Raw genomic sequence first — 466,538 nt, 5'->3', positions numbered from 1 at the left:
AGAAGTTTGATGCTGATCCAGAATCTGGTGAGAACAGGCCAGCAATACTGCAGGAACAGGTGTCATCGATGTATTTTCGCACTTGCAACACTGAAAAGCAGGAGCCCGGGAGGGGAATCAATCATTTGGGATCTGTCTGAACCCCAGCCAGAGTCAGGAGCTGTCGGAGAGGAGAGCTGCAGGGTGAGGGGTACAGGACTCCTGTGTTCCAGCACTGGCTCCCATGAGTTCTTCATCTGTGGTGATGGGCAAGTCTCCTGAATTCATCTTTGTCTGCCTTGGGCTCTGAGCCTGTGAAATGGGAATAATAATAGTGGCCAGCCCCAGAAGGCTTGAGCTCTTTGTGGCGATGTACTAGGACATTCAGGTTGCCTTTGGGAAGTCTAGGTCTATTGGTTTGGTTATCGCTAGTTGCATTATGGTTTTAATTTTATTTAATAAAAAAAAAAGTTTCAAAATGGTTGAAACCAACAGAAAACCTTTTGTTCTACCTGAAACATTTATTTTCCGACTTTTTGAAATTGCCAAGGAACTGACAAATCCATTATTGATCCAGCGTTCTAGGTGGAAACAGATCGAGGCTAAGCACATGCTTGCAGTTGCAGGAGAAGCCATATGAGGGATTGTCTTGTGGTTAAAGGATGGGCCTAGGTGTCAGGAGTTCATGTCTCTGTTCAGCTGGGCCACCAACTTGCTTTGTGACAATGGGCGAGTCACCTAACTTCTTCATGCCCTGTAGTAAGTGACACCACTTCCCTTCCTTGGAGGAGTGGGGAGGGGGAATTGTGAGCTGTCAGCTGCTAGGGTTTGTAAAGTGCTTGGAGATCCTTAGATAGGAGGGCAAAGTTCATTATTTCTTGCCATGACTCAATCCTGTGGGGATGGGGGCTTTGGAAATACAACACGAGAGATCATTGCTCTCTCTGGTACTTTGTCATTTACTGACTGTCCAAGGCGCGTGGGCTAGTTCTCTCCTTATGATCCCTCTCGAGTGGCTTTTTCACTCCAACCAGCCCATTAGGATAATCATCATAATACCTCACTGTGGACTGAGTGGGGACCTCAACCTTCTGCATCATGTTGCCAAGCAACACTTCTGCAGGCTTCACCATCACATCTGGTATCCATAGTGATATCTCTCCCCAGAGCAGAGATACTGGACTAGCCGAGTTTGCTGTGTGAAGAAGCTGGAGCCTTTTGGCCTGATTCCCCTCTCTCACACCCAGGTGGAAAGGGGCGTAGAATTATGCTGGGTGGAAAAGCAGGGTGAGTGGAAGGTGCGATTCCCCTAGAATTTCCCTTCTGGTCTAGGAGTAATACTAATACACCATCAGGACTCATGCTTAATCACAGTCTCTCTCTCTCTAGTACTTAACATCATGGCACCAGTTACCTACCAGAGCATCTGAGCACTGCACAATCTTTAAAGTATTTACCCTCTCCACGCCCTTGTGAAGCAGATCATTACCCATTGTACACAATGTGAAGAGGAACTGAAGCCCAGAGAGACTAAAATGCCTAGCCTGAATTGAGGAAAGGTTTAAGCAAAGAGATGCCTTTTGCATTGTGTTGTAAAGCCCTGTGGAAGTCAGTGAGTTCTAAGGGCTTTGGAATCAACAATGAGTTGATTCTGGTCTCCTGCTGCAAAGAGTTCCACAGGTGGACAAGATAGCTTTGCCTCCAGCACATCTGAGCTTTGGGCTGGGTTCTAGCTGTGCTGTCCCTGTGGATCTTAGACCCCTGACTCAGGATATAGCAATCAACTAAATATTTTTTGTCCCATACTGTCCTATTACAATTGCTGTCAGGCAGTGCAGTCAAACTGGTCTGAATGTGATGTCAAACTCTGAGTAGTTGCTTGGCTCATCTATAGCAGTGAATAAATGATATAACCCACTTAATCTGCATTCCAGTTCCTTGAAAGGGGAGCATTGGTGTCACTCTGTTGTTTGCTAACTGTCTGCTTTTGTTAGCACACTCATTAACACAGAGGGATATTTAATAGCAAAGCCCAGCTGTCCTGAGAACTGTATACTCTGGCTGTCACCAAACCATCAGGCCAGATCTGCTCTTATCCAGCTGCCCCTCTTTCTGTAGGAGGCTGGACTTTAGGAGACGCTTTTAGAAAAAGCAACTCTCCTCTTGATTAGCCAGACTTGCTGGGGACAGAGGTTTTGGGGTGGGCCTGGAGTCAGTGAAAAGTGGTATGCTCGCAAGAGCAAAGGGATGCTGCCACCTTCTGGGCAAGGTGGTGTTATTGCCTTTAGAGGAAAATTTTTAAGAAATCCTGTTGGGAAAACTTTGCAGCTGGAGGGGGCTGAGATCTGCGAGAGGCTCTCAGTGGTTTTAATTCAAAGGGGCTCACAGTTCTTTACTCTTGTTTCACTCCCTATGGGTCTGTGGTCACTCTGAGTTTCTGTTTTGAGCAAAGGCCCGAACTAGAAGAGAAACTCAGTTGAAACTAGTGGCCATCAACTGTCCCAGGCTCACCTGAAACTCAGACCTGCGGCTCTCTCTCCGGTTCATTCACGTCCATGGGCCCTACTTAGTGCATGCAACTCAGTGTGCATGAATTGTTACAGCCGTCTCCTATTGTTTCAAGCATGGCCGCTGCTTCTTTCTGTCCTTCTATCTTTGTACAAAACTGCAATTCCTCCCACCAGTAAAGGCACACAGCCAATTTTGTAATGTTGTGATTAAATTTAGGAAATTCTTTCCTGACCCTTGCAGCCAATCAGTTTATTCCCTTGAAGCACACACATTGATTACTTTCACCATAGCTTCTTTAACCCTCCACCCTCACCCCCTGCGCTGTATGTGACTCACTAGCTTCCTGCAGCAGTGGACTGACCATAAGTGGACTGACCACTGTGTGAAGCAGGATTTCTTCTTATTGTCCTTTAAATTAATGAGGGGAGTTCTTGTTGGTAAAATATGGGAAAGGGTTAAAAAATAAGCTGATAGCTAAGTACTCCGTAAAATGTGTACTTTTAATTTCAAAAGGTCTTGAGATTCCCAGGCAGGAGAGAAATACTAGCTATAAAAATTTAGCATCCCTTTCCCCTGCAAAGCTGGCCGCAACATTTTCCATACGGCGCTCCAAAACATCTCACTTCCACTAAGCCCACGGTTTGTTTTTCTGCTAACAAAGTGAGGTCTGACTCTTGGCTTGGTGATTTGCCGCTGCAGAAGGCTAAAAGAAAAGATGCTTTCAAGCCTCAGTCACTCACAATCTAAACCCATTCAGAAGGTCACACTGAAATTCATCAGAAGGGCTTTCTGTGCAACCGCTCTCTCAGTAATATACTTTAGCTGGTGTTTGAGAGAGAAAGAAATATTATGCTAGGGAGAACCTAATTAAAATATGCATGATTATTAAGATACTGATAAAGATGGAGTTGACTGAAGAGCGGAATTGATTCACAACTGAAATAATGAAAACACTGCGTGGTTGATTCACTGTGATTCATGGGGTCATATTATTAGTTGCTCGCTCTCTGTGGGCTTTTTGTTATTTATAGTGTATTATAATACAACCAAAATTAGAGCCCCACAGTGTTAGGTGCTGTACACACACATAGTAAGAGACAGCCCCTGCCCCAAAGAGATTAGACTCTAAACAGACAGGCAAAGAATGAGAGGGGAAACTGAGGCACGGGGAGGGGATGTGTCTTATCCAAAGTCATACAGCTGGTCAGTGGCTGAGCTGGGAATAGCCCCGAGGCCTCTTGACTCCAAACCCAGTGACTCATCTACTAGCCCATGACCAACTTCTTTGCCTTCAGTTATTCCCAAATCCTGAGAGTTTTGCTTATTTCACCGTGAACGTTTATTTGGCCGAAAAATATAAGACAGTATTTGTTATTGGTCATCTGAAGAGGAAAAAAAGAGTTGCTTATCCAATCATGGGAGCAGAAAGAATACCACGTGACTTAGGGGGCCAGTCACACAACATGAATGATGAACAGTGATGTTTTGCGAAGAACTCGCAGGTTGAAAATGATCCATCTGGACCATTCAGTGAATCCCTACGAACAACGGATACAGTTGCTGGTGCTGGGGGGTCAGCTCATCACTTATGCACTAACCAAGGAAGGAGCAAGCAGTTTCACTAGCTCTGAGGAATAATGACAGCACCTAGCGCGTACCTAACACCTTTCATCTGAAGGCTACAAAGTACTTTACAAAGGAGGTCAGCATTGTGACCCGCCCACTTTACAGATGGAGAAACTGAATCACACAGAGGGGGTTCAACTTGCCCACGGTCACCCAGCAGCAGAGCCAACCTTCCTGAGTGCCCAGTCCAGTGCTCTATCAACTGTGATCAATGGAACCTAACCTTTGAGTGAGGCCTCCTGGCTTCTCTCCATGTCCCAAGCCGAGGCAGCTGATTGCCTCAAGTCTGGTCTAGTTAATTTCTCTCTCCAGTGCCTGTTCCTGGAATTGTCGCTATGGAAATGCACAGCCAATCCAACACAATCAGTCCTGGTTAATGCATGCTAGGTTTATCCGCATACCTGCTTTTCTGAATGGCTTTAAACCAGGACTCAGTCTGATTCTCCAACATGGACTGCTGCCTGGGCTGCCGGCTGCACTGAAGAGAAAGCACCAATGAGATGCTGTCATGGAAGAGATCGGAGACGATGTTTCAGATGAATTCCTTTCAGAAGGTTAGGTTAAGATTTAAGCCTTACATTTTTCCCGGGCTCCCTCCTGGATGGTTTAAACTTTGAGATTTTATGTTTCCACCAGTCTTTGCTGCACAGAGGGGAACACTGAGGCACAGAGCAAGGAGGTGAGTTGCTCAGGGTCAAACAGCAACTGAATCAGGTACACCTGACTCCTCTTAGCCCAGTGCCCTCCCCACTGGACTGAATGAGGAGAACAAGGCTTGACTCCATAGAGGTAAACATAACAGCACATCACAATGGTTTTATTAGGGAAAATATTGTTCATGTGTGGGCTGATCCCCAAAGCTCCATCCATGGCCTAGAGGGCAAGTCCCAAGGACAGCGTAATAACAATGCCATTATGGAACTCATGCTGTTGGTAGCTGGTGGGACTGTTCGGCTTTTCTTTTTACAAACAGGCAGCAATTACTGTTTTACGAGTCCATAGGTGGTCTTCACTCTTGGAGAGTAGCTACTCTTGTTGCCTTCTTGCCATTGAAAACATAATTAGCATGGGAGTCAAAGACGGCACAGAAATTCTCTGCAGAACACAAGGGGCCTGTTTCTGGGTGGGCATGAACGCGGTTACATAGAAACCAAGGTGATATGTGCCAAGGGAACCGCCTAGGGTAGGTAGATATTTCAACCCTGCAAACTAAGCAGAGGAGAATATTCGTTTTCCTTGGGGTGAAAGGTGTGACTGTGTTGGGAAGTCAAGCCGATTGATTAACCAGGGCACAGTATGGGCAGTGGCAAGACAAGCTTTCCCTGGTGTTCCACTAGCCCTGATCTGAAATGAGCGCGAGTCTGATCTGAAACATGTCTATGAGTTTCTTGACCTCCTGGCTGAGACCAGCTGTGATGGTGGACACCTCTTCTGTACAAACTGAACTGAGACCCCCACAGTGCATTTCACAGGAGCTGCAATTTGCTAACAACTTCCAGTCACTAGTGACCTCGGCAGAGAATGTTACTTTAAAAATACCTGCAAGGTGTTTGCAGTTATAGACATCTGGACTCTCCTGTCCCTTATTCACTGGCTGAACAGGCAGATCAGGATGAGGGTCTCTGGGGGATTTAAAGATGTTGCCAAGTCTTTGAAACTAGATGCACCAGTCCTACTCCAGAGGGCTGAGCAAGACTTGCTTGAGCCTGTCTGTTCCTGCTCAGAACTAACGTTTACCTTATTATTGCAAAGAACATGTTGTGCATGATTTCTGTTCATCAGGAAAGTACACGACTAAGTCCCCAGAAACCCTACACAGACCAGCCCTTGTCTCGAGAGGCCCTCCCTGTCAGATGATAGAGGAGTTTTCATGCACATCACATTAGAAGAATGACATTTCCCCAGCTTGTTACATTAAAAATACCCTGGGACTGTGGCCTATGGACTCTAATCTGCCTCCTGGAAGAGACTCAATCACAGGAAATTCCTGGAGGCAAATACAGAGGCTCATATGTGGCAGCTCCATGACTATGGAATATCAAGCTAATATGGATTTGGCTTGGCCAGTCTTTTATCTGTTTAACCATATACAGTACGGCCAATCCCATGTGTTCAGCCATAAGTAACAGCCACAAAATTCAAGAGCTTGACTTAAAAATCACGTCATTTAAGAAAAATCAGGCTCACCCTTGTGCTGAGCAGTGGCAGAATTATGGGGCCTTAGCTGATTGGCTTCAGAGTGGAGGAGAAACCAGTGACATGGAGCATGGGCATATTCGGTGTGTAATTTGCTTTGTTTGCACACACACCTGATTCTTGCACAGAGGCAGTCACAAATCGGAGGCAGGCAATCCTCTGGGCCAGGAACTACACACCCATAGCCCATACGCAGGAAGCTACTCCATCCCAAGAACTGATCCTAGTTAGAGAGATTCAGGTGGACAGCAAACTCTCTAACTCAATGGTTCCCAAACTTGTTCCGCTGCTTGTGCAGAGAAAGCCCCTGGCGGGCAGGGCCGGTTTGTTTATCAGCCGCGTCCGTGGTCAGCTGAACCTGGGGCTTTCCCTGCACAAGCGGCGGAACCAGTTTGGGAACCGCTGCTCTAACTGCTTGCCACAGCTCCTCTCAAAAGGCAATCACATGATCAAACTCAGAACAATACAGCCATTCTTCCAGGACCTAAATCTTCTCACGCACGAAGAACTTGGAAGACTAAATGTAACAACACCCCCTGGTGACACCAAAAATACATGTTGGGTGCTTTTTAACCTTCTGGGGTTTGAACCTTTAGGTCACTCTAGAGTCATATGGACAAGCTTTGCTCCACAACCATGAAGGTTAGGAACTTTGGTTTTTAAATGCAAGTTAAGAGTCTCAAATAATCACATGAGTCCAGGAGCAGGGGCTTTAAAGAAACACCCACTTTTGTGAGCATTCTGGAGTTTTGTGAGAATTCTGCAATTTTGTGACTAAAATCTGAAGTGTTGGCAATGCTGCCTACAGTTGCTGAAATGGTTGAACTACTTCATTATCTCCCAGTTCTCAGTCTTACATTAAAAAACAACTGTTTTATCATTAAATACATATCAGTAACCTGTGTCGTCCTGCCACATCCTGCTTTCTTTGTCTGCTTGAAAATAGCAAAACTCAGAGGAAGTAGCACATGGGAGCAGTTGCCCGCAGTAGGCTAATTTGCCTCTCCCATTCTCTACTTTTGTATGAGGAGCTAGCCAATGAGCAAGATCAGTCCTGTGAGCTGTGCATCTGCTCTAGCTTACTGAAGTCTGGTCTGGTGGTTCCCTTTGGAGCGGAGGCTTAACAAACCCTCCCTAGAACTCCCTGCGGTGAGAGATGGTTGGCACTAGTTTGGTTTCAGGGTATCCAAACAGGGCCTTGGGGCAGGATTGGGCAGGCCCCATCTCCATGTGCAGCACTGATCTGCCATTGACTCTTTGGGGAGCTCAATCCACTGATGAGATACAGGGCTGGGCCGAAACTGGGATGCACCCAACTTTGCAACATCAAGGGGTACATTGGCCATTTTCCAGGAGTCCAGAGCCTGCACCGAAGTTGCTTGTAGACTGGTGTGCGTTTAAAAACCTGGAGTAAATGCACATGGCCTCAATATTGACTGGGACCAGCATTGACTGGGACTGCCACGCTGGAGGAATAATCTTCCTGGTTGCACAAGTTAGCCAGCTCTTGCTTGGATACATACTCACCTTTCAGAATGTGCACAACTGAGGGCCACCTTATATTTCAGACTGGTTACAATGTGCTCGGAGCACGTGTTTGATCTGTTGATTATCTGGTCGTAGAGAAATATTTTATCTTCTCTTGTTAGTGTTACCAGGAATTTGAGGTGGCAAGACCTTCCTGTCTACCACTGCTATTTCTTTGCTTTGCTGATCCCCATGCCACCATCTTAATCATCACATATGCATTTGGAGGGAATCTGTCATCTCCCTGACAGGTCTGATGGACAGGTCTGTAGGAGAAACCGGCTGGCTGAAATGACTTGCTGGGAGCTATTTGCTGCTGTCATTCCAACCTCTTTGACTGAAGAGGTAATAAAGATGAAAGCCAATAAGCAGTCAGCCATCAGTTTTGTAAAAGGCAATAATTTCGTTCTATTCCGTGGCTGCAGGGAGTCCATTGGAGGTTGCTGTTATTGACAGGAAAGCTGCATGTTTTGTTTCTTAAAGTACTCGTGAGCATTCAGAGCCTTGGAAGGCCACATTTCTTCAAATCTAAAAATATACCAGCAGTGGCAAATTCTCAGCACTGCAGCAGAAAGGAAAAGCTGTAAGAAACTTACAAGTACAGACAGGACTGAAAAACAGATAATGCACTAGCAGTTAAGGAAAGTTCCATGGTAAGAGGCCAGAACTGGTGTCATTTGGAGTAGCTCCATTGAAATCAGTGGAGCTTTGCAGATTTACACTTCACTGACGCTCCTCTCCCAGGAATGTGGTGCCTTGAAAGCTGAGTCTGATTTCATTTATATGAGTATAATTCGGGAGTGACTCTACTGAAGCCAGTGGAGTTTCACTGGTGTAAAACTGATGTGAATAGGAGGAGAATCTTCTGCTGTCTGGAGCGGCAGCATGGCCCAGTTGACAAGGCATGCGCCACAGATTGTGAAGATTAGAGTGGACTATGCAATTTGAAATTCAAGTTGCATCAGTTTGTTACATTCGGTGCATGTGCTGCATTAGCTAGTTACCACCCATCAGTCACGGTACTGCTCACAATGCACAGTTCCAGTGGTCTGCAGACCAAGAACCAGTCACTGCAGCAATTCATGAATAATGTTGAATAATAAAGTTTGAGGCTGTTGTATTCTGTTCACAGACAAATAACAAACAGAAGAAAAAGCAGAAGTCATTGCCTAAAGTATTAATTGTAAACTATTTGCTCAGCAACAGCGACTGGGCTGAGAATCTAGACATCTGGGTTCTATACCCTGCTCTGCCATGTGAGTTTGGGATGTCTCTTCACTGCCCTGTGCCTCTGTTTTCCCTCCCCCTATTTTGTCTATTTTGCCTGTAAGCTCTTCTGGGCAGAGACTGTCTCTTATTATGTACAGCACCTAGCACAATTGGGCCCTGGTCTTTGTTGGGCCTCTCAGCACTCCCATAATATAAGCAGTGAAGTGTTTTCTGCCCCAGGAGTGATGATAACTTGAGTTAGCCAGTGTCACAGGGACAAATCCAGCCGTAGTGTAAGCAGACAGAACTCCACTGACTTCAGTAGTATTTTGCCTGCTTTTATACCAGGGCTGAATTTGGCCCAGAGCATCAAAATAGTCTTATGCTCATTCTGTCATCCCAGGGACTATTGAGTAAATTAGTTCATAAGCTCAAAGAAAGGCAAGCCATGGGCCTGATTCTGATCTTACGCTAGTATAAACGAGGAATAACTTTGCCAAAGTCAATGAACTATTGACCTCAGATGGGCCATTAATTCCTTAATAAGAACTTAAAAACAGCCATACCAATAGCCCCTCTTGCCCAGTATCCTGTCTTCCCACAGTGGCCGGTGCCAGATGCTTCAGAGGGAATGAACAAAACAGGGCAATTTTGAGTGATGCGGCCTCTAGCATCTAATCCCAGCTCCTGTCAGTTGGAGGTTTAGGGACACAAGAGCATTATTAACCTTAACTCACCATTTCTGATCAATGTCTGTCTTACTCAATATCAAAAAGACTTTCCCACTTCCCTGCCCTTACTACCCGTCCATCTTGTATTAATTCGGTCCATCTCCCAGCTGGCCCTCACTCACGGTTCTTAAATATTTACCCTGCCATTACACTGCCACCCCAGAACGTCTGTGTGATTAACTCAATTGCCCAGCGTTGCCAGCTCTCCTGAGATACAGTGTTGTTCTCACAACCCTCGCTCCTTATGATTACAGGAGGATTTCAGTATTTGAGTAAATGACAAAATCAGTTTCTGGTCCCCATGTTGTAGAGAAAAGTTTGAATGTATGACTTGGGTGCACCCTTAAGGTTTGGAATGTTTTTTGGTCTTTTTTGTTGTTGTCTCACTCTCATGATTTTGAAGCCAATCCCATGATGTGGGGGGCCTGATCCATGAGTTTTGAAGGCTCAGGGTTAGCAATAGTGCGCATAGCTCCTAGAAACAGTCCTTTGGTGTTGTGAGTCCTGAATCTCAGCTTGTTGCCAAGAAATTACCACCTAAAACACCGTGGGAACTTGCCATTACTTTACGGTGACCAGACAGCAAGTGTAAAAAATTGGTAAGGGGGGTGGGAGGTAATAGGCTTCTATATATGAAAAAGCCTCAACTATCAGGACTTTCCCTATAAAATCAGGACATCTGGTCACCCTACTTTACTTAAACCCAGGGGCTATGGTCTAGCTTTTGCCGATCATGTCCACCTTTCCTTTCTGGGAGTTGGGAGGCCTGGACATTATTTTCTGTGGCAACCTGGGGTGCTGATACAGGAAAGTTTTTGAGCAGCTGCTTAAATCAGAAACCATTTTCAGCATTTTGGTCAGCCCTCTGTCCATGATGCGGTGAACGAGGCCCCAATTAATATGGCAACTCGGCTTATAACAGCCAAGCAGCTGAACCACTTACTTACCTTGAAAGCAAAGCCTCATGGAAATCAAAGCAATAATTTCTGGAGCCTCAGTTTTTTTGACATCTGCCTTGAGCTGAGCGGAAATAAACCCTTTGTTAATCTTTCTCCAGAGATGCATGATCTCCCATAAAAAGCCTCTAAGTAAGTAACTAATTACAGCCTGCATGCAGCTCCAGTATGTCACCCTGAGACAGCTCGGTGAGAGAATGGGTTATAGATAGAGTGCACATACTGGCCTGCGTGATGTATCGGTACACAGGGGCTTCCGGTGTCCCATGGAAACAGAGTGAATGAATGTGCAAATAAATTATAAATCAATTATTAATCCCTAGAAGTGTACAGGGCACTGTTCATGCCGGGTATCAAATATCCATTTCTAATTAACTCAACAGGCCTTGTATAATGCATACTGATGTTGCCCAGTGCTAGCAATATTAATTTTGTTCCTGTGAAGTTTCTAGCTAGGGCCTTTCATCTGTATCTTACTGCCTCCCAGTGGGATTCAGGCCCTGATTCTTCAAAGATAATTGCCTGGTGGGGGGAGCTGCAGCATTGCTCCCTTTAGAACCGTGATGACCTTATAGCTAAGGCACTAGATTGGGATTAAGGAGAAGTGGGTTCCATTCCCGGCTCTGCCACAGCCTCCCAGTGTTGCCTAAGGCTCTGATTCAGCATGATACGTGATGGATTGAAGCATGTGTTTAAGTGGCCTGGCACATTAATCTTCTTTGAGCTTCAGTTCCCCATCGATAATGATGTTTCCTTGGCCCCACACCTTTGTTGAATTCGACTGTAAACTCTTCAAGACAGAGACCGTCTCTTACTATATGTCTGGACAGCGACTAGCACAACTGAGCTGCTGAACTCAGATGGGGCCGCTAGGTCATTTGTGTCAGATTTAGAGAGACTCTAGATAGATTTAGAGTCAGATCCTTGGCTGGAGAAATCCTATATGAAATGCCAATCAAATATAGGGGCTGGCTCGCTACAGGCAAACAACAGGTTCAAGTCCTTGCTTCTCCTCTCATTTAAACCAGCTGTCACTGAGTTCTCCCTGTAGCTCCATTGGTTTCAGCAGAGTGGCTCCTGATGCACTGAAGTGAAAGAGGAGAATCAGGCAGCCAGCCAGAGATTCAGGCATGGAATTAATGGCTGGGTCTCTGCAACACGGGGGCATTTTAGGAATTAATCCTTTGAGCCATCTGCCTCCTATAATAAGACAATATTTCTGTCTCTCTCTAATCGTTTATAATTCTTGTACATACCTCACATACGGTGCCCCATAAATCGCTCTCTCTGGCTTATCCAGTCAGTCTTATTTGCCTGCCACGAGCTCAGGAGTGAATATTATTTTTATGCTAATATCAACTCGAGTGTCTAGAACGACATTTATTTATTTATACAGAGATTTTTAAAGCATTTTAAAAGCCAAGCCCCAGGTCCTGAGGTGCTTAGACTTTATGGGTATATCTACACTGCAGTGTACCCAGGGTTAGTAGAACTCAAGTTAGGAGCCCCTGGATTCGTTAACCGAAGGCTTGAATGTCTACTCTAATTTGTAACCCCAGATTAGGAATTGTTGAACCCTGGGTCCCAACCTGGGGTGCCAGAGTCTACACTGCATTATGTGGGCCTGAGCCCAACCACCCATATCCCAGACTTCCTGTTGTCCTCCCAAAATGTGACCACTCTAGCCCCCGTTCATGGTGCAGTGTGGGAAAACTTGACTGTCCCCCAAACTTGACTGTTCAGAGGCCAAAGGAAATCAGTCCATGGGACTGTGGGATACTTTTGGTCGACTCCCAGAGCATGAGTCTGATGTGGCTGTGTGTCCATACTGTAAAGCAATAGGGCTTGCACCCAGGTCTTGGCTTGACTCAGGCTCAGGCCTGCCACCCCATTCTAGGTTCGAGCCCTGGTTTAGGACAACATGTGTAGATGGAAGGAGAGGTTAGGCCTGAGCCTGAGTTCATACCCTGGGCTACACTGCAGCATAGATATATCTCGAGGGCCCAGGCTGCGACACTTACTCATTGAGGTAAGGATGGCTCATGGAAGGGCTTCAGGGATCAGGTCCTGCCTAGGTTAGAAACAACACAAAGTGCAACAGGCCGAATGGCAATAGGTATGGCCACCAGCACAGGAAGCTCTGCTAATGTAGATTTGAGAGCGGGTGCCTGGCACATGGACACTGGGAGGCTGTTTCAGGCATGACAGAAAGGTGCAGAGTCAAACGTGGGAAGCATTAGGGGAGGGGCTGAAAGAACAGGATGCTTTAGACAGAGATGTAAGCAGGGTTGGGGTGGGTCTGTCTGGGCAGAAACCTGAAGCTTGAACTTGGAGGCAGGAAGAGAGCGGAAGCCAAGAGCGGGAGTGAGTGGGTGGTGAAATGGGTGGGAAGGATGGTCTGAGAATAGCGTGGAAGCAATTTCAGAATAATTTGTGTGTGTGTTAGAGAGAGAGAGAAACACCTGGTTCACCTGACAATGCTGGTTGTAAATGTCAGCGTATAGGGCCTCGAAGTGCAGCACCAGGGAGTGCAGGCAAGACTCCACTGGAGGGAGGTGAGGATTAAAATAGCCTCCCGCACCAGACCCTCTAACTCAGAATGTCCCAGCACTCCTATGCCCATCTGCTCCTGGTCTCCCCCTTTGTGGGCCAGCAAAGGGAAAGTGACACATCTGTGAAGCACAGAGTTTTGTTTTCACTTGATTGCTCTGCTCTGAGTGAAGAAAGAAGGGAGAGGGGAACCAAATCAAGAACTCGAAAGCAGGGGTGTTCCACAGTGATGTGTACCAGCCCATATCATTCCGTGGGAACCCTCTAGAGCAGGGATTGGCAAGCTTTGGCACATGGCCCGTCAGGGAAATCTGCTGGCAGGCTGGGATGGTTTGTTTACCTGCAGTGTCTGCCAGTTCAGCTGATTGCAGCTCCCACTGGCTGCGGTTCGCTGTTCCAGGCCAAAGGGGGCTACGGGAAGCGGCGGCCAGCACATCCGTTGGCCCGCGCCAATTCTAGCAGCGCCCATGGGCTTGGAACGGTGAACCGCAGCCAGTGGGAGCTGCGATCAGGCGAACCTGTGGATGCTGCAGGTAAACAAACCGTCCCAACCCTCCAGCGGATTTCCTTGATGGGTCGCGTGCCAAAGGTTGCCAATCCCTGCTCTAGAGCCTTCACCCACCCTGCCAAGCTCCTGAACTGGCCCATGGCCTGTGTGCACATTTTCTCAGATTGTCAATGCAGCTCTGTTTACAGGGACCCAAACAAGCCGGCCTCTCTATTTCTACTCCTGGTTGCATTGAATAAACAAGACTACTTGTTTTTTTCTTCCATGGGCATATTACACACACAATGAAAATTCCAAATGTTAGCTCAGTGACGAATGGGAGATGGAAAGCACCACTCCCAACTCCTGTATTGCTGGGGGGACGAGGTCTGGGGTTTGGAACCAGTTCTCAGGAAATGCTAGCACATTCTTTTTCTCATAAATACTTTGACAGCACAGCTGTTGTTCACTGCCTTCATTTTCTAATGTAAACAAGAAAGAGTTCACAGCTGTACTGAAACAGTTTGCAAGGGGAAAAGAAAAGGCCTGTAGCTTGGTTACATGGGGTGAACGTAGGTTTGTCAATGAAGCTTTTACTCAAGTTTAGGTTTCCACCAGAATTGGGGGGGAGTAATCCATCAGAACCCCCTCCCCCGCACATCACCCAAATCTAGCATCCAGCTTGGGTCAATCGGCTTATTTATGGTTTGCAGTGGGGTGTGTAAAGTGCTTGGCTAGCAGAGAGTCATTTCTTCTCAGGGTAATCCTGAGAGCGAGTGTGTGCATGTGTATGTGCAAATCATTGTAGCTGCACTGAAGGGGAGAACTAGGCTGATCTAAACCAGCTGAGGATCTGGCCTTGAATCTCTCCCACCCCTTTTAAAAACCATTCAGTTAATATTTATTTTTGGTCCAGATTTTCCATTTTTAGAGCCCTCCACTCCTCTTGGTCAGCCTGGGCTCTCTGGAGTAGGGGGATTTCCTTCCAGAAGGCAGCAGAAAGGCTGTTCTCAGCCCTCTTAGGAGCAGGAAATAGCAGGAGTTTTTAAGATAAGCCTGATCTTAAGAAATTTCCAGCCCAGTTGTATCGTGGACTCAGAGTTCTGAGAAGCAGTCTGGGCTTTGGGGGCCCACATCCAAACTGATCCCTTTGAGGTTTGCTGCCCATTACCAGGACCTACCCTGCTCTTACTGAAGTCAATTACTATTTATTGTTGTTATTGCTGTTACAATAGAACCTAGAGTTCCCTGCTGAGATCAGAGTCCCATCGTGTTAGGCGCTGTACATACACAAAGTAAGTGTGCCTGCCCCTCAGTGCTTACAGGCTAAATGGATAAGATAGGAGGAAAGAAGCATAATTTTGCCCCTTTTTACAGTGGGGGAGCTGAGGCACAGACAGATTAGGTGACTTGCCTAAGGTCACAGAGGGAGTCTATGGCAGAAGCAGGATTTGAACCCAGCTCTCCTGAGGCCTAGCCCAGCATTTTAACAATAAGATATCAGTGATGGTCATTCAATGGAGTATATGTGTGAGGGCTCGCCCTGGAAAAAAGCCACGATTAACCTAGCCATCCTCAACCCCCTCCCTGTTGTTACACTTATTATACCACCTTTCAATGCCAAATTGGCATCTAAAGAGTAATTAACCTGGTTATGCTTAAAATGAGCTAACCAGGATTAACAATTTCTGAGTTAAAACATACGAAGGAGGGGCAGATGACTGATTTGGCATGCTACACTTTGGAGGGCAGAGATCCTGTAGGGATGTTACTATAATCGCCAAAAAAATAATTCTGCAAAACTCAAGTAAGCGAAGCTTAATTTGTGGTGGGATAAAGGCCACGGGTGTGTATTTATTTATTTATTTCTGCAGCCTCCTTTCATGCTCTTTGTGCCTGGTGCCGCCGACGGACACCCAGCCACCAGATGGTGCCATTGCCCCGCGAAGCACGTTGCTGAGGTAATGGGAGCCCTGTTCTCATTGGCTGGCTTGGAATGTCTCCTTAGTAACGCCTGCTTTGGCAACAGTTACCCAAACTTCCCTCCCTCTCCCCAGGCTCCTGCTAGTCTTGCTAGTGGAATATTTGCATTAGTTCCAATGAACATAAAGTTTAGTTGGCTTTAACCCTCCACCTACTGGAATTTCTCTCCCCCTCCCCCCCGTCTTTCTGTGCACGTTCTATATTTTTATTGGTGTGACCAAGTAAACTCAGCCTGGCCCAGCTTCCTAGAGATTGTCTTTCCTCTCACCATCATCAGGATGTAGTCCTTTTTTACAGTAGAAGGCTCAATCAGGGCTGGGGGGGCCTTTGTGTGAGGTGCTGTACAAACACACAACAGGAAGATGTTCCTTGCTGTCACGCGTTTAGCATAAAACGAGAGAGAACAGGTGGAGACAACAAACAGACTGTCAGCACGGGGAAGCAGATGTAACAAACTTTCCCATAAATTGTCTTCCTTGCCCCATCCTCCTTGCTTGAGGAGTTAGCATCAACTGAGAAGTTTTGTGAGCGTGTAGAGCAAATCCCTGGTAGTCAGAGGAGGTGGTCTGCAATCATTTGAACTGTCTCCATGTAGAATAATTGTAATTAAAAAAATCCCACCTTACACATTTCTATAAGCTGCTCATAAAATAACAGGGACATGGAAACGGGGTTAGTGCAGTCAAATCGCTGAGCCAAAATGTAAGATAAGAAGGGTTGTGCAATAGACTGTGATTCCAGGGCTCCTAGACCCAAATTCCGTACATTTCTTTCTTTCTACAGCAGCTGAAATCCTGGGCTGGCGTATTTATTTATTTGCGCAGTCTAATAACCATGCAATATATGGTTTGTGGAGTGAGCCATATAATTTGGAAGTTCCGTCCCTGGACAACAAATTCTTCAAGGAATAACTAGGCAGCTGTAGCGTGTGGAAGGAAACACAGACAAACTCTAGCATGGAATTGGACCTCGGCCTGTGACATCTGGTTGGCCTGATATGGGAAATGAAGCTGCAGACTATAGACGCTCAGGACAATCTTTGTCAGCCTGAACTTCCCTTCGATTCTTTGGAGCCTCCAGTGAGGTCTCGTTTTGTGTTGGATGGATGTGATTCAATTAACGTCCATTGAAAATGATGTGTATCAAGGGTAGAGGAGGACCTTAGAACAATCATGATTAGTGCTTAAGCACAGGCCCTTACAGTGGTGACTATTAAATATCGACAGTGTGCTCAGTATTGTATAGAATACAGAAGAAGACATGGGCTCTCCCAAGGAGAGGGCTAGCAGAAGGCTATGCATCACTTAACGTACCAGTTAAGCCCTATTTTGAGGGTATCAAATCTGAGGCCTTATTTCGTCTCTGTGCACAGGGGTGAATTTCACCTGAATAAAATATTACCTCTTCTTTTTATCTCCCTTTCTGGAAAAAGAAAACAACCAAGAACAGATGATAGACCAGCCAGGCCTTGAATGCTTCTGAAGTGACTCAGAAATAGACCCGAAGGGCTGCTAGCCACATCCATCCATCTCCTGCTGTTCCACTGCCTGACAGATTCCAGGGGAAGACATCTGTAGTCCAAAGGCTTGTGTCCCCCTTTTGACACACGCTGCTGTCTTGTTATTAGCAGGAGGCTCAAAAACCAGTGGGGCCAACATCACAGTTGTTGCATCTCCACTGAAAGGAAGGCAGTATGGCCTAGTTGATAGAGTACTGGATTAGGACTTGGGGCACTGGGGTTCTATTCCTGTGGCTGGCTTGCTGAGTGACCGTGGCTAAGTCACTTTCCTTGCTGTAAAATGGGCTGATTACTTTGAGCTCTGCTGATTAAAGGGGCTTTATAAGAGAGGCATTATTATGACGTTGTTGACTGTTACTTGACTTGGGGTTGCTCCAAGAATGAATTTAATCCAATATATTTATTCACATTTTTTGGCTGGTTGTGTGATAGTATTCTCTATCCGCCTCAGCCCCTGCTCCACTGTTCCTCTCCCAGCCCATATCCTACATTCTTACTGCTAATGGACTCACTAGTCCTTAAGAAGTGCCCAGTTCATTATTGGTAAATTGCTTCTGTCTCTCTCTGGAATGACTCCGTCTCATCCAGCGGTCAAGTGATGTCATTCTTTTTTTCTTTTTTTCTTTCTTTCTTTCTTGTGAGCCTGCAGGGGATTGAATGTTCAGATTGCTGCTGGGGAATGGCATTTGCAGATCCGATTTTTTTTTGTCTGTGGGCTCTAAAGGCTGGGTGGGTGGCGAAGGGGGAGGGGTGGAGGAAAAGATGGGTCTTGCAAGAGTCACTTGCTCTCATCATCTTATGTGTGTTACAAGATTTAAAAAAAAAAAAAGGCAGATTGTGGGATCCAATTTTCTCTTCGGATGAGGTGGGGAAGCTGAGGCTATTTTGGTTTGTTTAGCTAGAGCGGGCAAAATTTCCCCTCCTCGGAGAGGCTGTGATCACCCCTTATCTATTTAGGAAGCACTGATTCACCATAGGTGTTGGGGCAGGGAGAACTCTGGGTTTGTAGAATGGAGCCTCCCCTCCCCAGTGATGATCCTTCCTCCCCTTGCCACTATGGCATTCTCCTGCCCTTCTATTACAAGCCACAGGAAACCAGACAGCTGGTCCCAAGAATGCTGGGTCAACCAGCCCCACTGCAAACATTCCTGGGCGGGTCTGAGCCATTTTCTTTTCCTTTCCAGAGGAAACGAAGAAGGGGGGAGAATGCAGGGATGCAGGCAGGGGCTTTTGAGTCTGTTACACTTCCCAGACCAAGCTCAGTGAATCACGTCCTTAATTGAAGCCATGTTCTGCCAGTGTCAGTCTGTGGAGGCAATTTGTGGTAATTGACAAGGTCCTTTGGAATTGCTGTGCACAGGTTTTACTAAGCTAGGGTGAGACTTTCAAAGGGCCTACATGACTTAGGAGCCTAAATCCCCTAGGTCACTAGGTGCATTTGGAAATCTTACCTAGAGTGTGGAGGACTATCTAGTAGGCAAACTGTCTCAGACAAATTGGTGACCCCTGGAAGTTATGGTATACAGGCAGGATGGAGTACTGTTCAAAACAGAAAGGCACGGAGTTGTTGTGTCTGAAACACTTCAAAAATAGATGGGCTTGGAGAAATAGAAGCTGAACTGATAGAGGCCGTGATTGGGGGCCTCTTTTTAATGTAACTAGTCTGTGTATCTTGACAGCAGAGGGGACCAATGGCTGACTAGTTTGATTCACACCCACTCCCCCCTGCCAAAAGGAATGACCATTTGTGAGCGTGGAAATGTAGTATATTTTGTTTTCTGTGTACTGCACCTTGAAATCCCCATGGAGTCTGCTGTCTGCAGACAGAGGCAGACATTTTGTGTTCAATGCAGTGTTTCATAGTGGGGAGTGACATACTGTTGCTCCTGGAGCTCTTATTACTGCTCTTTCTTGTTTTCTTTATCTAAAATAAAGGTCATTCTTGTTTCATGTACCGCATGCTGGGTAATAACATGAGAGGATTCCATGCTTATAAAACTAAACTGGTTCTTTATTCAGAGAACTATTTACAGAGAAGCTACAGATAGCATTCCAGCCATGTGCACACGGGCTTACTTCTGAGTGCCTTCTCCAAATGCTTGCCTCTTGCAACCTGTGCTCCTCCCTCCAAGTTCCACGCTGGTTCCTACAGTTCTGACTGAGGATATCTCTGTGTTCTTTGTGCATTGAGAAATGCAACAAGAAACAGAGTGAATGATTGTCCAATAAAAATGCCGGTTCACCAGAAACCTGGCCTTTCCAATCATCTACTTGTTACAGATACTGCTTGTGAAGTCATTGCCTTCTGCATCTTGCTTTCAGCATGTTAATTGCTCTCCTAACAGGTGTCATGATCTGTCCCACTAGGGGATGGTGATGGACTCCTGGAGGTAAGGCAGATAATGGGGAAGGGAGGTAATTGTGGATAGGGAGACCTATGAACCTCTGAGCAACTACCTCATGCAGGCAAAATGATGGAATTTACAGGAGCATGATTTCAATTGTTGTCCTGCTCTGACACTAAATAGAACCCCTGATGGTTGTGGAAAAGGGTGTTTGGGGCTCTCATAGCTGAAAAGGGTTTTGAAGTTCATCCTGGAGATATCTATGACATCTCATTGCTCACCCCTTGGAAGATCTTTCCCATTGCCCTGTTTCGCTAGCATTGACTTTGAGACCGTGCCATGCAGCCAACATCTCTCCGGCCAGGACTCCGTTCAAGGGCCTATCACCTCCACTTTTTCATCCCAGCCAAGAGGCTTAAGGTTGTGAGTCTGACTCAAAATCCAGGAGTAACTGCAAGGTAAACAAGAGCAGATTCAGGCCTAGGATAGTGTTCCGTCTCCATGATGTTCTCTGCCTCCTCGCCAGCCTGCTCTGCACACTCTTTTTTTCCTAAGTGGTAGCGATGCTGGCCTATTTGATGGCTCTTTTTTACAAAAATCCTCCTCTTTCTCTCACTGCTGTCTGCACATATCCCCGGCCAGGTCTGCCGGCTATATTTGTCCTTGATGACATTACCAGATTTACTTACATTGCTCCAAGCATGGGTTTGTAGCCTTATAAACAGTAATCCTGTGGCTGTCAGACGTCCATGTCAGTGCTCAACAGCAACGTGCAAGCCTAGCCAACAAGCCAATGTCACTGCTGAAAGGAAATGTCTCCCCATGCCAAGTGGCTTTCCCCTGTGCAGTCCTTGGGCTCAGCTTCTGCCTTAGCTTTTCCCAGAAAAGCAGGGAATTCCTTTCGAGGTTCAGTCAGCCCCTGACTCCACAGGGTGATCCACTAACTGAATGTATAAAGCGCTGCATTGCTGCCTTTATTCCCAGGGAAGTGCCAGAACCATTTCAGATGAAAGATACAGGGCCTGATTCACCTCTTACTGGCACTGGTGTAAATGGAGTGACACTGGGATAAAACTAGACCGAGAGGAAAATTGGGTCCATAAGAGCAAATTCTGGCGAAGGTCTGGAATGACTCCACTGAGGGCTATGCAGTTACTCTGGATTCTCACCAGGATAACTGAGAGTATCTGGAGTATGAAAGGACACTGATGAATCTGAGAGCAGAGTTTGTCCCATCCTGTGAGCAACTGTGAACCCCGTATGTTCTCTGGTTTCCCCTTTTTGGCTTGAGCATGGCTTACTATATGTGCTAGCTTCATGGGAAGCTGAATCTGATTGCAAAATGGCAGCTGCCTCTGGAACAAATTGGGGGACCTCTTGCGCAATACACAGAAAGCAAGGTCTCCCGCAGTGATGGCCATGCACAAACCCAACAACCTCCTGCATGTTAAAGTGCATTAAGTCAACTTTCCAAACTGAGCTTCTTTAAAGGACAAACTCTGCTCCTTGGCTTCTTCTCACACCAGCGATCTGGGTGTTCATAGCAAGAGGCTCTTCTGAGCCTCGATACACGGTGAAGCAGATCTGCTCAAAAACGGTTTCCATCCCAAGAGGCAGCTCTGAGTCATTTAGCGGTGAGGTGCTTTTTATTTATTTTTTTAAAACAAGATGGCAGATGCTAAGGAGAGGCTCAGCTGAACGTGCAGGGAGGCATAGCACCAAATGTCCATGAGGGCAGGAATTTAGAGGCAGGGTGAGATTCCCTGGGGCTGTGCAGTTGGGGCTCCAGTGTGGGCCACTGTGCAGAATGAAGCATAGAATTGAGGGGTCAGCCATCTCAGGTAGCTATCAATAACCCACTTAGCATATCTGAACATAATAGGGCTTGGTAACCTCATGGGGTTGTGCTCAGCTCTGGTGGTGGTTGAGATTTCCCATAAATCCCCACTTTCTGGAGTCATTTGATTACATCAGATGCTCAGCTTTTATTTAAAGAAAGTAAGTGTCTAGCCCTTGTGGTTGTACAAAGCTTGGAAACTTGACCTGAGTGTGGCCTAAAGGCTGAGACAAATAAAAAGAAACCAACATTGATTACTGTAAAAGAAATCTTGGGATTGTTAAACCAAGGTTCTGATAATTTAGCGGGATGATGAATTCTGGTCCCTGGTAGTTGGCCAGATGTCATGGGTTGGGTACATTAGCCTTTAGGGCTAGTGTTAGAATCTGAGGGAAGGGTGGTCAGGGATCTTGCCATTTCAAGGTTGGCGGGGGTGATGGGGGCGTATTAGAAGGATTTCTTCCCCTAGGAATGGCTGGGAGTGAAGGGTTTGTATGCAGGAAATGGCATGTACTTCTGGGGGGAGGGGAGAGTGTGCTGTAGGGTGACTGGCTGAGAGAAGCCCTGGGTGTATGCTACAGAATGGGGTATGGAACCAAAGACACATGATGATAGCCACCATCACTGGAGCTTCCTCAAGTCTGGTGCTGATGGTCCGATAACAGAAATCACACATGGATCCCCCTCTTTAGCCTCCGCCCCTTGGGGCATCCAACATATTGCACCCCCACTTTCCTCTTTGCACTTCACGTCCACCACAGAACATTGCCATTGGCAAAGGATGGGCAGCTTCCTCCTGTGGGTGCTCATTTCATCCTGGAAATATGCAGTGTCAGGCGAGCCCAGGGGACGCAGGGCACATGGAAAAGGGGCGACTCATGGAAAGTTGGATGAAAGAGTCCGTTTTACAGGGAGATTTTTTTTTCAAATGCTGCAGTGGCACCAGACTGGGTGTCAGTCCAGCCCAAGCTGACTCAGAGGCTGATATAAAGCACTGGAAATGGCCCTCATCCACCACTTAATATACATTTGGTGGTGTTGGTGGTGGAGACAATGCTGCTTCTTTGTGTATATTCCCAAAACACTGCTCTGAACTACGCTCCTGTAAATCTGGAGTAATCCCATCAGTGCTGAAGCAGTTATTCTGGCTCCACACTGATGTTCCTAAGATCTGACTGCAGGATGGGTCCTGCCACTTGCCAAGGTCCAGAGTGGTGCAAAGGGACTTTACATTTGCTCTAAATGAGCAGCTGAGGATCTCCCCTGGAATGGAGGAATCCTCAACTGGTGTCACCTAGCATAACTAGCTCTGTATAAACAATGAGGAGTCCTTGTGACACCTTAGAGACTAACACATTTATTTGGGCATAAGCTTTTGTGAGCTAGAATCCACTTCGTCAGATGCATGAAGTGAAAAAGACAGTAAGCAGTATATATATGAAAAGATGGGAGCTGCCTTACCAAGTGTGTGGGGGGCGGGCGGGGGTCAGTGCTAACAAGGACAATTCAATTAAGGTGGAAGTGGTATTCTCAACAGTTGATTACTTTTGTAGTGCCAACGAGGCCAATGCAATCAAGGTGGACGTGGCCCATTTCCAACAGTTGACAAAAAGGTATCAGCAGAAGGAAAATTGCATTTTGTAGTGACCCAGCTACTGCCAGTCTTTAATCATGGCTAATGTGATGGTGTCCAGTTTGCAAATTAATTCCAGTTCTGCAGTTTCTTGTTGGAGTCTGTTTTTGAAGTATTTTATTGAAGAATTGCCACTTTTAAGTCTGTTATTGAATGTCCAGGGAGATTGAAGTGTTCTCCTACTGGTTTTTGAATGTTGCAATTCTTGATGTCAGATTTGTGTCCATTTATTCTTTTGCATAGAGACTGTCTGGTTTGGCCAATGTACATGGCAGAGGGGCATTGCTGGCACATGATGGCATATATCACATTGGTAGATGTGCAGGTGAACGAGCCCCTGGATGGTCTGGCTGATGTAGTTAGGCCCTATGATGGTGTCCCTTGAATAGATGTGTGGACAGAGTTGGCAAAGGGGTTTGTTGCAGGGCTTGGTTCCTGGGTTAGTGTTTCTGTGGTGCTTAGTTGCTGGTGAGTATTTGCTCCAGGTTGGGGGGCTGTCTGTAAGTGAGGACTGGCCTGTCTCCCAAGATCTGTGAGAGTGAGACATCATCCTTCAGGATAGGTTGTAGATCTTTGATGATCCGCTGGAGAGGTTTTAGTTGGGGGCTGTAGGTGACAGCTAGCGGTGTTCTGTTACTTTCTTTGTTGGGCCTGTCCTGTAGTAGGTGACTTCTTGGTACCCTTCTGTCTCTGTATAGGGGCCATCACACTCTCTGTAATGATCCATGCAGACCTATAGCCCCTACAGGGACATGACAAGCTATCCCAAGCCACAGAAGCCTTTAGGTTTGGTGGAGGGGCCGTCCAGCCCTAGGATTGCTAGAGGGACAGAAAGATGGTCCAGTTGGGAAGCTGCATCTTTAGCTTCTGACTCAGTTTTTACACAGAAAGAAATCCCACAGAAGTCATTGGGAGCCTGTCTGAATGCAGACAATGGAGCAGGGATATCTAGTCTACCCAGTGCTCTCAGCGTGTTCTCCTCTCGCCACCGCCCTCAGGCCCAAGGACCCTGCTGCCACGCGGCCCTTTCCACTACACAAACCCTGGCAATGTGGGTTGTTTTTTCTTTTTTTCCAGGAAACATCTGGAAGCTGCACAAGAAACATAATAAAAGAAAAGGGAGGCGGGGGAGGAGAAGCTTGGGAACACCATATGATTTCATTTTTGCTAAGACTACTGCAATTATGCCTTTGAGAGTTTACCAGTCGCTGTAGATTCAAACCATGTTGGATGATGTAACTGGGAAAATATGAAGAACCTACTGGCTGTTTAAAAAAAGTCCTGGTGTTTCATTTCACTTTGTGAATCGAGAGAAAGGAGCCGACCAGATGGGCTTTGTCTTTATTACTTTTCTGGCTTGAGCTGCGTCTTACTGATCTCTATAGAGGGGGAAAAAACCGAAGTCTCCTGCATGTAGGAGATGGAGCTCTATGCTCCTAAATAGCACTGTGGGCTGGTGAGCACCGCTGTCACCACCTCCCTGAATGCCCAGATGAGGGGCCAGATGAGCTGGTGGAAGTCGAATGCTGACTTGTACCAGTTGAGGATTTGGCCCTGATTTCTAGTGTAAAACAAGATCAGCGTGGGAGCTGGTTTTATAAAGCCAATCAATCCCTCCCCCTCAACCTTGGCTACACAGTGATATGCTTTGAGGTCAGGAGTTTGGCAGCAAGTTGGGCATCACTTAGGATCTTATAGGGCTAATGCTGTTGTCAGCCCTGTTCAGTGGGGTTTCCTGTGGAAAAACCAGGAGCGTGCCAAAGATTTGGGTGTTAGTTGCCAGGGGTTAAACCACCTGAAAATACCGCTTGATGAATGGAAGTGATGAAGAGTAATTAGTGGAAACCTTGGCTCGAGACTATGAATGGGAACCTCTGGGATAATTTGCAGCAGAGAAGCTGCCGCAGAACACTAGAATGTATTGGTGAGAGGTCTGGCATCTTGCAGCGTTGTCTGAAATAGGGGCTGTACGAAGCCTAAAGTTACAAGGGAGGGGAGGGGAAAGGGAGAAGAGATTTTCCTGGGGAAAGACTGAACAACAAGACTAGTTCAAAGAGCTCAGACCGCATTGAGGGAGTTGCCAGAGTGCAGAGTTCAAAGCGGTGTCAATTTGGTTCTTGTTTCTCAGAGCGGAGGGAAAGAACAAGGGCAGTGAAATTGTCAGACGTGACAATAGATTAATCACCATGGTAAATGTACCGAGTGTCTGGTTTGGAGGTGTGGAAACTACTGTATAGTGTCTTTGGAGTAACAGCCTTTTGGAAAGTACTAATGGAGCCCGTATCCCCCAGCCATAGGGAGGGAAATCAGCTATAAAATAGAAAATAAAACCAGATACCAAAAGGAAGAGCCTCGGCAGGCTTCAGTGCCATTCAGCGGAGTGTATGGTAGGGTGACGTTCTGCTTTGTGATCCTTCACGATGGTGAAAGGCATTCAAAAATGTGTGATTATCTTCTGCAGTCTGGATTTGCTCAAGTGCTTCTGGAACTCAGCTTGATATTTCCTGGGCTTTTTTCTTCTGTCCAGAAAAAAAAATTGTTTTTAGCAATGGTTGCGGATTCCAAAATATGTGATTAAACAACGAATGTGAAGTCTATAATTATGCCAATTGCTTGCTTTTATTAAAGAAAGCTTTAGTAATTTGGAGGAGCCCAGAAGAATAGCGACGGCAAGAATGAATTTAGAGGCATCATTTTCAGAGCCTGAAAAGCAGAGCTAAGAGACCCCCTTATCCTCGTGATTATTAAACTTGAATGACATTAGCAACATGTACATATGGCCTCTCATTTATAACTCAGAAGAACCCTCATTTTACAAATTCACTGGGGAGTGAGGAGCTCATAAAATTGAACATCTCAAAATTATAGTATGTACAGTGCATAAATGGAAGCATGGAGCAGTTTCTTCTTGTCCTTCCAACCATGGCAAAGAGACTTCCAATGAGTTGAAGGCATCAGAATATGAAAGGATGTTCTTCCCCAACATCTCTTTCATTATATGATAACGTTTTTCCATGTGTAAGATTGGTGTTCATAAAACTGAGGTTCTACTCTAGTTAGTATTATTATTTTATTAAGCAACAAAGAGTCCTGTGGCACCTTATAGACTAACAGACATATTGGAGCATACATGCTTCATGTATTTCCACAACATGCGTCTGACGAAGTGGGTATTCACCCAGGAAAGCTTATGCTCCAATAAGTCTGTTAGTCTATAAGGTGCCACAAGACTCTTTGTTGCTTTTTACAGATCCAGACTAACACGGCTACCCCGCTGATACTATTATTTTATTATCATAGCATCTAGGAGCCCCAGTCATGGGCACATTGTGCTAGGAGCTATACAAACACAAAACAAAAAGACAGTCCTTGCCTCAAGGGACTTTTAATCTATTGCAACAAAGCTGCACAGATGCTACCGCAGTGGGACTTATATAGGTACAAAGACTAATGGCAAACAGGTAAGGGGCATCAGATGCTGGAAATGCCCCTTGAGCACTAACAGCAAAGCTGGTTTTGGGGGGGGGCGTTGATATAATTGTCCCACGGGGGCTTTTAACAACAAAGGCAGCAAGACAGAAGAGTGATCGACTCTCAACCAAGGGGTCCCAACCTCCACCCTTTTCTTTAGGGTTAGCTCAGCTCTTGGATGCTGGGAAGGTCTTTAGCATTTCCTGTCCCATTGGGAAGATCCAATCCCAGATTGTTGGCCCAGTCACCAGGGCTGTAAGAGGAGCCCCGTTAGGACCGAAATAATCCAGAGTCTTTATTTTTCCACTTCTCTTATCCATTAAAGCTGGGCATGGAGCTATTTATGGCAAATGCAAGAGAAACATCTCCTTCCTTCCCCCTTCACCCCAATGCACACTTATTCTCTGTAAGTGCCTTTCGCTTCTTGTTTCCTCTCCTGTATCAGAGCCAGTTTTTTTCACTTTGCTGAATATCAGCAGAACCGCAGAGGTCAAAAGAGGGTTAACGAATCTTTGCAAAATATTCTCAGGAAGAACATTTCCCCATAGCTGTAACCTTCATGCAACCACTGTGGCTGCCAGCCTCACCATCCCTATCCGGTGTTTCCCTTACGTCGAACGTCTGCCAGGGCCCAGCTGTCTGCAAATAAAGATGTTCTTCCACTAACACCTCATCGCTCTTTGTCTATGAGCTGCTTTCCCCCCCGCCCCTTGACCTTCCCTGCTCTGCAATAGTCACAGATCCTAGTACAGTCAGTTCTAATAAATGAAGATTTCTCGGTGGATTAACACGTACAGGGGTTTCCCCTCAGCCCATCCTGATGATCTCTTGCTACCCGCCTGCCTGTTTAAAATGGGAGTGTGGTGCTGGCAGAGCTGCCCGGGCAGAGGCCCCTGTGGGATTGTCCTCAACAACAAAAAACAGTGGGCAATAAACACAAGGGCTAGGTGAGAACCAGCACTCCCTCTGCATTGTTCACTGCCTGGAAAGGTTCGATGGCAGGACTGGCCTCTTACCAAACACCCTCAGCTGAAACAGGGAGGTGGACACTTGGGTGTTCCTGGGATGCTAGAAGAGAAATAAAGTATCCCAACCCGAAAGTTGCTACAGAGATTGGGCGGTGCAGAAGTGGGATAGAGGATTAGTTCTCCTCTTGGTCATCCATGACAGTAGCTTGAAGATCTCTGCCTGCACTTTGCGGGAGAGGACTCGGTGACCTCAGAGTGGTTTCTGTTCTGCTGAAGTTCACATCACAGCTATGGCTGCCTGGCGATTACAGCAAGACAGATGGGTCGTGGGAGACTCACTATTCTTTGTATCACAGTAACACTTAGCGGTGCCAAGACCGGGGTCCCACTGTGCTCGGTGCTGTACACACACAGTAAGGTCCTTGCCGTGAAGCGGTTAGAATCTGACTAGACGGGGCAAAGGAAGTATTGTCATCCCCGTTCTGTAGCTGGGGAACTGAGGCAGACTTGCCCAAGGTCACACCAGTAGCGTCATAGAGTTTAAGGCCAGAAGGGATCATTAGATCACCTAGTCTGACCTCCTGTATATCACAGACCATGAATTTCCATCCAGATACCCCTATGTTAAGCCCAAAGACTTTAGTCTCCCAAGGGCTGAAATGTTTTGATCTAACTAAACTGTGTGTCCCAGGCAGACACCAGGAAGCACCGAGGGCCACCGATGCCGGAGGCCCTGCAGTGGCAGAGAACTGATTAAGTGAGATATGCCCAGATGATCCCAGCAGGAGATTCAGGCCCCATGCTGCAGAGAAAGGTAAAAAAAACCCCCAAGGTTTCTGCCAATCTGACCTGGGGGAACATTCCTTCCTAGCCCCACATCTGGCCATCAGTTTGACCCTAAGCCCGTGAGCAAGACCCTCTAGCCAGGCATCCAACCCAGATCTCCTTAGTCCCTACCCAGTGCCTCAGCTACGAGACCATCCCCCATCTCAAAGACTGAACTAGCCGCTCATCCCAACATCCAGGCCATCCATCCAGGTCAGGGTGGAGGTACGTTGCTGAGGTGGGCCGAGGGAAGGTCACATCACAGCTCTCCATGCAATGTGATGGCCTTGGTCTCTTCAGGGCCGTCTATCCAGTCTGTTTCAGCAGCACCCGAAAGAAACTAAAACCCGGAGTCTGATCACAGCGGCTGAGCCCGGTTGTGCTGATTGAAGAGGATCCTGCAGGACCTGCTCCGTGTCAGGCAGCAGCACATTAACCGCTGCTGACATCTGTTAGCACAGAGAAATGAGGGGAGGGCTGAAATCCCCTTCCTAAGCACTTCCAGGCTACTGAGAGCAGGGATTCCCCAGCCGGGATGGCTCCCCCTACATTCAGGCCCTAAAACAGGGAGGATTCCATCCCCTGCCCTGGGCCCCTCATGGTGCATGTCTGTCCATACGTTCCAGTCGACCTCTTGATTCCGGGAGCCCTGAGAAGAGTGGGGAGATCTGGCGATTGCTTGGCTGGTGAGTAGGCAGAGATAGCAGAGGGAGAAGGAGGTTAGCTCAGCTGAGCACATCTTTCCTGGCTGGGTTGCACTACAGAGCAGTGGATTTGGTTGTACTTTTCCAGCTGTCTCCTGGAGAACACAAACACAAACCACCTTCTCCCTCCTGTTACCTGGGGATGGTTAAAAAGAAAACTGGGACGGGTGGGGACTTTCAGGTCTCAGATCCTTTTGCTTTCAGCTGCAGGGGGTCGACTGCTGGTAACAACCAACCAATGCCCCATACCCAGAAACTGATGCGATTCTGAAACCCAAAAGACTGGTGTGATGCTCCGAATTTGATTTGATCCAGCCCAAACCTCAGGCTTCCTACAGTGTTACAAACCATGGCGAATGAAAGAGTCCAGACTAGGGCCTAGTAGTTCCTGCTATGGCCAGAAATCTCACAGCCACTACCCAGCAATTCAGCTCATTGCGAAAATAACAACATCCCCCTCCCACCCCAGTGAAGCCCTCTCAGCAACATTTTCTTGTAGCTGGTCTTTGTGTGTCCTCTCCAGCTTGCCTGACCACAGACAGTGCAAGGCCAGTAACGCCTGCCCTGCTGACTTCCTGGTATATGGGCATGTTAGGGCCCTGGCAGGGCAGAGCAGAGCTCTGCTAGGGCAATCCTCCATTGCTCTGGGGTCCTCAGAGACCTCTGGGTTGCTGGGACAACTTGGAACAGCTCGGCAGCTGCTCTAAGTTGCATCAGGGGCAGATCTCAAAAATCAGGGAGCTGAAATTGGCTCCCAGATGCCCCCCCTGCACTGAGCCGGAGAGAACGGAGCTCTCATGCGTGCCAACTGTAGCTGGGGAACTGTAGGGTGGATGGTTGTGGTGGCTTTGCTTGCACTGTGATTGATCTTTCAAAGCCTGTGGCTGAGAGACAGCATTGGGATGGGAAAGCTCCTCTTTTGGGGGTGGCTTAGCGTCTGGGAAAGCCTCAGTCTTAAGGGTTCCTGAGTCACTGATTGCAGCTGATGTACTCTATGTTCTTGGGTTACTCCTTGAAGAATATTTTCCAAATAAAGTATGTGTGTTGTGGGGGCTGGGGGAGGAGGCCTTCTGTTTCTCCAGAGGTTAATGATACTGATTCACCAGTTTCATGAGTTGTATTGATTTTACTGTCACCACATTTGTGTCTGCTCTGCAGTCCCAGGGGGAAGTTCTCATAAAAGAGACTTTGTGCAATTATCTCTGTGACCTTCTTAGCATAACAACTTGATTTTAAAAATAACTTTTTAAAAAACTGATGCAGCAAAATCCCACATTTCCGCCAGACCCTTTTTTGCATGAACGAGCGAGTCGAGAGGTAAAAAGAAAAAGAGGTGCAAAATCTCGTTCTCCCCCCTCTACTGAAATCAGCCTTCTTTCCTGGCTTTTCTTTAGTGAACAGGGGATTTCACTCTGTTCGCTGTGTTATTGGGTTAAAGGCATCTGTCAGTGAGACACCTATGTAAAAACTCATGCTCCCTGTGACGGGTTCCCCCTGGGGTGCCACCTGGAACTGGGTACCACTGAGCCCTCTGACCCACCAGCCTGGGCTCCCTCTCACACTGTACTGCTGTGAGAAGCTGCAAAGCCCTCCAAGGTTGCATTTCCACCAGCTTTCACCCAGATTCAGTCACATGCAGGATCTCCCACCACAGCCTAGGACCCAAGATCACTACTGTCCTGCCCTGGTCAAATCGGCAAGTATATGGATTTAACACCCAGTCCACCTCTCTCTCAATGTGACGAGGACCAAGCACGCTTGTGGTAACCAAGCTGAGATTTTCCCCAGACACCTTAGTCAAACGCACACTGGTTTGGATTAAAACATGTTTATTAACTACAAGAGGATAGATTTTAAGTGATTATAAGCGATAGCAAGAAGATCAAAGCAGATTACCTAGGAAATAAACAAAACCACAAACTGAGTTTAACATACTAGTTAGGTAGGATACAAATCAGCAAATTCTCACCCTGAGTGATAAACAGGCTGGCAGATTCTTAAGGCAGAAGCTGCTTTGGCTTTGCAGCTTGGGTTTCCCAGGTTTTCATACATAGGCTAGCAATCCCTTAGCTGGGACCAGCAATTCCTCCCTTTAATCTTTATTCCTCAGGTGTTTCCAGGTGTGTTGTTTTAGGGACAATGAGGTATCCCCATTATGTCATTTCCCGCCTTTTATATCTTCTTCCCACTTGTTGGAAAGCTCTTTTGCTGTGACCTGGGTCCAACAGTTCCCATTGTGCAGTGCTATCTCCGAGAGGTTGCTGTTGTGCGCAGTTCCTGGGGTAATCCTTGTGCTTGTGTGCATTTCCTCAATAAGCCATTAACATTGTTTGGCCTCTTTGGTGTTGTACCTGAAAGGCTGCTTGTGGGTGTTTTTAACCTCACAACGGGCTTCAGTAACATACCCAGCCAAACTTCATAACTTCACATATGATGGTAGCACCTATAATGCAATGAGATATTACTGTCTAGCAGATCAAGACTTTTAGAATGATACCTCACAAGGCAGAGTTTGTGCAAAACATACCCTCATCACATGATAGTGGTGAATATTGGGGTGTCAGGCTGTCACACTCACCATTCTACAAATGCAGAGGCTGCATCAGTAGTTGGGATGGAGCTGAAGGATCAAAGCTTACAGTTAATTCCGGGTATTACTTGAGTCCCCAAACTATTATTTATGGGTCTCACCGTTGCAACAATGAAGGAGATCAGAAGAAAGCTGAGGTGTAAGGTAAAATTCCTCTCTTGTATGTACACTGCGGCTCTACCGCAAACCTATCCCCAACGTGGAAAACAATATTTTCTCCCTTGAGCATGCCTCCTGCTTAGTACTGGATGGGCAATGTTGGGGCCCCCCACCAAAAGTAGACAAAAATTATAAATGTTTTTGTTTCTATTGACATTTTTCTTAGAATCTGGGGGGTTTTCATAACACCATCACCCTCAAAATCTGAAAAATTTCAACCAGAACCCACAACATCTGTTTTTTTTTCTCTTTTTTTTGGATTGTTTTCTGAAAAAAAGTAATCAAACCCAGATGTTTCCCACAAAAAGTTCTGTTTTGACCAAAAAGCTATTTCCCATCTAAAAGAAAGTTTTGGATGGAAAATTTTCAACCAGTTCGACTCTTGCTGTACCAATCTGTTTATCAGTGTGCCACTGCCCTCTGCTGGATGGAATTAGAGCTGCTCAACTGTGTATCAGAGGCCCTATCCTGCTAACAGAGATTCTCCTTCAGCTCACGTGGTAGAGGCCTATGCTTTTTGAGACAGTCGGGTCGGTACTGTATCCCAGGAGGCTCATACCTAAAGGGTCTCTTAACTCATTCCCACAGCTGTGCAGCATTCTCTTAAAACCAACATGCAGCCAGGGATGTTTTTGTTGGGTACTTCCTATAAATGAATGCAGATAAATTGACTGGGCTCCAGGAAGTTCATCCCTCTTATTGAGGTGAACACTAGATGAGGAAACCTGTGGTTTATGATTTTGAACCAAGGCTGAGGGGAACTGTGCATCTGATTTTGAACTGACTGCCAGTGGTGTTAATCGGGAGTCATTTGATGGAAGTCAGTGGAGCTATACAGCTGCTAAGACAGAGGGCTTACTACTGGGGTATCTGGGTGAAAATTCATGGCCTGTGTTATACAGGAGGTCAGACTAGGTGATCTAGTGATCCCTTCTGGCCTTAATCTCTGTGAAACTCCTGGTGTGACTCAGTTCACTAAAAGAGGGCGTGCCGGTTCCTTATTTTGTTCAGTGTAACCATCAACTGTGTCAAGGAATGCTAATGTTAATAATAAACTCCCTGGTGTATAGTGCATGGAACCACAAGCACATTCCCTCTCCTAGGGAGGTTTTTCAGGAGCAGTGACACCGGCCCTTATTCCCTTTGGTTTAATTCTAGCACAGAAAATGAGCTGCAAAATGTGCCTCCAGACCTGAGCTTTCCCAAAGTGCAGGGAATATTTGGAGAGCCAGAGTTTTGCATCGGCCAGTTCCCGAGACTGGAGTCAGCTGCAAAGCTTGGCTCTAGATCCAGGCTTCATGGGTCAGGGATATTCAGAACAGAGCTGAGCCCATCTGTGGTTAAAATGGAATTTTAACTCTGGAAGGCGTTCTCTGGCCCAGGGCTCTGCATACTGGGGCTCCGGCCCCTGGCATTTTTTATTGAAGGGAAAGGACGTGCAGAAGGGAGTCTGAAACATTTCTCCTGCTCTGTGCAGCCAGTTGACTTGAATTATGTTTAAACAATGAGGCTTCTCTGTGGGTAATCAAAAAGCAGCCTTTAATCTGCAAGGATCTAAAAAATGCACTACTTCCTGTCATTTGAACAGAGCTCAGAGAATCCTCATAATATTCCCCCCACATCCCTCTCCACTGAGTCAGGGCTGCCCCCACAAGACATCTGGGCATGAATCATGTTCCACACTTAAAAATGTAAATTTGTGTTACACGCATCCCCCAGCCGGGCTCCCCTGAGCCAGGAAGTGAGGTGCGCTGTCTGCCAGGAGATTGGCAGGTCAGCAAGATATGTTTCTTCGTCTGCTTAAATTGAGTAAATGTGTTAGAAAGAGCTGACAGGAAAAAACCTCACCAAAGCAAAGGGCATTGGATATTTCTCAGCTGAATTTGGAAGCAGATCCCTTGCAAATTCAGTGTGCACCGCTCCAGCTGTCGATTTCACAGCTGTGCAACACCCCTTTGCTTACCCAGAACATTTCTCATGGCTAGAATCCACCTTCAGAATTTTAAAGATACATTTATCGCCTTGATGGGCCAGCCCAAAAGTCTCGCCTACCTTCCGCCACAATGTCAGTTTGAGGTGGAAACTGTAAAACTCAATAGTTTCTTGTGCTTTTGACCTGAATCTTGGCAAAATTTGGCACTGTTGGCTAGCTTTTGCTTTGGGTATTTTGTTCACCAAACTGGAGCAAAAGTTTGAAGGCCAATCCACCTTTTGGCATGATATCAAAAGGAGGTTTCCATGAAACTCTGCAAACCTCTTTGTCTCACACAGAGCTTGGCTTTATCTAGAATTAGCCCTGGTCTATACTGGGGGGAGGGGGGTATCGATCTAAGTTATGCAACTTCAGCTATGTAGCTGAAGTCGACATACTTAGATTGACTTACCTGGTGTCTTCACTGTGGTGAGTCGACTGCTGCCGCTCCCCCGTCGACTCTGCTTGCACCTTTCATGACGGTGAAGTACAGGAGTCGACAGGAGTGCGCTCAGGGGTTGATCTATATGAATTGATTCCCGCCTGATCGATGGCTGCCTGCCGATCCGACGAGGTAGTGTAGACATACTCTTAGAATTATTAGCATTGTTGTTAGAACACTAGCCTGAGACTGGATTCCCATTGTGCCAGGTGCTGTACACTAGGGCTGGCCAGAAAAATTTTTTTTGAGATGTTAACATTTGGGTTCATTCCAATGTGGAACAAAATAAGAGAAAGAGAGAGAGACACACAGATCCACCCCTGAACAGCCAATGGCCCATTGGTGAGGCACTCACCTGGAATTATTCTGCCTGATTCAGAGCAGGGACCAGAAATTTCATCCAGCTCCTGAGAAACCTTCCTGATGACTTTTCTATTTAAAAAGATGTGTTTTCATGAAAAGTTTGTTTCAATGAATTGGCATTTTCCAATGTCCAAAAAAAAGTGTTTTGAAGAATTCCTAACCAGCTCTACTATCCATCCATATAATCGGAAACAGTCTCTACCCCAAAGGTCTCACATTCTAAGTAGCCAAGTCAGACAAAAAGGGAGAGAGGAAATGATTTGCCTAAGCTCATCCAGCAGGACGGTGGCAGAGGTGGGAAAAGAAATCAGTGGCCTGATTCTCAGTGCAGCTTCCATAGCTGAGCAAACAGTTCACAGTGAATATTTTAGTCAATGACTTTTGCTTTTTCTCCATTTTGAGATTTGCTTGTGTACAGAATACAACAGTCTCTAATTTTATTATTCAGTAATCAACAGTGCAGTGAGTAGTTCTTGGTCTGCCAATCACTTGGCCTGTGCATCCTGAGTAGTACAATGAAAAAGGGGCGGTAACTAGCTTATGTAACACGTCCACCTGATGTAACAAAACAACGCCACTTGAATTTCAAATGGCACAGGCTACTAATCTTCATAATCTGCTGCATGTGTATTAGTTACATAAGCCATCCAGAGCCTGATGCAAAGCTCACTGAAGCCAAGAATGGCCTGGCTACACTGCAGCTGGGAGCATGATTCCCAGTCCGGGTAGACAGGCACACGCTAGCTAAAAATAGCAGTGTGGATGTTGTGGCCTGGGCTAGCCACCTGAGTATGGACCTAGGGGGTTGGGCTGGCTTGTACTTGGAAGGCCAGTCCACATTGATACTTTTACTGTGCTAACTGCAGCAGAGCCAGCGTATCTCTGTCTCCCTGCACTGGGAGAGAATCCATGCCAATTTTTTGGCATATCTGAGCTAAACCCTCACTTTTCATGAGTTCTGGCAGCAGTAAAGCTTAACCATTCCTGGAAAGTGAACACACAAGGGTCTCAAACATGGGTGCCTTAAAATTTGTTTTTAGATTTAACCAGATAGGCACAGAAATGTTTGATCCTCCTATTTATTAAGGTTAGAGCTGTAGGGAAAAGGAAGTTTTACCTTCTCTTTTTTTTCCACTTTATGACATTCGAGCTGAGAATGCGCACATCATTTCTGAACATGATGGACACAAAACCAGAAATGAAGTCCCTAATCCTGCAGTTATTCATGGGCATAGCATTAATCGCCTTCCATGGGTCTGCTCACACCCTTGAAGTTAAGTATGTGCATAAGCAAATGCAGGGCTCAAGGTGTTGGGTGGGGCTGACCTTAGTGGGTGACAAGTCTGAATAAGGCCCCACCGCACATGTTCACTTTAAGCAGGGTGTTATAGGGTTCATATCCCACCCCTCTTCCTGGAGCCCATTTGCTGCTCCCACTAAGGCTCAGAGAGGCTTCAGGGTTGTGAAACACCTATGTCTTTATTTATATCAGGTTCTCCCACCACCAGTGTCTGTGAATAGACAAGTCTTGCAGGATTAGTCACCTTCATTACAGGCAGAGGCAGCCTTCAGCTAGGAGGCCTCCCTGACTGACTCTCCCTGGCTGCCTCCTGCCTCCTGGCCCCCTCCCATCCCTTATAGCTCTTGGCTTGTCAGGCCAGCAGGTGTTGCCAATTCTCAGGCTGGCATCAGGCCTGTTCCATCAGCTCCAATATGTTTCCCCTGATTGCAACTGACTGGGCAGGGGCTAATTAGATGCTTTTGCACCAGCACCCTACTACACATGGGGATAGTCCCACTGAAGCAAAAAGTAACAATACTTAACAGTTACATGGGGATTGTCACTAGTAGGTCTCGAAGCACTTTGCAGAGCAAGGCAGGTATCCTTATCCCCATTTTAAAGATGAAGCTATTGAGGGACACCAAGAGGTGCACTGACTTGCTCAAAGTCACGCAGTGGACAGAGCGGGGATTAGAATCCAGGCTGCCTGATTTTTGTTGGAAAGCAAAGCTAGCCGCTCCCTAGGATGAGGGTAGCCCCGACACAGTCCTGCTCCTTTCACAGTTGAAGGGAGAATGCAGGGGTGTCACTCTGTTCAAGCCTGTTTACACATGCGATCCGCACAGCCAATCTGCATCTCAGTCAGCCTGTATGTGTGTTTATATTTGGCTGACCTTTACCAGCCATTAACACTGTCCATGTGTTGACATTTTCAACCCTTAACAAGATCCTTCAGCGGTGCCAGTGAATAGATCCTTTTGACAAGGCTGGAAAGAGGCAAATTAGACCCTTCTAGAGCACACTATTAGCATGCTATAGACAGCCTTTTTAGCAGCCTTCAGGTTCAGCTGTTTTTTTTCACTTAATCTTTGTGCATGTGTGTGGGGGGAGTGGAAATAAAACCCTAGTGTTTACAGTTTAATGATCCTCACTGCCAACTTCCTATGGCCTTGTTAACCTAAGGTACTGTACTTCAAAATTCCCACTGATGCTAGCCCGGAGTCAATTACAGCCCTATGGTAGACAAGGATCCTGTTGTTAGACCCATTTTTACTTCCGATAATATTTTAAGGGCTCTCATGAATTTTACTGTGCCCAATCCACACACATTTCTATTCCATGCTCTATTCTTATCAGAGGAGAAATGGGATAAAAATCCTTGGAGCCACTGATAGCTGATACATACAGTTCACAAATAAATAATTGCTTCCTACTAATTATGACATGTTTCCTTGTAATGTATCATTCAGCCTCTAGGGGTCTCTGTGTACTGCACAATGCTCCAGAGAGGGTGCAGAACCTGGTAAACAAGGAAGACAAAACTGGGAGTAAAGCTGTGTGGAAGCCTGTTTCTTTGTGTCTATAGTTGTAGCTTTTCTTTACTAAACACCTTCTGTTTAAGGCAGACTGCGATTCCATATATCATGACAAGTAACATATCTGATCCTCAAAGCATTCTTGGTGTAATTCCTAATAATCCATTCTATGATGCCACCACCTAGGTAGAGATGACCGAAAATCCCTGGAACCCCTTTTGCTTTTCTACTCACCATGTGAAGAAAATATTATTAGTCTACAATTACTCTTTACACAGGCTATTACTGCTGTTCTATTTCAGATCACGTTACAGCACAAGCTGCAGCATTTGGAGCCAGGACTAAGCTTCCTAAATCATGAATGGATATTAAACAGGTAGGGTTAAAGTTAGGGCACTGCACTCTATACCACATGAAATTCCTCTAGATGTATAAGAGCCTTGGAAGAACAAGATCTAATGGCTGCTGGTCACCATACATGATCACTCCTTGGAACACTTAAGCCCTTTTACGGTATTTGCCCAAGGTCTCTTAATTGCTGGTCTGGTACCCAATCCACTAGATCATACTGACTCCTGGAGCATTTCCCCCTGGCACTTCACAGCTACCCTAGTGCTGGTAACTTTGCTTCCTCCCCAGCTCCTTCTTCCTTTCATAGGATCCCCCTAGTGGAGCTGTGGTTTTGAAATGCCTATATTATAATCTCCATAATGCACACATGGGCAGTACTGATACATTTCACAGGCAACTGAGCACATTGGGCCTGAGTTTTGCATTGATAACAGGCATTCTTCCATGTCTCAGTCCAGAATCACATTCATTTTGACCCAATTACAGTTTGCATGCTAGGCCTTTAGACAGAGATCATGGAATTCCTGTAGTTAATTTACTTCTGTATCTCATGGCATGTCTTATTGGCTAGTTAAGACTTAAAGCCCACAGACTGGAACATTTTCTGCTGTAATCTTTAAGTTTCTTTCTTACCCTATAACTTCAGTTGGCCTGGAACTGAGCCTACACATGAAATAGTGAATGTAAATCCTTAGACACGTTGACCAAAGAAAACAGGCTGTCAGATATAAATATTACCCCCTTCTTTTCAAAGCACACCAAATCTCACTCCCATCTGCAGATATCGTTACATAGGGAAGGCGGTGTAAGTAACACAGCATGAAATTGTCAGCGACAGCGTGCAATATTGTTTGTAGAGCATAAATCAAGATGGGAAATGAAAAGCTTCAACATTTTTTCAGGGTCTCTTGGCATTTTGTACTTCTAAAGGGACACTGTCAAGATGATTCATTAAAAACACCCCAACCCTAATATGTGCTACTAATGCCATCATTTATTAGAGATGAAAGAGATCTGAAACTCCGATTTGCTTCTCACTATTTGCACTGGGCCAGATTCACACGCATTCATTCATACCCTGCTCCAAGATCAGTTCCGATGCAGTCAAGGGGGCTACACATGCAGTAAGAAAGATCACAATCAGGCTCACAGGCTGCCTTTTTTTGCTCTGCCTGGACATTGATACTGAACAGGTCAGTTTCACTTCCTGCTTTTCACATGCTTGCACAACACCGTTGAGTTTGGGTTTCCAGTACTGCAAGGGAGGACAGCAATAGCAATGATAAGTCCACCCGAAGGTTAAACGCCACTAGGAACAAATGTTTGTCCCTTGTGATTTACCGTTGTGCTAGTTAACACATGTTAAAATGTGAGTAGCAGTTATAGTCTAGCCATATCCAAAGCATGTCATGTTGGGCATCCAAAATTAAGGTCTTAAGATTTAAGGGCAACTTTAGAAAACTGGGACTCGCCCAATGTCACCCAGCAAGAAAACAGAAGGACTAGGAATAGAATCCAGGTCTCCTGACCTCCAGTTTGGTACTTTTAAGAACAGGGAGAGTTCACTAGCTTTAGTTCTTCACTTCTCACAATGGCTCTTTATCAGATGTACCAAATCTTCTCTTTGGCCCCATTTAAAGAGGAACCTGGGCACCAAGGCATAGCTCTGTTTCCCACTGAAGATTGCCAAGTGTTTTATTGACATCTCCACGAGTTAAGTAAGAATAGCATATCCCCATTTTACAAGTGGGACTACAAAAGTGCAGAGAGGTTAAGAGACTTATCCAACATCCCTCAGCAGGTCTCTTGACTCCTGTACCCAAATTCTGCCATCGCTGGGTGGCATTCAGTGATGGGCACTGTCTAAGAACTTAGACAGAGAGATGCACATCTTTTCCTCCCAGTAATCTCGAAGAGACTTGCATGCATGGCAAAATCTGGCTCGTTGTTTTGTGGCGTCATCAACTGGAGGGTTTGTCTACACTGCAGATGGGAGTTGCAGTTGCAGCACATGCAGGCATACCCGAGCTGGCTTTGATCTAACCTGATCAAACGCAGCTGGGATAACAATAGCAGTGTAGCCACTGGGCTAGCATGGGCTAGCTGATCAAGTCTGCACAGAAGCCCAGAGAGTTAGCTTATGTAGCAGTAACACAAGAAACCTACCAGCCTACATCCTGAAAAACATTCGCTTGAGCGGTTAATATAAGGGTCACTGCTGGGCAACTCACTCATGCTCAGGCTCATAGGCCTCAAAGCCTTATGCTCACAGCTCAAGCAGATGTTTTACAGGATGCAGGCTGGTAGATTTCTTGTGTTACTGCTACGGTACCCAGGGTCTGCTCATCTGTTGCTCTCCTGCTGCAGTGGCCACACCGCTAATGATTCTTGAGCTACCTGTGATCTGGTTAGTTTAAAGCCAGCTCGGGTATGCCTGCATATACTGCAACTGCATCTCCCATCTGCAGTGTAGACATACCCTCCAGTTCATGATGCCACAACACAACAAGTCAGATTTTGCCATGCATGCAGTGTGCTTGAGTTACACCTCCCGATTTCGGGTCAGGCATACCCTGCGGGTTACAGACTTACTCAGGCTGTGAATGTGAATCTGTACAACATGCCTTCTGGGTTTTTAATATGCCTGATGACTGTGTCTATAATGGCTTGAACAGGGAAGGCCCTACTTTAGTAGTTATTCAAATGGCATCAAGGCTGTGAATTTTCATACAAAACAGCAATTAGTACAGATTTTCCTAGACAGCTGTCTGCATCTGCTCTGCGGGTTGTTTGTTTTGGTTCGGTGCAGATAGCAGTGTTTTTACTGGGCTCAGATGGTTCATTACAATTGAGTTAGGCAGGGTGGGACATGCCGCAATTTTAGACAGATACTCCCTTTACAGTGAAGAGGCAGGCCTCGTGTTCGGTTTAAGCTAAAATTGCACAATGAAGCGGTAAAGAATGAAACCTCTCTAGTGATGTGACTTTAGACATCTCTCAAAGAATCAGTTACATTTTTATGGCAAATTAGCCAATTATTCATCCACTGTGGGGAGATTTCATGCAACGTAATAGCTATATTTTAATATATTTAGGGCTAGATTGTGACAACCTGTATGTGCACATTCTCACCCCTAGGGCGCCTCTTCATGCCGGGAAACAGCATTGCAAGGGACTTCATCTCTCCAACCCAATCCCTGGTGACCACTTCCTTGGCTACAATGGCCTGTACCAGCCAGTAGCTTCTCCCAACTCCCACTCTGGGTTTTCTGTGGCTTGGGCCTTCGGCCAAGTCATGTAACAACTCACTATCCTCCAGGGTAACAAAAGGTACAACTTGAAAGTCCAAATCAAGTGCCTAAACTCATAGTTCATCTGCCCCTCTCTGGTTCCAATGAAGACCACTGCTTCTTGGCTTATGCAGCGTTTCGCTTATCTCGCTTCTTCCCCAGCAGGATTCCCCTGCTGCTTCCCTTTGCTGGATCTCCCTGCTCTTTCTAGGCCCTAACTCAGGGCTTCTCCCCCGACAAGCCTATCCTGCTCCCAGTGAGTGAAAGCCTGACTTCTTCAGGCTCTTCCTAGAGGGAAACGCATTATTCCTCCCCTCACAGTCTCTCTCTCTCTCCCGAGCTCCCAGCTCGATTGAAGCTGTGCTCTGCCATCTCCACCAGCACAGCTAAGGTCACTTTTTCTCATGAAGCCCCATTGCACTCAGCTGGGATCACTGATTAACCCTTTATGTTGCTAGCTCCTCAGTGAGGCTGAGGGATAGGAGGTAAGTCATGGGCTGGGCTGAGCCCAGCATGCCTCGAAGGGCTCTCCTGGCTCTCCCACCTTGGTGGCTATGGCAGATGGCTTGAGGCAAGCTGGGCAATGAGCGGCTTCTTAAAAATGGGAGAAGGGTCTGATTTACCCCATCTCCATGCCTGGGGGAGAGGGCCTGTGACTCCAGCCAGTTAGAAAATATTTATTTCTCCTGTGAAAAAGTTTGACAAAAATAGTTAAAAAAAAATTCAGAAAATTTGCCTTCCCCCTCACCCCCACAACATCCACAACTCCTCAAACCATAACATTTATGGCCATTGTTTATTTATTTATTTATTTATTTTGACAGAAAATGTTCAGCTTTCTCATGGAAAATGGAAAAAGTTCAAGGACAAACAGTCGCTGTTTGCAAAAAAGGTTTTGTTGAAAACCTAATTTTTCACTGGAAAATTTTTGACCAGCCCTAACTGTGACTATAAATTGCAACAGGTTCTGCTTTCTGCTCCAGGGCAGCGCAGTTATCAGCTAAAGGGCAGATTGTAAGTTATAGTGAGTGGCTGGTGCTAAATTCTGCCCATATGTTGCTGTGGAGAATCTCTGCTGAAGTCACTGGTGTCACCCTGGTGTGAATGACAGCTGTAGTTTGCCCACAGAATGTATGGACTGTTGGCCACCTAGATGGAGAGGAGATGGGGGTTGTACCATATGCTTTCATTAATAATTCTTTTGTCTTAAGAGGAACAGAGATGGGCCCTGGGCTCTTTGCCTTGGTAGATTAAATCTCAAAGTTGAAGATCCCTTTAGCAGCCCCATTCCATTATAACGTATATTGCATTGGGAAGATCATTTCCTCCTAGCTTTCACAGTGAGGAGTATTCTTTATTGTTTGTATTATGGTACTGCTGAAAGGATCCAACGGGGACCTGTGACCTGTTGTGTCAGGTGCTGTACAAACACACAGTGAGAGGGAGTTTCTGCTCTAAGGAGGTTATTAGTAAACAGACAAAACAGAATTATTGTTTTACAGACGGGGAGTTGGAGCACTGGCCCCATGTTACATAGGGAGTTTGTGGCAGAGCCACGATTAGAACCCAAATCTTCTGACCCCGAATCAGCTGCCTTAGCAAGATAACCTGACTTCTCCAGAGACTGGAAGGTGCTCTGAGATCCTTAATGAAAAGTGTTATAATCTTACTATTAACAAGAGACGAGGCTCGTTATGGGCTGTGCTTCATTCTCTTGTGCTTTGGTGCAGTCCAACTTCTGCTAAAATAAATGACACTGTATTGCAGTCCATCATGAGATGCCATAAAAACATATTGTGGTAGGGTGAGAGGTAGATGACAGATGGTGTGTGGGGGATGAGTTATGGCTGACGCTGAGGGTAAATCTCACTGTGCTACCATATGGTGCTCTGCCATTAAACAGTGAGAAGAAGGAAAGGCTCTGACTTATTATTTTTATTAATAAGGAAAGTGATTATCTGGCCAGGGACTAGGCACTTTGCCTGTCTCCGTGACAAATCAGGGTTACTAGGCGGACTTTTATGTGACATTAACTTCAACATTCTCCGAGCGATTTCTTCATTTGTTGCCATTCCAAGAAGTTCGGCTCATTTATTGCTGAGGGTTTCGCTGCCCTGGCTCAGCTCACTGAAGTCCCCTGGTGAAAGGAGCTCTGGGCACTTTGTCAGTGACAGCAAGGATGGGCTGCCTGAGGCCTTTGTGCTAATTCCTCAGAGCTATAGGGTCACAGCCCTTAGCTCAGTGCTTCTCAAAAGTTTGTCCTGTCGGCCTCTTTCACACAGCAAGTCTCTGAGTGCGACCACCTCGATAAATTAAAAAAAACTTTTTTATATATTTAACACCATTATAAATGCTGGACACAAAGCGGGCTTTGTGGTGGAGGCTGACAGCTCACAACTCCCCATGTAATAACCTAGTGACCCCCTGTGGGGTGCCGATCCCGTTTGAGAACCTCTGCCTTAGCTGGACTGGAGATTGAGGGGGAAGCTGCCCCTGCAGCTGAGATTGCAACATTGGCTGTAAGGAGAAGAGCAGGACCTATTCACCTCCTCCCATCCAAGGCCAACCAGTAGTGCCGGTAATTGCCCAGTGGAGGCCTAAGCAGGAATATTTTCCCCCTCCTCCCCACAACACTTACTAAAAAAGCGACTTGGGGGCCCCGTTGAGCCGCTTGAGGCCCTAAGCAATTGCTTAGTCTGCTGATGCCTAGTGCCCACGCTGCCAACCAATGTGGAGGAGATGGAGAGGTAGGAGCCCTGCTTTCTACTTTTTGGCCAGAGTAGCTCAGCAGATAAACTGCTCCACGAAAGGGGATGACGTCGTTTTCCTCTCTTCACACAGTCCCGCTAAGGGGGCAGGGGGCAGAATGTGAAGTCGCAATCTAGCCCCCAGGGAATGATCAAGACAAAGCAGCCTCTGGTGAATGAATCTGTATTTTCTGGGTTTTGACCTTTATAAAGACGTACCTGTAAATTAATTCCGATTAAGGTAGGGTGTGAATTTAAAGTGCAATACAATAGCTACTCCTGAATAACGAGTTTGGAATGCCTAGATGAGCCTTAGCGGAGGAATTGAAAGGAAAAACTCAGCCCTAGGTGTGTGTGATGGTCTGCCTCTTTTAAATGTTGGGAACTTAGTCCTCAGCGTCCGTTCATTGTCAGAACAAGAAAATCACCGCAACAAATAGCTGTGTTTAAATCATGTCCCCCTGTGTCTAGCTCCATCACTTCTGGATCCAAATCTAACCATGTGGGCAGTTGGGTCCTCAGGTGTCCTCCAGACTGAATTAATTTGGCTCTGCTGCTATTTCAGCTGACTTTGTCAAGCCAAAAAATTGTGCTTAATTTGAAGGTTGATCCTGGCTTGCCCTCAGCTGTGAGTTCATTCCCACTGGTTGGTAGGTGTGAGAAGTGAGGTCTGCTGTATCATTCTGGGCTGGAGCAGTGTCAAAAGCCCAAGACTGGAAGCTCTGGGGCAGGGACTGGCATTTTTGCTAAGCGCCTACCACAGTGGTACCCTGAGCCTCAATTAAGCTTTCTATGTACCACTGTAATCTAAATGATAAAATCATTAACACATCATTTTGATGATGCGTTACTGGTTAGAGCACTGGGTGAGGACTCGGGAGCCCAGAGTTCTGATCCTCTGCCTACCACCAGTTTGCTGGGTGACTTGGGCAAGTCACTTTGGTTCTTTGTGGCTCAGTTTCCCCATCTGTAAAAAGGGGATAGAGATACCTCTTTTGTAAAGCACTTTGAGATCTGTGGAAGAAAAGAACTTGCTATTATTATAACTAAGGAGTGCATTGTACCTTTGGATTTGCTTAGTGACCAGAGATATCACCAGGTGGTCCCATAAACACAAGCTTTATAGCTCTAAATTATAAGCCTGTTGCTCAAGGTTATGAGTGGTCTGTTTTCTCTTGATTACATTGCTCAGCTGTTCTCTGGAGGTAAATCCTATAATGGGATCTATTCTCCGAGAGCAGAGCCCATGGTGAGGAGTCTCTCCCCCTGCCAAAGTATTTCAACTTTGTCCTTTCCTCCTTGTGGAATGACTAATGCTTTTGTGCTAGGCGGATAGTGCTGACGTGACACCGTGAACACAGGCTTGCTGCAAACGAGCTGGCGGGGCTTATGTATGGATTTCATTTCTTACCAAAAAAAAAGAGGCGGGGGTTATTATGGAAGCTGTTGCTATGGTGACCTTAGAAAACTGGATTCTGCTCCCTAAAACTTCCCAGTCATATGGAACATATTTAGGGCAATGCATGTATGGACCCTGTATCTAAAGCCAGCAAAACTGTTAATTAATTGCCCAGACAGGTTGGGCCACATTCTTATATTGTAGGATTTTTGAAGCTTTATTTATTAATTCATTTGCTAGGGGATGTCCGGGCAGGAGCAGTCATGGTATGTATTACATACAACCTGCTGACCCTATGGAAAAGTCCTTCAGGGATTAAATCAATAGTGGGGTGCTGTTAGTAGCTATAGACTGTGCCTTTTGGAAGCCAGCAGCTTGGGCAGGGCACCGGTGTAGTTAGAGCAGGAGGGACTGAGGTCGTTTGGACATGGAAGGGTAGAAAGATCACTTGCACCTGTAGGGAACCTGATGACATAATTAGCTCACCAGCTGGCTAGCACTGAGGAAGAAAGCAAGCAGTATAAAAGGCTGAGCCAGGGAGCAAGCAATATAGCTGCTATTATGTTGTGATGTACTGGCTGCAGAAACAGCAATGAAAATACTAGGGTGGGGATATGCTGGCCTGTGTGTGCTGCTTAATTTAGAAAAAGGGCTTCTCTCCTGGGAAGGGGAGCCCCTTCACAAGTCCTCTAGAAACTGAATAGAGAATTATTATTTATTAGCTATGGAGTTTTGGAGTTATTTCTTCAGAACCCTTTCTTGTGGTTGTTTGTATCATGGTAATGTCTCATAGCCACAGCTGAGATCAGGCCCCATTATGTTAGGCATTGAATATACACACAGTAAAGAGGAAGCCTCAAAAAGCTTACAATCTAAATAGACAAGATAGAAAAAGAGAGTGTTACAGATGGGGAAACTGAGGCACAGACATGTTACATGGCCTGCCCAAGGTCACAGAAGAAGTCTGTTGCGCAGTGAGGAAATGAATGGTGCTTTCCTGAATCCTACTCCAGCATTTTAACCACAAACGCCTCCTTCCCTCTGTAGCTCATTTATCCATCCTAAAGAATTCTATAGCAGGGTAGAATTTTTTATTAACGTCCATAGCATGTTTCAACAGCAATCTACAGGAATCAGTCCCTATTCATATTTTCATATTCCCATATTTCATAAGAAACTGTCTCCTGGGGGCAGGCATTTGGTTTGTTTTTGATTTCGTATCTCCTGCGAAATTGATACTCCTACTTTGCAACCTGACACCTGTCCTGGGAAAGGGGGTTTTGTGTAGCCACCTTATTTCTCACTGTAGAGGCAGCGCTAGCTGTCATGGTTGTAACAAATGCCTTAAAACCTTAAGAAACCAATAACCCATAGCATGCCTGATGCACTTATCAACCATCAAACTACCGCATCACTCCTTAAGTTGTGGAACTAACATGACGTTTGTTTTTGTCAGGTTGTTCGCTTTGCTCGTGCATTCTACCCCACCCCCACCCAGTGCCTGCCTTGTCTAGACTGTAAATTCTTTAGGGCTGGAACCGTCTTCTACTCCGGGTTTCTATACCACCTCCCATAACGGGACCCTAGTCTTGGTTGGTCCTTAGGCACTGCCATAAGAAATATGATTAATAATGAAAGGTTCAAGGTTACTGGTCGGCATTTGACGCTAAAAATACCTTTCTCTTCCGGTACTACAGTTAGGAGGGGACAAGTTCGTTCAGCTTTGTAGTTAGGAATCTAGTTTCAACTGAAATACTTGTGAGCAAAAGTTTACCCGTCACCAGGGAATCCAGCTCTTTGAGGGGATGGAGCAAAGGAATCTATTGACATCAGGGGAGTTGCACTGATTTCCACCAGCTAAGGTTCTGGCCACCCAGGGCCCTGATCTCAGTATGATAGAGTTTGGTAAGAGAAGACAAGGGTACCCTGCACGTGCTGTCAACGCCATCACACGAGTTCTAGAGGCCAATTAGTGCTCTGGGATTTTGCACTGCAGAGTTGTGTGAGGGGGTTCGGGTGGGTTTCTGTAACACAACTGAACTGGCTAGTCAGGGAGATGAATAGCACTTCTGTTTGGTCTTAACAGCTTGGGTTTCAGCTTGGAGAGAGACCTTGTGTTTGAGCAGCAGGCAAGGCTGTGGTTTACAAAACAAATAAACCACTGGGGCTTATAAGCATGAGTATTTTGTTATTCTAAAGGTCCAGGGATCATTTACCATCTAATGCCAAATGCCCATATGTTTACAAAGGCGAGTTACCCAGGGGAGCTGAGACATAAAGGGAAAAGAGTCTCCATCAGGCCTTCTTTCTCAAGTTGCTTTTCTCTCTCTTATACGCAAATGGTTTTCCCACTATGGTTTCCCTTGCCTGGGACACTCACAAAGCTTGTACATTGCTTGTGCCCACAAGTGCTGTTTTGAAGAGCATCCCAGTGTGCAGATTTAATACAAACTTTACTCTCCTGCTAAATAAAATTGGCCGATAATTACTGTCTCCTGCTCATCTTGAATATCTGCCAGGAACGGAACCTGCCAATTCTACTACCCAGAAGTGGGAAAGAATACTTTAGTAGTATGGGGAGTATGTCACCCAACTCAGAAATGTGAGGCAGCAGCAGCAGCAGCAGAATATACAGCTCAATGTTGTTGGGTCTACCAGAGTAGAACTTGGGTAGGAACCTTGGGGTTAATGTCTGGTAAATTCTCACCTAGAGCTTTGAAGCTTCATTGATGACTGTTGATAAATGTATCTATTACAAATCTAAACGTGGGTGACCCATTTGATCATTCAGTCCCACTCCAGGCAATGCAGGGTTGTTCCGTACATTTCAGCATTGGTGTAAATATGGTTCTCTGTGAGAACATCTCAGAGAGATTCTGTAACCAGTATCTGGTTGTAGTACTTTGTCCAGGAACGTCCAAGTTCTTTAAACACAAAAGAACTAAGGTTGGGATTTGCAAAAGCCCCGTAAATGACTTAAGAGTGGAAGTCCTGGCTCATAAATCATGTAGGAGCTTTTGAAAATGTTACCCATGGCCTTTAATTAACTTGAGTGAGTAAAATTAATTACAGATGGGGAAACTGAGGGACAGAGAAGTTAAGTGAGTAACTCAGAGAGTCAGTGGTAGAGTCACAAATAGAACCCAGGGGTCCTGACTTCCAGCAGACTAAGTTTGTTCCAATGTGAGAGGTTGGAAATCTCGGCAAATAGTGCCAATTATACAGAGTTTTGACAAAGCAGCTTCCAGCCAAGGGATCTTGGGGTATTTTGGAATGACGTGCTCTCCCCCACAGCTGTGCTAGCTTCCTTTCCACTTCTGGGGCAAGTCCAGGGGCGTCGTTTTTAAGCCTGGAGAAATCTAGGTACCTCTGAATCCACCTCTCGTGCTGTGCACCTGCATGGAAGCTGAGATCAAAAGAACCCTTTTGCTAATATTATCATTTGTTGTTATTATGATGATTTATTATGTGTATTACTGTAGAGTTTCGTCACCCCAGTCATGGATAGGGTGACCATATTTCCCCAAAGGGAAAACGAGACACTCTCTGGGGCTAGCTCAAGGCCCCCCCTCTTCCCATCACGGGGCTGGCATCAGCCACTGGCCCAGAACCCCCCACCCAATGCAGGGCTGGCCTGCACCACTCGCTCCCCCACACCTGTGCAGGGCTGGCTTGAGCTGTCCCCTGCCCCCTTGGCCCATGTGGGACTGACCTGAGCCTCTCACCCCCCCTCCCCTGCTTGTGCATGACTGGCCCAGCTCAAGCTGCTCATCTGAGTCCTCTCTCTCCCGCATGGGGCTGGTGTTGCCCTCCTCCCCGTCATGGTCTTCTGCACCCCACTAGAGGTCACGCCCCACTTTTTTTGGCAAACCTGGGCATTTGTCCCACTTGGCAAAAGCAAACAGGACAAATGCCCAGTTTTGCCCCCCTCATCCCCCCCAAAAAAACTCGGGACAGGCTTAAAAAAGGGACTGTCCCAGCCAAAATGGGATGTATGGTCACCCTAGTCATGGACCAGGATCCCATTGTGGCAGACATTGTACAAACACAGAACAAAATGACTTCCTCTGCCCCAAAGAGCTTCCAGTCGAAGTACAGGGCAAGGGACAACTGCTGGAAACAGCTGGGTAGGAGAGCACAAGGAAAGAATGAACCCTAAGGGGCTTATTTGCAAATTTAACAAGTGGGCTACGGAGGCAGGTGTCATGGGCAAACCAGAGGCGGAAGTTAACATCTCATTAATGAATGAGAGCTGATAGGAAGGGTGTGGGAGGCTATGAATGGCCACAAAAGTGAAGACAATCAGCTTATGGTTGACATGGAGGGATGCCAAGAGAGGGATGATATGGTCAAAGTGATGGGCCAGAACAACGGACCCTGACCTGGCTTAGGGTCCTGGAGCACTGCTCAAATATAGATATTAATAATGATATGTACATGCTTGTCTGCACTATTCTAAGCACCAGCCGGTAGCAGGGGCATGATATGAAGGTGCTATGAAGAGAACCACAGATCCCGTGCTCCCTGGCCCTAAGCCAGCTCAAAGTCAGCAGGAGTCTTTCCACTCGCTGTACCGGGATCTGGAGGAGTAGGGATGTCCTTGTGGTTGTCTCTTTTCATGCCAGGAGCTTTGTGGCCTTCTTGTTGACATTGCAACGCTGGGGTGAGGGGGCTGTGTTTTGTCTCTGCCAGGGCAGCCCAGAGGATTCAGGGGGCCTGGGGTCTTCGGTAGCGGGGACCCACGCTTCGGCGGTAATTCGGCAGCGGGGGGTCCTTCCACTCCGGGACCCGCCACTGAAGTGCCCCGAAGACCCGTGGTGGGGACCCCCCCTGCCGAATTACCACAGAAAACCCGGCAATTCAGCTGTGGGGGGTCCTTCCGCCCCGGAGTGAAAGGACCCCCCGCCTCCGAAGACCCAGAGCAGAAGAAGCTCCAGGGGCCCGAGCCCCGAGACAGTTTTCCGGGGCCCCCTGAGTGAGTGAAGGACCCTGCTCCAGGGGCCCTGTAAAACTCTTGTAGGGGCTCCTGCGGGACCCGGGGCCTGGGGCAAATTGCCCCACTTGCCCCGCCCTGGGTGGCCCTGGTCTCTGCTAGGACTTGCCTCAGGTCTTTCTTATTTTCTGCGTATTCCTTCTGGTCTGTTTCTTCTCCTAGTGGAGCGATCCGGCTTGGGCAGCGTCCCAGGACAGTCTATCCTCGAGGTGTTATCTCTCAGAGAATTTAAACAATGCACGTTGCCTGTCATTGGTCACGTTTTCCAAAACCACGGGCCAGATTCTCAGCTGCTGTAAACGGATGTAGTTCCACTGAGCTCACTGATTTACAGCAGCTGAGGATCTGGCCTCGTGCATTTGTGAAATGCGGTGTTTGTTGTCAAAAGACAGCAGTTATATTGTGCCTCTGTTACAGCCTCTTACTGTAATATTCTTCCACGTCTACTACTTCCGCCAGCAGTTAGCCAGACTGGGCCATCTCCCAGGCCTATTGCTCCTTTACAAGTGGCTGAAACAAGACATCTGCTAACTGTTGTCAGGGATAAACTCTTCCATGAGCCCTAACAGGATTACTGGGATTGTTTGAAGGCTAAACTGTTTCATCACAGCATCGGAGCATACGTGTTAGAGTGGGGAAAGACCTATTAAATCCTCTAGTCCAGTGGTTCTCAAACTTTTGTACTGGTGACCCCTTTCACGTAGCAAGCCTCTGAGTGTGACACCTCCCCGTATAAATTAAAAACACCTTTTTATATATTTAACACTATTATAAATGCTGGCTGCAAAGCTGGGTTTGGGATGGAGGCTGACAACTTGCAACCCCCCATCCCTATGTAATAACCTTGCAACCTTTGAGGGGTCCCGACCTCCAGTTTGAGAAACCCTGCTCTAGTCCAAGCCTCTGCTGGGGCAGGACTGTTTCCCACAGGGCACTTTCTGAAGTTTCTTCCAATCTCGTTTGAGGTTGGGATTTCCAAAGCAGCTGGAGGGAGTGAGAGTCTCAGCTCCCACTGAATTGCCACAGGAACTGGGCACCAAGAGATGGACCTTCCACCAACCCCTCTGGGAGACTCTTCTGTCATCTATCATAGCTCCCTGGCCAGAAGATTTCCCTGGTATTCAGCCTAAATCCTCCCCTCTGTTATTTGACAATGCAGATAGTGTAATGCTCGCTGGAGGATTTAGGCCTCTGAAGAAGTCCATCCAGACTCTTCCACCAGCCCCAAATTCACATAAAGAAAGGTAATCTACACTGCAGGTGAACTGAAGGGCTGGGATCCTTTCAGAGACATTTTACAAGAGGTCTTTCACTGGCCTGCGTAGCCCTTTCATTGCATCTAGGGAAACAGTTCCATACTCTGAGGCAGATTTTAGGAACTTAGGAAGTGCCAACCTGGATCAGACTTGGTGTCCATCTAGCCAGTAGCCTGTTTCCAGCACTGACCAGCCCCCAAAAAATCAGAGGAAGGTATTAGAAGACAAGAAGGATGGTCTAGTGGTTAGGGCACTAGCCACAGCCAGGGGCAATCTGGGTTCAAATTGTTGTGCCACAGACTTCCTGCGTGACCATGGGCTACTCCCTTGGCCTCTCTGTGGCCCTGCCTCCCAGGAGTCTTTTGGGAAAAAATGCATTAAAGACTGTGAAGTGGCCAGATACTATGATGACATAAGGTCTTGAAATATGATCGATGATGGGGATCCCCCTGGTGGGATGTTATGGAATAAATTTCCCACCTCCTTTTGTTAGAGGCTGGTTTATGCCCTGAACCAAACTTGCATTTTAAAGTCATCTTTAATGTTATAACTCTGAATATTATTACCATGGAAATGTCCCTCTTTGAATCCTGCTAAACTCTTGGCAGTAAACTCAATGATTTCCTGTGACAGTGAGTTCCACAGGCTAATTGTGCATCATCGGGGGGGGGGGAAGTATTTCCTTTGATCACTTTAAAATGTGCTGCTGTTCACAGAGTGTCCCCTCATTCTTGCATTAGGAGGCAGGTTGAAAAGAAGTGCCCAATTGATTGCCCATGCCAAGGATTTGGCTAATATACATGTAGAGGGATGGACTACGGGAGGCCCTGATTCTGCTCTCGTTTAAGTCAATTTCAACACTTCTGTTGAATACCAGGGAAATCTTCCAGCCAGGGAGCTATGGTAGATGACAGAAGAGTCTCCCAGAGGGATTGGTGGAAGCTCCATCTTTTGGTGTCCAGTCCCTGTGGCAATTCAGTGGGAGCTGGGACCTTCCCTTCTTCCGGCTGCTTTGGAAATCCCAGACTCAAATGAGAGTGGAAGGAACTTCAGAAAGTGTCCTGTGGAGAATGGTCCTGCCCCGGCAGAGGCTTGGACTAGAGCAGGGGTTCTCAAACTGGGGGTCCAGACCCCTCAAGGAGTTGCAAGGTTATTACATGGGGGGTTGTGAGCTATCAGCTTCCATCCCAAATCCAGCTTTGCAGCTAGCATTTACAATGGTGTTAAATAAATAAAAAAGTGTTTTTAATTTATAAGGTGGGGGGGTTGCACTCTCTTCAGCTGAGATGGAGAACAATCAATCATCATCTTCTTTATAGAAGCCCTTAACATATTTGAAGACTGTTATTAGATCCCCCCTCAGTTTTCTTTTCTCAAGACTAAAAATACACATTTTTTTTAGCCTTCCCTCACAGGTCAGGTTTTCTAAACCTTTGATCATTTTGGTTGCTCTCCTCTGGACTCTCTCCAATTTGTCCCCATCTTTCCTAAAGTGTGGCACCTGGAATTGGACACAATACTCCAGCTGGGACCTCACCAGTATCGAGTAGAGCAGGACAATGACCTCCTGTATCTGACATACGCTCCTGTTAATACACCCCAGAATGATAACAGTCTTTTTCACAACTGCAACATACTGATGACTCACATTCAATTTGGGATCTTCTATAACCCCCAGATCCTTTTCAGCAGTACGACCATCTCGCCGGCTAGTCTCCGTTTCGTAGTAGCGCGTGTGCCTTTGCCTTCTGAAGTGTAGTAATTTGCACTTGTCTTCACTGAATTTCATCTTGTTGAATTCAGACCAATTCTGCAATTTGTCGAGGACATTTTGACTTCTAATCTTTTGCTCCAAAATGCTTCATGCTCCTCACAGCTTGGTATCACCTGCGAATTGTATAAGCATAGTCTCCACTCCATTATCCAAGTCATTTGGGAAAATATTGACTAGTACTGGACCCATGACTGGTCCCTGTGGGATCCCACTAGCTATGCCCTATGGTTTGACAGGGAACCATTGATAACCACTCTTTGAGTACAATCTTTCAACCAGTTGTACACCCACCTGAAAGTAAATTCATCTAGATTGCATTTCCCTAGTTTGCTTATGAGAATGTCATTTGGGACTGTGCCAAAAGCCGTACTAAAATCAAGATAGGTCACATCTGCTGCTTCCCCCCAGCTACTTGGTCAGTAAACCCGTCAAAGAGCCCAAACCTTACTACAATTTCGGGCCCATCATTCCTTAACTCACTACCATTCCCTCCTCATTCCCCTTCTGCCCTGCTCCTTTTGCATTCAGGACGAGTAGTTTAAACCAGACTTCAACCCCAAAAGAGGAGCCCAGACTTCTTGTAAGTTACACTCCAGTGAAATAACAGAACACATGCCAGGTTTATGGTGCACTAGGGACAGGGGTGAGTGGGAGACTCTGAGCTGCATGTGCACAGTGAGTGGCTGGAGTCCATCAGCAGCGCTGCCCCCGGACCTTTTTTCACTCCAGTCAAACCTGGTGAGATGAGTGAGGAAGGGGAGGGACAGAGGAGCTGAGGAAGGGGAACCTGTCTATGGAAAAGGCCAAAGCTGTGCCTTTTTGTCCGTGGGAGCATGATGAAGGGGAGACAGAAAGGAAATAATTTCTCTGTAAACTGGAATCTTCTGTTTTTTGCAGGGCGGGTGGATTAGTTTTTTGATAAAAGCCCAAAACATTTCAAAGACAATTTTCAATCAAACCAAAAAAAATTTTCATCAGCCTCAAAGTGTGTCCAGGAAGGCCACTAGATGGTAGTATAACAGACAGATAACGCACCACTGGTTAGAGACGACTAGTGCTATGTGCCAGCTGCAGGAGCTTTGGGACTGTCCTGTCCCATGGTGAGAATCGTTAGCCTGGCCTCTGGGACAGATGTGCCACCGTACGGCCGTTCCGTTGCTGGGGGAGTGTGTGAACTCTCTTGTCACCCAGTGGCAGTAAACCAGGGTTCGATTCTGGTGGTGTTTGTTCCAAAAAAGCTGACGCTGTAGTGATTCTAGTTTAGCTGGATTCTGCAGCAGCAGAAAGGAACTGTGAATGGGGGCTTTTCTCCTTCCAGAGCTGGTACATCTATAGGTCACCTCTGTCCCCAGTGAATATTGCTATGCTCCTCTCAGATCTGTGGCTTCCTAGATCCTGAATGATCCGTCTCTTTCTAACTTAACCTCTTGTCCCAGCCTAGAGATTTTTTCTGGCAAATACATTCCAGTCTCGAGTTCAGCAACAGAACACATTGGCTTGAATTTACAATGGGCAGTTAGAATGTGCACTAGACAAACAAATAAAAGCAGCATTTGAAGAAAGGAAGGGGTGGAGGTGTTTTAAGAAAAAGCCCTGGGCTTTGAAAAACTCCATGCTGGCCTTCATCACGGAGTTGCCTCTCAGGTTGGCTCACCTCACTCGCTAATCAGCAAGAGAAAAGGCCTAGTGGAGGGGCGTTCCTGTGGAGCTCTCCGAGGCTACCGAAGTGCAGTCACTGTAATCACAGCTCTGGGTTTCTTAAACAATTCCAGATGTTGCACTGATGAGGTCATCCCGGGACTCGGCGCTCGGCAGCCATCACACCAGTTCCATTTTGCAGACTTGCCCGGAGGAGGCAAATGTATAGCTTTGGGACTGGCTCGCTAGGAAGAAAGATACTCCCTTGCTTTTTGTAGATACTGAGACACTAAGAGCCAGATTTCCAGAGCTGCTCAGCATCCATGCCCTGAGCGCACTTCCTTGAGGCTCGCAGTGTGTGCAGCTGTGTCACCTCTTGGCACATCTTAGCGGCTAAGCAGAACCAGGGCTGGTTGGTGCTCTGAGAGAGACCCCCCTCCCCCCCCGAGAATGGTGTAGTAGGTAGTACTGTTCCTTGGGAGCAGGTTCTGAATCATGCCCTAGTGGGGTGTTGGAGGTGCTCTGTTGCCATTCCTCTAAGACACAGAACTCAAGCTTTAGCTGCTTGTAATAATTAAAAGTCCCCATGTTGCTTTTTTAATGAGTTAACACTGGAGCCTTGGCTGAACTACCTTTTAACGACATTAACTCCTCGTCCTCTCCCTAAGCTCCTGTAGTTTTAGCTGGACACTGTATCATTCCTCACTTCTGGCCCTAAACGGTTGCTGGGCAGTTGCCAGATTTCCGTGGCAGATGAGAGCATGGCTGGGGATAGGCTGGAACTCAGTTTGTAAAGTGTCTTAGGAGCTGTGAGTGAGAACTGCCCGGTGAGTGGTATGGCGTTCCTGTCAAGCTGCTGTGAGGGGATTCGCTGATGCACCATCTTATTTGTTCTGCTCTTGATCTAAGGGTCGAGCTTCATTCTCCATATACAGGATGAAGATTGCGGGGCCGGATCAGTCCAGCTCCCCTGCCAGGAGCAAAACAGGCTGAGTGTGCTCATGGAGCTCATGCAGCAGGCAATGTACTACAGTCGCTTCTGGCCACATAAACATTAGGCTTAAATACCAAGGTCTTGCCTCCCATGGACATGGGAGTTAGACTTTCCCTGGCTGACATTCATGGGTGCCAGACCCATTTTAGTTTCAGAGCAGCTGCCGTGTTAGTCTGTATCAGCAAAAAGAATAGGAGTACTTGTGGCTACTTAGAGACTAACAAATTTATTTGAGCATAAGCTTTTGTGGGCTACAGACCCACTTCATCGGATGCATGCAGTGGAAAATACAGTAGGAAGATATATGCAATTCTTTTTCTCTCCTACTGATAATAGCTCACCTTAACTGATCACTCTCCTTATAGTGTGTATGGTAACGCATTGTTTCATGTTCTCTGTGTATATATATATATATATATCTTCCTACTGTATTTTCCACTACATGCATCTGATGAAGTGGGTCTGTAGCCCACGAAAGCTTATGCTCAAATGAATTTGTTAGTCTCTAAGGTGCCACAAGTATTCCTGTTCTTTTTGCAGACCCATTTTAGTCACTCAGCAAATACTCAAACTTCCAACAGGAGAAAGACAACCCCAGTGTGAGAGAGCGGCAAATGACTGCACCCCACACAGCCGCTGGAAAGACTGCTGGAGAGACCACAGAGCTGCCCAGCCTCACGGGAGAGTGGGAAACAGCAGGGCAGGGAGAAAGGGACATTGAAACCAGGTTATGGGGCCCTTTGGGTGGCCTTGTCTTAAAGGCTACGCAATAAGGAAAGGATGCCAGCAAAGCCCGGGGCGCCAATCCAATGAGCTTCATTTGCTGATCGTGTGAGCAATACAGGCAGCTCCAGCAGGAAGAGCTGGGGCTCACTTTGCTTGTGATGTGGGTGAAAGGGAAAGCGGCATGAGAATTTCCACACACAGCACTGGGGCTTTTCTGGAGGGGAACATCATCCCACCTGACCCAATGGACCAGGCAGGAGATTGCCTTGGAATACAATCCCAATCATTTGACTCACTTAACCTCTTGATGCTTGGCTTGGCTGTCTACCAACCACACGGCCCCGTCACCACTGTATGTGGGCGGGTCAGCTATCTGTAAAACGGGGTGGCCGATATGCCTTTACAACTTGCTTTGAGCTGTACGGGTGCCAATGCCTGTGCAGGTGTGAAGTGCTAGCGTTAGTTCTGCGGGGAATGTGCAGCACAGCGATAGGTCGCTTTTTTATTGTGGAGGGTGAAGGCGATGGGTCACTGGAAGGGGAGGGTTCCATGGTTGCTGGAAGGCAGTGAGTCCTGGAGGCAGGGTGTCTGAAAGCAGCTGGCGGAGCATACAGGGGGGCCCACATTTTATTAGGACACAACAGGTGGGATATTCACAAGTATCTAAGAAGGTGCCTGACTCCCACTGGAAGTCAATGTCGTTCCAGCTGAAGCACCCTACGGCCTGACCCATGGGACACTACCTGGTGTCATTTCAGAACCAAGTTTGAACTGCAGCCTTCTGGGATCCCAGCTGGGGGCGACGGTCTCACCCATTGGCACGCAATAGTAGTAGCATCTATGTTTTCATAATAAAATTTACCTTTCTGTAGCACACTGCATTGGAGGATTTTTGTCTGCTTTGGCAGCATTCATGAATTAAGCCTCACATCACTGCTGGGCACATGAAAAACTATTCTCTCCTGTTACTTTTCAGCACTGGTAACATGTCTCTTGCAAATAATTGCTGCTGCTGCTGACCAATACCGTGCTGCAGGATTCAGACCAGAGACGCCCAAGGAGAACCTGGCACAAAGTTGCTGGGATCTGTGCCAGACCTGGTCCCATCTCTGAGCCCCAAGCATGATGGTGAATAGATTGTTACTGTCTTTTGCACTATGGGATTTCACAGTTCCAACAAAGATGAAAACACTAGGGGGCAGGTTGAGCCCATCTGTAAGCACCTGGCCTATAGGCTACCGTGCAGTGAGACTGCTGAGTACAGCACCATGCTGGTTTCAAGGGCAGTGACTGTAACACCAGGTACCTGCAGATGCAAAACTGCACAAATCTGGGAGCTGGGTACACCACAGAAGCAGCTGATTCCCCAAGGGATTCTGATTCCACCCCCCTCTGCCAATCTCAGCACCCTCGTGTCTGCTGAACAATACAGGCTGTCTCTCTGCTGCAGTTGATCTATTGTTGATGGTGAATTTGATGTGTATGAAACAAAGCGATGGACTAGAAACAGGGGTGCAGCTGTGTGAGCAGGCACTAGGCAAGCTCTCCCAGAGAGCTTTGCAAACCCATAATCCTGCTCTGTCACTTCCAGGGTATCCCAGTCCTGCCTAGGGTGACCAGATGTCCTGATTTTATAGGGTCAGTCCTGATATTTGGGGCTGTGTCTTATATAGGCGCCTATTACCCTCCACCCCCATCTTGATTTTTCACACTTCCTGTCTGGTCACCCTAGTCCTGCCCCCCCCCACCCCTCCCAGCCAGGGCCACACAGTGGTTTTTGGCAGCCTTGGGCAAAATCTGAAACTAAGGCCCCCACCCTTCCTAAAAAATTACCCAAATGACTGAGTGGTACTGCAACCCCAGGTGCCAGGTCGCATCGCCTCTCACTCAACTGTGTCCTGGTCATCCTGCTGTCATTTTGGGGCCCCTCTTAAATGAGGGTCCTGGGGCAAACTTCTCCTTTGGCCCCCACCTCGGGGTGTCCTGGCCCACAGCTCTGCTGAGGCACTTCAATTCTGACTTACAACAGCATCATTATTCTCGTCTGAGAGCAGAAACCATGCTGATAAGCACGACTTAAAAAAAAAAAACACCCTAGAAAGGTAGATATTTCAGTCTCTCCACAAATAGACCCACTTCCACACCTTTGCCGATTCTCTTGGAACACCACTGCTAGCCCAGACCTGAGGACAAAAGGATAGTCCCTGCCCCCAAAAGTCTGTTACATGAATGTTGTGATCTCCTTGTCACTAGTTTGAATGAAACAGCCATTCAAGATTAGGAGTGTCTCTGATGCTTCTTAGATACACTGGAGAAGTAAGTTTCTTAGTATTCAGTGTCCATTAAGGAGGGACTTTTGAGTAGCTGAATTTTCCCTTTTCATTAAGTTTGTGCAAGCTGGAATGCCATATTCATTGCTATCCAGGGATCTAAAGTGCATATCAGGGAATGATCATAGAGATTTCAATAATTTCCTAAGGCTGGCCCCATGGGATGGGGAGATAAGTGAATCCTTTGGAGACTACAGCTAGCATTTCTATTTCAATGAGTCCCACTTGTGCTTCTAGTACTCAAAGATCTTCAAGTCAAATGACGTGGTAAACAGTGGGCCCAGAGTGATACTCTCAAGTTGTTATCTATTGTGTACAATGAAACCTGTTAAAACAGAAATGGGTTTATGCTGAAGGTTTACCCCAGACCCAGTTCCTAACTCCTGCAAAATCTTAAACAGATTCAGATCAGGTTTGCATCTATTTCTTAGGGCACATCTTCTTTACAGAGCTAAACTAGCGCTGCTGCAATCAATGCAGTGGCATCGATTTAACGGGTCTGGTGAAGATGTGCTAAATTCATGGGAGAGCTCTCCCGTCAATTTCTTTATTCCTCCTCCCTGAGAAGAGTAAGGTCAGTCGTCAGGAGAGTGTCTCCCGTCAACACAGCGGTAAGTGGATCTAACTACATCGACTTCAGTTACATTATTCATGTCACATGAGTAGCGTAGCCTAGATTGATTTGCCGTGGTAGTGTAGACCTATCCTCTGACTCAGAAAGTGCTGGAGGTTGTGTGAGGCAGTCAGTTCTCATGGAATTTCTGTAGTGTTCTGGATGTAAAGATACTTTTACTTGCAGTATATTATTCAGTCAGGAGGTGTGTCTGTGTTCGGTATAGCGTACCAGCCAGGGCATTGCCCTGGTAAACAAGGAGGAAAACTGGGAGATAATCTGTGTGGAAGCCTTTCTGTGTGTATGTAGCTGCAGCTGAGCTCTTTAATAAACATCTATTGGTTAAGACTGTGACCCCATACAATCCTTCAGGACAGGACCAGGCTTTGGAAACACTAAAGAGACTAGGATAACCAGATGTCCCGATTTTATAGGGACAGTCCTGATTTTTGGGACTTTTTCTTATATAGGCTCCTAATACTCCCCACCCCTTGCCCCAATTTTTCATACTTGCTCTCTGGTCACCCTAAAAGAGACTCCTACATTAGCTGTTTTATCCCAGTTTTTATACTGAGCCCAGTGCACGCCAGGCTAGGACATTAGGAGTTAGTCAGTGCTACACAGAAAGCGATGCAGTCCAGGCCTGGTCAATAAAGCTCATAGTTCTCTACCTTATTTTCAAATCTTGGGGCCTTGATTTCAAAGATTCATACTTTCCAATGCCAGAAAGGACCATTGTGATCATCTAGTCTGACCTCTCGTATAACAGAAGCTACAAAAGTTCCTCAAGATAGTTCCGAGAGCAGATCTTTTAGAAACACATCCAATCTTGATTTAAAAATTATCACTGTTGGAGAATCCACCATGACCCTGGGTAAATTGCTCCACTGATTAATTATTCTCACGGTTAAAAATTGATGCCTTATTTCCAGTCTGAATTTCTCTAGCTTTAACTTCCAGCCATTGGATCATATTAACCTTTCTCTGCTGGACTAAAGAGACATTTATTAAATATTTTCTCCCCTGGAGGTACTTATCAACTGTAATCAAGTCGCCCTTTAACCTTCTCTTTGTTAAGATAAATAGACTGAGCTCCTTGAGTCTACCCCGGTAAGGCATCCTCCCATGGTATGAGTGGACTGGAAAGAGTGTTACCATACTATAGAACTACATCACCTGCTTTTCCCCAAATACAGAACAGAAATATTTATTGAACACTTCTGCCTTTTCTGCATTATTATTGAGAATTCTTCCATGTCCATCTAGTAATGGACCAATACCACGAGCAGGATTCTTTTTGTTCCTAATATACTTACAGACTCTTCCTTATTGTCCTTAAGTCTTCTGGCCATATTTCTCTTTGCATCCCTTTGCTTCCCTTATCAAAGAGAAGTCAGTGGCTGTGATACATTAATCTCCAGGCCAGATTTGCAGACTGGAAAGTTTCATATCAGCCATGCATGAACACCTGAACTCCTAGATACTCTTCTGATCTGTTCCAAACTGGAGATGGGTCCAAAGCAAATGACCAGATCTTCCCCCCCCTTTCCCTGCAATAAACTTCGGATGAATTTGGGTCCCCGTTTGTGGCTCTGGCCCATTGCTCCTCCATAACTGTTGAGCTTTGCTAGTTTCAAATCAAACATTCAATTCACATTGTTTCTAGGCTTCGAGAGCCAAGGGAAGAAAAATCCAAACAATCAATTAGAATCAACAAGAGCATCCGTTCAGTTCAGGCCGTTCAAACAAAGACAAGCCACTTCCTGTGTTGTTAATATGAGAGAAATGCAAGGCATCCTAAGAGCTATATCAATTAGCCTGTAATTCCCTATTAGGCTTGTTCTGAAAATTACAACTAGCTGGTGTTTATTCTGGTGAAATAAACAGGTCAAGTGAAGATGAAAGACTGGGGAAAGGATGCTGGGGTGATTCCTAGAAGGGGTGTGATAACATAATCTAGTACTCAGTGAAACATGGGGCTAGCACAGATTAGAACTAGACTATCTCTGGTGTTCTCTGTCTTCTGACTAGAAAAGTGCTCCTGCTATACCTGTCTGGGGGTACTTCCAAAATAAGCCTGAACTGAAGTGAAAAGTAGGAAACAGTAGAGGTCCCTCTCAGTCATTTGCTCAGCCAGAAAGTGGATTCATTCCTCTGCACTCAAGGGTCCCAATCCTGACTGGGGCCTCTGAGTGCTGCCGCAATAGAAATCCGGCACTACAATCTCAGCTAAGGTCAGACTTTCAGCACTGAAGTCAGTGGAGCTATGCTGATTTATACAAGCTGAAGAGCTAGTCCAGATAATTATAATAATAAACTAGTTTAAATGTGGATTAGCACTACCATGGCATTACTCCAGATTTATGTGAAACTAAGAGCTGAATTTGGTCCTGTGTATCTAGGCAGAAAGAAATGTTCTCTGGGAGAAATTACAAATTGTCTGAGGTGCCCAGGCCAAACCTCATGAGTGATTTTATAATAGCAAGCCATTGTGTCGTACATATCAACAAAAGCTGCACTGTGTGTGGTCTAGCACTCAGGAGCAACCCTACAATAACAAACTAATATAAATAGTCCAGTTCGCATAACCCTATATAATGAATCAGTTGTAGTGAATCCGATCGGATCACCATTTTCCACGGAGGCAGTCACTGTTCTACACAATTGTGGGGGATAGAAATACAGAAAAGTATTTCTGCTGTAAACTGAGGGCTTATCAGTTGCAAATGATAGAGGAGAAGTAGAAAACCTGCTGTATAAGCTGATTACAGGATGACTATGAGCCATCAATGTTATGTGGCCACGGAAAAGGTAGATGCAATCCCAGAATGTATTTGGGAGGTGGTTCCAGTAAATGTAGGGAAATAGTAATGCCATTTTACAAAGCACTGGTTTGTTCAGCTTAGCAAAAGGAAGGCTGAGCAAGGCTCTCCTTGCTCTCTATAAAGGCAAAGGGGAGTAAACATCAGGGAGGGTGAAGAACTGTTGAAGCTAAAGGACAATGCTGGCATGAGAACAAATGGAGATGAACTGACCATGAATAAATTCTGGCTGGAAATGAGAAGAAGGTTTCTGACCACCAGAAGAGGGAGGTTCTGGGACAGCCTCCCAGGAGGAGAAGTGGAGGCCAAATGACTTAACTAGTTTGAAAATGGTGCTCAATAACATTTTGAACAGGATTATGTGTCGGAATGGCCAGCAATAGCCAGGGGCTGGACTCTGCGACCCAGGAGGCCTCCTTCAATCCTGTGTTAAATATTTAAAACTTCAGAAACAAAGTTCCAGAATGTATGGGTCAGGCTCTAAACCCAGTTCCACTGGCTCAACCATGCACAGAAATGTGTATACAATGCTCTAAAGACTAATGCCCAAATCTTTTACTGTTCATAAGCAACCTGTCACATATCCTTTTCTGTATTCATTGGCGTCATGTTTTCAAAGGTCGCTAAGCCAGCTCCCACTGGTGGTTCTGAGTGAGCCAAGGGCAGTTTGCCTGGATAGCCCTTCATTAACTTGACATGTACAGTCCCTATTTGGGCTTCAGCCTCTGACTTGGCAGGTTCATTGGTTTAGAAAGGCAAATGGATCCTTGACTCGTGAGTGCCTTGTCAAACGCAGAAGAACAAATGATCTGAAGATCTGCCATGTTTACTTCCCTCTGAGCAAGAGGAAAGGAATGGACTATTCCAGAGCATACACGGTCTGCAGTGAATGTCATTAGCCTGAAGCATGCAGGTTTAAACACCCTGGCACCGAGCGCAGAGTGAGGTCCATAAACCACTATCCATTTTGTTGGCACAGTGTAATTAAACAGGCCTCTGCTGTCGAGCTTTCCCGTCAGCTCAGTCCATTTGCAGCTCATGCACACACACAATAGCTGTGCTGAAATGATGTGCTTAGATTGGTAAATGTGAGGTAATCCAGAGCACAGGGAGGAAACGCTTTTAGGTAACCAAGTGTTGCTGAGGAGTTTGAGGGGACTCAGAGGGTAGGTCTACACGGCTGGCACGTGTCAGCTGACTCGGGCTTGTGGGGCTCGGGCCACTGGGCTGTACAATTGTGATGTAGATATTTGGGCTTGGGATGGAGCCTGAGCACTGAGATCCTACATGGGGGGAAGGTCCCAGAGTCTGGGTTTAGGGTGACCAGATGTCCCGATTTTATAGGGACAGTCCCGATTTTTGGGTCTCTTTCTTATATAGGCTCCTATTACCGCCCACCCACTGTCCCTATTTTTCATATTTGCTGTCTAGTCACCCTATCAGGGCTCCAGCTGAGCCTGAAGGTCTACACTGCAGTTTTACAGCCTGGCAGCTTGATCCTGAGTCAGCTGACACGGGCCAGCCGCGTGTGTTTAGTTGCAGTGTAGACGTACCCAGAGGGACCGTACCTATCATATGTGGTGCAATTCTTAGGCCCAGCTACAGAAACTGTGCTTAAGCTTGGTCTAAATTCACAGAATATCAGGGTTGGAAGGGACCTCAGGAGGTCATCTAGTCCAACCCCCTGCTCAAAGCAGGACCAATCCCCAATCATGTCCAGGTTTTGGGTTCCCCCCCCCCACCACAAACCTTTCTTCAGATATCAGGTTTTCAAAACTTTTTATCATTTTTGTTGCTCTCCTCTGGACTCTCTCCAATTTGTCCATCTCTTTGGACAAAATGATATTAGCCTTTTTTTACAACCACATCCTACTGCTGACTCATATGCAATTTGTGATCCCCTAGACCCCCCTGCCTAGCCAGTTATTCCCCATTTTGTAGTTGTGCAGTTGATTTTTCTCTTAAGTGTAGTACTTTGTGCTTGTCTTTACTAAGTTTCATCTTGTTTGATTTGCACCAATTCTCCAATTTGTCAACGTTGTTTTGAATTCTAATCCTGTCCTCCAAAGTGCTAGCAACCCTTCCCAGCTTGGTGTCATCCACAAATTTTATAAGCATAACCTCCACTCCATTATCCAAGTCATCCATAAAAACGTTGACTACTACTGGACCCAGGACTGTTACCCACAGGATCCACTAGATATCTCCTCCTAGTTTGATAGCAAACCATTGATAACTGTTCTGAGTACAGTCTTTCAACCAGTTTTGCATCCAATTTATACTAATATCACATAGAATATATTTCCCTAATTTGCTTACAAGACTGTCATGTGAGACTTTGTCAACAGCCTTACTAAAAATCATGATTGTTACACATGTTGGTGACTATATATAAACTATCTTCAAGCATTATTGAGATGTGTGCAAAGAGCACCCTCAATTGCTGCCTGCCTTCAAAGTAGTCTACATTTATGTGCAATCATTTTGAGCATACAGGCCTTGGGCATGGAGCACTATATATATGTAATTGGTATTTACACAGCAACATGAAGAGGGAAAGCTTCTCTGCATCTGTCCAGCTAAACCAGTTTCTAACAGGGTTTGGCAGGAGGGACACGGTCACATTATTTTAGAAACCAGTTTTAAAAAAGGTATTTAAACTCAAATCCTTATGGGGTTCCTTTATCCAGTTCCAGACCCAGGCCTTACTCATAACATCCCGCGCTGAGCTAAGAAGAGAACACCAGTGTTGAGTTTGGAATTTTCTTGGTTCATCTGGCAACCTTGGAAGACATCCTCTGGCAACCTTGTCAAGATCAATATAGGCCCTAAAATTTGTCTGTCTTTATTTTTTAAGCTGCCTTTGAAGGTCACACCATTCTTTGTGTATGTGTTTTTCCACGACAAATGCCACAATGCTTATTTCCCTACCTAAACATAAAAATGAGTGTCAATAGTCCAGCTCCTTTTGGCAACCCTACAATAACAAACCAGTGTGAACAGCCCCCAGGCCTCATGAACAGCCCCTTAATAACAAACTAATGTGCAGTCTGGTCCCACAAGCCAACCCCACAATAAGAGATATGTAGAGCTCAGTATTGCCAACCCTAAATGTTAAAAAAAATCATGAGATATTGGCTTTAAAATCATGAGATTATCCATAAATAATAGATTTAGTGTTCTTTTTATTTGTCCTCTGCTTTTTGGCCTTTAGGTTGCACTGGGGTCACATTTTGAAGCTTTCTCCATGACCAGGAGGACTAGAAACTTGCCTTTTCTTTAAGAATGAAGGCTGAAATCATCACATCACATTCACTTGACTCCAGGAGCTGGGGCTTTAAGGGAAACAATAATTATCATGAGATACATGACAAAAATCATGAGAGTTGGCAACACTGACGTCGAGCATGGCCTTCTGGAGCAACCCTACAGAAACACATCAGTGTATGTGTATATGATGAGAAGCAAAGTGTGAAGAAGAAATAAAATGCAGTCTCAGGCTTCCCAAAGGTTGCTTATAAATACCAGTGAGTCTAAACGTAACCCCAAAGTGCTGACAAACAACTGGACGGTGTTTTTTAATATTGTTGTTATGGGTTTAACAATGGGGAGCAGTATCAAAGCAATTAGCTTACTGTCACTTCCAGCAACAGGTGCAGGGGGACCTTCCTATACATGGTGCTAATGAACCTAGATGGGAATAATTGGCATCCAGGATGAAAAATCTTTGTAACACAGAGTCAAACCAACCGGACAGCTGAATCTGCACGCAAAGCTGGCTCCCTCTGCCGTTGTTATTGTTGTTGCTACACAGCTCATTCCTCGGCTCCCTCTGTCCCTCTCTATTCGTCCTTTGATCTGGAATCCTTTTCCATGAGCTGTCCCACGCAGGCCCTGCTGATAGGTCAGCCCAGCTGTAGGCGAAAGCCCACACATTCAGAGACTCTGCCACGTTGACACTCTGTGAACTTTCCCCCACTCCCTTCCCAGCCCCCTCCCCTGCCCCACCACCCTTGTAATCCTTGCATCACTTTCAGGAAATGCAGTTTCTTTTCCAGGCTGCTCCACCAGAGACAGAGAGAGAGGCAGAGCTTACAAGAGTAACTGGATAGTTCTGCCTCCATCTTCAAGGATCATTTTGCACAGAGAACCACTGCCTCGTAGCAGATCTACTCTGTATAAGCTCAGATACGGCATCCGTTGTCATTCAGCATTGCAGCTGGGCCTCAAGAATGCCAAGACCCAGATCCAAAGCTACTGAAGACTATGGGAGGCTTTCCATTGATTTCAGCCATCTTTGTACCAGGCCCTGAGGGGCTCCATTTGGGACACTGCTTAAACACATGCGTAAAGTTACCCACCCTCTTAGAATAGGGATGCTTTCCTCAAACAAGGAGCAAGAACTGCTTATTTCAGCCTCCTGGGCCTACTCCAGTTCTAACTTCTGGGGAGAGTTGTGTGCAAGAAAATAGAAACAATTAGCGCCTTCGAGTACAATGATGAAAAGAAGCCACAGCAGATGCTCTGAAATTGGATACAAATTAACTGGCTCAGGCATGGGCATTTACAATGTCTTTAGGGTTAAAAATTGGCCCTTGTGTCTAACGATTTAATGTTCCCACCTGCCTTTAATGGGACGTTTCTCATTATAGCTACTGCCATAGGTAAAGACTGAAAGCCCAACAGTAATTACTCCCACAAAAGAAACAGTATTTTCTTGTCATATTCCATTAAGTAGTTCACAGCATGAGCCAAAGAATTAATGGCCTTATTATCTGGCCTTCAGAATATAGCATACTAAAGAGGTGCATGCAGCTCTGGCATGCTACCGTCACATGGAGAAGATGGCTTCCAAGCAGCATGCAGGCCTTGATGGGCATCATCCCAGGTTCATATACGGGCGGCATATGTAAAACCCAGGGCGCTGAATAACTCACTGACATCTGTTCATGGCCATTCAAGAACTGTGGAAGGAGGCAATAGGAGACAGGAATAGCAAGTTGCCTGGTAGAGGCTACCCAGTTCTGCGGCACCCCAGGAGGAGTAGAGGTGAATAGAAGGAGGAAGGCAGGTTCAAGGAGATACACAGAGCCAGAACATGAGTGGGAAGTAAGGAGACAAGGGCTGTTGCCGAGCTAGGTCTCAAAGCAGGTTATCCATTCCCCTCATGGGTTCCTCAGCGGCTGGGGAGATCTCGCTTGCTCGAGTGGAAGGCGCTCTGATATTATTGTGAAGAGGGCAGCCAAAGGACTAGAATCAAGCAGAACTGCTGACAGGCCTCAGCTCGGAACAGCGGGCAGAGCATTCTCAAGAGACCATCCTCAGCGCTGGAGTTTGCTTGCTCCATTGCTCCCGCAGAGCTTGTGTTTTCTAATCCTCGAGGCATGGTGCAGACTTCACCTCTTCACTCAGGCTTCAGCCTGAGGCAGGTCAGCTGTGCCAAGGCTTTGTTCCTGGGGTTCTTTGAGCAATTGGTTGGGGATGGCATCCTTGTGTCTCTGGCAGGTATAAGTTCAGGAGATGACCTTGCTGCAGCATGAAAATGACCATCATTTGCATTAATAAAAGTCATTTATTACTTCCTAAGGGGCCTGAGTATCTGGCATCCTGACATTCATTTGGAAGTACATCAAACCCCCAAGGAAGGGACACAAAGCTCCCATTTTTCTTGAGAGGAATCAAATCTAGATGGTTTATCTCCTAAATGCACCCAGAGAAACTTAGGCACTGCATGCACATGTGCATGAGTCAAGTCATCAATTAATAGATGAGGCACCCTGGGCTGAATTCCTCCCTGCAGAAGAGCTGTATTCTAACTTTGCACCTTGGCTGGGGCAGTCGGAGTTTTGTTCAGCTCCCGACCCAGGTTAGAGCAGCTTCAGGACTGCTCTAATTTTGGCCCTGATGCCCAGGGGCCCTATGGGTGTTTCCAGCAGCCAGGAAAAGGTGCAGCATAGGCATGCCCACGTCACGGCCTTTTCCTCTCCAGGCACCAGCCCTGCAAACTTCTGTGCTTGCAACTTCAACAGGGGGCAGCACAGAGCTTGGCTAATGGTTAATCGTCATGTGGACTCCTTGAGGGAATTCATTAGTAGGTGGAGCCCGCTGCTTTAAAGACTCTCTGTATAGGCATAAAATGGCCCTAGGATTGTTCTGAACATTCAGTTCCCTGAAGATAAAGGGCCTAAATGTGAAAACATGTTTTACACCATTGTGACTCCACTGGGATTACTCCTGATTTACACCAGTCTAACCACGATAGAATCAGGCAAGTTTGTTTGAACTCTGTGACTCTGTGTCATTGTTGTTACTGTGGTCCCAGGGGCCCCAGCCGTGGACCAGGACCCCACTGTGCTAGGTGCTGTACAGACACAGAACAAACACACGGCCCTTGCTCTAAGGAACTTACAGTCTAAGTATAAGGCAAGAGACAACAGCTAGATCCAGACAGACGGACTGGGGAGTACCAGAAACGACAAGACGATACTGGTGAGTGTGACAGGCAGAGGTCTCTGCCCCCCAGCTGCCTCACCGTTGTCATGTTTTTGTAGGCACCAATGTGGCTTGTTTGGCAGGGCTCCTTTGCAGCAGAGGGCAGGCAGGGGAGAGATCTGGGACTACAGAGAGCGTCTGACCCAAGTCCGAGGTTGTAAGCTCTTTAGAAGACAGAGTAAAAACAAACTCTTGCACTGCTCCAGAGAATCACACATGGAAACCAAACTGTTGGCCTTGGTCTCCTGGAAGAATATCAAATCTTTTATGAACTGAATGGCCTGGAACATCAGGGGAAGGCTGGATCGTGGGCAGGTTTTCACTTCAGAAAGTACTGCCAAGGAGGGGAGGTTGAATTCTTCGTTGCAATCATTGAATTGACCAAGGTCGCCTGCTCTGCTTTTTTTTTCCCACTCTGTGTGGAAATTGAATTCTACCCATCAGGTGTGACTCTTACAGCCTTGCACCTTCGCCGCCCTCATTCGGCGAGTGGTTTGATGAGCAAGCTCTCATAGCCTCCAGTCCATGGGTGAAAAGGATCGCTTCCCATTAGGCTGGGGAATGAAGGAACATAAGGTCACCTCTACCTCCCCGTGCGGCCTGCCCAGATGATGAGGCTGGGCCCAATGGGGAGGGGGGTGGAGGTGGGGAGCAGGCTCCATGGGGCTGTTAATCCTTCGTGTGCATGTATGGGTGGAAAATGGATTGCGGCTTAACTTCACCCACCCGCCCACATGCACCAGCCAGCAGAGGTGATGCAGCACAGGCAGGGGTATAAGCAGCTACTGGTGCAGGGCTGCAAGAAATTACTCCTCTGAGTCCTTCCTGGGGCTTCCCTTGGGCTGGCCCAGCCCTCGCTCAGAACTTTGAGCAAAAGATCAGTACACGGTCAGGAGTATTTACTAGTCATTATTTAGGCCATATAACTGGCCACCTAAGTCATACGGTACGGGTTGTGTTCCCGGACTGGCGGTCTCAGCCAGAATGGACCTTTTCTTCTCTTGGTGAATGACCTCCGACCTTTTGCAACTGTTAGGCTCCATGGGGAGAACAGTAGAGGGAGCATTTTGGGTTCAATCTCAACAGATGACCCCTTGTGGGTGTCGTACCCCAAGGCCATATTGATTTATTCTTCCACCCTTAGCTGCATGAGGACACTTGTTTGCAAAATGTCACCCCCGAAATGGAAAAAATGAGATCTGTAGGTGAATCCCCAAGTGGTTGGTTATTTTCCTTACCCAAGAGATGGGAATTTCCTCACGGCAGTGAAGGCAAAGAACTGGCTTTCTAGAGCCACTGTCTCTCCTACAGCAGGCTAGGTATGTGCCTGTCTCTCTCTCATTCCTGCTTCCTGGGTTATTTTTCCCCTGGAGGTTAGTCACTGATAGGCGTTTGATTACACTGACATGGGATGGATACTTTGGTGACCTTGCTACCCCACTCTCCATCCTGCTGCTCCCACCTGTAGGGACCAGTATGTGCTCTTACAGCCAATGACAGAGCACAGATCAGAGACAGTCAGAAAGGGAAGGAAACCACCAACCGGCAGGTCAACATTGAATTAGAAATCCTAATTGTGCTGTTACTGCATAATCTAGCTGCCGGAGCGGAGCGCCAGGAATGAACTGCATCTGCTGTTCCCTGGCACGGGCTCCGCCTGGGCACAGAGCTGATCACAGCAGGGAGCTAGACAGGACCTCATACGGCCTTTTATACAGTTTGAAAAAGAAGGAAAAATACCAATAAACCGCCCTCCGCAAACCCTAGCTTTCCTGCTATGTCACGAGCTGGCAGGATCAGTGACACATTCATCAGATTAGGCATCTGGTAATCAAACGAGAACAAACACAGAGAGCTGAAGGAGGCCAAAAAGATCTCCTAGGAAAATAAGGCAAAGTCAACAAAGGGAATGGAGATGAAATATGGATTTGGAAAGGCCACTCAGGATACTTCCAGTGTTTGTGAGTAGGACAGCTGGACCAGGTCTCTCTCAAGTAGCATACTGAACTAGGGCCAGCCTTGCCCAGCTGGGCCTCTTAGCTTGAAATACTCTTTCTTTCTTTCACTGGGAACAAAATGATAGCTACTGCGTAGTAACAAAAAGAGCAAGAGGAAAGAAAATGTGAGCGCCGAGCTATTCTAATCCCCCAGACCGACGCCACTTAAAGCCTCCAGCAAGGGCTGCAGCTTTAAAAGGAACTCGGAAGTGTCCCGCTACCGTGAGCAGCACATGCAATTCATGCCCAATAAAGTTCCTTGAGGTAGTGATGTACCATTGACTGATCTGGCAGCGTGTGCGTGGCCTGGAACTAGAGGTTCCTCTAGCAATGCGCACTCATTTGTTCCCAGGGAGTTTTGGACTGACCATCGGTGAATGTCTTCAGGCAGGTATGGACAGGGTATCCTTTAGTCTCCCCGTGAGTGACTCTGTCTGGGAAGAAAACTTCACACAGCCTAGATAGTAATGTGCCAGGACAAATGAATATCTGTGTCCAGCTGAGAACCGGACCCACTTGAAGATGGAATTGACTTATTTTTATTTTGGCCCTTATGGTCACAACCATGGAGTCCTTGGCTTATCCTTGAGCTCTGCCCTGAGATTACCAAGAAGGGCACCACTTGTGGTGGTAGGTTTGAGGGGCCAAAATCTTGTCCATTACAAAACGGGCTGAGACTTTGAACTCGTGTTATGTAGGCTAGCTAACAGCCATCCGAGAATAAAAACAGTGTGTGTTTCCCCTATCACCTCTTGTAACGTACTAATTGTTGTGGTAGCACTTACCCGCACCAGTCAAGCTCCAAGCCCCACCATGCCAGGCCCTGTACAGGCACGCACAAAGAAGAAAGTCCTTGCTACAAATTGCTTGCAATCCAGGTCGACCACACTTTCCTTCTGAGACTCTCAAAGCGCTTTACAAATATTATGTAAGCCTCACAAGTCCGTAGTGAGATGAGTAGATGGTCACAACAACTGTCACCCCATTGGGCTGGATTCAAACCTAAAGGCAAAGCCTCCATAGCCTATTCCGAGACATGGGACTGAGCCATGAAGCCTTGAATCTGGATCTGAAGTTGAGGGATGCTCTGATCAGAGATTTTGATTTAGGGCCATCTCTTGAGCCCATTAACTGTGAAGATGTAATTGTATTGAAGGAGCTTTGATTCATGTCATAATGCCAGTTGCATGAGTGTACATGGATATATTTGTTGAATTGTGAAGCATTAGAATGAGCCTGAAAATATCAGGGGACTCGGTGCATATGGGGTGGTGACAACATTTCACAAAGTTTGCGGTCTGGCTTTGCTGGGACAGCTGTGCAAGTTGTTCCATTCCCCTCGAACACCAGCAGAGTCATCCAGAAGGCTGCTACAGGATCTAGCTGAGAAACCTCTGAAAACCTAGCCCCAAAGGTCTCAAGTTGAGCACCCTTAATAAGAGGCACTCAACAGCCGTGGCCACTTTTGAGAATTTAGGGCCGGATTCAAAATACCATGAAGTCAATGGAAATCTCTTCTTCGGCATCACTGGGTGTCGGATCAGGCCTTGAGAACTTAATCACCGAGCATGTGCTGCCTCCAGCACTGCACCTCACCAATACTTCCCTGGGTTAAAGGCACTGACACGGATACCACGGCATCCCGCTGGGCCAGAGACGCTGCTGCTGCAGCAGGCGCTGGTGGTGAAGGAGTTAAAAGGAAGCTTGCCTACCCCAAAAGACTGTGCGGGAACCAGAGCTGCTATTTTGCAGTGGTGCAAGACATATTGTGCTTGGCAGCAAGGCAGTGGGAAATAGTGTGCGTTCCCCTGGGCAGCCTCACCACTGCTTCCTGCTGCACAGCGGTAGTGCAACGGGAGCCTCCCGTCCCACTGCCTCAGCCCACTGTTTATCCATCACAACGGGGCTTCCGCTGTGTTATTGTTACAATCACTGACGGGTCTGAAAGCTCTCACCCCCCCACCCCCCGGCGGCCTAGCCCACTGAACAAACGGGCTGTGTTCTGCGGGTCTGGCAGCTCAATGGGCTCACTGTTAGGTTATTTAAGAATACATATTAAACAAGCGGAACATGGAGATCTAAAGGCCCTTCCCAGGATTAAAAAATGCACGTTGGAAATTAAAAAACATTTTGTTAGGCTGAAGCCAAGCCCAAGGCTTCTATGAATGTGCTTGAAACACTGAAACACAGAGTTCATCAAATGTCCATTGTCAGCCTTACATGGGCTTCAATAAACATCCATGAGTTTCTGCTATGTTGCCCTTGGAATAATACTATTTAGGGGACTCCACACACATCCATGACGCTATCAACAGGTCACATCCGTTATCCCTGCCCCAGGAGCTAATGTTCTACATTGGTGACCTTTCAATGCACGGTGATTGCCTCGGATGGCTAAATAGGCATCTGGAGCCAGACAGCCTCAGTACTTGCATTATCCAAGGTAATTTCCACAGGATGTAGTCGTATAGGGAAATTATAAGGAAGTACAGAGGCCAGCTTGTATATTTCTCCTAGGCAAAAGGGTCATATTTTGCAGGGCTGCTACTCAGACAGAGAGACAAACAACAACAGGAGAAGGGAAACCTCCAGGTGCATCTCAGTTTCTTGAATGGGTTTCATGGGGTATCTCAAGGATCGGACAGGATGTCTTGAGGAAATGAATCAGATGGTTGTTCTAAGCCTATCGCGAGGCACAGAAGTAAAGGGGGTAGGAGAAGGAAACTCTGGAGAACAGTTGGGATAGAAGAGTTGGAAAGAAGAAAAAGGAGGAGGCACCTTGTAACAGTTTTGGCGTGGGTCTAACCAGTGTTGACTCTGGGAGGGACGTAAAGGTGACCTGAAAAGGAGAGAATGAGCCATCACTTTAAGGTAACTGAGCAACCTATTTTGGAATTAATGTAGGAGAAAGCTGCATCTCCTCTGTCTGTACAGCACTGGGAGACTTCATAGGCTGAGCAACATTTTTCACTAAGCAGACACTCCAAATGGCACCCAGTAACTGTGGGGAGTGGCTCTGAATTCACCCTGTGTACAAAGGATCCCTTCCCACTAGCAACGCAGTAACCATAAGATCTGTTCCAGTTAGAATAATGGCTATGAACAAGTGAAATTAGCCAGATCTGGGTTGGAGGCATCACAAACTCTCATTAATGAAATGCCCCAGTGGCAGCAGGATTATTACTAGTATTTATTATTTGTGTTACGGTATCTCTTAGAAACTACAATCAAGTTTGCACAGATCTCATTGTGCTAGACACATTACAGCCACACAGTGAGAAATAGCCTCTGCCCCAAAGACAATGGGTGGGAGAAGAAGTGACTTGCTCACGGTCACACAGCAGATCAGTGGCAGAGCTGAGGATAGAACCCAGATATCCTGATTCCTAATCTGGTACCTGGTCCACAAAACCATGCTGAAAGCAGTGCGTGAAATTGACTAGAAAATGGTATGTCCAACGAGTACATTCACAACGCTGCCTCGGTCATTCTCAGATTTGCTATGCAAATGTAGAGATTATTTAGATCCCAAGGAGAATGAGGTATGCTCCTCTGGAGTCACAAATTCCATTCTAAAGCCTCAGATTTCTCTGGCTGGGATTACAGCAAAGTATTGTTTAGGGAGTGCAGTATTGAAGGAAAGTAAATGAGATTTGCTACCCCTTTTAAAACCAGGGTTATGTCTTAGCTTGGGAGAGCCATGCCATCCCACTTGGAGATGTTTTGTTCTCAGTCACTTCCATGCCTTATTGCCTTAGTTTATATGAACAATGAAGGTTGGAATTAGATAAATAGAACAGGTGGAGATTGAAGTCTGTAATCTGACCAAAGGACAGCTCTCTCTCGCTCGCTCTCAGGCTCTCTCTTGCTCTCTCTCTCATCTAATCTTCTGCTGTAGTAACTAGGCACAACCAAAAAGTGTATTCAGATCCTTGGTTTGGGCCTTGGGCCTTCTCCTCTTTACTGGAGATTTCATCTTTCCAACCTGAAATATATGTGAGGAACAACATAACATTGCAGACACAATGTGTTAAAGAGACCCATTTCAGTAAGAAAAAAGTTTCCTTGTGCAACAAGGAAACACTGAAACTGTGGGGTTTTTCCCCCAACGTGCAGCCGTAGGATGTTAGTTCCACTCCAGAGATAGTCACAATGTGATCATATCTTCTCTGTCTACGTGATCATACAAAAGCATCTCTGAACTGAAAACACATGGGTGTAGAGAAGCAGAACTGGTGTCTTCTGTGACACCTGTTGACAGGGCCACCCAGAGGATTCAGGGGGCCTGGGGCAAAGCGGGGGAGCTGCGACGCTTGTACTCACCCAGCGGCAGTCCGAGTCTTTGGCAGCATTTCAGCGGTGGGGGGCCCTTCAGTCGCTCCGCGTATTTGGCAGCACTGAAGAACCCCCTGCCGCCGAAATGCCGACGAAGACCCGGACCGCAGCCGGGCCAGGGCTCACAGGGCCCCTGCAGGGCCCGGGGCCTGGGGCAAATTGCCCCACTTGCCCCCCCTCTGGGCAGCCTTGCCTGTTGAGCTCAGTAGCTCTCCCTTGTCTTGGTCTGAATGGTTAGGTTCTTCTAAGCATTAGTGTGTCTATCCGTGAGTATCCCCAAAAGAATTTGGGATCGCATGGTCTGATGGTTAGGGGAAACAGGCTGGCCATTATGAAAACTGGGTTCCATTCCCAGCTTGGCTACTGATCTGATGTATGAACTGAGCAATGGCATGTTTAAAACAAAACCAACCCTCTCTGTGCCTCAGTTTCCCTACCCATCAAATGGGGATAATAATAAAGCACTTTTGTAATCGGACCAGATTCTCCGTTCAAGACCAAATAAATAACAATACATAAGTCTTATATTGCAACTTTTATCCATAGATCTCACAGAGAGTTAGATTTCCTAGAAAGTACCCTAAACATAGTCCCAACCTGTTTTAAAAAAAAACAAACCTGTAGTACAGAGTGGGCAAGGGGGTAATCCCCTCACTCAGCTATGCTTGTTGCTTCTGCTACAGACCAACGCTGCCTCCCGCAATGCTGGATGAGCGCCAGGAATGCTGGTGACTCAGCCCAGTGGTATAATCCAACCCTCTCAGAGGGCTTTGTAGATAAGATGGCTTTTCCTGTGCAAGAAATGTTCCAGTCGCCTGACGTCATTCAGTGTATATGCTATAGTGTAAATGCTTGGAGGACACCCCCATTAGAGCAAGCTCTACAGCTGTGGCCTGTTCTGAGGGGATAAGAAGGGCAGTACATAGATAAGAACAGGGTTGTGTATTTGGACTCCACGTCCTTGGGTGACTGTTTCTTGTTTGTCATGGGTCAGTTCTATCCGCAGGGCACACTTACCATTTTGGGATAACGTGAGAGCTGGGCATCTTGCAGTGTCTCCTCTATCCAGAGATGAGAGATGCGGTTCATTTCACTCCTAGATGAAAAAGGTGGTATTAGTCCTGCCTATTTCTTTGCTGTTACCTGATAGCAACATGACTTGCCACGGCCATTATTTGGCATTTGTGGACAATGCTCTGATATTACAAAGCTGATGGCACGCATTGCCAGAAGCAATCGTTACATGTCATCTAGTGTGTCTTTGTATATTCCATTGCACTGAAAAATGGAATCTCAAACTGGCCCTATATCTCCACTTACCTTGTGTGGTGTCCAGGAAATTTACCTGCTGGCCAGTTTGCCCACTGGAAACATTTCCAAACATGTCATGCAGCCCAAGAGAAGTTGAAACAAAAAGGAGATAAATCTTATTAAAGTTGCCCTGAGGTTTTCTGCAGTATAGGCTCTTTAAGCCCAAACGTTATTTTTCATTAATGGACGAACAGAACAGCTGTAGCATTTTTAAAAGCTCCTCTCCTTCCTAAATAGGAGTCTAACAGGCATGTTTTTATACTGCTTTCATTACCTCTTTGTTTTTTAACATTGAGCCTGCTAACAAATGTAAACCAATGTGACGATAAAGGTGGAGGAGGGAGAAATCACATTGCTGCTTTCTCTTCTACTCTGATGCACTGATGTTAAACTAGTTTGCAGGAGTTTTTCATTACGGGGCGAAGTGAACATGTTGGAGATGAAAGAAATCGAAGCACACCTGTATGGCATATGCATAATAAGACCACAATCCTGCAAACGTGTATGTGCTACTGAGAGTGTAGCTCCATTAACTCCGCTGGGTCCACTCATGGTAGTAACGTTATTCAGGAGTGTTTGCATGACTGAGGGCAAAGCTAGTCTGGATTTGATTTATAGGTCATGATCTTAAGCAGTCTTGGTTCTGATCCAGAAAACAGGGCTGGTTGAATTTTTTCCAATGAAAACATTTTTTGTTGAAACATGAGGTTTTGTCCAAAATTGAATTGTTTTGCCAAAAATTTTTTTTGATCATTTTTTTTTAAAAGTGCAAAATGAATGTCATTCCTAGACGAACACCATCTGGCAGCCAATGGCAGATCTAGTGGTGACATCACAGCATCATCCAATCAGTATTACCCAATACTGTCACATTTTACTCTGAGTAGGGCGGGAGAAGAAAGTGCCCTCACCATGGCTCACTCAGGGAAAGCTTTTAGCTGTCCATTGTTAATCAGAATTTTATGATCTTTGTGTTACTAAATGGCAGAGAAGAAAGTAAACGTGTCCTTTACTTCCAAGTACAATTTCAAAAGCATTGTGTGCAAAATGGCACCTCAGTCTCAAATGTTTGAGATAAGCAGACTGCATTTGCTGGGGACTTCAGAAATAAGGTCACTGGGCAAACATTTATTAAAAAGTGCACCAGTATCTAGCGCATAGCTCCTAATGAGACTCAGCTGGCCCAAGGAGGTTTTCCACAAATCTCTGTTATTAATATTATGGAAGAAACAGTTCCAACAGCCCTTCAGTTTCACTGGCACTTTTTGTGGTTCTTGCAGGTATGTTTACACAGCAGCTGCCTCCCTGCCCAGGTAGACACACTCACAGACTAGAGAAGCTGGAAATGCTGGATGTCAGATTCTCTTGGGGAGGTTCTCCTGCTACCAGCAACAAATTCTCTCAAGGAGAAATGGGTCAAGAGCACCTCAGCATGGGGAAAACCCTTCTGCCCACCACAGAACAATCACTCAATGACTCATCTCCAAATTCCTGCAGATTGGACTGGAATATATAGAGTCAATTAATGGGATGATTAGTTTTTTTCAGAGAAACTCAGTTCTAGACCCTGGTTTTTAATATCTCTGAAATGTACAGCTGTTTATTTTCTTTGGTGCAAGGCATGCACCAATACAGCCAAGTGCATATTTAAAATAATTCCGTAAAGCACGAACAATTTTTAAAATGCCCATATACTTCAAAGTGACCTGCTCCCCCGCATCTTTCCAAGAAAGACCTCCATCAGCGTCTGCTACTGATGAAACATCATTGGGTTCCAGCCCAAAATCAAAGGCTTATTGACTTTCATGGTTTCTAAAGAGATTGCAAGAAGCTAAGGAGAGTTGTGGGGATTGCGATTGTTAACGCAAGAGAATGGGAGATGGAACCAAATACTTCCATATCCCACAGATAACTTGAGTAATCAGCCGCTCGCTTCTCATTCAAATCCCTTCCTATTTATAGGAAATTAGAAACAGAGGATATGCCAGACTGGATCACACCAGTGACTGTCTGTTTTCCTTTCCCCCCTCCTTTTCTTTTTTGACAATATATTCTGTGATCTGTTGGCTCGTTATTTGATCCCACTACTGACACCATGTAGATATTACTGAGTCCCAGAACACTGTGGTTGGGCTGAATGCAAAAAATATCTGTTTTTCCTGTTAACACAGACTCTCAGCTCCTTAATACATGTCCCCTGGTGGCCACCCTGAGTAGTATATTTAAATGTTCACAACTAACACCACCGTATCGTGTCTCCAACAGCAACCAACACCAGATCATTAGAAGAATGTACAAGGATTGCTTATTTCATAAGTGTCTAATACACTCATCCACAGAAAAAGTTTCTTGCTAAACTCCATTAATCAGAGGTTGGCTTATACCTTAAAGCAGGAGGGGTTACATCCCTTGCACAAGTCTATTTGTTTCAAGCCTTCCTATTGTAGCTCTAGATATTCTCGTTTTCTATGTAAATGGCCAGTGCCTATTTAAGCTGTCAAACTCAGTGTTATCTTGTGGCAATGAGTTTCATGGTCTAATCAGGAATTTGAGAGACTTTATTAGTCATTGCACTAATTTATTCCTTTTACGGATATTTTAGAAACATTTGCTCACCTCATTCTATGCAGAAGCCATTGGTAAATACTAGCAGAAGGTTATTGCTCCCTATCACAGAGTGGGTTGTGAAATGATTTCCCCCCCTCATGAAAAGTTGACAGAAACAAAGTATTTTGTTTTCATTGATATTTTCCTTTGACTTCTTTTTGTTTTTTTTTCATTGAAGTCTCCCTTCCCAAAATCCAAATACTGAACATTTTCAGTTTCAAAGAGAAAAAGTTTCCATTTTTCAATGAAAATCCAAACCTTTTCGACAAAGATAGAAATTGGGGGGAGAAAATGTGTTTGGTTAACAAGCCACTTTCTCTCCAAAAGAAATAGATGGTACGATTTTGACTAGCTCCAATTGTTTGCACAGAGACTCAATATCCTCCCTGCCTTAGCCCACCCTTTATTGTTATCCTCCTCCTCCCCACTCACTGTCACTGGATCATTTCTGAAATCAAACTGCGAACTCTTCAGAGCAGCCACTTCTTGCCAAGTATTTGTAATGGGGGGCCCTGATTCCCGCAGGGAACACATGTTCTTATTACCGCAGAGCATGGAGTATCCTGTGCTCCACACACTGTGGAAATGGAGCATGCGCTGAGATGATCACACAAGGATTGGCGTACCACTTGGTGTCCTAATCACCAGATGTACAGTGGGAACTCCCCACACAGACGGCATGGGGCCAGCATCCAGCGCTGTCATTCTGCACCCGGCATATGCCACCCAGAGTGAATACCTTACTGAAGTGTGCGTGAGTGCATCCTCTCCTCGAACAAAAGGATTTGCTTCCTAACCTAGTCCTGGTGTCAACCCTACGCGCAGGAGAGGAGAGTCATGCCTGTGCTCACATAGAAATATAAGCGGCCAATATTTTACGCTGTGCATTGTTGTGAAATGTTCAGCAACATGAGAGTCTGGCAACATTCACCTTCTCATCTCTCACAGAGATCATCTTTGTTCACTTTCCACCTGCAATCTCTAGTTCTATGGGGCCAGTTACATTTTCTATCACCATCCTGCCTCCGCCAGTGCATGTACTTTCTCTTTCTCTCTCTGCTCCTCTGTTTGACCCCATCCTGAGAAATTTCACATTCACTCCAGACTGACAGTAAAACTTCTTAATCCGCTGGGCCAGTGCCATTCTGCTGTGAAGCAGAGGCAACATTTGTGTGTGTGTGTGTGTGTGTGTGTGTGTGTTGGGGAGGAGGGAAGGGAAAGGTCTGAAAGCTTTTCTAACTCTAGTATTGCTAATAATATAAATGCATTTTCAGAGAGCTGCTCAATCACCAGGCCCATCCCTTCCATTGATTGTCAGGATTCACTGTCACCACAAGCTACATTTTTTGCCCCACAGTGTGTGTGGAGAAGGCCCTATTTCCACCCTTGTTCACCTCAACTGAGATCAGATCCCTATTGTGCTAGGAGCTGTACATTCATACAGCATGAGAGGTTGTCTCTGCCCCAAGAGCTTGTCTAATAGACAAGCCAGACAAGGTAAGAATTATTATCCCCATTTACAGATGGGAAACTGAGGCACTAAGTGGTCAAGTGAATTGGCCAAAATCACTGAGGAAATCAGTGGCAGAGAAAGGCATTAAACTACCTATCCACTCTCATGATTTCAGTGCTCTCTCTCTCTCTCTCTCTTGCTTTCCCAACACCAAGGAACAGGCTGGTGTTGTACATCAAACTTTTAACTCTTCTTCTGCTGTACCTTTTACGGAGGGAGCGAGGGTATGTCCCCTCCGCTGTCATTCCAGAGCACAGCCGCAGCCCCCTGAATCAAAGCAGTGCTGTCTGAAAGCCAACAGGAGAGTCCAATAAACGAGTCCCAGGGACAAGGGGAAGTGATTTTCTTTGTTTCAGCCAGGGCTGGATGAGTTTTTAACATGTCGGGTGGAGAACTGTCAGAATATGAATATTAATGAGCAGCACATGCTTTCCTGCCCCCTTCAACACTCTGGTAGGAGGAGAAGGATAACGTATGAATAGTCCGTGTTGAGATTTTCCCTGGAAGTCCCTGGACGTGAAATGGACATAGGGAGAAAGAACAAAGCTGGGGTTTTGGCAGGGAAGGTGTCGTGTCTGGCTCTGCGAGCATGTACGTGTCTTCACACTGGGCTCTGTTTTTTTGTTGTTGCTTTTTACATTCTCTTCTTTTAGCATCTTTTCCTCTGTATAAATCAAACTTGCTCTGACTTTTCCTTTGACCAGATACATGGAGAGTGTAGTTTTCACAGCTGCTGCTGCTGACAGCTGCGCCTAGAGGCCCCAACCAAGACCGGGGCCCATTTGTGCTAGAGTCTGTACATATTTCATAGAATATCAGAGTTGGAAGGGACCTCAAGAGATCATCTAGTCCAACCCCCTGCTCAAGGCAGGAACAATCCTCAAATGGCCCCCTCAAGGATTGAGCTCACAACCCTGGGTTTAGTTCTTTTCCTATATTTTATATTTGGGATTATTTCTTAAAGCAGGGCTGTAGAGAGTAGGAGATTAACGTATAAGCAGCATTATTTGGTGGTTAGAGCCAGGGACTGCCAACTGGGACTCTGCGTTCTATTTTCAGACTCTGCTGCTAACTTGCTGTGTGATCTTAGGCAAGTCATATTCCTTCTCTGCTGAAATTATACCTATTTCTCAGGGGGGGTGTAAAGTGCTTTGAGATTGTCAGATGAAAGATGCTGAAAGTGCTAACAATTATAATACCATATTATTTTATTTCAGGTCAATCAAATAAAAACAAAAAAAAATATTATCTGTAACATTCTAGTATCTGGAGCATATTTTAAAACCAAGCCCAGGGTCTGTACACTGATTTTATATCTATAATTAATGCACATATCAGAAACTTTGGGATATAGCCTCAATAAAATCTTTTGGGTTTTTGTAAAGCAATGGGGACAAAATGGGCAAAGCAGCCAAGGGCTCTTCAGACGTTCCCAGAGAAAAATAAAATTCTCTCTTAAGTTTGTACTTTGGAAAGTGTTATATTTTATCCAGGAACTAAGAGGTTAATCAGCGAGCGTCTGTATGGGCTGCTAGATAGACGCTTTGTAGCCTCTCAACAGGCTATAACGTGTTCTTCTGTATGATCTTTGCCACTCAAGGCTTAATCCAAACAAATGCAGGCACAGGTTTGTGAAGAGCATCTTGTTCAGCATGATTTCCCCCCGGTGGACCCCATCCTAATCATTGGGGTCATGGTGATTTTCTCTTCCCATGGGAGCAACAAGTTCTTCCCAACAGGCCCACACAGTGAAGTGCGGTCCACAGAGAAGGCTGTCTGGGCTTTGGACTGACTACCTGGAATGCCAGTAAGTCAAACTCTGTGACATACGTGAGTTCCAGTGAAGTGAAGAATGAGGCGCTGGGGACTGCTTCCATGCCAGGCCTCTTACTGTGCAAAACACAGCACTTCTTCCATGACCACCGGCCAATCCTTAGAACCTCCTCTATAGTCCTTTAAAAATATTACCTAATAGGGCACTGAGCCATGCTGCCTCAAATGTGGGAGAGGAGGGGTTCTGACTGCTTCAGAAAGGGAATCAAAATGCTGGCTGGAGAAACATCCATTATGACCTAAAGAAGGATGGATCCACATGTGCACAACCGGCCATAGAGTCTGTGTTATAGGAAGTTTCAAGACAACTGATGTTGTTGCCTTTCCAGAAGGCCTGGTTGGAATGTTGGAAAGCAAAGCAGAGTCAAGAGACCTGGGATATCTCCATGTGCCCCAGCACATCAGTGGAGCCATGGCACCTGATTTGGCACAGAATGGATGAGAGAGGAAATGTCAAGATCCTGGGCAAAGGGAGGCAGGACCAGTGGCAGGAGCTTGGGGTCTAGGAACTGAAGCCAGGGGTCAAAGCCGGTCAGGGTCAAGAATCAAGGAGGAGTCAGAGTCAGGAATTAGGCCAAGGGTTGGTACCTGCTATTAGGGTCCATGTTGGGGTTCCAGGAGTCGAGCGGGAGTCAAAATCCAAGTCAAAGCTGAGGTCATTATTGGGAGTTCAGAAACAACAAAGTAGGGCAATCACAGCACCTAGCCAGGGATCCCCATTGTTGCCTGGACACTTCCTGATACTTTTCCCTGCCTCCCTCCCCTGGGGCTTATATAGGACCAAGAAGCCAATCAGGGATTACTAAGGCCATTGTCAGTCAGATCTCTCAAGGCAGAACTTCCTGTGGTGTTCAACCTCTGTGGATTGTGGGTAGCAGGGAGTGGCCAGTTTACAGCTGTGGCTGAGTGGTGGTCTGGGGATGTTGGCTGCCTGATAATCCTGCAGGCCTGAATTCAAGTCCTGCCGATCCCTACAGGAAAGGTGTGTCAGTGCTCTGTAAACCAGTGACCCCCCCCAGTGAGGGGATGCTGTTCTCACTGGCCTCGATCTTAGTTGACTCATCCACACAGGCAGGCTATTCTGGAAATGTTCAATAGGAGAACATAATAGGTCGGGTACAGGAAAGACTCATCAGTCAAGTCATGGCCTGCTCTAATGCTTGTTGACATCCGTAGGTTTTAGAACAGGCCCTGTTGCCTGGGGTGGGGGTTGACCAACCTTTGGATGCCGGAGGAGATACTTGATGTATCACCACCTCCCAAAGGCACCATCTGTCTAGTAAAATGTAAGACTTTTGGCTGCAATGGGGTACCCGAAGCCTCTTACCCTCCTTGTGGGACAGTGAAAGTTGGTTTTGCAGTCGCAGTTGCTCTGAGATGAAAAGTAGATGAGTAAAGGCATCCCACCCAGCCCCCACTTCCTTTCTCACTTGTGGCTTGTATAATCTGAGCCGAGCTTGGTGCCTTGGGCATTTGAAAGCCCTCTCCTCATGGCACATATATATTTGTCCAGTTGACATGCAAGTAAAGGCTCCTGCTCTATTTCCAAAGGAGGGGAAAGACCAAAAAACGTGCTCCAGCAGGATATGAGAAACAAGAAAAAGGACACTGAACCCTAAACAACTAGGACATGTCTGAATTTTGACAGGAAGGAGCTGGCTTGCTCTGCAGGACGCCAGCAGGAGCTTTCCCAAGTGGTTGAATTAGCAGGGGGACAGAGGAGTATATCTGACACGTATTTTCCATTTGCAGCTATCCACTGTGCCCCTAACCTGATCCCAATTAGATACACAGAAGAGGCTGCCAAAGAACTTTTATGACTCATTTGAAAAGGAGCCTGCATAGGAGCGATGCATATGAAAAAGAGTCCATCTGTCTCCTTTCTATTGTTGTTTAGAGAAAACGTTTGCGCCTGCTTAGTTCACTTATGAAACAGCCAGTGGGACCTGGACATAGGCACTTCGGAGAAGGGAAATGGTAGCATCTTATTGCAAACCCAATCTGAGAACGTTCTACATGTTTCTTTTAAACAGTGGCAGGATCCGCACAGCTAGGATTTGGTTGTTGAGGTGCCGATAGCAGCCCTGTGACTTTGGATAACTCGCTAGCTATTGCCCTGATGGATTATGTTTAGTTTCATCTGCCCAATTATTGCACATGCCCTGGTGATTATGGTTTTGAATAGAGAAAATCCCCTGCAAGCGGGTTGTTGGTCTGATTCTATTCAGCATCTTGGGCTCCCCCTCAGGCTATTGGGAGCTTTGCATCCAGGTCTGCCCTGGGCCTCAGGGTGAGTTCTCCCCCTAATAGCATGAGATTCATGATAAAATTATGACAACTGTCAACACTGAGTATGAGAGTGACTATGCACGTGACATGAGGTAACGTTAGCATGGCAGTGACTGTACTAATGCCTCTGTTAAGCCACCAAGCCTGCAGAGTGTGAACGAGAGATTCCCAGATGCCTGAGCAGACTCCAGCTGAGCTGAGTGCTCCTGCCATTAACAAAAGGACTGTTCCTATCTCTTCAATCAGCCTGAGGGTGAAATAGACATCAATGTTTTCTCAGGCAGCCCTTACACATGGATAACTGCTGAAAGAATGGATGGCAAGAAGCTAGGGGTTAGGCCGATGAATACATTCATGGTGCTGTCTTCTATGCACTTCACTTGAGGCCTTCTCAGTGTCATTACTGCTCCTATTCCCCCTTCCTCCTTACTGAAAAATCACCCATTTGGTCACGCACCTTCCCTTCCCCACTCCCCCCGTTCCCCCAATGGGGCATAATTTCAAAATGGAACTCAAAGCCTTCCACACAATGTCCTGTGACCGCCCTGAATCTGTCTGAATGTGTCAGACCACCAGCATGTTTGGCTTCAAACTGCCTACAACGTACTCCTTCCATCCCACTGCAGAGCTCTTGAATGGCCCTGAAATCGTGCTTTGGTGAGGACTAGGGTTATTTCACTAGATGGTGCTAATGCTAATGCTTTCGTTTTCTGAAGTGCTCTCCCACAGAGAGATCGTGGCAGGAGGAAGAACCCCAGGATAATAGGGATCCAAGCTACGAAGCAGACAGCAAGAAAAGCCAGAGATGGTGAGGAAAGGGGGTAAGCTGCAGCGTGCGGGGGAGCAATACGTTCACCTTCAAATAGATAGTTTAACCTTATTTTATGTAGCACCTTTCACTATACAGGATGCAAACCCCATATAAGTTCTTTGTATAATACTACCCTGTACCTTCTATATGAGCATCACAAAGCACTTTATGCATGATAATGAATTAAATCTCACAGCCCCTTCATGAGGGTAGATGAGTATTATTATTGCACTGACAGAGAAACTGAGGTACAGAGAAGTAATTTACCCATGGTCATGCAGCAGATCAGTGGCTGAGGTAGGAATGGAACCTAGGTCTCCAGACTCTCTCTCTTCTGCCCTATTCCCATCTCCTCCACTCACTGTAGTGCACCTACCTCTGAGGTGGAATACAGCAGGGGTACTTCACCCTTTACAATGGGAGGAGTGAAGAACAGCTTGATTAAAATAATATTTAGCTCTCATATAGCACCTTTTCACTAGGAAGTCAGCATCACTACTCCCAGTTTACAGATGGAGAAACTGAGGCACAGATTGGGGAAACTGATTTGCCCAAGGTCACCCAGTGGCAGAGCCAGGAATAGAGTCCAAGTCTCCTGTGTCCCAGTCTAGTGCTTTATCCTCTAGATTATTCTGAGGAAGAGTGAATGATTTGCCCAGGACACCAGGGTTATCATCACCCCAGCCATGGGTTAGATGTACTAGTGGAACTTTTAATGACCCAGATGGTCAAGAGCTGGAACTGACAGCAGCATATCACTCACTAGCACTGCTCTGGGCTATTGGCCTGATACTGACTCCAAAGGAAAGTTGCTACCTGCAGTCACCAGCATTACAGCTTTCCTCAAAGGTTTCCTCTCTACGTACTGGTCATGACCAATTCTGTTCTGCTAGCCTATGAGATCACATCCACAACCGAATAAAGAAATCATCACCAGGAGAGGGTTGGTCTATGGCCTGGGTGAGCTGAGTCTTCATGCCAGTCTCCATGTCATAATCCGTCCTTCCCACAGACGTGCAAAACTGGTAGCATCCTCGCTGGGAAAGTGAAGACAGAGGTCCCCTCCCAGCCCTTTGGGTCAGCTTTGAGAAGTACACAATAGAAGCTTTCATTTGTGCTGCTTGGGCTCTCCCCTTTCTGCGTAGACAGAGAGGTCTCCAGAGCTGTCAGCTCAGCCCCTTTTGGCACTAAATCCACACAAAAGAGAGGCAAAAAAAAAACCAAATAAACAAACCCCAAACTAGACAAACCAAACTGTGTTGATGACTCAAAAGCAAGAATGTTGCAATGAGTCTGCCATGAGACCCTGAGGACGAAGGCAGTTCAGAAACCAGGCTAACCTTTCACCAATGAGGTTTGAATCCGGGTCAGCTCCCACACATTCCATTCCTGTAAAGCACAACGGAGCACTAAGCAATTTGTCTCTTTGCCGGGTTTTCTGTTAGTGGTGAAGTCACAAAGCACTCCTTGCTGGTAATCAGTGGTAGACTAAAGCAGCAAAATCTGGGTGTATATTTGATGTGGATGAGGGGAGGGAAGGTAGTAATTCAAGGTGACAGAGGACATAGGAATTCAGAGTGTCAGGTCAGCTCGTATTGGCCAGACAGGATTTTGCAAAATGAGAACATAAGAGTGGCCATGCTGGGTCAGACCAATGGTCCATCTAGCCCAATATCTTATCTTCCAGTGCCAGATGCTTCAAAGGTAATGGACAGAAAAGAGCAATTATTGAGTGATCCATCCCATTGGCCTGATCCAGCATCCATCATCAGAGGTTTAGGAATGCCCAGAGTATGCAGTTACATAGACTCATAGACTCATAGACTCATAGGTCAGAAGGGACCAATCTGATCATCTAGTCTGACCTCCTGCACAAGGCAGGCCACAGAACCCCACCCATCCAATTTTATAACAACCCCTATCCCAGGACCGAGTTATTGAAATCCTCAAAAATGGTTTGAAGACCTCAAGCTGCAGGGAAACCACCAGCAAGCGACCCGTGCCCCACGCTGCAGGGGAAGGCGAAAAACCTCCAGGGCACCTGCCAATCTGCCCTGGAGGAAAATTCCTTCCCGACCCCAAATATGGCGATCAGCTAAACCCTGAGCATGTGGGCAAGAGTCACCAGCTAGCACCCAAGAAGGAATTCTCTGCAGCAACTCAGTACCCATCGCATCCAACATCTCCCCGCAGACCATTGAGCAGACCTGTCTGGTGGTAATTCAAGATCAATTGCCCAAATTAACGATCCTATCATAACATCCCCTCCATATACTTATCAAGCTTTGTCTTAAAGCCAGGAAAGTCTTTTGCCCCTACTACTTCCCTCGGAAGGCTATTCCAGAACTTCACTCCCCTAATGGTCAGAAACCTTCGTCTAATTTCAAGTCTAAACTTCCTAATATCCAGTTTATACCCATTCATCCTCGTGTCTACATTAGTACTAAACTTAAACAATTCCTCTCCCTCCCTAACGTTAACCCCCTTGATATATTTATATAGAGCGAGCATATCCCCCCGCAGCCTTCTTTTGGCCAGGCTAAACAAGCCAAGCTCTTTGAGTCTCCTTTCATAAGGCAGTTTTTCCATTCCTCGGATCATCCTTGTAGCCCGTCTCTGAACCTGTTCCAGTTTGAATTCATCCTTCTTGAACATGGGACACCAGAACTGCACACAGTATTCCAGATGGGGTCTCACCAACGCCTTATACATCCTTGACCATCTTAGATAAGTTTGTGAAGGATAGGTCCATCAATAGTTATTAACTAATTTTTTTTTAACCCAGTTATAATTTTGGCCTTCACAACATCTCCTGGCAGGTTTACCGTGCATTGTGTGAAGAAGTACTTCTGTATGTATGTTTGTTTTAAACTTGCTGCCTTCATTTCTTTGGGAGATCCCTTGATGGCTATGTGCTTCAACATAATCCATCATCTAAAGGAAGGGGGGATGTGGTTTGTGATTAAGGCACTGGCCTGGGACTGTAGATCAAGGTTAGTTCTTCTCAGCTCAGCCTCAGATGTCCTGTGTGATCTCAGAGAACCCACTCCATCTCTTTCTGTGTCTTGATGCCCCATCTGTAAAATAGGATGAATAATAAAAATGATGATACTTCCTTTCTCTCTCACCCTTTGCCTTTCTTGTCTGTGTAGATTGTGAGCTCTTCGGCGTAAGGGCTGCTTCTTATTAAATGTACTTACAGCACCTACCATGGTGGGGCCCTGACTAGCTTTCAGTGCGAGTAATAATTCCAGGGCACCTGGACATGCTGCCATTCCCATCACTCCTCCCGTAGAGTTTGTTGATTCTGAATTTGCAAATGGTGCTTAGTAGTTCAGAAGCTCCCAGAAAGTGGGATTCAAGCCATGCACTACAACCACGTCTAGGTATAGCTATTTGATTCCCAACTGAGCAACCCAATCCTGGCTTTGCATCATGAGAATTTATTAAGGGATGCTCACCTACACCAGGCAAACACTCACTTTTGCTTTAGAAAGTCACCCCAGAGCTCATCAAGATTATTAGGTAACACTTATCCCAGTCGTTCCTCTATTCTCCAATTGGGTCAATCGTGCAAAGAGGAAATCCATGAGGTGGTGACTTTCCCTTTCGGGGGATGAATATGAAGCAATCGTTCACTCTCCGAAGTAATGTTGTGAAGAGCTTTACAATAAGCACATGTCCTGAGTGGTGGCTGGCTAATTTCAGAACTACTGTGTGTGTTAATGGCACTGCAGAGGTGTTGAGGGTATAGGGAGAGAACAAGAGGGCTCACCCAGACAGTTGACTCACTGCTGATAAAATGCTCACAGCCAGACATTAAACAAACGTGTCTGGGAATGTTGTGTTTCAACTAACAAGAGCTCTTCAGATAGACCTTGAGGAGCTGCAGGGCTGTGATCAGCAAATGGAGCATGGCATTGCCCTTCGGAATATTGTCAGAGCTCAGAATACACCTCAGATGATGGCAGCGCCATCCATGGGCTTTTGCAGATTGTGTGCGAGGCCAGGAAGCAGGCAGTGGATGGAGGCAATCGATGGCTTGACAAAGTGGGCTAAACTCTCTCCTCCGGATTGTGAGTGCCAAGTCTCATGGAATGAATTCCCACCTCCACACCCAGGATGATGAAAGGGCTCCCTGCGTGCTCTCCCTTAGCATCAGCAAACATCTCAACGTTCATTCTCAGACAGAGTAGTCATCCTAACCAGACGGAAAACTAGACTTGGGACACGGATAGAGAGGGTTAAAGGAATGTTCAGACAGGAAAATGAAATCCGCCCTTTCCCTCACGTTTAGGCTTCACGTGACCCTACCAGCTGCAAAAGAGTGTGAGCTTATTAGGGTGAGAACATTTCCTATAATGGCACAAGACAACCCACTAGCCTATCACAACGTCTGGGGCATTTGTAAGGACAAGAATGGATCCAAGATGTGAAAAATGTCTCCTCTCTGAGGGAAAGAGGACGCACAATTGCCCTTTAGCAGGGGTGGTCTTCACAAACAGATCTACAAGGCCCAACATGAGACTTAGGTAGTAGAAGGAATCTGGTTGAGTGCCATCAGGGGCTGCAGAGTGAAGCACCATGAACAGCTCTGGTGCTGAAAGAATGCTGATAGTAATGAGGAAACACAGAACCCGTGAACTCAGGTTCTCTGCAGGTACAATAAAAATCCTTGTCAGTTTTAACTTGTGCTACCACACACAGGAACACAGATTCACTGAGGTCCTTCTGGCCTTTCATTTGGAGGCAAATATTTGTGCTTTTTTCTTCATTCCACACAGTTATGTCCCTCAGAATAAAGCAAGCCCAAGACATTGACATTTTGCAGAGAACTTACCTAAGGTATTTTTGTTCTAGTTCAAATGGTGTTTATTTCAAATCTTTGGTCAGTCACACTGGAAGGAGAAGAGTGACCAAATCCATGTGACTGAATCCCTCAAGGCTATAATTTAAAGTGTCTGATGCTTTCCCATGTAATGTTCTCATCTCTGTCTCACACATTTGCCTTCTAGTACATTTTCCAGGTCAGCATGAGTGACTAAGCAGTTGACCAAAAATCCCTAGGGATTTCCCCAGGATGACTTCACAATATATTTTTTATAAAGGACTGTCATGAGCAGTGAAATAAATACTGAGCCTGAATCTCTGGATCCAAACACCACTGAATGGTGGGACACGGGGTTGGTACAGAATCGGAATTTAATACCTTGTCCTTGTATCTATAATGAGCCGAACCAAAATCCCAAATCTGGATACTACTAGCTTTGGGGCTTTCAAAATCCAGGTCCCAATTATTCCTCCTTGTCTCCTATACTATTTGGCATGACAGCAGCAGCTAGAGGCTCCAAACAAATATTGGGATTCCACTGTATATATTCATAGCAGGAGATAGTCTTTGCCCCAAAGAGTTTACATCCTAACTGGCAAGGCAGATAGATGGTTGGAGTGGAATCTGAACAAGTCAGTTAACATTTCTGTGTCTCCGAGTCACACTGCAGGTCACTAGCAAAGCTGGGAATAGAAACCCAGGTCTCATGGGTCTTAGTCCTGTGCTTTATCCACTAGACCATACTGCCTTTGCAGTGCAGTGCAGTTTTGTAGTCTTGGGCTCATTTCTGCCTAACACCTTTCATCAGTGGATTTCAAAAACATCATTTATTAGCATTCACAGTGCTCCTGCAAGGTGGATATTCTCACCCATTTTACAGAGGGGGAAACCGAGGCACAGATCACTTAACTGATGTGCTTAGGGTCTCACCACAAATCAGTGGCAGATCCAGAGATAGAATCCAGAAGCCCTGCTAGTCCCCCAGCACAACCAGTACATTGGCCTTCCTCCCAAGGACGTCATTGCTCTTATCAGTTCTGGAGAAATGCTCCCATGATGTTAACTGTGCAGGGTGGGGAAAAGGCATGTTTAGACTTCAGCAACTGGCACAGCCTTGCTATGGAAGGGTACCTGTGCTTGGGAGCACTGCTCAATTCTTTGATTCCACATATGGGAATAACTAAAACCTTGGTTTTAGGATGTGATCATATCAGATTTGGCAAATAAATCCCTGACGTCTTGGATCAAAAGATTTATCTTTTGCGCTATGTTCAAAGGAAGAAAAGGAAGGGGGAGGGGGAATTGTGGCCCAGCCTTTGCATTATTTGTAATAAGAATTACATGCAATTTAGACCTGCTACCACATCCTGTCATTGCAGCTTGGGGTGCTCTTCTCTGCAGTTACGCTACTCCCAAAGGGAGCTCCCCTGCCGCAATGAAGCCCTGCGGACCTCTCCTTGCCCCACATCCTGCAGTAGAGAAACACAAGAATTAGATGTTTGGAGGATGGGGGAATGAGCTCTCAACAAAGAAATTGAACTATTAACTCTAGCTGTTGGGAGCAAAATAAATGAATTGACAACACAGAAGTTAAAAAACTCCCAATACACTGGGTCAAGATGATCTAGAACTGGTGTGGTATATCAGGCTTGACCCCAAGAGAGAAAAGGATGGTCCAACAGGTAGGGCACTATTCTAGAGATAAGACGTTCAATTCTTGACTCGGCCACAGAATTTCCATGTTACCTTGAGCAAATCACTTTGCTTCCATACCCCATCTGAAAATGGGGATAAGACCCTACGTTACAAGGATGTTGTGAGGAGAGGTGGCTGGGCATGCTGGAAAAATGTTGAAAAAAAATGCTGATTTGTCAAAATGAAAACTTTTCATGGGAAAGGGTCAGTTTTGAAAAATTTTGTCAATGTTTTGTTTTAACATTTCAGAAACAAAAAATTCCAATTTTCCTGTTCAAAACAACTTTTTCTTTTGAAAGCAAAGTGAGTTATGTTAAAAATACCTTTTAAAACTGGTCAAAATTGAAACAAAACATTTCTACTGACCTGAATGGAAATTTTTTTGGGATTTTCGGACAGTGAAAATTTTCACAATTTTGAGATTTCATCCTGATTTGAAACAACAACATGTTTTGATGTCTCAAAATTTTTTTGAGGATAGGAAAACCATTTCTCATCCAGCCCTGGTTGTGAGTATAAACACATTAATCAATGTGAGGTGCTCAGCTATTTTGATAGTGGGGCAGATAAGTATTTAAGAGATACCCCAACTGGTGTAAACCAAAGCAATTCTCTTGAAGTCAATATTGATTTATGCCAACTGAGGATCTGGCCCCAATATTTTGTGGTCTTATTTAAATTTCAGCTGGATATGGAATTTATCTCAATTTCCTGCCCTACTCTCCTATTAACTGGCCAGTGTGTTCCCTTGGGGAGCGAAATAATTGTTGTCTTTGTGTTAGGCCATTGTTAAAAGGGCTGCCTTTTTGTGGGCCTGATTATCTGACTTGGATGTACAAACTCATTCATACAAGTTGGTGCGGTGGTTGTGTGTTCATGGATGTGTGTATATACACATGAGCTTTCACAAAAATAAAAATCTTTCAGAAATATTTCCTGTAGCTAGTGAAATGCCCTGCTAGTGAACCGAGGAGTTAGAGACCCTGATTTGTTTGTGTCCAGCCACCTTAATAAGAATGATCCTTATATGCATTATAACAGAGTCTTATCTTTTCTTTACTGCAAGATGCTATGCCTTAAAGTGGGTGGGATTGCACTGGGTCACAGCTCCAGCCTCTGCACCCTAAAAGTAACAGAGAAACCTGCGTGATGGGCTGCTCATGAGCCAGGGGGCATTTATAAAACAGAGGAACATGAAAAGGAAAAAAAGAAAAAAAGAACAAGATTACATTGAGCTTCACAGTGAAGTTTATTTCCTGTCTGAGTTTTGAGTCAGTTCTCATTTTATGTGGGTCAATTTCCCCATCCCCTAACATCAAGAGCTTGGTAAGTAGGAATCTTCTCAGATGGCTTGTAAGTAAAACACTGAAATGGCCAGGTTCCTTTGACAAAAGAATTCAGTGGAGGTACAGGGGTTGCACACAAACAGGCTGTTAGTCCCTGCCAACCATGTCCTCAGAAATGCAGTGTCTCCTGGATCTTTCTGCAACCCATTTAAAATCACTTCAATCTGTCAGCATGTGCCCTTGTCTTTTTCTTTTTCGCTTCTCCTATCCGTGAGTTCAGGAGAGGTTAGAGAAGTGCAAGGAACAGGCCCGGGACAGAATTACTATGGGGGATGGCAGGGTGCCAGGCGAGTTCATAATTTTGGTAATGGATTGATTGGGGAGCAAAATAAAATATTCTATGGAATGGTAACATGCCACAATCCCAGTTGTCAGTCAGCAATGTTTTATTTCAGCCTACAATTTTTATTGTTCTCCAGCGTATTTGAACTGTTTTCCTGGCTATACCACAACAGTCATATCTGGTCTGCTAGTGATGGTTTATTCCATTTCATTTGACCTTTTATTATTAAAAAGTTTGAACAAACCTTGTAAGTTTCATTGGCAGAGAACCGATGTGCTGTAAAAGAACAAGCAAATGGTATTTAAAACTTAGATAGATAGAGAGGGTGGATGGAGATGGATGGATAGATAGATAGATGGATGGATGGATGGGGATAGATGGACGGATGGATGGATAGACAGACAGACTTATGAGAGGCAGCTCGGTCTGGTAGATAGGGACTTGGACTGCAACTCAAGAGACCTGGGCTCTGCTGCCATGTGACTTTGGTCAAGTTACTTGACCTCTTTGTGCCTCCGTTTCCCCTCTTACCTTTTTTCTGTCTGGCTATTTGGACTGTAAGTGTTTTGGGGCAGGGACCTGTTTCACACTATGTCTTTGTGCTAACTCAGTGGCCCTCCAATTTCGATTTGTGCCTGTGCTATAACTTTTTCTAATATATGGAGAAAAGAATCAAGAAGCACATTTGGGGGTTGATCCTGCAGCCCGTACTCAGGCAAACTGCCTCATTCACATGTTAAATTTGCAGGTTCATGTACTATATCAACTGCCCTAATTATCAGAAGCATTTATCCTGTTGGTTTCAGATTTCAAAGGGCTTCATGCTATTCCCATTGAAGTCGGTGGGAGTTTTCACATTGACTTCAAAGGATGGGAGATCAAACCCTAAAACACTGCACACCCTCCAGGTTTCTCAAGATAGACACCCAAAATTTGAAGCATGCAAAACAAATGGTAGCTTAATTTTTGGTGTATACGTGTAATGGGTGTGGGTATGTGTTTGTAGAGAGGCTTCAAGCAAATTCATCTTCAGGCCAGCATTACTTGGCACTTCTGAAACGTCTTGTGTCCTGGCCTGTAGGTGACAAACATTTTCTCCCATCCCATGTGTAACTCATTGAATCTGGTACCGAAGCGCACACTATCCAGGCTGAATAGTAAACAGAGGCTAATTGCTCCCCAGCACAACTGGTACATGTTGTTCCTAAAGCATCATGTGTTTTTGGTTAAAAACAACTGCAGACAATTTGCTCTCCTGAGGATTGACATCTTTTTTCAATGCAAACATTTTACACCATACTTGTTCTCTCTAGTTTCTCCAGCCGTTGGTTACAAATTTCCCTGAACTCTCTGTTATTCTTTCCCTTGATATTTTAGTGCAATTCGACTAGCAGGAAAACAGACGTGTGGTCTGATCCAAACTCCACTAAAGTCAATGGGAAGATTATCCCTGACTTTTCAATGAGCTTTGGATCGAGGCTTGGAAGATGTACAGTTTTAAAGTTAGGTCCTGTTCCATGTACCACATTCTGGGTAATAACATGAAAGGACTCCATGATTGTAAAACTAAACTGGCTCTTTATTAGGAGAAGAGAACTCTTTACAGGGTCTGCATATCCTGTTAAAGCTTTCCCCTGTTTGAAAATTGGCCTCGACTGTGTCCCATGCACTGAGATAGAGGAAAATCTGTATGACAGGCTAGAATGCAAACATTTTCCACAGCAGTAGAGGAATGGTTTTTGCAGAGGTGCTCTCAGGAGATGATGTAAGACTTGCTAATGCAAATAGCTGTGTTCCACAAGGGAAGGACATTGATATTATTCTGTTTCCTGTAATTTCTCCATCATTCATGTTAGTTGGGATTTCCTCTGCAATCTCTTTCTTCCACTCTAGTTTTTGAGGACAAGTGAGAGACTTCCGGCTCCAGAAGAGGGTGGTGAAGGATTTTAAATTCATCCTGGGTGAAATTCATCTCTGTGCAGAGTGGCCAGCACAACTCCAGTGCATCACTGAAGTTCCATTTAAGCACCGAAAGGACTTAAATAGTGCAGATGCTTTTTTCAGGGTGGGGCACTCCACCGCTGAGTTGAATGCATAGGGTAACAGAATGCACAAGCCCACAGATGAAACCATTTGACTTCTGAGTTGTCTGGTTGGAGACGGCAACTTTTTAATAACCAGCACAGATCCACCGCTTATTCCTGATCAAGGCCTCAAAACAACTGAGCCAGAAGCAAACAATGGATACAGTGCAGGGTTGCAGATGACCAAGTGTGAGTTAGGAATGGACACTTTGGGAGTGTTAGGTCTTGTACATATCCAAGTCAGTTGACTGTGTTCAATAAAGCTACTAGATTTTCACTTTGTGTGTTAATTAAAGGGTCCAGACAGAATATGAGGGCAGAGTGGTTTAATTGTGTTTGATTGCCCAAGGCTGGAGATGCCACAGATGTGAGGGCAGGAAGGATATGTAGTGGGTGGGAAGGAAATATCTGAACTGAAGGAAGTCTGGCTTGGAGAGAAGATAACTTGCCATATTAATAGACCACTTCTGGGTCAGGGTATGTCATAGTCCGTCTTCCAGAACATCTGTCTATGGAGACCAGCAGAAAAATAGAAGCTCAGCCTTGTCAACGAGACAAAGCAATGCATGTGCTCCTGTTTGAGTGCTGGTGAAAGGTACTGAAATAAAAGCTCATGAGACCTAAGAGTTCATCCATGGAATAGGCAGGGGTGATGCAAACTTGTCCTCATGGCTCGGTCAGCCCATATCTGGAGGCAGAACCGCTAGGGGAAGGGAGGGTGGGAGTTCAGTCTCTGTGACCTTCTCAATGTTTTACCTCTCCACTGGCCCTGCCAGCAAAGGTCCAAGTTATTGCTAGTTGTACCTGGGTGTTGGGAAGGGGATAACCCATCTGTAAGGACCAGACTGAAATGCATCAGTCTTGTAGAGGCCATCACACAACCTTTCTGTCTGTTACTAGCCACCATTATCCTTTGTATTTAGAGTAGCGTCTGGAAGTGCCAGTTCTCCAACGCACTGTACCAACACATAGTGAGCGACACTCCCTGCCCCAAAGAGTTTACAACTGAAACAGGTAGAAGGGGGGAATCAGAGGCAAATATGACACTAGATCCCAAGTACCTTGAGTCACTGCCCAGCTCATCAGTGGCAATTGTTTCGCTCAGAATTTGAGGCATGTAGATTATAGCCTGAAAACCTGGGTTCAGCTTTGACCTAGGCAATTGGCATTCACACTTGCAATCTTTGGGGATGATTGAATATTGCTCTAAATCCCCCTCTCTCCGTGGGTCTTTTCTCCTGGTTAATGTAATATTTTTGTAATTCGGCTGTCCATTTGAATTCGGGGAAGCACTAATTCTACCAATCAAAGGTGAGAGACATCTGTCAATCATAATTCCAATTTAAAAAAGAAAAGAAAATGGTTTTATTTATTCACTGGAGCTAACTGAAAAGAGAAAGGGGGGAAGTGAGCATTTCACCTCTTCCGCCCCCCTGTTTCTCATAGAAATGTCATGATGATGGAAATTTCCTCCCATAAGCGCTTCATGTAACACAGGGATCAAGTGCTGTATAAACTATATGCTATTTTACATATTGGATTTTCTTCACTAATGCTGCAGTGCTGCCAGCTCTGCAGCTAAACACATCTGCTTTTTAACAACACTATCCAGCCACCTCAAATACATTCAAAGAGCCTCACAGCACTTCCTTGAGGTATATATCATTATGCCCAGTTTACAGAAGGGTAAACTGAGGCACTTGCTCATAGTCACACTGTAAGTCAATGGTTGTGGCATAGCCCAGGAGAATCTTGATTCCAATTGCCCTGCTTTAAGCACAGGTCTAGGCTGCACTCCCTTCTGAGTTAGGATGGGAAGTGAAGAACACCATATCCAAGCAAAATTTCAGGGAGACAGATGGCATTATGCTGCCCACCTTGGAATGCAGCCAGTGTTAAAAAAAACTCCCAGCTGATTGTATAAGCATCTATTCAACCCCAGAGTGGGGATGAGCACAAGGACCCAATAAAACACTGCAGATGAGCCTGTCTAGCAGGATATTTTAAATGCAAAGCAAAAAGAGGTGAAAGGAGCATTATGTTTCTTTGCAATCACGCTGGAGTATTGAAGCAGTGCTGTTCAACGCAGGGCCCCCGAACACACATGCTCGCCACATACTGCTTAACCTCATGCTGTACGCCATTCCTGGGGGAGGCGGAGAGAGAGAGAGAGAAAAGGCCCAACAATGTGAACGAAATGCCATGTGTTTTCACTTAGCTCGTCCTCTGAGGCCAAATGATGTAACTCTTGCTAACCCCTGCAAGATGTTGGCAAGAGGAGCCTACTGACAACTCCAACTGTAAGTTCCTGAGCTAATGAACAGAAAAGCTGAGTAAAAAAAGAAAAAAGCAAGCAAGCAAACAGACTTTTTTTGGCCTAATGTTGCAATCCTTGCTATGTCATGTGACTGTTTAGAGCAAGAGTACATTGCAAGAAAGAAAACCTGGGTTCTCTCTTCGGGGTCTAGTGGGGATGCAAAGCCTGCCAAGGGAAATCAGCAAAAGGGTGTGGCCGCTGAGCACGTGGCTGGAGAAAATCACTGCTCAGCAAGGGATCAGCTGAAATCCTGCTCTCCAGCCCTGATGGAGTTAAATACATTTATTATTAGATTGTGGGGTTTTTTTTGGTTACCAGTAAAGAATGTTTTACTACTGAGCTCCACACAACCACCAACCTCCAAATGGACCATGTTACAGAAGAGCTAAATATTGTGTCAGAGAGCATGTGTTTCTTGTAAGATAGGTTTGGGCCACAACTCTGTGTAGGAAATTGTTTATCTCGCTCTGTCTCCCTGCCTTTATCCTCCTCCAAGCTGTGTGGATATTCAAGATGTTTTAGATGGGGACTTTCTCTGAGCGGAGCACAGATCAACAAGCGTGTCCTCAAACAATTTTAATCTGCAGCTCTAGGGCTTGTAGAGATCAGAATCTATGTGTGTGTGATGGTGGAGCAGTTGTGGGATATTTAGTTTTAACCTTTTTTTTTTTTTTTTTGCACTGCAGCAGCACTTACCACGATGGAGGCCCCATTGTGCTAGGTGTTACACCAGTGGTTCCGAAACTAGGGGCGTGGTTTGTTCAGGATAAGCCCCTGGTGGGCCGGGCCGGTTTGTTTACCTGCTTCGTCAGCAGATTTGGCCGATTGCAGCTCTCAGGGGTTGCGGTTTGCCGCTCCAGGCCAATGGGGGCTGCGGGAAGCAGCAGCCAGCACGTCCCCTCGGCCCAAGCAGCTTCCTGCAGCTCCCATTGGCTCAGAATGGCGAACCGTGGCCACTGGGAGCTGCGATGGGCCAAACCTGCAGACGCGGCAGGTAAACAAACCAGCCCAGCCCGCCAGGGGCTTTCCCTGAACAAGCCACATCCCCAGTTTGGGAACCACTGTGTTACAGAGTCAGAGACAGTCTCTGCTCCAGGGAGCTTACAATCTAAATAGTCAAGACTGATAAAGGGTGGAGAAAGGATGTGGTCTTGTCCCTATTTTACAAATAGGGAACAGAGGCACAGTGACATGAAGAGCAGAATTCTCCATACAGCTCAGCACTCACCACTGTAACCAGATGTTCACAGGTACTAAGATCACACAGGGAGTCTGTGGTTGAGCTGGGAACTGAATTCAGAGATTTCATGAGTCCTATTACAGGGCCTTATTCTCTCTCCTCTGCCCCCTGCCCTCAGTCATCCCCCTAAGGAGGTGTTCAGGCTCTGGGTTTCCCCTCTGCTTTTCCCCTCATGCAATAATATGAGTTGTCTTCATTGCTGGAAATTCAGAATAGCAAATGAGGAACTGAAAGCAGACCAGACCTCTGCCCCCTGCATATCCACTGCTCCAGGAACCGGAGATTTCGGTCACGACAAAAGGAAAATACCAGTGATCATTTGCTTTATGTTTTCACGTAAAACTCCAGCCAATAAGAAACCCCAACATCAAAGTGGCTGTAATTCAGGTCCAATTTCACTCTAAGCCCCAAATGGCAAGGGGAAGAGGGCAGATTCCCTCTGCAAAGACAAAAGGGCAGTAGATCAATGGAGAAACGGGGCATCTGCCCTGGATACTTGGGGAAGTAGGAGTGGGGCAGCTCATGGCAAGACTGCCTCCTGCAGATCCTGCACACTGTTGCAGTTGGGCGACCTTTCTCTGTCGGCATCTGGGCTGCAGCATCGGGCCTGCTTTGACTCTCTGCTTCTACGCAGTGGCATGTGTTGCTCTGTGTCTTAGCATGCGTGGAGGGGCATGATGGGATCCCAGGCATGTCTGTGTCTGAGAACTGAGCTGGGTCCTAACTTCCCGGCTATAGAAATGAAAGCAGGCCCAAACCTCAGCTGGTGTAAATATAATTATAGTTATAATGCCTCATTCTTTTATGGTGCTTTTTATCCATAGACCTCAAAGGGCTTAAATAATCATCCTGACCCATGCTACAGCATTGTAAGCATACAAAGCACTTCACAGACCGTAGTTAACCCTCACAACAGCTCTGTGAGGTAGGCAATTTGTAAGTGTTATTATCTTCACTTTATAGGTGGGGAGACCAAGGCAAGAAGATTAAGGGACTTGCCTGAGGCTACTCTGTAAATCCTTGCCTGAGCCAGGATTAGAACTCAGCCTCACCTGGCCTGCACTCAAGCCCCTGGACCACTCTGTAGACTGGTGTAGAGATGTCTTCAGCAGAGCTGTTCTGATTTACACAGGCCAAGGATACAGCCTGACTCTGTTCTTACCTTTTCATGGCAACATCAGTAAACACACTCTTGCCCCCTTTGCGGCCAAGACAGGCCCTGGCTGCATCTGACCCAACGTTGTTCTGCGGCACGCAGGGATGGAGTAGGATTCTTAGAGCCAGCACTGGTCAGAGCCCAGTGGGAAATGCAGGAGGAGAGCAAAATGCTACTCTGCCTATCTGCTGGCCACTAACCCCTCCGAATGAGAGGGCACAGCAGCGGGAGATAACCAGGAGCAGCTTTGTGTCCTAGGATTCAATATTTCTTCCCACTGCCTCTGCAGAGATTTCCTTCTGCCAAGCCCAGCTATTTGGCCTGCTGCAGGGGTCTATGGATTAAGCTTCACTGCAGAGGTAGGTGGCCTTTGATTTTCAGTGCTAGAAATTCCGATTGCTAAGGTTGGTACATGTGTCTCAGCCTTCCAGATGCAGCAGTCTTCTGCCACCCCTGCTTCCCTTGCTTGGGGAAGCCTGCCGCCCTTCCTGCACTGCTGTTGATAGCTTTGCAGGCCTTGTCTCGGCCATCCACGGCAAGGCCAAAACTCGTGAATTGTAACGGTTTGGGTTCCCCAGCCAGCACTGCAGAAACCAAGAGGGAAAATGCCCCAGCAAATGCCAAACAGGCTTCACAAGAAAAATGACTTAACAGGACCAAGTGCAGCCATGTGCGACTGTGCTGGAAACCAAGAGGGTTTATTTGAAATATAGAAACCCTTCCCTTCTCCAGCTGGACCACCTCTTTGGAGTCAGATCCTAATTACAAAATCTTGAATCTCTTTATTTGCTAATCTCAGCCTGACTGATTTGCTGAATAAACTGAGGCAACCTCCCAACAAGTCAATTATTTTTGAGTTGTTGACAGATTTTGGAATAGACTCATACACACAACTACCCCCCAAGAGAGACATCAAGGACTTCTGACATCTTCTCATGTCATGTTTCTGTTATCCATCCATCCATCCATCCATGTTCCAGGACTGATGCCCATAATCATGACCCTGAGCATCATATTTTCAGCAGTGAGCAAAAGAGGTGCACCTACAAAAAAGAAGTCTCTTCCTTTGCACTCAACTCCCCCTGACACCCACCCACACATCAACATACTCGTATAACTGTTGATATTCTTGTTATCCATATAAATGTCAAAATGTCCTTTGAAGCTCTTTGTCTCAATAATACCTTGTGGCCACCAGTTCCGTGGGCTAATAATGCTTTGGGTTGAAAAATGAGATCCAGACTTCAAATCCCCAAATGTGAACAGCCTCAAAAATGGGGGAAAGGTTGACTCCAGATCAAACTTTGCCGCTCAGCACGAGCTGTAAGTTCAATGCACAGTAGGTGCCTGTACAGCAGCAGTAGCATTGGGAATGACCATTCCTGAAGGGTTCTAGAAGTCATGCTCAGCTCTAGCAACACCTCACCCAACCTTTTCATTCTGCAGATTGAGGCACACAACAGAGCTGCTAGACTGGATCGTAACATCCAGTCTAATATTTTGTCTCCAAGAATGGCCAGGGCCAACAAACCTGCAGAAGCAGTGGAAAAGCCTATCCACAGGGAAAGTTGCTTCCTAGCCCACATTGGCTAGTGGTTGGCTTATGCTTTGGAGCAGCAGGGTTTATATCTCTTCCAAAGATGAAATTTGTCATTGAAACTTTTTTTTGTTTTTACAAAAAATGGTGTTTTGAATTAAATATTTCATTAAAATTTCATTTTGGTTTAATTTTCCTGGATTTTCAATGAAAAAATGAAAAATGTTTACTTTCCAGGTGGTATGAAAGGGTTTTTCTTTATACCCTTCCAATTTCTCTCCTTCCTCATACCCCTTTCTCATGGGGTGCAAACAAAAAATGGAGAAAAAAATCTGTGAAAAAGTTTCCTTCAAAACCTTTTTGCAAAAAATATCAACAGTTTTTGACCAGCTCTACCAAGATGTCTCATTCAGCAGAGCAGAAGGAAGGTCTACGTGAACCAGGGGTATGCAGAGCAAAGATCCAAGAACCCTGCAGCACTTCAGGAAAGATGGGAAGTTATGGGGAAATGAAGAGAAATTATTTTTGTTTAGGCAAAAAGAAATACCCAAGTGGGTTCTAACAGCAAAAAATTGCTCTGGCCCAGATCATGTCATTGGCAATGAGAAAAACAGCTGGGGGTTAAACCTTCCAGCTGGTTACAGTCCCCAGGAAATGCCCTCTGACCTCATTCGTTAGGACACTGTCAAGGTACAGTTCATTATTTTAAATAGATCGTTTTTTAACTCACTCTTGTTGGCAACATGAAGCTGAAATCCATATCTTCAGCCATGTTATTTTTTCCTTTGCTCCACTGCATGGGCACACACTGCTTCTGTTGGGTTGTTTATTTGTGCTAGGGGTTGTTATCATATTATACAGACTGCTTTCTTACTGTAGAGCTGCTCAGGAAGGCTGGCTTGATTATTACATTTAACAAAAAAAGGGGCACTGAGGAATTTGGTTTCGGGAGAAAATCCACTGCTGAAGAATTGTAGGGGCTTTTCAAATGGATGGGGAAGATGGGAAAGAGGTCTAATTTCAAGCCTATGAATATTGCCAGTGAGGGTCAGATTCTCAGTCTTGAATGACATATCTGGTTGTCCAAAGACTCCCTCAGCATGGGAGGTTTCCTAGATGGCGCAAAGCTGATGCAGCCAACTCTGCTCCACCCCTCGCTATTGACCATGGGAATAAGACTATGGCTGCTGGAAAAGCCACTGGCAGCTGGTGTCGTTCAGACAGACATAGGTCTAAACTATGCTGAGGATTGGACTGGCACTGAACCAGCCCCAGGCTCAGGAAACCACAAACTGCTCCATCATGCTCCACCTTCTTGTCTATGGGCACAGCTGGATCTTTCTCTTTAATTAGATGCCTTTTCACATTAGAGATGGGTCAAAGCCACAGAACTGTCCTCAAGAACTGAAGCTGACCTTTGCCAGCCTTCGGATGTGTTTGAATTTGGGAATGTGGTACAGGCCTGTCTCAAAGTCACATCTTCCAAACAGCCTTGCAAAGAAAGCAGCTAGGTTTGACAGCCGTGCACGGCACTTCACGGCTGATTAGAGTAAATGTGCAGCTCTTTCATTAAAGACTGGTCTGCTGATGGGACACCATGCATATCAAACCTCATCAAAAGTATTTTTCTTATCACGCACCTAATTGTCATCATCTCATTCCCTGAATGAGAGGAGCTTTAAAAAGAATGCAAAGTCCAGGGAATATCACACATACTCAGCAGAAGAAAAAATATAAAATTAAGCCAAAATGCCATTGAGGATTCAACTTAAAAGTCACCGACACAAAATGCAGAATTAAGAAGATCCCCACTCTGGAAACACTGGAAGATAATGCTCTAAATCCTTCAGAATGCATTCATCAGCATGACCTCAAGAGTCATTTCATCTATAACTTCCATCACAGGTCTGTTGGACTTCCACATTCATGACCTGACTGTTATTAAAAAGAGTAAAATGTACGGTAATTGGTGGGCAAAAATTGCTGGGTGTAACAAAGATCTAATATAATCAAAACAGTTATACAGGACCAGCAATTTGGAAGGATCATTTACCACAAAGGCTTATTCATTTTGTGTAAATGTGTCTGCTTACCGGGGCTGGGTTCCTTAGGCCACACATTTTACTTTTGCTGTCATCTTATTAACACTAAAACCAACTCAAGTTTTTTACAAAGGAATTCCTGAATGAGTAAAGACAGAGGTATTGGATGTACAGTAATAATGATGATGATAATGTCTAGCTCTTACATAGCAGTTTTCATCAGTAGATCTCTAAGTGCTTTAGAAAGGAAGTCAGGATCATTATCCCCACTTTACAGATGGGGAAACTGAGACACAGGGAGAGGAAGTGACTTGCTCAGGGACAATTTCTTGCCAATGTAGTAATGATCATAACAGCTGGAGTTTGGAGACTAAGTTGTAATGACTAATTTATTCACCACTTCTCCAGTGCATGAATTTGTCTGCGAAAAGTTCACGAGTGTCTCAAATTTCTTAATTATTCGAATTACTCTGAGAAACCATTTCTGTGATCTGTAACTTGCTCACAAGCAGTTTTCAAAATATGAGCTGTTTGGATGTCACATGGTTTGTTTCTGCTTCCCAGTGCGGTAAGCATGACTCTTAGAACCATGTTCGTATGAAAATTGCTTGAGAGTAGCATCTAGGAGCTCCACCTAAGGGACCTATTGTGCTAGGCCCTGAAAGTATCCTCCAAAGACAGTCCCTGCCTTGGAGCTCTTGCCGTGTAAATGCACAAGACAAAGGCAGGGCGGGGCAGCGAGCAAAGACACAGTGTGGTGAAGTGATTTGCCTAAGGGCACACAGCTGCTCAGTGGCAGAGCTGGGAACAGAATAGAGAGGTGAAATCCTGGCTCCAGTGAAATCAGTGGAAAAACTGCCTGGTCTCCTAAGTCCCAGCCTAGCATCCAATCCACGACCATACTGCCTCTCAGGTTACGGGTGCAAATGCTGGAGATTATGAATTTGAAATTTTCTTTCTGGGAATATTCTCCTCTATATCCTTAAAATGTGCTGCTTCTGCAAATATTCCTGCCTCTAAACTAATTCACTAGAATATTCAAAGAAAGCAAATACCAAAGGGGCATGGGCACCATGGAAGTGAATTCACTTAAAAATTCAAACACATATTTGCAGAAAAATGTTTGCAGTGTTTGCACAGCTCTGATAATAACGTTGATATACCTGGCTCTTTTACTCCAAACAATGCACTGGAGTGATCCCCATTCCTCAGCAGAGTCCCAGGACTGGAGTATCTGCAGGGGAAGATGTGAAGGTGACCTAGGTGCATTAGTAAAATAGCTATAGGAGCTTTTACAGCTGCTGATGTCACTGGTTTTGAACAAGAACTGCCCATCTGTTTACTTTTGTAATAAGCCAATGTTCCATCACCCTTCAAAAATAACAAAAATAATCAAGCAGCAATGAATGGCTGGTAGGAATAGATGCGAATCTCAGCTACTAAACAGCAGAGGGTCTGAAACTGGACTCGGAGAAAGGGTAGAGGGTGAGATGTTCAAGAAAGAGAAGAGATTAAAGGAACGAATGGAAATTTTGAACTCCACCTTGGCTATGTCTGTGACATCATGTTGCAACGTACTGTAATAGCACTAATAGCAATAATATCTTGCTCTTGTACTGAACCTTCCATTGGAGGATCTTGGATTGTTCTAACTCTATTTATTAGTTAAGGCTCAGGATGTTGCTATAGGAGTAGGTTATGATCAGTTATTGTATCCATTTCACAGATGCCAAACTAAGGCACAGAGGGATTAAATGACTTCCCCAAGATGACGTGAAAAGCTGTGAGCCAGGAATAGAACACAGGAGTCCTAACTCCAAGGCCCATTACACTCTCTTCGTATGGAAGACTCTTCATGCAATATAGCATCAATGTATTGTATTAAACTCCATTATAATGAGGAATACTTTGAAGAAATTTGCTGACTTCTTCATTTATGAGTCAGATGGAGATGTACAGAGGATTTTTTAATACACTTTTATTCTTTCAATTAAACATAAGAAAAGTTTCCAACACATATCCCTGGCCCAGTTGCACAGAAATGTATTTAATCAGCTGTTGCATAAAGATAACTGGACGTGACCCATTCCCTTTCTGATGTGGCATGGTGCTCAGTGAACGGGTGTGTCCATTTTAGTCTGCAAACCCATGAGAAAGAATGAAAAGTTTGTCTATAGCTTGAAAGGAGATCTGAGAATTTCTTGTCTCATTGAAAGGCGAGTTGTTTACCACAGACAAATTGGAGAGCAACACCCGGATTCAGCTCAACGAGCTCATTTCACTGGCTACAACGTTTCTGCAAGGGGAGGTTTTGTATTAATTGTTACCAGATCAGCAACCTGCGGAATGAATTCATTTACAGTCTTGGCTTGAGTTCCCCCATTGCCTGGATGCCTTCTCCATAGCCCCACAGAGAATGGACACAGCTCAAAGCGGGAAGAATTCCAGCTATAAATAGTGTGGATGCAGTCACAGAGAGCTAAACATTATACACTGCGAACAAACTGACTGAAAGTGGAGAGCTGGCTGAAACATTTCTGAGTCTTTCTCTCAACAGGTACAGCACAACTTCTTTCCCTCAGCCTGCTAAATGATTAAATATGGCATATTTTGCAGGGAAGACTCCCCCCAGAGCAATGGACTCTCTTTTGCTATGTCCATCAGTTTGTTAGAAGGTTTCCACAGTGTGTTTGAACATTATCCAGAGGGTTACAAAAAGACACTGGCAATGAAATTCCAGTCCACACAACACCTTGTGGTTTAATTTGCACTGAGTGGTTCACAGCAGCACCATGAGTGCATTAACTCTCCAGTCCCCACCCTTCCGGTCACACCCACCCAGCATAAATTATTTTGGTTGGGTTTGGTACCACCATTGTTTCATGCCCTTGGCATTTCATGAAGGAGCAGGTGGGGGGAAAAGATTGGGAGTGGCAAGCCTAGAGGGTGGACAACTTGACGTCTGTGAAAGAAGCTTTTAAGGGCAGTGGACCTTGTGTATTAAAACAGCAGAAGAAGACAACACCAAAAGTATGTCACAATGAAGACCATCCAAGCAAAGGAGATGAGGCACATAGGGTAGCCTCCTGTATGGGCCATGATGGGGAGTCTCTGTCCCCAGAAGTGGATTGAGCCTCTATTAGAACATTCCTCCTGTTCAGGATAGCATTCTTGGACTGACTCAGCAAAGCAAAGTGTAGTGAATCGACTTAGCTAGAAGCCCTTTCAAGAGATAATATCTCATTTTCCAGGGTGTAAGCTGATCACCAGCTGAGGTCAGGTAGGGGCTTTCTTCTCACACTTTCAGGGTAGAGCAATGAATCAATGGGGATTTTGTGCCTCCCTCGGTTGAAGATTTCGTCCGACAGTAAAAGCAAACAAACAAACAAAACCCAGCAGAGTCTGCATTTCCACACAATTAGTTTAGTTTGTGAGACTTATTGGTGGCTTATTTGCCTACTTTGACATTCTATAGGATGAGGTCACAGTTCGTGATTTTATGGGAATAATTCCAATAGGCGGATGGAAATCAGCCTGCATCAGATGGATAAACCGGATGAGGGGAATGGGCTAGGAAAAAAAAAAGATGGGACTCCACACAAGCATTTGTAGTGATTTTACATGCCAATAATGAATCTCAGCTCTAGTCCAGAACCACAGAGGGTCTCCTCTCAAGAGAGGATCAGAAATGACTTTCACAGGGCTCAGAGGGACAGAATTTAGGTGCACTGGCAGGACTGACTGAGCTCTGAAGTGTGTTGGCTGTAGCAGGGGAGCTAACAACCCCATCGCATTCATGATCACTGGATTCACCCAATGACATTAACACGGACGATTGTACCGTGGCAAGTGAAGTATCTCAGAGTGAGAATGGCTGAGGCACTGGGCTGTGATTCGGATGCTCCGGGTTCAGTTCCTAGCTCTGCTACAGTCTCGGGCCAGTCACTCACTTTCTCTGGGTCTTAGAGTACGTCTACATTGCAATAGAACACCCATGGCTAGCCCGTGTCAGCTGACTCAGCCTCCTGGGGCTCAGGCTGTAGGGCTATAAAATTGCAGAGCCCGGGATCCAGTCCAAGCCTGGACAAATGCACTGCAGCTGAATAGTTCTGCAGCCCAAGGCCCACAAGCCTGAGCGAGCTGACACAGGCCAGCTGCAGGCATTTCATTGCAGTGTAGACAAACCGTGAGTTCCCCGTTAGTACAATGAGGATCCTAATCCTTCCCTCTCCTATCCTTTGTTGTCTTTAGTTAGCTCTTTGGGGCCAGGGCTGTCTCTTTGTGTCTATACAGTGCCTACTACAATGAAGCCCTGAGCTTAGCTGGGACATCTAGCTGCTACTGCAATACTAAGAATAATACTTGGACCAGGTGTTCTCATCCACACAGGGGCTGATTCCAGTCCTACTGAAGTTCATGGAAGCAGGAGTGGAATATCTACAGCATATAGATTCATCTATTCCATCATGATCATCTAGTCTGACCTCCTGTATAATACAGGCCATCGAACTTTCCCAGAATAACCTCTTTTGAACTAGAGCCTGTCTTTAAAAAAATCTAATCTTGATTTAAAAATTCCCAGTGACAGAGAATCCACCACGACTCTAGGTAAATTGTTCCAGTGGTTAATTACTCTCACTGTTAAAATTTTTTACCTGATTTCCAGTTTGAATTTGTCTTCAACATCCAGCCTTTGGATCATGTTACACCTCTGTCTTCTAGGCTGAAGAGCCCCTTATTCAATATTTGAAACCCATGTAGATATTTATAGAGTGTAGTCAAGCCACTCCTTAGCTTTCTCTTTGTTATGGCAAATATTAAGCCCCTTGAGTCTATCACTGTAAGGCAGGTTTTCTAATCCTTTAATCATTCTCAGGGCTCTTCTCTGAACACTCTCCAATTTATCAACATCCTTCTTGAATTGTGGCCACCAGATCTGGACACAGGATTCCAGCAGCAGTTACATCAGCACCAAATACAGAGGTAAATAACCTGTCTACTACTCGAGATTCCCCTGCTTATGCATCCAAGGATTGCATTAGCCCCTTTTACCACAGCATTGCACTGGGAGCTCCTGATCCACTGATTATCCACCATGACCCCTACATCTTCTCTTACAGTCACAGCGTCCCAGGGCAGTTGCCCATCCTGTACATACAGCCTATAGTTTGTGTTCCTAGATGTATACGTCCATGTTTAACCATACTAAAATGCATATTGTTTGCTTGTCCCCAGTTTACAAAGTGATCCAGATCGCTCTCTATCGATGACTTGTCCTCTTCATTATTTATTTATTTACATAAGAAGCTTCCGAGTCATCTCTGTTGTGACTAACAAACCAGAAATTGAGATTTGGCTAAAAATATAATAAAACCAACACTGTGCTGAACTTTCCTCCTTCAGCCTTATCCCTGAAAATATCAAATGGGCCAACACTATGACATGGAGAAAAATGAAGCAGCAGAAAAAAAAAAAAGAAGACATTTAGGGAAGAAAGAAGTAAAAGTCTCATTTTCTATGAGAAAAAAAAATCACGTTTTACCTGTTAGAAAATGAGTGTCTTGAATTTTCTCCTGAAGCAATGAGGCACTGGAGTGTCCTGATAGCATTACCTATGCTCTTGTTGTTAACACAGATATTTTCAATTCTCAGTCCAAAAAGAAAAAGAGAATGCTATAAAGGTTTTGTTGATCCAGTCCTTGTTATGGAAGACAGTGGAAAAAAATCGCACCAATTTCAGGGATGTTTGTGAGGGGGTGGAGGGGATTCACTTTGGTTAAGTACAAAAGTTTTTAGGACTATTTCAACCTCCTGAACTTGATTCTCTTCTTACATGGTTGTAAATCAGGAGTAACTCCACTGAAGTTAATGGGCCAAAGTTTTCTGCTGGATGTCATTCTAAAAGACACAGACTTACTCTACCACAGATTATTAGACTTCATGCAGAAATCACTGGGTGAGATGTTATAGTCTGTGTTATGCAGGGGATCAGACTAGGTGATCGTAATGATACCTACTGGCCTGAAAATCGATGTATAACTCCTCTAGTATCAATAGAGCGATGCCAACATCAAATCTGGCCCGATGGAGTTACACCTGGTATGAATCTTCTGTAAGTGAAGCTTTTTGAGTCTGCAAAACTGAGTTGGAAAACTCTTAAGAAATTACTTTCTGCTGAAATTTCTGGCACTTCCTCGTAGAACCATGTAAATTCCAGTTGTTTTGGAAAAGCAAATTGCTTAGTTTTTGTTGGCACAGGTTGACATCCCCATGAGCATTACTCAGAATTTGGGCTCTCAGTGCAACAAGGTACGCAGAATTCTTCTTTCTGCTTCCAGCTGAGCTGAGAGCCCATGATGCTCTGGCACCGCTCTTTCGGAAATTGCTGGCACCTTACAGTGCAAGTTGCAGCCACAACAATGCAAAATAAGAGGCAATGGCAACAAGTGGAACAAACTGTTTCAAACCACAAAAACAATCACTTTGAATTTTGGGAAAAAACTGGAGAAGAAGTTGATTTTATCTGCACTGATACATCTGTCCCGAGTTGGTAATGACTTCCTGATGTAGGAGGTTATTAACATGTTGGGTTCTTATGTAATGACTAAATCTAAATTAAATTTGAATCTAAATTAAGATAAACTACAGCCTTTGCGAAATGCTGTGGTGGAACACACTCAACCTTAGCGCCCCCTCTTGCATCCAGCACTTTCTGCTAACTGGTGCCTCTGGCTCTAGGTCTTCTGTGGGCCAAGTCGCAAAGTTCACACCCCTTCTGGGATATCACAACCAATTCCAAACGAACCTGAATAATTCTGCTGCCCCCCTGCTGGGCTACTGAACTTGTCTATTTCTAATTACAAACCCTATTTCTGGGCTTCTGAGGAAGTACCTACTGTGCTAGGGATAGCTCAGTGGTTTCAGCATTGGCCTGGTAAACCCAGGGTTGTGAGTTCAATCCTTGAGGGGGCCACTTAGGGATCTGGGGCAAAAATCAGTAGCTGGTCCTGCTAGTGAAGGCAGGGGGCTGGACTCAATGACCTTTCAAGGTCCCTTCCAGTTCTAGGAGATTGGTATGTCTCTATTTAAATCCTATCTCTGGGATTCTCTCTGCCAGAGAGACCTGCCTCTTCTGCAGTCCCTCCTTCAGCCTACTTACTGTGGCTTAGCTCCGTCCCCTCTGGCCAGGAGACAATTAGGGTATGGCTACACTGCAATTAGACACCTGCAGCTGTCCTGCACCAGCTGACTTAGCCTGAGCCCATAAGCCCAAGGGGCTCTTTAACTGCAGAGTAGATGTTCGGGCGCAGCCTGGTGTCTGGGCTCTAGGATCCTGTGAGGTGAGAGGGCCCCAGAACTTGGGCTGCAGCTGGAGTTCCAATGTCTGCATCACGTCTACCATGATTTTTTCCTATTTTTTTCAGCTGTTTTTCCTCCCCTTTCTCTCTTTCCCATATTGCCCCGCTTTCAGAGATTTCAGTCCAGTGTTTGTAGTTACACTTCCTCGTACCATCCAACATATGTCTTCCCTTTCCTAAGTGTTTACACCTTTAAAGTGTAAAGTAGCCTGTTGTCATGTTCTCTCTGTCTAGCTTGCCTTTCTGATCCAAGCTATACATTTAAGCTTTATTCATCCTGCCTCATAAATCAATTCCTGATCGTTTTTTTGTGACTCTCATGAGCTGCATGACACATTTCAGGGTTTGCTACTTCTCTCAGTTAAACCAAGGTGAGTCTGGAATAATCTCCACTGTAGTCAAAGGAGTTACACCAGCATGCGAAGAGAATTAAGCCCCTGGGTTCATTTGATTACTAAAGAGACATACAAAGATGGAGGATGCTTTGCCGGGTCTTTTGCTTGGAGAGTGTAAAGATCCAGGTCAGATGGTGATTCTGGACTGCAGACGAGAATTAAATGACTGAGTTCAAATCACAACTTTGACATGCTTCCAGCTTTTATCAGATGGTTCCACTCAGCGTTTGGCACAGAGGATGCAAAAGAAGGGCCAGGAAAAAGCAATCAAACAATAAAAGTCGTCTAAGCACACTAGGAAAAGGAGAAGGCTCCCCGTCTGCATGAGCCATTTCAAAGTGGGTATTGTGATATCCTCCTCACAATCTTCAGCCAGTGGCTGGCGACCCAGTGGGGGAGAAAGCTGTCGGATTCCTGGGTTCTTTCTATGTCAGAGGAACTTTAATCTTTGTCCTCTTACGTTGTGCCTGAGCAATGTCTGCAGAATTTTTAATTGCTAAGAAAACCCCAACCTTGCCTTCTCTCCTGCCACATCAGATTGTATTGCAAACAGCCTGTCTAGGAGAGGATAAAATATAACATCTGGTGGCATGGATACCATGCTAGCAACTCATGGTGGTCACAGATTCTCCTCTCTGAGTTTCAGCTTTCGCTTTGTTCTTACACCTTGCGGGGAGGTGTCCTAGAAAATGTACAGAAACACTTAAACACTGAATACACTTTGAAAATTTGCTCCTTCCATAAATGCTCCTTCCAGGAAATTCATCCCCTAGAATATTCTCAATACAGGTCTCATCCAAAGCCCACTAAAAGTCTCCCAATTATCACAGTTGGGCTCTCAATGACTTCATTTTGAATAGGCCCAAAGTGAACACTAGCCAAGTGAAATTTATGCAAAGAGTGGAAAATGTGCAGTGTTTGCCCAGCTCAATCTATGTTGGTCTGTATTTGTGATTTGTCATATCTGAGTACCTTCCAGTAGCGCATTAAACAGCGTGACTAACTAGGTGTTACCATCCTACAGCAGTTCCATCATTTGTATGAAAAGAGTTAGTAGGTCCCTGTCTACTTTCCAGTTAGCATAAGAACATATGGATCAGACGATGGTCCATCCACTCCTATTTCTGACATTAGATGCTCTAGATGCTTCAGAGAAAGATGCAAGAAACCTCCCATTAGGCAGACATGGGATAATCTGTGCTGCCCTGACCATATGCGTGCATTACGTTTCCTCTTAATCCTTGATAGTTGGAAATAGGCTTATGCCCTGAAGCATGAGGTTTGAGATCTGTTCCAGAATTTGCTAGCATTCACTGTTCTAACTCTGGACATTCTGGTTCACCATATAAAGGTCCATACAAATTTCCACATCATGAAACCACCCCTATAAACAGCCTGTTGTCAACTTAAATGTGCAAGGAAACCCAACCATCCCCAAAGCCCTAGATGTGGTCTACAATCATGTTGTTGTACTTTTATTGGGCATAAACAGTGGACTATCTTGCAAGCACTATAAACAACATTTAAGATGTGGTGGTGTTAATGTAAAGTCATGCCTCCAAAAGGTTGTGTTTTTGGCCACTTATTCATTAACCTAAAGCATGACAGACGCTCTAGGAGACTAGAGACTCATGAACATTAGGGACATAGGACATAGGTTTGGGGAACGCTTCTGGGTCATCGAATCAAGTATCCTGCTACCACAAGCAACCCCATCATATAATCATTCACTTCAAGAAAGGACCTTTTGGAGCCAATTTAAGGATTCTCATTCTAAATGTTGTTTTTCTTCTTTGGAGAACTGGCAACGATGTTTCCATTTTAAAATCTACGGACACCTTTAAGGCACATGCTGAGCCCTCAAAATTAAAACCATTCCATATCCCTCTAAGAGTAGAGTAAGATCCTAACTATAGTCAGAGCAGCTATTTTCATTTAGATATTTAGAATGGTGCTTGGTTCAAGAGACATAAGTGTAGTTTCAAGTCACGGAGAGAGGGGAAGCCTGACAGATGCCACATACAACAGAAAAAGCCAAAGAGATACTAATGAGCATATCGGATGCCAATTGCATCTCATTATCAATGTCACTTAGTTGGCTGTCATATGGGCTCCTTTATGTTAACTCCAAGAGAAGGATAACGAGGAACCCAAATGTGATGAATTTTTCAAAGTTTTTTTAAAAACATTTAAAGAGATTAAAATAATAATCTGGTAAAATTGGATCTTTGCTGCAGGCACTTAATAAAAACAAACTTGATACAAGGACTTAAGAATAAATAAAAGCAGTCAGCGTCTTTGAGCTGAAAGGTGGGTCATGAGATCTGTGAGGCCACAAAGGAGCATGTTGGGCTTTAAATTGAATCATGGGAGAGCGGCTGGGTTGGATCAGTGCAGAACTACTCCTTTGTTCGCAAATCTAGAGGATGTATGATTTTTGTCAGCTGCCCTTCGATTTCTTCCCCCTCCCTCGTAACTCTTGAGGAAGATGATCCCTACATATGAAGTTCTCACTGAATTAGAGAACAAAAATGGCCTGGCATAAAGTTCACAAGCATTTGCCTGACCCAGCTCTCATTTCAATTTTTAATGCAAGGCCGATGTTCCTTATAGATTTGCACCATCCGTTTTGAAAATAGACACAGCATGGTATATTCACTAGAAGCCTACACATGCTTGTTCATGTCCCCTGTTGCATGTGGCCCTTCTGGTAATAGAAAGTGTGACGTGGCACCCAGATCCGATGCTTTGGGTGAATAGAGGAATACTCCAATAAGAACAGATTCAAGTGCTGATAACCCCAGGTGTGCAGAGGGCCATCACAAGGCCTATGCAGCATCAGAATCCTCAAATTAAGGATTAAGCAGAGTACAGTGGAAGTAAGAGGGGCAGAATCTGGTCCTCTCTGAGTGGCTGAAATTACTCACAAAGGCAGTATTGGAGTCAGTCACCAAAATGATGTCGTTTGGAGAGGAACATTTGGGTCATTATATTTTTTTAAAGGAAGTTGCACTTAATAAAGACAGATGTAAACAGAGAAAAAAACTCAAAACAGCACCAAAGCCGATTGTGCTTCATTGATTGATGGACCAGCAGATATCCTGGTCTTTGGGTTTAACAGAGCTGACATTTGTGTGGTTCATGAAGGATTGAGACGGTTGCACTTCCTCCATTCAGCTGCAAAGTCAGTGTCTTGCATGCAGCAATAGAGAAATGAAATCATGTTCACTTTCCCTCCTCTGTTATGAGTTACTCCAGAACATCAGCGCCTGCAAACATGGCCAGATAACACACAGCAGTTCCTGACTTTGTGGCATGGATGAGGGGGTGTATGGGAAGCGGGCTGACCTCTGTAATATTCATTCCACTTTGCTCCACATTTTCTGGAGGGTGGACTTCAGCAACAGTCCAAAGGGTAAGAGTTCATCCCAGTATGTCATTTATCCTTCCTTAAAGCATCACAGATGTTTAATATTTCTATTCCTTGGTCGAGAGAGAGAGAGAAAAGAGACACAGAGAATGCAGTAATTTTTTTCCCATTCTGTCCATCTGTTTCCCCCATAATTCAAGATAAAATGGAGGTGCTGGTGAGAATAGAAATAAGCTTATTTACTGGTGTGATGCTTTCTAGTGAAAGACTAAGACCTCTTACTAAGAGTTGCTCTTTCAGGGAGATGGCTTTCCAAAGAGCCATTCTTGCTATCAGCATTATTATTGTTCTTAATAGGTTTATAGCGTCTGGCACTAATTGCACCCTCCCTGGCAAGCAGTTGCTAATCAGGCCCCCTCATGCCCTCCCCCTCCTTTTTTTTTGGAGGGACATCATGATTTTGACTTGTAAGTTTAGGTTGGAGGTTTTGAAATAGCTTTTGTAGCCCAGACAACATAATATTGCATCACAAGACGATACAACATCATCACATCATGATGCCTGAGTTTGTCCAGAAAGCGAACAGTTAAAGATGGCAACTATCAGTCTTGTCAAACAGGCTGGCTGAACAATGCCCTGTTTTCTCCTAGTGTTTAGTCCACACAGACAATAAGATTCTCCTATAGTTAGCAGCTAATTGTATTGCTCCTTTAGCTCAAGCAGATGCTTCCTCTTCTTCTCCTAATCTTCTCAGGTTCTGTCCATGCTGATGACTTATAGTAGAGTTTGTTACACTTGCACTGGTGGTTCTGGTTCTGTAGCTGAGATGGGAATCTGTATGACAGGGGCACAAAGGGCTCAGAATCGGGCACTGGCTATGTTGCAGAGCTAGACCTGAATACTGCAAACAGCCTCTGTCTTTACAATGGAACAAACAAAACTCCCGGAACTGACTATCCCTCAACCTTTGGGTGGGTCAGAATCAGGATCTGGACCCAACACCAACGTTTGCAACTTAAGCCCATCTCTAGTTTTATGTTTGCTGCTCACTGCTGTAGTGAGAGCAGCATGGGGGCGAGGGGCGAGGCAGAAGTGCAGACTTGCCCGCCTCACCCATTTCAGAGTTTTTCAGTTATTACTGCTGTGGCCTACTCAGATACCGGTACAGAGTCACCAAGCTGATGTAAGAAGGGTAGGGCCTGATTCTACCAGCAGCTGGGTGCTTAACACCCTCTACTAACACTGATCGAGCAAGGTGCTCAGCAGCCTTTGCTCCCACTGAAGCCAAACTTGCTGGGTCAAGCAAGATGGAGTCCAAACCACCTCCCTCTCTTCATTAACCCCCTTCTTATGACTCTCCTCTCCTGCAGAATCCACAAGGAATGAGTCAGGATTACAATTATCGCGATCAGTGCTTGCATAGCTATGCACCGCTGCCTCCTTGACACAAAGACTAAGATGTCCCCCCAGGCATCTCCCTGAAATCTATCTGCCTCAGGATTCATACCCGACTCATCACTCAAGTCTCTGAGCCTAGTATAGGCATATTGCCGTCAGCTGTAGTCTACTCCAAGTAACGCATTCCTTAGTTCTCTCTGTTCTTCCCTGGAATGGGAGGACCGGCACATTCAGTTTTGTGTTTGTTAAGAAGTCCTATTGGGAAAGCACTCTGTGTCTGTCTCCAATCAGCAGCATTTCAGCCCTAATGAAATTGCCACAGCGGTGGTTTGGTTGCAGATGTCTTAGATGTTAGACTAGTTGTCGGTGGAGATGGACAGTCTGGGAAGACGAAGAGAACCCAGCAACCACAAGGCGAAAGAATTTGCTTTCTCTTGAAGGGTACATTCCTATAATGATGCCAGCCAAAGGTGTACATAAATCCTTGGTTTCAGAGTAGCAGCTGTGTTTGTCTGTATCCGCAAAAAGAACAAGAGTACTTGTGGCACCTTAGAGACTAACAAATTTATTTCAGCATAAGCTTTCGTGAGCTACAGCTCACTTCTTTGGATGCATAGAATGGAACACACCAGTAACTTGGTAACTGCTATGGTAATCATTTGATGTGTAGAGGGTTTTTTGGGCTTAAGCATAATTACAGCTAATTGCTCTTTGATTTTTGTTTCTGTTTATAGAGCCAATGGAGGAATTGCTGAAATTTGTAACTCATTCTGAAAAAGATCCTTTTGCAGCCCTCAGGGTTTATGAATAGTCTTTAGCTCTCCAGCTGTTCTTAAGAAAAGCCACTGTCAAGATAAAGATCAGTGCGGGCAAACCTCACAGAGTCTGATGTTTCACCAGTATTGGGAGTGGTTTGCCAAATCAGCTGGAATTTGCAAAGATTTTGCTTGTTTGTTTTTAAAATAAATCCCCCATGGTTAAGGTTGCCAATTTTGGTTGGATGTATTCCTGGAGGTTTCATCACATGACATAATCTTTAATTAAAGATTAATCTTTAATTCCTGAAGACTCCAGGGCAATCCTGGAGAGTTGGCAACCACACCCATGCTGGGGAACTGGAAGCCAGATTTATGCAAGGACGTGGCAGGATGCAAACCACAAACAGGAAATAGTACTTAGAACTAGGAGAAAGCCTGTATTAGGAAGAGAAAAGAACACTCCAATCATTAGACTATCAAGACTGGGTGGCCCATGAGTATGATTTATACATACAGAACTGGTCATCAGTTTTTTAACTAAAAATATCTATCCTAATGTGTAGAGAGGTACAGGGCTGTGAGCTGAATGGCCCCTCTGCTTTCCAGTGTGGAGGGCCCTGCATTCTTTGGGAGCTTTGATCACTGCATGGAAGTGGAGGTAGAATACCAGATTGTGAAGCACCAGCTCATTCTTCCTGAAACCCTCAGGTGGAGTCCCAGGTGGCATCACTGGCAGCACAAGGCTTTTCAGATGAGGCTGGGCCCTTTCTCTGTGACCCTCTGCATTATGGATTTGCCAGGTTTTTCTCTGGAAATCTCATCAGGCGTTGAGCAAACTGGGCTGGTGCTTTGCATAGAAATAGGGCAGAGCAATACATCTCCCATTTTTCTGTGACCCTGATACTATCCTCATCCCCATCCAGAGTTCCATCTCCCGGTCCACTTCTCTGCTCCAGGGGAATTTCTTCTGCTCATGTCTTGTGATAATATTTGGGGCTGACCATCAGGAACAAGGAAACAGACTTATATTGCTGGACAGCTGTTCAATTCTACAGGGACAGGGCACCAAACATTCACCCTGGTAGCTTAGCGGAGGCGCCTGTGCACTTGGTGGGCGACAATCTGTAGGAAGGCTGGCTGGGAGAGAGCCAGGAAGAGACTTTTAGGACTCCTTTAAACACATCTTGGAAATGGAGCTAGCTGAGCGCATTACAGAGCCCTCATAGCATCATTTGAATGCAATGTTCCACTAGGAAAAGGAGAGGCCGTGGTTCAGGAAAGCGGTAACAGCCTCATTCCTGAGCACTGTATTCTTCAGGAGGCACCAAGCCACATGAAAGCAATGTCTTGAATGTGGTTAGCCATGAGCTATCACTTCAGCCCCTCATGAGCCACAAGGCAGTATTTGCAATTGAGTGTAATCGCAGACAATGAGGAAGATTATACTACATCGTGAATGGATGGAAAGGGAGGGCTGGTACCACTGCAAGCCTTCACGCTGGAAAATGGTGAGGCTTGTTTGCTTTTTTCCCCTTCCCTTTCCTAATTTGGCTTCTGAGTCTCCTGCTTGAAGCCAAATTAGCTCATGGTCTGAGGCTCCAGCAGTGAACATAAGCAGAGGTCTGAGTTGCAACTGGCTAGGAATAGAAGCAGAAATAGAACCAGTCAAGCAAGAAACATCTCTAGGTCACGTGCGCGTGCACACATGAACAACGGTGGACTCATACGTAAGCGTGATGGTTTCACACACGACAGATAAGCTGTGGCTGCTACTTAGACCCACTCCAAAGGCTCCAGAATTGGAGGTTCATGTTTCCTCACCAGTGGATTACGATATGTTTCAGAGGCAAACTGGGCCTGATCATTTAAGGGCCACCGTGATTCCTTGTCCAGACATCAGACAATCACAGCCAATTGTCCATTACATAATGGTACACAATTCCTGACAAAACATGTAGAGGGATCCTTCCATAGCTCATGCCGAAGCTGTCAGTCTGGTATCTTACAGCAACACTACATGAATTACAGTTTTTAAGACTCTTTTTTAAAAAAAGCAGGACAGATGGTCCCACCGAGGCAAACTGATGAAATAAAAGCAAATAAAACCAATGAAGATTCAAATTTAAGGCAGTTTACTTTCCCTTTAGAAATGCAGTGGTAATCCCAGTTTATATGGAAAGTGGTTGCAATAATATAAAAAAACCAAAAAAAACCCCCAACCCAGCAGATTATCAGAGGTACTGGACACCCACAAATCTTATTGAAGTGACTGGCTGCAGCTGATGCTTAGCACTTTTGAACAAAGCCAGCTAATAGTTCCTTTGTTTGAACATGCTGGGAAATCTTTAAGCCTGAATTTATAGCATCCACCAATTGATGCCATCTTGACAATCAGCTGAATCACTTGTGGCCTTGGCTACACACGAGTGATCACTGGATTACAAAGTCCCCAGGTGGTTAAAATGCACCTTAGCGTGGCCGTTGATTGAGGGACATAACACCGGCTTGATCACTCAAGTATAGACAGTCCAAAATCTGTTTCTACCTCACCTGGCCCAATCCTGCATGGTGCAGAGCATTCAGTGGAAGCTAAATTTTCTTAGCAGCTCAAAGGAAAACTCCCCAAATGATCCTTTTTAGAGTGTGTTTATACTCCAATCTACAGTGTGACCACAGCTCTCGTAGACAGACCTGTGCTAGCTTTACCTGCACTAGAGTTGCTAAAAATAACAGTGCAGATATGGCAGCCTGGCCAGAATTCACATTGCTGACACCCTCCCTGCTGCATCTGCACAGTCACCCCTTGGACTGGAGTATAGACCTTTAGACATTGTCTGATCCAGAAGGACAAAGACAGAAGAGGAGGCCCCTGCCACCTGCTGGCTCACAGAAAACAGCATTAACAGAGCTCCAAAGGGACCATGGTGCAATGGTTTCCACCGAACAGGTGGCCTGCCACTGTCCGTATGTATAATAACTCCAAAGAGACGGCAAATCGGGCTTTCTTTTGAGTGCACTGTCATTCTGGATCCTCTGCTGCACTGGGTCTAATGGCCTGGCTATTTCCATGGAAAGGCTTGTCTTGCATGCGTGTGAGGAGGAGCAGGGAAAGAACTCACAATGTAGGTAGTACTGCCTGATAGCTGTGCAGAGTTGCTGGACTCCGAAGGGAGTTAGTGACCAGCAAGAGCTGGAAGAAGGAAGCTTGCGCCCCAAGTCTGAAAACTGAGAAAGAAAATGAAGTGCAGGGGGAACCCCACAGCAAAGTGATTTGCGTCCAGAACATGAGACCATCTGTCTCATGACTCAGCGAGAGCCGACTTTGAACTAGGTTCTGTGTCCACTGCTTAATTGTGTCTCTGTCCTTTGGGCCATTGAGAAGAACCTGAGACTACAGCAGGTGTGAGTCATCGTTCCAACTCTACCATTACGTAGGAGCTGAGAAAAAAATATATAAATGGGTTACTGTTGCACCCTAGGCAGATGACTATCCAAAGGAATTCTTCCTAGTCATGCCATCACTAGAAAACCTTTCAAACCCATTTGAGGAATTCTCTTGCTGTGCCACCAAATGATGGGTGGAAACGATGAGTGGGGGCCCTGAACAGCAAACCAGGACAGGTTTAATTTTGTATGTGCAGGGCGTAAATCTTCTGGGCTCATCTCCCTCTCCACCCCATCATCATTGTCCCAGTCTCTTTGAAGCTTCTCATCATGCTGTTTCCTTGGTCAAGGGCTCATTTCAAAGGCAGACAAAAATTCACACAGCTATTGTCCTGTGGCTGTCTACATACTTCAGTCCTTTATTATCCCTGGTCCCAGCAGACATCTGAGCAGAGAGCTCAGAATTTCATCTGCAAACAGACAAATTAAACTTTCAACTGAAGAAAACAGATTTTTTCCCCTTTAGTGAAATACTCTTTAAAAAAAGGCTTAAATATTCGAAACTCAAAGACATCTGGGTTTCCAAGCCTCAGGAAATTACAAGTCTCATTCTGGAAATAAAGTACATGTTTGTCCATATATCACATTAATTAAAAGCCATAATATGGAAAGAAGGACCATAAAACGTTTTCCTGATGGCTGGCAGATTTGCATAGCAATTTCTTCTGTTTAACCATAGTATAACTATTATTATTATTTAAAAGAAGGTCATATTTTCCTTCCTCTTCAATCCAGTGCAGTGGAGAAATGTGTTCCTCTGAGATTAAAAGGAATAAGCAGTCTCTCAAGGATTTAATAACCATTTACACTTACATTGTCTCTCATCAGACGAATACGAAGCATTTTATAAATACCGACAAGTGATTTGGACATGAAAAGATTATTTGTCATTGGGCCCTAGACACTGGATTTTAACATTAGTAATTTACTAAAACAAGTGCCAATGGGATTAAAAAGAGAGCTAAACTTCTGCCACTCAGAGATGTGCTTTGGAGACACCCTCTACCCATTGTCTTCCAGACAAATCATGTCGGCATCTGTAGGACAGTGAATGGGATGGGAGAAGGAGATTATTATGTTCTCAGTGCTGAAATTTGTGCTGTATTGTAACAGAGTCCCAAACTATGTGTCTGCATTCCTGGTGAGCAAGCAAAATGATGGAAATGCCACATCAGAAACATTACAGCTACTGGAGAAAAGGATTTGGTTGACTGGGAAAACTGCAGATTTTAGTTGTTGGTGGGTTCTGCATTTTTTCCTAGTGAGGTACAGCACATGGAAAACCATCATATAGTATGTGGTCAGCATTCTTCCCATAAACAGAGCAGTTGCACATTGTTAAAACATTATTAGTTTAGCTACTATTGGGGAGCTTGTCTTAGCCTCTTTCAATAGGACTAGAACAAATAGCTAGTGACTGCAATAATGCTCAACTCGAAATACTTTTGCATTAATTTATGACACTTCTATAACATGTGCTGTCTAACATCTGTCCTTCCCCAGTGCTAGAGAAAAAAGTGAGAACAGTTATGCATCATCAAAAGATATCCCCAGCAACTGGAGATGCATTTGAGTTGTGAAGGAGATAATTACTCTGGTATGAAGATTTTCCCAACGTTCAGTATGTGTCTCAATCCAGGATGTTGTTTCAGTCCTTCCTAGACCAATGAGTCAGCTGCAAAATTATATTAAATTAAATCTGAGCATTTCAGACCAGGCCTGAAAAAATCTATATTTTCATTCCCACCATGTACTCAATTTCTGTCCACTGTTATCACCTGAGTCTGCACAAGGCTGGCTCAGTGATTGTGGGGAGGGTCAGTGAGGTGATTATAGACAAGCTTTACTGATGTATTTTCCCTGTGAGTATCTAAGTCTTTATCCTCCTTTTCTGGGGTCCTAATGCAGAGAGAAAGTCTGGTCCAGTAGTTTAGCTGTTAACTTGGAAGACCCATGTTCAGTTCCCTGCTCTGTGACAGTCGTGTGTGACTTCAGGTAAGTGACTTATCCGCTTTGTGCCAGACGTTCCTCTCCCCAAAATGGGGAAACAGCACGTCCCCACTTCTCAGAAGCGTTTTGAGGCTAAACACATGGCACAGGGATGGGAGGCAGATAAGTACTTTCAATAGTCAGAAATGCAGCCATTTCCTTTCCACATCAAATCACACTGGGGTTGCCTGACTTTCTCCAAAACAAGAGCAATAGCTTAACAGTTAGGGCACATGATATTTCATGCAACCAGAAAGGAGGCAAATTGAGGCCATGTTTTTATTGGTTCCCTCACACTTACATGATGACCCTGTTCCTCCGTCCCTTACAATGGACAACGCTGGATTCCATCTCTATCAAGTCTTTAGACTATGAAAGCGTTTGGAAGTGGAGGGAATGATGAGATATTTGTAAGACACAGCCAGCACAAAGGGACAAGAGACAAAGTGCAAGTTGAAACTTTAAAAGGGAGAGGAAGAAAATGTAATGATGCACTGGTCTTGTGGACCACCAGGAAGCAATCCAGCAAATTAACTGACACAGATCTAGGCCCTGTGTCTTGAGTCTCCACTGTCTTGTCTGCTCATACAATGCCAACTGATAAACAGAGTTACTCGTTGCCTGAACTGACCCTGCTTGTACCTGGAAACAATAAAACAAACAGGCCACAGATGGTAAAGAAATTGTTATTTAACATCCTTCTGTGTAATCCAGTCTCTGCCGCTCACCATCGACTTGTTCACATGTCCCCACGGTGTAGCTGGTAAGACCCACAGAGGCCTAAAATGTGGCCTGCAACTGTCCCCTCTGTAAAGCTGTGCTGTAACATTATGAAAAGCAGTGGAAAGCGTGCGCTAGACTCAGTTACACCAGAGAGACATTTATGTTCCCTTTGCCGTTCCATTACAATGAATAGATGTGTGCTGTTCAACGAACAGACATCATCTGCTGAGCTGTCTACTCATTAGGAAGATATACAAGGGATTGACCATTCATGTAGGCAGTCAAGCCTTAAAAGTACAGCACTACTATATATTAATGGCTATGCAGAACATTGCACGTAGCCTTGCCATATCTTAGCTATGAAGGCGTGAGACTAAGGTGTCTAGGAGGGACAATCCAAGCTTACTTTTCCCCTCAGATGGCTCCCTGGACACCTTAAGTTTTTGCTTGTTTAACTTTTGTTTTCCAGTGCATTATCCTCCTCTTCTATTAAACCAAACCTCATTAGTCCCTACAGTAGCAAAAGGGGTCAACGTTGTTCAGCTGCAGGCCACCCCTGTTGGTGGGCTCATGGAAGAAACCATTTCCATCTTTCTGTCACCACAGATATGAGTGCAAGCAAATATTATGGTAGTTTTGCATTTTTAGCTTTGCTGGAGAACAGTGTTTTTGAATGAAGGGGTCCCCATCCTGCACGATGCTTAGCACCTCCTGCCAAGTCAATGTGCAGGATGGCAAAGTCAGTGGGAGCTAAGGGTGCTCAGCACCTTCCAGGAATAGACTCGTGGCAAGTAGCCAATCTGGCCCTGCTGTTGCAAACCGAAATGACCACTGGTCCCAGAACTCATGGTATATCATCAGGTTGGTGACACGGAACATATGGAGCTGTGTGTTGCAATATACATTTTCGAAAAGCCATTTCATACATTCCATAGCACCAAGTAATTCATTGGAAATATTTCAGGCTTTGGGATGTTCCTATGAATGCAACTCCTCTCTTTTTTTCTTTTACTTCTTGTACCATGAGTTTGTTTCCCTTCCTTCTGCGAAGCCTAAAATGTTCCTTAAGATCACAGTCCTGCATTAAAGCACCATCCTTTGCTTTTATTTAGCTTTCGAGACAGCACCAGTCCACTTCAGAAAACCCTGCTACTTATTCTGTCAAGAAATTCATTGAGATCCCTGCCATGGTGCCCTGGGGGACCTTGTCTGCTCAGGTGGCTACAGATGTCTCTTTCCCCTTAGCAAATCACCCAGGACAGCTCAGCCATTGCAGGGGAGTAGTAGCAATCTTGTACATGCTGTCCTTTGCACATGGCAACAACCCAAAGGACAAGCTAGCTCCATTCCTTGGACACTGGGACATATTTAATTGAGGCAGAGGGTATGAACAGTGCACCAGGTCTAACGTTCATATTTTTTTCTAAAATTGCCCTAAATCCTTTAAATGACAGCAAGCCAGAGAGGGCCAGAAAGTGCCTTGATTTCACATTTCATTACAAGCATGGTACTGCAAAGGGCTCTTCATCCCATCCCCCAGAGTAAGGACTTGCAGTCCGTAACTAAAACCAAGACTACAGACTCTCCCTGGACTCAAACAGACAGAGACATCCAGAATGGAGGCTGGATTTCGAACACTCCATAGTTAGAGATCTGGGGGTTGGTTTATTCTAGCTCCAGTTTTATCTTCAATGCCAATTGAAGGTAAAGTGTTTCTTGACTCAGACTACCAGAAAAATACAGTGTGACCATTTCTTCCAGAGAGCAACAGGCGTGGAAACTGGACAGTGAATTTAATTTATGTTGTGAGAATACCTCTGTACAGAAAACCTCTATTTCAAGATCGTATTAACAGTGTTGGAGTGTCCTTCCATGTGTTCTGGTGGAAAGTAACTATAAATCAAACAGGCTTCTGGGATGATTAAGAAACCTCCATTCAACTTGACTCACGGTCTAAAAATGTGCTTGTTGAATAGCTGTGGCTGCATCATGTAGGTGCTGTGAAGTGAACACAAGAGCAGGACTCTCTTCTCCTGGCAGGAGCTTTCCTCTTATTAACACATTCCCATATGATCCCCCTGTTTCCTATCTAAATGGACATAGGGCCTCAGAACCATCTCCCCAGAAGTGAGTGGTCCTCCTTCCAGCTACCACTTCTTCTTCTGCTCTGCTTTTTAAAATCTAGGACTGGAATGAAGGATATTTGTTTTAGCCCTCGGGCCCTAATGTTCCAGCTGAAAAGTAAAGGCAAATGTTGGGGGAGGAGGCTGGGAGAGAGGGAGAGACACATCTGGAGACTGGTGCATAGCAGTTTGGCTTTTTTTCTCAGACAGCAGAGTTCAGAGAGGAAATTGCCGTGAGATGGTTGAGATGAGAGTTTGCTGATGGGGGGAGTGGTGGGGCAGGGCTGGGAAGGAAAAGCCCTGACTGCCAAGTTAAAGAGAACAAAGAAAAAGGGATTTGGGAGGGAAATTTATACACTGAGGAGAATCCTTAAGCAGCAAATTGCAGATGGGATGATGCTGGGCCCGCCGCTCAGGAGATATTGTAATAGGGGCAGAAAGGGTGCAATGGAAACACAGTTAGATGGAATTGTGACTCTTCATCTCCTCTCTCTTCCCCCTGCAAAAGGCACCCTCCATGTAGCAAGTGACTGTATCTGCTTCTTCAGTACCAGGCAGTCTTCCTCCCAAGTCACAGCCAAAGCCCCTCTCCATGGGGCAACTCTGCTGCCATATCACTTTTGCTTGGGTGAGGTCAGAGGTCCACTCGGGGGCTTCCCTGATGATACACCAAGGCATAGCTGGCAAGGCCCCTGACAATCCAGGACAGTTTGCCCATCAGCTCTTGTGTTTCACTTTGTTTTTCCTTAGCTTGCTGTTCTCCAGAGTCCTTGGAGGGAGGGCAAGAGAGGCAGGGTGTGAGGGGAGGAGCATCCCGTTGTTGGAAGAACAGGCAAACTGTAGAATCTGCCTGAGAACCATTCTCATGCCACAGAGATACGCAACATAAAGAACACAGGAGTTAGGCCTCTTGGCAAATCCCAGTCTTAGGTACCATGTCATCAAATCCTGCTCAGAGAAGGCCACATCAACCTGGTGGTCGAAATGCTGGTGGCACCCTGTCACCCTTTGCATGTGAATAACTCTTCGCAATTTTTTGCAGAATTTCCCTAGTGTAAACAACGTTTGTGGCCTATTTAATCCTTGGTGTCTCTGCTGAGGATGCTATCAAACCAGCCAGGCGGTGCTGAGTGGAGTGGTGTATTTTCTGATGCGGATGTTTGTCATAGAATCATAGACTTTAAGGTCAGAAGGAACTATTATGATCATCTAGTCTGACCTCCTGCACAATGCAGGCCACAGAATCTCACCCACCCACTCCTGTGACAAACCCCTAACCTATGTCTGAGCTATTGAAGTCCTTAAATTGTGGTTTAAAGACTTCAAGGTGCAAAGAATCCTCAAGTAAGTGCCCCATGCTGCAGGGGAAGGCAACCTCACCCCCCAGGGCCTCTGCCAATCCGACCTGGAGGAAAATTCCTTCCCAACCCCAGATATGGCGATCAGCTAAACCTTGAGCATGTGGGCAAGACTCACCAGGCAGACACCCAGGAAAGAATTCTCTGTAGTAACTCAGATCCCACGCCATCTAACATCCCATCACAAGCCATTGGGCACATTTACCACTAATAGTCAAAGATCAATTAATTGCCAGAAGTAGCTATCCCATTATACCATTCCCTCCATAAACTTATCAAGCTTAGTCTTGAAGCCAGATATGTCTTTTGCTCCCACTGATCTCCTTGCAAGGCTGTACCAGAACTTCATTTCTCCGATGGTTAGAAACCTTCGTTTAATTTCAAGTCTAAACTTCCTGATGGCCAGTTTATATCCATTTATTCTTATGTCCACATTGGTACTGAGCTTAAATAATTCCTCTCCCTCCCTGGTATTTATCCCTCTGATATATTTATAGAGAGCAATCATATCTCCCCTCAGCCTTCTTTTGGTTAGGCTAAACAAGCCAAACTCTTTGAGTGTCCTTTCATAAGACAGGTTTTCCATTCCTCGGATCATCCTAGTAGCCCTTCTCTGTACCTGTTACAGTTTGAATTTATTGTTCTTAAACATGGGAGACCAGAACTGCACACAGTATTCCAGATGAGGTCTCACCAGTGCCTTGTATAATGGTACTAACGCCTTCTTATCTCTACTGGAAATACCTCGCCTGATGCATCCCAAGACCACATTAGCTTTTTTCACAGCCATATCACACTGGTGGCTCATAGTCATCCTGTGATCAACCAACACTCCAAGGTCCTTCTCCTCTGTTACTACCAAGTGATGCATGCCCAACTTATAACCAACATTCTTGTTAATAATCCCTAAATGCATGACCTTGCACTTTTCACTATTAAATTTCATCCTATTACTATTACTCTAGTTTACAAGGTTATCCAGATCTTCCTATATGATATCTCGGTCCTTCTCTGTATTGGCAATACCTCCCAGCTTTGTGTCATCCACAAATTTTATTAGCACATTCCCCCTTTTTGTGCCAAGATCAGTAATAAAAAGATTAAATAAGATTGATCCCAAAACCGATCCCTGAGGAACTCCACTAGTAACCTCCATCCAGCCTGACAGTTCACCTTTCAGTGTGCCCCGTTGTAGTGTCCCCTTTAACCAGTTCCCTAGCCACCTTTCAATTTTCATGTTGATCCCTATCTTTTCCAATTTACTAATAATTCCCCTTGTGGAACCATATCAAACGCCTTACTGAAATCCTTTGTCTAAAAAGTCTGTTACCGTCTCAAAGAAGGAGATCAGGTTGGTTTGACACGATCTACCTTTTGTAAAACCATGTTGTAATTTGTCCCAACTACAATTGACCTCAATGTCCTTAACTACTTTCTCCTTCAAAAATTTTCCCAAGATCTTGCATACTAGAGATGTCAAACTAACAAGCCTGTAGTTACCCGGATCACTTTTTTTTTCCTTTCTTAAAAATACGAATTATGTTCCTCCAGGAACCAAACTGAGATACACCAACACATTCCAAAGCACCCATCATCTGACTTTTATCTGCTACTGACTTGGACTGGTTTTGAATTAGTGGCCTTGGGATGAAAGTCTCTAGCTCATTACTGATTCTCAGAGCCATCCAGCACTCCCTTCCACTTTGTTTTTAAAAAATGTTGAACCAGCACTGGGGAAAAAAACCCAAATACATAATAACACTACTGCTGTGGCCTGCCTCTGGCCTCCACATACAGACAACTCCAGTATTCATGAAGATCAAGCCTTTGATTGAATTACATATTTTAATTGGGTTTGTATTAAAACAGCATGTTTTCCATGAACCATCTCAGCAAAGAGAAAGATGAGCAGGCTCACAAGAAGCTGTATCTCCTCTTCTAGCAAGATGTGCCCAATATTCCATCAGGATGTCCTTGCTAGGCAGGGATGTTGATTTAAGAGAAGGGGGTGTCCAGCTAATTGAAACCATCATGTTATGATAACCAAATGTCCTGCCTTCTTTGCATCTTCTGTGGATGGCGACGTGTATTGAAAAAGTAACGGTACATCCGCTTTAGGGATGAGATCAAAGCGTTGCCTCAGAAGAAAATCCCGGCAGTTCCTTGCATGCATCTGGAGCACAGACAGCTCTGGAATAGATTATTTCATTCATGTGCAGCCCAGAGGAATATTCACTAGATGCTCTGAAAAATTGCACAGGGTGGATTGGGCATGAAACAGGTGAGGTGGTCTTCACAGCTGGCCATTCAGTAGAAACGGACCCTGTGCTCCTTCTGAATCAAAGCCCTGTTAATGCACGGTACATTTCAGTGAGAGTGTTCTCCTTTTTATTTCGCTGAGCAAGGCAGTTGGTTTTCTTCCTTAGCTGTGTTACCCTCTCATTGCTCACTGCTTGATCATGGGGGCCTAATCCACAGAGATGGAGCACACCTGCCATTCCCACTGAAGGCAAATGTGCATGGATTTTAAGGGACGTGGGTAGCAACCCATATTTAATGCAATTAACTTTGTCTGTACTACACTTTCTCTGGGTATGTCTACACAGCAATCAGGTAATGCAGACATATGCAAACTAGCTTTAATCTAGGGCATACGCAGCAGCTGCGTAAATTAGCTCAGCCTGCTGTGGTACACACTTCAGCAGTGGTCGCTTCATTACTATTGTTACTAGATCAAAGCTAAGACAGTGGTCCCCAAAGCTCCTGGGTGAACAGAGAATCACAGATTAAATGCTGCTTCAGCTCTACAATTATCACCTCTAAAATGCTATAGGGGGATGACTGGCCTAATCCGGGATAGCAATTTCTATGTTCCTCAGTGGAAGAGGTCTCATAATTTTTCTCCCAATACAGATCATTTTACTAGTATGTGACATGAACTTTGCATAGCATATGGTCATGTTAGCATGGTTCGTTCTCAGGGGTAGAGTGTGATCCAAGCAGAACGGCTTGCGCTGTCATTGACGGACCCTCACGGAACAAGCTTTGGGGAAATTATGAATTAATCCAGATCTGTGGTCTCTGAGGTGACTCAAAGACGGCTAGCTTTTAAGTCTGAGGCACTGGGTTTGGTGGATTTTGATTCACCGAAGTTCTTGTTTAGATAAGGGCCTTCTGTCTGGATGAATCAGGATCATTACAGCTGTGCAAAAATACATGCCGCTTTTGGTATTGCCCTGACATGTTTCCTCCCAGAATATCTGCTCTTGCATACCCGACTCCCATCTGCTGCTGCTGCTAGAGTTCAGGAAGGATCAGCAACAGACCATTTTTACATCCTGTGTCCTTCTCATGCTCATCAGCTCCTCCCCTCCCTCCCCAGCCCCACCCCCTGCTCAGTGACTGCGGACCTTTATCTCTGGCCCTCAGAATGATCTTATTTTTGTTTTATTTGTAGGTATTTCTGTGGTGGCTTTCAGCAGAGTACCCAAGCTCCACAAAAATAATAATGGATTAAGTCTCACAACCCCTTATGGACATACACAAGTATGATCCCCCCTGTGCCTTTCCACATCTGTAAAATGGACACTTACCCAAGGACACACAAAAAAGTCCATGGCCTATCTGGAAACAAAACGTAGATCTCCTGAGCTCCATTCTCTACCCCAAACACAAGCCTATCTCTTCTCCTCTTCAGAGGTCAAGGATTTTGTAATTAATACAAATGCAAGAGGAAATCGGAAGGTGTAGGGGAAATTTCCCTGTTTCTGCCGGAAATCTTCACCTCTTTGGATGCGGCCAGTGGTGGCTTTTGTCCCTGGCTCATAAAGATACTTGTGAAGAACATGGTGTTTTTTTGTTTTTGTTTTGTTCTTGGAATGCATCAGATTGCACCAGATGGTAAATATGTTTTGGGTTTTTTTTAGATTCTTCTGGGAAGATGCCCTCAGAGTCAGCTAAAAAGGCTTTATTGCCTCATCCTGACAAATTACAGAGTTCAAATGCTGTGTTTTATTTGAATTAATAATGAGACCTTTGGAAACATCTGCCAATAGCTAAGGCAGAGTGCTCCACTTTTGATAATAGAATCTTAAAGTGCAATTAAAAATATAGACCATAGTGGAAATTCAGGGTAATGCCGCTAGAATCCAGAATAACTGAAAGCAGAGTATAAGCCTATTTTTTTAATCAATCTTCTGAATACAAAGCACAACAGGAAAAAAACCACCAAAAATATATTAAATGCACAATGCTGAGCAGAGAGTTTTGCTGAATATTGATGAGATGTTGAAAAATTCAACTCCAGCCATCGCGTTTCATCAGCTGCAGCTAAATACTTCAGTACAGATGGACAGAGCCCAGAAGGCATCCCAATCTGTGGAATTTCTCTGCTCTGGAACATATGCTGCTAGGAAGCATAAAGGATGCAGAGCTAGCTCGGGATTGTGGGAGTCTTTGGGATGAAAGGTTCCACATGGAGATCTAAACCATCCCATAAACATGCAACCAACTTGTGGACTGACATATGGTATGTGGTATGGATGGACGTTCTGCTGGCAATCACATGGCTGGAATGCCACTTCCTTCCTAGCACTCTATGGTCCCATGAAGAGCCATGAACACTCATCTTTATGCTGGGATGGAATCACTCCATTTCACTTTGTGATTCTCTTGCCAGCACTGGGAATAATACAGACCTGCCTATGAGCAGGACAACCTATGTATTTAGGCCCCAGTGTAGAACAGCAATTAATTATGTGCTTAATTTTAAGCCCCGAGTAGTAGTCTCATTGATTTCTATGAGACTGTGCCTATGACAAAGATAAGTGCTTCGCCATAAACAGCAGACCTTACTCTGAATTTGGGCTGTGGGGGCTGGGGGAGTGTTTAACCTTTCTGTCACTCATTTCCTTCCTGGATTCTAGCCCCTGGTTTAGGAGGACATATGGCAGATTTGATGAGTCAGATAGTAATGGGATGAACAGCCTTTTGCCCATAGTCCAATCCAACCCACATGGGCAGTGAACAATACCTCCATGCTATTACCACCATGGTCTGTTTTGATGGGCTTGACAGATATGAACTAGTGGCTCAATCCAGAGATTATGGTGTCCACAGCATACTTTTTTTTTTAAGACAACCATCACTCTCAGCAGTGAGGACAAGGCTGGAATCCTCCTTCCCCATTGCATCCAGGCTCCTACTGGTTCATTCAAGGGGGGGTCCCTATTAGCTGTTAGCCATTAGGGGGTCGGTGGCACACAACAAAGCATTTCTGATTCCACCAGGCACAGGGCAGTGGTGTACTTTCACACTAGCACAAGTTCTGGAGCTAGCCCATCAGTGGGGTCGGCGACAATAAGTCTGACTAGGAACCTCTGAGCAATGGTGTCTGGGCATTGATATGCTCGATGCTGCTGGAAAAGGTTCAGGAACTTTGGCCAATGGCATGCTAAGGGCAGTACCTTTTCACCCACACCCTTTGGCCAGCCACACCCCAGAGTTCATAGGGAGATTCTTGATGTATCTGTGCCTAAATATGCTTGCTACATAAAATATACAGACCTATATGGAAATAGACACACCCCACACAAAAATAGCTGCCTTCGCTCCTTCTACTCCAGCTTTTCATGACTTCTGCAGTTCTGAGGACGCCAAATTTCAAATGAATACCTTCCCTGCTTGTGGATTAGTGTTACCGGCACCTGGCTAACCTGTCAGCAGAATCTGTGCACGAGGCCAATGTCTATTGCTCCAAGGTATATGACTAAGTGCTAAGTGTATTGTACTTGCACTACAATCTACGGCATCTGGCTTTAAGTGCAGTCAGATTGAGGGTAGGACAGCACTGGCTCTGTCTTCAAAAGCAGAGCGGGGCATTTATGCTGAGTTCCTAATGGAGCCCCCAAATCAATGAAAGGGCCTGGGCTAATTTGGCACAGTTTAGGGTTTGAAGGGGACACAACTGGGTGTCAGAGGATCAGTGCTGCAAAAGGGAAGAATTGCTATGGGCCCATTCAGGCTGCATTTGATTACGAGACACCAGTCTTTTAATCTAATCTTCATTCGCTGTCTCTGCTCAGTCTTGTAGGTGTCCTCGCCCTCCCCCCCAGCTAACTGCAAGAGGAGAGCGTACAACAGGGAATGAAACTAGGGCAAGAATCTTCCTACCAGAGTCCTCCACGCTCCACCTCTGTAAGAGTCTCAGCCCCTCTCTGTGCTCTGCAGTCTTGTATATCTTAGGTCAGGCTCCTCCTCCCAACACCAGGGTCAGCCCCACCCTCCATGGCAGTCGCACAGGGACCACTTCCTTTCACCAATCGGCGACCAGCAAAGACATTCAGCGTTCAGGGAGATGATTATGTTTCGGAGACATATGTTTTTCAATGCAGCAGATGTTGAAGAATGTCCATTTGCCAATTCCTCTTGGTTTTAACTGCTGGTTGGGGAGTTTTCCCCATATTTATTGCCTCTGAAAGCAGGAGCATGACATCAGCCTTCACGGAGATGTAGTTTATTGACCTCCATTTCTTCATTCCCCTGCTTCCCCATACACATCCTCTCCTTCCCTACCACAAGGAATTAAACAGACACTGGCTCTGGGTGCAAAGAGGGCAGAGAAAACTCCTGCACTCTTCCCCTCTGCTATCTCACACATCCTCTGTTCCTCTCAGCATACTTCTCCTCACAAGCAGAGGTGGCTTTTAAAATGCTGCTAAGAACAAATAAGAGTGATACTTGGCAAGTTTAAAGCACTTTTTGTACAGAGATCGCAAAGCCCTTTACCAGTGTCCGAAAGTCTCATTTTACCTATGGGGAAACTGAGGCACAGAAAGGGAAATTGACTGGCACAAACTCATTCAGTGGCAAAGTCAGGATTAGAACTTGGGTCTCTTGAATTTTAGGCTCCCGGCCATGTCCTCTGAACAGCTCTTCATTCCCTAGCAACCATCTAACCCTTATACTATGGTAGATTAAAACTGACCTACCCAGGCAGAGCATTCATCCCAGCTAAGCCCTGGGCTGGACTGACTTTTCCTCCCAGCCCAAGTCTCCCTCAGTTTCTGAATCTTTGATCTTCCCCCAAGAGAGGCAGCCTGCGCTAATACTGTGCATGCTACACTGCTCCAGCCCCACTTACCCAAGACCCAAGTCTCTTATGATAACAAGGCCCCATTTCCCAAGTTTGCACCCTTAACTCACTCCTGTCTGTGAGATGGCTACATGGAAGGAAAATAAGCAGCAACAGCTTCTTTGCAAAGGATCAGCTACTTGGACACCTGACCCACTGCCCATTCAAAAGACTGGAAAGCCTCCAGTGGGCTTGTATGGGCTTTGAGTCAGGCCCTCGTGCACCCTGAAAGCACCTTTGATGCACTGGCCCCAAGAATGAACGACGAGCATTGTCTCAGTTTTCTGTGGTTTTCTTCTAGCAACCCCAAACATTCATCTGCCTTACAGTGCTAACCACCATTTCCCTAGCATGCACTCTGTCTCGCTATATATGTGTATTGCTGGACATTACAGCCAGAATCCTTAACTTGGCATCTTGCATGGAAACTTTTAGACATCTGATTCAGAATCAGCACAGGCTTCTGGGAGCAGGCAGCCAACTGAAAAAAAAAAGCCAGAATAAATGTCTTCTTAACAATAATAAACATTAAAAATAGCAAAATAAAAAATTAGGTATGAAGAATATTTACACAATTTTAGTAAATAAATAAAGTGCAGAAGTAAAAGACTCACGCTGAAGTAATGAAAGACGACTTGCTTGCTCTTTGCTTGGGTTGGCCTAAAAGAAGCAAAGTCTCAAAAGCTGCCTCTACATGTGTACCTTCAATTTGGTGCATACAATTTATGTTACTTACTTTGGGCTTAATCCAAAGTCCCTTGCAGTCGATGGGATTAATATCAAGGAGCTTGGGATCAGGCCCTGTAAATTTTTTTTTTTTTGCCTTTTGGCGTTCAAACAGCATTTGTGCCTGCGTGCAGCGTGTACAGATCCACCCCACCCTATGGCCATCTGGATCGGGAGCACAGTTTACAGCACTTCCCCTAGAAGATGGCTCCTAAGAAAGGTCGTAACGTGTAATGTTATTTAACAAAATATGGAGAGCGGGAGGGTTTGGCTCACCGTTGTTCAGCTATTCCTGGCAGTGCCATTAAAAAAGCCCAAACCAGAGCAGCTCGAAGTCACGGAGCTGACTGTGGCGCCCCTTTGCCTGCCTTGCATTTAGTCCTGGATCAAATAACTAGAGTGGGCAGAAAAACAGAGCCTTCTATCCAATCCCCTCTGCTGAATTTAGGAGATTTAGATAAAATGGAACGAGGGTCCCAATCAACCCTGGTTTCTATTTTGCAAAACCAAAAATGAAATTCAGCCTCCCTGGAATCATGACACAGCAGCAGCATCCCAGTTACTTTCCTTTGAGCTAGTTCCCATGGGATGGGGATGGAGATGGGGATTCGGCTACATTTATGGACAGTTCATTTGCATTATTTTGTGATGGTAATTTATGGGATGGATGTCCAGGTGGCAGAATGGGCACCTGGAGTTACAATGTAGAAATTTGGGCAAAATAGAGAGTTTATTGAACTTTGAAAGTCTATAGGTATATTCTTCCCGGTCCTGAATTAAAACACATGCTGCTCATTTCTCTCCAGGCTTTGTGGAAGCCAAGCTGGGATTGGGGAAGGGAGACTTCATTTTTGTTAGTGTGTAAGAGCGACAGCATAAGCTTGTTGGGCTGCAGCATCTTTGCGTCTGTCAGTGCACACAATATGCTAGGCGCTGCTCAGAGACGAAGCACACAGGAGCTCACTGACAGAGGATAGAGCTTGCCTTTGCTTTGAACACACTACATCACCAGCCACACACTTTGAGGTGAGGAAGACCAGCTAGGTCTAACTTCAAAGCCAGAGAAACCAGAGTTAAGGAATTCTAGGTGCTCCACTTCTCTCTTCATTCCTCACAAGCCATGGAGCAGTGGCCTTCAGGCCAAGGTACTTTAAAATTGCTCTTTCAGCAGCGATATAATTTAAGACTCACTTAGCACAAGCTCTCAGCTTCTAACTGTTGGATATGCCTATCTTCCTCTTTTCCTCTGATCTTGGTATTTAAAGTTACCTTTCAGCCTTGGTCTCTTAGGATATGTCTACACTGCAGCTGGGAGCGAGCCACCCAGCCCAAGTAGACAGACTTGCTAGCAGAGCTCGCACTAGCCTGCTAAAAAATAGCGGTGCGGACATTGTGCCACTGGCAGAGGCTCAGGCTAGTCACGCGTGCTCAGATCAAGGGGATAGGGTGGGCTTGAGCTGGGGTGGCCTCTGAGCCTCTGTCGGTGGGTGGGCTCCATTGACCGAATCGTTTGTTAGGCTCTGTGTTTCCTTATGGATAGGAATGGGGAGAAGCAGCCCAGCCAAAGCCTAGGCTAAACACACACGGAGTCTGACTTATTTAGATAAAGGATCTAAACACACATACACACACCAGCCCGGCCAGCTAAGACGATGCGTTCTTCTTCTTTTCAAACTGCGCTCAATGAAGCTGTGTTTCTAAGTCGCGGCACGTTTGGCAGGTCTGGGAGTGCAGGTGCGAATCTTGGGATGAGGTTTGCCAAAAAAAAAAACAACACTCTGGTCTCCACAGAGGGGATCTGCATGTCCTTCCCATGTTTCTGCACAAGGACGTTGCGGAAGCTGCAAAAGCAGAGCATGCTCCAATTTCCCACTGAATGCACTAGGGAAAACCATGGCCCAGTACATTGTTGGGCTTAGCTGTTTAGGTTCAAAGAAGCAGAGGGAAGTTTGTGTCATAAAACTCCCTGACCCCTGTCCACAACCAGTTGGGGTGTGTCAGCAGAATTTAAGAGCCCTTGCATTCAAACTGCCATGTTTTTCAAATCAAATTAAAAACCCACTCAATCAAGTGTGAACATTCCCCTGAGAGCATATGTCAAGAAGTGGCCTTCATTTTCCTGACACACGGTACCTGTTGTCAGGATTCGATTCAGAATAAATGAGACCCACAGGACTTATGATTGAGGGTCTCTGTCCCACTAACCCATATTAGAACCTCCCCCTGATCTAGAGTACTGTGTCCAGGTCTGGTTGTCACGCTTTAGGGAAGATGTGGACAAACTGGAGAGAGTCCATAGAAGAGCAATAACAATAATAAAAGGTTTGGAAAACCTGATGTACGAGGAAAGGTTAAAAAACTGGGTAGGTTTAGTCTTGAGAACAGAAAACTGAGGGAGGGACCTGATAACAGTCTTCAAATATGGAAGGGCTGTAATAAAGAGGATGGTGATCAATTGTTTTTCACGTGCACCGAAGGTAGGACAAGAAACGGAAAGGCTTAATCTGCAGCAATGGAGGTTTAGGTTAGATACAAGTAAAAACTTTCTAACTCTAAGGGTAGTTAAGCTCTGGAATAGCTTCGAAAGGAGGTTGTGGAATCCCAGTCTTCTGAGGTTTTTAAGAACAAGTTGGACAAACATCAGTCCAGGATGATGGAGGTTTACTGTCCGGGGGCTGGACTAGATGACCTTTCCGGTCCCTTTCACACCCACGTTTCTATGGTTCTATGATAAACATGCTTGCCTATTTCTCCCCTCCTTCCAATTCTGTACCCCCAGCTCTCCCAGTTTTCTTTCCTGCCTGCCTCATTTCCCCATCACTCTGGAGCTGAACACCAGGCTCCTGCAAGTTTCTTGTCTGTCTGGTTTTCTACAGTATCTTGTTTCTGATGTAAGTCACTAGCTTTGGAGGGGGCAGCACCCCCCATAGCTTGTTCCCATTATTACCATCACCATCCATATAAAGAGTCATTCCTTCAGGTTACCCACCGGTCACATAAGTGCTGTGGTCCTGTTAGTGGCTCCTGTTCCAGTTTGGTAACTACCTGATGTGAGGTAAACTGCAGGCTGCTACTCTCTCCCTGAATTAAGGATGGGGAAATGATTCTGATGATGGAAGAAGTAACCTGAACCTTCCTAACACCCCCAAACGGAATCTCTTTTGGACAGTCGGAAATGCTGTTTTACCTTCTCCCCATCAGTTTTGTTTCACTCTGCACTTCCTACTTCTCCCTGAAAATCCTCAAGGACGAGCTCCTCACAGGATATTTCTGGCCCAGTCAGAAGCAGAGAACACTGGCAGTCTCTCCAGAAAACCTGTTCTCAGGAGAACCCTGAGGTTGAGACAGTGCCATGACCCTGGATCTGCCCTTCCCTTATGCAAATGCACTTCTGCAATTATGGGTAATTAAGCTGGTAGGCCCCTGACGGACACCCCCCTTCCTTGCCTGATCCCATTGCAGCCCCAGTGCAGACAATCACAGAATCAGGCCTTGTATATAGGGCTTGAAGAGAAGGCAGCAGCCCCCAAGACAAAGCTTCTCTTCTCTTCACTGAGCTGCAGCATCACATGTACCCCAATCCCAGGGAGCCGCTGACCAACACCCCATTCCAAACAACATGTCTGCAAAGTAACCTTCTCATGAACTGTAGGTCTGAGTTCCAGTCAGCTCCCGGCACTTTGCCATATTGCTCAGGCAACATCATCTGGCCTGTGCCTGCTGGTCCTTTGCATGGAAAACAAAACATGTCAGCCTGCATAGCTGGGTGAGTTGCCAGCTGCGGCCCCAAAAGACAGGCTTCTTTCATTGCCTACTTGTGTTCTCCTTGCTGAAGAGATTTGACTTCACTGTTCACCTCACAAATGCGAATGCAGCAAATGGCAGGTCTGCCATAGCTGTCTCTGACCGATCCCTCTCTGACTGGCCAGAGGCCAGCTGACTAACCACTGGTTTTCCTCATTGCGACAAGCAGCAGGTTCCTCGGCAGGAGAAACCTTTCCATATAATTCTGCTTTTTCCTGACTTACTGTGCTCTGGATTACAGCACGCACAATTGCCACAATCATGCAGAGGTGCAATGTTATTCCCGCCCTCTCCTAGGAACAGTTGGTAGCTAAGTTAGCCAGCCAATGTCCTATTTCCATGGGAACAGGGATAAGCAATATGCCTGACCCAAATCAACATGATCTAAGACATTTCTATGAGCCTCTGAATGTCTGGGCACCAAATACAAAAGTTAAGAACTTGTATTAAGTTCCTGCCATTGACCACTCTTAGGTTTAATTACTTTTAATTAGATTCGGTATCTCTCTTTTCTTCTCTTTCTTATTCAGCAGCTTGTAGGGTCTATCTATCACTCAACTGATCTCACAGCGAAGATACTTCTCTCCTTGTTCCTCTATAGTTGCCATGTCAAGAAGATATCCTTGTGGTTACATGCTTCTTCTAACTACCCTATTAATGAGCCTTTTATTTCGTATCTCTTTTGCTAAGGAATTGCCATTTTCTATTTCTCCCCCTCTATAGCATTAGACCCACTTGGGTGATGCAAATTAACAAGAAGCAGGAGGTTCCCAGCTCTCAGGGTGGTAGAGGAGGTGAATATTTGAGAGATGGCCACTGTTTCCAGCTATTAATAACTTTAGACATGCTGTTTATTAAAAGGATAAGTAATGGAATTAGACTAGCACATACCTGTAGACACCTGCCAACTAGTCTGTCATGTTACCCAAGAAAATGGCTAATGGGCAACTGCTTGGCAGATGGTCTTGCAAATGGCCAACATCCAATGGTCAAATAACTTTACCGATCTGGAAAGACATTACGCATGAATGGAATCATTTAGAATTTCAACAAATGGTACATTTTACCCACATAAATAATTTCTCCTTGAGAGAGACAAGGCTAAGGAATAGGCATGAGAAATGTCTGCAAAGAGGCTGCTGCTCTCAGCAAAAGTAGGCTTAAGATCTGTATTTGCTCCACTCTTTCAGGTCTGGATATAAGCATCCCTAATAACTTCTAACCACATACCGTCATTCTTTGTGAAAAGAGGTCAGACTCTGAGAGGCCTTGTCAAGGCACCTTCTATGAAGTACAGTCAAGTGTGGAGTTTGAAGAGGGGACATGGAGGGGCCAGGTTCCAGGAGGGACCTAGTCTGGTGTGACACTAGGGACTTTGTTGTGTGAGCTGGATTGGGCTTCTACCAGATAAGCACAGGCCTCTCAGCAAGTAAAACTGGCCTCCGTGCATTCTGGTCTGTTTCCTGAAACTCTGCTTGCTCACTGCAGCACTTGTTGTTCATGAAACAAAATGCACAAAATCTGGCAGAAAGGAGAGTAAAATCTGCAATGAAAGAGCTAGCTCCCTTCAGTGGGTTGCAGCTCAGTGTTGAAGGAGTGCAGATCTTTCATGTGTGTCTCCATGTCACTGCATTTCCTCCATTGTTTTGTTACTGAGTGTCGCATTCATGCCACTGCCCTACTTAGGCTATCTGCACAATATAAATATCTAGACTGATTGACAGCAGCTCACTTAACCAATCATGGCATGGAGGAGGAGTCTTCTTGGAAGCTATATCCGTATATCTCCTTGATGAGAGGGGCTTTGAGAAGAGTCATGCTCTCAGGGATGCAGCATCCAAAGTTTTCAGCTTGCCTAGCTTAATGGGGAAACCATTATAGAGCGTGTGCAGCTGACATGGTAATTCAGGTTTCTCAAGCAAGAGCCCAAAGAAAACGGGTCCCAAACACATGTGCAGAACCCCCAGAAAGCCAGGGTCAGCAGCCTTGCTTCAAGTGAAACCACCTCCCACTGCCGTTGGTGAAAATTCCAGTTTAACTGTGCTCTGCTGATGCTCAGGAAATGGAGACCGTTGTTATTGTGTCATAGCTCCCAACTTCATGAGACAAACCCCATCGGCTTTCACCTTCCTCCCCCAGCAAGGCGCACCTGTGGTCAAGGTTTTCTTGACCAATATAGCAGAGGTCCTTCAGAATCCCTCTCCCGCTCGTCTCTGATGGGGAGATTGCATTACTCATTGCAATTAGCTCAGTAGCGCATGCTGCCTTCTAGCCTCCTCCCCATCCTAGTGCCCTGTGAGCTCACAAGCAAAGCAAAGTAAAAGAGGTGTGTTATAATGCACCAAAGAAAAAAAAATCCTCCCCTGTTGTGTTTTTTCTGGAAATGTTGCTGCACGTAATGCATCAAATAATTAGACTCACTTCTCTCCTCTTGTTTGCCTTGGCCCTGGCAGTTCATGTTGAACAGTCCAGCATAAACCTTTTCACACCACAGGAATTCCAGATGCAACCTATTCTGCAGGCCCAAGCTCAGGAGGGAGCAATGACTCCAAAAAGGCATCATCCTGGCTGGGATTTATATGTCTGAATAGTTAATGACACATGCAGTCATTTCTTTACCCCTTTGCATTCATGCAACAGAGCAGAAAGGAACCAGCTTGCAAGGCCATTCAGAAAGGTAAGCTCAATGCCGGCCACTTCCTAAAGCAAATGTCTTCTGCAGTGAGAGGACTTAACTAGCAAATGGAGCAAGGCCTCCTTCGTCTCTATAGAGAGGCCCAAACCAAAGCCCCAGAGCCAAACATCTCTGGACTTTAAGGTATCCTGGGTGAAAACAGAGAGTGGGTTTATATGGGTGCATGAGCAGGATGAGGAATATGTTGGGCAGAAGGGTTTGTTAAAATTCAGTGACTCCTTGCAGAGATCAAAGCAAAAGGTATCAATGCAGTTTGACCAGCTCTTTCTCTGCAGCAAACAAAGGGTTAAATACTCCTTAAATACGCTGTTTATTTTGACTCTCTCCTCCACATGTGTGGGTCTCTCACTTATGTTTTCGGCATGTGCGGGGAGAGCAGAATAGCCTAGAAGAGATTCCCCTGAGCTGACTGCACAGGGGGATATGATTCAATGGTGGCACATCCTATGGGTGACAGTGAAGGGTCCCAACAGAGGCACCTCTCATGATGAATGTCCCACTGTTACACTGAGACGTTGTTCTAATATCCTGTCTATCCCCACTGGATGAGTGAGCAGGTCAGAGTATTGGTCTTGTGACTAAGGCCCTGGACAGAGACAGTAGAGCTAGGGTTTCATTCTGGGCTCTGCCACAGCCTCCCTGTGTGACCTTGGGCAAGTCCCCTAATTTCTCTGTGCCTCTGAAATATGGGGAAAACATAGCTCCCTTTCCCACAGAGTGCTTTGAATCACCTTAACAGTGTGGTGATAGGCGATGTAAACAGAATAGCTAAATATGTCACAAACACTGGCAAATAGTTTGACCCTGGCAGAGCTGCTGCTATTAAAGGATATTTCAGTGAGTACAGTTGCATCATTCAGTGATGGACTCATTGTCCACACCCTATCTCATCCCAATGGTCTAACCCCTAAATTCCTGTCCATACTGAGCTGATGAGATAATTATGGTAGGTTAAATAAAGATCAATGGATTATTGCATACATGTATTGAGGATTAACTATACTGTAGGTATAGACCCATTCCAGTGTTATTAAGTCTCGGTGGATTCGATTTTAATAATCAGTTGGTCTCACAGCCCATCCTACTAAACCTAGCTCTTCCATTATAATAAGATATTTATTGCTTCTTCAATAAATACCAATTGATTATTGATTATCAAAAGCATATGTACTGAAGATCAGAAACAGTTATAAAGAAGGGATCTATTATGAAGCCCGAATGAGTGTGTTATTAATAATAGTTATTAGCCACCATTAAAGCTACATTCACTCAGTAATAGGCACTAGCACAAATAACATCTTCCAAATTCCACAGTTTTATTTCCAAGGCACTGCTAAGAATAAAGTTATGATTTCCCTCTTCATAACTTGTGAGTTTTCACAACACAGGATCAGGATCAAATATATTGTGGCTTCCATCCAGGTCATATTTTAAGAGATTCACAGAGGAAATAATCCAGTGATGGAATATTAGGGCACCTTTCACACAGTTTTAAAGCCATTTTTATTATTGACTGTTGATTATATTCCCTGGAATTGGAATCTTACCCTAGCTTTTTCCTATGGATTGTTTATTGCAAGATTACTCATGAACAAAGAGAAAGCACATGCTGGTTTGTTGTCATTATGTGGATTTTGCAAAGATTTGTAAGAAGAAAATAAGACTTATGATCAGGTTCTGCTCTAAGATATCCATGCATAACTCCCATTGACTGCACAGGGAATGCTGTGCATATCTGAGGGAGAAAACTGTCTCTTAGCACATATCCAGCTCTAATCATTTTCAAAACACTTTATCAGCATTCATTAATTCGTCCTCACCCCACCCCTCTGAGATATGTAAGAAAAACTCAAACTGAAAATCGGATGTGCATTTCTCACAGCAAGTGTAATTAAACATTGAAACAGCTTCCCAAAGGATGTAATAAATTCTCTGATGCTAGAGGACTTTACATCAAGAGTGGATGCCTGTCTAAAAGATACGTGCTAGCTTGACTACAAGTTATTGGACGTGATACAGGAATCAGCGGGCGAATTCTACAGCTCGTGTCCTGCAGCTCAGACTGGATTATCATGATGGTCCTTTCTGTCTTAATATCTTCAAATCCAAAGACCACAGGTTAGTCACACTACTCGTGGAATAAAGTTTTACTCAACATGTGTAAGGGAGGACCTTTAATCAATTAGGGGACCCCCAAAGCTAACCTATGACAAATTGCAATGTGCTGAAGCTGTACCTCTCTCTCCCATGCTTACAGGCTGGACAATTTCCAATAAACTACGCTGAGACTAGGGTGACCAGATGTCCTGATTTTATAGGGACACTCCCAATTTTTGAGTCTTTTTCTTATATAGGCTTCTATTACCCCCCACCCTCATCCTGATTTTTCACACTTGCTGTCTGGTCACTCTAATTGAGTCACTCCAGCTTCTTGACTTCAGTGGAACTACACTGATCTATGCCAGCTGAGAATCTAGCCCTATTTCTGCTTAGATCCCAAAACGGCAGTCTGGATCGCAGAGAAAAGAAGGGCAGAGAAGTAAATAGCTCTGAGTAGCCAGAATCCTAAATAGCTCCACCAGAAACGCTCGTGGCAAGGCAGTTTAGAAACTACACATTCCCCCCGCCCGCTGGGTATAAACTTTCAGACTAAGAAAGCTTATCTAAGTGAAAAACAATACCAAGGGAACTCCCAGTGAAACTCCCAACTGTATCTTGTTGAAGCGTTCTGCTTTCCAACAGTCTCAAATGAATACGGGCTCCAGGAAAAAAAAAAAAGCTAGAAAACAAAAAAAAAAAATATCTGTTGTTCTCTCCTGCTGCAGACTGGGGGAAGAATGGATTGCCTTATAAAAATGTGGTATATTGATCGGCAATTAGCTCTCCTGGGGACAAGGGTTATAGAACGGAGTATATTTTTTTACAGTGCTTTTCATATGCCAGGTCTTCCAAAACCTTTTGCAAAGTTGTGAGTTAGAGGCCAGCAGTGAAGTAACTGTCCAGGGAAGGCATATGGAGCAAACTACTCAAAGCTCAGCAATAAGCCACAAGGGCATGCATGTGATAAATTCTTTTGGTGTAGATCTGGACAACTGAGGCCTTGTCTACACTACAGGGGAAATTCGATCTAATTTGAGTTACGTGAATAGCGTAACTCAAATCGACATAGCTAGGTCTACTTACCACTGGATCCACACTTCGCGATGTCGACTCCCGTCGACTCCCACTACTCTTCTGGATCCGGGGGAGTACAGGAGTCAACAAAAAAGCGATCTGTGGTCGATTTAGCGGGTCTTCACTAAAGAGGGTCTTCACTCCTCCAACAAGCTATATGGGAAAAGCAGGGTGATCATGGCCCCCTGACATCTGTTTGTGACCTCTGGGCATCACAACCCTTAGGTTGAGAATCTCATCTTTAGGAAGCCCTGGAAACTGGCTGAGCACCAGATACAGCAATGGTATCTGATCATTTAATCGGTGCTGGAATCCTGTGGCAGATAATTCATTCCTGTCATGAGATCTCCTGATGTGGCTAAAAGTGGCTCAAGCCAGCACAATATTTTAGGAGGTAACTGGGCTAAGAAGAGATCACTCTTCATGCAGCAACACAGAATAAGGATAATTCCAGAAAAACTTGTGTGGCCTGGTCACAGTCAATCTCAGGTGCTCCTTTCTTTAAACTGGGCATGTACAAGTGAAAATAATGCAGCACATAACTTGTCTTGTAAATGATTTTCTCATGCAGCGTCCTCAGACATCGTTGTCTGAAGACCTTTGCTTAATGCATTATTGCATGGTGCCAGTTCTGGCTGGCAAATTATATTGAGAGTTATTGTTGCAGAAGGAGACTGTGATTTGTATTTGTCTCACTTGCTCCAAATGCTATTTAAATTATATTAAGTCTATCCCAAGGGAAGGATACTGCATTATAGGAGGCTGGCTTGCAGACTTCTCATAGAATCTCGTGTAGCAGCTGTTGTCCTCCTCTGGTTCTCAAGCAGTGCAGCAGACCAGGCCTGCCCATCTGGAAGACCGTCCAGTAGGTATCCTTGGATGCAAAAAAAATACATGCCTGATTCTGAAGTCCTTGTTTAGTTTTTCACGTGGACTGGGGTTTTCAAAGCAGACTATGGAAGCTAGGGGCCCGACTCATTGGGAATCGGGCATTTAGCTTTCTTAATCCCCTTTGAAAATCCCATCCTCAGTCTGGTCAATTGAAGCCTGAATTAAAAATTCAAGGCCTGATCCAAAGCCCACTCAAGTAAATGGAAAGACTCCCATTGTTTCCAATGGGCTTTGGATCAGGCCCTGACTAAGGAATGCAGGGTCAGTTCTACCCAGAGGAAAAACAACTGGACAAGGTTATAATTTTAGAGCCACATTCTCATTTTTCGACAGGGCTGAGCATCCTCAGCGCCCACTGATTTATCCTGAGAACAAAACATGAGATTTACATATCCCAGGGAAGCAATCTCAATATTGTATTGTTAATATCAGCCTTTCAGAGAGGTTGAAATTAACCCCTGTGGGTGGGCCTGCACAAGGTCTATCATCATGAAGGTATCATTAAGGCATCACGTAAGTCTTACCTAAGGCTTATTTTGGAAGCATAAGTGGGTCTTAAACAGTACAGAGGCCTTGTGCTAGGTGAATTTCAGAGTTTGCCCCAGGCTGAAACATACAATGGATTTTCTTTATGAACATAACTTTGAATGAGCAAAGTTGTGGAAACCATGATCTGTATGTCGACAAGAAAGGGCTCAATTAATCAAATATGTCATTTGCTGCAATCCCAGCTCTAATTAGCAGCCAGTCTTTGTCATCGCTAGACCTACTCCTTGTTTAGTCACTTTCAAATCGAAATGATTACGAATGCCATTTATTCATTGGAATGCGAAAGGAAAGTCTTGTCCTCCCTACTGATGAAGTGATAGCTAGATATCCAGACCGATGGTCCTCAGTTCCACTCAAAGTCAACATTAGCTACAGGTGCTCAGTTCCTCTGAACATCAGACATATAAACTCATTTATATAGTCTGGGGTAGCAATGGCACATATTTTGCAATCTACAACCTTTAAGGGAACGTTGTTATGTCATATTTTGCCATTGCAATGTTTTGTTTGCAAACACCTGTTTGCACTTTGGAAGCTGCAGATTAACAAGAAAATGAAGACTAAAGACCAGTCAGAGAAGGGAAAAGTTTTTAAACCAGGCACTGATTAAAAACCCAAAGTAACTTGAGTGCTGTTTTTAGGAACAGAAGTGGATCTAACAGAGGGTTTTTTAAATGTGTTATTTTAAAAGTTAAAATTAGAAAAGGACTTTTGCAGAAGGTGGAAAAAGTAACTCGACAGAGCACTCAGGAAGCTGTGGTCAATGTTCCGTTAACTTACCAAGTGTCCATTGTAGTTGAGATATACTGTAGGATTTGTTGTACACAGCAACCTTCTAATCCCAGTGGTGGGCTGTGGAACATCAACCACTTGATACTTGGTGCCAAGCAATGATGCAAAGTACATGTGTGGGGCGGAGGAATATTGCTGTTCATTATAGAGAGAAGGCAGCACAATGGAAGCTTGTGGGCCCAGCACCCCTTTGGAAAACAATGGCAACCCATCAGCAGTTCATAAACCACTCCCTAATTAAGCCATGCTACAGCATTGCTGGTGCACAACATCATGCCCTGTATAATTTGTTTGCCCTGGATATGACTGCATGACCAGGGCTTCCCACCAACAGAAGCCAATACTAACTCACTGAAGGATAGCCTACAGCAGTGAAAGAACAATATCTCACTGTGTATCCTCTGAGTCAGCCAACCCCTGCAAAGTGTCTGTTTTCCCCACCACTTATTTCCATGAGGTCAATTGCTTATCTCTTCTCTCCTTTGAGTCAGCCATCCCATGCAGACCTCAGTAATGGTTTCCATGTCCAACAATACCAAGCAAAAAATCTTTAACTCAGTTTTTACTTGGTACCCACTTGAGCAGACATTCCATTTGTTCAATGGAAGTGTAGCAATGTGAGACTCACTGGAGGAGCGCCTCCTGCTGGTCTTCTTGGAATTAGCTCTTTCTAGCCTTCAGAGCGCCCTCTGCCGCGTGGTGGCTCACCTGCTTCAGGCCCTCATGTCCCCCCTGGACCCCAGTGCCCCTTTACCCTCAAGGGTCTGCCCCCAGCAGTAACCCACAGTCTGGGTCTCCTCTTCCAGGGGAACCCCAACCCTCTAAACCCACCTTGCCACCATGACTACTGCCGGTCATCATTTAGCCCCTGTTCTCTGGGGCAGACTGCAGTCTGTAATGGCCACTCATCACTGGCCAGAGGGGTTAGACCAGCTGCCTGTGTCTAACCCTGGGCTGCATCTCTGCAACTCCCCAGGCTGAGGCCTTGCTAAAGGCCAAAACAGGTACTGGGGTACCTTAGCTGTCCCTTGTTCTAACAACTAGGAGTCCTTGTGGCACCTTAGAGATTAACACATTTATTTGAGCATAAGCTTTCATGGTCTAGAACCCACTTCATCGGATGCATGAAGTGAAAAATACAGGAGCAAGTATAAATACATGAAAGGATGGGGTTGCTTTACCACGTGTGAGGTCAATCTAACGAGAGAAATCAATTAACAGCAGGATACCAAGAGAGGAAAAATAACTATTGAAGTGGTAAGAGATTGGCCCATTACAGACAGTTGACAAGAAGATGTGAAGAACAGTAGGGAGAAATTAGTATTGGGGAAATTAAGTTTAGGTTTTATAATGACCCAGCCACTCCCAGTCGTTGTTCAGGCCTAATCTGATGATATCCAGTTTGCAGATTAATTCCAGTTCTGCAGCTTCACGTTGAAGTCTGTTTCTGAAGTTTTTTTGTTGAAGAATTGCCACTTTTAGTTCTTTTATTGTGTGATCAAAGAGGTTGAAGTGTTCTCCTACTGGTTTTTGAATGTTATGATTCCCGATGTCAGATTTGTGTCCATTTATTCTTTTGTGCAGAGACTATCCAGTTTGGCCAATGTACATGGCAGAGCGGCATTGCTGGCACATGATGGCATATAGCACGTTGGTAGATGTGCAGGTGGATGAGCCCTGGATGATGTGGCTGATCTTTTCACTGGTGGCATCATACTGTCCTCTTGTTTGCTCTAGTCACTTTTCGTGCCTTGTCTTTAATTAGACTGTGAGCATATCGAGCAGGGCCAGCGCTTCCCATTAGGCGACCCTAGGCGGTTGCCTAGGGCTCCAGGATTTGGGGGGCGGCATTTTGTGCGCTCCCCACGGGGCACACGGGAGCTTCCAGTTCTGCTCCTATCGAACCGCCTCAGAAGGACCTTCTGCCGACGTGCCGCGGAAATCAGCGGCAGGCAATTGAGCAGCTCAAAGACTGCCGCTGTCTCCTGCGGCATTTTGGTGGAGGGTCCTTTGGCGGCGCAATGGGAGTGGAACCGGAAGCTCTCACGCTCCCCGTGGGGAGCGCACAAAATGCCCCCCCCCAAATTCTGCCTAGGGCGCCAGAAATCCTGGTGCCGCTCCTGATGTCGAGTCAGGGACTTTGTATGTTGATGTGTTTATACATCAGGGTCCCATTCTTAACTGGGGACTTCCGTGGGGTCCCATTGTGCTAAGCACTGTATATGCACATGGCTAGAGCGTGTCCCAGCCCCAAAGATATTGCAATCTATATAGACAAACAAAATAAAGGGTAGGAGAAAGGAAGCCTCATCCTCAGTACTATAAGGCACAGAGGGATTAAGTAATTTGCCAGAGGTCATGCAAAGACTATATGGCAGGATCCATAGGACTAGAACGCAGGTCGGTAGAGCCTGGGACAGCTGACTGTCCCACATGGCCACTTGGGGGCCATACAGAGCCGTATCTAAGGAGCGCTGCAGAGATTAGGTGCGGCAGGAAGTACTGCCCAAAGGGTTCAAAGTGAGTGTGCTCCACAGCCTTCTGATTGGTTCATGGTCACTATTTAACCCTGGAGGGTTCTCCCGGAAGTTGTCAGGGAAGCCATGTAGATGTCTGGCTTGCTGTGACTCCAGACCTCACCTTATGTATCAGAGGGTAGCCGTGTTAGTCTGGATCTGTAAAAGCAGCAAAGAATCCTGTGGCACCTTATAGACTAACAGATGTTTTGGAGCATGAACTTTCGTGGGTGAATACCCACTTCCTCAGATGCATGCATCTGAGGAAGTGGGTATTCACCCACGAAAGCTCATGCTCCAAAACGTCTGTTAGTCTATAAGGTGCCACAGGATTCTTTGCTGCTTTTACAGACCTCATCTTGTTTTCTGATCTCCAGTCTCCAACCACAGCCTAACTCTGACCTTGATTCTTGCCTGCTTATCTCAGTTCTAGTGAATACTCTGCTCCCTGCTTGCTGACTACCACTCATGGCCATCCTTGGCCTGTGGACATCAACCCAGCTGTGACCACTAGGTCAGACCACTGCCTATGACACATCCCTTTCACAGAGTTGAGAATTAACCTCCAATCTCATGAATCCCAGTCCAGTGCCTTAACCATCCTCCATTTCCCATTTCTCCCTGAGGGAGTGGAATGAACAGGTGATCTCCAAGTTCCAGCCCTGCTCGACAAGGTGCTATGAGGCAAAGGACTCTGGCTTGCACTTATGACAGAAACAAGAACACGCTTCACATGGTTTCTTTTTTCCAGTGTAACTTTCATGCTTTATTAGGCTGGATGGCTGAGTTCAATCAGAAGACAGAGCCAAACCTCTTGCAGACAAAGAGGCTCTACTGGGGTATGGTGGGAGTTGATGGGCTTCCGAAGGCTGCACATTCCACCGCTGATCCTGCTTGCCAAGGATCAGGATGTGCAAACTCGGATGCCAATAAGCCTTTGAACCCTTCTCTGAGGACATACTCCACCTTCACATCTCACCTACGTCAGAATTACCTCATGTTCATAACTCCAAGAATTTCCAGCTGGGGTAGCCAAGCCTTCTGCTGCTAAATTAAAGTTTCCACTTCTCCTTGGAGAGGGTTTTTCCCCCCCTCACACCTTTCTTTTTCATAATGAATTAATAATAAATGATTGTGGTGGATCTGGTTCTCTGGACAGCTGGGTGAAACAAGCCTAAAACACTGGAACCCTGGAGAAGCACATCTGCTTGCAGCTATTGGGCACGGCTGGCCAAATCATCTGCTCAGTGCACGTCTCAGTAACTGGGAGCCACGCCAGCCATCCTTGCAGGGAGAAGGAATCCTCTCCCCTTCCCCATGCCATTGTACAGCTGATGATACAACCTCGGTGCTGCAGTAGCCCCAGCCACGGGTGAGCTTCAAAGTGGTGGGAGTGGATGTTTGTACTTGTCAACCCCCTAGACTCCTCCCCCAGACTGCACTGTTGCAAAGATCGCTGCCATCTCTTGTGCATGTGTCCTATGGGGGGGATTGAAAACAGCAGTGAAGCAGCAGCCTTGTGTTTACATCTGCTATGGGGTGAATTTTGCTGTGCGAGAGAGACCTCTATTATCTCTTGAAGATAACCCTGCATGACTGAGACCTCTGGCACCTCTTGTAAGGTGATCCAGTCTCATCCACTTAGCTGATCAGACATGGAACTATGATAGGGGTAAGCAACCTATGGCACATGAGCCGAAGGCAGCATGTGAGCTGATTTTCAGTGGCACTTACAGTGCCCTGGTCCTGGCCACCGGTCCGGGGGGTTCTGCATTTCAATTTAATTTTAAATGAAGCTTCTTAAACATTTAAAAAGCCTTATTTACCTTACATGCAACAATAGTTTAGTTATATATTGTAGACTTAGAGAAAGAGACCTTCTAAAAATGTTAAAATGTATTACTGGCACTCGAAACCTTCAATTAAAGCGAATAAATGAAGACTCGGCACACCAATTCTGAAAGGTTGCTGACCCCTGAACTATAACAATAAGAGAGACATTAAAGTACAGAGGTTGTGTGGCTGACACCTTACTTTAGGGTGTGAATTTACAAAGATCTTCTTGGAAATCTGAGACCTTGTATCTTCCCCTGGCTGCGAGGGGACATCTTCAATTGCCTCTTTACCTATGATATTGTCAGACATCCATTATCAAATCTACCATCCCTATCACAAGATAAACAGTAGCAAACTCCCATCTGAATGCTTGTTTCCTGTTAGCCTGATAGGAAGTCGCTCCTCATCTTGTTTATAGGTTCCAGCTGCCGGAGCAATCCAGATTGCATATGCTTCTAGTGGTAAGGACTTCCAGATGGAACCACTGACCATGGAGGACAGGGCTTTGGCCAAACAATCTTTGCAGCAGCCCATTAATACAAACCAAGCAGAGATTCTATCCAACAAGCTGGATCAAACTAGAAGTGAGATTTTCTTGCAACTGGTCTGTCTGCCTGTTTCAATGATCCTATATACAGCTTTAAAGAACCCCATGTGTTAAAGTAGGGTTAGATTTCAAAGGCTGAGGAAAGGGGACCACCTGCCCTAAATGAGCTAAATTTTGAAGGGGACATGCTTAGGTGACATGTTATTTGCAGGTAAGGAGAGACCAGGGGAAAGGGGAGGCCAAGGAGAGGAGAAGGCCAAAAGAAGAACTGGGCTCAAAACAGAATTCATAAGTTCATGGAGGATAGGTCCATCAATGGCTATTAGCCAAGATGGTCATGGTCACAACCCCATGCCCTGGGTATCCCTAAACCTCTGACTGCCATAAGCTGGATGACAGAGGATGGGTCACTCAATAAATTGCCGTGGACAGTCCATTCCCTTTGAAGCATGTGGCACCGACCACTGTCAGAATCATAGAGTCATAGAAGATTAGAGTTGGAAGAGATCTCAGGAGGTCATCTAGTCCAACCCACTGCTCAAAGCAGGACCAACACCAACTAAATCATCCTAGCCAGGGCTCTGTCCAGCTGGGCCTTAAAAACCTCTAAGGATGGAGATTCCACCACCTCCCTAGATAACCCATTCAGCACCCTCCTACTGAAATAGTTTTTCCTAATATCCAACCTAGACTTCCCCCACTGCAACTTGAGATCATTGCTCCTTGTTCTGTCATTTGCCACCACTGAGAACAGCCTGGCTCCATCCTCTTTGGAACCCTCCTTCAGGTAGTTGAAGGCTGCTATCCAATTCCACCTCACTCTTCTCTTCTGCAGACTAAATATGCCCAGTTCTCTCAGCCTTATTTGCTATTCTTTCTGCACATTGGGATGGTTTGTTCCTGTGCCCTCAATAAGGCTTCTTTGAAATACAATCAGCTCTCCTGGACTCCTTTCCCCCTCATATTAGCTTCCCAGGGGATCTTGCCCATCAGTTCCATGAGGAAGTTAAAGACAGGATAGTCATCTAGACGGACCATTGGTCTGACCCAGTATGCCCATTCTTATGTTCTTAGGTGAGAGAATGGGCTCTCTAAGTCAGAGTTCATGTTTTCCATGCTTTTATGGCATACCATGACAAGGTGTTGCTGCCAGCTCCCTAACACTGACCCATAAAAGCCAGGCAGGAGTAAACGCAAGGGAAAAAATGCAGACAAAGTTGACTGTCCTCTCCATTGAGATTCCTCATTCCTGCTTCCCCCACACCTGAGCTATTGTAGTTATGTCTAGGGTGACCAGATGTCCCGATTTTATAGGGACAGTCCCGATTTTGGGGTCTTTTTCTTATATAGACTCCTATTACCCCCCACCCCAACCCAATTTTTCACACTTGCTGTCTGGTCACCCTAGTTATGTCATTTCTGAAGAACACCTCTCCAGACCTAAATAATAATAATCACACTGCCTCAATGAGGGGCTTTGTATGAGGGGCTGATTGGATAATAAAATAAGGGGATTGAAACCTGTTAAGAAATCTGGCTCATGGGGCCAGGAAGTGAAAAATACCGACGCATTGTAAACAGGAGTGGCCCACAAGTATTGCTGATCCATGCAAATGGCATAGTGGTACATGTGGGAAAGTGTGCATTAGGACAAGTTGTAAATTAACATGATCTAACTATATCTCTGGTTTCTGTTTCTCAGCTGAACTATGATGCTGAAAGACAGATATTGCTGAAAAGCCCCCAGGTCCGCAGTCAGTTGTTTCTGAAACTTATCTATGTTTTTTATTCCTTAACGTGGGGCTAATAAACAAAGCATTGATTGAATATTGATTGATAATAGTGCTTTTTAAAAACCTCTGTGTGCTTATAGAATTACAAACTAGGTTTCAGAGTGGTAACCATGTTAGTTTGTATCAGCAAAAAGAACGAGGAGGACTTGTGGCACCTTAGAGACTAACAACTTTATTCGAGCATAAGCTTTCGTGGGCTAAATCCCACTTCATTGGATGCATGCAGTGGAAAATACGGTAGGAAGATATATATACACAGAGAACATGAAAAAATGGGTGTTGCCATACCAGCTATAACGAGACTAATCAATTAAGGTAAGCTATTATCAGCAGTAGAAAAAAACTTTTGTAGTGATAATCAGGATGGCCCATTTCCAACAGTTGACAAGAAGGTGTGAGTAACAACAACAGGGAAAAAAATAGCACGGGGAAATAGTTTTTACTTTGTGTAATGACCCATCCACTCCCACTCTTTATTCAAGCCTAATTTAATGGTGTCCAGTTTGCAAATTAATTCCAGTTCTGCAGTTTCTCGCTGGAGTCTGTTTTTGAAGATTTTTGTTGGAGTATTGCAACTTTGAGGTCTGCAATTGAGTGACCAGGGAGGTCGAAGTGTTTTCCGACTGGTTTTTGAATGTTATAACTCTTGACGTCTGATTTGTGTCCATGTATTCTTTTGCGTAGAGACTGTCTGGTTTGGGCAATGTGTGTATGTGGAGGGGTGTTCTTCTGTCCCTAACTGCTAGCACAGGATGCCCTTAGTGGGGAAACTAAATTCCACCGAAAAAAACAAGGGGAAAACGATTACACTGATGTCAATGGGAAAACTCTCACTGATTCTGATGGTGGCAGAATTAGACTCCCTAAGCAGCATATATGTACAGTGCACGTGCCCATATGTGTGTGCACATGTGAGGGTGTATAAAAACCGGACCAAAACTTCATCTTACTTCAGGGAAAGTCAGTGCCAGTTGCCAAGATCTGGGCTGAATTTCTAAGGCGCTGCAAAGAAACATTCATAAGGCAAGGAGGTAATATTAAGCCTGAACAATTAAAGATTAACTGTGACATAATCACAGAACAGTATTCCAGGGCTCTGGAGGCACCATATCTTCTTCCTTATTAATTAAATGTAATCCATAATTACCATGTCTAATTATTTGCAGAGGAAGATTTAGTACCTGTTATACAATGATGCTGATTGAAGTCGGTACAAACTCCTCAAGTCCCAGTGTGATTCAACCAGCAGCCTCTTGTGGTGTCACTAAATACAACGTGCCTTTGCGAATAACTAAAGCATGTAATTCTGAATTAACAAAGAGGGATGGATGGTATGTCCAGAACCGTGGAATGCTGTTCTGCTGATTTTCCCACTGATGATTTGATGTCTATTCTCATGAGTGTCTCCTCTGTTCCCAGCTCCTTATAAATTAGATCCAGCTATTACCATTAATTGCTAGCTTCCATTGAAGAAAGACTCAGTTTGCAGCCAGGAGAGTTGAAGTCTGAGCGTCAGAGTTTCTGCAGGCTTCTGCACAAAAAGGACTGCCAAAAAGTTGCATGTGCATCCGTACGCAAGTGACAAACCTGCATTTGTGCCTGCCATTGGCACTTGCAAATGCATATTTGGATGCACAAATGTAGCTCTGGAGTGTGAAAACCAATGCAGAAATGCAGTGTCTGATTTGCAGCAGTGTTTGTAGAGTCATGCTGCATATATAGAGCAGATTTTGGGGGGGGAGGGGGTAAGTCTCAGAGCAGCATCCTCTACTCAGCCATTATCAGCTGACACCTCCCAGTGGGCAGCATGGCAGAAGCAGGTTTTGAGGAGGGATTTGGAGGAGGAGATGGTAGTGGCTGTTGAACATTTGTGGGGAGAGCATGCTACGCTTGGGAGAAACTGTGAAGGTGCCTACTGGAGAAGCAGGCAAATGGACAAGAAAGGGTGGCAAATGGACAATAAGAACAGCTGGCAAAATAAAGTCAAGAAGCAGCAGTCTTAATTTCCCACATGTGTTTCCATTTCACAGATAAAAAGGCCTCTGAGAATGGTGCTACAAGCTTGTGGAATTTAATTCAGAAATTGCAGGGGAAAATGTGAAGCTGGTGGAAAGCATGCAATCAAAAGTACTTCCTCCAGCATTGCTAAATGGATGGAACCTGAACTCTTTTATATCAGATCCAGCTGTTGCCTGTCAGGAGAGCTTCCACACCGATGGTTCACCAACCATAGATCCCTGCTGACAGCAACATTTTCTCGCACATACAGCGATACTCTCTAACTCAGACACAAAAAGGGCTTCATTTTACCAATTAAACCTACCATGGAACAGGATTATCATGGTGTCTTTTTGCTGTCTCCATTAAAACCACTGAGGTTGGAATGTTGGCATTTGAAACCCTCTTCTTACATATAGCTTGGTGTTGTGTCTAGACAAAGTTAGTCCACTGTGAGGTGTGTGAACATTAATATATGGCCAAATTCAACGAAGCTGGGATAAGACAGCATAAAATACAGCTCTGTGGTGCTCCTTATTCTAGCAATGCCGGGTGCATGTAAGGGAGACTCATCCTTTTAGTGATGGGGAGGAGGTGAAAACGAAAGCAAGGATGGTATTGTGATTATAGTGCTGAGCTGGCATGAAGGCAGTCTGGCTCTGTCATAGGCTTCCTGTGTTATCTTGGGCAAATTACTTAATCCTTCTGTGCCTCAGTTCCCCATCTGTAAAATGGGGATAAAATACTTTCTGCCTTATCTGTTGCCGTTGTAAAATACTCAGGTCAGGGACTGTCTCTGACTATGTTTGTCCAGCACTTCATGCAGTCAGCCCCCACACTTGGTTGGAGCCTCAAACCACTGCTATAATACAAATTATAATAGTGCGCTCCGTCTTCAGCCCTAGCTCTGGCTGCTTTGCAGTGCCTCAGCAGCCGCCCTGAATGTACATAAAGTTAAATAGACATATAAGGCTATGTGTAAGTACATCTGAAGTTATTCTATACCACTCCTTTTGTCTAATTCCAACCTCTCGACTGAGATATCACCCACACAGTCCAGACCCATCCCCCGGCCAATACAATGTTCCACTCATTCGTTTGTGTGTAGCCTCACCGTTCTTGTTATCCTACTTTAGTGTTGAACAGTCTCTTGGTCAGTCATCATCATGAACCACTACCAATTGCACAACTTCTCCTCTCAATGATTTCATACTTAGATAATTTTTGAATCTTCCCCAGGATGGGTGCAAGCCTTTTGTAAATCTTCTTGGCATCAGTACGCTGCAGTTTGGTGGGGGAAAGACTTTTATTTTTATTTATTTATTTATTTATTTTACAGAGTAGCCTGTTCTTATCGTAAGCCAAAAAAGCAAATTTCAAAGTTACCATACAAGAGAAGTCACAGTCCCACTCATTCATTATGAAGCCAAGGCATTAAAAGGTTCCTCATGCCCCAAGCTACGCAGAAGACAATGGAACAAAGATGGCCTAAGCCACCAAAACATCTTAGCATAAAGCCTACCATTCTGGAATCTCTCTCCTTTCATCCAGCCATGGGGCATGAGGAATCTGTTCAATGGCAATTTAAAGTATGAATAGTTACAAAAGTTTTTTCAGAAGGAATATATACCAATGGAAGCAGTCCCTTTCCATCATAGGTTGTATGGTCTTGTATCTATATCCAGCCAACGGAGGCAACATTGTGTAATGGAGACAGCACGAGTCTGGGGGCATGATCCTCAGCCAGCGTGAATCAGCATAGCTTCATTGATGGTTTCAGTGGAACCCCACCAATGTACATCAGCTGAGGATGTGACCTGGGACGTCAGGACTCATAACCCAGCGGGAAACACAAATGAAAAAAAATCACAGTCTAGGCTCTACCAAGTCAATGGAAGAAAGAATCATCCTTTCTGCTTTGCTTGTTCAATATTCTCCGATGGCACTGAAGAGGACCAGCAGAGAACTGAGACAGTTACTTTTTCCAAAGTTTTCGGACTGTCTTTTGGCCCCAGAATGCCCCAGAATAATGAAGTCTATTTACAGTAGCAAAAACTCAGTCTGGTCTCTTCTGGGATTCATTAGCTATGCTAAGATTTCTGAGAACACTGTTTTCTGTCTGAAAAGCCAACACAGGCTTGGCAGCTTCTTGCTGATGCCAGTTAAGTTTACTCAAATGCACCATATGATGTGTTTAACAAGATTTTTGGGATCCTTCTTTTCCAGGGGAAAATCCCTGTATAGTATTTATAACTGAAAGACGGCAGCAAGTGATACAGAGATACCAAACCCATTTTTGAAGCCAGTCCAGATTATGAGTGTAGGAAGAAGAAGCAGGTCCTAGGTTCCAGTGTAAATCTTTTCATGGTCAGAGAGTTATTCAGTTACACCAGAGGAAACTAAATTCAGTTTCTTACACAAAGAATCCTGTGGCCTGAATTCCTAGTTACTCTAAGGCTCTTGTACAGCACACTGCAATGCAAAGGGAAATGTAAAGTATATGCAAATGAGAATGTCCAGCCAGCTCTCTCCTTTCTGCCCCTTCACTTCCTATTTGATATATGCTGTACCCATAAGATGGGACTGTACCAAAATGGACCAGATCCCCAGAAGGTGTAAATCAGCCTAACTCCAGTAAATGAAGCTAAGCTGGTTTTTACCAGCTGAGGATCTGGCCCCAAATTATCATGTCAGATTTGCAGTACTTATTGCAACAGTCCCACTGTACTTCTTCATCAGTCCTAGTTCACTCCCAAACTTTGATAGTACGGCCTCAATGTAGCTAATCAAGGCGGAGGTAAAATACAGAGCAACAATGTTAATCATTACTCATTGTATGCCAATTAACAGTGTCCCACCCTCATGGGATACACAGCCAATGGGAGCTATTTTGATGATATAATACTCTTGCAGTGTGTTTCATTGGCTGAGTGTGGGGTCAGCTCATATCCCAGTGGGGGAGGAAATCAGAAAAAACACAGTCTCGGTCATAGAGTTGAATTGAAGTTTATAACAAAAGTCACTTTTTAAGTTTTCCAGTCCCCGCCCCAGACACCAGGTAACCATGCGCTGGCTAGTCGCTGCTCTTGCTGAGGTCTACAAGATTGGGAAGCAGAAGATGAGAAATCCCTTCCCCTTCTTTGCACCAATGCCCAAGGGGCAGCCAGAATCGTGTTTCTTGTTGTCCCGCTCCTCAAGGTGCAGGAAAGGGCCAGAGCTACTTAGGGACAGCCAAGACAGCACCCCTGATTTCTGCCCCATTCGTCAGTGCACACTAGTACTGGTGCAACCCACCTGCACCCAGGTGCAATCCTTGCCACATCAGAATGCACACACCATGTAGGCATTCTGCTGCTGCTTTTTACCAGGTAGGGTCTATAGGAAGAGTTCTGTTGCTGGAGGGATGAATTTTCCAGACACCAGGGAATATGCTGAAGTTTGGAGGTTTTCTCTGTTTGGTTCAGGGACCCAAAATCCAGGTAGAGAGCAGTGTTCTCACAAGCTTTAGTTAATCTTACTAAATGTTTGCTATCCTGGTTTTAGTTCAGAGCAGAAGGATGGTGCAGTGGATAGGCATTTAGTCTGTGACTTGTAAGAGTTCAATCCTTTGCTCTGTCACAGACTTCCCGTGCGACTGTGGGCAAGACACTTAATTGCTCTGTGCCTCAGTTCCCCTCTATGAAAGGAAAATTATGGTACTTCCCTGCCCCATGCATTAATGATTATGAGGTGCTCAGATACTAATAAAATGGGGACCATATAGGTACCATGACATGTAGCAAAGGTTTGAGAGACCCAAACAGTTCAATTTGGAGGCCTTTAAGATTGCACTGTGAACAATACACCTATTCTTTATTTGTGTCTGTAAATCTCTCTCTTTTGGAAGTTGGCTGGTTTATTAAAGTTGTTATTTTCCTTATTGTACACTCAGTGACGTTCCTGCATTGATATATTTTTAGTTTATTGTGGTTACTCCATGGAGAAGCACCACATTCTTTATCTCTGCTACACCAATTCATAGGTCCATATGATATTTACCCCCCCACCAACTAGATCCTAAAATCTGTGTGTCAGGAGCAACCACAGTATGTGAACACTTTCTTCTACTGTAAGAATGCCCCTAGCCAACAGTGTGTATGCTTTGCCTTTTTACATACCCCTAATACAGAGCTGTGGCTTTAAAAAGCCACAATATATTTCTATTACTCCAAACACAACAACTGTGTCCCAGCACCATTCACTGTCACAGAGTATTGACGTTTATATATTTGTTTGCCCATGCAAAAAATGATCATAACCAACTGACCACTAAACCGACGGGAGATCAAAAGAAACACAGGCGTCATTTATGCGCTAGCATTCCAGATTGACCCTATTGCGTAGCATACAGACTCTGCCTTTCCCATCCACAGCTCCTCACCCACCCCTCCCTATGGCTCAGCTGGAGTACAGCTTTGCTAGTTGATTCACATCCATAGACTCAAAACTTGATTCTGAGCTCCTGGTACAGCCTCAGTTCACAAAATTCCAGTGATCACCTCAATGGAAGTTTCGAAGGCGGTGAAAAGAAAGGCCGGGAACAAATGAAATAATTAAATAGCAGTGTCTGTCCTGTAGTGGGGGCTCCAGGGGTTGATATTCCAAGTGACAACTGTGATTTCACTTCAGTGTCTGTCCCCCAGTTGCAGCACACCAGTCCCCAGACTGCTAAAATGTTTGCAGAATTCTTCATTGCAGCTCATAGATTCTAAAGCAAGGCGGACGATTTTCCATTGCTAAGAAAGCCTCCAAACCCCAGAGGGTCTCTGTAGTTAATTATTCCTAGGGCTGACCAGCTCATAAATTTCATGTTTCATTAAAACAGTTTCTCTATTCAAAAACAACAACATCCCAGCTGTTCGCTCTGTCACCTCTGTTCTAACATGGGAAAGGCAAGAGCCGTCCAATATATTCTCATGGAGTGTGATATCTTCTCATGCTTCAAAGGTCTGGTAGGCTCATTACGATGTCTTCTAACTCCAGCGTTTGGCAAGAAGAATGACTTCTATTTCTTTTTGCATCAAACAAAAGCAATGGTTTGCATGTGAAATGCAAAGAACTGGCTAATTTTGGAAGGCAGCAATATAGGTTATTGATTGTATCCCACAGAGCAGGAATCAGCCTCGGATATGATCCTTCATTTCATGCACTGTCAGCAGTGATTGCACCACTTTCAAAGCTCTAGACAGACTGAGTGATTAATATGGTGAAGCCAAAAATTATTCATCTCTTAGGAGACTGCTGCACTGTACTTTCTCTTTTTTAGTTAGAGATTTTTTAAATATCACTTAATCCTGGATTGTGTAAATTCTCATCCATTAGTCCCTCCCATGCCAAAAGGGATGAATAAACACACACACACACACACACACACACACACACACACACACACAGAATTGGCTGAAGAATTTTGAATTTTCAAAATGTAGACGCAAAATTTTCACAAAACATTTTCATGACAAGACTTTCACCATTTCTTCACATTTTTTCACCATTTCACAATTTTTGTCCAGTTTTCCATGACAAGGTTTTCACTATTTTCTCTCTCTCTCTCTCACACACACACACACACACACACACACACACACACCAGCATTTTCACCCCAAAACATTACCATTTCCTGACCATCGGGAATACAGAGGTGGAAAGCAGAGAGGTAGGCTGCAAAATAAGAGTGAAGCACCTAAAATAGCAGCAGAATGACATTTTCTTTTGGCTCTTTGGCCCTTGAAAATGTTAATTGTCAAGGTGGTTCTAATCAGTGATATCAGCCATGTGCTTACGGACTGGTGACCTGTGGCTGCTCTTCCTCTAAAGGATATCCTTACCCTGAAGAGGACACAGGCTAAAATTCTTTAAAATAGACCACAGCATTTAATTGAGGTTCTCAAACTATTCCTAATTCTGAGGTAGAATCAAAGCTGTTACATTCGGCATCAACAATGGAACTGGGAATGAAGAAAAAATGACGTTTTGCTGCAAAATGCCACTTGTTATCTGGAAGTAACTAATGATGAGTGCTGTAAGAGGACTGTAACTGCATTTCAAAGGAACCTTTAAAAGTCTCTCGGGTCCATCTGATTTGACAAGCCCATTCACAGAATTATTGAAAACGACAGAGAAAGCTTGCAGTTTATAGCCTCGCTATTTACTGACAAAGCCCATAGATTGTCTGCTCTTCATATTACTGTGCTTTAAAAGAAACCAGATCAAGAGCTGGAGAATGCAGTTCTTCTTTTCCTTATCCCCAGGGCCATCAATGCCAGCATTGCATCTACAGAACAAGGGAGCCCCTGTTTAAACTCATAATGTTAACTCCATGGCATAGCATAGCCTTTAAGAGGTCTGAATAACTGCTGTACAATTAATTGCTATTTGACTTACCCACAATGATGAAAACATGTTGTTTTATTGCCACTTTTATCATGCATGCAGGACAATTGATAGAGTGATGTTCCCATTCAGTCTGGGGCAGGGTGTCGAAAGATAGAGCACTCTGACGAGGGAGAGAGGTCCTCGTTGGCAAGAGAACCACAAGGGAAGCATTGTGACGCCAACAATGACCCAAGCATTCTGTTTCCAAACATTGCGGTCCGAGCAAGAGCTTGTAAGAATGAGATGCTACCTCAGGAAAATGGCTGGAAAGATCGCGAGGCCTGATTGGAATTGCAGACTCCAAGGCTAAATGGATTGTCTGCAAATGCTGCGGGGTGGGGAGGGAAGACGCAGGCGTGTCTTTCAGATGTGACTGTGCCATGCTGATGGCTGGCATTCCCATCTCCAGAACAGATCAGGGGACCACACTTAGGGTGAGGCATGCAGGGTGTTCAGAGTCATCAGCTGTTGGAGAATGAACCAGCCCACATTGGCCCAGCCTAGTTTTCTCTTTTCAATTGATGTCAACACTCTCATTACACACTCCTTTTTTGGGGTTACTGATTGGCTCCCTCTCACTATCAGAACATAAAAACAGGCCTACTGGGTTGGACCATCTAGCCCAGTATCCTGTCTTCTGACAGTGGCCAGTGCCAGATGCTTCAGAGGGAATCAACAGGACAGGGAATCATCAAGTGAGACCATCCTCTATCATCCAGTTCCAGCTACAGGCAGATTTAGGGACATCTGACTGCCTGATCATCTTGGCTAATAGCCGTTGATAGACCTGTTCTCCATGAACTTATCTAATTCTTTTTTGAATCCAGTTATACTTTTGTCCTTTACCTTGTCCTCTGGCAATGAGCTTCACTGGTTGAATATGCATTATGTGAAGAATTATTTCCTTATTTTTGTTTGAAAGCTACTGCCTATTAATTCCATTAGGTCATCACTGGATTTTGTGTTACGGGAAGGGGTAAATAATACTTCCTTATTCACTTTCTCCGCCCCATTCATGATTTTATAGACTTCTATTAGATCCCCTTTTAGTCATCTCTTCGCTATGCTGAATAGTCCCAAGCTCGTAAATCTCTCCTCCTATGGAAGTTGTTCCATACTCCTCATCATTTTTCTTGCCTTTCTCTTATGTTCCCTTTTACGAATCTAACATTGCTCCTTTGAGATGGGGTGACCAGACCTGCACACATGTTCAAGGTGTGGATATACCATGGATTCAGACAGCAGCATTACTATTATCCCTTTCCTAATGGTTCCTAACATTCTAGTAGCAATTCGGTGTGTCATTTGTCACATAGAATCAGTCGATGCTGTTTATCCCTTTTTAGCAGGAAACAGTGACCTTGACTCTGACCTTCTGCCACTGATATGAATTAATGGGCCCGCTCCTGCCAGATGCTCAGCATCCTTAGCTCAGTGGGAATTGCTCCATGTCTCAGAAGATCAGCCCTATCTAGAAAGCTATAATGCGTCCTGTGCTTTAGTGCTTCATGGCCTTTAGTAAATGAGGGAGCCAGAATGGGATGACAAAGCTTATTTGGCTTTAAGCATCAGGGACAGTGCAGCACAGTTCAGAGCTTTAAGAATGTGACAGTTAACAGCACATAAACTAGATGCTGGCCAGATTCTCACCATGTCAGGTGGGGTCAGTATTGCATATGAGGGGAAAGCACAGGAAGCGACATGTCTTTGGTCTCAGTGGTTTGCTGGGGGACATTTAGATGCTGCCTACAAGTGTCAGGGCTTTCCTGAACTACCTTCCTTCAAAAAGAATGAGTAGCACTTGTGGCACCTTAGGCCTGGTCTACACTGGTGGGGGGATCGACCTAAGATAAGCAACTTCAGCATGAGAATAGCGTAGCTGAAGTCGATGTATCTTAGATCGACTTAGAATCACTTACTTCGCATCCTCGCGGCATGGGATCGACGGCCCCCGCTCCCCCATTGACTTTGCTTCCGCCTCTCGCTGAGCTGGAGTTCAGCAGTCGACGGGAGAGCAATCGGGGATCAATTTATCGTGTCTACACTACACGCGATAAATTGATCCTTGATGGATCGATCACTACCAGCCGATCCGGCGGGTAGTGTAGACCTAGCCTTAGACAAAGCTTTTGTAGTGATCATCAGGATGGTCTGATTTTTTTCTCCTGCTGATAATAGCCTACCTTAATTGATTAGTCTTGTTAGAATTGGTATGGCAACCCCCATTTTTTCATGTTCTCGCTCTCTATATATCTTCCTACCGTATTTTCCACTGCATGCATCTGATGAAGTGGGTTTTAGCCCACCAAAGCTTATGCCCAAATAAATTTGTTAGTCTCTAAGGTGCCACAAGGACTCCTCATTCTTTTTGCTGATACAGACTTACATGGCTGCCACTCTGAAACCTATCTGCTTTTAAGTAATTGGGAGAGTGTAGCTGTTTTCTTCCCATGGTTTGCTGCTTTTATTTATGATGGGGGATGTAGGGATTACGGTTTTCCAGTGGCTCCTAGGCCAATATTTTCATATTGTGCTTCCAATTAGAGGAATTTGCTTACCGATCCATGATTCAACACACTATGGGCTTGAGAAACACAGACATTCAGAGACATTTAGAGTTAAGCAGCTGGGGATATGGGAGAGCAGGCATTGAGGAGACCAGAGTGAATGGCTTTATTAAGCAATGACTCAGCTGCTACCCGTAGACGCTGTTCCTTCCTAGCATTAAAACACAGCTCAATTACTACACCCCATGGGGATGGCAAAGCACTCCAGCTAGGATTAGAGGTGACTGAACTGGTTCACGTTCAGTAAATAACAGACACAAAGAGAGAGGCTGAACCTTTACTCCAGATTAAACCAAAGTTTTTCAAACATCAAAAAGATACATTCTGATTCTCTTCTCTTTCACACCAAAGTAAACCAGGAATAATTCCACTAATGTCAATGGAGATTTACCAGGTTTTCTTATCTCTGTTTTGCACATGGGGACCTGAGGCAAAAAATAAGTTGCCAACGGTCAGGCAGGGAGTCTGTGCAGAGCTAGGACTTGAACGGTTAGCTTACTGCCACAGTCTGAGGAAAGATGGTCTTGTGGTTGAGCTAGACTGAGGCACATGAGCAGTGTGGGTTAAGATGACCCCACTCAGGCTATCTCTGTTTTGTGACAGAGGAAGCTTTTTATTATCCACAGCCGTCAAGGCAGCCACTTCTACAGCACTGGACTTGATACGATTACTATTCTTATTTATTTTAAAACTAGGTGGGGAAAAGACACAACAGGATGTTTCCCAACATTTCTTATGAGGTGGCCGCAGCTCGTTAGTTGGCACTCCTGCCTCCCCTGTAAAATATATTTTCTCAGGTGCACGCAATATAAATTCCCCGAGACAAATGATGTCAGGCCCAGAGTTTTCAAGAGGAACTCCAATATTTTCCTGGAACATTCTATTAACTCCCCTGACAGAGTGCATGAACCCCACGCTAGGTGGGAAAGGGTTAATGAGAGCCTCTTGGCTCAGTTAGCCCCAACCTGCTTCACCTGTGGGAAGTGCCAAGCTTCAAGGGAGGTATTAACAGGGGAAAAGCCCAGCTCAGTAAGGTGCTGACTGGAAAGAAGAGAGGCCCTTTTGTGCTAACCCCTTCAAAGAAGTGCTGGTTGGGGCCATGGTCTATCCTAGAACTGCCTGAAGGAAGCTGGCTGGGGCAGGAAGATAATCAGACACTGATAGACACCTGAGCCTCCTTAGGGGCAGGTAGGCCTGGCAATGGACTCTTATGTGTCCTTTGTTTCCCAGGATACAGGGTTTTTCCCTTTGGGATCTACAGAGAAGTACATGCGGGAGGGGTTTGGTGGAAAGGCCTAGAGGTAGACTGTGGTAGGAAGTGGCCCAGGAAGAAAGCAGTGGTTCCAAATAGGCAGTCCTTAGCTGTTTATTACTGGGTGTGATGCAGTAGGGACTGTCTGTGTGGGGAGTGGGAGAGCAGGGGAGGACTTTAGGGGATGGACGATGCCAGAGCCTGTAACCTGAGCTAGGTAAGGGAGGGGAAAGGTCAAACACCTTTGCCCGGGAAGGGGAACAAAGGAAGGGAGTGGCAGGAGGGAAGCAGTTTGAGTTTGGGCTTGGGGCTGTGTGGGCGGAATTCAGGGTATCCTAGCTAGAATCCAAGCACCCTGAAAGCCCAGAAGGACTCGGTGGAGGGGTCCTGACTGTGCCTGCAAGCTCTGCTGTAACCTGTGTTCCTGTTGTCCAATAAACCTTCTGTTTTACTGGCTGGCTGAGAGTCACTGTGGGTCCCAGGAAAAGGGGTGCAGGGCCGGACTCCCCCACACTCCGTGACAACTGGTGGCAGCGGTGGGATATACTGCACCCCGTGGACGGCGCTTCCTGCAGTAAGTGACTGGGGAGCAGTAAAACGAAGGGGTGGTTAACCCCTGGGAGTGTGTGCCCAGTGAGAAGGACTTTGCAGTAACAGGGTCCCCCGGGGGATTGCAGCGAGCGGTCCCAGGGGCGGAGGAGTCTGCAGCTCGACCCTGGCAGAGAGGTGGTGACCTCAATAAGGGCTGGTGCACTAGGGGTCCCCCTGGAAACCGTGGGGAGCGGCGAGCACCCCGGCCTGTGAGTGGTCAGCAGGAAGATGTATGCCAAGCGGCGCAAGTGTGACCTGGTGAAGCTGTGCAAGCAGAGGGGGCTGCACCCAGGGAGGCTCAGCAAGGACCAGCTGATTGCACAGCTGGAGCAGGGAGACCGCATGAATGAACGGAGCCCTGTCTCTGAGGGAAGCAGCCGAGCAGATGCAGCGCAGGCACCAGTGTCTGTCCCCGCTGGGAGTGGTCAGCCGGCGGACGAGGGCTTCCCGAGACCCCCCCTTCCTAGGCGTAGAGGAAGGGCGGGAAGGAGCCCAGTGTATACCGAGGGCACCGTAACACCCCCGGCCAGCAGGGGATCTGCCCGGCGAAGCCCACCCCCCAGCAGGGGATCCTCCCGGCAACGCTCGGCATCCGTGGAGCGGATGCGGCTGGAATATGAAAGGGAGCTGAGACGGGAGGAGCTCGAGTTAAAGAGGCGAGAGCTGGAGGAAAAGGCGAAACAGCGTAAACATGAGGAGAACCAGCGTAAACATGAGGAGAACCAGCGTAAACATGAGGAGAACCAGCGCCAGCGTGAGTGGGAGAAGAAGAAGAAACAGCGTAAACATGAGCTGGACCTGGCCCGGCTGAGAAGCAGTGGGGCCCTGGCTGCGGTAAGTGAGGGGGAACCCAAGCCTACAAAGAGCTTTGATAAGCACTTGCTGCCCCGGCGTAAGGAGGGGGAGGACATAGATACCTTCCTGACGGCCTTTGAGAATGCCTGTGAGCTGCACAGGGTTGACCCTGCAGACAGGATCGCAGTTCTCACCCCCTTGCTGGACTCCACAGCCGTGGAGGTGTACAGCCGACTGAAAGGGGCGGAGGCAGGGGACTACGAACGGTTCAAACAGGCCCTGTTCCGCGAGTTTGGGCTGACTCCTGAGATGTACCGGAAAAAGTTCCGGAGCCAGCGTAAAACCCGTGAGGTCACATACCTACAACTGGTCAACCGGGCGCAGGGGTATGCTCGCAAGTGAACAGCTGGGGCCCAAACTAAAGAGGACCTGCTTGACCTATTCATACTGGAGCACCTGTACGAGCAGTGCCCGTCCGACCTGAGGCTGTGGTTGATGGACCAAAAGCCGGAGAACCCGCAGCACGCAGGCCAGCTGGCTGACCAATTTGTGGACAGTCGGGCAGGGGATGGCAGGAAGAAGTCTCAAAGGAGCAGGCCTGCCTCAACGCAGAGAGAGAGTCATCATGGGACCTCCCAAAAGGGGCCTATGGAGAACCCCCCCAAAAGGGGAACATCCAGCGGCAGGTCCCTCCGACCCACTCAAGGGGACCCACGAGATATGGGCTGCTATCGCTGTGGCCAACGAGGTCACATACGGGCCCAGTGCCCCAAGCTCAGGGACAGACCAAGCAGACCCAACCCGCAGAGGGTGGACTGGGTAAAAACCCAATCGGAGGAGGGGCTACATTCCCAGGAAAGGGGGGTTGGCAACATACCACCTGTGGATGCTCCCGGTTCCGGGTTTTTGGTTTACCGGGTGGGCGCGGGGCTGCCCCTCCGGAAGGAGTGCATTGTTTCCCTGGAAGTGGATGGGAGGAAGGTCACTGGGTACTGGGACACGGGCGCAGAGGTGACGCTGGCCCGGCCCGAGGTGGTGGCCTCAGATCGGATGGTGCCCGACACCTACCTGACCCTGATGGGCGTGGGCGGGACCCCATTCAAGGTACCCGTGGCAAGGGTACACCTGAAATGGGGGGCCAAGGAGGGCCCCAAGGATGTGGGGGTACACCAATATTTGCCCACTGACGTGTTAATGGGAGGGAACCTTGAGGACTGGCCTAGTAACACCCAGAGTGCCCTGGTCGTGACTCGTAGTCAGAGTCAGCAAATGGCACTGCTCCCCGACAACGGGGAAGGTACTCGACCTGAGGTGCAGGACCCTAACTCAGGAAGCGGGGAACGCCCAGGGGCACGGTGCAGAGAGGCTGCGGCCTCAGACCCAGCCAGCAAGAGAGAGCCGGTCCCCATTCCTGTCCCAGCTGCTGAGTTCCAGGCCAAGTTGCAGAAAGATCCCTCCTTGCGGAAGCACAGGAACCGGGCTGACCTTAGTGCGGTACAGACCATGAGGAGAGGTTGCAAGGAGAGGTTCCTGTGGGAGAAGGGGTTCCTGTACCAAGAATGGGCTCCCCCAGGGGAAGTAGAGTCATGGGGGATCAGGAGGCAGCTGGTGGTTCCCCAGAAGTTCCGTCACAAGCTGTTGTACCTGGCCCATGACATCCCTCTCGCAGGGCACCAGGGAATCCGGCGCACCAGGCAGAGGCTGCTACAGAACTTTTACTGGCCTGGGGTCTTTACCCATGTCCGACAATACTGCCAATCCTGTGACCCCTGCCAGAGGGTGGGGAAGGCCCGGGACAAGGGGAAAGCGGCTTTAAGGCCTTTACCCATCATAGAAAAACCTTTCCAGAAGGTGGCCATGGACATAGTGGGACCTCTCAGCAAGACGACCCGGTCAGGGAAAAAATACATCCTGGTGGTGGTGGATTTTGCCACTCGCTACCCCGAGGCGGTGGCCTTGTCCTCTATCGAAGCAGACACAGTGGCAGATGCGCTGCTGACAATTTTCAGCCGGGTGGGGTTCCCCAAGGAGGTCTTAACGGACCAGGGGTCCAACTTCATGTCGGCCCTGCTCCGGTCCTTATGGCAGAAATGTGGGGTCCAGCACAACTGGGCCTCAGCGTATCACCCCCAGTCCAACGGGCTGGTAGAAAGGTTCAACGGGACGCTAAAGATGATGCTAAAAACATTTATGAACCAGCATCCGCAAGATTGGGACAAGTACTTACCTCACCTGCTGTTTGCGTACAGGGAGGTACCCCAGGAATCTACCGGGTTTTCACCTTTTAAACTGTTGTATGAAAGGCGGGTGAGGGGGCCCCTAGACCTGATAAGGAACGAATGGGAGGGGAAGGCCGCTCCCGAGGGAGAGTCAGTGGTGGAGTATGTCCTGACCTTCCGGGAAAGACTGGCCGAGCTCATGGGCCTGGCCAGGAAAAATCTGGCCCGAGCCCAGAGGAGGCAGAAGGTCTGGTATGACCGCACAGCACGAGCCCGTACCTTCGCCACCGGGGATCAGGTGATGGTTCTCATCCCCGTGAGGAGAAACAAACTCCAGGCCGCCTGGAAAGGGCCCTTCAAGGTTATCAAGCAACTGAATGAGGTAAACTATGTGGTGGAGCTGTCAAACCGGGCACATCACCGTCGGGTGTACCATGTAAACATGATGAAACCATACTATGACAGGGGGAATGTGGTGTTGGCCGTGTGTAAACATTGGGAGGGGCAGGGAGATGACCCCTTAGTGGATCTATTCCCTGGGACAAAAGCTGGTTCCCCCCTGGAGGCGATTCCCCTCTCTGAGCAACTGACCCCGGGCCAGCACGCTGAGATCAGAGCGGTGCTGCATCTATACCGACAGCTGTTTTCCAACCAGCCTGGACGCACTAATTTGACTGTCCACCGGGTAAAGACTGGGTCACATCCCCCTATAAGATGCTCCCCTTTTCGGGTCACTGGTAAAACTGCCCAGGATCTTGAAAGAGAGGTCAGGGACATGCTGGCTTTGGGGGTGATCCAGCCGTCTTCCAGCCCTTGGGCCTCGCCAGTGGTGCTAGTCCCCAAAAAGGATGGGTCAATCCGGTTCTGTGTGGACTATCGAAAGCTCAATGCCATCACCGTATCGGATGCCTACCCTATGCCCAGGCCTGACGAGCTCCTAGACAAGCTGGAAGGTGCTCGGTACCTCACCACTATGGATCTTACCAAAGGCTACTGGCAAGTGCCGCTGGACGCAGATGCCAGGCTGAAATCGGCCTTTATCACCCCTCTGGGGCTCTATGAGTTTCTGACCCTGCCCTTCGGCCTCAAGGGAGCGCCGGCCACCTTCCAGCGCCTGGTGGATCAGCTACTGAGGGGGATGGAGAGTTTTGCCGTGGCGTATATTGATGACATCTGCGTCTTCAGCCAGACCTGGGAGGACCACATGTCCCAGGTTAAACAAGTCCTAGACCGACTCCGAAAGGCTGGGTTAACAGTAAAGGCTAAAAAGTGCAAGGTGGGGATGGCTAAAGTATCTTACCTGGGCCATCGGGTGGGGAGCGGCTGCCTGAAGCCGGAACCAGCCAAGGTGGAGGTGATCAGAGACTGGCCTGCTCCCCAAACCAAAAAGCAGGTCCAGGCCTTTATTGAAATGGCGGGGTACTATCAAAGGTTCGTGCCCCACTTTAGTGCCATAGCCGGCCCCATCACTGAACTATGCAAAAAGGGGAAGCCAAACAAGGTGATCTGGACTGAGCAGTGCCAGGAGGCTTTCCGGGCGCTGAAAAAGGCTCTGGTTAGTGGCCCAGTTCTAGCAAACCCAAATTTTGACAAACCCTTTATGGTGTTCACTGATGCCTCAGATACGGGACTGGGGGCAGTGTTAATGCAGGAGAATAAAAAGGGGAAGAGACACCCCATCGTGTACCTGAGTAAGAAGCTGCTACCCCGAAAACAAAGCTACGCGGCCATCAAAAAGAAATGCCTGGCCATGGTGTGGGCCCTTAAGAAGCTAGAGCCATATCTCTTTGGGCGACACTTCACCGTGTACACCGACCACTCTCCCCTGACCTGGCTGCACCAGATGAAAGGAGCCAACGCCAAGCTCCTGAGGTGAAGCCTGCTCCTGCAGGACTATGACATGGACGTGGTCCATGTGAAGGGAAGTGCCAACCTGACAGCGGATGCGTTGTCCCGAAGAGGGAACCCTAAACTTCCCCAGGTCACTGGGCAGAGTGACCCCGCTCAGTTCAGTCTCGAAGGGGGGAGAGATGTGATGCAGTAGGGACTGTCTGTGTGGGGAGTGGGAGAGCAGGGGAGGACTTTAGGGGATGGACGATGCCAGAGCCTGTAACCTGAGCTAGGTAAGGGAGGGGAAAGGTCAAACACCTTTGCCCGGGAAGGGGAACAAAGGAAGGGAGTGGCAGGAGGGAAGCAGTTTGAGTTTGGGCTTGGGGCTGTGTGGGCGGAATTCAGGGTATCCTAGCTAGAATCCAAGCACCCTGAAAGCCCAGAAGGACTCGGTGGAGGGGTCCTGACTGTGCCTGCAAGCTCTGCTGTAACCTGTGTTCCTGTTGTCCAATAAACCTTCTGTTTTACTGGCTGGCTGAGAGTCACTGTGGGTCCCAGGAAAAGGGGTGCAGGGCCGGACTCCCCCACACTCCGTGACACTGGGTCACTGGGATGGAGCCTTACCAGCCTACTGGGTTTCCTTAACAGCCTGCTGAGAAAGGTGGTGCAAAGACTGGATATGTCTATAGTCAGGCTGAAGACTTGGATCTTGATGAGCTCTACACGTGAGTGACTCTGTTTACCCAGAAAGGAGGCGGGGGGTTATATGTGAACCTGCTGAAGGGCTGAGTTGTGAGAAGAGAGATCGCCATGAGGCCATATTGGTGTTGGCAGGGGGCGCCGGATTAGAGCCTGCTATGCTGTGCCCAGCCATACGGGATCATGCCAGCAACAATTGAACTCTCAGACAACTCCCCACTCCAGTGGGGCCCAGAAATGAGAAGGAATGGGTCAGGGAAGTGCCAGATTTTGCTGGTTACTGACACTACAAGGGGAAAGCTGCTATCCTGGTATGGCCCCCTAAACTAAAAGCAGGACACCTAGCAAACGGTTGTGGAGACTCCCTTTTCTTGAAATGTTCAGCTCTGCCTCATGAAGGCTGGCTAGCTTGGGGAAGCAGCTGGTGTTGTCTGAGGGTTACCAGAGGCATGTCAAATTCTTGCAATGAAAGGCAAGGTTACTTGACATCTGAGAGTGTGTTTGCATTCAAATACAGACTTGAAAATTGCCTAAGTTGACTATGCTTCCTAAATGTTCTTCTTAAAAACAGGCTCTTTCCTCTAATTATAAAGGGAGACAGTTGTGACGTGTCATTCCATATTCTTTATGAAAATATGTTTATGACAGGAATATGGCATAACTGAGATATACTTTCTGCAAGGGCTCATGTGAGAGATCACTGGAAAGGTTATGATTTACTGAATGCCATTATCCTGTTTGTGTGCATGTATCATTTCTGTATCTGGAATTAGGAATATTGACTACATATCTGTATTTGGGGGACGCCCACTGCCAGCACTTCAGGTACAACAATGGAAAAGCCTGACAGGGCGGATGGCCCATCAACAAGGACAATGGACTGCAAAAGAGCTTAGTCTTCTTATGAACCTGTGGGTCAGCCTGTGAAGAAAGGCTACAAGGGGCCCACAGAGTGGGGTGGTCTTGTCACCTGATACTAGAACATGACTTGGGACTTCTTGTAACTTTCCACTGTAAGGGAAGGGGAGAGAAGGGGGTCAAATTAGGAAACAAAGGACTCCCGCCTTATGCAAATCCTATTTAAGGGTGGGGAGTGAGGTAATCCTGGTCCTTAGTTCTCTCCTGTTACCCCCTCCACTCAAGATGACTGCTGGAAACAACTAAGGCTGAACTGGGGGAAAGAACTGGGCTCAGGCTGGAAGAGCGTCTGGCCTGTGAAGATTATTAGAACCACGTTTAGGGTGAGAACTCACATGTAACCAGTTTCTTTAGCGTATTAAGCTTAGTTTGTGTGCTCTGTTTTATTTTATTAGTAATCTGCCTTGTTCTGTCTGCTACACCCTTAACTACTTAAAATACACCTGTTCTAGTTAATACATTTATTTCTTGTTCATAATACAACCCAGTTTATGTGATTTCTAACGGGGGGTGGGGGTGAAATTGTGCATACCCTCCTCCACATTGAGGGACGAGGTAAATTTCATATATCTTTGGGTCTGCACTCCAAGGGAGTGGGATGTCTGAGTGCTGGAGCACGTCCCTCAAGCTGAGTCTTCCCAGAGCTGATCGGCAGCTGGGGGTGACCCTGCCTGTGTGTGTGAGAGAGGAGGTTTTAAGATCCTGGCTCAGCAGCACAAGTTCAAGGGGGCCCATGCTGGCAGAACATGTAGACTCAGTGGTATCTCTGCACATCAAGTGACTTCCCAAAGGGTCCAACCCATCACAACCATTTCTGAGCAGAATGGGGCCCATTCTGAATGAAAGCTGGTTTCATATGCCTCGGTTCTCTCCTGTGATGTGGCACAGGCAGATACTGGCTACAAAGACAGGATCACCCAGTAGAGGGGCCCTTCCATAGTGCAGAATCAGTATAGAGGTTCCTACGCATACATCCTCCTCAAATGCTGATGTAGCAGCAGAGCCAGAGGAAAGGCAGCATAAATAGGGTGGTCCTACACCTCAGTAATACCTGGTTGCCATGTCAGCCCCTTAGGGCCAGTGCAATAGTCACAAGTTAGAGCAACTCTAAGGCTGCTGTAATTTATGCAGGAGGATTGGACCTTGTGTACAGTCAGCACAGGACCACAAAGGTGACTTAAACACTGTTTTTCCACCCCATCCCACTTCCCGAGTTGTTCTGTGTACTCCTCAGCAGCACCAGGCTTCTGGCCTATAATCTGATAGAACATTTTCATTTTTTTTTAAATGCAAAAAAAGAGAGAAAAACCTGACACCAAAAGTCATTTTGTCGACTTCTTGTGGAAAAGCGAAATAGAAGAGCGAACATTTCCATGCAATATTTGTCACCAGTATTGCCCAGCCCTCCCACTGGCCAGGCTGAATGTGGCTAGCAGGAGGATGCAGTAAGCTGTACCCACTGGGTAAAAGAATGGTATCATCTGCTTCCCAAATCCATAAGCAACTCTTCAATGTGTAGGCGGCAGCAGCTGAGCCCTGCGGAACAAACGTGTCTCATTCTGCTATGAAATACAACACAGGCTTCTTTGATTCCCCCTAATTGCATTTCAGTGTTTGTGGCACAATTGTACCATTTCTGTAGAGGTTCAGCAATTTTGGTTACTGGCTTCCTCCTTTTGCTGACCTCCAAATACCAGTTTGCAGAGGGCGATTTACGACCAAGCATGAAATTACCATCTTGTAAAAGCCCAAATCAGAACTATAAATAGGGCTTCAGTAGATGCACATAGAAAACCCCAAGGGTGTAGTGCCTCTCCTGCTTTGTCTGTGCAACATAGAAGCATAGTGACCCATATTAAGAATTGGAGACTCAGCTGATGTAAACTGGCATAGCTTCATGGAGACTATACTGATTTACACCCGCTGATGATCTGGCCCCAAATTTATGGGCACAAGGATGAAAATAACAGCTGGTTAAAATGACACTAGTCAGACTTCAACAGTAAGAGCACTTAAAACTTAATCCTTTTTAGTTTCTTAGCCATTTATCTTGTTGTTCAAAACATTAATGAGACACAGTTTATACTTTCAATGAAATATTTATCAGAGAAGGGGATTAGCCTCTGGGCTAGTGCTGATTAACCCCTAGATGTCCATAATGGATTAGTCATGTTTGCCGATGATCCTTGTCAATTTCAAGCCTAGATTTTAAGACTTTCTCTCTTCCTGTTTTTAGACAAAGCTATCTAAAAGTGGTCTTTTATAGTGGCATAATGTAGCTCAGAGAGAAGTATGGCCTACTGGAGAGAGCATGGGCCTGGATGCAAGCAATCTCTGACTTTCTAATTTTAGGCCTAACGCTGATCTTGGGCAGGCCACTTCACCTTTCTGTGCCATTTATAAAATGGAGCTATTAACACAGACCCAGAGGCTGGAATGGATAATGTTTGTAAGGCAGTACCCAAGAGGTCAGTATGGGCAAGACAAGAAATGATGGTCTGTGTATCAAGCATTTTGGGAAAGGAACTGAATTTTCCTCGAGATGTCAAGTGCATCTTGGAGCATGAGCCATGCAAAGAGTTGTCAGCTGCACTACGATCTAATGTCACACAGGAGTTGGAATCAGGATAATGTCAAGTTAGTTAGGTGAACTGTGCAGGGTTAGAGGATAGAAACTCAGCGGGTGTACATTGACTGAGCTGAAGGGACTTCAATGGAGTTACGTGGATTTACATCAGCTAAGCAGCTGATAGCAGCTGATCAAGATCTTTTTTTTAAATGTATGAAACAGGTATTTATTTATGCTCTTGGAACTGGGGTCTAAAGGAGAAACTGAAAGTATGTGTCATATGGTAGCCACATGTGACGTAAATGAAAAGTAGCGACAACCTGCTCCCTTGTAGTACAACCTGATGCTCAAGGAAAGTAATGAAGGAGAGAAATTCACCCAGCTAAGATCTGCAGAGCCCCCCACTTCTGCAGACCAAGTTCAAGGGCTGCATCCTGCTCACCTCACTGACATCTGTAATCCCACTGAAGTCAGTAGCCTGAATTCTCACTCATGCTATGGACCCACTATACCCTATAGGCGTGAATTACATTTACATCGACTTTAAGGCCTCTTGACACTGCTCCAGTGTAAATGAGAATTGGGCCCAATGGGACTATGCAGGTGAGTAAGAGGGAAGGATTTCACACCAGGTCATCTGCAGACCTAGCTCTGCCACAGAAAAGACTTCGATGATTAACTTTTACAAGTTTTTATTTGCAACCAGGTGTTCTCCCTACTGTGCTTGGTACAACAAGGCAAGGAAAGACTTGCATAGAGAAAACAAACCATATAATAAACAAAACTGGTACTGTGGCTCATATTTTTGAAAACCGTGATTTGTGTTGTTTCCAGTGTGGGGTTAACATGCATTTTTTTGTTTGCTTGCTCAACCTGGTATGTACCGAAACAAAGACCGAACGTCTTTTCAATGCCTTAGATCAGGGCGGCCGAACTTACTGACCCTCTGAGCCTCATACAACAATCTTCAGAAGCTGGAGAGCCAGGATGCATCTCTAGGGCTCAGAGATTCAGCCTCATGGGAGGTGCCTTCTGGGGCTTCAGCCCCACTCCTGCTGAAGCCCTGAGCCCCAGGAGGTGCGCTCTGCTGGGCAGAACCCCCGAGAACCCCCTCCCAGCTGGGCAGCGCCTACCCTACCATCCTGCTGCAAGGCAGAGGTCCCAAGCTCACCTGCCCCCAGTCTGGTAGATGAAGAATGGAGGGTTCGTGGCGGGTTCTGTGAGCCGCATTTAATGATAAAAGAGCCGCATGTGGCTCACAGGCCACAGTTTGGCCACTCCCTGCCTTAGATTAATGAGAGAGGAAGGATGGTTCAGTGGTCAGCAAGCAAACTGGGTACTTGGGAGATCTGGTTTCAATTTCTTGCTCTGCCATGGACTTTCTGTGTGTGACCTGGGGACAGTCACTCAGTCGCTCTGTGCCTCAGTTTCCCATCTGTACAATGGTAATAATGGTCCTGCCCTCCCTTCCAGGGGAAATTGTGAGGTGCTTAAATTCTATAGGAATGTGGGTACCTAATCGATAGTTGTGGATGAAGGAGAGGTGCCTTTTAGGAATGATGATCTTTACATTTGTGTTTCAAAAGTCCCGAGCCGGTGACACAGTGTGATCTAGTGGCTAGAGCAGAGGACTATTGGGTTTGTAGTCCCGGCAATGCTTTTGATTTCCCGTATCTGATTCTCCACTGCCTGGCATCATCATTTACACCCGTGCAAAATGGGCACAGAATTAAACAGTGGCAAATAGAACCAAGACCAGGGTTTCTCAAACAGGGGTCGCCGCTTGTGTAGGGAAAGGCGGGCCAGGCTGGTGTGTTTACCTGCCCCATCTGCAGGTCTGGAGGACTGCAGCTCCCACTGGCTGCGGATCACTGCTCTGGGCCACTGGGAGCTGCTGGCTTCCCTACACAAGCGGCAACTCCTGTTTGAGAAACCCTGGTCTAGTGGCTGTCCCCTTGCCTTTATTGAGACACTGATAAAGAATCACTCTACTGACTAGCCCTTTAAAATGCCAGGAAAGAACAATTGAATTGGCTCTGTTATTCCCAAGATATAGTTAAGTATGTGGTGTCAATATTCTTCTACTTGCTCTTTGGATCAAGTCCTTGAGATGAAATGGAACACTGCCAGGGAAGTGCTCTGCATCGTTGATCTTGAAAATATAACATGGTCAAACCTCTCTGGGTTTCTGAAGAAAGATGTTTGGGGAACGTAAGAAAACAGATAAACCAGGGAGCTTTCTGGGTCTGTTGCCATGACCAGGTGTCTCTGATCTGATGCCAACTGGAAAAGAAACAGGACTCACAAATAGAAGGGGGAAAATATCCATTTAAACAGGACATTCTAGGCCAAAGGGAGGTCTACCCATTGGCACTATTTGCTAGTAAACTCTTTGAGAAAGACCATGAAGACAGTGGTGATGTTTTCTCTTCAGAAAGTCTGCAAGGATCCAGATGTTATTCCAGGAGAATAGAAGAATTATATGGGGCTGCCTAGTTCCTGGTAAAAAAACAAATTTTGCATAGTTTCTACCCCAAAACATAAAACACCCTCCCAGTTAGTTTGAAGTGTGCCCCAAGCCCCCTGAAAAATGTGAGCCTCCAATCTCACCTCAGTTTCAAACTTTAGTTAATTAGTAGCATGTTCCAGTCAGCAAATCTACTTAACATTTTGAAATCTTGCAGGTGTGTGTGTGTGTGTGTGTGTGAGAGAGAGAGAGAGAGAGAGAGAGCGGTCATTTCTAAAGGACATTTTTCTGGCTGCTGTTCTTAATTGCTTAATAAAACATTTTTTGGTAAAGAACAGTATTTCTGTATACCAAGCACCACTAGAATATGCATCAAGTATGTTGTCATGAATATGGAAAATATCTGTATTGTTTTTAAAATTAATTTTATGTGGACCTCTGTATATTTCATTACTGTCATGTTGTCTGCTATATGGGGGCAAAGCATTAACTCAGTCTGGTGTGTGTTTTTTCAGATTTGCAGGAAATCAAAGGCCCTGCCTTTAGACAGCCCCAGTTACTGGAGTTTAACAAACAATCCAGGTGTCAAGGCCTTTGAAGTTTTATCTCTGTCCATACTGGGCACAGCACCCCCTTGGCTTGTGGAAAGAGTTCAGGGGAAGGCAGTACATGAAGAAAGAGAGCAAAGAGGCTTGCTTGGTTTTTAAAAGACCCTCTCCATCTCCCCTAAGCTTCATGGAGTGTAAGGGCATACAGAGAAAGAGGCTGTAATCCAACCTCAGAATAGTTGTGGTACCAGGGCTAGGTTGGGCCTACCAAAGTCTTGAGGGAAGTGCTAAGCATTAGGGAAGACAAATATGAGTGTCAGGCTTTTGGTTGTTTTAATCTTTTTCTCCTGATTGCTACATTCCTATGGATAAATAAATAATACTTTATTTTAAAGAAGCTGTCTGGTGTCACTGCATTTACTACTGTTCATGGCTCGTGAAGGGAAGTCTATAGCAGGGGCCAAACCCACTCGGACCTGCTGAGGAAACACAGTTGGTAAACAGGGGGTGCTGTAGCCTGCAGACCCAGTCTAAAAATGGGGTCAAACACAGGCATCCACTCTGAGAAAAGTGCAAGGCGCTGGGCCTGTCACTTGAAATATTGTCCCTGGAAAGACTGAGTGAGGGGGTCAAAGGTAGAGCTAGCCCTGAAACAGTGGAGGACATGCCATCTTTCTGTCTTAGCCAAGAGATCCCCAAACCAAATATATCCCTGTTCTGAAAAATTCATCTTTGGGGGGCAAAAAGTCAGTGTGGAACTGATGAAACACTGCTGATGCATCTCAGAAGGTGTTTTTTTGGAAACTATGAACAGACAGAAGGAAAAATTAGTCATGGCAGAGACCGCTTGGTATCTGGACCTGATTCTTCGAATGATTCATCCATAAGAAATCACCACTTTGCCTCAGATTTTGCATATCCCTCTTTATTTAGAAAGTAGCTCAGCTTTACCAAGAATATGTGACCTTTTCTCTGAACTGCTTTTTGATGGATGGGTGCTTGCACCATCCTCAAATTATCATGATTTCTAAACCACTGGTTCTGAGACACAAAAAAGCAGCAAATTGTGGGTTTTATCACTCCCCTGGTTCTTGGTGCAGTAAAACTATAATCTTGCAACATCAAAGGGGGAAATCTATAGCATGTGTCATTTTCAATGTAGATTTTAACACAGCAAAGTTATGCGTGGAAAGGAGTAGCCAAGTTCTGACTGTGATCTGGTCAATTATTGATTGGAATGCTAGAGGAGTGAAATCACTGAGAACTGAGTCCAGAACTGCTCGGAGAAATCTGTAGGTCTGAAATGAGTGAGAATTGGCAATACTCTTTCTGTTTCTTTTGAGAAGTGACAGAAAGAACAGCGGATCAGATCATCAGCTGGTGTAAATCAAAGTATTGCATCGATTTCATTGGACACACACCAGCTGAGTATCTGGCCCACACACAATAGTGGTAAATGATGCTTTCTTTGGACATGTTTTGTCACAGAAATTATTTTGAAGCATTTTTCTAAATTATTTCTTATACTATCACGGCATCAAGGCCGAATTATGCTAGGTGCTATGAATACACATGAGAAGAAACCGTGGCTGCCCTGAAGAACTTACATTCTAAATAAACAAAACAGAGAAAGGGATACAACCTGCATCATAGCAGAAGATTGGGAACCAGGCACAAAGAGGTTAAATGGCTTTCTTGAGGTCCATGGCAGAGCCAGGAACTTAATGCATGTCTCTTGAATCTCTGCTTCAGTGCCTTGCCCATCAGAACATCCTCCCAGCTGAAAGTCCCACAGACTTCTCAATGATCATTGAATCACAGAAATCAGTGAACAGTTATCTACTTCATCCTACTTCCATGGCAGGATTATTCCCAATATTGCAATGTTTTGTCTAGGCTAGCTTGAAGTGACTCAAACGATGGGTATTTGCACCACTTCCTTTGGGAGACTATTCGAGAGTCTAATAGATCGTGTTTAAGGATTATATTCCTGATATTTAGCCTCAATTTTATGTTCCTTAACTTCCACCAATAATCCTATTCATACCCCAATTTAAGTAATAGTCATCTTCTTTGGTGTTTGCACCCTTACACATGGTTAGCAAACATACTCAGATCCCAGTTAACCATCGTCTGGCTAGGGTAAATGGATATGGAATGTATTCTCAAAAGCATGAATGAGGTTTGCAGAACTATGAAACTGCTATAATACCAAAAACACACAGAAGCTCTTTAAAAGCAGCTCCTCCTTCTAGGAAATCTCTACAGGGCAAAGGGTTGGATTTGCCCTACCTTTTAAAGCCATACTGGCTAATTTTATTCTAAATCCTTTTCTGCTGATTTAGACTTTTTTCAAGATTTGCAGCAATTTACTTTTCTAGTCCTCAGTCTTTCACCGTGGGAAGCAAATCAATTTAAAAAAAAGTATTTGTCCATACCCTGTTGAAACAAAGCATAAATATGGACAGTAAAGTGAGTCATGATGTAATGGGTATGGAACACTTGAATGTTGGTTACCCATCAGCCATGACACAGCACTTATCTTACATACCAGTTGCTGTGGTTTCCAGTACCAAATAGCCGTTCATCAAATATTTGGCAAACTAAGCAGGGTGGGGACATGAAAATGATGGGAGGGAACTGCTGGAGATAATCAATGGCGATCTACCTTGATCACTGTTTCAGGCCAAGAAATCTAGGCAGGGAGCAGGATCTTAGCTCCAGACTCTAGTTCCCAGAAGAACTGGGATCCTCTAGCAAAGTTTCTTCTTACTACTTTTTGAATAGCAATGTGCAAGAAACCAACAGTTGCTGAGAAAAAATGTGTTGTGGCTTTGACAGATGATTTGCTAGGTGAACTTGTGATCACCATTAACATGCAAGAAGTGGAGTTGCACAAATTGTAACATGTAAGCTATCATCTTCTCGTTTGGCTGCTGCTCATCTAGATGGATCCCTGGGGAATGTGCTAACAGTCTTCTTTTGTGTCCTTGCTTAAAAAAACAGAGAAACACCAAATTCTTCCAGATGAAAGTGTTCCCATGAAAGATGCACCCAAACCGAAACCTGAGATCCAAACACTTTGGGAGATGTTAGACCCGAGTCTAAACTTTGTGGCTGTGGGCCCACATCTGATCTTCTCAGGCATGATGATGGACAAACCAGAACTAAGAAATGAACCCTGCAATTCTAATTCAGCCAAAACGCTCAATGAGTTAAACAGGAGTTTAGTCTAAAATATAGGCTGAAGAAGAATCCTTCTAACACCTATGATAATTGCAACCAGTTGGGCAAATTCATGAGTCTCTGTAGTGCTACTGCTAATTGGAACTCAGATCTCCTGAGTCCCAGTCGGGTGCCTCATCAACAAGACCATTCCTACAGCACCTGAGTTTTCCCCATACATATTAGGCAGGCAAAACCCTATGTACCCTGAAAGATTTGACCAGATCACAGTGTATGGGGGTATGGAATACCTGAAAAAAAAATTAATGCAGATCTCCGAGATTGCAACAAATCTTTGCATTAATTTTAAAAAGAAAAGGCCACATGGAAATGCTGAGAAGGTGAACTGAATTCAGATGTCCCAAAAGGACCTCTTTATGCAAATCACACTTCTCTTGTGTTCTGTACACCAGCATGCTCCTAACACACAGTGGGCTTGAATTTATTAGCATTAGCAAAAAGCAGGCAATAACACTGGAAAGAAAGGAGGAGTGGAAAATCTGTTCTCTTTGTTCAACTATTTCCTACTAAAACAAACCTCTTTGATTAAGAGAAACTTCAGCATAGAGAAAAACAAACAGTGCCATGTTATTTACTGGCTAGAGCATGCTTTCTATCCTACTGATGGGGCATGTCCTGGTGTCAACACGGGCAAGGACCAGATTCATTTCATCCCTGGTGCAGCTTAATCTGGAGCTTTTTGCCGCTGTGTGGCAAGCAATAATATTATAAAGAAGTTGGAATGCAAAGCAAAAACAAGTGTCTTCCAATGGCGGCGATGTGTTGGGGTTTTTTATTTGTTTATAATTATCTTACTGGAAGATGGACTTGAATCTTCCAACATTAGAAACCTATTAATTCAGTCATATGTTTCCCACATCCTGAGTCTGCATGCCATTTTGTACGTCACCAGTTGGTTTAAAATTGGCCTGGATTCTCACTACTTTTTAAGTTCAATACCATATATTTTACCACAGTAATACAATAAGGCCACTCTAGGAGAACATGGGCCTGATTCACTGATGCTCTGCACCTTGGGTAGTGATATAAATCAGTGCAAAATGCGTGCTAACGGCTGCTGAATTAAAGCGGTCATGTTTTACACCCACTTTGCTCAGACGTAAATGGACTGTACAAGGTAGAGTGTGACCGACAATTAAGCTCTGCTTTGAACAGTATCTAGCATGTTTTTGGTACTACTACAAAGGGCCCTACTCTACCACGCTTTACTCAAGTAGCACGGTATTTAAATCTGTGAGTAGTCCTGTTGAAATCAATTGAGTAAGTTACTAGTTGGAGTGAGTACGTGTAGCAGGAGGAGGCCCAGTATTAATAGTAAGCAGGACTCCTGCTTCATCTAAAATTTGTGGAAATTCCCATAAAGATGGCAAGCTGGATACAACAGATATTATATTTATTAATGATAATGTCTAACTGATTAATAAAGAAAATTAAATCCACATGGCAAATGGGATTTCATTCATTCCAAAGGTTCTCTGCCACACCATAGCCTAGGGCCAAGTCATTCTATTTCATTTCTACCAGTTTTCAATGTGTTTTCATCTCCCTGATTTGGCAGCTTGAACAACAATGGCTTTGCCAGCTGATTATTTATCATTTTACATTTGGCAGATGTGGATTTTTTCCCCCCATTGTTTTCAGGGGAACTGAAGTTAATGTTGTTTTTGTTTAACAACCACTTCAGGTGGATGCCAAGCAGACGTCTTTCTTTGTGCATCAGGAGCCCATGTGACGCCAGTGCAGCTGTGGCAATGCTGTGGTGAAATGATGCTGCACAGCCAGCAGGGGGACCACAAAGCACTATGATTTTTGTAAGCCCTACAAAAATAGAGATTTTTGTTTTAATTTCCCACTGATGGAGAGGAAAAGTCCCTTCACATCTCTCTGTCTGGATTGACCATTCTGAAAAATGGGGATAATACTTTCTTCACTGGGAAAGGGATTTTGATGCTTAATTAATTAATGTTTGTAAAATGCTTTGAATGAAAGGCAATTATAGAAGCAAACTTTCTTTCTAGTCTGGAATCTGCAGACTCTTGCTAATGAGATTAGAACACACATTTGGGACCTGAAATCTTGTCCATTTCCCTTTCAATAGAGTACTTGTCATCAAGGGAACTAATTTTATGTCAATTGGAATGCCCTGATACAAGTACAATCCCCAGGATCCGAGTCTGAGCTCATCGGCAACTCTGCACCATTGGCTTTGGTGGAGTTACTCCTCATTTACACTGCTGTGAGAGGAGAATCAGGTTTACAGTCTGTGTGGTCATATGCATGAATGGGAAGAAAATATATTTTAAAAGAAACTATATTAATCTTACACAGAACCAGAGACAAAACAGAGTAGGGAAAACTATCCATCAACATCAGGAATGTTTTTTCCATCAATGTAATTTTTTTTAGAATCGTGGTTACATTATAGTGGCAGCCCCGTTAGATTTACGATATTCCAGTTCTCGCCTTGGTTTGTAATTCAGTGTATCTCAGACTTTCCAAAAGTACTTTGTGTCATAGTATAGATAAGAAATCAGAGCTAGCAGAATTAAAAATCAAGGGATCAATGGATTGATTAAGATTAATTACAAAAAAAATGCATGTTGCATGCATGCACCCCCCCCCTCAATTTGGGTAAAGAATCCTTGTTCTGATCTGAATATTGCTTTTTTCCCCTTCTATAGTCCATAGATTCATCAGATTTTTGGCACTAGTGGGGAACTGTTAATCTTTTACAAATTGTGCTTAAAGTCACAGATCCTTTTGCAGTGACAACCATGTTTTATTTATATAGTTGTCACTATTGCTAATAATCCACAAAGTTTGTACATAAACAAACAGCCACTTTTTCTTTGTCATCTTCTCCCACCTGATCCTGCAATCCAGTCATATGTCTGAATTGTTGCTGACATCACATAAACCACTGTCACATCTGACACTACTTGGCAGCGTCAACAGAGGCCAAGGAATGAATGGAGCCAGGGACACTGAACTCCCCTCCAACCCACAGAGGTGGTCCCTCCAGGAGATGGTTGAGATCTTCTGTGGTTATATGGAGGGCTCTAATTTCCAAGACTTTTAATCCAAGGCCTTTCAACAGCACTAAATTCATCATTTTTCTCTTTAAAGTCATACGGTTGAATTTATTACAGCAATCATGTCCGTGGCAACAAGGTATGAGGTCATAATACAGGATGATGACTTCACTGCTGGACAGTGCCTAAAGAAGAGCTTCTACTAGGACACGCATGTTCAGGTGCTAGCAATGAAACCAAAAAGAAGGCATATAACTGCAGAGAAAGGGGAAAAAATACCTGTTCTTGGCTATTTCATTGTGATATTTGTTACAAATAGTGCCTATCTGAATCATTCCTGAATGGATTTATTATTCCTAATAACTCACCCAATAGCTCAGAAGGACAATTGTCAGCATATGGGATGTGCTTAAAGTATTCGCAGCAGCTGTTTGCAATGTGCGGTTGGTTACCTAAGTCACATAGCCAATTGGATAGCAGAAACAATGCTATCCAATTGGCTGAGCAGAACTTTTCATCCTGCGGAATAATGCAATCATGCAACATTTCATTACAGGAGTGTGCTTTAGAAACATTTTGGCCAATACCTAATGGTTTTTCAAATGCTACCAAACAAAGTGACCCCCGGGAATAACAGTAAACTGAACTCAGTGCTGTTATATGTGCAAATATTTGGCCAATAAATATTTTTTTTAAACAATGTAAATATTTGACCATCTCTAACCAATATCCTCTTTTGCTAAGCTACGTGACCCAGTCTGACGCTGGGCTGACTCCCGAGTTGCTGTAAACCAGCACAGATCCTCTGACTCCAATGAAGCTCCATTAGTTCACAGCAGCTGACAGTCTGGCTCATTCAGTCTTAAAGGTCTGGCTCTTTAATCTTGGCACCTTCACTCTGGAATTTTCCAGTGTGCCACTGCAAGCCTCAGTTCTGTATCTCTCCATTCCTGTTTAGAAGGAGCAAACAGGTCTGCACAAGAACTTAAATCACCTGGAAAATTGCGTTCATCTGAGATCGGGCTGGTAACTGCAGCTCCCACTGTTCCTCAAGATCTTTCAGGCCCAGACCCTCAGATGGCGTAAATCAGCAAGGCTTTAATGAACTCAAAAGGAGCTACTCCGACTTACACCATTTGAGGTTACACCAGCTGAGGATGCAGCTGTTGAGCTTGGTTTGAGCCCTTGGTTTCCTAATCCAACAGTTTTCAGAGTGGTAGCCGTGTTAGTCTGTATCAGCAAAAAGAATGAGGAGTCCTTGTGGCACCTTAAGGTACGTCTGCACTACCCGCCAGATCGGCGGGTAGCAATCGATCTATCGGGGATTGATTTATCGTGTGTAATGTAGATGCAATAGATCGATCCTCGATCGCTCTCCCGTTGACTGCTGAACTCCAGCTCAGCGAGAGGCGGAAGCAAAGGCAACGGGAGAGCGGCAGCCATTGATCCCGCACTGCGAGGACACGAAGTAAGTGATTCTAAGTTGATCTAAGATATGTCGACTTCAGCTACGCTGTTCTCATAGCTGAAGTTGTGTATTTTAGATCGATTCCGCGCCCCCAGCGTAGACCAGGTCTTACAGGCTAACAAATTTATTTGAGCATAAGCTTTCGTGGGCTAAAACCCACTTCACTGGAGTGGGTTTTAGCCCACGAAAGCTTATGCTCAAATAAATTTGTTAGTCTCTAAGGTGCCACAAGGACTCCTTGTTCTTTTTAACCCAATAATGAAATTCCTTGCAATGCTGGGTAAATTTCACTGTTGTATTGCACCATTCTAAGTGTGCCTCTTCTTTCATTCCCCTATGATGTGTTCTTAAACATATGTAAGAAAATACTTTTTTCTTCCCCTGGCTGTGTGCCATTGAAATTGCACAGAGTTTCAACACAATTGTTAAAGAGACCATTAAAGCCCTAATGGGACTCTCATTTGCAGCTGGAGCAAAACAGAGAAGGTCTCGTTTCCAAACAATGAGCTGTTTTGTATGACCAGAAATGCCAACCACATCTCGGACAAGAGAACTAATGAGATTCTGGCATTCAAGTAATTGAGAGACCAAAGTCAGACAGCACCTGTAGCATCATTTAAACCAGCAATGGTTTGAAGGGTTTGCTGGGGCCTCTATTAAACAACTATCCAGACACTGCTTCTCCCATGGATCTAGTTATTGTTTTGTTTTATTATTATGGTAAAAGGGGTTACTGGAAAGGAGGATCCTGCCTGTGGAGACCCTTTGCAACCACAGGGGGCACTGACCCTTCTAAGTGTCCTAGTTACATAGAGAATGCCCTAATATATTGCTTGCTTTCTTCTTCTCCCCATCACTACGTGATGAGGAGGGAGGGGGGTTGAACTCCTCTCATACTGTTGCGGAGTGTTTCTGTGAGCTGTGAAATGGCTTCTGAGCTCCACCCCAGGGACAGCTGCAAATCAGCGGTGAGGAAAGAATTCCTGTATAGGATGTCTCATTTCTAAAGCACTTGACCTCAGAAGGAAAGGTGCTATATAAACACAGGATAGCATTATTGCTGCTGCAGCACGAGTGGGCTGAGTGCTCTGAAAGCCCCTGGGATTTTTAAGGCTGTAGATGTAACACCTCTCCTGAAATAGAAACAACTCCAGGCGCCCATTAGGTACCTGAATAGTATTCTCTTAATTTGTCCAGTCAGCACCTACTCATTAATTAAGGGGGTTGCATCTGAATAATTTTGGAAGGAGTATCACTGGCATCTTATCAAAGCTGCACTTGGCTCCATCCAAAGCATTTCTCACTCTTCTGAGATAATGTGTAAAGGGATTTCAGCTAATGCGCATCTCACCTAATCCTTCATTCAAGTCAGGGGCCACTTTGTCCCCAGTGTCCTGTTTCTCAGGTAGCTTGTGTGCGGACACCTCCACTTTGATTGGGGCAAGGGAGGTTGGAATGTAGGAAAAACCTAGCCCAGCAGGTCAACAACAATGAAGGAAAGGTGCCAGCCATCCCCATGATCACCCTACTTCTCTGGCTACAGCTATGCTACACGCAGGAGGTGTGAATCCCCGGCTCATGTACATGCTTGTGCTAGCTCCCATCCAGCTAGAGCGAGTATCACTAGCAGAGTGGCCACTTGGTAGCATGGGGCGTGGCAGTGGAGAGATGGCTGAGCTGTGCCGAGAACAAACCAGCCTGAAATGGATGACCCCACTGGGTCAGATCAATGGTCCATCTAGTCCAGTGTCCTGTCATCTGACAGCAGCCAGTGCCAGGTGCTTCAAAAGGAATGAACAGAACAGGGCAATTATTGCCCTGTTGTCCAGTCCCAGCTTCTGGCAATCAGAGGGACATGCACAGTAGATGGTTACTACTGCCAGTAATAACTGCTGTAAATGATTTGTGTTTATTTTTATATTAAAGGGGGCAAGAGCTACTCTGACCTAATGCATACTCCAGGGCCTCAACACAAAATCCCAGTGTTTCAGAAAAAGCTCTATGGCAAACTCATTCTCAGCCTTGTCACTTTCTTTCACAGGAAGCTAGGCCATAAGATGTGAAGGAACCTGCGAGGTCAGTTAGTCCAGTCCCGTGCTATCACAGGCAAGCCCATCATATAGTCCCATTCTAAATGTATCATGCTCCATTTTAAAATGAGGTTATTTGCCCCCACTCTTCCTACTGGGAGGCTGTTCCAGAACCTCACTGCCCTAGTGGCTAAAAACCTTTCAGGAGAGTAATAAGTAAAAAAAGGAATTTTTTCTTCACACAGTGCATAGTCAACTTGCGGAACTCCTTGCCTGAGAAGGTTAGGACTATAACAGGGTTTAAAAGAGAACTACATACATTCATGGAGGTTAAGTCCATTAGCCAGGATGGGTAAGAAATAGTGTCCCTAGCCTCTGTTTGTCAGAGGGTGGAAATGGATGGCAGGAGAGAGATCACTTGATCATTACCTATTAGGTTCACTCCCTCTGGGGGACCTGGCAATATCGTCAGCAGACACGATATTGGACTGGATGGACCTTTGGTCTGACCCAGTATAGCCATTCTTATGTTCTTAAGATCTTAAGTATCTCTCAAAGGAGGCCGTGTGGTCTAATCAGCACTCTGATAATTAGGGCCAAAGGACTGCAGGCCAGAAGTGTCCCACCTCCTAATCTGGAATGAGCCATTGACTCTCTTAGGAACCTCAGGCAAGTCACTTGACCTTCTTGTGCTTTGAGTCAAGCCAGCTGTAACACAGGCTAAAAATAGACCCCAGTTGACAAACAGCTGCTGTGGGTGTCTAAATTAAGCTTTAACCTGGCCAAAAATATTATAACCACCTCCACCACCACAAAAGAAAAACCACCCAGATGCTAGAACCTTTATGTAACTCCTTGCGTGGGCTAGGGGTCATCATTCTGAGATAGGGGAATCTGGCTTATTTTCTATCAATGCAATAATGATGGGCCATCTCAGCTTCTACACAGGGCTTCTCTTAATTAGGGGACAAGAAAGTGCTGATTCCTTCAGGTGCATAGGATTACACTCCCTAAACCATGAGATCGCTCAAACTGCACATGATCTTAGGGGATGTGTGCATAAGTCCTGCCTCCCTTCACTGGCTCATGGTTCTCACAGGAACCTTCTAGACAGTATATTGCCTGTGGGTCACACTGGCAGTTCCTCCCCTGAAGCTTGCTTAGGGAGGGGTCACTTGTAGAAAAGGAAAATATGAATGCTGACCTGATCCATTTGTGTTTGGTAGTGGAAGATAATGCCCTAGAGAGCTGCTATCTTATCATCCTCACTACCTGCCCACTCTTTCCCTCTGATCCAGCCTGTGCAAAGGCACTTTCTCTAAGGTGTGTGTGTGTGTGTGAGGGGGGGGGGGAATCACTACTTTCCCATTCCTTACTCCTGTAGATCGGGTGGGTTTTCTGCCTGTGGGGCTGAAGGGGACCATCTGGCCCATTAATAATACTTGGCACTGCCCACCCCTTTCATGCTGGAAAGAGCTTTACAAACAGTAAGTAGCTAAACCTCTCAACATGCCCAATGGGTAAACTGAGGCACAGAGGTTAGGTGACATGTCCATGAGCACATGAATCTGGAACAGATCCTAGAAGTCCTGGCTCCCAGCTAAGTGCTCTAAAATGCATAAACTACACTACCAACAGCAAAATTACCTCTGAGTTGACCAACACTGACTATAAACTGCAGGTCAGCAAAACAGTATTGCATAATTACTGCAGAGTCAGGACAATATCAATACCTAGAGAGAGGAGCAAGATTTGAGTCCAGTACAGAAAGGTCCATTCCACAGGCCAGCAAATCAATGGGAGGTTTGCCAGGGGATGATGAAAACCATAAAACTGGCCAGTGATGATGACCCAGGACAGTTAAGAAGCTTAAGAATGACACAGGATATAGTGAGATTATGGAGACAAAGGGTAGGGTCTCCAAATAGGTAAGTCTCAGGGTCTGTGGGTGAAATCCTGGCCCCACTGAAGTCAATGGGAGTTTGGCCGTTGACTTCAACAGAGCTGGGATTGCACCCAGTGGGCAGAGACACAACCGAGGTCCCACCAGCAGTGGGAGTGGAGAAGCCCTGTATTGGATATAGTGGCAAACCGTAATAAGTGCAGTCCTAAGGGCATGTAAAAGCTTTAATGCCTCCAACCGTTTTTCAAAGTTTTCCTTCTTCCTCAGTCCATTTGCCAACGAGGGTCCGGCCACGCTGAACTTGGTGGCTGAGGTTTCACACGCTCTTTTAGCTGTTCAGCTCATAACTGTGCTTGGTCAGGCAATAACCATTTCCTCATGTGTTGTTTGCAGGGTTGTTGATTTCCTCTTGGGCCCAGGATATTACAGAGACAAGGTCGTATCTTTTACTGGGCCAGCTTTGGTTGGCAATAGGGTCAAGCTTACCCAGTGCTCCGTGTAAACTGAAAGCTTGTCTCTTCCACCAACTGAAACTGGTCCAACACAAGATATTCCCTCCACCACCTTCTCTCTCTAATTCCTCCATTTAACCTCCCCATTCACCTTCCACCCACTCCCCGGTTAACCTGTTGCAAACCAATCTTTTGCAACCGATCTGAAAACATTGCTTTTTATTCTGCCATTGCAATTTTGTTTCTTTTTGCTCCGACGCTATTTACCTCTTGTCCCAAGAAGCACAAAGGATCAAGAAACACTGAACCCAGAATTAAAAAATCTTTAGGCTTCTTGTAGGTCCTCTGGACTCCTGGTGCTGGGGATGGAAAACAAACACAGCAACCCGGCCACATCTCCAACGCACTGCTAGATTCGGACCCTAAACTCCTTGAATTCAAACGACTAAATTAGCAAAAGAGGCCAGTACAGCAGCAACTTGTTTGCAACAGCTCGCTTTCCTGTCTCTGGCTGCATATTCAAACTTGCCGCTGGGACCTGCCTCCTGTGCAGCTCTCGGATCTGGTTGGAGATAGACGGGGAAAGAAATCGAGGCTGCCAAGGGAAGGGAGGAAGAAAAATCTCCCCATGCCACACATTCAATTTCTCTCTCTCTCTCTTTTAAAAACTTCTTTCCCTCTTCCCACCCCCCGTTTCCCCTGGACTCCAGTTGAAGGGGGCAGAGCTCTGCAGCCTCCTAAACTCTGATTTGCTGCATTGGATCTCGATTGACAATCTCTCGCATCTGCTTTAAAAGAAGAAGGGAAGAAAAAAAAGTTTCCACTCCTCGATTAGTCAGGGGAAGGGGGACATCACTTGGGAGGGGAAGCCCGAGAAGAATCAGACCAAGAGGAGGAGGAGAGACGAGAGGGAAGCGAAGAAGGACCTGCTATACCAAGGAAGCAAGACACGCCAAAACAAAAATACAGTAACAGAGAAAGTTGAGACCCTCATCCTAGTTAATACCAATCAGACACACACGTCCAGCTCATGGCTTTATAAAAGTTGTTTCTTCTGGGGGGTGGGGGATCTGAGCCTTTTACTTTGATTTTTCTACCCCAGACCTAAGGTTGTGTGAGCGTTTGCTCAATCTCCCCCCCAAGCTGATCTCCCTTTTATTGTGGACCATGGATACGCACACAAGGTGGAAAAGAAGAAGTTGGATAAGGACCAAAACTATAGCAATATTTCTCCTCTGTGCAATTTCTCAAAGCAAAGCAGGTAAGGCACTTTTGTTTATCTGCGTTCTTCGTGTCCTTAATAAATAGTTTGCCTGCAGGCGACAGAAATAGTTTTCTCTCTCCCTTATTTAACTTAGCCTTGTTAAAACATGATTGCTGTTAACTAATGTTCATGTCATCTGTGTCTGGAGCAAATATATGGGTGAACTGGCTGAAGGCTTCAGAAAACTTCTAACAAGAAAGAAAAGCTTGCTTTCTATTGCGCTTTGCAAAACAGTTGTCTTTTCTTACCCAATGCATTCCCAAAAAAAAAAAAAAAAGTTTTAGCTGCCTAAGTCCTGTGAATGCCATTTGTCAGGGGGCCCATAAAGGGGAGAAAAGTTAAAACACAATCCTTTTCCCCCTTAAAACAGATCTGCCAGTTGCCAGGCACACTTAAAAAAAAAAAAGGAATCAAAATGAATTTTGAGTGATTTTTGTTGTTTTCACTATACAGATATTTTGAATTAATTGTAAACGTCTCTTCTTTGCATAGTTTCTGCTGGAAGAGAGCAAACTTTTGTCAAGAAATAATCGGGTCTCTTCTCTCCCTGATCAAAGCAAGCGATCTCAGTGCAAAAAGCTTTTGCAAACTTTGCTTTTAGAAACTTAGAAAGCGGACGCCCTCTGTTGTATGCTGCCTGTACTTTTGTTAACTCAGTTTTCACCCCCCTCCTCCCCCCCAATCACCGTGGCTGGGTTTGTTAAAGGAGAAACTACAAAATGCAACAGTTGGGACAAAACCCAGCAGCTCCACGCGTCACCTTTTTTGCATTCTAGAAAAGGGGGACTGAGTACTTGATTTTGTTAGTTACTTTTTGAGAAGTTTTTTTTGGTTAATTTTAATACTGGCTTTGACAGTTATTAACTCTGGAATGCATAGGCTGGATAGATGAATATTGATGACTCTACCATGGAAGTTCTTTGAACTTACAATAGTTTAACTCTACTGAGGCTCTGAAGGGTACCTGCAGAGGTTTGTGGTCTGCGAATACTAAAGAACAACATTTATTTTGGGTTTCCTTTTATAGTACTGCGGGAGGAAGAATAAAAGGAGGTTTTGGGGGCAAAGCCACTTTGATGGTTTTAAAAGGCGAGATAGGAACCATGACGGAGTTTTGCAGGACAGTTAGAGCCAACTGAATGGGTGGCAGCTAATGTCAAACTGAGATTCCAATGTTACTGACTAGCAAAAGCATTTAATACAGCCTGTCATAGCTTCAGCCTTAATTCTGAAGTTTGCATAAGTTCGTCTGGAAGCCCAACCACTGTTTGGCACATTATGTGTTACCAAGACAAGCCATGGGGGATTCAGACCATAACAGAATAATGATCAATTATTGTCATTTCAAGGTTCTTCCTTCTAACCCAAGAGGACCTATTTATAAAAAAGGAGAGGAGGGACTTGTCAAAAATTGCAAGAAAAAGTTCTTAGGTGAGATAGAAAATATTTAGTTTTTCCACCACTGAAGTTCTAATATCACCTCAGAGCGACTCCCAGATGGTCTATTGCATTGCAAATCTATTGGATTATGACCTGGAGCAATTGTCTTTGGCTGGATAGGGACCGGATCTGATTTCCATCTTCATATTTGGATAGAGGAAAGAATATTTTCTGGGACTATCCTCTTTCAAAGCAGTCAGCTCCTGGACAGTACATCAGTGGCCATTTTATTACCTTCTTTTGTCATTTGTAGACTGCTAAATCCTTGTCAATTTCAGAAATTTAAATGGAAAAAATACAAAGTTTTTGCAGTCCTGTTGCAGACCAATTAGCCAGGGATGTATTTAGTAGTGTCATTGCAGTTTAGACATACTGTCAGTCTATGTTCTTTGGAGTGCTTTTATGGAAACTACCCATTGGCTTCAGGGAGATTGGGATCAGGAGCATGGAGTTATGTCCATCTAACACTCATTATGGACTAGGAGGTTCCATGCATCTATAACTGTCAGTGTATAGAAATCTTTCTGTTCTGAGTAGCATCTCTCTTTGAAGTGAAAGGTCTTGAATGTTCCCAGTGAGCTTCCTGGTATGTTATTGGATTACTCAGATGTGGGAGGAGCCAGATTTGGTTATTTAAAGGCAACGTCTAACGTTCTTTTATCTGGTTAACTTCTCCCCAACCGCAGTTAAGTTCTCTTTCCCCTTTTATTTAATCCCAATTTCTTAAAAGGACTAAAATAAAACAGAAATAAAATGCAATGAAATGAAATGAAAACTCACTTCTCCTTTGTCCTGCTCAGGAGCAAATACACCCCTGCTATTCAAGGGGGAAAAGAAAATTATTTGCAGACGTTGATTTATTCTAGAGGCTATGCCATATGTGACATGAGCTGGGCTGTCTTAGTGATTCCTTTCCAAGCCACAGTGACCCCTGTTCTGTTTTTTTTTTTTACAAGTGGTGTCACATTGAATTTAACTGACAGACAAAGTTGGAGTCTCTCTTTATTTTTACAGATCCTCATAAAAGTGAATCAGGTTTCTGGGTGAATATTTTTGGAAACAGCCATTTCCTTTAGTGGTGGAGAAAAATGTAATAATGCACAGCATGGTCTTTGAAAGAAATTAAAAATGCTGGAAATTATTAAGTATTTTGTTACCATCTGTTGCTTCTCCCCTTGGCTGTTTACAGTAGTCTAGAATGAGCTAAGGAAATAATATTCTTAGTATCTGGCCACTTAGGACAGTTTAATACTTTTTCCAGTTGAAAAGGATAGGAGTGGCTATACTGGGAGAAATATGACCCTGTTAGTCTGGAATGGATGTCAGGTGACAGTTCTGATGTCCAATGGAAAACGTGCATTGTGGTCCCATTGTTTGTGACGTGCTTCTTGAGAAGGGGGAGAATTATACCACCTTGGAACAGAACTTTATGGATAATTTGTTTTTTTTAATAAGCTACGGTAGTACATGCCCCATTCCGAAGTTGACAGGGATGCATCGGAGTCAGCTGACTAGCATCCCTTATTCAGTGAAACCATGTATATTCCAAAGGCAGGATGCAGATGCTTCTCAAACCACTCCCCCTTCCCTATAGTGGTCTCTTCCCCATTGTCACTTAGAATGACATGTGGGGTGAAATACAGTGTCAGTGCCATAACCAAGGGGCCAATTCAGCCAGCTACGGAGTGGCCTCAGTGCCCAACAAAATTGATGGAAATTGTGCACACTCCGTATTCGGCGTTATTAGGCCCCAGCACCATTGTTTTTTGCCTTGGCCCTAAATGACCAGGGATAAACATTCGACATGGTGGAGAATGCTCTGAAAACCAGTGCGGACAGGGGCATGGCTCCTTCTCCACTAAATGCACTTAGGAATTGTCAGTGTCATGCTGCAAGTGGGCCTGTTAATCGGGGCCTTTTAGCCGTCAGTACTGGACCCTTTACGCTTTCGAGCTGATTTCTCCTCCTTGTGGTTTGAAGGCTGATGAGTCATTTTGGGTATAATTATCCTAGATCTGCAACACGGATTCCTACTGCATGAAAAGCCCTTTAATAATAAGATTAATCCTATAAACAAAAGTATTTTGCCCTTACTCTTAGGGCATGCAGAAATCATGGCTCTGTTAGGACCAACAGAAGGAAACTGCACAGAAAGTATGAATCCTTACCAGGGCTGGTGCAACCATTTAGGCGACCTAGGCGGTTGCCTAGGGTGCTAGGATTTGGGGGGTGCCATTTTCTTCGGCAGCAACTGCGGCAGCCGGATCTTTGGCTGCCCCGGTCGCCACTGGCATTTAGGCGGAGGGAGCTGGGGCAGGGAAGCGCGGGGAGAGCTGCCTGCAGCAAGTAAGGAGGGGGCAGCATGCAGGGGAACTCCAGCTCACCCCTACCCCGCCTCCTCCCCGAGCACGCCGTTCCTGCTTCACTTCTCCTGCCTCCCAGGCTTGCGGTGCCAATCAGCTTAGGCGCCGCAAGCCTGGGAGGCAGGAGAAGTGAAGCAGTGATGGTGTGCTCGGGGTGGAGGCAGAGCAGGGGTGAGCACGGGTGGGCGGGGTGCCTCAAGGCGGAGGGTGGGGGGTGGGGAGCTGCAGCAAGGGGGCACCTCAGGGCAGAGGGAGGGAGCTGCCGTGGAGGGGGGCCTCTCAGGGCTGAGGTGTGGGAGGGGGAGGGCGCAAGGTGGAAGTTTCGCCTAGGGCATGAAACATCCTTGCACCGGCCCTGATCCTTACTATGGGAAAAGGGTCCAAAGGGTCTTGTTTAAAGGGACAAAACCGCTCCCTTAGGGGTTTTCTTTTTAACACACAAAGCAATTGAAGCTAATCATTAGATTGGCGTGGTGCCTCCTGATTACTCTGACAGGTCGCAGCGTAGTGATAGTCTGTTTGCCGCAGACATCTGTCAGTTAAAAGTCTTGGCACAAGCTGAACATGCGGTTCCCATTTTCTTACTTTTCATACCCTTGTGCTATGTGCCAGGGATCCAGATGTGAGAGATGAAAGGAGAAGAGTGGGTGTGTGCACTGAGAAAGGAAGCCATGGAGGTGAGCTCAGATTCCCAGTTTGTGGCACTGGTAGGAGGATTAACAGCTCTGAGGATAAAGGAGGTTCTTTCAGCCACCACAAAAAAGTGCTTTTTGTAGAGGAATCATGTGGCTTGTTGGAAAGTCCTGAACATGGCATAAAATACGTTTCTATCCTGGGGCCGGTCAGAATCAAACTTGCCTTATTAACCAGGTATAACCCACTGCTTGAAACTTCATAGGATGTGTTGTGGGTGGTATTTCTGTCTCTGTGTGGTGCATATAAACATCTGTACTGTACCTGGCACACCATGTAACACTTTGTAGTTACTGTGTCTGGATTCATCTTTTTCCCTGTGGATCTTGAAGAATATGTTAAGAAAGGGAATTTTGGCAGGTCTGGTAAAGTCTGAAGTCCTGTAAATAAACGGAAGTGGAGTTAGCCCTTTGTCATGTGACAATAGTAAGGAATCACAGAACTAAATGCTTTCCTCCAGCACTGCATAAGGAGCTTTATTAAGATAAAGAAATCAGCATTATCACTAAGCTATTCCTTTCTCCTCTTCCTCATCCTGAATGTCTTCTGGCTATAGATTCAAAGAAACAGTACATATATCCTCATAGCCTCTTTGAATTTTTTTTTCAGAGGGAGGCACTGGCATAAAAACAGATGTGAATAAGCAAAATACACATATGTGGCATATACCTCTGCATCAGTGAAAGTACCCATTTATAGACACATGGCTTAGATAATCCAAGGTTTCTGTCTGGACTTGAGAAATAAATCTATAAGAGCAGACTTTCCAGGAAATGGCTCTTTGGTCTGTTTTTAAAAATAGGAGATTTGGTAATTTATTTCCTGTGTCTGCCTCTCCTCCCTCTCCCTGCCCTGTCATCTCACTTTAATCTTTGTCCAGAGTTTAAGTATACTTCCTGGAGCAGAAGTTTAATGTTAGTGATAGGAACATCCGTTCTCAGAGAGCCTGATCCAGCTTCCGTTAAAGTCAATGGATAGATTCTTATTGATTTCAGTGTGTTCTGGTCCATAAAGCATAATATATGAGTAAATACTTGTGAGTGTTGAGTCTGTTTTTAAGATTTCAGATACTCTGAGTAATAACAGTGAATAAATAAATAAAAAGATCACTTTTTACGCCTTCCTTCTTGTTGGATGGGACACCTGCTGGCACTTCTAACAGATTTATCTTTAGACAGCATGAACCTGTCTGTCTGTACTGTCAGTATGATGATTGTGCATGGATTGTTAGGCAGAGACTTTTCTGAAGCCACTTAAGAAATATGAATGCACCGTATCTGTTCATTTCAAGGGGGGACCGTGTGTCTAAATCTCTTTTTGGCTATGAAAATCTCAGCCATAGATTTTTAAGACCAGCAGGGATAACTTCTCTGACCTCCTGCATCACACAGGGCCTAGAATTTCACCCAGTGATTCCTGCAAGGGAGGGAATTGTTCTTCCTTAGTACATTATTGACTACTCTGGGACCCTGTAGTTATTTAATTCATTGTACGTGTTTGCATGTATTCTGTAGACTAGGGTGACCTGATAGCAACTGTGAAAAAACAGGACAGGGGGTGGAGGTAGGCTCCTATATAAGAAAAAGTCCCCAAAAAACGGGACTGTCCCTTTAAAAACAGGACTTCTGGTTACTCTACTGTAGACAAGTATCAAATGCAGGAATAATTTAAGAACAGTGCCAGTAAGTGCCCTATGTGGCTCATGATTGGAGAGTGGGCAGAACAGTGTCCTGTAGAGATGGAATGGTAGAGTGGGAATATAGGGGATCTGGCTAGGAGTCATTTCTGAGTCTGCCATTGATTTGCTATGTGGCCACGTCATCCCAGTTGGGATTTCCAAAGTGCCCTAAGAGGTTTAGACACCTGTCTCCCATTGAATTTCAAAATCCCAGTTGTAGTCCCTGAGTGCTCCATTTTATCCTTTTGCAAAAGGTCTGGGGTGATGCTGTTTGTTTTTCTACCTTCCTTGCAAGCCATGTGGGAGGGAATGTGGGAGATCAGTAATCTAGAGATCCCCAGGCCAGAAGGGACCATTGTGATCGTCTAGTCTGATCTCCTGTATAACCAGCCAGAGACCTTCCCCCAAATAATTCTTAGAGCAGATCTTTTGGAAATGCGTTGAATTTTGATTTAAAAATTGCCAGTGATGGAGAATCCACCACGCCCCTCGGTAAAATGGTGCCAGTTGTAATTACCCTCACCATTAAAAACTTACACTTAATAGATGTTTGTGAAGTGCTCTGTGATCCAAAAATGGAAGGTGTGTGATGCAGATTCTATTATCATTCTTGCTATTGCTGCTAGTTGAAAAAACTGGCAACCATATTTTGGGGTGAAAAAAAAATCTCAACAATCTGGCAAGCCAGCTCCAATGACAATATTTTGTGGTCTAGGTTGGGGTCCATTGCCAGGGTGAGACCCATCAAGTGGCAGAGGCCAGCGACCGCCAACATCTTAGTTCTCTTCTCTCATCATGCACCATAGTGTGACTCCACTGACTTCAGTGATTGACACTGGTCTTAAGTGCAAGGGCAGTGAGGTCCTTTGATGGGCAGCTTTCCAGCCACACAGCTGTTGAAACAAGCTCTGCCCTGGGTGGTGAGCCCCCAGGCGGAGGAAGAGGAAAAGCCACAAGTGTCCTAAGGGCCTTGCAGACAAGAGAAACATCCTTCCAGGGACATGAGATCCTTGTTCCATTTTTGGTGCAAGTTGCAGACGTGATTGCTTTGTACTTGAACAGCCTTGTTTGCCCACAGGATGGTTGTTATTAGTAATCATTAGTACGGCTCCATACATGCACAAGACACATTCCTTGCCCTGAACAGTTTTTACAATGTAAAACAGGAAAATGGGGACAAAGGTAAGGGAAGGCATGGGGAGAGTTTTGAGAATCGCCTTGGAGGAATAAACTAGATCTCTTAACTAAAAATGAAATTAAGGCATTTAAGCATAATGTTAATTTGGGATGATGTGGGGGCATGTTTAATTCCTTCAGATAGTAATCATTATTTGTAGTGAGCCAACAATGTGCTAAGTACTTTAGATGAATATGAAGACTAGGGGCCTGATTCAGATCTTGCTTGCATTGGTTTTCCATTGCCGTAGCCCCATTAACATCAAGGGAGTTACTGCCAGTTTGTTCCAGTGCAAGTGAAATAAGAATGGAGAACGAGATTTCCACTCCAGCGCTTATAGTCTAGTTAAACATTGTGCAAATAGGTATATAGGGGTGAAAAAACCCACTGAAGAGGAATGATGCAAGTGGGGTGAATGAATGCTGAAGTTAGGCAGCATCTCTTTAATTCCATGATTTAGCTCTCTCTCTCTCTCTTTCTTTCTGTGTATGTGTGTGTGTGTGCATGTAGGAGGAAACTTGGGGTAGGGATTGTTAGCCTGTCTTAATAAATCTGTTTGCAGGAGGCTCTTAAAGGAGGAAAGAGTCCATGATGTATTTTCCTTTGCAAAACATCCAGAGTGATCAGCTCTCTAGTTCTGTGTGTGGTGTCTGTGGGTTGCAAGCATGCAGTGTTGAAGGTTAGATTTGGTATCCTAACCGTTGACTGAATACCACAGCCTCAACCAACAAAAGTTGTGTTTGTTTTCCCAGTTGTTGTGCATATCAAAGGGAGAATAAAGGCTTTTCTACATATGGCTTTATTCTGGACTAGGTACTCCAAGTGGATGAAGCTAAACCAGAAAAGACTCTTCTTTTGAAACACAAGTGTCCACAGATGGCGTTATCCCAGAATATCTATTCTGATTTAAATTCACACGCTACTTTAATCCGAATTGTCTTTGAAGTGTAGACAAGCCCTAAAAAGGGGGAAACCCTGGTGTGTGTCTGATGTGCATGCACTAGATACGTGCACATGCACAGCCACAAGTTTGTCCCAGAGTATACGTTTACAAAAAGACGGTTTTCTTCTAGCTTTTGGGATGCCAGGACTCCCCTGTTCTATCTTGTGTTACCAGGAGTGCCTTTATTCAAAGCCCTGGGACTCAGCACTGAGCTATGCAATCTGAACGTTACCAATCATGACTGCACTGCATGAGTAAGCACAGGACACAGATGAAACTCTCAAAGCCCCGTCTTGGCCTGCACTGGGTGCAAAACCTGGGACGGAGTCTCTTGGGGTGAGGAGGCGTCTATCCTGTGGCTGTTCCAAAATCCAGGACAGAATTCTAGAGGGGATTCCCCCTGTGGTATCGCATCCCACATGTACACTCCATGGCTCTTTTTATAAAAGGGAAATGATCATTGCTAGTCAAGGACAGTGACTCATCCTGTGAGTCATGCAGAAAGAATCCAACTGTGTCTGGGATCCTCTGAAGGAGGATTTCCTCATTGGCTCATGGTGGTCAGCTGACCTGCTGTTGAGGGAGTCCCCATATAATAAAGAGGGATCTCTTTTTCCCTTTGTTTCATTCAAAGCTGTGCTCACTGAACATAAATGACAGCGCTTTCAAATTCCTTACTATTTTACTGAGTCCCAGGGTCAGAGCCGCTGTTACCCTTTGAGCTGCTTGAATTACTACTGCTTTTTATTTTTATTTTTTTTAGATAGCAGTTTCTCTCCAACGTAACCCATCCAGGCTATAGCTGGAAAACTGGCAAGAATAGCAAATTGGAAGGCACTGAACCGTCTTTTGTCCTGGTGGGGTGTGTGTGTGTGTGTGTGTGTGTGTGTGTGTGTGTGTGTGGTGTGGGTGGGAAGGGGGGTGGTTTGGAAAGCTTTCAGCACAGACGGGCCCTTTAAAAGGTCTTAATTCATGAGCTTGTTGGAAGATCTTCAAGTCTTGGTTGGGACCTTTGCTAAACACGTGGAGTCAGTAGGAGTGACATTCAGTCCTGTGCACAGAGCCTTCACAAGGCCCACGTACTACTGAAACTCTCATTTGCGGGGGGGGGGGGGGACTGTGTTGATACATAGGTCCCTGCTGTCTCCCTGCATGGGGGTGAATTCCACCCGAAGTCCAGCAGAAGGTCTTGTGGCACAGATGGAGACGCTTTTAGCTGTTAAAAAGTCCTGCTGAGGATCCGTAGGGCTCTGTATCCAGGCATGGGGTATATGCGAAATGGGCATGTGCACTCTGGAGTGTTTTCTGACCTAGAAAAGGCCTTTGGAAGATCTGGACTGTTTTATCTTTATCAGCTCTTCCTCCCAGCATGCTCCTGTTAGCCTCCCTACATCACACCTGATAGAAGGAGGCTATCGCTGGCAATTCAGCGCGCTGGGGCAGAGCTGGAGAAAGAGGCTCATCGCACTCCAAGAATTTCCGTAGTTTCTCAGTGGGCTTCAGGTGAGAGGGGTATTCCGAGGGCTGAGTATCCCTGCTGTAACGTATGCAGGCGCCTCATTCTCTGTGCCTCGCGGGGGTCCTAGCATGAACATGAGGAACAAAGCTAGTGCAGACTGAAGGCCCAAGCCTGCAATCTTCTGCTCATGAAGCCCACGCCAGCTTGGAGTGGCTCTCTGTCACTCTCTGGGATGGATGAGCCTGCTCCAGCCTTGGGGAGGAGAGCGGGGTTTTGTAGCTCAGGCAATAGAAGCTCTTGTATTCAGATCCAGAGGTCCCAAGTTCGGTGTCCGCTGTGGATGACCCACCCAGAGGTGTGGCATTACACTCTAGATTTCTTTAGGGGTAAAACAAGGACTAAGAGTCTGATCCAGCAGATGTGCTGGCATCAATAGCAATGCAGCCACTGATGGCAGGGTCAGATAGATGAGTAACAGCTTGCAAGACTGGGCCTTTAAATAGGATTGCATTTGAGGCCTGATGCAGAGCCCACTGGAGTCTAACAGAGAAACTCACGTTAACTTTGGGAGGCTTTTGATCAGACCCTGGGTGCTTTAAGGACCCAATCTTACAAGATACTGAGCAACTTCTGGAGGTACCAAGTGTCCTCAGTTCCCATTTACTTGACTTGGAGCTGTGAGTGCCCAGTGTTTCCAGGCATTGCAAGATTGATCCCTTAGCTGCTATAGTGACTTAGAAGTCTTGGCTAGGATTCAGCATGGTGCTTTTAGGAGAGAGAGAAAAATGCCCAGAACTACAATGAATAAACAAATGCAGTTCTTATCCCACTCTGATCACTGGTATTTGAGCACCTTCCACTGGGAAATTAAGCTATGTGACTAACATCTGCCACAAGTGGTTTGTTCTCTCTCTCACCTTCTCCGCAGGGGGAGAATTGTGTCTGCAGTGGAAAGTTGTGATTGAGTAGGGTTTTGTTTTGGGTGGATTTGTTATTTTTAAATATCCATGCTGCTCTGTGCTTTACATGAGAGGAGACTGATCAGAGAAGTGTAGCTGGCACTGGGAGCAGAAGGTGGTGAGATTGGGATGGTGGTAGGAATTTGTTCCATAGTTTGGGACTGGCCCTTGAGAAAGCTCCGTCTCCTGCACAGATGGGCTTTATCCTGATGGTCGGAAGCTCCATTGTGCCAGAGGAGCGGAGTTGTCAACCATAGTCCTCATCTCTGAGCTTTAGACCCTTTTAGAGATGCTGGGCCCAGGTCACTGAGCACCTTGAAGATAAGGATGAGCCCTCAGACTTGCCTCGGTATTCTGCAGGGAGCCGCACAGAGAGCAGAGGATGGGAGTGATGTGTGTGCCATCTGCCATGCTGCTGAGGAGATGCACCGCAGTGTTGTGTACTAGCTGGAATTTCCTAAGAGCTGAAGAGTTCATGCTCAGGTCTATCGCATTCCCCTTGTCCAGACAAGAGGTGATAAAAGTGTGAATAATAGAGCCCAGATCATTGTCCACCAGGTGGGGATGGAGTGTCCTAGGCAACTGGAGGTGGTAGAAGGTGGTGTGCTGCTATGTGAGAGCTTAGCATCAGCAAGGAATGTAGGAATCCTCCTAACCTATGGATTATGTTGGGTATGTGCCTTCAGCCAAAGGAGACTGCTGCATCATAGCTGCAAACGCTTCAAAGTCCTTTCCTTTGCTCACCCGCACCACCTGGGTCCTGCTCAGGTTCATCTTCAGATATTTGGTAGTTGCATTTTTCCATGCAGAACGTTAACCCTCTCCCTCATCTTGCAACCTCAGCTTGCTGCAGAGAGCTTCTTGGGGACTGCGTTCTCCAACTGCCTTACTCTATATCAAAGCCTTGATTCTTACTGGAGTCAAATTCACTCAGCTATGTGCTGAGTCTGCAAGCTGGCTTCCTTTTTTTTAACTGTCAATAGAGACCTTTGTATGAAAAAAGAAAAAGAGACAAATGTGGGAAGAGCGAGCGAAAGTGGCAGGCGAGGACGACAAAAAAAAAAGGGATGGATGCATGGAAAAACTCGTTAAAATACAAAGATGATATATGGAAAAAATGGAGGTTGGCAGCATGCTGTAATCAGCCACTTGGTTATTGTTCGTCAGTTTCAGGTCCTTGAACCAGAGCTGAGCACTGAATGTGCAGTTAAAGTGATGTCGTGGTTTTCCTGTGGACATGTCTGGAACCTCATCGGAGCAAGAAATAGAAAAACTAAACTAAAAAGTGCCCATTGTGCAGTTCTTCTGGTTTTTTGAGTTGCTATTTCTTTTGGAAGCAAGATGCTCCTAACATTGCTTAGGAGTCTTGAGGCTTCTCAAAGATCGTAGAATCAGAGAAATGTAGGGCTGCAAGGGACCTGGAGAAGTCACCAAGCTGAGCCTCCTGCACTGAGGTGGAACCAAGTAAACCTAGACTATCCCTGACAGATGTTTGTCCAACCGGTTCTTAAAAACCTCCAATGAAGGACTGTCCAGAACCCCCCCTTGGAAGCCTGTTACTGAGTTTTGCAGATGAAAACCATCACTTCTTGTCCTACCTTCTGTGGACACAGAGAGCAATTGATCGCCATCCTCATTAGAACAGCCCTTAACATGTTTGAAGACTGTTATCAGGTCCTTCCCTCAGTCTTCTTTTCTCAAGACTAAACCTGCCCAGTTTTTTACCCTTTCCTGGCCTGCATCCTGCAGGAGGTCAGACTAGATGATCATAATGGTCCCTTCTGACCTTAAAGTCTATCAGTCTATGAGATCAGGTTTTCTAAAGATGTAGTTTTATGAAAAAACAAATCTACCATAGTATTTATATATTTACCATGCTGGAGTTTTCCTAGCAGTTTAGGCAGTAAACTGAATGGAGAAAGGATGGTCTGAGGGTGAAAGCATTGAAATGAGACTCAGGAGAGTTCATTTCTCAGCTCTGCCCTGGACTTCCGTATGACATAGACTAAGTCACTTAATTTCTCTGTGCCTCAGTTCCCCATCTTTAAAATGGATATAATACATCTCCCTCTCTCGCCCTTTGTCTTGTCTGTTTGGGCCAGAAACTGTTCAGGGCAGGGACCATCTTACTCTGGGACAAATCCTCGGCTGGTGTAAATTGTCAAAATCTTCATTGACCTCAGTGGAACTATGGTAAATTTACAGCCAGCTGTACAGTGCCTCGTACAAGAAGGCCCCAATTTCTGGGGGAGGGACTTGTAGGCGCTGAGATAATACAAATAATAATAATACTGAGCACTGAATTGGCCTATTTATGGCCTATTGGTATGACTCATGTGGGCAGTGCTAGAAATTCAAATCCCAGGACGATCCTGGCTGAGGGAGTGAAAATTATGGCACCTATCCAGCAGGCCGGACTAGACGATCCCAGGCCTTCTGTTTTATGTCACCAATTCATAGATTATATCTTTAAAAAAATAGTGAAATATAAAACTTTTTTTTCTCATCCCCAGCCCCCCGGGTTAAGTTTCTGGTTATATTTGAAAAGGCTGACGGTTGTTCCTTTGTCGTAGGAACAAAAACATAGTGTGCTCTTCTGTTAACAGAACCTGTCTCTGTGGTACACATTGTGACTTCTTTGAGTTTTCCGTGTCATTTTACAGCTTTTCTCTGTGCTTCTGGTGTAAACCATATGGGAGCATGGGGTGTTGTGCTGTTAGAGAAAAGGCACTATTCTTCTTAGGGCAAATTGAACCACTAAATATGACCAAGTATTGAAAACACATAAGGGATTCCCTGAACAGCACGGCAGATACTTCAGCTTGCTAGGGAAAAAAAACAGACCTCAGAAAGTTAGAGTACGTGCATGTGTTGCAAATGGAAATTGGGGTACTGGATACTGAAACATCCTAGCATTCAAAGCCCAGTGGGAATATTATAAAACTAGACAGCTATAAGCCAGGAAAAGAAGGCAAGGAAAGATGATCCCAGTGTGTCTTTTAGGGAGTTTTTAGTTAGTAACATCCAGCTATTTTTACCAGTTTAAGTAGGTTGGGAAAATGATGCCAAGTCGTTTTGCTTCGTTTCCATCTACTCTTTGGTAATGTAGACGGCAGTAGGAATGGATCCACCACCTGGCGATAGGCCTGATTTGTCTGAAAGAGCTCAGCTCCCATGTATTATGTTGCAGTAGGACCTAGAAGCTTCAGCCTCACTGTAGCAGGTGTAGTACACCCATGGAACAAAAAGACAGTCCCTGCCCCCACCTCCCAAGTTTACGATCTAACGGTGAACTCTTGGCCCCATTGAAGTCGATGGGAGTTTTGCCATTGCCTTCAGTAGAATCAGGATTTCACACCTAACTTGAAAATCGAATCTCGTCAAAGTGCTCAGTAGCAACTGTTGTTCTGAATGTCAGGGGAGGGATTCTCCATTGTTCTCAGTGGGAGCAGCAGGGTGCCGAGCCTTCTTGACAATCTGGTCACATGACTGTATTTAGATCTCCGCGTTAGCTCAGGATTATCCCGAACTGCGTGCCTGGGTTGGGCACTACATTTGCAGCCAGATTGGGAGATGCGAATGTTCTCAGGGTAACCAAAGCCGTAAAGTTCCTTTCTTGGCTCAGCCTGGAAGTGAAACATTCTCTCCACAGCTTTCTCTGCCCTCACCTTTCCTGCAAGATGTGGTTAGTGCTCCCAGGGAGTAGCACGGGAGGTTCCCGCTGTGCTGGAGAAAGCTAGGTTTGAGTTTCTGGGGAGAAAACGAGACAGAGAGAAATGCGAGGTCAGCTGCTGGAGTGTTTGGCTGAAGGGACTGTCCTACTGTTCAGTTGCCAGCGATTGATTTAGAGTTTCATTTACGAGTCGGCTGGAGTGTCTGTGTAAAGGAAACGTATCAGTCCTTTGGCCGAGCCGCATAGTGGAGCCTTGCAGAACAGCTTACTGCTGTGTTTTGTTTTTAAAGACGATACTACGGTAAGAATTCCAGGAAGCCAGAGCCTCCCTGTAACCCCTAGGATGCACTGCAACATGCATCTTATGCAGGGATTCTGGCAGTAAGGGATGCAAGACAGATCTGTGCAGCTGCACTCTTCAGACTCTGGATGGGTAGCAGTGAGTTTGAGCATGAAGATGTGGGTTCCTGTGGACCCCTCCCCAAGGTGTCCAGTGATGGAATACTAACGTGTCTGCCACATGCTTCGTTTTAGAATTACAACTCTCCAGCTGCATAATGCATCCATCGTATGTATGCCTCTTTTTGTAACCTGCACTATTACAGGTGAATAGAAAAGCCCTGGGTGATGAGTCACTGTGAATACAAGTGGAGGGCTCTGCAGGAGGAATAGAAAAAGTGATTTATGAGGTAGGATTCAGCTGGGAGCAATCAGTGTTGTTCAGCTGACTTCAGGGGAGCTGCACCAATTGACATGAGGTTAGCAAGGGTCCAAGATGGAAGTCTGCTGTTGTAGCTGCCTTGATCTCCCTAGCTTTAAACAAGGATAGTGCTAGATCTAGGGAAGAGCACAAGCGGTAAGTAGAGGCCACCATTTCAAAGGTGTTTGGGCCATTGCTGCTGTCAAAACATTAAAACATAACAGCAAGCATTAAGGAGCCCTCTCTTGCCTTTTGGTCCCTCCATCAACCTCCCCCCCCGAAAAAAAAAAGAGCTCTGTGTAGCATGAAAGCTTGTCTCTGTCTTCTCCACCAAGAGAAGTTGGTCCCATCAAAGATGTTATTTCACCCACCTTGTTTCTCTTTCTCAGACTTCACAACAGGCTTGTTTGTAGATGGCTACGTTACCCTGGCCTTTCAGGATTGTGGAGATAAAAGTCTCACTCCCCCATCATCCCCTGATTATTTTTTTTTCCCCATTGAAAAACAGTTTTGATTGGAAATTTTCAACCAGCCCTTGGAAAGGCCCATCTGTCTTCTCTGTCCAGTGCAGGGTTGTTCCCAATAGTCCATTTCATGTCCATTTCCCTGCACAGTGTTGATCAGAGGTGTTCCTAAGAGATGCATCTTCTTCCTGAGATACCAGGAAGACAGGTGAGCAGAACAGGTCAGATCAGGACGATTCCTTGCGAGCAGACATCATAGCCAATTAAATATTGGCAGGGCCACAAAAGATTAAGCTGCAGGGGCTCCCACCCTCAGGAGGGTCCTAGCATGCTCAGCCCCCCTAAGTGCATCCCTTGAATGCTGTAGGAAAGGCCTGAGAATTGTGGCATGCTAGGCCTTAACTGAGGGATCACCTTTGGCAACACGGGTGAGTCGCAGCGCTGATTCATGTGTTCGCCACCCACAGCTCACCCCCATCCCCTACCCTGGCTCTGGATTAAATGCTCAGCTGTAAATTAAGCTTTATAATTTCCTGCTCGAAAGCTTCATTTTGCACACCCATAACAAATGGTTTAACCACGTGGTCAGAGCACTGAACAGAGACATGTCCCTAGCTGCGTAGCATCTGATTAAAGGGGATTAGCAAGTTGTGGATGGGCGAGTGCCAAGTGTTTGAAGGGATGGGGTGGGGACATGGCCAGGGTTTTCCTTTAATTGATGTTGCTGAGGTGACTTTAATAAAGCAGTCGCAGGAGCCCATGTTGCCAGCTAACAGAATCCCAGCCCAGATGTTTTTCACAATTTCTTCTAAAGAGGACTAGTGTGGCTTTAAATCACAGGCACCTCTTGTACTAGCAAAGTTCCTGCTTCATGTGACTGAGGCCATGCTCCCTGGGGATCTCCGGCATCTGACTAATTGTTTTTACTATCAAGGAGGGAGGTGCAGGGACTATATGGCTGTTTCTGACTTGTGTCTCAGTGCAGTTGACCCAGTAGGGCAACATGGAGAAGAGACTCATGACCACTGGCCTATATAACTTATGTCATATCTGCACGTTCAGATCCATCAGTGATGGACTCTGAAAGGTGACTCCCATAAAATCATAGGAACGGGAAAGGCTAGAAGTGGTGAGGAAATACATTTTTTTTTCTTTTTTGTCAACATTTTCTGCAGGGAGGAAAAAAATCTCCATTTTTCCATGGAAGACTTTGATTTATTGTTTTTGGTGGAGATTTGAATACTGAACAGTTGTAACCAAAACCAAAACTATTTCATTTTTCAACAACAACAACAAAAAATCAAAATTTTCCCATGGAAAGCAGACACCTTTGATATAAATTTTATTTAATTAAAAACCTGTTTTTTTCCCCCATCAAAAAAGAATGTTGATGGAAAATTTTCAACCAGTTCTCAGAAAGACCTATCTGTCTTGTCTGCCTAGTGCTGGATTGTTCCCAATAGCTTATTTCATTATCCAGCACAGTTTTGATCAGAGGTGGTCCTAAATTGCAACACCAGATCCATCTGGCTCCAGAAGGCTCTGAATCTGGCCTCCGTCTTCAGTGAAGACAATGAAGTTACCAGCCAAGAGTGGAGTAGAGCCATAGAGTTTAAGGCCAGAAGGGACCACCAGCTATCTAGCCTGACCTCCTGTAATACAATGGTGAACCAAGTCCTAAGGATATAAGATTGATTTGGCTCACACATTAGAGGGAGCACGGCCCATTTTGCAGATACACTCCTTACACTGTACTATGAGCTCTGTTGTCGCTTCCACCACAGCTTATGGGATGTATGAGTTTTCAGACACACATCCTTCAGGACGTGCTTAGCAACAAGGGGTTTCCCCTCCCTACTGCTTTCTGTTGGTGAAAAGAGAAGTGCATTAGCAATGAAGTTGAGGAGGAATTGCATAGAGCCTGCCCATACTGTACTATACAGTGGGACGACACGTGGAAGAAAGGTACTTGGATGCTGCTGTGTGTAGGTTCAGCATAAGAGAACCTAGCTGGAACAGTTGCCATGTGGGATCAGACCACTGGTCCACCTAGTGTGACCCCTGTTCTGTGACTGTGGTCAGCACCAGGTCTCCGTTTGTTGATCAGTTTGTTGCTTGGAGCTTAAGGAATGATACCGATTATACCCATATCCTATGGAAGTGGAACTGCAGAGTCTGTTCTTAATGAGGCCCAAGTTATCTTCTTAGAGGGTTTTTTTTTTTTTTTTTTTTTTTTGTAAAGGGCAGTCAGGTCACTTAGGAGCCGCTTCACTCTCAATCAGAAATGACATGGGGGCAGGTGGAAATGGCATTTCTTCTTGTTGTGTGCCAAAACAATAGCAATCTGGTCAATTTATGTAGGAAAACTCCTTGAAATGTTCCCTCCCCAGGGTTGGTAGGCAGCAGGAGGAGCATATTATCATGTCCTGTGTTTTTCTGTCTCTCTCTGAAGAGTTTAAATGAAAACAATCTGTCTTTTTGCAACAGTTGGAATCCTTCCCTCTTGACCTTGAGAGCTGGGATTGGAAGGAGGAGCAAACAGCCCCTGGTGCTTAAATCTAGCTCTGTTTTTTGAATTCCAGTCCTGATTCTCAGCAGAATGCAAAACAAAAGACAATAAGAGCCATATTTGACAATATCAATGATCCCAGTGCTGCATAATAATAAAAAAAAAGTCTATCAGGAAAAAGGGTAGTCTTCCAAGGCAAAGATTTCCATTCTGCACTCCGGTGGCTATTGTCTCACAAGGGACAGGTATAAAAACAGCTCAGTGGATGCACATAAAGAAACTCAGACGATCGATGAGTCCTCTCAAACTCTGCACATCAAACCTAACCAAACCCCTTCACTCTCCAAAACTGGAGTGGAACAAGCCTTCTTGTGAGATTTCTGATACTAACAGATTATAGATGAGGTGGAAATATTAAGAGAATAACTTTTTTTGGAGTATTTCAATAAACCTTTGCCCAATCTCTACCAGCCTCGGAAAATGCTGAGCTGGGTGAAAATGAAAAACAGGAAACGAAAGTTATCAATCGATATAAAGATCATTTTTATTATTCACCAGAGAGCGAAGTCCTCTATTATCTGTTTCTGCACAGAACAGGGGCGACATGGGTCATTATATTGGAAACTTCTGAACACAGTTTTGCCCATGTGCCTCAACCTTGGCTTGGAGGGGTCTCCTGTATGATGGAAAAGAGAGACCACTCCATCCTTTACAGTCTGAGCAGAAGGTACCAAAGTTGCCAAGCAGTGCTGGTTGTAATAATGAATTTTGCCTTATGGACACTTCTTTGCTGGGAAGAACTGAGACCCTTTCACTTCCCTGACTTAGGATGGTTTTGAATCAAGAATTTCCCATGTTTTCACATTTTCAAATATACGTGCAGCTAGGTTTAGGTGAAAGTTTGGGTCAGTTCTTATTTTATCCAAATGGGTTCACTAAACCACATTAGCAGAAGAATGTACATTTTCATCATCAGTGCCTGGAAAGGGGAAGGCACCAGCATATACAGGGTCATTATGCCTGGAGAGATGTGGGGTCACTGTTTTAAACCCTGATTAAAATGGCAGAATCCCAGCTGGTGAATCTCCAGCATCCTTGTGTGCTGCACTCCACTCAAGTGTTTGTCGGAGAGGCTCTCCCCTGAGTACCAACCTAGCCCATCCATGCTTAGTGGACAAGGTCTGATGATATTGCAGTACAAAGCTGTATGGCTGCAGATAGTTAGTGGCAGCAGATGGAACTGCAGCCTTTTGGTCTACAGGACGGTTCTTCCACTTTATGTATGGGCTATACAGCACAGTTCTTGCCATAGCATGATGTGGCTGATGGGACTCCATTAGCTGAGTGCAGTGAGGTCTTGCTTTTTAGATTCTTCTTTGGAGAGAGATTGCAGTGGCCCACTTGTCTTCAGAAGCTTGTTTCTCACTCTCAGCTGCTTTTCCTACAGCCCAATAGATGTACAGGCTAGAGGCAGCACTCACAAGCCAGTGCTACCCTCGCCCAGATGAAAGTCGGCAACACTGGCTCACTCAAGACCATTCACAGCCTAGTCCTGGTGCATGTCATAGTTGGAGGAGGTTAGGTGGGGACAGTTGTAATACATTTCATTGACTGTTGACTGTACTTAGTTGGGGAAAGAGAGCTCATAAAACAAACTTCTAACTAAATACCAGCGCAGTCCCCTTGGGAGAGATCTGTTAACCGCTGTTAAACGGTGGAGATCAGACTAGAGATACATTTTATTCTGCTTGAGACCCAAGACACTGGATTTTTAGTTTCTTTCAACCATGGCCACTTCTCACAATTAGGGCATGATCCTCTGAGGTGCTCAACTCCTACTTGCCACAATGAGAGCTGAGAGCACCAGCACCTAGCAGGATCTGTCCCTGAACGGGTGACAGTAGATAGGGTTGGAAATCTTCCATCAACACTTTTTGTCCCCAACAGAAAATGGCAGCTTTGAATAAATGAAAATGTTCTGCAGAAAATGTTGTCTTTCGTTGAAAATTTTCGATTTTTTTCTATTGGAAAACTGAACAACTGAAAATCATTTGTTTTCACCCAATATTTTTTTAAAATCAAAAGTCAAAATTTTCCATGGAGAGAATAACCCTATTTTCTGGCCCGCTCCAATAATAAGCATTACTCAGGAGCCAGGACCGTTCTAAGTGCAGCTGATCAGGGCTGGGAGGCACCGTACTGGATAGTAGCAATAGAGCTGTGCACAGAACTGATTTTTGGTTCGTTGTCCGAACCAAAAAAGTGTGTGTGAGGGGGCTGGAGGGGTGGGCGTTTGGTTCAAATGAAACATTTTGTTTTGGTTTTCAGTTTTTAAACCTTTTTTTTTATATAAAGATCAAGCTAAGAAGAGAAATGAAAAATCAAAATGTTTCATATTGAAAATGGCTAACTACAATTTTTGATTATTTTTCCTCCCTGACTAAAACAATTTGGCCAATTCATGAATTCGCAAAACATTTTTGTTGCCCTGAATCTGAATTTTTTTTATTTAAACTGGAAAAAAAATGATTTATCTGAAAAATTTCACCTGGCTAAGTAGAAGTGGTTGGAATTGCATGCTAACTTGTTGCAAAGACCGTGAGATCCTTCTCACTGTAAACAGAGGGCTAGATCTCCATGTTCTCTCAGCTCTGACACAGCCCTGCCCACTGGCCAAGGCATTCTTGCAGCTTTGCTCTTTGTATCCTCTGCTTTGCCCAGCCCAGCCAAGTCCCTCCCTACCTTGGGGGCAATCATTCCAAATTCAGAACAGCTGCTGTGCTAAAATGAACACAATTCACGAGGTCCCAGAAATAGCTTTGAGTGGGCTGCCAGAGCAGGGCTGTTTCCTGGGGTGGTACATTCAATGGAGCTGAAGGCAAATCAACTTCAGATTTCACTGAGGCTGAAATCTGACCCACCCCGGTCCTCTTCTTGCAGACTAGCTACAGACAATGGGTTGGATTTGGTCTCTTTGTCTGCCCTTTTCACTGCAGCCGAGGAAACTGGATTAGTAATTTTTCTACGTGCAGTCCTGGAATGTCTGTCTTACTCCGGGGAAGGCTCTGAGAGATGGGGTTTTATAAAGGTGCAGAACTGTTGATGTCATTGTCTAAAACAATAAATCTGACACCAGCATCAGAAAGTTCTGGGTCTGTCTTGCAATATATATGCATACCCTCATCCTGTCCTAGAAGCGTCTTCACATCCTAAAAGATTTCACTTTTGTATTCTTCTGGCTCTGAACAGGGATCGCTGCAGCCACCTCTGTGTGGAACATGGCAATGGTTTAATTGTGCAAAGGGTAACAGTTTTGGACATGAAGCGCTGAATGGTACTGCATCCAGTTAATTTATTGTTAGTCATGGGCTGGTGCTGATTGATTTCCCTTTCCCAGGGGCTGCGTGGATCACTCTTAGTCATGGCTGAGCGGTGGGTGGTAATAGGATGTGTGTATTTAGGAGGAGGAGGCGACTGTTGTGTTTGTTGTGCTGGTTCTACTGACAGACCACCAGATTAGTTCTATCACCACTCCCGCTGTTTGTGAGAAAGGAGTCCGTGTACCACACTTGGAAACCTTTCCTTTGTACGGGACATAGATTTAGGCTCAGATATTCCACAGACCTGGCGGAGTAGTGCAGATGCCTAATTCCTATTGACTTTCTGTGGGATTTCAGTGCCTGACACCCTGAGGCTTTCTGGAGAATCCCAGCTTTCAAGGCTGGGGCTAGGTTCTCAGGATTAGGGATGGAGCCTGTGGACGTTCGACAAACATCTCATTTTTGTTAAGGCGACAGATCTGGTCTGAGTCATTTTTTCCATTTTAGTGAGCAGCCAGCGATAGCACAGGGATTAATGCAGCCAGGTAACACACGTCTGCTTCATGTCAGTCGACACATGATTAAATAAGGCACATGGAACATTCTGCTATGAAGCAAACCATAATAAGGAAGAAGAGGCCTGGAACTCAGGAGGTAAAAGAACCCCTTCCAGGCAAACCACACTCCTCCTTGGTGCCAAAAGAATGCGCTTCACTGGTTTGAAGACATCTTGCATCTTTAAGATAGCAGCATGGCATTGTTGCTCTCGAAAATGACTTGTAGCGTATAACGTTCTCCAGTGTGGGTGAGGTAAGGTGATTGGAATGGATATGCTGCTGTTAGCCAACATATGGGCTCATGGAGCCATGCCCCCAGGAACATAGGAGGAAGGAGGTTTTTGCCAATAGAATGCCTAATGCAAAATGTTTTGGAGCTGCTATGCCTGACGAGTTAACGGTTCCCAGGAATGTTTTCCCTTCAGCTGAATGTTTTGATTTGTTTTTTGTATGTTGGTTGAAAAAGCAGTGGAGTGGTATTTCTGAAACACAATCAAAAACCCGAGAGCAAAGGAGAGATGTAATTGAAAAGACATGTTCCATGTAAGCAAAGGCTTGAAGGAGCAGCAGAGCAGATGGTCATCTTGTATACGTTTAATCAATGGTAATATCTATGTATATATTATGCACTTGAGGTTTTGCACCACTCTGGAAATGCAAAGCAGCCACAGCATTGCGTTAACTCTTACGCTTGGTTTAGGGCCACGTTGCATTTTGCAGAGTCGCAAAATTGGCCCATGTACTCGGTTTTGTAATTGTTATTTTATCTGCGCTGTCATCTGGGTAGAGACTTCGAAGAATCCACAAAATGGCTCCATGTTTATCCTGACTGGTTTGGACTGAGATGGACAGCAAGAGCTGAGATGCGAATGTGTATGTTTTGGAGAAGGAAGGGAATCTGCCAGTCTTGGGCAGATTGTGATTCCTATCATGCTACCGCTGTGGACAGTTTTCTTGCTCAGAATTTGTCTTTATTAATTGAAAATAAAAGAGAGGAGATCTCAGCAGCTGCTTTTAAAAAGAGGTCTGTTAAAAGGAAGAAAGGACATACCGTCTGCGACCTCTTCACACGTTTGTAGTAATAAAATACATTTTTTTGCGGCTGAGACAACCTGCTCTCCATCTGGCGTATTAAATGACTCTGGATTCAACAGCACCCATAAGCCACTGTATATAGTCAGCTGATTTAAGCGATGGTGAAACAGGCAGACGAGTGAACTTTGTATATAAATCTATCTCACTAAAAATTGCTGAAAACTCCTCTCACTTTCTCTTGTCTCTAGTTTCCCAATGCTTGTCTGACTTCATACGGCTTTTCCCACAACTCCACTGCTCAACCCTGCTTCCCATGATTGAGTGGTACCTGGAGTATTACATGATGGAGTGGTACCTAGAGTATCATAATTATTTGAATTGACTAAGCTATGCAAAAGCAACACCCCCTCCCATGCATACACACATGAATGGTGTGAAATGTTGGTGTCCATTTCTCAAGTTTATACAATTGTGTTTCTGCTTCCACTTCTTAAAAGACAAACTCAGTGAAATTAACTGCTGCTGGATTTTCATGGAATGAGTTGAGTGATTCTCCTCTGAGTTATGCTAGCCTACAGCCGGAGTAGCTCTGCTGGAGTGCATGGATTCCTGCTCAGTGGTGCAAGGCAGTGGAGTGTCGGCTCTGAGAGTGTGAGCAGACTAGGGCTATGTTTGCTGAGGGAACTAAGCAAAATGTGCACTAAAGAGAAACGCTGCCCATTATTAAGCGGCAGTGATACTCAGGCCTTCCAGGTGAAATCCTGACCCCACTGAAGTCAATAGGAGCTTGGCCATTGGCTTCAGGGGCCCAGGATTTTACCAGTTGTGTTTTGGTTGGGAGAGGGGATGGTGGTCGTTTCATTCAACTCCTGCTGGAATGTGGCGAATGGTCTCGCTCAGATTTTTAACTCAATCATTTAAGGAGCTGCATGATCAGGGGGAGGGAGTTACGACTGGCCACACCCACAGATCTTGTTGATTTCAGTCGAGGAACTCCAGGAGAGAAAGTGCTAATAGAGCAACTTGGGAGCTTAGCATGCATGTAAATGTCTGGATCTCGGCTTTGTCATGGTCAAGAAGATCTTGGCACATCATAGATTTGGAGAATAAAACTTTGTGACTGTGCCATGGCCGGGCAAACCCCACCTCTTTCCCACACTGTCACACTGAGGAGGAAACTACAAACAGGATTTGATACTAAAGAAGCATTATATACACTGCTATTAAAAACGAGCAAGGGGTGGGAAGATAAAAAAGCAAATAAACCCTCCAGTGCTCGGCCTAGTCACCAAGCGGCTGTTCATCAGACCATCCCAACTCACCTCAGGTCCGTGAAAGCTCTCCAAGCACCAGGCTTAGCTGTAGCCCTGTGTTCTCCTGCCATCTTTTTGGTATCATGGATGGTGGAATCCCTGCAAGCACAAGTCAGCGGCTGTCCTGCTTCGGAACTAAAGTGATCCGTTGGAAGGCGGGGAAAGCAAAAAGAAAGTTAAGCTGGGGAGGGAACATATTCCAGCTAAACGGTAGGAGAAGGGGGCAAGGTTGCCATGTTCCAGCTAAACGGTAGGAGAAGGGGGCAAGGTTGCCATGTGAGTTCCCCCACTGTGCGTAGTGCATTAACATTCAGTGCTCCTATTGCCCCCATTATGTAAGCAAGGATTGAAAGTGTAGGGGAAATTAAATGGAAGAAACTAACACTCCACTTTTTGGCAGCAAGGCACCACTATTGACTCATATCCAGCTTCTTGTCCAGTGCAATCCCCAGGTCCTTTTCTGCAGAACTGCGGCTTAGCCAATCGGTCCCCAGCCTGTAGCAGTGCATGGGATTCTTCCGTCCTAAGTACAGGACTCTGCACTTGTCCTTGTTGAACGTCATCAGATTTCTTTTGGCCCAATCCTCCAATTTGTCTGGGTCACTCTGAGCCCTATCCCTACTCTCCAGCGTATCTACCTCTCCCCCCTGCTTAGTGTCATCTGTGAACATGCTGAGGGTACTGTAGTTTAGTTGATTTTCCCCTGAGCTGTACTGATAGACACGAGATGAGGATCTGGCCCATGGTGGTTTTCCTTCAGGCAAGCTGCTTCCAACCTAGTCAATATCCCATTAGTCAAAATCTCCCTCCACCTGATGATCAAAGATCTGGCCTTCTTACAAAAACATTTGTGAAAACATTTCTGGATCTGGTTAGACCACATACTGTAGATGTCTAGAGTGCTGCAGCATCCCCAAATCACCTGACTGCCTTTATTGCCCTTAGCTCCTATTCATTACATCTCTTGCCTTGTCAGCCGAAATATTTCCATCATTTCCTTCTCTGGATTCAGTTTCATCCCTTGCCAACATTGCCCTCTGCTCCTCCCTGCTGCTTACTTTAACTTCTTTGTAGACTGCGGGCTGCTATTATAAATCCATAGCCACATTCATGGTTACAGCTGTGATATGTAGGGATCAGTTATTCTAATAATCGCACTGAGGTTATCTCACAAAGAGAATTACCTCTTCCTTACTGTTCTCTTGATGTATGTTTTCTCTTGATTTATATACAGAGCTGTTTTCTGCCCCACGGTCCTCTGGCTAGCTGTGATCAGCTCTCCTTTGCTTCTGTCTAGCTGTCCTTTTGCTTGTGACTTTCTGCGTGTGAAGGTGGGGGAAAGAAAGTTCTTTATTCTGTTCTCCCCAAGCCCTTCAGGTAAATTGCATAACAATCTCCTTCCTGATGTAAAGTGAACTGCAATCTCGCCAGGATAAGTAAGTGCCAGAAGAAAGGAGATTGTGCCAGTGGCAGGCTCCCCTGTGTTGTGAACCCATTAGGTCAGGGGTAGCTACAAAGTTCATGGGCTATGTAAGGCCCTAACGTGGCCCATCTCACTGGGGTAGCAATTTTCCTGCAGAGAGGACGCTCCTCCCAAGTCAGGTGAAGTGATAACAATAGCAGCAGGATGCAGAAGATGGGTTAAAAATTGCAATGTTCAAAAACAGTCCCATGCCACATCCCTGTGAAAAGGGGGTGCGGATCTCCGGAGATACTGTGGGCGCAGAGACTGGAAACAAACAAATCATGCACTTCCAGGTCTGCATGCATGTGGGGATTCATCTTGGCTGTACAGTGCCACACAGCTGGGGTGGTTGGGCCGCATGTGTTGCCTTTGGTGTCGAAGAGCTGCTCTTTATAGACAATGCATGCCAGCAAATTCCTGCTCGATGACCTGGTGTGTTTGAAGCAGCCGGGGGTCTTGTTAAAAACTGTTAAAAGAGCAACAGAGTGTGTTAGTCATACTCCTGATCAATAGGTGACTGACACATCAGTACCTCGGTGAGTTGTCTGCTGAATGACTGGTGAGTTGAGGCAGGTTAAATTCAAATTTTTTAGTATAAATTTGGGACTGATGAGAAGTAACTGGTAAATTTTAAATTTAAGCTTACAATGTGAATGCTTAATTAAGATCTAATTGCTACCAATGTAACTGATTAATGGGGAGAAAGTCATGTTTATTTGAAAGCAATATGTTCTAATGGCACGGCAGGGGACTGGGAGTCACGTTACTTGGTTCTGTGCCTTACTCTGCCACTGACTGCTCCTGTGACCTTGGACAAGTTCCTTTCATTTCATGTCAGTGTACCTATCTTTAAAATGGGGCTAAGCATCCGTTATCTGCCTCGTTCATGTGTTGTGAAGGTTAATTAATTTAAGGGACAGTGTCAAGCTAAATGTAATATACTGTGTGAACATCCCTACACTTGTTTTTTAATAATCTATTGTGTTAGTACTTGAATTGCTTTCCACTATTTATGTTGCCTTTACTTTCTGCATTTCTCTCTTGTTGCAGGATGAACATGTCCTAGTCAGTTTCGCTTATTGTTGTTGTTCCTAGTCAGTTTCTTTACACTTTCCCATTCTTATGCTATAGCACAAAGCTGCAATATTTTGGTTAGTCGGTGGTGGGGAATATTTTTGTTTTTATATAATTGAGATTGTTTTTTTTAAATCAGGAAAATATTTCTATTCCTCTTAGATTGTGTTAGAAACAACTTTTGTTGCACAAGCAACATTTGGTGCTTTGGATTTCCTCTTTGTGAAGAGATTCCTGTAGGACAAGGGTAGTGGAAAGGTTAAAAGGTTCACCTATAGACCTGCTCCAGTCCCCATGGCGGGGGGTGAGGGAGAGACTTAGTGGGTATGTCTATGCCAGAATCTGAAGGCACGATTGCAGCACACACAGGCATACCTGAGCTAGCTTTGATTGATTTAGCTCTCTGAAAACGGCAGCCTAGCGTGGGCGGTGACACGTGATAGTTGCCCGAGTTCAATCCCTCCGCCAGTGCCGCTATAGTTACAGCGCTATTGAATGAAGGCGAGCTTGTGCATGCCTACATCGGATGTGCTGTTTGCAGTGCAGAAATACCTATTGTGTCCTCTCTTCCCTCTTACCCTCTGTGCCGTGCTAAGCACCAGCACTCCTTGCAGGAATCTGACATGAAGAATTATACAAATTGCATTCTTGTTGACTCATCATTTTGGGCCTGCGTCTGCCACTCTTACCCCTATGAGTGGTATCTCACTAAGCACGTTGCCCCCAGAAATAAGTAGGGCTACTTGCAAAGCAAGGTGCTACTCAGTTAATCAGTGTGAGTAAGGGCTGTAGAATGAGAACTATATGCATGGATGTTAGGATTCCTAATGGACCAGGCTAGCTCTGTTAAATCTAGGGTGATCAGATGTCCCAATTTTGTAGGGACAGTCCTGATATTTGGGGCTTTTTCCTGATTTTTTTACACTTGCTGTCTGGTCACCCTAGTTAAATCCTCCCTGTAATGCTAGAATTGACAGTTACGTCTCTATGAGGAATTCAGTCCTAATCTGATGCAATGTTATTCTCCGGCACTAACAAAAACTAACCTTGAGCGGTTAGCATGTGGAGGCCTCTGCTCCGCTAGGTTTAGTTTGCTCTCATTGTAGCTGCTCAGTTGGGTGTTTCAGTTTAATTGTCTGAGATTAGGTCCTTGAAGCACATAGCAGTAGCTAAGATGTCTGTCCCTTGCACTGGCACTCACAACAATGAGCACAATTTGAAGACCCAGGATCATCAGCAATGAAAATCTACAGCAAATTCAAGCCTTTGACCATGAACTCTCTTTTCTCTGCCCCCACTGGGGACAGTACATCTTCTGGGTAGAAATTGAGGAAGAAGGCTGATGCTCTGGGGGTCTTGTTTACATTTTCCCCACTCCAGACCTTGTGGACTACAGTTTTCTTCTTAACCCCACGCCCTTTCCCCACTACCAACATCTATCCATGCTTCCATTCATACCACACCCTCACCACGGTACCCGAGCCTCTGTGAGGGCTCGCGATGAGGCAGAGCAGGCCAAGGCATCGTCTTGTAGAAGCTGTAGCTCCTTTCTTGCTGTCCATTCACAGTATTTATGGGCGTGTAGCTCATTGAAGAAGACCCGCAATACAGATATCTGGCTTTTTGTAATACACATAGTGGATAGCCTCAGCCAGTCAGACTGGAAAACCTGCTTCATGAGACAAATGGTTCTTGAGATTTCACCCAATTGCAATGGTGGAGAAAAATAAACCAAGTCACAGGCTGCTCCTGAATTTACAGGGGCTAGTCAAAGTTGCTCTGAGGAAATGTAAAAGAAAAATATTAATCTCCCTGGTTTGCTTGTTTGGACTGTGCTTCTACCATCCTTTCTATTAGACACATTTTGTTTACTTCCCTGCCGATGGCAAGGTGCCCTTCTGCCTCTTGTCTGGATAAGCTGTTGGCAGTTATTAAAAAGGGCTCGGCCTCCTACCACTGCCAGTGCCCATGTGTCATTCCCAACAGTGGCACCTGCCCTGTTGCAATGCTAAGTACCTCACATATGTGCCAAACTCCCTTCCAGTGGTATCTAAGTTAGTTGCTGGTAGTTAAGAAGCCAGAGTTATCTTTCCCCAAAGTCTTTAGAGAGCATTTGTGTTGAGATCCGAAAAGCATCATTATTGCAGTAGGCAAACATTACGGGGCTTCCTGATCAAAAGTTTCACTCACGTTCTTTAAAACCTCTGAGTATGATTAAAGATCATGTAGCGAGCTACTTCCAAGGAACTGGAAATAAGCCGCAGACTGGAATTGGCCTCTCCCAGACATTGAGGCTAAGTCTCTCTGCAGCTTGAGAAAAATATGTCCTGCAGATACAGCAACTCAAGCACAAAGCACTTCTCTTACCTGCCAGAGGTTTTCAGCATTGCCCATCCCTGTGCTGGCTAACCACTGCATGCAGGAATCTTCTGCAATGAATTAGAGCTAAGTGAGTTGAAGGGGAAAACTAGTTCTGGGAATATTCAGATGCAAAGTGAATTTTAATTCAGACACCTTGCCATGTGAACAGAAATCAGGAGTCTCAATATGCTGCTCCCTGTTCTAACCGTAGAACGGACTATTCCAGCCCTGTGGAGGTATGTGAGAGCTCATTTGCTGTAGCTGCAGTATCTGACTTTGTTAAGAAGCAGCGATCAGCAGTTTAGATGGGTTCTATCCAAAGAAACTTTATATATTTCAGTGATAAGCAAATGCTGGTATTTTTTTTGAAGATGTCACTGAAGGATCAGGTGTGGAGTTTCAAATATAGTGTAATTTGTGCAAAAAGTGGCTGAGTCAAAAGGCTTTATTGGTGCCTTGGGACTGGTTCATGAGTAGTTTACACAATATTTATCATCCTTCACTTTACCAAGAAGGATCATTGACTTCCTTTTTGCTTGAGTTGAGTGAGCTCTCGCTAAGCCTATTTCGCCGTGTGTATGTGGGCACAGAGAGGGCCGCTTCTCCACCACACATTCAAGAAGTGCCCAGTGCAGAGAGGGTGTCACTCTACAAACTCAAAAATAAGAAGGTAGAGGTGGGTTCTTCTAGTGTCGTCTTATCAAGGTAAATATTTTCCAAACAAAACAGTTCCTGGCTAGCAAATCCAAGGGCTTTTCTGTCTTAACCTCTGACACAGAGGCAGAAAGATCAATAGGAGTGGGGACAGAGTTCCCTTATTATATCTCCGACTTAGCTTTCTGGCCAGAGATAACTTCATTTCTATTCTTCCTCCAGAGAGCTCTGCTGCACTGTCTCGCTTGCAGTCATCTGAATCCCAGCTCTAGAAGCCTCGAGGGGACTATAAAGCTGTGAGAAAAGAGAAGGCAAAAGATAGTCAGGAAATGATTAGGTTCTGAGACATCCATTGCCAGATATCAGCTAGCAGTATGATGTGGCAGTGTGTGGTGGTGGGGAATCAAATGTTTGTTTGTGCTGCATGTATACTGTGATAGCATGTTAAGAGGCAGATTGTTCATCGTCCCCTCCCTATGCAGCTGCAGTGGGACCATAACTAGGATATTGTGTTTCGTTCTCACCACCTTGATATTGCTTGAAAGATGTAGCCAAGTTGGAAGGTGCCACCCAAAGGGCTGGGAGGCTGGATCTGCGAGCATTGGTTCAAACAACTCAGTATGTCTAGCTTAGTACAAAGTGAGTAAAGGAGGGTCTGAAAAAAATGCCTGCAAGTGCCTGAAGGGTGCGAACACGGGGCAGAGGAAAGCCCAGATCCTCCAAGGTAGTTAGGCTCCTAACAACTGTTGAGATCAATGGGAGTTAGTTTATGTCTACACTAGAGAGCTCCCAGTGGCACAGCTCTACCAATGCAGCGATGCCGCTGTAAGATCTCTTGTGTAGCTGCTCTGTGATGATGGGAGAGAGCTCTCCCATGGACCTAATTAAACTGCCCCCAACGAGCGGCGGTAGCTGTCATTGGGAGAAGCTCTGTGCACGCTGCCACTTATGCTGGCGTCCCTTGCGTCACTCAGGGGTGTGTCCTCTGCCCCGTGTTCGCACCCTTCAGGCACTTGCAGGCATTACTTAAATGCCTTTGTGGATCTGGGCTGAAGTGTTCGGCGTGATGCAGCAGGATATGATGCTATCGCTAAGGTGCCCGTGGACCTTTGGGTGGCGAGAGAGGGAACTGAGAGCTGTGGAGACAAGACGTGCCATTGCTGGGATTTGTAGAGAAGTGGTGGAAGACCTGCCATTTGAGAATTTAAAGCTACTGGACAAAACACAAAAGATTAAACTGTTGGAAACAGGTTTGCACCAGCTGGGGAATAGACTGGCTCACCTAACAGATTCCTTCCATTTTAGGCTGCTCTGGCTCTGTGGATGCTCAGGGTATGTCTACGCTACACAGGGAGGGTACGTCTACACTGCAGAAAACTCCTCCCGCGGCAGTGTGTCTCAGAGCCTGGGTTTGGCTTGCAAAGCTCCTGCTACAGTGCTAAAATTAGCAGTGTAGATGTTCCACTTGAGCTGGAGCTCGGGTTCTGGAACCTGATTCAGGGGGTGGGGTCTTAGAGCACAGGCCTGAGTATGAACGTCCGCACTGTTATTTTTAGCACCATAACAGGAGCCCGAGTCTCTAGACCCAGGCTCTGGGACGACGCGCCGTGGGCTTTTCCCCTCAGTATAGATGTGCCCTGAGCCCGGGCTCTGACTCAGCTTTGAGCCCAAGGTCAGCAAGCCCTCAGGACCTGGCTCCTAGGACCCGGCTAGGTGCGTGGGTAGGAGCCCAACTCCTGCTGAGACTCAGGTCCAAGCCCTGTCATTTTGCAGTGTGGACCCTGCACAAGCTGCAGACGCAAGTCAGAAGGTCCCAGTGGGATTGTGTTAGCACAGCTCTGAGACCTGGGTCCAGCAACTGTAAGCCTTGGTTTACAGCGCAGTGTGGATGCTGAAACATCAGCTGGCAATACTGAGTCTGCAAGCTGGGGTCCCACAGAGCTGGGTTTACAATGCAGTGTAGAAATACCCTTATTCCTCTGGCTCAAACAACCATTTTTTTAATTCCAAGGGGGTCCATCAAGTATGTGATGATTTTGCAGATGGGTGGGGGTTTCTGCCAGGTTCAGATTGATCATTTCTTTTCCGTCGGGGCAATGGTAGAAAGGGGGCAGGCTTTACACCCTTAGAGTACTGAGAAAGCTCTGATGCTGCTAACCTTTGTGGTGAGGCCCCGATACGTTACCTTCATCTGTGCGATCTGGAAAGCAGAGGCAGAAGAAGTGGCTCAGAGTCGACTTTCCAGTTGTTTCCTACCCCTGTGCCAAACAGTGATCTTTCTTATCTTGCACGTTGTCATTTATATTTGAAACCTTGCCCCATGCTTGGGTTGGGCACATTGTTCTCATTAAAAAGAGCTGTCGCTGCATCAGCGCACACTTCTCTCCTCCACTTCCCGTGCTAAGGGGGTGACTTCGAACCGTCTTTATTCCCTGTGGTATTACAGTAATGCTTAGAGGTCTCAGTCTGGGCTGGATATAGTGCAAACACATAGAAGGAGACAGACTGGGCCTCAGAGAATTAAATAAGACAGACCAAGGTGAGCAGGGGAACTGGGCAGAGGTCGGCAGAGGTGAGATGACTTGCCCAGTGTCACCTAGCAGGTCAGTGTCACAGCCTGGACTAGAACCTAGTCTCCTGAGTGCCATGCCGATGCTCCATCCACTAGACAACCTTGTCCCTCCAGCTCCTTATCTCTCTGATGAGAATGGAGGATTGCAAAGCAGTGTTCCCTGCTGCAGGTTGTGAAAGACACCGGTCTGCCATTCCATCCTGAGGGAGGGGCACTTCCCTTGCTAATTTCTCTTTCTCCGCCTCTCAAGGGACTGTCCACTGCCCATCAGTGATATCCCAGTCTCTTTGGCAAGTAATTGCAGGGAGCATATCCAATCAGGAGCCACCAGTGCTAAGTTAGGGCACTGGCTTAGCAGAGCTGCTGGGGCTTACTGCAGGCACGGACACGTTGACTTTTTTTGTTTGTTTGTTTTTTTACTGGGAAGAGCCATTCTAGGGAACACTGTCCACAGATACCTGACTGGACACATCTCCAGTATTCCAGGAGCTGGCTTGTAGCCAGTCATTTAGAGGATGCTGACAGGTCCATTGCCGTTGATGAGTAACGAAGCCCTCAGTTTTTCCCTGTAGATGTGTCTGGAGGATTTGTAGCAAAAGTTAAAAAGCTGCCATTGACCCTTTTGAGGTGCTTGATGCCAAAATTATAACAATCAAAGGATCTTTGTTTAAAACAAATCCGTGTGAGTAATCACACAGAGATTTGTCTGGGCCAGCCTTAGTTCAGTCCCTGGGAGTGGGTATTTTGGCTTTTAGATGGGTGTCTGCTTATTAGCTGTTTTAGAAGCAGAATTCGACATGGGAAACGAAGCTGTCATAGGGCTGAATTTCTCTACTTCTGCCATAACACAAGGCAGGCAGTGGCATTTCACGGATTAATCGCTGCAGCTAGAGCGTTGGCAAGAGGAGCCTGGGTAAGAATTACATTACAACCAATTCATGGAAACTTTAGGATGGAAAAAATGGTCTTGTGGTTAAGGCACTGAAGAGAGATTTGACTCCCTGTGTGGCCATGGGCAAGTCACTCAATCTCCATACCGTGGTTCTTCCCTATTTATAACATAGGGATAATGATAATCGTGGGCATTGTGAGAATAAATCCATAAGTAAATGGGAAGTGCTTTGAAACTCCCAGTGTTGGGGAGCCACAGAAGTGCTTACCTAGAGAGAGAGGGGCCAGTACAACTGATCTTCATTTCAAGGACGCTAAAGAGAACATGTTTCAGAGTAGCAGCCGGGTTAGTCTGTATGCGCAAAAAGAACAGGAGTGCTTGTGGCACCTTAGAGACTAACACATTTATTTCAGCATATGCTTTCGTGGGCTACAGCTCACTTCTTCGGATGCCTAGAATGGAACACACAGACAGAAGGTATTTATACATACAGTTGGTATGAGTACTTCCACCTTTTTCATGTTCTCTGTATGTATAAATATCTTCTGTCTGTGTGTTCCATTCTAGGCATCCGAAGAAGTGGGCTGTAGCCCACGAAAGCTTATGCTGAAATAAATTTGTTAGTCTCTAAGGTGCTACAAGTACTCTTGTTCTTAAAGAGAACACGGTTGTTTTTTGCTGGTAGTGTGATAGGGTGAGTGGCATGATGTGCATTAATTGTTACATATTGATGACCTTGTTTTCAGTTCGCGGTTCTCATGGTTAATAGGGATGTCGGCCATAGCAGTGTAAGGGGAGGAGTGGGTTAATAAGCTAGCTTGTCTCCTCTGCAGCCCAAGGGTCAGAGATCACAGAGGTCACTCACAGTCAAACAAGAGTTTCTTGGTGCTGCCCTAATCCCTAGCTGACATTTGCTTGGATAATTAAAAACTTGTCACCCAATGCATTGCTAGTGGCAGTGTCTGCTCAGTCCGTGGGCCTGATCCGAAGCCCGCTGATGGCGATGGAAGGAGGAATGTTACAGGTCCAGACTGGTGACTGGAAAAAAGAGGGAAGGTATTGTTAATATGAATCCTGGAAAACCTCGCCATGTGTCACTTAGCCATTTGGGTAGCAGGGCAATACGCTATGTACTCCTGGTTTGTTTACAGGGAGGTTTGAAATTGGAAAGGAACAGAGGATGGAGTGTTGTATTTGGATGAGCATGCCTTTGCGTGAATGTTTGGACGTCGGCAGATTATATATTATTGCAGCCGATCCAGGAAAAACTGTGAAATGGCCTGAAATAAAATAATGTTTTTTCCTTACTGACTGTAATAATGCAGCCCATTTAAAGCCTTTGTGAGGGATGAGATCTGCTAAATAAATATCAGAGCCAAGAAAAGAATTTACGAATAATAATTAATTCACTGAACTTTTCCTTTCTTTCTGCTTGTCAGCTGCCCAGGAGTGCATCCCAGTTTCCTCTGACTTATTCCACTCCCATTTATGTGACCAGTAGCTTCGCTGCAATGTGTTCATTGTGATTGGGTCCTCAGTTTCTTGTTCCTGACCTGATGAGTGCTCGAGCTTGAATCCTTTCCCCTCCGCCCCCAAGTGACCTAGGAATGGCTCATTGACTAGCAAAGGGATCGGTGGTCCTGGGTCACTTCGGCCGTTTGGAAAAGTCCTACCTTTCAGAGCTTGTTTTCTGGGAGCTCTGGCATGCAGGGTTTTGAAATCTGCTTTCTTCTAACCTTTGCGGCAGTAAAACACAGTCACTTAGGTGTGGGCCTAAAGTGAATGTGAAAGTGGGGCGGACGCTCATTCATTTACACACGTGACTGGAAATGTTTTGTCTGAATTCACCCACTTCCAGCACATACACATACATGGCAATGTTAGAGATGCAAAGAAAGGTTGCCTGGCAGATCTAAGGTAAAATTTTCAAAAGTGACTAAATGCCGTAAGGCCCAGATCTTCAAATCTTGGGAGGGGCCTAACTTCCCATGGGAGTTAGGCCTTTAACATCTTTGTGGATCTAGGCCCACTTTCAAAAATGACACTTAGACTCCCAAGTAACTTAGGTGCTTCCCACCTCTTGGCTGTCTCTAACCTGGTGTAGGATAGTTCTGTACAGTATATTCTCCAGGGAGTCTTTTTATTCCAATTTTTAAGTGCCTACTGAAGTGTTAAGTTCCAATGACGTCTTGTTAGCTGACAAATGAACTGCAGGACAGTGCTAACCTGGATGGAAATCATCATCATCACTTGGGCACTGGCATTAATGCATTGAATAAATCTGATAGTTGGGCAATTTAACTTGCAGCTCCACAAGAGAAATAACGGGGGTGGGGTTAGGCGAAGGCTTCCCAGAACCTGGGTTTATTTTCAAATTGCGATGGAGAAAGCGTGCGGTTTGGTGGTGAAGATGGTGCGAGAAATTCTCAGCACAGTAACGCCCGCCTCCCCCTCCCCTACTTTCAGTGTCTTTTGGTGTTCTCAGCACAGAGCCTTGTAGGGTGACGGGACAGCAAATGTGAAAAATCGGGACAGGGGGTGGGGGGTAATAGGAGCCTATATAAGAAAAAGACCCAAAAATCAGGACTTTCCCTATAAAATCAGGACATAAGGTCACCCTAGAGCCTTGTGAAGCCCTGAACGTTTATAGACAGCTGATATGCAGCAGCTTTTTTTTCCTGGGAGGTGATGAGAGGGAGCATTTTTTTTTTCTCTCTAGCGGTATGAACTCCACAGCAGCAAAATCTCATGTTAGGAACTAGAGTGATGGTGGTCTCATTTCACTCAGCACAGAATGTTCTGTGTACAGAGGATTCATGGGCCTGATTGATTCACCCCATTAAGCCTTTCTCCATCTGTTTTTCTAACCTTGAAGACTTGAGGAAGGACGTGGCTATGGCCAAATATTGCACAGATGTGGGCCAGTTGTACACATTCCTACTCTGCTAACTCCCCTGCCAGTCAAAAAGCAGGAGGGAGGAAAAAGACCCCCAGAAAATTGCTTACTTTATTCCGTAGCACAATGACAGATTCTCAGAAATCACAGCTTTTAAACACATGTGGATTAGCTGATTGTTTCCATATGTCCTTCATGCATGGAGGACATGATGTAGTTGTGACCGGGAACTGAGAGTCTGTCCTGGCTTTCATTTCCAGTCCCATCACTGACTTTCTGTGTGATTTTGGGCAAGTTACTTATGTATCTTAGAGAACTATCGTGGGCCTTAAATAACTACACTTGCTGATCCTCAGATGGAAGGTGCTGTGGAAGGACATGAATGTATGTGTGTCTGCATCTAGAAATGCCCATGTACAACACCCTCCTCCATGTCAAAAGTTCCGCACTTGCATCAGTACTTCGCTAAATAAGGACCCATGTGTGCAAAATTTTATTGCTGCAGGAAAAAAATGAAACAGTAGAAAGGAGACAAACTCCCCCACCCCCCCACTTCTTGGGTAAGATTTTGAGGCGCGCTGATAGGATGAGGTCATGGAGAGTGGACATTGCCCTGGTGACCTGAAAAAGGTCCTTCCCCTCACTCGTCTGTATGTAATGTAATTTTGTGTGGTGCTTCCATTATTTCTGTCCTCCTTGTTTGATTTAGTGCTGAGCGTTCTGAATACCAATTGGAATGCATGTGATATGCCTTATGGTGCTGAGGTTACTCTCTAAAGCCCAGACGAGTGGTTATCAAAGTGGGAGGGCGGTAGTGGTGGCCCAGGCAGTGTGAGCTAGCTATTTAGAACAGGGGACTGACAGTCAGGACTCCTGGGTTTTCTTTCTGATTGTAAGTCACTGTCATGTCACCTGGTTTCCATTCTAGAAGCTGGAAAATGCCTAGTAACTTACATGGTGGGTTTCTGCTGTTCAAAACGGGATGGAGAAGGCTTTGCTCAGATTGAATAATACAGGTTTAGATACAGGTATAACTCTTGTTATCATTTGCATGTACCCCCAGGGAAGAATACAGCCATAAGCCCATAAGGCACGGAAATGAGGGCCAAGGTTTTTCAAAAGCGACTAGCCATTTGGATGTGTTTTTTATGTGTGTGCACAACTTGGGACCCCTTTAACGGGGCCTACATTTCAGAAAATCAACCTCCCTTTAAGGCTTCTAACTTGGGCACCCAAAAATGGAGGTACCCCAAATGGCTAGTCACTGTTGAAAATCTTGGCTGATGAGTCAGTTTGTAGAGCTTAATAAACAGGGGTATGTAAGCCCCCTAATGTAGGTTTTCTTTTGTTTCTAAAAAATTCACTTTACATATCAGACGTTCCCGGGAATGTTTCCTGAAATGTTTTAAAAGCAATTGCATTTATAACCTATTCTCTTGAGGAAACACTGAAATCCTGTAGTGTTTAAACCCAAATACAAGCAATGCCTGAGAACCAGAAAATGAAACCAACCAGAAGACAGTCAAGTCTAGTTTCAGGGTCACACAAACAAAGTAAACGAACACCATAAATGGTGAAAAGCAAATCAGATGTCGCTCATTCGGTATGGTGCTCTGTCCCCCTCTAGTGGTGGCAGGGCCACTGATAGTTTATTGAGCTGGCTATATTCTTGGCTGACCAGGTGGGTGAGGTAATATCTGTTAATGGACCAACTTTTGTAGGTGTGAGAGACCAGCTTTTGAGCTACGGAGTGTAGCTTGAAATCTTGTTTCTTTCACCAACAGAAGTTGGTCCAATAACAGATATTACTTCACCCACCTTGTCTCTCTCATATCCTGGGCCCAACATGGCTACAACAACACTGCAGACAACACATTCTTAGCTGACAGGCATGGCTCTCTTATCTCCGGCGCTGGAGGTTTGTGCTTTTAGAACCAGAGCTCCGAGGTTCAGCCCCTGTTGAGGAGAGTGGTGCTGAAACAGTTTGTATAGTGGGGGAGCTGAGAGCCATTGAACCAAACTGTAAACCCTGTCTATGATGGAAAGTACTTCATTCCAGGGGTGCGACAGCACCCCTAGTTCCAGCACCTATGATTGAGGATGACCTACCTAGGGGTATAGTGTTAAACAGATTTTAACGTCCTTTCAGTTTTAATAATCTCAGGTTCTATAAGTAACACAGTTAAGGAAAAACAACAACTGTGTTTAAAATATGTGAATTTTATCCTCACTGTGTCCCTGTAAGGCAAGGAGGCGACTGTCATTTTAAATTTCCCTTTGTATCTACAAATCCACAAATCACCCAAATCTACCTCCAGACACCGGCGTTCCCACGAACAAGTTTTGAAATCCTAAACGGACTGAGGAGCCATCTGAGATGAGAAGCCTTGCTCCATCTGAACTGGGCTTTTAACCAAGTGAACTGAACCATTTAAAAAGCTGGTTTCAACATGTTTCTCCCTGCCCCCATTCGTTTTAAACACCATTCAGCCAGCTTGGCTGACTAGGGGCAAGCTCTATTTAAAAAGAGTTCAGAAACTGAATGCCAGAGTCTCAGCTGGTTGAAATCCCCCTGAGTCCTTTGAAGTCAAAGGAGAGATGCTAATTTACACCAGCTGAGAATCTGGCCCCATGTCCTGGCCTACAGCATACCGTAGCCTGGCTGGTTACATACTGCTTGGTCAAACGGTATTTAAGACAAGTTTTAGAGGTCCATTGTAGAGTAAGCTGGAGAGAGATCCACTCCACCGAAATACCTGAGCTCGATGTATGTGGAAGCACCATTGTCCCAGCAACTCTAAACTGCACTGAGATAATTAAAAAAAAAAAAAAAAGACACCAATGAGGAAAGAAAAACAAATTGGCCTCTCAATCTTGGCTTGTTGAATAGTACACCAGGCAGTAATTTTAGACTGCTTGGCTTTCCATTCAAAAGGAGAGCTAGGCCAGGCCGTGGGCAGAATGGTATGCGAAGCGTCTCCTCCAGTGCTGTAGAGACGATCAGCAGAGGCAAAGACGGAGACTGCAAAGCTGTTGATTCACCTCATTCTTTTGACCTTGCTGACAGAACATGGCCCCAGATGGAATCCCCTACCACTGACCAGCGTCCCTAGGGAACGTTCTGGGAGAGACTGGGCCAGAGGCAGGACAGGGGTATGTACAGCTGGGAAAGCTTGCTACAGTCCTGCCTTAAAAGGGCATGTGCTGTCGCCAAACGGATGTGGTTTTGTCAGGAGCCTGGGGGAAAGCAAAAAGCCATGTTAGGGCCCCATCCGCTGAGTACCCAGGCAAAAGTCTAGTTGGTTGCAGTGGGGACAGGATCGGGCCGGTAGTGAGCAATAGGGGAAGGATGCCGGTTGTCTGATTATTGTGACCTCATTATCTTCGATGATGCTCACTTGTGTGATTCTCTGTCTCTGCAATGTTCCTGTGCATGGCCCCTGAGGGAGATGCCTCAATGTGGATTGTGCTCCAGCCCTTGCTCAGGGCTCAGACGCTCTGCTTGTGTGTCCTTTGCCATTTCCGATGGGATCAGGCCTGTGAGAGCAGGGACAGGAAGCACCCGGGGGAGGTTGGGGAGTGAGAGTTCAGAAGGGATGTATATGAGGGCACTTGGCATGCAGGGAGTGGGAGGCTGTTCCCAGCACAGAAGTGACTGACAGATCCCCTCTTGTCCTCCCTCCTGGCTTAAGACTGAAGCATTTGTGCTACGGAAGGTGGCATGGTTCCCACTCTGCCACCCAGAAAGGCAGGAGCGGATCTCCCACTCAGCCTACTCTTGGGAGCTCTGTTCCTAGGTCCCAAACAACCCGGAGGTCAGAATAGAACCCCTGCACTTGTCTCTTACCCCTTCTGGGAGCCCATCCCCACTCACACTGGCCGTGCCGCTCTCCCCAATCCAGTCCCTTTCTTGTGGTTGAAGCGCTCCAGTGCCACATTCCCTTGGGACCCTTTTCTTCCCCTCTTGTGCTGTTGTACGGGAGCATCACCGAGCACCTGCAGGGCCATGTGTGGGGTGACAACCAGGCACAACAGAGTGGGGAAGAGACAAAGGGTGCAAGCCTGGCTCTATTGAAGTGACTGGCTTAGCTACCATTGACTAAAATGGCACCAGAGTCTTAGCTGCCGCCCCGTTTTCCGACTGTGGTGTCTCTGAAGCCAAGCCCTGGATGGAATATGCAGCTAGGATTGTGCATGATTTAATTGAATCTAATTTCAACCAACTTGGGGCTTGTTGCTGGCTGCTAAACTGCTGCTTTGTTGGGCACCCCAACGACTGATTATTTTACAGATGATTTATACCCAATGAAACAAAGATCATTTTATCTGTAGAATTTAATATATGCCAGCAGGACAGAACAGTGGCAGCTACGGTATCAGTCCCTGTTTATTTCTTTTTCTTTCGGATGATGCTGGTGATCCTTCAGCCTTGACTTGTCTTATAATGAATTGCTTTGTTCGCAGTGGGAATATTTGGAATTTTTAAAAACCCTACAAGGGATGATATGACTCAGTGGGGAAACATTCGGTCCAGCTGACATAAATCAGCATATTGAAGTCAATGAAACTGAGCTGATTTGCACCAGCTGAGGCTCTGGCCCTTCAGAACTTGGGGTGGCTTCCCAAGAGGGGAGAGTATTTAAGTGTCTTGATAACAGGGTGCAAAACTCCCCAGCTTTATCGAGTCCCCTTTTTTTTTGGCTAAATGGATACCTGAGTTCTTACAGCTGTTGGAATGCTGAGTAATTCCAAATGGCCTCGCAATAACGCATCACATAGTCCACCCGAGGGCAGTCTTATGGTCTTACAAAGATATAGTTGCAATCCGTGAGGAGCTTATTTATGTATTTTCTCTATTGTGATATAGCAGCTTTTGTCACCTCATTTGGTTGACCTTGAAATTGGAATTATTGAAGAAAGATGGCTCAGAATCAGGCCAGAGTGCTGGACGTTTAACTAGTTGCTTGAGAGCGAGTGAATATTGAAATCCCACAGGTATGAATGAGTCTATAGGTTCCAGATAAGTCCTTTACTAGAGAGAGCCAAATTCAACCTTGGTGCAAGGAGAAGCATTTGCATTCAGTGGGAGTAGTATCCAAAAACACCGGAGTTGCTTTTGTCTCTCTGTCTGTTTAGGTACTTCCGTGGATCTCAGACCTGTGGTATCTGGCTAATGATCATGGGATTTAAGTCATTTCCCCTCCAGCCTAAGGCATCTGTTTAAACACATAAGCATTTAGCTAGAGAGTGCCAAATTCATGCCTGGCATAGAAGAGTATTGAATTCTAATGCTCCTGCTTACTCCAGGTCTGGATTTGGTCCTATCGCTTTGAATCATGGTAATAATGGAGGCAGTGAATGACATCTGTGAATGTTAGGAAAGAATTTGGTGTTTATTAACTCAGTGCTAAACAGATAAGCTTTTAAAAGTAATACCCCCCTAAAAAAAAGAAAGGGAGGGGGGAAGGGAGTCCATTCCTTTGACATTGCTCTGGCTGTTTGATTTCTTTAGCTGGTTTTTGTGCAGAGCTGTAAGGCATTCCGCATGTTGCCCTGACAGTAGCTTTGTCAGTGAACAGGAATTTTAGCTTGAAACTTCCCCTGCAGGGGAACAGCCATCCAGATCTCTCCCTTTTTTTTTTTAAAAACCAACAACCTGGTGGATTGACCTCGTCTGATCAGGCCAGTACTTCAAAGAGAATTCCATTATGGGGGAGATTCCAACTCTTCCCCCCTCCCTTGTGACTGAGAGCCCATTGGGCTGGAGGTGTGAGAGATTCCCATTCTGGAGTCCCTTTCCGAGCATACACGCCCCTGCTGATGTGTACTAGATTTGGATGAGAATGCTGAGTGCCAGATGGCTGGTCCTGTATCTTGACCCGCTCTGATGTCACAATACGAGCAGTTTTGTCTGGACAATTTTTAAGCACCTTTTCCTTTTAAAATAAATAAAAACACCTCTTTCATCTGTGCAGGTGAAGAAATTCTCCCTCTGTATTCAGACTGAACCATCTGTTTGAAGAGACAAGAAAGCAAAACAGAACTCTACGGTGCATAATGTCTTTCATGCAGAATAAAAACTTTGCAGAATAAAAATTAATAATAATACTTTGCACCTGTCATCAGAGGACCTCAAAGGGCCTTACAAATGCTAATTAAGTAACTGTCACAACACCCCTGGAGGGTGTTATCCTTTATTTTTAAAGATGAATGAACTGAGAAATAGACACGTTATAGCTGCTGAGGATGTGGCTCTTAAATGGGTACAGCTCCGTAGTAAGGGGAGCTGCATCCATTTATATTAGCTGAATACCTGGCTCTAAGGGTATGTCTACACTACCTGCCAGATCGGTGGGCAGTGATCAATCCAGCAGGGATCGATTTATCGCGTCTAGTCTAGATGCGATAAATTGACCCCCAAGCCCTCTCCCGTCGACTCCTGTACTCCACCGCCGCGAGAGGTGGAAGCAGAGTCAATGGGGGACCTGCAGCAGTCAACTCACCGCGTTGAAGACACCATAGTGAATAGGTCTAAGTACGTCAACTTCAGCTACGTTATTCACATAGCTGAAGTTGCGTAACTTAGATTGTTCCCCCTGCCCCCAGCGTAGACTAGGGCTAAGTGTCTTGTATAAAGTCACGTAGTGAATCAGTAGCAAAGCTGTGTCTCGGAGCCATATCTCTTATGGCTGAATTCTGAACTCAGTGCTGGTGAAAATCTGGAGCAAGATCATTGAAATCAAAGGACTTTGGGATCAGAATCTGGCCATTCATTTCCTGTTTTCCCCCAAGTCTCTGCTTTAAATGACACATGCAAAAAGTTAATTTCTCTGTCCCTGAGCTATTTGTTATGATTTTAGAGGCATCTGCAAAGGAGAAAAGATGCATCTCCAAATAAGATCTGAAATGAGATGAAGAGTTGCTGAGGCAGAGAGACAGAGGAAAGCAGTTCCAGATGATACAAATATGAATATGAATATATGTTTCCAAGCACAGCAACATCATGCTTTAGCAAACTGTTGGAGCAGTGGGCTGGGAGACCAAGATTATTTTCCTTACTCTGCCACTGACTCACTAAGTAACCTTGGGCAAGTCACTTTACCTCTCTGTACTTATTCGTCCCATCTGTAAAATGGAAGTAATAATGCTTAGCCATCTTTCTAAAGCTTGAGACACTTGGATGGAAGGAGTTCAAAGTAATTCTTCTTTCTTCTTCTTTACTATCATTTATTATTATTATTATTTATGATTGTAAAGGAAGTCCCAGAGACTTTTCTTTTGGCTATCCTGCAGCTGTCAGAAAGTAAAGGACGCATTGGTCTAGACTGAGCATTGTTTCTCAATCTCTACAGTTTGGTCACCCGTTATTCGAAAACAACATTTTTCATGACTCTTTGACATTTACTGTAAAAGTAAGAGTGAAAAATGTCTTGATGCTAAGCCTATACGATTGATTTGGGTGTGTGTTTTGAGGGGCTGACAGAGAATACTTGACCTTGAAAGGTAAAGATGTGTGGGGAGTGATGGGGGGTGATGTGATGTCTTTTTTAGGTAGTAATAAAATTTTCAATGCCACATGACTCTGGTGCCTCTCCGATTGCCTTTAACGACTCCTTCCCGCCCCTTGGGATCATAACCCACTGGCTGAGAAATACCTGTCTGGAACTTTCAAGCAAGGATTCAGGTTGGAACAGAACAAAACTCCACCCTCTCATGCCTCTGTGGGTTTCTTTTAACTGTTTGGAAAAACAAAGCTTTATTTCATTCTTTGGTTAACATGAGAATAAAATGCACAGGTTAGTCCTGGAAATAACCCACGCTAGATGCCATCAAACGGTGCAGAACAAACGATCTACATACTTTTAGATTCAGAATGGTATTAAACGAGAGATGAGAATTTTAGGAAGGCCAAAATTTCATGTGGGTTCCCAATGGACTCCCTCTCTCTTCCAAAAATATCCCCAACCAAAAACCAACAACAAACTATAGTTGGCATTAATGGCAATGTGGCTAGCAGACTCAGCCAAAAGACTGGGACAGGAAGACTGAACTGTCCCGTGAACCAGACAGATAGTCCTTTCAGGCCAGCCCTGAAGGTAGGCTGCAGGGCACTGCAGGCTTGTCCTGTTGCTCTCATTACTGCAAATGTTTTTAAACAGATGGCTTTGATATCTCAGGATGTCAAGCCAGCACCTTTCACAAGCAATGAAACAAACTCGACAGTTTATAAGTGCACACTGGGATAGGTTTTCCAGATGTGTCCTCCTCCCCCCCCTTTTTTTTTAACCAGAAAAATAGTTTGTCTTTTACTAAACACACCCCATGTACCCTGTTTGTAAGCACCTGGCATCTCAGCGTGGGTAAACTGCTAGTAGCTGTGAGTACTCAGGGAATTCTAGTGAGAGTCTCAGCTCTTCTCTGTTGCTGTGTGGGCACTGTTTTATTTAAAAAATTAAACTACCTTGAAATTATTTTAAGAGTTCCTTATAGAACTGAGACTATTTAGATGCAAGTCATCATTGCGGTATTGCCAGCTCTTGTGATTGTATCCAGAGTCTTATGACATTTGGTGTTTTTTCTTAAAGCCCCTGCTCCTGGAGTCATGTGCTTATCTCAGCTTCCATTAAAAAAGAAAAAGTAACTTTTGTGGATAGAGGAAAGTTTGAAAATGTGACCCCTAAAGGCTCAAGAAGGCAAATAAAGCCTCCAAAAATTATTATTATTATTGGTTTAAAAATCCTGGGATTTAAAAATAATCTCATGATTGTTTGGTGGATTTATGATTTTTGAGCATCTGGGGTTGGCTTTACTGGTATTGTATGCTGCTGCAGTGCAGTTTAGACAGGAAAACGGATTCATAAGGGTGACTACATGGAGGGTTTGAGTTGGAAAACAAGGAGAAAGAAAAAGCCAATGCCAGCAAATGGCACCATGTAAAGAAACAGAAAAGCAACTGGAAATTGTCAGTCAATAGCATCTTGGGGGTGACAATAATTTAAGTATTAAATTCAGTCATGAGTCTCAGATATAATTGCTTTCCTTGGGGAGTCGGCATTTGGGGGCATTATGTCTCTGAATTCGATGCCTAGAAAAATAAAGGGAGAGAGAATTGTATAGTGGTTTGTTACTGGTGAATTTGTCATTTTTCAGGCAGTGGATTCGCAGCTCCCCACAAGTTAGGGTGACCAGACAGCAAGTGTGAAAAATTGGGACGGGAGTAGGGAGATAATAGGATCCTATATAAAAAAAGACCCCAAAATTGGAACTGTCCCTATAAAATTGGGACATCTGGTCACCCTACCACAAGTAGTTAAGTGATTTATGTATTCTAGCACTTGGTAAAAAGGCCCAGCAAACTACATAGCTTTAGGTAGTAAAATTGAATATTACAGGTAAAAGCTACTGGTAAAATGTTGTTTTCTGGGCGTTTCAAAGGGCTCTAGGGCCCATCTCCCACTGAGTTTCAATAGAGTTTAACTCCCTTAGTCTCCTGTGAAAATAACATTTACCTCTGTTTCCAGACTGATTCTGATTTTCAAAATCTCACTTCCTCCAGCCACTCCAGGAACTACAGTGTTGGCACAAAAAGAACTGGGAAATGTCCATGTAAATTTGGGCTTGATGGGATGACCTTTCTTAGTGGATACACCAGTTTTAGAGAGCATACAAATACCAAAAAATGCCACACAGTTTCCTCAAATTAGGGTGACCAGATGTCCCGATATTATAGGGACGGTCCTGATTTTTGGGTCTTTTTCTTATATTGGCTCCTATTATCCCCCACCCTCTGTCCCGATTTTTCACATTTTCTGTCTGGTCACCCTACCTCAAATGCAGTGAGAAGAGAGATTATTACAAGTGAAACGGGGCATAAGATAAGATGCTTCAGCAAATAAAGATAAAATAAATTGGACAGTCCAGTTCTGATTTCAGTTACACTAACATAAACCAGGAGTGGCTCCACTGAAGTCAATGCTGTTACATTGATGTAGGTGAGATCAGAATCAGGCCTAGAGAGAGCTGTGTTTAGCTGAGATGCGTGGATGAAATTTGAATCTGTGTGCTCATTCAGGCTTCCCCCTGAACTTGAACTGAACCTGTTTTGAGAACCAACATGCATTTCAATGACTATTTACCCCTATTATTTTTCATGTACACAAATGGTCATTGTGCTTCTAGGCTGTGTCTGGGCCCAAAAAGTTGGGCGAAGAGGGGAAGCAGCACAGGTGTCCTAGGATTAGGAAGGTCTTTTCTCCCAAGATTTCCAGCACAGATTTGCAGATGCCAGAGAGCTGGATAGATTGAATCAGCATCTATCACTAGCCTCACCTAGACTGCACATCCCTGTGCTATGTCTCTCGCGATAAATGAACAGTGATGAAAGCCATTGAATCAAATCTTGAAGTCCTAACACAGCTTTTCCTCAGTTCTTACTTTGGCAAAGCTCCCACTGACTTCAAATCTAACTGCACCGATTTTTAGATTGTAAACTGCTTGGGGCAGGGACTGTCTTTTTGTTCTGTGTTTTGTACAGCACCTGGCACAGAGAAGTTAGTGACTGGGGCTCCTAGGTGCTACTGTAATAGAAATGAATAATAACAATTGACTAGGTTCAGACTCAGAGTAGAATCATCAGCATTGAATATACTGTTAATATCTTACTCCTTGTCCCCTTGTTACGTGCACAGACCTGCATTTATCTGAGCACAGCTAGATGTGTGCAGCTAACTGAATGGCATCCACTGTCATAGCTAAACCTGGGTTCTGTTAGAGTTTTAGTCTATATTTTGCTCCTTGACTTCCAATGTGTAATGCCAATGAAAAAATCCCTTGTTATTGCATATGTCCAGAAAGATCAGAATTACGTTTTCCTTGCCTAAAATTATATTTACAGTACAGTCAAGGAGGGGGAAAGGTTGGTATTAACAACCCAGATGTGTTGGGAGCAGTGTTTACATCTAGTTGTGTGAATTCATAATGTTCCAATTTTCACCTTCAGACTTTAATGATACTTTGGTTTCCTTTATAGTTCATTATAGGCTCTTTTGTGATCAGCTGTGAAGCATTGCTACTAAGTCGCATCTGGTGGTTTTGCAATATTACAGGGGATTACTGTCCGCCGGGGTGGGGCAGGTAATGCAAACTGCTTGCATTTTGGCTGGAGTTTGTGTTCAGACCACCAGCCCAGAAGTCAAAGGACTCCGCTCCAATAACGTTTGGCATCAACACTGCTTGATTTTCTTAAAGAATCTTGTTAAAAAAGGGCATTGTATGCATTTGTGTGTCTGCAACCCGAAGAGTGGAGTTACTAATTTAATAGTAGCTCCTGCTAACCCCAGTTTTAGCAAGTAATTAACCAATTAGAGCCCTAATTAACTCAGGAAGGTTGGCCTTGTGGTTAAGGCCCTGGCCTGGGACTTGGAAAAGTTGTTTGATTCCTACCTCTGCCACAGTGTGAACTTGGGCAAGTCATTCAGTCTCTCTTTGCCTGATTTCCCCCTAAGTAAAAATAGGGAAATAATACTTCCTTTGTCTGCCCCCTCTAGCAGTTCTTTGGTGCAGGCTTGTCTCTACAGCATCTAGTACAACGATCTCAGCTGGACCCTGAAAAACGCTACCATAATATAAGTAATAATCATAACAATGATTCTTCTCTCATTCGCGCCTGTTTTTAAACCAAAACCAGTGTAACTCCCTCAGCATTCAGTACAGTTACTCCTGATTTATACTGATTTAAGAAAGTAAAGAATCTGGATCTATTTCTGCTCTTTGCATCCTCTAGCATGATCTGGGTATGTTTACCGCTCTTTTAAAGTACTTACGAAAACGGGTAGATTTTAGGGCCAAAGCTGGGTTGTCAGTTTTGTTGGCCAGTCTTGCTGCATCTTGATGGAAAGGATGATCTTGTGTTTAATGTTGCATAGTAATGTTATTAATGAAAATGCAATGAAAAAAAAAAGAGAACATTTAGAAGGCAGTAGCTAATTCACTTCGAAAATCAAGGCCAGTCTCAGTGCCATGAATGTAAGAAATACACTATCAAGTCAGTTTTGATTCAGTCCAGTCCCTATCCTGCTGTCTCTGGTTCCATCGCAGATTTTGCCATGGGCTGCTTTTGGGTTTCTCAGTTTTGTTTACAGAGGGCCCCAAAAGCCCAGTGAAATAAAATTATTGGTTTGCTGATGTTGAAAGATGCCGTATCTGGGTGAAAATCACCTCTGTGCAGAGAGGCAGCATTAGGCCAGTGGTTCTCAAACTTTTGTACCGGTGACCCCTTTCACATAGCAAGCTCTGAGTGCGATCACCGTAATAAATTAAAAACACTTTTTTATATATTTAACACCATTATAAATGCTGGAGCAAAGCGGGGTTTGGGATGGAGGATGACAGCTTGTGACCCCCCCAGATAATAACCTCACGACCCCCTGAGGGATTCCGACCCCTAGTTTGAGAACCCCTGCATTAAGCCTTATTTCAAGGGATTGAGTGACATGCAAATAGTCCATAGGCCCTCCTGCTGCCTCTCAGTATGGCTGGAATTTCCTCCACCGTGTGCTGCTTTCAGATATTACTGCAAGCCGAGAACAAAGGGAACTGCAACAGAATTGAATTGGGTTATATGGTTCCAGTCACCATACATCTCTGGACCCTGGTGTAGCTATTGGAGTCAGTGGAGTTACACCAAAGGCAATTTTTGTTCCATTATTTTTAGTCACACTTTGAACTTTTGAACCTGAAAATACAAGGGGTAAGTTTTTTTTCCTCTTTTCACTGACTACTTTTGTATGGTGCAAAACACATGCTGTAATACAGAGGAAGTCCTAATGCTGTTGTTTGTAATAAAAAGACAAAATATTAAAAATAAAATAAATCGGTTTGTTTCTCAGAGCGGAGAAGTGCTATCCTAGGAATAGTTTCTGACCTTTCATATTTAATACTGCTCAGTCCTGCCCCTTAAATATTTTTAACTCCTATGGAGAGACAATATCTTCAATTCAGGAGCCCAGTTCCTGGTATTCAATGGGAATCCACATGGAAGGTCCCTGCTAGACAAGAGGAGAGGACAGTGTACTGACTGACCTGTTCTGTTGGAGATTCAGGCTGGTCCTCACACACCAGACATCAGTAAGGGGTTTCATTAACTGCTGTTACCAGTCACTGGACTCCAGTCCCTCCCTCGGTTCCTTTGGAACCCAATCCCCCAAAACGCCAAAGCACGTGTTCAATATTCTGTGCTGGGTTTGTGCATTGAACATGGAAACATCCTTTAATCTTTCAGAGGGGTCTCCAATGGGTTTGTTGCAGAGTGGCGTATTAAATCTTATTTGTAAAGCAGCACTGATTGCAGGCAGCGTATAACACAAGGCTCTCGTTCTATGCTGAAGAGCTTAAAATGGTGCTGCTCTTCAGAGCTCTTGGCTACAATGCATTCCTGAGGATCGGTGAGGAACCGCCATCCTTGAAAACAGCATCCTCCCACAGCTGCTCAGGCTGGGCTGCAGGATGGTATTACTTGCCCTTTGTGAAGGACTAAGAGTGTTTTTCCCACTACCCAGTGCCCTGGATAAGATCATAGATCTCTGGCCCATCAGCAGGGATCCCAAACCTGGCACCAAAATGATTTCCCCTGGTGCCCACATGAATTGTGAAGGATGCACCTCTCTCCTACGGCCAGCAATTCTACATAGTAACTCAAACCTCCAAATTAATAAGGTTTCACCAGAAATAGAAGATCTTAGGTTCCCGTTATGGGTTCTGCTGTCTCTCTTATACAGTAACCCAGGGGGAACAAAGATGCTGTACAGTGACATCCTTTGGAAGCTACCTAGGATGTAAGATGGTACTGTAAGCTTTATGGGTGCAAGGAGAGGCATGTTTAAACCATACAGTAATTCTTGTAAGAGTCTTGGCCCTAGCTAGGAACTATACCTGACTGAAAATTCATGGGCTTGATTTTACCTTTGGTGTTGGTGCAAGTACAGTCTGTCGCTCAATTTATATACAGCACCTACCACAGTAGAGCCCTTTATCTCGGTTGGAACCTCATTGCTGTAACATACATAATAATACAATTATGTAGAGCTCATTAACTATTGGGGGACTTGATGTTCTCACTGAATGATGAACAGATGTCTGTGCATAGTTAACTCATCCCAAAACGATGGTATTCAAAACTCAGCCAAAGGGAATTTTCATGGTCTCTGTTTCAAAGGAAATCCATTTTTGATCAGCATGTCAAAGGCACATGTCATGTTTAACTTCAAGTGGTGCCCATGGCCTCGCTTTCTTGTTATATTTGATTTTATCTAGTAATGGTCCAGTATCCTTGAATGCTTTCCGGGTGATGAAAATTCATGTTGGTGCATGCGCTCCTAGCAAATAGGCAGCAAGCGTGAACTTTTGATGAAAACAATCATGATGGCAGGTTACAGAACCTTTCGTTTACTCCAGACACTGCTTCTCATTGGTAGCATCATTTTCATAGGCAATTAAAAGGAAGGATGGTCTTATGGTTAAAGCTCTGGATGGAGAGATCTGAGTGCTAAAGACTCCTTGTACGACTTTGGCAAGTCACTTCATCTTCCACGTCCCAATCCCCCAATTGTGAAGTGGGCTTAATCCTGTTTTTTTCCCACCCTTGCTCTGGCTTGTCTACTTCGACTGGAATCTTTTTGAGGAGGGTCTGCTTCTCCCATATTACAGCCACTGGAAGCTCTTTTAATACAACCCATAGCATTAGCAAGAATGATTGGTGCGATGTTCTCTGGCATAGCAAGTCTCCTTCACAATTTATAGGAATAACGATTGGCACCTAGGGCCTTGCAAACATAAATGATTTGAGCCTCACAACAATCTTCTGAGGTGGGTAAGTTTTAGCATCTCCATTTTATAGATGAGGATAGAAAAGCAGATATCCATCTGAGCCAATCACCTTTTTATGCACACTGGAGAACCAGATATGCTATATTCAAACCCTGGGATTGCCACATATGAGTCCCTTTAAAAATGTACACAGCAGGGAAAAGGTGTTAATGAATTGTCAGTTTGCACTTTCCATTTGCTGTAATATTCAAGTTACCAAACTGGCCAACATATCATGGAAATCGGTGTTACTTGAATTATTGGATGCTGGATGTTGTTTTGATTAAGAGATGACTCTAAGACTCTTGTTAGTACTATGACCACAGCTGAAATGCAAGTCCCTTTGTGCTAGGTGCTGTACAAACACATAGTGAAAGACAAGCCCTGCGCTGAATAGACAGCTGGTGTCAGAGAGGTGACTTACCCTAGGTCATGCAACAGGTTGCAGGAAAAGCTGGGAACAGAACCTGGGTCTCCTGACACCAAGTCTACTGTCCTACCTACTAGACTGCACTCACTGTCCTAAAGTCCTGCAGTCTCTTTAGAGTCTGCAGACAGAATTGTTCCTAGCAGGAAACCCAGACATTTAGGCCAGTGGATTAATTAAGAAATCACAGTGAAAACATCCTGTCTCCAGTTCCGCTCCTGGAGATGACTTGTTCTCACTGGAGGTAATGGCACCTTTTAGAGATATTTACACTCGCTCCAGATGGGCTTTTAGAGGATCTATTATTTTGCAGCCATTTCAAATCCGTTGCTGATGATGTATCAGCCCGTCTGCTGCTGACTTTTCTGGGCAGCGCAGCACACAAATTGTTTTCCCTAGTCAGTCTGGGAAGTTAGTAGAGAAGCAGAAAGAGCCACAGGGTCTGTCTGGGTGTCCAGCAGAAAAAGAATCCACTTTATATTCATTACAGCCAAGTGCTACCTCTGCTCTACTGCTAAGAACACTACATATGGTAGATGTGCTTTTCTGTGCATGTTTTTTTTAGGCTTTTCTCTTTTACATCCTCAAAAATACCAGGAGCTCATGGATATTTCAAAATATTTCTAGCTTAATGAAGATGACTCCTAATGGGAAATGTCTGTATTCTGAAACAGTATAAGGTACCTCCCACCATTCTTTATCCCTCCAACTAATTTAGGCATTTGTTAAGTACTCGTCACAGTTTTAGATGCTTTCATGGCATTCCAGTCTTGGATACAGCAGAAACTGGTGGAATAATATTTTCAGGTGATGAAAAACCCTAAAGGGATTTTTTTCTAGTGTACTGTACATTAAGGGTCTATTTGTCAATAGTTTTAGACAGAATTAGTAAATGATTATTAGATATTAAGCATACTAGAGGCAGGAGAAGGATGTGTTATACAGATGGTTATAACCACATCTGTAGAAAAGGTGTCATAGACTGGCAAATAAACTTGGTGTTATAGGCTACCTATATGTTATAAGCAACTGGTTGGCCTCTATAAATAATCTATAACAGTTGATTAAATTATTTTTTTTAAATGTTGTCATGAATTAACCCTTTATAAATGACTTATACATGTAAGCTTCAAATAATATGTGATTTCCACCCCCTTTAATTTATTTATTTCTGAAAGGAGGAAGAGGGTGTGGGAGTTTTCTATTTATTTGTCATTTTGTCATTTTCAATTTGTATACTACTCTGACGCACAGACATAATTTATATGTATAACCTCTGATACCAGAAACGTAGGGGTCTAATTTCTGTCTGGGAATGAAAAAATTATTAAACTGTTTATGTAGTCTGTAAGTATTAGCTTATCTTATTCATTCACAACTGGTATACGTTCCATTTAAAAGACCTATTTGTCAATCTCTTATCATTATCTGTGTATTTATTTTGTTCAAATTCTCAAAGTGGTGGTAATCACAGATTATGAAATAGCTTGATCCTGAGATAAGGCTTATTCTCTCTCTCTTTCCCCATTTGAAAGGATTTCCCTTACTTTATTTCTCTGTGTCACTAATGTTGGAAGATCTGTCCTCTTCCAGAAAAGGAGCTATCACGCATCTGGCTGCTGGTAGTGATTGTATTATCATTGGATTGTTCCCTGAGCTAATAACAAGTTGGCACTCTCAGCCACATATATCACACTGCAACACTGTTTCAAAATGTCTGTGGATGCTGGATGCCAGTTTGCTAGAGGTCATTGCTGAGGATGTCAATATCAAGCGAGCTATCTGATATTTGATTGCGTCCTTGAAGGTTGAATAAAATATTTCCTCTGGGAAAATAATTTGCTGTGAGAATAAAACTGAAATATACTGTCTTGGCAAGGCTAAATGAGGCTTTTCAAGCAGAGATTGCTCTGGGTGGTGCCAAATCGTTGCTGAGTTGAGTGGTTCGTCTTTTTGACAGCTCTTGGTTCAGAGTACTGGGTCAAAATTCACAATAATTTGTTGTAAATGTTTACGGTCTGTTTTGGTTAATCTAATTTGCCATCTCTGCTGTTGATGTGAAAAATACCAGATCAGCCAGTTAATGGTATGCACCATGCATGCTATGTCACTGGTGTTTTAGAGGTTTAACATCTGGATGCAAACTAACCCCCAATTAGCTAGGACGGATGGCTCTGAGTGTAATATCGAATCCTTCCATTAGTGATTTTTCAAGGTTTTTAGCTAAAGCAAATGCTAATAAGGATGTGATCCTAATGAGATATAGTAAAAAGGCCCGCCGGGCATTACACCTTTTGCTTCATATTGTTAGCAGGAATGATTCCATTGCTTATTCTGATGCATTATTGCATACAAGACTATAGGCAGTGAATTCCACTGAAGATCATGCTTCAGGCTGTTTATATTGAAATAAGACAGCCTTTCTCCCATTGTCCTTTATGCTTTTTGCACAATACGTGCACCTGCTGCAGTCTGCCTCCCCTGCCAGCACAGGTGCCTGATCTGCATAGTTTTCTCTGAATTCACAATTCAAGTGGCAGGCTCCGTGCTGGGGGTGGAGAGAAGCAAGAAATGAGTTTTTCCGGCATGGACAGTAATTGGACATTTCTTGTCTTGTAATACTCAGATCTTTTCTATTAATTACAATAATTTGTATAATAGTAGCCAGAGGGGATTGATGTGCAGAGGTCAGGGCATGTCATTACTGTAGGACCTGTGGTGAGACCTGATTAAGAGAGTGAATTTTGTGGTGTGTTTGACTCAGGTGTGTGGTCAGACACAAAGCTGAAATTCAATTGCCTTCAGACACTGAAAATGTACAGTATTGCTACTACCACCCCAAACTCACTGTCTGGAGTGTTTCCTTTGGAGCTGTACAAAGCATGGGGCAGGATTTTCAAGAGCGCTCAGCATTTACCTAACTGCTGTCATTGAAAGCAATGAGAGTAATGCCATTGACTTCAACTGGAGTGAAATTATGCCGGTGTTGTGCACATTTGAAATTTCCACCCATTGTGCTTTCAGTTTGCATTGCTTTCTGCAAGTCTTTTTTACTTGCAGTACATTTGTACACATAAGGGATTTTTATTAGCTTATAAAAAAGGATCAAGAACCTGAGACTTGCTGCTGACGTTACCTCTTTTTTCCTTATGAAAAAAGGAATGACACACCCAACTCCTTATGACACACCCAACTCCTGGGTAAGGATTCTGGGTAATGTAGTCAATCCAACAAGCATTTCTTGTACTATACTTAAAAAGACCACTAGAAGGTTGTCAAAACTCTGTGTACACATATTTCAGTTTTATAAAATTTAACTAAAATCTTCATCTGAACCCAAGTTTTGCCTCACCTGACTAACTCAAAACCAAAAGCTTTGCAGGCCTGGACAAACCTGGCTTGAGTGTCAGGTTTCTTAACCAAATCAAAAACTCTTGAGTTTTGCGTAGTTTAAGTTGTTACAGAAATGTGCACAGCTCTAGCGTTACAGTTATTGCTAAATGTAAGCAATTGTGCTCGGTATGGTAGCATCCATAGACGTTTTCAGGCTACGGTTGCAAGATTATAACTGAGTTCAAAAAATAACTAGATAACTTCATGGAGGATAGGCCAATCAATGGCTATTAGCCAGGATGGGCAGAGATAATGTCCCTAGCCTCTGTTTGCCAGAAGCTGAGAATGGGCGACAGGGAATGGATCATTTGATGATTACCTGTTCTGTTCATTCCCTCTGGGGCACCTGGCATTGGCCACTGTTGGAAGAAACAATACTAGCTAGACGGACCTTTGGTCTGACCTAGTATGGCCATTCTTATGCTGGTTTTGTTGGGTGCTAAGTTATAGCAGTGGGAAGACAAATACGTCATTCTAGGAAAGAGAATGATGGTTGGAACCTCTGGGGGTTCCTGTGCTCTGTTCCTGGAGGGGAGGGCAGAGGTTTTGGCAAGGAGAGAGATGAACTGGGGAGGAGTTAGCCCTGGAGGGATGAGTCACTCAGTTGGACCAGGGCTGTAGAGATTATTCTAGCCATTTGGCATCCAGCTTCAAGCTGACATTGGGAGCAATTTGTCTTCAGATTTGAAGATGCACAGAATATGCATCCGAGTGATACCACAGATGTACAGTGCAAACAGCTCCTTAGGTTCTATAGTACCTGACCAGAACTCTTCTCTACTGCGACCAGTTAATACCCTGAAGCCTGATTATTGATAATCTGATTATTGATAAGCCCATTATCCTAACTAGCATGAATGTAAATGCCATTCTTATAGATGTATAAGTGTCTAAACTATTCCTTGTTGTTCTAATTTTGAAGATGGCATTAGCAATGTATTTGCTATTCATTTATTAGAAAAAAAAACTGTTCTGGTTTAAAACGATTATTGATGATTAGTATTATTATAATGGATCTTGGCAAAAACCGATACTTTTGCCTACTAATTCTGGTTTCTCCTCTTTTCTTCTTGCAGCTGAACCTGCAGATCTCTTGAAGGTATTAGATTTTCATAATTTACCTGACGGTATCACTAAAACAACAGGGTTTTGCACAAGCAGAAAATCTTCAAAAGGCGCAGATGTTGCTTTTCGAGTAACAAAAGATGCTCAACTTAGTGCACCAACAAAGCAGTTATATCCTGGTAAGTGAAACCTTTTGATTTGGGACTGCCTACGAAAATATCTGAACTTTTCCTCCACGTTCTAGAATTGCACTTGAAACACTGCATGCTTTTTTCATTTTGTGTGTGTCTGGAAGGGAAATAGTCTACTAATAGTCTACTCTTTGGGGGAGATATGAACTGCCTAATCATCTAATAATGTTAAAATAGCTACACTCATTTTTTCCCCACTTCATCTGAATGGGGTGGTACATCATCCAGCGAACATGCGAACACTGGCTAATTACATCTGTTCCCATGTCCGCTAACAAGCTGGTGTTTCTCATTATCACAGGCTGGTATCCAGTTGTGAATAGAGACTTGGAAGGCGCAAACATTAAATCAGAACACCTCCCATGAGTCCCAGTTCTTATTGGAAGAAATATTTAAATATTTATCAGAATCTTATTATAGAAAGAAAATAGCATTAGCCCCCATAAATCCAGTGAGTAGCAGGGTGCTTATTAAAAACCAGCTACACTACAGACACATTTTTAATTTTGCATTAGGTGATGAAGCATTACATTTAAAAAGCAAAAATGTCTGTAAACTGAGAGCTGCGGTCCTTGCTTTAAATGGACTAATAAATTAGGGCTGAAACTGTCTAGCTAAAGTACTTATATGGCCCAATTTACTTTAGTATCTGAGTGCCTCACAGCCATGTTTTTATCCCCCTAACACCCACACGAGTGAGGGAAGTGCTAGTATTCACATTCTACACGTGGGAAGTGGAGGCACGGAGAGAGCAAGTGCCTAAAACTTCCTAAGTTCATATAGGAAGCCTGCGGTGGAACAGGGAATTGAACTCCTGTCTCATGTGTCCGGGACGTGCATGGTACGCATAGTGGAGCAGGAGTCGTGCCTGATGATCAGAGCAGGAGCTGGTAGCCAGGAGTTGGAGCCCAGGGTCAGAAGTGGAGTCAGAGGCTAATTGTCAGAGCCATGGATGAGTGCCAAAATCAGAGTTGCAGGGCCTATGGGGACGGGATGCGGGGTCGGGAGCTCAGACCATAAATTATGAAAGTAGACATTGAAATTCAAAAAGTTAAAGCTGTATAACCATTAAAACACCATGTCAACATCTCATGTCAAAATATGCAAAGTTAATATCCTTAAATCAAACCCTAATAAGTTCTCGAGCAGTATTTTTGTTACTTTGCATATCTGTAAATTTCGATTATTGATGGAAATACTTTTTTATAGATTTGTGTGTGTATGGTGGAACGGATGTTTATCCACATTTACTTATAAAATTGAATTCTTCCAAGCCTAAATATTTTCAAGCCAAGAAATGCAGTGTCATCACCAGTCTGGAATAATGTAAAATGTTTTCCCTGGCTGTGGACATTGTATCCAAGAGCCACATTCAAAGGACGTTTTTCTAGTGTGCATAATAGCTTGCTCTAACCCCTGCACAGTGGGTTTTGGCTTTCATAGGTTTCCATGCTGTGCAATTCAAGTGGCACTTTCAGCGACTCTGGGCTTAAGCAGGTGGATAGGATCTTCTGGGCAGTGAATGCATATGGCCAATGCAGCAAAAGGATTGAATAATGAACCTTCTAGCCTGTTAATACAATTTTCTCTTGTCCCAAGGAGAGAGTTTGAGATCCTGGTAGAGTCCTTTATATTGCCCTATGTCATAGAATTCCCTCTCAGATCTGAACCTTAGAGTTCAGAAAATGAGATACTAGCACCTGAATTCTCTAAGCTTAATTACCAGCTTAGATCTGATAGCACTGCCACCACCCCAAAATATAGTATTTTGGGGCACTCTGACCTCCCCAACCTTCCCTGGGGACCCCAAGAACCCAAATCCCTTGGGTTCTTAAAACAAGGAGAAATAAACCATTCCCCCACCTTTCCCCCTCCCAGAATTTCCCTCCCTGAGCTATCCTGAGAGATACTGGTCCAACCTCTAAATCACCATACAGAGAAGCATCTCCCTTCCCTTCCACAAAGAGGCAAACAGATTTAAGGAAAACAGAGAGAGATTCTATCTCTCCCCCTCCCGTCTCCCCCACCCATCCTGGTGAGTTATCCCAATCCCCTGGAATAAAACAAGGGAGACAAGAAAAAAAAATCAGTCAGGTTCTCTAAAAAGAAATCTTTTAATAAAAGAAAGGAAAAAGTAAAGAATTATCTCTGTAACTTCAAGATGTAAATATTACAGGGTCCTATAGCTTACAGACATCAGAAAGAGACTTTCCCCCTAGTACCAATACAAATCAAAATATTCCCAGCAACTACACATATAAAAGCTAACCAGCCAGATCCACAACTGCAAATAGAGTAAAACAATCAAAAAGCCTAAACCGCCTGTTTTTACTTACTATTTGGAAAGAAACTTAGAGAGCCTGTAGTAATGTCTGGTCTCTGTCAGACCCTCCGAGAGAAGAACACACAACGGACAAAGAACACACACAAAAACTTCCCTCCACCCAAATTTAAAAGTAGCTTGTCTTCTGATTGGTCTTCTGGTCAGGTGTCCAGTTCCCTGCTTGTAACCCTTTACAGGTACAAGAGACATTAACCCTTAACAATCTGTTTATGACACCCTACCACACTATAATCTCTTTTCACCTACCCTCCTCTCATTCTTGTTTTTCATTCGCCATCCTTTTTAGCTCTGATAAGACCTGGATGGGTATTTCCTTGGCATCCACCAAAGCAACTCTTCAGTCACTTGTAGGGCTCCCACTCAGTGACATACTAACGTCCCCATCTCTCTCTCCAAAGGCTTCCTTTTGTCTGTTGCTGGGAAAGCGAGGTTAAGAACTGGGTCTCCTGGATGCTGATCCAGAGCACCATGACTCCATGCCAGCATTTCCCTCTGATATAAGCGTTGTCTCAATACTGCCCCATAACTAGATGAGACTTTAGGTGCCCCCAGCAAATGAATAAGAGGAAATATAAAGATAATGAATAATTGTAGAGCAATTTACCACGGGAAATGTGGTTGTTTTTTTTTTGTGATTTAATGTTACGAAGTGGGTGGGTGTGGGTAAAAACCTTTAAAACATAGCTTTCCCCTCCCGCTATAAAGGGCTGTAGGCAAACAGGTAATATTTTGTGCTAATTAGAAGTTTGTGTTTTTTTTAAGATGGTCATTTTATGGGCTTTCCGTTCTGCTTCTGTAGTTACAGCCAACAAAGCAGATTTTTTTTTAAAGTGCATTTGTGTTTTTAAACCCACGAAAGAGAGGAAATCTGCCAAGATGATCTTTCCTGAGCTCCCAAAATAAGTTCTTCAGCTTCCTTGCAAAATCATGTTCTTCCAACCTCATGCAAGGGCAAGAAAGAAGAGGAAGACATTGTCTTTCAATAGCAGCAACGAAAATGCAGTAATTTGCATTCCTGTTGCATAATTAATGTTCTCTGCATTATTTGTGCATGTATGTTTAAGGGTGAAGCATCCTAGATTATAGCCAGGACATTTCCTCTAGGAGGAAAATGAACCACACCAGAAAAATCAGGGTCCCCTCAGATGCACTAATAGCAAAGGACTAAATTGGGCCTTTAAATAACCATTCTGCTCTGAAAAGTAACTATAAAAATGGTACCTTCTTATGCAACAGATCTGATATTTGTGGGTATCTAGAGTTGGATCTGATGATTCTGGTGACACAGAATGAGTTCTGACTGCTTTTTAATCTATTAAACCCCACAAAACCAGCATGGCTAAGAGAAAATGAGCATGCTTTCCTTCCTTCCCAGCTCATCAGCAGAGTTCTTTACTAGGCTGCAGTTAGTTACACCTCTGCAGACTCCTTTGGGGAACTGCCCAGGTATCACTGAGGCTATATGTAGAAGACAATAAGGTTGAACAAGTGTCACTTAAAGGTCTAATTTTGCCTTAATTACTGACCATGACTTTTGAGAAGGAAAGAACCCAGTCCTACTCCACAGACTCGAGTCTGGTGGTTGTAAAAAGATGTTTCTCTTCGTTAATGGACTGCATTTGACACAGATATCATGAAGGATAGGGAGAGGGAGAAAAGAGAGAATCTCCACTGTTCAGTCTTTACAGCCACCCGGTCTCTTTTCAGTGCCCGTGCACTAGTGTTAAGGGACAACCTATGGGATCACGGGACGTGGCTGTTAGGTGGAGTCACAGCACCCTAACAGGCATTCACAGACCCATTATGCCTTGTTCCAAAAGTCAAGCTGCCGTGGTGGAATGTGGATCTGTTCTGTTCCCGGAAAATGAAATGCCAGAGCATGCCGAAGATGCTGTCTCCGAGCTACTCACTTGCAGCTAATTGTTTTGGCACAGAGATGGCTGAGTGCAGAGGAATAATCTGTGCCTCGTTTGTGCCCATACCATACTCCTTCCCCCTTCGATGGCCTTTGAAAAGAGCCGCTGAAGATCAGGGATATTTCAATGGACACTGCCCCATCTGTAAATGGTTAGTTCTCATGCTGTCGCTTGGACAGCACAGAGGCCACCAAATGCTTTATGCACCTCCATGATGTTCTGTCCCATGCCAAATCTGGCATGTTATGCGGTAAGGTGCCTATGAGGGACAGGTGTCTGTTGATGCTGTACAGCCATTGGGTTTTAGGCCTTTTGGGGCTGAGGAGCATCCATTTTTCCATCCTGCTTTCATTAGGTCAATGTCTAAGATGATCCTCGCAGGGCAGTTGGTGGGCAATTGGAGCAGGTGACCATATCACCTAAGGGGGGTTGGATAATCATTTTGAGAGAGTGGGACCTGTTTAGTTAGAAAATGGTTACCTGCGTTTGCCTTGGGTGGTATGAAATCTGTAAAATGGGGACATTAATATTTAGTTAACTCACAAGCGTGCTGCCAAAAGCAGTTTATAATGATTTGAGCTAGAGTGGCACTCAACCTTGAGGGGATATTGATACAATGGGCAAAATTCATTATTGGTGTAATTCCCTTGATTGGAGAAATGGGTGCTCAACACCGTTCAGCACGAACATTGTTGAAAATGTAGAATGGTGTATAAAGGCTTGACCCAAAGCCTATTGAAGTCAATGGGTGTCTTTCCATTTATTGCAATAGAATTTGGATCACATCCTATGTGCTATTTTGTTATTAGTTTTATTGCATTCTGAACGGAACCCCCTCCACATATCATTGGATAGCCTGGATCATTTCTAACCATGACAGGAAATGCATTGTTACTTTGCTAGGGTAACAGAGCAATAACAGAGTCATGTCAGCCATAATTTATCAGTTATGATTATTTGAGTTGAGAAACACATTGCCATGGAGACATTTTAATAATAATAAAACAATAAATTAAAAGCAGCGTTTTAATGATTTGGCAAGTCATTGAGGTTGAAAAGTTCTGTACGGAGGGTTCATAATGAAATTCTCCATTTTTATGGATCATTTTGGATGTGAAGTATTTTACATAAAAGACCTCAAATTGTTCTCCATAATTGTAACCAGGAAAATGTCTGCATTTGATTTGAAATGGCAGTGATATGAGTATACAGGCAGAAGGAAAGAGATGGCACAATTCATCCTAGGGCAGGCACAGTTATCACATACCTTCATTTCTGGGACCATGTCTTGGCTAACATAAGTGTAGGGACGAGGATTAAGCACTGGGCTTAGTTCTCCACTCTGTAACAGTGGTTTTACACTAGTGTAAATTCATTAAAGTCACTGGGGTTAGGTTGGCATAAAACCAGCGTAACAGTGCAGGGAAACAGCTTCCTTATTACATCTCAGTACTTTTAGGGAAAACTGTGTCCTGGTCCATATCCACAGCTGGTGTAAATTGGGTGCAACCCCCTTGATTTCAATGCCGCTGCACCCCTTTACATCAGCTGAGAATCTGGCCCCATATTCTTTGTTGAGTTACTTTTCAGAATTCTGATCAGTGGTATCCACTTGCAGATGGTATTACCAAAAGGATTGAAGTTCATAAGATGAGCCAGACCCTCAGCTGGAATAAACTGCCCTTGTTCCAGTGAAGTCACCAGCTTGGTGGACTTGGTGACACTCCTGTGCTGAACAGGACCATTTAAGTGCATGGGGTAGACCTCTGCCTGGGGGCTGAATTTCATTTCACACCTTGCAGGACAGTAATTGTTTTTCTATGTTCCAGGCGTTCTATGTGAATTTGGTGGCTTTCTGCTTTCTCATTTGTTCTCTGATTACAGCTGAGTACCTAGAGTGGATTTTAGGTGCTAAAGGAAATGAAAATGAATGAATGAAAGAAAGGAGTTTGATGCAAAGGATCTGGCAGATGCAAATTCCCCAGGACAGTGGAGACAATTATCTGACAGTCTCTTTCTTATGACTTCCTTGCCTCTGTGTTCAGCAAGTCCTGCTGTGGTCTGATACACTCCCCACACTTTGAATAAGGCCCACTGTAGCCTAACTAGGTCAAATCCCTCATTCAGCCCTGGGGCATCCTTTAAGAAAAGCCTGCAGTAGGGCGGGAAACCTGTGTGAAGTTGCTGGACACTTGGGTTAACATTTTTGTGGTTTAGATAGCTGTGAATTTACAGTTTAAAAAATTCACCACAGGGCTATTACTTCCCCACACACTGCCAGGCACCACACAGAGATGTTCACATCGCACACATGACCCATCGCAGCAACGCCCTGTTCCATTCTGGCACTCCTGCGCTTAAGATTTCCTCAGTGGATAAGCGCAAGAGGACAATTATGTCCTTCTTTGAAGGCCTTAGCCCGAGGGACAGATACCCTTGCAAGTGTTGTTATATGTTTAGAATACAACATATTAAGACCACAGAAATACACACATTTCTCTATAATAAGCTAAAGAAGTGCCCCCTCCCGACCCCTCCTTTAGTTAGTAATTCACACCCCCTGCATATTGGAGGAATTAATTTTCAGAGATGGACGTGGGTTTTGTCATTTGGATTAATCTCTGGAATCTGCAGTGCTGCTGATGGAGGGAGAGGCAGAAAACCAAACCAGCTGCGGTTTCAGATGCCAGGAGGCGTATACAGCTCTGGCAGTTAGAAAGCTCTCATGTGCTGCCTTGCAGCCTTGGGTTCAACTGATCTGCAGTCTCTGAGGATGGAACGCACCCCTGTCCAAATGACTGGATCGAGCCTATGCACCACGCCAGTGAAGCCCTGTTTTCAGGGCTTAATTACAACATGGGCATTGCAAGAATAAAGACAGGATCCCACAATATCATTGTGCTTGCTTTCCTGACTCTAATCACACTTTAATCCCCATGTGAAGGAGGACATGGGCCAAGGTATCGCTGTGGACGATTGGTATGAGAAGCCGTCTTTGCCACGTGCTTTTCAAAGCTCAGTCAAACCAAAGTCTCCATTTTATTGTCGGATTTATTTTTGCTTTTAGATTTTTGCTGCCCATGCTAATGCGGTGAGCCAAAGCCACAGAAGGCTCTGTTCTTGCCTAAATAGACAAAAACTGACTAAAAAAGCCCCAGCAAAACAGCATAGCGCCTAATACATTGCATGTGTCTACTTAACAGGGGACATTTTTATAAAAATAATCCCTGAGTTTCCAGCATCTCTAGACCCTGTGGCACAGCATATCTTGTCCCCTAAGAAGTTCCAGGGCATACCATGGAACGAAGTGGCCTAAACACTACAGATTTATACCCATCGCTTGCAGCAGCAGCATCTTAGTGTCCCATTGGAGGTCTCCCATCCAGCAACATTGAGGCCCTCCTCTGCTTAGCATGGGAGTTGGAACGTGGCATGGTTGTAGTTTCAATGGTAAAGACCTAAAAGGGCTCATTGATCATTAATGAATGATCCCTAGCAAGGTTGACCGCTGAACTGGAAGACTGACTGAGCCCTTAGAATAGAAAACTCTTTTCCATGGGAACTGCTTTTCACCAAATTTTCTGCTATCGTCTCCCTGGTCTTAATCTAAGCGGACCAGATGTCCTGATTTTATAGGGACAGTCCCGATATTTGGAGCTTTGTCTTATATAGGTGCCTATTACTCCCATCCCGATTTTTCACACTTGCTGTCTGTTCTCCCTAGCTTAATCACATAATGGCTCCTAATCACAATTTGCTGTGTGATTAGGTGGAGGAATTGAGCCTTCAGACATATCCCTCCCTTCCCTACCCTGCAAAGACCTTTGTAGCTCCATGTTGTCTGAAGCCATTGTACTGCTCCATTATCGAGTTAGAATTGTGGTGTTGCGGTGGTATCCGTACACAACACTTTGTTGTTTTATAAAGTGTCTTATTACTGGTAATGGAGCTGCCGGGCACATTCCTGTAGGATGCATTGTCCCTGTCCGCAGGTAGCACTGACATAACTTTCTGCCATGGGCAGCAGTTTGGGGATTGTTAATATGGACAAATCTTGGAAGGAGGCGCAATCGCTGGTAGTTTCTCCTCTGTTCACCGGGTTGCAGAATGTATGAATTGCATGCACACCATCACATCCAAAAGAACAACTAACCCCTTTGCCTTTCCACTTCAGCTTCGGCCTTTCCTGAGGACTTCTCCATTCTGTCCACTGTAAAAGCCAAGAAAGGAAGTCAGTCCTTCTTGATCTCCATTTACAATGAGCAAGGGATCCAGCAGATTGGCATGGAGATTGGTAGATCTCCTGTATTCCTGTACGAAGACCATACCGGGAAGCCAGGCCCAGAAGACTATCCTCTTTTTCGAGGCATTAACCTATCAGATGGCAAGTGAGTGCAGTGTCATGTATTGAGAACGTGGTGCACGATAAAAGCAATCATCAGTCTGTATGAGAATCTATATGAATACCTAAGTGTGTATTAGATGTATATCCTATGTATATATTTTACCAGTGCTCTGTCTCAGCTAACTGAGCTCTTCCATTCTGCCATATAAACAGGTGTGCAAAAACCCTTTGAACATTAGTGAAATATGAGTCACTTCAGGTCAGTGGGGACTTGTGGCTATAGGGATGACATTCCCCCTGTGCAAAGGGCTTACACAAACCTGTGTGACACTTAAGGTCCATGCAAATCACCCGGTGTTGGGCTTAAGGAGGACGGAAGAGGGGGATGAGGGGAAAATTGGGGCTCCACTTCTCCCCCCAATGTGCCCCACAACTGTGCAGGGGAGACTCCCACTCTGAGGGATTAGGAGTCAAGTGGTCCTACCTGTTGCCCCAGCCTTGTGAATTCCTCTTTTGGGGATTTAAATGATGCATGGACCTTTTACCAGCCCTCTGCCTGTCAGTGAATTTCACTCCATTTGGGGACAATGATTGGCCCATAGTTTTATATCAACATCCTTTCATGATCAACTACTTGTTCTAAACAGTTGGCTCATTAATAAAAGCAGAAGGCTCTCTTTCACTAGCTCATGGGCTGTGTTATTTCACAGGTGGCATAGAATAGCCATCAGTGTACAGAAGAAAAACGTCACTCTGATTTTGGACTGTAAAAAGAAGGTATCTAAGTTCTTGGACAGAAGTGAGCACCCCATCATTGACGTGAACGGCATCATTGTGTTTGGAACCAGGATACTGGATGAGGAAGTCTTTGAGGTAAGACACAGAACGTAAGCAGTGGCCTAGGGGTGAGAGGGAGATGCAGTACAAAGCCTTTGACCTGCTGTTCTGATTGATAAATGGTTTATAAAGCTCATTGCTGGGATTCATCATGGGGCTTGGTTTGTTTGTTTGTTTGTTTGTTTGTTTGTTTGTTTTAAGCCTAATTGTTAAATCCAGGGTAGGACGTTATTTATTGGATATAATGTCTATTTTAATAGTGATTAGAATTGTGGGCCAGATGGGTAAATTAGCCGATTCCAATAGAGTAACACTGATAAATCTGGCTCTTAGAGAGTTTGTTTGTTTTAAATTAAACTGCCTCTGAATCTGGCTTTCACGTTCATATGATCCTGTGGAAGGTAAAATCGGGATTTAACTGGCACTGGAGGGTCTTTCTCAAGCAGTGCATGCATTTGAAACTCAGCAGCTAGGCTGAATGCAATGTTTAAGCAGAGTTCAGTAGTGTAAAGCCTATAAACGTACTGTCTGGGCCAGTTGATAGAGTGGCTTCTTTTAAAATCAGAATCTTATCCCACTTGGCTGAGAATCATCACATTTTATAGAGTCCCATTTTAGCCATTTGAAATGGGTTCTGGGGACCTTTCCCCTTGCTTGTCGGTGTCATTTAAATCAAGCTGTCCTTCCCTTTCTTTGATTCTGGTCAAGAATACAAATAAGGAGTCTGTGTTTCTGCAATTTCAGGACCTTAGTTTGCCCTAGTGTGTGGGTCAGGGCTCTGACCTTAATAACAGTGAGGTTTCCATTCATTCCTGCTTTGTGTTGTTTGCTGTGGCTTGGAAGTGAAGGCTGAGGAAGGCAATTCCTTGCTTAGCACAGTGCTGCTCTCAAGACTATAAGGCCTGGCTAGGGAGAGGTGCTACCACTTCCATGGGCATGGCCTTGAACCCTGATCTCGTGCCCTAAGACACAACAAAGCTGTTGCATCGCCAGACTGAGTGGGTGCCTCCCTTCCCGCCCACAGCCGTCGCATAGGAAAATGCTAGGTAAAGTTGGGTGAATAATTCATGAAGAATTTCAGCAAAGTGCTGCCTCTTTTTCCAGTCACAAAGTGTCCACAAGCAGAGAGTGGCTTTCTCTTAGTACTATTAGAAGTTTGAAATCATTGGCCCAGTGGTTTCTGTAAACAATTCTTCATCTGCGGAATAGGCCTCTGAGTATTTGCTATTCAAGGTTGTGACAGAGGCAGTTTAGGAGTTTAGTCAGATATGGGGGAGAAGGAGATCTGTGATTCTTTCCATAGTTCGGCAGCTAGACTGATATGTGAACATCACAATAAACCTCAGTCAAGCTGCAGTTTCAGAGATCCTGTTTACTCTTTTGTCTGTATATGTCCAGGAGTATTGGATTCTCATTTGCACAAGTATAAATAAAAAGTAACGCTATTGAAGTCAATGGAGCAAAGCTTTTTGTAGGTGGATGCAGAATTAGGCCCATTACGTTTTGCAGCTCATCCTTCATTAGTTTATTGCATTTGTTTGGAGCTGGAGTTGAGTGCGCTTCATGGAGCAAATTGAGCATTGCGTGCAAGGTTCCTGCAACAATATGAATAATTATGGTTCAGTGAAGTCACCTCTAGTCAGCACTGTGCTATCTGTAACTTGGAAAGAACGTCCTATGGCTGTTTAATGTTACTTACATTTGGAAGGTCTGCTGTAAACAGTGCAAAAATGCTTTGACCCAACATCACTAGAACTCAGCTAGAAGAGGGTTATGACTGTATCTCTAACTGCATTAAATGAAGAGACATTTCCTGGGAAGATTAAAAATTAAAGGGGAAAGTAAAAGCTGGATTTAATGGGCACTGAAGTTGTTTTTCTAAAGCGTTGATGTGCTTCCAGAAAAAGTCAGTAACCAGACTGAATGCTGCATTTCAGCAGATTTGTTATATAAAGCAGAGAACTTTACTGGAGACCTGGCCCTGTGCACCTAGTAGATCCTCTTAAAGAAATCAGAGTCTTATCCAAGTTAGGTAAGAAGCTCACATTTTTATAGGATCTTTTTTAGCCATTCAAAAAGACATCTCCTCCATTGTTATAAAACAAAACAAAACAAAACCACACCCGACAGACCAACAAAAAACCCACCTGTGAAGTAGCCTGGTGAAAAGGGCTCATGGGTGGAATTGCATATTCTGTTTCATTTCTCATTAAACTGTAATGGGATCCTCCATGGTAGTCAATCTATGGGCTGTCTGGTGTTGATATGAAACTGTGCACAACAGAAGATGAATAGGACTGAAGTCATGAGGTTTTCTTTACTGTCCCAAAAGCTTGACATATCTCCAAACAGTCTGGCTTTAATTGTCAGCTGGAAATAAGACTTCACAGCCACCTTACTAAACAACAAGCGCGTACATTTTTGCAGCTGGCAAAGCATTGCCAATTCCGCTATCAGCCTTTCACAGGGTGTCAGACATTAGTGCCAACAGTGGTAATGAAGTGGCCTTGATTGGAGCAGATTCATGGGACAAACAGACCCAGTGCTCCACTTAGCCAACAGCAAAGGAGGCTGTTTCGATGGTGCCGGCACGGATTGCAATATACATGTACCAAATGATTGCAGACACAGAGAAGCCCAGAACTATTATTATAGCAGAAGACGACAATTTATCAGAATACAAAAGCCTTCCCCTCAATATATGCTTTTCGTTTATTTTTCGTTTTTGCCTTCTCTGCCTAGCAAGCAAGATATTTTCAACATGCACACACAAAAACATCAAGATGCCAATAGCTATAAATCGAATGTAATTAAAAGGTTTCATGAAGGATCACCCTGATGGCAGACTGTAACCTAATTTCCTTCGTTTCTCAGTAACCTAATTTCCTTCAGTCATCCCCCCCCCCGCCCCCACAAGCTGCACCTCTAAGCAGAAAGTATGTCTGAAGGCAACCCTGGTTTGGGGCAATGGGAAAGAGATGTGAATCATTTAAAAAAAATCACATATTTCTAGAAAGTTTCTAATTTCTGGGCCCTGAAACCAGTTACAATGAGACTGAAGCTTCTGTAGCTCCTGTAGGTAAATTTTGCAAATCTCAGGGACCTAATAGTAGATTTTAGGTGTTTTCTACAGCTGTGGAGTTTTGTGGCTGTTACAAGTTTGTAGTTTGCGCTGGGAACTTGGAATGACCCAGTTAACTGGGAATGGCAGCGTTTGGAGGGCTTAGGGCCTAGGCTGTCTTTGTTTCAACATGGTTCAGTGGGAGCTGAAAGTTAAGGGAGTTCATATCATGTGCTCGTCTGGGTCTTCATCGGGAGGAACCAAACTTGGAATAGATTTTTGTTTTGGAAGCTGAAATTACTTAACTCAGAGGTGGACAAGGGTCACAAGCACAGTGGAGCATGAGCAGTGTATTATGAAAAGGGTGACTTTCCATCACATACTATGTCAAACGAATTGGTTTAGGGCAGTTTCACAATATTTCTCTAGCACAGCATTCTTCCAGTGGAAAAATGACTTCCTCTCATTAAAATTCAATCAGTTCCGAGGCTGTGTGGATCTCTCTCTAAAGCCCTCTGAATGCTGGGTAGGCTTGACAAGGGGCCAAGCTCACAACCAGGTTACACAAGTTAAGTTTTGTGCTGCAAGGTTGTTCAAAACAGATATTTACAAATGCTCAGAAATGTCAGGACAGGCTGTCACGCTGGGATTGGAAAGTGGTGGCTGGCCTCATGCTGGGAATGAGAGGACGATGTTATGAGACAGCAAAGAACCTTGCATGAGAGAGGGAGAGAGAGAGAAAAGAAATAGCTTACGCAGCAAGATAAATGCTTCTGTTTTTCCTCCTGAACTATAGTAACCAATGTTCCTGTAGCTTCGGTAATACTGAAAAATAGAAGCCACGTTGCCTCTAGCTCCCCTGGTGTTTTGTTTGCTAGGGAGAATTTTTTTTACATACATTAGAAATGCAATGCTTTTTTATTAGATGCAAATCCCTCTGTGAGCCACAGGTTAACAGCAGAGTTTATTGGAATTCACTCTTTCACCCCAACCCATAAAAAATTGTGACTTTTTTGTGAAAAATCCATTTTTTTGGCTGAAAACCAAACATTTTTATTCAGAAATGCTGCTGTGCGTCCTCACAGTAGTTGTAGTTCAGATGCCTCATGTTCAGATTCCTGTCAATGGAATGAGCTTCCTGGCCAGACCACACTTCCCATGATGCACCCCAATCTCCCTTCTTGGTGAGCTGCCATCATGCATGATGGGAGTTTCGTGGCCTCAGGGAATCCTGTCAGCTCTGGTCTTTGTTTTTTATGTGCACAGATTATGGGGAAAGGGAGAAACTCTGATGTTTGAGGACTCAGATCTGGCCAAATATTCAATGTTTGGTGCTGATGCTGCTTTCTCAAATGCTGCATTTGTGCATGTACCATGGATAACTGTGTGCACGCGGGGCCAATGCTAGAAGCCCTCATTCCGTTTTTACTTTTTTTTGCACATACAAGGCTGCCATGGACTTCAGTGTGAGTTTTGCCTGCGAAGCTTGGCTTTGTGTGCCACTGTACTTCTATGGAATGTTATGCAACAAAGTCCTCAGTGCCGTTGCTTGTGTAGCCCAGAAAGTGTGTGCTGTTGCCAAGGAATTTCCACCTTCCGCAGCAGCCATTGCTGGGTTCGCTGGAGGGCAATGTCCTCTCCGGGCTCTTCCTTTCCCATCAGGCTGCAGGGATTTGGCTGGAATGTTGCCTCACTTGACCAGCCAAGGATTGGCAAGGCTCTCACCTTACCCAGCTGACCGACGGGTTGCATGCTCCAGGATCACCCTGATGGCATTACTCAGAGGGATTCTTTTGTTAGACTTGCCATGTGTTTTGGAAAATCATCTAAGCTAAGCTGAGGGACCGTGTCATTTTAGTTTTTGGAGAACAGGAAACCCTAGGAGGAAAATAAAGTTTATTCCCCATTATTCTGTAAGGTTTATGGTACTAGGTTTCCTTCCCAGAGGTGACTGTATTACAGAAGTGGATGAAGTGATCCAAGCCCGTACACTTCAGGATCTTGCTGAATGAAATGTGCCACTGGATGGCATTGGAACCCGAGTACCATGGCCATCAATGGAGTGGATCAGATTAGGCAGAAAGAGCATGCAGTGCCTTATGAAAAAGTCCTACAAAATTTAAAAGAAAATGATCTTCTTTGTTTAGCTGTTTTTGAACCAGTCTATAGAATTTATTAAAGAATTGTATCCCTGCAAGAGCGTGCTATTTAGAAGACCCCTATAGGAAGTATATAATTTGCTATTCAATTTGGTGAACAAGATTCTAATGACACTGCATGATTAGTAATTCAACTACACTGATCCACGTGACTATGCAAGGTGTAACTTCTTGTGAGTACTAAAGAAGTTCTATTTCATAGAATCCTATAGGGGTCATACCTATTAAATTTTGTAGGGCTTTCCCACAAAGAGTATGGTGGTGTTATAACCACTAAACATGCTTTTCTTGTTTTGTCATTGTCTTGTTAGAGTAGATCATAATGTTCGGTTCTCAAGGTTTCAGTGCTAAATGAAGTTAGTGGGTAACATTAGTACACAGAAAAGTCCTACATCTGTATATGTTGTTGTTAGGCTTAATGTCTTTTACAGTTGGCATCTCCAGAAACAGAATGAACTGATTCTGGCCAGCTGAATATTTTAAATGTATCTCATTGGTCTAGTCGGCTCTGTAACACCAACCGTTCCCCTCTCAGGCTGCCAAACAAGGTGCACAAGAAGTCAGAGGATTTTGTGCATCTACGTACCTTGCCCTGCCAAGGCAGGGAAATTGTGAATGGCTGATGCGTGGGAACAAGTGGGAAAGTTTGTCATTAGCTAATACCAACTCTTTGTCCTGAGATGAGAGGTGTGCTGCTGGTTTTGTGGATGATACTAAAAGGAAGGTGCTTTTTATTCCTTTTCCTGATTTTACTTTTTCTAAGAGTGCTAGTGTTATCAAGACATCAGAAATAATGGGAAGGCCTTTTGCGACAGGTTAAACCAGAAAGTCTGGGCAAGATGCCAGATGGGCCTTTAAGGTGTTGAATGTTTCAGGGAGCAGCAAGATGAAAGAAAATAGAAATGTCAGTGTTCTTAGCTGAAACCTTGATGCTGTTCAGGTGCTATTCTGCTATCTCACTGAAACGCCAGTTTACCTTTAATCCTGTGCTTTGTTTACACTTAAAAAAATGACTGCTAAAGTTAATAATCCCTTCTTTAATCTCACTGCATTCATGGTTGCTCGAGAGTCCCTTCACTCATGCTGGATTTTTAACATTTCAAACTTGAGAGATGTGTCATATTTGAAGATGCTTACCTGGATTATTTTTGCTCCCCAATTGGCCAGGCTGGTAGCTGGCTACTAAATTAATGTGATGGTTTGGTTTGGTTTCCCGCGCTAGCGAACTGAGCTGTGGAATCTGGGCTGTGAAAGCTCACAGGAGTAATTGGCTATCTAATAGGAAACAAGGTTTAGTGGTTAGAGGATGAGACAGACTCAGGACTCCATGGTGTTACTCCTGGCTCTAACAGGTTTCAGAGTGGTAGCCGTGTTAGTCTGTATCAGCAAAAACAACGAGGAGTCCTTGTGGCACCTTAGAGACTAACACATTTATTTGGGCATAAGCTTAATTTGTTAGTCTCTAAGGTGCCACAAGGACTCCTCATTGTTCCAGCTCTAATACTGGGTCTTCAGCAAGTATGAAACTTCACTGAGCCTCTGTCTTCCCAAATGGAAAATAATAATACTGCTATCCTCACAGCGCGGAAAGGACGGTTAGATCATTTATATTTGTAATCTGAGAATCTCTGGATACTTTCCAGAGGGAAAATATGGTTTATAAACAGGGCCCCAGCTACAGGGTTTGTATCGTAGTCAGATCTGGATCCACGCTTCCCTAAAGTTTGTGTCTCTTCTGTGTTCCTGTTTGCCACAATCTGTCATACGAATATGAACGGAAATTGTGATTACAGAGGCAGCACAGTAGGGAAAGGTACTTTTCTTTTTAAGTCCAGCAACAAAGGCCCAGTTCCTGTAAAGCCTGACGTACGTCAGTTGCACCGTTGATTTGAAAGGGTATGTCTGCACTTGAGCGGGAGGCATAAATTCCAGCATGAGGAGAACGAGCTAGCCCGGTAAAAATAGAGGAGCAGACGTGAGAGCGTAGGCGTTGGGAAGGGCTCGCTGCCCCGAGTATGATCCCATCTGAGACACTAGGCATGCACTTGGATGGAGAGCTCCTCCCACTGCTATTTTTAGTGTGCTAGCTCTGTTGGAGCTAGTGGGGGTATGTCATCTCAAGTGGAAATTTACACCTGCAGATTGATGTCGAGACATACCCAAAGAGACTCCCAAGCATAACATTGAGCATATACACACATTTTTGCAGGATTTGGGCCTAATTCAGGGGGCTGAAGGAAACTGGGTTGAACTCTTGCTTATTTGTTTTATATGAGGCTCCGTAGAGGGGTTTTATTTTTTAATCAGAAATGTACTAACCTAAATTTCTCTGTTAGGATGAACCACAGAACCCTACTCCAGTGTATTTTTCACTTCTTCAGTAGACTGCTGCAAGAAGCTAATTTACAGCTCTGGCTACTTGCTTTATTGGTCCTGCCAACTCTGATTTCACCTCTTCTGCTGCAAAGCCTTTAAGGGAATGCGAGGGGAGTCAACATTTTAAGTCCCAAGTATATAACAAGGGGTGGAATGATGGAAAATAAAACATTCTGAGCCAGCCTCTTTTGGGGCCTCTTTATTAAACATATCTATAACTCTCCCTGATCTCCTAGTAATTCATTATTTTAATAGTTGGGTTTCTCTTCACTTGATCCGCTATTGTTATTTCAAGGGAGCCTTTCTGGTGCAATGGTGTACTCATAGCATATGGATTAAATCACCAAGTTAGGCTCTTTCAGAGTTGCAGTGGTGCCTAGAAAATGTCAACAGCCATCTGAATGTCTGTCACTGGAAAGGCGCACGATTAACGATGAGGTTTTTGTGCCACAATCCAAGCAATGTTGTCAATCCAATCAAAGCCAAAACATGTAATATTTGGCCTCACTTGGCGACAGCTTACATACAGGATTGCCTTACAGAGGGAAAATGTCTCGTTTTGTCAGTGTATATATAATAGCGAGAGCTGTATGCAGTGCTAAAGAAGAATTATTACTTTTGCAAATTGTTTTCTGGGAATGTGGACTTCAGATTACTTGTGTACCTAAAGTGACACCATTTCATATTACTTGAATGAGCCTATAAAGGTTAGGCACCTGTGGAAGAGAGAGTCTTAAGATTTGGATGGAAACATTAAATTAATTGTCTCTTACTACACACACATTTGCTCAAACTCTCCATTTCCTTTAGATTTACTGGGGGATTAATGGTTTTGAACTCTGGGCTTAAGTAAAGCTTTGTGATTGACTGAGGCAGTCTGAGATGCATAGGCCTGTCAGTAATGGTCAGAGAATGTCAAGATATAGGGCTTTTTCTTTGTACTTCCTGATTGTGAGTTATAAAATCCATACAATAATCTGTATAAAACACTCCATGTTGTGCGTGTGTGGATAAATTACTGCTGCTCTCTGGGGCTCAGTTCCTCTTGGCCTTTGTGTGCGTATAGTGCCAGTTGAGACATGCCTTATTGTTCAAGCAGATCATAAAAACACTCTTATTAAGGTATAATAATTAAGTGGTGGATAGTTTACCTTTTAATGTGGCCAAGTTGTGTGCCTAGCCTAGCAAAGTAAGTGATCTTATTGCTATTTTCCTCCTCCCTCTTTCTCTTCTCTTGTTTACTATCCTCACTTGCTGCATTTTATCTTAAACTAAGCCCTAGTCCTTGCAATAAGATCCGCACGGGTGCATTGGTCAGCTGGCATGGATCTCATGTCCATATCGGTGCCTTGAGTGGCAAGGCTCTTCTTCAGGGCAGGGGATGTCTCTTAATGTGTGTCTGTGCAGCACCTGGCACAATCAGGATTCAGTTGTGATTAGGGCCTTACAGTTCAGATCATACTTATGCGTAACTGTAACAACGCATAGAAAGAGAAGGGAAACTTGTCGAGCCATTAAAGTGAAGAACTGGCAGAGAGGAAATTAGAGCTGGCTGAAAAGCGGGTTGCCACTTTCCCAAAAAATACCAGGAGAAAATTGATTCTTTTTAGTCAAAGTTTGAATGTTCTAAAACATTGGACCAGTGCTAGAGGGAATCGGGCTTTTGTGGAATCTTGGGAAAGTCACTTAAGAAGTCTTCATTTTAGAATGCCCTCCTTAAAGATAGTGATACCTACTGCCCAGGTCGGGGGCAGGCAGTGGGAGAGAGGTCTAAAGGCTGACATTTTCAAACGCACCTAGGGGAGTTCTGAGTACAAGCCCTTCTTACATTCAATGAGACTTTTGGGGGAGCTTTTCAAAGGCCCAAATGACATTTAACTCCAATTGAAAGCCTATGGGAATTAGGCACCTGCCTGAAAATTTGAGTTTAAAGATCTCCCCGATGCTTCTAACTCCTTTTGGTGCTTTGAAAATGTCATCCTAATGCATTAATGTTCTTAGAGTGCTTTAGGGTCCTCGGAATGAAGGTGCTATCGAAAGCATTATTACCGTATTTATTATCCAAACTGGTGATACTCAGACCTCAGTGGTTCAGGAGCCACAATTAGCAATCAGCATTACTCAAAAGAGCCACAGTAATGTGAATTCATGGTTTCATTTACTATTTTATATATCTATTGTGACAGACCCAAACCAGTGGGGTACAGGAGTCTGGTAGAGGGCAAATATATTGGTCACTGGATGAGTAGTTTTCTGTTCCCTGGTTGAGTGACCAGAGCAGGGGCTGCACTAGAGTAATCAGGAACCTGCTAGAACCAATTAAGGAAGACAGGCTGATTAGAACACGTGCAGCCAATCAAGGCAGGCTAATCAGGGCACCTGGGTTTAAAAAGGAGCTCACTCCAGTCAGGCAGGGGGCAGCCAGAGGAGAGGAAGTGCGTGTGAGGAGCTGGGAGCAAGAGGTGCAAGGAGCTGAGAGTGAGAGGGTGTGCTGCTGGAGGACTAAGGAGTACAAGCGTTATCAGACACCAGGAGGAAGGTCCTGTGGTGAGGATAAAGAAGGTGTTTGGAGGAGGCCATGGGGAAGTAGCCCAGGGAATTGTAGCTGTCATGCAGCTGTTACAGGAGGCACTATAGACAGCTGCAATCCACAGGGCCCTGGGCTGGAACCCGGAGTAGAGGGCAGGCCCAGGTTTCCCCCCAGACCTCCCAACTCCTGATCAGACACAGGAGAAGTTGACCCAGACTGTGGGGAAGATCACTGAGGTGAGCAAATCTGCCAATCTGCAGGACCCACCATGGTAGAGGAGGAACTTTGTCACACTATCTATAGATATATACAGTTTTTCTCACAGCAAAATGACTGACCAAGTATTCTACAGTTGGTTAATAACATAGTAAAAGCATCCTGACTGGTTAATAATTAAATCACACAGGGTTTCAATATGTTCTGCAAAGAGCCTCAGGAGACCCATTAAAGAGCCAGAACTTGGTTAGTTGAGCTCCGTGTCATTTCTCCCCCTCATTTCTGCAACATGGTATATTTGGCAACAACCTGCCTGCACACTTTCATTTGGAAATTGCCTAATTGGAAAACAAACAAACAAGAACATACTTGGAATAGCAGGAAGTTTAAGCCTAATTTTGCTTCACTAGCAACCCCTGTTGCCCAACCAATGCGCAGCACGGATGAGCTCCAGGCAGTTTGGAGGAGATCCGTACATGTGTGTGTGAAGCCTGCTAACAGGGAGGAAGCGTGGGCAAAACAATAATACCATCCATGATGGGGCACAAGAAGCTTTACTGCCTCTCCACCTCTGGATAATGTGATCCAGAGTAGGTTAACTGTCCCTGTCCCTGGAGGCCCACCCTTGTGCTGGCCTTTGTCCAGAATTTCCTGAGTTTCAGGATGTCTCCTACTGAGAATCATCTGCCATGTGAAGCTTTCTAAAATGGTTTCTGAAAGTTTACTGGTTTCATGAAGTTAAACTTCATCCTTCAAGACTATTTCTGACCACCAAAGGGATTATAAGACTTGGGCAGCAAAATCCTGTATGTTTACTCCTGACATTTGCCTGGCAGAATTCTGCATTTGAACACTGGCTGTTGGCAAAAGATGACATCTGCAGGCTCATTATATTTGATGGATAACATTAGCTTTAGAATCGTTATTCTTTCAGCCGACGGTTCCATTTGTAATCCACTTTGTCCTGTTCATAATGAGAGAGAAAGAGAGAGAGGGTTTAGTCTGTTCCATGGAAATTATGAGATGCAGGATTCTGATCTTCAGCCCAGATGGGATGATGTAATGTTGGAAACTTGTCCCCTTGCAGTGACATCATGCCAAAGTTTACAGTGGAGTTTCTGATCTGTATGTCCCTGAGGAGGAGAAGGCAAAAGGGGCTCCTGGAGTGGAAGAGGTACTGCAGAGTGATCTGATGTATTAAAATAACACTGAAGAAGAGTGCAATTAGAGCATGTTTGGGGTTTTGGAGAGGTCGCTTGTCTCAGTTTAAACAAGGGGTAAAAGCCAAAAGCTTGCTGTTGGAACGAGGTTTCCAGCTGAAACTTATTGGCAGCATCACAACATGATACTTAAAAGCTATTGTTGAGAGTAACAACAGCGATAACGTTGCTTTAGTCTTAGGGTCAGTGTGTGTTTCCCATTTCTGCTAACTTGGGTACCTCATGCTCTGCAGAAGATGTTGCATAAATTACTTTTATTTGCATTAAATAGAATTTCTGGAGCGTAAGCCCGTTCACTGGAGATACGCTCCCTTTTTCCTTACATTTGAAGAAGTGGATGGACCCGTTTAGGTGCTCACATTGCTGTGCCTACTCTAGGCATCTGCTACAATCTCCCATGAGCTAATTGCTGGGGGGTTGGGTTTTCTCACTGGGGGAAGAGGAAAAAAAAGATAAAATGAAGAGTTGGGAAACAAAGGCTAATGTACGACAGTTCAGTCCAGCTATGCAGCAGTGCTTAAGCTGACATTTCTATGGTGCTTTTACCTCTTTGGGTGTTAGTCCAGGGCTCAGATTTTGCAGTGCAGTGCTGAGGGCTTGGTCCTGCGGTGGTTGTGCATACAAAACCCTTTGTTGACTTTAAGTGAAGCCTCCTAGAAGGAGCCCTGCCCTGGGTGTTCTCCCCATTTCAGGCACTGATGGATGGAACAGTAGCTCTGGCACTGAACATCAGGAAGGCTCGTTGTGATGCCAGAATAGTACAAGCTGGTGACTTATTGTGGGGTCACATCCTGAGGTATTCCTGCAGGGCTAGGTTGTGGTGATGAGAGGACAGCATGAAGCTGCGTTGGCCCAGTAGAAGTACTGAGGTGTTTTTTTGTCTCGGTTCTTCTCCTTGCACACAGTGGATGTGTAGTGTGCCCCATTAGACTGTCTCTTGTTCGCCTATCCCAGGCCCCAGACTAGTGCGGAAGGGACCCCTCCTTGCAAGGCCAGCTCCAGGCACCAGCTTATCAAGCAGGTGCTTGGGGCAGCCACTCCGGAGCGGGGTGGCACTTTCAGGTATTCGACGGAAGGTCCCTTATTCCCGCTCAGAGCGAAGGACCTCCTGCTGAATTGCCGCAGATCGCAATCGCGGCTTTTTTTTTTTTTTTTGGCTGCTTGGGTGGCAAAACCCCTGGAGCCGGCCCTGCCTCCTTGACATGTTCCACAGTGGGGAGAGGTTCGTGGGGAGCATGAATCAGCCCCCAGAGTGCAGAGCCTGCTGTTGTGGGAGAGGCCCTTGTGCATCCATGCATGTAGGGCTGGGGGTATCTTCTACATGGCCATGCACACGATGGCTTACGTTATCTGTAAAGAAACTCCCATTGACTTTAAAAGAAGTTTGCCCTTTGTAAGGACTGAGTAAGCATTGGGGGCCCGATTCTTCCCTGCCTTGCCCCAGCATTGAATTCATTTATACCAGTGAAAGTGGGTATAAGATGCACCCATTCTGATCGGCCAGCATTTCATACCTGTGTTGCACAGCTGTAGATGAATTCCCAAGGGACATAGCAGGGAAGAATCAGAATTTAGATTACTATCGGCTTAAATCCTACACTTCTGCATTAAGCTGTGTTGTTTTGTTCCAGTGTAAGGTTTCTTGAAGGTATTAATTACCTTATAACAGCATTCACTGTATGTGATGAGGAAGGGAGCACACACCAGCAGTTTCTTATGCAAAAGACATTTGTTCGTAACAATACACATGGAGTGAAATCCTGTCTCCTTTCTCGCTGGATCCTGATGTAAGTAACTACCCACTGAAACAAGGCCTGAGTAAAGACATCAAGTTTTGATCCAGCATAAATAAATTGTGCTTGTAAGAGCCTCTGTTAATTGACAGCGTTCTGCCCACTCCCCATTCATTTTGGTATGAACAGATGAAACATATGTTCATTTCACATGGTGTTTTTTTTTTTTAAGCAGTCTGGGCTCCTTGCCAAACGCAAAGGAAAATCATCGACTGCTCCAGACATCCCTAGCTTGCAGGTGTATTACTTACTCCTAATGGAGACAGTCAGAATCGAATGTATATGTTTGCAACAAACACACCACCCCAGAGATGGGAGCTGGAAGGAGATATTCCTAATGAGTTGTGCAGAATATTGGAAGGAGCTCGTTCGGGTTTTTGTTGTGTGCATGTGTTTTCTGAATCAGCTGCCTCCAAGAAACATGGAAAAAAATGGCTCTGGCTGAGCTTGTTGTTTTCAAAGTGTAGCCACATACTGGTCACGGATGAGGAGGTTCATGGCTGCTGCAGTGAAACATACATAGAGATGAGAGAATCACTGGTGGTGAATAATATATTTGCTGAATTTTGCCTTTTTCTCCACTTGGACTGTCTGCAAACAGCAATATTTTCCCTGGAGTTTATGCATCATTTGAGCAAAATTTTTTCTGCAAATGTTGATGACTTGTTATCCCTTGCTGTTCTGTATATTGAGATCTGAGTTGTGGTACTTAGTTATGATTCACTGCATAAGTCACATGGTAATATTTATGTTGGATGTCACTTTTATAACCAGATTTCTGATGTCAATTTACAAAAGTGCTTTTCTTGAGTTTTCAAGCCTGCAAACTAAAAATGCTCTTTTTGGATGAGATTCACCATGTGTAGAAAAGTGTTCTCACTGGTAGCTCAGGATCTAAACAGGATTAGATGTTTAGCCAGGGGGATATCTGTTGATACATGCAGGGCTGAACATTGCCAAGTTTAAATGGGACTTAAGGGATATTTGGGCCTTGATGCAAGCCCACTGTACATGGATGAATTTCTCCCTCAGTGGACATTAATGCTACAGAAAGTTGATTGAATGAATATTTGTGAACACCCTAAAGGGAAATCATTTAAAAATTCAAATGAATATTCCTGGAATCTCCTTCTACCCTCCCCTGTGTTAACTTAGCTGTAAATATACGCTCCTATCTCTGTCTACCGGAAAGCACTGGCCAAACTTGCACCAATAGTTGAAACCATAGCAGCATCTTCTCTTAGGATGACCACATGTCCCGATATTATAGGGACAGTCCTGATTTTTGGGTCTTTTTCTTATATTGGCTCCTATTACCCCCCCCCCCGTCCCGATTTTTCACATTGGCTGTCTGGTCACCCTATCTCCTCTATTGGTGGCCACAGCAGATGCTCTGTGCTGAGCACTCTGTAGTTAGGTGATAAGCCCCTAATATCCTTCCTGACCAGAACTTTTGCAATAAATTCAGCTCTGAGCATGTGAAGAGAGAGATCCCCATGGCTAAGCGTCTAATCCTCTTTATATCCCAAGGTAACTTTGGGAGCCAACTTCCCCTCCCACCCTCCTTTAATCCGGGAAACTGGATTCTGTCCTTACCTCCTGAGGCAGAGAATTCAGAGAGCTGATTAAAAGCCTCTGCGTAGATTTAGAGCTTGATCCTGCGCATGCATTAACTCAAGGTAACGAGTGATGATCAAGCCAGGAAGCTCAGGGGAAGCCCATCCTGCAGGGATGAGGGTGCTGCTGTATAGCTTCCTAATGACTCCTGTAATAGCAGGATTCCAGCCTCAGAGAGGAGCCAGTAGCTAAATGCCTCATTAATGTGGTGAGAACCTCACTCAAGCCCACATCTCCTGAGACAGATCCATGCCCCACCCCTTTATAACCTGACATTCATGAATGCAAGGGGGCAGGCTGGAGGCTCAGAAAGGACACTGCTGGTGCTTACCCATATCTGCCCCCTCGCACTTGCCCTTGGGGTGCACCGTCCTTGTTCTCTCTGCTATGTGCCATGCAAGGAGTTGAAGGGCCAATGATCTAGTGCTTAACTGTATCTGCGTCAACACATAGCCTTTGCTGTTGCTTGTGATGCAGTGTAAAACCCTGGCACTCCCAGCTGTGCAACACACAAACACTTGCACAACTCAAGCCCTTAGTATCACTCCTCCCCCCCGCCCCCCCAAAAAACACCCACCAGATAGTGATTTTAGAGGTGGGAGGCAAGGAATAAGTGAGCGAGGTCTAGCATGCTGCCAGCATTATGGATCCACCATTTGCAAAGTGGCTACAGGCCCAGACACTGGGGAGTTTAAGGCTTTCCAAAAGCAACCACTGGCTTCAGACCTGTCTGAGGACTCGGCTGGGTTTTAATATTGCTGTGTGGGAAGTTTTAGAATCTTGGGAAAAAAATCAAACCATTTGGCTCCATCCATCCTCTCTCCCATAGCTTATAGCATGGCCGCTCCTGACACCTTAGCAGTGAAGTATTCCCTATCGCACAAGAAGAGCGCGCCGAGCACCCGGGAAACATATCAAGACTTTTTCTGGCAGTCTTGGGTGGTTTTTTTTTCCCCACACACATAACCCAACCCAACTCAGCTCTTGTGTGACTCATTGTAAAAGAATGTCAAAACAAGTGTAGGGATTTTAATTTGATTTGTTTTGGTTAATGAGAACATAGGAAACTGGGAATCAGATGCCATGGAGCGGTCACATTTGTATTGAAACACAGGCCTGAAACAACCTGCTGTGCTAGGGAGAAAATTCTCCCATTGCTTGGTAGGTTGGGTTTTTTTAACTGTGTGGTAAATGGATGACAGGGGACTTGAGGACTTGTATAGAGCAGTGTTAGTTGGGGGTTTGGTGACTAAATTTAGCTGACAACAATATTAAAGTGGCTTAACTGGTTGTGGCGGATGAGAACATACTAGGTGAAATCCATTTTTTAAACTGTTTGTGACAGACACTGTCTACTCCATTTGAAAATGTTGTTTGCAACAAACCATTGTCACATCATTCATTCCAGACAAGCATTGGTTGGGGTGGTTGTTTGCAACACCTGAGATGAGGTCTGTAGCACAGGTCCAGCTGAACAGTCATGGGAGCTGTAATCTGTGATGGTTTTCCCCTAGTATGGACAGCATCTGCATCAGTGTTGCTGCTCCTCCTATCTTCATCCCCCAGTGCTGTGCCTTGTCTTTGGCTTCAGCAATAGTACTGGGCATTATGGGATAGCTCCAGGAATCTCAGAATGCCACGCTATACCCGTAATTACAAGGCAAGCTGTATGTTAATACACGAAAATAGTTCTGTGAAAAACAATGAGGATTGCAGTTTGAAACGTTTTTCAAAATGGACTAAATGGTACCCCTAGAAGGATTGGTGTAAGGAGTGGTGTAACAAGACAGTAATACCTGTGTGAAACTGGAGTAATGCAAATCTGAATTATACAATATTGTTGAGATACATATAGCTGGTGGTGAACAACTACTCTCAAGTCTTCTCTGGTCTCTCATGGCCTCCCTTGTGTCTGCTTTTTAGGTGACAGGGATATTACACCTTTCCACTAGCTATAGCAGTGATGGGTCTGTGAGTCCTTTCCCCCCTCCAAACATCCTTGCTTTTCCTTATTTTTTCCTTTTGAGCTCTCACCCTAGCCCCTTCATTAGTCTTTCACCTTGAGATTTCACATCTGCACAATGAAGCATATCTCACGTGCAAATATGTTAGCTATCATTAGGCCAAATCCTGAGGTCCTTTTTCAGTGCTTATGTAAAGACTCCGAGCAGCTTTTACCTGCTATGCAGATACAGTCCACACACCACAGAAAGTCCAAATTCCCTCCTTTCCTGGGGGCTGGTCTTTGTGCACCAAGAAAACAATAGGATAATATATATATTAGTCTTCTCTTCAGGATTGACTGCTCCTATGGTGCCTCTCTCAAGATTGCTCAGCCCACACCCTAGTTCCTCTCTCCTTCTCAGCTATTCCCAATGTCTCTTATATCCAGCTGGGGGTAATGACCTGCTTCTGTGAGTCAGTAGAAGCCATTTAATCCTTTCCTAGCATGTCAACACCTCCTCACAGGTTGGGGTATTTCAGGCAAACACTGCTACTCTGTTACCTAGGTCTGAGTAAAAACTGAGCGATGACCTCTGCTTTGGCCACTGTAAAGCATCAGCAAATCTTCAAACCCATAACTTATCCCAACAACTTCTTTTTTTTATTATGTACTAGCCACTGTGTAAGAGTCCCACTTACAGTGAGCTCCCATATTCAGCTTTGTGTCGATGGTGTCGCTAGCAGAATCTGATCTGCTCCCTAATTTCCATAGACTAAAGGAAAATTAATCAGTATAAAACTGAGGCCAGGAAATGCAATCAGTCAGAATGGAGCTAGAGGATACATGTTGTTCACTGTATTGCCTGGGACAACGTGTGTGGTAGCTTGTAACAAGAGATTTTGCTTGCCAAATTGTCCTTCCCTTATAATTTACGTGCATGTAATGTTCATGCCATAATTGGGAAATAAAATCTATAGGAAAGAGGCAGCTGTTGCTTGGGTTACTAGCAGCTTATTTGACTTGGATACTGAGTAATCAGCATTCAGCCCAAGACTCGCTGTAGACCAGCGACATAAAGTGATTAATGGAATGGTAAAGGAAATATAGAACTTGAGTATGTGGTCAGGCGCTGCAGGACCACAAGAAGCAATTTAAGGCCGGGCAGCCTTTGGCAGCCTGTGGCTGTAATTTGGGCTCATTTGAAGTTTTCAGAGGCTGCCTGCTCCCTCAAGGTTGCTTCTCCTCTCCAATGAAAACTTTGCAATTTCCTTAGTTCATAATAGAATTGTAGCCTGGATAAAATCTCATTATCCAGAAAGACCGAACTGATTCCCTCAGCAAAACACCGCAGACAGCAGGGTGCCAACTACAACATCCAGCACATTGAGTCAGAGTGAGCTGTTCCCTGCTCCAATGATCCCGACCAACGGAAAGGGAGGCCGTATGCCTGGGGAGCACCAGAGATGGTGGAGTCCAATGAGTTACAAGTAACCTTTAGGTAAGGCTTTTGTGGAATGATCAAGGGCTTGCGCTCCCAGACCCCAGGCAACCCTGATGTTCAAATAAACCATTTTTGGAGGTTGGAAAATGTTTTGGACAATTTCGCTTCATCACTTTTCACATTCCTCCAGGTTGGCTGGCTCTGTTCAGGCCAGAGTCAGGAATGGAAGTGCCTTGAGAAGGGTCATTCATGTAGTCTTTCCAGTCCAGTCAGACACAGGAGCTACGGAAAAGATGGAGAGTTTGTTCTCATGGGACGCTTAGCCGAGTCTTTCAGACTCAAGGGTTCTGATAGCCGGAATCTCTTTGGGGCTGAGACCATCTCTTTGTTCGGTGTCTGGACAGCACCGAGCACAGTGGGGTCCTGCACTACAAATAATATGAAATAATACCGCAAGCTTTTGGATGCTCACCCGAGTAAAGTTTCAGTCGAAGTTGCAAATTTGTAGACGTTCAGCTGTCACTATCTGGCATCAGTACAAGATACACTGTTCTGTTTCTGAGCAAGGGCCAAACTTCCCCAGTTTGGACAGGACCTTGAATCACAACATTCAGATGTCAGTCTGGATCTTCAGAAAGTGCCAGAACCTTTGGACCAGGAATTCCAGTTTTCACTCTTTCTTTCTTTAGGTTCATGAGTGGCTCTCATCACTGCAGGACCAGACAGGTGGACAACCCTCTTTATAAAGATGAGTCTGAACAGCAAGTTCAGAACCGGATCTAAACTTCCCCAAAGTTGGAGCTATTCTTCAAGTTCAAACTCATCTTTGGTGCAGTGCCCTTCTCTCCTGGGCCGTTTCCCCACGGCTCAGAGAAACAAAACAGTGACACCTTGAAGGGTTTGACAGTCACAGGGGCTACTGATTGAGTTGGCTTTACATGCTAACTCGTATTAATCCATTTGAGGACTAAATGGTGGGGCATGAAGAGACGACAGTGCAGCACCCAAGAATATTCCTCCACCTTGCATGGCTCCTTCAAGGCCCTGATACAATAGCAGTCTCTATGAGCAGTCCCGACCCCCAGTTTCAGAACCCCTGTGGTAAACAGATCTGGGAAGATGTGGGGATGGATTTGCAAGGGCTCAGCACCCAAAATTTGGGCCGGATTTACAAAAGAGTTCGGTTCCCATCCAGGCACCTAAATAAGGGCCAGACTTTAGGGCTTAGCAGCCAGCAGCTCCCATTGTGACACTTGTGGATGCATTTGTCGTTCATTAGGCACTGGTTGGATCTATGCAGAGAGAACCAGGAAGTGGAGTTTTGGGGAAGGTCAGGGATGAAGTAATGCAAGCCAGTGCTGAGTTAAGGACAATTATTTCTTAATGAAATTAATTACTGGAACAGATTACCAGAGGATGTGGTAGTCTCTGTTTCCCAGAGTCTTTACCTCAAGATCAGATGTCATTTTTAAAAGGTATCTTTAGTTCACCCTCATGTTGTTCTGGATGAAGGAGTTGCTAGGTGGAGTCCTCTGGCCTGTGTTATGCAGCAGATTGATGAGACGATTCCACCGATCCTTTCTGGCCTTTAGACAGATATGTGAAATAACGGATATGTTGACAATCAAGCATTAGAGTGGGATAAAACTAACATAGAAAAGAGGTGTGTGTGTGTAGGGATGTCTTCTCCCTCCAAAGAAACATTTACAAATGAAAACCAGCTAATATAAACCTTTAATCAGTGAGCTGTAGATTGATACTGTCTGTGATAGACCTGAAACAAGGATGTGGATTTAGCATTGGCCATTGTTCCATCTTTTCCTCTTTCCCTGTCTTCCTCTCTGTTCTGTTAACCGCTAGTTACAGTACGGACAGATCATAACAGACAAAGATATCCATTCATTTTGTGCCATTTATTTCTCAAAGGCCTGTTTTTTGTTTTGTTTTTTTTGTTAGTTAGAAGTTGGACAGTAGAAGGTCAAACAGAGACAGTCCTCCTTTTATGTAAACGTCTGCCACAAATGTGCAGACTATCAGTTAATTTCTCTTCAACTATTGTGAATGCACGTTTTTGTAGGTAAACCCGCCCATGCAGCCGTTGCCCCAACAACACTGACTTGCAGCTAGTCCAGGGGGAGGTGGGGCTCATTGGAAGAACAAAGCAATTAGCAGCTGATCTGGGATGTCAGGGCCGGAGTTGCTGCACTACAGAACTCATTGCTGCTTCATGTGAGTGCTGCCTTGGGGTGCCTGTTTCCTGATGAGGGGGAGGCTCCCCTCTTGTTTTCCATGCCCCTCCTGGAGAGGAAAACAAAAATCCCGCATATCTGACAGCAATTGTGTATAATAAGTAACTTTACGTAGTAAGATTGCTTCTCATTGTGATAATATTGTGGTAGCGAAAACGATCACAAAGACACTGTCTGTCCCAGAGAGCACACACAGTCTACAATTTGGATAGTCCACAACAGGTGAATGTACGGACAAAAGAGGAGAAAAATAGTTTGGAGGACAAGCTAATACTAGGGATGAATGCATTTGCGTAGTACTTTAGTAATCACAGTGGTTGCAGTAGTCACAAGTGATCACCGACCTAGCCAGTGGTTAATGAAACCATTTCTGGCCAGACTGGGTCAGACCAAAGGTCCACCTAGCCCAATAACCTGTCTTGTGACAGTGACTAATGCTGGATGCTTCAGAGGGAATGAATAGCCCAGGAAATCGTCAAGTGGTCCATCCCCTGTCAAAGAATCTCAGAGTACTTTGCCAAGATGAATAAAATGCATTAGTCCCCTTTTAGTGGATTTAGAAACTGAAGCACAGGAGAGGTGATGGGGTGTATTTCCAGAAAAACTGCCTCCTTTTCACAAGGACTGACATCCCATTAATTTTCAGACTCCCATTGGAAGTGGGTACAGAAGCGCCCAGATGCCATCAGAAGGGTTGGTTTCCTCATGGGATTTTTTGACTTGACCAGAAGCAGCAGATACTGGAAAATCTCATCCGACAGGTAGCCTGTGAGATTTCCTATCCAGTTTTGGAGACCCAAGCAGTTTGGGGAGTTTTTAGAAATGTCTGAACCCTGAAAAGGTTGGTGTTTGCCGATTTGCTGCTTAAGAAGCACATGTATGGGTTGTGGCAGTGGCTGAAGAAGAACACACTCCGCTTCAGATATGAAGGTATTGCCTTCGCTGCCCCCGAAAGGTGTGTTGACAATGAGATGACGCAATCTAGCGATCTCACTATAAAATCCTAGAGGAGACCAGGCTGTGAAATTTTTCCTGCAGAGTGGCTATACGAGATCACTCCGGGAAGGTGAGGGGGACTTTAGACCTCACTTAGTTACAGTGAGGTGAAAACTACTTGTGCCTTGTATCCACTGGGATATTACTGTGCAATAATTAATGTACATTACCTACGTCACTGTCAAAAAACACCTTCTTTGGCAGGGAAGACTTGGCTGAGAGGAATGTGGAGGGGCACTGCAGCTTGCCAGTGCCTTTGCTGCAGCAGCGCTGATGTCTGGGTTGTTTTTGTTGCTCGTTTTTTCTCTATCATAAATCAGTCTTTGGTTCAATGTGACAGAAGTTCAGTGCTTATGAAGCAAAGATTTATACTCTGGTTTATTACATATTTATGAGCTTGATGAAATCCTAAGAAATCGTCTGTGAATATGATTTTGAATGTTTTCCCTTGCTGCCTGTAATGGTATTAATGCCCTTCCTGTGTTCACTGTCTATAAATGCTCTCATAAACAGGCAGGAATGTTTGTGGAAATAGTGATCTTTTGGCAAATATTGCAAAATATAGTTAGATTTTTTTTTCAAATTTGTTACTGGCAAGTATTTGTAACTGTAATCTGATTAGATTATCCAGTCAGGGAACAGGAACATACCATGTGAATCAAAACAGCTCAGAATGTCAAATATTTACAAAGAACTGTTTGCAAGCAAGCTACTGAACAATAATTATTCACATAGATTATTTTGCAAATAAATCATTTTGAATAGCTAATAACCTAAAAAAAGAAAACCATGACCTAAGGTGCATAAACTGCCAAGAGGGATCTTGAATTCCTTAAATAAATGATTTGTTATAAATTGTTATTCTTATCTAGTTCTATAAACACCTAGATGGATTGTGTTCATTACACTTTCTGTGAACTTCAAAATCCAGTTTCAAGGCATCTTTAAAGAGTCATTTAGAAAGTTCTCTCCAGATTTATATTGTTACAGAATAAACATTTACAACCTATCCAGAGAAATATATGTGGTGGTGGTGTCAAAAGGTTATGTCGAGGTCATAGCTTAAGACAACGACGGCTGAACATACAGTGACTATGAGGCCACTATTTATAGAGGCACATGCTGTAATTTGTCTATGTGGAATATGACATAATAGAAGGCTTTTGATTTGAAGTCACAAAATGAAAAGCTTGAGGGTAAAAATCAGTTCTACAAACTGCTGTGCGGTCTTTTAGAAAAACTGGTGGTTGGAAAGCCAAGGACGACTAGAAGTCTATTGTGATGAGCTAGATAATTCATTCTCTCTGATAAACAAAGGCAGTTTGAGGTCACCTGGATGCTGCTGATGGCCATGATGATGGCTGATGCTGATGTGCTATAAGAGACAGATTATGTACAGATGTACAAAGAAGTGCATGTATGTTAGTGCTATGGGTGCATGTCATGCTGTGTTCTGCGAGTTTCCTATGAGATTGTGTGGCCTGTAAGGGACAGTTCTCTGAGCATTTGATTGATGATGCACATAGACATCTGGATGTTTATCCAGTCCTCTCAGGCCTGGAAGACTCTAAAGAATGGTGTGTTAAGGCTGAGCTGCCATGAGAACCACCCATCTCGGGGTGCATCCGCTCTTCTGCTTCAAACTGTTGTGGGAACGAGAACTGGCCGAGGCACCTGTGAAATGAAAAATGCTTTAAAAAATGTATCTTTGTTCTGATGGATGCTTTTTCCTTTGTCACAGTACTGAACACCTCTAGTAAAGTACCCCTTATGTTGGTTTTTTTGGTACGCACAGACTGTGTAAAAACTTGGGTGTTTTATAGTGTGATATTGTATGTATCTGACTGGGATTCTGGATCACTTCTTTGGTAAGGTGTCCCCTTGAACTTCCTTGCAATGCCAAAACCAGGTAGCTGTTCTAAAGGTGTGTGTGGTGATAGGGCACCTCACAGCAAAGAGATGCTGTGTCATAACAGTTTTGCTACTGCTACCCATTCTGGCAAAAGGTCGAGGATTTGATTATACATGGATGGTCCAAGACATGAAAGAGTCAATTAATTAGTCAAGATTTGATGCAAAGGGAACATACAAATATCAGGCCTATAAAGGATCTAGTCTGTTTATGATGCTTGCATCTTTCATATTCCAGATCACCTGGCATCAGGCACACCCACGTGCGTGCAGTTTTGCCCATCTGGCCCTGTCTGCAGGGTCTGATCACTTGTTATCCCAGCTCTTTTCAGAACCAGGCTTCCTGCTTTTCAGCCATAACAGAAAATAAAGCTTCTGAACAGCCAGGTTCTGTGTCACATTCGTGGGAGGTTTGGTACAGCCAGAGAAAACTCAGAATCACTTATGGAAGGGTTTCCTTCAGCCAGGTTTTTTTTCTCCAGAAATAGAAAGAAGAGCTTTGCCAAGCCTGCAGCTTGAAAATCAACCAGGAAAGGAGCTGGTTCTTCCAGCCAGGTTTGTGTCCTGGGACAGTCTACATCAGATTTTCCATCCCACACGACAGCCCCATGGGGCTTCGGTAACTCATGCTAGATGAGCTGAGGCACAGTTCCCCTCCTGAGCATGTTTCCTGGCCATTTCTGCACTGAAGAGAGACAGCTAAGCCATTTTCTTTTCTCAGGGAAAGTATTCATCATGGAAAGAGGTTTGCATGTTCTCTTTTGAACAGGTGAGCATCACCTGGGAATGGATCCCAACTGGTCAGAGGAGATGAGAATGGATCTGTGTGGATCTTGGAAAAGGAATGGATTCTCCCTGGAGTTTGGCTATTGCCTTTGATTGGGTGGTTGTTGTCCCTTACCACTTGGCCAGAGGGTCTCACTATAACCAAGATACAAGTGGACTTGGTTTAGTGCATTGTGGGGATGGAGGGAGTGCGATACCAGAAGCAGATTTTCTGGCTTGGCATTGTGTCAGCAGTGAGTGAGACAAATCTCACATGGAACATTAGAACCTGGTTTGGGAGACCGGTGAAGGGACAGGTAAGTGTTTCTCCTCTAGGTAGGTTTAAATCTGGCCTGTTTCAGTATGAACTGAAAGTTGTTATCATCTGAAGCATGTTTAGCAGCCCGTGTGAAATAGGCTTAGAGATATTAGTCCAGTGCCCTGTCGGCAGGTGGACATCAAACCATCACATCCAGCACGGACTGATGTCACCATGGCTGGCCATCCTGGCATAGAGGGCAAGGAGTAAATGCAATAGGATGCCATCAGATGGTTGAGGGACATCTACATAGAACACATCACTAGACATCAGCAATACCAGGAGGGATGAGCTGGAGTGCTGATGAGAAGCGCAGTAAGGAAAGTAACTGAAAGACTTCCCTGATAGATTGTATTTCCTAAATGGACAACCTACCCTAATTCTCAATTACTGAGGGACAATCTCAACTCATTGATATGTTTTGCTTTTCACAACCAAATCCCTGTACAGCTTCTTGTGAGTATTGTACCCGAATACTTGGATGCTAATATCTAAACTGCATTCTTAAATTTATTCACCTAAATTTGGGTTATTGCTGATTATGCACCATATGTATCATATGACTTTTAAAAACAAACTCTGTATTTGTGGATAATCTAAGCACAGTACCCAGATGTACAGACACTCTTTTCTCAAGCTATGTACTATATCATTTTTGTTAAACATTAGCTTTAATCAAATTTTTATATAGGGAAATGGAATTATCCTCTCACTTTTACAGGGGTTTCCTCCAGATCAGAAGTGAGGCAACATGCTCTGCAGTTGTGCCTGTTGTGCCATATTTGCCCTGTGGTTAGCCTGAGGAATCTGATCCTCTGGGCTGTCCATCTGAGACACAGGGAAGTGCCTGCGCCTGAGAGTTACAAGATGACAGGATGGTGCTTCATCCGTTCCCTAGATACCACGGTGCTCGCAGCAAGCAAGTCACAGAGCATGTTAGGGAAGAGTCTGGCAAAGGATATTTGCCACCTCAGACAGGGATTGGATGATGTGGGGAATCCAACCTGCCAAGGATGTGGAATTGACCTTGAGGCTGTCAGCTCATCTTGCCGACATGAAACGGTTAGAGGGGTCCAGCATTCCAGGCAAAGGATCCGGAGCAGGGTCGGAGTGCTGTCATCCTGTCCTGTGAAAGCACTTGCTGTAACTATACTCAAGCTAGATTAGGTTCCGTCTCCTTGGACATGAAGTACCCTTGACATTCCAGTGGGAAACTTGCACTCTGCTCTAGGGGAAATGTGCTAATGCTCTGTAAACATGCTGAGATAGCTTTGCTTGACAGGTGGTGGTCTCCACAGGAAGAGACAAGGCATGAGATAAGGCTTAAGACCTTGATTCAGGAAAGCATTTAAGCCTGTGTTGAACCATAAGCACCTGCTTAAGCACTCTTCTTGAATAGGGATGCTTTCCTGGGTTGAGAACCTATCATTATTATTATTATTTAACTAGGAATCTCTAAAGGCTCCAGTGTGTGTTTGGCTTCCCATGGGCACCCCACATCCGGTTGCTTTTCTGAATGATGGTAACCTCGAAGAAGTGGGTATTCACCCATGAAAGCTCATGCTCCAAAACGTCTGTTAGTCTATAAGATGCCACAGGATTCTTTGCTGCTTTTACAGATCCAGACTAACACGGCTACCCCTCTGATACCTCTGAGCTTTGTTTCCCTGCCCTGGTATCATGTCTATAACAGGAGTAGCTTCAGTTCTACTCAAGGAAAAGGTTGCTCTGGCAGCCAGTGATGGTCCCTTGGCTAGAAGGTGATGTTTGGAACTCAGTAGGACCACATCATGCTTTCAAGGGGTCTCAGGGTTTGGAGTCAAATCCCTTCTTTAAAAGTGGTCGTGCAAATGACACAGAGTCCTGGGAGTCTAGTCTAGAGGTTGATTACTATCCTTTGGAAACCTTTGCTGTTGCTCCTATGTCATGTGTTGTGACAGCAGTAACGCTGCCAATGTTTTCCCTTTTGACATTCAAGTCCCTCTTAGGTCCAAGGCTGAACTGAAACCAGTGCTCTGTGATAGGATTATCCAGCAGTTTCCATGGGGCTGTCAAGTAAGTTCTGTACAACTCCCAATAATGTTTTGTTTTTACACATGGCTACATTTAAAGGGGAGTTCCTGAGAGTATTTTAGCCCAAAACAACCCTCCCACACTCGGTCTATAAGGTCTTATCTGGTTATAACTGATACCTTCTTTCTTGTTGTATTCTCCTCTGTAGTATGTACATTGGTTTGTGCTATGCAATTCTCTTCTGCACACATTGACTTGTTGTAGGTTTGGTCCTGAGAACTCAAAGGTTCTATGTTACACATGCTAACTTGTTTTTGTAGAGTTTCTTCAGTCTATTGGGTTGCTATGCATGGGTTTGTTTGTTGTGGTAGGGCTGCTCCTGAGTGCTGGCTGATGCACATTGGTTTCTTGCTGTAGAGTTGTTCCTGGCAGGTGCTGAGTCTTTTTTTTTTTAATTGGGAGCTTAAAATAAAAAAAATGCTGAAAACCACTGGTTTTGAGAGAAACCTCACAAATAATTTGTTTAAAATATAACTTAAAATGAAAGTGTGAGCTTTTCACAGATGGCCTTGACTTTCTCTTGTTTTTGAGTTTTTGGGACTCTGGAGCACATTGATCCATTTCCAAGAGAATCGAGAAAGATCTCCACAGGTAGTCACTCTTAAAAACTTGCCAGTTGCCTTAGATAACTAAGTAATGTTCCTGCAAGACTTGCAGAATTCTAGTTAGAAACTAAAAGCTAGACACTCTGAATAAGGGGCAGCAGACCTGGGACCAGATTGCCTCCTTCTTGCTCTGTAATCTGTGCCAGCCCCAAATGCAGCTGGCTCACAGGTTGCAGTGGAAATAGTTAAGGCTCTTCTCTCTCTCCCTGCCTGTCCAGCTGCATGGGCATGGGGAGAAGTAGCCCTGCTAAGCCCTGTAGTCGCCTTGGTGCTGTGATCCGTGCCATGGGTAACCTAAGCATAAGGGGGCACTGCATGGATGTGTAACACAGGTCAGTTTTGCCCTAAGGGAAGTATAGAGAATGCTGTAAGTATTGAGGCAGTTGTATTGATTTTTCTACAGCAAAACTGACAACAGTCCTAAGGGTGTCTCCAATAGATGCGAGTAAATGCCTGTATAATTCATTTCCACCTGTGACCTTGGGTTCTCCTGTGAAAGATTTATGCACTGTTCCTACACTGCACAAGCGCCCTTGGTTAGCTGTCTTTACTTGGATTGACTTTCTTGTCAGCAGCAGAGCACTATTACAGAACTGGCCAATGAGGGTTTTCTTGCACCTTCATGTGAAGCATTCTGGATCTTGTGTCGATTGCAAGCAGAATATGATATAAGATGGACCATTGGTCTGATCCACTCTGCCAATTCTATGTTACTATTCTGTGTACATACCTTTGTATGTAACTATTGGCCCGAATCCTGCATTGCATTGAATGGCTCTTGCAAAACTCCGGACCATCCTCAGAATTCATTGGACTCATGTACCAGATCCTCAGCTGATGAAAATCAACATAACTCTGTGTCTCTAGCTACATGCATTATGCACAAATGTGAAATATCTGTGGTAAAAGGACATTAAGGTGGCATATTCAAGCACTAAAAAGTTAGGAAGTCGCAGAGTTAAGGTTGCCTGTGGAACTCTAATTTGGCCTGCTGGTGTGTATGTTGCAGTCCTTGATGACATGAACACATACTATTCTTTTCCGTAGTCTGGCCACATGTAGGAACTGTGAGGGGATGGAGCATGCTCAGTCAGTGTGGAGTCTCCAAAAAACCATCGGCTTGAAGCAGATACTTGACATGGAAAATTTCAACCTAAATGGTTAAAGTTTAGTGACATTATAAGCAACTGTAAACAGGGCCTTATAATGGAAAGTGTTGAGTAACCTTAATAAGTGGTTCTACCTGCTGCACCTATGACAGGGGTCACCATATCCCATTAGCAATTTTCTAGTGTGTACTTGCTTATCACACTCTCATCTCTCTCTCAGACATGGACACTCACAAATATCTCTTAACTGTCTCTTGAGGCTAACATGAAGTAAAGTTGCCAGCTGAAGAAGAAAATATTTACTTGAATTTGATGAAATTTGAACTAAAAATCATGCCTCTTAATAGAAACCTGTGGTTTGGATTCTGTGTTCGTCCCATATGTTTCTAATCTCTTGGGGGTTTTCAGATATGTGCCCAGCACACAGAACTCCTGACAAATGTTTTCAAAATGCTGAATTTGCAGATGTAAAGAGATTTTGCAATAGGAAAAATGAAATTTGAGAGTAAAATCCTTCCTTTACTGGGAGAGAGGGAGGTGAAGCCTTAGAAATTTTTTTTTAAAAAAGCAGAGCTGCGAGCCATTAATTTTTTCCTGTATGTGAAATAGCTATAGAGAAACCACTTGTATTTTTCTTTGCCTGTTTTACCACAGCCATTGGCCCAGTGATGGAGAACTAAGGGAAAACAAAGCAGCTTTTTGTCAAGCTTAGTAATGCAGTCCTGGCTGCTGCTGATCTTACTTTACACTGTAGAGCTGTGAGTTGAAGTTGTTGATGGAAACATACCTTCCATGTGCTTAACCCATTGTTTTCATAAAAGTCCAGAAGATGGATTAGGGTTTGTTTAAAATAAATATATAAAAATGGCCATGGGAATCAGGTGTCTGAGCACATTGTGCAGTGCTGGTTGTTGATTTAAGGAGCTCTCTCACTCGCTCTCTTTCGGGTACTTCCATAATAATTTTTTATTGCTTTACACCTTCATGTTGGGCTGGCTTTTCCTTTTTGCAGTCCTTTCTGCTTTGGCTGCTGCTGTGTTCTGAGAGCAAAGTCCTATTCCAGCAAGAGGGTTATAATGTTGCACGAAAGATCAAGAATGCAGGCAAGTCCATATTAAAGTGTTTGCACTTGAGAAAGCATAGGTTTAGATGCAAGCTAGGTTAGAAGTGGAGCATATAGCTTGAAAGAGGAGGGACCTTAGTGCAAATTTTGAAGTTCTTTTTCCATATCATTCCAAAGTACTAAAGCATACACTAGTGATATTGTAATGTTTCTGCTGTTGCTGTAATTTTGTGTGTGTGTGTGCGTGTGCGTGCACACGAATATATAAAATATGTGCATTTCCCCTTCGTATCAATAAACCACATGCCCCTCAGACTGGGCATTATGTGAACTGCTGATGGAGTTAATTTAAAGCATGACATTCATCCCATTTAATATTATATTTGTCATTTGCCTGGAGGACGTGCAGGGCCGGCGCTTCCATTTAGGCGACCTAGGCGGTCGCCTAGGGCACCAGGATTTGGGAGGGGCAGCATTTTGCTGCCCTCGGCGGCAATTCGGCGGCAGGGGGCCTTCCGCGCTCCAGGTCTTTGATGGCAATTCTGCAGCGGGTTCTTCACTCGCTCTGGGACTTGCCGCCGAAGTGCCCCAAAGACCGTGAGCACGGAAGGACTCCCCCACTGCAGAATTGCCACCAACGACTGGGAGCACGGAAGGACCCCCGCCTAAGGCACCAAAAACCCTGGCGCCGCTCCTGAGGATGTGGAATTGCTTTTCCTAGACTGTCCTACTGGGGTCTTCTTACCCTTTTTAGACTCTATTGACATTGCTGTTAAAATAGTTCCCAGTTTAGTAGGCTGGGTCATTTGATAAGCAGACAGTGTTCTCTATGGATGCATAGCTCCATGCTTGTGGGCGCTGGGAGCAGCACGACTGCTCTAACACTGTCAGTGCTCCTACTCACGTTGCTTTTGGAGGTGTTTGTGTTACTCACTGGGGTGTATTTTGCGTCACTCTCTCTGATGATCCACAGAGGATATAAGCTTTTCCAGCCACCAAATACAACGCCTTACCTCAAGTTCTAGTAGATCATGCTTTTAACTCTGGAGATCTGCCGTTTTGGCTGAACTGATGGGCATCACATCTACGCTGAGCTCTACTGTAGCCAAACGTTTCCCATCATTGTTACCCACATGTCAACCCCATTAGAAGTAGCAATGATGGGGCCACTGCTGTAGACAGGCCTCCAGATTGTATTCAGCATTTTAAGCATCACGTTCACTCACTGGTTCAGATCAGGATTATGAGTAGACTTGGATGGATTAAATTTTCATCAGTAAATGCTAGTAAACCTCAATTTCACCATACACGCACAAACCCACAAAAACCTATTTCCATCAATAATAATCAAAATTTACAGATAGGCAGAGTAAGAAAACTGTTACTTGGGAACTTAGGAGTATGATTTAAGGACATTAACTTTGTCTGTTTTGATGTGATGTTGACAATTTGTGTTTTAATGTTTACAAAGTTGTATTGTTTTGAATCTCAACATCTACTGTCATTAAATAATTATTGTTTGATTCCCTCCATTCTTTCTCAGAACAGTAAAAGTTTAAATCAATACAAATAAAAAAATGCTTAAAAATAAGCATTGATACTATCCATCAAAGTTATTTTTAAAAAATTGAATTTTGCCAATTCTAGCTATAAGACACAGTATCTAATACACCAGTGAGTGCAAGTATTTTGTCTATATCAGCCCTTCCAGCAGTGAAGCTGAACCATTGGGGAATGATAGGAAAATTGATCTATTGTGTATAGGGCCAGAGAGAAATGTTGACTGTCTGGCACAGCAGAGAAACAAGATGCCGCTTGTAGTCCTGCCAGCACTATCTGTTTTCTAAGCAGTATGTTTCTTAAAGACTTTTTCCTCCACCCTGCTCCCCTTTAAATTCCTGAATCTTAATCAAGCAAAATAGCTCGTTAATCTGCATCACCTAGGTTCTTCCACTGGTTTGGTAAATTTCTGAACAATAAATGTCCTCCCGGCCCTAGACACTGCTTGTTGACCTGGAAAGACAAGTTGCCCACTGTAAGTAACGTTTATTAATGCATTATAATGGCAGCCACTGATTAAACATAATATGCATAACCTTGCATCTAAACACTGCATCCCTTCAACAGCCAGTGAAGTTCAGGGTCGAACAAGTTTAAGTACCTTTGCCTCAATACATAAAACAGCCCCAGAGCTTTTCAGGATCTTTAAACTGGTGATTAGACGTCTCTTCTTGAAAGGATGAAAGTTTCAATTAGGCAAAGTGCCTGGGAGACAAATCAGCTTTGGCATCAGAGGAAACTTAAGCTTCTTGGATCCAGAACGAGAACCAGAGCGAGGAGGACGGAGACCAATTATCATTTTTAAAATACCCTAAATAGTCTGAGGATTTGAAAAGATTTTCACCATTGAGGCTGGGCTTGGGAAAACGAAAGCATTCTGTTAAGGACCCTTCTACCTTGTTGCTTCCAAGGATGCTGTTGGACGACTTGTTGTCAAGAAAAGCAGATGCATATAACAAACCAACTGCTTTGAAGATGAGCTCAATTAAGTTGGAAAGAGCGTAGCTTGGTAGCATTGTCATACAGTGGATTGGGTCTTGGATTGGGAACTGGGAGACTTGTTTAATTCTTGACTCTGCCAATGACTTGCTCTTTGAACCCAGTCAAGTCATTTCATCTTTCTAGGCCTCTGTAAAATGAGGATACTTCCCTTGTTTTCTAAAGTGATTTGAGACCTACAGATGAAAATCTCAATAGATGAGCTGAGTATTGTCATGTGATGATGGTTATAATAATAATAATTTGAGATATACCTTTCTCCTAGACCTGGAAGAGACCTTGAAAGGTCATTGAGTCCAGCCCCCTGCCTTCACTAGCAGGACCAAGTTCTGATTTTTGCACTAGATCCCTAAGTTTCCTCCTCAAGGATTGAACTCACAACCCTGGGTTTAGCAGGCCAATGCTCAAACCACTGAGCTATCCCTCCCCCCATGGTTGGGTGGTGGAAAACAGAGTGGAGGGGTGACTCAAAAGTTTGGATGGGTGCTCTGCCTATGGTTAGAGGCAGATTTGGGCTCTGTGGGGCTAGGATTTGATTAGGATCTCAGGAAAGGAATTGGGAACGATGAATGAGTTTGACAAACTCAACTGTTTGGAAAGGCAACACATTTTTTGTCCAAACTTTTTTGGAGAGGTGGATGGGCCCTTTAATAGTCTGCAGAGCGCCATTGTATAAATAATCCATAATGCAGATGAATATTTTCTATACCGTGCATGAAAGAGGTGCTTGGAATGAACTCTGCTGTGCTGTTTAAATCAAGCCCTAGCTTTAAACTCTGACTTCAGATTCAAGCTCCTTCAAGTTCTGAGGGTGTCCAGAGCTGGGACTTTGGCTTGATTGAACTGCTGATTGTACGTTATTCACTGTCAATCAAAAATGTTGTTATGAAAATTGAGATTGCAGAAAATTCTGCTTAGCTTGAAGAAATTAGCCCCGTGTCGATCTGCATGGTTGCTGTACTAATGATTTCCTTCTGTCCCTCATCTTGAGTCCTTGTCACACAGCATGTCCCACATTAGGCTCTTGGCAGGAGGAGAGGTTTCCCAAGAGGGGATTCCTAGAAATGGAACAAGCCTCTTCTTCTCAGAAAATAGTTACTTGTCCTTTGATGCCAATAAACCAGTCAATTGCTATTATGATTATAATTTATGTTATAGTATCACACACAGGTCCCAATTGGAATCAAGGCCCTAACATGCTGGGCATTGCACAAACATGTAAGACGACACAGACCCTGTCCTGAAGAGCTTGCTGTCTCAGGTGACAAATGGGCCTTGACGGGTGGGAGGAGTGGGATACCATTCAATGCTTACAGCAGCTATTGATAAACCAAGTGCTAAGTATCCTCATCTGAGCCTCCAATTTAACTGGCCTAAATTGGCTGTTTTCTTATAGACCTCACAGCAGAGTTGGGTCTTGAGGAGTGATCTGAAGGAGAGGAGGGTAGAGGCCTGGAGGATGAGGTAGGGCATTCCATGCATAAGGAGCACCATGGAGGAAGGTATGAAGATGTTGGTGTGAGACGCTGACCAATAGGCAGATGAGGCTGGCATGGTTAATGGAGAAGAGGGGTGATGTGAGACAAGCAGACAGGTATGGAGGGGTGCAGTTATGAAGAATTCAAACACCTCCTTGCACAAAAATAAGAACAACTCCACCCCTAAGCTTGGGGAAACTTTGGCAGGAAGAGGAGGCTGCTTATGATGCAACTGTGGTTTCATAGCTGGCAAGGGGGAGAAGAATCTGTGAGTTGGGGGTGGAGTGGAATCTTCCATGGGAGGGGAAAAGATGGGTTTTCCTGTTTTGCTGAAGACTCAAGAAACCACAACCTGAAGTAGCCAGGAATTAGTAGATCCCACTGTCATAGGCCAGTGGGCTGTTCTCTGGGATTACAAAATAGGAAGGAAGAAAAGAACCTGGGAGTCAAAGGATGTGTAGTTTAGTTGTCGCTAAAGGGCTCCTTGTTTGACCAGGTCATAACAGTGTTAATGTAAGGCAAGGCTAGGGTCAGAGCTAATGAGTGGTGGGGGCAGTGGTGGTGGTTCAAAATAGGGATACAAAATTAGGTTGGAAATCTAATGAGGACTGGGTTTCGCATGTTTTTTCCCCTTCTACGTCGAGCTGCAGCTTGGCACTGCAGAGGCAATGGGAAGAGAGGAAAGGTGTTTAAAATAGAGCTATCCCCACCAATTACAGACTTCAAAGAAAGGTTCCATTTGATGCCGTTATGATTCTAGTCAAACTAGCCCATGTATCCCCATTGGAAATGCCTTGACATGGTTCTTACAAGAGAAAAGGGGCGGAGAATAGTTTCTTATTTTAGTACTGAAAGGCCAGAAGGGAGGCCATTTTTGTGGTACACCCAGCCAGCTGGGAAAGGGGGAATAACCGAGAGCTCAGGATAAAGCCGTTTCATCCAGTTTGTTCAGATAAGCATGCAAACATCTGGGTTCTGTTTATCCAAATCTCTGAGCTTTTTGAAGTTCACTCATGGTCGCTTATGACTCACCAAGTTTTCAGGGCTGATTTTTCATACACTGGCTTTCGTTTTTGTACTCTCATTGATCTATGGCTCAGCTTAGGTTATTTAGATGACTGTGCAGTGCAGGAATGTCCATAGAGTGGCAAATGGCTCATCTACCTGCTGCCAACAATTGCCAGTACCAGCTGATTTGGAGAAAGATGCAAGAAGTCCTGAGGAAGGCAGTTATGGAATATCCTGCCCACAAGAATCGTTTCTTCCTAATCCCATTAATCAGAGTTTTGCTTATGCCCTGGAACTGGAGGATTTAGATCCAAAACTCTTGGGTGACACAACCATCATTCAGGGTGTTCTTGTTATCCACACATATGCCTCACCTGTGACTAAATATGGCATCTTACTGCACCTGCAAATCAGGTGCTTAGACATCAGAATTATTCCCACAAAATTTCCAATTGATAAAAGGAGATTCAACTGAGATCTTGCTAAGAAACAAGCTGCCGGTTTCCTCCTGCATTGACTTGTTGGCTGTCAATTTAACTCTGATGGGAGTGATACTTGTAACCACTCACAGCCCTTGAATTCTCACAGCTGTTACTTCCAGGCAGAGGGAATCACTATCCATAAACCTGTGCTAATGACATGTTTTATCAAGTGGAACATCAGAGGGCTGGCAGGGAATCCATGAGACATGGATTAAGGTTTAAAGAGAATCTCTAGTAACTGGGTTTTCAAAGCATTCACTTAATCATGGAAACACATTGATCCACTACCAGTCTGTAGCCCTCTGACTTGGGCTGAATTTACAAAAGTAATTTGTTTTCCTGTAATAATAATAATAATTAATAAAAAAACAATAAAATCTAAGATTCTTCTAATTCCTTTTCAGATTATTTAAGAAAAAGTCATTATGCTTCTTAGCTCTGTGGTTATTCAGAGAAGCTTAACTTAAATATGGGAGTCTTAAAAAAACCCACTTCAAGCAATATTTTTTTTATTGACCTTGGAGTCACTAAAACTGTTGTGGTAATGCACTAAAACAACAGTCCTGTTAATTAATAATGAATTGCAGTGAGAGTCCCAAAGAAGTGCAGTATTTATGACACGGACAACCATTCCAAATTAAGTCACTCGTGTTATTCTCTTCAGCTGTTTTTGTTGAACCCCAGAGATTTCTCCAAAGTGCTGCTGTTGATGTCATTGGGAGTGATGCGACATTGCTGCACACATGTAAGATGAGCATAGAAAATCATCCAAAAAAGATGTTTTAACATTTTCCAGCATTGTCTGGGAGCTGCATGATGGGAACTAATCCATACATGAGTCACCCAAGCATACGTGGGTATTATACAATAAATGTCAAATAGATCCATATTGGTCAGACCTTCAGGGTGGGACTCAGGTAGGGTAAGTTTTTAAATATATATATATATATATATATATATATATATATAATTTTCATAGTTCTTTTTTTCATTGCAATTCTGTTCTACTTTTTTGGTGAACTTGAAATTTCTATCAAAATATCATCAATGTTTCAATTTTCTTCCAACCAATTCTTCAGCTGATTGGAAAATGGGACTTGAAGTTGACCCTTTTTTCGTCTTTAAATTCAAAATTTTGCCAAAACTGTGAAAATAAATGTCTTTCACCATGACTGCTATTGGGTCTTAAGTTTGGTGCAGTCAATCCATTTCATAGCAAAGAAGAAACGACACCGCTGCAGTTGGTGGTAACTGGCATCCTTGTTGGAAATCTCATCAAAGATGAAAGAACCCTGGAGACTGAGTTACTTTTAAATCCCTAGAACTAGCCTTCCTTCCAGGACATTGAGGGGGTGGTAGAATCATAGATTATCAGGGTTGGAAAGGCCCTTAGGAGGTCATCTAGTCCAACCTCCTGCTTAAAGCAGGACCAATCCCCAACTACATCCAAATGGCCCCCTCAAGGATTGAACTCACAACTCTGGGTTTATCAGGTCAATGCTCAAACCACTGAGCTATTCCCTCACCCATACCATGTAGTCGTATGGGCACTGTGGCTACCAATGCTGTCCCTGTTTAGTGCAGAAATAAAGAATGCCACTGGTGCCAGGTGGCACTTTTCACCGCTATATTTAGCACTTACTTCACTCTTGTGATTAGATTGGGATTTTCACATATTACTGCTCTCGGATACAACTTTCAAAATCACCTAAATCATTTAGGACCCATTTTTTAATTGTCACTTATGGGCAGATTATCAGAGATTTTCAAGTGCCTAAAGATGCAAAGAGAAGCCTAGTAGGATTTATAAAAGTACCCCTGTCTTTCAATGGGAATAAGGTGTCTAACCTGCACAGAGGCTTTTGATAATCCCAGTAGCACCTATCTCCATCTTTAGGGCCTGAATACTTTTGTAAATATAGCCCAGAGGGGCCTAAGTCCCACTGACTTTCACTGAGATTTAAACTGCTATGTGCCTAAGACACTTTTGAAAATAGCAGTTTGGCTCCTAAGTCATTTTTGAATTTTTTTACCCATCGTTACCCCTTTAGCAGCATTCCAGCACAAGTGTAAGTTACACATCCTGCAGAAGAGTTTTAGGCTAGGCAGCCAAAGTTAACCTATGGCATCTTCTTTATCACTGCTCCTGTTGAAGAAAGTGGATACTGGCATGGAAAGAGAAGAGGTTTGGATATTCTGTGCAATCAGAACAAGCCAAACAAATTGACTCTTCAGAGCAGCAAGCGGAATGGGAGCAGAGCTGGCTTGCTGCTTAGCAGCAACACACCTGAGAGGACACAGAGGGCCTCTGAGCCTCCCAGCATGGCTTGCTCCCCTTAAAGTCAGCTTCTTAAATCAAAGAAACAGGGCTCCTGACAGCTGAGCTGTGTGTACCTTTTGTGAAACCCAGCTACTTTTTTATTACAGGCTAAATTAGCTCATTTTATTGTTTGGCACTGCGGGATGAGGTCAATTGACTGGGATTCCTGCTAACAAGGTTTTAGTTCTGTCTGCCTTTTACGAGTGTGAACGTGAGGGGCTCCATTAAAGCCTTGCAGTTCTCACCTGCAAAGCAGAGAGAAAGATGAGATACCTAAGAACCCCTTGGGACTCTCTCCCCTTCCCCACAAGTGGGCTGTTCAGCCCATCCTGCTGCACTTGAGGTCTGGTTAGTGTCCCAGCACTCCGATGCCTCCCAGAATATTGTCACAGGGATTTTCCTGCTGGCTTCACACAGTTGAACGCTACTGCCATTGGACCAAAAAATAAGATTATGGAGGAGAGGTCAGCAGAGCTGGGAGCACGATCCAGTACCAACAACAAGGGAAAAGTGAGAACTGGGCAAAGATGATTGGGTTTGAGGAGGAACTGACACAGTGAATTCTAAAGGCGTTTAGGTTGGCAAAGCTGACACCTCCTTCTGGCCCCTTCAGTGTGTTAATTACACCAGTCTAGACTCAGAGATTCCCTTAGACAATGAACCTGAATCCAACTTCAGAGGAGTCTGATCTGGTATACATTATGTGCTGAGGGGACTCAAAGAAGGTGCAAGTTACATCAGCTTAGATTCATTTTTGACTTTGGCCCATTAATGCATCTACAGGAAAACTGGCAGCAGATCCCCTTGATTCGTCAGACTAAAGAAATGACTTTAAACCTCCCTTTGGTTGCGGAAAAACAGCTGAGGATATTAGCCAGGGTTCCTCTCCATACTTAGCTCAGCATTCCTATGCCACTCAGACTAAAAGCCTTAACAAACTCTGCTCTGCTTAACTTACTGGACTGTACTTAGCTGGCAAACCCTGCTGAGGTTACCTCCTTTGCTTTATCTGTCTCTAGGGGAAGAGAATTTAGCCTGTATTCTATAAGTGACTTGAACTGTCAGCCCCCGCTGAGGTGTAAATCCATGCTTATCAGAAAGGAATAGCTTTCAACTTTCCTTCCCTGCCTCTCCTAGAAGAACATCAAGTCTGGGATTTGTTGCTGGTTTATTATTAACAACAATCAATAATAATTTATTTATATAAACTTACCCGGGCAATGTTAGAAACCCAAACCCAAAGCCTTATGGCAGTGCCGGTAACCAGTTGTAACAGCCAAGCTGAATGAAGCGCAAAAGGATTAAAAAAATAAATGAATGGTTGTTTATGGGCCTGATTCAGTGTGGGAGGGGAGCTTCCCCAGTTTCCGCTGTGACTGAGAAGGGAGGCAGAGAGGGAGGTTTTGTGGTTAAGGCACTGGAGTGGGAAGCAGGAGACGTGGCTTTTGTTCTTGGCTCTGCCACTGACTCCCTGTGTAACCTTGGCTAACCGACTGCTCCTTCAGTGCCTCAGTTTTCCATCAGTAAAATGGGGATAATATTCCCTGCCAGACAGTAATGTTATGAATAGAGCTGGATGAAAACGAGTGACAGTGTTTGCCTCTGAAAAAGGAGGGCAAACCAAACCCCAATGTTCTGGCAAAATAGCAGAACACTTCAAACATTTATTCACCAAAGTAGAAGGGGGTGGGGAATAAGAAGGGGGCAAGTGAGAGACTGAGTGGGAGGTGGAGTGGAAAAATTCAGTTTGGAAAACCGTATGTATATTTTCTCATTAAAAATTAAGGAAATATGGTTGATAAACAAAAATGTTCATTATTTTTAAGAAAAGGTTTGATCAGAAGAAAGGTTACGAGTGATGAAAAATGTAAATGAGGATACGCGTGTGAGCGTTTGAGAGCTGCTCGCACACTCTGATGAGGAGAGACGCAGAAATGGATCTGTTCCCCCTTTGCTGAAAAGTCAGGGGGATGGGGCTGCAGGCCTGAGGCAATGTCAAATTAGAGTAGGGTGGGGCTTGACTAACCAGCAGATGCGTAGAATCAGCGTATCTCCCAGAGAGCTCTCTGTTGGCTCCTCTCCTGTGGAGCCCTGCCAGAAATTTAATCTGTGTCCTTCTGGAGGAGCCCTATGGTAGCTGCAGAGTGTGCGTGTGTGCGTGTGGTTGTCATTACCTGTGTTTCCTCGGCGGGTTTGCATTCCTCCTCTGGCACGGCTACTCCTGGGAACGCAGAGGGTTCAGTCTGCATTCACAAAAGCAGATCTGGCCCCCGGTGTTTAAAAACATGTTCCAGTTTTCCTAGGGGTTTTCAGACATCCTGGCTAGACTCCGTCCCAGACTTCTGGTTCCCATTACAGGACTGCATCATCCGCCCAGGTTTGTTTTTGGAAAGGCTGTCTTTTTCTGCAGCTTGAACAATGTTTTCTGCTATTAAATAACCCCCCTTTCTGTAATGTAAAAAAAAATCAGTTCTAATCATCTGAGTAGCAAAGCATCTGTCTATTGATTAAACTCTTGCTCAGTGTTTCAAAGTAAAACTGTGGCTCTTTATAAAAGTAAGTCATGTTTTGAGCTCATTTTTAGCCTATGGATATTGTGTTCCTGGTTCATTATGGGCTGAATGGTCCTTAAAGCAGGCATGATTCCTAACAAACCTGCAAGGTGCCTGATTTCAAACAGACCATGTCTTACTTGTGACGTTTTTTTCGGATGTCGGTGTTTCTGTTCCTAATGGAGCAGTGATAAAATAGAAATAGACTGGAAATACATGGCAGTCTGTTTAGAAATCCATGGATGACTCACAAGTCCAGCTGGATGAGCGATGTGTTTAGATCCAAACTGGGTTGCGAAGGAGGTCATTTACCTACGACACGCCTCGTCCAAGGCACGGGGAGCCCTTTGACAGGGCAGCTTGCATGTCTCTTATCTGTATGGTACCTGTCTTGTGGACGTCATTGTCAAGGGCTGTCAGCAGCACCAAACTGGCAGGGAAAGGGATGAGGCTGTCCAGGAGATGCCGAGGCAGTGACCTCTCTCTAGCTGCAATATCTGCTTGTGATAATGCACCTGGGAATAACAAGTGAAGCACAGTCACTTCACACCCTTGTAAGCAGTGAGGGCTAAAGCAGATACTCAATGTGCACCCAAGGATAATGGGTTTTGCTGGCTGGCTTATCTCAGACCAAGTTCCTGAACAATCCTACCTTACTTGAGTGGGGGAGACTAGACAGCCTAACAGGACTCTTCCTTCTCTAATTTCTTGGTCCATTGTTGGGTCTTTTGTCTGCGTAAGGACTGAGTGCAGACTTCAGTCTATGACTACATGTGTCTTTGTTGTCTCATGCTTCAGCTGGTCACCTGTAGGAGTCAAGAAGGGATTTTTCCCCCTCGGTGTATTCTGAGATTTTCTGTCTCCTTCCTCAGAAGCATCAGAGATGGCCACAACTGAACATGGGGCACTGGATGGGAATTCTCTTCCTCTGGTGCTTTGCTAGTGGGCCTTGCTCACATGCTCAGGGTCTGTCTGGTCACCTTATTCAGGATTGGGAAGGAATTTTCCTCCTGGTCAGATTTGCTTGGCCGTTTTGTTTTTTGCCTTCTTCTTCTGTATGGCGTGTGGGTTACTTGCTAGGATTATCTGGGTATATCTCACGTAATTCCCTGCCACTGCAAGGGCCCTCCTGTTATCTGCCTATGGCACACGGTAGTTTAGCCTCCTGAGGGCTGTAATATGTCAATATAATTTTGATTGTTGGCTTGCTGTGTGGGTGGTGGTGGTGGCCTGTACTATACAGACTATTTGATCCAATAGCACCTTCTCATCTTAACCTCTGACTCTTTGATTGATGTGGGACGTCTTTCTTGTTTTTATTCCCCCAGGGGGACATCCAGCAGCTCCTGATCGTGGCAGACCCCAGGGCAGCCCATGATTATTGTGAACACTACAGCCCTGACTGTGACACAGCCATTCCTGACACTCCCCAGTCTCAGGACCCGAACCAAGATGAATATGTAAGTAGAAAGGAAGAACATCTACTTGTGTATGCATGAAACCTAACTGCTTTATGGTCCACAAGTTATCCCCCCTAGGAGGGGCACCCAGGATGGGTACCAATGCATCACCCTCTGTAGGGGGAAGTAGTTCAGGAGAAGAAGGAGGAACACAAGCCAACAGTGGTCAGGGCAGAAGCAGTCATGATCAAAGAGGGAAGAAATGATAAGGAAACTAGGAAATGTAAGAGTAATGAAAAGCAAGCAGAGGGTTCCAGTGACAACTGCAAGGGAAATTAATAATAATTGGGGAGCATACTAGCCGTAAATAAGCAAATGCACTGTGGCTATTAACTGAGATAGCACGTGTGCACCGTTTCTTATTTAACTTCCGTTTAGTTTTTCTGTGAGTCTCTCAATAAGTCACTGGCTTGTCTTGAATCGCTTTCCCCACCCCCTGTGGTTGCAAAAATCTGCTGCATAATAGCCCAGTGGAAGGGATCGTGGAGCATGGAAGATGAAACCCTGGCAAGGTAGGTCAACTTTCTGGCCTTGTAACTTTGATAATTTTTTTCTTTTAAGAGGTTGAATCCCTTTTACAAGACAAGGCATCCAATGCTACATGTAAGTGCTCAGAACAACCTCTAAAACCACAACGTCAGCGTGATTTTAGTGGATAAGGTACAGGGTTAGATCTCAGGAATTGTGGATTTTAATCCCAGCTTTGTTGCTGATTCGCTGTGTGATTTTCGGTATATCACTTCATTTTTCTGTGCCTTGTTTTCCCAGAGTGTAAAATGAGGGCTTGTCTACACGGTGATATTGAACTCCTGGTGTGAATCTACAGTGCATTAGCTAGCTTGCAAGGTAACTGGTCAGGTGAATTATGCTACCATGCACTAAAAGCTTGTATGCTATAGATTTACACCCTGGCTCACTGCAATAAATCGCCATGTAGACAAACCCCGAGTATTTGAGTGCTCAGGTGCCCATAGGAAGCAGAGTGGGTTACTCTACGTGTAGCAGTGCAAGTTTAAAAATTGGAGCCTTACTAACTATTGCAACTGAATATAATAATATACATACATCACTTTCTAAATGCCAACAGATGTTTCAAGTCAACAGTTTTAATAAGATCAATTGATTTTTGAAACGTCAGCTATTAGGGGTGGTCAAAAACCATGGAAAAAAAATCTCAGTTTTGTTCTTTTGTTTTTGGTTGAAATTTCATTTTGACCAAAATGTTCTAAGCAGACCTATAATTATCTCATGATTTCTTGGATAAACACTCAGCTGTGCCTAGTTAAGAGAATTACTAGAAAGGGTTAGACTAGGGGTGGGCAAACTTTTTGACCTGAGGGCCACATCTGGATATAGAAATTGTATGTTGTGCCGTGAAAACTCACAAAATTGGGGGTAGGGCTGTGGGAGGGGGTGAGGGCTCTGGCTAGATATGCAGGCTCTGGGGTGGGGCTGGGGATGAGGTTGGGGTTGGGGTTGCAGGAGGGTGCTCCAGGCTGGGACTGAGGGGTTCAGAAGGTGAGAGGGGATCAGGTCTGGGGCAGGGGTGCAGGAGCAGGTTAGGGGTGCAGGCTCCAGGTGGTGCTTATCTCAAGCAGCTCCCAGAAGCAGCGACATGTCTCCCCTCCAGCTCCTACATGGAGGCGCGGCCAGGTGACTCTGTGCACTGCCCTGTCCGTAGGCGCTGCCCCTGCAGCTCCCATCGGTCACAGTTTCTGGCCAATGGGATTTACGGGGGTGGCACTTGGGGTGGAGGCAATGTGCAGAGCCCCTTGGCTGCCCCTTCGCTTAGGAGCCGGAGGTGGGACATGCCCCTGCTTCTGGGAGCTGCACGGAGAGTGGCAAGACCCCGACCCTGCTCCCAGGCTGGAGCTCAAGGGCCAGATGTGGCCCCCAGCCAGTTGTTTGCCCACCCCTGGGTTAGACCAAGATTTTCAATAGTGACTATGGATTCCTCTTATATTCTTTTTTGGGGGGGAAGGGGGGGTCTTGATACATCTTAAAGGAGCTGATTTCCAGATACTGCTGGCATCTACCCTCTGAAAATTAGGCTCTTTGAAGGTGTTTCAAGTTTGGCAACCAGAATCATTTTTGAAAATCTCAGCCTCACTCATGTTCATGTGCATGTATAAAACCCTTGGTTTAGTCACATACCTTTGTCTGATCCAGCTCACATTGAAGCCAATAGAAATCTTTCCATTGGCTTCCATGGACATTAGATCACCCTCAATACCCTGCTTCTGTCTAGAGAAACATAAAGGCTTATTTCTTTTTTTACAATTAATGTGCTCGAAAGAAGTGGAAACAATAAATAAGTACAAGCAAATAAAATCCACTGTGGTTAAAATCTGGGAGGAGGTAGGGAAATAAAGCTATTTTTGGATCCAGTTTCTCACCAATCAAAATTAGCTGCAAAAGGCTCGTCTTGGAAGGGTTGTGTTACTCTATGAAATTTTATACAAGAATAGCTGGTCCATGAATGGCCTTTAAATACCAATAAAATCAGTGTACTGGGTTAGGAATTTGTCTCACCCAACTGTAACAAAAAGCCTTGTTTGTATTTCATTTTTTAAAATGGCCGATGCCTTATGGAAAACTCTGAAACTGTCATATTTTAGAAGTCATTTCTACTGCAGGCTGCTTACTCTCTATTACTACAGATATATGCATGAAAACAGAAACATTGCATCTTTAAGAGCTCATTTGTCTCAAGTCGCTTTTTCCCCATCTGAATTCATGACACAGAACAGGAGGTTCTGAACTACTTTGAGTTATAGAAAATCCCTACGTACTTTTCAGCATGAGTGTTAACTCTGGTGTACTGGCCAAATTCCAGTTTGGGTAAATTCATTCCACCTCTTTAAATTCCCCCAAAACTTAAATTAAATTACATGTTAAACAGCTGCCAACTTCTGCCTCAGAAGCAGCTGCATTTCAGCGGTGGCGGAAAGGATTTTATGCAGTCTGCAAAGCATATTGGCATCTTTCAGGAAAGAATATGTCACAGGAATATAAAATGAAGTGGGTATTCACCCACGAAAGCTCATGCTCCAAAACGTCTGTTAGTCTATAAGGTGCCACAGGATTCTTTGCTGCTTTTAGGAATATAAGAGATTATTATTCTTTAGTCACAAATTTCTCAAAAAAACCCAAAAATTATGCCCCAGGTATATTGTAGGCAGAATATCACAGGAGCTGATGAACACTGAAAAAGCAAGAACCTGGTAGAAAGCAAATATCAGTAGAAAGAAAGGGTGAAGGATAAGAAATCTGGGAAATATGGAAGGCTCTTAAGTATTTCAAGCATAGGAGTAGATCCATTGATTTCAGCGGAACTACTCACGTGCTTAAAATTAGGCGTGTGCTTAATTAGCTTCCAGAACCGAGGTCTATATGACCCGAATTAAAAAAATACTTAGCAGTACAAATGCGTTTGCAAAATATTTGTCTAATCTGTACACGAAAAATGAAACTCTGGCTCCACTGAAGTAAATGGCAACACTCTGGCTTCCGGAGAATGAGAATGTTGCCCAGAATGGGTAATTTGCACATACAAATGCACCTAGATAGCCATTTGGACATACAATTAATCCATGCAATTTCTCACACTATGTTTGTGTTGGGAGGCCTATCTTGTCTGGATGTGTTGCTCAATACTCTGCAACACGCAAACATAACTGAATCTGTGTGTTTAGTTCTCAGAGTTTTGCATGAGGCATCCGTGTCTCTTAAAAGACTGATTTTCAATGTGCATTTGTGAGTGATGGTGCCTGAAGGGGTCGCGCGTACAGGAGTGGCTGCTGTATTTGCCTTTGCCAGGCTGCAAAACCAGGCAAAGTTAATTGTTAATTATTATTTTTTGCATCTTCTGTGAGTGACAGCGGGAATCAGACCCAAAAATATTATTAGGACCACACTGATCAAGGCCATTACATCTCTGCTAACCTATGTTTTATCAGGATTGTTTTAGAAGACACTCTACTAATGGTTGCAAAGCTTAAATGAAACGTTAGAGCCGTCTCTCCTAAGGTGCAAGGGAGTTTTTTGCTGTACACATCTAAGGCAATAATATGACCTATAGTAATCCAAATGATGAGCCTTTCTCAACTGCATCTCTAGGGAATTTACATCTTTTGACGTGTCGTTTTTATCGTTTTAGTCTGTTAAATGGTCCAGAAGCATTAGTCAGGGTCACCTCCAATGGTTTGGGGGCCCAATGTGGGAGCATCAGGTTCAGGAAGTCAGCTAGGACCTCTGGTATCTTGAATCAAGAGGCAGTCCCCACCGCAGTGTATGGACAGGTGCTATGGGATTGACATTCAGATGAGTATAGGGTAGCACACGAAGCAAAGCAGCCAGTGAGGATGGAAGGAGAAAACCATCATCTCATACTTGATCAAATTAGAAAGCTAAACGTGTTACGAACAGGTTAGTGAATAAAGCTGGCTTAAAAATAATTCCTCCCCCCTGTTCTTGTGTGGAAATTTGGATGCAGCCTTTCATCAAATCTCAGATTTCTGTAAATTTCAGCCTTCTTTACTCGTGACCCTTTTGTGTTAGTTTTCCCTGTGCTTCACTGTCGCAGATGCCAGTGGAAAAAGAATTTCAAAGTCACTGTACTTTTGAATATAAAATTCACATGGCCTAGCAACAGCTGGCAAGGAGCTCACTTAAGGAGTTGTCTGCCTTCACCTCTTTTCTTGCTGTGGTTCCTTTGCAGTACACTGAGGGGGATGGAGAAGGTGACACCTATTATTATGAATATCCCTACTACGAAGACACCGATGACACAGGAAAGACAGAAGCACCCACTGCCAAGCCTGTTGATGCTGAAGAAGCAGCTAGAGAGGTGACCGAAATTGAAGAGGTAGGTGACAGCGGGGAGGTGGCAAGCTCTTGTTTTGTTTCGTCTTGTGCTTCATTTAAAGACTTGCCGTTCTGAATTTTTATAGACACACAAATGGCATGTGGGTGAAAGGCTGGAGTCTTAAAATGGAAGAAACTACTGTAGATAGTTCTGCATTTGTGCTCTGTGCATGCAGTGTGAGGTTTCCATAGTAATGTGGTGCCTCTACTTCGAGCTGAACGAGGATGGGTAACAAGCTTGGTGGTTTCTGACACCTAGTCTCTCCAGCAGAGCTAGAAGAATACGGGCTGCAACCTTGCAATCAGAGCATGATTAGCCATGGTCTGCACCTGAAAATGTACTTGAAGCAAGATCTTGCATATATGTCTACGTGGAATATTAGCTTTGTGCACCAAGGATGTGTCTACGCTGCAAGTGAACGTGTGATTGTAGCGCAGGTCAGCGTATCCATGCTAGCTTTAATCTAGCTAGCACAGCTAACAATACTAGTGTAGACATGGCATCACGAGTTCAGCAGAATACATATCCAGAGTCCCTGGTGGGCTTGTACTCTCATTGCTAGCTTGTAGTGCTGCATCTACACTCGTATTTTAACCCATGCTAGCTGGATTAAAGCTAGAATGAATGTCACCCCATGCTACAATCACACCTTCACTTACAGTGTAGGCAAACCCTACATCACTTCCACAATAGTAGTTGCTTTTGCCTTCAGAGCTTTTTCTATTGTGCATTTTGAATCCTGAATCTCAAGGCATACATTTTCAGAAGTTCCCATTAGTTTTGGGGCACCCAGCCTGAGACCACTTGGGCTGGATTTTCAGAGCTGCTGAGCACCCGAGGTCCTATTGCCATCAGTTGCCCTGAACACCTGAAATCAAGCCTGTAGGTCTCACACGAGGCACCCAAAATTAGTAGTCACTGCTGAAAGCGTAGTTCTGAGTCCTTACAGCTTTTCACTGAGCTATCAATCAGCTGCTTGCTTGGTTTTAAAGAGCCTTCTTGGTTTAGACAGGAAAGGAATTTTCAACCCCATGTCTTAGCCGATAAGAGAGCCAGAACATCCTCTGCTTTCTCTAACTCGGGCATTGTTTGTGTTTTGCAATAGGAGCTCACCTCTCCAACCACACAAGCACCTACAGTGGTGGAAAACAGAGAGGAGACCAAAGAGGATGAGAAAGTTGATGACCCCATCGTGGATGAATATAATTATGAAACCATTAACGAGGAGTACTACACTCCCCTCCCTTACGAGGACCTCAACTATGAGGATTTAGACACTCAAGATACTCTTACTGAAGATGCTGTCGAAGCAGAAGTCCCCACCAGCACAGTCATCACCCCCAACGCAACCAATGTAATTTCCTCCAAGGAGTCTATGATTTGTCCTTTTCTTTTTTACTTTTAAGTCTTGACAGCAAAGGATCTAATGGAAAAACTTGAAGTGTCCAAGGCATTTGTAGAGAAAAAGGCCTCACTGAAAAATGTAATCCTCCTGCATTTCCCCTGTGTGAACACAGCACTGCTACGTAGAACTGATTGACATTTTTCTCATGAAAAAAGTTTTCCTGTCAAAAAATCTGGGTTTAGTCAAAGTCAATGTTTTGTTCAGGAAAATGTTGGTTTTGACTAATTTTTTTTTAATTTCCAGTCAGGAGAATCAAAATAAAAAAATTGTCTCAAGGCAGAATTGTCAATTAAATTAAAAAAAATATTGATTTGAAATTTGGACATTTCCAGTTCAATTCTGTGAAATTTTTCGGTATTTCAAATTTTTGTTCCCATTTGGAATGGAAGCTCATTTTGAAATGCCAAAATTTCTCATGGTTATGAATGTTACATTTTCCTAACAGCTCTGCTAATAGTAAGGTGAGATTCAAGCTTCCACAATAAACATGCTGTGAAGTGATTACATTTTCTGGTGACCCTCTCTCTCAATGGGTATGTCTACACTACGGGATTATTCCGTTTTTACATAAACAGGTTTTGTAAAACAGATTGTATAAAGTCGAGTGCACATGGCCACACTAAGCACATTAATTCAGCGGTGTGCGTCCATGTACCGAGGCTAGCGTCGATTTCCGGAGCATTGCACTGTGGGTGGCTATCCCATAGTTCCCGCAGTCTCCCCCGCCCATTGGAATTCTGGGTTGAGATCCCAATGCATGATGGTGCAATAACAGTGTCGCAGGTGGTCCTGGGTAAATGTCGTCACTCATTCCTTCCTCCGTGAAAGCAACGGCAGACAATCATTTTGTGCCCTTTTTCCCTGGATTGCCCTGGCAGATGCCATAGCATGGCAACCATGGAGCCTGTTTTGCCTTTTGTCGCTGTCACGGTGTGTGTACTGGATGCCGCTGACAGAGGCGGTACTGCAGTGCTACACAGCAGCATTCATTTGCCATTGCAAGGTAGCAGAAATAGTTACCAGTTGTTCTGTACCATCTGCTGTGCCATTGTAAATTGGCGGTGAGATGATGGTTACTAGTTGTTCTGTATCGTCTGCTGTGCCATTGTAATTTGGCGGTGAGATGATGGTTATCAGTTGTTCCGTACTGTCTGCTGCTGTCATGGGTGCTCCTGGCTGGCCTTAGCTGAGGTCGGCCGGGGGCGCAAAGACAAAAATGAGAATGACTCCCTGAGTCAATCCCTCCTTTATGGTTTATCTAACAATAGAGTCAGTCCTGTCTAGAATATGGGACAAGTGTACTAGAGAACCAGTGTATCAGAGAACCAGAGAGCACAGCCGCTCTGTGTCAGATCCCGCAGAAATGATGAGCTGCATGCCATTCACGGGGGGGGGGGGGTGCCCCTGCAACAACCCCACCCATTGATTCCCTTCTCCCCCAACCTTTCTGGGCTACCGTGGCAGTGTCCCCCATTTGTGTGATGAAGTAATAAAGAATGCAGGAATAAGCAACACTGACTTTTTAGTGAGATAAAATGAGGGGTAGGCAGCCTTCAGGTGCTATGATAGTCCAGGCAGGACATTAAATGGTGGGAGGGAGAGGAGCCCAGCATTCCGCTGCTATGATAGTCCAGGCAGTACAGAATCTTTTCTTTAGACATGAAAGGGGGGGGCTGATGGCACTTAGCCCCCAGTTGCTATGATGAGGACAGTTACCAGCCATTCTGTACCATCTACCGGGAATGACCGGGAGTCATTCCTATTTTTACCCAGGCGCCCCCGGCCGACCTCACCTGAGACCAGCCAGGAGCACTTACGGGCTGATGATGACGATGGATAGCAGTCATATTGTACCGTCTGCCACTGGGGAGGGGAGGGGAGAGGATGCTGCTATTCATTGTCGCAGCACCGTGTCTACCAGCAGCATGCAGTAGACATAGGGTGACATATAAAAAAGTAAAGAAACAATTTTTTTCCCTTTTCTTTCATGGGGAGGAGGGGGGGTAAATTGACGACATATACCCTGAAACACCCTGGACAATGTGTTTGACCCTACAGGCATTGGGAGCTCAGCCAAGAATGCAAATGCTTTTTGGAGGCTGCAGGGACTGTGGGATAGCTGGAGTCCTCAGTACCCCCTCCCTCCCTCCATGAGCGTCCATTTGATTCTTTGGCTTTCCATTACGCTTGTCACACAGCACTGTGCTGTGGACTCTGTCTATCATAGCCTGGAGATTTTTTCAAATGCTTTCTCATTTCATCTTCTGTAACGGAGCTGTGACAGAACAGATTTGTCTCCCCATACAGCGATCAGATCCAGGATCTCCCGTACGGTCCATGCTGGAGCTCTTTTTGGATTTGGGACTGCATCGCCACCCGTGCTGATCAGAGCTCCACGCTGGGCAAACAGGAAATGAAATTCAAAAGTTTGCGGGGCTTTTCCTGTTTACCTGGCCAGTGCATCCGAGTTCGGATTGCTGTCCAGAGCGGTCACAGTGGTACACTGTGGGATACCACCCGGAGGCCAATACCGTCGATTTGCGACCACACTAACCCTAATCCGATATGGTAATACCGATTTCAGCGCTACTCCTCTCATCGGGGAGGAGTATAGAAACTGGTTTAAAGAGCCCTTTATATCAATATAAAGGGCCTCATTGTGTGGACGGGTGCAGCGTTAAATCGGTTTAATGTTGCTAAAATCGGTTTAAACGCATAGTGTAGACCAGGCCTATGTTTTGGATTAAATGCATTGCACTCCCTACATGTTAGTTAATATTCAAGCAGGTCTATTCCCCTCCCTCTCCCAAATTCTACAGTTTCATCCCGTTTGTTTGCTGTGAAAAATTGTCACCATTTTTTTGGCCAGTTTCTGTTAAATATACAGGCATGTGGAAATTCTTACAACATTCTCAAAAATAAATTAACTGAGATATGGAGGGAAACCGCCATCCCAGAAGTTCAACAAAACCAACAAAACCCTGCTGCAGAACAACCCAATGACAACTATCTAAAGCTGGTAGAAATTTTGAAAAATTTGAAATTTAAAAAAAAAATCTCTCTCTGTTCTGTAGCTAGCTGTGTCACTGTTTGAAATATTTGAATCTTAAAAATTTCAAACTTTAAAGGGTAGTAATTATAATTTTTTTCAAAAATTGTTTCCTTTTTGTCCTAACTCGTTCTAGCAATAACCAGGTGAGTTACTGGACAGGCCTTGATAGACACTTAGATAATGTAGACAATCAATTTTGTGATGTCTCATTTCATGGCACCTATTATCTCAGACGGGTCCATCTGTCACTTTTGTCCAAATGGGCAGAGGCAGGTACAAGAAAGGTTGGCTGTAAGCTTGAACACAGCTGCTTTCTGGAGCAATTTGAGTTGTTTCCTGATTGCATCTGTGAATGTTCCATATTTAACATGTGTCCTGCCCTCACCATCAAGTATTGATGTTCAGATGGGTCCTTATTGGTGTTGTCATCAAATTAGACTAGAAGTGTCATGTCTGTGCCTACTAAATTTCTCTCCCAACGAGGAAATAACCCTCTTCTGGACTTCCTCTCTGCCCAGAAGCCTTGACAATCAATGTCGATAGTGGGATAATATTTCCCAGGAGACCTGGCAGAGATTTTCGTTGCTTCTTGAATAGAGAGGGAGAATTTAGTTGTCATACCGTCAAAAAAAATACACCTCTCTGGGAAGCAAAGAAGGGTGTCAAAGAGGGAGCAAAGGCTGGCCAAGAGAATTAAAGTTGGGCATAAGATGCTTCCCAGAATAAATTAAAAGGTGTCATGGAAGCTGGCCAAACGGAGATCCAAGCAGCTGTAGAAAGACAGGAGAGGAGCCAGCAACAGATGAAGGAAAATCTCAAGGCAGAGATCAAATCCAATCAATTGGGAATAAAAAATGCAGTGGAGGAGGAAAGCGAGGCTGCATGAAAAGATACAATGGCCTGGTAAAATGTGTTGAGGAACTGAGCACCAGTCCTGAACAAACAAATAGGTGAGAAGGTTTTCCAGGAAATATAAAACAGCCAGAATTCATTGACTCAACTAGAACTCTCTAGGAGAGAAGCTAGAGATGGGATTTGATGACTTTGGAAAATGCTTGGATGAGGAAATGAAAAGCTCAGAGACCAATTTGGTTGTTAGGATATGGAATCAGAAAAGAAACAAGCTTGAGGTAAGGAAACATGTTAAGACTTTGTGCCTAAGCGCTAACTCCAGGATGCTCTGCAGGACACATGGGAAGGTGAAACGGAGAGTGGCCAGTCCGTGCTTGGACTGCATGGAAGCATTCAGTGTTAGAAGGGAAAAAGCAGGTTCCTGAGAGGTTTATTTTAATAGCTTGATGCAAATGAATGGTTGATAAAATGAACAGGGAGTCAGCAGGCTTAACAGCTGGCTTAAACTGATCAGACCAAATGATGCAGCTGAAATAAACCCCAGAAAAGAGAATGAGTTATCTTGACCTGATAAAGGCCCTTAATGTGAGGTTCGGGCTATCTGCCAATCTGAGTTGATCCAAGTTTATTTAAAGCCAAGGAAGAAAGAACAAGGAAAATCCATCAGAGCAAGGAGAGGACTTTTGTAGGTTAATGTGTCGGGCATATCTTCAGACCAAGGTAGGCATGCCAAATAAGTGAGCAACATACCAGTTTATTGATGACCAAGAGATCACTTGAAAATTAAAATCAGTGGGTGGAAGCCATAGACCCTACCTGCCACCATGGACTTTGAAGGATTTGAATTTCCAATGCAATGCAGCAGTACACCAACCTGCTCATGGGAGAGGTGGAAATGGGGCCCTGCAATCTTGAAGCCTAAATCTGTACCTAATTTTTGTGACGAGAAATGGGATTCAAGTTGGAGACAAGGAACAGTTGAGAGGTTTGAAAACACATCATGCTCAGTTTGACGCACAGAATGTCAGTAGCAGCACAAAGACTAGGGGAGACATGTCTCTCAAGCCCTGGTCCTCTGACGAATTGTCAAACATTCAGTCCAGCCTTACCATCACTCATGATGTAATGATCACTCTTCACCCAGTTCAAGAACCAGAATGGCACTCAGCCCAAGGGGCAAAACATGGAGTAGCTGCACAGTTTTTGTTTACAGCCAGAGGTGGCTGGATTCGACTCTTCAACAGCAGAAAAGGGCAGTTTGCCGGCTGTTGAATACAAAAGTAAAACATTGAAATAATATGGGAGTTTGTGGGATTTATTGGTCACTCTCCCCATCTACTGGAAGTTTCTTTTCCTGAGGCAGATGGTACTGGCCCCTGTTGGAAATGAGATGCTGGTCTAAATCCAGTGTGGCAATTCCTAAATTCCTGTCAGAGCCCTTTAATAAGATCAGGAAACGTGTGCTGTGAACATTAGACCAGGCCTGTTGTTAATGCTAGGGGATAGGTATTACAAAATTGGACTCAGATGGAAACTGTGATTGGAGAACTAGCAGCAGTTCACAAATGGGGTAACTTGGGTTTATAAGAATGAAACTTTTGGAGTCTGAGCATGGGCTTTTGGAAGCAGATTTAGTCAATGAACTCATATTGGCTTTAGATTTCATCGTGGCTAATAACTATGTGATAACTTCCAGCAAAGCAATTCTGAACATTTCAGTATGGAGAAATACGCCTGTGAAAGATGGGAACAAGGTAAAAATATGCTTTGTTCGATGACTGCTCTGCTGGGAGCAAGCTGTTCTCCTCCTCCGGAGGCAGGTGTCACAATTTCAAATTCTTATCTGCAGAATTTTTCACCAAAGAGAGTGGTGGAAAATCTGGTTTGAAGGAGGCTCTTTGGCAGTGACAAAATAAATTCACTAACGTTTGGGTGATTTCTTTTCAGGCCTGCTTGTGACCCAGATTTTTGAGGGTTTTTTTCCTCTCAACATTTCCCCAAATGTCCATTTTTCACACTGAACCCCTCCTCTGTCAACATTTTCAAAAAATGTTGCTTCTTTTTCAAGCAAATTGATTTTTTTTTAAATGGAAAAAAATATGAAGACTTCAGTGTTTGAGTTTATAGCATTTTAAATTTCAAACAAGAAGGTCTTCCAGTTAGGATGTTATGTGTTTATGGCAAGCAACAGATTCTAATGTCTGAAGAATTACTGTTGAACTGAATCTAGGGAAATGTGAGCTCTTGTTAAGAGAATGCCCTGGTCAGCTGATCAGTGAGAAAGAAATTTCCACTGGATGAAGGAGGGGAAGAAGTGGTGCAGAAGTGGCTAAATTCCTTCTGGCTCACAGATATATAGAATTTTCTAGGACTCTGTTTTCATTTCTGGGTTTGCCAACATAGCAGAATGTGCATATGTTAAGTGAGAAAAGAAAACCCAAGGGTGGTAGCTAAATTGTGATTTCATTGATGAATACTTGGCCTTTACAGAGTTAAAAAAGGCACTTCACTGTGTTAGTGTTAGCTTACCCATGTTTTAAAACCCCTTCAGATTAGACACAGATGCTCGTGCTTATGGAATATGAGCAGTTTTGGCCCAAGAACAAGGATTGGAACTGATGGTGGCATATTACAGCAGCTCTAAATCCTTCCCTTTCTGTGAAATAAGTTCTCTCTGAACTGTTAGAAGTAATTAAAGCCATGGACCATATTCATCATAACCTGCATGGGAGAAAAATCTGTGCTCAGAACAGACATACTTCTTCACAATGCCCTTTAGATTCCAGAATGCCATGGGACAGTTGGCCTGGAGGTTACAGAAATTACAGGACTATGATATCATTGTTGCACACAAGGTTGGCCAGAAGCAAGGAAATTCTGATGCTTTGTCTAGATGTCCTCGTTTGCTGAACCATTGCATATATTTCCTCTTAAGACTCAGAAGAGGGAGTTATTTGGGTACGGAGAAATGTGTGCTAACGAATGAATAGTGTCCTCTCAGATGCCTAAGTGCAAATATTCAAAGTTCTGCTTTTGGAACAAGCATAACTGTAATGTTGGATCCAAGATCAGTTTGGGAGTGAACAAATGGAAGATCCTAGTATAGGGAAACCTTGATTTTTCCAAAAATTGAGGGGGAGTGGGTCTTTGTAAAATCTGGGATTCATAATGATAAATTTCAGTTTCAGTATGAATTTTAGATATGGGACCAGATGTAAATTTCTCTATGCTTGTTAACCTGGAGATTGGGCTATCTGGGGTTTGGAATGAGTTAGGGTTTGAGCGTTTAGCCTCATGCCTCTTAATGTGGAATGTCTGGAACTTTTTGTCATGTGTTATTGCTCATACTCTGCGTGGTTTCTCACCCAGGGTATTTTACACATGCAATACATTTCATGAAGCATATGGGAAATTCGGGGGAAATGTCATATTGAGTTCCATATGGGTGTAGTATTTTATATCTGTAATCCTGCTTGCAAGTCCCTTTGAAGGAGTCCATTGGTGGGCCCTGGAAGCCTGTAGGTGCTACTTTACTAAACATTCTTTTATTATTGCTTTGTATTTGTATTTACTTGGGCCATTATCCTAAAGCTTATCCGCCCCTGGTCCTCTCTATCAGGGGGATTCACTAGACTCCTCCCCTTAGTTTTTAGAGCATGTATTGGGTTAGGGGCCTTCTTTGTCTGACACATGCTGCTGTTCTTGTTTTCAGGCCGAGGTGGAAACGAGTCAAGGGGGAGACGACCAAGATAAAGACTTTACTGAAGAGACAATAAAAGAGTATGATGGGAATTACTACGATAACTATTATGACCGAACTGTTTCTCCTGATATTGGGCCAGGAATGCCTGCTAACCAAGAAACAGAATATGAAGGGGTAATGGAAGACTTTCCGACTCCAGACCCTTTTTGAATTTCTTTCCAGCTGCTTTCTTAGCCCAGTTTTTCAGCTTTTGGAGGGGCAGGAAACCTCGACCTACTTCCTCAATCCCTTACACTTCCCCCAGGTAATATGTAGGAGTTATAAAAGGAAAAGGCCCATTAGATTCCAAGTTCTTGTCTACATGGGAGCACTGAGAAAAATTAATCTGAATTAACGAAAGGTATGAATTTTAAATAAATTAAATTGCATTTACCCCCTGTGTAGATGCTGTCATTCAGAATTAAAGTGCCTTACTTCTGTTTAGTTTAATTCACTTCCAGAATGAATTAAGCGAAACCAAATTAAGGCCACTTAAATTCTGAAAAAGTGTGTCCACACAGAAATGTAATGTGATTTAACTAATCCATTTTAAAAGATAATTTAGATTAATTTTCCTGAGTGTTTCTGTGTAGACCAGCGGTGACTCTCCAGGCACCAGCGCTCCAAGCTCGTGCCTGGGGTGGCAAGCCACAGGGGGTGCCCTGCCGTTCTCTGTGAGGGCGGCAGTCAGGCTGCCTTCGGCTGTGTGCCTGCGGGAGGTCCTCTGATCCCATAGCAGTTTGGTGGTGGGTACGCCGAAGCTGCGGGACCAGTGGACCTCCCGCAGGCAAGCCGCCGAAGGCAGCCTGCCTGCCATGCTTGGGGTGGCAAAAAAAGCTAGAGCCGCCCCTGGTGTAGACAAACTTGTAGATTCCAAGGCCAGAAGGGACGACTGTGATCATCTAATCTGACCTTCACCATAACACAGGCCATAGAACTTCCCCCAAATAATTCCTGTTTGAACTAGAGCATTTTATTATAAAAAAAGATCAAAAATTGATTGAAAAGTTGCCCGCGATTAGGTCACCTTAATTTATCCTGCTGCATATGGAGATAATACTTCCCTACATATAGCTGACCTCTGAAACTGCTGTGCACTACAGAGATGGAACAAAACCTTAGATAGTAACAAAATTTAGTCTTTTCTCCTTTTTTAATATGTGTCTTCTGCACCCGTCTGCACCAAGTTCAGTTCTTGGGTGATATAGGCTCTGCTGACTGCGTCTTGGTCATGTTACTGGTTCCCAGTCTGAATCTAATAGAGACAGCAAGTTTATATCCTCTTTGTTTATTTCACTGCCTGTGTTTCTCTTATGTGATACAGATTGGTGGCCCACGAGGTGAGAAAGGACAGAAGGGAGAGCCTGCAATAATTGAACCGGTAAGAATGCCCTTCATCTACAAAGATTTTTCTTCAGGGGGTGGAATTTGTATATGGAATTGTATGGTACTGAAGAAGAGTTCTGTGTAGCTCGAAAGCTTCTCTCTTTCACCATCAGAAGTTGGTCCAATAAAAGATATTACCTCCCCGACCTCATCTATGGAACTGAAAAGCAGTCATAGGCCTGCACGTTCTGTAGTCACATCTCATGCCCACAGCTGCAGCTTGTAGAGAAATGGTCAGTATTTTCCATGAAATAATTTCAAAAGAAATTGAAAAGTTTTCATTTTATGAAAAAAAAATTCTGGTAGAAATTTTCTGGATTTTTTAAAATAAAAATTGAAAGTGATTTTGGGGGATTTTATTTTAAGAAATAGGGATAATTTGGAAAGAAAATAAAATTTTCCATTTGCTCCTTTTCTCCCCTCTCCCACCTAAAACAGCTATTTTTGTTTGTAACAATTCTTTGGCCAGTTTTTTTTTTACCAGTGTTATGTACAAGTGAAATAGCAAGAGCCTGTCTTAGGACTCCAATGACTTTTACTTAGTCGTCGGTTTGAATTACAGCCCTCTCCAGCTACCCTAGTGGGATCTGAGAATCAAGCTGGGTTCTTTCGGTTTTTACAGCATCACCACTGATAAAGTCTCTTGCCCTTATTTTCCGAGCTTCTGAGAACCTGCAGCTTCCCTTGGCTTTAAGAAGAAATGTCCGTGCTCAACGCCTTTTGAAAATCCAGTCCCTGTGTGATCAGAGGTTAGCTAACAATTTAACTGATGTCACATGAAACCGACTGGAATTCAGTTGTCCCGCCCACACAGTGTCTTGCCTTGGTGGGATTAACTGGAGGAACAACTGGTTGTTGTGAGCTCTGGTTGAAAGGTTCACAGGGAACAGAACTATTATTACATAGCCCCTTTCCCATCCATATGTACACTTTAAAATCTCAACTTGCCTCCGTGTTTGCATCCCTCTCCTCACCCCCAGGAAAGACCCATGGGTATTCGGTTCCTTTCAATTACCACTGTTCATCTTGCGCCTGAGTCTCCGAAAGGACAAGCACACACTCATTGCAGACCAATAACTCAATTAACCTCATTTTTCATTGGCAGAATGCCAACACACGGCCAGAAGAGGGGACAACACTTCCTATCTCTTGGAGTCGTTTTTTTTCTGCCCTTCCTCTGTTTCTCTCCTGCGTGATCCTTTCCTGGAGGGTAGGGGGGAGGGTTTGACACCCAGAACCACTGCTTTTAAAAAGCATTCCCTATCCTCCAAGTCAATTCCTTCCTTTCTGGGCCCTGCTTTCGTTCTGCGGACGAAGGAACAAAATGAACAGTTTGTCTAACTGAGGTGTGGAAAGCTCTGTTAAAATACGGGGGCGGGAGGGGGAAGGAACCTGCTTAAACTCAGGCTGCCCCGTCCAATCTGAAATGTTGCAGAGTGAACAAAATAGTTAAGTGTAATCATCCAGAAAGAATTTGGCTGCCTTAGCTGTTTCAAAACACTGGAGCATATGTAGCCATTGCCAGAAAATAAACAAGACCAAATGCTGCCTTTCCTTTCTTCCTTTGGTTCCCGTTTTGCTGAGATAAATGCAGATTCGTTGTGCTCTTTCTCTTAAGCAAAGGCACTTTCTTCAGCTCGGAGCTGCTGGATTGTGGGGGTGTGGTGGCGGGGGTGTGGGGAAGGAGTCCTCTGAACTTTCTTTCCTTTCTTTCAGTCCATCTGTCTTTCAATCCTTACTCAGTGCTGACACTTGCTGGAGGCAGCGGGATAGCACAGTCTTGAGTCTAATGGTGCCCTCCAGCTAATAGTTTCTGTGCTGGCAAAGGCAGCATTAACACTCAAGGTCTCCAGGAGATGCGTGAGGGCAGGGATCTGGGAGTCAGGACTCCTGGATTCTGTTGTTCATTGTTGTACAACTTTAGAGCAAAGCCAAACAGAAGAGAGACTCGCTCTGTCACCTTAGGCAAATCTCTCTTCCTCTCTGAACTGTGACTAAGGGCCTTGTCTACACTTAAAACACCCGTGACACAGCTGTGCCCTTGTAGTGCTTCAGTGCAGACACTACCTCTGCCGATGGGAGGGGTTCTCCCATCTCCACAAGTATCCATCACCTGTTGACTTAGCCGCTGTCTGCATGGGGACTTAAGTTGGTTTAACAGAGCCACACTAAGGGTGTGAAACACCTCAACCAACTTAGTTAAACCCACCTAGTTTTCTAGTGAAAACGAGGCCTAAGATGCCACATTATGATAACTGATGGCAAATGTTGACACTTAGGATGACATCTGACTTTTCCCTCCCCTGCACTATAAAACAGCAGAAATTATAATACCTTTATTAAAATGCTTGGGCTCTTCAGATGGAAGCGAGTAAATTAAAACAGCCCTGTTTTATTTTCATCCCTTCAGATTAACTTGAGGAGCTCCCCGTGTCTGTGTCCCTTTACGTAGGGCATTGCAAATTCCTTTGCTATGAGGCTGCCCAGAAGGGATGGCTGTTGGCATGGATGCAAAATTGGAAAGCTGCTAGTGATACCCTTCATCTTCTAGCAATGGAAGGATGCTGCGAAGGGAGTGGGGAAAGAAGAGAGGCTTTGAGATGAGGAGGGAGTTGAGATATAGGCAGGAATGACTTCATGCAAATGGGTGAAAACAAATTAGGAACAACCTTCTCAGAGCACTTTGCCATCTTATGAAGCCAGGCCATGGGGCCAAACCCTGCCCCTGCGGAAGCCAACAGGAGCTTTGGCACTGGATTCAGTCAGAGCAGAATGGGGTTCCCAAATCTGTGGCTCTCGCTCCAGAAGCCAGAGTTTTTATTTCATCCCACATCCCCTCCTCTTCCCTTGCATGTCCCTCCCTGCCCCCTCCTGTCATACAGCCTGTCTCCTGCTCCCCTGCCTTGTCGCGTTGCACGGATAATGGAAACCACTGGAATTTCTCGCTGAGGAGACTTTCCAGATGTCCCCACAGCCGGAGCCCAACATAAACAAACGGATAAATGTGGGAGGATGCCCAGGCTGTCTGTATCAGGAATAGGTTAATCAGACCTTCCTCTCTGAAGGGCCTTCATTGCCTTGGTGATTGGCTGTGGGAAGCACAGCTCTCGGCACTGTGGCCATTGAGGAGACAGCTTCAAGTATTTCCCACATAAATCTGGCACCCGGCAGCTCTTGACGGTCGTGGGGCTCCTTATATGGGCAATGACTTTCTGGAGAGCTGAGGGGAGTTTATCAGCACTGAGCGGAGGTGGAGGTCTGGGGACGGTTCTAGTCTCCGGAGCTGCCACACAGGCAGATGGGTGGTGTTTTAATTGGTCCAGTTTCTCAAAGGAACTGGAGCTGGGAGGAAGGGTGCAGTTAGGGGCTCCTGTGAGCCCACTGCTTTGCAAGGTTTTTGTTTGTTTATAACTTACAACTACCCTTCCCTTCTTTGCAGAACTAACCAATGCTTTCTGCCCATCGTTCCCAGAGAACAGGGAATCTTAAATCTCCACCCTAACTGGTCCCTTGTCAGCAGTCTCAGCAGAGGGCGGCCAATAGCAACATGGGCCATAAAGACTGAACTGTCTTCTCCCTGCTCAGATCAGGACTGGGGAGCCTTGGCTGGGGCAACATGAAGAAATTGGCTCAATGAGGATCCGTATGCTGGGCGTGTTCCATCTGCCTCCTACTCACTTAACTTATTGCCCCCGGTTCATCTGAACTAAAGGAAAAGAGAGTGTCCAGAGCTAGATCATGCTGGTGACATCTCTGCGTGCTAGGCGGATATACTTTTTAGCTTGTAGACTATGGCCCCTTGAGACTCAGGTGCACTGAATGGAAGCCAGGTCACACTCAAAGCATCTCTTCGGAGCTCCAGGTAAAGAGCTCATACTCCGTCCTATGCTCCTTGTCCAGAAAGGAAGAGATTTCCTAAGGCCTCTCTTCTCCCAGCACATCCATATTCAGCCCTTGTTAGCAGTAATACTGCTTCCGTTCATCAGTCCAAATTTCACCACCAAAGCCCCTTGCTTCCACTTGTCACACTGAGGCCAAGTGTTTCAAACCTGCACTGCTTCACCCAGGACAGATCAGAGGCAAGGAATAGCTCCCACCTCCTTGCACACCAGGAAAGAGCGAGCAAGGAATGTGTGGTCTTGGTAGGTTTGCACCCTGCTCACTCATCCTGGGTACCGGGGCTATCATTATTATTATTTTATTATATTATTTATTTTCTCCTTCCACCTCCTTCCATTCCTCGGCAGGTCATCCCATTGCCCAAGCTGCTTTTAGGATGACCAGCCTTGTCCCAGTATTTAACCTCTGTTCTATTTTTCTGCACCTCACCTGTTGCCATGAAACGCATGGGCACATCTCCTGAAAAGCCTGCGGCAACATGTCTTCCAGATTCTGCAGCTGTGCTAATCAGTTTCAGACAGCTCAGCTATTCCCTCTCCCTCCTCTCACTTATCCTTCCATCCAGGGGGAAAATCTCACTGTCCTAACTCAGTACAAATGAGGGCCATGCATGAGTCTCTTCTCATACCCTTGTAAATTGGGGTAACTCTGCTGCAGTCAGTGGAACGACGGTGTTAAACTGCTGTAGGATAAGGTCCATGAACCAAATTCTCCACTAATATAAATCCGCACGATTGCATTGATTTCACTGGACTTTCCCCTATTAAATCAACAGAGAATTGTCCCCTCCATATATCCAAACAATCCACAAACCAGCCCTTAAATCAGCTAGAAATGGGTAGCGGTAGTATAAAAGCTCCTTGTGCAAGCTAAGGGATATGGCTGCAGAGGGTATGTGTACGTCCTGGTATCCCACTGAGGGAACTGTCATGGTATTTGGCAATAGAGTGTGATCTGTTTTCTCTCCTGGGGGGCTGAAGAAGTGCAGGTGTTGGGGCAGGACTCCCTGTTTGCTGCATGTACCCTGACTGCTTCACTCTGCTCAGCCCTTTCCAGTGTGCAGGACCTAGGCAGCTGCGCTAACATCAGCCCACACTTTCACCGGCTCTGCTCCACTGACTGGCCTTAGCTTCAACCCTGACCTGGGGAGATCACCCTCCTCCGAGGGGGAAGTGTAACTCGATCGCTGGGCTGGCTCCTTCCCAGGCTTCTCCTGACTGAGTCAATTTGACATTTGCTGATTTTTATGGGCTGATTTCATCCTGTAGGAGAAATGACTCTGCTGGCTACAAATTAGCCGGCGAGAGGTGAAATGGGCTGCTTGGAATATGGACACCTTGTTGGATTACGTTGAACTTGGTCAGTGGTCCAACGATGGAAGGGTAGAGCTTGAACCAGGGATCCTTCCAAACCTGTGTTCCTGGTCCTTTCCTCATAGGTCTCTGACTGTTCTATTGGAAAGTTTCTCTCCTGTCTTCCCTCCAACCCCCCGCCCCACCCCTTAAAAAACCCCAACTCCACTGAATACACCATACCCATGATTTAAAGGAAGAGCAAAATATTTATTTTTTTAAACGATGAGATAACGTTACCCTGGCATGGTACCCACACAATGATCTTGCAGGTTCACTCAGTAAATCTCTGCATAAAGCCTGCTAGGGAAAGACATTTAAAGTCCGCTGGAAATGCTTTAGAATTTGATTGGAACTAGGGACAGCATTCCGAGCGAAGGGATCGTCGGCTGCAAAACTCACTCCAGCAAAGCTTGGTTTTCCTGGCCTTCAAGACACAGTGCAGGGCTTTTCATGTGCTTGACCTTGGACTAAGATGAGAGAGGATTCCTCTCACTCTCATCCGGTGTGATTCTGGTTTGGTGGTTAGGGGCAAGACTTTAATTCATGCCCAGCCTGGGCTGAACTGGTTGACAGTTTTGCTTTTCAGTGCACAGGATGTAGTGTGCCAATGACAATGGACCCAGACTCTGCTGAAACAACGTGGAAGCAGCTCAGCACTGGGATGCGCTAACACCTGTTGGGCTTGTGAGCAGCAAAAGACTGGATGAGCTAAGAACAGACAAGACGGGCTTGACTTTTCAGCTCCACTGCGGAAGTCACATTGGGGATGTGCCATGCTAATGACCAATCTCTCTTACTGTTTTCCAGGGCATGCTCATGGAAGGGCCATCCGGTCCTGAAGGCCCAGCTGTAAGTCAGGGTTTTTTTTTTTTTTTAACACTTCTCTGGGCTCTGTTGCTTCCATGTGCCATACCTGGATTTCAGAGCAGTTCAGGGTCACTTTTACTCTGCTAACAGTGGCGGCTCCAGGGACCAGCACTCCAAGGGTGTGCCTGGGGCGGCAAGCCACGGGGGGCGCCCTGCCGGTCCTTATGAGGGTGGTAGTCAGGCAGCCTTTGGCGGCTTGCCTGCGGGAGGTCCTCCGGTCCCACGGATTCGGCAGCAATTCTGCAGCAGGTACGCCAAAGCCGTGGGACCGACGGACCTCCTGCAGGCAAGCTGCCGAAGGCAGCCTGCCTGCCGTGCTTGGGGTGGCAAAAAAGCTAGAGCCGCCTCTGTCTGCTGATATAGACAGCTCCAATTCTGTTTCTTTCCTTTGTGCACGCATGCTCACACAAATAACAGCACGTTTTCCTTTATTACCTAATGTTTTGCCCTGTCTTTTCCATACTAGGGTCTTCCAGGACCTCCGGGAACTACTGGGCCTGTGGGCCCACTGGGTGACCCTGGCGAGAGAGTAAGTATAATGGATGTACATCCTCTGGCTGTGGCTGTCGTTCACTGTGGAGCTTTAAAATGTGACCTGGGGTGTAAAACATAACTGGTCTTAGTGATACTTGAAAACAACCACCTCTTGCACTTTAGTCCTTCTGCCTCAAAATGGGGAGAAGTTGTAAGCCTAGCAGAACTCAGCCTGAGGTAAAGGACAGATGTTTGAACCTGAAACAAACATTTGGGGAGTGTCCACACTAGCCCTTTACAAATGTGTCAATGACTTCAAGTTACCTGGCAACCAATTAACTCAAAGAAGCTTAGTGTAAAGAAACCCTTTGACATCTCTGCACATCCTTTATTCCTGTGTGACAGGTAATTACGCTGTGTCTCAGTAATAATCGGAGGGCAAGTGAGGCATGTGTCTAAGAGTTATTCAGTAGGCAAGTGCAGCCTGTCTGAGATGCTAGATGGCAGGCAATGTTTTCTGCATTATGGCAGGGTCCACCGCCTCAGAAAGTTGTGCAGTGCTATAAATACAGAATTAAGGTTTCACTGCAGGATTCAGAAGATGCAGGAGCTGACTGTTGGTGTGAAAAACTTTCATTCAAACACACAAAAGTCTTCTAGCACAGGAAAAGTATGAATTAAGTTCAGACCTGGAACCTTAATTAAACAATCCACCTGTTAGGAGCAAAAAATATCCACCATTCCTGCAATGGATGGTGTTTCTTTCTCACAGGAGCTCCATGGTTTCAGTGGATTTCACTTTGTAGCCTATAACAGGAATGTGCTTTCCTTCTTATAGAATGGTTTTGTTTTCTTTCAAATTACCTCCAATATGAAGATCCTTCTCCTACAGTACTGTGTCTTTCTGTTAGGAGAAGCTTCTGCCTTGCTGACAGGCACGAGCAGCTGACCTTCATTCTCTGTCAATCGGATTGTTAGGTGGTTTCCTTTATTATTATTATTTATTATTTAGTTTAAATTCGTTGCTGGGCAAAATACTCTCCTGTCCCAGATACATTTTATTTGTGTTTTCAAGGCTCCTGGATTTTGGTGTCCAACTTGTGACACCTACAGCCTCATTTTCAGAAAGCACTGAGCACCCACAATACCAGCTGAGATCCGGATGTCTCTAGGTGGTCAGCACCTCTGAAAATCAAGCCCCTGGTTTCTGATTAGGGCTGCCTGAAATTGAGGCTCCCAAACGGCCACCATGCAAATATATTTTCATTTCTGCTTTGTTTTCTTTGCCTCTGAATCACGCAGCCACAGTTAAATGCTATTTTTCTCCCAGTAGGAGGAAATTAAACAGCAAAGAAGTAATATGTACAGTTGCTGTGCTGAAACAAACTCCTGCTTCTGCATACACAATGCAGCTGGCAGTGTCTGTAGAGTTAATTTAGGCCTGACACCTAGTGGAGGATTTGCAGTACCGCCGCTTGCTTTTGTTTCTCTGAAGGCCTGAGATGAGGTCACTAGAACCTAACTACTGTAACAGCCAGACTCAAGCTGCTGGAATTAGAACGGTCCCTCGGCAGGAATCTGATTTCATAGGCCGGAGTAAATAAATCACTGCATTTCCAAGCTGAAAGCTTTTAGGAGGGAAAAACTGAATATCATTAGGAAATGGGTTTTTTTTCCACTGAAGAACTGTAAGCAAAACTTTAATTTTAGATTGTTAGGCTTATAGAGGGACTTTTCCTGAATGGAGCAGAAGAGGAAAAGTAGTAATCTCCTAACACAGTGCATTAAAATCCAGCCTGTTTCTCTTGTTTGGCCTGCACGTAAGGAACAAATCTGTTGCCACAGACTACGGTATAGCCTGATAGACTCCCTCACCAGACCAGGAAATACTCAGTGTCATGCCCAGAGTCTTTTCATACTCTTCCTTTAGGGCACAGTTTACTCTTCAGACACAATAAAATAGTTCAACATAAGTTCCACATATAAGCCTTGCTGTCCCTCTCACCCATGGTCTTCTGCAGAGGCCCAGGGCCTTTCATCCTGCGCCAGGCCAAACTCTCTCCTCCCTCAACAGAGCTACATTTTTGGCTTTTATAATAATAAAATATCCAGGTTGGAAGGGACCTCAAGAGGTACCTGGTCCAACCCCCTGCTCAAAGCAGGAACAATCCCCAGACAGATTTTTACCCTAGTTCCCTAAGCAGCCCCCTCAAGGATTGAACTCACAACCCTGCATTTAGCAGGCCAGTGCTCAAACTACTGAGCTTTGAGCAGTCTCAGCTGGGACACAGCTGATCAGTATGCCGGGCCCAATGCCCCTTAGGGTTACCTGACCCTGCAACAGGCAGACAATGCATTCACTCAGAATTAGGGATAGAACCGTTGGTTCTGAACCTTAAAAACCCTGACGCGTGAGCTATAGTAGAGTCTGCATGACTGCACTGTAATTAAGACGTACAGCCCCAGTACGCTGCAGCCGCGAGTGGGTGACAGACATTGGCTGTGCACCCTTAAACACATTTGGCACCAGGGACAAGCATACAGGTTCCGCTTTGTCACCGTACTCACACCCCATCGATTTCAGCAGCCTGCGTGTGAGTGAGGCAAGCGGAACTTGGCCCTGTGCCAGTACTGTGCATGGCCACACAACAGAGGTGTTTTTAGATTAGTTGAGCGTATTTCTGCAATATTGTTGCGTGTGTTGCTATTTCACAAAGTCACGGGTACTTCTGGGATGGGGATGGGGCTCCCAGACAGCTGCAGCATCAGGTTGGGTGTTTAGGGGCACCCAGGATAACCTAAGGGAGAGCTTCCCAACAGGTCTGACTCATCCCCTCACTAGCAAGGAAGAAGGGGACTACGAGAGAGGGAGCCATAGTTAAGTCAGGGGCTGAAGACAGGGAGGTAGCCAGGGACGGACAGGGGGATTATCTCTCTTTGAACCATTATGAACCTACAGACATTGGGGTTGGATGAAGATTTGGCCCAATCTGAACCTCTTGGCCCATCTGCAGTCCAAACCTGGCTTCGGTCACCACTGTTCTCACCTTAGTCAAGTATGGCCATTTCTCCACACTCACCTCCTACTTTTACACCGCAGTGCACAGCTGGCGGTCTCCGCTAAGTGGAGACTTGAGGGTGAAACAGGGTGGAGAGCTGCGTCCCATTAACAAAATGTTTGAGTTCAGGAAAGGCAGAGCTGGGCCCCTTCTAGATGCGTTCCCTGAGGTGCATTGATAGCATAGTGTGCAGGACCCTCTCTGGAGATGCACAGAGTGCATTCCAGGTCAGGAGAGAGATAGATTGGCACAGTGCACATGGGGAAGATGGCCATTGGCTCAGAAGTGTGCTATTATGGGAAGCTCGATGAGTGCCAAACGTTCACCTAAAAATAAAAACAGCACTAACGACAGACTCTGCCTATAGCTTGTTGTTGTGGTCGAAGTCATGGAAAGGGTCTTTTTCAACATCAAAGAGGAAAAAAAAAACTCAGTAGCAAAACAAAAAAAACCTCTTGGAATCTGCCCAGAAACAAAACGAGAGGAGTCTAGTTAATGCTCTGTTTTCCCTGAGTCTGTTCGGTAACTCTAGAGGAGAGATGAATGGCAGTGACAATACACCATGAAGGAGCTGCAAGAATATCTAATGTGTCTGTTCCCCCCGGCACTGTTATCCAGTGAATACCAAATACGGTCATGAGGACAGGAATGGTTAGCAGAAGACGTTTCCCTCAGTCTCCTCGTTAGGATCTTGAACACATTTTTCTGGCAGGTCATTTGGTCTGATTTCTAAAGCGGTCACTGGTACAGAACATCTTCTGTCGGCTTAGCAGAGCAAGGGCATCGGGTGCAGTAACTTCCACCTAGGAGAGCGTGGCGTGGCGGGGGGAAACCCATCCCCATAGGTTGTGGCCATCTGCTTTTGCACTGTTCTATATGAGCATTTACCTGTAGGCAAAAGAAAAAAGTTGGCATCTGGCTTCAGTGTGTATTCTTAATAGCTGGCTGTGGAGTTACACCCGTGGTGTACATGGGATTAAAATCAGGCTTAATATCAGGGTGGTCTAAAAGGCCACAAACAAAACACTCTAGTTCAAAGTTGTATATCTGTGGCACACTAAGGCTACAAAACAAATAGGGTTCAGCTAGCCATCACAGTCAAACCTGCTCCCCACCTCGCTGTGGTATTTGTCTCTCTAACCAACATCAGACATTGGCCTTACGTTTGCCTGCCAGCTTCTCTCATCTCATGAGCACAGCTGGCTGCTTCATTCCTTGAGACTGCTTCAGCACAGGTGCACGTTTCTTCTTAGCTGTCTTCATGCCAAGCTACGGGCTGTTCAATTCTAGCTGGTTCCAGACGGAGCTCAGAAAGAAAGGTCTGGCCAGATAAAAGCAAGGGAAGGGGAATAGGTTTCCTTGAGTGTCTTTCCTTAGGCTTTGTGCTAGTTAATAGATTCCAACACTTAAGTTCCTTCTGAGGTTTTGGTTATTAGGGCTCTGGTTCTTGCAGTTTGTTTGTTTGTTTAATGCCTCAAAATTTGAAAAACCAGAATAAACTTGATATATGTGACGGCTGGAATTCACTCGTTTGCAGAGAGCCAGCACAAAGTCTGTGGACCACCTAAGTCTCCCTTAAACTTTATTATAAAGGCTTAAGTAGTACATGAGCTCTGTGCTGGCTGCTTTGCTCAGTAAGCTAGGAGCTCAGACCAGTGCAAAACGTGGCCAACTGTTCTTCCATTCAAATCCTTTCCCTTTAATTACTACTTCTTGCCTGGCTCCAGGCACCAGAACACCAGCTGGAAATGACTACACACGTGTTTACAGATGAGAACACAAGAAGAAATATATCAAGATATGAGGAACAACCATCAGGAAGATATGGCTACATTTTTTTCACTGGCATGACTCTTCTTGGACTTGATCTCATGCATGGATACAAAGCAAAGCCTGAGCCAGACAGTTCCTTTGTTTGCACCCTTTTATAGTGAACTCCCATGAGCCTTCTCTTTCGACCTACATTGCAATTCTGTCTTCATGCACAGTGTTCAAAATCCCTCCTCAGATGCACTTGATCCTCCTGTTTCCTTGCTGCAAGTTCTTGGGATCAGTCAGAAGAAACAATCTCGTGTGTCCCCCTGATGTGTCCTGAGATGATGTGGCTCTTCTCCAAAGTTGGGTGACTTTCCAGTGAGTGCCCTCCAAACACTCTCTTCTCCCTGGCTTCTTCCTGTAGCATGTGATCGAGGGGAATTTTTAAACGCAAGATGGTTGCCTGGCTGCCTTCCATTGAGACAGACTCTGAGCTTGAAGGCACCAGCTTAACAGAGGTTGCATTTTCAGGTTTCCTGCCAACTGGGAAATGCGATAACCACCAGGCTGCAGATCTTCCGTATCAACTTCACAGCCTCACGATATGCACGTGCAAAATGCAGCCATGGAGAGCTCAATGGAAGGGTCTCTGCTGTGCTTTTAAGATGGATTTAAATGGATTATTGGGTATCAGGGCATTTGAGTGGTGATGATGCTAATTTGGACCCTTTTTTTGAAAATTAAGACTCTTTATCACACTTGCATGATGTCAAGTATCAGAGGGGTAGCCATGTTAGTCTGGATCTGTAAAAGCAGCAAAGAATCATGTGGCACCTTATAGACTAACAGATGTTTTGGAGCATGAGCTTTCGTGGGTGAATACCCACTTCGTCAGATGCATGTACAAGTGGGTATTCACCCACGAAAGCTCATGCTCCAAAACGTCTGTTAGTTTATAAGGTGCCACAGGATTCTTTGCTGCTTTATCACACTGACTCTCAGGGGATCTGGCAGGTATTTCCTGGGTACTGCACTCCCCTAACCTCTCCAGTTAAGGCTCCCCCTCACTTGAACTCCTGGCGTATTATTTTTTTGATGGAACAATAGTAGCATTTTGTGTAGTTGTGGCATGACTGAGAATGAGAGGGCTGGCTGTGCCACATCGATCCTTGCCTTGGAATGCATAGAATGTTGATATCCAGCCACTCATCTCAACCCCAATGCGTGGCCTCAGCCAGGAAGTTGCCGGAGAGTTGTTAAGTTAACCCTTTAGAGACTTTGGTCATGATTCATCCCTGAGCCAGTGTGCAGAGCCCAGCATGGTGACTGAGATTGAGGGAGGGAGCACAATCCTGGGGCTTATAGGGGCATTTTGCTGGATAAGGTCACAACAACCCTCTCACATCAAAGTGCCCGTGTCCCCTGCATCTTGAGGCAGTCAAGGAATAATCAGGGCATTGAACTGTTTTGCCAGCCCCTTCTAGTCCCCATCCACCCCCAGCTTGCCCTGGAATGGAATATCAGAAGGGTAGCTGTGTTAGTCTGGATCTGTAAAAGCAGCAAAGAGTCCTGTGGCACCTTATAGACTAACAGATGTATTGGAGCATAAGCTTTCGTGGGTGAATATCCACTTTTTCAGACACGTAGGAGGGAAGGAATTCTGCCCCTGGGGCATTTCCCCAAGTGAGGGATCTGTGCAGCTGCAGGGCAGCAATGAATTGTGCCTTGCTTATCATCCATAGCTACTTCTTTAATCATGTACGATGACCTCAGTCCTCTGCTTCTAAGAATTCATTTGTGTGGCAGGCGGAAAGGCGGGGCGGGTGCCCTTATTTCTGTTGTTCTTCCCCATGATTGCCAACAGGATCTCCAGCCTGCCTTTGAATGGCCATGCCGAGCTGGCAGGCACGACATCCCCGACTCTTTTCACTGCACACCCAGGCGCAAAAGGTGGCCTCTGCATTCAGGAGCAGACCGCACGTTCCACTTGTTTATAAATATTTCATGTCAAACAAAATGTAACCCAACAGTATGCAGCATATTGGGCATAGAAAAGTGGTGAATTAATAAAGCCAGGCAACTAGGAATGTATTGAATCCGCTCCACAAGTTAGACCAGATCATCTTTAATTCGTCTATTATTAGCATTATTATTCTTGTATACAACTTGTGTGTGGAACTTTACAGATGTAGCATAAGGCACACGTGGAAACGGAAAGATTTTTGAGACCGGCCAAGTACATCAAATTAATGCATCAATGATACTCAGCTATATCAACATAAGCTAACGGTGCTGTCTAGTATGTTGGTATTACTTTATTCATCATTCTGGTTTGCTCATTCAGCACTGCATTGCCTGCCTGTGACGAGGTCTGTCAGGCTTTCTCTGCCCTCTGCTGGAGGCATCTGTGGCCTGACACTCCCCGTCCGAGGAAAATCCATGCAGACCAGGTGACAAACAAGACAGTCCTCTGGAGGCCTAGAAGGACCAGGGGCAAAAATGACCAATCAACAACCAGCAGACCAGTTAAGAAGACCTGCCTGCTTTTATTCAGAGGCAGAGCTGGGTGGGACTGGGACGGGGAAATGGTTCCTCAAGGCTCACCCAGAACTTGGGCCCTGGTCAGGACTTTACCCTAAGTGCCGCAGCAAAGTGTTTGCATTTGAAGGGTTCTTTTCCTCTTTCTTTAAGAGTTGCTGTTTTCTTACTTGAGTGTTCAGAGACGGGCACCAAGCTTGTGGCACAGACTGTCCTTCCTCAAGCTGGAGGCCAAACCTTGTAGGCTAAGGGTGGAGGGGAGTTGGGGGGAGAGAGGGTGAAATGGCTGTGGTACCACACATGGCTCTGAAGGAAGCACTACAGAGCAGCTCCGCCAGTCACACTGCCCCAAACCACGGGGAGTTCCAGCTGTGGGAGGGAGCCGTGGAACAACCAGTGAGGAGATCACCTTAAAAGGGCTTAAGGAGGGATTTAAGGAGAAGAGGCATTTGGGAGATGGTTCCAAGTATATCCCCATGTTCCCAAGAAACTGTGGACTGGAATGAGCTGATGGAGAAAGGGAGCTCCTTTGGACAGTGTGGCTTTACCAATGGAGCAGGGAAGGGCTCTTCCACATATCCAAGGTATAAATTAACCTGTCATCAGAAAGATCTGGTGGTGTTACCACTATCACAGGGACATTGCACCAGTCTGCCTTGGACTCTGCACAAGGAAGAACACCCGTCTGTTGGCACCCACGAGGTTAGACATGTTCAGAAAGTTTGTTCAGGCTGATAGACAGTCCTTCCCCTGATTTTATGCCGGGCATTGACCATGCCTCTCTCTGCAGATTCGTTTGTTTCTCAGAACTGTGTATGTTTCCCGAGCGCTCGGCCCTAAGGTGCGAACAGTTTCTTTCTGTCATTGTGTCTTTACAAGTGGATGATTAAAGAACAACATGCCGAGTGAACGAACGTAGCCAAACGACAGGGGGACGGCAGCTATTTATTGAGCGTCACAGGCCATTCAAACTGAATTCCAAAGCATTCACAAAGAGAATACAAACACCAGCTTCGGAAAACATCCTTCCTGCCATTCAGCAGAGAAACGTATCATGATCCCTGTCTCAGGAGAGCACCATGGATTTCTCCAGATCACACTGCTCCTTGCGAGGCAAACGCACAGCTGTTTTATTTTGTCTTTCTCCTTTGAGAATGTGTTAATTAGTTGGATAACACCCTGGATACTTCTACCCTTTTACACACTATGCCATGGAATAGAGAACGAAATAGAATAATAGGCCAGATCCGTAGCTAGCATACTGTCTCCAAGTTCCATTGAAGTAGGTGGAGCTACACTCATTTACAAGAGCTGAGGATCTGGCCCTGAGACTGTACCCCCATGCACCTCTTTTAGGGTAGCATTGAGGCCAATGCTAAAACGTCCATTGGCTACGCAGGCACTGCATCTGGGTCTCAGACCTTTGTTGTGGTTCTGAAATGTTTGTCGGAAGGTCTTGAGTGCCCTTCTCCTTCCAGGTTTCAGGTGGCAACTGGTTCTGAAGTGCTGAAATACCGATTGAAAGGCTTTTCTCACAAACATTTGGGCCAGCAATGGAAGTGTCAGAAATCTAATCCTTTGAGATTTCTGGACCAAATTTCGCGGCCCCAAAAATTAGGCTAAAATCCTGACCAGCATCCATATTCCATTAGCATTTTTCAAGCAGTATGAAGCTTTACAACACTCCTTAGCTGTTGTAAATTGGCGTAGCAGCATTGACTTCATTGGAGCCACCCCAATTTACACTGGTGTGCAACAGTTTTCTTTTAAAGTTACTCAAAAGCCTTTGGAAAACTGAACTGAATTTAAATTTGAAGTATTTTGAAAATACACCCCCCCCCCCACGACAAACATGCTTGTGTATTAACATTTTATCAACACTCGTTTGACAGAATACACGAAGAGAGATAAACAAACCCAGAGCTTGATCAATCATACATCAGGACTGTGGGGGCGAAGTGGAGAGAAAGAGTTTATTATAGAAGACAATTTTGGCCTAAATTATTTATTGTGCTTTTAATCCAACAGATGGGACTGTTTACCTGTCAATTCCTCATCAGCTGAGTCAGGGACTCCTGTGTCGAAGTGGCTAAGTAAACAAAGTGGAAGTAACATCGTGAGCTAGTCTTGAAAAATGGATAGGTGGATTTGATATGCAGCCTGCCTCCAGCAGCTGAGGGGACTGCTTGTGTTTTCTGCTGATAAATCACTGGCTGTAGTGGCTGTTTACTGCAGGTTTTCAAGCTGTGTTATTATTCTGGGTCAGTTGGAGGGTGATGCGAACCCTGGATTCTTCATCTGTAATGTTCTCCAGTGCCTCTAATTACGGGGCAGCAAGTATCTAAATAGTCTAGCTGGTGTATGTGTAGTCCAGGATAGGGTTGGGCAGTTTTGTTTTCCCTAATTGTGGACTCACTAATCATGGGCTTGAAAATTGGACTGGCCTGGTATTGGGTGCCCTTTTGAGAAAGGGGGAGAGAGCGAGCACAGGGGAGAGAGGGAAGAAATCCAAGGAAACAAGAGTGAACAGGGTTTAAAAAAAAAACCACGCAAACACACAATGCAGAGAGAATGTGAAAAGGGAGGGAGGGAGGAGCAGGGCCAGCGGGGGGGGGCAAGTGGGGCAATTGGCCCAGGCCCCACAGGGGCCCCCACAAGAGTTTTTCGGGGTACCTGGAGCAGGGTCCTTCACTCGCTCCAGGGGCCCTGGAAAACTCTCGCGAGGCCCAGGCCCCTGGAGCTTGTTCCTCTCCCAGTCTTCGCCGGCGGGGGGTCCTTCTGCTCCAGGACAGAAGGACCCCCCGCCCCCAAATTACCGCCGAAGTGGGACCCTCCACCGAAGTCTTCGGCAGGTCTTCAGGTCTTCGGCGGTAATTCGGCGGCGGGGGGTCCTTCCGTTCCAGGACCCGGCACCGAAGTGCCCCGAAGACCCAGCTGCGCTTCGGTAGCGGGTCCTGCTTCGGCGGTAATTCGGTGGCGGGAGTCCCCACCGCGGGTCTTCGGGGCACTTCGGCGGTGGGTCCCGGAGCAGAAGGACCCCCCCGCTGCCAAATTACCACCGAAGCGGGAGGCCCCCGCTGCCGAAGATCCCAGGCCCCTGGAATCCTCTGGGCGGTCCTGGGGAGGAGAAGTGTATTCTAATACAAAAATAGATAAAGTACATAGAGCATGTAAGGAGGCAGGGTGGCCTGGTGCTTAAGGCATAGAACTAAGAGCAGGACACCTGGGTTCAGTTCCCCGTTCTACCATAGACTCACTGAGTGACCTTGAGCAAATCACTTGGGATATATTTTTCAAAGCACCTAACTGACGTCTACAGTGCGATAAACAAAACCCAGGGCACTGAGGCTGAGAGCTCGGGTCAGCTGACTCTGGCACTTGGAGCTCAGGAGACGGGGCTACAAAACAGCAGTGTGGGCTGGAGCCTGGGCTCTGAGACTCTTGTTCCTCAAATGTCTGCGCTGAAGTTTTACAACCCCACAGCCTGCGTCTCACGAACGCGAGTCAGCTAACTTAGACCTGCCATGGTCATGCCATGGGTCTTTTATTGTTGTGTAGACATACCCGAAGTCTCATTTTCAAAAGTGACTTAGGTCAGGTAGGAGCCTACATCTGATTGAAAGTCAGTGGGAGCTAGGTGCCTAAATGCCTTTAAAAATCTGGCCCTGAGCTGCTTTCAAAACTGGAAAATGTTACCTTTAGTTTCTCTGGGCCTCTGTCTCTCCCCTAGCCATCACCACCATCCCTTTGTCTTCTCTGTTTACATAGTAAGCTCTTTGTAGCAGAGATCGTCTCTTAGTACATGTATCCACAGCACCTGATCTCTAGGCACTCCAGTACAATTCATCACAAGGAAGGTGACTCATTGTGCCAGGGTGGTGGTGTCATAGTTTTGGTGTTTGCCTGGGGTGAGGGTGACTGTGTTTGCAGATCATTGATTCGAGAATTAGAATGAGCAAGACTCCAGTCTGTGTTTCTTGTATATCCATTCAAGAATTCAGATTCTTCAGCTCCTCCTGGTGGGGGGGGGGAGAGAGTCTAGACAGATAATATCATCCATGACATGCAAAATCAGACAGGCGCAAAAAAAGAAAAAGCAACTCTTTGCACATACTCAGAGAGACCGTATTTTTAAGGGCTCAGAATGGCTGGTGCAGCTCACCTATCCTGCTCTAGAGAACTTCCCAAGGGGGATTTATGCATCTTTCATTTAAGAAGAGGGGAAAAGTAAAATTAATATGAGACCTTATTAAGTAACTGCAAGAGGATGATGGATTACACCTGAAACTAGAAATGTTCCTCAGATAGGGCCCAATCCTGCCATCACTGAAGTGAATGGCAAGACTCCTGTTGACTTCATAGGATGGGATCGAGTCTACAATGCCCACAGCTTTGCATGCTAATGGGAAAATTGTAATTAGGCATGCACCTTGAGTAGTTAGATGTCGTCCTCATTTGCGTGCTGTATTGCTGGATGTCTGTGAAAATTTGGACTCTTTTGCAGGCACAGAATTGTGAGTGCAAATAATCTGGAGACTGTTTTAGGAAAGTTGGATCTATGTTGTTATTTAGAGTTTCATCTGTAGAACGTTTAATGCGTAGGTTGTTCCTATAGAGTGAGATCAAGGTAATCGACTCGTAAGTCGGTGGAGCTTTGCGGATTTACACCAGCTGATTGTTTGGCCCAAGGCAGATGGAAATATTTTGGTAGGACAAAAAAACACCAAAAAACAATGAATAGAAAGTAATGAACAAGGCAATTAAACATGTGGAAGAATAAATACATTTCGATGCATTTCTGCTTCACTGCTCTGAGTTACACCAGGTTTTCTATACGGTTTTAATAGGATTTAATATGCTCAACTAAAGATTCATAGCATTGATCTGGAACATTGCAAAGGCTTTTATTGTTCATCTGAAAATTGCTCATGGCTGACTTGAAACTATGGAGGGAAGGGAGCAGGGGGATGGAATTACTAAGGAATACCATATGTGTTTAAGCAACACACTACAGGCCGTTGTAAACATCTCTATGCCGCCAGTCTTACCATCGATCTGGATACCGTCAAAATGTGTATATATCTGAGTGTTCTTGTCTTTGCCAAGGCTAACAAGAAGCAAAGGCCCTTCCGGCTACAGCAACCGGTAAGGAAGATTGCATTAAATAATATATACATACATGCTCTAGTGATTTCTCTTTATTTCTTCCCTTTATAGGGACCTCCTGGCCGGCCAGGTCTTCCAGGAGCAGATGGATTACCAGGACCACCAGGGACAATGCTCATGCTGCCTGTAAGTACAATTGTAACAAAAGGGCATGGTTAATATTGAAGACTGGAGATCAGGAGTCCTGCACTTTGCTACTGACACCCTCTCTGTCCTTGGGGGAGTTACTTCACCTCATTGTGACCCTCTTTCCCCTTTTGTGGAATAGACGCCCAACACGCAACCTGTGGAACTCATTGCCAGGGCACATTTTGAAGGCCAAAACTGTAACTGGGTTCAAAAAAGAATCAGATAAGTTCATGGAAGTCGATCAGTGGCTATTAGCCAAGATGGTCAGGGATGCAACCCCATGCTCTGGGAGTCCCTAAACCTCTGATTGCCAGATGCTGGGTCTAGACAACAGGGGATGGATCACTTGATAACTGCCCTGTTCTGTTCATTTCCTTAGAAGCATCTGGCCACTGTCGGAAGACAGGATACTGGGCTAGGTGGACCATTGGTCTGACTCAGTATGGCCGGTCTTATGTAAATTATTACCCACCTTTTGTAAAATGCTGTGAGCTCTTCATATGGGAAAAGAAATGGGTAAGTAGGCTAAAAATTTCTAAATTGACCCATGATTTCAAGTGCTTCAATTCTGCTGGACCCAACTTGAGACACCTAAAGTGGGCTCAATTTTCAGAAAGTGCTGAACACCTGTCTGAAATTTGGGAAAGTGTTGAAATTCAGGGCCATTTAAAGGGGTCTCAAATTGGACAGCCAACATTTGTAGGCGACAAAATGAACTAGTCACTTTTGAAGATCGTGGCACTCTTCTTTCTAGATGCCAATTGAGCAAGCATTGAGCCAGCCCTCTTGGTCCCGGGACACCAAAGGAATGATGATGAGTGTATTTTGTCTCTGCTTTGATGTGACAGAACCCAAAGGAGCCTAGCGGCTGGAAAATAAGCAGTTGGGTACTAAGAGAAGAGTCTTAAATAAAAACTACTGTGCACTTATAGAGGTTCCAAATGGGAGGGTAGGTTCCTGGCAGGGAGCCTAATGCTGCTAAGGCCAACTGCACAACATTGTTACAGTGTTTAGCTGGCCATTACAATACCTCTTCTGGTCCATAAAGTAATCAACTCTGGGCTCGTAAATTGTCGGGTTTGGTTCAGTTGGCCAAGTTCATGTTGGAACTTGGTTTCATTGCCTCTCGCTATGCAACAGGCCGAGGTGAAACCCAGGTGAAGCAACATTACCAACTAGGACCTACAGTTGGTCTGCAGTTTCACTCTTGGAATGCTCTAAAGGCATTGGGAATTAGGCCAGTAATAAGGTATTGCTACAGGAACATAGGTTCAGAGATGTCAGAGGAGGGAAGAGCCTTAGTCCTCCTGAAGTTCAGGAAAATAATGTCCCAACAGAAGGCATGTCCAATATCAACAGCTTACATTTTCGAGTGCTTTCAATACCAAAGGATCCCAAAACACTTCATAAACTATGGGCTGAATTCTACTCCTTGAAGCATACCTCGGCACTGGACAAAATCTGAGCCACTGCCTTTCTCCCTGCCATAAAATAGATATAAAAACCATGCATCCTGCCCCCTCACTGTAGAAAAGTTTTTAATTAGTGTTTGGAAAGCGCTCTGAGATCCCTCAGAGGGAAAGCACCACGCAAAGCTGCGGGGCACAGCGAACGCATCCAGCAATGGGCGTTTCTGCCTGCATACCGCTGGCCCAGTGTTGTTGTTGTTATCTCCTCATAGGGTGCTGTAAATTGGACTAATCCAAGCTCAAATGTTTACGTGTTTGGACTGTGTCCTATTTTCCAAGGAAATGTCAGGTGTCCTGGCATGGGAAGCTAGTATCTCGGGAATAGCTTTTAAAACACAGGAGCACAAACCTATAGGCCTTGTGCTAGAAACATAGGCTATGTACTCTAGCAAACTGGAGACTAAAGCCAAGTGATTTGTTCCCATCCTCATGCAATCACATCTGCAGGGCTTTCCTGGCCAAGAGCAGCTGGGAGGAGAGTATCAGGCCTATGAATGTTCTGGCTTTAAAGTTTTGAGCTGATGATGAATCCTTAAGGTTTTAAAGCATATATCAGGGGTCAGCAACCTTTCAGAAGCGGTGTGCCGAGTCGTCATTTATTCACTCTAATTTAAGGTTTCGTGTGCTGATAATACATTTTAATGTGTTTAGAAGGTCTCTTTCCATAAGTCTATAATATAGAACTAAACTATTGTTGTATGTAAAGTAAATAAGGTTTTTAAAATGTTTAAGACATTTCATTTAAAATTAAATTAAAATGCAGATCTCCCCGGAGCGGTGGCCAGGACCTGGGCAGTGTGAGTGCCGCTGAAAATCAGCTCGCATGCCACCTTCAGCATACGTGCCATAGGTTGCCTACCCCTGGCATGTATCATGATCTCATGCATTTTGTCCATGGATTGTTTTGAACTTCAGTGATTTACTTTGCAGGTGGGAAGAACGTGGCTTGTACCATAAATAAGACAGATCACCTGTCTGGTTTTCCCATCAGAAGTGAATGTCACAGGGCTCTGAGAGAAGGTGCTAGACAAGTGTGGCAGTTAGTAAATTCATCAGAGACCAGCAGGGCAGTGACTGAGCTGAGCTCGCCAATCCAGCGAGGCGGAATAGAAACGCTATAGGAAGTCAGGTGAGGGAGAGAGGGAATAGACAGCAGCACAGTCACATGCATCTTGTTCCTTACAGTTCCGCTTTACTGGGGGAGGAGATGGTGGCTCAAAAGGACCTCTCGTTTCAGCACAGGAATCCCAAGCTCAAGCTATACTGCAACAGGCCAGGGTAAGTGGGGATGTCTCTTTTCTCTGGTGCCATTGGAAGAAATGCACCCAGGTGATGTGTCTCAACATTGGCTGTGATTTTGTACCGGGCATGATAATGTGACCCCTATGTGATAGCCATCTTAGCATACTTTGGCCTATCAATAACAGCTAGAGATGGGCCAAACCCAAAACTATGGTTCAAAATGCCCCCACACCTTTTGGACCAAATCCTTTGCTAATGTAAATAGGCATAGATCTGTGGGCTTCAGTGGAGTTCTGCTGTTTACAAGACTTGGTTCTTTGTGCTCAAAACCCCCAGCCAAAGTTTTGTATGTTTTTTTTTATTTTTTGAGTATATCACTCTCAATAAATAAATGAATGTCACAGATATAAGTTGTTTCTCAGCTCCATGAATGTCAGCCAGCAGATCATAATTTCTTTTAATGTAGTCATTGGAAAGTATGTGATGAGTATCCTTGCAAATATTTTTTTACATATATTGAATCCTGTGGATTTATTGTAGAAACTTCCCTATCTGAGTTTGTTATTCGAGCTGTATTGGTTACCTCTGATTGGTCACACGTGTCCCGCAATATTATATCTGCTCCCTAATTGGATGAACATGCAGGCCCTTAAGGCCCAAATGTTCACATGTTCAAATGAAAACTTTGGTTCCAGCGAATACAACGCTGAAATTCACTTTCCACGAGCATTTGTGTGAGAGAAAACTGTCATTTGCCTGTGTGAAGTGAAAACCCACTAGATGCATTATGGCACAAGGAAATCCATTTAAGAATGTGAGAGATTCTCCATAAATAGGGATTAGATTGTGGCTTTAGACACAGCCATGAACAAAGGCTGGCGTGTAAACTGCACCCACTCAGGAGTACTCCAAGAAGGTAGTGTGCTCAGGGACACCCCTCTCAGGCACAATCCCTTCCCTGCTTCCTCCTCACGGGAGGTAGTAATTTAGGCTATAAGATAGGGATGAGATTTCTCAGTTCTTGTACATATACTGCGCTAGCACTCTTCAGACTAGTGTGAGTGTCAGTACAATTGTGGCCACAGCAGCACAGGGAGCCCCAGCGGAGGCATGACTTAGCCTGAAACCAGTGGGTATGTACTTGGCACATCTTAGCCATGCCTCCGTTGCCACTACCCATGCTGCTGCAGTCACACTTCTGTTTATACTCATGTTCATTGAGCTCCTGGGGTATGTGTACATAAGCAAGAGACTCACGCTCCTAGCTCATAGTGTAGACACAGTCTTGGTGCTGGCCTGTTCTGGCTGCAAATTATCAGCACCTGCACATGTACCCCTGCACTGACTGGTCGGCCCCAGCCATTGAGCACTGGGTATGGAACCCAGGTTTTCACTCGTTTCTCGCTCCTCCCTGCTATAGGCAGGGACTGAGTGAGTGCACAGCTCTGCTTGTTTCCACACACCTGGACCCAAGAGCCAGATAGTTTAGGCACGGGATTAAAAAGGAGGTTCTTGGTCCCTTGTGCCGGCATGGAATCCAGATCAGAATCTAGCCGTGTGCATGAAAATTAGGTGCCACCCTTGTGTTACTGCTAAGCTGTTAACGCTCCCTTTAGCTACAGGCTTGGGGCATGCTTGATGCAGTGGCCCAAAAGAAAGATATTATATGATTTAATGAAATCAGGTCCATAAAAATGTCCATCTAACCCGGTGGCAGATTTCCCTTCTTTTATGACTCCTAATGAAAAGTCTGGCGTAGGTGGGGGGGTTTGGGGCTCCCATTCAGTCTCAGATTTACAATCAGTTCAGTTTTATTAATACGAGGCTGTATCTCCAGAAAAGGGCACCGTACTACAAACTACCCTGTTTCCCCATCCCTTCAATTTCCTTTCGGAGATACGGAGGATCATGTTTCTAACCAATGCCTACTTAGTGCCAGTGTTAGGGCTAGTTTAAAAACTTTTAGTTAAAACTTATTTTCATGGGAAATGGGCTTTTTGACTAAATTATTTTTGGGAGAAAGTTTCTGTTTTTCTGTGAAACTTTTGATTTTTTTTCCTTTTTGACAAAAAAACAAAACCTGAAAAAGGACATTTTCGCCCTCTCCCCGGGGAATATTTCAACTGTTCTTTGAAAAACCATGAATCCCCCAACTGATTTTTTTCATTCAGTTTTTAACCAAACTTTTTCAGTTATCAGTTGGTGAAAATAGGAGCAGGGGGAGAACAAGCACACGGTTTATGGTTTTCCGATGAAAAGTTAAAATTTTCCGCAAGAGGAGCGGGGAAGAAACAGCTCTACCCTGACCAGCTGTACCCTGCGTACAGACCTTGCCATTTGAACTGGGATCATTAATAAGACAATTGAGATCAAAGTCTTCTGTGGTGAAGGCTGAAAGAGTTTTGGGGAGGCTGAGAGAGGAAAGGGAATCCTGAGATGGGTAGATTTGTCTTCTCTTGTTTTTGGTTAATTACATTATTAAAGTGATATTCCCCTGAAATTTGATTCTTGGTAAAGAGGCCAAATATTGTCCCAGCTGGCAGTATTTCAGAGCAGCTTGTTTTTATTGGGCAGTGGTAAAATAAATAAAAATTATAAATATCTAACATTTGTGTAACATTTATTTCATTACAAGTGCAGGCACGGGTAGATTTTAATTACTGGAGCACGGACATAATTAGCAGTCTTTTAAAGTATTGAATTACTGCAATTGAACAAATTGTCCAAGTGGTGTTATAAAGTGTGGACAGTCCCATTACCTGCCGTGAAAATTATCGACTTGGTGCTGGCTATATGGCTTTTTAATGACTGGGTTTAAAAAAAAATGAAGTTGAATTGCTGTTCTATTTATGAGAATATTAAACAGCAAAAAATCTGTAAATGGAACTGTCAGGATAGACCCATTACTCAATGAAGGGGGAAAATAATATCAGAAAATGTGGAAGTAGCAGAGGTGCTTAATGACTTCTTTGTTTTGGTTTTCACCAAGAAGATTGGTGATAACTGGATGTCTAACATAGTGAATACCAGTGAAAATGAGGTAGGATCAGAAGAGGCTAAAATAGGGAAAGAACAAGTTAAAAATTACTTGGACAAATTAAAAGTCTTAAAGTCACCAGGGCCTGATGAAATGCATCCTAGAATACTCAAGGAGCTGACTGAGGGGATATCTGAGCCATTAGCGATTATCTTTAAAAAGCTGTGGAAGATAGGAGAGATTCAAGAAGACTGGAAAAGGGCAGACATAGTGCCCATCAAGGGAAATAAGGACAACCAGTGTAAATCAGCATAGCTCTACGGAGGTCAAACATCAGCTAAGGAACAGGCCTTTAGTGTTCGTGTGTATATGTACACATTTATCTATCAAGACAGGTTATAGTCTCTACATAAGAGACAGTCTTCCCTACATAAGGTACACTCCGTGTCCTGCAGAGTAAACATACACTGTCTCCAAAAATGGTCATACACATATGCTGGAAACAATGTACGTTCTGTTCAGTAGGAGCATGTAGGAAGAGTTAACACTCCATATCTGTACTTGGCTGTCTGGGGCACCTTCGTTCCTGGTCTAACTGCACTGAAGTCAAGGAAGTTGTATCAGGGATGAATTTGGGCCTCTTTGCATGCATTGGACACATGGTTTGTTTTATGCACACTGGGCCAAAGACCATTGGTCTTAATGATGTTGCACCAGCATCTGCCACTAGTGATTTTGGCCCACTGTGCAAGATTTCTGGTCCCAGTGGTGTAGAGCCTTTGCTGGTGACAGCACAAGGTGTGGGTCTTGCTGGCTTTGGTTGTGTCTGGCAGTAGGATGTAGAGGAAACTGGATGATTTTCTCTTTCTGTTGCAGTTGGCATTGAGAGGACCTGCTGGCCCTATGGGTCTTACTGGAAGACCAGGCCCTGTGGTAAGTAAGTAGCCAAACACTGAGGACAAGAAGGCAAAGCTAACACCAAGGCACTGCCTTGGAATTGGATCTCTGATATTATTAGTGCCCTGATTGTCAGAGGGCCTTCGTTTTGCTGACACACACATTTATGCACCTGCTCTCTGGCCTCTGCTCATTTCCCATGCCCCTGTGTAGGGATTTGGATGTACACACTGCTTTGGGGCAAACAATCTTGTCACAGCTTCCCTGCACTCCCCCATGTCAGCCAAGGTCCTTGTCATCTTCTGTGAATGAAACCTTGTGGCAGAGAGGCAGTGCACCAAACATGGCCACGCACTCCTGGAAGAGTGCTGGTTTCAGCACCCAGACTCTAATTGCTGGAGCAGTTGTTATTCTAATGTGTGGGTTCCCAGTCAACTCTCGTGGTCCTGGGGGTTAATGGGTCTTTCTTGACATTGTTCAAGTCTTGTCCATGGCAAAGCTTAACCTAACAGTATTGTGCATCCGTAGGGACCCCCAGGCAGCGGAGGACTAAAAGGTGAACCAGGAGACCTTGGGCCTCAGGTGCGTATGAGAAAATCACGTAATTTTCAAAAGGGGGTAATGGTGAGATCTTGTCTAAAGCTACTAAGCCTGTAACCAGGGCTTTTATAGTGGCCTACGTGGAGGAAGAACTCAGGCTTTCTAAAGGGTGAACCAAACTGGACAGATATGAAAATACGTTCTGTACCTAAGTGGGCATTTGAGTATCCAAATACAGAGCTGAGAGATCCTGAGACAGTGGAATATTCCACATTGCCTGCCTTCTGAAGGAGATGCCAGTACTGACGATCCAGGAAATCAAATCCTGAAAGCCCTTACTTCCTTCTTAATCTTTTCCCAGGCAAATCTACCACTCAGTACATAGAATATTTTGCTCCCTGTTTAAGTCCTGTAAGATTCTGGGATGGGCTGACCAGGTTCAGTGGTGTGGATGGAGAATCATGCTCTCAGCATGCCATGCTGCTTCACCTGGGTAAGAAGGGAGGAAAATAGTGCTCTTGTCTATTCTGCCTACCAGCACCTCTAAACCTGTATCAGCCTAAACCTCGTGATTTTACCTTCATCGCTGACAGTGCTTCCACTGGAATCAGTCTATCCACACAGCCTGGGCAAACACTGAATACAAGATGCAACAGGATTCTTGGAGGTCCCACCTTCATAATGCAGGCAGTAAGTCCAGTATAGAAATCCTGAAGGCCCCTAGTTAGTTCGTAGCTCCTGCTCAGGCAAAACTCCCATTTTTTACAGTGCAAAGCTCGAGTAAGGACTGAAGGATTTGCCTCCAGAACATGGAGTCAGCAACAAGTGTGGAACAGTTCACATGATTAAGATTTCCCTTTGGGGACACACCAATCAGTCCTCATGACACAATGGGAGTTTCTTGTCCTCATCCCTTGCACAATGGACCTCGCTGGTTTTTGATGTACGGAGTACTCTGTCCAGTGAGGTTAATGTCACATGTCCTGTGATCCCTGTGACCTTTGCTAGTGGCATTGTCTTAGCTGGTACATTATTCCTCTCCTTCTCTGGTTTCCACACTTGTTCTTTTATCTCCGCTGAGCCACCTGAGGAATGCATGGATCTGCCTTTATACATCTGCTTACATTAGGCCAGGTGTACAAAGGGGTTTAGGCACTTAAGCCCGCAGATAGGGTTTTATAAACCCTATCTGTAGATAAGGTGATGAACTTCAATGGATTTTCAATGGGAGGTAGGCACCTAATTCACTTTGGTGTTTTTTAAAATCCCCCTGGGTACCGATCTGCATCTCTAGGCACCTAAATATCTTTGTAAATCTGCCCAGTTGAAAAGATATGGCAAGATAGGACTTAACTGTTCTTTTAGCTGCACCGGACAGGCCTGGCTAGAGTGAGCCTGTGTCTTGGTCTTGTCCTCTGGAGAACATGCATATGGTGTATCATCACCTGCTTTGGTTTTTTTCCTCACTCTCTTCAACTTATTGCAGGGTCCACGAGGCACTCAAGGCCCCCCAGGCCCATCAGGAAAACCAGGCCGCAGGGTAGGTGCACTCAGAATCTCTCTGACGTATTTGAAATCGGCTTCCTGCTGCTGCCAAGCAACTGCAGAGGGAGAGGAGGCAATGAGAGTGTCCCTGAGAAGGCGATACATTGCGGGTGACTAGCTGCCCTATGTCACAGACCCACCTATGGGCTTCTGTGCATGGCAGATATCTGTAACAGGGAGGCCTCCCAGTACCTCTAAACTTATATACATATAATGGAGAGGCCTAATGGTCCTAAGGCATAAAGAGAGGGATGATGGGGTGAGGTGCATTTCCCATTCTATTCCATGCTTCCCATCTTCTCCAATATGGTTGCTCCTCAGTCGTCCAAAATATATCTGCATGCATGCATTGGGCCTGATCCTCTCTCACTGCTTTTGCTGTAACTCCATTGGAATCACTGGCTTACTTCTGATTCTCATTAGTGTGAGCGGAGGATCAGACCCATGGGATACATACAGGAGATAGCATACATTGTACTCATACCCTGTGCACACATCTCCATAGGTGCACGTTAAGAGGTTGAGCTTAAACCTGCATGCTGGAGCATCAGCTCTGCTTGCTGGTGGGAGAATTAAGAAACTATTTTGCATGACCCACTCCTGGATTACTGATAAGATTTTTAACTCATTACAATCTGTGAACACCATAATTAACATATCTTGCAATGTGCTGATTGATATTTTATTCATGTCTTCTCTTTTAAATCAATGGCCATGTCCTGGCATCCAGGGTCCCTGCCATTTTATATTGTACCCTTCGTTAGAGAGCCAGGCAAAGATAGAGCTGCTGCTGCCACAAAAACAGATGGTCATTTTCTCCCCACAAGGGAAACAGTCCCATTGCCAGTGGATTCTGACTTAAATAAAACTTCATTCAGCCACAAGCCAAAGAGCAGATGTCCCTGTGGTCTTGCTCAGCTTTTTTGCATTTCCTCTCTTTCAGGGACGTGCTGGCAGCGATGGTGCCCGGGGAATGCCAGGGCAGACAGGACCAAAGGTAGCTTTACATATTTATATACTCTTTGCATTCATGTCTGCTCTCGCAAACACAAACCAAATGGACCCTAGGCAGAAGGAATTCAGTCCACTAGGAAGGGAAGGGTCCAGCAGTGTCTGTATAATCATAGGCTAGAAATATTAGAGGTGGAAATGAGTCACCAGGGTCAGACAAAAATAATGAGAGATTTTTGGTGCAAGGTTTGTTAAACCAAAAAATTCCTTAGAGTAAGAAATATGCTCCCTCTCTGTGTGTGGTTGAAGAGCAAAGACTTTGGAATCCCAATTATGAAAAACACACAATGAACAGTTGAAAATGTCATGACATCGAACTACAGAAAAATACCCATTAACTGGGTAAGGAAACTTACTAAGTGTGTGATGGAATTTTAATATCATATTTGAGATGAAATCCCTTACTTTCCTGTCATCTTGTGCTATTATCAAGCGAGAAAGGAGCTGTTCCACCAAACTGAATGCAGACAAAGTTTGCCCAAGGAATTGTATATTAGAAGTGTTAAGTAGTTCATTGTGTAGATACTTAAAACTGGAATAGATAGGAGTTTCTTGATAGAGAAAGGAGTCTGCAAACCATTTATCCAGTAAAGTTAATGAGTGTTGACTGCCCTCAGAGGAGTGAATGCCAGGGAGACGTGAAAAACAGAATAATGAATAGTAGCCGAGATGGTGACTAATTCTGTTGTGGGCAGACTTCAAGGGGCACTCTAGAACTTGACAAAAAAAAAACAGCCATCTTCTTACGGCTCATGTATCTTGTGTAGGCAACTTTGATTGCTTGCCGGGTGGATTTATCCTTTAAATTGCTCTGGCATTACAGACTATTCCTACTTATAAAGTAGAGGGATGGAGAACAGGAGGAGAGGTGTGCAACTGTAATTCCATTATAAGTTAAATTAGCATGAGCGCGTGTTTAATGGCTGGCAGAGCAGGACGGGAGACAGGATTTCTGGATTCCCAACTTCGTTATTTACTGTGTGGCCGGGGACAAGTAACTTCAGCACTTTCACAGGGATAGCAGAACCTATTTTATGGGTGAGGTGTGCAAAGTCCAGCATCATAGATGGAAGCACCTAAAATCAATACCCCCTTTTTGTTTTCCTCTCAAATTCTGATCCTGGTGTGATTTGCCCAAGGATGCCCAGGCTGTTTGTTGTTACTCTTTAAGCATAAGGCCCTCCTTCCTCCCCGCTTTTATTTATCTAGCAGGTTGTGGGCAAGAAGCTGGGTTGCAAGGGGTCAGCTGCTGAGTACATGGTGCACTATAGAGTACTTTACAGTTACAGATGACTAAGCCATAGAATGTGATGCCAACTAGTGATTTTCCTTGGTGAGGTGACTGGTTTCTTATACACTCTACTTTGCAGACCCCAGCAGCTAGTTCCAGCACAACCAAGTCTCTGCTGAACTGATCTCTGTTTTAGCTCAGAGGTGCAATTCCCAACTTTAGTCCTACACATGGCTTCTTCCTATGAATTAAAACATCAATGGATAAGTGCTGCTGTGAGAGATCCTCCAACAGGCTCGGTTTGCATAAGATAAATCCCACCAGCTTCATGTGATGAACCTCTGCAGGGCAGAGGCTACCCAGGGTGCTGAATAATAGAGGGATAGGAGTTTTATGATGTGCATTTCTTTCCTCTTGGTTCTCAAATAAGACCAGAAACCTCAGTCACTTTATTGAAAGGAACATCCACTTAAACTGCAAAGTGAAGTCAGCAGATTTAAGATCTGGCTATTTTTCTTCTTAGGCCATAAACTTTCTTGTCTTTGATCCTAATTTTATTAACTCAGTTTCCTGTTTTGTTTCATTTTTCCACTTGAGTCCCTAGCAGGATTACAGGGAAAGCTTTGGCCAGAAAGGTGGGATGCTTTCTGAGGGGGCTTAGAGATTGAATTTGCAGAGGTGCTGATGGACATGGGAAAATTGGTATTTAAGTTGCTACCAAGGGGCTATGATTAGTAATGGCATGAAATTTAGACAGTGAAATATAGATTGAATATCTCAAAAACTTTCCTAAAGGGCGATGTGTTCGGCAGTAGAATACTGCCCCAGGGAAATTGGTGGAAGCCACATTGCTTGAGAAACAAAGATAGGCTGGAAAAATCATTACATGGACAATGGCAGTAATCGGCGAGATGGGTAAGATGACATCATGGAATTTTCTCATCTCTAATTCTGACGTCCTTGGGGCTGTGATAAGAAGCCAAAACACTATCCATTGCCTGTGCATAAAACTGATCCCTCCTTGGCCCAGAGACTAATCAAAGTGGAAAGAGATACAACAGTGAACAGAAATCTGGACTAACCTTGTCTTTTCTTGTAGGGTGACCGAGGTTTTGATGGGTTGGCTGGTTTGCCTGGTGAGAAGGGGCACAGGGTAAGTTCTCATTTCCACAGCATCCTGGCGACAATCTTAAAAAGAGGAAAAAAACCAAACAAAATGCCCATGTAACATTAGAAAGGGTTATTGAGCTCCCAAATGGACTGGGGTGTGGGGAGTGATATGGTGCTTTGAGGCTGTTGGGAGTTGCATGGAATGTGGTTAGAACTGAGAGGGAGACATCATGGGCTGGCCGGAGTAAGAGGATTACAGATCTCTGTAGGAGTGCATAGGACATGTCATAAAAACACATCCAACCACAGTGTCCACCTGGCAGGAAGCCATTGAAAGCTTCTGAAGACACAGAAGCAGACTTTTTGGAGGAGGTAACAAACCCCAGAAAAGTAGAAAAGAAGCAAGAAACGAAACCTGCTTTTTTGGTGCCGTTTATGGAAAGGCAGCCAAAAAAATGGGATTCGTCTGTGTGCTTTGTAATTAAGCAAGAAGCCAACTATTTTGGCAAGCAACCACCTCCCCCGCCTCCCCAAGAATGTAACTATTACTTTATAAAGCAAGGGGGGAGTGTTTTTAGCGGTGGAGGAGATTACATGGTGATTACATGCTATGTTGGGGTGGAAAGGTAGCACATAAGGGCAGTGTTTAACCAGCTGGAAAATGCTGTAATGTGTTTGGGTTGGAATGGTAATTATGCAACAAAGCCAGGGTCCCTGTTCTCAAAGAAGCTGCTGTGCGTACCTTAGTCACGCTGGTTGGTTTTTGTACCCATTATGAGACATCATGGGGAAGGTTTGTGATGGATTGTGCTAGTCCAGTGAAACAGACCCTGTGAGTTCTGAGGCTGCTGTTATACTGTAGAAAGGACGCTGAGATTAAGCTCTAGCCCTGGATGATAGAAAACGTGTCAGCCACAAGACATTTCCCATACACGCAACAGGATCTTGGTATCCCCCAATAAATCCCAAGTTAATTCAAGTTACAGAAATATTCAGATAACACAATCTCCCTGTTTGATGGGGGAACAGGCAACTGTTCTTTGCGCAGGGATGGTTTCCTTCTTGCCAGTTTCACACCAGGGAGGTGCAGCTCAGGAGGCATGGTCATTATTAGTTAAACTGATCATGGAGGATAGGGCTGGCCCTAGGTTTTGTGAAGTGTCACATGCAGGGCACCATCCAGTGCTCTTCTGGCTATGACCAAGTGGCCCTCACCTTTGCATGCCCATAATACAACTCAGTTTCTGATGGTCTTCATAGACTATGGTGACATTTCTCCCTCCTTGCACCCGGCACATACTTGTCATACACAATCTGATCCTCCATTCCTGAAGCCCTGTGATCTTCCCTACATGGACTGGAAAGACAGATGGTTGAGAAGCACAACTGTCTTAGCAAGAAGTGTGGGACTGGAGAGACACGTGCGGGACAAGTGTGGGATGCGATCTCTCACTGTTCCGTGGCAAAAGGGGACCATGGATGTTGATTGAGGATGCTCCTCTGCCTGATGGATCACATATGTGCACACGATAAATAGCGTCTTATATAGTTACAGAGTAGTGGCCATAATTCTAATGGGTTTTTGAGTGTACTAGGAGATGGGGGGAAATCTGAGCACCTGGTCCCATGAAGGTTGGGGAGCAAAGCGGTGGGGCCTGACGCTGTTCTCCCTCACATCTGCTTTACATCATGAGGGAGAAGAGAATTGGCTTGGCTTCTCTGGGGATTTCCTGAAGTGGCTGATTCTAATCTTACATTCCTAGGGTGATCCAGGCCCATCAGGTCCACCAGGAGCACCCGGAGATGACGGGGAGAGGGTAAGTTTATCCCTGAATGCAGCTTCCTTTTGAATTCAGAACCAAGCCCTGTAAACAAGAAGCAGGTGTGATATCAGACATGTAATGAAAACAAAGAGCAAGCCAGCGTTGGCATGTTATTTAATGCAAAATGCTGATCATCTTAAATGTAGGTCTTGGGGTAGACTAGAATTCTGCATCCATGCAACATTAATACGTATACTCATGACTCAGCCTACATTACAGTGGTTCTGATCGTGTTCTCTGTTTGGCACTTGTTTTAACTAATGGCACTAAACAATGGCACTGAACGGGGTTCACGGTGAAGGGAAAATGTAGAACTAGTTGAAATTTTTCATTGAAACCCATTTTGATGTCTCTCCCTCCCCTCCCAAATGAAGATTTTTGTGGAAAATGTTTGGATTTTTCAGTGTTTCCCATTTCCTCTTACTAGTAATGAAAACCTGAACAATGTTGAGGTTTTCCCCCCCTTTCACTTGAATTTTTCTTTTTATCTCCCATTTTCAGTGGTAAAATAAAAAGAGGGAAAAGAAAAAGAGATGTAATATTGGGGAGGGAGAGAGAAGGGATACAAATAAGAACTGAAAAATGTTTTCCAAAAGATTTTGGGATTTTTTTTGTCAGAAAAATGGACAGATTTAAAAAAAAAAATTCACAAAAAAAAGAATGATTTTTTTTCTTTGTGAAATACACTTACCTGCTCACTCTTCTTCAGTCAGCGCTAGTAAAATGCGACAAGGTCTCAGGGCAAGGAGTTCCAGACTCTGCTGAGGACTAAACATTAAAATGGTTTCTCATCCCACCTTTGGAATGGGTCATGTTAGCCTTAGACAAGTCACTCGTTTGTTTCCTGACATGTACCTATCTCATTGATAGCTTATGAGGATTAATTAATTAAGCATAAAGTGCTTTGGAGTTGAAAAGACCTAAGTATTATTATTATCCGTCAGCTGAACAATATGTAAGGAGTATGTGATCAGTCTTAAATCTCAAGAGAGAAGAGGAATTGTTTGGGAAGAGAATGTGACGCAGATAGAGTTTGACTTGGAATAATGAGATGGATTTTATTAACAGAGGGTTTAACATGAATATCAATATTGATTTCCTAAGCGTGATATCATCAGAAGGTGAAATAGTCTCCCAGGTCAACTGGAGGGAGCCCCATTGTTTGAATAATTTAAAAATGAACCAGACAAAGCAATGAAGAATATTCTATAGGGAACAATGGGGCATTAGTAGGTGATGGAGTAGATGACCTAAAAATCACCCCATCTTTAAATTTCTCTAATCTAAGGAGCCAACAGGCTAACTTTAATTGCCATGTTGGCTTTTCTGTATTGGCTCCTCCGTTCAGTTAGTTACTAAATCAGCTGCTTATTGACACACAAGCCTTGAAGCGTTCCTACAATATCTCATCTGTTAACAAAATCCATCTTTATAAACAGACATGAATTATGAAACATCCTTATAGGATTTCTAATCTTCAGTAAATTCTGCACGTATGATATTAGTCTCCAGGCTTATGAGGACTTTCTTATGCACGACTACCACTTTATTACTCCAGGGAAGTTGGTTTTCTATGTGATTATTATTTAACAAGAGTGAGACACCTACGATGGGACTGAAATGTAGCTGATTTTCTCTCTCTTTTTTCCCCTCCACTGCCAAATAGGGTGATGATGGAGAAGTGGGACCCAGAGGTCTACCTGGAGAACCTGTAAGTGCTTGCTAGTTCAAAATGTGGCCATCTCATTCTGCAGTATCTCAGTAACTGTGTAGTCCAGGGCTCCTATGGCTAATGCTGTGCTTTGCAGGGATAGTGACAGATAGTCACATAATGCTACACAGTGTGTTAGATTAAATCTTCAAGGCAGTGAAGAGATAATGAACTCTAGTTGTCACTTGCAGATCTGTTCTGTCTCTCCTGTTTACAGCCATTTCATAAATCGAGAAACGTTTCCTCCAGTTTATTTATTCTTCCAACATTTTCAGCTAAACTTCTCAGTAGTTTTGTTTCCTTAGTGGCCTCCTAGTCAAAATGGAAAGTCCAGAATTTGAGCTGTGTTGCTTAGCCGCAATTGGTCAAGTAGGATGAGCAGAGCTCCTCCAGCCTGGCTGTGAAGCGAATGGCTCATGGAAAGTGTACGTAAGCTTTGGTTTCTATGAGTATTCAAGCACACACAGGCTAAGCATTCGTTTTTCATGGGCATTCATGCCGGGAAAACTTGATCACACGAGTGTTTGGGGAAATGAACACTTGGGCCTTGTCTGGACTGTTGAGACTACAAATACAAGTTGGCTGTTAGACATCACTGTGTCACTTAACCCTGCTCAGAGTGGGGCCAAATGGCATGGTGCTTAAAATGCTAATGGCAGTTCCCAACCCACCTACACCAAAGCCATGATACTGTAAAGGCTTGCACAGCTACTTAGCATGATGCCCCGTGAATTGGAGTCACATGGTGAAATCCTGGTCCCATTGTGAGTTTTGCCATTGACTTCAGTGGGGTCAGGATTCCACCCACAGGGCATAAAAGATAAGTCCATCTGCAAATCTTTGCAGGATAAGTGACTAAGGCTCCTGATGCTGCTAACCTGGGAGTAGCTGATTCAGGGTTAGCAATGGAGAGAATTCTCTATTGTAGACAAGGCCAAAAAGGGATGCTAACGTGACCAGAGCAAATGCAGTGTAGAAGTTCAACCCAATATTGCTAGAGAATGTTTTGCGGTACTCACTCATCTCTCCCAAGAATTAATTTCTGCCAATTTGTGAGGTCTAAAAGCACAGTTGCTACTAGCACCAAAGATTCTGACTTTATTTGCAAAAACAAAAACGTTTTCTGACAATAAGGAGATACCTCTATGCAATAAAATTGTCATTTCATTCAAATCAGCTTATTCTTGTGCCCAAAACACATTTTCTTAGGTAATTCACATCCATTTTAATACTATCGCACGCCATCAGCTTTGCTTTTGTCATGTCCTGTTTTGTTGTTGTAAATACCAGATTAGTGATACCAGAGTAACTGACGAGAAATGTTGGGAACGTAAGAAAGGAAAAGGTTGGCATTTACAGACACTTTGGGACTAAATTATACATGAGATGTCTGATTAACTTCTGGGAAAGATTCATCAACCTAGCTATCTCCTTAATACATGTCTAAAGCAATAACTTCTGGGTTATTAACGTCTTAAAAACATTTATGTGCTCAGGTATTACAGTAATGGAGGAGACATTTAGATGACAATAATGCATACATGGAAACTATTTTTAAATGAGTAGTAGAAAAAAATGGCTGAGGGCCCAGCTGGGAGTAGGTAGAAATTATAACGTAAGAAGCTTTGGCCCATATGTATACTTCCCCAATCTGCATGAACATCTTCTAATGCCATCAGCCAAATCCTGGTCCCATCAAACCCAATGCCAGTTTTGCTGGTAGAATATGGCCCCTTTATGTTTTACTGCTGGCACCTTAGAATTTGTTCCTGTAGGCATCTAATTCCATTCTGCTGTCATTTGTTAAAATCCCTGAAGCCAATTCAGTCAAGGGAGTTGTTTTTCGGAGGCCCAGGCTTGCAAAGATTTAACCACATGGGTATTTTCCAGCTCTGCCAAAATATGCAGTCTGTCAATGGTAACATTAGTGACCAGTTGTACTTAAGCTTTAGTCTTTCCAGGCTCAGGCCCATGCGCTCTGTTTCAATGTTAAAAACGATCATGTTTTATCTCATAACCTTTTATTTTAACTCTTCTGTCCGTCAATTAAACGTACTTTTCATCCGTGACAATGAATGAACACCGGTATCGAAGGCTACATCTAGACAGCAATAAAACCCCCATGGCAGTGAGTCCCAGAGCCTGGGTCAGCTGACAGGCTCAGGCTGTGGGATTAAACATACCGGTATAGACATTCAGGCTCATGGGCTCTAAGACCCTCCTCCCTTGTGGGGTTTCAGAGCCTGAGCTCCAGCCTGAGCTGGAACATCTGCACTACTATTTTATAGCTCGCAGCCTGAGCCCTGGCATCCTGAGTCACTTCCCCCGAGCTTGGTGTGACGGGTCTTTTATTTCTGGGTAGATGTATCCTAATGTAACAAAGGGCCTAGGTTTAAAAATGTGGCATTCCACAGACCCACATGCCCAGTCTGTCTACCTAGGGATCTGTCTGAGGGCTGAGCTAAGGTGCCTCGCTTTGGAAACTGAGCTTCCAAGCGTGGGCATCTCAAAAGTCCCCAAGTGCTTTAGAGGCACAAGTCTCAATCACTGCCAGTGGGCCCTATGTGCCTAAATCACCTAGGCCCTTTTGGAGATTCTACCCCTGGTATTCATCTGTTAAATACAAGATTCAAACACAATTAACTCCCTGAGGTGGCCGCTATGCCTCAAATAGTGTAAAGTTAGAAATGTGAGGTAACACCATGAGTCGTTTATTACTTTCGACTAGAATGGCTCGCCTTTTGGAAATACAAGTGAAACATACAGTTGAGACCAAACGCTTTTTTTCCAGCCCTGCAGAGGTCGATAGCATTTCAGTGGCATAAATTAAATCCACTCAGATTTGAAACACCCACCCCAGTGCTGCCTGAGCAGCGTGAATTTATTTCACACAGTACTGTCCACCGAGCAGTACTTTGCTCTGAAGTATTTTGTAGGTCATTGCTTCCACAGCAGGAAAGTGCAGGAACAGTAGTGATTTAATCTGAAAGTTGGTTAAAGTAGGCCTTCATCTATAGTGACTATCCTTTTTTTAAAAAGCATCCCCCAGACACACACACACTTTCTCTGTCTATTTCAGTGGTCCCCAAAATTTTTACTCACACCCCCCTTACCCTTGGCCATGCTGCTCCCCGGAGCTGGGGCCAGGAGTGGGTCTGGGGCTCCGGGAGGGGGGATGCAGACAGGGGTAAAGGGGCTGAGGCTGTGGCCACAACTGAGGCTGGGAGCAGGGAGCAGGGTGGCACTCCCTCTCCCCACCCCCGTGGGGGATGCCTGGGTCCCAGCTGCACCTCCCTGAATGTTCCTTGATGCCCCCTAAGGGGGCACACCTGACAAACTGGGGACCTCCGCTCTATTTTATGGCAACATCAGTTCATAAAATTAGATCTGGAACATATGTTTTTGCAGAACATGCTTTAAAGCATGTGATCCAGCAAGGTGCTAAGTAACATCAACTTTCACTGATTTTACTGGGAACAGAGGGTGCTCGGAACCATGCAGGAACAGATCCTAAAGAAGGTGCTATGAAGGCTTTGGCTGGGCAATATTTTTTTCCCTCGATTCTCTTAAGGCCTGAGCCAAAGCCCATTGAAGTCAATGGGAGTCTTTCCATCGACCTCAGAAAGGCTTTGGGTTGGGCTCTTCCTAACTGGAGCTTCTAAGCATATTTGTTTCCACTTGCAGGGACCCCGAGGTTTGCTGGGACCAAAAGGGCCACCGGGTCCCTCAGGACCACCGGTAAGTTGCACAGACCACTCTACATACCTGCTGTTCCTGCCGTTCTGCTCAATAAGTTCTGTTGAGTTCTCCAGTCAGAGCTAGTGTGTCCCACTGAGGCATTTAGACAGATAATCCAAAAGGATAATTTTATGCACCTGTGTTGTGAAAGCTGGAGGTAGGGTGACCAGATGGCCTGGTTTTATAGGGACAGTCCCTATTTTTGGGTCATTTTCTTATATAGGCTCCTATTACCCCCCACCCCTGTCCTGATTTTTCACACTGGCTGTCCAATCACCCTAGCAGGAAGTGTAAAGAGAGAGTTAAAGCTCTAATTCAGCCTTGCTTTGAGCCCATCTTCAGTGGAGTCACACCCATGCATACCAAGGTGGAATTTGGTCCATAGAGTAAATTAAACATCTAGACCAAAGTTGAAAGGAAGAACTTAACTTATTACCACGGTGGCTTTTCTATTAACTTTTGCCTGTGTGTTCTGAAGCCTGGTTTAATACAGTTTTTTTTCCCCGCTTTTCAATCTAAATCCAAGAAAAGAACATGCAGCTTTTCAGTCAGGCCTTTTAAGGAGATAGAGCTTAGTCAGGTTGTCTGTCTTAGGCTCCTCATTCCATGAAGTGATGGTGTATGGACCAGCTCTAGGGATCGTCATGGGTGATTGATCCCCAAGACTTCAACACCCAGTGCCTGTTATTCCCTTTACTGGCAACAGTCCTAGATTCTTATTCCCTTCATGGACCAGCTGCTATAAGAGGACATGACACCCTTAGTCAGTGAGTTCAGAGGCCTTCAACTTCCATTGAAACTTGATGGGATTTGAAGATCTGGTCCCTAAAGTGGCTTGTTTAGTAAGAGCTCACAAGAAAAACTGATCTCTGGTTCTGTGCAAGGAATCAACCTGTAGAATGCTGGACCCCCAGCTGGTGTTTTGTGATTGGCTGTGAGCAGTGATGCCATAGACTTACCTATGATACTCCGTGAATGTATTAAGCTGAATTTTTTTTCCTAGTTTCCATATATAAATTCCTTTCATTGCCAATATAAGGAGGCTGCATTTTCTAAAGGACTGCAACATCTCTATGGGGGTCTCAACCAGCCTTCAGCAAAAACACCATCAAAAACACGGTGGTTCAAATCCTCACCTGGTGTAAATTAACATAGCTCTGCCTACTTCATCCATTGTCTTCTAATGTGATATCTTTCGGCCCACCATTTTTATAAATCTGTCCACTATTCAGAAACAACCTTCCTGCAGTCAATATATAGTATTTGCACACTGGTGCTGATTTTTCTCTGCAGGCAGGTAAAGCCAATGGAAAAATGTTAAAATGGCCTTTGGAAAAAATCCCCAAAAACCGAATAACCCAACAAAACAAAATAATCCAACAACCTGGCATGAATTCTTGGCACTAGCTGCTTTGCCAGGCACCTTTAGAAAAACATTCTGTTTCCACTCAGCTGTTCCTGTTAGTCCAAAGGGCCACAGAGTATTTGATTCATTTTTACTATATCTTCCTGCTATTTTGGGCTCAAAATAGCAAGATGTTTTCTCAATTTAATGCTGTTTATTTTTTTTAATCCCTACTCAGGGTGTGACTGGTATGGATGGACAAACAGGCCCAAAGGGGAATGTGGTAAGTCTTCTCTACTAACATCTATTTATTTATGTAGGTATGGTCAATCTTACACTAGATTTGTAATCACTGTTTAGTCCCTGTTGATTTCAAAGCCAGTACAAGCCATGGAGAATATCTTCCTATGGTTAATGGAGGTGAATTTATTATCATTTACAATGAAATTACATATTACATCCCTATGAAGATCAAACATTTTCATCATGATTTATGCTGTTACACCAAACAGCAGAATATAATCATTACATCAGGAAAGAAACTACATACTTTGTAGAATACTTTGTCATTACATGAGTCAAATTCGCCTCTATGCAGAGGAGTCAATACAAAGCCTAAGCATGGTTTAAGTTGAACTTAATTATTGTATAGGCTGGTCCTCTACAATGGTCCTTCATCCATCAATAATGCCTCCCCTGAGAAGACTGCCATATACACGAGGGAGGAAGTATTGTCTAGTTGTGAGACCAGGACACTGGCAATCAGAACTCCTGGGTTCTTTTCCTGGCCTTGCCAAAGACTCAGCCTGTGGGATCTTGTACTCCTCACTTGGCTATGGCATCTAAAGTGAGGACTGTGATTGTAATTCATAACTGGGCTGTGAGGATTGATTAATCTGATTTGTTGAATCCTTGAATGAAGGGTTACATACTTTTACACAAGCACATAACTGTGTATAGTGTGTATATGTGTAAGAGCAAAGTATTTTTAGATTATGGTTGTGATTTAAATAACTACCCTCCATGTCAGCATGCACAAATAAAATCTAAGAAGAAATGGCTTCTGTGGCTAAATAACTGAATTCAGCAGCATTTGGTAGCTGGTATATTCTGTTTCCAGCAGTGGCCACTAGCAGTGCTTTGGAGATAGGCAGTCACAGCCCTCCACAATTGCACAACTGAGAATAACAAATCCCTTCCTGACTCCTGCAATAATAGTCAGTTTATACCTAGTCGCATGAGAATTCATTACCCCTGCTTTAGCATGAATTGATGTGTATATAACTGTTTTCCATAATGCTATGGATGGACATTATTACTGCTATGGTTTTGAGCTCCTTTCAGCTCGTGCTTTGCTTCCTGGCAGGGTCCTCAAGGTGAGCCGGGACCACCAGGACAACAGGGCAACCCAGGTGCTCAGGTAAGGCAAGAAACAGCTCTTCAACTTGATAGGAAAGAGTCAAGTTTATAGTTCTGTATGTGCTTTGCCCTCCATCACATGTCCTGACCTGAAGAGTGGTTCAGATGGGACATCGCCCAAAGTGTTGACTAGTAATAAATGCATTTCCTAAAGGCGGAGCCTGGGCTCTAAATCTAAACAACCTCATTCTGGATCCACATTTTGCAACTGGCTCCTGCTGCTGTAATGGATCAAAGCTGGATCCAAGCATCAAATTGATTGAGGGAGTCAGATATCTGGCTCTGAATCCAAATTTGCTGCACAGTGTTATCTCTGATTTTTAATGTAATCATTATGGAAGCAGTAGGGTCCCGTGACTATAGGACTAGGAGTCAGGAGACCTGAGGACATATTCTTCAGTGCTGCTATTGAACTTCTGTGTAACCTTGGGCAAGTCACATCCCTTTCAGGTGCCTCAGTTTCCCCATCTTGAAAACAATACTTCTCGTACGATCACAGGGCTGGAAAGAACCTTGAGAGGTCATCTAGTCCAGTCCCCTGCACTCTTGACAGGACTAAGTATTATCTAGACCATCCCTGACAGGTGCTTGTCTAACCTATTCTTTAAAATTTCCAATGATGGAGATTTCACAACCTCCCTAGACAATTTATTCCAGTGCTTAACCACCCTGACAGTTAGGAAGTTTTTCTTAATGTCCAGCCTAAACCTCCCTTGCTGCAATTTAAGCCCATTGCTTCTTGTCCTATTCTCAGAAGTTAAGAACAACATTTTTTCTCCCTCGTCCTTGTTAACAGCGTTTTAGGTACTTGAAAACTGTTATCATGTCCCCTCTCAGTCTTCTCTTTTCCAGACTAAACAAACCCAATTCTTTCAGTCTTCTCTCATAGGGTGACCAGATGTCCCGATTTTATAGGGACAGTCCTGATTTTTGGGTCTTTTTCTTATATAGGGTCCTATTACCCCCCACCCCCGTCCCAATTTTTCACAGTTGCTGTCTGGTCACCCTACTCATAGGTTGTGTTTTCTAGACCTTTAATCATTTTTGTTGCTCTTCTCTGGACTGTCTTCAATTTGTCCACATCCTTCCTGAAATGTCACACCCAGAACTGGACACAATACTCCAGTTGAGGCCTAATCAGTGCGGAGTAGAGCGGAAGAATTACTTCTCGTGCCTTGCTTACAATACTCCTGCTAATACAGCCAAGAATCATGTTCACTTTTTTTGCAATAGTGTTACACTGTTGACTCATATTTAGCTTATGGTCCACTATGACTCCAGATCATTTTCTGCAGTGCTCCTTCCTAGGCAGTCATTTCCCATTTTGTATGTGTGCAACTGATTGTTTCTTCCTAAATGAAACACTTTGCATTTGTCCTTATTGAATTTCATCCTAATTATCCTCATTTGTAAAGCACTTTCAGTTCTATGGATGAAATAATATATCTAAAAATCAAGTATCATCTTCTGTGAGACATTTCGATAACTATTGGAAATACCAAGTCATTGAAAGTATTAGAAGGATGCTACACTGAGGTGCTGCAATATACATTTTGAATGATTATTTTATTTCTTAATGACCTTCCCTTTTTTTCTTTTCACAGGGTCTTCCAGGCCCACAGGGTGCAATTGGTCCACCAGGCGATAAAGTACGTTAATACACTGCAGCTGTGACATAAGTCAGCTGTTGCCATTAATATGCATTTGCCTCTTCAGATACTTCACTTTCCCTCATGCAACATCTGTTTACAGCTGTATGCCTGAAGGTTTAATATCTCCTGCTCCAGACAGGGCAGAGAGGAGGAAGTGGAGTTTGTCTCTAATTTGTAATATTTGCATTCACATCCTATTTTAAGAGAAACATTTTGAAGACAGCCTATGTAAAATGTTAGGAGATGACTTAAAATTGTTTGTTTCTGAGGCTAAATATGCAGAGCTGTTTAAAGGGATAGCATTTGTAAGAGCATGGGGATTCAGAGAATTTAATGAGGATCTTCCCCAAGGGAGATGTGCCAAGTTGCACTGACTTTCCGTTTTTGCTTAATGTACTGCTCTCACTGGACAAATTCTTCCCTCCCACCCATGCCACACCATGGACTTTAAATCAGGCAAAATGTTGCCCACTGGAATGACGGGATTAATTCATGCTCCCGAGTTCATTTGCATCACTCCCACTCCACTGACTTCCTTGGCATGTATCATTTACCCCAACAATGGAATTTCCCTTAATGTACAGTGTTATGGGATCATTGACCAAAGGCTGTCCCAGAGAAAAATGAACAGAACGAATTATCATTTTAAAGGATAAAGATGTTTCTTGTTTAATTGCTCAAGTTGTGTCAGTACAGCCACTCACTGACATAGTCAAGGGATCAGGATTCCTATTATGAAAGGAAAGTAACATAACTGTATTAAAACAAGAAGGAGGGGGGAATAGGGCAGCCCCACATTCTTTCCATTTGTCATAATTGTTGGTTTTTCTATTATGTGATTTTATGCACTGTGGGCCCAGGTTTCCAGAACCCTGCACCACGCATGGTCATTGACATCAGTGCAGAATGCTGCCCAGTCAGGATGATAGCATTTTGCACCAACCGTGCACTCAGTTTGCACTGGTGTGAAAGACGGGGCAGGATCAGGCCCTCCATATTGAGCCATTGCATCTTTCCTAAAGGAGCTACCTTTACATACAGCATTTGCAAGACCAGGTTCAGACAAAGCAAAAGATATGCCTGTAACATGGTGCCCTTTGTTCTCTGACTGTCAGCATTTAATAACCTTCATAAGGGACACTTGTTGCTGCAGTGATTCTGATTGTTGCTGGGTATCTTTTAGGGACCTCTGGGTAAACCTGGTCTTCCTGGCATGCCCGGTGCAGATGGCCCTCCGGTAAGTAGTCTGTTCCTAGGGTACCCCACCCTGCTTATCCACTGGGGACCTGATGCTGTATCCCTATTGCAGGCAGCCTCCTTGGAAGTTCAGTACCGCTCAAGGTTTACAAGATCAGGCCTCAGTCAGAATTTACACAGACATCTCGGGCACGTTGCAGGGTTTGGTTCTCCTCTAGCCCCACATTACTGGGCTGGTTCTTCTGTGTGTTGCACATCTACTTCAATTCCCATCAATTCTAGCCGGAGTGGAAAGTGCTCCGCAGCTCTCAGGATTGCCCTGCTAATAATCATTTTCAGTAAACAACGGAGTTAGTAAGGAATGGGCATCGTTTTAACACACACTATGGATCCTGCTAAATCCCAGTAGTTCAGCTGAAATGCATGCTTGAGTGTATTGAACGGAGCACTAGCACTGTGAGGGCACCTCAGACCAGTCCCTGTAAAGGGGGCTATGCATGTTGTGAATAAAAATGAACCCTTTTACCTGGACCACAGGGTTGAATTCAGTTGCTGTCTCAATCCTCGCCTGTGGTGCTTAGAACACCGAAGGTATGTCTACACTGCAATTAAAAACCCGCGGCTGGCCCAGGCCAGCTGGCTCAGGTCACGGGGCTTGAGCTATGGGCCTGTTTAATTGTGGGGTAGACATTCGGGCTCGGGCCCTACAGCACAATTAAACAACCCCTTAGCCTGAGTCCGAGTTAGCTGGCCCAGGCCAGCCATGTGTAGACATACCCTAAGTGCTTCTGCAATGCAGGTAGTAAGAGCAACCTGAATTTCACATTAGAGTTCTCTTCTAGCAGCCTCATGATAATCCTACTTTAAACATTATCTTTCTTGGAAGCTGCTGCTGAAAATCTCTGGCCTTTAAACTCGATCAAATTTTTTACACACCAAGGAGACGTCTGATTTTAAAAGCAACAAACGTTAAACGGTTACATTCCCTAACGTAAATGCAGAACATGCTGAAAAATTACGTTTTCTATCTGGGGATTATCCTTCCCACTCGGGGAATTTAGCTGTCTCATAAAAATGTTAGCTGAGTCAATAGAACAGAGTCTCTTTAAGGCTGTTGCTCTTGGTGTGAAATTCTCAGAGCAGCCTCCGGTGGAGCTGCTCGGTCATAAAATCTGTCAGGTCTAGTTTTTATGTAGACTAAGGGTCACATATCCTCTTCAGTGTCACACACAGCTCCGTTTGTTCTCATTGGGAACTGTGTGGCCTGAAGATCGTCTAGGGCAGGTTTTAAATAGGAGTGTTGCACCATCTTAAGGAATAACAGGATGCCCAGATGCTCTGTAGTAATCGGACTCTGAAGATATGTGGCATTTACTAAATTCCTTTTAAAAATCCCCCAAATCATTTGGCATCTCGCTGCAAGGACCAACCAAGTCCCTTGTCAGTTATTGATCACAGGGCCGGTAATGAAGCTGCACTTTTTGAAATTGGTGACGATATGATATATGGTGCAGATTTAGACCTCGGCCAGGACTTCCATTGACACCCACCGCTGCACTGATAGATCTAGAGATGAGTAAATTGGTGCAGGCACCGTTTTGTGCCCCCAGGTGTGTATGGGTGCTGTTGATGCTGTTTAGATATCTGGCTACATCATGGCACCTTCAGATATCAAAATAGCAGCATATATTTGTGAGTATAACAAGGGAGATTAGTTTTCTATAAATCAGATCCTTTGTATGAAATCCTGCTAGTCTGATGTTCTCCTTTATGCAGGGTTACCTTGGGAAATGGTTTATGGTTATGCTTGTTAAGTGGTTGCAAGAAGGTCATTGGCAGGTTCAGACAGGAGGCTGCTGATGAAAAACCTACTTACTGCAAATGTACTTAGGGCTTTGAGAGCCTGCAGTGTGTCTGGGTGCCCTCCTGTTTCTTTCGTACGAAAATATTATGAATGTGCATTATGTGCCACAGCTAAGAGGTTAATGTGTTTGTGTGACACTGCAAACCCAAGAGGGATGTTTTGCCTTGGCAGTGTGTTTGGTCCTTTAGTAAGCAAATCTATTGCAAAGGCACTCATTGGCTCTTCACAATGCTTCACTAGTGCACTGTGCTTGATTAGAAGCAGTTTTTCAGGATGGAAAATGGTACTTTTGTTTTGTACCGATAGAAATCTCAACAAAAGGCTTCTAAAGACACTGAATAAGAATGTGTTGGAAGCTACAGGACGTTGGGTTATTCAGCTCCCAAGCTCAAGAAGAAAGCCGACCAGTGTCCAGACAGTCAGCATGCAGTGGGGATGCAGGTTAACTGAGTGTTTATCATGAGATCATGCAACTGATTCCAGTAATTAGCAAATGATTGCAGTGTGGAAATCTGGCCATCACAGCCTTCCCAACATACTCTCCAGGGTTGTACAGCTGGATTTTTTTTCCCATCACCGACCTAATAACAGCAAATATCAGGAGCAAAAGTGGCCTAGTGATTAAAACACGGGAGTGGGATCCAGAACTTCTGAGTTTTATTCCTGACTCTGCCATGGACTTGCCGCATGGCCTTGGGTGTGACATTTAGCCACATTGTGCCACAGTTCCCTCTTCGCAAAATAGATACACGGCTAGTTGCCCAACTCGCAGAGGTGTTGTGAGATGTTACTGATATTTGCAAAATGTCTTGTGCTGCGCAGATGCAAGGTGGTGCAACAGTGTTAAGTAGAATTCCACTAAGGGACCATTGCAGTCCCCTTATGTTGGCGAGCACTCATGCAGATAGATCAGTTGACCTCAACGAGACCACTCGCATGAGTAAGTGCTCACTAATGTGTAAGGATCCCCTTGGAAATAGAGCAAAATGGATGGTCAGTTTCCAAAGCAGTGATCTGATTATTAATCTCCTCTCCCTGGTTTCTCTGTCTGTTTTATTAATAGGGTCATCCTGGCAAAGAAGGTCCTCCTGGTGAGAAGGGGAGTCAGGTATGTGTTAACCAGACCCTCATCATTTTTATTTAGTGTCACTGAACGCGGAGGAAGAAATTAATCTGCATGCAGTGTTAGGCATTGAGCAGATGACTTCAATGCCTTGGAGGCATTCAGGTGCTCTGGTCAGTTCTGAAGGAGAGAGGCCTTGTCTATACTAGGAAGGATTTGCTTAGATAGTTATACCTGCAAACTGGCACTATACCGGCAAACCGGTATTGGACCGGTAGAACTATATCAGCAAAGCCTCCAAGAGTTCTTTTGCCGACATGATTTATACCTGTTCCCCTAATGAAATAAGCCAGACTGGCAAAAGGGCTTTTTTGACGGTATAACTGCATCTACATTAGGGCTTTCGCGAGCATAGCTATGTCAGAGAAGCTGGGGGAAGGGGGTGTTTCGCACTCCTAAGGGACATAGCTGTGCTTGCAAAACTTTTGTTAAACATTTGCTGGAAGACAGTCGCATGGCTTGGCCGTACTGCTTTTTGAAACACCAATCAGAAACTGAAAAAGAAGTGGGCATGGGCCAGCAGATGTGGCAAGAATAAGAAACCAGCAACCCTGCTCCTAAAACCAAGTTCAAGTCATCTATCTGTGCGTTTCTTTTAATGTTCTTTCTATGTCTTCTACTTTCTGGCTTTGTCTAGAAACAAAGGAACAAAAATGTTACTGCCCCCCCCCCCACCCTCTGTTTGGAAATGCCCCAGAAATGGTGATCTTGTGAGATTTGCACCTCATATAGAAATCTAGATAAACTTGGACGTTTTTCCTGCCTGAACCTTCGGAATCTAAGATGCGTTTTGATTGTTTTCTCACTTGTGATTTTGGCCAGAGGAGATGAGGAGGAAGGAGTCCTGGGACAATTGCAGCTTGTCTATAAACCTGTAGTTGCACCAGAGATCTAGTTAGCAGCATTTTCTACCCCAGCTCTCCTGGCAAGCAGCGCTGAAGAGCTTCCCAAACATGTAAACAGAAACCTGTGAAGGGGAAAGCTGTTAATCAGACACGAATAAATATCCTCAGTGCTGCAGAAAATTATTTTTTTAAAAAAATTAATGTTCTTTTCTTTCTAGTTTGCCCCCATGTCAAAGTCCCTCTTTAACAATATTTTAGAAAACATTGCTCAGAGTCCTTGAATTATGTGATTGTTAGTTTGTCTGGGAGATTTACCATCTGTGTTCCTGCTGTGTCCATTCAGTTGAAAAACATTACATTTGTCAAAAGGATTTTGTTAGAGTACCATCCAGTTTGATTGAAGCTCAACCTAGCATTGCATAGGTACTGTGTAGAGGAAGAAAATGATGCTTGCAACCTTGACAGGGCTGTTCCTCCAGCTGGTATCACGTGAGGCTAGGAATTCAAATGTTCATATCTGTAGAATATTAAAACCCAATAAACAGTCCTGCACTCACTCGCAAACATCAGAGAGTCATCGGGTGTCAGGATAAGAGTCCAGATCCAGGCTATAACTTTCTCCATGAGTTATTACTTAAGCAGTTATGATCTCAGAGCAGTGTTTGTGCTGCTAGATATGTTTCAGTTGACCCTAGCATGAGGTCTGAGACTCCAACAGACCCCAGGAAGCATAGATTCTTCAGCTCAGTCTGGCTGTCAGGCTGGGAAAAATTATCCAGAACTCTCTTAAAGAAATGGAAGAGTATTTTTCAGTTAGTTGAGCAAAAAAAAAAAAAAAAATCAGTTGAAAATGTGATTGATTTACCGAGTCATAATACAGCACTATAGCGATGGTGCAAGGTACGTACAAAGTTACCATGGAATCTGTCCGTCTAGGGTTGGCAATAACTAAATTCTGCCCTTGGAGTCAGTGATGACTAGCTGGATTCATAGTTTTGAATGCTAGAAGGGACCATTATGATCATCATAGTCTGCCCTCCGGCAAAATCCAGACCAAAGAGCCTCACCCGAAAATGTCTGTATCAAGCCCATAACTTCTGTTTGAGCTACAGCTCACCTTTTAAAAAGACATCCAGTCTTGACTTAAAGATTTCAAGTGCTGGGGAATCCATCACATGCCCAAGTAAGTTGTTAATGACCCTCCCTGTTCAAATTTTCATCTTATTTTTAGGCTACATTTGTCTAGCTTCAGCTTCCAACCATTGGATCTTATAAATAGAGCCAACATTATAATAATAGTCCTAGAAATTAGAGACAAGCTAGACTTGAGGGCATCCAACGCATCTTCTTGTACATGAAGGATTGGTCCCTGCTGCACATGTGCTAATCTTTCGTGCTATTTAGGTTCACATGTGCCACATGATGGGGTTTCCGCTGCTTCCCTTGGGAGTTTATTCCACATGTTCTGGTGTAGATCTCATTGTCTGTAGTTTTCTGGATCTACGGATCCTAGGCTCATAAGTCCCATTTTCAAAAGCGATGCAGGAATTTATAAGTCTAAATCTCATCGAAAGTCCTAAATCACTTTTGAAAATGGGACTTAGGGCCCCTAAGTTCCTTCAACACTTCTGAAAGTTTCACCCATTAAGTCTAAATTTTCAATTTTTAATTTTATTCCATTCCTCCATAGGTGCTGGAACTAGAGGTGTGGGGGAGCTGCAGCACCCCCTGGCTTGAAGTGGTTTCCATCACATACAGGGTTACAGTTTGGTTCAATGGCGCTCAGCACCCCCACTATACAAATTGTTGCAGCCCCCCTGTATTGCTCCTATTTTATTATTCTTGAAGCTAGAGCTAGTTGGGGGAAAAACAGAAATTCACATTTTACTCCTCTCTTTTTTTTTCAAAATTTTGACAGTCTAAAGTTTTCAAATTTGACAATGCTACACCTTGAATTTTGAAAAATTCTGACCAATTCTACAGTTGGTTGGAAAAAGGCAAGAAAAGAAGTGTGGACATTTAAATGATTTTTTTTTTAATTTCATCATGACTTTGTAGCTAATCAGTATAGTAGTCACACAGCTGGTGTCTTCTCTCTCTATCTTCTGTCCTGTGCTCAGAGCAACATGATCTAGCCTCTTCTAAGCACAGCTGACCTCCCATATGCCTTCTATTCAGCCAGCCATGCATTTTCCTGTGCAGTTCAGGACAGACAGTTTATCAAAAAGTTCCACCATTGCTGTATCTTAATGTTGTTTTGTCATTGTTGTTTTTAAATCACAGGGTCCAACTGGACCTCAGGGCCCACTTGGATATCCAGGACCTCGTGGCGTCAAGGTAAGGAAGATGGGAAGGCAGGAACACACACCTATGTCTTTATTTCTGAGCTGAATTCTGTGTTTTGTGTTCGAGGAAGAGGAGGTCATCTTGGGTCTCACTGAGTTTGACAGCAGCCCCTAAGAAGAATTTTTAACAGGGTTAACAACGCTGGTTATATGTAAATGGAACGGCCATATAGAAGGGATAGCGCTGCAAGAGCGCTGGAAGTAATCTGAAAGATTAGGTGGTGAATCAGTTGAGGAGAAACCTGTAGGTATTACAGATGAGTCTAAAGGCTACCCGGCAGCTTTACCGCTAACTATGGATGTGATACCTATGGTAGATGTGTTATCAGTGAACCTAGCAGAAACTTAGATGTCTTTCTGCGGGGTGTAGCAGAAACACTGGAACACTAGTGTTCAGTCATACTTACCATTTGATCAATTCCTTTGGCCTGACTTATCAACTCAGGCCTAGTAGAAATATAACTCCACTGCTCTCTGGAAGAGCTTCAGATGGATTTTTATTCCCACGGAAAATGGCACAGTTCCATCACAATCACGTGCTGTTGGAAAACAAAATGAATCTCTGCCTGTACATGAAGATTTTAACAGGCTGTGACTGTTAATGAAACAAAATAGCCCAATATTAAAATAAAACACAGTGTGTCTGTGTGCTCAGAGTACTCTGAAATCGTGTTATTTGAAGCCAAGATTTCTCTGCATGGGATTTAAACTTGCATCCCATTCTCCCTCACTGAATTGTATTGCAGTTCTTCAGCTCACTCCTGATATCTGCAGTGTGTGCACATTGATAAGAAGGTAGTGGGTATTTTCCCCCTACCACTCTGATTCTTAATCCTGCATCTAACTCTGTTAACTCTGCCCCCATCTAACTCTGAAACTGCAGGGTTCCATGCTCATGGATACAGATCCTGGATCAAGGCTAAAGATTAAGTGAAAACTGATTCAAACCCTCCATACATTTTCCCAGCGGCACAAAGCCACTCACTCTTCCATTTCCAAAAATTTAACTAGATTTATTTAACCAAAGCATGTTTTCGTCTCATGTCTTGCAGCGCAGCAGATTGAGACTTATTGGGTCCATTAAGGAATGGTTTTCCATTATGCTTACTGCTAAAGTGGAACTGTTCCTCATTACAGTGATATAGAGAAAGTGTGTTGTCTGCACAATCTCAGTGTTTACCAAAAAATGTTTCGATTCCCTCAATCAGTGTGCTATTAATCGAATAAAGCTTCAGTTCTGGGAATCAAAGAACAGCTTCTCTCCTTGGACTTGCCATCATCAATCATTAGATCTTGTCCATCTGATCAGAATTCTCTCCTGCTGTGTGAATTCACTGCACTTGAAATTCATTTGTATGTTTTGCATGCAGGAGGGGTTGGGGGAGGACATTAAATATATCTTTGGTAAAATTACATTCATTTTTAAAAGCAGCAAAGAGTCCCGTGGCGCTTTATAGACTAACAGATGTTTTGTTGTATCCGACGAAGTGGGTATTCACCCGCAAAAGCTCATGCTCCAAAACGTCTGTTAGTCTATAAGGTGCCACAGGACTCTTTGCTGCTTTTACAGATCCAGACTAACATGGCTACCCCTCTGATACATTCATTTTTAAAGAGCTCTTTTTGTTGATATAAGAGTTACATGCATAGTACAGCTATAAGATGTATGTTCCCTGTGGTGAAATTCTGGCCTGCTTTTCCTGAGGGAAAATCAGTGTGCAGGAAGTTTCTTACTTTTTGCTTCAAGCAAGGCAAGACATGGACCTAGCAATGCTTTGAATGACAAAGAGACTCGGTCATGCCTTTGGCACCCTTGGCTGCTTTCAGCTGCAAGCACTAGGGGATGCAGCAGTAAGGCACACTGCTGAATCTCCCACCTTCTACTCCTTAAACCATTCTGCCTTCCATTGGATCCCTGATACCCAGCTTCCCCCTTTCCAAGAGAGCCTCATTTACTTAAGGACAGAATTTGGCTCAGAAAGTCTTCAAAACTCAGAATAGAACTTGCAGCCCCCAAGCTGTAAGAAACCACAGTAGCCAACTGAGAATTAGATCTCAAAATCCATTCTTATTGACTGTCTCACATATTGATACTCTCCAGTCCCTTGGCAGACACACACAGCATGATCAATCCACTGCAGCTCAGTGAGTACGCTGGACCAAAGGTGAAAACACAGCAATGATTTGCAGCCGCATATGGCCAGGGTTCCAGATTTCCTTGTTGTCCAGGGTTATCTCCTCCTATGTCCTTCAGCCATCAGCGCATGAGCAGCTAGATTCTGGCAGCTATAAGCAACCAAGGGTCAAATAGATAGGGAAATGTGAAGCAGTTGCACTCGCTAGATCTAGGTCAGGGGTCAGCAACTTTTCAGAAGTGGTGGGCTGAGTCTTCATTTATTCGCTCTAATTTAAGATTTCACATGCCAGTGATCATTTTAATGGTTTTAGAAGGTCTCTTTCTATAAGTCTATAATATATAACTAAACTATTGTTGTATATAAAGTAAATAAGGTTTTTTAAATGTTTAAGAAGCTTCATTTAAAATTAAATTAAAATGCAGAGCCCCCCGGACCAGTGGCCAGGACCTGGGCAGTGTGAGTGCCACTGAAAATCGGTTCGCGTGCCACCTTTGGCACATGTGCCATCGGTTGCCTACCCCTGGTCTAGATGTAGTGCAGGCAGGCACTGTATGTAAACTTCCCATACACACTGCCATAGCATCTTAGGGAACTGTGCCCCATGTCACAACCACTAAAATAAAATAAGGGCAAAATTTCACCTTCTGATGCATATGCAGGACAGTGAGAGGAAAGGGAGCAGGATGGGTGCATCCACAGCAGAACTCTTCAATAAGGTTGCAATACTAACCAAAGAGTGTACAGGCTAAATTCTCAGTTCATGCTTGGGCTCTGTTGTACCACATACGTAGTGTGCAAGATCACATGCTTACCTCAGGCATCTGGGTAAGAGGGGCAAGTACAAGATGTACTGGAAACCCCCTCAATAAGATACTTAGATTGTTAGCTCCTTGGCGCAGAGACCATCGTTTGGTTCTCTGAACAGCACCTAGCACAGTGGGTCTTGGTCCAGGACCAGGGCTTTTAGGTGCTACAATCAAACAATTAATAATAATACGCCATGTTCTTGGCATGTGTATCCTGTGGACTCACTATTCATTCTTTCCCTTTCCTTTCCAATCTGTTCAATGCCCTAGTGTTGATTGATTTAAATATCCATACATAAATAAACCCAAAAAGTTTGGCAGGGGTAGAAATCCTGCTTTAAGGCATAAGCCAACTTCTCTAAGTGATGGAGGTTAGGAAGAAATTTTCCCTGGGAGCAGCTTATTCCTTAACCGCCTATTTCAGGGTTTCCTTCACCTGCTTGTGAAGTAGCTGGTGCCGGCCACTGTTGGACACGCGATGCAGGGCTAGACGGACCACAGCTCTGATCCAGTATGACAGCTTCCTGTTCTCCGGTTTTCCTAGGCATTCTTCCCAGCCAGTAGCCCCTCTCCCAGATGATCAGTCATCTCATTCCATAGAGCTGTTCCACTTACCTCAACTTATTCAGTACAGGACCAGTGAGTCTGAAAATGGGGGAGTTGCCCTGTATTCATATAATTAGTAAATATGGTGCTGCATTAATAATGGACAGGTATTCTTAGGCTTCGTGCTTTCACATTCTGGTTTTAGCTTTATATTCGCTACATTTCCCCTCCACCCCCGATCTCTAACGCCCCATTCCTCACCCCTCCAGTTTTCCCAACTCTGTCATGGATCTTGGTGTCGGCAGCATTTTGATTAGACGTAATGGCTTGGGGACTGAGTACAGGATAATAGCAAACAAGGAGACAAGTCAACTCCAGGGGAAGGAGCGTAGTGCTAGATAATACTTGAATGTCTCTTGAATCCCGAGACTAGTACTATCGTCAGGAAAATTACATCTCCTTCACCCTGTCCATTTAGTGCTAAGGATCTCTGCTGTTGGAGGCTGATTAAGTAGCAGACTGCTTAAGAGTGTCCATTCAGTGTCATTTCACACAGAGGCAATCATAGGTTGCACATTATGCTTCTTCAGATCCTAGTTGCGCTAAAGATTTATCCTGGTTTCAAAGCTGGCTGGGCTGTGGATGACTGCTATGCTGAGTTATTACATCAGGCTGGGAGTATAATATGTTTTTACCACAAGATGGCACTTGGCAAACTGAGTCTTAGTCGAGAGCTCGCCAGCTTTAGCCCCTTGTAATGTCTTTCTCCAGAATCGTGACCATCAATAAATGGTATGAACGTTAAGCATGAATTCGAATGATTCTGCTCTGCCCTTGCCAGACATATACAGATGAATAGGTGGTTTATAAATGGTCCTGAACATTTTCATTTGACTGCAGTGTGGTTATATCTATTCATACTTAGCTGAGGATCTGGCCCTTGGAAAACAATCGCTGCTGTTTAGTTTGAAGTCCCACCTCAGCTGATGGATCAGTATGAAAGGGTGGATCTTGGCCCCATTGAAATAAATGAGGATTTTTCCATTGACTTTCAAGGGTATGTCTACACTGCAGCTGGGAGCATGCTTTCCAGTGCACGTAGACAGATTTGCTAGCTCTGCTCAAGCTAGCAGGCTAATAATAGCAGTGTAGCAAGGGATAGCATGGGTGGTTCCTGGGGCTAGCTGCCCATATATACTGGCAATTAGCCCAAGCTGCTGCCTGTACTACCCACAGCTATTTTTAGTGCACTAGCTTGAGCGGAGCTAATATGTGTCTGTCTACCCATGCTCATAATTGCATTTCCAGCTGCAGTGTAGATGTTTCTTTGGGTGAAATTCACTCACCCCTACTGCCAATGCACAATGGAGGCAAGTGTCGCACTAAAAAGGAGCAAGAAATCTGCAGACTCTTTGCTAGGTGAATGCTACAAAGTCATAAAGGAAGACGTTGTGAATGTGTGTTCAGTATTTTTTCAAATGAATTCACTTCAGCATAGGGTGACTAGCTAGCAAATATGAAAAATCGGGACAGGGTTGGGGGGTAATAGGATCCTATATAAGGAAATAGACCCCAAAATCGGGACTGTTTCTATAAAATCGGGACATCTGGTCACCCTATTTCAGCAGTGTCTGTACCCCTTTTGCACTTAAGTAATATCTTAGTGCAAAAGCCTCTTTACTGGCAGGAGATTTTGATGAAAGTTGCCTATTTTAAGATGAATTTTTGGAAAACCTTTTCAGAAAGCAAACTTCCAGTCATGAATGTTCTCCCTGGAAACTTGATTCTGACTGTTACACTCATCGTATTGAGAAATGAAGACGTATCACACGTCCCTTCTGTCCAATGAAATCAGCTCAAATTTTGAGTAGCAAATATTCACAAATGAGCAACAAACCAAAAACTATTCAGCAAATAATTATAAACCACCAGTACATTTAGGAAAATCACAATCTGCACAAGGACAATTTGGCAGCAGAGAGTGAGGCAAAATTCACTACTGTTAATGATTCACCCAGCTCTAGCTATTTGTGTGCTTTACCTTGTGCAGGTATAACATTGTAATGTGCCTCTGTATTTTTTCCTAAGGGGGCAGACGGTGTTCGTGGCTTGAAGGGCACTAAGGGTGAAAAGGTGAGTTACCCCGTTCCACTGGAGGAAGGTTGCCTGTGTGTGCAGTTTTGCAGACCTGCTTTGCCAATGTAGGATCCAGTCCTGTGAGACATACACATATGACTATTTCTGCTGGTGAATGGAGCTGGACTGTCAGTCCTAGAAACAGCTGCTCTCTATTTATTCCCAGAGCAGGCATAGAATAGAAATCCTCCACAGTGCTCAGCCAGTGTGTCTCAACTCTGAGCTGGGAATAACGCAGTCTCCATGACCTACTCAATCTTCGGCCTGACTCCTGAGGCCAGCCATTAGTGATAGTATTATGGTTTAAATACCTTAGAAGGGAGGGGAGTCTGGTTTCTTGCTGGATTTCCCCCTTATGCTGGTAACTGAAGCACACTGCTTCCTAACTAATAGCAAACAAAAATCATGTCAATGTACGTTTTAGCAGAAGTCCTTTGCCCAGGAGCAAGCTTCTGGGTTTTTTGTTAGCCAGGGGAAATTCCACTGACATAAATGGAATTCTTTGTGATTTATATCTGGGTAACAAAGATCAGAATCCAGCCCAGGGAATACACTGCCAAGACCAGCCATTGGAGCAGCTTGTAAAATCTGTCTGACAAAGGAATTTGACAAAGTAGAATGTGCGTAGAAAAAAATATAGATTGTATTTCAGGGATACAGCTGTGGTCTCCCAAAGCAATATCAGGAGATGGAGATTTGCTGCGCTGTTCCAGTCCTAAGTATCCCCATGATCCTTTTTCATATCTGATGGTCCATCACCAGCAGAGCTGGCAATTGGAGGCAAGGAGTTAGCCAGAGAGACCTTCCAGAATCCAAAGTTGGTTTTGGTTACCTTGTCTGTGTTTTAATCTGTCCTGGGTTTGCTCTAGGAGTTGATACAGTATCGATTTGAGCTCTGCAATTAAACTGTCTTGGCTGGAAGAAATATTACTACTGTCTTTGAGGTTTCATGGAAGGATGGTGTAAAATGATCTCCGTGAAAATAAAACCCTGTTATTCTTCAAAATAATTTGTTGCCAGTACCGATAAATTACTGGTATTTATACCATCTGAGCAGATGATCTCTACTGGGAGCCAAGGTGTGATTGGTTGGAGAATGCACCTTTGTAATTCCAGTCTGATTATAGTTGTCTGTTGATATGATACTCCCAAAGGTAGGATCTTGAGCACTTCCAGCTTGGCTGTGTTGCATGTGATGTACAATGTGCATTGGGGTTAGTGGGCCCATCTTGCCCTCCACCTGGTACAGAGATGCCCTTATGCCATGGAAATACACAAGCATTGTACACCCCTGGTTCAGAGTTTCACAGAGGCTGCCATGGAGGGAGAGGTAGGCAGTGACATGGTGGCCAAGGGAAGGAGTGTATCTGTCACTACATGGATTCACTGGCCATTGCCCCTGCTGTGGAAGAGTGCATAGGCTGACAGTTCTGCTGAAGCGGCTGAACAGGGGGCTAAAATTGGTTCTTTCCCTTGCTCAGAACCCTGATCAGCACTCAGCACTGTTCCCCAAAGGTACAGAATGTCACCGCTTATATTTGACCTGTGTCAGTGTCCCCTTTGGACAATCAGCTGTTTTTCTCCACCTGTTATTCAGGGTGAAGATGGCTTCCCTGGCTTCAAAGGTGACATGGGCATCAAGGGAGACCGGGTGAGTGTTTGCTGATCTGGCGAGGTATGTTGAATGCATCTTCCCCACAGAAAGAGAGAGCAGATTTGGGACAGGGTCCTTCATGCTTCATGAAATCAGTCTCATGTAATGACGATGGTTCTTCAGGCATGTTAGCGTTCAGAGATGCCCTTCAATAACCAAATGAAACACTGAGCATAATAATAGGGGGTAGGGCTTTGAAAGTCCCTCATAAGCACTAAATAACTGAGCTGTTGTGCAATCATGAAATGCAGTTCTCTGGGGTGGAACATAGTGGTTGTTCTGTTGCAGCTTCAAGGGAGAATTAGAAGGTTTTTCTTGTTGGTGTTTTCCTGATAAGTGCCTGGTATATAAAGATTCTGTCCCAGGGTGGAATACATCAGAATTCATTTCACACCAGTATCCTGGGAAGAAGTGTCCTGCGGGCAGCAAACTGCTTGCATCATCTTTGTAACGCTTACTCCTGTATTCACTCATGAGATCTGCTCAGTGGAGAGCAGAAAGTTAGACTGGGTCATGATGAGTCTCTGCTCCCATTCTGTACATTCAACTGCTATATAGGAACCCTGGTGTCCCAGACTTGCTGGAAACAAGGAGGTTCTAAATCTCTCAGTTCTTTACTTCCATATCAGAAGTAAAATTAAAGCTAGTAGTAACATAGAACCCAATCTTGCATCCCTGATATGTGCACATCCTGCAGGATCATTTATTTATTTCCAGTATCTCTTTTCCCTCCCATAATGTTACATCTTCTTTATTTGCTAAGCCGGATGTCGATCTGTAGCACCAGAACAAAGTCTGAAGTCACCCAGCATGCACTTCAGTAGAATTGAGAACAGAGCTATGGAAACCACCAGGAGAGCATTTTCATATTAGACACATATCTTTAGAAGCGGGGTCATTGCCTGACATCAAAAGCTTTTCAAATCATCGGCCCAAACTACCACGGAGATTCAGACAGCAGCGACGTAGCACACTTGTGCAGGGATCTGCCAACTAGGAAATGGTTTTGTAGAATGCCACCCTCGCTTATGTATGGCTGGAGACGTTCTTGCCATGCCTTTCTGAACAATAAAGCACATCTTAGCTTGGTGTTTCATTAATAGATATTAGGCACTGGGATATTAGGCAAAGCAAATCCTCCATTGCTCCTGGCATGTAAGAATACCATGGAGCCATACCAAGCTCCCAAGGCTCCATTCTGAACATCACCTCAAAGTCACTCTCTGTCGATCACTTGAAAGCTTTTCCAGCCCCACCTCCTTCTTTTCAAAGATGAAATTCACGTAGCGGCAGATCATGCTAAAAGGTTTGTATCTCAGGAGGATTATGCTACCCTTGCCAAACAGGTACCCACCTGAACCGTTCTAACCAAACATTCAATCTCTGCTGTCTGCTAGCAAGTTCCTTTGTTTGTTTTTTATGATAAATACCGAGCTGCTTGAGGATGAGGGCTCCCTGAGAATTTTGCAGATAAGTAGGATGCCATCTCAGTTAGTTGTGAGCCAAATATATGTGTGTTTCCACTTTGAAAACTTCTGTTGTAACCATGCAGAATGCTAATAGCCAAGCCAGTTGCTCGGCCTGTTTTCCCAGTGATTTTCAGGCTGAGGCTTTCATACCAGTCTTTCTTTTGCAGTTTTTCAGATTGGCCCTAAATTGTAACACCTCCCAAGGGCTGCATGTGTATAAACCCATGGTTTGGAGATCAGGAAGCAGAAACATGGGTTCATAGGAGCCAGAGCTAATGAAAGCTATTTCAGTGGAGAGGAGCTGGAATTAGAGAGGATAATTGGAGTGTAGGGAAAGACTGCTGTGCTGAGAAATAATAGCCGGGCGATGTGAGTGAAAGCAGCATGTCTGTTCTAATAACACTCTAATTTACTGCACAACAATGTGGTCTGAGCAATGACTGGGTAAAAGTTTAACTTCTCCACAAATTGCTTTAGTGACACGAAGGTGAGCCAGAACATAGCTGTGTGTACGTTCCTGCCAGTCTCAGGTGATCTGCACTGGGACACGAGATTGCATGAGTGCCATCTTCATCATCACTTCCCTTTTGATTAACAGGGTGAAATTGGTCCTCCCGGCCCACGAGGCGAAGATGGGCCCGAAGGTCCTAAAGGTCGTGGCGGTCCTAATGGAGATCCAGGTCCTCTTGGTCCTTCTGGGGAAAAGGTAACAGTGCTAAAGCTGGAACTGTCCCTTCGATGCCCAGTCAAAGCAGACAAGAATGGCCAGGGCCAGCCCAGTTTTACAGTGTGCTGCACCACCCTGTTTCCCCAGGATATCCTCTGGTGGATGGTGGAAGGGTCCATGATGAGGGAGTCTGGAGGTTGAGACAAGACTTCTTTTTGGGAGGGGAAATGAGGCGGGTTTTGGGGCCGATTTATATTTTGATTGATGGTATTGGGGTGTGGTGCTGTTTGATGTCCCTGATATACACAGAAGCACTTGACCTACAGGTTACAGTCATGCTGCATTGGATAGACTCAGACATATTCAGATGTCACCAGCTCTAGAGTGACTCTGCTTTAGTTCCACACCATCAGAGTGGAGCTGGTCACAAGCTTTGTCAAAAAAATAGGATTTTGTTGCAAACAAACTATGGTTTTAGAAGAAAATGTTGAGTTTTTGTTTGAAATCCCCCAGATTTGAAAATATTAAGGGTTATGGCAGGTTTTCTGTGTAAAACCCAATTTTTTTGTTAACTTTTTTTAACCCAATTAAAAAAGATTTCCTGGCCTGCTATACATGAGAGAGAGGAATCAAACCTAATCACACTGAAGGCTTCTCCCAGCAGAGAAGGGGCTTTTGACAGTTCCACTGCTTCTTAAGTATCTTCGGCTTCATTCTATTCATGTGGTCTGATCTCACATCTGAACTACTATGAAGCTTAATGTGTTTCCTTTTGCATAATGCAACCCTTTATTGAACCTGCGTATACAATCCTGATTACCCTTGAAGGTGATGTGGTGAAATGGTCACAAAATACACACTACATTCTGTTTTTTAATAATATTACAGGGAAAACTCGGAGTTCCAGGGCTCCCAGGTTATCCGGGAAGGCAAGGTCCAAAGGTAATTTTTTATTTTACTGTTGTTAAACTCATCTCCAGAAAGCATGGCAGATAGCATCCATGAGAAGTTGCGGGAAATGGGCAGAACTCAGCTCTCTGTTCTATCACTGTAAACCTACAAGGCCAGATCTTCAGCTGCTGTGAATCAGTATAGCACCATTGATTCAGTCAGTGGAGGATGTCATCCAGAGCAGTGGCTCTCAGCCTTTCCAGAATACTGTATCCCTTTCAGGAGTCTGATTTGTCTTCATCTCACTTAAAAACTTACAAAATCAGACATAAACACACACAAAAGTGTCATAGCACACTATTACTGAAAAACTGCCTACTTTCTCATTGTACCATATAATTATAAAACAAATCAATTGGAATATAAATATTGTACTTACATTTCAGTGTATAGGATATAGAGCAATATAAACAAGTTATTGTCTGGATGAAATTTTAGTTTGTACTGACTTCACTAGTACTTTTTATGTAGCCTGTTGTAAAACTAGGCAAATCTCTAGATGAGTTGATATATCCCCGGAAGACCTCTCAGTACCCCCAGGGGTACATGTACCCCTTGTTGAGAACCACTGATTCAGAGTATTTAACCAAGTATGAAGTCAGTAGAGTCTGTTTACATGAGTAAAATGAGTGGCCCCATGTCCTACAGGCCTGACTCTCCATTGCCTTATGTACACGGGCAGCTTCAGGCAACAGCACGCCAAGCACGTGCATGGGGCAGCAAGCCACTGGGGGCGCTCTGCCAGTCTCCGCGAGGGGGGCAGGCAGGTTGCCTTCAGCAGCATGCCTGCGGAGGGTCCACTGGTCCCGCGGCTTCGGTGGACCTCCAGAAGGCGTGCCACCAAATCCACGGGACCAGGAACCTCCCGCAGGCCAGCCGCTGAAGGCAGCCTGCCTGCCGTGCTTGGGGCGGTAAAATACCTAGAGCCGCCCCTGCTTGTGTAGTCAATTACACCTGTACAAAATCAGTGAAAATCAGATCACTTTGCTATGGTTAAATGGCCATACAAAATGTAAGGCAATGGAAAGTCAGGTTTTGCCATGTATTTTTAACTCTTTAATGCACAGCCTTCCTCAGATTTTATAGACCATCTAACAAATGGTATCTCATATGTGGGAGAAATTTACAAACATGAAAAAAGAGGGACAGATTCTCACCTGGTGTAAATAGGCCATGTAGCTTATACTATTGATTCTGATGTAACTTTAGTCTCAGTTAATGTAGGAGCAAAGCATTTGGAGAAAGGATGGGAAAATGAAAACATTGTGGGCCACCACCCTGTAGGGCTTTGCAGAAACCCTTTGATATACAGAAATCAGCAAAGTGCATGTGCACTTTTAGGCTTGTAATAATAAAAAAAAAGTAGCCTCCATATTATGCTTTACATCTTCAAAGCTCTGAACTACTGTTAACTAATTAATTAAGGAGAATAACTAATGAGGCAAAGTCTCCTTGAAATTAAAATAAAAGCGCCATTTGCAGAATTGCAGGCATCCTCTGTATCTTATCTACACGCCCACCTTCATTTGGGCTGTTGTCAAATGTTCTTTTTAAAATTAAAACTGAGAGTTCTGCTACATAGAATAAAAGCTGCAGCCTGGTTTTATCATGCCCTGGAGGCTTTGAAAACTTACGTTTTTGTTAACATTAATTTTTCCCTAAGAATCATATTTTATTATTCATGTTCATTGCTTGAAAAAACAGTCTTGTTTGACACTGGAGACATAATTAACCACAAAAGATTGTTTCCTGTTTTGTTTTTTTTTAATTTGCATTTTATGTTTGTGTTTGTTTGTGGGTTGTTGGGTTTTTTGTGTGTTCTTTTGTGGGGGGTTTTTGTTTTTTGTATTTCTTAGCTAACGCATATTTGAAAACTAGCAACAGCAGCTACTCTCTATACAGTTGCATTGGCAAAGAAGACTAGGGGTAACATTTTTCAGAGAGCCTGAGACCTATTTTCAAAAGTGATGTAGGAATGTAGAGAGAAATTTTTGGTTGTATTGAGACACTTAAAGATGCAGAGAGATGCCTAGGGAGATTTTCAAAAGCAAGTAAGCAGGTTAGGTACCCAATGGAAGTTTGGTACCTAACCACCTTAGGCCCTTTTGAAAATCCCAGTAGGCATCTCTCTGCATCTTGAGACACTAAATACCTTTGAAAATTGGCCCTTCAGAACGCAAGTCCTGTTGGCTTTGAATCAGACATAGGCTCCTAAATGCCGGAGTCACTTTTGAAAATGGGGCTTCGGCTTGCAAGTCACTGAAGTGCTTTAAAAATGGTAGACCTAGGTGATCACTATTGTTGTACCCTCCAGTGATATGGCTCTGGGTAAGGAACATTGGACCAATTCATTTGAAAACATGCTCCACTTCTTAACCATATTAAGCCAGTGTGTAGTATTGTCCCATATTCATGCCCCTACTTAATATACTGAGGGCCACGTTCTAGCTGGCATGTAAGCACAAGAAGGTATCCATAAGACCACAGGGGGCTGAGGGAGGAGTATGGATGTGAGCTTTCCTACCAGGGGCATGGCTACAAGTGGGTGGCCCAGCCATTTGTCGCCCAAGTCCAGCCGAATATGAGCCTGTGTAACTGCAGAAGCCGACGTCCATGTGGTTGTAGATCAGAAGCTCCTAGCTAAAGAGCGGGTAGCTCTTGGCCCGTCTGCGGAACGCCGTGGCTGGCAAGGAGCAGAGTGGTTTAGCCAGCCCCACTACTGCCTCTACTTGGCACCACAAACTTCTCCTGGCCCCAGGCAATTTTAGTGACAGCCAAGCCCCAGGCAGGTGCCAGCCAGTTCCTTTGCCCTGGCTTAACCCATGACTTCCTAGGTCTGTAGGCCTGCACTGCCCTGTCCAGCCCAGCCTCCAGGCACCACTTCCCGCAGCTCCCATTGGCTGGGAACAGCGAACTGTGGCCACCGGGAGCTGCGGGCGGCCATGCCCGAAGACGGTCAATGTAAACAGTCTTGCGGCCTGCCAGCAGATTACCCTGATGGGCCACAGGTTGCCCACCACTGGTGTAACCCCAGTGTAAACACAGTTATTGATCATACAGGGCCCAATCTGAACCCCATTGAAATAAGCAGAACTCCCATTAACATCAATGGACTTTGGAGCAGGGTGCAGTGCAAGCTACCAAGGGCCTCATGCTTAGCCAGCATAAATCTGCATAGTCCCATTGTAATCCCACCAGATTACACCAACCGAGGATCTGGCCCTCATTCTAAAATAGTAGACCAGAACAATGCCAATTTCAGCTCACTGTACCTTCTTCTCTCATTTATTTCCCCCCAGGGTTCAATTGGATTCCCAGGATTCCCAGGAGCCAACGGAGAGAAGGGTGGAAGGGTAAGAGCCATTTTGTCTGGCTGCTTTGCTGATTTTCATACAAAACCCAATGAACTTTGAGATAAACTCTGGAAGAGATTATTCCAATCAATGATGCAAAGAGCATGAGAAAACACAGTATCCATGAATGAGCTCACAGGATCAGAGCTGGAGGACAAGCAGAAAATGAAATCCAGATATCTGCTAGGTAACATAGCATAGAAAAGGTCTAAAGTCATTAATGAAAACCAGATTCATCTTTGTCAGCTCAGACGGAGCCATTGCATTACCCAGCTTGGGAGTTTTCAGTAAGAAAAGAAAAGACTCCTGTCTCTCAGCCACTCAACTTCCTCAGACATAATCCCCTTTCATTCTATTTCCATGCCACTAACAGGATGTGTCTGGCACAACAAACCAGCTACCTAGGAAATTTATGGTGTCTAAATGTTAAGCAAGCTCATTCCTTACATATTCACATGCATTTTCCCAGTCCAGTGCAGTCAGAACCTTCTCTGTCTCATGCCCCGTCAATCTTGGCGATGAACTCCCCTTTGATCACAATTGATCACAAATGTGATATCATAGCAGGACAGACACTGGGCTAAATTCAGTGCCGCTGTAATTCCATTGACTCCAGGGGAGCTGTGCCTGCTTTCACCATGGCTGACTTTGGCCTATTCTATGCTTCATCCATGAAAGGCTTGTGCCATTCAGAATCTCCAGGCCCACCTGGTAGAGATGTCTGGCAAGTGAAGAAAACTGGCCCTTCTGAATGGACTCCGCATAGCGTGTGACAAAAAAAATTTGTTGCATGGAGCAACGCTGAGTTCATTTGCCAGATGGATACTGCATTCCCTCTGGTGGCTGAGGCTGTGTCGCATTCCCCTGCTTGTGTGCACACGCTCACGCTCTTATTAACTGAGCACAAGTATAAATAGCAGTGTAGCTGTGGCTGGTGCTGAGTGCACCAGCTTCCGGTGTGGTTTTACTTGGCATGGGTAAGCCATGCCTCTGCTGACACCCCCAGGGCTCCGAGCTATGCTAGCTCTATGAGAGCTGGCATGAGTATGTGTACACAAGCAGGGGGAATCACCTCCGTAGCTCGTAGCGTAGACATAACCGTTGCTGAGAAGATCCGTTTTAAAACTGAGTGTTAACAACCCTTGGGAGTCCCTTGGGGTCTCTTCCTAGGTTTTCCTACAGAAACCAAGAGACCTGCACGCACACGGTGAGTAGGGAAATCGTGTCAAACTGGAAGCTGATCATAAGAGGAGGTTACCCTCTCTGCAGTCACAAGAAGCTCATTTATCCCTGGCAAACCAAAGAACGCCCTCTTCTCTCTCACCGGTTCAGTCTAAGAGATGAAAGCCCCTATGAAGATATCAAAATCGACTCTGGGAACATCAAGCTCCGAAAGTAGAGAAAGGATCTTGAGTTGAGCTATTGAGAGAGATGGATTCCAGTAACAGGGCAACTAACAGTGCAGACGGCAGCTTGTCAATTAAACGCTGGATATTTCTACCTCAGGATATTCTAAGAGCTCTTTCTGAATCTTGAGCCTTCCCACACCATGAGATGCGCGGAGAGCACAAGGAACTTTTTAATTAACAGTAATGATTAGAGATGAGTGAATCTGTTCTGATGCAGTATGAACCAGCAGGAGCCAAATTTTAAGTTCAAAATTCAGAGTGGAAAGGTTTTTTAAATATCAGGTATTTTTAATTTTCCAGTACCTCTGCACTTCCTGATTCCTGTGGGGGAGCTGGTGTTATTACTTATCATTTATATTTTCATAAAGCCCGAAGGTTGATCCCAGCTAGAACCCGCTTGTGCTAGGTGCAGTACAAATGCGTACACTCTTGTTTGTAAACAGAAACGCCACATGGCATTCCTGACCCAAACACAAATGGGAGGCGCCGGAAAGCTGATCGAGGAGCCCATTTCTCAATTTGATTATGCAGAAGAGGTGTTCAATGGTTCAGATAAGCTTCTGGAGCTAGATCAGTTAGACTGGCATGAATCTGGATCAATTCTAATAAAATCTTCCCTTTACTCAATGGAGCTGTTTCAGATTTACAGCTCAGCAAACGAGGTGAAAATCAGATCCTTAAAATGTGGATATCTCACCTGCAAGCCCGATGCACCTGGGTTTCTAAGCCTGTAGCTGTTTGCCCATCACTTGTAATGAAGGAGTATCAGGGCATTGGCTAGCTAACATAAAGGGTCTATTTCATGCAAAACAAGCTTGGGTTACATGATTTGGAGAACAAGCAGAAAGTCATTCTGTGCACCGGATCTGTCACAGTGAAGAAGAGCAGAGGTGGGGGTGTTTAGGAACGTGACTAGCATTACTTTCCCTGTTATTCTCATTTAAATACAAATTACTTTAACAGGCGTGTTGGATAGGAGTGCAGAGAATATAAATCACTTTGCACAGAGTTAATACTGTGCCACCTAATTTTAGTTTATATCTTTGAGGGATTTTTTATTCTTTTCTTCCATTGAGTAATTTTCATCTCCTGATTGCGAACTACAAATCTGTCTCCTTTTCCCTCCCACCCTACTTTGGCAGGGACTCAGTTGCTGAGCCGCTTGACTGTACTGGGAACAGGGGAGGCAGGAATAAGGTGGCTGTCATGACAAGCAAGAAGTCAGCGTGGCCCTGTAATTACCAAACCGCTTATCTGAAATGCAAAAAGAAAATCCCAGGGCCAGAATCCTGAGCTGGTGTAAATTGACACAGCAGCACGGTGGTTGCGGGAAGCCAAGCCTGTTTGCACCAGCTGAGGATCTGAGCCCCATTAGTTTTGTTTGCTAATTTTATTCCACCAGGAATTACAATGGGACTGCTAGGTTCACAAACCTTTTACGGTCACTTTTCATGCAATGTGGAGTTGGACCAAGCCATCAGTGTAAGCACGACCTAATTATCTCCAGTGCTCTGATAACTCTTTCAGTTTAGACAGAGCTGAAGGGTTTTTTTTTTCCAGTGCTCCAGAAATGATCTCCAGCTCCACCATTTTTGCATTACTGTCAAATTGGATGAGCTCTTTCAAAAGGCAGGAAGATATATTTCGAGACCTATGATGGTTCAGGTTGAAATCTGATCATATAAACACTGAAAAGGCCAAGGAAGGAGTGGCCTGGACAGGAGATCTAAAGTCTTCTGACTCATCGTCCATGAAAAGGAGGAAATGAATGTGCAAAACTGAGACTTGTTTAATAAAAGATGGTGATTTCTGCTCTGAAGAGAGATTCTTTCCCAATGACATTGTGCAACTCCTTGTTTATTGTCACAGAAAGTCCAGATCTGAGCTGTTCAATTTACAGGTTAAAAAAAGAGATGGCTTCTCTAGTTGAAACTCCACCTGGCATGGGAAAGTTAAGCTGCAGTCAACCCGGCCAACACGTTATCACCAGTACTAAGATTATGCCTTTGAAACTTTGCTAACAGATCTGATATCGATACCCTTCCATGGCTTGTTGGCTCTACCAGGCAGACAGCAGTAAAAAGGGTAGCTAGGACTCTGAAGAGACAAGAGGTGAATGCTATATGCAGAAAAGCCAGCCAAAGGCCTATGTCCACATAAGCCTTCAAGAAGCATTTAAACGGAACTTAAATGATTTGCAGGCTTCTTACTGGGTTGAATTCCACCTACTGGGATTGACTCTGTTAAGTAAGAAGATGCTGTTTTTACATGGTCACTTTTTTGGCTATATCAGCACTCCATGTATTATTTGCCCTGCATTCAGTTCATCCTTTTAAACCATCTTTACAAACTGTTCAGCAGTTAAAGCTAGTTCTAGCCCTTAGCGTGCATGTTTATGGGAGTAGTGGTACACTTGTTGACAAATCTGTTCTTTATATGAAACAGCCTAATGTATCTCCAGAACTGCTGGGTTCTTCAAAATTACAGCTGAATGCAATTGTGTAACACCGATGAACATTTTCACGGGTTTTGGTTTTTTTCAATCAGCTTGACTCAAAATAATCAGCTCCCAAGGAAGATGTTGGTATATTGATTAAAATAACAACAGAACATGGAGTACATGAAATGAAATCTTGGCACACTGCTCTAAGAAAGCATCATTGGTAAAATATATCCAGTATTTGCTGGGCTCAGTGATGATATTATAGCTTCCCTGAACCCTGTGTGGTTGACATAGCACCAGTGACAAGGGAATATCAGTGTAAATGACAGATTTCTTTTCCTATTAGGCTGTTGCATTTGGGTGTAGCTCACAGGTAAATTGGAATAAATCCAAATTGAATTTGTATTTGATTTTCATGATTTTCTATGTGTTTATTATTTGCATTTGCCTCTGGCAACTATCTAGGGTATTTCCATCATCCAGGGACTGAAATAGTCTTTCCAACTCATTATTTAAGCTACCCATATGGCTTCTTGACTCATTTTTTAAAAAAAGGGCACATGAAACATATAAACACCAACTGCAGACCCTGCATACCTCTCTGACCCCCATTGCCGACCGCTAAATTCCAATGCTGTTGAAAACATAGAGATGTGAAAGCTTTCAATCCTTGAGAGACCTCTCCTAACTGTTTAAACTATACAACAGTACCACAAAGCTTCAGAAAAAAGGACCTTTGACTTCTTATGAATGCCTTTAGCTCCAGCATGTTAAATATATTGATAGTTTTGACAAGTGCATATAGCAGGCAGCATGCTCATTAGACAGTAGCTTCATCTAAGATTTGTTTTGTATACATTTCCTTTGAGCTTCAGTAAGAAGCAATGTTTCAGTGAGGTCTAGGTCAAACCCACTGAATAATGATGTGCAATTGCACTACTAATCAGTTTAGCAAACAGGGCCTAAGTCCATCTCTTTTGAGAAAGACCTTGAGCTGATTTTGTTAAAGGAATGGGAGGCTGTCTGGTTATTCAAAAAGAATTTTCAAAGAGAGCAAGCACAGGGACTAAAACATACACTGTAGCATTTATTTGTATCTCCGTCCTTCCCAATGGACTAAACGGATTTGGAATCAAGCGGACTCAGAACAAATGAAAAATCATCAATGCCTCTGAAGAAAAAAAGTCACGTTAGTCAACAGGTCCATGTGCTCTGCCAGTGATTCCAGCCTGGAAACCCCATGTGTTCCTTTCTGGTACTCCCATCTCTGCAGCTTCCTCTCAGCTGCCCCCTGACTCTGCTATTCCTCTGACAGCCCCCCCAGCACTCTCCTCATTCAAATCACTGCTTCCTTGGTACCCAAAAGAAACGAGTTTAGAATAATCACAACAGACAAGCCAACAACCTTCTAAAATACTTGGATTTCTCAGGGTAGCCTGGTTTCTAACCATGCGTTAGAGACTATTTCAGCTGGTATTGAGCAAAAAGATGGCTTTTATGGTTTGGGACTTAGGATATCTGGGTTTGATACCTGGTTCTGCCACAGACTTCCTCTGTGACATTGGGTAAGTCATTTAAACTCTTTATGCCTCATTTTCCCCATCCATAAAATGGGAATAATAATGCTGCCTTTTCCCCAGCCTTGTCTGTTTGGATTGTAATCTCACTGGGGCACAGCATCTAGCATAATCTCGGTTGTAGCTTTCAGGGGATACCAAAAATCATAAATACTAACAACACACAGATTGGAAGTGCTTGGGGCTGGCTCTGTCTTTTATTACTGTTCAGGTCACAGCCAGGTCCTGTGTTCTCTCCTGGACTAAACAAATTATAAATGATACAAATAAATGAATTTATTAAGATCTTGAGAGGTATGGAGAGAAGCACAGATGTTTCAACAAGGGCTCATTTCTACAAATGTGCTCTGAGTTTGGTTTTCAGTTCTCTTGGTGTCTGCAAACCTCTATTCACATGATGCATCCTGACTCAGAGGATTACTCACTGACCAACACCATGTTCCAATTTGGCCACCAGTGGGTGGGATTCTTCTAAAGCACTTAAGGCAGTTGTCTCCTACTCCTATTAAAAGCCAGTTGAAGTTGATTCACTGACTCCCTTAAGCAGTGTGAAAATCTCACCATAAATCCATATTTAGACACCCAAATAAGTGGCTTGATTTATAGGGCTGGCTGGAAAACAACAATTCTGTTTGTGCAGAAAAGGTTGAGGTTTTTTGAATTTGTTTTTGTTTTCATGTAGAATGAAATTAAGACATTTTAAAATATTTTGCAAGAAAGATGTGCTCCAGGATAGCTAATAGCCTAGTGGTTAGAGTATGCACCTGCGAGGTAGAACTATGGGTCAAGTTCCCATTTGCTTGATTTGGAGCAGGGACTTAAATCTGAGTCTTTCATCTCTCGACTGAGTTCCCTACACACCAAGCTATTGTGGTCTCTCTCTTGGACCAGAAATTCCATCCTGGACCTCAGAAATCTTCTCAGTGAAAATTCTCTTGAAACTGTTAAGTTTCTGGGAAAAGTTTCGGTTTCAACAAAAAAAGTTGAATCAAAAAATTTTCACCCACCTTTGCTGATTTTTCAAAGTCTGAGTTTCCACAGCTCTTAGTAGGGTGAACAAGAAGTCCTAGCAGATTATCCTCCTCCAGTAGGAACTGTAGGTCCTCAGCACTTCTGAAACCCATGTCTAAAGGTATCTAAGTAATAATCTTGTTCTAGGTGAATTAGTTTGGCCATACATATTTGAAAAACTTGGCCGGTGTGCCTTTACAGTGCTATATAAATGATTAGTAATAGCAATACACAATGATGTATAAATGATTAACAATAGCGAAAAGCAGTGCAAAAATTGTGTATAGCGTCAGCAGTTTTAACAAAAGATCGTATGCGATAGGCGGCAATGAGGATGTATGTACCCACTTACACCGTGTCTGAATTTAGTTCACTATATTTAAAGAGAAGCCAGCCAGGAAATTTCTTCATTTTTGTTGTTGTTGTTGAAGTGTTACTGTGATGATCATTCCAGGAAAAGTGATTTCATGACCAGCAAAATACGAAACGGCTCATTTTAGTAGACTTAAAAACAAACTGACTCCAAACATGCTCTAACACCTGTTCCAACGGTTAATAAATGCCAAATAAGTAAAGTCACGATTTGGAAATGGTGGATTTTAGGTAGAAAACCACAAGCAATAATTTAAGCACCTATAATGCCAACATGGGAGAAATGTCACTCATTCTCTTCCTTCTGAATCTTATGCCCAGATAAAATATTGGACCACTGGTCCAAAATAAGAACATTCAATCCACTACTGTTTTGTTGATCACTTGACATTAGCCAGGACATCGATTTCAGAGAGAAAGAACAAGGCCATTTCTTTTCTTCTAGGCCCATGGTAATGGAGTTTTATATGATATTAGATTTAGGACCCAGCCATCTCTCTCTTTTTCCTGTCCTATTTAATCGTAGTCTCCTGTTACAGGAAACTAAGTTCATCTGTCAGATCTCATAAGCCTGCTGTTGTGTCACTGCTGCAAAAACATGACTTATTTAGTACCAAGTCTGCAAAGATGAAGAAAGACGTGTGACTATGTGGGGCAGCTTAATTGGCTGGTGTTGCATAAAATAATTGCCTAGGTCAGGGTTGCAGTGCTGCTGCTGTCATTTCTAAATATTTAACTACACAAGTCTTACCCACATCCACTTAAATCAACCTGTCGACTTCACGCATCTATACAATGCAGCCCACAGATGTTTAGTATTGCCTGGCGGAAATAGAAGCTTTCCAGGTGCAATGCAGTAGCTGCAAAGGGAAAGGAGGAGAGCAGCAAAACAGTGAAATAGCTGCTGTAAGTAACTAAGTTTATTCTTTAACTTTGTTTATTTGCTATTTCATGAAAGGGACTGGCTGGTGCAGGAACCTGTAATAGGATACTGTGTTTTTCACAGCTAGGTCACCCATTCATATCTAGTCCAACCGTTATTTCCACCTTGTGACTGTTCACTGGAGTGAGATGTATTAGTGGACAGAAGTCAGTCCTTCTTGGACAGATGACTGCAGCTGGTACTAACTGGCATTCTATTTGGTAGAAACCAAAAACTTGAATAGGCCTGGAGAATAAATGGTCCCCTGTCCTTTGAAGGTGGTCTCATCCGGTCAGGATATAGATGCATCAGCTGGGCATTTAACTGCTGTTCCCCGTGTTCTGCCAGAATCCTTTCTAGGGGCCTGATCCAAAGTGGATTCACTTTGACATCAGTGCCCTAGAGACTGCAGTTTTCTTCATGGACAAATGGCCTTTTTTAATGACTTTTTTCATTTAAAAAAATTGTCAACATTTTTCTAAACAAAAAATGCCTTTTTTTCATCCACAGTGTTACCAAAGCATGTTAGAAATGTTTTTGATCGGTATATTTAAAAAGTTCTATAACTGATTTGATAATGTTTGCAATATTTAAAAGCAAAAAGAAGCAATTTGAACCTTTGAAACAACCCCAGATCAACCCATTTCAAATGCTTTGAAATGAAAACAACTTTCAGGAATCAACATTTTTTTGTAGAAATAGGTTTGCATGTCTTTGACCACTAGAAATAGCTGTTCCTCTGGATTTACCTGTTCATTGTCATTGTAAGGCATATGAAGAGAGGAGAAGATTTTAAATAAATAAATACCATATCCCTCTATGAAAGATAATACCCTCCTGAGCATCAGTAATAGATTAGAGAGGAGAAAAACAGATGTTCTACCCGCCAGTTCCAATTATCATGTCAAGTTTCGTCAGAGCATTCAGATTACAATCTAGCCTGTTCAAACATCACAAATGGCAAATAAATGTAATTTGAGGTTTCGCTCTGCATAACCCTTGTTTTCCTTTTATTGAAAACAAAAATCAAAAGGAAATTATGTCACAGAAGCTGCTGGGGCCCGTCGTCTGCTTGCTTCCTGTTCAGTGACCCCACAGGTGTGTTCATTCCATGCAAGCTCGGCCATTGAATGAATGCTGCAGCACAGCCGTAAATGTTGTGTAGTTGGTTACAGATGTCTTCTCTTTGATTCCAGGGTACGCCTGGCAAACCAGGTCCAAGGGGGCAACGAGGTCCAACGGTAATCATGCATTTTTTCTAACAATACCTTCGAAAGGCATGTTTCTAAGATTATACATGTGGGTGGAAGAATTAGGTAGGTGCCGTGATCCTAGTGAAAACCATTAGGAGTTAGGCACTTTCGTGTCTAGAAATCTCCCCATAGTGGAAGACTCAAACCAAAACCCTAGATCTCACTCCTGCAACTGGGGGTGTTAGAAATATAGATCTAGCTCTGAATTTTGCAGACTGTTTCCTGTCCATATGAAAGGCCAACCAGAACCAAACCCTTAGATTTTAGGAAAGTTTGAAACCCAGGTATCCAAATGTGGCTCATCTCCACTTAAAAATATAAAACATACACTGACACCAGGTCCTGAACTGATGTAAATCAATGGGTGAAATCCTGGCCCTATGGAAGTCAGTGGGAGTTTTGCCATTTACTTCAATGGAGCCAAGCTTTCATCCAGTGTCTTCAGTGGACCTGTGTTGATTGCATCTGCTGAGGCTATGAATCAGCTTAATTCCCTCTTTGATTTTTCTACAGTGTCTGTCAAATGGAGACGGGCCTGAACTGGAATATTTTTAGCCTAATTCCTCTCTTTTTCCTTTCCCTCATCTCCCGTCAACATTGATGGTTCAGGTAGAATGGAACCCAGATCCAAACCATTACAGAGATGTATGTAACTGAAACCTTCTGACCTGAACCCTGCATGTTTTACCCATTGTGAGCCATTTCATTGAAGTCTCTAGAACTATTCCTGTGAATAAAGTGAGCAGGGTTTGGCTCTTTAGATGATTTTGATGGTTTGGGGGTAGTGGAACCTAGAGCCTGACGTTTGCTTTGGTAAATTGACTACTGAGATTTTACCAAAGCCAAACCTGGTTTCCTTGGCCCATGCTAAGGTTTCTCTCTAGCAAAATATTTGAACTCATGAGTCATCCCATTGACTTCAGTGGGACTAGTCATGGGCTTAATGTTACTCATGTGCTTAAGAGCTCTGCTAGGTCAGGGCCTGAGAATCAGACTAGCGTTTGTGCAGCAGGAAGTGCTGGAACATTTGATGACTTGTTCATTTGTGTCTTTTTAAGGGTCCACGTGGTGAAAGAGGTCCGAGGGGCAGCACTGGAAAGCCTGGCCCTAAGGTAAGTTTTAGGAGCCTTTGAGTGTGGTTGAAAATATCATTGTGTTTTAAGGAATAGCTGTGTGTAAAATCCCTGGTCCCGTACTGTCCATATTCCTTTCCTCCTGAGAAAATGTTCCACTATGAAAGGCTGGAGTAACTAACAATCATTACCCAACCAAATATCTCCTGGTTAGAGACTATGAGACAGTTATCCTGGGTTCTATTCCCAGCATTGCTGCCGACCCCAAAACATGACGTTGGGCAAGTCACGTAAACTGCCTTCATTTGTCCATGTCTAAATGGAATAATAATACTCACCTGCCTCACAGATTTATAGGAAGACTTAATTAATTTGTGTTATTAACTCATGATGAAATTATTTGAGAGAAGGCTAAATAGAAGTGCTATGTAGTGTTATTACTTAATGCTTCTTTACATAATAATCAGAATTTGTCTAGGCACGTCGTTATTCCCTGATAAAAGTTCTTAAACAACACACCAGGATCCTTATTTTGCAGTTTTGAGGTGGGCATGACACTCCCTAACAACAAAATCAGGCTTCAGATTGTTAGTCCAGACCCCAGACTTCAGCTGGTCTTAAACTCTTTGACTCCTTACCCGACATACGACTGTAAAATGGGTGTAAGATATCTTGATAGTTACGAACTCCTGAAAATGTGCCTGGCTCACATTGTGGTGGGAGAAGAGGGTGTGCCTTTTGTGCATAAACTCAGTTCCTTCATGGGCTTTTATTCCCTGACGGTGAGATTCACCCCCGTGCTGAGGACCAGCCCAAATCCCACTTAGTTCTTTCTGTGAGGACTTAAGCAGAACTTCAGGTGATACATAGACCTTTTATTGGTCGCTCTGCAAAGGAGCAGATTTCACCATAGGGTAACAGGAACTGATTCAGATGACCACAACTGTAGAATTCTTTAAATAAAACAGCACTGTTTATGAAGATTGATGGTTTCCAATTGGCTGGCATATGCAATAGGCATTGTTCTGTAAGCCAACCAGGAGTCAGAGGGTCAATTACACCGCGGGCAAGCCACTCTGCTGTGTCAGAATCCGCTAGATAAACTGATTAAGTCAATATCAATCGCTTGGCATAATGGCAATAAAGCCTTTGTAATGAAACATTGTTGCAGCAGCACTGGCTGCTTTAAAAATAAATGTCTCGGCTTTGTGTCAACATTAATTTTTGATAAGTACTTTGGCTTTGCCGCAGCATTTATCTCACAGAATGAGACTATTATCTGGTAGAAATCTCCTAAGCCCACTGACATTATCTATTATATATTTGTATTCAGCAATGTAAGGGTTCAGAGGGGGCCAGCCCGGAGGGGAGGTGAATCAGTCTGTTGCTCATTTGTCATAGGCCATTGTTTCCAATACAGTATTATTAATAAAGAGGCGAGGAGGATCAGGGACAGAAGCTGAGTGATGGCCCTATTTCGCCTGGTGCCATTTAGGATCTTTGTGTGAAGTGGCTGAAATGATTGTTAATACCGTGTTTTATTTATTCTTAAAAGGGCAACTCTGGTGGTGATGGGCCCCCTGGTCCTCCTGGCGAGAGGGTAAGATAATCTAGATGTCGCTACAGCAGAAACAATTGAAATGGGTGTTCCTTTGGCAAAGATGAAAAAGCATGCCTAGAACAGGCCATCTTTAACCACAAAACTGATCTTGAGTCCTGCCAGTACCTACCTGAAACTGGGATCTGTGGACAGCTCACCAAAAGTCATTCAAAAATGTGAACTTCTGGTTAAAAATAAGGAATGAAATTCACCCTTGTGCAGGCAGCCAGCACAAATTCTAGGTACCACTTAAATCCCATGTATCCCTTCAAGACAGGGCTGAAGTGAGACTTCAGTGGTGTATAATCAAGGTGCCAGACTCTGTAGGGACAAAGGTCACCCACGGTGAAAAGGAGGAAGAGCTATCCACATTCGTCCATTAACCAAGCTGAGTGCTAGTTCTCTGGAGACATGGCACCTCTAGAATTCCTGTGTCCCTTTTCCAGGTGATGACTACAATGTATAGCTTGGGAACAGTCCAAACAATAGGAGAGTCTTGTTTTTTTCCTTTGTTTCTATGTTTCTGCCTGTACATTGTCTATTTGCCAAGGGCAAAGACAAAATTACATTCATCTTCCTCACATAAAACAATGTCTGTGTTCTTTAGTTACACACCCCTGCATTTGACATTGTGTGTAAGTGAGCGGGGTGGGGAAGGAATTGTTGATGACCAGAAAAAAAAAGCAAGAGCCAAACTGAAACCTGTAAACATGCTGAATTACCGGAGCTTAGAAAATATCTGTACTCCCCAGTTAAACTGTTGCAGAGGGAAATGCCCCTAAAGTCAGAAGATCAATTTGTTTTAGTAAGTCTTTTCATAACATATTTGAGATACAGATTTTAATAACTCCTATCTACCTTCCACATCAATCCTGGTGGGAAAAAATCTCATTGCAGAAATGGGGGGAGGTGATCAATAGGTCTAAAGACCCACTTATCATTTACAGCCCCTTTTCCAGTTAGACCAAAGGCTCTGGTACTTTTGGCCAGAGGTATTTATCATTTATGCACTCCCTTTAAGGGTCAAGTTTACTCAGTTTCTGCAGGCAAGTTACCGATACCTCTTTGGTAGCAGGGCTAGTGCTACATGTCCCTTGTCAGTTTGCTTTCCAAACTCCTGAGCTAGTTCACAATAAAATGTGTGTTACGTCTAATGCACTTTTACTGGATTGTTTTGCATCCCAGGGACCGCCAGGACCTCAAGGACCAACTGGATTTCCTGGACCAAAAGGCCCCCCTGTAAGTAACACCCTTCCAGAATGAGCAAAGAAATATGCTGGGTGTTTTCCATCCAGCTGCTATCACCTTCACCAATTCAGTCTTAGCTTCTTCACTGACAATTGGTTACATACCCAACAAAAGGCATTCGAGAGGCACGTGTGTTAATAGTGCAATGGCTCAGGATTTTAACTAACCAAACAAAATGCTGCTAGTAATATAGAATCCACTCCCTAAGGACTCAATAACGTTTATAAACCATCAGCCCTCTCTTTGCTTCACCTTTACACCTACAACAGCAGTGTGCCCAGAGAAGCTCTTTTGGGGATTCCTTGCCTCTGGTGGAGTCAGGACTATTCTCCACCTTTTGATCTAAAGGAAGACTTTCCATTGGTTTCACCATCTTTGGAGGGTCTGTGAAAAAGGGCCAGCTCTTGCAAGGCTCTGAATGAGCCCAAATCCCTCTGAAACAAATGGGAGTTGAGGATACTCAGCATTTTGGAGGACTGGGTCCAAACACATGAGCAAATCTAATTCCATCCGGCAGAGAGCATTGGTACTGCTATGCACACACCAACCAGTATGGTACAATTTAATGAGGTACTATTGGAAACCTGTTCAAATTCCTTGTCATTCTTCTTTCTTCTTTAGGGTCCACCAGGGAAGGATGGATTGCCCGGTCACCCTGGACAGAGAGGTGAAACTGTAAGTAGCTGGAAACCTTGGATAGATCATTAGTCCTGAGTCTGTCTTGCTGGTTGGTTCATCTAAACCCTTCTGTGTAGCTGAGGAGATGTTGCCACATGTTTTATTCCAACGGTTTGTGTTTCTTCAACTACATGGGAAGATCTATGGGAATCACCACCTTTTTGAGCAGGACTGATCAGTCTAATGATGATTTGCCACCCATTCTGCTTCTCTCTCTCTTTTTCTCCCTCCCTTCCCCCCATCACCCTATGTCATGCATAGGGAAGACACCAGCAAACAGATACATTGAGAGCAATCCTTCAGCTCTTACACTTCTATAACTTGCACTTAAATCAATGGAGAATTTGCAGGTGTAAGAGCTGCAGGATCAGGTAAGTGGGTATTGACTTCTGATTAGGACATTTCAACTTCCACTCTACAGTGGTAAAAGTTTGCTGAGGTCATCTTTGCATCAACAGAATAACACAAGTAAGAAGGTATCATATTGTTGGCACTTGCTTTTATAGTATAGGAAAATGGAGAAAAAGAAGCAAAGTCATACCAGTTGGTTTCCATGCAGTCCCAATGGTCATACTCTGTCTGTAACTCCAATGATCTACACTTCTGATCTTGCCTTTGCCACTTAAGAGGAGAACGATAGTCTATTTCTTTGGACAGCTCTTTGCTGGACTTTTATGGAAACTGTCCATGTTCTTTCTCTCTCTCTCTCTCTCTCATTACTTTCCAAATTTTAAAATGTCTGTGCGCTGATTACATTGTAAAGCTATTCGAGGTCTGTGATATCACATGTTTTAATTTGAATAGGATTCATCCTTTTCATCAGAGGAACATATTTAACACTGTAGTTACTTAGGTCAATGGTTAGTTTTCTCAGCACTTCTATCTGTTCTTCCACCTAGAACGCCGAGAATAAATTCTACTTTTCCTTCTTAGAACATCACACTCCCAGCATGAAGAACTATTGCACAGCAATAGGGAATTCCAGTGCAGTTTTGGTGTGTGCATATCTGGAGGAAGGCTAGTCGTGGCCAAAGTTATTGGCTGTTTTGTTTGCTCATTTTCATCAGGAAGGTGAAATCTTGACATCATTGAAGTCAGTGGGAATTTGGGAACTCAATAAGTCGTCTATGTTTTCTGTACATGCCCGTGTATGCAGCACACTCACATTTACCGGCTTTAGCAGACTAGTAAGAATAGCATCCCCACTGATGCTGCCCTTTATCTAAAGCAACTCAGGGGGACCAGGCAATGTTTTGCCCAAGCCCTCAAGATAACCATATGCTAAATGTGGCTGTGACTCAAGGAGTGGCTCCTGGCTGTCTAGTTACCCTGTTGTGTATTCTCTCTCTTTATATGCATACCGCTTTATCAATTTTAAAGGATTTTATTGTGCAGATGTAAGCATTGTTTCTCACCAAAGGAGAATGATGAGGCATGATGAAGGTATGACAATATGGCTCTGTTTTCTTTGTCCTTTGGGAAAGTTTGCATAAAGGATGTTCTGCAGCAAAAATGTATATTCTTCCAATGTAAATCTTTGGATGCAGTGATTCATAACTTTCTGTTTTGCCTCTTTTGGGTGTCTTGCTTCAGCTGGTGGTGATCTAACTCATTTGCTACTGTTATAATTATGCTTCAATCAGCATTGCATGCTGCATGCTAGCAAATAGATGGCCGTTTGTTTGATATTTCATTTACAGGAAAAATATAACCTCTCTACTGAGCTTTGCATTTTTCGTCACTGCCCTTCCTGGCAGATAAGCTTTAAAAAGGCTTTGCATATTATGCATTTTTCCCCTGACTTATCACAGAAAAGTTTAATTAATTTGCCTGGCATTTGGATAAGCACGGCAATGCAAATACAGTGACGTGCAACGCTGTACATTTATGTACAATCATGAAGAGTGGCTTTGTAGTGACACACATGGTACTTTAGATCAGTAAAGCTATATTCTCAGAATAACGTAAAGGTGAACTGAAAGGTTTTGACTTGCTGAGGTCGAAAGGTGGCATTTAGTTTCTCTGACATCATCAATAATTCCAGGAGGGACTCCTGAATTCAAGTACGCCGCAGTCTTTATTCTGCTTGTGTCCATGTCATCAGCTGTTGTAGAAAAAATCAACAGAGCATCACACTCCACGCTTGGCATGTAAATGAAGGAACAATTGGCTTTCAAATAGTTTGTTCAAAACCTTGTTTATCTGTAGTTTTCTTCATTTATTCTGCTGATGATTTGCCAATACTAGGCAATTGCTTTCAGAACAAACATTTCAATTCACCTTTGACTGGAACAAGCCCTTCAGGTTTAATGTTTGTTGTATATTCTGCTAGGGGATCAAACATACAAGTCACGCAAGGACCAGTCTGCAGAAGTAACCTCCAATGTTGTGCCTTCGGTTGTACAAGCACAAATACTTGCAGGCCCATGTTTTATAACTCATACACCATCTCTTGCTGCCTTTCAATATGTACCGTACGCTAAATGGGCAAATACAGTGCTTGAATTCACAAAGCTTGAATTCTCAGGATTAATGCACCTGACCAAATCAATATTATTAAACTCATTCAGATATCTTTTTTTCATTGTTGCTCTGCTTCCTTATGAGAAAGGGATGGGAAGTAGGAGGAGACGAACAGAAAAACAGATGAAATAATGGTTCCAAACTGGTAGCTGGGCTGGAGCACTCTATACCTGCATGCAAGAGATCCCAGTTAGGGTCCATATTCCACTTCCCTTTCAGTCCAGCATGCATTAGGATGCTGAAGCATCTTTGGATACTTGCTCATGATGTCAGGTTTAAAATTTGAGGTGTATAAAATGGAGAGAATCATAAGGATCCTTGTTCGAGTTTCAGACAGGGTTGGAGAAAACCCTTCTTCCTCCTTCTCCTCCAGAAAAAAAGGAAAGATGGCTGAAATATTTTGCATTTTCCAAATTTGGTGATATTTATTTTTTGTGGAAAATGCTTACCATTTTCCCATAACTGCACCACTCATTCTGTGATCTGCAAGCATCTGGAGTTGTGCTCAGTACCTTTTTAGCATGTCAGAGTAGAGTTGGTTTAAAACAGGAGGTCTCAGACTTTTGTACTGGTGACCCTTTCACAGAGCAAGCCTCTGAGTGTGACACCCCCCCCTTATACATTAAAAACACCTTTTTATATATTTAACACCATTATAAATGCTGGAGGCAAAGCAGGGTTTGGGGTAGAGCCTGACAGCTCACAACCCCCCATGTAATAACCTCATGACCCCCTGAGGGGTCCCAACCCCTAGTCTGAGAGCCCCTGGTTTAAAACATGTTTATCCATCTTCTGTGGCAGAAGGAAGCTCCATCTAAGATCCTTAAAAATAATGTGGATTAATCACAAATGCAGGCTACAGAATAAATATCAGTAGTGCATCCTCTGAAGAATTATCGAGGTACCTTGTGACCTAGGAAATCTCAGAAACCGTCTTGATGGCTACAGTACATGGACCGTAGTTGCTCCTGAAATAATAACTTAACTAATTTGTTCCTAGTGTAAATAACTCGCGTTGAGGTCAGTGGAGTTATTTGTATCATATACTCTGTCCTGTGTCAATAGAAGTTACTTGCACCCACATGCAACACATGACATTGTGGATTAGGAATTTTTTAAAGCATGCTTCAGAGCTGAGATGTATTAATTTTGCTGAACAAGGGCCTTAAAAGTTTGTGAATTTGGTTCTGCTCACCTGTAGAGCCCACAAGAGACTAAGTGCCCAAGAATACCTCTGCATCAATGAAAGGAGAGAAGAATGTTTTCGCAACTTTTCAAGGGGCTGCATTTAACAGCTTCAGCTGGAAGCTGCCAAGATTTCCAAATATAATTTCAGAAAGACACAAAGAGAAATGTGTTTATGGTTTGTTTGTAACAAATGTTGATTAAAAAAAGTAAATAGCATTTGGAAACTCAAACACCACATCCTTGTGCTACTCCGTTAGAACCAGGAAGTGAAACTGACTGTATGCAGAAAGTGAAAGGCAGCAGTCCAGTCTCAAAGCTGGGACTGAGTGAAGCACAAAACAGAAACCAATAGTATAAGCAATAGGAATAAAGAGAATTAGATTTTTAAAATTCCTTCAACTTTAATAATCTCACGTGTTATTACTAAGACCAACAAAGATTTCTCTTTTAGTATCTCCTCCAGGTTCACAGATTCTGGGAAAAGTGTTTTACAAATATATATGTCAGGCCAGATCCTCAGATGGGGTAAATCAGCGTAGTGCCATTGAAATAATAAAGCTCTGCTGATTTATGCCCACTGAGGGTCTGCCCTGTATATTATAAACAACTAGTTCCTTTACTGAGCGTTTCCCCTAGAAATCACAGCCATAGTTGAAAGGGTTTGATAATCTCTTTTTTTTCTTGTTTTGCCCCTGTGAATAAATAGAAAGATATTTCCCATCTCCTGTTTGATTTCCTCCTTTTATTGTCTTTGGGGATTTCCATTCTTTTACAGTCGATAGTAAGTTTTATCAGAGCATGCTGAGCTTGATACTCTCAAGTAGCATGCTGAGATTCTTGTATTACTATATCTTGTGGCTAATCATGATTCATTTTTCTTTTTAAAACAGGGTTTCCAAGGCAAGACAGGTCCTCCAGGCCCTCCAGGTGTTGTTGGCCCACAGGTAAGAAATGGATGCAGCATTCACAGCAGTCCTGCCCTGCTCACACCTGTTGACAAACCACATCAGACTATAGACATTCACGTTTATCTTAGCTAATGGGACAATGAATAGAACATACAGACCAGAGGCTGGGATTTTCAAAGTGGGGCTATGGAACAGCGATAGGTATTTGGCATCTTTATGTTCCTGGTCAGAGATGGTAGTAAACACCCAAACCTCTCTTTTTTTCATTGTGTGTTAAATTTAACTCTGAAGTTTTCACTCACCAGCCCAATCTGTCAAGGCATTAGGGATCTCCCAGGATAGAACTTTTAGGGGAAACGTTCCTCGAAGTCCTGGGAAGTCATCATGCTCTCATTCTGCTCAGTGAAGTGACTAAAAATTTGCTTCTGTATAACTGAAAGTAAAAGTCCAGGCTCTGATTTTCCTAATGCTGGTGTAAATCAGGTAATGCCTATGAAATTAGTGGAATTACACTGGCTTAAAAATTGGTGTAAGATCACAATTAGGCCTGAAATTTGGCCCATTTGGCATCCTGCCTCCGGTTATAGTAGTCTGTATTGTAAGATATTAAGTAACCAAAGCTTTAAAAGCAATATTGAATGGCTACACAAAATATGGCCACATTGGTACATTTCATGGCAATGCAACATTTCCGTTAAATGTCATCATAAGGAAATGCATCACTATTTAATGTATTCTTAAAACACTGCTAGAGTCTACAAAACCCTTTCAGCCCCAGTGAAGTCAGTGTGGCTACCTACTTGAATAAGTATGTGCTGGATCAGTCTCTATAATATCTTTTTTATTGCTAAGGTTTTAGAATGAATGGAGATTGATTGATTATATACGAATTCTCCTTGCTTTGATTACATGGGAAGGTGTTCACTGTTTAATTACATAGTAATTAACATGTCTGCTCAGATTAATGGCAAAGTTCAATATTAAAGGGCAAATATATGATTATTTCCATCTTCTGAAACACAAATTTGATTGTGTGGCAATTGCATTTGGATCTACTAAGTATAATTAGCATAATATGCAGGACTGTGGCATCACTGTTTATCATTCAACCTACAGTAAATGTCACCCTGCACTTTATCAAGACACACAGAATCCCCTTACAATTACATGGTAAAATTCAAAGTAAATACATGATTCTATGTGAATTATATGTTATCAAACACCATCATTAAAAGATTAATTACCACCAAGTAACATTTTTCTTCATATCAGAATCTACCTTACGACAGAAATTCCAGCATAATTCCTGTGTTGTGTTCTATTCTATTTCTGTTGTTATACCATGCTCAGCACCATTAGTCCCCATGTATAGTACTTAGGTGATCCATAATTATCTCATGTAGTCATAAAGTTAATCAATTATTTATGCCCAGTACAAGAAAGACATGGCAGGTTATAGTGCACTTTGGAAACTTTCCAATAAAACCTTAAGCATAATAATAATGTTGCAATTTATACAGCTACTTTCATTTTGAAGGATCCTACCACACCTAACAAACTGAAATACAAACTGTATAGAGATGCAGTTTTATCCTACACTGGAATGAAGTCCTTCCCGAAGTAAAACCGACTGTCTTATTAACAGTGCACAGTGACGCTGTTAAGAAAACGCTATAGACAGTTGAAACTTCAAGGGGAAATTAGATAGAATGAACGAAATTGCCTTTTTTGGATAACAATGCAAAACAAGTATGTAACTGAAAATAAGACAAATGGTAGCTGTCCATTGTGGTCAATAAAAATACTACAACTGAGGAAAACCAAGCAGGAGCTATCTGAGCCTTCCTGATGTTTCATTTCTAAAGTTGATGCTTGAGTAATAAGACATTGATGTGGTGTGGCTCCTCTGACCTAGTTTAGGTGATCTCTACGAGGAATGCTCCATGCATTTGATATGATGGTTTTCAGTTTTGGGTGGTAAAGGTGGCCTGAATGAACATGGTGACCTTTCAGTGCACTTGTTGTTTCAGTCTTACAGGCCCGGGTAATGGAAATGCTGCCTTAGTGAATTAAAAGTGGCAGCTGTGGTGGGAGAACAAAAGACGCACACTACAAACGACAAACTTCATCTGATTGTGTTTACTGAAGAACTCCAAGGGAATTAGCTTTCCATTTACATTGCCTTCCCAAAGATTGCACTAGTCTCCCCCAAAAGCATCGCTGGCAGAAGAAAAAGAGAGTCTGAAATGGGGTCCACATTTTTTACAGAGATAAGCCGTGCTTGGGCACCCGCATCTGCAGCTTTTCAGTCATCAGTGAGGGTTGCCAGATTTAACTAGGGCTGTCCTAAGAGTCACTGGCGTTGCTGGAGACTGGCCTCACTCACAGTGCCAGCGAGCTTGATAGCATGCTCAGTCCTAGCACCTCTGGGGGTGGGTATTAGCAGGAAAGGGCTGCCCATTAAAGGAGATGGATGGGTACAGTTGTGAATGGCATTCTCTGTTCTACAGACTTTTCTCATTCTTTGTCTCTCTAGTATTGAACTCTTCCCTCAGTATCTCTTGGTCTTTTCTTAGGGTCCTACTGGAGAGACGGGTCCAATGGGTGAGCGTGGGCATCCAGGTCCACCGGGTCCACCAGGTGAGCAGGGTCTACCTGGCCTGGCTGGAAAGGAAGGAACCAAGGTACATTGTTGGTCCATTTGATCTGACTTCATATTCATTCAGAGCTCAGATTTGCATTGGAGCATAATGTTCAGGCAACAGCGATGGAGGAGAGGACCAGTTCTGGTTAGAATCAGGCTCATTCATTCTGTTTGAGTAATGAATGACCCCTGGGGGTCTGACTGGATAACACTGAGAGGTGAATTTTCAGAAGTACTGTCATACATGTCTAGCAACTTGGCTGCAGGTGCAGACTAGATCCTGAGAGCTGAACTGACTGAGATTTGCATTACAGTGCTCTTTGGCACGAGCTGATCTGAGATCATCCCTCTTTGTGAGCAAACTCTATAGGGTGACATTTCTATTTTTATGAAGTTGGGATGGGCCCAAGCCAGAAACCCCAAACTGTACCACCTGTCCCTCACCTCCAAATTTTGTGGCTGGACATGAACCTAGGTCAGAATTTCACTATGAACACCTCTCTTGAGAACGAGCTAAACCAGAACTAGGGACCTGAACATACCCTGAACTTTAGGAGCACAGACCTTCAAAATACAGATCCTGCGTCCAAACCTGGATCTGAACTCTGCAGCTCCATCCCTGTCAGTGGCGTCTGTAGACAGTTACTAGGTGCTTCAGCTATTCATGTTTAACAAGAGGCCAGTATGACATGATGCTGTTTAGTTGATCCTGTAGCCAGGGAAAAAGTAGATAGATCCTAGGCTGGATGGATGAAGAGATCAGCTTCAGAGCAGAAGCTTAGTGTTTCAAATCCTCACAAGAGTTTGTATATCATTACACCCTGGCCAAAGGAGCCAGGCCCTTACTGATTCTAAACTTCTAACCTTTCCCATTACAGGGTGACCCGGGACCTGCTGGCCTTCCAGGAAAAGATGGCCCCCCTGGCTTACGGGGCTTCCCCGGTGAAAGAGGACTCCCTGGCCCAGTTGTAAGTAAAAGCTCCTCTCGTCCTTCCCACTGGAGTGATGCAATACAGAGTGTTATGTGGTGCAATATACAGTACATCATATTTTCCAATGAATGACACTGTTTCTTCTCTCTTCTTGGTTGCAGGGAGCTCTTGGGCTGAAAGGCAATGAAGGTCCCCCTGGTCCACCAGGCCCAGCAGTAAGTATTGGCTCTCCATCCTTTATTGGCACTACCTAATACATTACAGGCCTAATAAGTAACTACTGAGGCCTAATCACTGTTTACAAGTAGTTACCCATTTTCCCTTTTGGTGTTAACTAATCAGTATTTGAGTATCACTTTATTTTAGGAGACGCATGTAAAATGGTTCGGTCACTGTCCTGTAACTCTGTTGACGATACATGGTGTGCTGAGGGGATGAGATGGCTCAGGGCATTGGCAACCTAGAGAATGAGCCTTTAGTTCTTCGAGTGCTTGCTCATGTCCATTCCACATTAGGTGTGTGTGCTCGCCACATGCACCGGTGCCAGAAGTTTTTCTCTCAGCAGTATCCATAGGGGAGCAGCTCTGGTGCCCTCTGGAGTGGCACCTGCATGGCGCGGTATAAGAGGCACTGCCAGCTCTCCCCACCCTCAGTTCCTTCTTGCCACCAGTGGTGATGCATGGAACGTTTGCTGCTCTTACTAGCATTGCTTAGGTTCGTTCGTACGAACTAGAGTTCTTGTAAAGTTAGTGTACATAGTGACAAAGAGTCCTGTGGCATCTTGTAGACTAACAGATGTATTGGAGCATGAGCTTTCTCCAGTACATCTGTTAGTCTAGAAGGTGCCACACGACTCTTAGTCTGGATCTGTAAAAAGCGACAAACACAGCTACCCTTCTGATACTGAGTGTGCATAGTTAGTAGTTGAGGTAGATAGCCCTTAGCAGTAGTTGGAGTTTTATTAGTCCCATCAAGGACTTAGCCGGGGACGGGGCATGTCCCAGTCCCCAGGCTTTAAGCCCTGCGATTGCGGCAAATGGCCCATGCCCGTGAGCGATCTGCTTAGTAGCTGTCTCTGGTGCCTCAGCGAAGGGCACCTAAGTGATACGTGTCGAATCTGCAATTCCTTTAAACCTAGGGCCAAGAAAGAGTGTGAGATCAGACTCAAAGTGCTCCTAATAGAGTCCGGCTCACTCTGGCCCTGGAGGAAAGGTACTACTTGGCACCCAGCACCATGGCATCGGTGCTTAGTGCCCCGCTGGTGTCAGGCCGGCACCGATCCCCAGCCAAGAAGTCAAAGAAGACTGGTAGGGGACAGTGCCCTACTCCCTGCAAGGGGAAGGATAGGGCTGAGGGCAAGCTAAGACCTGCGCCAGGTGGCTCATCTCCCTGGTCAGGAAGTCGGGCCTCAGCTTATGTCGAGTGATGCAGCCCACCCCATTCCTTGCCTGGAAGCCCGGACACAGAGACAGGCCTTCATCAGTGTTGCCAGTGTAGACTAGCCCTTAGTCACCAGCTTGAAGCCCACCCAGGTTTTTGCCCACTGAAAACTGTCCCAGCTGAGATTCTCTGTTCAGAGCAGCCCTTCCAGAAGAGAATATTCATCATTAAACCCTTATTGCTCTGCTACATTAGCAGTAAAATGGCTTGTGCACTCGTTCCAAGCTCTGATCGTGTTTATCCAGCAACTGAGCTCCAGTGCCATCCATTGAAGAACCCAGCCATTCCAGTGATTTTAATTAAAATAAAAATAGTCAGGATCCCTCGAGCGTATAGTGCAGGATTATTGCATGGCAGTTACACCATCACATTCTCTCTTTTACTTGCCGACTTCTGCGCTTAATACATTTTCTACGTCCTAATTTTTTAATTTTTCTCCCTCTGTTATTTTTAATACATGTGATGCCTAATGTCTGTGCCATTCTCCTTCCCTGCCAACAGGGTTCTCCTGGTGAGAGAGGTCCAGCTGGGTCAGCTGGCCCAATTGGTTTACCAGGAAGACCTGGACCCCAGGGGCCTGCAGGACCTGCTGGTGAAAAGGGTGCCCCAGTAAGTATTGTGTCCAAGTTAGAGTGAGTGAAATATGCCTCAGTGTGTGTGCGTGTGTGTCTCTGTGCCCATTCCCCCCTGTGGAAACTCCATGGCAGGCACAGTTGGGGCTAATTCTCTGATTCTATGTTTTTCATGTCGTCTATGAGCCACTTATCCCCTCTACTAAAACCGCAGGCATAGTTAGCTTTCCTGAAGGCAGCAAACATGTTTCAATCCACGGCAGTTATAGAAAAGAAAATCGAACTGACCTATTCAACTGCTTCCCAACTCTGTACCAGGGAGGGATTTCTCTAAAGTTGTATTCTGGGAGACTTAGTAAGTGCTAACTGGTTCTTCTGATATTTTCTCAAAACTGGTGCAAGCAGGATGGTAGGTCTGTGTGTAGTAAATCCTGGATGACTCAGTGCTAGATGAAAGTCAAGTTCTTTTCTTTTGTCCGCAGCCTTGCCAGCTTTTCAATCGAAATCCTGCTGTGCGGGTGTTGGCAGATTTTGCCATTGTAAGCCCAGGCACTGGAACTGCCACTGTCTGTGCTGTGCGTAAGAATAAACAAGTGAGGCAAGCACAGGCAAAAGAGAAAGGCAGACACATTCCCCTCAGAGCAAGTTGCTCTAGGGAACCATCTTTAACGATTCTTTTCATTCGACTGGAGATGTAGGTCTCTGTTGAAGTCGATGGGAGTTTTATCATTGACTTCTAGGAGAACAAAGCTATGCCAAGGGAGACTGCTTTTGAAAACCTCACCTGTACTGTAGTGGAAGTATTGTCTGTCTCTCCACTTCCCTTAACCATGTTAGACTGAAGCTACAGGTGAGCCCTGCAGTGGGAATGTGATCTTGCAACCTCTTGTTGAATGTCTGTTCTACAGAACGTGTGTGGTCCAAAGGTCAGAAATGGCTTCTGGCAGAGAGAGAGAGGTTGAAATGACAGGGCATAACTCCTCTTGGTGAAAAACGCTCTTAGGGTGGGCACCTGGGCAGTTCGTTTCACCCTCAGCATTAGACATGAGAACCAAACCACGATATCTTTAATGTAGATGTTTTCTTCTCTTCCTTTTTCCTTGTGTCTTTGTATTTCCTTCTCTTTTAAGACATACAAAAAAATCTTCTATTAGAATCTGAACCCGAAGAAAGGGGAAAGTAATTGTTGCAATCTGCAGTCTACAATCTACAATAGTACAGCATTGATGGTGTTCTGTTTGGATAAATACACACCTGAATGGGTGCTAATGTACCTTAAACAAAAACATATATAACTGAATAAGTCACCTTACAATAGTGGTGTTGTAGGTAGAACATAAGAATGGTAATACTGGGTCAGACCAATGGTCCATCTAGTCCAGTATCCTGTCTCCCGACAGTGGCCAATGCCAGGTGCCACAGAGGGAATGAACAGAATAGGGAATCAAGTGATCCATCCTCTGTCATCCAGTCCCAGCTTCTGGCAATCTGGCAAAACCTAGAACATGGGGTTGCATCACTGACTATCTTGGCTAATAGGCAATATTGATGGGCCTATCCACTGTAAACATATCTAGGTAGGCAGTGAAAGTAGCAAGAAATGGTTTCATTATGAAAAGAGTGGCCAAGGATGGTCTAAAAATCCTAAGCCCTACTGTCTTGTCGCCCGGATCTTCCCCCTTCCATCTGTCTTAGACATTTCGTGGTCATTCTCAAATAGCTTATGGTGCCATGAGAGCCATAGCCTGCAGCCTGTTGAGCTGCCCAGAATGTATCTCTATATGGGAGTTGAGGGTTTGGATGCCTGCAGCAATGAGAGCTAATGCTGCTTGGTGCTAACCCTTCACCAAGCTAAACAGTGCTTGGACAACTGTCTGCTACTTCCATACAACATGTTCACCTCAAAACTGTGCTAAAGCTAGTCCAGAAGAACCAACTGGGATTATCATTCTTATCGTTGAACGGATAAGGCCTCCTTGTGCCATAGGGACTACTAAAATCCATTTCTGGAAGGAATAACTATCCTCTTCCAGATATCCTGGCAATAGTTCTTTCACTGTCCCTGCCTGAAAAGCTTAGTCCATATGTATGTGAACCAGGATCCCAAATCTAGTTGAGGTCTTTGGGTGCTGCTGCATCCTAGTGGTGGGTTGCTTAAAACAGTCCATTTTGATATCAAATGTTGAGTTGTGATTCAAAAATTGCACTTTTTCTATGGCGTGAGGAGGGAAAAATGCTCAGGAATAGATATTTGCTAAGATCCTACAGCACTGGGCCTTGGTATAAGAATCTGCCTGATAGATGGGTGGGAAAGTAGATACATAGATAGAAACCTGAAGTGGACTCTGGTTGTGCTCCTGCAATATATCACTTTGTGCATCCACAGGCCTGAGAGAACCAGCAGCTCTTTCATTCTGCAGGAATATCTCGTATCCTTCCATGTGAGAACTGGATAGTGTGTAGTTCATTATTTAAAAGCGTAGCTCTGTGCATCTCCTTTGGAAGAAGGCTATTTGCCTAGTCCATGACACACCTAAGCTGCTGTGCGGATGTATAATCACTGACTGTTTGCTTTTGAATCATGCTCATCGCAGTCAGCCTCATGTCCAGGGAAATGGCCAAATGCTGGCCTCAGAGATTTCAGACTGAAGTAGGACATTTGTGTTGATTTATTTGTGTTATTAAAGGTGATTTTTTTCCCCCACTGATTCCTGCATTTGATGGTTTATTGAAAGCTTTAACAGCTAGTCCTGAGGCAAGAATTTCCTCTTGAAACAGGTTTGTGAACATCTCTGCTGCAAAGTATATGTATAACGTGTTATTGGCGAGATCAATATGCAATTTATCTGGCATCTAGTCATTTACAGCAGGATTCAGACACAATTACATTTTGTGCTAGGGAAGTGGAGAACATCAGCTCTTCAGCTCATATAAACAAAAGCGAATTCAATTGATGACTCTGTCTGAAGGATACAAAAAAGTAGATATTTAAGCAGGAGGCCGGCAGTGGTTGCCTATTCACAGAAAGTATTTTTCAGTAGTTCATAAAACACAGGAGAGAGTAGGTCAATGGCTCTGGTACTGGAGAAACAAGGAATTCTATCTATTCCATATATAGAACTAGCATTTACTCTTCATTAATTAGAGTAGGAATTGGTATCAATAAGATTTGGCTCTTGGAAATAAATGGTTGAATAAGTTTTGTTCATCACTCAGAGAAAGAGATGGGATAGAAGAGTCAAGATAGAATGTTATGATACCGTATAAAATGTCTGCCAGATACTGGTTCTATTATATACATGCAAACACAAGTAAAGGTTATTGCCTGATGATAAGCAGTGAAGTTAATGGGATTGTGTGCTTGAATCAAAAGATGGAAGAGAGCATTGTTTAACATGCCTGTTCATGGTACCTCCAGGGTGAAAAAGGTCCGCAAGGCCCAGCCGGTCGTGATGGTATTCAAGGTCCGGTTGGACTCCCAGGCCCAGCAGGTCCTGTTGGTCCACCAGGAGAAGACGGGGATAAGGTGAGAAAAATCTCCTCTTAAATACACTTCTACTCCAAGAAGCACCCATGCAAAATGGCCCCTTCCCATTTGGCAGACCTGTTCCTTCTGTGTATTCGGAGCCAGATCTGCTCCATTTAGTGACATAATTGCATTTTTACTGCTTTTTATGTCCCGTTAGTCCTGCAGAGTCAGTAGAGCTGAGACAGAATTGGCTGGATTCTATTCCTCATCAACAAAACTATGAATTAAGTTCCAGGCTGTTACTCTCCTGTGAGCCTATTCTACTTGGCATTGCTCCAGTTTGCTATTTTTTCCAAAATTAATTACATTTCCCCAACACCTGCAATAAGCCCCTTTGGACAGCAGGATATTCAGAGATGGTTAGCACGTAAATATGCCTCTCGCTTTCCCTTTCTTCACCAACAAAGTTAGCATAATGATACCTTTGGTATGTATCAGCAGGTGAGAAAAGATTTCAAAAAAGGGTTTCAAAAAAGAGATTGCACCCTGGGGGTGCAATCCTGCCTCCCTTCCCATAACTCCCCTTTGAAGTTCTTATGGGAGTTGGCTACCCTGGGATCAGGCCACAGACGTGCTAGAATGTAGGGGAAAATATCATTGGACTATGTAGATACACAAGTAGTCGCTGAGCTCTGGACAGATTTGTACACATTTGTGTCCAACAGGGTGAGATTGGAGAACCAGGCCAGAAAGGAAGCAAGGGTGACAAAGGTGAACAGGTAAGCTGGAACTTTGTTATATAAAAAGATGAGCCTTTTTGTATTTCACAGTCCCTGTTGTTCTCTACGTGGGTGTGGGGTCCTAGACAATGTCTTTGGCAGCAGCTAGTCTGGTGGGACCTCTGCAAGATGGTTATTTTCCATTATTTGAAGGAAATATAAAACTAAGTATTTAATTATAATTTCCTCTGTATTTGCCCCCCCTTTTTTTACACATTCTGTAATGTGAAAAGGAAAAAGTAAAGGTTAAAAGGTAGAGTGTATAAAACTAATTTGACCCATATTAATGTATGGAACAGAGACTTGGCCAGCTACCAGAAAGGAAATCAGTATGCTCTCCGCCATGGAAATGAAGATGTTGAGGTGGTCAAACGATTGGACACTCCATGCAGGAAATGTAATGAAGTTGTAATGGGCCTGAAGTTGAGGGAGATAGATATTCCCATAGCAAAGTATTCTATCAGAGATCTAAGAGCTTGCATTGACTGGGGATGAAAGATGACAAAGGGGGACAGGATATCCGTGAACCTCAGAGAGACCTATCTGCATGACAGCATGGTATATGATCACGTGTTATGGAAGAAGGCTATAAATGTCACCAACCCCAAATAAGGGAGTGGCAAGAAAGAAGAAGATTGGACTGTAAAAAGAAAAATACAATGGAGGGTCTTCCAGTGAAATAAATTTAAATGGGCCCCGTATAATGCCCCCTTATTTTAACATTGCAGAAACAGCCCCATCATTACTACAGCAGGAGTAGCCCCTATAGCTGAAGTTGCATATTCATTTGAACCTCTTTTCAGTTGTTCATAGCATTCCAGAACTTTCCTCTATCAGTTAAAATTTCCAGGCTTGGAAAAGATGCTGCACACGAGTAGTTAAGCTTGTAAAAAAAATTAGATGCCATTATTTTATATTATGGGAGAAATATCATATGATCATAGAGTTAAAACCATATTGTTGTGCATATATACTGGGGGGCAGAGATAAGACTGTGAGAGCAACCTAAGATTTGGCATTTACTGTTCCTTGAGCATTTTACCTGTGCTACCTTAATTTTCTATTCATAATAGTGTTTTGAGGTAATGTTATAACTATTGGCCACACGTTATATTACACAGTAATATATAACTTTGTTCCTCACTTTCCAGAAAGATTTCTGTCCCCTAATTGTTTTGCACTATATAGTAAAAGTTATGTTACGGTAAGGAGTCCGGTGGCACCTTAAAGACTAACAAATTTATTTGGGCCTAAACTCTCATGGGTAGAAAACCCCCCTTCTTCTGAGGCATATGAAGAAGTGGGGGGTTTTACCCATGAAATCTTATGCCCAAATAAATCTGTTAGTCTTTAAGGTGCCACTGGGCTCCTCGTTTTTGTGGATACAGGCTCACCTGGCTACCCCTGATACTTGGCACTACGTTAGGTTGTAATTCTGTTCACACTCAGCCTAGATTGCAGTAGTGTGATTCCATAGACATTAAACTAATTGACACTGATGCATGTGAGAGCCCAGTTAGGTCCTTTCTCTTCTATTTGTTGTCCACACTTTAGAATTTTAGTGAGTTCATTCCTAGATTGTGCACAATGTGTGCTCCATACTTGATAATTACAGGAGTTTTTTAGTCCATATTGCTAACCGTCCCATTGAACATCTTTTTTTTTAAACAGGGTCCACCAGGTCCTACTGGACCACAAGGTCCACTTGGTCAACCAGGTCCAGCTGTGAGTATTATTGCTATTAATTATTAATCATTAATGATTGACCCAGCTTGCTCCCATTGAGAAAAGTGGGAGCTTTGCCATTGACTACAATGGAAAATGGGGATGGGGGCCCAGCTATAATACGTATTTATAATACACAATGCTAATCCCTTTCTCTCTAGGGAGCTGATGGGGAGCCAGGTCCAAGAGGACAACAAGGCCTCTTTGGTCAGAAAGGTGATGAAGGTCCAAGAGGTTTCCCTGGTCCCCCAGGCCCAGTGGGCTTGCAGGTAAATTTCCAATGACGTGCGATATTCTGGGTTATAAATCCCTATGTTGCTCTTGTGATGTAACCCACTAAAAATATCCCATATAATCATATTTCCACAGGGTTTGCCTGGACCGCCTGGTGAGAAGGGAGAAACAGGTGATGTTGGACAAATGGTAAGTGAGATCCAATTCCTTAGCAGTTTCATCATTAATATCAGCATCTATTACCAAAGGTTTATTGTCTCACCAACTACTTATGCCTCTCCTTCCTTGTAGGGCCCACCAGGTCCCCCTGGGCCCAGGGGTCCATCCGGACCACCAGGAGCAGATGGTCCACAAGGTCCTCCGGGTGGAATAGGAAATCCTGGAGCTGTAGGAGAGAAGGTAAAGCATGCTGAGCCAGGCCTGATTCTATTTCCATTGAAATCAATGGGAAGCTTGCCACGGACATCAATAGAAACAGGCCTGCGACTTGAGCTGTGGTACTCATGTTGCACGTGGGCCTTGTTAACCAGCAAGTTTTCCATTAAGCTACCAGCAACTGTTTAAAATGGAAAGGAGATGTAGAAAGCTCTGTCCATTGATAATAAATATAGACCAGTTGTTCCAAACCTCCTCTTCAAATCCAGCCCACTCAGTAGTGACTGAAAGTTTTGCCATCTGATAACTGGCCTGATTACAAAACAAATATTGATGGGAGTCGCTCTAGTTACTAGTGGACAGGTGTCCAAAAACTGCCATCGCAATGGGCACTGATTAATACTATTGCTGGTGGTCTCATTAGAGAATCCATGTATGTAATTGTCATGGAGATTGAAGTGTACTTTCAGATAACGCTGTGCAGTCAGGGTTAAGACGTATCAAGACAGGGTAAAAATACAGTCAGTGATGGGTCCATACAGGCTGGTTATGAGTATTAATTCTAAAGAACATTTTCACAAGAGCTGGTTGGAAATTTTTGATAAAAAACCCTACAAGTAACCAGTTTCCAGTTTCGCATGCATCTGAGGAAGTGGGTATTCACCCACGAAAGCTCATGCTCCAAAACGTCTGTTAGTCTATAAGGTGCCACAGGATTCTTTGCTGCTTTTACAGTTTCCAGGAATTTACTTACCCATTTACTGACCAGCTTTAATTTTTTCACTGCTGGACCGTGCGTGCCTGCTTTCAGTTGAAGAGGATCTTTCTACACAGCCCACTATGGTATGCTATCAGTAACAATATATAACCATGTGATTTCCCTCCTCACTCCGATCTATAGGGTGAACCTGGTGAATCTGGTGAGCCTGGTCTTCCTGGAGAGGGTGGTCCCCCGGTAAGTGGTACATTTTAAAATATACATATATATCATGGTTTTAACTGAAATTGAACAAGATTCGTGCCTTAGAGCAGTTGCAAGGCAGGGTAAACAATATGATGGTCCCTCTCATTACGGTGAGTTTGGCCCTACATGTGTGAATTGCCTTGAAAGCTCAGCAGACCCCCTTTGTTTGCCAAAGCAGGTCGTTTTTGTTTTACAATGAACCTCTCGGGCAACTGGTCAGACTTAGCAGAAATATTAAAAGAATTAAGATCATATGTCTGAATGTAGAAGGTTTCCTGTCTCTCTGGAGCCCTTCTGAAACATGTATAAAGGCTAGTGGACGATGGAATTCATTCTTCCTCTCAATGCTCCCTGAAAGTCTAAGGTTTTTCAGGCCTGTCTTTCCCTGGGGTTTGTCTTGAGGGGTTGGAAATTGAGGTTTCAGAAGAGTGCTGTGTGGAATAATGGTCATTGATAGGTAAGGATGCAGAGACTGAATTCATCCTCCATTTTGGAAGGAAGAGTGGTGGACGGCAGGGGGCAGAACAGACTGTGATTGGCTGCCGCTTACAGCAGGCTGGCCAAAAGGAACAGTTGTGAAATAAAAATTCTCCACGTCTTAATAAGAACAACACAGGGGCCATCTAATTATTTGGAGCAGGAGGTATTTATAATAAACAATGCCCAGGTATCCTGAGAGGTTTAATTGACCATATAAAACAAATACATAAATACCAGCTTTTTCTCTACCTAATGGAAAATCCTGTTTTCCCTACAGGGTCCTAAAGGAGAAAGAGGTGAAAAGGGAGAAGCAGGCCCCTCCGGTGCTGCTGGTCCTCCTGGCCCTAAAGGTCCACCAGGTGATGATGGACCTAAAGGTAGCCCTGTAAGTAGCCTATCTTATAGGAAAAGTGTTAAATGGAGGGTTCCTTTTTGAAAGCTGTGTTCCAAAGATGCTTGGGAAAGTTGAGATGGCTTAGCAGTCAACTGAACCATACCTTCTAGGGGTATCCAAGTTCAAACCAATTCCATTGGAATTTTTAAGGATGAATACTCCTAGTTTATAGTATATTCAGTTAATACTAGAATAATCAGTCCTTTTCTAACAGAGGGCCAGCTTGAGATCTATATCATGCTCACTTAATTAATCAAAACAAAACCTCCAGCTCCAAACCGTCTCAAAGTTTGGAAAAGTTCTTATGACTTGCCTCAAGTTTATAATGGGATAACCCGAACATTGTATATTAACACCCATGAACTTTTCAAAATTTTGGATCCTGATCTGAACTTCACAGCTCATCTCCATGTATGATAGCATGGTCCAAAACTCAGGATCCTTTCAGATTTGGGAATCTGAACTTTGAACATGTCAGAGCTATGTGTCTCATGGCTTTGCTATGTACAGTAGCTCTTTCAGTTATGTCTGGAATAACGGATACATGTTGCTTTAGAGTTCTCCAGTAACTGTACCGCAGTTGACCTGGGGATATATTTTTCTCCTTCCTTTTGCAGGGTCCAGTTGGTTTTCCTGGTGATCCTGGCCCCCCTGGAGAACCTGGCCCAGCTGTAAGTGCCAACCATTCAGAAATGATCTCAGTGAGGCAGTCAGAATGAACTGCTTTCACCCTGGACTGGAGAAAGGCAATTCTTAGTATATAAAACTCATTTTCCTCCTCCTAGGGTCAAGATGGTCCCACAGGTGACAAAGGTGATGATGGTGAACCTGGTCAGACTGTAAGTACATTCTGGTATACAAGGTCTGTTAGGTATTAGGAGTATGGTATTCACCTGCTGCTGCTCCTTGTTCCTAGGTCTAATCTTTGCCCAGATCACTAGAAATGTAGGAATGTAGGGAGAAATTTTCAAAGGGACAAATGATAGTTACGCACCCAACTCCTATTGACTTCTACTGGGAGCTAAGTACCTGACTTCCATTTGTGCTGTGAAAATCTCTCCCTCTCTTCTAAGTCTAACTATCCAGTAATTTACTGGACCCCAGCAGTGGACTTTATAGCTTGAGTATATTATGTGTTCCCTTTTATTCATTTTAAGATGCCTATTATATTTCAAGTCACCCTTTTGTTCTTACATCATAAGATGGGGTAAAATGAGATATCAGCTTTCTGATTAGCACTCATACCTCATATTGTCTGCCTCTCCTTAATTCTTAATTATAATGCAAACTAGAATCGGTCAGGTCACATGTAAGATACCTGGTCTGTTTCTTTTACATGTCATATTACAATTATGAGCTGTTTTCTTCCACTTTTAACCCAGGGATCTCCTGGCCCAACTGGAGAACCAGGCCCATCAGGTCCCCCGGGGAAGAGGGTAAGTTAATTTGTTAGAATGTTGTTTCATGTACATTTTAATGAGATTTCTGAAATTAGTATCATTATTATGCTTTAATTCTAACAGACCTTACCCAATCAGTTCACTCAGTAAAGTTCTTAAAGTTCTGATCAAATGGTAAATATCTGCTTTGCATGGCAACATTTGTCACTTCAGTATCAATCTTGCAATATTGTCATTATTGATGTATAGAAATATGGGGCCAGAGCCTGCACTGGTGCAAATGGGCAGAAGTCAGTGGAGCTGTGCCTATTTAAACCAGCTGGGGTTCTGGCCTGTGTGCAAAATGGTCAGTAAAAGTAATATCTGCTTAAAAAAATTGTTAAGGAAATATCTTGATCTGCATTTGCCTGCCTGTTTATGGATTGATCCTGCAAACACCAACAGGCAGAGTTCACTGCTCTTGGAGTCCACAAGACAGTGGAATTTGGCACCAGCTCTCCCAAAAATGTATGCATGTGCATCTCTTGGGGGGTGCTCACATGTGTGTACCCCCAAAAACGGAATCAGTAACTCAGAATAATTTATTTTCTGAAACTAAGAACAAAACGTGAGAAAATTCACATACTGAAATGCAGTAGTTTGTTGGCGACGGTTGAGGCCAATCCAAAGCCGATGGAAGTTAATGGAAAGGTGCCTATTGAATTCGATGGGCTTTAGATCAGGTTATTGGTATCCAAAATAAAATGAGATAAAACATTTGGCTCTCCCATCCTATTTCAGGATTTCTCTGCCAAATGTTCATCTGAGAAAGGTAGAAGGTTAATTTATAAGGGTGTTAATTTTTAAGGCCATTGGCAGATAGCCACCTTCATATTATTTTCCTTCTTGTTTACAGTATCTCTGTAAATACCACCACAGCCATTCCAGATGAACTGTGGTCTAAGATGCTATTGCTTCTGTTTCATGTTCTCACTAGGGTCCTCCTGGTCCAGCAGGTCCTGAAGGAAGACAGGGAGAGAAAGGAGCCAAGGTAAGGAATAAACATATATTGATAAAATCAGGATCTTCAGCTGTACCCTCTGCAGCCCTTTGTATGCAACACCTCATAAAATCTTGTGTAGGAAGAACAGAATGTCGTTTCACTTTGTATTTCAACAAACTATCAAACCTGGAATTTGGGGCCATCAACTTCAAATGAAGACATCTGCTAAGTGCTTGTTTTGCCATTTAACAAATTCCACTGGATATTTATGGAATTGTAAAGGGCTTTGGGATATGTTTTTGCTATCCAAAGTGTCATTTACTGTTTTGCCAATAGCACCGTGTATACAGGATTCTATAATATCATAAAGCAAACATGATATTCGCAAACGGTGATTATCTCAATAACAATGTTGAGCCAAAATTAGAATAGTGTTGCAAATGGTATTGTAAGTTACTTTATTATTATTATTGTTATTAGTTATGATGTATGTTGTGGTGGCACCCAGGAGCCCTAGTCACACACTATTGTGTTAGGTGCTGTACAAACGCTGACCAAAAAGATGGTAGAGCATACAGTCTAAGCAGTACTACTGCAGGTTAGTCAGTAAACAGGTGGAAATGGAAGAATGCTGCAACTCCAGGATTTGGCTTTCAGTGGGTGCAGTAGAGAGCAGGATGGTGTGTGGCTGGAAGGTATAAAATAAGGAGGGAGTTGCATGCATCACACTAGCTCTGATCAACTGTAATTCAACTATTTAAAGAGCAATTGAAAACTGAATCACTTTGTCGCTTGCCACCAGGGTGAATCTGGTCTGGAAGGACCTCCTGGGAAGACAGGTCCTGTTGGTCCCCAGGGAGCTCCAGGGAAACCTGGTCCCGATGGCCTTCGAGGAATTCCTGGCCCAGTGGTGAGTATTTAAAAACTGAGGGTAGCCCCAGCAAGCTTTTGAACAGGAATAATGACCAGGCCTTACAGTAAATCATCTCTCTTAGGGGATGCCTTTTGCCCAGGCACCAGTGTAGCTGGGCCACAGAAGCGAACAGTCTCCAGACTTGAATGCCTGATGTCTGGTGGCTCAATGATTTTAGTAGAGGGGCCCTGGCTCTAGAATTCACTCCCCCACCCCCCCAGTGATCCAACAGAGGCCAAGTCTGCTGACTTTTATAGCATGATGGAATATCTGTTCTTTTCCATGGCTTTTGGCTGAGTTTTGGGGTGGGAAGGATGGAGTGAGTTGGTATTTATTTTACTTATGGTAGAACAAGGAAGTCAAGGGTAATTGTGTGCGTTTGGCTTTTATTTTTGATTAAAGGTTGAAGAAGCTCTAGGGTAAAATTTTCCAAAGCGCCTAGGTCCCATTTTCATAAGAGACTAGGCACATGGGAGCCAAAATCCTATTAACTTTAGTTTCTTTGGTGCACTTTGGCAAAACTCTCATTGCCACTTAGTCAGGAGTAAAGGAGGACTTCAAGATTGGGCCTTGTGTTTTGCTTTTTTGTTTATTTATTTTAATTTCAGAATACTGGATCCAAAGCTCCTTAAAGTTGCTAGAAAGACTCCTGACGTCAGTGGCCTTTGCATCAGGCCCAGACCATGTGCCTGCTCCTGGAGCATTTCTAATTGGGTGTTAAAATTAAGGTTAATTAAGGTTAAAATATATACATTTAATAATGGTTATTGAATGAATCCTTTTTTCTGGAGATGGACCCAAGCCACAGAGTTCACATATGGAGGGGTAAAGTTTGAGGTTCTCAGATCTAGAATTTCACCACTAGCCAACCTCTACTATGAATGCCTAATCTGAGTGGATTGCATTGTTTTACAGGGTGAACAAGGGCTCCCCGGTTCCCCAGGCCCCGATGGTCCTCCAGGCCCACTGGTATGTCTTTATAGTCCCAGTTGTTTGGTTACTTATATACAGAATTTTGCATTTGGCGTATATTATTTTTATCTGAGTTTCCTCTTCTTTCATTTAATTTTTTTAAGGGCCCACCTGGTTTACCTGGTCTTAAGGGAGATTCAGGTCCTAAAGGCGAAAAGGTGAGACTGCGACATAAAACATGTTCAGATACTTTTATTTTCAAAGTCATTGATTCCCCCCCTTCCCACTCCCAACTCTCAGGACAGTACATAATAGATGTCAGTAGTAATGCTATGGTGATGACATGTATATTACTGTAGCTTATGGGGTAAAATCCACCCCTGGGAAATAAGCTTCACAAGGTCTCTGCACTGCTTACGTCCAATATAAACCCTATTTTGAGGTCTTAAATGAGACTGAAGTGGTGCATAGGCCTTGTGCAGTCTCTCTGCATGGGAATAAATGTATCCCTCTATGCATAGTACACAGTAAGATTCTGCATTGGTCCAGAATTCACTGTTTTCACCACAGGACGTGCTAAAACAGAAAGAGGGACTGTTGAGGATATCATAACATCAGGATATAATAGTGTTAGGCAGTTCCTTAGAGTAGGCCTCAAGCATACAAGAGGTGTTGATCATGACAGCTACCTCAGTTATGAATCTTCAGGGTATATATGTTGAATATCAGATGGGTTCATTGGCCAGGAAGCCCTGTAAGTGAGTCAGGAAGAAATTTCTCCCCACAGTTCAGTGTGTAGCATTACACATTGGAATCCATGGCTAATGTTTAACACCTTCCTGGGAGTTACCTGGCATAGATGCATTACGCAGGAAACTAAACTGATCCATTCTGTTATGCTTATGTCCCTATGCGATCTCTAGTTATCATGGCTGTGTAGGGCATGCAGTTAGCAAGAGGCAAAGAAAGAGGCAATAACTAGAAATTAACGTCACATATGCCAGTGTATGAAAAGAACAGACTCCAGAGTACAGCAGTGCCCCTTCCATTATCATATTTGCAGTATTCCTTTAGCAAAAAGCTAGTGGTTTTCATTACACTAGGAGTTGTGGGCATTTTTGGCCGCTTTTCATGCTCAGCTACAAACACTTTCCTTGTGCCTACTCATCCCCAGATTCCCGAAAGGTACAAACACTTTTCTTCCACTTGTTTAGTTTCTTCCTTTTATAGATGGGTTCTCCTGTAGGAGTTTCTCACACTCAACACCTTCCAGAGTATGACACAGCTGATCTTAATTAAACTCTGCTATTTATTTTCTCTAGGGTCATCCAGGTTTAATTGGCCTCATTGGGCCCCCTGGTGAGCAGGGAGAAAAGGGTGACAGAGGTCTCCCAGGACCCCAGGGTTCATCCGGACCTAAAGGAGAGCAGGTAGGTGTTTTTAGGGGCACTTTGGAGTTATTTGTGAGACTTTCCTTAAATGTGCCTGGGAAGCAATGCTGAGCTTCATACTGGGCTTAAAGGATTAAAACCTTGTTCCTTTCATCAGATGGCTTTTTAATAGTAGAATTGGCCTTTTCTGGTCAGAGGCATCATCTCAGCATGACACAGGGTGCTTTTGCTAACTCTTTAATGACATTTCCTACACAAATATACCATACTATAGAAGATAGTGATGGGCACCAGCTGGAAGTTATTCAGCTTAAGGGAATTCAATTTAAGAGAAGTTCTGATCCAGATCCAAAATTGGTTTTGGTCTTAGGGATTTGGACCTGTCCTTCTAAAGAGACGCTGAATCCCTGTGCTCTGAAAGGTCAGGGAAGTGGGCAACTTGGGCCTATCTCTAATGGAAAAAAGTGAGACCTGGAAATGAAGTGGCTCTTTTAAAGATTCAGGCCCTGGGACGGTACATTGATCTCTGTGTGTAGATCCTCACACCTCCATGGATAAGCCTGCAGGATGGTGGCTTTATTCCATACTTAGTCATCAGTCACTAAGCACCCAAATCTGAAATCTGAGCTTATGGTACATAGATGATGACCAACATGAATACATTGAAATAAACTTTATTTTGCCTTTACTTTTTAGGGTATCACTGGTCCTTCTGGTCCAATTGGACCTCCAGGTCCACCAGGATTACCGGTATGTAGTTGAAATCAAAAAGCCATTTGGTCAAGTGGCAAAAGCATAGAACTGCGAGTCAAACAATCTGGCTCTGCCGCTGATGCAATGTGCGACCATTGACAAGTCATGTAAATGCTTTGTACCTCAGCTTCCATGAAATATGGATAATCGTGTGCTACATACCTCCGCGGGTTATTCCGCAGCTAAGTTAATCAATATTTGTGTAGCACTTTGAATTGCTTTGTTATTATTAATAATACATTTCTGATGTTCACTAATAAGCAAGTAAAGTCAAACTCTTCAAATGTCCTCAGAAAATGAAAAAACGGGCACAAACGTGGCTGAAGTGAATTTATTGAAAAATTCAAATGATTATGAAATTATTTCACATTTTTTGCCCAATGCTAATGATATATTTTTCTCTTTCCTCCGTTCAGGGTCCCCCTGGTCCAAAGGGTGCTAAAGGGTCATCAGTAAGTATAAACCATACAAAATTAAAAGGCAGAGGAATTTTTATTAGGTGCATAACCTACTATCACCATTACAAATCAGTAGAGTCAAGGCAATTAGCTAAAGATTATTTTAGCGAATACAGTCCTTTCAGGCTGTTTAAAATGAAAAAATATAATTGGAAATATTTCTTTTATGCCCATTGTACTTTCTGCCACATCACTGTTGAAAAGATCAGAAATATTAAAACAGTGGAAAGTAAGCAATAAGCCTATTGCTGTAAAGATGGAGACTTTAAAAATGGAGAGTGAGAGAGGGAGGGAAAAATGGAAGAGTGGTAGGTGTGACACAGAGTGAAGAAACGGGTGGAAAACACCCAGTTAAACTAGTTTAATGTCACCGTTTTCTCCTCTGTGAAGTCAGAACTATAGCTTGTTGAAAAATGCAAGTTACTTTTAATGGGGAAATTTTAGAAAATGTGTTTATCAGTATGTTCTATACACAAAATTCAGTTTATTCATTACACAAACAAAAACCTAAAATTTCTGTTTCAATTTCTGAAAACCTTTTTGGTTTAAAATGTTCATGTTTGTGGGGGCGGGCGTGAGGGGCAAAATTTTTACATAAATCCTAACCAAAATGTGGACATTTTGCCAGAAAGTTTTTCAGCTTGTTTTTTCAGCAAAATATCAGAAAATTTCTGCCAAAATGAAAATATTCTGCAAAAATATTCATGTTGGTTAAAAATCTATTTTTCATCCCCCCCACCCCCAAATATTTTGACAAGCCCTAGTTAGCACCAGGTGTGCTTGGGGTAGCTGGAGGCTGAGGGAGAGAGCAGAAAGGAATTTAAAGAAAGAAAGACATGCATGGAGAATTTGTGACAGCTGGTATTTATAAGTGAGCCACTCACACTTGTTTCTGTTTTTTGCACTCAGGGTCCAACGGGTCCAAAGGGTGAATCTGGCCACCCAGGCCCACCAGGACCTCCTGTAAGTATAACCCATTGTGGTGAAGCCTATGGTGAACTGAGAGCTAGAGTCAGTGTGTGACATACCCCTGAGAACCCCAGTTCTTGATAAAGAGGCAACATGCAGTGGGTCCATACCGAGGAGATAGGTGCCTTAGAAATACCAGAGAGGGAGATGAGGCAAGAAGGCTGAACAAAAAAAAGAAAGAGGTGTACGTGGAAAGGATCAACCCACAGGCTGAAGGTGGAGCATCTTTCTTGAAAGACTTTCCAGCCAGGGTGGATATTTTTAGCATCAAAAGACTTTCCCAGCAGTCTGTATGCCTGGTGCAGACTCTCTCCTACTACACAGGTTGAATGCCTGAGCCCTGTAAAATTCACTGGTGACTGAGGATTTCCATTAGTACCGTAATGGACCTTTGAGACCTCCTGTGTGTGCGTGTCCTGTGGCTGTGAATCTTCCTGTCACTAGTGCAGCATGTTCATTCCTGTGGCTGTCCCTTCTGTTTCTTTCACGTTTCCCCTGCGAAGCTAACATTTCAAGTTCTTTCCTTGCACCAAGGGTCCTCCCGGGGAAGTGATCCAGCCCCTGCCTATCCAGTCCTCCAAGAGGAGCCGGCGAAACATTGATGCAAGCCAACTGGTTGATGAGGGAAACACTGACAACTACATGGATTATGCAGATGGCATGGAGGAGATCTTTGGCTCCTTGAATTCTTTGAAACTGGAAATTGAGCAAATGAAGCATCCTTTGGGCACTCAGCACAACCCAGCTCGTACCTGCAAGGATTTGCAGCTTTGCCATCCTGACTTCCCAGATGGTAGGTGCTTGAGGCTGTGAACAGGGCTAGGGGAAGAAAGAAAGCCCAGCAGAGTTCATAAATCTGCACAATCCTGTTGGTACAACTTAGTGCTGGTAGGAACATAGAATTTGTATTTTCCTGCAAACATGAGGTGAAGAGTAAGGGCTTGTCACAAGAGCCCCTCACCCAGTTGCACCCTGGGAGGTGTAGTTGGGCCAGAGAGCCTAGCCGTAGAGGAAAATGGGAGCAGAACGTATTCTAATGGCAACTCCCATGAGGCAGCACAGTGCCATTTTGAATCAAAATACTTCCGTTTTTGGCCAAAAGTCAAAAATGGGTGTGTTTCAGGCCTTCCATTTTTTCAATGAAACACTGAAAATTTCCACAGGAAGTAGACACACTTTTCATGAAAAATGTTGTTTGGTCAAAAACCCAGTTTTTCCACTGAAACACAGCTTTGACAGAAAATATCCAACCAGCTCTACTATAAATCCAACATATCAAGTATGAAGTATTGTATAGATATATACTGAGGGTCGGATTGTGGGTCTGGCCACTGGAGCCTTGTCTACACTATGGTTACCCCCTGTTCCAACAGCCACTAATAGGCGTTGGAATTAATGAAGCATTTATTTGGAAATTTCCCCGGTGTGGATAAAGCTGCTGTAGGATCACCGTAGTAGTGTTCCAGTTCTGAATTTATGCACTGTTCTACATACTGCACTTTGCATGTTGATTGTGAAGCCTTGTTATATCCAGGTCTGTGTTACTATATAAGGAGAACATACAAGTAATGTAATCTTATCCCAGGGATGGAAATGGTTGGGTTTGATCCTGAGGAAGTTCTGTTACATTCTTAACTTCATATAGGCTAATCCGTTTTCCTCCAACTTCCAGGTGAATACTGGGTTGATCCTAATCAAGGATGTTCAAGGGACTCTTTCAAAGTTTACTGTAACTTCACAGCTGGTGGAGAGACCTGTATCTTCCCTGATAAGAAATCTGAAGGAGTAAGTTCCCACAAACTGTATATTTTTCCTCTGAAGCTGGTAATGGAGTGTTTCCTGTTGTGCATATTCATAGCCAGTCACCTTGATCAGATAAACTCAACAATGAAAAGTAAAAAGTAAAGATCAAATGTGTTTGTTAATGTCAGATTCAAGATTGGTTTTGGATTACGTTTACTGAGCGCATTTCACTGAATGAGTAAGCAATTTTTACGCTGTTTTAGGGCAAGGTTTTGATAGTCTCTGAAGTATGATGAAAGCTGATACCTTACTTTTTTTTGCATTGCTTTACAAAGGCAAACTTCTCCATCATTGTCTCTACCGTAGTTCACCATGAGGTTTATTTAATCTACTCTTTTTATCCCCAATTCAGCAGTGACTGCTACTCTGGTGGTTTTGTCCCTCAGCACTGCTGGTTCCTCTTCTACTTTGACGAAGTCTTCTGACATAGTGGAGAAATGTTGTTCTGCTGTAATTTCTCCTGTTACTCATGTACTTGGGTGTTCCAAACTACCATGCCTAGGATCAGGAGAGTTCATGGCATTCAGTTGGTATGCAGACCAGGTGTGAATCGGTTTAGTTAATGGGCAATGATGTGCTCTCCCATCCTCATGTTTCCAAGGATCCCCCAGTAATAACTCAGCCAGTCACATCCAGTTGACCATGCCAAGTTCTCTAAGTGTCTTTCAGTTTCAGTAAAGTACACCTCATTGCCCCATATCCATCCGCTTTATATTATGGGGCTGATCATCAGGTGTAAAGACCTACTCTTAAATTTAGTTTCTCCACTAGGTAAATGTGATGTCTTCCAAGGTGGCTGTCAAGGATCCTCTCAGTACCATCAAGAAGGTCTTCACATGCTAGGTTAGGGTATAGACAAGAAAGATTAATTGCTCCTGTGCACCCTGATATAAGCTGTTCACTTGCTGAGATAATTTCAATCCCTAGAAATATACGTCAGCATGGAACAAGTGATATGCAGTGCAGAATTTCCCAGGGGTTCTTTTGGGGATTGTTTAAACAGAAGATACATTTCTTCTCTTTGGTGTTAGACCACCGTTGTTCTCCTCCAGTCATTGATTATTAAACTATCAAAATCTGAGTATTAAAATCCTTACGGTGTTGACTTTGCAAGCTATTGCAGTATTCCCAGTGGGACTGATTCTTCTATCACATACACTGGCATAAGTGAGAGGAGAATCCAGCCTATTATATTAATTACTTGCATAGATATTTGTGGATATTTTGTTATGGGCCGCTGCATGGACTGAAAAATGTATCCCATCTCGGTGCATCCACAGCATGGCAAAAATATGCCGTTTGATGTTATGGTTCTCCTCCAGTGAAGGAAAGAATAATCCCAAGGCACCTACATCTAATTCAGTCATTGTTCTTGGAGAGAGTGAAAGGAACAGTGAGGAAGCTGGTGGAATAATGAGGGGATATTAACTAATCTCTGTCCCTGCCTGCTCCCCCATTAAACACATCCCTTGTTCTGACTGAAAAGAGAATATTCAAATTCACAGCTGTAAAGGGTCCTTCGGGAAGGATGGTTTGGCAACTCCTCTCCTTATCAAGGTCACAATCTGGTTCATTACAGACTGTTCAGTTGGGACTCCACCATGTATTCTGGTTCATTGCCTGCCAAGGACTACACATTCCATTGACAGTATGTTACTGGTGCTCAAACACACAAAGCAGATGCTGGTGTTTTATTAATTCTCCTAGCCTAGCCTCGCCTTGCTCCAGCACATCTGGATTTGACATTGGACTGACATCAGCCTTCTCCATTCTCAGTGCTGCTTTTCCATCCTTGCCCCCCACCAATCCCCATGTAGATAAATGGATCATTTACCACTAATACTTTTCTCTCTCTCTTTTTTTTTTTTTGCCATCCGTCTGCAAAATGTGATGCCAGTTTTCCATCAGCAGATATCTAGAGGTTACAGATCATTAACCTCTTAGCAATGAAAGGTGGTACCAAGGCAGTTTATACCTCTGTGCAGTGGTGGAATGTCCTAATTTAGAAGCTGGCAGGACCCTAGGGCTCAGCAGACTGTTTTTATTACCAGTGTATAAAGTTTAAGAAACTGTGTGTTAAACAAAGTTGGACAATTTCAATGAGACAGACAGACCCAGGATGTGCAATTGAATGTAACCTTTTCTTTCTTTCTTTGTTTCTCTCTTCCACTTTCCCACCCACAATTTAGGCTAGACTTACTTCTTGGCCAAAGGAAACCCCGGGCTCCTGGTTCAGTGAATTCAAGCGCGGTAAACTGGTAAGAGGCACCCTACCACTTTCTGTTGGTCTTTAATCCGTCTCATATTTTACAGAGCAAAATGGCTCGTTGGCCCAAAGAGCAGCCTTCCACATGGTATAGTCAGTACAAGCGGGGTTCCTTGGTAAGTGGCTAACCTTGGCCCTACAGTCTGAATCTGAGCACGTCAGCCACGTCCGCTTTGGTTATGGCCAAACTGTTTGCACTCTGCATGTTGGACTAATAACCATCCTAGGACACCTTTTAAAAAAAAATTAAGGTGGAACGCTGACTAAAATATATTGGAGGCACATTTATATGACCCTCTTCAGGGAAAGTAACGGAGTGCAGGCCCCAATTCAGCAAGGCTGTAAGCACATGCGCAGTATGTGAACAGCCAATGAGATTACTCCTGTGCTTAACACTAGGCATTCGCTTAAGGACCTTGCTGGATCAGAGCCTCTGACAGGAGCTGGTAGCTCCTTTAGTGCGATAGCTAAATCTAGCCGCTGGAACTGGCCACTCTTCTGAATCACAACCAGTCACCACTGTGCTACCAAAGCCTACTAACTATAGTCGAGATCAGCACTTACATACCACAATGATCGGGTCTACAAGAATACGAGACTTGGACAGAGTTTTTTTTTTTGTTGTTTTTTTTTACAAGGAAGTTTTCCAGTGAAAAAATGGGAAGTTTTTCCATCAAAAATGTCTGTGAATTATATTCTGTATTTCAACCAACTCTAAGGGCACATAAGGCAGGCACATAATAGAGAAATAAGTCAACCCATTGGAGTTAGATCCTTCAGTTTCACGTCCCGATATTTTTGCTGAGTCCAGGGCATCATGAGTCTGTCTTCAGTACAGTCTCCTAGCAGAAGTATCCCCCTTCCACAGTCTTGGAGAAATGGAGAAAACCCACTGAAGAAGAAGGATTTCAAACACTGCACATATTCTCTAAGCCTGTGTGAACTAGAACTTGGCCTAGAGACACTATTAAAGTTATAAAGGGAAGAAGAATCTCTGTCAGTTAAATAATTCATGATACCTACATTCTACAACAGAGAAACCAAGGAAGTGAGGAAAGAAGGAAAGCACAGATAGTTGACGAACAAACATCTACAACAGGGATTCTCGACCTTTTTTCTTCCTGAGGCCCCCAACATGCTATAAAAATTCCTTAGCCTGCCTGTGCTGCAACTATTTTTCTGCATATCCAGGAGCTTAAAAACCAGGGCCGGCATTAGGGGGTAGCAAGCAGGGCAACCACAGCGCAGGGGGCCCCTTGAAGCTTTGTTGCTCAGGCTACAACTTCAGCCCCACCTGGGATGGCGAAGGGCTCGGGCTTCGGCTTTCTGCCCTGGGGCCCAGTAAGTCCACCGCTGACTCTGCTCTCTGGCAGACCGCTTGAAATTTCCTTGCAGCCCCCAGGGGTCCTGTGGTTGAGAACCACTGATCTACAATATTTGCCCTAGGGGTGTTGGGAGCTGAGATGTAGCTGCATGTCTTGGAAAGATGAAATCTACTGTAGAGTGACTGCATTTTATGGAAATATGGAACAGTATCCGAGGGTCCATAAACTATGTTTGTAGGTCTCATTGTGGAATGATTAGCATGAACAGGGCCCTTCAAAGAACAGAAAGCTCCTGAATGAATCTCAGGTCTGAACAAGCAAGTAATGAGCTCTGTGGAAATCAGTGGGATTTGGGAAGAAAAAAATACACACAGGGCCAGATCCTCAGCATCACCAGAGTAATTAGAGCGGTGGTTCTCAAACTTTTTTCCTGGTGACCCCTTTCACACAGCAAGACTCTGAGTGTGACACCCCCCCCCATTATAAATTAAAAATATTTAATGCTATTATAAATGTTGGAGGTGACGTGGGGTTTGGAGTGGAGGCTGACAGTTCGCGACCCCCCCCCCCCATGTAATAACCTCACAACTCCCTGAGGGGTCCCAACCCCCAGTTTGAGAATCCCTGAATTAGAGCTGCACCGCTTTGCACTAGGGGAGGAACTGATCCACTGTATATACCCAGCATCTCCTTCCTTCCTCACACACAGAGCCAGCCTGCTCAGGCTGTGTGGGCCTCCTGGAACTTCCTCTGCAGAGTTTTGCTGCAGTACACATCAAACTTCCACCTTAAAAACCAACCAACAAACAAAGAGACTGCCTTCTTTTCTCAAGCCACATTCTTTGTCACTAAGTGCTGAACACTCTGATTCTGTCCATGAGAGAGCAACGGCTTCCATAACTGTTCCTGCAGCGCACGCTCCAAACAGCGGGCTTGTATTTTGAATGTATCGCAGAGGGGCTTAAAATCAGCACTTCAGCCTCTTAAACATCTTGAGGGGGAGGGGCAAATTCTCATGACTTAACTTCAAAAATACTTCACTAATTAATATCTGTATCTGTTCTACTGATTTTTTTTTTTAGTCTATTGAACATTAGCCACTCACTTTAAGGGCTGAATAGCCAGTGTAAAATTTCGGTTTGGGGGTTTGTTTCTTTTTGCTAGGAACTTCAAAGCTATTTGGAGCCCTTTGTTTCATCTCTCTCTGTTGCCGTTTTCTTGCTATGTACCTATGCTACATTTTCTTTTGAAAAGAGCCCCCAGCACCTAGAAGATATTTGTCAATGGTATACCCCAGTGTTAAACACGTGACTCATAAAAACAATGCTCTGGTTTTAAGAACACAGCCAATGTCAGTAAAATGGATGGAACAGAATGCTGGTACTGGTAAGTGGAGGGAGTTAGTGCACTTTGACTGGAAATTGAAATCCTGACTTAGGTCAAAAATGTAAATGAGTTTGATGGGTCTCTTTAAAGGTCCAGTCCTGCTTTTGTTAAAGTGCATAGCTAGAGCCCTATGGATTGAGTGCCTTTCTGCACATCCCAGACACACTGGGGACTGGGGGCTTAGCCAAAGGTTGTTGAAAGCAATGGAAAGACTCTCCAGGGGCTGTGAATGGAAGCTATGGGTTCTCAGAATGGCTGAAATCTCAGGCCACTTATTTAGGTCGCTGAACAGGAATTGAAGAGCCGACTTTTAAAAATGTTGGCCTTTCTTTTGGGACAGTTTGTAGAACCCCACAGATCTGAAAGGACATTAACATAATAAACAGAAAAATCATCTGGTGTGATGTTTCCATCCCGTTATCTCTTACCCACTGGTTAATATCAGTGAAATGCAGACAGATGACCGCATTAATTCCCACCACTTCTCAGTGATGGATATAGTTTAAAAAGTAAAAGAGTTACAGATCTTTTCTTCTGGAGTGTGCACTCCAGCCCTTGCATGTGTGTGTGACTCCCATTAGAGCTAATTATGCTTTATACCTATCCAAGCCTATAATCATTTATTGCCATATGGCATCCATCACGAATTGTTATTGTAATGCATAAATAAGGAAGAGACTGATTCTTCAAAACCACACTCCCACGAGCAATTCTCTTGCACATAACTTACCACATTGGCTCCAGTTGAAGGGCTTCGGGATTGGATCCTAACCCAGCATCTAAAGAACCACATCTCTGCCCACTTCAAAGGGATATTGGATGCCAAGGTCAAACAGCTAAAAAACCAGAGACCTGGTGGAATTGGGCAATGCTTATCAGTAGCTCTGTGGGCCCCTGAACAGGTGCTGGGCAGTTAGCACGTGTGTTCATTTCCTTCTATATCCTGGTGGCTCACTCATATTTTCTCGTTTGGCATGCATGGCTTTCTCCTGTTCAGTCATGTTTAACACTCAGGAGGAGATGCGCAGTGGGATCCTGACACGAGAACCGGTTGGTATAAATACGTGTATATATTATTATTGTTATTATTATGTATTATTATTATTACCCATTGCTGCTGATTTTATTGTCTGGCTGTGAATCTCTCCTACTGTTTGCAGTGTGTACCATACCTTGAAGTTTGATGACACCACAAGGAACACTGCACCGTTTGCATGTCTGAATTTTTCTCCAGATTATTTCAAAAGGAATCAACTGTCTATAGATCCGATTTATAAGTGTCAGCTCTCTTGGCTTGGCCATGACAGCAGATGCTGTCTCTGTGTAATTAGTTTAAAACCACATTGGAATGGGTATATTATGCATTCGCTTACCTGGCCTTTGATAGCCTACAGAATGAGATCCCAGCTGCAGATGAAAAGCCTTCCAGAACAGTATTGCTTTCAGATTCATCAAAGGGTCTGAGTTGTAAGAAGCAGTAGAGGATTTCACATAGCTGTGTATTGCAAAAGATATATAAAACACCATAAGGGGAGAGAAGGTGATTTTCATACCTTTACATGGGATGGGAAAGAGTAAATGCATTGCCATAGATTTCATGGTGTGCAGTAAAAGCTTTTAAAAATTGCAAACCGTTAGGCTCTTTGCGTGGGTGTTTTCCCCCACCATAGTTCAGTGACTTTGCCTATCTCTTCTCTAGGCCTTCTGCATCTTGCTAGTGTCACTTTATATCTCCCTCTCTCTCTCTCCCTCCTCCCCAAATAACCTCTGTTTCTCCCTTCTCCCTCTTTTTGCCCACTCCCATTCCTTGCTCTTGTTCCTCATCAGTGCTACCAATTGTGCCTCTTTCAGATTCTGATGCTTTTCTTGCACAAATGCTGCTGAGAGTAATAGCAAATAACCAGGTTTCTGGGTGCATTCAACTTGGCAGTTGCTGGTGTTTCAGTGCCATCCTCTGGGAGCTTGGTGGAAGAAGTTCCAGCATTAGGGTAAACAAGAGGTTAAAGCTGAATATTTTAAAATCTTTCTACCCTCAAATTTAGCAGACCACAGGGCCTTGAACGCTGTTTTGTCAGAGTCTTTGGAAGGATCCCCCTGCAGAACCTCTGCATGCATACCGTAAACCAGCACATGCAGAGGAAGAGAACACATACCTAGCCATGAACAGGACTGTGGCTCCTTTCGCCAGGAATATTATGTCTCTGTGACACGTTGCAAACCAGTTTCAAAGGTATTTGATGGGGGAACACCAAACTCCTGGTAGAAATGAATGGCAAAATACCTCAACCCATACATCAAAAGATGTCCTCCAGGATCAGAAGATCTCACGTGCCAAACTACCGACAAAGCTAAAGATGCTCCATTGACAATGTTACCTTTGGCAAACTCTTTCAGAAGATGGAGGATAGGGTTTTCTGAAGCCCTCAGTGCTGGCCTAACTCTGCTCTCCTTGAAGTCAAGGATAATATGACCCATGACTTCCGTGGGACCAGAGCTTACTCAGCACTGAGGCTCCCCCACATTCTTTCCAGGTTTTTCTAACAGGACAGAAGTCCCGGAGACTTACCTCCCCTTGACTGTAAGCCCTACTTTTCCCTTAGATTTTTTATTCACAAATGGCCCAGAAGCAGCTGGAGAAAGAAGGTTCCCTTCAGAGCAGCAGGGATGGCTGGCATCCAAGCAATGGCAGCAAAACCATGGAGACGGTCCTGTAATAGAAAGTCATAACATAGCAGGAGCCTATAATTTAACCTTTTAATTGGTCAGTAATGGGGTGTGTGTGTGTGTGTGTGTGTGTGTGTGTGTGTGTGTGAGAGACAGAGAGAGAAATGAAGTCCTAACCACCCAGGCAAAGAGACTGTAACACATCTGCCCGTGCTGGGAGCTGCAGTACAGTGCAAATGTCCGTTGACAAGATGCTGATAAGAGTGGGTAGAGATGACAGAGATGGTGGCATGCTAACAACAGGTATCCATTTTCCATGAAGAGATTAACTCTCCCACGGAGCATTTTCGAGTCCATAGTTTTGCATCGACTACTTGAGCCTCCCAGATGTGTGTTTCACGTCACTGCCTAGTATTTCCCCTTCTTTGTTTTCCATTTCTCTCAGCTTTCCTACGTGGATTCGGACGGCAATCCCATCGGAGTCGTGCAAATGACTTTCCTGAGGCTCTTGAGCGCCTCTGCAAACCAGAACATCACCTATAATTGCTACCAGTCTGTAGCGTGGCAGGATGCCACTACGGGCAGCTACGACAAAGCCGTCCGCTTCCTGGGCTCCAACGATGAGGAGATGTCCTACGACAACAACCCTTACATAAGGGCTGTCCTAGACGGTTGTGCAGTAAGTACACACGCTGACAGAGTCAGGCACAGGAGGGGCTTCTACACCCAAAGCAGAGTCAGTCTGGCTTAGTAACTAGAGCTGGGGGGTGTCAGTCAAGACTCAGGGCTCTTTCTTCCCTTGCTCTGCACTTACTTAGTGTAGGATTTTGGGGAAAGTCACTTCAAAAATTTTCAAGTGTCCCTTGATTTTGGGTGCTTCCGTTTTTGGGTTCCCAACTTGGAAGTCTTGGGGCCTGATGTTTTAGAGGTGCTGAGAAGTTAGTTTTTCACTCTCTTCAGTTAGGATAGGGAGTTCTCAGCACCTATGGTGAGTTCTCAGTGTTTCTTGTTGAGCACCTAAAAGCAAAGTGCTTAAAACGAGTGGCCACTTCTGAACATTTTCACCTTAACCTCTCAATGGCTCCATTTACCCATCTGTAAAGGGGACAATAATTACATACCTACCAAACAGGTGTCTTTCAAGTCTTCTTTAATTCAGTATTTTGGAAGCAGTTTATTTTATAGTTACACAATGGAATGATTCCACAGAGGAGTGAGCTCTGTCAACCTATCCTGAAAGGCAAAGCATTCAAGGCAGGTGTTTGGTTTTTCCACTGCCTGCTCCCAGACCCAACTTCCCAGAGTGGGGCATGGTGTTGCGATGGATTTTGACATCTGAAGCATGCAAGTCTGGTAATATTTGATCAGCCTCCAGATTTAAAAGGACTGTTATCATGCATCTCTCCTGCATGACTTCATTCTTGAAATTGACAAAGGAGCTAGGAAGTGAGGGTTCAGTTTGCTCAATGCTTGCAGCCTTTTCCCTGTTATAGGGCAATCCTACACAAGGCCTGATCCCGTAGGAAGGATGGTTCTAGTGGTTGGGGCACAAGCCTGGGACCTATAAGACTTAGGTTCAGTTTCCTGCTCTGTCATGGGCTCCCCGTGTGACCAGCAGCCAGTTTCTCTGGATGTCAGTATCCCATCTGTAAAATGAGGATAATACCACGGCCCTACCTGTAGGTAAATAGAAGACTGTGAGGTGTTCCAAAACTATTTCAGTAGGGACCATTAAAGTACCTTAAAGAGAGATTATAGAGGCAAAACTTCCCCCCGAGACAAGAATTGTAAATACAGGTGCCTACATTTTGCCCACAAAAATAGTACGCACCTTGCCTGCGTTTGTATGTAAGCAGGTGTTGGTGCCAGTAAATTGAGTTGTGGTTCACCCAGATGTAGGTATGCCATTTTGCCATTTGTACAGGTGGTTGTGGGATTTGTGCTTGGTCATATTTTGCAGGCTCATCTTAGATTCTAAGGGTCTGATTTTCAAGATTCAAGGCCAGATTTTTAAGTTTCACTACCCATAATTCAGGCCAAATTTTTAAAAATGCTCAGCTCTACCTTTGGCAGCTAAGTAAGGGCCAGATTTTCAAAGGTGCTAACCATCCTATATGTTTTTAACTAACTGGACAGTGAGCTTTTCTGAAAATCTGGAACCTAGTTTTGGGCACTGAACCTCTCTGAAAATTGTAGCTACCTGTCTGAAAAATTGGTGTCATGTTTGCCAGTTCAGTTCATGCTAGGACCCAGTTTCTTAAAACCTGGAAATATGCAAAACTTCTCCTTCTTCTGCAACTGGTATGATCAAAATCCACAGGAGTAAAAGAAAAAAGCAAAATATTGAGACGTCTCAGGGAGCGAACCCTTAATAGAATTTAAGAGATTAAGTCGAAATCTGTTCGAAAGCCGGAGTGTTTTTGCTATAGAAGCACTGAGGGAAAATTCAATTAGAGTCACTAATTCTCTTAATGCTGCTGCAGAGAGATGAAGAGTGCTCATCCCATAGCTGAAAACACTCAGAAGCCATGTGGGGACATCTATTCTCAAGTACTTTGTATCTCTTGACAATATGATGCGCCCTTAGAAAAGTCAACCTCCATCTCATCTTTCCATACTAAATCTCAGGGAAGCTGGAAGATCACACATCCCAGATTTAAAAGCCGATATGCTTGATAAAAAACATTGCAGTTAGAAATTATTTTGCTCAGGTGTCCAACATTTTCTACATTTTTCTTCCCTCATTTTTTCTGTAGCTATGGATATTTGCAGGAAAACAGCCCTCTTAAGAGTTTATTTGCCTCTGTTGTTGTTTGTTACCAGAAACTGTAACATAACCTGTTATTAGAGCAATCGGTTTGGATGTCACAAACAGAAGACTATGAGGCCGAATAAAAGCAGGAGCACAAGGGATTGTGCCTGGTGGCTATCGTTACCACTGCAGCAGCATCTAGAGACTCTGAATGAGATTGGGGATTTATTGTGCTAGCCGCTACACAGACAGTAAGAGACACTCGCTGGCCCACAGAGTTTACAGTCTAAATAGACATTGTGGAAAGGGAAATGGGCACAGAGAGGTAAAGTGACTTGCCCAAGGTCATAAAGCAAGACAGTTGCAGAGTCAGGAATAGAACCTGAGTCTTCTAAGTCCCAGTCCTGTGGCCTATCCATTAGACCACACTGCCCCTCAGGAAATGGGTCTTCAAAGGTCCGATTAAAATGTGCTGTGCTACCATACTTGAAAATAGTGCAAAAAAGGGAAACTATTCAAAACAGAATGGGCCAGATCCTGAGCCGGTGTAAACCTCCAGGCTCCACCGACTTCAATGAGACTATGCCAGTTTACTTCAACCAGGCACCTGGCCCCATTATTTCTTTTCAGTTTCGCAGGCTGCACCTACAGCAAAGATTATTATAATATGTTATTTATTACTTTTACCATGCCCAGAGATGTGCTAGGCTCCAGGCAGGTCGGGCGGACATGGCCCCTGCCTAGGGTGACCAGATAGCAAGTGTAAAAATCAGGACAGGGGGTGGGGGGGGTCATAGGTGCCTATATAAGAAAAAGCCCCAGAATCGGGACTGTCCCTATAAAACAGGACATCTGGTCACCTTACCCCGCCCCATTCTAAATGTACCTCTACACTTACGGAGGCATGAAGGGTACAGCCACTGCATGCCCAACTAGCACAGATATAACTAGGAGCTTAGACCGGGAGACAGAGCTTAGGTAAATAGAGGAGCGTGGCCTACACGCCTGACCTCTGCCTCCCAGAGTGCAGACCCTACACAGCTCTCTACGTGCCCAAACAACACCTCCTACATCGGATCCATACCGCTATTTTCAGTAGTGTGGTGTCCTGCTGCCTCCTTTCTGCCAGAGCCTTCCCTCACCCGCTGGCGTGGAAGTGTCCGGCAGCAGGGAGCTCTCAGAGCTTTTCCCCATTGCCTTCCCCCTGCTAGATCCTTTCACTGTGGCATGGAGCTGCACATGTCGTGCCTGCCATGTAGACATAGCCTGTTGGTCTGGATTGGGCGAATTTGCTTAGTTTTCATGACCCGGGCTTGGGAATGTCGCTCCTCGTCTGCAACGTCCGCCATTTCCAAATCCATCAGTCGGAACCCAAGGGCTGTGGCTGCTATTCAGCTACTCATGTCAGAGCCAACCAGTCCCTGGGTATCTACGAGTGCAGGGAGCCACAGTCTACACATCTGTGAGGCTTTAAATGGTGCATGAACTTGTGGTCATCTTCTGCACAGAGTGAATTTCATCCTGCACAGCGCTGGGCACCCTCAACGCACATTGATATCAAAGGGAGTTGAGAGCACTCAGTTCCTTGCAGAAACAGGCCACCGGTTTACTAAGGCAAAGCTCCCAAGTTCTTAAATACAGTTTTTGCCAGAGTTAGGCCATCAGGGATTGTGTCATAGCATTAGAATGATAATGGCCATCTAACTAATGTAGCATTGCTGCAGAGTTCCTGTGGAAGTTGATCAAATGCACACTTCTGCCATGATTCATTCTGTTCCAGCGACCCCCAAAGGAATTCCACTGCTAATGTTTGAGCCATTACTTGAATGTGTTTTCACTGGTCTTATAGCCCTTTTTCGGTTGCTGTGATATAGCCTGTCCTTCCGAGACACACAAATCAGAGGGTATGGTAGAGCAAAAAAAAGCCCCTCCATAAATTCACTTGTTAGTGCAGTTTTGTATGCCCGTGGGTGCACTTCTGTTCCTCTAATAATTATTTATATTTTGGAAATAACTGTATGGCCAGCAGGCATGATAAAAAGACAACATCACCTTGCAAATTCCATCAAACTTTAAATGTGGTCTTTTGTGTAGCGCCTGGATAATAGTCAAACTAATACATTTAAATTAAATTGCACACATTTGCTCAACAACCATGAGCCTCCTCAGGGAGGTAAAACAACAATACTGCAGCCACAACCATTTTACTAGACTCCTGTCCCAGCCCTGGTACGTGCTGAAGACTGGGTTAACATCTCTGCATGTATTTAGAGGCTGCTTATGCTTCTCCAGAGGCCTGTCTGGTTACAAGAACCTCTCCCCATTTTTGTTGAATGGTAATGAATCATCCCATACAATTGTGTGGGTCATGGACAGTGGATATGTATGTTCAGGGTAGGGGTCATTATATTAATAAGTCTTGTAGCTGATGAATAGCCTGACACTTTTTCCTTTTCTAATGTGCTTGGTTTAACGTCTGTAAAAATAATCCACAGCACAACTGCGAAGAATCCATACAGTCTGGCCAAGATTTTTGAAACTGGGTGCCTCCATTTTGGGTTGACCAACAAGGGTGCTCAACACTTTCTGAAAATCAGGTCCCTTTAAGATTTCCTTAGTGGGAACTCCCAAAAATTGAGGCACAGAATCAATAGTCACTTCTGAAAATCTTGGCCTCTGACTCAATGTTCACTACTTTGTTTTTCACCTTCCCCCGCTTTATGTATCATCCAGATTCCAAGTTGCCCCTATGCTAACCATTCCTTCTCACTTCCTATTTTAACCTCTACACTTTTCCAGTGCTGGATGAAGCAACCTTCACGGCTCCTTCTGGCCTGCAGTAGAGAGATCCTAACTAGAGCTAGTCAAAACTTAGAAATCTCAGTTTGTGTGAAATTTTGTCACTTTGAAATATATTTTCATTCCATTGTGAAACAAATTCCAAATAGTTTTGAAATTTCCCATAAACCAAAAATTCTGGGGGAAAAAATGCGTTTCAAAAAAAAATTCATTTTGAAATTTCAGAGTTCAGAATTACAATTTGAGTTTTATGGCTTTTTTGGTTTATATTTTTATTTTTACATTATTTCATGGCATGTTCGTTGTATAATATATATGACAATAATATGCACAATTAGCCCTGACATGTCATCATCTGGCACAATAGTTAAAATATTGTATTTGTCAGTAGATTGGTACAAACGCACACTTAGATATTTCCTGACATGATATTTGTTTCCACTGGAGGCACAAATGCCTGCAGCAGAGCAATTGTATTACTGTATTCCATTCAGACACTGGGCCCAGTTCATTCCTGCTACAAGCAGGTACAGCTGCATTTACTCAGTGAAAAATTCTGCCTGTTTAGATCTGGGCTGACTTTGGTACAATCATCTCCATTTGCCTGGTAAGCCACTCAGAATAGCTTATGATTACCATGAGGCTCATTCATACGCTTGGGTTCACTTCAGTATTAATGATCCTATTAGCTGAGTTCTTTTTTTAATCTCCCCTTCTCTCTTATTAGACAAAGAAAGGCTATCAAAAGACTATCCTGGAGATCAACACACCCAAAGTAGAGCAAGTCCCTATCGTTGACATCATGTTCAATGACTTCGGAGAACCGTCACAGAAATTTGGATTCGAGGTGGGACCAGCTTGCTTCATGGGCTAAGAGCCACCTGAAAACTAGTCTCCAAATGAGCAACCTCGTAACCTCATTGCGCCTTTTTTTAAAAAAATGTCACATGCACGTTCTGAAACTGGACATTGATGGGTTAAGTTTTTTGGTTTTTTTTTTTGGTTTTGTTTCTTGTTTTGCCTGAGTTCAACTGTGCCACTGCACCCACACCTACCAAATCCAAATCAAAGGGAGAGAGAACCATTCCCACGACAGGCTCAGAATCACATGACCTAAACAGACCACATGTGGCAAAACAACCTTCCAAACATGTCAAGGGCTACAGTACATTTTTCTGCATGCTCCTTTTCACAGCCACCGATGGACTCAACTTCTTCCACTCCAATGTACAGAAATTAGAACAGATCAAAGACTTTCTTGCCATGAAACTACAGCAAGTGCTTGTGGATTTTTTTTAAAGAAAAAAAACTTGAAACTATGTATTCAACTTGACCTTGAAATCATGTGCGAATTCTGGGCCTGATCCAGTCCCCATTGAAGTCAAGAAGAGTCTTTTTGTTGATTTCAGTGGGCTTTGGATCAAGCCCATAAGTTAAACTTAAATGGTCATTTGCAGAATGTTTAGTTTCTCCGTTTAATTATTTTCACAAAAATTAACAACCCAGATCAGTGAATTTGATAGTGTAAAGTCACTCTGTGCATCTCCTTACCATGTATTAAAGGTGCTTATATTTTTGTATGTTTGTAAGTAAATATTGTATATTATTTTAAATGTTATATGTTGCTGGCTTCAAAACATGCCTGTGACCCTGTCTGCAGTAAAAGAACAACCTTTCTCCCCAGCACCCCACACAAACAATAAACCTAGAAAGGGAGGCAGTTAAATTTATTTCCATTGTTTGTGTCCAAGTCAAGGATCTTGCCAACACTTACAGCACATTCTTAAGCATGTCAGTAACCAACAGAACTACTCAGCTTAAAGCTAAGCATGTTCATAAGTGTTAGCAGGATCAGGGCCCAAAGTAGCAGCCATCAGTCAACACCCACACACACAAATGAATTTCAAGAAAAAAATCACACAACTTGGATGGAAAGTTTTTTGATGCAAAATTAAATATGTATTTTGTGCCACTTTCTAACAGCCCGATTTGTAAAACCCTGATTTGGAAAATCAGAGCCCTGTCTGGTTCTTTGCCTTTTTGTACACTCGCCTTGATTTTTTTTCCCCTTTCTTGTTTTAATTCCATTCCAAATGGCAGATTGCACATGGCAGGGAAATCCGCTTTCCCTCTCCCCCCTTAAAAATAAAATTTTAAAAAAAAAGGTGCTTTTTATTTTTACATTTCTCTTTGTGGTGCTATCTATTTTACTAACTAATACAACACTGGTGATCCCCTGCCATTGACCAATCTCCCAGCATTCTTTGCTTTAGCCACTTTCAACACAGACTGCAAACGTTTGCTACAGTCTTTAATATAAATGCATGCTACCCTCATATTCGTTATGTAGCAGAGCTGCTTCTTTTCTTTAAGTGTATTATGGTAGCTTATATGGCCCATGTAGAAAGTATTAAATGTGCTTACTTGGTTTGTTGTTTTTTTTAAAGAGTATCCATACACTATATGGTGGTAATTATGCCAGATTGTACTCAGTCGCTGAATTTTTGTGGTGCTAATTTATGTATTTGTTCAATGTACTGAAGTGAATATGAAACTGCCCAGTTGTCTGTCTTGTTTGCTGCCTCAGCTGTAATTGCCTACAAAACAGCTCAGAGAGCAAAAGAGAGAGAGGAGAATGTGCAAATTTCCTTTGTCTTCCCACATGGCTGGCAGGAAGGCTTTTCACGTAGCATTGGGCAATTCAGATTGCAACCTGCAGATAGATTGGTTTTCCCCAACTGTTTTCTTGTTTGGGTCACTGCTGGAAAATATATATTGCAGGTTATTATTTGGCCTGGGGTATTGCAGTGTGCTTCAACCAAGGGAGTGTATCATGGTAAAGGAAATGACATCACATTTACTGTGAATAGAAGCCTATATATGATGTCCTTTCCCCTCCTAAGCAAAGGAAAGCAAGATTTGATCAAAGGGAAGTGAGTCATCCGCAGTGCTAGGGGAATAAACAAGAAGCTGTGACATTGCAACAGGTTGCGGTGCTTTTCATTCCGTGAGAGCCGGTGTAAACATATCCTTGTTTTTTTCCAGTTAGGAATAAAAGGTGCTATCCAAGGAAATCACATAGAAAAACAGCAAGGCAGTGCAATCACATATGTATTACAGATCAGAATTCAGATTCCAATTGAACAAGTGGGAATCTCAAAACTGTTGCACATTCATCTCTGCAATAAAAAAAGCCATATAGAGTTACACACACGTGTGATGATGTCTAGGTCATGTGATTCTGTTATGAATTCTCCTCAAGGGAGCTTTTTTTTATTTCATTTCTTTGCTTTTTCTTAAATTCCTCTGTTGAATACTACAAAGTGTTGTAATTGTACTGAAGTTCCAAACTCTTCCACTTTTCCCCTGACCACTTAGCTATGGTATATTGCAATAAAATTACTTCTTGTATTTGCAGACCTTCTTTTTGTGTAATTTTATTTCCCCCACCCTTTAATAATATATATGACTTGAACAAATGTTGATAAGAAAAATAAAACCTATGGAAAAAAAACGTTTAGTGCATAAGGCCCTTTTTTAAAAATATACTGTCAAATGACACATTGTACATTTCTTCAAAGTCCAATAAACATGTCATAAAATTTCAGTGTAATGCCCATAAGAGGTATTTTTAAATATTTTAAACCTGTGTAATAAAGGAATAAATGTAATAGATTTTTTCAATAAATCAAGTTTACTGTTTCCACCTAACCCAAAGTGATGTGAATGTCTTCTTGAAGTACAGCATGATTTCCCCACTCACCCTTCTGCTCAGTGAAGCCTGAAGAGTTCGGCAGAGGCGTGGAAGAGTGCTCACAATAATATATGCTGTAAAATAAAAACAAGCTCATCTGAGAGATCATTTCTGGAATTCCAGACGTCGAATCCTTTTTTGCCTAGCAACTGAAATTGTCCCAACAGTGTGAGGAGGCAACACGAGGCATTTCAGACGGTACTTTGCTCATGTGACGATATGGCCTACTGGTGATCATTCTATTGATTATAGTACCTCAGAAGTTTACTAGGTGCTTTGCCGAGGATGAAGAAGGGCATGGCTGACCTCAAGTGCTGCATTTGTTTAATATCTGATACAGGGCCGGATTTACAAGGGGGGTGTTTAGGCACCTAAAAATGCAGATAGGAACCTAGGCAGTTTTGAAAATCCCACCAGGCTCTCCCATGGCCATAAGATTGGCCCGTAGCCATTATCCAAGGTCTATCTCCAACTCTTGCAGGAGGATGGGCTCAGAGATCTGGTACTGTAGATCTTTACTGACTCTAACTTCTATTGGTTGAAATAAAAACCTCCCAACGCTAGAACTGCTAAGTATAAAAGCCAGGGCTCAGAGGTTCCCCAGGACTGTCATAAAGATATAGTGTGAGATTTTTTTAAATGCCACAGCAACTTAGAAGCACAATTCTCACTGGATGTCAATAGGTACAGCTACACTGGGAGAGGGAAGCCGCCCCCCCACCACCACCCCCAGTGAGTCTCAGAGCGTGGGTCAACTGGCTTGGGCTCCTGGGGTCACACTATGGGGCTAAAACTAGATGTTCCAGCTTGGGCTCTGATACCTGGTGGGGAGGGTGGGTCTCAGAGCCTGAGCAGGAATACCCACCCTGCTAGTTTTAGCCCCATAGTGTGACCCAGCCAACCTGAGTCAGTGGACCTGGGCTCAGACTTGGTGCTGCAGCTTTTTATTTGTATTTTATTGTATTTATTTTTGCAACATAGATGTACCCCATGGAGTTTGTGCTTCCAAATCACTGAGGTGCTTCTAAAAGCTTCGCCCAGAAAAGTTTGCACAGTGCTGATCATGATTATCATCAGGAGAGTCATCTGTGCAGCGAAGCCTTGATCCTGTGAGGTGCCGTTGCTCAATTCTCATTGAGCTCTGGGAGTTAAGGGCACAACAGTTTACAAGACCGAGCCCCTGTTTGTAACCAGAGAGACTTCAAATATCACTGGAAAGGGGCTGGGCTTCCTCAGTGAAATGTATGTACTGCAGCTGAAGCTTCCTTAGTGACTCCAGACTGCTTCAGCTGGCCCTTAAACACTCCCTCCCATAGTCATTAAAATAAGCTTAAAAAATAAGACAGGCAAGATGGTTTTGATGACTGGCTACTGGAAAGCAAGGTTGAATTCCCAGCTCTTTCGAGGTCTGTGTTTCAGTTCCCCATCTGAAAAATGTGCATAGTGATACCCCCTTTCATCAACCCTTTGTGGTATAATCTGAGACAGAAACTGCTTAGACTCACTGAGGTCCTGATCTGGATTGGGATTTACAGACACTACTAGAATTCATTAACACAGGTACTAATCTGACTTAGATCATTCGGCAGCCAAACACATTTTTTACTTCTGCTAATGCCTTTTCAATAAGTTATCACTTGTTCCACAGCCAGAAGTCACAACAATAATGGCACCTAACGAGTATTAACCTTGATTCTAAAGAGGCATTCTAGACCCTTTTTAATTAATGTTCTCATCAAGACATCCATTCACTTCCTTTTCTGAATCTAAGATTTCTCCAGTTTATTGGAGGCTTCCCCATACTCTACAGCGCAAAACAATTACTCAGACTTCAGTCGTTCCCTCTGAGCATCAGGAGGGTTGGGTTGGGTTTTGTTTTGTCTTTTGTGTTTAGCTCCAAGGATGTGTAAAAAGATTACTCTATTTACAAAAACAGTCTTAATGGATTATATCTTCATCAATGATTTAGATAATGGCATAGAGAGTATACTTATAAAGTCTGTGGACGATTCCAGGCTGGGAGGAGTTGCAAGTGCTTTGGAGGGCAGGATTAAAAATCAAAAATGATCTGGACAAACTGGAGAAAATGGTGTGAAGTAAATAGGATGAAATTCAATAAGGACAAATGCAAAGTACTCCACTTAGGAAGGGACAATCAGTTGCACACATACAAAATGGGAAATGACTGCCTAGGAAGGAGCACTGCGGAAAGGGATCTGGGGTCATAGTGGATCACAAGCTAAATATGAGTCAACAGTGTAACACTGCTGCAAAAAAAGTGAACATCATTTTGGAATGTATTAACAGGAGTGTTGTGAGCAAGATGCGAGAAGTAATTCTTCCACTCTACTCTGCGCTGATAAGGCCTCAGCTGGAGTATTGTGTCCAGTTCTGGGCACCACATTTCAGGAAAGATGTGGACAAATTGGAGAAGGTCCAGAGAAGAGCAGTAAAAATGAGTAAAGGTCTAGAAAACATGAGCTATGAGGGAAGATTGAAAAAAATTGGGTTTGTTTAGTCTGGAGAAGAGAAGACTGAGAGGGGACGTGAGAACAGTTGTCAAGTACATAAAAGGTTGCTACAAGGAGGAGGGAGAAAAATTGTTATTCTTAACCTCTGAGGATAGGACAAGAAGCAATGGGCTTAAATTGCAGCAAGGGTGGTTTAGGTTGGACATTAGGAAAAAATTCCTAACTGTCAGAGTGGTTAAGCACTGGAATAAATTGCCTAGGGAGGTGGTGGAATCTCCATCCTTGGGGACTTTTAAGAGCAGGTTAGACAAACACCTGTCAGGGGTGGTTTAGATAATACTTAGTCCTGCCTTGAGTGCAGGGGACTGGACTAGATGACCTCTCAAGGTCCCTTCCAGTCCTATGATTCTATACATAGTCTCTGTCATGGTAACAACAGCTACTGCTGCTAAGGTTTAGATTGCTATATTTCAAAAATGTTTCTTGGCAAGACTCTTTGGCTAGTGTTGCTGTCTCTCAGGTCAAGTGAAAAGATGCCATCTCCTTAGAAACTTGCCCTTGGTTGCGATGTACCCCTTTTTGAACCAAGGTGCTTCTGTATGTCTGTATGTACCATCTCGCTGCTAAATCCTGCATCACACCTATCAGTCCCCTCAACTTGCATTCCCTTGAGCTATAACCAGTGTTGGGTGGACCTCAGATAAAAGGAAAGTTTGGTTAAAATATTCAAATATTCTGATACTTATTCTAGGGACAGGTGTCCACGGTTAGTAAGTTCATGGCAAATGGAGGTGTAAAACTACAGCACCCCAACCTGCTATGTGCTAACTCGCCATGGACCATCCTATATCAACTTAAGGTTCTGCAATGGGCTTTGGTCTACTCTCGTTTCAAAGCAGAGCAGATCAAAACACACTATGGAACTTTTAGGGCACAGCAGCTGGGAGCACAGGCAGCTAGTGCATGGCAGACTAGTGCACCATAGCCCAATACACCAGCTTGCCACATGCTAACTGGTGATGTACACAAGCCTTATGTGCAAGTGAACTTCTTGGGACAGGCACAGACCTCCTGAAAGCAGGTGTTCTTAAGAGATTATGGGCCAGCCCACCTCTGGCTGGAATGAGGAAGAGTGGAGGTACCAAGCTTAGGAAAAAATGTTTGAAAAAAATGTGGTTAACTGATTTTCAGCCTTAAAGCAAAAGCTTAACTCAGGTTTTAGGTGATACTTCAGGCTGGTCCTTTCTTTATCCAAATTGGTTTACTGATCCCTACTTTACAAGCAGTAGAACTTTGCTACTTGTAGTGAACACTTCTGTAAATACCTCAAGGTCTAGGAGTGGGGCTCAGTGGGCAGATCCTTTTATCTAAAGTTTGGGGGGGGGGGGGAGAACCTCCCAAGATTCTGCTGTTTAAGATCCAAAAGAGGATTTGAGTGTGTCAGGGAGGTGACAAGTGTGGAAAAGAGATGGAATAAATCTCACTACTTGTCTTGTTGCGTGGCCTCCGGAATGTGGTGCTATCGTTATAAAAAAATAGTTACCTTTAGCAGAGTAAAGTTGTTGCCCTATTAAATGGAATACTCAGGATAAGTGGTGGCAGGATCTGTAACAAGAAATAATGTATTGCCGCAATCAAGCTTGTGTGTCCAAAGGGGCTTGGATAATCAGTGTTGGCAATTTCCTCTTCCTCCCTCACCAGAAGGAACAAAACAGTTTGAGCCACAGAGAAGCTTCACTGGCCCTCAGTGTATGAGCTGAGGAATTATTCTTCTCACGCAGTCCCAGTCCCTCCTCAGTTTGGCTTGTGCACAGACTGCTGAATCTAGAAGCAGGACATGGCTCTAATTTTAGCTGGGTCATTGTAATTTTCAGTGTGAAGGGATCAATGCTCAGTTACATACAGTCAGGTGTACCCAGTGCACCAGCCTGAAGGAAGAGTAGCTGAAGAAAGCTCCCTTTGCTCTCCTTTCAAACTCACATAACCTCCTCCTGACTCCATGGTGCCGTGATGCAAGGCTCATAGAGGTTTTCCATGAGTACAGGGACACGTCACTTCCCCTGCTCCTGTCCAGCATCTCATTTGTTTGAGAGTCACAAAGAGGTGCTTTAAAAGGGACAACGTTAGCTGGGCATTCACCAGGGAGAATGAAATGGAGACCTAAAGGGAAGCTTAGTTGCTGTATTTCTATACTGGCACTTGGAGTACAAAGGTAGAATCATGCATGGGTATTCCAGGAGGATCTGCATGGGGAGTGGCTGCTAAAAGCTTGCAAGCACTCACTCATTTTGAAAGGAAGTAAATGGCAGAATTTGCCCTGGTGGGGAGCGGGAAATGATAGAGACAGCAAAGTGTTCCCTGTAGCTGTGAAAAATAAGAGGCATAACACTTCTGCCCCCTTGCTAACTTAGTGCATTACACCAGAGCTTAGAGAGCCTGGCCCTAATCAGACACACATTGTGCTAAACTGTCTACAAGCACCTGGTGAGAGATAGCACTCCCCATCTAACTAGGGAAGGGAAACTGAAGCACAGGACAACAAAGTGTCTAGCTCAAGGTCACACCACAAGACTGTGTGAAAGCCCAGATTTCCCAACCCCTGCTTCAACCACAAGGCTCACCTTCCTCCTCATGCAATGGCTTCCACAGCCAATAAAAGGGAACCATCTGAGGTGAGGGATACTGCCTCCATCTTATCTGCAGCAACGATAGTGGTGGTGGTATCACATAGAATATAGGACCTTTGGGGTTCAGTGGAGGGAATCCCATTGCTATTATTATCCTCTTCCCTCCAGCAGTGCCCCTAGGGAGACCTAACTGGACCAGCCAATGGGAGGTGAGTTAAATCCCAGCAGGGGTTTTCAGAATCAAGGCAGGGAAATGTGCCCAGCTGGGAATTAATTAGGCGCAGCTGAGCCTTATTAGACTCCAAATGCCCTTTAAAAGAGGCAGGGGAAAGCTGGGTGCTTCTATTTAGAAGGCAAGACAACAACTGCTAGGAACAAAGAGTCTCTCTGGGTCTATTATTGTCTATTCCTAGATAACTCTGGGCTTTCTAATGGGTCAGGATTTTTAAGCTCTATGAAAGGGGGGTGGTTGGAGACTGTCATGGGCTTTTGTGTATTCTGATTGCACAAGGGCTGTCTGGAAATGAAGCAGAAACACTCAAGGAAGGTGACCTTAGTTTGCTAAGCAGAAAGTCTCTGCTGGAATTTCTCTTCAGCTGCTTGGCCCTTGACTCTGCCTTGAATGCGGATGGGGAATTACTGTAGCAGGGGAGGGGAACCTAGTATGTCTTGTGGCAGCTATGGGAGAATTTCCACAGACAAGATGAAATGAGCTCTTTTGGAATTTGCCTCAGACATGAGGATTATCCCTTAGTCCTGGCAATCCCAAAGGTTCAAAATTAAAAATAAAAGGTGGAGTTGTTTTTTAAATGGCAGGTTCTTTGTAATTGTCTGTGGGTTTCTGAGCCTTTAGCAATCATAGCTTCAAGGTTTTCTTTGCAACACAAAGGCTCAAAAGGTAATTTTTGTCTTGAGCCGTCTGCTCTGATTCCCACCTGAAGCCACTTAGAAACCCATTTCTAAAACAGCTCTGCTGTAGCAGTGGAGGCTCCTGAACCACCCATCAAACCAGGTGACATCAGCCCTGAATGAGAGCTGCAGCCACTGGGGGAAGCTGCAGCTGTGTTTCTGGGAGCAGGTCAGGGACATAAATAAAACAGACATAGGGGAAACAGAAGAGGGAATGTTGGCTTGTTGAATTCTAACAGAGGAAATAGAGGTGGAGGGTGTGCAGGGAATTTAAAAAAAAAAGAAAGAAGCAGAGGGGTAAACCAAATCAAGCCAAATCTAAGCCTGCTCACCCATGCAACACAATTAGCAGCACTGAAACAGAGCCAGGCCAGCAAGGTTGATGCAGCTGCTGTTGCAAATTAGCCATTTCCAAAGGAACAATCACAACTTCTCTATCACTCCATGCAGCCACTGCTCTGCTATACCAAAGGCACAAGATCAGTGATGGGGGGGCTGGAGGGGTGTGAAATCCAATCAGGGAACAGATCTAAACAAGGCACAATGAAGACTCTCCCTTGCCGCTGCTTTTTAGAAACAGGCTGGGCCAAACTCTTCTCTCACTGAGGCTGATGTAAATCAGGAGTGTTCCACTGAAGCCAGTGATGTGAGTGCTAAATCAAGCACAGGGAGGCTAGTGACAACAGGCAGGGTGTTTGTTTTTATCTTTCTAATGCTCAATTGTTGGAGAGAGAGAGGAGGAAAAAGTAAAAGCTCTTTCCAGCCTACAAATGAGCCTGATTTAACTGTATCTCTCATCTTATCTTGCCACAAACTATTTAACACGATAGTCCCTATGCCCCCTAAGCTAGGAAGCGTTTGAAAGAGACCGTGTATTTCATTTAACAACGTTGTCATTTGTATTACAGTAGCACCTAGGAAACTCATTCAAACATCAGGGCTGGATTGTGGTAGGTGCTGCATAGACAAACAACAAGGACTGTGCCTATCCCAGAAAGCTGGGCAAGGGGGCAAGGCAGTCAAGGGTGGTGCTTTTGCAATGAACCATGTTGCTACTGGAGCTGGCCCTGACTTGAGGATATTTGTTCCTAGGACTGGAGAGGCAATTCTCACACTTGTTTTCCTAAGGTCTGGATTTCCTAAGTCTCTAGATATGTCCAGTGTTCAGGTTTAGAACTATGCTTTTCCCTGTATATTATGCAGGGCTAGTGATGTGTCTATACAAGCAGTGGGGTTTCTAAAATGCCCAAACTGACAGAACTTTCTCCAGGACAAATGGGTCAAAGCCAAAGCTTAGGACTCAGGGGAGAAGGAAATATTTTGGACATCAGTGTCCTGGCACATGAGAACCTAACTGTGAAACAGACCAGAAATGAGTGAAACTGCCTAGTCTATTTTCATTTTTCAATGAGCAAATTGAATCATGAGCAAAAAGGGCTTAGATTGAAAGCTCTTTGGTGCAGGGATCAGGCCTTCTGGTATTTGCTGTGTATGCCAATGGCGCTGTCAAAAGAGATGAAACCTATGGCAATAACAATGCAAACGAAAAGAAACAAATGTTGAAAATTAAATTGTTTTTAAAATTTTGTTTTCATTAGCTAAGGGCCTTTTCTTTCCATAACACAAGTAAGAAAAGTTGTGGTTAAAACACAGGACTGGGACCCAGGAGATCTGGGTTCGAAGTTTGTCTCGGACACTGATTCTCTGAGACACCTTGGTAAAATCACTCAGTCTCTCTGTGCCTCAGTTTCCCATCTGTAACATGAGGATTATATTTCCCTTCCTCAGAAGGGTGATGAGGTCATAGAGGAACCCAGGTAGACAGCTTTTAAAAAATGTATGGAGTGAAGTCTGGGCTCTCTGATGTCAATGGCAAAACTCCGACTCATTTCAGGAAGTATCCCTTCCACTATGGGCTATTTCCCTCTGACTTTTGCGGTCATTCAGGGTACATCTACACTATAATGTACCCAGGGTTAGTAGAACTCAAATTAGCAGACCCTGAATGTGTTAACCTAGGGCTTGAGTGTCTCCACTCATTGCTAACCCCAGATTAGGAACTGTTGAACCCTATGTCCCAATCTGGTGCTCCAGCATCTACACTGCATTGTGTGGGCCAAGTCCAACCACCCATACCATATAGACTGCCTAGCGCCCCCCAAATGTGTCTGGTTAGCCCTTTGTTCATGGGGCACTGTGGGAAAATTAGACTGTCCAACAAACCGGAGTGTCCAGAGGACAAAGTCGGTCAGCCCGTGGGATATTTTTAGCAGACTTGCAAAGCAGAAGTTCATGGTACTGTCTCTATGCCGCAAAGCAATAGGGCTTGAACCTCAGTTCTGGCTTAATTCAGGCTCGGATCCTCCACCCCTGGCAGTCCTGAGATCCTGGGTCTGAGCCCTTGATTATTGTGATTTGGGTTTAGATGGAAGGGGAGTTAGGCTTGAGCTTGAATTCGAACTCGGGTCTTACACTGCGGTATAGACATACTCTCATGGTCCTTTCATCCTTTGATCTTGGCAAGGACTTCTGCATGGAGGAAGCAGGCAATGAGAAGGTGCCAGGCCAAGACTCTCGGGAGTGCTGTGCAATAACAACCCAGCATATGTTCGTAAGACACAGATGCACCCAGTGTACAAAAGATGATTGGCTCAGGATGGTGCGAAGTGAAGGGTTCCATCTGTCCCAATGCCTGCATTGCAGCCCAAGAGCAGCAGGGCTCTGTGTGTTACAGAGCTGGCCTCTGAGTTGCTTTTTCTTTTCCCAAATACAGCTTCCTATTTATATTGCTGCACTGGGCAAGTGCAGTACTTTACCTGCATGCAGATAGGCCCTTGTAAGAATGGCTATGCCAGTGGTTAAATGTCAGCTGTGCCATGGCCGTATAGTGAAGCACGCCAGGAGCAAGGAAGTCCCAGCTCCAGTACATACCACTGAGAGTCCAACATATGCAATGCGTGGGAACGGTGGTGACTGCATCCTGTTGTCTCTCTAAGCTGAGACAGCTTCAGCTGAAATGAGCGAAATGCTATTATTAACTCACTAACTCGTGTTCTTTCTCCCAGCTCTTTAAACACATGTAATTATTTGAAACTGGCCTAGTGGTAAAGATAAAAATTGGTAAAAGGGAAGTTGTGTCTATGGTTAAGTTGGCTGGAATGTCAGGACTCTTGAATTTTATTCCTGATTTGCTGGGTAGATTTATGCAAATAGACACTGAACAGCTATGTAAAATCGATGTCAGTAATAATCACAGGAAGAGGCTGGGCTAAGAGCTGAGCTAATTTTTTCAGCTGGAATTTTTTTTTCCAGAGAAAAATGCAGATGAGGCACCACTGAAATGTTTTGTAAGTTTGTATCAGAGGGGTAGCCGTGTTAGTCTGGATCTGTAAAAGCAGCAAAGAATCCTGTGGCACCTTATAGACTAACAGACGTTTTGGAGCATGAGCTTTCGTGGGTGAATACCCACTTCTTCAGATGCATGTGGTGGAAATTTCCAGGGGCAGGTATATATATATGCTAGCAAGCAAGCTAGAGATAACGAGGTCAGTTCAATCAGGGAGGATGAGGCCCTGTTCTAGCAGTTGAGGTGTGAAAACCAAGAGAGGAGAAACTGGTTCTGTAGTTGGCAAGCCATTCACAGTCTTTGTTCAATCCTGAGCTGATGGTGTCAAATTTGCAGATGAACTGAAGCTCAGCAGTTTCTCTTTGAAGTCTGGTCCTTTTGAAGTTTTTTTGCTGCAGGATGGCCACCTTGAGGTCTGCAATAGTGTGGCCAGGGAGGTTGAAGTGCTCTCCTACAGGTTTTTGTATATTGCCATTCCTAATGTCTGATTTGTGTCCATTTATCCTTTTCCGTAGAGACTGTCCAGTTTGGCCGATGTACATAGCAGAGGGGCATTGCTGGCATATGATGGCGTATATTACATTGGTGGATGTGCAGGTAAATGAACCAGTGATGGTGTGGCTGATCTGGTTAGGTCCATCACAGGACATTAGGAATCAGACATTAGGAATGGCAATATACAAAAACCTGTAGGAGAGCACTTCAACCTCCCTGGCCACACTATAGCAGATCTTAAGGTGGCCATCCTGCAGCAAAAAAACTTCAGGACCAGACTTCAAAGAGAAACTGCTGAGCTTCAGTTCATCTGCAAATTTGACACCATCAGCTCAGGATTGAACAAAGACTGTGAATGGCTTGCCAACTATAGAACCAGTTTCTCCTCTCTTGGTTTTCACACCTCAACTGCTAGAACAGGGCCTCATCCTCCCTGATTGAACTAACCTCGTTATCTCTAGCTTGCTTGCTAGCATATATATATACCTGCCCCTGGAAATTTCCACCACATGTATCTGAAGAAGTGGGTATTCACCCACGAAAGCTCATGCTCCAAAACGTCTGTTAGTCTATAAGGTGCCACAGGATTCTTTGCTGCTTGTAAGTTTGTGTCGATTTCACTATTTTTTTTTCAGATTTTTTTTTTAAAGAAACAAACATGTTTTGTTTTGACGCTTTCTACACTAAATGTTTTGATTTTTCAACATGCAACTTTTTTGGTTTCAAAATTTCATTTAACTTTATTTTGAAAAACTCAAACATTTAAAAAGGGTCAAAACTAAACCTTTCAGTTTTCTCAAAATGAAACATTTTGTTCAACCGCAAATGAGGTGGGTTTTTTTTCTTTCAGCTTTTCAATTTGCTGATCTTCCTTTCCTATCATCAGAACCACATCACCTTCAGATTTCATCAGCTCTCGCTCTTTCACAGCATCCAACACACACTTCTTATCCCACCTTGCCAGCTCAGCACGACTCCACCCTTCCCCCTTATCTGCCCTTGTTTCCTTTCCAGGGCTATTTCATGCAGACAATTTTGGCCATCTCTCTCTCCTCTCTCTCTCTCACACACACACACTCTCTCTGCTCCCAGTGACATGCAGGTTAATAGGAGTTGCTCGCAGGTAACTAAGAGCTGAAATGGCCATTTGGCTCTACCCAGAGGGGTGCATTTCCTGCTTATTGACGCTCATGACTTCGATGGGGATGCTCAGAGATCACTGAGAGCTGAATCTGGGCCACTGTTTGACGAAGTCTGTTATAACTCTGCCCTGTGGACTGCTCCATTTATTTCTTTTTTTCTCCCTTCTCTGCCACACAGCATATTTCTAAGGCAGCAAGTGGGAAGCAATGTGTTATCATATAATTATCCATAAATCAGCATGTCGTCACACAAGGGTCTTTCATTTTTGTCTCAAAAAAAAATCTCCAACTCAGGTTATCATAACCAATTGGAAATCACTAGGCCTGGACTGATGTTCTTAATATCTGTCAATAGCTTTTTAACCAATGCCATTTTCTTGCCTTTAGTCACTGGTACATGAAATTTCAGAGCTTCTACGAGGCACCTGATTTAATCCGAGGTTTTAATTCTGCTGGGAAGTTCTGCTGACATTACAGGCTATGGAAGTACAGCGCGAGTACTTAATAAATGGCAGTAAAAACTCCAGGCTTGAAGAATAGCCTCGGTGTCGAATCCTTAATGCCCAGTATCAGGATTTGGAATACGTTTCTACCTTTTCTACCCATGCTTGCTTTCTGTCTCTCTCTCCGAATAGCAAGATGGGATGTGGTAGCTAGAGGCCACCTTCAATGAAGTTCTCATAAATCACCATTTGCCTTTGCAGCTTAACGTCTTGTATTCTGCCTCCTCCACCTGCCTCATTGTACTTCCTAAGCCCTTTGAGGTGAGTGGGAGTATTTCTATGGACTTCAATGAGCTCTGCATCTGACCCTCTTAGCTGGCTCGATCCAAATGCTAATAGAGATCCAAGCAGAGTGCATATGTGCTTCCTTTACACTATAAAGGCTGTAGGACCTGGGGAACGTATAGCATGGGGAGGGGATTTACACTGGGTGTGCTGCACATCCAGCCACCAGCTGGGTGGAATGTTACAATGCCCCAAATGGCGTGTTTGAGGTGGTTCCCTGAGTGACTGCTCTGCAGAGATATTCCTAACACCTGCTCCACCTACAAAATCATGTGTTTTATGCGCCATTTTCTAAGATCAACACAGACTTTTTTTTTTCTGGTTCATTTGTTTGCCATGGGTCAAGAGCTGCCACTTGTCCTGCCACTACCTGAAGCCAAAATTGGTAACTTCATCATCTCTGGCCAGTGTGGCAGCTTTTACACACTGTCGTGATGCTGCGGTATTTTCAGGTCTTTGCACACCCCCTGCAGATTGAAGCTATCTGATATTCCACCTCCTAGATTCAGCATAGGCAGTGGCAACACATGCTTCCTCCTCCTGTCCCACTGGGGCTGTTCTGAAGAGACTGCCTCCAAAGGGGAGCCATGGGAATGAAATCTTCTTGGACTCTTCTAACTTTACTTCCAATGCTGGAATTTCCAACCAAGGATGTCAAAAGTGTCTAAATTGAAAGATATTTTTGCTTCTGATTTCTGTGCGAAAGAAAGTATGGTAACGGGCTGTAATTTAATGTGTGGGGTCTTTAGCTTTCTTTGTTTCTTTCTTCTCTCCCTCCCCTGGCTGCAGGTTTTTCAGTCCTTGGGAAATATGAAAGCAAGGGTTTTTCTCTGGAGGAGCGATTTCTACTGTTCTGAGTGTGGTTGGTATGTTTCTGCTTCTCAGAAAACAAAACTGGATCACTTTTATGCTTATTTTAAATGGGGTTCCTCAAAAAGCCAAGAGCAAAAAACACTCCTAAGAAAACAATGCAAATAAAATCCTAACGAAAGGGATATTTCTCTCAATCAAACAAGAAACCAACACTCTGTTGTTTAAGAGATGCATAAGTAAGGGAGTGCTAAAGCACTGAAATTACATCTTGTAAAACGCAGGCTGTCACGCTCAAAGACACCCCGGAATGGTTGCTTTGACACAGCTGAATGCAGCGAGTAAATGTGCCAAATTGGGGCCCTGTGCTGAGATTTATGTTTGGCTCTGCCTAATTATTAATATGTTAATTTGAAAAAGAGATGTTCCTTTCTGCAGATATCACTTTCTGCATCATGGCTGGTGTGTGACAGAGGCTTCTTTGCTTTCTCTTTGTCTCATTGACTTTTATTTTCCCTTTATTTTTTTTAATGCAAAGCTTGTTTGCAAAACTGAGGGGAGCAAACAAAGTTAGAAGGCGGAGAGGGAGTTATTTCGCAGAGCCATCTCTAAGCAAGAACTAGCATGTAGTTGCATTGGGCCGGCAGTTAGAGCACTGCCCTGGGACTTGGCAGATTTGGTTCAAGTCGCTGCTCAGACACTGTGGTAAAAGGGATCATTTAGATAGATTTTGCTGCTGGTCAGCATCCCTAGACCTATGCCTTTCCCTGCTCTTACCTATGATTGAATCCTTGCTATCCACATAACAGTAAAAATATGGGGAAACTTTGACACAGATGAAAGGGATATTATCCAATTTCTATACACTACACCTACCATGACCTCCCGACTCACCGGAAGAGAACCCCTGCTCCTCAGTAGCCTCCAAACCCCTCTCTCCTCCAACCCACTGGCAAGTGTCCTGCCTCCCCTCACAGCTAACAAAACTCTCCTGACACCCCAGCCTAACACACAGGCACTTTCAACTAAAGTTCCATGTAAAGATGGGCCTGAAACAAAGCACTGGTTTCAAACACCCCCATCATTTGCAGAGTGTTCAGTACCAGAGCCCCGATGTGAGTCTGGATGTTGCAGATTGGGCTAAACCATCCCTAAAATGGGCTGAACCAAACCTAATCTTTAGGGACGTCTGAAGCTTGAATGCATTTCTAATTCTAGATGGGTAGCAGGATGCAGGTCCATCTTGTGGTGTATTGAGGACTGTTGGAATTGCCAACTGTCATTTTAAGAGTTGGCAGGTGGGGAGTTTCCTAGTCCTGCTTGCAGGTCTGGGCTCTGTTGAGAAGCATCAGTGTGTGATCAGAGTCTGTCTGTAAAGATCAGCCTGCAGCAAGGTGGGGTGAATTTTCCCCCTCAGTGTTAGTAAGCAACTTGCAAACTTTCTGTGTGTTATCATTCTGGATCCTCAGATGAAAGATTGCAACCCTTTCCACAGGAGTATTTAATGTTAACTAACTTCTCTACGTGTGTGCCATGAACATAACATATCTTAAATGGAACAAACCACCCATACAAAGCTCTCCCACGTTGGGTTCATTATGACAATCTCACCCTCCCAAGATTTGGATACTTGCAGTGTTGTCAACTCTTACGATTTTATTGTGAGTCACGTGATATCTGGAGTTTTTCTTCAAGACCTCAGCTTCTGGAGTCAGGGGAATATGGGAGACTCAGCTCTCATTTGAAAAACAAGTTTCCAGCTTTCATGATGATGGAGAAATGGTTGAAAATGAAGAGTTTAACTTGAAGGGTCAAAATAGAGAAGGCCAATAAAAAGAAACCCAAACTATTTATCTTTTAAAATCCCGTGGTTTGTAAGCCAATCTCATGGTAGTTTGGAGTTGACTCATGGCTTTTGAATGCTTGGGGTTGGTTGTACTGTACTTAGGGTGACCAAATGTCCTGATTTTATAGGGATACTCCTGATTTTTGGGTCTTTTTCTTGTATAGGCTCCTATTACCCTCATCCTCTCCCGATTTTTCACATTTGCTGTCTAGTCACCCTAACTGTACTTATCAGAACTATCTCAACCTCTGGAGCCTATTCTGTTCTCAGCTTGTTGGTGTGACTCCAGAATGACATACAGACTTTCACGGGAGCTGCTCCAGATTGTCACAAGTGTAGCTGAGTGCAGATGCTGGCAATGAAGAATCACATAAACACAGGCTGTTTTGTGAGATTTCCTAGGCCTGAGCATGGAAATACCAAACAGACTCGTTTCTCCATGATATTTCAGCGTTTCTGTTTCCCAGAGAAACCAGGAGGTTCTGTTTAAGCTTTAGGTGAATGTTTGGACTCTGCTTTACTGGACCTGCTTTCTACTGTCTCTAATAATTTCTGCTGCCTGTTCTGCTTTGTGTGTCAGCCCTAGCTGCTGGTTGAATCCCCGCTGCCTGGCAATGCATCACTTGTCATCTTTAATCTCCATCAGAATTAACCCAGAGAGCGAACCCTTCCAAATGCCTGTCCTCTGCTATGGGGCTGGCAGAGCAATTCCCACAAAGGAAGGGCAGAGGAGAGTCTGCAGTCGAGACAGCATGCGAATTTGGAGCAGAGCTGGAGCGTGACATTGCATTTCCACGCACTTAGACTGCTGGAAAATGCCACCTCCAATTCATTTTCCAGAGGCCGTGCGAGACTCTGAATCTGGAGCCACTCGCTGGGCCAATAGTCAGTCTTTGCTGACTTGCGTGTGTGGGTAGCACTGCCCTCTACTGGATGGAATGAGAGCTGCTCAGCTGTGTGGGACCCATAGCGTGTGTAGCTGATGGAGAGTCTCTTTAACACCAAGGGAAGGAGTCTGGGCTTTTAAAGGATCCATATTCTATCCCATCTATGGCTATGAAGTTCTGAGTAGGTGCAGGCTGGCTCTGCTCCTGCTACAGATCCTGGAAGGGAAGATTCCCCTTAGCTTGCACCGGCAGAGGTCCCTAGAGCCCAGCTGAACTACTGAGGACTGGGGTCCAGGAGGAGGATTTAGGTCTCTGAATAACAGGCAGGAGATGACAGGGTAGTATTCTTGGCAGGAGATGTGCAACAGATGGCAGGAGGAAAAAAAATAGTGAATGAAATCGCCTGCTACACCCGTTTGGCTGGATTAAAATATTTTAGGCTGAGGTGTGAAGCATTCCTCACATTCAGTCCCTTTATAATTTTCCAAAGATGATAATGTCTGGCTAGGTGGATGTGTCAGCTGGCGAAAGACTGATGCTTGCTGTTTGCTGGGTAATAGTTTGAATCCGTGTAAATTGGAATTTATATCTGGCTAGACAATCCCTGTTGTGCCTGCTCTGTGCTTCTAGACCAGAATGCATTTACACAAGACACCTGACTGCTCCACTGAGAAAATGCAGAACGTGGACTGCTGTAGGAATAGGCACCTGTAACAAATGTGATAAGCTTGTCAGGTTGCAGTCAATGGCCCTTCATTGGAATTCCTCCTTATCAGAAGACGCCATGCAGCTGTCCAGGGGGCTGCATAACTGGACAGTTGCATGTAATTGGGATGAGTCATTGCCCTGGATGGATAGAGGCTGAGCTTGCTGGCTGCCCGGGGCCATTGGCCAAGGGTATCTGTGAGAAGCTTAGCATATGTTGTCATGGAATGGCAAATGAAGAGCCTAGATGGCACAGAAGTGGATTGGCTCATATGCTTTCTGCGTGTATCACAGCTATGGATGGACTGCAAATGGCTTGCTAGAGAAGCAAACAGAGGTACAGCATCTAAGCACCGCAACCCCCCCAGAAGGCATTTCTATTAAGCAGAAGTTTTGTTCCCAGTGAGTACCAGTTATTGGTGTCACGTAAGGCTGGGCAGGTGCTGGGTTTTCCATTTCATTGGAGAGTCTAATACTGCAATTTGTTTTTTTCTGCTCTCAGATGAACCAAAAAACAAGCAAAAAACTTCTAAATTTCCTGCTAAATTAAATTCTGAAAAAAATTGTTTGGGGTCAACTGAAATATTTTATTTGGATTTTATCAAAACATTTTGTTCCTGTTTTGACCTTTTAAAGCTTTTTCCATTTTTTTTATACAGAAGCAGAGTTTTTGGTTTCGAAAAGTCATTTCAAAATAAAAAATCAAAACGTTCTAGTCCAAAAATGTCAGCCTATTATATTTGACTTTCTTGAAAAGCTTTGTTGAATTTTGTTTCGAAATAGAATTTTGTCAAAATCAATACTTTTTTCTTAACAAAAATGTTTCAAATGGAAGTTTTTAGTTGAAATTTTTTTTTTAATGAAATGTTCTGACCAGCTGCAGTAGGATATATCCTTGGGCTTAAGTTGATTCCTGGCAGAAGAGCTGGTTGGAAAATCAGGGGCAATTGCTGTGAATGTCTTTGCTTCGCTTCAGCTCAGTCTGATTGTCCAGATCCCTGAGATTTGTGACTGGATACGCCCTGTTTGTGAGACTTCAAACATGAGGAGAAATGGAGACACAAAACCACAAAGGATAAGAAACTGGATTAGAGCCAATAGAACTGTGTGGGATCCAGACCCATGTTTTGCAAATATTTTCACTGTTTTTTCCTTCAATTTAATTTTACATGGCTTTGGCACTCACTGACATTTAGCATTTCCCCCCTCCTCCTAAAACGGATTTTTTTACATAACAAGAAGAAAATTAAAAGATTAGATGCCAAAAATAATTATTTGTCTGAATGAAATTTAGCATTTTTGAAAGATCCCAAGATTTAGTCTTGCAAATATATTGCATATAAACAGGCCTATTTGCTATCAAGCTGATACTATGTTTATGCACAAAATAGCAGGGTTTCCTGAGGATCTCTGCTTATTTATCTGTTTTTAATTGACCCATTCTAGCAAAGTTTGCAGTAAACAAATAAAATAAAAATGGGAAAAGATTTAACTTTTGAGGTTTTCCAGTTGTGCTATCAAAATTTATGTGGTCGTAATTGATGAGCCTCTGGTAAATAATCTATGATTCTATGAAATAGTAATAGGACCTTATATGGGAGCACAGCATGGGCTGAATGGAAGAAACACCAGAAGAAAACTTTGCTGGTAAAAATAGATGAAGAAGAAGGGGGAAGAGGGTGGGTGAAATAAGCTTTTCAAAGAGGAATTGACTGTAAAATTAATAGGCTGTGTGCAGTGGCAGCCAAAAGGCATCAGGGAGCAGATGCCAGAGCAGACTAGGATAAAGGGGGACAGGTTAATGGTGGATATGTGACATGAAATACCCTCCAGCAAATGCAACAAGGGCAGTTTTGTTTCTGTTCCATGGACCTGCTGCTGGCCAGTTCTGAAGGGAAGAACAGAGGAAGCCTGGCACCAGCCTCATTAGATCCTGTTCTTGCTTGATCCATGCAGCTGCCCTCGAACTGCTGAGTGAGCCCACAGATCTATTCGAAAGGGCTACTTTGAGGATAACAGCTGCTCCATCATAACAGGTTTCCATTCCATGCTCCCAGACAGAAAAGTCTGATGGGAGCTGAAGTCTTTGAATCAATCGAATTAAAGAGTAACAAATGAGCAAAGCTACAGGAGCGAACTGGCTGCTAGACATGGGGAAAGCTGGCTCCAGGAATCCCCTGGAGTATATAGACAGAGATGTAAAGCTTGGGTTTTACATAGCTTTGCTGAGTTTTGTGAAATGGTAGTGGTATAGAGTGTCCTTCCTTGTTTAAACAATCGCCTGTGCCAAAGGCTTCCACAGACTAGAAACCTGGAAGCATATCCTCAGCTGGGGTACATGGCCTTCAGCGGCGCTAATACCATTACGCCTGGCTGCCTGGCCTTGATTACACTGTCCCTGTTTATGGGGGCCTCCGCTATGTATCATTTCTATTGCGGTAGCGTCCAGAGGCCCCAACCAGGAAGGAGGCGCCATTATGCCAGGTGCTGTACTGACGTAGAGTGGGAGATGGTCCCTGCCCCAAAGAGCTTACAATTGCAATAGACAAGACGGACAAAGAAAGTATTCTTTTTGTTACTTGGCACATAGGGAGCTGAGGTATGGGAAGATTTGATGAGGTCACACAGGGCAGCCAGGAATAGAACTGTGCTTTTCCTTAGTCCAGGTCCAATGCCTCAACCATGAAGTCATCCATCCTCTTGACACTTGCAACATCCTTTTAAAATCCGGCAGTGGGGGAGCCACAAAAGAGTTTGCCGCTGGAGCTTTGGCTCACACACAGATAATTGCAGCCTTTTACAACCAAACCTCCTCCAAACTACCCCTGTTCTCTGGGCCTGCACAACTGAATGGGAAGAATCTTGTGAGAAGAGATTTTTGGTGTGTTTTTTGGTACATTCTACTTCCAACTGGGCTGGATGTACCAAAAATACAGCCTGTCCGATGGGATTTTGTTACTGCAGCTCCTGCCTGAAAACAGGCCAGGAAAAGGTGGACAAAAATGACAAACGGGGATATAGGAATTTAGGAATTACCAGACCTGTGGTCCATCTAGTTCATTGTCTTGTCTCCCACAGTGGCCTGTATCAGCTGTTTCAAAGAAAAATGCAGAAAACCCTAGGGAAGGTGGCTCTAGGAAAACCTGCCCTCAGAGAAAGTTTCTTCCTGACCTTCATTAGTTAGAGGCTGGTGCTCTTGGCATGAGGGTTCTTATCCCTTCTAAAACATATTCCTTTGTTTTACATAATAATTTCAATTGTAATAATTTTAACCAAAAAGGTGAATGTGTTGTTTTTTTTAAATACAACCTAATTTACTCTTCCCCTTCAGAAAACTTCTAAAAAATGTTGTTGATGTTGGATTTACATAGATTTTGGTGGGGTTAAAAATCAAATTGCTGCTGGATGTTACTAGAAATGGGTCTGGGCTACCAACCCCAAACCCCAGCTGTAAAGCTGCTTTGACAATGGGGAAGCAAGGTCTGGACCTGAACCTGCAGCTGTCTCCTGTTTCTTCACATTAATTTCTAATTAAGGTATTTCTCTGCCCCATCCATCACAATAGTATCTGAGCACCTCACAAACTCTCTGTGAGGTAGAACAATTCTATTATCCCCATGGGGATCCAGGCACAGGGAAAGCAACATGATTTGACCAAGGTCACTCAGACAGTCTTAGCAGAGCAGGGATTTGAACCCATGTTCTCTGGGTGCTAATCAGTGAACCATCCTTACTTTGTCCTGTCCCTAAAGGCTGGAATCTAAAAAAATCCTGACTTCTTGGAATGTTTAAGTGCAGGAATCAGAAAAACTGGACTCATTTCCAGCTTTTCTGTCAAACTGGCTGATCAGATGCATTCCTGAAATGGAAATCAAAAAGCTGCCAGACTTGAAACATTAATTAAACTACATGACAGAGGGAGAGAGAGGAGGGAACAGGGAAGCTTCTATTAATAAATGATCTGCTCTGAGAGGAAGTGCTTGTGAGTTTGATGCGCATATATCATATTGGTCGTGAATGAAAGAAATTGAATCAAACTACACAGGAAGTTTGTACACCACACTGGATTTAATTTTCAGACTTGCAATGGGCAAAGATTAACCTTGCTGAAGGGCATAGCTGTGCAGGTGCACTGTGTAAAATTAATCGATGCTATGAGTTCCTACAGGAAGACACATTGAGCAGAATTAAATTGTGTGTGTGTATGCTCTTCTTTCCCCGTCTGCATTTCGGTTGCATCTTCTACAGACCTCTGTCTGCTCAGTGAAGTGGAACTACTATAGCATGCTGTAGACCAGCTGTAAGTGCCTTTTGTATAATGCAGCTGCTAATCAGTCTATTATCGCTGGCGAATATAAATGTTGTTTAGGGTAAAAACCAATGTATTTGAACTTGGCATTCCTAATGCAGTGGCTGCCTGGAAGCTATTCAATTAGACTTCTCGGATGGCAAAGGCTGTACAGCATAAATTGAATGGACAAAAGTGTGTGTTCAGCATTTGTACGAGCAGTTATTGCAATGGCGTGTGAAGTGGGAATAAAAGCGCTCGCAAATGGGCAGTTGGGCATCTAATTGAGCATTTGCACATGTATCTACTGTGATTGCGTGCACACTTGCATTAATTGCCCTGAACAATTGTTCCAGTGCAGTTATGAAAATTGGACCCTATATTTCTATATGTAGCTAATATGTATGCTAAATAGATGGGCTAATATATATAGTGCCCAATTCTCAACTGCAAGTATGACCTTACCTTGAGGTACATTATTCAGCCACTAAATTCTCTGGGCTATATTGAATTCCAGACAGTGCTTATCAAACAAAGGAGACAAAACTGATACTCAAGCTGTGAGAAAATCTTTTTGTTTCTGCCTGTGGATGTAGCTGTTTTCTTTAACAAACACCTCCTGTTTTAATACGGACTGTGATTTCATACATCATTGCTCCGTTACACCATTGTTATGCTTATGTAGCTGCAGTGATATCAGTGGTGTTACACCGGTGTGAAATGAATGTAACTAGGCCCTCGTCCAGACTAACCCGCGGCATCGGCGGGTTAAAATCGATTGCTCGGGGATCGATATATCGCGTCTAGTCTGGACGCGGTGTATCGATCCCCGAGCGCGCTTACATCGATTCCGGAACTCCATCAATCCGAACGGAGTTCCGGAATCGACACGGAGAGCCGCGGACATCGATGCAGCGCCGTCCAGACTGGTGAGTACCTCGATTTTAGAAATTCGACTTCAGCTACGTTATTCACGTAGCTGAAGTTGCGTATCTAAAATCGATTTTAATTTCTAGTCTGGACGTGGCCTAGTAGGTGGAGAATCAGGCTTTTCTTTTGGAATGGGAGGAATGTCGGTGCTTGTGAAAGATAAGGGATTAATCAGAGCTAGATACTACGTGGACACACTTCTTTTCCCTGCTGCTGTGCTCATGATTACTTGCAACATCTCACCTACTCCAGAGACGGGTTCCTTCCACATAAAAATTACCCACCTTGACAAATGTTCTAGTCATTCACTAAAGATGAAGGGCACAATTGTGATCTCACTTACCCTGGGGTAAATCAGGAGTAATCACATTGAAGTCAATAGAGCTACACTGGTATGGAAGAAAAAAACAATAGGAATCAAGTCCAAACTCAGGCTAATTGCAACACAAACTGAAACATGACTGCAAGTCACTAAAGATGAAAGGTCAGAATGCAAGGTTGAGCTGCACTCCAGCCTCATTTTTGGTACCAGGTGACCTTGGGCAAGTCCTTTAACCTCTGTGCCTCAGTTTCCCCAACAGTAAAACAGGGATAATAAATATACCGTGCCTCCCTCGAGGGTGCACTAAGTAATTTCCTCTAGGGGTCAGATTAGCTAATTTGCTAGGTGTTATTGACTGAAGTCCTGTAATGCAGAAGAGTGCCTCTAAATATATATGTTTTGTGGTTTGTTCGTTATGTCAGCTGAGTCTCTGTTAAGTTAAACCAGCTGCAGGTCTTGAGTCCTGGCTCTTTCCTTTACCCACCTCTGCTACTGTCTATGGTGGTAACTCCAGGAGAGAAAGTCCCAAGAAAACCTTGCAGCATAATCTTTTCAGATGGTTGAGAAGTGAAGAAAACTCAGCTCTGAATCCTGAATGTCTCAAAATGTTTTCAGGACGAAAGAAGTCATGCTGAAAGATGTCTCACAAAATGCAGTTCAGTGCCAAATGGCTTCTGTCATTTCTGGCCCTCCTAGCTTCTATATTCCAAGTTCACTGGTTTTCTATCAGCATTTGTGCTGCTACATTTATTTCATACATTACAACCCGTTCACCTCTGCACATGAGGAAAGTCACTCACTTCACAGGAACTCCCCTATAAAAGGGCCATGCTGCATTATCAGCTAAGAAATGGCCATGATGAAGCACCCTCTGAACTACCATCCCATTACAACATGTGCACACACAAAAAGGCGCTAGCAATTCATGGCAACTGTCAGACTAACTGTCTCCAGCCACTGGAATTGCACGCATCCTTTTTCCATTAGGGACAATGTTTTCTGATGCTTTTATTCCTCTGTCTTCTGCCCACTTCGTGTTTACTGGTTAAAATCGCATGGTGTTTCTAGTGCTGCTGGTCAGGACGGGAAGGTAGGGTAGAAACAAAATCCTGCAATGTTGTTGGAAGAGCAATTAATGTAACAAGCAAATAGGTGGATCATGGCACGGAGCAGCAGTTATCCTGTGGTAATGTGATAATACCTTGACACTACGTTCTGGTATCACTCACCTTTCTTTTATATTTCACTTATTTTCTTCCTTTCTGTTTTCCTTTACTCTTTTGAGCTGCAAAGGGAAAATGGACATTGAAACAAGCACAAGAATTGGACTGAATTCTTCCACTTGCCAGTGTAGGGTGTGGGGCGGGCAGAATACAAATCCTTCCAAACTAACCTTTCTTTCCATTTTCGTCTGGTTTGATGTGACCAATTGGGTTTGCCGGTTCCAAAACCCAGAGAAGCCAGCAAAAAAGCTCCCATTGACTTCAGCTCTAAGTAGGTCCAGAATGCATCATTCCGCAATGTAGTCGATTCCAGAAGCCTCATGCAGTCACTACTTTCTCTGTGATGTGCCAGAATGACCCATGCTGGAGCAAACTGGTATGTTCAGAGGGGACTTGAGAGGAGCTGGAAAGATTTTTTCAGACAGACAGCCTGACCCTCCAAATACTTGCCAGATGAGCAACTGTACCTACATTAATAGTCTCATTGATTTGAAAGGAACTACTCTTGTGAGTAAAGTTACTCACATACATAGGTGTTAGCAGGACTGGGACTATATTTAGCCTCTGAATTCCACCCACAGCCAGGTGACCACAATGCCGGGAGTCCGAAAACCCTGAGTTCTAATCCCAGCTCTGTTACTGTTTGTGAATGTCACCTTTTGTCTCTGCTTCATCTTGATCTTCAGAATAGGGATAATACAACCTACCTACCACACAGGGGCATTATGAGGATTAATTAGTGTCTGTGAAGTGCTTTGAACACGCAGAGCACTGGACATGTTATTATCTATGAGAGGGGCATGCGAGTCCTATCTCCGTGCTTCATACCATGTCCATTTTCCCAGCTGCAGTTCACATTTAACGTGTAATCATTGGTAAAACCTCTGCAGATGAACACTTACCCCACCACGTGCTGTGCGGCCTAATTAAGCTAATGTTTGTAAAGTGTTTGACAGCCCTCAGGTGAAAGGTACAATGTATTTACAAACTCTTAATATTAATGTGGTGTACGCTAAGGCACTTGGTCTCAGATGTTTATTGTAAATTGGAAACTAATAAATAATCATTCACTTTTGTAATAATAATAATAATAATAATACACCTCTACCCTGATAGAATGCTGTCCTCGGGAGCCAAAAAATCTTACTGTGTTATAGGTGAAACCGCATTATATCGAACTTGCTTTGATCCATCGGAGCGTGCAGCCCCGCCTCCCCGGAGAGCTGCTTTACTGTGTTATATCCAAATTAGTGTTATATCGGGATAGAGGTGTAATAATAATAAATTCACTTTTCATCTATAGATCACAAAGTGCTTTAAAAAGATTACCTTATATATCCCCCATCACCATAACATCTCTCCATTTTTAATGCGTTCACCCTTATAATACCTTTTGAGGTAGGGCAGCGCTATTATCCTCCTTACACAGGTGGGAAATTGGGCCACAGAGAAGTTCAATGACTTGTCCAAGCTCATACAGGAATTCCCTGGCAGATCAGGACACTGAGCCCAGGTCTCCCAAGTCCCAGCCTCATGTCCTAATCATTGCAAAATCCTGTTATCTCCATATCCTGTACCTATGGGGAAACTGAGGCACCAGAAACAGAAGGGACTTGCCCAAGGTGTCACAACAGGTCATTGGCAAAGCCCGGACTAGCATACCCAGGTCTCCCGACGTCACTGCTGTGTCTGTTACCCCAAACCTTACTGATAAGAAGGAATGGTTCCAAGAGGCATGAGGGATGTTTGGATTTGATCTGAAGTTTTTGGTTCATGTTGTTTTGGAATAGGTGCTGTCAGTGTTCAGACACGAGTCCTAGTGATCAGGTCTGGTTTATGCCTCACTCTATATGTGGTATGTTCACTTATGTATCATTTCCTTTTTCTCCCAGGCAAGCAGAAACAAATGTGTAATAATTTGTACACACCATGGATCCTTCTATTTGCTCTTCTATAAAAATCAGTACAGCTTGATTAAAGGGGGGGGGAGTCAAGTTGCGCTGGTCTGTGAATAGACATTATTTACTCTCCTTAATTACATCATGTCATTTGTTTGGCACCTTTGGAATTAAAACCCACTTGTCATCTCACAGCTAGTAGAAACGTGCAGAGGTTGTTGGGTTTTTTTTTTTCCCCCAAAATGCCTTTTCCTCACCATCAGGACGAAATGCTATCAGTTGTGAAAGTTCTGGGCTGTAAATAATGTTCTCGCATGGCTAAGGCAGAATGATTCCCCACCCCACTCCCCTTTTTCTCTCTTTCTCCAGCTCTTGAAATGGGTGATAAATTAATCATTTCTTCCCCCGTAGCAACCGCCAACGTACAATATGGGACTGATTACTTCGCACCTGTGATTGAGACTTAAAGGTGACCCTGCAAATGGCAAAAAAAAGACTGCCATTTGGATTATGTGCTGACTGGCAATGAGCGAAATAAGCAGGCAACGAGGTGCGACTCAGCACATTAGTAACAACGTAAAAGCAGCTTGCCTGTCCTCTGCATCTCTTCTTCGCTGTCTGTCCCACCATGCCTGCATCCCATTCTGAGTCAGCACAGCCTCTGCTGTGCTGCCAGCCTCACTCACCTCCTTCCAGCAGAGGCAGCTTTGGAGTGTGTTGGTGGGTTTTTTCAGGGCAGAGCAGAGCCACGTTCGTTTTTGCTTTCTGTGGGATTTGCTTTCTGTCCGTATTTTCTACTCTGTGGGGTGAGGGGGAAATGACGGTTTTGTTTTCAGTTGTGTACAGCGGAGCCTTTATTTTGCAGCTGCTATACTCAGACCTCCTCCCTATAGTTCAAGCCTCCATGGCAGATGTGATGGGATAGGGCAGCACAGCACACCCCAGGACATCGTGTTAACTAGAGATGCAGGGCAAGGTCTGGGCAGGGACAGCAGATGTGGCAGGACCTGAGCTGAGGATTTTCTTAGCATCTGACCCTGCAAGATGCTGCTTAGTTCCCTCAGCTGCCACTGGCTTGTTGGACCTCAAATGGGAGTTGAGGATAGCCACACTTCACAGTACAGGGTCCTTCTGAGGGAGTTTTAAATAGAGCTGGTTGAGAAATGAGGCTCGAAGGGCAGTGCGGGGAGGAAAATTGCAGTTTATCCCCCCGGGGTTTTTTTTTCTTGTTGAGATTTTAAATGTTGCCGATAAATTTAATCTGTGAAAAGTAAATAATTGAATATTGCTGTCCTTCACTGATTGGATTTATAGATGACATGTTAAATAGGTAGAATCAGACAAAAGTGTTTTCTCAACTATACAAAACATCACCGTCTTTGTCAGATCCTCAGATGCTGTCAATTGATGATGCTCAGTTGCCTTCAGTGGAGCTACTTCCCGTTGCACCAGATGATGATGGGGACCTTTGTTTTTATTTCCATAAGAACAATGTGCTGTATGCTCACGCTAGAGTTTTATACACACACTCCCTCCCCTTCCTCACCTCTATTACTGGCAAAGTATTGACCATTCATAACCCAACCTTTTAATTCAAGGAGATGAAGTAGGTGGGGCAGAGGGGAAGAACTTCTCCCACAACCGAAATCCAAGATGCATCCTTGTTAGTTTGCTGATAAATCTCCCCACATCAATGTGTAAGAACTTAATGAGAGTCTCCTCAGAGTGAACTGCTGACATTCACTGGACCAGATCCCAAAAGTGTTGAGCCCAGCAAAATCTGTAACGTCATTACACATTATGTGTTGGGGGTGGATGGTGCATGGGAGGTGCTGGGACTAGAATGGTCACACTAATAGTTAACATTAAGAAGCTAGTCATGTCTTCACTTCTTCACCTGCTCATTTCCTTTCCAGGACAGAGCTTTTACCGCTCTCCTCATTTTTCAAATCCAGGCTTCACAGAAGGCCTAGAAATGTAATTGCCTCATGGATCTATATTTAACAAGAAGAAGGTTTCCCAAGAAGCCCAACTGTGACAGCTGTGGTGGAGGTGCCAACAGAAGTATACGGATTTTTTAAACCAAGATGCTTTGCCCATGTGGTGTCCAGAACCCATTTAGCTCAAACAAGAGGCAGCCCTTCTTGTCTCTTTGACATGTCTCTAATTACTAATACTAATACCAGCTCTTATATAGCGTTTTTCATCAGTAGTTCTCAACACGTTGTACAAAGCAGACCAATGTCATTATCCCTATTGTAATTAGCAAAGGATGTCTAAGGGCATTTCGTCCTGTGCAAAGAACCATTTCTGTTGGGTATGATGGATACTGCCTCAAATATACCTTCCTAAGTCCTTTGGAGATGACAGACATAATGGACCTGGTAACTAGTGGAGTGAAACAATTGGTTCAGCCCCCTCGGTCAGCTAGGTCTCTTCCAGGTTTTACCCCTGAGGGCTAGAAGCTGGTGTGCACCACAGGAAACTAAAATGGTTGAGCATAAGCATAAAATGAATTGCAAAACAACCCAGCTTGGGGTCTCAGGCTGTGGTGTTCTTGGGCCTCCTTGCAGTGCCTCTCACTGTCAGGGAGCCATCTGCAGCAGGGTCAGTCTCCTAGCAACACGCTGGGCACAGCTGACCTTGGTGGGGGCTGCCTGGTGGACTGCACTTCCTAAATGGCAAGAAATGGAGCTACTGCTTGACCCAGCAGCAGCCAGAGCTTGCAGGCTGCTCAACTCGTTCCGCGCCGGAGCTGCATTTGCTCCTGCCTCCTGGGCCCTGCTCCCATCCAGCCCAGGCCTGCTCCTGTGCTCGTTTCAGTTCCTGCCCTACCTCATCCCTGACACCCTTGCCTCCACTTCCCAACCAAGTTGCTGGCTAGCCCATTGGCTCAGGTATTTGGTCTCTGATTCCTTGCACTGACCCTTGGTTCTGCAATTGGTTACATCTCTGTGGGTCCTGGGCCTTGATTCTTGACTCCAGCTCCACTCTAACCCCCAGACCTAGGCAACCCCATGGCTCTGACCATAAAGCCGGAAGGCCCCATTGTAATCCTGACTCTCTCTTCAGGTAAGGCAGCTACTTTTAGAGACATGACAAACTACCTATCGCCCTTTTGCCTTCTTGTGAAATTTCTCATCCAAAGACTGCAGGTCATCATCCAGTTTCTGGGATGTTAGCTCTATCCATAAGCTTTGAAATCCATCGATCATTAAACTACAATCAGCCAGTTGCCCTCACAACCATTTACCCAAGAAATGCAACCTTGCAAATTTCTACTCAGCCTGGGTAAATAATTTCTGTTGACAGGCAAGTAAAATATCATTAGATTTTTTATTAGCACTAACAACTATGGGAAAGGGCTGGTGAGTAAGTAATTTTTATGCCTGGGCTGGTAAATATTCATGATGACCATTTTTTAAGGCTGTACAAAGTGCTTCATGGTTTTCTATTTCACCACTGTCTCAGTATACAAATGGGTTACATTAAAGATGTTTGCAAAACCTAGCACCTTGATTTAGAATAACACATGCAGGTGTTCGTCCCGTCCCCCCACCCCGTCTCATAAATCATAATGAAAGAAATGGCATTATGGGAGTTTACTACACCCATCGGGTCAACATTCTTATTGAATTCATCACTGTCATGTCACGTCCATTGCTGAGGATTTGACTTGGTCCTCACAGCCGATATTTTATGAAGCAGGTATTTCAAAACTTGCAATAATAATACTGACAAATAAAACGTATAGTGTCAGCCTATCTCAGCTGCACTTCAGGAAACAACCAGAGAAGCTGCCTGTGTGAAATAAAAAGCTTTTAAGATTGGAGGAGTCAATTTTATCCAGAGATATTTCCTCAGAGAGTGAAAAAAGGCCTTCGTTGGCTTAACATGTATCTCCGGTGATAGCTGGAATGTTTTTTATGAAGCATAGTATAAAAAAATGACTGCCTCGTTCAATAAATAGAGGTTAGAAAGGAAAAAAACCCTACTTTCAGATGAATGAGACATCCAGTAAAAGCTTTGCAACACCTTCATTCTGTGTGCAGCATCTGCCAGTCGTATTTCCTTCCTGGCCTTTCTGAGGTATCTACTGTCTCCAGCTGAATTTTTGTCCAGTCACGTTTGCTTATGGGGAAACAATCTACCCTACAATAAATAAATGCCCTTTTAAACAAATAGAATAGCCCCTCTCTCTTGTAAGGGGAGTTGTCACTGAGCTCTATGCTTACTAGAGGGTTGGACCAATATACTGCTCTGTTGTATGGCTGAGTTATTTATTTTATTTTATTTTCACCTTCAGTAAGCATAAGTGTTTCTCAGCAGGACCGATTTCTTATGCTACAACTTATGATGATATTGGCTGGAAGCATTGCATAGCCCCAAGGTAACATTTATTATTGACCAAACGAGGAGATGTGATTTGTTGGTGGAGGCTGAGAGGAAGGCAGAAAGGTCAACCCTTTATTAAAATCTTCATTAACATGTTAATGAAAGCTTACGCTAAGGGTCATCTCTGATGGGCAGTCTTCCCTTCCCCCGCAGCACACTACCACTGTGTTAAATGGCCACTTAAAAGCATCCCCAAAGACTTCCAGGACGAGTTTGTTTTGTGTTTAGTTAAATATCATGCAGCATATCCTCAGCTGCTGCTGAGCTAATGAGAAGCTCAGAGATGCCCTCTGTGCTGGCTTCCGTCTCGTCTGCTGGCACAGGTTTCAGCAAGCTAAAGGTTAGAACCTAGAACTGCTCTAACATGTATCAGCTGCCAATAACCCCAAGAAGCTATTCCAGCTGGTAAGGAAGCCTTGGGAGTAGGAGCCATAACAGCAACTTGGCATAATTCAGAAACCCTCTTACCCAGGGGAGATCACAGTTTTGGAGGCTTAGCCATTTTGAGACACAAAAGCTACTCATACTCACGTGCCACCTCCATTTCCAGAGTAACTAAAACCTCCAGGTAGCTGGGCTCAAGACCTAAGTATAATGGGAATGACCACCCTGTTCTGCTGGAGAACCCTGCTCGGTGACCAACGGAGCAGTGGTGGCTTAGAACACAGGTGTTAAACTGTGGCAGGGGCGGCGATGAGGTTATCGGGAACGGTAGGTGCGAGGTTCCAACCTGAAGTAGAACATTCCCACATCCTTGCTGCTTTCCAAGAAGCAGGAGCAGCTGAGGCAGCAGCC

General features: G+C 44.4%; 1 protein-coding gene across 2 annotated transcripts; it reads left to right on the top strand.

Moving 5' to 3' along the window:
• Positions 1-191,043: 191,043 nt before the first annotated feature.
• Positions 191,044-436,618, top strand: COL5A1 (collagen type V alpha 1 chain). 2 transcript variants are annotated; one of them, XM_050926980.1, is made up of 66 exons: positions 191,044-191,683; positions 247,642-247,809; positions 256,256-256,469; positions 257,137-257,299; positions 298,439-298,570; positions 303,291-303,437; positions 304,543-304,791; positions 312,459-312,623; positions 313,813-313,869; positions 319,937-319,978; positions 320,463-320,525; positions 333,040-333,114; positions 335,772-335,864; positions 339,682-339,738; positions 340,231-340,284; positions 341,729-341,782; positions 342,731-342,784; positions 345,129-345,182; positions 346,903-346,956; positions 348,629-348,673; positions 352,358-352,411; positions 353,995-354,039; positions 355,123-355,176; positions 356,780-356,824; positions 358,011-358,064; positions 360,952-360,996; positions 364,140-364,193; positions 369,780-369,824; positions 371,425-371,478; positions 373,549-373,656; positions 374,506-374,559; positions 377,868-377,921; positions 386,852-386,896; positions 387,967-388,020; positions 389,537-389,581; positions 390,767-390,820; positions 391,451-391,504; positions 396,109-396,162; positions 398,703-398,810; positions 399,649-399,738; positions 399,864-399,917; positions 401,644-401,751; positions 405,133-405,240; positions 405,909-405,962; positions 407,634-407,687; positions 407,849-407,956; positions 408,057-408,110; positions 408,213-408,320; positions 409,198-409,251; positions 410,018-410,125; positions 410,752-410,805; positions 410,920-410,973; positions 411,517-411,570; positions 412,511-412,564; positions 413,319-413,426; positions 414,345-414,398; positions 414,506-414,559; positions 415,664-415,771; positions 416,429-416,482; positions 416,902-416,937; positions 417,853-417,906; positions 418,447-418,705; positions 419,585-419,697; positions 422,029-422,097; positions 427,802-428,035; positions 433,635-436,618. In XM_050926980.1, the coding sequence occupies exons 1-66, from the start codon at positions 191,590-191,592 to the stop codon at positions 433,779-433,781; spliced, it is 5,520 nt and encodes a 1,839-aa protein (XP_050782937.1). In that variant the 5' UTR covers positions 191,044-191,589; the 3' UTR covers positions 433,782-436,618. The 2 variants fall into 2 exon arrangements, with proteins under 2 accessions (XP_050782937.1, XP_050782936.1); XM_050926979.1 differs by lacking the exon at positions 422,029-422,097 and adding an exon at positions 421,905-421,973 and having other exon boundaries at positions 191,045-191,683.
• The last annotated feature ends 29,920 nt before the right edge of the window (positions 436,619-466,538 follow it).

The sequence above is a fragment of the Gopherus flavomarginatus genome, chromosome 17, assembly GCF_025201925.1.
Source record: "Gopherus flavomarginatus isolate rGopFla2 chromosome 17, rGopFla2.mat.asm, whole genome shotgun sequence".
Classification (NCBI taxonomy): domain Eukaryota; kingdom Metazoa; phylum Chordata; order Testudines; family Testudinidae; genus Gopherus; species Gopherus flavomarginatus.
The sequence above is the reverse complement of the archived record's forward strand: the minus strand, read 5'-3'. Positions and strand labels throughout refer to the sequence as shown.

Coding starts and splice junctions, on each gene's coding strand:
- COL5A1 (XM_050926980.1), top strand. CDS start 191,590: ATGGATACGCACACAAGGTGGAAAAGAAGAAGTTGGATAAGGACCAAA. Junction 312,624..313,812: donor AAGAAACAGAATATGAAGGG/GTAATGGAAGAC, acceptor TATGTGATACAG/ATTGGTGGCCCACGAGGTGA. Junction 320,526..333,039: donor TGGGTGACCCTGGCGAGAGA/GTAAGTATAATG, acceptor TTCCCTTTATAG/GGACCTCCTGGCCGGCCAGG.